The 461,968-nt window shown below is 28.9% G+C and overlaps 9 protein-coding genes, 5 long non-coding RNA genes and 1 pseudogene across 22 annotated transcripts; 8 read left to right on the forward strand and 7 right to left on the reverse strand.

Moving 5' to 3' along the window:
• Nucleotides 1-702: 702 nt before the first annotated feature.
• Nucleotides 703-315,629, forward strand: LOC141528959 (protein bric-a-brac 1). 3 transcript variants are annotated; one of them, XM_074245266.1, is made up of 11 exons: nt 703-823; nt 1,240-1,280; nt 28,612-28,665; nt 72,378-72,487; nt 84,666-84,770; nt 98,206-99,382; nt 295,459-295,516; nt 301,616-301,796; nt 304,351-304,436; nt 306,562-306,789; nt 308,640-315,629. In XM_074245266.1, the coding sequence occupies exons 6-11, from the start codon at nt 98,318-98,320 to the stop codon at nt 309,152-309,154; spliced, it is 2,133 nt and encodes a 710-aa protein (XP_074101367.1). In that variant the 5' UTR covers nt 703-823; nt 1,240-1,280; nt 28,612-28,665; nt 72,378-72,487; nt 84,666-84,770; nt 98,206-98,317; the 3' UTR covers nt 309,155-315,629. The 3 variants fall into 3 exon arrangements, with proteins under 3 accessions (XP_074101367.1, XP_074101366.1, XP_074101369.1); XM_074245265.1 differs by lacking the exon at nt 84,666-84,770; XM_074245268.1 differs by lacking the exon at nt 84,666-84,770 and having other exon boundaries at nt 301,619-301,796.
• Nucleotides 80,959-97,122, reverse strand: LOC141528880 (uncharacterized; annotated as a pseudogene).
• On the forward strand, nt 171,345-251,690 carry LOC141528966 (uncharacterized). The gene is made up of 3 exons (XR_012479487.1): nt 171,345-171,750; nt 194,822-194,877; nt 251,116-251,690. It is a non-coding gene; the product is annotated as an uncharacterized LOC141528966 (long non-coding RNA).
• LOC141528964 (uncharacterized) lies at nt 184,755-192,695 on the reverse strand. Its single transcript, XR_012479485.1, has 3 exons — nt 192,566-192,695; nt 190,632-191,046; nt 184,755-185,348 (listed from the first exon to the last, which is right to left on the reverse strand). It is a non-coding gene; the product is annotated as an uncharacterized LOC141528964 (long non-coding RNA).
• Nucleotides 199,200-200,678, reverse strand: LOC141528961 (uncharacterized). 2 transcript variants are annotated; one of them, XM_074245270.1, is made up of 3 exons: nt 200,022-200,678; nt 199,550-199,834; nt 199,200-199,478 (listed from the first exon to the last, which is right to left on the reverse strand). In XM_074245270.1, the coding sequence occupies exons 1-2, from the start codon at nt 200,398-200,400 to the stop codon at nt 199,581-199,583; spliced, it is 633 nt and encodes a 210-aa protein (XP_074101371.1). In that variant the 5' UTR covers nt 200,401-200,678; the 3' UTR covers nt 199,200-199,478; nt 199,550-199,580. The 2 variants fall into 2 exon arrangements, with proteins under 2 accessions (XP_074101371.1, XP_074101370.1); XM_074245269.1 differs by having other exon boundaries at nt 199,200-199,834; nt 200,022-200,677.
• LOC141528965 (uncharacterized) lies at nt 247,325-247,781 on the forward strand. The gene is made up of 3 exons (XR_012479486.1): nt 247,325-247,419; nt 247,476-247,524; nt 247,616-247,781. It is a non-coding gene; the product is annotated as an uncharacterized LOC141528965 (long non-coding RNA).
• LOC141528962 (uncharacterized) lies at nt 283,840-285,870 on the forward strand. Of its 2 annotated transcripts, XM_074245272.1 has the most exons (3): nt 283,840-284,716; nt 284,796-285,234; nt 285,308-285,870. In XM_074245272.1, the coding sequence occupies exons 2-3, from the start codon at nt 285,189-285,191 to the stop codon at nt 285,862-285,864; spliced, it is 603 nt and encodes a 200-aa protein (XP_074101373.1). In that variant the 5' UTR covers nt 283,840-284,716; nt 284,796-285,188; the 3' UTR covers nt 285,865-285,870. The 2 variants fall into 2 exon arrangements, with proteins under 2 accessions (XP_074101373.1, XP_074101372.1); XM_074245271.1 differs by having other exon boundaries at nt 283,840-285,234.
• A 1,510-nt stretch (nt 315,630-317,139) lies between the features above and the next one.
• On the reverse strand, nt 317,140-326,170 carry Nucb1 (Nucleobindin 1). Of its 2 annotated transcripts, XM_074244946.1 has the most exons (10): nt 325,960-326,169; nt 325,257-325,411; nt 322,258-322,362; nt 321,975-322,184; nt 321,817-321,913; nt 321,646-321,722; nt 320,481-320,764; nt 320,246-320,396; nt 317,825-317,860; nt 317,140-317,696 (listed from the first exon to the last, which is right to left on the reverse strand). In XM_074244946.1, the coding sequence occupies exons 2-10, from the start codon at nt 325,401-325,403 to the stop codon at nt 317,220-317,222; spliced, it is 1,584 nt and encodes a 527-aa protein (XP_074101047.1). In that variant the 5' UTR covers nt 325,404-325,411; nt 325,960-326,169; the 3' UTR covers nt 317,140-317,219. The 2 variants fall into 2 exon arrangements, with proteins under 2 accessions (XP_074101047.1, XP_074101048.1); XM_074244947.1 differs by lacking the exon at nt 317,825-317,860 and having other exon boundaries at nt 325,960-326,170.
• Nucleotides 326,171-329,131: 2,961 nt separating this feature from the next.
• Nucleotides 329,132-335,142, reverse strand: LOC141528881 (uncharacterized). The gene is made up of 6 exons (XM_074245161.1): nt 334,997-335,142; nt 334,144-334,240; nt 333,961-334,050; nt 331,172-331,302; nt 330,889-331,093; nt 329,132-329,674 (listed from the first exon to the last, which is right to left on the reverse strand). Exons 1-6 carry the CDS (start codon nt 335,140-335,142, stop codon nt 329,651-329,653), a joined length of 693 nt encoding a protein of 230 aa, XP_074101262.1. The 3' UTR covers nt 329,132-329,650.
• A 1,900-nt stretch (nt 335,143-337,042) lies between these two features.
• LOC141528711 (uncharacterized) lies at nt 337,043-339,505 on the forward strand. The gene is made up of 2 exons (XR_012479438.1): nt 337,043-338,026; nt 338,142-339,505. It is a non-coding gene; the product is annotated as an uncharacterized LOC141528711 (long non-coding RNA).
• Nucleotides 339,506-341,921: 2,416 nt separating this feature from the next.
• On the forward strand, nt 341,922-347,793 carry LOC141528707 (retinoid-inducible serine carboxypeptidase-like). Of its 2 annotated transcripts, none has more exons than XM_074244897.1 (7): nt 341,922-342,052; nt 344,854-344,912; nt 345,943-346,436; nt 346,635-346,745; nt 346,816-347,188; nt 347,285-347,517; nt 347,606-347,793. In XM_074244897.1, exons 2-7 carry the CDS (start codon nt 344,864-344,866, stop codon nt 347,666-347,668), a joined length of 1,323 nt encoding a protein of 440 aa, XP_074100998.1. In that variant the 5' UTR covers nt 341,922-342,052; nt 344,854-344,863; the 3' UTR covers nt 347,669-347,793. The 2 variants fall into 2 exon arrangements, with proteins under 2 accessions (XP_074100998.1, XP_074100999.1); XM_074244898.1 differs by having other exon boundaries at nt 341,929-342,052; nt 344,798-344,912.
• Nucleotides 347,794-355,446: 7,653 nt separating this feature from the next.
• On the forward strand, nt 355,447-356,569 carry LOC141528708 (retinoid-inducible serine carboxypeptidase-like). Of its 2 annotated transcripts, XM_074244900.1 has the most exons (3): nt 355,447-355,770; nt 355,854-356,078; nt 356,165-356,569. In XM_074244900.1, exons 1-2 carry the CDS (start codon nt 355,479-355,481, stop codon nt 356,036-356,038), a joined length of 477 nt encoding a protein of 158 aa, XP_074101001.1. In that variant the 5' UTR covers nt 355,447-355,478; the 3' UTR covers nt 356,039-356,078; nt 356,165-356,569. The 2 variants fall into 2 exon arrangements, with proteins under 2 accessions (XP_074101001.1, XP_074101000.1); XM_074244899.1 differs by having other exon boundaries at nt 355,854-356,569.
• Nucleotides 356,570-357,141: 572 nt separating this feature from the next.
• On the reverse strand, nt 357,142-359,480 carry LOC141528622 (uncharacterized). The gene has a single exon (XM_074244772.1). The coding sequence runs from the start codon at nt 359,074-359,076 to the stop codon at nt 357,325-357,327; it is 1,752 nt and encodes a 583-aa protein (XP_074100873.1). The 5' UTR covers nt 359,077-359,480; the 3' UTR covers nt 357,142-357,324.
• A 1,563-nt stretch (nt 359,481-361,043) lies between these two features.
• Nucleotides 361,044-362,212, forward strand: LOC141528663 (uncharacterized). The gene has a single exon (XM_074244825.1). The coding sequence runs from the start codon at nt 361,117-361,119 to the stop codon at nt 362,104-362,106; it is 990 nt and encodes a 329-aa protein (XP_074100926.1). The 5' UTR covers nt 361,044-361,116; the 3' UTR covers nt 362,107-362,212.
• A 48,560-nt stretch (nt 362,213-410,772) lies between these two features.
• Nucleotides 410,773-412,811, reverse strand: LOC141528774 (uncharacterized). Of its 2 annotated transcripts, XR_012479463.1 has the most exons (3): nt 412,655-412,811; nt 411,903-412,550; nt 410,773-411,072 (listed from the first exon to the last, which is right to left on the reverse strand). It is a non-coding gene; the product is annotated as an uncharacterized LOC141528774 (long non-coding RNA). The 2 variants fall into 2 exon arrangements; XR_012479462.1 differs by lacking the exon at nt 410,773-411,072 and having other exon boundaries at nt 411,572-412,550.
• Nucleotides 412,812-461,968: the final 49,157 nt, after the last annotated feature.

The following is a 461,968-nucleotide window of genomic DNA, read 5'->3' on the forward strand; positions in this document are numbered from 1 at the left end:
TTAGATGAAAAATATGAAAATATGTCACGTAAGCAAACTATTCGTAACGTGATTAGTCGAATATATCGTAAGCATGAAAATATATGCAAAACCCAAACTCATGCGCGCGCAAATTCGAATTCTAGTAATAATAAAAAAGCCTCACCCGGTATATTGACAAAAATTGCTATCTGTTTTGACTGTTTTGTCTATCACCCTGATAGCCAGCGCTTTCTCAGTAAGTGTTGACTTCCAGCAGTTACGGTTAATTTATACATCAAGTTGGCGGTAATTCTTCTCTCAATAACAGTTGTAAGCAAATTGACGGAAATCTACGGCCGCAACTTGAATACAAGTTAATAATCAAATTTGTAGTTAAATTTCCTTTCAACTTTACTACAATTTGAAGGAAATACTTGTAGAGCAAGTTTTGACGTCTATTTGCAGAGTAGGTTATAGGTAACTAATAGGTAATCGCTCGCTTTGCCAACTCTTTCCGTCAAGTTTGCTTCAAATTGCGGACGTAGATTGACAGTAAGTTATAGGTAAGGTGGCTATCAGGGCAAGTCTTCTTAATTCTATTTTCCATATTTCGATATATTATAATTCAACATTACCGACAGTAAATGAACTGTATCTCCTCTTTTTTCAGCTTAGAGTACTGTAGTAGTATCATAAGTTAGCGCTGTAGTCGTCACAATGTGTACATGCCGTTGTCTAAAAGAAACAATTCACTGAAGAAACATCGACTGTTTTTTTCTGATGAAAATCTCAACAATATCTGTGATAAATATTTACGAATCGTGATTAATGATCATTGGACTTGAGTAACCTCTACCAGCAGGTCAATAACTTACATTATTATTTATAACTTTTACAATGATACTTGGTTGACATGACATTCACAATAGTAAATTCAATAACCCAAATACCCTTTTTTTTTTTTTTTTTTTTTTTTAATTATTTTAACATTTGACAAACTCGATTAATAACCGCACGGATGTTTAGGATATTAAACATAATTAACCACCGATATTTTTAAATTCTGCAATAATTCATCATGCTTATTATATGATCGCTAAGTTGTTAAATAATATATGTTTTGAATTGAGAATCCACAAGTGGTTGCTCGTCCTACATGACTAGACATGCGACGCGTCGCGACGCCTACATAAATTAACCCATTAAATTAATTTTTTCAGTCATTTTTAATTCTAACTTTTTATAACTTTGTATTAAAATTTTTATTTTTCATTTTAGATTTCGTGAAGCTTCAAACATCTATCAAGGAGAATTTTGTGGTAAGTTTTTAGTAAAGTTAGGTAATTATATTGCATGAATAAATTTTTAATTAATTTAAAAAAATTAATTCAATGATTTAGTAAATTAAAGTAAAAAATTAACATATATCAATGGTTGAGGTTGAGATTTTAAAGATATAAACGATCAAAATAAATGTTCTGCTGAAAAGTAGTTTTGGCTCCAATTCATAAGTTTAATAATTTTCTGCTAGATAGCGGCAGATGTAACAATTCTGATCGTTGCTAGTCGATGCTCTGCATTACCGACTTGATTTCTTTTTAGAAAAAGGGACCTAAAAGTACGAAAACGTATTATTCCATAATTCAAAATTGTGTAATGTAATAAAGTACAGTTATGAATTGGTAGGAAAATAACTTTTAGCAAATGAAAGAAGTAATGGGTAAAGTTTAAAAGATTTTATTATAAATGTAAAAAATTGGAATAATAAATTTTAAAATAAGAACGAAAAGAAATTTAAAAAGTATGATTTACGATATGAAATACTTAATTTCATTGTAGTAATACTTTTTTGGCAAACTTTGTAAAATGTTGAAGAAGCTTTTCACCGATTTTTGTAATAATAATATTTCGTTGTGGTATTTTATAAAAGGCAAAGAAATGTAATACAAAATGCGGTCGTTATGTTTGAGGGTGTACTAAACCGTCAGTTGAGTATTTTAGTACTTTTAATTCTCTGTTCTTACTTCTTTCGCAGCCAATATGTCGCAGTTGTAAATTCTAAACTTTTCGTAGGATTTTTAAATGTTTAACATCGTAATATTTTATCATTATCAAAAACGATTATTTTTTCCTTATTTCTGTGTTTCAATGGTTTATAATAAATTTTATGATTAAAATAATCCAAAGAGAACTATAAATTAATTATATTTTACTTTTAAAACAAAATGAAAATCATTACGATTTATTTTACGATCAGTTTCATCAAAAGAAAACCTTTTTGTTCTAACATGCAAACTAATCTTATTCTACATTATGGACTACTAGCTGTTGCCCGCCCGCTCCGCTGGGCACTTTATAAAATTATAGTTTTAGATCTAGACTTGAAATTCAATTGGAGTATTATTTTGACTTGCACAGGTTCCACATTCCATCGAATCGTAAGTAGAATTTATTGAAATCCGTATTGAGATGATCTCTACATGACAAATAAAAGATCCTTACCAAATTTGCAGCTTTTTGAAGCTATATTTTAAAAATTAAGATTTTTTATTGTTAACACCCACCCCCGCGATCTTTATTGGAGGTATTCGGTGTAAAATCTGTTCTTAGATCATTTTTATATCACATGTAGACGACTTCTATTAAATTTGGAGTCTATAGGAGCGATAGCTTGGAAATTAAACATTTTTATTGTTAATACCTACCCCCGAAACCCTCTGCAGGGTTAGATATCGTAAAATTCATTGATAGATTATTTCTACATCTCTTAAAGAAGATTCCTACCAAATTTGAAGTCGATAGGAGCTATAGTTTGAAAACGGTAATTTTTCATTGTTAACGCCCCCGCAACCCCCCTTGTGAATGGAATTTCGTAAAATCCGTTCTTAGCTGACCTCTACTCGGCTAAAGGAATATTCTTGCCAAATTTCAAGTCTGTAGGTCTTATAATTCCAGAGATATCGTGATGAGTGACTATATCTATAGAAAGTCTCCTATATATATATATATAGATTAAACAAAAATAGTAAATGGTCATTTTTAAAAGTTTCGACAGGTGATATCAATCGAACCAATTTTGTTGGTTCTTACCATTCGTAATGACTATATTAGTAATAATGAAATTGTTGTAAAATCTGTTTTTCTAACATCAGACTCGACCGAACAACGTCGATTAGCATTAAGGTATTCTAGGACTACATGCTAGCACACCAGAAGTCACTATATAAAGATAGTTCGGATTGGCCTTCAGAACCTTAAAATACTTACACCCTATGTATCCGTGTGAAAAAGACATTATTCATTCGACCTGATTTTCGAGTTCTATGTTGAATTCATAATTCGATCCATTGAAAAAGATTTATAGATTCGTTTCTATGATTTCAGAATGGTTTAATTATGAGTTCAAAAAGTTGAATAAAAAATTTTTTTGTAGAATAAAAACTTTTATGCTTAGAAATATTTTAGTGAAAATTTACGATAGTATATACAGAGAGAAAAGAATAGAACTTATTCCTATGTAGAATGGTAACCATTACCATGTTACGTAGTAACGGAAATTTTTGTGAGAGCCCTGTGTAAATTTGCTAATAAAAATCTTAGAAATTGTGATAAAAATATAAACAATCACTCATTCGATGCAGAATTAAATTCTGAAAATAATAATGTTGTTTTTTTATTTTTTTGATGAAAATTTCAATTTGGTATCAACAAAAACTTAACCAAATTAAATGTTCTCAGTTTTTCGTAAGTAACTCAATAACTATTGGGGATATCGAAAATCGAAAAAAATATCCTTAAAGAGGAGAAAATTTCTGAAAAAAATTCTTGACTATCGGAACTCTAGCTTGAAATACAATAATTTTTATTTAATGTTGAAAATAGGGTTCCGCGCGACTTTTGTCACACGGCTGCGCCGATGCTAACATACGACAACAGTTGCGCGGAATCCTATTTTCAAGACTTTTTTTCAGAAATTTCCTCCTCTTTAAGGATCTCTTTTCCGATTTTTGTTATCACCAATATTGATTGAGTTATTTAAGAAAAACTGAGATTATTTAATTTGGTTATGTTTTTTGTTAATAACAAATTGAAATTTTCATCAAAAAAATAAAAAAGCAACATTATTTTCACAATTTAATTTTGCATCGAATGAGTGATTGTTCATATTTTTATCACAATTTCTAAGATTTTTATTAGCAAATTTACACAGAGTTTTCACAAGAATTTCCGTTACTACGTAGCATGGCAATGGTTACCATTCTACATAGAGATAAGTTCTATTCTTTTCTCTCCGTGCAGTTTTTTGTCGATTTAAAAAAATTTCTTGGATTCGGCAGAGTGTAAATTATTTATTAAATTATTACAGAGTGTATAACATAATTTTAGAAGGTCAATGAATTATTGTGAAAAATCCATAAAAGTGTCATTAATTTTTATCAAGAAATCGTGATGAAAAAGATCAAAAATCTTTCTATCAGTCTGCTGAACATTGGATTATTGCAATATGAAGAGTCATCAATTTACCAATATTGAATTATACCAACCGTCTTTGGTAATGATAAGTTGCTCTCATCGCTATTTGGATTATATAAACGACGCGGATAAGTTATCAATATTTTCATGCCTTTGAAGTACTACTCGATACTACAGAGGACTTATACATCAGTAGTTATAAATTTGCAATCAACAATTATTAATTTCAGTAGAATGTATAATAATTTATACCAAATATGTTTTAACTAGATTTAAAATTGTGATTTTTTAATTTTGCAAAAATTCTATAATTCACAGTTTAATGCATGACTTCAACTGTATGTCCTTATGTATTAAGCAAAACTTACAAATTGAGTTGACATATTTCAATACTTCAAACAAATTCTGTTTCAAACTTATTTTTCGTTAACTATTTTTTGTAATTGACAACACAAAAATGTTTAAAAATTTTCAAGTGATTGAAGACTTTTTCATACTTATTTTAAATCTCAATTTTTTTTCGTCCTGAAAAAAAAAAAAAAAAAAAAAAAAAAAAACACTTCGTAAGTGCGCCGAAGGTTTATTCCGTGTATAAAGATATTCGTATGCATCCAGAGTTACATATTGTGACAAAAATTTTATTTTAACAATTAAATATTAATACCGGTAGTATAAAGTAGAAGCATAAATTAAAATTATTTTATGATTAAAGGCAAAGTAGAGTGTAGGAAAAAAGATGGTAGGCGCGTCATATACCTTAGCGTATGTACATTATTCATCGACATCAGTGAAAAGGGCGCCGGTGGTTTTACGTATGCTGCGGGTTATTATGTCTTCTAAATGTTTAATGTGTTTGCCTTCCTTCGCCGTCCATCGCAGCTTTATGTTTTACTAAGTAAATTACTGTTTTTTTTTTTTTTTTAATTTTTTCTTTTACTTTTATTATTCCTCAACGTTAATGTTAGTACAATCGATTTGCGCTCTTTTGCCTCACCCTACCGCATTTACCTCGTCTCGATTCTCTCTTGTATTAATATATATATGTATAACTTCCCTTTCTCGATCCACTGCGAATTTTTGTACGTCGTCCATCAAATATTTAAACGGTATATCTTGACTACTCTAACAATATAGAACTGCCACTTCGAGTTTCGTGTGTAAAAATTTTTCGATGTAGGATATAAAAAAAAAAAAAAAATAATAATAATAATAAAGAAAAAACAATTATCCTACAACCGTCTTCTAATTTAGACATATGAGTGTAAATTTTATCTGTAAAAAATAAAATGAATTTATATTCGCCATCGATCAAACTTTTTTTATTCATCGTACTTGTTGTTTGGAATAAAATTGAAAAATAATTAAATTTCCAGCTGGAATGAAAATTAAAAAAAAATTTTTTTTTTTTTGATAGTCAACAACTAATATTAAAATTATGTCACCAAAAAAGAATTCGATTAAATGTAAACATTGAACTGTTATTCAGTATTTATTATTGTTAATACGTAAGTAGTTCTGGTGGATATGAATAATGTTAATTAAAAAATATTTATGAATTCTTCAAATAGTTTAATAATGTATTAACAAAATGTTAGTTTTACATTGAAAGCTAATCAAAGACAATGAACAGAATTCTTAAGTCGTGCAAACAAATAAATAATAATTCGATAAAAAAATGATTGTGTTACTCGATAAGTTTATTAAATAAAAGAACTTGAGCTTAGTATTAAATAATTTTTTATACATACGATAAGAAACCTCTTGCTAATACTTTTGTACATACCTATTGTAAATCCATAGAGCGGAGAGTTAATATATGTTTAAACAATCGATTGAATTCTCTCATATTGTAATTACAGGTTGGAAGCAAAAACATCCGCAGTAATCGATACTTAAACCTTAATATCATTCAAGATAATGGAAATATTCATGATTGATTTTATCAGAGTATTTGCGTCATTAAAAGCGGAACAAGTACTATTGTTTATGAAAAATAGGATATTTGTGATTGATTGTTTTAATTGCTATTTATAATTTATAACTAATTACTCCAATTTACAAATAAAAAATTTAACGTAATTCATGCCAAAAGGTTAGCAGAAATATAAAAGTTTTATGGTACTTATTTCAACCAAATTTATAGCGATTTATAAATTTTTTCATCATAAAGTTTTTTGAGATGAAATCACAAAAGCTTCGTATGTATTGTGTGAATTTTGGGAATGTTTCGATTCGCCCTGAGGACTTGAAATTGCTTTGAAAGTCTGACCAACTGCAAAACAAATTTACAATTTTTTACAAAAGCTGAGTTTTAGTGCACTCGAATTTCATAAAAAAGTTATTGACAGATCTTTTTTTTTTCTGTGAAATATTTACAATAACCTCCATAATTTTTTTCTCTATCGTTAAAAATTGACAGAGTATAGCATAGTGTAATAGCGCGAGAACCTAAAATAAAAATCCCAAGAAAAATATTTTATTCTTTATTTTCTTCTCGAACGATGATAGCATCTTTTTTTTTTATTCAAAAAATTTGTTTTGTTTTTAAATTTGTATTTCAATTATAAAAAACTTTCTTATGATGTCTGATGGAATCAAAACTGCATAATTTGAGTGGCTAAACCGAGTCGTTAACTATGCTTGTCTTCGAAAGAAGGAAGTATTTAAGTCAAACCAAATTATTCTACATTATACTTTAATTATTTATAATGATTATTGATAATAAAACAAAAACAATTTAAATTATTAATTAATTTGTTAAAAAAAATTTTTAAAGTTCAACTTCTATCAATAAGTTTCTAAAAAAAATGTCAATTTTTCTTTTGGTGTGATCATTGATTTTTTTAATTTAATATTTCGAACTTGTTCCCTAGAAAGAAAATGAAAAGAGGTAATTTTGCGACTTTTCTAACTTTTTAAATTCGTGATTTTTTCTATGTTATCTTCAAAAGCCTGTAGTATCTTTTATAAAATCAATTTAGGACTATTCTTGTAACTGCAATATTTTTTAAAAGATTTAGAAAACAAAAAATGTAAGAAGTAGTGAAATTTTGAATCTCGTATAACATTTGAAGAAATTTTTTTTCTTTGATAAAGCTTTATTTTATGTTGAAAAAAAACTTGAGAAATTAATTAAAATCGAAAGAGGTCAATACCATCTATCGGTCTATTGAATATGGAATGACTCTAATGCAAAAGTTGAAATCTTATAATTATGTCTAATTTAATAGCATTTGTCCTTTTTAATTTTTTTGGTAATTTTTATTTTAGTGTAATCATGATTGCTTAAATTTTTAAATAATTGATTAGAATATGTAACTAGTAATGAACGGTTTCAGTATGGAGTTTTCATAATTTATATTAAGTAAATTGAACAACTTAACAGCTTTTTTGGACATGCAGTTAAAAATGTAAATAAAAGAAAAAAAAATGTGATAAAAGTTGATATTACACATTGGTTTGTGAGAAAAACAGTGTAACTCGTTCGTAAAATTGATGCAACAAAACGAAAGTTATCAGAGGTGACAATCCACAGGCGACAAATCAGCGTGTATATTTAATGCCCACAGAGCGTAGTTGGTCCACCCCTTTTTGACCACTAGTACACGGTATATCGAGCTTTCATTCCCTCTCGACTCCTCTCACGTCTATACTCTCATCACGGCCCCGATCGTCGACGTGTCATCGCGTTGCTCCGGACATGTCCCGGGTGTTGGAGCATTATTCGCAGCAGTGTTATTGGCCGAGTACATACGTCGTGTCCATATATTTGTATACGATCCGGCGCAATCAACGCTATTATATTAATATTTATACCTTAGTCAGGAAAATAAAAGCTCGATACATACATACACATTTATAGACACTGAATCCTACCAAGCGCATTTATACTTTTTAGTTTGTTGTTTTTTTTTTCACATTTTTTGTTTTTAAAATTTTACTTCCCAAATTTGACCAGATTTTTTTTTGTCCACGATGAAATAAATTTTTTATACGAAATTACCTTTTAAAATTTTAAAACCCCGTTACTCTCTACTTTACGTATGAAAAAATCATTGGGATTAAACAATTTTTTAGCACCCGATTTTTTTTTTTTTTTTTTTTCCGAACATGAAAGAAAATAAATTAATCGTACTGTTTAAATTATTATACGAGCCGTAAATATACATATTAGATTTTAATATTTACGACAAAATTTTAAGGCAATAAATTCTTACTATTTAATAATAATAATAATAATAATAATAATAATAATAATAATAATAATAATAATAAAAGAACGAAATTATACGGCATTGCATCTAAGAATATAACAACTTCAACTTTTAACTTTCAACAAAATCGAACAATCTTCGATAGTATACCAAACGATGACTGAACAGCCTATAGGATAGTTCATTATATTAATTAATCGTTCCAGTTCACAGAAGCGGTTAACAGGGTCAGAAATCTGGAAAATAAATGCAGACTGTGTCAGGTTGGAAGTATAGCAGCTAATAGTATGTACATATAATAGCGGTGTATGACTTTTGAAGTTAATAATTTTCTGAAACGACACAAACAAATTTCAATACATGATTGAAGTTTTTTTTTTTCAACGATAATTCATTTTTTCAATAGGTCAAAAAATATCCAATTATATTGAAGAGTTTTTTGTTGTATTTTGTTGTTTCTCACATTAAAAAAATTTGTGAAATAGGATATTACACCCCTTGGAAAGGAAAATAAGAAAAGCCTCAGATCACATGTAATTGTTTGCCAAGGCGAAGCCGAGGTCGACAAAAATGTGATGTGAGGTTTTCCTTTTTACTTTCCAAGGACTGTATACTATTTTTTTGTCCGACGAAGGCGGAAAGTGGCAACTTTGTTTAGCGCAGCGAGACGTATAAAAAATAACACCTTATAAAAAGGTATCAAAAGAACGAATAGGTTTTTTAACACAAACTTTATTTTTAAAAAAAGCAAAACAAATGATGCATCCTGCCGGATAAATTAATAGGTCGACACTTTTGTTCCCTTGTGGTTGAATAGTAGTATCTTTGTTAAGCCCTAACTCTCTAAAGTCAATGATTTACAACCGATTAGATTTTTTGATAGGGACAGTAAATGTGCTAACTGAACTGATAAATCGAAAATACCATCATCGAATGACTGAATAATATATTTCAATCTACTGTATAATACTTGAACAAGTGACAATCATTCAGCTAATTGAGTTCCCAGGTATAGAAGTGACGTAAATGATGTAATTTCATGATATGAGAATATCAAGAAACAATACCAAGTATAATTTTAGCAGTTTTTTTTTTTTTTTTTTTTTTTTTTTTTTTTTATTAATAATCGCTGCATACACAAATTGAAAATTATTTATAGCTTAAAATTCATGAATTATTTAGAGTATCTAATTTTAAATACTGTTCTATCACACCCCAGATACGTCTTCATTCATTCTAAATAATTGACTGTGATATTCTAACCAGTAATAATATCAAAAGTTGTCAATTTCTTTGTCAGTTATTACGTTTCAATACATTTCACACTTATGATAAAAAAAGCGAAAAAAAATATCCACGTTTTATCACATCAAAGAGACTTGCCTTAATTAGTGGCTACACAATTCATTAGACATTCCATTATTCTGGTATCCTTTTTTTGACCTAGTTCTTTTTTAAACATAAATTTCAATGTTCCTTAAATGGTTAACAAAAAAAAAAAAAAAAAAAAAAAAAAAAAAAAAAAAAAACTAGGAAAATTAGTTAAAGTTATTAACTGAAGCTCAAGTAAAGGGTGTCTTATGGATGATTAGTTTTAGCAACAAGAGGGTTCTTTAATCATTAATTTGTTCCAGCTCATATCTTGTAACCTCGTTTTATTACGCTGGTGAACATGAAATGTTACACTCCCTCTCTCATGTCTTCCTTTTCTCAATCTAATTTATATTATACAAGTTTAATTAAATAAATATAATAAAATCTATGGTGAATCAAACGCGCTCCATTCTATCTTTTAACTCTCAAACTGACAGATGTGAGTGTTCAATTCAATTCGCCAGTTAATTCAAGTTGTTTCTTCCTCCCTTCGGTTGTATTTTACGTTTCATATTTTTATTATTTATTTATTATTATATTTTTCTCCTCAAACCACTTCTCCACGCCTGATTTATAAAATCGTGGATGGATATTGTAATCATGTTCTTAACTCAGTAACAGCCCCTCTATCCACGGGGGGGTTTCGCCACTCGGCGGGTGGCATCTAAGCTACCTCCTGGTGAGTGTCACGTGAGATAGTCTAGCATTGTCTAGTTACTTTTTAGTTTTTAATTTTTCGGTAAACGTTTTTATTTTATTCGATTGTTGGTTGTTGTTGAAAATTTGGGTAAGGAGAGAATCTCCGAGAAGAAACATTGTGCACAATTATCGTGACTTACTGTCTCTTTCATTCCTACTGTACGTAATTTCATTTTTTAACCGATGATGTCTCTCGATAAAAATTTATCTCGATTGTACTTGATTGTGTTTTTTGTACTTGACTTATAATTATTCAAGTACATTTAATAGTCATTGACGTGAGTGGATGACAACCTACTGAGAGACACTCGATAATATTTCAAAATAATCAACTTTTTTTTTAATTTTTTGGTACGTATGCGAAGAAAATATTTTTTGATATTGAAAGGAAAAGAATCGGATTTTTTTCATTTTTTCCTGAAAAAAAGGAGTGAAATTACAGTTAAAAAACATAAAAATCCATTTTAAGAGCAAGCCAAACTAAAAAGTGAAAATTAGTGATGGAAACTCTAACTCAATATAATTTAATCACTTTTGATTAGTTTAAAATTGGAATAAAGTGATTAATTAAAAATATATTTATTCTATAATTTATTTTATAATTTTTTAGTATCATTAAAAATCGTAAGCATTGGATTAAATATTTTTTTTAATTGAAATAAATCAGGACTTGAGTTTCAAAAGGGTATCTTTTCATTTTTGATTGATCGAGATAAAAAGCTGGTTATCTTTAATTACAAATATTTTTATTGGACTTTTTTAATTTAGCTACAAAGTGCTATCGGCTATGAAGCTACAATTCGATTTTTATTCCGAAAGCTTTATAATTCTTGAAGTAATTGATGTTAAAAAGTTCAAAAAACTGCTCTTTTAAAATATAAAAAGATACCTTTTTGATAATCAGCTCCTCAAATACAATAATTACTGTCATTTTATTGATGATGTGTGCTCAACTAGTAAGACCAGTTATTTTTTTATCTTGATAATCAGGCGCATTCTTGTAGTCAGTAAAATTACGTTAAAAGATTTATTAGCTCAAGTTAATAATAAAATTGTGTTCCAAAACTAAAAACATTGATATGTAATGAATTAAAATCACTAATAGATACAAATTATTGTTATTTTATAAACCACTTACTTTACACTAAAAGCTAATCATTTTTTTAAGAGCATACTCAATAAAAAAAAAGTGAATCTGCAAACATTAAGTCTTTTCCAATAAGCTTAGTTTTTTAAATTCAAATTCATTTGAAGAGGAATTTCCTAATTGATTCCAGATTTCATGATGATTTATTTATTAATTTATCATATAATTGTTGATACTATAAACAATGAAAAATTGGGATTGGGTATGTTTAATTTAATAGACTTTTCTATCTCTCATTTTCATTTACTATTTGACTCCCCTAGTGAGATTTTCCAGTAGTTAATTGGTGTCGACTGTGAATTGCAGGTTAGATTTGTCTGTACCGTGACGAGGCTCTCTTGTCAATCAAAATTTCATTTCCGATCGCACGAATTGGGCGCTCCAACTAAACTCCTCTAGATCCCCGCAAGCACCTCGATCCCTCTGTCACTGAAATTTCACCCTCTCCCTCTTTCACTACCCTATTTACCCTTTCCCTCTCTTTGATACTCTATATTCATACGGGACACGACTCTCTAATCCATTACGTGCCAATTATGTCACCACGTGGTAGCCAATGATTGTTCTTCTCTCTCTTACCAACACACACACACACACACAAACAGTGTACCAGTCAAATTTTAGTTGTACTCATTTCTGATTTCATCTCTCTCCTTCTCACCCCTCACGTTGCCCAGCCTGTTTACGAAATTTATTCGTTCATCCTACATACAGTGATGTATTGCATGTATGGCTGATGTTTATGTGCTCTCCTGCAGCTTGTCTACTATATGTGATATCATATCAGAAAGTTGGACGATTTATATTTGCACTCTGGGATAATTTAATATTGGAAAATTGTTTGTAGAAGCATTCAATTGTTTTAAATATTCTATGATTGTTATTTGTCTTTTGACAAATTTTTTGTTTTCTGTTAATTATTGTTCATCAGATTTGCACCGAAAGTTTTAATTTTTTGCTCTTTTTTGTGAAAAGAAAGTGCTACTTTTACTTAATAAAAAAACATATGCAAAAAAATGAACAGCTTGAATTTTTCACGAACTTTTCCATAAAAACAAGAGTACAGAATTTAAACTTTTGGTTACAAATATGATAAAAAATAGTATACGCTCCAGCAAGAAAAGTAGGATATCTTAATCCGCGTGTTTGTCACCATCGCCTTCGGCTCGGGAGACAATTTTGCACGTGGATTAGAAGGTTCTGCTTTCCTCCCTCGGTGCGTAATATACTATTACTAGCTGTTGCCCGCCCGCTCCGCTGGGAACTTTATAGAATTATAGTTTTAGATCTAGACTTGAAATTCAATTGGAGTATTATTTTGACTTGGACAGGTTCCACATTCCATCGAATCGGAAGTACAATTTATTGAAATCCGTATTGAGATGATCTCTACATGACAAATAAAAGATCCTTACCAAATTTGCAGCTTTTTAAAGCTATATTTAAAAAATTAAGATTTTTTATTGTTAACACCCACCCCCGCGATCTTCATTGGAGGTGATTCGGTGTAAAATCCGTTCTTAGATCATTTTTGTATCACATGTAGACGACTTCTATTAAATTTGGAGTCTATAGGAGCTATAGCTTGGAAATTAAAAATTTTTATTGTTAATACCTACCCCCGCAACCCTCTGCGGGGTTAGATATCGTAAAATTCATTGATAGATTATTTCTACATCTCTTACAGAAGATTCCTACCAAATTTGAAGTCGATAGGAGCTATAGTTTAAAAACGGGAATTTTTCATTGTTAAAGCCCCCGCAACCCCCCTTGTGGGTGGAATTTCGTAAAATCCGTTCTTATCTGACCTCTACTCGGTGAAAGGAATATTCCTGCCAAATTTCAAGTCTCTAGGTCTTATAGTTCCAGAGATATCGTGATGAATGACTATATCTATAGAAAGTCTCCTATATATATTTAGATGAAAGGTTTAAATATGAATTTATGATGAAATTCAAATGATTTATTTCCAAGACTTAAGGAAGTTTGTTTTCATATTACAAAAACATTTTTTTGAGCACACTGAAAAAACAGTTTGTTGCTGAGCACTATCTACTGTACTGTAACGAGTGTATCAATATTAATAAATTGAAAAAGAATTAGAATTAATAACTTTAAAACTTTTGCTTAGAAAATTTTTGATGAGTAGTTTTCAATTGCAATTCCTTTGTGTTATGATTCTTCAATCGCATATATTCATCGAGATTACATTAAGCTCAGTAATCAAGACATATAATGATCATAGACTAATGTATTGTATTCTCTATTCACAATTAAATTTTGCCATATTAATTACTGTATGATATGATTAGATTATTACATTCATGTTCTGATAATTTGGGTAGGTAGTATTCTCATCAGTGTAATACAAATACAATACGCTTTGAAATTACGCTGTTATGATAATAAATTTGTTATTTAGTCAATTATCTCGAGTAAAACTATGTTTTGATGCGATATTGTAATGAATTAAAATATATTTTGTAATTATCAGATAATTATTTCAATTATGAATGGAAGCTATTAAATTTTTTCGGTTCAGTGTTTCGATTGTAGTTGATTTCTTGTACAGTTTACTTTTTTTTAGAGAACTGCACTTGTACTACTGTTAAGGGAGGATTAGTGGTTAAGGTACCAATTGAATAGAGAGAGAAAATAATTTTGAAAACGTATATTAAAATCACTCTAATACAAAAGTGTTCCTGTATTTTATTTGTGCGTAGTGAATCAATTATTCAAGATCATTAGTTAATTTAATTAATTACTAATGTTTGTCAATTCTGTCATTAAATAGAATATATATATATATATCTACTGTTTTTCTGAAAAGCTAATATAATTTGAAATAATAATTTAAGTAATCATAGTATAGTTTGCAACTATAATTGTTAGAGATATATTACAGGGTTGCGGAAGCTAAACAAAAAAATCTAGCTATTATTCCATGACTGTTCCTATTTGTTATATCTTACAAATGTTTGAGAATGAATAATGTATTGCAAAGATAAACAGTATAATTGAAAGATACAGAAAAATATACTGTTGATTTAAAGAAAAAACGTTAGCGAATTTTGAATTTTTCAACGAAAATTATAAGACTGAAATTTAAATCTTCGTGAAGAATAAAATTTACAATAAATAACAAATGATTCTATGGATAGTTTTTTAAATAAATACACGTTTTGATGATTTTCACACGAGTTCCTTAGGGTCATTACACATCCACCCATAACTATAGAATAACCGTGTGCTAAGCAGCATGATCCCCATCAGTTTGATCCGGTATGGTATCTGTATAGCTTAGCCCGATGATTTTGCGATTACCGATGATTCCGTCAATTGCACGTAAATTTCCTTCTCTGTCAGTCTCTCAGCTTTTGCTCTGTCAGCGTCAGCCTTTATCACCCTCTTTACTCTCTCAATCATAACAAGCTGATCGTGACTAGCTGCTTTGTACGGTAGCTTATTCGCGACTTGTAAACCCGTGTGGTGTTTTATATACATTCGCTTGCTTCTATTCTCAATCTCCATTGGCATGGGTAGACTATAGTATCCTTCAACACTACCACTTCATTTGTCGGCACTTGATCATACCGTAGTATAGTATATCTATTACAGTATTTAATTTTATCTTCTCAAATAGTACGATAGAAACCAACAACTAAAATTGCCCAACCATATTTTACTATTTCAACAGAATAACAATCTCCTTTCACATTTCACATGCCGTAATTTTATCATTTTTTTGATCCTTTTGTTTTTAATCTACTTTATTTTATTTTTACAAACTGCTATAAAATAGTAAATTTATGTTTAAGTTACATCAAGAGAAATAGTGAAAATTTTTATTAATTTTGCATAGGAAAAACTTCTATATTTGTAATTGATCGTAAAACCTCATCAAAAGAATCAAAGAAATGATTATTACTTTAGAAATTAATACCTCAAAGTTAATTATCTGGTAAGGAGACAATTCGGCGACCATGCGCTCTCTGTTAGAGACTTTAAACACTACATTTGGTCGAAGAAAAATAGTCATGCTGACATGCTCAAACCTAATAGAAATATATCAAATGAGATGCACTTTTTCCTGTATCTACTTTTTCCTAAATCTTCAAATCGTATTTCCAATACAATTGCTACTATACAGTCAAAAATAATAGACTATTTTTTTAAAACGCGAGTAACTTATATTTAAAAAAATTTGATTGAAATATGATACATGTTAATCGATGAGTTAAAGTTTCATGTAACTCTATCTAAAATTGCTAATTTATAAAAAATTTTTGACAAGGAATATAAACAATAAAAGATTAAAAAACAGGGTTTTTTTTGGGGTCTCACAATAAACATCAACTTTAGATTTCTCTCAGAGAAGCAAAAACACTTGTCTAAAATTAAAAAAATTAAACAAATCAGAAAATTTGATTGTAGCAAATTTTATAATTCGCGCGTAATTCCAATATTTTATCCTTTATAAATGCTAATTCGAAACAAATTTCTATCTCCATTTGATCAAAAGATAGCAAGTGACGATTGCTTATGAATTATGAGAATAATTTATGAAAAAAAAACAAAAATTTTTTTTCATCATTGCGTTTAAGAAGGTTCAAATGATCACCAAAAAATTCAGCGTGAACAAAAAATTTGAATTTACGATTTTACAAAAATTCAAAGTTGATGCTTATTTTGAGACCCCAAAAAAACCCCGTTTTTTAATCTTTTATTGTTTATATTTCTTGTCAAAAATTTTTTATAAATTAGCAATTTTGGATAGAGTTACATGAAACTTTGACTCATCGATCGACATGTATCATATTTCAATGACATTTTTTTAAATGTAAGTTACTCGCGTTTTAAAAAAATAGTCTATTATTTTTGACTGTACAGTAGATTTTTGAGATCAAAAAGTTTAAAACTAAGTAAAAGACAAATTTTGGCATAGGAATTTTTTCTATGCTATAATAGGATTTTTTTTATGTAGAAAAAATTTCTATATTAACATAGTGAAAATACTTACAGGAGAAATCCTATCAACATTTAAGTGAAATTTTCATAAACTATCGATTTTTCCCATTTTTTTTTTTTTGCCATAAAAATAAATATGCTTATATTATAAATGCGTCAATGCCAACATAAAAATTTTATTCTGCAAAAATGTAAAAAATTCCTATTTTTATTATAATCCGTAAGTGACTTTCGAGTATGGTTATCAGTAGTAGTTTGTCGAACAGACTCGAACGTTACGTCTAGCGTCTCAAGCAGTTAGAAAGAATAGTATTATATTATAGTATTATAGTGTAGGAAAAGGGAAAAAATAAAAGAAGGATGATAATAATAATAGTAATAATAAAATTGATGGCAAACGGTAGCATTTCTCAGGCCTCGATCGACCTGACGATCGATTCTTGAGCTTTCTCGTGAATAATAAATTATTTCTCATAGTGGCGCTCCTGGGTGATGATACGTTATGATAAATCGGGATCGCATGTCTACCACGAATCCTTCCGCCATGTTGCCCCGCGGTTTTGCTCTATCTTGCTCTCGTCCACCTTCACTTAACGTTTCATTTTATTTTTACTTTCAGCTTTTTTCTTGATCCCTTTTACTTGTTGGCTTTTATCCTAAAAAATGGAAAGAGAGAACCGACCAAAAGTAGCAAGTCTGCGATTACATTCCCTTATAAATATGCAAATACTGTATACCTCTACTGTGTAAGAGAGGGAAAAGAAAAAAAATAACTAAGGGGAAGCGAAACCGCTAAAATAGAGAGTATCACGTTAATAATTATTGATTTGATATTCGTGACCAACTCCTTGATATTTAACAATGGCTATGGAGTAAGCTCTCGAATTGGAATAAATGAAATTATTAAAATTTAAGGTGATTTAGAAATAAAATCTCTCACGGTTAAATTTGTAAAATTTTCATTCACTTCATTAATTTTTAAATCTTCATTCTCAAAATTTTATCAATATTTAAGTATCAGCTCGGTATAAACATTCAATAGTTGAAATTGTTTCATGGCACCAAATTCTACCTTTATATTATTTGAACTATTGAATGCCTTACAAAACTGAATTGCTTCGTAATATTTCATTATTTATTTAATTTTTATTCAATCAACGAATTTATTGACCAAGTTCTTGCATTGATAAAAAGTTTTAACTTAAACTATAAAACTTAAGAAAAAAAAGTTCTATACGGCAAAAAAAAAAATTCCTATTTTTGCATAGGAAAAATTCCTATGTTGATATAGGGATTTTTCCAGTGTTAACATAGGAATTTGTCCAATGGTAACATAGGAATTTTTTTTTTATTAACATTATAGAAATATCCATGTGACATAGGAAAAGTTCATTTATGACATGAAAAAAATTTTTTTTTCAATTGAAAAAACACCATTCTGAAATTTTCAGGATATTTGTAGAAAATGTCAAAGTTTCATATGAAAGAAAGAAAAAAAAAATTAAAAATGTTTATCATTGAGAAATTCGGAGTTTTTTTGGAAAATCTAAAAAATAACGATGAAAATAGGTTTGAATAATTTTTTTCTATTTTTTCCCAAAAAGAAAATTTAATAAAAAAAATTTTGAAAAAAAAAACATCCCGTTTTTTAGAAGATTTAGTTGAGCACTTCTGGCCAAAATTTGAAATTTCAGCGGAAATACCCAAACTAAACTCCTGTTAAAAAATTCTATGAAAATTAAATAAATCATCTCACCCTAAAATATGTTAGGAAATACCCAAACACAGCTCCTGCCAAAAGCGGAACTCAAAATTCTAATTTTAAAAGGTTCTTCATGAAAATTGAATTTTGGCACACCCTAATGTATGCTCAAGAAAACGTTAAGTGCTAATGATGATATTAATATAGAAAATTTCTTAAATTTAAAAAGTTTGATTGCCTTTAGGGTCATCCATTTTCCTAATTTTTTCTTATGTAGTCATTATGCATTTATTTAAAAAAAAATATTTGCAATCATAATTTGGCATATGATGTAAGTTTGCCACGATACCCGTATAATTTTTTTTTTTAATTATAAGTACATGAGAAAAACATTAATATAATTCATAGAAATAATTTTGAAGTCAACTGAATTCCGATTGTCTACGTGAAGAAAGCTCAATTGTAGGGATAATGAATCTTAAACTCAAGAATATCAGTAGAATAATGTAGTGTTTGAGAGATTCATTGGTAATTCTGATAATTCCGGGTTTTATCTTAGCCCTCGAGTGAGGTAAAGGGTAGCAAGTCATCCTCTGTTATACTTATATGATCGACTACTAGTCTTTACTAATGTTTTTTCCTCCAAGCAAGAGATTCCAAGATCAGCTCGACCGATTTTATTACTCACCAACCAATCCATTATATTTAATTTTTTCTAATCTATGGGTAAAAATTCTCAAACAATAATCAGGTTTTAGTTGCAAAAAGAAAAATCCTTTTTTCACGCGCAAGTATATTTTATGAAAATTTATATGCACAATATTCAAATTAAAGTTATATATATATATATATATATATATATATATATATATATATATATATATATATATATATATATATATATATATATATATAGATCGATGTATAGGAAATCATATAGTAGTCAGACGATGTATATATTGATGCACGTGAAGCAGCTACGCATTATCATTCACCGAGCCCCTGCCCATTATCTTTCCCCCTTTCATCGTCCTGCAACCCGCTATACCTTCATTCCCAAACCTATTCCCAAGCATCCCCTGTGTACATACGGCGAGATGGAAATTCAGCGGAATCATTCGCGATTTACGACTTTGAGTAAACTCATGAGAAACTGTATCGTGCATAGTTTATTGTTTATGTATTGTTGTATTTATATGCTTATGTATATATGTCTGAGTATTGATTTTTTTTATATTTGCATACATTATGTTGCAAACCTTAAAAATAGAAGATGAAATTAAATTTTTGTGCATCAGTGTGTTTAACTTTAGATTTAAATTTAGATCCATGTTATTCTTTGTACCATTGGAAAAATATGCATCGGTCACGTATATTATTAAAATTTTAATAATTCAATAACTTAATTATAGTTAAAAAAATATCTGAAATGTAGATAACGTTGAATTTTTACGACTAATTAAGTTCGATTGTAAATAAATCCCTCAACGTTTTAATTTTTTAAATAATAAAATGGACTTAATTTTTTTTTTTTTCAATCTTATAGAATTACTTTTTCTATTATTACTTCAGTTTTTTGTATAGATATCTAATTATTTATAAAATAAAACTAAAAAAATTAGTTTTATCTTTCCGAGAAAAAATTTTTGTATCCGGCTATAAATAGCTCGATTTCAGTTGACATTATCCGATATAGCTTGATCTAGTCATTTATGACCATATCAGTATTGCCAAAGAAATTTAATGAAAACCGCCGATAAGCGGCATTAGAGTAGCCCAAAAATAGTCTAATTACGAAGCAAGTACATGCTATTAAAAAATTTCAAATCTTATTTTGCAAAAAATTGTGTAAGCCTCATTAAAATTGTTTATAAATTATTCAAGCAGAAAAAATATTCATTATAGTATGGATAATTATTAATAACATAAATAATAAATGATTGTGAAAACAATAATAGTAATAATTGTAATTATATTATAATAATGATGATTTACAAAATTGAAAATTGTTTATAATTTTGCGTAGTGAAAAGAAGATAAATTTTGCGTGCATGCAAAACATGTGACAGAATATACTTTGTAGTGACAGTTGGTCGTGAGAGAAAATTATGAGTATTCCGAAAAAAATATGTTTTTTTTTTTTGCTTAAAATTGAAAATAGCCCAAACGGTTACTTGTCACCAACAATAAAATATAACCGCCTATTGCAAATAAAAATTGCCCAATCGAACAACACTGAACCATTTTAGGTTACATATGGGTGATTTTCTGCAAAGACGTCTTAAATCTGTACAAAACTGTCTGACCAAATTATTTTTGATTTTATTAGAAAAAAAATTAACAAGGGCTACAAAACTATCAGCTTAATGATAATAAATATACATCCGATTGAATTTTTGTTTTTTTTTAGATTTGCGTATCTTTTGCCATATAACATACCAGGGGACTGTTTTTTTTTTTTTTTTTTATCAAATTGAGAAAAATCAAGCAAACTATTTCAATGCATTCAACTTTTCAAGTTCTCAATGAATATTTACATTAATTAGAATAATATTAAGACTTATGGATCCAATTTTATAAATAAAAATAGTTAAACCGGTGAGGTTAGCCGAGTGGTTTAAGGCGCATGGCCTATAGAGTACTCGGGCTGGCTCACCGGCCAGGCGTGGGTTCGAATCCCAAGCTGGTCTTAGAAAACATCTTGGTTGATATTCGACCCTTGCGGCGTAGATTAAGATTTTCACAACCCAAAAAGACCCTAAACGCTAAAATAATCTTGATTTTTTTGTAAACATTACACAGAAAAAAGAAAAAGTGAAAAATTACATTATATAATGTAACGCGGAGCTTCATATAAAAAACTGGAAAAATTACAGTTTCTGATTGTAATAATTAGAAATTTTGTAAAATCTGAAATTTAACATTCAAAGTTTGAGTTTATGAAAATGTCATTTCGAACTGCAATTTTTCTAGTTTTTTATATAAAGCAACGCTTATACTATTTATAATGTAATTTTTCTCTATTTCCGTGTATAGTGTATGTCATTTTGAGTAAAAAATGTTACTGATTCAAGTAAATTATTTTTAAAAAACCTGGTAAACTTGATTCAAAAATTTCACGTCTTGAAATTCGTTTTATTAGCTCAAAAAATTCTGCATCTTTTATCAAGATAATGCTATCTCGATAAGTTACAATCAAATTCTTTGTCGAAAAATATAACTAATTTTGTTTTCTTTTAAAGATTTTATGTTCTTGATTCAAAAATGAGTTCCTTTATTCAAAATAAGAAAAAAAAAACTACTTTAATAAATTTCATAGTGGGACATTTTTGAAACTTATTTTTGATAATATAGAAGTAACAGAAATCAGAGAATTGTTAGCAGTATGAGCGCATTCTTATCAAGGCCGAGTTAGTTATTCGGCCGAGCGAAGTGAGTAAAAATATAATATGTATATTGTTTTTGGTTTAGAATTTTTATTGTCAACTGAAATTTGGTATAGGCGCTATTTTTTCGACTCATCTATACAGTATTTTATTAGTTGTGTAGGAATGTAGAGTTTGAATAACAAAACAAAAAAAAAAATGTTTTTAATTTAAGTAATTTTATTATATCCAAGTCATACCTAAAGCTAAGGCAAACACGGCGGTCAATCATCTAATATCACCGTCGTCTTCGTGAATTTAATTTACGCCTGTATTTGTATGTGACTTTATATTTCCCATTAGCTGGATAAACTGACCTAATTCTCTGTACATCAAACAGGATGTTGATTTACCTCGTGTTCTGCAACGCTTTTTTTCCGTCTGTTTTTCTTTAAATTAATAACAAACACACTACTTAATAATTTACATCAATACATCTAAAAAATTATGTGCATATCATTTGCACAAAATAAAAAATAATAAATTATCTTATGGGCTAAGAAAGAAATGATTTAGTTGTAATTATAGGAAATTTTTCATTAATTAAAAAAAATGATGTATTAATTTCTAGTAGGCGGTGGCTTGGCTATAGATGCAAATACATGTATTTCAACTTTCAATCAAGCTTAGTACTCCTGGGCGTCTATATCTGTTTATCAATCAGGAAGGTTATAAATTTCTCAATGAATTATGCACAGCTCCACACATATATATATATATAGATGTATACATTCATCGTATATACTGCAATGCACTTTTGCTATTGAATTTTTTATTTTCATCATATTCCGAAAGCTTTCAATACCATTTATATATTTATAATAGTCTCTATATATTTCAAGCTATAAATTTTTTTCTATTTCGTTTGAGTATTTACGTCTGGATTCAGGTGATCCTTATTTCATTTTAAAATTAGTTAATCTTATCGCAAAAATTTAATCAAGGCTTATAGAATAATCAGTACAATCTATTTGAAATCATGACTTATCAAAAAAATTCATATGGATAACCAGTCTGGATTCCTACATTGCGTTTTTGGATAGATTCCCTTATGGTTTCCTCTATAGGAATCCAGGGTAGGATCGTACATAAATTTCCACATTAATCCGGGCAAAAAAATTTATTTAAAAAATTTAAAATAGCTATGAAGAAATTGCTATTAATTAATTGTTAGTTGAAATTAATTCTGAAAAACAGATTTTATAATTTTATCTAATGAAAAAAGTGCTTGCGTCTGATTGACTTGAACCCGGTACCTCGTGGTTGACAGTCTTCTACGCTACTCCCTCGCTCAAATAACGTTCTTACAAAGTCTATGTTTCTTGCAAATATTCAAATATGTAATCGATAAATATTAGAAGTCATTATTACTTAAAGTGTAATCGCATTTTTATCTGATTCAGATGTCTTAAAACCTCACACAGTTATCTACCATTTCCAAAAAAATTTATTCAAGTTTCCAGAATATTAAAATCAAATCGGCTCAATAAATTTTAAGAAAACTTGAAAATTATTTTTAACTTCCCGCTAAGAAAATCGAAGATTTTCAAAAATTGGGAAGTTATTGGTTTCAACACGTTTGGCAAAAATCGAGTTTTCATCGGATATCGACGTTTTGAGGACAAAGGAAGCTTTCCTGACTACCTCCGCAATGTTGTCACTATGCCTGTGTGTATATGTGTATGTGACCCTCTTATAATTTTTTTTTGATTTGATTCGCTAGATTTTGAGAAATCTCAAAAATAGAATTTTCAAAAAATGGTTTTTTTCGAATAACTTCTAAACAGCTGGACCGATCAATTCCAAAAAACTAATCCGCTTTTGAACTTGAAAAATCACGTCGATTACCACCAGTTCTGTCGAAATCGGTTGATTGGTTCGTAAGTTATCGTTGTCGGTTTATTTATTCAAAAAATTCAAAAAATTAGTATTTTATTAAACTTCTAGTAGACTTTTGAACTCAAAGGGCTCAAAATGACACATAGGTTATATTTTTGAGCTCGGAGAGCTCAAAAACGTAGTAAGTGCAATTCTGAGCGCTTGAGCATGGAATTAGCGGGAAGTTACAGGGATGGCCTTTAGGGTCAACCGTTTTCCAGATTTTTTTTAATTAATTTCAACTTACTATTTTATTAATTCCTAATTTTATCCATATTCGTTTACAGTAGAGGGTTCAACACGTAAAAATTATTTATAAAAATCTTTTACAAAACAACTAATTCTTGATTATTTTTAATTGGATTTGAACTACCATTTAGCTGAAATTGATTCAAAATCTACCACTTGAAATTTCATTGATTTGGTTTTTTGGATAAAAGTGCAATTATCATGCAAGTAATTATTCTTCTCCACTTACCTCAATAATATTCCAGTTCATTCAGAAATAGGTACAAAGAACAATTGGAAAAATGGTAAAATGAAAAAATGTGAAAGGCAACTTTATGAAGATATATGTGTTTAAGTGTAATAAAAAATAATTTGACAATATATATTTATATATTTTATTTGAAAATAATAAATTAAAGTACGGAATGATAAAAAACAAAAACGGAAAAATAGAGGTGGCCTCAAGGAGAGTATACTTCTCTTTCTCTTGACGACTTTCCCATGGCATAAACAAAACACAACCGCCAATTCCGAAGATGAAATATTATAAGTAATAACATATATCTATAGATGGGTAGAAAGAAGAAGGTTGCTCCGGTTCGAGCGTCGAGCGGGATAATAACATAGTACTAAACTACGTCCGATACACCACGTACCAATATATAATTGTATAATTATTATTAATGATATCGAAGCCCTTACGTTTAAGCGTATAAGCCGACATTTTTACTTTATTCTAACGTCATCTTTTGCGTACTGATATGTACCAATACCGTCTAATTGATGTACGTCTCTGCGCGTACCTCGTTAACTCCATCGAAAAAATTTTTTATACTAAAAACATCTTTTAAAAATTCATCTAAATACTTTTGTCATAATAAATTATTCAAATTATAATACAATGCAACAGGATAAATTATTATCATAATTCATAAGTATTATCGCAAATTTTAACAAAAATAATTGAAGGATATCAATTACACTTAGTTGAAAATCATCAGTAATCAGTAATTGGCAGTTAAAATTCAAAGAAAACTTTCTTTAAACACGAAGCCATCTAAACTTAAATTTTCTCTGAAGAAATATTTCGTACTTTAGCTAATATAGTAGCTAATTTTTAATGAATAGATTTTTCTATGACATCAAGGAATTGTTAGAAACCTTTAGTTGAAAATATTGAAATTAAAAAACTTTATCTCTTTAAACGTTTTCTTAAACCAGTTTCAGTTTCAGATAGATTTATTGATATAATTTTAAATGTTACATTTTACATATGACAATGTATTACAAACAAGCTTAAATACTAGTACCCGTTCATAGAATTCTTATCTAGCAAAATTAAAAAATACATATTACAGTTGGCTTTCTTAAAAATATTTACAATCGATTTATATCATGAGCGGGGAAAATTAAAAATTCAAAAACCCACTGACAATTAAGTTTTCCTAAACCTAATGGTTTTCGAGTTATCATTCTTTGCGTATCATGATTTAAGGAAATTTTTTCATTATTGTGGTTTTAATTTTTTAAATAATCAGGGTAACTTTCAAAATAATCTCAAGTAAGTAATTTAATTTAATACAATTTGTATGTCTTTAAAAAATTATCTAACGTCAACAGTTTTTAAGTTATCATCTTTTTTATGAGAATAATGATCAAAAAAGTTTTTCTTCATTATAAATGTTTAATTTTTACAATAACTTTAAGTTTATGATTATGATAAAGGTGAAACTTTTTATGGGATAAATAGTCTTGAGTCGAGACAATATGATACATTTTCGATGACTTTTCGCCAAGAAAAATTTACATTCGCAAAAATATTGAAAATCTGTCAATAAATTATTTGGGTAGTAAAATATGTCATATTTGTCAAATTGGACGACAATATTGTCTTTAGTGACACTTCTTTAATAGGACGGACATAGTTGATGAAAAATTATAAATCTCTCCTGTTCTTCATAAAATGTCCAAAAATGATCTGTTACGTAAAAAAAGTTATTACCTATCATTTAATACAATTGAAATTGGTGATATCTTGTTAGTGAATTTGTAAGAAATTCTCGAGTTGCTAACACAACAATTTGTAAATTTTGAGATACTATTGATACATAATGAATAAAATTGTTCTCCAATTATCGAGTTGTCTATGAAAAATGACATAAAAAGATTGACCGATGCGTAATGTTGCGGGTTGATGTGCCAGTACAGGCGGTTGTCACCAAACTGTTTAGGAATATTAATAGCTTATTAACATAAGAGCACAGTGGCAAAACGTGTCCGCGTAGATCGTGACGATGTTATTGATTGCGTGTCTCAACAATATGTACATGTACTATAAAAGTCTTTATGGTGTATATGAAAAATTAACAATGAGAATAGAAAATGACTGAAAAGAACAAGAACAAGATAAAAGAGACAAATGATAAAAAATAATAATAATAGCTACAAAAACAAAAATAATAACAACATTATCAACATTAACAACAAGTATATAAGAAAGTGTTGTACATTAAAACTGAAAAATATAATAATGCAAAAGAAAGGATGGTGGAATGAAGAGAAGGAAGGAATGTAGAAAGACACGACTCCATTGTGAAACTTCTTTTGTGTTTCAACTGTACCTACATTCCGATCTGATGAATAATAAAACGATTTATGCTTCGTGATTTGCATTGCACAAAAAAAAAAAAAAACTATCCGGAGTATAAATACCAAATAATGAAAAATAGCTATGATTACTATATGAGAGAGTGACAGATTGCACCAAGATTATTGATAGTCACCTTCGCTTGAGGATAAACGATTTAATTGTCATAAATTGTCAATGCTTTACACACAATGGGCGTGTTTTATACAAGCCGAGTAATATCGACAAACACCTTGATACAAAGGGTATAAAATTTTCCGGCAGTGATTGCCTCACGTCTCACATCTGGCTGGCATTACATAAAGATCGACCACGCGCAATAATCAAAGATGATTCCCTATAAAACAGAAGAAGAGACATACGTCTGCGCTTACGTCTTGGATTATTTTGATACTGTTACATCTACAGATATATACATGTACATATTTATAGCTGTACGTATGCATATGTATGTATATATTCTTGGTCGTCGAGCGCCATAATATGATCGCTTGCAATTATATGCTGAATCTTTAATAACGCTTGAAACCTAGAATTAGTTGAATGCCATTCAGAACTATCACTCTCTGAATGTAATGCGCCAAATCGCGTTTAAAATAATGTGTGTGTGTGTGTGTGTGTGTGTGTGTGTGTGTTATGCACATAGTCATTGCAGAAAAGCATTTGCCTTTCATTTCCTTTATTCTCGTATGTGGATGTTTTTTTACAGACCTTTTTGTTTGTCATCGTATGATGCATAAGACAATAACGAAACGACGAAATAAAAATTTAGAGAAAAATGTTTGACCTTTATTGAAGATTTAAATTTATATCATCTCGTCGTATATTTTCAGTACCAATCGACTGTCCATGCATGAGATTTCGTTTGAACGTTTTGTAAATAAATGATTTTATCGGTTGACAGAATTCTTAGATCGATTGAGGAATTGAGTTTCAAAAGGGTATCTTTTCATTTTTGATTAATCGAGACAAAAAACTGGTTATCTTCAATTATAAATATTTTTATTGAACTTTTTTAATTTAGCTACCAAGTGCTATCGGTTATGAAGCTACACAGAAAAAAAACTTAATTTGATTCAAGAGAAAAATTCTTGAACCAAGAATATAATTTTGAAGAGGGTAATTGTTTTTGAATCAATACAGAAAATTCTTGAATCAAGTAAAATTTCTTTAAATTAAGAAAAATTTTCTTAAATCAAGAATATTAAGCTCTTCAAAAATATATACTTGATTCAAGAACATTTTTTTTTCTGTGTACAATTCAATTTTTAGTCCGAAATCTTTATAATTCTTGAAGTAATTAATATTAAAAAGTTAAAAAAACTACTCTTTTAAAATATGAAAAGATACTTTTTTGAAAATTAGCTTCTCGATTATAGACAGGAACTAGTTTGGAGATAATTTTATTTTTTTTTATATGGTAAATGGGTAAGCGCAGAAATATTTATTATGATACTGTATTTTTAGCGTTTTGATATAATTCTTCGTCAATAAATCACAGCGTCTAAGTAGGCGCCCTGCGAAACGGTATAAACATACGTTTCGGAATTATTCTTAGCAAGCGTATATAAGCAATAAGCTTTGCTTTTTCACTGGGGTATTTAAGTTAGACTTGTTCAGATGCGATTATGATTAACGATATTGTATAAAGCTTAATATGGTAGTGCAATGAACCTCTTTACACTTTTGTTTACATGATTATTTAGCAGGTTTAACTAGTTAAAAAAATTAAGACAAGTGGTGGTTTTTTTTGTGCTTAGAAATCAAAAACAGTTGATCTGATGATTCTCACCGAAATAATATTCAATTAAATTCGAAAAAATGTTCAGTTGTTTCAAATGTGCTCAACTTTTCATATGATTACTTTAATCGATTTCATTTTGTGCATGTTTCAGATCATACAACGTAAGCAGGGTACAAAAAGCGTATTCAGAAATTTGAAAAATAAAGTAAGTATCTATCAATACTTTTCACTGATGATTGCACGTGTCATACCTTAAAAGTGTTTGAAGTAGAAATCTACTCGCAACACGAGGCGGTCAAGCAATTTTTTGATATTGAAATATCTCTATCATATACTATACTTACAGAATAAACACAGAAAAAAAAATTAACTTGAATCACAATAAAAATTCTTAAACCAAGGAAATAATTTTTAAGAGTTTTATGGTTTTGAATTAAGACGAAAAATTTTTGAATCAAGTTAAATTTACTTAAATCAAGAAAAATTTCTTAGTTTAAGAATTTTTTTACTGAAATCATGAAGATGAAGTTTTTAAAAATTATTTTCTTGATTAAAGATAATTTTTTTTCTGTTTATGAGCGCTTTTTGCATATGGTCATGATAATTCCCGAAAAGCTTATATGGTTTTCTTTCGTCAACAATAACTTCCCAACGAATCAACCGATTTTGACCGGGCTGGCGGTGATCGACGTGATTTTTTTATGTTAAGAGCTGATTAGTTTTTGGGATCGATCGGTAGAGCCGTTCAAAAGTTGTTCCAAAAAAAAACATAAAAAATATTTTTTTTTAGATTTCTTAAAATTTACCGGTCCGAATCAAAAGTTATGAAAGGTTTACATCCATACACGCACATACATCTGTATAGAAGTACGGCCATCATCGTAAAAATAGTCAGGAAAGCTTAGGGCTTCTTACGGCTTCAAAACGTCGAGATTTGTTGAAACCTCGATATTTGCAAAACGGGGTTAAACCAATAACTTCCCGATTTTTCGAAAATCATTGATTTTCTGAGCGGAAAGTTAAAAATAAAGAATTTCTCGAAAAATTTATTTTTCAACTGAAACAATATACTGCATATTGCTGAAATTCCTGTTTATAAGTTCAATAAGTATGAAATGTATTGCTGAAATACTTGGAAAACCATTTTTGTTAATAATTGTGTCGTCTTGCAGTTGAACGTGAAACTGCTCCAGAATTTCTATTCAGTTTTTTTTTCTAGGGAATTCACAGTACTTTCAAGAATTTTTTACAATGATAATTTTTTCAAAACCAATTTCTTAGTTAGGTTATAGAATAAAATTACCTTAAATATTAGATGCATTTATTTTTATTTTTTTTCTGTTTGCATAGACAACATAAATATTTATCCACCTGTTTTAGAACAACACATGTGAAACAGTTGCTGTAAGTGACTACCCTTATTCATACAAACTGTATACTCACATAGCTTACCAACCCGCTGCTTATTTCTGCCATATTATATTTTTTCTTTTTAAAGCTAATTTAATTGAAACAACTTGATCTCACTTCCTTCTATTTTTATTGCTCTAAACGAAAAAAAATTCATTCTACTTTTGAATCACGGTGATACAATTTTATGCTTACTGGTATAGCAAGTACTGTGTCTTATCAGTATAGTAACTGTATAAAATATAATACATTAGATCTACAAATTTTCTCACTAAAAAATTATCTACCCGCAAATATTTGTTGAAAATATATTAAATTATAGATTCAAATTCAAAAATACATGCTGGGATAGATGCATACAATAAATATGTTAAATTCTCCGTACAAAAATGAATCGTAGTTGATAATTCTTTATTTTGTTATTTTAATTTTACTCATAAACTTTGAGTTTAAAAATTCAACAGTTGAGTTAAAGTAGGGGAGACTGGGGCACGAAGGCCCGCTTCAAAAATTAGATAAAAAAAATTTTTTTTTTTTCATTTCTCGTCAAGTTATGACGACCACTGTAATGTTTTTATAATTTTTTCACAAAAAAAAAAAATAACTGGCTTAGGGAGCTGTCGTGCCCCACCTTCCCCTACTCATAAAAAGCCTTTTATAACATTGTAATGTCACATCCTATACTTATCGACAAATGTAATTATTGGTTTTTTACGTAAAAAGTTTCACAGTAAGTTTTTTCATAAAAAATTACATGATACAAGATTTTTGAGCGATCGGAAATATGACAAACTATAAAATGTTTTAAATATTAATACCTTACTTATATGTTATGCATACGGATATGTACATGTATATCAATGTATGTATGTTATTTTTGGCCGCAGGTGAGAGACCGATGATTATATCGATCGAGTAAGGGAGCTTGTGAAAAAGGGGATAATTTCGGATATTGGACGTTATTTCGGGTACACGGTAGCATGATCGCTTACGCTTAACCCTCACTTTAGTTTGAGTAGAATACATAAAAAGAGTAAAAATTAGTAAGAAAAGAAGATAAGTTAGTATATATTCATCATACATTGCCGGTGGGCACTAGTATTACCTTACCACCTTGATCACTGCCATCGAAAATCTACGGGCCACATTTTCATTCGACATTTTTTGTGTCTAGCCGGTAGTAAATGCCGGGTGTGTCCGCGTTCAAAAAAATCCGCCAGATAATAAAAAAAAAATCAGCAGTCTCTTCTAAACCTTTTACTTACATAGTCTCAAGATATATAACCAAAAATTAAGAAAAAAAATCCAAAGGTATTTTTTTTCACATTTTTGATTAAAAAGAAAATAAATGAATTGTGGAAATTGCAAGGCATCCATGCAAATGAGTAAATTCGATCGATCTTTCGTGCCGATTAGAATCATACAATTAAGTTTTTTTGGTTACTTTAACTTTATATCGTTTTATTATTATTATATTTCTTTATTTTATTTTTAATATCGCGTGAGAATTTTTAAGTTAATTCTGGTAAAGTAAAGGTAGCAAACTACTGAATTTTTTTTCAAGCATTTAATAAGCAAATCCACCATTTTGATTATCACTAATTTGTCCGTAGTAAAGTAATACCTTTGAAAGTTATACCCTTAGTATCAGAGAGTGCAAAATCCAGTTTAAAGTCACGTGCTAACTGACGTGAATATAATATCCCTTTGGTTCAGGAGTGTGCGGTGTATGTTCCACTAAATATCAATGTACAACAAAATATCTGTATACAAATACAAATACACTGACATCATCCAACATTCACATGTATAAATATAAATACAAATGTAGTATAGGTGTACTACATATTCAGCCAATCGAAAATAGAAGAGTATGAGAATGCTGTAGGGTAAACGCAACAAGTGGTGGTTTTCACAGGTTTTCCCAGAGATGAAACGTGTGCCGAGGTCGGTGATGGTTCATCCCATTCCACCCTTTCCGCTCTTTCTCCGTCACTCTTTCTCTCTGAATCGTTATGTACGTGTGTTGTATGTACCATTGCTAAGGCAATGGGACGCCGTTCCTTGTGGTTTTGCTTCTGTTTGTCTGCTCACAATCCTGTTTTGACACAACCCCTACAGTTTTGTCCATATTCTCTATATTCATGCTCATTTTGCCTTTTTATCAATCAAAGATTACTATCAAGGATCAGAGTGTTAAATTCATTCCCGAAATTTGAGAATGACAATCCGGAGGAGTACATCATTTTTTTTTACTTTCTTTTATTGCTTGGAGGAAGGACCATCTTTGGTAAAATTAACACTTAACCATACAAAGTTATTCTGAAGAAAAAGTTTTGGAACATTCAGATAATGGTTAATATATTTGGTTGTAAATGCACTGAGTAATAAAAGTTATTATCTAGAAAATAATTTTTTGGCTTGTAAGTTTGTTGATTCTTAACAAAAAAAAATCGATTGTTAACAGCTGGTCCCATCTTTTTCTCGCGTCGCACTCACTGCAAGATACAGTACTATCGTTGTTGCACTCATGATTATAAAACTATTGCAGTTTTATATTTTTCTTTTAAACAAATGAGAATTAAAAAAAAAAAAAGAGTGTGTGTACTCATGTACACGCGTTAGAAGTTATACTTCTTTGGTGTATAAAAAAAAAAATAGCTAAAATACAGTGGTGATTAACGATAAATATTATACTAAAATTAATTAAAAAGATTACATTTAAATGAAAAACGTTTTATTTACGTGAAAATATGACTACATTAAATATATTACTTAAACAGAAATTGAAATTTAACGATGTAGTACTATTAGTTTCAGAGAAACCTGCAAAAGATCATAGGTAGATAGATATGAATTCGTATAGAAAATTATTTATGTTTTCTATAAGTTGATTTAAATTTTAAATTTATTTATTAAAATTCATTTAAGTTTATTTATTAGAATTTATTTTCGATTATTTCAACTACTACTTGAATAAATTGAAAATATATGTTTATATAAATATCTCATGTTAAGCTGAGTCCTCGTAATTTTTAGAGTTACTTAATAAAATTTGTTTGTTATAATAAGAATATAAAAAAAATAATTAAAATATCAATAAATCAAATTTAACGAATAGTTAAGATCAAAAACAGTATGAACACTCAGTATTTAGGGTTTATATAAACATGTATAGAAAATAAATAAATTTTTTTTATTTATACTTAAAACTTATTAATGTATCAGAAATAAAACAAAACATAAAAAAATTATTTTTTAAATAATAATAACGTAATAATTTTTGATTAATGATATAAATAAATTATACATACCGACAATCAACCTTAAATCTATAAATGCACTCAAAATAGTTTATTTAAATCAGTTTTATCACTAATATTCAATTTATATATATATATATACATGTATACTAATAAATTATTGGTATATACTATCACTGTCGTGTATAAAATTGATTTAATAAAAACACCAAAATAACGTTTATTTATTCACACTGTTTGATTATACTGTAACGAAACACGTGTTCTAACTTAAGGATGCACGATTCAAAATCGATTCTTACTAGAATCGATCTTTTCCTGTTGTCGATTCGATTATTTAGATCGATTCTTCAGAGTCGGAATCGATCGTCTAAAAATAAAATGGCGACGATGACCGGGAATTTTGAAAGAAAGTATTTTTTAAGTAATTTAAAAACTTGATTCTAAAATTGAGATAAAATTTTTTTTAAATATTATAACAAATTAATTGTGGCAGTTAAAATGAGAAAAAATCCTACTTATAGAAATTATTCAAATCAACAAGTGTAATTTTTTAACTGATTTACTATATAAATAAAATACAAATATGATGAAATATCTAATAAATTCTGTGTCATTGAAAATTTTTATAATCGTATTAGAAAAAAAAATTTATCGATAGTCCTTCTCAAGAAGATGAAAACGCAATTGAGTTTTGAACCGAGAAAAAAAAATCTGCACCAGTTTTATCATCGATAGCCTTAGAACACCTCACGATTCCTGCAACTTCTGTCCCGTGTGAAAGACTTTTTTCTATTGCTAGTCATATTGGAAATGCTATCAGAAATCGATTAAGTGCTGACCATTTACAGCAAATATTGTTCCTTAAATCCCTACCAACAGCGGAATGGTATTTCTACTAAGAAAAACTTAATTTTACTTTCTTTTAATAATTTTATTATTCTTTTTGAAACTAGAAAAAATATTTATTTTTTTATTAAAATATACATTTAACTAATAATACTTTTTATTTGATTAATATTTAATAGCAGTATTAATATTTAATTAAATCAATTTAATTAATAATTAATTAATTCATTTAAATATTAGAAAGCATTTAGTAAAAAAATTATAATTCACTGTTATTAAGTGCAATAAAATATTATTTTCAATCTAGAAGAAATGTCTATTTTAATAATTGAAAATGCATTAGTATAAGCGATATTAATTTTTAAATTAGTTCATTATAATGATATGGAATTCTTTAAACTTGAAAATTACGCCTTCATTCAAACGATCGATTATCAGTGGATCGATTCTTTCACACTCGATTTTATCAAGGATCAATTCTTTCGATAAAATTTATCGCGATTCTCGAGATCGATTTTTCTTTTGGAATCGTGCATCCCTATTCTAACTTAGAACTTCTAAGTACAAAAATACTAGAATATACAACTTGAACATAGCTATCGACTTTCATGCCACCTAGAACTAATTTCATACTGTTAAATTTGGGAGTCGGTGTGCGCGCGTATCGTAAAAATTCACCCTCATCAATTTTCTCCAACGCGCCAAAAGAAGTATAACTTCAAAAAAAAGCTCTGGTATGAAATAGATAATTAAAAAATCTAATGCGTAGCAAAGCATTTTTTTCAAAATTTTTTTTTTTGAAGAAGAGAAATCAAAAGCTGGAATTGTAGGGACCAGCTGTTGAACGAAATGATCCTGATATATCATCACAGGAAAATTATTTTTCTATAAGAAAGACAATCTACAGTGTATAATTGTAATTACATACAATTTCTAGTATTTTTAAATAAAAAATTTTACAATCAGAATTTCAAATAAGTATTTTAGAAATTTTCTAGTTAATAAAAGAAAAATATTTTTGAACCAAGTAAAATCTTAACCTAATTGAAAAATGTGGTTAAAAAAAGTCGGTACTATCTTGAATCAATTGTACCACCCTTAAACTAAGAAAAACTTTCCGCTATGCATAAAACGTTCGAAAAATCATCTATCACAAAGTTTTGAACTCAAAAAAATAAATTTTATTCTTCAAGCTCAAAATTCTAGTGGTTAGTTGAGTTCACACGTTTTAAAAAATTTTTAAATGTTATATCTTTCGAACGAATGAATCGTTTGTTATGGGACTTGCAGCATTCAACAGAATTTTTCAAGCAAATAAATTTAAAACAAATTTTGAAGTAATATAATGAAATATAATAAAAACTATTTTTTCCAAATTTTTCGACAACGATTTCTCGTGAACAAATGAACCGACTTTAATGCGGTTTGTGGCTATCAATATTCTTTCTCAAAAGAAATCAGTGGAATTCCACTGATTCTAACCAGTGAATGCAATTTCACTGGTTGAATCAGTGAAATTTCACTGATTTCTTTTAAAAGAGTTGTTTCTTGAGCTTAAGAGCTGATTAGTTTTCGAAATTTATCGATATACTTTAGTTGAAAGTTATCTCAAAAAATCATTTTTTTAAAAATTATATTTTTGAGATTTCTTAAAATCTATACAGACACACACACACACACATACATACATACGAAAAGACATTCACGTAGGAATAGTCAGAATAGCTCGCTAGGACCTCAAAACGTGGAGATTTGATGAGAACTTGATTTTCGAAAACCGGGTGGAAACCAATATCTACCTTCCCGATTATTTGAAACTCATTGATTTTCATAGCAGAAAGTTGAAAATACTTGGATTAGATATATATTTATCTCGTTTGAAAATAATAAAATTATGCGTTTTTTGAAGAAAAATATTTACTTAAACCACGTTATTTTTTTTGCGGATTACCATGTTAGACCACATCAGAAAACTTTTTGACGAAATACTGATTTTATTCATTAGATTCAAAACCGAAAATTAAAAATTTTCATCTTTGGTTGCAAGAAGACTATCGCAGTTGTTTAATACCAAATTACTCGAAAATTTCGACTTTTTCGAGTAGTTTAAATTATCCAATTCTTTCAAATATATCAGGTTTTTCAAATATTTGGTTCACATTTTAAATTTAATTAATCCTACTTGAAAATCCTAAATGGTTATTAATCACGTATATCAAAGTGTTCTCTTACAACATTGTAACTTTTATATTTCAAGCATGTAATACATCAACAAAATATAAATTCTCAGTGAAGTAAATAATATGACCTCCGATAGTTAATAACAGCTTACTACTCAATGCTTTTTGAGTCGTGCAAACTTGAAATCTTGATTTTAAAATATTTTATGACATACCTTTAGCACTGAAAAGTATAATTTCGATGATGAAATACTTTATTTCTCAACAATGTAGTGTGCAATGAAATCATTAAAAAATTTATACATGTTAATTTAAACTTACATTTCCGCTCTAAAAATCGAAAAAAAAAACAATTAACATAAAATCAATGAATTTTTAACAAAATCAAACTTGATTAAATTTACCATCTAATTGATGGTTAATCTCGTTATAATCCCACTTATATATTTACAATTTCGAATAAAAATATTTAAAATTTTAAAGGAGGAAGATTGTTGTTGAAGCGGGCGGCGATTGGCGGAGGCGTGGGCAAGTCGAACGGTCTGCATGATTAAGATCATCCAATGATTCCTTCTCTATAATGATAGGCTGCGGCTTAACGTTACTGTGGAGATTGTAGTGTGGTTAAGAAAGTTACCGGAGTGGGAGTTTACGGTGATCTGATCCATTTAAACTGTATGTATACTGTATGCAGAATACCATCCTCTAAATATAATGCAACCTTAAAAAAAAAAAAAAAAAAAAAAAACAAATATTACTCTAATGAAAATATTTCTCCTCTACATAATCCACCGCGTTTTTAGTCATTTTTGTTTTTTTAATTCACCGTGATGAAGTTTAGTGCAGTGTGATTATGAGGAATAAACGAAATGAAATTTCAATTGAAGAAACATCAACTCTGTATTCATGTATATGTATATGTTATATATATATATATATATATATATATATATATATATATATATATATATATATATATATATATATATATATATATATGAGGATAAGGTAGACATTAGACGGTGCGCATGTGCGGTCGCTGAGACCGCACTCACTGCTCGGATAAATTCCTTCTTATTATTCTCATTACGGTGGTTGTAATGAAATATTAGCGGTGGGATGTGTATACTCCTTTACTCTACTCTAATCTACTCTTTCTTAATATATATACACATATATTTATACTGTGTGGACTCTTATGGGACCTCCGGCCAATCAGGCACTCTCGGGCGACCTGGACGGATTGAAAAAACCATTTAGCAACTGACCATTATAATAATACGTTATTCGTTTATCTTCGTACAGTCACTATGAAAATTACATAAATAAATGAAACACGAAACTATTATTTAATAATTAGTATTTTTACTATTTATAAAATTTTATTATTCTTAAAAATGTCCAAACGGACGATCAAGGATTAACATTCGAGAGGATGCTCGTTCATAGAATTCAAGGTAGAGTTATTTACAGAATAGTTTGAATGTTTATATTAGAGGCAGATATAATCGCGACTGTACTCAATGGAACATATATACACTGAGATATTACAATATGAACTTGCTCCGCGTCGGTCACGTTCGCTCGATGTGTGTGTGGTCCACCTCTGGTCTTTTCTTTTGCTTCTTATACTTAACTCCCTCCGAATGGAGACTCAACTTTATTTCATATACATATATATATATATATATATATATATATATATATATATATATATATATATATATATACACCATCTTCTCATTTATTTTATTATATTATTATTCTCTCTGTCATTTCAATGGTCCTATTTATCCGCCAGACGAAAACTCATTATTCCTCAGGTATTTATTGGTAATTATGATTATACTAGATTAGAAACTCCAAATTGAATAATTGTTTTTGAAATTTGGTATTCGTAATTGTTAATTCTCTGTACTTTTGAGAAGGGCCACCCTGGAATTTTTATTATTAAAATGTTTCGTAGCAAGTTGTAACTCGAAGAAAATTTTCCCATACCGCACATGGTCTAATTTGGCCATGTAAGTCTATATAAGGATACTAGCTGTTGCCCGCCCGCTCCGCTGGGCACTTTATAGAATTATAGTTTTAGATATAGACTTGAAATTCAATTGGAGTATTATTTTGACTTTCACAGATTCCACATTCTATCGAATCGGAAGTAGAATTTATTGAAATCCGTATTGAGATGATCTTCACATGACAAATAAAAGATCCTTACCAAATTTGCAGCTTTTTGAAGCTACATTTTAAAAATTAAGATTTTTTATTGTTAACACCCACCTCCGCGATTTTTATTGGAAGTGATTCGGTGTAAAATCCGTTTTTAGATCATTTTTGTATCACATGTAGACGACTTCTATTAAATTTGGAGTCTATAGGAGCTATAACTTGGAAATTAAAAATTTTCTTTGTTAATACCTACCCCCGCAACCCTCTGTGGGGTAAGATATCGTAAAACTCATGGATAGATTATTTCTACATCTCTTACAGAAGATTCCTACCAAATTTGAAGTCGATAGGAGCTATAGTTTAAAAACGGGAATTTTTCATTGTTTACGCCCCCGCAACCCCCCTTGTGGGTGGAATTTTGTCAAATCCGTTCTTAGCTGACCTCTACTCGGCGAAAGGAATATTCTTGCTAAATTTCAAGTCTCTAGGTCTTATAGTTCCAGAGATATTGTGATGAGTGACTATATCTATAGTAAGTCTCTTATATATATATAGATTAAAAAAAAATGTAATATGATTATTCAATTCATTATTTTTTCTAAAAATGTGTACACCACTTATCAGTTTTTCTTTAACGCGAAATTTTAAGCCGCTGATTAAATTGAACCCAATGTTGGATAAGTTGCTTAGGAAAGTCTAAAAAATTATTTTTACTTTGTAACTTGATACCTCAAAATTAATTCTCTTCTAAGGAAACTTAGAATGATTCTGCGATCATGCGCCCTCCGTTGGAAATTTTTAACACTAATAAAAATGTTAAAAATCAAAATTTATTATTTGATTAATTACTTAATTTTTTAATATCAATTTTAATAGCCTTTAAAATGTAATTGAAAGTTTTAAAATGTGAATAATGTCAACATAGCAGGTTATTCCAATGTTGGTGTGTTGATATACTAAATTTTGATATTGTAATAATCAGTATACGTATAGTTCTCAGCAATGTACTATGCATTGTTAATAGAGCAATATCAAGTTTGCTTTTGGTCAGAGTAAAGATATTGTCAGGGGCAAAATACAATTTTTTTTTCATCTTTCACAACTTTTTAATCATTTTATACAATTGCTCGTGAATATTTATTCAAAAGTGAACTAAAATGTAGCAATTAGCTTGAAAAAAAATGTATATATAAAAAAAATTACTTAAGGAAGAGTAGAAATTTATCATTTATATTATTATCCTCTAAATTTAAATCTATGAAAGTCTTGAAGTTAGTCATAACTCAAAGTTAGTCAAATTCGCAAAAAACGGATTCACTATTGGTTAAAATTAAGGCACGCGCGTAGCGCGCTATTCAGATTTCTGGTAAAGTTCAATTAAAATAACTTTCATTGATAATCAAATGAACAAAATTTACATTTTTAACGTATAAAATGGAAAATCGGGATTCATTAAAATTTTTACGCAGACACATTAATGTTATTAACTCGTCGGTTGCAATAGAAAACTTTTTTTCTCTGAATAACATCAATAAAAAAATCAACAGTTTCGAAATAAATATAGTAGTTAGTTAATTTTTGAGCTGTTTATTGAAAAAGTGTATGTTATTGTAAATAATTGTCCAGGAAAAGGAAACAAAGTTAGATAAAATAAAGTTGTGTTAGTTAGTACATTAGACAGGCATAAATTTTTCAACAATCCTGCCTTGAAATTTACATAAGCCAAAGCTTGAGTTTATGTACCATATTATTGCGACTGTGACGTTATTTAATGCATTACTATCACACTTAATAACCGTATAATTTAATAATATTTACGTTTGTATTACTGGATTTCTACAAAAAAACACATTTGTAAATAAATAATATAACAGAATATCTACTTCAATTCAAATATAAAATAATTTCCAATTATTTTTTTTCAATGCTTTGCTGATTTAAAATGAATTAAAAATACCGCTGGTAAATTATACTTTCACTCGTTACACTTTATTCCATTAATCGTGATAGTAAACGGTGTGTATAGTTTAGTTGGAAAGTGACACGCGAGACAAAGGCGGATCCTTAACGCGAAATCACTGGTTCGTTACGTCAATTCACAGACATAAATCAACCCTTAATTTTTGTGAAAGAAAGAAAATATTAAAATGAAAATAAAATATGATTTATAGCCATAAGTTACCCAATCTATTAATTATTATTATTATTAATATAAATTATAAACAAACTTCAATCGAGATGGATTAAATGTGTGTCAATATTTTTTTTTGCTTGTGAAATTGTTCATCGCAACGTTATAATTAGACGAAAAAATAAGTGTTGAGGTTCAACGATATATATATATATATAGAATAATTAATTTATGAATACAAATATTACAATCAATAGCATATTAAATATTAAATAGATTAGTTGATATTAAATGTCAAATAGATTATGTGCGTATAATAAGGCCATGAACTCGTGAGAAAGTTCAACTATTATTTTTAATAAATCACCATTATTTAAAGTTGCTGAGCAATATCCTATCATAAATAATATTATTTTTTTTTTTTGATTTGTTACTTTCAAATTATGAATCTGTTATCTAATTATTACTATAAATTGTAACACTTGAGGTAATATGGAGCACTAGAAAAAATAACAAACATTTGAATCGGTCGACATCTACAATAATATATGAGTCACTACTTAACTGCAGAAATTATTATTTACAATTGTGTTATTTCTATCATTATTGATATTCATGCATTTTCCATTTTTTTTTGCAATTAAAATAATTGTCAAGACTATGTTATCAACTGTATATCGAAATCATTTTTATTTTTTTTTTTAATTAAATAATTTTTAATTTGATAATTTAATTGAAATCATCTGAGCCTCTTATGCAAATACTTCAGTTTTTTATGTTGTAAAATAATACAAATAATGTGACATAAATAGAAATCAGAAAAGTTATTATTACTACTGTGTTTTGATTGACAAATATTTAATCGGAATTTATGAAACTTGAAAAAAATTTATTCCGAATGGAAATTTAGAACTGATATTATTCAAAGTCAGACCTCATAAATGTAAAAATTAAAATGTAAAGCCTCTATCTTGAACTTCGTTGTCCTAACATTTGATTATAATCACGATAATAGTAATAATTATCACTATTCTTATTTCAATAGCAATAGTACCGATAGAATGAATATTATATACTTTAATTTTTTTGATGATTTATATGATTTTACATAATCTGAAATTCTAAAAAGAAAAACTCAATTTAAAATTTTTAGAACAAACATAATTTTTACTGAGTAAATGATGAAATGATGAAATAACAAAATTGAAAGAATAAAATTCAATTTTTTACGATTTTTGAAATTTTTAGTAACTGCACAGAAAAAAAATTTTCTTGAATTAAGTAAATAATTTTGAAGAACTTCATCTTCTTGGTTTAAGTAGAAAAATTCTTAAAGTAAAAAAATTTTCTTGGTTTAATGAAATTTTTCTTGATTCAAGAATTTTTCGTTTTGATTCAAGGCAATGAAATTTTTCAAAAATATTTTCTTGGTTCAAGAATTTTTCACTTGATTCAAGTTAATTTTTTTTTCTATGTGTAAAAAATTTTACAAACATCGAGCTGATCTTTAGTGAGAGCTTTTGAAAAATAATAACCTACGAAGAATTGATTGATATAGCCACGTATGCACAGATAGAAAGAAAGTCTTGAGTCAAGCGTAAATTTTCTTAAATCAAGAACATCTTAAGGAAGATTGAAAATTTCTTGAACGAAGTTAAATTTTTTTAAGCCAAGAAATTTTTGTCTTGTTCCAAAATAACTTCGGTCTTCCTTATAATTTTCTTGGTTCAAGAAATTTTTTTTTTTTTGTGTGGTTCTATAAATATGCTAAAAATAAACACACTAGACCATAAAAGAACATTTTTACACGGATAACTAAAAAATTTTCATGGAAGACTCATAAAAAAATAGTTGGTTTTTTTTGCGCCACTCTTCTGAACAAAGTAGTTGAATTATAGAAAAATAATCCTTATCCAAAGATAACTTACTATACTCTCCATGAAAAAATAAAAAAAGTTTTTTTTTTTATATATCTCGCACTTTTAAAAAAAAAGTAATTCAAATTAAAAGTCTTAGCATAAATCAGGTGGCAAAGAGTGAATTAAATTTATTCGTATATTGTCTAGCCCTTTTTACCCGTCCCTCATCTTTCACATATTAACCATTTAATAATAGTATTATAACTCAATAATTTTGACAGCGATTTCCATGCATCATTTCTTATAGTACCAACGAACGGACATATTACAGACGTGACAAGTGCGATGAGGATTTGACGTGCGAAACGAGTTATCGATCACCCTGGTGACAGTCGAAAAGCGAGGGATGTCACGAAGATTCATGATGTAAACGTGATCGATATATGCGGCCACGAAAATCTAATCGACTAATGACTGCCAATCCTACTGCCGCGAAATTGGAATTGGTCATGCACTTTCCGCGCTCTCCAAAACCTTCACCCTTATACTGTGTCTACGTCGCGCGTTGTTAACTTTTTTCAGCTTTCTCTCTTCAAAACATTTCTCATATATCTAACGATATGTTTGTTAGTCATTTATCTACCTAGAAAAATTAAAAGTCAAGTTGAAAAATATTTTTACGACACTTTTGATTTATTGTAAACTTGCTTTTTTGTTTTATCCTTACCTCCATTATTTATACTTCTGTGTTGTTATTTTTGCTAAAGTAAACATTTATATTTCTATTCTTAGTTAAACATCTGTTGTCTGTATACTACGGCATTGTCAACGAGTTACATTATGTACCTTGATATTATAATATATAAATTGGAATAATTAATAAAAAATAGAAATAGGGGAACAACATACACCCAGTGTACCATTTTTATGTAATTTATAATATTACAGTAAGAAACACATATAATACTTTTAATGTCTCAATAGTATTCATGACATTAAACAATAGTGAACACTCATGTTGTGTATCCTATTTACTATTAACCCCGACTTGATAAATATTATATGATGCAGATGCGCTTTTGCTCATACATGAGCAATGTATACACAACTCAGACGTGAATATTTTATGCATATGTCCTTTAGGAATAATGATTTAATTCCGGATGTCTGAAGATATAATATATAAATATTGATTAACTTGCAATTATTTATCTTTTACGCAGTTCAACAGTAACGTGATCAATTTTATACTCTTGGTAAAGAAAGAGTTGTGTGAAAAGGGATTCAATTATTTCTTAAGGTAGTATTACCGTTACCACAAGAGTCAAATCCCAAAGCCTAACCTTATTTAAGTAACGTAGTAGATCTCCCTATACTAAATCACGTTGACAAAAGAGAGACAGAGATAAATTTTGAATGTTTTTTATTAATAAATATTCTCATATGCACGGAAACCATACTGATTGTTATAAAATATGTTCTAGATGTTATTTTCTCTCGTTGTCTTAATTTTTATTAGAATCTGAACGTCCAGTTTTGTGAAATAAAATAAAGTCTGTGATTTTCCATAAGGATCAATGGTAAAAGCAAAAATATGTAAATATTAATATCTTTTTTTCAGAACTCGCCAGGCTTCCAAAAATTTTACTGCTTAGTTATGATATTATAAAGTACCAATTTACCAAATTTCATTAAATTCTGAACGTCAATTCTAAAACCGGTAGTACTACCTTAAGCGACTCATAATACAAAGCATTAACAAATATTCTAATACAAAAATTTGTTTTACCTTTTTTCTGCAAATATTTTCATTGCTGATACGGGTTTGTAATTGCACGTCTCATAAGCGAGGCGTTGAGGTTGTGCTCTACTCTCGACATTTCAAAAAAAAAAGTTTTCTCGAAACTGAAATCGATTTTTTGTTATTTATATCGCACTTACAGGTTAATTTGAGTACACTTATATCAAGTCAAATAATTTGTCAGGCACATAAAATATACTTCAATAAAATTTTTTTTTTTAACATAGTTGATTATAACATTAAACATAATCTTTTCTGGACGTCCGTGTATAGATGGGTGTATGTGGCAGGGAAATTGGTCGAAAAAATTTCGACTGAATTTCTTAGTTAATATAAATGTTCAATTCACTGTCGTTAAATTATTATTTTTAAAAAACTAATACATGACTGTGGATTTTTTTGTATATCTATCTATACATTTTATTATAGTATTTTTTTTCCCTCACCTTAGAGTTTTGGCGTCTCTAAACCATGGCAGAGTTTTCTGTTTTTTATTATTTTGCTTTTAACATTTTATTTCAATTAATTGTTTTGTGCCTTTAACACATTATGCCTTTAATAGAAATTTTACGAAAGATTTATTAAAAAATTAAATGTTATAATTATCTAAAAAAATTTGATTTAATTGTAATCATATCATTTGAAGGTTTGTATCCTTCTCAAATTGAACTTTCTGATCGGTAATGACAAAAAACTATCGTATGTCATTCAGCCACTCAGCGGCAATTTTGACAGTACCGATTTCATGATAGTTGCTTTAATATTTGTGACGCAAATTTTTGAAAATGGGTGTAAATTACCGTCAAATTTACAACCGTTTTCGTAATTCGCACCACGAACCTTAGACTCATATCGCATCATCGACGTTGTTGGAAAAATCGATTCTTTGCGACCTTATGACGTAAATTACTATTTACGCGCATGCGCGAAATAATTCTAGCTGATGTTTAGTTTACTAAGTGAAATATAATACCGCGAAATATTTGAAATAAAAATAACATGAGGTGTCAGCAAACATGATTTTTTTTTTTATTTTACTGAATCAATTCGAAATGCAATATAATTTTTACTATAAGGTAAATGAGCATTATGAGTTGTGCACGTTTGAATTTATCTAAATATTGTCCTCCGATGTGGATAAAGGATTATGATTGACGAAAAAAGTCTCTTGATTCGAGAAATTAATATTTTAGTGTTAATTATTAATTAGTTAAGTACAATGTAGGATAGCGTAAGTAAAAAAGTGGTCAACATTATACTCAATAGAACTGAGTTCGATTCCCAGCTCGGGCTGGGATTCTTCTCTTTAAACTATTTCTGATGATGAATTATAGTAATTAATATTCATGATTTACAATGTTTATTATAAATAGACTATAAACGAAATTAATACTAATGATAATAATCCAATTTTCTATAAAACAATCAAAAGCCCTTGAAACGATGTTATTATTCTATAGTACAATTATAATAATTATTTACATTTGTCGTTGTGATAATTGATACCACGAAATAACGGCAAATACTATCAGGTATCCGACCACTCTCCTCTTTTATCCTCTCTGATCACTAATCACTCCGCATAGCAAATACATAGAGATATCTATCTATGGATAAACCGAGTAAAGAGCCGACTTCGACGTTCACTGTCAATGTTTGTTTAAACCGAAGTTCAATATTATCTACGACAGTAATTAATATCGACCCAATAGTTTCGTATACTTATAGTTACGGGTAATTATACGTGCCTCAATTTATTATCATATTATTATATAAATTAATACAAATGAAATATTAAAATTTTTAGCAATCCGAACTGCTACAAATACATTCTATTGCTGCTTTATAAAGTGATATTGTAAAAAATAGGACATTGTGCCTCCAGGGAGGGAAGTGCTACATTTCCTCCCACGTGCGAAATTGCCACCCGATCTGAAGGCAAACTCATCTTTAATCACAAACGTTCAAGGGTAATAATTTTTTTTATCGTCAACAGATATTATAAAATGCGATCCCCAGTATCGTCAACGTAGTCTTTATTTACCTGACAGAATTCTTTGGATCGCAATGCCCCACAAATTCTAAAAATGAGAATAATCTAAAATAAAGTTTAAACAAATATTAGAATCTTAATTTTTGTAAATATTGGGTGTGGTGCATGCTTATACAGAATTTGTCTCCATTTTGAAAACTCACAAAATTTATCTCTATACGAGTCAAGCCAATACGTTTCTTTTCACATAGAAAAATTTTTATAAAAGATTAATTCTACATCGCAGCATCACTACACACGTAAAAACAATAAAGAGAATATCTATGCACAAGAATATCTCTCAGATTTTAAATCTCTACACAGTTTATTTCTAAACAACTCTAACTTCAAGTCGTAAGCATTTGACGTAAGCGTGAGATATAAAAAAATACTTTTTTTCGGTATAAGGCGAATTGAATGGTGTGATAAATGCATATAGCAGTGTAAATTTACTGATTAACATAAAGACATAATCGACGGATTGAACTAATTTTTTTTTGACAATTATAATTACACAGCCATTTTTAAAATGACTTAAGAATAGTATATTACACACCGAGGGAAGTAAAGTAAGAAATGTCTCAGATCACATGTAATTGTTGGCCGAGGCGAAGCCGAGGTATTTTTTACTTTACTTCCCTAGGTGTGTAATATACTATTAAATAACAAGAATTATAAAAATTCTTCATCAATAAATTTATTAGATTAAATTTTTTTTTTCGTCATGTTTCTTACTCTGATAAAAAAACAATCTTGATTCAAGAAACTTTTTTTCTTCAAAATTTGAACTCTTAAAACTAGATATAGATATATTTCTTTCAAGAATTTTTGTCTCTTGGTTCAAGATAGGCGATAACATTGATTCAAAATGTTACTGACTTGTGTTAAGAATGGCTTGTTTTATTGAGTCATTAATTTACTTATTTCCAAGAAATAATTTTTTTTCGGTATAACAATGAAAGACTATTTAGTTTTTGAAATAAACTATGATGAATTATTTTAAGTTTTTCAAACGATAATGTTATTTTAGTTGAAAAACTAAATGTATCGATTGAAGATAAATATAGCTCTTAAGCCAAGAAAATCTAAATCAAGACAAGAAATTTTTAAAGCAAAATAATCATTTGTCTTCCAAAATAAATTCTTAGATCAAGAAAATATCTCTTGAGACAATATAAATTTTCTATCAGTGTAGAATTCCATGAAAACCTTAACCAAAAAAAATTTCTAACTAAACAATTTAATAGCTATAATCTCAAAACTATCTAAATACTTACAGAATCCTCTTATAACCTTTTTTCACTGAAATACAGCTCATCAAAAATTACCGAAAATGTAACTAGCTCCCGTAACTTTTGCAAAGAGTGTAGTTTTTTTTTCTAATTTTATTTTGCAAGCGGAAATGAAAGAAACCTCTTATACTTTATTAATTAAGCAAATATAATAAGTAATAAGAATCTATATCCATATATATTATATATGTGTGTAATATTTGCGTGGCAAGTGCGCTACGATCCATAAAAATGTCGAGAGTACTGAGTGACGGGCGGAAGCAGTAGAGATGGACAAGGCCAATTGTTTATATTACCATCAGTGAGACTGTAACAATGGAAATCCTGGGTCGAAGTACTATCATATATATATAAGCTGGACGAGGTAAACTAAAATAATGTATAACGCCACAAGTTGCTCTCTCTATCTGTATACTCTTTCCAGGAATTCGAGCATACCGTTTAATATGGTAATTTAAACATTATTTTTATTTTATTTTATTTATTACATTTTTTAGTTAAACTCATATGTATAGATGAATACACATCTATAACACACACGTACATGCATATGTGAACCATTATCCTACTCTACTGCACTTTAGGTTACACTCTTCGTTTAGTTTACGCTCCCATGACTTTAAGCCACGCGTGGGGGCTTACATATATAATTAGACATATTTAAATATATATGTTCATATATAAATATAAATTTTTTTTGTTGCCATATACATGTATGTATGTATACAGATATACATATAATTCTGAACCTCCCACGTGGTTGAGACATATATTTATATTTGCATGTTATATATTGCCCGACATATATGCTTTTAGCGCAGGTGAGTCAGATACACCCTGAATATTTTTATTTTCTATCTTGTACTATCACAACAGCAATAACAACAATAACACCGACTTCTGCAGCTAACTCATGTATATATGTATTTATATATTATTTATTTACTATGCAATTGAGTTTTGTTATGAATTATCGACGGTACCCGAAGCATTTTCTCAATTTTATTGTATTACATGAAATAACTTAAAATAATAATACACGGCAAAAGATTTTTGTTAAAATTTCCACTAAAATTGTTGAAAAAACTTTCTTTTTGCAGACAATGTAAACTAACAATCCATTTGAGTTAAAAATGACACAGTTATCTTGAAAGGGTTCATTAAGTTTTATCTTATAGATGTTATTGTCCTTTAAAAACCTAAAGTGTGTTGTTTTCAAACCCATAGAATGTGTTCAGTATTTCACGCAATCTAAACGATCACTTTTGTAGACACTCTTTACATAATTTTTTATGAAAATTTCAATCACAACAACCATGATGATCATCATGATTTTCAAAACCACAATTATGACCATCGAGTTTATAATGACCATGATGTCCATGATGGTCATAATTTCCACAATGATCATGATGATTATGACCGCAATGATCATCATAATTATAACTACAATGATCATGATGATTATGACTACAATGATCATGATGATTATGACTACAATGATTGTGATCACAATGATCATGATGATTATCACCACAATGATCATGTTCATCAAGATTATAATGATCATGATAATCATAATACTCGTGGTGATCATGACGATTAAAATCATGAGAAGAATCATGATCATGATCTTCGTATTTATGATAATCATGATAGTGATGATGATTATTTTTATGGTCACAATTGACCATCCTGATTATTATCTTTTGAATTTGAAATCTCAAAAATTAAGTAAGATGTTAAAAAAATTTAGCTTCTGTGATGCGGGTTGCATTGTAGAGCATCAATCCATGTCCTATGTGAAGATCATAATGAAAATGAATTAAGAGCACTTAACCATTGAGTTGTATAAGCTATTAACTGACAATAATGTTAAATATTTAATACATATTTTTTTACACGATGGCAAAAAATTTTTTACTGCCCACAAAAAAAAAGAAAGATAGAATGTTTAACATGAAAAATGATGAGTATGGGGGAATGGAAAAAAGTGAGGAAAAAATGTGTTTTAAAAATTATATAATAATTTATAGAATAAATTTATAAGACAATATAAAAGAAGTATGGAACGCGTGAAAACGAGCCGGTAGAATCTCGTTGAAAACCTACGCGGAGCATAGAAATTCTAGCTAGAAAGCAACGGCGGCCATTATGTATTTATTAAGTTTACAAATTTATAGGCACCTGCTTCTGGGTACCTCTCTACCCACTGCTACCACCCTCTCGCAATGCGCCCAAGCTTCGTCTACATTCTCGCTATCGCCAGCACCACCGCGGCCGCCGCTACCGACGCTAGTATTAAAATGAATTATTTAATATTAAACTTGGTAATTTTTAACCGTATTATATCACAAATTATTTAGTAGGAAATTCTCGGTATACTCTCGCATATTCTACACCTGAGTCACTACTGCATACACTTCTGATGGTATTTTTTTTTATCCTTGTCTCAGAGTAATTTTCATAGTTTTGATACTTTACTTATGAAAATGGGAATATTAATATTTGATAGTACATTTTTTAACTTTTATCTGCAGAGTTATGAGAGTCTGTATTCATTCTTTAATAATAATCCATTCATTACATACTAATAGCACGTTTCATAACGCAGATCTCTTTAAATTATCTTTATTGACACTAAAATCAATAAAAAATCATATGAAAACATATAAAATCGATAAACTTGAAAAAAAGTACGTAAACTATTAAATATTCATAACAAAGAAATCTTATCTGCAATTTAATGGCTTGAATCTAGTATTTGTTTAAAAAAAATCTTGTCATTATTCCATCTGATTTCGTAACTTACTGATTTCGAACCGTGAAAAAAATTTTCTGATATGATCTAATGAAACTCGAGCTCTTAACGTTAATACACTTCTCACAAAAATTAAGGAGCAAGAAAAAAATCCAAATTTTTAGGGGATTTTCAACAGGCTGTAACTTATACAAAAATGGTCGTACAGCAAAAAAAAAAATGAAATTGTAGCTCCAAGTGTCTAGTTTTTGGATCTGAGTTTGAAATTATTTTTTTCAAAATTGTTTTCGAATAATCTAAAGAAAACCACCGAAAAAAAAAGTTTAGAAAGTTTTTTGTTTTTTTTTTTAATTTAGGAACGTAGAATAAATTTTTTTTTACTTAACCTTCATATGGACTGGATAGTTTAGTTATTCAGCTTTAATTTGGTTTTTCAAAAATCTCAATACGAGCATTTCTCACTGAGATATCGGTGTTAGAATGGGAAAAGATCATTTTGGCTTTGATTACTAATGTCTCAGCAACCAATGATCGCACAGAAATTCTAAGGTTGGTTTTAAAAACTTGAATAAATTCTCTACAAGGATTGGCTATTGATTTTTGAAAAAAAAATTTTCTTTCAATCATTACATGAATTTGAAAAAGCAACCAAAAGTGGACTTTTTGTGGTTTTTTGGAAAATCAAGCGCCCAATCAAAAATATTGCGGAAACCATTAATGTTAAGTGTGCATTTTACTATTCAATATACCCATAAAAACCCTAAGAAGTTTCAATTTAATCCAGCCAACTGTTTTTTTTCCCGCTTGATTCAATTTTTGAAAAAATTAAAGGAGCAAAAATTTCACTCTGAAAAAGTCATGATTTTTATCAAAAATGAAAAAAAAATTTTTTTTTAATTAGCTTAAAATTGATGGGGTCAGTTCTTATCATAGTACTATAAAATTTTTTTATAGTCATGACGAGAAATATTTGGTTTTTGGTTGATAAAATATTTAAGAAGATATTGAGTCAAATTCATCGAGTATTGTCCAATCGAATATATATTATAATACGTAGATATGTTTTACATTTCTATATGTATGTGTGTGTATGTGTATGTATTAGAATGAAGTAATTTCCGCAATTGGTTGATTATATTTACTCTGCGAACCCGCGACTATTCTATATATACGTTATGCCTCATACTCTTAATATTCAAGTGAAATGATCAATATCATATTCTTGTTGTTTTCTACTATATTTCCAATGGATTCTTTTATTTTTTAATTATTTTAGGCAGAGATCGATAGTCGGTATTGTTATTTGTTATTTTTGAATCGTTGCGTAGAAATTTTAGCACACTGTTATATTATTATGAGATAAATTGTAGCAGTAGTAAATATTTGCATTATTTTACTTAATTTGAATTTTCAAATCAAGAAATGTGGTTATGTGTTTATTTAGTGGTTATTGATGGGTTTTAAAAAAATGTAATTGGAAAATATAGATACAAATTATTTGTATGAAACCAATAACTTCGCGATTTTTGAAAATTTTCAATTTTCTTAGCGGAAAGTTAAAAAATAGTCGTCTTTTTCACCCAGTCTACTGGACATGTACAATAATGTCAGGTTTATTAAAAACTTTTTATGTTATATCAAGACATATTACAATTTATATGTAGACATAGACTATATCAGACCACATCAGCAATTTATTTTACTAGCGATCTACCATTTTGCAGAAGAAAACTTTTGACTATCTCTCGCCATCTATCGACTGTCGTAAAATTATTTACTGTAAAATTTGTATCATTCAAGTTGAGAAGGTATAAAATAAAATCAACTATAGAGTATTGAAGTTATTAGAAGCTATGAGTCAAAGTATTCATAAAAAAATCTTAATAAAATTATAAAACAAATAAAGAAAATTTTTAAATGTTCTTGTTTTTTATAAACCGAAATTTCGACAGCAAAATTTAAAATAATAACTGACAGATTTCTTTCTAATTACGGCTATCGTTAATTAATAAATAAACATAGTTTGAAGTAGCTTCAATTATCCTAAAATATCGATATTCTATTATATTAATTATATCCATTTTTTCAAACAGTAAATTAATAATTATCAGTTTCATTACCATGAATTATTAATTTTAGTCATTGATGATCCTGATAATAATAATTATTTCACCAGCACTGTATGCAATTAAATCTAATTAATAATTAAATTAATAGTTTTTGAAAATTAAGCTCCACCTCTCAAACTTGGTAAATAATAATAAAATAATATTATGATATAGTAAAATTTTTGTATCACTCAATAAGAACAATAATAATATTTAGTAATAAAGCAAATTTTGGTTATTCTGAATAAAACGATCGGTAGTCAATCATGATGTATATTATACAAATAAGAGAACCTCAGCGAAGCACTATATATGCAGACTACTAGCATAAAGCACAAGCTAACAGCAGCATACATTAATCACCGATGCTAATGGTATCATAGCTAGCGTAGTTCTAGCTCCTCTTCCTCCTCTTTCTCCGACACCATCTCTCTATCTCTCCATGCACATTAAAGTGATGGAGGGAGGGATGAATAAAGATAAAGCAAGACAGAGAAATCGAGAGATAGATTTATACATACATGTGAGTATCAATATATGAGAAGGGGAATATGGAGAATATATAAGCAAAGCGTTATCGCAGCCCTTCTCTTCTCTTCCCTTCAGGGAGACAAGGAAAGAGTTACGGATGCAAATGAATGTTGATATGACTGGTCTAAAGAAGCAACTCTTATATTAACAGGAGCCATGTACTTTAGCACTAACGAAAACAATGAGAATCCTTGAACGGTTCAGTTATTTTTATTGACTATATGAGCTACCATTTAAAACGTGCTAATTATCCGGCCCTCCTTTATTGATACCGTTATATCTACAAAGATACTTTTCAGGTACATTAATATGTATCGTTTCAAAAGTCTCCTATTTAATAAAAAAAAAGTTCATGTCATTAAATAAGTTCTATCTTACCCCTGAAAAAATTTTCTAATATGCTCTAATGTCAACTGAAGTTGTCCTATTTTCATTTGTTCAAATTTAAGGTGAAACATACAAACAGTCATTCGAACGGTGGCGAAATTTCGGGCCCTAGATCTCAGATCATGTATGGCCCTATTGGAAAATTCGATTTCTTTATATGTCCATACATGGCCTGATGTTAAAATTGGCCATCTCATACTACATTTGGACATATCAGGCCATATATGTCCAGATATGCCCATATCATGTTTAATATAGTCCTTTATGCCTATATATGGTTTTTTGAACAAAACCGGTGTTTTTAATTTGAATCGTCTTTTAAGAGAATTAAGTTTAAATTAAAGTCCCAATTTTTAACAATTTTAAAGTACACATTTCTAGGATAAACAAAAAATTCCAAAATTATAGCAAAGTATTTTTTTTTTTTTTATTTTCAAATCAGAAAATTTTCTCCACGGAAAGTCTTTTGGCTAGTCACTTTTTAAGAAAAATTCAACATGAGGTGTGATACGAAAACATGTGAAATGAAATGAAGAAGGTGAAAGATGTAGACCATTTACATTTGTGGGTCAAACAGTGACATTTTCTGTATGCAGCTTCTGGAGAGACCTCGATAATTACCTATACCTATTATCTGGGTATAGGTAATACCCAGAATTTGCGGGTCGGTGTGCAGACTCTGAGCGCAGAAAATAGAACGAGATGGGGTAGTATGTGGCGGGATGTAAACGAGAACAGAGATGAGGGTGAAGGAGAAAGAGGATGGAATATGACGATAGAAGAGAGGGGACAAGTGGAGGTTCGTCCTATCAATCACGGTATTATTATCGAGTCCGTGATTAGCAAGGCATGCTAACGATATCTCTGGCCGGAGGCAGAGGCCAGCGTAGCTTTGTGTGAGTTTAAATCCATGTTGTATGACCGAGCGCACCTACGCAAGTTTATTGCGCACATGTTGGGTCTCCAATGTACGATCTACAGATCTAATACTATCTCTTGTTTCTGCAGATATATATCTGGGCTGGTGATGTCTTTATCCATTGATTTGGTCTCTCTTGTTCTTGTGGGTGAGCTGAATTCAGAATATTTGATGATCTGTGCGTTTATGGGAGTGTGCTGTTATCTAGTTCGTATGTATGTATATATATGTGTGTGTGTCTCCTATGCTAAAGAGTATGGATAGAATAGAAGCAGAATAGAATGGAATAGAATTCAGAATCATGGTTAAGAAAGGGTGGGTTGTCAGAGGTGTATATGGATATCAGAAAGGAGTGCGTACAGATGAATATCTGAATCTCTTGATTGATATTAGTAATTAGTGAGTTGTCCAATGTCTTGATACTTGGGACTTGAAACTTGATACTTGATACTTGACTCTGGGTTTGAATTACATACTGTTGTTTAAGTTGTATTAGTGATTGCGATTGTGATTGTGATTGGGAATTGAGTTGAGTTAAGTCAAGTTGAGTTGCCATGATCGTGATGATGACGATGATGCTTCTACACTACTGTGCTTCTGCTCTACTCTGGGTTTATTGAGTGTGAGTTCGTGTCAATGATGTGATGGTAATTTTGGTATGCACAAAGAGAGTGAGAGAGGCTGATTTTCGAGAGAAAATTACGATGATGATGGTGATGGAGATCCTATGGTGACGATAGTGGTTGTGTTGATGTGATGCTGTTTCGATGATACGCCAAGAGAAGGCGAACTTTAGGATTGTACGGAGTGTATATGGATATGTATATCGACATCGGGGTTACCGTTTACTATAGTTCGATGCGCATGCATTGATTTAAGCCAAGCTTTACCGCAGACTACGGTGCAGGACGCTGGTCAGTGGTATTAACGCCCGCGGGGATTTACAAGTTCGAATTTAACAAATTTACTTAAGGAGTACGCTTCTTCGTCTGCATCGAACCTGCTTAGATTCATTTTTAATGATATGACTGTAAAAAGCTAATCGATTTCTAACATTATTATGGTTGAAATTGTAATCATTTCTCACAGCTTGTATTTGGTACTCTAGATTATTCTGACTTAATGATTAAGATTTGATTTATGTTGTAGGCAAAAATGTTACATAATTCAATTCAGAAACAATATGGAGGTCAAAATCCAAGTAGTATTAAATTTGATACAACCATGTATGGTCTAATATAGTCATGTCAGGCTATATAAGAGACTAAAAAAAAAACATTGTAATTTCTCAATATTTACGTCAATCAACATGACGTTTCTATTTTAGGACTCAACATCTTTTCCTTATTTAACTCCTTATCAAAAACCAACTATCGAAAATTTCTAACACTTGATCGAAAATTATATTTAGGCACTAGCAGACCCAACAGACGTTGTCCTGTACACACGTCGTTAATTCGAAAATTTCAAACATTCTTCAATAAGCTGTAACAATCTGGACGGTTTTAATGAAAATTATTATCGTTTTTTAGGCACACTTCAAAACTCTTCAAACATCAATTTCTATTCGTAGTTAATATTTTAATTAGCACACGACTTGAACGAACACAATAATAACACAAAATTTCAAATATTTTTGTCAATTCGATCGCAGCGCCAACTGTCGGGACAAACTGAAATTAAAATAGAATAATATTTAATATTTGATGCTGCGATGGTAGCGCAGTCTACCGGATTCAATGTAAAATATTCCAAAATTAATAACTACTTATAAATGAAAAATTAGTTAAATAAACATTTTCCAGTGGACCAAATTGTGAATCTGAACCATCCTCGAATCCCCTTGAACTCACACAAAAAATTTCTTCAAAATCGGTCCAGCCGTCTAGGAAGAGTTCAGTGACATACACACGCACACAAGAAATATATACATATAAAGATATCAAACTATGTTAGAAAATTTTTTCATGAAAAGTTGTCAAATGTTTAAGCTTAAAAATTAACAAAAAAAATTCAATATGTTATCTCGATAAGCCCTATTAATTGCAAATAACGGGGATCTCTAAGAATTACCTGCAAAGTCAACCGCTTTTCAGATTTTTTTTTTGGTTCAACTTCTATTCAACTTGCACTAATGTAACTGAGATTATAACATTTTGAAAATAACATTTAAAAATAAATTAAATTATTAACGTGCGTAGTAGTACTAGTAAATTAATTTGAAATGGAAATTGATACTATGTTCTTCTCTTTATTTTGGGGAAACTGAACAATACCTTGATATTTTGCAAAATTGATGATATTAGTTGAACAATATAACAAATGACGCGTTGTTAATTATTTAATAAAATTGCGAAACAGAAATATGATTTTATAAAAACGATAGTCCCAATGAGTAATGGCACAAATAAAAATAAAATAACGTTGAGTGTTTGTTTTATGTTTTGAATGTGGGTTGAAGTGAATTCCCGATGTGCATAACCATAGTATTGATGAATCCTCAGCAATCGTACAAAATTATTGGTACATTTTATTGGAGTTATACGGATCGCTCGCAACGCGATTTCGAAGCTAAACTCGTTATCTCCAACGTAATTCAGCATCCAGTGAGTCTCTGTGTATCATCCAGTCCTATCCCGGTTTAGTCATATTCCAACGACCAAATAAATATATATACGCATAAACTTTCCCCACTACTTTCGCTTGTGCGTCGATGCGTCGTGACATGCATCCACTCATTCTACCTATATCCTTTCTATATTTCTATATTGGGTATATTCCCGACTACCCTTGGGGCTTTCATGCGCGTCTATCCACCAGGTATAATGATATTTTCCGCTCATTATGAAATAGTCGAAATAATTTGCTGGGATTGTGCATTTTGATTTGACGTATATTATCAATCCGATTTTCCATTGGCTCACTGTTCCCAACCGACCAATTCAAAATTTAACTTTTCTAATTACATAAATTCATACATATAAATAATACATTCATTTAAAATGATATTTGATCAATGTCACATGTTTAATGGTATTAGAACGTGGAAATTGTCTACTAGTTTCAATTAGACATCTACGTATTATTGTTTCGTCATCCTCTGTTGATTGAATTAAGTTTTTTCTTCGATTAACGTGTAGATTCTATAGAAAATTTGATGCTCTACAAAAGAAATTGGCAATAATTTTCTGATCAAACGTCATTTTCTCGATCATAAATTATTGAAAAACAAGTCATTTGAGTTTTAACTCAGACTTTTTAAGAACGTGAAGAATTGAAATTACTAAAAAATTTTTTTTCTAACTTAAACTCGACCAAAAATGTAAAAATATTATGTTAATAACAAAAGAATGCCTTAATTGACGGTATCACCATCAACGAACCAGCAACAACAGACGAATTCAAACAGCACGTAAATGAATATATATGGGCAAAATGGAACGGAGTTTGGGCAAATTCAAAGTCCTTACTCCACAAGGTCAGACAAAACGTTCGGGAAACACCACCATCCATAGCTTGTCAGAGAAACCAAACAAAAATCATACGTCTAAGGATAGGTCATTCAAGTTTAACACATAGCCATATCCTAATACGAAGTTCGAAAAACAAGTGCCCCAAATGTGATACCGACATTACAATCGAACACATCATATCCGAATGCTCACACACTAAAGTTCAAATGGACCCGTCAGAAAGCCTAAACAACATCGATAAAATAAACAAATTATTAGATCAACTAAAGTCATTAAAAATTTTTAATAAAATATAATGCAAAACTCTATAACCATCAATATGTAATACTAAAATATATATTGTAATATACTGAAGTTGCTCATGACCATGTAGTTAATGCGTCTGATAAATAAAAAAAAAAAAAAAAAAAAGAATTTTTTTATTGTTTTAAATTTTTACCTGCAAAGTTTTTTTTTTATCAAACTGGGTTTTACTTTTGTTACATCCGCTGTTATAAGTCCCATCGTCGATGAATTTCTATTTTTGTTTACAAAAGATTTCATTTTTCGGTCCTCGACACTTTTATCGAATATAATACTTTATTGAACTTAAGTATAACATGTACTCTACTGCGATTATTGTAAACTGGATTGATCAAGGTCACTGAGTTAATAGATATAACTTTTAGTAAAATTACTAGTTACAAGAAACAAAATATAATCTCGTCAATAACCCCGAAAGAAAGTAAAGTGAAGTAGGTTAAAAACAATCTAAATCATACATCTATTAGATATATTTATTTTCTCAAATTAATTTCTCCACGGCCTAGTGTAAATTGATGCTCGAATTCTCTGAAAGCTAAGTATTCCTCAATGATGCGGGCATACATTCTGCTAAAATTCATCCATTCAACCTGGAGAATGCATCATATATTACCACTATTAATAAATATATATGCATACATATACTTAGCGGATATTAATGCAGAATCGTGTATTAAATTGGAATTTCGATCATTGTCAGCATTCCAATGACGTAATGATAGGTAAAATAAAAAATTCAGCCTTAAACAAAGTGTAAATGATTTGAACGTTGAAATAATAAACTAATGTATATATTGATGATGTGCAGATATGTTTCTGTAGGAGTAGATATAAACGATAAAATGTATAGATATGTAGATGGAAAGGATGAGATAGGTGAGTTTAAATTCTCTTCTGTCACCACAAACATGCATAATGCAGCCACGCAGGTCGTGTAAACGTGTAAACATCGGCCGAGTGAGTGCATACAGTGAAATAGTAGGGGATGGATCGGTAGAGCTCTGACTGTGCCAACCGCTAAATTCAAAAATCCCCAACCACCTGTGCCACACCATCAACCCACGGTGGCCCACGGATATATACACCTCACAACTCTCTACCAAAGCTTTCTCTGTCCTGCTCATTTGTTTTAAAGTTAGTTGCAACATAATTGCGGTCGACATTTTGTTGTTTATTCTATCTGCTACTACCTTCTACCGTGAATTTTTGCATATACTTTTTCGTGTTGTACCTATAACACAATACGACGTTTTCGTTACTACATAATAATATTATTGTGTATTAGGATGTTTGATTTAACAGCTTTTTTTTTTTAAATTTCCAATTGACAAATCTTGTGGTATGTTCAGTTCAATTAAAAAAAATTTTTTTTTTCATAATTCAACCGATTTTGCAGAGGGTAGAGTCTGATTTAAAATGTTTGTGGATCATCAACATTAGGGTGTGCAAAAATTTAATTTCCGTGAAGAACATTTTAAAATTGGAATTTAGTTTAGGTAGGAGTTTAGTTTAGGTATTTCCACTGAAATTTCAAATTTTGGCCGGAAGTGCCCAAGTAAATCTCCTGTTAAAAAATTCTATGAAAATTAAATAAATCGTTTCACCCCAAAATATCTTAGGAAATGCCCAAACACAGCACCTGCCAAAAGCGGAACTCAAAATTCTAATTTTAAAAGGTTCTTCATGAAAATTGAATTTTAGCACACCCTAATCAACATTCATTTCGAATTTTCACAAATTGTTAGACTATAACAAAATTTTTTACAATTTTTTGCACAAACGATAAAATTTATCTGATTTTTCCAATAGGATGTTTATAAAAAAATTTTATTCTATACGCAAATATTCCTTTTGAATTTATCAAAACAGTAAACAGTTTACGAGACACAGCGATTCATATAAGCTTTGAGACAAAATAGTAATGATCGTTAACTTCGCACAGAAACAAAAATAGTGCTATTAGACTTCCTGCTAAGAAAATTAAAAATTTTCAAACATTGTTCCTTTGAAATATCTTCTGGACGGCTTGACCGATCGATTCCAAAAACTAATCGACTAATCTTAACCTTAAAAAACCACATCGATTGCCACCGGTCCCGTCAAAATCGGTTGATTAGTTCGTAAGATATCGTTCTCGAAAAAAAAGGTTTTTTTTCAGAATGTCTATGAAATTCTTAGTCTGACCAGTTTGCTCTCTAAGATTCTTCAAAGAGCTCGAAAAACTGCGTTGAATGCCATAAACCGCGAGAAAATCAGTTGATACATTCCGAAGTTATTGCGGTTTGAAAATTCAAAAAATAGTGATCTGTTAAATTTCTATTAGACTTTTAAGCTCAAAGAGCTTAAAAGCATAGAAGCGCTATCTCTTTGGACTCGAAGAGCCCAAAAAAAGAGTGTGTGTACTCATGTACACGCGTTAGAAGTTATACTTCTTTGGCGTATAGAAAAAAAATAACTAAAATTCAGTGGTGATTAACGATAAATATTATACTAAAATTAATTAAAAAGATTACATTTAAATGAAAAACGTTTTATTTACGTGAAAATATGACTACATTAAATATATTACTTAAACAGAAATTGAAATTTAACGATGTAGTACTATTAGTTTCAGAGAAACCTGCAAAAGATCATAGGTAGATAGATATGAATTCGTATAGAAAATTATTTATGTTTTCTATAAGTTGATTTAAATTTTAAATTTATTTATTAAAATTCATTTAAGTTTATTTATTAGAATTTATTTTCGATTATTTCAACTACTACTTGAATAAATTGAAAATATATGTTTATATAAATATCTCATGTTAAGCTGAGTCATCGTAATTTTTAGAGTTACTTAATAAAATTTGTTTGTTATAATAAGAATATAAAAAAAATAATTAAAATATCAATAAATCAAATTTAACGAATAGTTAAGATCAAAAACAGTATGAACACTCAGTATTTAGGGTTTATATAAACATGTATAGAAAATAAATAAATTTTTTTTATTTATACTTAAAACTTATTAATGTATCAGAAATAAAACAAAACATAAAAAAATTATTTTTTAAATAATAATAACGTAATAATTTTTGATTAATGATATAAATAAATTATACATACCGACAATCAACCTTAAATGTATAAATGCACTCAAAATAGTTTATTTAAATCAGTTTTATCACTAATATTCAATTTATATATATATATACATGTATACTAATAAATTATTGGTATATACTATCACTGTCGTGTATAAAATTGATTTAATAAAAACACCAAAATAACGTTTATTTATTTACACTGTTTGATTATACTGTAACGAAACACGTGTTCTAACTTAGGGATGCACGATTCAAAATCGATTCTTACTAGAATCGATCTTTTCCTGTTGTCGATTCGATTATTTAGATCGATTCTTCAGAGTCGGAATCGATCGTCTAAAAATAAAATGGCGACGATGACCGGGAATTTTGAAAGAAAGTATTTTTTAAGTAATTTAAAAACTTGATTCTAAAATTGAGATAAAATTTTTTTTAAATATTATAACAAATTAATTGTGGCAGTTAAAATGAGAAGAAATCCCACTTATAGAAATTATTCAAATCAACAAGTGTAATTTTTTAACTGATTTACTATATAAATAAAATACAAATATGGTGAAATATCTAATAAATTCTGTGTCATTGAAAATTTTTATAATCGTATTAGAAAAAAAAATTTATCGATAGTCCTTCTCAAGAAGATGAAAACGCAATTGAGTTTTGAACCGAGAAAAAAAAATCTGCACCAGTTTTATCATCGATAGCCTTAGAACACCTCACGATTCCTGCAACTTCTGTCCCGTGTGAAAGACTTTTTTCTATTGCTAGTCATATTGGAAATGCTATCAGAAATCGATTAAGTGCTGACCATTTACAGAAAATATTGTTCCTTAAATCCCTACCAACAGCGGAATGGTATTTCTACTAAGAAAAACTTAATTTTACTTTCTTTTAATAATTTTATTATTCTTTTTGAAACTAGAAAAAAATATTTATTTTTTTATTAAAATATACATTTAACTAATAATACTTTTTATTTGATTAATATTTAATAGCAGTATTAATATTTAATTAAATCAATTTAATTAATAATTAATTAATTCATTTAAATATTAGAAAGCATTTAGTAAAAAAATTATAATTCACTGTTATTAAGTGCAATAAAATATTATTTTCAATCTAGAAGAAATGTCTATTTTAATAATTGAAAATGCATTAGTATAAGCGATATTAATTTTTAAATTAGTTCATTATAATGATATGGAATTCTTTAAACTTGAAAATTACGCCTTCATTCAAACGATCGATTATCAGTGGATCGATTCTTCCACACTCGATTTTATCAAGGATCAATTCTTTCGATAAAATTTATCGCGATTCTCGAGATCGATTTTTCTTTTGGAATCGTGCATTCCTATTCTAACTTAGAACTTCTACGTACAAAAATACTAGAATATACAACTTGAACATAGCTATCGACTTTCATGCCACCTAGAACTAATTTCATACTGTTAAATTTGGGAGTCGGTGTGCGCGCGCATCGTAAAAATTCACCCTCATCAATTTTCTCCAACGCGCCAAAAGAAGTATAACTTCAAAACAAAGTAAGTGAAATGTTGACCGCTTAGGTATGGAATTATCGGGAAGTTATCGGGCAGGGAAGGCCTTTCGGGTCAATCATTTTCCTAATTTTTTTTCTTATTTATAGCCCGATATAACCACAGCTTGAAATATTTTCAAGGAATTTGATTCTCTTCTTATTATTGATAAGTTGAATGCGAATTCATCCAGAAGCATATTTATCTATACAGTGATATATTTGTGATTTATTTTAAAATAGAAATTGAATATAGTAGATGTATAATCAAATCTTTGGAATCATGATTATGAGTGAATATACAGCAGAGGAAGAGAGAAATGGAAATACAGAAGGGGATAGAGGTTTAAAACGAGGGTTGCCTTGAATATACTCATGCACTAACACTTGGTACCTCTCTACGCTTCATATAGAACACAATTAAGTAAATGAGCACGCGGGTTGCCGTTTGCTATAGATATGCTCTATTATATGTATTGATCCTTACTATGGACTTTACTACTGGTACGCAATATATAGGCCCATAAATATATAATATATAAATCATACATACACACACACACACACAACATAATTACAATAATGAATCTTTTATTATTATTATTATAATTATTATTGTTTTTCATAATATTTGAATACATAAATATACAATGCATAAACTATTGTTTTTTTTGTCATAGTTGCAATCTAGCTTATATTGTATTTATATTTTAAATTTATGAAAATAAGGTCGTGGACTTTCGCCACGGTATTATATCTTACGATGTTTATTCGGGTTATTCCACAGAATTAAAATATTAAAAGCATCCTCGGTATTTCAAAGAATACGTAACTGTTCTTAATATTAATTCACAGTCGATATGTAATTTAAATTATAGAAAACAATAGGGTGTTTTTAGTTAAGTAAGAAAAAAATGGACATGAATAATATACATTTGAATCTATTACGTTACGAGATAATGTTACTTGCGCAATATTTTTAAATAACACTTTTTAGATAACGAAACGTGAATCTAATATATTGTATACCTATATTGAATTGAGTAATGACTTATATTCAAATCAACATGACAGATAGAGATAAAAAATTAACCTAAGAAACAGTGTATAAAGAATAGATTAGTATCTTATTCTCATTTCCTGCTACATAATTATTTAGTTTCAGCCAGAATATTCACGTTGGAATTTTTTTTTTTCTCGTCAGTAAAACAATATTATAGTGTATTTCTTAAGCGAGTAATGAAATTTTTTCTACAAATTTGATTATCTCATATTAATTTTCGATCTAAACAGAAAAAAATATTTTGTATTCCTTACGCACTAAATGAAAAGCTTGTCAAGATTGGCAATCATCATTTTTATATTTTAAACATTTTTTTCAAATTTTTTGGTTTTGATTTTATTAATTTTTTTTTTTGTATAACTAATGTCGTTTTCTTCTTTGCTTTAGTTTGATCTTTTTTTTTTTTTTTTTTGAGTTTTTGTCGATACTCAAGATTCGTAAGAATCGTGTTTTTCTAGTGACAAAGTTTTCTAGGAGGAGAATCTCTAGATTTTGAGCTCAAAAGTTTGATAGAAATTTGATAAAACACTATTTTTTAAATCTTTGAACCGCAACGAACTTTGAATAAATGAACTGATTTTTACGCAGTTGGCGGCATTCGACGCAGTTTTCTAAGCCTCATGAAGAATCTTTAAGTTTAATTTGATCGGACGAGGAATTTCGGAGTAATTAATTTTCTTCCTTAAAAATTTAGAACATCGCATGTGAATTGCACTATTATTGTACCTAAGTGACTTGAAAGTTTTTAATACTCTTGTTTTGTATATAAAATGGTGAATAAAGAATACATCAAGACATCGGAAGAATTACAATTTTTTCTAATTCAGCGAAATAAAACACCTCTGTAGACATTAAATTTTGAGATTTTCTACTGATTGTTATTATTAATAACTTATTAATTTTTTAGAATTGCATCTCGAAATCAATTAGTGCTAAGTGATTTATTAACAAATCAATAATATATATTCTTCCGTTAATCATATTGTTTGCCTTAGTCACATAACTTGAATATTTCAGAAATATCGAGGATATACATAAAAGCATGCTGCAAGGATGTAAAAAATACTCAACGTTCTACGGTGTTAAATCCCATAGATTTTAAATTTGGTAAGAATGATGTTGTTGCATATATATTCGCCAAGAAGGATTCGAAAATTAGACCTAAACTATTTTCAATGAAAAATTTTATTCACAGTAGAATTCTCATGTGCTAAAATTCTAGCTGTATGGAAAACAATTTTGAACAGTTTTTGACGGAATTTCGAAACTCATAAATGATAAATTTTAAAACGATGTTAAACGTGATTCGCTAAGAATTAATGATTTTTTAAAAATAATACTCATTAATTGTAAATTGTTAAACACTTATTAGACTCATTGTGATTTTATTTTATTTTTTTTTAACCTACGCATTAATATTTAATCAGTTATTTTCAAATTTAAACCCGCAAATTTTGATAATTGAAATGCGTGATTACAAAAAAAGACACTCGATTCGAATTATCAGGTTTTTCACTTACCGAGAGTTGGGAAAAGTTATGAAAGTTTAAAAAATTCAAAATTTGATTTAATGAGGTTTTTTTTCGTGCTTTAAAATTTTTACTAAACAAATTTTTACATTGGAGTTTTGATAAAATCGAGAAGCCATTGTTAGGAGACAATGTAATTCGAACTTGATAAAATACATTGATTTGACATCGGAGCGAATTAATAAAAGGAGATAAATTGAAAAAAAAAAAATGAAATTTAATGACGTGTATCGATGTTTCGTGCTTAATTGAAGGAAGAAACATCAATAGTATAGCATACATTAAAGGAGTTTCCAGAGGTGAAAAAAATTTTTAAAATGTTGTGCCGGAAGCCGCACCGAGGCATTGGCGTAACGTTATATTTCGATCTCCCATTCACGGGGCCGCTCCGTTTAGTTTCGATTTGCCGCTTCGTTACGAGCTCGAGATGTACACGATGAGATAGGATTGTTACACTAACGTCCAGACGTTCTCTCTCTCCTTTTCCTCCCTACAAGCTTCATTCCGTTCCTTACTATCTTTATTTCTTTGTTTCTCACTTTCTCCCCTTATGTTTGTACAACTTTTATCTCTTTCTTCTTTTTTTCTTTCTTTTTATCGCTTATTTTATACATCTTTCACATTCTTACACATAATGCTACATTACACAGTACAGTACCATTAAATCTTTCTTCTATGCTTTTTCCCGTACTACCGCTTTATATAAAGTCTTTCGTCATACAAATAAATCTTAATTTCTCACTAAGAATTTTCTTATTAAATTTTTAACTTCTTGCTAAGAAAATCAATGATTTTCAATAAATCGGGAAATTATTAATTTTACCTCAATTTTCGAAAATCGAGTTTTTATCATATCTGGATGTTTCGGGGTCCTAGAAAGCTATTCTGACAATTTCTACGAGAGTATCCCTTCCTCCGTATGTGTGTGTGTGTTGGTGAAAAAACACACCACCATATCATATGTAATCATTTTATTTACATTTATTGATGTCAATAATTACATTAAATTTAATAATTCATGAACAATGTTCTTGTGAAATCATTCATACTTAATAAATTTATAAATTTAATAATAAAAAAAAAAAAAAAAAAATTTAGTATTTTTATAAAGAATTTTTATATGAAAAATCCTATAAATTTTACCTGATTTCGTCTGATAGTAGGCTATTATTAAATAGAAAAACACTTCAAAGGTAGCTTAACTGGTAGAGCCTTTGGAGCGTAACCAAACGATTCGGGTTCGAGTCCCGGTCTGGACTGTCAGAATTATTTTTTCGGTTATCGAAAAAATTCCTACTGAGTAAGGTCCCCCCTCTCCCTGTATCCTTTATTTTCTCTAGTTTCCAAAAATTTGTCTTTAATGACAAATTTAGCTATGATATATGGCTATAAATTATAACATTCAATGCTTGTAAAGATCGACTATCCTGCCCCACCGTCCATCTTACGGCTTAGATTTTTTGTTAATTTACACCGAATCAGCTCGGTAGAATTTCGAAATAATCTTAAAAAATTCGAGTTTTTTAATTTTCAAAAATTATTTTTTCTTTTTTTTTTAATTAGTTCAAAACTATTTTTTTAATTAATTCTATGATCTAATGAGCTCCTCTACTCGAAAAAAAACGTTGATTACCGCAAACCACATCGAAATAGGTTGATTTGTTTGAGAGATTTGTTCGAAAAGCTCAAAAGTGTATACAAGTTCTATTTTTGGAGTCTGGAAAGTCCAAAATAGTTGTAAAACTATTTTTTTGAGTCCAAAGAACTCGAAATCGTTATAATGTGTGGAGTTTGGAGAGCTTTGAATTTGAAATTAGCAAGAAGTTGCAGAGATGGCCTAACAGGTCAACCGTTTTACTAATTTTTTTCGGTGTTATCTTTTTGAAGTAATTCAATTCGATACTCAATAATTTTGTTTAAAAATAATAACAAAGCACTGATAATAGAAAGAAGTTATAAGTATTTATAAGAAAATCGAATCTTGAATTTTCGATAAGTGAAGACAATTTCATTTTTATTTTTGATATACTCTTGCTTTCATACTTTAGCTGTAGCTTTGGTAATAAGTTAGCAATAATATTTTCACAATATCTCTCTTCCATGAATTGGATGTTATTTCATTATATTTTATTGCTTCTTATACCCGTGGAGCTATGCTTTACTCATGAATCTACGGTTAAAGTGGTCTATAAGGAAAGGATGAGAGTTCCAACCCTCGTTTTATCATCTTGCGACTTCCGTCGAGGAAATTCACTTCAAGAACTCATTATTGAATGGTTTATTCTACTTTAACCACTTGTTAATTTAACTCACCTGTTACTAACTTAAATTGTGAGTTATTTTTTTTTTTCTGTTGCCGTAAATCCACTAAAAATTTTATAAATTTATTGCGATAATATTTTGTTATAATTACTCATTCCGCTATCAAAATTAGTAAATACGTCGATTTTGATGAGAACAACTCTTGAATCGTTTGTTAATAACAAAACTCAAGTTTTTTTTCCCAATTAACGAATATACATTTTTTTTTTTTAATTCGAAAAAACGAAAGTAAACAATTGATACTTTTTAAAATTTTGAAATCAAATAAACAGCATTGAATTTATAATGTTCAACATTTAAAACATTTCATGATATACGTATAGAGCATTCCATATCAAATTATCTACTTTGGAACGCGACTTTTATCAAATCAGCTGAATATTTGCTGTTTTTTTCCACCTTATTAGAAACATTTCTCAAAAGGTTTTTGAATGTTATCACCAAATCAAAAAAAAAACATTCTCACAAGAATTTTTCCTTTTTATCGACTGTTGGCTAGTAGATTGAACTAATTTTTTTCTGCATGATAATTAAAATCTTATAATTTCTGTCGTTTCCTGACCCTTTTCTCCTCAAATGACCTGTACAACGGATTTCTGCTACGCTTTTTTCCACTCTGTTGAATTTCTCTTTGTAGCATCCAGCAGTAATCTGCAAACATATTTACTCTCCATTGCCCCGAAATCGTCGTTCAAATTCTTTGAGATCTTGATGAAATCTCTCTCCCTGCTCTTCACTAAAGTCTCCGTTGTTCTCCAGAAAGTAGTTGAGATGCGAATCAAGAAAGTGAAGTATCAAATTCATTAGGCAACCTGAACGCTGAAAGTTTCCGATCATATTGGCCACAATATTTTCGTAATTAGCATCTTTGGTGTTACCTAAAAACTTGGTACACACTTCCTTGAAACTTTGCCATGGTGCCTTTTCTTGTTCATCCATCACTGAAACAAATGTTTCATCTTTGAATAATGTCCGGATTTCCGGTCCATCAAAGATGCCTTCTACCAATTTTGCATCTGTTTTGTGCTTAAACACTTGCCGCAGGTATGTAAAGCCCTCTCCTTCTTTATCAATAGCTTTCATAAACTGTTTCATTTACCCAAGCTGAATGTGAAGAGGAGAAATGAGAATTTTGGCTAGATCAACAAGCGGTTTTCTTATTATATTATGTAGAAGATCTCAAAGGTCAAACTTTTTTGACGTAGTGATTTTTGCGATCTCTACTGTCAAACATACACAAATAGCATGGATATTTCGTGAATCCAGATTGTTGTTCCAGGATCATGGACAAAATCTTCAAATCACCACATATTTGCCATTTATGTTCTTCACTCTAAATTTTTTCCAGGACAGTTTCAAGATCTGTGTACTCTTCTTTAAGTAGAGTTGAGTGAGCTAAAGGTAGAGGAGCAAACTTGTTGGTGTTGTGAAAAAGAACTGTTTTAAGACTGCGTTGAGACGAATCAATGAATAATCGCCAATCTTCAGGTTTATATATATTTGGCTTTAATTCATCTACAAGTTCTTTCACATTAGTGCAATAAGGCAAATCTTCCTCTTTTTCAAAATATTTACGGAAAGCCTCCTCTCGATTCCGATAAAATGAAACTTTAGTACCTTTTGTCTGAAGATTTTTCCTTTTCATATACGAAGCCAATATTTCAGCCGCTTTTTTTAAAGTTTAGCTTCTCTAAATAAATCATTTAGATGTTTTTGATCGTATTTTTCTGGCTTTTTCTCTTCACCGATCGGCCTGTACTCTTCTTTACTGCACCAAAATATCATTGTTTTGATTTATAATTGAAAAAACTTTAGAAATCAATCACTGTATCATTGAATATTATAACATGTGCATATTACTCATAATGAATATACGAATTTTATATTTCAACAATTCGAAAAATCTGTTCAAGTACTGCTCCCATTTTTTTAAGTGTTCGAATGCTGGGCACTTTACCATAGCAATAATTTTTTTCAACTTGAATGGTTGATCGGTATCATTAATCATGTTCGATGCAATAATAATTTTAAGCTTCAATCAATAACACGACTCTACAAAAAAAATTTTCGTTCTTTGTCCTAAAGTTTATACTATTATTTTCCAGTTAGTTATGCACAAAAACGAAAAGAAAATATCTTTTTTCGGTATAAAGTTTGCTTTTGTGATAGTTATAATAATAATACTCATTTTTCAATTTTTTCATAAATTTTAATTGATTTTAATATTTTTAAAAAGACCGCGCGGTGAGAGTGGGGTATTAACGTTTACATTGTGCCGCTAGATGGCACCCGAGTGATAAACAACCATCAGGTGTTATTTACAAGCCCAGAATAACTTAAAATGCCGTCACGAAAGTGCAAATACGATGCTGATGCATTTTGTTTTATATGTGGTCAATTTATTAAAGTTCGAGACGTGAAATATGAACTAAAGACATCTCACGTTTCCTGTGAAGCCTATGAAGCATATTTTGACTGTCCTGTACGGAATCAAGATAAGCCATGGGCTCCACATGTTGCTTATAGTTATTGTAAAAGGTGTTTGGAAGGTAAGCAATTTTTATTTAATTAAGCGATGAATCCAAAATAATAGACATATTAATTTTTATTTTTATATTTTTAGGTTGGTATCGAGGTGAGAAAAGGTCTATGAAATTTGCAATACCAAGGATTTGGCGAGAACCAAAAGACCATATTACTGACTGCTACTTTTGTATGGTGAATCCGAGTAAAAGACGTAGAGGTAAAAATGCAAAACCTATTGAATATCCTGACCTCGAATCTTCTTCTGCTCCAATTGCTCACGACCTGACACGACCAGTACCTGAGCCACCAAAAAAATTATCGCAGAAAAGTAGCTCATCTTTTAGTTCTTATAAAAGTAATTCCGATAAGGAGTTTTTGCCTACACCTGAACAACCAAAACACTATCTCATTACTTCAGAAGATTTTAACGATCTAATTAGAGATTTAAATTTACCAAAAAATAAAGCAGAGCTTCTAGGCTCTCGGTTAAAACAGTGGAATTTGCTTGATGATGTTAAGATCACGGATCAGCGGACTAGGCATGAAATGTTTGCAACGTTTTTCACGAAGGAAGATGGACTTTGTGTTTGTAATGACATCAAAGGTATGTTTGAAGCAATTGGCATACCCTGTGTCCCTAGCGAATGGCGTTTATTCATTGCCAGCTCTACAAAAAGTTTAAAAGCAGTTCTATTGCACAACGGAAATAAATTTCCGTCTCTTCCAATTGCTCACTCAGTACATCTTAAAGAAAATTATGAAAGTGTCAAAATTTTGCTTGAATCTGTAAAGTATCGTGAGTATAACTGGGAGCTGATTGGAGATTTTAAAATGGTGGGATTTTTAATGGGGCTACAGGGTGGATATACAAAGTATCCGTGTTATTTGTGCTTGTGGGATAGCAGAGCGGATTCTAAACACTATATTCAACGGTCATGACCTGTAAGAACAGAATTGTGTGTCGGAAAACAGAACGTCAAATTTGAGCCGATTGTTGAAGCGGAAAAGATGTTATACCTTTGCACATTTAGTTAGGGTTGATGAAACAATTTGTTAAAAAACTGGATGAAACTTCAGAAGCTTTTGGATACTTAAAAAAATTTTTTCCGAAGTTATCGGAAGCAAAGGTTAAAGCTGGGGTTTTTGTTGGTCCGCAAAGACAGATTTTCGCTGATGAAAAATTTCCAACGTTGCTGAATCGTACTCAAAAAGCAAGTTGGAACAGTTTTAAAGCAGTAGTTTCTGGATTTTTAGGAAATAATAAAGCTGAAAACTACGAAAAGTTGGTTGAGGATATGCTTACAAATTTTAAGGCCATGGGCTGCAGGATGTCATTAAAAGTACATATGCTGCATGCTCATTTGGATAAATTTAAAAACAATATGGGAGCCTATTCCGAAGAGCAAGGAGAACGTTTCCATCAGGACATCATGAATTTTGAACAACGCTATCAAGGCCAATACAATGAAAACATGATGGGCGACTATATTTGGGGTTTATTGAGAGAAAGTAGCTGTGAACATAAAAGAAAAAGTAAAAGTGTGCACTTTTAAGTTATTTTCCACTTTTCTGTAAGCTAATTTGATAGTAAAACTTAATAAAAATAATAAACATTTTTATTTCAATAGTTTTATTTTCAATCAAAAATTAAAATCCGAGATTTTTAAAAATTTCGTTCAATCAGTCTTCTAAGCACAAAAGCAAACTTTTTCATGCCATATATTTTTTTCCGTCTTATTACGACCTAAACTACCGAAATTTAATGCTTTGCAATCAAAGTCAAATTTCATGTAGACCCGTGTAATCATTTTAGTAAAAAATTTAATTTGCCCTTTTTCAAAAGTAAATTTTTGATGAAAAATTTATAGTGAGATTTTAGAAATGCATAAGAATTTAAAAAAAAAAAACAAGCTCAGAGTTTAATTTAACATAAATAAAAAACAGTGAACTTTTTACTCCTCAAAGTAATCAAAGTGCTGCTAGGACGTTTTCATAAAAAAGTAATATTACAATAAAAGCTTTTCCGTATACATTTCTCGCAATAATAGGCAGTTAATTCGAGTCAATAGTTTACGCTTCGGGGCCGCTGTTATACGAGCGAAAACAAAGATTCATTCGGTCGGAAATGTATATTCTCAGCCGAGGATTACGAGCCACTTATTTTTCCACTCATTTTCCGGCGGCCGTTCTGAATCAAGCAAACGACACCGCTGTGAAAGATATTATTTTAATCTCTTTTTAGCGCAGTTGTGATCTTTATTTATTTACTTAAAGCTCTCGGTTGTAATAAATATCTATATTTTCAGTTTTAACACATATTTTTAAGTAATATAACTCTAGAGTATTACAAAATTTTTTCTTTTTTTTTTTTTTTTTTCAGGTCATTTAAGTGTCAATACATTTTATTAGACGTTATGGGGTGTTTACGGCAGAACCAGAATTGGGTTAACATCACAGAACGAAAATTAAATACTGGATTATAATGAATGAGTAAGTATTGCGGGAATAATATATTTTCTTCTAAATATCCACACATTTTTATTTAATATTTATTATTTATTACTTAAATTATTGTTAATTAATTTTTCATTTTATTTTTAACGTATTTTAAGAAAGTTGATTGATTGAAATAAAAGTTTTTTGATTTTTAATTTTCGTATGAGGTAGTCACATAAATCGATCTATGTGCATCTCGTCAAAAGTCCCTATGGGCTATCTGTTAAATTTCATTTTTTTAATAATTTATTTAACGATAACTCTCCGTCAGATCCATCCTAAAAAATTAATTTAGACATATGAGATACCAATTCATAGCATATCAAAAAATTAGCTTTTGATCTTAAAAAGTGCATTAGTGTCTGAGCAACCTTAACTGATAAATAAGATATCTTTTTTTGACTCTTTTAAGGAAGTTATCTGACATTGTTTTTCAGTTTATTCAACAACTGAACCAATTTGTGTTTAATATGACATGTTAATTAACGAACACATTTTTAGAAAAAGTAAAAAATTTGAAAATTACAATAAACAAAATTTTTTTATTCTCATACATAGCAATATAAAAATGCCCGTTTCAAAAAATTTTTTCACGGAATCTTATGATAATTCTTATTGATAATTTCATACCCGAAGATTATTGATTTTCCGCCTACAAAAGTTTCAATAAAATAACAAAATTATGAACTGTAGTTGATCGGTAAGTTTGGTGAAATTTTTTTTCAACAAAAGGGAACAAACCATGAAGTTTCACATAATCATTAAGATAAAACTTATAAAAAAAAGAACAACAGTAATCATAAAATAAAACAGCAATTGCAATTGCGAAAATCGAATAAATTTTCTGGACTTATAAACTATATATGTACCGTAGTTAGTCAAACACACATGGTAATGTTCGTTATTTTTCAGTTATAGAGAATATATACTTTCCACTTATAGTAAAAGTTGATATGAATAAAATAATCCAACGTTATATTTTATACTTTTATATTACTTCGCCAAGAATATAATTCACAATTTTCGAATAAATTAATATATATTCCCGGGCATAAATAATAATGTACCGTTCAACGGGTTACGCTAACAAAACAAACAAAAAATAAATAAAGTAAGCATGGTATTTATTCTTTTTAATATTAATACATATAAAGGACGTTTACGACTATCTCGCGACAATTTAGTTATGACCTACTCCACCACGAAATAATTTCGTCACGCGTTAAGTCGCGGGAATTAAATTTGCCTCGGTCGCTTTCGCGAATTAACTTTAGTCGCCTACAAAATGCGCGTCCATGTAGGCTTCGTAGTTAACTCTCGAACATTTTCCGGTTCCGCGATACAAATGCAACTAAAGGGGAAACTAAGACATATAAATATAAATGCAAATACATTTGTGTACTCTGTGCATACCCATTGCAGTAAAGCTTCATTTAATTGTTATATTTACGAGCACGAGTAAGAGGGTGGAATAAACTACTCTATCCTCGTACAGATCGATAATGTGTACAACTCAAGTATTTTATTCCTGTCTTTCGTTCAAAGAGAGTCTAATTTACTTGGCTAAAATTATCTGAACAAGACAAAAAGTTAAGATACTTTTTAGTGTTTTAGAATTCTGAGAAAAATAGACAAGCGTTGGTAGCTGTATTTAGTCAAGATACGTAGGAGAGCGAAAAATTTTGTAGTATGGCTTTATATATGGCCTAATAAGAAATATTGTTTTGTTCACTTTTCCCGGGTCGAAAAATTTAATCTGATTTTGAGCAAGATGATCCGCATTTGAACTTATTGATCTGTATTTGAAATTTTAAAAATATTTTCTTCTGTATTTGATCTTCTATTTAAATTATTTTCGATCAGTTTTAAGTCTAAACAACCTTTCAGTAATATAATTGAGCAGCTATGAATATTTTATGCAGTTTGATTGGTTTTTAGTCTAGTTAATCGGTACTTAGACTTTATGTATTGTGTTCAAACTCTGTATAAAATCTTCTACTGTTTTTTATTATTATTATTATTATTATTATTATTATCGAATTCGTAAAAGGTCTCTTCTTGACCTTGATACAATCAAAACCAGCTAAATGATTGCAACAAAAAAAGTCTGATTTTGGTTTTAAAACAATAGAAAACAATTTTATTATAACATTAAAAACTGTCTGAAATTGGTCAGAATATTGGGAATAATACGTCTTAAAACAGATTAAATTCTTATATAAAATAGATACACATAATAAAATTAAATTGAACGAAAAACATTAAAAATTTTCATTTATCATAAAACAGATTAAATTTTTTGACCCGGGTTTTTATTATTATTAAAAGTTAATGTTTACACTGATTTTTTTACATAGAAAAAATTTTTTTTTTAAAATATGGGCATTCTTGTGACGAGAAATTAGTTTGTTGGAAATTTTCAATAATTTTATTTGTTAGCTAAAGAAATCAAAATTGTTCTCACAGTAACTTTTTTTTTGGAAAAAAGTTTTCTAGATTTTGGAAAAAACAATTTTGAATGAAAATTCTCAAGTTGTCTATCTAAATTTTTTTTTTCCAAATCAAGAAAACAGTAGCCATACTCTATGGCTCTGCATGGATAAAAAAATATCGTCAGAATGAAAATACGTATCGTTATTCTGACTATACGCCGTATACTCATTTTTCTTAGGGATATTCTGTATAGCCAATTCAGCTATACAGCGGATAAAAATGACGATCCGTATCATTATTTTAGGCATAATATTTAGTTGACTCAACTATACAGATCCTTACGTCAACGAAACAGTTGCCTGTTTTAACGAAACTACATGTATTTACAAGAGCTATTCTCTGTATGCTTACGGGAAACAAATGTATTCTTAAATCAGAAATCTGGATTGTTATTTTAAGGAAACGTCATTTAAGGATACGTTGGATAGTCATTTTAACAATATTTTTTTCTTCGTGTAGTAGAAATACTTTAGATGGCTAGGAGAATTATGCTACATTTCTAATTGCGCCTCTTTGTATAAGTTTTTTCGGAATAATGTTTAAAATATTTAACTAATCAACTCCAGTGTTTAAATACCCTTTTTTCAATTAAAAAACTGCGTCAAATGCTGTCAAGTAAGTCAATATCGAATGACGTGTTTGAAAGTTATAGCCATTTAAAAATTTCTAAATGATTGTTTTTTTTTTATATAACTTTTGGTTGGAGAAGTTTGGAGCTTGGAGCTTGGAGAAGTCAAAAATCAACCAATATGAAGATTTTCGAACGATTCAAGCTCGAAAAAAGCGATAAGTTCCAGAGATGGCCTGCCGGTCAACCGTTTTTCAGATTTTTTTTACATAATAGGAGTACTAAAAAATGTTTTTCAATTATAATCTTAATTTTGGAAAAATAGATATTTATGTCATAAGACGGTGAAGTGGCGAAATGGGCGTAATTTTAACGTTCCAGGCATAGCTAAGGACGGAAATTTACGCTCGTTTTCAAACATTTGAGTCACAATCATTAAAGTGAATATCGAAAAAAAGTCGTTGTCAAAACCGCCACTTAACGGCCGAATAACATACAATATTTTTTGTTATTATCTCTCCATAAGTTTAACTTCTGAGGGATAAGAGGCAAATAATGACATATTTAAATTTTATGAAGTTTCACAAGGGCAAAAAAACTTAATTTTATATTAATTATCTTTTTATTAATAATTATTTATCGCGTGGTTGTTATTTTATTAACATTAGGTTCGCTTCATAATAAACTGCCAGCAGAGAAATACTTAGCGCCACTCAATAGTAACTGTTTAAAATTTACTCACAATCGTTGGTCGGTATACTAGAATGTGACTTTTTTTTTACAATCTCTCTCAATTTCATCTGGGTGTACTCGAAAAGTTTGTAAAAAAAAGAAGGGGGTAAAACTTCACGGCCTAGGCCGTGAAAAAAAGACAGTATGGTAGAGTCTCTAGAAAAGAGTCTCTTTACGGACGCCACCGAGCGCTCAAAAGTTGAATTTTTGGAGTGAGTATAACAAAAAATTTTTGTTTAATAGCATGGATAAAAATCGTCAGTGGATCTTGTTAAATCTTTCGGTACAAGACTAATACATGATAGATATATCTAGGTAGAAGCGCACTATACGCATTATAGGGTTTCAGATCAGCAGACTGCACTAACTATAATCAGTGCTGGGCGTTGTAGCGTGTTTCTCGGATATAGGTTTGCTTCAGGTTCCCCTGGAGGCTTGGGGCTAGTCGTGGAAGGGTGCTTGAGTCTTCACTACACACATCCATACATATCACATACTTACAGATAGATCTGAAGTTGGGTATGCGTGTGGGAGTGTGTAAAAGCAGATTTATTCGAGAGAGTGAGAAAGATAGTTTGAGGGCGGCAGACCATGAGAGTTGGTCCGTTAGCCATATATGTGGTTCTCGAGAATTTCCTAGCGGTCTCTGGATCGTTCCGGGAACATACTACGTGTGTGGTCGTTGTTTCGCCCTCTCGGTGTCTCCTCGTGTGCTACCACAATCCTCGTCGAACTCGTCCAGTGTGGACGTTAATCCTCTTAAGCGTTAAGTGGCGCACCTAAATATCAATCACGGCACACGTATCGAATCTTCTGATGAGTATGATTCGAACGAGACCCAGGCAAGGAGTCTATTAAAAATTTAATTCTTAAAGTCAGGATAATGTAATGCATACGGGACGGCTTTTCAATAAAAAATCATAGTATATTCAATGATTAGTTTCACTTTTACGAACGCTCATTATTTATTATGCTTCGACTTTATTGATTATTTAATTAATAAAGATAACCCTATATTAATTGTAATTTTGATTTGCGTGAAATACATTTTTTAGTTCCGCATTAATAAACGGAACAGCAGCTGTAGTAAAAATATCATACGAATCATGTGAGGAATATTAGAATGATATGCTAAAAATAAAAATTTTTAATGAAAATTTCGGAATTGTGGACAAGTTGCAATTGAATATTTCTGGGCCATTTCAGAGGACGCTGCTTTAATAGAGTATACTTTTCGACTCAAAAGAAGAATATTGGTCCAAAAGTTGTGTTTATTACTATTAAAATTGATAATCATTTAATTATAAAGAGATTCAATTTGAGATTCAATTCACGTTTTGTTAAATAGAAATGAAATTTTATTATCATTGACTAAAAATGTTTCTCAGTGATACAATCTCACACTATAATTTTTCGTGAAGAAATTCTCAAATTTAGAAATTACAATCCCATACCGTGACTCTATTTACAAATTTTTTAAACTTTTAAGTATTACAATTTCAAAGTAATGGTCGATTTCTATAACAGCATATGTCAAAATAACATTTTAGTTCGTATCACGGGTTAATTCCTATCATAGATGAAAGTTGAAAATATTTTTTCATCAAGCAAAAAATGCATCAACAGAAAATCTTCATGTTCACTGATATATTTATGAACTAATCGTTCCAAATAACGAAAGATCCCAAACTAAAATTTAAGTAAAGCTTTTCAAATTTTATAAAAATAACAATACACCTTGAAACTGTAAAATGTACTATATCGTTCATTGAAAAATATTATTCCTAAAAATATTTTTATTCCCACACTGAAAAAATATATACGCCACATACTTTTTTCTTGCCCCCGTATATGCGGCATATACTCTTTTCTGTACGGGTTATTACAGTTCAAGATGTAACACTTTTACCTACACGTAAAAAAATGCGGCAAGGGCAACTATACTTGAAGTACTTTTTACAACAGAATAGACTAAAGTATATATACACTAGTTAGTAAATCCAACTCCAAGTATAGATTGCCTTACCACTCTTTTTTCCGTGTACGATTAGTCTGTTTTTACTGTAGATACTGTAATTCTTTAATTGCCATTTTTTTCTGTGCAATAAAACGAGCAAGAAAAATTCTTGAATTAAGACGACTGATTCTCTTAAAAATGTTTTTCTTAAAGCAAGAATATTAATCTTGAATTAATTGGTTTTTATTTATCAATTTTTTTTATCAGTGTGATTTCTGAAAACTTCATTTTTTTTTTTTTTTCAGCCGGAAATTAAGAATAATATAACCACGATAAAATGATATTATATAGATGGATAGACTACAGTATGGCTGACAATATACAGAAGCTGCGTTAATTGTTAATGATAGTTAGTTGTTTATGATATCGTATGTTTCGAGATGTAAAACAAAGGTTTCCCTCTCTGGATGGGCTTAGATACAGTTCGCGTATACAGTGCCCTGCATATAATAGTTAAGGATGATGATGGTATTGGTATTGTATTGAAACTAAACTGTCGTTTAGTATTACTGTATACAAGTATAAGGTTGTGAGTTTGTCGAAGTGACACAGAGAGTAAGGAATCAAGAGACTAGGTGAGGTTGTCTCCGTTTCTGCGTTGCATTAGCTGATATCGACAAGGGCACCCTTTCGCCATCAGCAGGGTGGTGGTACACATAACCAGCCGACTAGACCCTCTCTCTCTCTCTCTCTCTCTCTCTCTCTCTCTCTCTCTCTCTCTCTCTCTCTCTCTCTCTCTCTGTCTCTCCCCATTTCTCTTTCTCTATTGGCTGTACGGTGGGTCGTAGAGCATTCGTAGAACAAGAGTACAGTGCAAGAGCAGGAGAGAGTTGCTACGAAACGGGTCCGTATTGTCGTCGGTTACAAATCAAATACCCGATATCATTGTTCACTATGGCCTGCTAGTAGTTCACCCTGACTCCTACCGCACTCCTCCAACACCCCTTATTCACCGCGAATACTACCAACACGAGTTACGTTAACCCGACCTCCACCCGGGGGCTTTAAACCTGGCTAATAACTACTACCACATGCCACAAAACCTCCTCTATTCATATGTTTATATGTTTCTTGTTCTACAAATATAGTTATCTATTAATGTCTAATGTATCAATCCATTTGTTATTTGTATGTTTTAATGAATTAGGCCACGTTTTATAGTTCATTGTCATTTTTTTTCTATTGTTTTGAATTTTATCAACAAAAATGAATCATAGTTTACAATTCTTTAATTGGAAATTGCTCCGTAAGGTCAAATATAAAATTATCGCTAGATCACCGGATCTAATTCTTTAATTTATTATTTTTCTTGATGCTTAGATTTTTAAGTTTAAAAACTCAACATTTGATTGTGGTATTCTCAAAAAGGAAAAGAACGTCTTATCTTTGTTTGATAGCCTCGGAAACTTGAGTTATACTAAAAACTTTTTTCTTATTATTTCAAGTATTCTATCCTTATGGAGTTTTATGAATACTTGGGTGAAACATCTATAATATTTATTTATGATTTTTCTCAAATCAAGTAGTTTCTTTTCAGTGTGATCAGGCCTACTTTTTATATGAATGAAAAGTATCCAATAGGGTTTTTTTCAATGAAACTACCATTGTAATATAATTGAGATACTTTCAGAATTTCAAAAGGCTTTAGAATAAATTATTTAGAGCTTAACTTTACAATGCTTTTGATTGATTCTCAAAATTAGTAAAATAACTTCAAATTTCTCAAAAATTAAACTTTGATCTTTAAATAGTTACAAGATTTTTCAAAATTTGTAAACAAATTTTTCTTACTACTAAAAAGTGATGGAAAATTACGATGCAATTACTCTTAAAGTTAATCTTTTTATCTAATGGGTATATAATTTGTCGGATAATTTTATACAAAAATCTTAAATCTTCAACTGGAATAGATTATGACTTTTCATGAAAAGAATCATTTCACTGTAGCTGTGTGCTTGCAAATTTTTCATAGCACCTTTGAATCCATAAATTTTAATTAAAAAAACGTTTTTTTGAATCAAATCAGCAAACTATAAAATTAAACTTTTCATAATTGACAAGTAAAAAATTTCATCAAAATTTTGTTCACAAATACTTGAGAACTAAATAATAAATTAATACGCAATTCATAAGATGAGTAGAATACTGATGAACATTTAAAGCAGTTTTTTTTATTTTGACGATATAAAAGAATTGTTGATATGATGATAATAATAAAGAAGATGTATATGGGCACAGAATTACTGATACGACGATGATAGAAAAGAAAGAGCGTATTATATGTATGGAGTGGTATTTGTTTTTAGAAATATTAAACAGTCAAGGATATGAATGTTTAAAAGGAAAAAATCGATGAACTAAATTGACAAACTCATGTGTATGAATATGAGTATAGAATTAAACGAGAGGAGAGTGCCAGTCATTAGCTTTAGTGTGAGAAAGAAAGACAGAAAATGAGAAAATGTGGTAGGTATAAAAGTCGTAGAGAAGAAGAATAAGCAAAGAGAGGAGGTAGGTAACGGCGAAAGGGGGGAGGGAGTTGGTAGGGGTTGATGTGGAAAGAGAAAGAAGGGAGAGATGGGAGAATGAGTATAGAATGGATAGAAATGGTAAGAGAAAGCAGAGTGAGAGGGTTTTGGGTAGAACTGGGGTGGGTTATACGCTTAATATTTCAACATCGCGAAATTCTGCTTCTGAATCATTGACTGTCTCGTCCTCGTTCTCTCCTACGGCCTCTTCATTCTCTTCAACTACCCCCTCGTATTTGCCGTCGTTACTATATAGTCTAGACATGATATTTTTAAATAGATTTTTTGGTATTTTTATTCAAAAATTATTTATCTTAGTTTGTTGATTTTCGGGAATAAAAGGATTTTACTGTACAACAAATAATGTGTTTAGATCTAATTTATATCCAGATAGATTTGTTTTTATTTAATTAGGGATCCCGCATATTTAATTCAGATTACCCGAGATATCGAAATTTTTTTTGCAAGAAAAGATGTAATCTAAAATTATTTTTCAACTGTAACCGTAAAGAAAACTTTTTAAACAATCATTGTAGATCCTCGGTAATCGTGGATCGTTCTACAACCCTTAAACTTATTACCGTTTTGTAAATAAAAATTACGAAATAATTAATTTTCTTGATGGCCTACTTCGGTGAAATTTTACAGCAGACTTCAGTAAAATTTGTTGAAAGTACTTTAGAAACTATTTTAACTACCGACAAACGGTATAGCCAAGTTGTGATGATCTACGATTACAGCACATTTTAACAGAAATTTCTTCACGTCTATCTAGACTACATATACCTACACGGAAAGAACAATATGATACTGGATATTATTCCAGATTAAACTATGTGAAATTTTTTTTTAGATAGTAGCTAGTATAATCCAGATTATAATGAGTATAATCTAGATATCACCCAGTATAATCTGGATTATACTAGTTACTATCTGAAATTTTTTGTCACTACAGATATCACTGAGTATAACCTGGGATGATATCCAGTGTCATTTTGTTCTTTCCGTGTATGTGATTCAATTTTTTGTTAAATTTTTCAATTCAATTAAATTTTTTTCTAATTCATTTTACCACAAATTTATCACAATTAAAAAAAAAAAAAATTTTTTTTGGTGAACATTTTTTTTTTCAAGTAGTCCATTATGCTCCACATATCACATATAGGCCTAACATAACATAAAAACATTATAGAGATAATATCTTGACGGAAAATGAAAAAAAATTTTTTCAGCTAATTTTTGAGAGGGGCCGTTGTGCCCGGGGGGCGGGGTCTTCATGCCTTAGCCTCCGTTATATACCCAAGTCGAAAATATGAACTAAGATGAATTTAAATCAATTATTTTACTATAGCAGTTAAGTTTATTTAAGTTAATTTTTTTAACTCGGGTAGATGATGTAATTATCGTATAGTTACTTAACTTTAGATCTAGCTTGGTTCAGTTTGAAGTTAAAACCTTTCCAAGTGTAATTCTATGTTTAGATCTGTCAGTGAAGTTAATTTCAGGTCTTAAGTCAAAATAAATCAAATTAAATCCTCTGAAGTCCTAATGTGTTTAATGTCTATTTTAACAGGTTATGAAAGTTTAATCAGCACTTGAAATTTCGACTAGGCGTATATTATCTAATTTTTATACAAGAAAAAAAATCATAAAATGGATTGTAACACTAAGTCACTAAATCACGTATTTCTTAATATACTGTTTTTTTTTTTTTTTTTTTTTTTTTTTTTAATAATATATTTGTAAATAATACATAGTTAAATTAAATGCGACAGAAATATCAGGTATACAGGAGTTGGCTGAAAATAGCTAAACCGGTGCGCTGAGAGAGACATACGGGATTGCTGTGAAGGGTAAATGTCTTGTTGAAGTCTCAGATTCTGCGCGCAGTCTTGTTTGTTGACATATTTTATAACTTCCAAAATAAATATAATTATTTACTAGCAAGCTATAATTCATATGCGACTGTCTAGAGTTATGGATTATGATTAAAAAAAAATTGGCTTATTAATTTTTTGTTCTTTCCAATAGAGATATTAATAGTTTGGGTAATTTTTAAATAAAGTTGAAAATAATTAGTGCAATGACAGGATCAAATCCGAATAATTTAATGAAAAATGATGTGGAGTAAATCTATAGATCTAACAAATTATTTAAAACTCCTCCGAAAAATTTCTTAAAAAATTGACCATCACCAAAAAATATATAAAACTTTGAAAATTCTTAAATTCTTGTGATAATTTTTTTTTAAATGGTCCATGAAAAATAAATAAGTATTATCAAAAACTTGTTAATTTATTATGTAATCTATTTTATAATTTTTAATTACTTATTCTTTTTTATTCATCCGTATAATTTTTCAATAATAATTAATAAAAGATTGAATCGATAGAATAATAAAATTTTTTGTTATTAAATATAAAATATTAAATATTTAAATCGTTTTGTCTGGTGAGAGGGCGCTGTAAGAAAAATGTTGGTTAGCGATTCTAGCCAACTAACAGATCGCTCCAGTAGCCCTACAGTGGTGCTCTTGTAGGAATCCACATTGCTACAGTAAGAATCTAGGAGTAGGTATTTAATAGATAGCTTCAGTAACAATATTTTTTTTTCCGTGTAAATCAACTTTTTATTTGAAATTATAGTTTTACACGACTTATAAAAATATTTCATTATTTTGTTTTTTGTATTTTATTCTAATCAATTTTATTTTGGAAAATGAGATTATGAGGCGTGCACTTTTGGATTTTCTAAATTATTTTTTTCTTCGTGTATAGTATTAATAACTTAAATTGACATTTTTGTAGTTTGTATTTATTAGAAATTAAATATCCGATAATAAATATACTAATGATGAAAAGAATTTAAAATAAATCAAATTGAATGATATATTTCTATAAAGACTGAAGAGTAACCTCGAGACTAGTGGTTAATAATAATGAGTAATGAGAGTTAATTATTAAAATGTTAACTAGCAAAACGTCGCGCCAACTGAATAAATTCATAAATGAACTAGACAATTTGAAAATATTATAATTACCTCGATTATAGTATATTACTCGTTAGTAATTGATGCGTTCATACGAGAGCAATATTAAATTTATCCTGATAAATATTTTAGTCGTCTAGCATGTCAATTTTGAGGGAAAAAGAAATAAATTATAAAATATAGTCGGGAATTTATACAAGTAGTAGGTACAAAATGACGTGAAGCGCATTTAAATTTAATATACCATACGTACTTACTTCGGAATAGTGTCTTATATTTTGATATAAGATTTTCTTGGAGTTTCCACGACAATAATACTTCTATATAATTTCAATTAACTGAAAAATTTCCCATTCTCGGATGTCTGATGCGCTAATTAATTATTAAATTTCTTCATATTTCTTTCTTACATCTTTCAATTGAAAACAGATTTTATGAAGTTGAATCAGTGAAAAGTTCACTCAGGTGTTAGTTGAGTTTAAAATAGTTCATCAATATATTATTAGATATGACAAAAATAGTTCGCTTTTCATTGATATTATAGTGAACTTCACTGATGTTATGGGAACCTTCAATTCTATATCTATTAGAAAGATGTTCATTTCTTTTTTAGAAATCTTGATTAAATTAGTGGTGGATTTCCGTTCTATGTTTATATGGTCTGCAATTATTTGAAAGAAAGAAAAAAAATTCAATTGAATTATAACTAAAAACATAGTTTTACCGGTATTTTTATCTTTATATGAGACTAACTGTTGCCCGCCCGCTCCGCTAGGCACTTTATAGAATTATAGTTTTAGATCTATACTTGAAATTCAATTGGAGTATTATTTTGACTTGCACAGGTTCCACATTCCATCGAATCGGAAGTACAATTTATTGAAATCCGCATTGAGATGATATCTACATGACAAATAAAAGATCCTTACCAAATTTGCAGCTTTTTGAAGGTATATTTTAAAAATTAAGATTTTTTATTGTTAACACCCACCCCCGCGATTTTTATTGGAGGTGATTCGGTGTAAAATCCGTTCTTAGATCATTTTTGTATCATATGTAGACGACTTCTATTAAATTTGGAATCTATAGGAGCTCTAGCTTGGAAATTAAAAATTTTAATTGTTAATACCTACCCCCGCAACCCCCTGCGGGGTTAGAATCGTAAAATTCATTGATAGATTATTTCTACATCTCTTACAGAAGATTCCTACCAAATTTGAAGTCGATAGGAGCTATAGTTTAAAAACGGGAATTTTTCATTGTTAACGCCCCCGCAACCCCCCTTGTAGGTGGAATTTTGTCAAATCCGTTCTTAGCTGACCTCTACTCGGCGAAAGGAATATTCTTGCCAAATTTCAAGTCTCTAGGTCTTATAGTTCCAGAGATATCATGATGAGTGACTACACTGCAAAAAATTTCCAATGAATTTTACTATGTGCGCATAGTAACACCGGACTATAAGAAAACTAATACAAAATTTACAAGTTCCCATAGTAAACGGTATGCGTAGACGACACGATTGAGTAATCTGCGCATACGTTTACTATGGGAACTTGTAAATTTTGTATCAGTTTTCTTATAGTCCAGTGTTACTATGCACACATACACTGAGAAAACAGTTTATTTAAATGAAATGAGGCTTGTTAACTATAAATAAATCTCTTATTTAAATATCACCAGAAATATTTATTTGATACAAATAAATTGATTTATTTGAGACAAAGTTCTAGTATATTTGAATGAAATCCAGATTTGTTTATAGTTAACAAATATTTCTTTGGTGCAAACAATGATATATTTCAACCAAATGAGATTTGTTAACTATAAACAAATGGTATGTTTGAATATACTCAAAGCAATGATTTTTAGTTTTAGGTTAGGAAAGTAGTAAAAGTAGACATATCGAACGTTTGGGGTAAAATGGGCACTTCTTTTGGAATTATTAATTATTCTGAAATTAACAATAAAACTAAAGTTAGCCGACGTTATTAATGTTTTTTTCATTTATTAAATTAAAATTGAAAAATATTTAAAAAAATTGCACTTATAATTTTTCAATTTTTTTACAAATGAATTTTTTTTTTTAATTTCTTTTGTAACAATTTTTTTAATAAAACAAATTCTAAAAATTTTTAGATATCAGGTAACTTAATTTTCATAAATTAACAGACATCTGTCAATTTTTTGGACTTTTATAATAATAAAATTATTATGAATAAATTTTAATTAAAAAATTACACGTCTAAAAATTAAAAATAATTATAAGTGCATATTTTTTTTTTAAATATGTTTTTTTATCGTTGACCTGTAATAAAAATTTAAAAAATTGACAGATGTCTGCTAATTTCGGTAATGAAATTAAAATTAGCCGACAGCGAAAAAGTTTTATTTTTTTTTATCAATTGAATTAGAAATAAAAAAATATTTTTAAAAAATTACACGGATAGTTTTTCAAATTTTTTACATGTGGAATTTTTTTTTTTAATTTTTTTGTAATAATTTTTTCAATAAAAAAAATTCTAAAAATTTTCAGATGTCGGCTAACTTAATTTTCATATTTCGGTATCATAATTATTGTCTATTATAGTAAACTATTCCAATACATATTTATCTAAGCATATATATATATATATATATATATATATATATATATATATATATATATATATATGTATATGTATATATGTGTGTGTATTTATTCATTTATTTATTTAATTAATTTCCATAAATAATATTTATAAAATTAGTCGATTGTATCAGACACATTTGAAGGAACTAAAAATACAATAACAGAAATAAAAATCAAATAAATACATTGTTAAACTGAATTTATTTTTTATAAATCACGCCGAGAAACAACAGTTTTTCCATTGCCAGTAACATGGGATTTAATGCAACGCCTATATACATTTTTATTTAGTAACAAAATTTGTTCAGACTTTTCAAATGGTAGGGAAATTTCATAACATTTGATATTATTTAAAAAACCGTGGTTAAAGCATTCTTTATACAGTATATATATATCATCCGTCTTACAAATAATTATATTAGTGATAAAACCAAACACTGGGTCGTTATTATCATTATTTTTTACATAAATCAAATAACTAGGCTTATAAAGCGTTCCATTAACTTTAAGCCACGACACAGAGTATTTTTCAACACCTTTCCAAAAAGAAAAAGCATTATCTGTATAATTATCAACGTCACTAACATCACCACATTCAAAGCGATCTTCTAAACCACTTTTACTGATAATTTTGTAACAAAGATGCAGTTGAATTTTAAGTGCTACAGTATGAATTATATTAACACGCGAATTCACTATGTTAATCTGTGCTTTTGAAAGCTTATGGAAGGATTCATATTTTGCACATGAAAAATCATTTGATGGTCCCATATTTTTTATTATAGATGGGACATGTAATATTAGATGATGCTTAGGCTTCAAATTTTCTGAAAAAGATTCAATGTATAATTGATTGTGCATTTTTATAAGTTGCTCCAAATGAATTATTTCACTTTTGGAAATTGTTGAGCTCATGACAATATCATAAATATCATACAAACACAAGTATAATTCCCATACAGAATCATCAAAGGGAACTAAATCGCCAATAATGATTCCAAAATATGTTACTAAGCAGGACATTTCAGCAGCTGTAATTATTATACAACCATTTTGAATATGGCTTTTTGATATCGTTGATACTTTATTTCCGTGATCAAATTCAGAATGATCAAAGTATTTTAGTCGGTCATTTAATTGTTCTGAAATAAAGTATTTCTTATCAATAAAATTTTTAATTATTTTCGCCATATCGTACCTACATACGCCTAGTGAGAAATCATGCATAACATCACACGTAGCATTAACAACATTTTGAAAAAACGCAAGTTTGTCAAAAACACAAGATTCTTTGACTCCGTGAGATAAATTTTTAACATCTTCTGCATAATTTTCACAGTTACGCAATAATTTTACATCCTCTTTACATTGTTGATAGTATTCTGTTTTTGATGCTTGACAAAATCTGCAAAAATATGTCGCTAAAAAAGTTTCACTATAACCAAAAATACTATTAACGCCTAAATTATCACCTAATATTCCCACAGTCACAAAAAATAAATGCTTCGTGTCACCGTCAATAATAATAGAAACCCCTGTGTTTGCAAGATCAGTTAATTGTTCAATAATATTAGAGAAGCATTTCTGATTTCTAAATGTTTTTAAATCCGAGGTATATAATAATTGAGCTAAAAATATGCTATCAACAGAAGATGAAAATTCAGGTGATAAAGCGGCAATCGAGAAGTATAGTCCCCCAATTTTATAAATCCCTGCAACTGTAGACAGTGGATTACAAACCTCAAAGTCATCGTAGTATAAGTACAGAGGAATAACAATTTTGTTTTCGTATGACTTCATTATATTTTTCCATACTTTTCCTTGATATAAACTAGAATAAACTGATGAAGTTTTTGATGATTTAACTTTGATATATTTTGTTATTTTTTCGAAAACATAAGGCAATTGAAAATAATGAAAAAGTACGTTTTTTATCGATATTATTTGACCATAACATTTTTTTTTTGTTAAAATTATTTTACCATCAACATTTCTATCATCATCTATTTCTCCAATATAAAATGATTCAGGCTTTATTAACAAGTGATTTTCTTTAAAAAATTTAAATCTTTTATGTTCTGTTTCGAAACCTTCAAATACATTGAAATTTAAACATTTATCAATATTTGAATGAAACTGGATTGGAATAAAATTTTTTAATTTTTCTCCGGTATGACTTGTTATTCGTTGTAAAAGTTCAGAGGAATCTACAATTATATTTTGAACAGCTGAGCGAGTAATACATTTGCTGTTATAAAGTTTACCAATAAACTGTGTAGCTCTAGTTTTAAAAAAATTATCATCAGTTTTTTTGTCATTTTTAATTATTTTTCCACTATTATGTTTTTTTTTTTATTGATTGATGTTCTTGCATTGTGTGCAAACTAGCAACGCTGCTACAGTTTTTAACAGGAACATTAATCAATTCATCCGTAGAATTATGTAAAATACAATTAGTTATATGTTCATATAATTGAGATACATTAAAAAAAGTACGATGACATTTTTTATTAATACAGATATATAGAGGTTCATTTGAATGCGCTGCTTTTAAATGATAAATAAAATTATCAAGATTTTGTAAAACTAATGAACAAAGGTTACAACGCATTTTAAAATATTATTATTTAAATAATAATGTATTGTAATTTATTTTTAAATTAAATTTAGTTTACTTTTAAAAACGAAATTAAGTTATGTGAATAACCTACACATTCTGATAAGGCCTATTTAAGGGGCTTTAAACATTACCGCAAAGTAATGTTATTTTTCTTCCAATTTTTAAGTTATTTTTAATTTTAATTTGACTCAATAGATGCTTTTTTTAATTTATTGATTAAAGTAAGTATGTGTGGAATTTTAGAATCGAAGTTAGTCTTGATTTCATAAACTGCCCACTGAATTAAATAATAGATATGTTCGCCTGCTAGTGGGTACACCAAGTTGTATGAAATATAAATTTTCATAAGAATATCAACAGCTTTTAAAAACGTAGGAATCTTATACATTACATCATTCACCCACACAAAAACTTCTAAAATTTCGGAGTAATTTTTCCCGACAACTATAACAAATGGTTGAAGCGGAAGTCCAATTTTTTTGCAGTCACTCTTCAGCTCACTGATGACTTCTTTAATCTTTCCAGGAATCTAAATATAAAATAAAAAATTTGAAGTTTATATTAAACTATAAATACATACAGACATAAAAAATTTACCTCAATGTGAACTAATAGACTTTTTCCTGCACCTTCGATGTTTGCCTTATAAAAGTTTTTTGTTTTTTCACTTTTTAAGTGATTAATCTTACATTTGTTAGCCTTAGGGCAAATAAAATGAGGCAATAGTGAAAATTCAATTATATTTCTACTTTCATCAGATAAATCTGGATTATCTAATAGCTTTTTGTTCTCTAATGCCTGCTGAGGAAGTAATTTTTTATCACTAATTTTAGAAATCTTGTTATAAAACTGTTTCCAACCTACAAGTAGTTTGTCCTTGGTGACAGAATACTTTTTGTTAAAATCTTGTTCAATTAACTGGTAGCCATAAGACTCTTTTAGGAAGGGCCAGAGCTTCAAAATTTCTGCAATGTCTTGAAAGTTTTTGTTCACATAGTCAGCTTCACGTAAATCGTAGGATAATTCCCAGTGTTTGTAAACTTCTTCAATCCTTCGTTCATGTAGGAGAATTTTTTGACTGTCACTGGCACTACTTAAATTATTATTTTGAGCGACTTCAATTTTACTCGGCACTGTTAAATTTTTTTCTAAATTATCAGCTCTTCTTATAAATGTTGGCATGTTCTGAAATTTGTCAACGAATTTGCCTTTTGAAACTTCTGATTTCAACCTTTTAGAATCTTTTAACTTGACTGGAGAAACAAAAAATGTTTCTTTACATTCAGATGGAAAAACGCTTATTGTCTCTTGTGTAATTTGCCTCCAATCATCGTTGCTTAATAGGTTATTACGTTGAATCAGCTCTAAAATTATAATATCGATCAAAATAGTTAAGCAGCTAGAATCTAGTTCTTGAGTGTGATCGTAAATTTTTTAAATCACCGCACCGTAAGGATGACTTTCTAGAAAACTTTTTAATCCGTTAGGAAAATATTTACTTTTGGAACAAGTTTTTTTGTCACTTGATTTCTTCACTGTATCAATTAATGTAAGTTGCTCCAAATTATCTTCATGTGATGAGATATCAATTATTTGATTACCAGACGAACTAATCTCTCGAAAAAGACCAGTAGAATCAAATTGCAGATCTCCCTGAACGATGTCAATTAACTCGACTGCACCTGATGTAGAAGGCAAAGCATTAATGTCAGGAACTTTACTTTTTTCTATCTGTATAAACAAAAAAAAAAAAAAATAAAAGTATTATTAATTAATTATTTTATTTAAAAAAAAAAAAAAAAAAAAAAAAAAAAATAGTAAAAATTGGGTTTATAAATAGAATCAAAGCATTGTCAACCTACGAGTTCACGATATTTTTGTCGCAACTTCAGTCTTGTGCCCATAATTTTGACAATTTTTTCAAGCTCATGGCTATTTTCTAATAGCTCTTGTAAAATATTAATTTCAGTCACTCCATTTTCTGTACCGCGTTTGAAGTTTTATTTTGGAAAAAAAAAGTGTACAATTAATCAAAAGTATTATTTTAAAACTCAACTAGATTTACTTAAAAGCCATAATCCGATACGCTGTAGTTATATCTTTTATAATTAAGTAGCATTTTTATTAGTATTATAACTAATAGTAGTATATTTTTATAACAATAAATCAACATTATTATAAAATATACAAATTTTATATTCAATAGCACATTTGAAAATTTTTGTAAAAAAATTATTACTAAGCGACACGGATTTTAGGTTAAGAAATTTTTTTCGTTCCAATGACTACATGAAATATAAAAAAAAATTTTAATGAAAAAATAAAAATAATAAGTCAACCAGAAAAAATATAATTTCTTTAAGATCAATAGGCAAATAAATATTATAATAAAATAAATATAAAAGAAACAGAGGTTGGTCACAAAAATTCAAATGTAAACAATACTCTTACCTTCAAAAATAGGCCACAAATGCGACAAATCCCAGTCTTCCAATAATTGTTCCATTATAAACTTTTAATTATTACACTTCACAATAAGAATTATTCCATTTAAATAATAAGAAAAGACGCTTACTCGTTTTACCGGTCTGGAAATAAAGTATATAAATAATGTCTTGGAATGGCGAAATTTAGCGGGACAAAATAAGTGGCGACTATAGCGACACCAAGCGTAATTTACTTAAAGCGAGATTTGTTTATAGTTAACAAATCTTTATTTAAATGAAATAAATGAGTCGATTCATTTAAATACACTAAAACGAAGTAGTATTTGATTCAAAGTAATATATATTTAAATTAAATAAATTTGTTAACATTAAATAAATATTTTTGATTCATTTCAAATAAATCTGCGTATTTGAATCAAACAAACCGTTTTCTCAGTGTAGTAAAATTCATTGGAAATTTTTTGCAGTGTATATCTATAGAAAGTCTCCTATATATACATAGATTTTCACAGTGGCGTTTAGAAAATTGTCTCTCGAAATCAGTTTTTCGAAAAATCGTGGTTATATTAAATAAAATAACCATTTTTTCCATGGCTTTGAAGACATTAACCTGAAAAATTTACAATGAGGTAGAAAAAAAATTTTTTTCGCTAAAAGTAGATTCAAAAGTAGTCGATATGACGTGAAATATGCTTCTATATAAGATGATTTGAGTGAGCTCTTAAATACTTGAAGATAATAAAAAGAAAAAAAATTCAAGTCAGTTGACTTACTTTTCTGTGTGATGTGTTAAAAATTTAATCCAAATAGCTCATTTCTTTATATTATTTATTAAATGCTGCTCGTACAAATTTATAAAGAGACAAAAATTGGAACTCGGTTAGGAACGGATTGCAATCATGAATTAAAAGAAACAAACAATGAATCCTCAGGGTCTATAATCCCACGAAATTATTCAGTAATTTTATCTCTGAGAATTCCATTCTGGTTGTCATATATACATATGGCAACTAGGTATTTCTTATTAATACTCGTTGTGAGATGAAAAGTCATGAATTTTGGTACTAAAATATAAAGTCTCTATATTAATCAAGTATGCGTTCTATAAACTACTGAACAGAAGAATAAAACTCAAGCAAATATTCATTGACTACCGAAGCATTTATTAGCTGGTGAATGAACTAATTCTCTAAATTTTTGTTACATTCTGTGCAGAAGCATCATTTTGCGCGAAATCATTTATTTGGTGCGTCTAAATTTTATATCACGATACCCCACAGCAGAAGTGATGAAATATGTACTGTTGATATTGGCTCGCTTTTTGCAAGGTGAACTTTATTTTGATTAATTTATTCATTCTTTTATCCAAGAGTGGATTGTAGAGAGATCAATAACAGAGTCACGAAACTTTATTTTTTTGATTTGTGTATACAATACGTTAGTAGACCACTAAAAAAAAAAATTTCTGGCTACATTTGAGCTCAAATTGCGCACAAAATTTTTTACTACAAAGTTTTGAGCTTTTCGAGCTCAATAATACGACTTGTAAATATATTTTGAGCTCAAAAATCTACGAGTCATGTTCGAAAAACTTCTTTTTGTGAATTTTAAATTGCAATATCTCCCAACGAATCTACCCAACTTAATATATAGTGTGCGGCATTTAATTCAATTTATTAAGCCCAAAAGTATAACAGAGAGTGCTTTGCGATCGAAAAAATTTTTTTGCCTCTTTTCGGCAACTATTTTTGTTACTATAGCCTTGTTAGTTCACTGAATCAAGATATTTTGCATATTATTGTCAAGATAATTTAATAAAGATTAATTCCATACTTTTCAAAAATTTATTAAGAGCAATAGAAACGGAAAAAAACATCAAATTTCTCTAAAATTCTTTGAAAGAATTATGGGTCACCGAATGCGAATGGCTAGGTAACACATACACACATCTTTTTACCGTTCCATCTTTAAAAAAAAAATAATAAGTTGAGGAAGTAGTAATGGATAATAAAAAAAAGATATTATCTGCCCTCCGGCCGGAAAGTGGCAACTTTCTGGCCACTGCGCTAAACGAAGTTGCCACATTCCGGCTACGTCGAGCAGAAAAATAGTATATACACCTTGGCCAGTAAAAAGTAAAGCCTCAGACCACATGTTTGTCAACCTCGGCTTCGCCTCGGCCAACAATTACATGTGATCTGAGACTTTTCGTATTTTACTGGCCTAGGTATGTAATATACTATTGCAGACGTTATCTAGTACTCGAAAAATGAACTTGCTGAGCGAGTATCACAAAAAATAATATTCAAAAAAATGTATCCCCTTGGTTCGATATTTTTTATTTCTGTGTACGATATCAATTTTTTTTTGCGTGCATTAATTTGTTTCGGAAATTAATATAAAATATTTTATAAATATTAATTTTTTCTGAGCATAAAAGTCCACCCCGACGTCTGAATTTTTTCCCTTCACGTGCTTGGTGAGTGAGGGTGTTAGTATACTGTTTGCAGTTAAACAATATTACGTAATAAAATTTATGACCACCACCTTGCTCGACCCCTTAAATATATATGTATACCTATACACATATATTTATTCTGTACCTATATTTTCGTGTAGCCCCTATTGCACAGAGGGCTGCAGGAGTAAATACGAGAAAAAAATATTAACGAACGTTTCCGCGAGATATGAAAAATATGCCCGTTATAGCTGGATCTTGTGCGAAACTGCCTCTGTTGATTTTATTTTTTTATTATTTTTTTTTTTAATACATTTATAGTCACAGATGGATCCCACGACTCTGCTCTGGTGAAACTTTTTTCCGTTAGCATGAATTCAGTTTCAATATTGGTGTGAATGTATCACTTTAACTTGCTTTTATTTTTCTCCGTAAAAAGTTTTAACTTGTTGTAATATTTCAGACTATCAAAAGAATATGAGTGCAGCACAATCATAAGATTCTTATATTTTGATGGATAAACTGTTTCCATAAAATATTATTAAAAAATCTCCACCGTTTAAGTTTTTCTTCAATCAATCGGTTTATGTTTATTCAATAATAGTATCATTTTAATTATTACAAGGTCATTTGATAATTATAATTGACATTCAAGCAAAGTAAATGCTCTCGAAGATTCAGAATGAAAATTGCAATTAAAGCTTTAATAAATTTGCTTGTAATTAATAAATTAATTAATATTGTGCTGTTTTGTTAGAATTGATTTTTTTTTTCAAATTGATACTTTATTCAATTGATGTGAAAAACTATTTTTTGCGAAAAAATTTAAAGGGTCCTTAAAATCTAAATATAAATAAAATGAACAAAAGAAATTTATTATAATATGTATATCAGGAATGTGGACTAGATAGGATCATAATAACAAATTACATTATTATTTCTGCGACGTTTCGGTCATTTATTAGACCTTCATCAGGCATCTGAAAATTACACAAATTAATAACTAACAAAATAACATAACAATTGATACAATTCTAATATTTACCATAATACGAATTCTAACAATCACTATCTTACATTGCACAGTTGCCTTAGTCATATAAATCATCACAAAATTAACAAAATTGATAGATTTATTAATTATTACTATTCTTACTATTAACTCAGAAATAAAGTACACACGAAACTTATAAAATTGTTGTTGCGTGGCAACAGTTAACTCGAATCTAAACTTTATGTACTATACTGCAAGTCATTCGTCATACAAACTAGCGCTGCTTGCGTGAAATATTCGATTCAAATTCCATCTATAAAATATAATTCTAAATACCTCAAATAAATTACTCTCGAAGGTCAGCATACTATATAAACAAAACTTAAAGTTAAATTCCTCCGTTAAGTCTCTAATACAAAATAACTAATTTTCTCCTAGTCGATTTATAATCCTTTAATATATCATTATATAAAATACTTAGATTGTTGGTGTCAGTTCTTTTATTCACAGTATCGTTTATTTTAATAAAAATCATTTCGCTAAAGTTGCGTTTCCACCAATTTTTTTCTTTATCTAAAATCTTTACCTCTTCAAACACAAAATTATGATGTTGGTCGAAATGATGCGATGCTAATGAAATTTTGCTCTCTTTTACTATGTTAATGTTTTTGCAATCATAGATATGCTGTTTCACTCTATCCCCTAAATACTGTTTGGTCTGTCCGATATAGCATAAACCACATGAACAAGGTATTTTATATACTACCCCTGTTTGTTGTTGTTTATTTACTAGATTTGTTATTATGATCCTATCTAGTCCATATTCCTGATATACATATTATAATTAAGAATTATGGATGATAATGAAAATAATATTAAAAGAAATTTATTTGTAATTACCTCATTATCAAAATCGTTTTCTTATAGTGTGTATAGTAGATTATTTTTTCTTTATGGACCCTATCAAATCTCATTACTTTTATAAAACTATTAAAAAAGTTTAAAAAATCCAAAAGTGCAAAAGGCGTTATGCGCGCCTTGCCTTGCATCGCTCGTTTATTTTTTAAAAGAAAAATAAACTGTGCAATTGATTTTTAACAGAAAAACATTAGCTTAATTTATGACTTATGCACATACGTTTACTATGGAACATTTTACAACTTAATATGTATAATTGATAAAATTTGTTATCAGTCTCATTATAGTCCATGAATGCAATGCACCTTAGTAAAATTTGGCGCCATAAGTGAACTATAGATTATAATACACTATAAAACGTTCAAAAAGTCACTACAAAACAGCATAGTTTGTTTACGGTGTTAAATATGAAACACACTTCATGTGTGTTAAAACAACATCCTTAGGTTTTGTAGTGCGATGGATGGAAAATTTGATTTTATCGATTAGTATGCCTTTGAATGAAATTACAATACACATTAAAAAATTTTTCGTCATTGTGTAGAGTGTTAAAATTTGTCTGTAGAATATTACACTCTAATGTGTAAAATTTAACATTCTCATGTGTTGATTTAATGATTTAACACGCTAGACAATGACGAAAAATTTTTTACTGTGTAGTTATCGATTGCAGTAGCTGATTCAGAGCTTATAACCAGAGCTTATAACCTAGCGAATATAAATCAAAATAAAAATTCTGTTTCGACTCGCTCTATTCCAGAAAGATCAGTGTTCCTATAATGAGAACTAAGAACTAAACTCTACCTCAAAAAATTTTTCAAATAAATGTCCTTGCACCCCTAACCTTTCAATTTCGATAATAATATTATTAATAATTTTTCATGGAAGTAGCGATAACTTAAATTTGTTGTTGTCTCGAAACTTGACGTTTGATCTTGCGTACTACGTTTATAACTTATATTTACCTTGATCGAATCACTATGTAGAAATTTGCTATTACCAAGTCGTAGACTGATAGCCAGTTTAAAGTGAGGGGGTGGCCATCTACCAACAAGGGTCGCCAGAAAACGACCTAGTCGCTATGACTTGGACGAGAGGGAACTACGGTCTCTCTTTGTACCTTAAATTTAATTACTCCAACTATCTTCATTCTCCGACCGGAACTTAACATTGTTATCGTCAAGCATCCCTCACTAAATAACATCGCTCCAAATTTTTTTTTTTTTTTTTTTTACATTTTCCATATTCCATCTTACCAAAATTTACCAACATTTATTTTTCAAGCTTTGAACCCAAAAATTTCAAATTTTTCTGCTTTCGTCAAATTAAAAGAAAAAAATTCTTCTTTTTTTTTTTTTTTTTTTTTTTTTTTATAAACAAATAAAAAAAAAAAACAAAGTAGCGATATCACGAATTTGTTGAACGAGAGGCGTCTGGGGGCGGTCGTTTGTTGGGGCGGAGTCTCTCCCCGCGTCGGTGCACGTTGAGGAAAGAAGAAAGGGAATAGATTGAGGAGGGGGGTACCGAGCCAGAACCGCTTGTCCGCGCGGCGTTCGGCGGTTCCGAGCCGCGAGTAGTCAGCGTTACACTCTCTCATTCACTCACATTGTTTATCTCTCTCTTACACAGGTAGTAAAGCACGCTTGCGCGCTCTCTTTTAGTGTCCCGCGTTTATCAGAACCCCACCATCATATATATTGTATTAGACTGGCGGCGCAACGCTATCGCGGATAACCACGCGCGCGGGCCGCTCTCAGTTGCGACGCGCTCGTCACGCGGCTTACATCGTATACGTTGTCCTCGCGCGGATATATATTTTTTAGTCGTACAGATATTAATAATAATCATTAATTAAAATAGGTATAATTTATACAACAATAATTTTTTTCTACCGGAAAAAACACTCGAAATGGGTAAAAAAAAAATTCACTTTTGTTTAAATTTATTTATTGCGCGCGGGTGTAGATAAAAACGTTAAACGTGATTATTCTCAATAAACTAATTATTATTTAAAATTAATAACATTAACAAAATAAGTGTCTAAATAATTAATTATAATTGTTAATAGCCGGTGTCATCGAGGTGGTTTACCATTTTAATTTTTCATTAGGAGTTATTATTAACCACGTGTTATTTATCAAGTGACATGTGTGGTAACGTCAAAACAGTTTATAAAGCTGTCATGAAAAAAAATTATTGTAAATTGTTATTTATACTAAACATGATTATCCTAAATGGTGGATCATTTTTTGACTAGTGTAATCATAAAATTAGGACGAACTAAATATTGTAAACAAGTGTGTGGTGTATCTGTTGCAGATAATCCTTCCAAGTCTGTGATTGGTTTGACAGGACCCGCTTATAGCAACAAAGATAAACAAAAACAAATAAACTAGTGTCAATATTTAAATAAATATTTATATTAGCCAGAATGACGCAACAAAGTGGTGCCGGTTCGCCGCAACAATTTTGCCTGCGGTGGAACAACTATCAAACAAATTTGACTAATGTCTTTGACCAATTGCTGCAAAGCGAAAGCTTTGTTGACGTAACACTTGCCTGTGATGGACATTCGGTAAAAGCTCACAAAATGGTACTTTCTGCCTGTAGCCCATATTTTCAGACTTTGTTCTTCGAGAACCCCTGCCACCATCCGATAGTGATAATGAAAGATATTAAGTGGCCAGAGCTTAAAGCTGCGGTTGAGTTCATGTACAAAGGGGAAATAAACGTCTCACAAGAGCAGATTGGGCCTTTGTTAAAAGTTGCTGAGTGCTTGAAAATCCGCGGATTGGCGGACGTCAACAATGAACATGAATTGGTTTCCAAGCCGATGCAAGCCAGCCAACAGCAACAGCAACAAGCTCAGCAACAGCAGCAGCAGCAGCAGCAGCAACAACAACAACAACAGCAGCAGCAACAACAATTACAGCAACAATTGCAACAACAACTCCAACCAGAGCCAGTTTTGTCCCCGGCAAATTCGATTCACAATCACAACAGCAGGAAAAAACGCCGCAGAGTGTCCAGTGAACGGTCTCCAGCGAGTGTTAATGACAGTCCCGAGCACCACAGTTTGTGTATGACTGAAGATAATGACCACTCGTCAGTGATGTCGGAAGTGCAGAACCTGGTGGCTTCGTCGACACCGAGGTCACTGAGCTCACCAAGCATGCCAAGCATTTCAGTGACACCCCAGATAAACTTGCAGGATCTTCCAGTGTCGTTGGCGCTACCACCGCCGGTCTCAGTCAGCCAAAGCCCTCACCCTGCTATATCCCACCACGTGCCAGTCCACGTGACACCCACTGGCCACCCGTCCGTCAACCACCTTGGTGCTCACCACGTGGCTCAGCTATCGGTGCACCAGCAACAGGCACAACAGGCCCACCAACAGGCTCATCAGCATCAACAGTCACTTAGTAGTCAGTCTAATCTTATTGATGACCTCGAGATCAAGCCCGGTATTGCTGAGATGATTCGCGAGGAGGAAAGGGTGAGTTATTTGTTATTTAATTGTGATTTTTTTTTGCTGTCATTTTTCTGCTCCAGAAAAGAGCTGGAAATTAAAATCGAATTAAATCGCTGCTAAGTTTGTATTTATACCAGAAAAAAAAAAAATACAAAAAAACGGATATTGTTGCGGTTTCGGTTAGAAAATAAAATTCTTTGTAAATTTTGTTAACTTAAAATCTTAACTTGAAAGTTTGTATAATTTTATAAGGAAACTGAAAAACATTCAATTTAATTTTCTTCATGCAAGAAATTTTTAATAAAATTCAAATTGTTTTTTGAATAGAGAACCAATTTTTAGCCAAGAATATAAAATTAAAGACAAACATTTGATTCAGTTAAGTTACCCTTATTTTTTTTTTATTTAAGCTTGAAAATTCTTTTAGGGAATAAATTTTTAGGAGAAAAATTCATATATTTCTTAAACGTGTCGAGTGTGGATTTGTCAATAAAAATAATCTCGAGATTATTAGTGTTTTTAATGTCATTTTTTACAGTAAAAAGTTTTTTGCCAAAAATTTGTGTTGACTTTTTTTGCACAAACTTAGAGTTGATGAAATCATTATTTGCGTGTAACGATGAAGTAACACATCTCTATGTTGAAAATAACATATCTCTGTGTTAAGAGTAAGATAGCTCTGTGTTAAAGTAACATTTAAAAAGTGTTACTAAAGTATCGAATAACATTTTAGTGTGCTAAAAAACGTATCGATCAAACAACACAAATGATTGTATTGAATCAACACACTTAAATGCTGAAAATTCTACACAACATTTTTTACTGTGTGATATCTAAAATTTTCTGTTTTGTTAAGCAAGTAAGTTATTATAAAAAAAAAATCGATTTATCATTTCACATAATTCGTCATTATATGAATATTTAATTTTTCGACGAAAGTGACTGAAATTTTAACGAAATTATTAAAAAAGATTAAACTTTTTAAATCGTTATTATATAACTTTTTCACATGTATTACAAAAATTCGTTTGAAATAACATATTCGAAGAGAAATATGTATTTCAGGTATTGTTAGAGTTATTTAGAGTAATTTAGAAACAAATTGTCATTAATGCGCCTGCTAAAAAGCAGCTAGTCTGTGAAATGTGAAATTTAAATTGATTTTTCTACAGGCTCAGAACTATTATCGATTCTACCAAAAAATGAGTAATAATTTATTAGAAAAAAAAAAAAAATATTGTGTAGGCCCAAAATTGATCGTTTTTGATGAATAAGAGTTTAAACATTCTAGAAATGTTTCTTATTTTGATCTCAAATTATTTTTAGACATCGAGTGACTTTTTATCAAAAGAAATAATTGTCGGCCAAGTTAATTATAAAATTAATTGATAAAAAAATGAATGTGACAATTAAACAAAAAATTTTTATTGGTCTACCTGAATCGTTGACATTTAATCACAGCTAAGACTGTAACAACAAAAAAAATAAATAAAATGTAACAGTCACGATTGATACCACCTTATACTCTTAATTTATTATTATCGACTTATTCTGTCTGGTAATTAATGATTTCGAGTGCTATAAATTAATTTCGAACCAGAATTATAGTTTTTGTTCAATAATTGTATGTTTTATTAAAAAAACAAAAAGTTTATTAATTATCGAGTACATGCGTTTATTAATATAAAAAAATATATATTTAAAATTAAAAATATTTAATGACTTGGCAGTTGTTGAAATAATAAAAATTTTTTTAGTAGCTAATAATCTTATTTTGTCTGAAAATTAATACAGTCATCCTACTGACTGCTGACTGCGCAGTATGCGAAACTAATAATTCGGAGGATCAAAAAATATATAGTAATAATAATAAATTGCAAGTCATAATTTATTTATTTGTTGATTTGAATACCATGTAATTATTTTTATTTAAAATCTTTTTCATTCGCAATCATTTTTATTTTGCTTACACGATTATTAATAATGTATAAAAAGTGTACTTTATGATTTATTTATTTATTTTTTTTTTTTTTTCATCCGAATGAGTAGTTTAAAAAATGATGACTGAGTAAATTATTAAGTAAAAAATTATAGCAAAAAAAAGCAATAAAAGTAAAAATAACTAAACGTCTTGTCGTGTTGGTTTCGAAGGACGCCGAGGACAAAATTAATACCTTAGTCCTCTCCATGCTTTTTTATTCCTGATGATTAGGTCCATTTTAGTATTTTATATATAATAGACCTTTGTCTACTGTGTCGAGTATAATATATAATATATAAGGCTAAACATAAATGTGCGCCGTCTATTTTATTTTAACAAAAGTAATATTAGCTTGAGACGATATAATTGTATGTATTTTAAATATTTCGAAAATTGCTTTTACCTGGAATAATCTCAATATAATAATCTCAATACATTACGCGGAATATAATCCTATATTTATATCTATAAGTATTACACATTTCTATATTATACGAAATACTTTCAAATATAATTTTTGCATTTTTTTTTGTAACAGTAAAATTTTTTTTGATATTTTAAATTTTGTACAAAAATTCAGATTTATTAACTTTTTTTTTTTAAATAGAACAGTCGAAAATTAAATTAAGCCAGAGTATATTCAATCAGTCAAATGATTTTTATCTAAAGAAAAAAATAATATTTCTTTTTTTTTTGAGAAAAATGTTTTTGAATATTTAGATCAGAGCTCTAATTCTCGAGCTTTCTTAATGTTATTTACGTTGTAAATGTTTTAATGTTTTGTACAAAGAAACACTATTAAAAAAAAAAATTAAATTTTTTTCATCACCTAAATTTTTTTTAATCACTAATATGAGACATAACTACGATACTAATAAAAAACTAATCAGAACTTAATAAATCGTAAAAAATGAATTATATGATTGTGAACACGTGCGGGCTTTCGAATAATTTTTTTTAACGACGTAAGGTTCTAAAATCAATATTCACTAATCAACAATTTCAATATCTCAATCATTAACTAATAGAACATATAAGTACAGAGTACACTAATGTTCCTATATGTATATTCTTTATGTTGGCTTGTATAAATATTTTTTTATGAATTTTTTCTAATCATAATCCACACGTGTTTGATGTAATTAAGCCTTGATAATTTTATAACTTATTTTTCTATTATTGCTTCATTTTCGTAGAGTTCAGTTTATTCAATAAAATAATGTTTTTCACTTTTGGTCTAGGCTGAATGTTGATTTAACTGATGTTAAGTTAAATACACTAGATAACAGTTATTTTAATAAATCATTAATATATATCCAAGTGTTACACTTTTTAAAATGTCGGTAAATATGATATTAACAGAAATAAATATTAATTTTTTTTTTCTTGTATACTGTATATATGTAACCTTGTTGAAAATCATATATAATATTCGAGAGTATAATACTTTTAAAAATACAAAAGTCTCTGTCATAGTACTTTTGTATTTATGTACGAAAATAACTCATTTAAATTATGACACCTACATGGAAAAAAGTAAGCTGTAAAATTCACTCGGATTCCGGTTAATTTTTATAGTTTCAAACAGTAAAGCAGACATTAGGGTGGCAAATATATAAATATTACAGAACTTAATGTAGAAAGTGTAAAATCCACAATTTATAATTTAATATCAAAAATAAGTGATTAGTAAATAACGACTCTTTTATCTTAAAAAATTACAGTTTCAAACAGTAAAAATTGCTGTTTCCATATATAGTCTATAATATGAGGGGAAGGGGAACTCAGATGAGGAGAAGGGGATCTTACTCTAAATTCTACTCTTAAATTATATATTTTACCAGTCTAAACAAGTCAATAATTATAGTTTCATTTTTAGCGTTGCGTTAAAAATTTACCATTTTACTATGTAAATATTGACGTTGCTTGTATTAGAAATTTAGTAATTGTATTTTATACTTTTTACATATGATGCGATTATTTTTTAGGTACGAAAAGTCAAAATTCTTAATTATTATACTTTAACATTTTAAACATTCACATAGGGAATATTAATATTTGAAATAGTATTTTTTTCTATGTAAAAAATAAATTGTAGCATTTAAATGATAAATATTACATAGTGATTATTAAAATCACAATTTTACTGTTTGAAATTGTAATTTTCAGCAGTATTATTAAAAATCGACTATTATTAATTACAGTTTACTTTTTTCTCTGCAACATTTTTTCGACTAGAAAATTCCAACTTAATTTCGATAGGAACGATGAAGTACAAATATTTATGTAGCTATATCCAATATAGTCACACACCACATACCGGAATGAAAAAAAAAGTTTCGGAGGGGAATTACTTCAAAACTATAATTCGCAGAACGTGTGCCTCACGCAATAAGTCGCGTCGAGATATCCCAGGTCAGTATCCACTCGACCACGCAAGGTTCTACTACTACATAATTATTGGCTTCGGATCATATATTGTCTCCGCACAATAGAGGGGATAGAATTGTAAGGGACGTGTCTTTATACTAACATTCTAAAATTGTGCCACTAAATATTGAGTTTTTGATGAAAATTTATTGCATTCGTAATTCTAAAACTGATACTATTAGTGACATTTTTAGTTAAGGACAAAAAAAGGTAAAAAAATTTCCTTATTAGATACAAGAAAAAGAATTAAAGAAAAATAAATTTAAACATTTTCATCGAAAAGATTCTATTGATTGAAACTATCATCAACACCATCAATAAAAAATTTATACCACTCGTTTTTTAGTTGAAAGTTTCTATACTCAAGAACATAAAAAATTAGGCAGGTTTTAGAGTTAAATATAGTTACAAAATGATATGATATCACTAATAACATAATAGATGTACAAGTTTTCGACTAATTGGAAGATACATTCACGGAGAAAATTAAATGATAGGGGTTATCATACTAAATTTGTAGCTCCAATCATCTAGGATGATTAAAACATTTTTCAATGCAAAGATGGTTAGTGTTATTATTTTTTTATCATACAGTTGCCATTTTTTTTAGTAACTAGGATAGTAATATAATAGTAATTACTAAGGATAGTAATTAATATTATTGAATTGTATGAAAAAATTCATCGAAAATTCAATAGTTTGCAAGTACACGGAAAGAAAATTATAGGCACTTTTCTTATTCGTCACGGGAATAGTTCTCATAATTATATAGAAATTTTTCCTATACTGTTATAGAAATAGCTTCCATGATAGTATTGGAATGATTCCTATAATAGTATGGAAACTTTTCATGTTTACTGTCACTGCAAAGGTCTTGACTTGAATTTGCGTCTTTTCAAGGTTTTATATCATTTTCACCGATGATCAATTTATTATGATAAGTATTTAGTCTGCATTCGAAAATGATCTATCTCTAGATGGATAATTAAGAAATGACCGTGTATCCTGTGGACCATTGACATTTTTAAAGATATAAGCTCATCCCGAAGTTACACTTGTCAAGACCTTTCATTTAAGTACCCGCATCAATTTTTCATATATTTATGTATATATATTATATATATGTATATATGAAAAATATATCAAAATGCATGTGGGTACTTGAATGAAATACCTTCTTCTATAATTCTTACTTTGAAATACTTTTAATAATATAATTGTATTGCGTCGAAAAAGTACAGAATTTGAAAGGAATTCTTCAAGACTGAAATTATTATTATTTATTAGTTTTAAATTATATATATTCCTATTAGCAATCTATTAACTGCATAGCGCGAATTTCAAAACTTTTAAAAGCTTCTAAATGAATAAATTAAAAACAATTTATGCAAAATCTTAAAGCATAACACTAAATTAGCTACAAATAAGAGTAAATTTTATTCGAAGAATAATTTATTTCTGTTTAAAGATCTTTAAGTCTTATTTCTCAATTATAGTAAGAAATTTTTCTTTTTGATCCCTATTTTTCATGAAATCCCCGATGTTTTTAATGTTTAAACTTTTGTCATGTGACCTCAATACTTTCGTCTTCGCAACCGTGGAAAATTTTTTTTTTTTAAATTGTCTTTTTTTTTTTTTTTTTCTGTTTTTTTTTGTTTTTTATAGTATCAATTTTTCTGTCTTGATATTCAAGCTGTTGAAGTTAATATTAACGTTAAACAGATTTAATAATAACAGTAATTTTCATCTTTTTTCAGAGAAAAATTGCCTTGTTCATAAAAAAGTTAAAATTAATTGCTTTAAAAAATGATTCCATTTATTTGTCTTGATTATAGTAAATATTATTAAAAATCTCATCCCTTAAGAGTTCGTTATTAAAGTGACATTTGAGATTCTGCATGATAGTCCTGAATTTACGATAACAATATCCAAAACCAAAAAGTCTAAGCATTAAGATAAAAAGTCAATTACTAAACGAGAGAACACACCAAAGGGTCGATATCCCGTAGCAGTAAATCAAAAATTATCTCTGTCTCGTGTGTCTGAGTAAAAAAGCTCTACCCAGTCTACTACGATCGGTTAGACCATCTGTATCGAGCATAAATGCAAATAGTATAGAACAGACACATTGAGATCTTTTAGCTTTACCCTTAATATATACGATAGGAGAAAAAAATAATTTTATTCTGTAAATCGGTACTGTTGCATGTTGTTCGTCTGCAGTGGCACCAGAATGTCCTACGACTACAGTAACAGATATAACAACCGATTGGAGCGTTCGTCCCGTATACGTGACACTCGGACTTGATGGACGGATAATCGGAGCATTCCGCAGATTGCTTCGCTCCCGATTCAACCGGAAGAAGATTTATACCTCCCGTCGTTATCTGTCGCTTGCGTGGACATTCCCCGACTACGCCTCTCCTCTACTCACGCTAAAGTTGCATCTCTCTTGGTGGTGTTCAAAATGCACAGATGCTACTGATGCAAGTTTCCTACCTAACCAGCGAGCATGCTCGCAGTCGCAGATTCAGGCTCTTTCATCCCTCTGAAACTCGAGCGATCTCTCCATTCTTTCACGATAAACGATCAGCAAAAGCCGAACTGTAAGCTCTAATTCCAACCGGCATATTTTATTCAACAATATTTCCTGCAATTTTATTTTTTATTTTTTATTTTTATTTTTAGTTTTAGTTTTAGTTTTAGACAAAAAGAAAAATTGCAAGAGTTATTTTTTAAAGCACTTGCCATTTATATCTTATCGAATTCGCACAAGAGCAGGGTCACGGACCAGGGGGAAGAGTGTAAAGGGGTTTGTGCTAGAATGAAAGAGAGAGCGAAAAAAAGAGACCGAAGAAGGATAGGGGGCTCAATATCCCATCGAGCGTAGCGTCCGAACAAATTAGATTCGGTGACTGTCACAAAAACGCTCGGATGATATGAAAGTCGAACCTATACCCCGGGTGCATCGATAGAAATTAAATTCGAGAATATTCGATTATGATCCCCCCTGGGCCTTCTCTACTACCTGATGTCACTCTGTCCTCCTCTTACTCATTCACTCGGTCATTTGTCTGCTGCCTATCTCTGTCTCTCTCAAACTAAACCCGGCACTTGCTCACTCGCTCTCCTCACTATACTATTCATACGCCTTTCCGCCCCTCTTTCCCTCCGGCCGAGGCAATAAAATCTCCTACTCGTATCGTATCGGTGAACTGGACGATCGTGATGATTTTTTTTTACCATTCGAAATCACGTCGCTACGAAATTTTATTATAAATTCTCTGTAGATTATAATGAAGGTACAAATTGCCATGATAATTTTTTTAATCGGTTAAAAAACGCTATAAATGCCGCTGGTATTACGGAGGAAAAAAATTTTATCATTTGTACTGGACTGGAATAGAAGAACGGAATTTAAACTTTTTTTTCATTATTTTTTTTTTTTTTTTTTTTTATCAACTTTAAATTTTTTAATCGGCATTTAAAGTTATTAATATTCCGACACTCGATGAAGGATTCTTGCAGGTTTAATTATCTTGATATTTCCTGAATGAAAAGTTTGTTAAAACGCAAGCAAGGTACCAGGCACGATAGTTGCGATATATATGTATCTATGTACATGTATATTTAACTTTTTACTTACTCGTCTATTTAAAAACAAGAGTAAGGTAATTCTTCAAGGTATATAACACATTGCTAAGTGCATTTATGCTCAGAAATATGCAGAGGGTAGGTTTTATTGAATAAATGATTACGTTTTAATATATAATCCCAAAAGGTTGTAAAATGAAAATATTATTACCGTGCATAAAATCATTATGTATGTTTTACAAAGACAACTTGTATTTACACTGTTGCTATTTCACTACTGATAAATTTACAGTTTTTCCTTTTTTATTTTAGTATCACTAGCAACTTGCAGTAATACCATCTGAATACCAAAAATTACGAACTATTCATAAAAGAACTTTGGCAATGACTTCTCTAAATTTTTAAAGCAGCTTTACAAATACCACCAGCAGAGTTGCGCATTTGTTAATTTATAAAAACATTTATTTCATTATATTTCATAATTTAATAAATTTTTTATTTATGCATTTCAAACAGACTTTTTCACTGTGTGCATACATATATTTATTGGATCACTAATTAATCAAATTAAAAAAAATAATTATTTAAAATTACGTCTAACAGCTGAGATAGTACAGAAGGATTTTGAAGTGAATAATCATCAAAATGTTTAATTATGTAATAGTCACAACTCTGACGTAAAGTAATATAAAAATCTGGCCAACAGTTCTGCAATTTCAATTGCGACAAAAAGTTTTTCCCTAAAAATTTTGTTTCAAAGCGAAATCATTCCAAATTTTCTGTTTACGTTTTTGAAGTATAAATTAAAGATCAGTCAAGTAAGAGCTTATTTGAAATTTTTGTTCACAACGATTTCATTTCTATATTATAATATTTTAAATGTATTGAATACATCACTTTGCTGTATAAATGTAGACAATATTAATGAATCAAAGTGAATATGAATATAAAATTATAAATTCATAATTGTTTATACCCGTATCGAAATGATTGGGACTTTTAGTTGTTACCAAATTTAATTCTTGTAAAAGTTAGCCTGAATTATTAAAAATAAATAATTAGAGAATTTCATATCTTTTCATTCAATGCACGGAACCCAGTAATTACTCCAGAATAAATTTAAAATATCAATTTTGACGCAATAAGTCAATTTCAATTTTTGCCAGGTTATCTAATCTCAAAATAGTAAAATAATAGTTTTAGGACACTGAGAGTCTAAAAATGACTTAAATTAGTAAATTGTAATATTCTCTAGAGTTATAATTGAAAAAATTTGTTATTTTTGAAAAAGCGTCTTATTTAAAGTCAGCATTCCCTCCGTTTGTAATTAAAAATTAACAAGACATACAACGAAATTTAAGTTGACATAATAAGATCTAAAAAATGTCTCTTTAAAATAGAAATAAATTTTCTTAATAATTATAATTATCAATTCTTTTTGCACGTAATATTTTACTTAATTAAAAAAAGATATAACTGACATTGAAAAAAAAAAAAAAAAAAAACAGATTGTATGATCAAATAAATGTACACTGCTGAGAGGAATAATGAAATTTATAATGAAAAATACGTAATTGATTTAAAAAACAATTATAGAATATAAAAATAAAAGTATAAATTAATAAGATAAAATAGTGTAACATTACGTCCAGCGGCGTATCTACGGAGATAGTAGATGGCGGCCCATTGTCTGGACTACAAATTAATTTTGGGATCGATACGCCGCGACTACGGTACGTTCTCTTTTATTCTATTCTTTTTCAGGACAATAATTTAAATAAATATATAAATTTACGTTATTAATGTCTGCATTAAAAGCTACGTTACGAAAATAAGTAACTACTTTTTCGATAGGTTCCATAGAAATCTACCTGTTGTGATTACCCCCTATAACAGAACCTGCTTAGAATTTCGTCTCAAAGTCCCTTAAATAGGCAATAGAGTTTCAAAAAATTTAAATATAAGTTAAAAAATTACTACTTTCGTATTTTTTTTAACTTCTTCAGAAATAAATTTGAGTAAAAAAAAGGAGTAACTCAGTTCTAAAAAATGAACCTTTTTTTTTTTTTTTAATTGAGAATTTTTTTGGCTTGGCCAATATTATTTTTACTGAAGAAAGTTCTACTTAAAAAAGAAAAAAAAATATGATTACGTTTAGAGAATCATTGGAATACAAAAAAAAAATTTACTTGAATCAAGTGAATAATTTTGCAGTATTTTATCTCCTTGATTTGAGTAGAAAAATTCTTAAACTAAGAAATTTTTCTTGGTTTCAGTAAATTTTACTTAGTTCAAGAATTTTTTGTCTTAATTCAAGACAATGGAACTCTTCAAAATTATTTTCTTCGCTCAAGAATTTTTCTCTTGATTCAAGTTCATTTTTTTTTCAATGTAGTTGAACAATTTGATTGTATCAATTAAATATGATATAAGTCAGAATAATACGAAGATCTTAGTTCAATAATTTGGCAAGTAAAAGTAATTTTTTCTTCCACTATTTCTGTAAAGGTTCAAAAGTGTGATTGTTACAAGATATTTATTTTGATTAAAATAAGTATTATAATTTTTTCGTATATCATCAACTTCAATGGTACTTTTTTACTGTTTTAATGATAATTTTGTTTATCTAACAGTTTTGATAAAATAAAATTTCTACTTTTTTCATAAAATGTATGCAATAAACTCGAGTAATATTAAAAAAAATAATAATAATAATAAAAAACATATTAAAAGTAAAATGAGACACGTGATTGCATTATCCAAGATTGCTGACGATAAAATAGAAATAATGTGAAACGACAGGAGGGTAGAAGGAATTTTATAGGGGACGGAATTAGTGAAGAAAACGTAGAAGGTATAAAATATATATTAAAAAAATAAAAGAATAATGTTTTAATAATAATATTAAAAATAATATTAATAAGTAAGCGAGGACATAACATGTAAGACCTAAGACGGTGGAGCTGATGAAAAAGGAGGGGAAAAAAAATGTAATAAGAAAGATGAAATTAGCTGAAGATAAAGAAAGTTATTGTGGAAAAAAAGGATGGATACAAAGATAGAGTGCAAGGCAAAGCAGTTCTTGTAAAACAAGCGACGATGACGGCGGAAACAAGGGGTAAAAGTCGACCGAGGTTGAAGTGTAAACGCCAACGGGGCTTTGTAGATGAGCAAAAGAGAGAATGAAAAAGCTAGAGATGGTGGATAGGCGCCAGGAGTCGTTGGTAATTGTATTAAAACTTGTTCCGGGCAAAAACGAGTCCTCGAACATGTTTCCGCTTTCATGTAGTCAAATAGGATGTGTTTCAGTCTGTGTTGAATTCATTTTATACTTTACTTAATATATCTAACTATATAAGTTTATTTACATCATTAAATATAGCTAGATATGTTTATTTTAAAAATTGGAACTATAGATACTGGTAACTCGTAAAAATTATTGGTGGTTTTAATTATTTTAAATGTGAATCGATATTTATTTTACGTTTTATATTATTCATAAAAAAATTTTTACTGAACCTATAATAGTCGTTATCTAATTTGACGTTCAAAACCGTGAAATTAAGAGCAATTAGTTTTTGCTATCCTATTAATATGTATATCTTGTATATTATTTTTTACTTTTAATGAACTTGAAATTTTCGTAAATATATAGAAGACTTGCAAGATAAGTACTTGTGAATTTTATATTCTTTCCGTACACTGATAAAAAAAAAATTAACTTGACTCAAGAGAAAAAATCTTGAACCAAGAATACCATTTTCAAGAAAATGATTTTCTTGGGTCAAGAGAATAAAGTCTTGAAACAAGAAAATTTTCTTAACTCAAGAATTTATTCTCTTCACACAAGAAAATCATTTTCTTCAAAATAGTATTCTTGGTTCAAGTGTTTAGCTCTCAAGAGTCAAATTAATTTTTTTATCAGTGTAGAGAAATTTTTTGATATGACCTAACGTGATCATAAATAAATCTCTTGTAATTAAACAATTCAGCAATTATATTCCACTTGTTGAAAATTTTTAACACAACTTTTGGAAGCATATGATTGGTATGACTTTAAATGACAAATGGTCTGTATTTAAATGACAAATGAAGTCATGTAAAGCCAGATATGACCTGATATAGGTAGATCAAAAGAAATTAAAAATTATACATGGATATATCGGACAAGGAACCCTTTAATAAGGTATAAAATATAATAACTCCACTGCTATTTTTTCCATCTAATCAAAAAATATTTGGAACGTAAATGATTGTTATTGAAAATAAATATTTAAGGCTAAAAAACCGAAGAGTAAATAAAAAACAAACCCATTTTTTGTTAAGAAAAAGTAACCTTGAATCGCGGGGCTTAAACTATCTGATATTTTTCTTCAGTACTTTATTCTTACGGCCAGATAACTGTTTTGAGATTAACATAAATATAATAAATTAAATTTAAATAAATTGTATAAATTATTTATTATCTTCTCTACAACAAATATATCAGTTTGCGACTAAAAAAGTCTGTTTCTACCGTAAACCAATAAAAAATTTATTTATTTTACGAAATATATTAAATAAATGTTTTTACAAATTATTACGTATTAAAAAAATTAATAAGACTATGTGAATCCGGGTAAATAATTATGATAAAATATTTACATTTTTCTTTTTTTTAATTATCAAACCGAAAACAGATCTAAAAAGTCGGGGTTTTTGTAAATTATTTTGTGGCGTGCGCGGAGATCGAAAAATTTATATGAAAATTGCAAAAAAAAAAAAAACAAAACAAAAATGATATTGATGGGACAAACAAACATTAGAAAAATGATCTTAAATTATCTTTTAATAAATTTGTGGTTTTTTTGAAAAAGGAATGTTAATGTTTTGTGTTTTCTTCATGATCTTTATTGATATATATCTTAAGTAAAGGCGTATTGCTCGGAAAATCTTGTTTTTAAAAAACAAAAATTACTTATAGGGTTTATTGTAATTTTGTAATTTTACACGGTGAAACATTTTCCTTGCCCTTACGTAAACAAAATCAGTGTAAAAATTTTTTATGTTAAATATTTAATGTACATTTTTTTATGCAATATGTTATAATTTATTGGAAATTTACAATATTGAATACATTTTTGAAACTTCCTTCACAAATAAAAAAAAAAAAAAAACATCAACTAGTTGACATCCACTAATTTTACTGCCAGATGTCTATTAAAAATTTACAATAAAATTTAAAAAAATTGTATAAATTATTTGTTATCTTTTCTACAATAAATATATCAATTTATGATTAAAAAAGTCTGTTTTTACAGTGATTCAACAAAAAATTTATTAAATTACGAAATACAATCAAATCATTTTTACAAATTATCATGAGTTAAAAAAATTAGTAAGCGGTATTGATATAAGTGGTGTTTTAATTTTTTTATTGTATTACTCAAAGCATTATGACGTCGATCCATATCTTTGCTCTTCGAAGACAATTGTCTTTTAGTCTTCAATAACGTTGAAATGTTTTCCAACAGAAAAAAGAGTTAAATATTTACGGATTCAACAGAAAAAAAAAAGAATCTCCGTAAAATACTTGAATCAAATAAATAATTTTGAAGAACTTAATTTTCTAGATTTGAGCAAAGAAATTCTTAAACTAAGAAATTTTTATTGGCTTAAGAAAATTTTATTTGATTCTTAGCGGTAGACTGGACTAAAATTGCGAAAGAGTAAAGAAAGTGCAAATGAAGAAGAGATATGGATAGTCGTAACAAAGAATGAATAGAGAGAGAGAGAAAGTAATGTAAGAGACAAAAATGATGGACCGAGAGAAGTTAGGGAGCATTGCCGAAGCAGAGAAGAGAAGAGAAAAATAAAGAAGAGTATGGGGAGTAAGTTGACTTTGCATTATTTAAACGGCGTACTAGTACTGTAACACATGTTCTTTTGAAGTCTCGTACCCTTTAAATATTAAAGCTGACGTCACCGCCGTCATATTCCTTCTTTATTTTATATTTTTTCTTCTTGTACCGTACAAAACTCTTAACTCTGGACTACTATACTATATATTACACACTACATACTTATTTTATACTCTTAACTCTGACTCTTAACATTGGGCCTCTATCCACCGAGGGAACCCTCTCGTGAAAAGCGTCCAACGAAAAGATCTTAAACTCAACTCAACTACGTACTCCTATGTCGACGTCTATCTTTTACATTTGTCTCACTCGCCACCAGATACGGACACTGAACCATCCATCTGCGGTGATTGCAGAAATTCTCCAAAAGCCTGAGTCCCTTTTCTTCATACTCCCTCAATTTATCGTATCTTTTGTTCATTCGGCTTTTTGCAATTATTTAAAATCTTAATGTACTCCCCTCTAATTTTTTTATTTTTAAGGGATTCAGATTTGATCGGAATAGATCTTTTAATTGTAATCATTATAAAAAATCTGGCTCGATGTGATCGAAAAGTGTAAACATACGACTTATCCGTGGAGAAATTTTCTGATCTGGCCTGATATGTTTATAAATGTTAATATAAAAAAATTTGAAATGTTCATACACAGCCTGACTAGCTGTTGCCCGCCCGCTCCACTGGGCACTTTATAGAATTGTAGTTTTAGATCTAGACTTGAAATTCAATTCGAGTATTATTTTGACTTGCACAGGTTCCACATTCCATCGAATCGGAAGTAGAATTTATTGAAATCCGTATTGAGATGATCTCTACATGACAAATAAAAGATCCTTACCAAATTTGCAGCTTTTTGAAGCTATATTTTAAAAATTAAGATTTTTTATTGTTAACACTCACCCCCGCGATCTTTATTGGAGGTGATTCGGTGTAAAATCCGTTCTTAGATCATTTTTGTGTCACATGTAGGCGACTTCTATTAAATTTTAAGTCTATAGGAGCTATAGCTTGGAAATTAAAAATTTTCATTGTTAATACCTACCCCCGCAACCCTCTGCGGGGTTAGATATCGTAAAATTAATTGATAGATTATTTCTACATCTCTTACAGAAGGTTCCTACCAAATTTGAAGTCGATAAAAGCTATAGTTTGAAAACGGGAATTTTTCATTGTTAACGCCCCCGCAACCCCCCTTGTAGGTGAAATTTCGTAAAATCCGTTCTTAGCTGATCTCTACTCGGCGAAAGGAATGTTCCTGCCAAATTTCAAGTCTCTAGGTCTCATCGTTCCAGAGATATCGTGATGAGTGACTATATCTATAAAAAGTCTCATATCTATATCTATATATATATATATATATATATATATATATATATATATATATATATATATATATATATATATATATATATATATATATATATGAAAATTGGCCATGTCAGACCACATCACTTGGAAAAAAAAATTCTGTCAGAATAACATAAAAATTTGTGAGATATTGATGTAGACATATGTGACCACATGGGATTTCTAACTAAAGACACTTAGTGTTGAATATCTCTAACATAAAGCGTAAAAGATCGATGAATCTTCTCCTTATAAAAGAGTTAAGTATGGGGTGTTGAATTAAAAAAAAAAAAAAATCATTTGTTTGACCTTCTTAAAGATCTTATCTGACATTGGTTTGATCAAATATATTTGTATGTAGTCATACCCGAAGTTTACTTCCCGGGTTAATGTTTTGATATTATTTAAAACATATAAATAGTGCAAAAGTTTTCTTTTTTTTTTACACTCTATACTACATGTAAGTATATTAAAGTATATAGATACACAGTTGAACTTGCGTGATAGCAGTAAAGTACTAGTATAGTAAGAAACTCGGTCTTCATTATTTAACACTATGGAGAGTCTCAAACGAATGTTGCAATAGGTCATTCAAAGGATCTTTCTAAGGGAGTCTGTTTAGTTATTCTGAGTAGATAAATGACGTTGTGATACATTGTACATATAAAGACTACCTAAGAATAATGTAAGACCATGTATAGTTGGATATTATTAGGTATTACGACGTTTTTTTTTTCTCAATATTTTTTTCTATATCCGTGCATGTTAACTTCTGATAATCGATAAAACAAAGCAACATTACCCAGACGTTTCTTTTTACGGATGGTAGACAAAAGCTGGCTTCTCTCTTAGGTATATTTAACATTTATAAATAAATGATAAAAAAAAACTTGCTCTAGTAGCTGAAATGTACTGGCATAGGTTTTCTCTGTGGTTTCCCCAAGTCACTATTTCAACAGCCTATAGAAAGAGGTGAGGAATAGGGCGAATGGCGTACAGGAAGCACAAGATGGTCCACAACCGCAGTGATAATAAAGTTGAAAAAATATGGTGAAAAGTTGGAAAGAATGAGTAGATATGATAGAGTGGGGATATGCTGAGACAATCAGCCTTGTAAAAACCAAAAACCTATGCTACCAGAGCCATTCAATATTGCTACTGTAGGAAGATATTTTGCTATCGTAGCGATCTAGTAGATAGCTCCAGTAGCAATATTTTTTTCTCCGTGTATATTTATGAGTAAATAAGTTTTGAAAAGTAAAATGAATGAGTATTTAATTACTTTATCATTTATTATTTATTTTTAATTTTAACCAAAAACATTTAAAGTCTTTTGAACTTATCAATTCGAATTCTCTTAGAAGATCGTAAAAACTAAAGAATATTTTGATCCAGATCAACCTTTAAATAAAATTCGAGAACAAATAAATAATTGTATTGGTTCTTAAAAATGTGTATGTCAATTAATATGTCGTATTGAATAAAAATTAGTTTAGTAGTTGATTGAATTAAATCGCAATGCCAGATAAGCTTTTTAAGAGAGTTGAAATAATAATTTTTAAATTAGAATTTCATAAACTCAACTTTTTTTGTAAGGAGACGATTTAGCAATTATGCGCCGCCCGTCGGAGATTTTCAACACTACTTTTGCTGCATTTGGTTTTTTTCCAAAGCAATATAATATCTAGTAATAGTTCCGAAAAATTAGATTAATAATGTTAATTGATAATTAATAATTTCAAAAAAAAAAAAAATATAAATTAGTTAACTAATTATATTTGTTAAGATCATCATTGTATTTATGTACAAAGAAAACGCCAAAAAATAAAATCCTATTTTAAAATCAAAAAAACCAAACACTACTTTTGCTCAAAAAACTATTTGTGGTCATATACGATAATCGTTCTACGGAAAGCTAGAACTTTAATAACTGTTTAGATCTTAGGACAACAAAATTTCGAAATTGAGCAAAAATCGAGTTCGAATTTCTTAAAGATTTTCAATTTTAACGGAAAAAGGAACATCAATGGAAATTGTTTCACATCATCAACATCAAGATTTTTTCAATTATGATAAAAAAATATTTTCAACAATAATTTTCTGTGAAATTTTTTACCATATTAATTCAAAGTTGATGAAAATCAAAGACAAAACGTGTATACTTGAAGCAGTCGTATTTTCACGCATTTAAACCACTTTCTAGGCATATCGATAGAATTTTGTGTGGATCAGATGTTGATAGTCCGCATAATAATTGAAATGTATTGACTTTAAATAATAGCACCAGTATTATCTAAAAATTTCATCTTACTTTATATAACAGTAAAAATAATTGTTGGAAATTATTAAACACGAATAAATCAATCGAAATTGTGAATCAATATTGAAGCACTCATATTTTAGTGGTTGAGATGTGTTAACAGACTTCTCAAAATTCTCAGTGTATTTAATAATTATAAATAAAAAACTGTTCATCCAAGCAAAGTCGAAAACGTCTTACATAATTTATAAGTAAATAAATTAAAAATTAAAAAATAAAATCAAACTTGAATATTTTAAGTTATTTAAATTAATGTGCGAGGTATAATGCGGATTAAAAGTTCAAAAGTTAAGATTAGATCGATATAAAAAGTAGTTGAATGAAAAATGACAATAACAATTACTGAATATAACCTTATGGTTTTTCATCATACGACAGATATATAGTGATATTAATGTAAAAAGTCGTAGGATGGTACCCGCCTGGAGCATCTTCAGCTCGGTTGTTTTGTTTTTCTTAAAACTTTTCATTCTTCATATTTTTCTTTATTGCACCTCAGCACTCTTAAACATTTCTTCGCGCTCTTTTTATTTCTCTAAAGAACAAGTGGAGTGGTCCTCGAAAAGCGTCTGTCCCTTTACTTGAAAAATGCAAAGAGAAATACTTACTCATTTGCTTAGTATGTTACAAACGCTCTGATGTTGACGCCAACGCCCCCACTTGCTACACGTGTGTAAATGTCAAATGTTTGACATAACCATATTAAATAGGTATCTACATGTATATAAATACAAATACATTTTTAACATCTTGTGGGGTGTACATTTGGAAACAGTTGTTTGATCCACTTTGCGTGATCATTTTAATTTTCAAATGTCAGCTCTATTTAATTACTAACTATGTTGAACAAAAAAATTATTAAATGATATTATCTCATTTTTATTCCAAGCAATAAATATTGTTTTTACTTTTGTTAGTACAAATACTATTATAATTTCAAGCTTTTAATAAATTTCCTGCCGCATTTTAATTAAAATAATAATAATAATAATTTTTTTATGTAATTGCCTTTGAATATTAACATATGCATATGCAAATTATTTTTATTGTATTCATATTATAATGACGATAATACGTATGTACGATTTTAATGTATGACACGAGGTACTGAAATTCAAAAAAGGATTTTTTTTATAAATCACCAATTACTTTTTTTTTGTTATAATTTTGATACAACTCCTGAAAAGTTATCAATTTTAAGTATCTAATTTTATTTAATATGGACGAAAAATTTGAATTGATCAGAAATCTATAACTCGTGGAAAAATGTTCTTATTTAGCCATATACGGCTTTATGAAAGTCGAAAAATGGATTTTTATTTCATTACCTAACACCTCGAACTTTTTTATAAGAAGACGATTTAGCGATCATCCACCCTCTGTAAGACATGTTCAACACTAAATCTCTGGCTAAATAATTATGCATTGCACAGAAAAAAAGGTTCACTTAATCTAAGAAATTTTTTTTTCTTATTATTTTCTTGAGCGAAGAAAAAATTTTTTTTGACAGAAGAAAGTTTACTCATTCCAACAAAATTAATTCTCTTGCTTTAAGAATTACGTGTCTTGATCCAAGAAAATTTATTTCAGTCAAAAAAATCTTCTTGTTTTGAGAAAATTCAGCTTCTTGCTCCAAAAAATTTTGTTTTTGATAGAAGTAAATTTTCATTAATATTTTTATTGATTAACATGTCAAATGGGAAGATAAAATAATATTCAGCTATTTTTTTTTTCATTCAATATGTATAATTACACGCAAAAATAATATAAAATCGGTGTCAAATATTCAAGAAAAAAATTTTCTCAAGGGGAGAAAATTTTTTTCTCAGCTGAAGTTGGTAGCGCTGCTTCCTTAAAGTATCTAAAAATCTTGATTAAATTTTAAATATCAAAATTTATTGTATCAAGTATTTATGATAATTTGAATTAAGAAAAAAATTACTTCCACCAAGAATAGAATTTCAAGGAAAATTTTTACTTCGGCTAACATAACTTCGGTTTTCCTTCAGGTACCCGAAAATTTTCTTGAGCCAAGGATTTTGTTCTCTAGTCAAGAAATTTTTCTTTCTGTGTACATATTATGTCTGACCATATCAGGCAATATAAAAATTTTTTTTTCATCAGAGTTTATACAATTACAAGACTTATTTTGATCAATTTTTTATTTCTATTCCACTAATCAATTTTTATTCACAGAAAAAAATTAACTTGAATCAAGTGAATAATTTCGGAAAATTTGATCTTGAATTGAGTAAAAAAATTTCTAGACTAAGAAATTTTTCTTGGTTTAAGTAACTTTTACTTGATTTAAGAATTTTTGGTCTTGATTCAAGACAATGAATCTCTTCAAAATGATATTCATGGTTCAAGGGTTAATTTTTTTTTTTTTTTTTTTTTTTTTTTTTTTTTTTTTTCATTGTAAAAAGTCAGTACTAATTTCCATTAATTAAATTATCGGTGCAATGGTGTGAAAATCATTAAAGATTCGTGAGCTAACAAAAATAAACTAAAAATTTTTTTAATCAAAGCACTTGAATATTTCACATCATAAGTTGTACAAAAATTGAAATATATGATGGTATCAAAATTTAAAAACCCTTGTGAAGACGCAATAACAAAAATAATACTTTTAATGTCAAAATTTTTTCCGTTTCTTAAGTTTAAGGTTTTTATAAATAAATTATTTACGCTTAACTAACACTTAATTTATAGTTATGTTTGTTTTTCAATATAATTTACTTCTTTGTAATGTTTTGTATTTTTTCATAAAATTCAATTAAAATTTCATAACTGCATAATAGTACTGCAGATTAAAAGAACAATATAAACGAAATTATATACTAAGAAAACGATTTTTTTCATCCCTCATATTTTCTTTGAATTAATCCCAACTGTTCTTACTCTTCTAATTCTTATTAAATAAATTCTCTGTCACATTTTAATAATAATAATACTAATAATAATAATAATTTGTGCGACTGCCTGTGAATACTAATATATGTTTATGTAAATAATATTTATTGTATGTATAATGAATAATAACAATAATACAGTGTATACACGATACATTTGTAATCTATTATATAAACATCGATGCACTATCATAATTATCATTATTATTATTATTATTATTTATTCTTTTATTTATAAATATATTATATTTATATTTATGCTCAGTTTCTATCTTATATGCGCTACTACAAGCTCATAAATCACAACATGCTGATTCGTAATAAATAATACCGACGATAAACCTACCGATCATATACCAAGCGCCCGAGACTTAAGTCTGTTTATATACAATATACAATATAATATAATACAGAATCAAAAAAATATATAAATATATATCTGCAATATATTCTTCCCTTCTGTCTTCTGCATACCTATCTACACATTTCTTTACTCCCTCAGGGCAATATTTTTTCTTTCTAATTTCCATAAAAGACAAAACAAAAGTAACGAAACAATTTCCCTCGTCTGGTGAACGTGGAATTGGATTGTTTATTCATGCTTATGTCATCACCAAAAAAAGTATTTTTATTAACCCACCATGTCGAAGAAAAATTTTTATTCAAAGACAGTAAAATTATTATTATCATTATTTATAAATTTTTTATTTTCGTAAAACGTTCCTTTTCATCTAATGAGAAGTAATATATGCTGCAAGCTCTACTCACTGAGCTTGGTCTCTAGTATAGTTCAGTACCTAGCCGTACGGATGATGCTTAGTCCATCGTGGTGGTGTCCTTAAATATTAATGACTTAATTATCCGGCGTTCATTAATAATCCAGGATTGGCGGGGATGCGGCAACCGGCTCCAGGCATTACGAGTATCACTAAGAGCTAAGGGGGTAGCTTCGTAAATTATGTCCTAGAATACCCAGTACATAATGCATCATATAATATAATCATGAGCCATACGACTTTATAAAAATGATTCAATCCGCTGGTGCACTTGTTAAATTTTGAATCCATATTTTCTAGCATTACCGATATTAAACTCTGAATTGTAAAAAATAAATATCTAAAAAAAAATAAAAAAATCTTCAAATTTATTTTATAATAATGGAATGATTAATTATTTAATGTAATACATGGATTGTGGTTATGAATTGATAATGACATGTGAATAATATAATTTTAATTAGTAATCGTGAAATCTATTAGACAGACAGTGTGTCTGCAGCTGCAACAAGATTGTGACTTATTAAGTAGGTTAAAATTGCAAATGCGATAACGATAGTAATTAAAATCGCATGAAAGCAAGAGCATCTGCCAGTTGTTACTTGATGTGCGTTCATTGCGGCATAACACTGCGACGATTTACTCCCTTGTGATTTTACATATTGTCAATTTTTATTTTTTATTTTTTTTTTTTACTTAATTCATAAATAAGCTTAAACAAAGCAAAAAGCACTCTGCTATGAAATAATTAACATATTTATTTAGACTTTTAAATCGATGAATTGAGATGTTTATATAAAAATTACTGTTTTGTAATTTATCATGTTAATTCCTTCAACAGTTAAGAGTTGAACAACACGATAACTCTGAAAAAAAACCAACGAGTCAGCTTAATTTATTTTTTAAATTGTTCACAAAGTTAATTCGCAGAACTCTTTTAGAATTTCCAGTTTTTTGTTTTAAGGGTTATATCCACTTGTAATTTTGAAAAAATCGAATTTTTTTTTTTGGCATATTTTGAATGTATATCTATTCGAGAATATTGTCTGTAAATTTCAAAGTAATCCGATAAATATAGTTTCGGAGTAATGAGCGTATTTGTAAAGACGTCTCCGAGCGTTTGAGAGTAGGCGGAATCGTAACTTTAAATAATAGCCAAAACTTTAAATGCGTTTTTCTCGAAACGATGTTTTCAAAGTCGGTGAGGAATATTTCTCCGAAACGGCTTGACCGATTGACTTGATATTTTCACGGGATCTTCTTAGATACTTTTGTCAGGTAATGATCGAAGGAATAAAGTTTCTGATAAAAATTTCGATTTTTTAAGTCACTTTAAAGTGTAAATTTTCGTGTAAAAAAAGATTTTTTTTGTTAGGAAGCCGCCATTTTGTCTAAAATCAAAATTTTGACTATTTTTTCGATTATTACCTGTATTTATCTATCCTAAAAGTAATCCTTTTGGTTTTTTTATTTCAAATAATTTGGATCAGAGATATCTTCCTCACCGCTAGACACCTTTTTGTGGAGGACCTTCAGGAGATCTTCTACAGTAACGACGGAACCCAATATTTTTATTGATAAAATATAAATTCTTAGAATACGTTAAATTCGCTAAATGTTCATATATTTTATGTATATATTCAATAAAAAGCCTCTCCAGAAAAAATTAACAAAAAAACACATTTTTTCGAGCTTACAAGTGGCTATAACCCCTTAACTGTAATTCGTAGAGCTAGGCTGGCAGTTACGCCACTATTTTTATCCCTTGATTAGCCTTATTATTTATTTTTTCAAGTACAATACATACATTTCGTGAATGAACATAGCGAAGAATAAATTTATACTTTGAATCGTTAACGTTAAATCGATTGTCGCTCACAGTCAGCATATGGTGAAGCTATAGGATTTACTTCTAACTACTGATAATGTAGTATAGTATATATTCTATCAGAATATATTGTTTCTCATGAATAGGCGGGCTTTTCAAACATGAACTTTTGAAAATAAAAATAAAATACTATATTAATTATTGATCACGCTGACTTTTCAAAACTTGTATAACATTTATATAAACTTAATATTATCTCAGGATATTAGTTTTTTTTTCTCCAATTTTTATTCGAACTGTTTCCATTATTTTCATCTTAGATAAATTAACTTTGCCTCTCTAGAGTTTTTTTTTTAAATTAACAGCTGACAAGTAAAACATTAAAGTTTGTATTACACATTTTTCAAAAGAAAAATTTCTGATCTCTTAAATTTTATACTAACAATTTTTTAATAGTATTTTTAGACGTGCCTACATTAATTTAAAAATAAAAATTTATCTTAATTATAATCGAATAAAGTATCTGTCAAAAACATAGACCTATTATATATTATTATCACCAATAATAATGACATTGTATGATCTTGACACGTGCCTATTTATTTTATAATCGTCGCATTCATTGCTATCGTATATTCACACTCCGTAATAGCATTATATAGTTTTTATTAAATTTAGTTATGTATGTTTTTATATATATGTTATATAAAATATGTAGATTTTTTCCCTGCTTAGTGATAGTAAAAACCCGAATAATTAAAAAAAATAAATAAATAAATAAAATAAACAGATCTACAAATACCGCCAGCACAGTTGCGCATTTGTTAATTTATAAAAACATTTATTTCATAATTTAATAAATTTTTTATTTATGCACTTCAATAATAGACTTTTTCATTGTTTGCATACATATATTTATTGGATCACTAATTAATCAAATAAAAAAAAATAATTATTTAAAATTACGTCTAGCAGCTGAGATAGTACAGAAGGATTTTGAAGTGAATAATCATCAAAATGTTTAATTATGTAATAGTCACAACTCTGACGTAAAGTAAAATAAAAATCTGGCTAACAGTTCTGCAATTTAAATTGCCAAAAAAAGTTTTCCACTAAAAATTTTGTTTCAAAGCGAAATCATTTCAAATTTTCTGTTTACGATTGTGAAGTTTGACATTATTTCGGTATTTATATAATAAATTTAAAGGATAATATTGAAATCATAAAATCAATTGTTAACAATCAATGGAAAATTCGACGGAACAAGCTTATGAAATTAACAAATCGACTTTCAAAAAAAAATATATAAAATCGTAATGACACAAATTTACTTCAATATCTCTTTGATGATATCATTTAGAAAAAATTATAACGGTCACAAAATTTTTCTTATTTTCTTAATGATTAGATGATAAATATAGCATCGCCGAATAAATATAAAACCGTAAAAAGGCAACATAAGGTTACGATTTTTCTGATACAGATATGCCTATCACAATATTTTTTATTTTCTTTTAAATATGTTGATTGATATTTAACATACAGCATCATTCATAAGCTGATAGAAAAGTTAACTGGATTAAAAAAAAAAATCTTGAACCAAAAACACTATTATGAAGAAAAAGTGTTCCTTGAGTTAAGAGAAAAAATTTTTGGCTCAAGAACATTTTCTCTTGACTCTTAACAAATTAAAAAATTTTATCTTTAGTTTGAAATTTAAATTTCCTTACAACTACTTCGAATACTTATATTATCATAATATATAATTATTATCACTGAAAAACATATGAGACTTTGGAATGGCACAAAAATAAGAAATTTATTAATAAACTAAATTTATGAACAAAAAAAAAAAAAAAAACTCATTTTATCATTTGAATACGTCAAAGAAAAAAATTTTCCTTTTTCTTATAATTATTTGAAATAAGTTAACATAATATCTAAGAGGAACTTGTTACAAAGATAAAAAAATATTTAACATATTCGATCATATGTAGATCTACATACAAGTAACTTTACGTAAATTAAAATATACTAAATTTCAATCAATGGAGAGTAATACTAAATTATATTATTTGATATTTGGATGGAGATTACGAAAAACCTGCTAATGTTTTAATTCTTTGTCTTAACTAATTTGATTTTATCTTCGATGAATTTCTGGTGGAATCCAACTAGGGGTTACTGATTCACGGATCAATCCCATAAGCGAGTACATACCGCTTACACAGAGTTATCCCACGCATGCCAACAGAGCAAATAAATGTATTTGTATATGCCTGTGTGAGTGAACTTGTGCACATGTGAGGATATCCGAGATATAAATCCAAATAATGATACGCGCGACGCGTATAAGCAATCTATGTACACACACATCGGTATATTATATTCTACATTTGGTCTTTCATATCATTCGTGCCAGTCTCTATATCCAGTGAATGTTGCATTTTGTGGGAATGGATTACCGTACTTATAATTAATAAAACTCTACATACATTCAATCTATGTTATGTAAAATAATTATTAGTTTTAGACGACAAATGTCTGTCTATTATTCTTCCGTATTATCATATATTATTATCTCTATGAAAAATTATACATTTAAAACAAATGATAATTTACATTCATGTTTCATCTGTATTTAATTAGTGCAATAATTATAAATTTAATGATATAAAATAGACTAATGAAATTTTATTTTAATTTATATTTTATAACAAACGTTGAATAATAACTCATAATTATTTATTATGTCTACGTCATATATTTATATGTTCAAAGATAATCATAATTATTGAGTATTTTTTATATCGGATGAAAATTGTAAATCTACTGCTATGCATAGTGAAAATAAAAATTTTACCCTTATTTCAATTAGCAATTAGAAAAATTATTTCCACACAGAAAATAAAATTTGCTTGAATCAAGTAAATAATTTTGAAGAACTTTATCTTCTTGATTTGAATGGAAAAATTCTTAAACTAAGAAATTTTTCTAAGCTTAAGTAAATTTTACTAGATTCAAGAATTTTTTGCCTTGATTCAAGACAATGGAGTTCTTCAAAATTATTTTCTTGGTTCAACAATTTTCATCTTGATTCAAGCTAAATTTTTTTCAGTGCATGGAGAGTCTAAGGAACTCGCGGTTTTTTTTTTTAAACACAAAACTTATATGGTTGAAAGAATAAAAAATAAATCATCGTTTTAAAAAACTAAAAAACACGCTTTTTATAAAAAACCGAACTAAAAAATAAAAAATAAATTTTGATTAATATAAATTAATTATAGTATAAATAAGAATTAAATATATTTTATTTTTAAAAAAGCGTGGTTGATTTTAGTTTTTTATTAATTATAATTAAATTACTCTGGGTTATACAGTTAGCTGAAAAACAAAATAAGTTGCTCTAATTTTGAAGCTAATAATAAAAAATTCAGTTTTGATACGTCAATTTTTTCCGGAATTATCGTAAATACATAAAAAAAGTTACAGTCAGATATCCTAAATTCCAGTTGGAATTTTTCTTCTTTTCATATGAGCATACGTGTTAATTTTAAAGGGAATTTTAATATTTAAATTTGATATCATCAGAAAATTTTTAGCGTGAATTCGTATCTTCCGACGATTTTATACACACAAAAAAATTTACTTGAATCAAGTAAATAATTTTAAAGAATTTTATCTTCTTGATTTGAGTAGAAAAATTCTTTAACTAAGAAATTTTATTTAATTCAAGAATTTTTCGTCTTGATTCAAGACAATGAAACTCTTCAAAATTATTTTTTTGGTTCAAAAATTTTTTTCTTGATTTAAGTTAATTTTTTTTTCAGTTTATATTTTTTAGTAATAGTCAATTTTTTATTTTATGTGTCTGGAGTAATTTTAGATAGTTTGTAAATTCTAAAAGTTGATTTTATCGAATTTTCTATTAAGTTATTTAAAATTAATTTTGTAGGAGTACAATTTTTTTAAATTTAGTTACAAAATACCAAAATCATGTATATTGATTAAAAATATAAAAAAATTCTTGATTCAGAATTCGAAATTCTCAGCTTTTGCATCATGACTGCAGGTTGTTAGTTATAATTAACCGAAATAGAAAATGATAGATGGTACTTGTGAATATAATGCAAAATAAAAGTTATTCAGAAGCTCTTAGTAACGTTAAGTGGATCAAATTTACTCCGCGGCTTATTACTACTACTTTATATTCTGTTCATCTACATTGTGTTTGTCTTGGAGTAATGTTATGTGCAGATAGGACGACAAGTGCGGGTGTGTAACGTGACACGCCCGATGTTTTACATGCTCTTTACAAGCCGATAAAATAAACGCACACGCATCCTACAATTGTTCGGGGTAGGATGTAGCTTATTGGCACGAATCTGTTAAATATATTATTGAATTCTGTTTCTTGTTCCGCTGTAAGTTTAGTGTTATTCAATTACTGCAAGTGCCCCTCATTTCATTTTATTTATTTAGTACTGGAAAGAAAAAAATTTTTTTTAAATATAAGGATTACTTAACTGAATCTATATTTGAATGAATAATTTCAGCGAACTTAAATTATCAGTTTTATCATTTTTACCACACGGAGAGAATTTTATGGCAAATACTGTCATCGAAGTATTGTAAAAAGCTCTAAAATACTTCAATAGTAATCAATACTACCTTTTATTATTATAAATACGATTTAAATTATTACAGTTACCACCAATATTTTAATTTTTATCATCTATTATATTACTATAAAATTGTATCTTCAACTATCACAGATAATTTGATTAAATATCTCGATAATAACTTTTAAAATCAAATTAATCATTTCTACAATCGTTGATGATAATTATTACCATTATAGTTTATTTTTTATCAAGTTGATATTAATATTAAATAAAACTCATTTATAATATTAATTAGAACAAAAAAAAATTAATTTTAACTTTCAGTTTACGTCCACCACCACATTACTATTATTATTACTAGCAACCTTGCAGTCACTATGTGACTTGTGAACTATAAATAAATAAAATTTCGACGCATTAAATAATGAGCTTTGTTAAATTGCACTGTACTCGTTCAAATATTGATGTTTTTAAAGATATAAGCTCATCCCAATGTTACACCCAGCAAGAGCTTTCATTTGAGTACCCACATGCATTTTGATATATTTTTCATATATTCATATATATCTATATATATATAGGAAACTTTCTATAGATATAGTCACTCATCACGATATCTCTGGAACTATAAGACCTAGAGACTTGAAATTCGGCAGGAACATTCCTTTCGCCGAGTAGAGGTCAGCTAAGAACGGATTTTACGAAATTCCACCCACAAGGGGGTTGCGGGGGCGTTAACAATGAAAAGTTCCCGTTTTTAAACTATAGCTTCTATCGACTTCAAATTTGGTAGAAATCTTCTGTAAGAGATGTAGAAATAATCTATCAATGAATTTTACGATATCTCACCTCACAGAGGGTTGCGGGGGTGGGTATTAACAATCAACATTTTTAATTTTCAAGCTATAACTCCTACAGACTCCAAATTTTGTAGGAATTTTCTATAAATGATGGAAAAATAATTTATGAATGAATTTTACGATATTCTACCCCAAAGAGGATTGCGGGGGCGTTAATAATGAAAAATTCTCGTTTTTAAACTATAACTCCTATCGACTCCAAATTTGGTAGGAATCTTCTGTAAGAGATGTAGAAAAATTTTACGATAGCTCATCTCCCAGGGGTTTGCGAAGGTGGGTGTTAACATTAAAAATTTTTAATCTCCAAGCTATAGCTCCTATAGACTCTAAATTCTCATTTCAAATTTTTTTCTTCGTGTCAATTATAATCCATTTTTGAAAAAAGCTACGCAAACATTATAATGATTGCACATTGAAACTTACAATTAATATTAGCTGGAATAATTACATGGATAAAAGGTATATGCTAATTCGATGAAATTTGAAATTTGTGAAAGTCAAAACAATACTCTAATTAAATTTCAAATTTAGATCTAAAAATACATTTCTATAAAATGCCCAGCTAAGCGGGCGGGTAACAACTAGTATATACATATAATTTTCTTTTTTTACACAAAAATAAAAATAATAAATAATTATTGACACTTTTAAACAAATTGACATGTCCTGTTGATGAACTCATATATTTTTAGTATACACTTTTATTACTATTTCAAATTATTCTTTCATTTCATTTATATTTTTTCGCTCTTTGTTTCGATTATTAATTTTTTGAGCTTCTCGTGGTGGAATGATATCCAGTCAAATCCGTCAATTCGCGATCGACATGGTGACGAGTTATTTTTTAAAATGACATTTCTCTTTCCTCTTTTTACACATAAATAAATATTTTAAAAACGTATATCTATGTATACATTTACAAATATAAGTCTGATTGACAAGATGCAAAGCCATTTGACACTAAAAAAAATATTGTCAATATAAAAAATAGTTATTTCAAACTTGATAAATCTGTCTCGGCAATACTCTTTCTAATTATAATTGTTTCAAAAAAAAAAAAAAAAGGAAAAAAAAAAAATATAGTTGACTGATTTACAAATGCATTGTTCACAGAATAATAAAGATAAAAATATTATCCATTAATTGCAGTTAAATAGTGAGTTAAATTATCATTTATTCATACAGTATATCATGATAGTAGGACGTTACGTTACGAGTGATTCAAGCTGCAAGCGACTAGAAGAGTGAGTACAGAAAGATAGGAGAGAGAAAGATAAATAAAGTATAGTCGGCATGCCGCCACACGTTGCAGTTAATGAATAAGCCGGCAATTATTAAATTGACCAACGAACCGCGTCAAACGTATGTGCGTGGGGGAATGAATTAACAAATAAACACTCGACATCATTGGTTGACGATGGTTTGATGTAGAAATCGACGTACATACTTCAACAATTTCAACACTTCCGAAACTTTATACCTCTGTTATGTGTCCGGACAATTTATATTTATTTAAAACATATTTTATTGTTAAAGAATTTCAATTATTGCAATTTCATCGGAATTTTTATATTTATGCTCGAAAACATTCTTTCTACAAATAATTTATAAAATACGTGATACATGCCATTTTATTGATAATATTATAAGCGTTTGCATAAAATGAGTAACCATTATTGAATGTGATGTTTCAAATCAAAGCAATCATTGTAATCACGTCAATATCTAACTGATATTTTTTTTACTAGTAATAAAATAATTTTTGATGAGAATTAATTTAAATTGTTAATACTTATTTTTAAAGGAACTTTGATCGCATCAGAAAAATTTTTATAGATCCTTGGAAACATATTTTTGTCCAAAAAATTGACTTAAGTGCATTATTAATTTATGAAAAAAATCGTATTGGAGAAAACAAATAAAATTTTTGAAAATGGACAAAATTTGGGCAATAAATTGAAAAATGATTTTATGATAGGTACTTTCGAATGGAAATAGTACATTATAAAAATTTTCGGTATAAAAATGGACTCGAAACACTTTACAAGGCTGTGTAGTGTGAAATAACGGTGTAAAATTCTCTCGGGGTAAATTTTTCATCTGGGTACTTTTAACACGGTGTAATCTACTTTTTTTTTTTTTTTATCCAATTGCGTGTTATTCTATATATTTTTGCTTTAGAGCTACAATTGATTATTGAATATTTTTAATTACTTAATTTTTATCCAGAATTAATTACTATATTAATATTATTCCGTATAATAAATAAGTTGTTGAACATTTTAATATTTTTTAAATTATTTATCTCGATTATATTACTGCAAGTAATTTAACAATATATACGCTGAGAAGTTTTTGGTAACGATCATCATGATTCATTTTTAATGATTACAATTTCCGATGATAATTTAAATATTATTCAATTCATGTTATTGGTTAAAATCTTGCAATAATAACTATTACCATTAGTAATCATCACGGTAGTATTTATAGATAAATAGAATAAAAAAATTCTTTCTATTAATAATTTCGTGTGATTTAATTGTTTCTTCTTAACAATCTCAGAAGAGTAAAGTACATGATTGCAAAGTCAAATAACTGCATCCATACAATTTGACAATTTCTGGAAGCAAAATTATCGTGAATTATACGTTTACACGATTGACGATGTAAAAATATTAAATTCACACCCCTTAAATTTAACACGATATTTGATGTCATTTTTAGACAAAATTTTACACTGACTCATTTACACTACACTGGGTCTAAAAAAATTTGGACATGTCTATTCACATGTAAAAAAGTCGTGATAAATCCATATACCGCGTGTATGTAAGGGTCCAAAATCCACGCCGCTTGAATGTAAAGGCCCTTACATTCACGCGGCGTGGATTGATCAGGACTTTTTTACGTGTGAATAGAAATCTTAAAAAATTTTTAACAGTGTACGGAAATATTTCTTCTAGTTTTTCAAATCTAACGCAAATTTTCCTTCTTCATAAATGATTAAGAAGGGTTTAAAAATTCAAACATTGCTTTCTATAATTGTTTAGTGTAAGTATTTGCGCAATGAGTTCATGGAAAATCAAAATCCGCACAAATGTCATGACTTTCAAAATTGTTTTTAATTAATTGGATACTTGAAAAAGAGAAAATTTTCAAAAAAGTATTAATTCAAATTGATCATTAATTTTATTAAGTTTCTACAATCTACTCGTTTGTGCCTTCGAAAATTAATCTTGATTTTTTAGACAAAGACAATTCCAAAAATTTTCAAATATTATAAAAATTATTTATAAAATTTTCCAAATAAACTTTTAGAAAAACCTAATTCTTAGCCAATAAATCAAACTAATAAATTAACAAGTAATTATTAATGACCAACCATTGCTTCTCAGTCGCCTCGATAACATTGCCATTTAGTTACTAAGTTCAAAATTGTTAATGTCTAATTCTGGCTTACAATTTCATTATCCACAGTGCGGATCATATTTAAATAAATTTGTCCGTATACATCATCGGACGAATAGCGATATCTGAGGACCAACAAAAATTTTATATATCGAAAAAAAAAAAATAGAAATTTCATTCAAAAAAACATTATATAAATATTCAAGTTTAATCAACACTCAATAATAAATAAATAAATAAATAAAACAATGCAGGATATGGTTTAATGTATTAATACACATTAAACACACGTTTTTCCTTAGGCAAATATTATTGATTTATGCAATAACTAATTAATATCCTATGGTTTTGTAAGCATAACAATTTAAAAATTGATTTGCTTGCTGTTGTAAATCAGCTTTAAACGATTTAATACGACATAATTTAACGATTACTATTTATCATTATTATTATTATTGATAACATTTTTTTACTCCACACATACCTATACACTTCGAGCGTATAATATAGCCATTTAACTATTTTTCCGTCGAAGGATAATTTTAAATATTAAAAAAAAAAAAAAAAAAAAAAAAACAAATTTAAATTATGTAAAAATAAAATATAGTTTATAAAATACATGACTTGCATTTATATTACCAGATGTTTTATAAATTATATACCCGTATTATCTAAGTATATTAATAGTAGTAAGTTAGATAAGAGATTTTATTTCCGGTAAAAAAAAATATATATACATATATCTAAAATATCTGATAACATTTCGCACACTTGACTTTCAGATTTGTTTGCAATCACAGCTGTTTTTATCGCTTGAAGTAATTTTAAATACTTTTGTTACTTGCGTAATATAAAAATAAATGCATATGAACCGGTGTACCGCGTGGTGTCAAAGTAAGCTCGATATACTGCAGTTATTTTTTATTTCTTTTCTTCCCTTTCTTCTCCTTCCACATCTTGATGTACCTTTTGAAGATTAAAAACACAGAGATTACTCAATTCATATATATTGTATATTAAATTTTTTTTTTATTTATTTTAATATATACCAGTCTGGTAGGATATATTCTATATATATATATATAAGCCCGCGTTGAGCTGCGTTCATTATGATTCGTGTATTTATATAAGGTCTAAAAATATGCCGACAAGCTTCACTCGGTATTTCATCTGAGAATAATATTTTAATGTACATACGTGGGTCACCCTTCCTCCCCCTGCCCCTTTCTCATTCTCACCACATTCTCCTCGTTTTTTCTCTGCTTTCTCTTCACTATTGTCCCTTGTATTAACTTTTTTCCTTTTTTTAGTCACTTGCTTTTTACCTTCCACATTTTTCAATATTTTTCTGTTTAGCCTTTAACATAACTGGCAATTTTCTACCGTCAACAAATCAAAAATGAACATAAGTATCTTAAATTATTTAAAATTCTTTGAATTTTGGAAACTAATGGAAGAAATATTGAAATTAAAGTAAGATCTATAAGAATAAATTACAATAATATCCTTTTTGATATTTCATAAATTTCGAAAGAATTTGAAATACAGGAGAATAAGCGAAAGCCACAAAAAATTTTTGTTTGATTCGGAATCAAATTTTTAAAATGACTTCTTGATTCAAAGTTCCCCCTTTTGAATAAAAGGTAAATTTTTCTTTATTTGTTTTGATTATTGAAATCTTTCTAAAAATGATTAAATAATTAATAATCTTATGATTCTAAACAGATCATTATTTAAGGCTCAATATTCTTCGAATCGTGTGATTTACATACAGTTTTTTTTATTCAAACTTTTGTCAAAAAGTTGACTCATTATCGAGTTACAAAATTCTGAAGTTGGACAAAAACATTCTTATATTATCTAAATGACAAAGAAAAATTAATGAATCGTTAATTTTAAATACTACTGTCTAGGTCTTATATTTTGACAGGTTTTAGACTCAGGAATATTCTTACAATTTTTCAATGTTTTTCAAATTAAAAAAAATTTTTTGATCGCAATTTCTAAACTAATTAATTAATTTTATTTATTCTCAAACTTTCCCAAGATAATCACTTAAAGAATAAGTGTACTAAGTTTCATTGAGATTCAATAAGAATCACAAGTGCAATTGTGTTTACAAGTCAAATTGAATCACAAACAAAAAAAAAATTTTTTCTACTTATAATTGAGTAATACAAAAAAATTTTAGCCAAAAAAAAGGTAAGAAATAAAACTTGAAAAGTTTTAAAATACTTAAATTCAAATGAGAATTTTATTTTTCAAAATAAAAAATTCAAATTGATAGTTCTTCTCATAAATATATAGTAATTGTCATGATTATATTGATGACTACCAATGAAACCAAAGTGATAAATTTTTATGGTGCATATTTCATTTTAAAATGCGGGACATTCTGGATATAAAAGTCCCGCATTTTATAACTAAACGTGTACCATAGTAGTCGTACTCACTGCCATTATTATTACGACTTTTATTGTTATTATAATATTTAGCAAAAAAAAAAAAAAACAAACCAAGTATAAAAATAAATAGCATTATAGTTAATAAAAATAAAATCAACAATAAAAAAAAAATTATTTGAGACAAAACAAAAGAAGAAATAAACTCGAGTTAAGAACAATAAAATTATAATAGCGCGCTTTCACGCGGCGCATGCGTGTGTAAAATATCGTCTGGGTTGGGTATTAATGCTTAGGCTTTTAATAAATCTTATTCCCCTGGGTATGAAATACGATAATAATAATTTATAACATAAACTATAAACCCAACACACAGCAAGACTCTGTTGGCGGGCAACGCACACCGGCATTTGATCGACGCACGCGCAAATAAATTTACAATTTCTTCCACTTATTTATATATATATGTATACATATATATATATTTACATGTCTGTCACATATAATAACACTGGTGTTATACTATGTACATGGATTTTAATATATACACATCTTGTACATACAAGCTTTACTTTATTTAACTTATAACATACTACTTATGCCTACGCTTAACGTCGGGCCCCGACGTTCGTTCAAACGTCTTTAAATAAATTTTTATTTATATACATTGACTTGAGATGGATATGCTCAACTCGATCCGAGAGGCAGATGCTTGATGAATACGAATTGCTTGCTGAGGGTATAATCATATTAAATATATAATATATTAGACCTGCCTTAAAAAATTCACTCTGTTCTTTCCTTTCAATTGGTCCAAAAAGAGCAAGACATCTTGTCTTGTTTGTTTACATTTGAACTTTCAATGTCGACATTTAGTTATTCCTCAATCCATTTTGAATTTACCATTTTATGAAAAAAATTTTCCATTCGTTTCCTTCTTGTGTAGAATTATAATGAGATACACTGGAAAAACATTTTTGTTATACTCGCTCCAAAATTCAACTTTTGAGCGCTGGGTGGCGTCCGTAAAGAGACTCTTTTCTAGAGACTCTACCATACCGTCTTTTTTTCACGACCTAGGCCGTAAAGTTTTACCCCCTTCTTTTTTTTTACAGACTTTTTGAGTACACCCAGACGAAATTGAGAGAGATTGTAAAAAAAAAAGTCACATTCTAGTTTACTGACCAATGATTGTGAGTAAATTTTAAACAGTTACTATTGAGTGGCGCTAAGTATTTCTCTACTGGTAGTTTATTATGAAGCGGACCTAATGTTAATAAAATAACAACCACACCATAAATAAATATTAATAAAAAGATAATCAATATAAAATTAAGTTTTGTTGTCTTTGTGAAACTTTATAAAATTTAAATATGCCATTATTTGCCTCCAATCCCTCAAAAGTTAAACTTATGGAGAGATAATAACAAAAAATATTGTATGTCATTCGGCCGTGAAGTGGCGATTTTGACAACGACTTTTTTTCGATATTCACTTTAATGATTGTGACGCGAATGTTCGAAAACGAGCGTAAATTTCGCCCTTTAAAATTACGCCCGTTTCGAACCTTACCGTCACAAACCTTAAGCTCATGTCGAAATATCTTCGCTGTCAGAAAACCACTTCACAGCCTATGACATAAATATCTATTTCTGCTCTGCACGATACGATATTGCTACGATATTGTGATGGAAAAATTACAGTTTCAGATTGTTAGTATTACTGATTTTATAAGAATTGCATTGTAAAATGTAATACTTAAAATGTAATATTACATTGAAAGCTTTGAAAATTAACATTCAAAGTTTGAATTATAAAAATGTTATTTCGAACTGTAATTTTTCTAGTTTTGAATACGACGGGACACTTATTACTGTTTATAATGTAATTTTTCAAGTTTTCTTTTTTCCGTGTACTGTCACGATTTACACGTTGCTATCTAGAGGAGAGTGAGGTTTAGGAAAACTATATACTAACGGTAGCAATAGTGTCGTGAATGGCACTATCCAGATTGCTACTCGTAGCTGTATGGATTGTACCCATAAGGATACACTCGCCACGATACAGTAAATGATGCCAAGCTGAAAACTTTTGTTTCAGTGTAGTGGGGTAAGTTAACTCATTCAAAATTTATCTAAAGTTAAAGATTAAAAGATCGAAAAAAATTTTATCTGAAACTTATTTTCACTTAGAAGTTGTCCAGTAATATGTTGGGAAATATCTAAACAATAAAATGAAATAAAAGTTATGTTCAAATTTCTTCTAAAAAGACATCTCTTGACCGAAAGTTTTTTTTTTTTAGCTTCCTAGGACCTCGAAACGTCGAGATCCAATGAAAACTCGATTTTTGAAAAACGGGGTGAAAACAATAACTTCCCGATTTTTGAAAATCTTCGATTTTCTTAGCGGGAAGTTAAAAAAGGTCAGATCATTAATTAGTATAAGTATAGTTATCGTCGAAACTAGAATGAAAAAATAAAAAAAATATTTGACAAAATGGCGCGAAAAATTTTTTTCAAAAAATTATTTTAATATAAAATGAACTCACAAAATCTCGATTGATATCACTCTATCCAAAAAAAAAAAAAAACTACAGAGTCGATAGTTAAGTTCAAATCTAAGAATCAGATCAGCATGTTTGAAGGGGTAAGATTAATATTAATTAAGAAAGTAAAGAAAGTGTGAAAGAAAATAACTGGCGGTGTTGAGATCCCTCAGGTCTCAGTTCGGCGGCCTCACCATTCGACACACCCCGCAAATCGTTGATACATGAATTTCTATATCTGTATCTATATCCATACATCTTTCTCTCATTTCGTCCTCTGTTATGTTCTGTTGCATACGCGAGCAAGAACGACGCCATTGTGGCACGTCGCAAAATAAATAACGTGGAAGGTAAAGAATGCCGCGAGAGATATTATACCGCGACGGACTATGCGCTTAGTGTGGCCGTAGAAGTAGGCCACCATTACAATATTTTATTACAAGGCACTAACGTGCAATCTAACCTGCTCATATGCATTCATAATAAAGGTATATATGAATCGTATCGAACGAATAAGTACCCCTACTATTTCGTTCGATTCATGTCCTCTCCCCCTTTTATTATGTACACAGACCAACTTTTATTTTTACTGACTCTTAGTACTCAGAATCTCTGATTTACATTTAATTTCCTTTTATTATTAATAAATTACATTAAAATTTTTGTATAACTTTATTCAAATCGCTTAACGTTCAACCACTTAATCCGATTCCGGGGATGGGGATTTGAGGCAAGAACTGTGAGTGAGTAGCGGGAGGAAGGAGGGATGAACGAACGTTAATTTGAACTCATTAACTCATTGATTATTTAATTAATTATTCAGAGTAGTATAGCGAAAGTAAATATGAAAGCTAACTTTGTACCCCCTCTCTTCTGTCTGGTTACTTTATTCAATAGTTTTTATTTTTATTTTTATATTATTTATATATAATATAATTTCTAGTACTTTAATCGATGTCGCGTGTGCGTGGCGGAAGTCTTCGCTGACGTGAGAAGGATGAGTAGGTAAAGAGAATGAACGGAAAAGAAGATGCGGATACAAGTCACGCGACGTGGCGCACGCTCAAATCGTAGTATTCTTATTCTACTCTGTATTATGTTATATATATATATATATATATATATATATATATATATATATATATATATATATATATATATTCATGTGTACGTATACCTATATGTATAAATACACACCAATGTCTAAGGACCCAGTGTACTGCCCGTATGTTCTTGATATCACTGTCTATAGACTTTCATGCAATTTATACATATGTAAGTTGTAAGGCTATCTACAGATTAATACACAAAGAGAATTTTAAATTAAAACATTACCGTAAAAATAATACAGTTGCACAGAATCGGAGTTCATTATTCGTTGACCGGACTGATTGAAGAGCTTAAATTTAAATCGAAAATTTTGGATTATTATCAAAAAATTTTTTCTATTTTGTTATTGGTTGATTTGGCTTACTAAATTTTCCCAGTGATACTTGGTTTCAATATTTTTTATATTGACCGAATTTTTCATTTAGAGCTAAGGTAATTTTTTACTCTAATTTTTTTTTACTAACTGTGACATTAATTTCTAATTTTCTTTTTGTTTCAGGTGAGTATTCTTTTACTGGAGTCATTTGAACACAAACAAAAAATGAGAACTATCTCTGTATCTGTAAGTTAATTTTAATAATTTAAATATTTATAATCTACGGTGAAAATTGAAGTTCAAAATATTTAAGTGGCACATTTTTTTCCAAAACTACTGAAATAGCAATCAGTGCTGTTTTTTTTTCTCCGTGTAAAAAAAACTGTTATAAAAATGCCAATTGACTCGGTAATATAGATAATTCAACAAATTGGGCTTTAATCTTAGATTCAAATATTTGGCGGCACTTTTATCTGAGATGAGAAAAATACAGCGCAAGCGCATCACTGAACAGATGACAAAGCGCCCATGTGTGGTTTAAGGCTAACCTTTATTCACATATATGTAGATACAGGTATATACCAAAGACCCGTCGATTTTGGTTATTTATGAACCACAATTAAACGACAACAAATTATAAAGCTATCTGCAATACAAATCATCAGTTTTGATAATTCTGAAGTTCATAAAAAAATTCAGACTCGATAGGTCAATTTTTTCTGAAGTTCTTGACTATATAGCCACACAGAAAGAAAGAAAGTCTTGAATCAAGCATAAATTTTCTTAAATCAAGAAAATTTTAAGAAAGATTGCAAATTTCTTGAACGAAGTTAAATTTTTTTAAGCCCAGAAAATTTTTTCTTGCTCCAAAATAACTTCGATTTTCCTTATAATTTTCTTGGTTCAAGAAAATTTTTTTTTTGTGCACATAATCATATCTGATCATTTTTCTTGCGATTAATGTAATTAGAAAAAAAAAAAGATCTTTCTTATTGACTAATGTCACTACATAAGAAAAATCTTTTTGGGTCGAAAATTGGCGTAAATCAATGATCCTAATTATTCTTTTTAATTCGACGTTCGTAGAGTAAATACAAGATAATAAGCGAATAATAAAGTTGTCTTCTCGTGATGCTATACTCTATAACATGTTAGCTTACTAGAATAAAAGCGGGTGCATTAAAAGAATCTTTGGCTGGACATTAGGACCTGGATTTGTACATACGCATATCCATAGTTTGCTTGGGCATGTCGGGCGTACTTGTACTTGGAAGTAGTATTTGCGAGTGAGGCCAATGCACCCTGGAATGCAACGCGCCAGCCAGTCGCAATACGTTGTAATATTATATTTTATCGCTTTATTTATTCTAAACCTCCCGCACACCGCGCCCCTGTCCCCTTAACTTGTCCCTTCCAAACCTTTTCTCCTTTTCTTCCTCTTTCTTCTTTCCTCTTTCCTCTTCTCTTTTTCAGCGTCTTCTTTTCCTCCTTCTTTCACCTCTACACTCACTCGCGGGTACCGTCTCCTGCCTCCCCTATTTCTCCATTCACTCTGCTCCGGCCGCCCACGTCGGAAGTCTTGTGTATGCCATGTTTTTATTGCACGATAAAATTTCCAAGATTCGACAAATGTAAATAATCATGTCGCTTATATACTTATATATATATTTTTTTATTTTTTATTTTTTAAACTTGTCCATAATTTATGTGTTTGTTTATTTATTTCATTTTATATTTAATAAAATATACATTTTTTCATTTAAATATATTCCAATAATTTATAGTCAAATATATACGCATTTAGTATTCATAAATAATTATACATTGCCAGGAATTATTCAGCAATAAATTAAAATAAATAATTAATTTTCAAACAATAATAATAATAATATATATTATATTAAAATATATAGTTATTGTCTAGACTAGAATGAATAAGGTACAGTATAATAATTGACGTAATAACGATAAATATTTTTCTACACTTCCATATCGAGTTTCAATAATTCAATGTATGATCGTAGTAGATAATATTGTATACGTAACCAACATTTACATCACTGTTGCATGATTAAATAATAAATAGTAGTGGGAGATAAACATAATAGCCTGTACAATTGCTATTAAATTTTAAATAATATATACAACTGAGTGGAAGAGACAATGAAATAAAAATATATATGATCTATTGTAGATCGTATATTGTCTTATAATATCTGTTTTCTTTTTCATTATTAAGAAGTTAATTATTGTTTAACAAAATTAAAAAATAGCGAAATAAAAAATTGAAAAGAAAAAAGTAATTTTCAATTAGAGAAATTTCGTTTAACAGCTGTAAATTCAGTTTAAAAAATTAATTAATTTCATTGTAATAAAAAAATTTAGTGGCTTGATTAAATCAGTTCAAATATTTTATTATTATATCTCCTTGTAAAAGTAATATTATAATAGTATTGTAAAGAATACTCCACGCTTTTTTTACAATTTATTCTCATATTAAACTTATCAAAAATCATCTAACACGCTTTTATTAGCTTGCCCTGTATCTATCTATCTATCTATGAATATAACGGAATCTTTGAAGATGATTTTTACCCACTTCAAAACGTCGGGTTAAATAAAAATTTTGCACACTTATCAAGGACCAATGACGATACAATACTTCCATAAGTTGCTCCTATTATCTTGCCCAGGATCTTCAAGATTATAATTAGCGATTTTTTGTATCTGAAAACACGGCAGTGTCTTGCGCTGAATGCACAATTAAGGTGTGTAGAGAAGATACATGGTTTAATCTTTGAAACGAGCATATGACTCGCAGAATCAATTTAGGAATTTTGTACATGTTTTATGATGAAAAAAAATTATAGATTGAAAAACTAGTGAACATACTTTAACAAAAAACCAGACCAAAAAGTTGGAAATAAAAATAGAGTAATTAACAAAAAATTAATTTTAGTGTAAAAAAGCGTGGGGTGTTTTTTAAGATATTCTTGTAATGACTCCACTTCTACCAATATCTGCTAATTAAATATTTACAACAGTTGATATCAAGCACTCTACGCTTTTTTTACGGTAAAATGAATTTTTTCGTTAATCATTTTATTATTATCTGAAACTTATTGAAAATTATTTTGAACTTTTTGATTTGGTTTTCTACACAGAAAAAAAAATTTCTTTAACCAAGAAAATTGTAAGAAAGACCGAAGTGATTTTGGAGCAAGAAGAAATTTTCTTGGCTTAAAAAAATTTAACTTCATTCAAGAAATTTTCAATCTTCCTTAAGATTTTCTTGATTTAAGAAAATTTACGCTTGGCTCGAGGTTTTATTTCTTTCTGTGTATTAAAGCGTGTTTTTTAATGTAACTAAGAAATCAAAACAATATACTGTAATATTTTACTTAATTGATAGTTCAACGTAAAATTAGTTATTTTATTACTCTGCGAATATTGATTAAGATAATTGGAAAATGATAAAAAATAATTGTATTGTTATCAGTCCTTATACGTGTGCAAATTTGTAAATTAATTAGATGTGTTAAAAATATTAAAAATTGTACCGAACAATTCTGTTGTATTGACAGAACATGCATACAGGTCAAGCTAATAAAAAAAGGTGTTAAAAAATTTTCAATTGTAATTATTGCCTTTTTTTTATTTATTTATTTTTTTTGTTTTGTGAGTGGGTGTTAAGTACTCGGTGGAATACGAGACACTCAAAAATGTCAGCGTTTATAAAAAATTCGTTCATCTACTGGATTCGATCTCGTGCGTTTTATCCTCGCTTTTGTTATTGTATATTTTATTTTTTGGGAGTTTTATTTTTATTACTATTTTGTTATTTTTTATTTAACACAAACAATTTTTATGGAATGACTTTTTCCAGCCATTGAATGTGCCAGTCGCATGTCGAAAATAATCCAAGAGAATTCACATATCAATGTATTATTTTTGTATTTGTTTTTTTATTCGCTGGTTTTGTCTTTTATTTTTCATTAAAGACGCAATTTATTGGACAGTAAAACAAGAGAGAGAAGGGGAGGGAGTGAGAGTGAGGAATAAAATAAAAGACGGACGGGGATATAAATAAAAAATTTTTAATTGTAACCCTTCGTACCGGGCTTAAAAATAATAATTATATATAATTGGATTCTGAGAAATATATATATTTATGTGTTCTTTTTTTTCCTCAGCCAATTTAATGTTCGTATACTTTAATATTTATATAATTAAAATTCAATTTTATTTTATTTATTTTTTTTTAATAATTAATATTTATAAAAGTAATAAAAAAAAAATTGATTAAAGTTGTTAATCTTTTTAATTTTGTATTATGAATGTGATTATAATTATAATTATTATTATCGTTTATGTACCTGTGAAGGTACCGCGGATAAAATGAAAAATGTAAGAGCAACCACTCGGCGTCCACTGTTATAAGATACAACAAGAGATAAGTGTGCTTGAGATAAGATAGGTGAATGCGCGGTCATGTTTTGTGACCAAAGAAAACCAAGAAAATTAAAAAAAATTATAAATTATAAATTCATTCATTATATTATTTGCTGAGATAAATTTATTGCTTTAAATTACAATAAAATATTTCAATTCACTGTAATAAAAGTATATTTAAATAAATTACAATGACGTTTATGACGTTAAATCCAAATAAAAATATTTTTTTTTTGCATAAGTCAACAACAAACGTATTTAATTATTTTATCATATATTTATTATTTGCAGAAAAAATTTATCAACTCGTAAATGTCATTTTTTTTTTTTTTTTAATTTAAATCAAATATATCCGTAATGATGATGAGTCATCAATAAGTCAGAAATTTTTTTTATTACGCGTTGGTGATTAAAAGATTTTTTGGTTTATTGATCTGGTACAAAGTACATTTTTTTTACTGAACGTAAAATTAATTATCCTATTCATCAAACTTGTATTCATGGAAAATATTGTTCATTCATACAATCTGTTACAAATATCTCTCAAAATCTTAAAATATCTAATCAGAATATTTTAAAATGAAAATAATGAGCAAATATAAAAGAAAAGAGTTTGTGAATAAATAATATTAAACCCAACCCTATTGTTATAAAATAATATTATAATATATGTTATATAGTATTATGTAAAATACGGGTTGTTTTTTATCTCGTTCTACTTTTATTTCTCAGTATAATCACAACATTCCAAGAAGTTGTATTTCGTTTGCATGTTCCAGTTATATATTTCATATTATTTACCATATATATTAATTTATAATTTTATTTTATATATTATATCGTATATTTATTATCATTATGAATTTCTCGTTATTTATTTAAATTCACACCACCGCGCCGAATGTATAGAAAATTATAAAATTTACTTTTTTTTTTTTTACAACTTACAACCGGAAGTTAATGTGCCAAGTTGGCACACCTGCTCTGTCATTATTTTCATGATATAGATTTCGCAGTTGTGATATAACGGTATAGAGGGTTAATTAAAAAAAGTTCAAATAATAACATAATAATAATAGTGATTAATTATTCTTATTATTATTCGGCATGAAAATAAAAAAGTAGTAGTAATTTTTTTTATTTTTATCTTATTCGGTAATTTATTAGTTTTAAGAATGACATATAAATAATGCAATGCAAGGGTTGGAAAATTAGTATATTTGCCATCTGGCTGTGACATGAGATAACACAAAATTCATCAGAATGTTCAATGAGTAAACGAGTAAGTGCAAGTAGTGGGGATTCAAACGGATGTCATGCATGCAAACGAGAAGAAACATATATTTCTTTATTATTATATTCATTTTATCTCTTTCTCTCTTTAGCTTATTTTTCTTTCCCACAAACTTCAATTCCAAGTATTTTCATCCAGAAAAAAATTTATCTTTTAAATAATAACTATATTTACACTTACCGCACACATATATTTATTTTTTTTTTATATAATAAAAATATAATACCCCTGAGTAATAATAAATAATAATTTCATTTTTACCCTTTTTATTATCGCAATACAACAAAAAAGTCCGTGGCTGATATAACGCGAAAAATAAATAAGTCCACCGGGAAAATAATAAAAAATAATTGGGTAATTAAAATTATAAAATATAATTAAAAATTAATAAATTAAATAATGAATATGCATATGTATGTGTATGTAATAGTATTGAGTATTAAATGAAGTAATGTTAAAAACTGTTGGCATTGACTGTACAACTGGCGTCGGTCTGCCGTTCTGACTGTTATTATTTGTATATTATAATGTAGATACAATTATATTGCAGTCTTTGTCTGTTTAACAGTTAACAGTTTTCTTTCCCTCTCATCTGCGTTCAGTTGTCGAGCGCAGTACTTATATGCGAGTCTCCTCTGTTGGTATAGAACTATCAATGTTACATATATATATATATATATATATATATATATATATATATATATATATATATATGTTTGTCTATTGGATGTTTTGGGGACAGTAGATAGAAACCTGTTTAAATAGTGGAAAACATCAATATAGATTAAATTACATTAATATTTCTGTGAACTATAATTTTTTTTTAACTTTTCACACAATTTTTTATCGACTGTATGATATGAGACCAGTTATGTAATAGATGTTTCGAGGACCTATAACTTTGTTCAAGTATCGACTACTATGGGGACAGCTATACTGAACATATCAATATAGTCTATATTTTAAGGACATTTGTCTGGTGACTGTTTTGAAAATGCTGATGCTCTGATTTTTTCAATTTTCTGTACATATTTATAGTAATTATTGCTCATATAATTTATAAAATTGGTAGTTTTAAACACAAGTTACTATTTTTTTCTTTTTTATAAAAATGAGAGATAATCTAAGATATCTAAGAACAATGTATGTCTGGTTATCTAATACTTCAAAGCACTCATAAATGTTTCAAGGGAAATAAATTATGCTTTAAACGTCAATCGAATTATATTACATACAAAAGAATATTTAATTGATTCAAACGAAAAATAATTGAATTACATCAAATTATTGAATTAAGATAATAATCTTGAAGAATTTATTAATTTAAATGAAAACAGAAAATTTTGGATTCAACTAAAATTTACTTGAGTCACAAAACATTTCCAAATTCAAAAATTTGTCTACTTCAATCAAGACAATGAAATTCTTCAAAATAATTTTTTTAATTAAAGGAATGTATATTTTATATATTGTATATTTTTCCGAAAATGGGTAAAGAAAAAAACAAATGTCTGGCAGAGACCTCATACCAAACGTTGTAAGTACAAACCAATGTCTTCATAATGACTGTTCCATAGAATGAAAATGTCTCCATAGTTTTCTAATGTCCTCATAGTATACAAACAGTAAAATTTACAGATTACCGTATATTTCACCGCTTGTATACCAATGTTCTCATAACGACTGTTCCATAGAATGAAAATGTCTCCATAGTTGTCGGATGTCCTCATAGTATACAAACAGTAAAATTTACAAATTACCGTATATTTCACCGGTTATATACTATGAGGACATCAGACAACTATGGAGACATTTTCATTTTATGGAACAGTCATTATGAGGACATTAGTTTAATTTACTGAACGTATTAATATAGTCTATACTTTGAGGACATTTGTATGGTCACTACTTTGAAAATGCTTGTATTCTGATTTTTTCAATTTCTACGTACATATTTATAGCAATTACTTCTCATATAATTCATAAAATCGATGGTTTTAAACATAAGTTACTATTTTTTTTTTTGTCTTTTTTATAAAAATGAGAGATAATCTAAGAAAGTTAAGAAAAATGTATGCATACCTAATACTTCACATCAATCATGAATGTATCAGGGAAAATAAATTATTCCTTAAGCGACAAAAAATCATATTACATACAAAAGAATGTTTAATTGCCTCAAGCGAAAAATTATTGAATTCAGATAACAATTCTAAAGAGTTTATTGATTTGAATGAAGACAAAAAATTCTTAATTCAACTAAAATTGACTTGAGTTACAAAACATTTCCAAGTTAAAAAATTTATCTACTTCAATCAAGACAATGAAATTCTTCAAAATGATTTTTTTTAATTAACGAAATTTTTTTTTTTTTTCAACCAAGTTCATATTTTTTTTTTTAAAATTCAATTTAATTTTAAACAAGTGATAAAGTACTATTCGCGGGTTTTATGTTATTTTCCTCATTTTTGTATATTTTTCCGAAAATGGGTAAAGAAAAAACAAATGTCTGGCAGAAACCCCATACCAAACATTGCAAGTATAAACCAATGTCCTCATAATGACTGTTCCATAGAATGAAAATGTCTCCATAGTTTTCTAATGTCCTCATAGTATACAAACAGTAAAATTTACAGATTACCGTATATTTCACCGCTTGTATACCAATGTTCTCATAACGACTGTTCCATAGAATGAAAATGTCTCCATAGTTGTCGGATGTCCTCATAGTATACAAACAGTAAAATTTACAAATTACCGTATATTTCACCGGTTATATACTATGAGGACATCAGACAACTATGGAGACATTTTCATTTTATGGAACAGTCATTATGAGGACATTAGTTTAATTTACTGAACGTATTAATATAGTCTATACTTTGAGGACATTTGTATGGTCACTACTTTGAAAATGCTTGTATTCTGATTTTTTCAATTTCTACGTACATATTTATAGCAATTACTTCTCATATAATTCATAAAATCGATGGTTTTAAACATAAGTTACTATTTTTTTTTTTTTGTCTTTTTATAAAAATGAGAGATAATCTAAGAAAGTTAAGAAAAATGTATGCATACCTAATACTTCACATCAATCATGAATGTATCAGGGAAAATAAATTATTCCTTAAGCGACAAAAATCATATTACATACAAAAGAATGTTTAATTGCCTCAAGCGAAAAATTATTGAATTCAGATAACAATTCTAAAGAGTTTATTGATTTGAATGAAGACAAAAAATTCTTAATTCAACTAAAATTGACTTGAGTTACAAAACATTTCCAAGTTAAAAAATTTATCTACTTCAATCAAGACAATGAAATTCTTCAAAATGATTTTTTTTAATTAACGAAATTTTTTTTTTTTTTCAACCAAGTTCATATTTTTTTTTTTAAAATTCAATTTAATTTTAAACAAGTGATAAAGTACTATTCGCGGGTTTTATGTTATTTTCCTCATTTTTGTATATTTTTCCGAAAATGGGTAAAGAAAAAAAACAAATGTCTGGCAGAAACCCCATACCAAACATTGCAAGTATAAACCAATGTCCTCATAATGACTGTTCCATAGAATGAAAATGTCTCCATAGTTTTCTAATGTCCTCATAGTATACAAACAGTAAAATTTACAGATTACAGTATATTTCACCGCTTGTATACCAATGTCCTCATAATGACTGTTCCATAGAATGAAAATGTCTCCATAGTTGTCTGATGTTCTCATAGTATACAAACGATAAAATGTACAGATTACCGTATGTTTCATCGCTTGTGTACAATGAGGAGATCAGACAACTATGGAGATATTTTTTTCTATGGTACAGTCATTATGAGGATATTGGTTTGTACTTGTAACGGTTTGTATGAAAACTTTGAAAGAAATTTTTGTTTTTACTTCATGTCTAATAAAATACACTCTCCAAGTATAGATGAGGGAAATTTTGTGTAACTTATGTAGATAAGAAAATATCTCTCAAAGTTCTCATACGATCTGTTAGAAGAACAAACCGATATAAATATTTGTAATTTTTCCTTTCAGCTTAATAGTTTTTTAATAATTATTTGTCATCGATTTTGTGGAAATTACTACACACACATTTTAAAATGATTAATTTCTAATAATAATAGCATTTATTTTTATATCAATTTATGAAATTAATAAACACGATCGTTTTTTAAATTAATCAAATGAACAAAAATTTTTTTGAATCGTTGATATTTAATCTTCGTAATCGATTCAAAACGTGGCCAATAAATTTTATTTGTTTGTTGTCAATTCTAATATTGACCGTGTTTACAATTTGCTGTAATCAGTCGACAAAACTTAAAAAAATGTCATGAACAATCATTATAACCAAACATACTTTATAAATGACGAACAAAATAAATTAATCGTAACAACTTTTAAGAATCATTACGTGTTTTTACCTTGTATTTAATACCTTCGACTAATCAACGTCTGTCCTTAAATCATACTTTTGGTGATTAAATATTATGGGGACACTGTCCCGGTTTACACCTATCAGTAATGCTGTCCTTAATTAAACCTTTATATTGACGGTGTATACTTTGAAGACAGTCCTCGAAGTATACAAAATATGAAAAGAATTATGAGGACTGTCTTCAAAATAGCCATATGTCCTCAAATAATACTTTATATAAGATAAAATGGTCTTATAATAACCAATAGACAAATATATATATATATATATATATATATATATATATATATATATATATAAGCCGAGTTTGCATCTCTCACTTTACTCCTATCCGCGATGTGATGTTATGGTCCGAGTGAGAAAGTTTACGTCGAAATGCGGAGATAAACAAAGATAGAAATGTATAATAAAGTATCTCGTCGAGCGTGGCATCCTGGATAGGACGGAGGATAGAAGACTAAGGGTTGAGATCACTCTGCAATACTAAGGGAGGGAGTAGGGTTACTGAAATATATAAAAAGATTATGAAGCTTCAAAATTGGAAATTTTATTCTGCTACTACTAAAGTGGAATCGCAATAATGATAGTGATGTTAAGATTTGGTTATGCTTTTATTGCTCTTAGGTATTGGTTATTGTTATTGTTATTGTTATTATTATTGCTGTAATGACGGTTTCGGAAATTATTATCTTAAATCATTGTATAAAAAATTAGGGAGGGGAATAATTGTTGACATTGGGTGGCTTCGATCCCGGAAGCTTGCGCTTATGAGTAGCATTTATGTTATTGCGTCTCTACTGATGGTTTTTTAAGTTCCAGCATCGTTTATTTGAATTTTTTACCACACACAATGCGGGAAATTGAAACCATTTTTGGAGTTTAATTTAGTATAGCTATTAGGTCTTGATTTCAATTCGTATCGTATGAAAGTTTCATATGTATTTCAGCGATAGTTAATTTATTATGGTTTCAAATAGATTTGAATTTTGCGCTAAATAAAATTTTTTCAAATTCAGGGTCTATCTTTTTTCAGATTTTTTTGTATACATGTGACTGTGGGTGGTTATGTGTCAAATATTAATCATTAACATTAAGAGAAGAAGCAAAATTTTATGAGGGGCATAATTTTATCTTAAAAGAGTACATTCTTGATGAGAATTTTTGCTTTTTTACGATTTCATGTATTTTTTGGTTATAGTCAATTTTTTGGAGGAGCTCTTATAAATTTGTATCCGTGACATTTTTAATTAAATTATTGGTAATTAATTATTTTGAAAATGCTCAAATTATCACCTATGTTGTGATTGAAAATATCAAAAAATGATCAAGTTAAGGTAGTACGAGCGCTAGGCGGGGTGGGGATTAGCTATCGACTCTAGCGCGGTAAGGGGATAGCAGAAACCATATGATTTTTCTCAATATATATACACAAAAAAGAAAATAAATTTGAATCAAGAGAAAAATTCTTAAACCAAGAAAATAATTTTTGAAGAGTTTCATTATCTTGGATCAAGACGAAAAATTCTTGAATGAAGTAAAATGTACGGAAACCAAGAAAAATTTATTAGTTTAAGAATTCTTTTACTCCAATCAAGAAAATAAAATCCTTCAAAATTTTCTACTTCATGCAAGTAATTTTTTTTTCTGTATAGATGTACATTTAACATTGGCTAATGGCGGCATTTATTTTTTTTTTTTAAGTAATACACTTTAATTAGTCGGGAAAGTGTGAATTTTTTTAAATTAAATTTATCACTAATATATTTACTTTCATCCATAAGTTTTTTAAAAATATTCACCGACAATTTTACGAGAAAAATACAGAAATGTATCAATTTTTGAAGGTTACCCCATAAGACCAATATTAAAGTTAAAAATTTATTTAAATAATCGGGTGATCTCCTTCAAATTTTCGGAATTTATCTAGGCATATTTAAACTTCATATTAAAAAAAAAAAATCAAGCTTTTCTTCAAAAGTTGTCTTGGTGCTCGTACTACCTTAAAGTTTGTTACGATCATAATTCATGATTCTCAGGACCCACGTAGTGAGTACAGACAGTTAGTTTCTATTAATATATTCATGTTAGTTGACAGAATCATTATAATTTGCACATAATTATACAGGTAATTAAATTAACTTAACCAGTTTCCAGTGCAATCAGTAATTTTTTACATCTATGTGTATGCGTGTTATAAATCTTGTAGATCAGTTTTAGCGCGTGTTTAGTTGAGTAATTAAGGGAAGTGGCGCAAAACATTTGAATTAAAAATTACATCACAATTTTTCTGATCATTTAAATTTAAATATAATTGGTCAAGATTTCAATTTCTTCTTCTTTTTTATGAATTTTCCAAAATTTCTCGTAATATTTGAAGTCGTCATTTAAAAAGAGCTTGAATTACTTCTTATTTTTGTGACATAGAGACAATAAAGTGTAAGTTATTGAAATTAATGCATCATACCGTTGTTATAACTATTCAAGTTATTAATTATAGTTCAAGTACTAGTTACATTTTTCTTCATTAAGTTATTTATATATATTTCATTACACAGTGAACAATTTAGAGGGAATATTTAAAAATGAATTAAACCTCGGCGTGATATTACTTTTTAAGTTAAAGGAGTTGTGCAGAAGAAAAAAGGGCTTTTTTTAAATGAAATGTAAAAGAAAAAATATATAAATGAATAAAAAAAGTAAATATAAAAAAAGAAAGACGCATTTTCCTCGGCGTATTTTATAATTTCTATAATTTAAAGTCCGCGGCAGCTGGTGCGGTGCGTAATTACTTTAACCAGAAGACTTCTCGCGGCTATTCCCTCACCCTTATGTGCCCCCCTGTAACCCTCTTTTTTTCTCTTTCTCTTATTTAGATGACTCTAATTCATTCTCTCTTATATCCATCTCTTTCTTTCTTTCTCCTTCTCTTTATATCTGTACCGCACACAGTGTTTACTTTAAATTCTTCGTTCGTTGGGACTGCCTTTCTTCGATTCTCACGATATCAAATGTCTCAGACTGTTTTGCCAAATATTAAATATACATTTAGATATAACCAACCGTAACAGAAGCAGCGAGATATAATTTTAATTAAAAAAAAAAGAGCTTCACATTTTTTAAGTAAAAGATAATAAATTGCACTTATAAATTTTTTTAAATTCGGTTATAATTCAATTTACTATTAAACCAATTTTCCTTGAATTTTTTCATAAAATAATCATTGTTTTTTTTTTTTTTTTTTTTTTTTAAATAAATAAAATTAATAACTATAATATTACACCTAACGTACATTAAACTTTTCAAATTTTTCAGCGCATGCGCGTCTCATACTTTTTTCGCGGCTCACAAAATTTGCGTTGTTGCCATAGCTTAATTAACGTATCCCTTCCTCGGCTAAAGTCTGGTAAATTTTTCATTACTTGTTAATAAATATCTCTGAAACTGTCTGGTAATTATCAATGAAATTATTTTAAAAAAATTGTTTAGTTGTAAGTTAACGTTATTCTAATTTTTTAAAAAGATCCTAGCAAAAGTTTCTGAGATATAAAAATGTTTGTAGGTAAACTTTTGGATATCCCGTATACCGTAATGTATAAGAGCGTTCAAAACTCAAACTTTGAAATTAAATATCTCCGAAACTAGATGGTCAAAAATTTTCCAATTGCGCCAATCGATGCAGAATTATATATGAACATTAATCTGCCAAAATTAAAAAAAAATCCTAAGAAAACGACTCTGGCGAGGGTACTACCTTAATAAGTAGTGTGATGTAGAAATATATGATCAGATCAGAAATTTTCTCGACGGGTGCTTTATTCCCCCCCCCTCCTCCTTTTAATTGATAAAGTGAAATCCGAATGAATGAATAATGATTAAGATATATAAGGTTTATCAGATATTTATAATTATAATTATAATAAAATGAAATGGTTAAAATTTGATTTAAATAATTATCCCGCGCGTCATTGGGCCGGTATAAAATAGCTGGAAAAAAATGTAACAAAAAAGGCAAGACTCGACGGAGAAAATAGCGAAGCCCTCGTTAAAATATCAGCCATTCTACAACCGACGAATATATTTTAATATTTCAGAATACATTAAACTTTATCGTTGGCTCCCTTGCGTCCCTTGCTTCCCTCGTCTGTCTCGTCGCTCTTTTACTTTTCCCTGTGACCTCGATGCATCGTCCAAGTGTCGCTAAGTATAAAATAGAAAAAAATTAAACAGATGTCTATTGAAAAATTTACAATATCATCAACAAACTTTAAACTACCTACTTTAATTAAAAACCCTATTACTACCTTGTACCCACTACCTGCCGCCCCAACCTCGAGTTCCTGTTTTAACTCTATATACTACTTATTATTATTCTATATAATTATTTATTTAGTTTCATATTTACTCATTCACTGAAAAACATAAGTTTATTAATAATATTTATCTTTAGTCTGTAGATTGTTTTTTATATAAATAACATTTGCTGTTATTTTAAGCCGAGAAAAACATTTTATTAATTTTGAGACGAGAAAATTATATTTATTTACTTTTATATAGTCTAGCTGTCTATTTTTTATACACTGATCTTTATTTTTTGCTGGAAATGATAAGATAGTAAAAAATAATTTTTTTTATTGGAAATTTGCATTTTTGGAATTTTTGCAATTTGATCTTTTTGATTTGAGTAAAAAAATTCTTAAACTAAAAAATTTTTCTTGGTTTAAGTAAGTTTTACGTAGTTCAAGAATTTTTTGTCTTGATTCAGGAAAATTAAACTCTTCAAAATTATTTTCTTCGTTCAAGAATTTTTCTCTTGATTCAAGTTAATTTTTTTTTCAGCGTAGATAATCGAAAAAAAGTTTGCAGAAAAGAGAATTCTAATAATTTTAGTTTCTATGGTATAGTTCAATATCAGGCTTCTCGTAAAAAAAGTATGAAATTTACAGTATAAACTGTAGTTATTGAAATGTTTGTAGCACTGTGATTTCACAATCAAAAATTGTAATTTTTACGTTTTGAAAGTGAACACAGAAAAAAAAAATTAACTTGATTCAAGAGAAAAATTCTTGAACCAAAAATATAATTTTGAAGAGGGTAATTGTCTTGAATCAAGTAAAATTTTCTTAAATTAAGAAAAAATTGCTTAAATCAAGAATTTTTCTCCTCAAATCCAGAATATTAAGCTCTTCAAAAATATATTATATACTTGATTAAAGAACATTTTTTTTCTGTGTATTTATGGCTATGTCAAATTTGAAAGCATTAATTTATATTTTATTTGAAAATCGTTTTTGACGTATTTTTTGCTTGATAAAAAAATATTTTCAACTATAATAAGACACTGTGAACTAGTAAAAGCTCAGGTTCATAAACGAATTAAAAAATATTACAGCCCCCACTATCATTTTCACATTTTTTGTTCCAAGGATTTACTGCCCCTATACAAAAAAGTAAATTCAATTTTAAAGGAATTAGCTATAGAAAACTTGGAATATAAAATAGAAATCTCAAATTTGTTAATTTTTACGACATGAAACTGATACATTCGAAACATTTTAGTAAATCGTTTAAGTACAAAAATACCTTCTACATGACTTTACTCGCATGGAATGGCAGTGTATAGAAAGTACGTGTCTTCAAAATTAGTGATCGAGTCTTCAAGTCCATCGTCCAGTGGCAAAATTAAAGTTTTTTTACTTTACCACTTTTATTTTAAGTATTTTCTAATTGAAACTGTGAAATTCAGTTTGAATAAAAATTTTTGCTGTTAGAAAAGGAAAAAAATAACGACGTAGTTGATAATTTTCAAGAAGTTTGTGAAGAAAGTTACAGTATAGGATTGTTGTAGCACCCTCTCTGCTGCTGGGTTTCTGCCCTTCATCTAATCTGTAGCTACTTATGGCAAAAATAATAATCAGTTATCATAAATATGGATAAAAGTTATTAAAAAACTGTATATTGACAATGGTGTGGCATTTCTGTTTATTATTCAGTAAACGCTTAATGATAACAATGATAAAAAATCAATTGTTTCAATAAAATAACAATAAGTACCTTTATTAATTACAAGGTCGATGATTCAACAATTTAATCAATTATAACGTATTAAATACGTGGGTAGAATGTCAAAGAAATAGAATTAAATATCATCGTTATTACAGTCATTTTAATTATTGATTTATTATTATTGTTATAATCGTTAAAATGGACAAATAAATTTATATAAGTTAATTGCAAAAAATAATATAAACTCGTATCTTTATATATATATTATACATACATCAATAAAAATTCATAATTTAACCTTCACATTATATAAGAATATTAAATTAAATTAATGTATTACTCGTCATAAAATTTTAATTAATGTTACTCATTTTTTTTAAATTAAATTTTTTTATTTTTTGATAAATTAACTGTAATTAAAATAATTATACGTTTCATTAGATAATACCGGTTTAATCGAGATGATTAATCAAATAATATTCTTAGTGTATATACACTATATACACATCTGTAAGTGTGTGTATATGTGTGTGAGTATATATATTTGTATTTTACCTTCCATTTAAAGTAGCGTAATGGTTTGTCGATTTTCGTTTATACATATAATATATAGTTTGGTGAGGCGTAACCCCGATAAAACAATAATTCTATAATTTATTTGGTATAGAGTATCGGGCGCACAGTTGGCGTTAATATATCATCAGACGCATCTGCCTCTGCCGGACCAATTCTCTGTTTCAATATGTTTCATATGGTTAACAATTTTAGTATAAATGCTCTAGAAATAAATATACATCCACTGTTTAATTTATTCATTTTTTTTAATTAAAAAATAAAAACACATTTTCTTTTAACGGCCTGCTTCATTTTTTCGTCTCTTGAATCGAATTATGATTATGATTATTCAGAATATTACTTATTTCGATAGCAAATTTAAATTATAACTAAGTCATTTTTAATCGAAGCCAATTCAAGTATTGCACTGATTATTGTGAAACCTTAATTAGTAATTAAATAAATTTTTAACATATTATGACCATGTTGACTTAACATAAAATAAAAAGTTGACGTTAATCTTAGTTTATGATTTTTATAATTAACATTAATTTATTTTGTCGTAAGCATCTTAGTATTGAGATAAAAACTGTATAACAAAAAGAACAAGTTGGAGTATGTGAATTTACTAAACTTATATGAATTTATTAGACTTACATTGGAATTGATATGATCTAATAAATTTATATGAAGCTTGAATCATGAGTGTTGAAACTGGACCTCGAGCTTATATAGATCTAAGCTGAGCAATGTACACAGAGAGGAAAAATTATATAATTTAAAATAACTCCTATAAAGATTTTCCAATCTGACCTCATATAGTCATATAAGAACGTTTAAAAAGTCTACACAGAAAGAAAAATTTCTTGACTGGAGAACAAAACTCTTGGCTCAAGAAAATTTTCAGGTGCTTAAAGGAAGACCGGATTTGTGTTGGCCGAAGTAAAAATTTTTCTTGAAATTCTATTTTTGGTGGAAGTAATTTTTTCTTAATTCAAATTATCATAAATACTTGATACAATAAATTTTTATATTTGATCAAGATTTTTAGATACTTTAGGGAAGTAGCGCCACCTACTTTAGCTGAGAAAAAATTTTCTCACCATGAAAAAATTTTTCTCTTGAATATTTGATACCCATTTTATATTATTTTAGCGTGCAATTATACAGATTGAATGAAAAAAAAATGATTCAATATTATTTGATCTTCCCATTTGACATATTAATCAATAAAAATATAAATGAAAATTTATTTCTATTGAGATATTTAATTTTTTGGAGCAAGAGAGAAATTTTCTCAAAACAAGAAGATTTTCTTGACTTGAATAAATTTTCTTGGATCAAGATACATATTTCTTAAAGCTAGAGAATTAATTTTGTTGGAATTAATGTCAAAAAAAATTTTTTTCTTCGCTTAAGAAAACAATTAGGAAGAAAAATATTTTTTTTGGCTCAAGTGAACCTTTTTTTCTGAGTAAAAATGATCTGATATGTCCATATATCATTTTTTGAACCTAAGATAGTTTTAAAAATGTCCAACAGAGAGCGCATAGCCGCTGAATCATCTCCCTACAAGAGAGTTAAGTCTGAAACCTGAAGTCATAAATAAAAATTATATTTTCGGCTCTCCTAATAAATTTATTTGACATTGGTTCTGAGTTTTTATAAACATCTAATCGAATTTATGTTCAATACGATATATTAACCGACTTGTTCATTTCTGGTAAAAATAAAAAAGGAACACTGTGTAATAAATTATTTTTTTATGATCATACACAATCTAATGTGGCTGTATGTGATCACATCAGGTATTTTGCATCACATTTTAAAGATCGATCCAAATACCTGATCACTTGAAAAAAAAAATTTTTTTTAATGTATGATCTTCCTAATTACCTTTTTATTTCTTTCATAGAACATAATTAAAATTAAACTTTAATATAAATTAAAACATATTTTATTTCGTATTTTCAAAGCAGAGAGCGGAAAAACAGCATCCACATTATTCAAATTTTTATACTTATAAAAAAATTTATATTTTTCCATTTTAAAAAAAGTATATCGCACTTCCCTTTGCTCGATGCTATTGTTGAGCTCGCAGCCTTGTTAATTATAATTAGTAGACGGCAGGTTAAATATAATTTAAAAATAAATAAGTTAGCAGAAATAACTTGGATTATATCCACTCTCATTTGATGACTTTTTATATTTGAATATATTAAATCATCCTTAGAACTAATATTGTGTTAATGCAAGCAAATGTGTTGTTTTAACATACTTTTTATTTTATGTTTTATAACATAGAATGCAATTATTGTACCCGCGTCATAAGCGTAAATTAGAACAAGATGGAAGAGCAAGTCTAACAATAATAACATAATAACAACAGCTATAATAATATTTTTTTTTCTATTTTATATTTTTTTTTTATTCATTTCTTTTTTTTCCACACTCGCTATTTCATATTTATCATTAGTATGACTACGTCCGTGGCCTAATGTAAATTTATGACTCTCACTTGATTGGATTCAATGCTGTGTATTTCATCGCAGTCATTATTTTTTTTACATTATTATATTAAATGCATTGGAACTACTAATTATAAAATAAATAAACAAATTAAGCATTAATTTTTTTTTATTTATCCGGTATATTTTTATTCGACGTTTTTATACAACTAATTTTTATGTTCGATGTTTGTTATTGTTCATTGTTAATTTTTTATCGCTCATATTAATAAAAAAATCTGTTTTTACCATTGATTATTTATTTATTTATTTTTTTTTTTTTTCAACAATATATATTTATCCAGCACTTTTTTTTTTCCAATCATATGAAGCAATAAAATAGTAGTTTATTGTCGTTCGTAAAAAATCCAATTTTTAAATATTTATTTTTATAAAATAAAAACTCTCATTAAAAATTTATTGAAAAATAAATATGCTCACAATTTGAAAACAATATATCAATTTTCTTAGAATAATGACGTGGAGTTCCAATAAAATTATGTATTGCTTTGCACTGAAAAAAAAGTTCAAGTTCTATCGCTAAACGTTTAAGCGTATAGCTTATACAGATGGCGCATTTATCATGTTCATAAGCTATAAACTTAAACGCATTGCGATAGGACGAACTTTTTTTTCAGTGTACTCATTTATCATCATCAGCGTTTTAAGATATCGAAAAAAAAAGTTAATTATTTTCATTAGTTACACAAAAAGAAAGAAAATCTTGAGTCAAGTGTAAATTTTTTTAAATCAAGAAAATCTTAAGGAAGATTGAAAATTTTTTGAACGTCGTTAAATTTTTTTAAGCAAAAAAAATTTCTTCTTGCTCCAAAATAACTTCGGTCTTCCTTACAATTTTCTGGGTTCAAGAAATTTTTTTTTCTGTGTATTTTAATTAACTCTGGTACTAGAATAAATCTCTAGAAAATAAATAAATTTTTTTTTCAAAAGAATGCAAAATCTGTGATTATTTAATAATCGATACACCTAAATACATAATTTGTAAAAAAAAAAAAACAAAAAAAAAACAAATTTAAAATAATCTCAAACTTCAAAAACTTTTTTTTTTTTTTTTTTTTTTCCCATAAAATTCTTTCTCTTGAATAACTTTTTTTTTTGTTATTGCAATCTATAAATTATTTGATAATAAATATTTCTTAGTCTTGATAATCATAATTTTTGATGTTATGTCCTAGAAGTTTATTCTTTGTCAATATCCCGATTTTGTTGACTTTCTTCCAAATAAAATGGTTAACAATATTATGGCGATAAAATATTTTAATAATAGCATTAATTTTATTCATAAGTTATCAATTCGATTGATAAAGGACTATAGAAGATAGATATATGCAAGTAATCGATACAAATAATTTCTTGATTATTATGACATTGATCATTATTACCATAAGCTATTCTTGATAACAATCTCGATATTCATAGAATTTGATCTCATTTTATTAGATTGAGGAAGATTAAAATAATAGACATTATTCTTGACGATGTACTTAAATTATATCAGTGACTGTTTAAATCTATCATTTTTGAGAGTTGCCACCATCACATTTTGGTTCAATGTATCAAAAAAAAGAGTTATAGGTGATCGTGCATACACAAATTTTGGGAATCTTTAAACTTATCTGAAACGTTAATTTCATGTGATATGTCATCGCGGAAAAAAAGAAATCATAATAATTAATAATTCACACTTCAATATTTATCATTTTGAATGTTCAAATTTGTTACACGAAATTAAGCGTCAAATATTGTAAATAAGTGACGTCAAATTGTTGTAGGTGAAATAGTAAATATTAACCGTAATGTTAGAATCAACAGTGTAATTATTACTCATCTTGGACTGGTAGAAAGTATGTTTCAAACGCAGTAATTCTTAACATTCGACTCAGTAATATTTTACGACTGGTGGTTTACGCCTAAATCATATATCTCAACTAAATTGTTGGATTCTTAATCGTTCGCATAACATTTAGAGTAAAATTCGATTTTCCATGCGCGAGGAACTAGGATCGAATCCTAGCTAGGATGAGGAGCAATTATTAGTTGTAATCATTTATAAGGCAGAGGTATATTAAATTTAAGCTGTGTGTGTGCATGCGTGGCAAGAGAAATATATGTAGAAATATGTATAGAAAAAGTGTTTTTTTTAACATAAGTTTAAAACTCTACGTTTTAATCGTGTGGTAAGTGAGAAAGAATGCTATCGCAATTTGGAATTTTTAAAAAAGTATGTATCTACAACCACTAAATTTTCGAGCTTGAAGAGTTCAAAACTTTGGAATACATAATTTTTCGAGCATTCTGTGCAAACCGTTTTTCCGATTTTTTTTTCTATATTATTTATCTTATATAGGGTAGAATTTAAGTACCATTTGTGGCCACTGTACCGTTTATGGCCATGTATTGTCCACATAAACGATAGAAATGAATTTATGTTAATAAACCATTAAAAACTCAATTTGTTTTAATATACATTTTTTAAAATTCAAAAAAAATATGGTTATAATATTATAATTTTTTATAAATTAATTCAAATGTTAGCTGACCAAAAACGGTGCTAAGGTGGCCAAAATCGGTACTTCTACCCTATTAATATATTTTCACGAATCAAACTAATAAGTTTTAATCCCAGAGTTCTGGTCACTGTTTGAAACAGAATCTGAGTGCATTTTATTATTTATTTTTTCTGTGCACATCTGGTCACATTTGCATATTCGCTTTTCATTTTTCTTGACATATGTTTAATAAACATTAGTTAGGTACACCATGTGTAACAATGCAAAATTCACTCCAAATATATCATGAAATTCCAACCAATTTTTACTAACACTTAAAAAAAATCCATATATCTGTAAGTTGAACAAACAATACTCGAGTTAGAAATTGAAAAAAAAAATTTTTATCTTGAGCAGAATGATGAAAATCATGAGGGCGTAAAATTGGTACCATCTTGGATCAGAGACGGAAGAGTCATTACAGGAGAATAAAGAGATGCGAAAAAAAAATAGAATAGAGTATGAATAAAAAAGTATAAAGTTGCGTGAATAAAGGCCTGAGGCCGTGCCGCGAGTGAAAAACCGGAAAAATATGTCATCGTTTCATCGACAGTCATCAACAAAAGGGTTCGAAGTGAACGAGTAGAGCGTTAGAACACTGAAACGGAATACCAAACGAAGAAAGAATTTCGAACTAAGCCTATGCCTCTGTTTCTTTTTTCCGTTTACGAAGAGAACACAAGCTAAGCCCTCAGTAGAAATATCCTCGTGGTTGCAGACATCCCAATGTCTTTTCTCTCTGTTTTTTCCCCCGATTTCTTTATTTATTTCTCTCCATCTCTTTCTGATACTCGCCATCATCTACAACTACCGACTACTACTGATCCAGTCATTGTAAGCACCTCATCCCGATTCATTGTCATACGAAACAATGATTTCATAAAAATACACATGAGAAACGTTGAGGAAAATAAAGTACGAATAATGCACACCGGATGACAGATACATACGTACTGAGCAATGCATGTCATTCACACTGCAAATGAGATTTAAAATGTTTTAATTAATACATAAGATGTGTATATACATTATGTGTCTTAATTAATATATATACTAGAGTGTGCCAAAATTCAATTTCCGTGAATAACCTTTTAAAATTGGAATTTCGAGTTCCGCTTTTAGCAGGAGCTGTGTTTAGGCATTTCCCAAGATATTTTGGGGTGAGACGATTTATTTGATTTTCATAGATTTTTTAACAGGAGATTTAGTTGGGCACTCTCGGCCAAAATTTGAAATTTCAGTGAAAATACCCAAACTAAACTGCTGTTAAAAAATTCTATGAAAATCAAATAAATCGTCTCACCCCAAAATATCTTAGTAAATGCCCAAACACAGCTCCTGCCAAAAGCGGAACTCAAAATTCTAATTTTAAAAGGTTCTTCATGGAAATTGAATTTTGGCACATCGTAATATATACATAAATTAGGCATGCTGCCCTATTTTTAGATTTTTAAATTTTTAACTTTCCGATTTGAAAATGAATCATTTTCAAAAGTAAGTTATTGTTGGATTCTCTGAGCAAAAATAAATCCAAGTTACAAACTTTTAGTTTTATATTTTAAATATTTTGTTTTTAGAAATATTTATTTTAGAAAAATAACGTATTTTCTATTATTAGTTTTTAATTGTGAAAAACACATTTAAAGCACATTTGTGGAGCTAGAACAAGAAAACCTGTATAGGCTTGATTTTATGACCTTAGATACTTGAGTCGTACAAAGGACTCCTTATTTTACACTGTACAGTACCACCAAATATTACAGTTTTAGTTAAGGAGAAAAACATGTGTTTTACTAAGGACAATACAGAAGGTTAGACCTCACAAAAAAATAGTTTTAACATTATAGTTAGTCTGCGACTAAACTCTGTCAAGTAACGACACTTCTCTCGATACGATTCCCTTTTTAGAATAAAGATTCTATTTAAATCACTCTATGTGGATAATAATCTTGTCTTTTCTCTTTACTTATTATTAATCTTATCTATAACTTCCTACAGTTATTAATTTTGTTCTCTTAGATTTTGAAGATACTCAAAAAATAGGAAAAAAAATTTTTCTTCATTTTTATTGTTATTTTACAGAAAATTCTCTTGAATGGAATTATTTTTTCTACCGGTATATATCAATATGATAAGTATACAAATAAAACCCAGTCAATCGGGCAACTCAATATTCTCCGCATCAACTGATTCTCTCACTCTAATCCTGGTGAATATAACTAGAGCTTCTACAGCAGTAGTGGAAGTGCGAGTAAAAGTAGAAGTAGAAGCAGAAGGAGAGGTGGCAGTGGTAGTAGTATGAGTAAAAGTAAAAAAGACATTGAGTAAAGAATAAGAGACGGTCATTCACCTAATACGTCGGGCTAAACTCTGGCTCTATCACTTGAGCTACTCTATAGTCAATTAAAGATAAGTGGTTCAGTCTATCAATAGACGTATATTTACTAAACTATTTACAACCTTTACACCAGTTATTTTAGCGGGACTACTTTGTAAAAGGTGGAAGAATCGTTGCGATCTTAAATTTTGATGGTTTTAGTATTTTTTTTAATTTTATTTTTGACTATTTTCCTGGCGATATTCGGAGGATCGTGGCATGACATGCTCAATAGTAGGGTATCTAGTATTGGGGTAGCGTGAAAAGTGAGATAGACACCGAGTGTGAGGGAATGGGACGAAGCTAGGGGCGTTTTTCGGGATTCGTGCCGGCGTATATGCAACAGGTTATAGTTTTTGGCATACACCTCTGGCACGCCAGGCTACTCATGTTCTTTTTACGGTTGTCCTTTTCCCATACATTCCTTTTATCTTACTTTCTTTTATTCCTTTTTATCTCAATTGCTAACACCTTTTCAAGTATCAACATATTTTCCAGACCTTTTTGCTTCTTTTTTATCGATTTATACCTTTTTATCTCCATTCACAGGTTGTTTTATTTTTTGAAAGGAATTATTCCGTAAAATTATATTTTATTAGTAAGTGTTAGGTTAAATAGACCTCTTAGTTGAAAAAATTTTCTTGTCGCCCTGCATGCCCTGATCTAGTAATATAGAAAATTAAAAAATTGAATTATTATAATTTTTCAATGTTTTATTTTTTATGTCAATTAATATACTACATAAAATAAAAATTAATTTAATTGTTGATTATACAGGAAACCAATTTTAAATAAGCTCCTTAAAAGCGTTAAAAATTCGTTTTATTGAAGAGCAAAATTTATTCAAATTAACTTTCTTGTACAGAGACAATTTAGCAATCATGCGCCCTCTGTCGTAGATTGTAAACACTGTTTGTCATAAAAAAATTATATTTGGCATGGACATTCAAGCCAGATACATCCATATATGGTTTAATGTGGTTCATGTTACCATCGGGCCATTTATAAAAAAAAAAAAAAAAATTAGGATATATCAGAAAATTTTATAACGATCTGTGCAAAAATATTTTCTCCTATATATCCTATTAAAAATGTGTCATAGTAATTTTCCAAAAAATATATGAAAGTACATTTTGAGAATATTCTATCAAAAGTACGTTGAAGAATTTTTTTCAAGACAATGAACTTCTTAAAAATGATTTTCTTGGTTAAAATTTATCCTTTTGCATCTAATTAATTTTTCTTTTAACGAATAATTTACCCAAAGGCTATCAACAATTGATTATAGCTAATCGAATAAAAATTCATGGAGGTCAAACGATCCAAATTTCCCTAACATGATTGTCTTAATTTCCGAAACAAATATCACAAAAAAAGAAAAAACATTTTTGGCAAAATATCGGAGAATACAAATGAATTATCTGACCCTTTGAATGATGCATAAAAAAATTTTTCCTTTATTTTTCGTATCGTTTGCAATTTGATGAGCAAAGGGTAAGCAGGGTGGAGTGAATATCTGTTAAAAATTCTGAGAATAAAGCAAAAAATTTTATGCGAAAAACATATGTGCTTATATATACACACATTTAAAATATATATATCCATATATATATGGAGATTCAACCGCAGCGTCAACTTGTCAATAGGGAAAATGAAATATGAAAAAAAAAAGTAAAAATATAAAAAGAATAGTATAAAAAAAGTAGAAAATAAAATAATAATAGATTGGCGCTTAAAATAATGGTACCTACCTCCTGTGCCTGTGCATACACGAAATGACGACAACGACGACCGAGGATGGAGCCGAATATTTTTTTCACGTTACACTTGTGTGTTATTTGCTTTATGGAACGCCCGTTACAGATAAATAAAATAGGCATTTATCGTCGCGTATTGTTTCTGATGAAAGCGCCGCACGCTTCAGCCGAAGCTTTTACATTTTTTTCTACTCCCCCCCCCTCAACTCTTTCAAGCTCACATACGTGTCCCTCACTCCCCCACTCAGTACCCCCATTCCCACTTTCAGATATTTTTTTTACATTTTACATTCGCTACGACCAATGTCGCACACAGGAGTTTCCACTTTTTGTTATTCCCATTTTTTCGAAATTTTTCCAGTGGTTCCTGGTATTGTCTCTCGGGCTGTCATTGTTGTAAGTCCACGTGGTTGTTGAAAGAGGAAGAGTCAGAGCTACCTTCGTCCTGTTGCAGAAAATCATTCACATTCACTCTCTCATAGGGAATAAAAAAGTCAAAGTCGGAAAAAATGTATGAACACGGACCATACATTTTGTTTGTTTCGCATTTTGTATGATATGAGTATGATCTCCATCAAGTATTTTGCCATCTTCATATCAGTGAAACTAAAAATAAAAGATAAAAAAGCTCGGAATGTGTGTGCCGCCTCGATGACTCTCCAAATGACTGCAGGCGTTATTGATTCTACTGTCATTCTACTAAAAATGAGATCCTCAATATCTTCAATATCTTTTTCTCTCTTTTTGAATAATACTTTTTTTTTTCATTTGTTATTTTACTGTTTCTGTTTCAATCGTCATTAATCGAAAATTCTCTCTTTTAATTCTTTTTTTTTTTTTTTAAAGTCAATAGAAATATTTCGAACAAAAAAATGTAGAAACTAAACGCTCACTTTTTTTAAACTTATTGCAGAATAAAAAAAAAACTCTATAGTCATCGCTGTTGAAAATAGATTAATAATAGCTCGACAATGATTTTTATTTCAATAAAGTAGTTGATTTTATATACTGATAATGAATTTTCGGACCAAAGATAGTGTTTAAAATCTCCACTAGATGGCGCACGATTGTTAAATTTTCTTATAACAAGGGAATTAAAGTAGAATTTTTGAGTTGTAAAACAATGATAATTATTTTAATTTTTTCAAGGGGCTTATCCGACATTAAGTTTTAAATTTGAGCACATACTACACCAATTTTTAATCAAATATTCACATATTAATTTATGAATATCTATTCCTAAACAAAATTATCATGAACTTTTTTTTATTCTTATATATGATTAAATCTAGACATAACAAACCATGTTTTAGTCACATACGATAATTTTAATGTAATAAGTTATTATTAGATATTTTGATTTACTGTGATGTTATAACTTTGATTTATAAGTTTGATTCTACTCTGACGATAATATTAGTTGTTTAATACAAATGTAGCAGAGTAATACCAATGAAATTACCGAAATTACCTAATATAAAATTGATTAGATCGACATGCCATTAATAACATTGTAATAAATAACTTCTGATTGAAACAATTGTGCATTTATACTAATATCAACGAACATAATTTTGGATTATTTAATAATACTAATGATCATTTCTAATAATTACAATTTCCATTGTAGATAATCTTAACTCCTGGAAAACATTTTAATCTAGTTGACCATTTTATACTTTTTCGGAAAGAAATAATAAAATAAATTGTTTCATTTAAGTTATTAAAAATGGATAGTAAAAAGTTGTAAATTTATCAGTTTAGTTAAAGAAAATAAAAAAGAAATAACGGTAAATTTAATCTAGTTCATGTAATACAAAATTGTCCTATATTATTTTAAGCTCAAAGATCTATGTTTGGACATGAGCTAAATTAAGTAGAATATTGGAAATTCGATCATTTAAACGAAAATATCTCATTAAATTGACAAAAAAATATATTAGAATGAATGATCTCGAATATCTTAACTAAAAGGGATCTTTAGTAAAAATCAATGTCCGGGTTCGATTTCTGGTTTGGACTGATAAAAATTCTTTTCTAATTCTTATTGCGATCAAATTTTTTGCGAGACAGCTGCCACAAAAATAAATAACTGCGTTAATTTTTGCCAAATTTTTTTTGTCCCGAAAATCCTAAAAAAAATGATAAAAATTATAAAATATATTCTTCCAATTAACTCGTTAATTATTAATCCCCCTAGCCGCAAAATTTAACCGGATTTAGATTATAATAAGCCTTTCATTGATTGAAATATAAATACCTCAACTAGCATAATTCATGTGCGAAATATCAATTTTAATTGTTCCATGATAATATATATCTAAAATAACTTGTATGACTTTGAACTTGAAGACAGTGAATAGAATCAGGATTAATTAATTAATACATTCAATAAAAATTCATGTTATTTATTTCTTAAAAATCAAGCAATATTGTGATTCAAAAATAAAAAATTCTCGTTCTACTTTTTATAATTTTTCGAGGCATAAAAATAGATTTATTTGATCCGTAATTAATTTATCCTACAATGAATCCTATTGTATCAATAATTAGAGCAATCGTATAATATATATTAATCTGGTGCGAATATTGAAATGATGAGTGCCTGATGAAAACAAAATCCTCAATTTCAAAAGTAATTTAAACAGGAATGAATTGGAAACAATTGTCATCACAATCACACTCAGTTCATATATTTATAAATGAAAATCTGCCAAAAAAAAAAAAAAAAAAACATTCACACCAAAATATTGATGCAACGATTAAAAAAAGTACTTTGTAAACCCTTGCCAAAAGGAACAATTATGATATAAATAAAAGTAGATAGAGGACATTGAAACAGTAAAGCGGTCAGGATAAAAAAGAAATTAAATACATTAGATTTAGCAGTTATGTCTGCGTCCACGCAGTACCCATAAACATAAACATAAACTCGACATGATAAACGCAATAGGGATATTTAATGGTAGGATCATTTCGCGAGTGGTCAATATATTTGTGCATATGTATGGACCCATTTTCGATAGGGACGAGGGAAGGAATAATGGGGCAGAAAGAGAATCAGGATGCGCATGATATCACTCAAATACTACATCGATTGTTCTATCTCATTTATTATCGATATAACTTTCCCATATTTTAATGATATACATGCTAATAAAATAATAGAATACCCTTTTATTTTATATCATATAATATTTTAGTATGTAATTAATAGCATTATGCTTTAAATTTCATAATTATTGCTTTTAAAATAATGTCAAGTCAACATTGACAAAAAGTATGATTAATTTGATACTGATTTTATCGTGGTGTGTCATTTTTTAAATGAATTTTTAAGAAATATTGATAGTATGAATCGTATGGCTAATATAAAAATAAAAAAGGCTATTCGGCAGCCGAAATGGAAGTAGATTCCATAAACAAGATCATAATCAAAATTAAATTACACTTAATAATTATAATATTTATTTAATTTCTTAACACAGAAAGAATAATTTACGGTCCAACGGTATAATAATAAGTAATTTTAGGTATATGCATATGTTCAAATACAGAAATAAAAGCTGATTTAAAGAGCTTTTAGATGCAGTTTTTAGAAGTTCAAAAAATTATCGCAATCAAAAGTTATTTAACGAAGAAAGTAAGAAAATGTGAATTTTTACGATTTTGAAAATTTCAAAATCTTCTAATTTCGAAACTATTCAACCGATTGAGCTTATCTTCGAACTTAACCTTGGTATTATGCCATAAATGAAGTATGTTGAGTTTGGATCGGTTAGAAATTGTAAATGCTACGTCGTGACAAGCCGCGTTCTATCTAAAAGTTTGAGGCTATGGGCGCATTCTTATCAAGGCCGAGTTATAGTTATCCGGTCGAGCGAAGCGACTTGCTCAAAAATTCAACTTTCGCGATTGATATGACAAAAAAATTTTTTTCTTCGAATCATTTCAGGAATGATTAGAATGTAAACATTTACTAAAGTAATAAAAAACCATTTTTTTATGTACACTCTTAGGTAAATATATTCATAATTAATTTTTATTGTATATTTCTTGTATTGAGAAAATTCAGTGCTACAAATTTTAATATTTTATAAAATGAACGTAATGTTAAATAAGTAATCTTTGTCTTTTATTTTTATCAGTTATATTATTATATTTGACAGAACTTTATCAAGATGACAATGAAAAATTATTTTTATTATATGTGTAGAGGTTATTCAAACGATACACTTTTTTTCATTTAATTAACTCTAATAAATAATTATATTTAAAACAAAACTTATCAGCTACTATCTATGTCAGAAGCTATTAAAATTATAAAACAATGATAATTTGTAATTAAAATCTACTATAAGATAAATATTATTAAGATAAAGACTATTTAGATTGATAATGAATATTAACAGCTGGATTTTTAATTTCTTTATTATCATTATTATTAGCAATTGAAAAATTTGATTAACGATAATAATGACATGAAAATCACTTTAGTTTTCATTTACTTTTGATCAATGATGATTCCATCACATATCTGAAGAAGATCTTTTACAAAACTAGAGCAAAAAAATTTTTACTCTGGTATAAATTTATCTTTTTACGTTTTATTGATAATTGTTTTTTTTAATGATTCACTTGTGTCTAATTTTACTATAGATTTTTCGATTACACCTTGTACACCCCAGATATAATTAAAATAAATTGAGCACAGATATTTGATAATCTCATGAAAGATTATAAACTACTGAACATACAAAGACTGTGTGATCTATTAATAATTAATACTATGGAGACATTTAAAAATTTTATGAAATCATCAGCTAGATTACTTGTAAACAAACAATGTGATACTTAAACCGATGATTTCTTGTGGAAGAGATCCCGTAACTATTAAATTTTTTTAACATGCTCATGAGTTCTGAGTATAAAGTTACAGACAATCGATCGTTTGGATAAGGAGCCATTCATTAATTACGTAAGGAAAATTTTGGTGACTTTTGACCCCCCCCCTGCCCCAATATAAGATTTCTCGAATCCCCCTCCCCGCCCCTTCCCTTTCTTACGTAAGATTCTATCCTGTTCTTCTAAATAATAAACTGTTATGTTAGGAAAGGATCAGTTTCACTAAAATTTTTAGTTCAACATGGATCCATCATTTTTAGTTTTTAACAAGTAATAATTTAAATATTAATTTTAATTAATCAAATTTTAATTTAAAATATACTATAATTTTTCTATCGAACCAAACATGGATAACAATAAAAGCATATGAAATTTTAATGAGTTATTTTTTTTTTCTTAATAAAATAAAAATTCGACTGTACACTTTAAAATTAAAAATAACTATTTGGAATCCAAAATAGAATTAGATTTTTAATATTGAATTTTGATTCACGAAATAATTTTACCCCCCTTCCCCCAACATAATAACATGTAGAGATTTTCTTAACCTCCCCTCCCCCTCAATACCCTTACGTAATTAATGAATGTCCCCTAATTACAATCGAATTAATAAATGATTTGGATAAAAGATTTTATTACAGATAAACAATCCACGTATTGAAATTGCTTGGTTGTTTTGAAGGAATCTATCAATAGCAGGAGTTCGTCTTTCAAGAGAAACTCATGAACACATTTGAGACAGTGGTCAAAGGGCTGCAGTTGGTAAATACGGCATTCTGATGATCTATTTTTTAATTTTCTAACATCCAGGAGCCAAATGCTAAGTTGAGATTGTCAGTGGTCATGTCTTTCTTATATTATTAAAGCATGTCCGAAAATAAAACTTGCAACAATGTAAAATAGTATGCGTAGATTAAGAAAATGTAAATAATTTAGGAATGAATAGTTAGATATGCGTGGATCGATAATTCCTTGATTGAACATGAAGGGGAACGAAAAGCAAGTGAAGAGGACAAGAGTGATAGAGAATATGGATACATGGACAGCGAATGAGAAAGAGGGAGAGAGTAGAGAATTGATTACTCGCATTACCGAGTGATATTTGCATTCCACTCATACAACCAGGCGTTGTTGGTAGTTATACTACATGTGTCGTGTACATACACGTTTCCTATATTCACCCACTTTTCTTTCTCCACATCTCTCTATACATCCATATCTGCACTATATACATCCATAAATATAAGTAACTTGCTACCATTTTACCCGTTATGCGTTCTACCCTATCTCATTAGCTCTTACATCGGTATCCTCGACTCGCATCGAGTAATCCCGTTAAGCTTTCGAATAAGTACACCGCGAATGCTTGGTTGCTTCAAGTATTACAACCCCAATACGTATATTACCGCTATTTACCCCTCATGGAAACTAGCCCTTGACAGTTAGTGTAATGTCGATCTCTTTGTTGTCTTTTTTTAAACATTTTGTTTTTCAGCAGTTATGAATTTCGCAAATTCCAAAATTTTAACTGTCCTGCTTACAAGAAAAATCTGAGCAATAAATCACTAGAAATGAGATTATCAATTTTGGTTTTTACAGTAAAAATAACCTGTAAAAAACTTTTTATAGTAACGGTATATATGGCCTAATCGATTGATATATGAAAATATCAGGCTATACATGAGAATAAAATAGTAATTTATCATACTTTCTAATTTATTTTATTTTTTTTAAACGAGTACGTCAATTAACATCTTGTATTAATAAAAAAATTATTTCAGTAGATAATTAAAATAAATTTCAACGTCAGATAAGCTCATTTAGAGAGTCGTAGAAACATTTTTTATTTTAATCGGTCCTGTCGTAATCAAAACTAGAAAAATTACAGTTTGAAATAACATTTTTCTAAATTCAATTTTTTCATTTAATATTCAGAGCTTTCAATGTTAATATTATATTCTACAATATAATTCTTATAAAATCTGTAATAATTACATTTGAAAGTTTGGGTATTTCCGCTGAAATTTCAAATTTTGGCCGGAAGTGCCCAACTAAATCTTCTGTTAAAAATTCGATGAAAATCAAATAAATCGTCTCACCCCAAAATATCTTAGGAAATGCCTAAACACAGCTCCTGCTAAAAGCGGAACTCAAAACTCCAATTTTAAAAGGCTCTTCACGGAAATTGAATTTTGGCACATCCTAGTGTATATACTTGAATGTTCAATCGAGCTTGACTAATAAATTCGAATTTTTTTCAAACGAAAGGTTGCAGAAAATAATCAAAATTGAAAACAATATGAAATTTCAATGAAATACTTTTCTGGTAAATAATTTATTATTTTTATTTCATGGTTGTTTAAAAAGTCTAACTTTTAGACCGAATTCCATTACTTCTTGTTTTTGTAATTAATAACATATTTTTTTAGGAAGAACATCATCAAAGAGAATAACGCTTTGAGAAAGAGATTAGAGAAATATAAAGAGTGTAAATGAGCTAGCAAACGGACTTTTAAATAATATCTATACACAGAGCCGAAATATTTTAACATAAAAATAAAAAGAGTGAATATATAATGCATAAACAGTAGGTGAATGCGGGTACATATTCATGTATCTCATAAGTTATTCAAATGAACGGCTAAAATCATTTATAATATGAAAGGATATAAAATAAAGCAATAGAGAGCTTGGTTTGTTAGTTTTATTATAATAAAGTAACTAATCCTTGCGGCCTTATCAGTATCAGCATTTGTTATTCGCTTAGTATATATGAGCTTATAATTATAACTATACGTACATTTATTTACATTGTACATAAGGAAGACGAGAAAATAAGTATAACGTGTTTAAATAAACATGTGGAAAAATATTACCTTACTCGTTTTGTTGCCACGTGTTATAACTTAGTTTAAATTAAGCAAATATTTTAGCGTTGTGTTTATTTAAGTTAATATACATAATATTTTATTTTTTTGACGAGAATACGTGTAGGTCTTCTTGATATTTAAACTTTATATCTTATACATGGCATCCATAAAATTATAGATAATTTTTTCATTCAAAAATTTATGTAATTTTAATAATTTAAAATTTTTTCTGTTACAGGTGAGTGTTTCAATTCTTGGATACATTAGCACGCATTAAAAATATAATAAAGCCAATGATCTGTGAGTAAAAACAAACATTGTAATTCATTTTTCAAGTTAATTGTTTATAACCTCGGTTATGGAAATTTTTTAGTGCTTAAGATGTTTTACTTGGTTGAAATTTAAAAATAGTCCATTTTTACAATCATTGTTTTAATATACAAATAATTAAACAGATCAATATCAATTAAAATTTTCGATTAAATAAAAATTGGTTTTTTGGATAATTAAACTATAATACAATGTTAGATAAGCTCGTAAGGAAATCAAAAAAATTATTTTTATTTCGGAACTCAATTTCATACGTAACTCTCTCATAACGAAACGATTCAGCGATCATGCGCCATCTGTTGGAGCTTTTCAACACTACACTTGGTCAAAAAATCATATCCAGGAATTTCAAGTCATATCAGACCATGTCAAGCAGTACTAAGCCAGATCTGACGATAAATAGCCTAATATGGGTCACCAAGAGCATAATTAATACAATTTCATCGTTATTTAACAAACTTCTAAGCTTTATAAAAAAGCATCAACATTGTTTGAATATTTGACAATAAATATTTTTTATTTTATTGGCATATTATTAGAAGCTTTTAGCGCACCAAGAAGATACGGGTCCGATTCTCTGTCAAGGTAAATCAAGCTAGATTTTTAATCTTTCCGTAATTCGTGTCGAATTTATTCTATATTAATACTTTTCTCGCTTACTCTTTTATCTAGTAGTATTATCAATTTTTGGTCATTCATTTTCCGCGCACAGAATATCATAAACTATAAAGCCGATATAGACGTACCTCTAAATCGGAGGATATTAATAATATATACGTGAACATTTTTAAATACAGTATAATAAAACTCAACAGATGAGACTGAGAAACTAAAACACAGCCGGAATGAAAATAACGTATTAAATAAAAATATAAAATAGAAAGGTATCATTTGTGATTTTTATTACGTTAAATATATACATATATGTATATAAATATTCACATATATCCGATTCGTAGGTAGGTGATGTATTAGTCGGTATATGCCCCCTCTTCACTCAGTTATAGCATTTATGAATAAACATCGAATTCCACTTTATTACTTTTAATAACTTTTTAGAATTCATATTTTATTAATGCCCTCGGGGAACTCGAATCGTTCGTCTATTGCGCAACGTCATTTGCGTTTTATTATTGTACGTTTCTGTCTACTTTTATTTCTATACTACACTACACATTGATCTCTATTCTCAATTTTCTCCTGTAATTCTCTTTATGTATTTTTACTTTTTTTTTTGTTTTTAATTTTCTTTTTAGATTCCCCGTCTTTATAAATATATTTTTTTTTATACAATAGCAGTATATACAGCATGACATCCGGTTATTTTTCAACATTATCATTTTCTATACTGCGCTTGACTCATTTAATAAAAAAAAAAATATATATGTATATAAACATATAAATGTTCCCACCAAATCCTCGAATGGTATCGACGATCTCCGCTGCAATAAAATTTTTTATGTATTTATTATTAAAAGATAACAAATGAGATTATAGTCTTTATACGTAGCATTGCATCACACATTAAGTTGCAATGAGATGTTATATGCTCTGAACAGCGAATTACAACTTAAATTAATGTAACAAGGGATATAATATATATTACACACATATAACAATCCTCACATATACATTTACATGTAAGTAAGGAAATTATTTAAAACGGGGGAAGTGCGAGGTGGGTGTCTATTGCGCTTAAATTGCGAGCGTCTTCCGACTTAAGTCATACGTTTAATTCCTACCCGTTCCATTCTTTATCGTTATTTATTATTGTGAAATATTAAATTACGGCTATATTCAATAAAGTTTCATTCGCACCAATTTGGATTTTTTTTATTTGGTCATTCCGTCGCGTATTCTTACGTCAATAATAATAATAATAATCATAATAATAACAATCAATATAATAATGAGAATAACATAATAATATAAAACTAATTCAATTATTTTTTCACGATGTGGTTTTATTTGTAATTGAGTTTACTGTACTCTCGAAAAATTATTTTGATATGACCTGATAAGTTCATATATGATTACATGTCCTTCTAAATGGCCTCATATGACAATTGGCCACATCAGACCATTTATATCAAGAAATATATGGTTTGATTTAACCATATAGGGTCTGATACGATCATATATTTCTATGCATAATTTTTCGACTAAGAATAGTTTTAAAAATCTCCGACAGAGTTCGTATGATCGCTGAATCGTCTCCTAACAAGAGAGCTAATTTTGAAGAGTCTTAAGTTATAAAATAGCAACTATGTTTTTGCTTTTCCTTGATAACTTATCTGACAATGGTTTTTAGTTTAATCAATTATCAACTCAATTTTTGTTTAATGCGACATGTCACTTAAGCATTTATAAAGAAAATGAAGAATTATGTTAAAGGATTTTTATTATTATTATTACACGCTTTTCATTAGCTTTACCTATATGTTTATATCTTTGTATGTTTGTATGTTTGTAACCGCCTCTTTTGGGCGCGATTTTGACCCATTTTAAACGGCCAGATATCGTTCAACTTTGTAGATTTATCGAGAACCGATGACAATACACTAATTTGATAACATTATTCCATTTTTCAATTTTCAAAATAAGATTTTTGTTAATTTATATAATTTTTATCTATAGTCGATAAAGCAAGAATTTTAATTCCCAATCATTATTTTTAGTCCATTTATCTAATATTAACAAATTTTTGAACACCAAAGAGAATTTTTAATTCAACAAAACAAATAATAGTTTAAAAAAAAATAAAAAATTACGCTTTTATAAATAAATCAAACTAAAAAGTAAAAAATATACAATTGTTTTTAAAAAACTAAAAAACACGCTTTGTATAGAAAACCAAACTAAAAAATAGAAAATAAATTTAAATTAAGAATAGTGTTGAAAATTTCAATAAATATAAATTAATAATAGTGTGAATAAAAAAAAAAATTATTTTATTTTAAAAAAAGCGTGGGGTGCATGGTGTCAATAGTGATAAATATTTTATTGACAGATATGAGTAGAATAATTATCATTTTGATAATATCTTAAAAAGCACCCCACGCTTTTTTTAAAATGAAATAATTTTTTTTTTTACTCGCACTATTATTAATTTATATTTATTGAAATTTTTAACACTATTCTTAATTTAAATTTATTTGCTATTTTTTAGTTTGGTTTTCTATGAAAAGCGTGTTTTTTAGTTTTTTAAAACTATTGTTTATTTTATTCTTATCTATCGTATAGCATAGCCATGTATGATCATCATTATGTACAATCTTATCAGAAAATTTCTTCACAAGTAGAATTATAAGAATACTTTAATTTGTTTTATTTTAACAAATTAAAAATTTCTTGAATATTTATCAACCGAGTTTTTAAATGAAAATATCTTGATACAGTTGAATTTTAATCGAAGAGACGAATATAAAGTTGTTGAAAATTATATTATTTACCCTTCATTCATAACGTACCCTTTTAGTGAGATTCTCCAACTCTATTTCCCTCGAGCGTTTTAACAGCTGCATCTTCTATTTTGTTTACCTTTTTTATTGCGATTATTATTTTCATTCCTCTTCACAACCTATCGATTATTTACTTATTTGTTTAAATGTTTGATTAGCTTTTACCTCTAGATGTATGTATCATATGTATGGATTAGGGCTGGAAAAAATACTAATTGTTTTCTTTAATTATTAAAAAATTTTTGAAAATGTATCGGATTAAAAAATTTATTGTCCATTTAAAAATGACCAAATTAAGCTTTAGTTTTTTTTTAAAATAATTATTTGTTTATTTATTTAAAATTAATTCTAAAATTTATCACTTTTTAAGTTTTCATTTATCTTTTAGCAGTGTTAATGAAGCAGAAAATTTCTTTTAAAATTAAACATTAAAATTTAAATGAAAATCTTAAATATTTCAATTGATGACAAGCGAATATCAGAATGAATATTGCAAACTGAAATACAATATAAGGATCCAAAAGCGGAACCTTGAATCTTAAATATATCACCAGTGATTTTATGCAATTTTAAATATTTTACTTAAAGAAAATTATTCAATTAAATTGTTCCGAATCACCGAATACAATACAACTACCAGGTAAAAAATTACGCTTCAATGAAATTACAATAATTGAAATAAAATAACGCTAAGTAAATTCAAAGTCAGCGGAACGACGTATTTATGATATTTATATACATATTATGTCATGTTCTTATAATGTATTCAGTAAACATTTGTTTAAATTTCATTAATAAATGATAGTTATTATCATTATTAAAAATTTCTTATGTAATTCAAATTTATTAATACACGAAATTTTTATTTTTCAAGGGCTAAAATATTCGTGAAAAAAATCTGATCTTTAGATCACCTCAGCTTAATTATTTATCTGTTAACGTTTTTTTTTTTTTTTTTTTTTATGTTGATGTTCCAAAAAAATGTATTTACTTTCAAAATAAATAATAATTATGACCGTCTGGGTATCTACTAGAAAATTCGGATTATCCATGGATGAATGATGAGCTCAAATGAATCTTGAATGAAAACCCTAGGGGTTGAACTCTACAACGGGGTAAAACGAGACGACGGCTTATAAATAATTCTCGATTTAATAAATAACTTGATGCCTTGTGAAATCAAGTACATTGACCTGCGCCGTCTTTCCGGTTGGCCAGGACATTTAATCAAAAATTTTATGAATTATTGAATATAATAAATATATAAAAGAATAAAAAAAAAAAAAAAAAAAAAACATAAAAAAGAAATCAACGTTATTTTATATTTTTATTTTAAAGTTAGTATATATGTTTGTTGTTTATTATAGGATTGGGACGAAAAAATTATTAATAATTAATATTTTCCAGGAGAGTGAGGGGACATTTGTAAGAGTAAAACATCGCAATATTATTTTATTATTATTGTTATTATTATTTTTTAATAATGCCCCACGCGTTGCAGTAGCAGAGAGGCCTGTCTGCCGTTACATTACGCGGTAAATAATAAACGTTTGCAAGGCCTTGGAAGTTATTATACAATATATACGTTGGTATACGCCCGATGCCATTACGAGTATCGTATATTATTAATGCAGTGACGCTCAACCGGTAATTTATTATTTCTCATTTATTTGATTTTTTTAGTCATACATTAGTCTGCAAAAATGTATACATACATATGCTCAGCATTGAGTTTATCGAATTCGTAATTTATCTAACCTTCATTTACAGTTTTGTTATTTTATGTTTTATATTTATCTTATTGTTATTTCATATTTTTCGTTAATTTATTTCATATTATTTTAAGTAATAAAGAATGTGTTACAAGTTATAACTATTTTAAATATCGATTTTGTATTCTTAACGTTACTGTTTAGTTCCACGTGTGTCAACATTATAATTATGCACTTAAATTTATGAGATAACGCTGCTAAATAAATACATTGTAATACAAAAAATTATTTTAATTATTTGCACGTTAATAATTTATCTGCTATTATGAAAGATAAAACTAAATTGCAGTGTGTTTATAATATATTAATAACAAAAGTAAGAAATTTTTTAGTTTTATGAAAGAGTTGATGCTGAATTAATGACAAAAATTGTTGGATTGTATTTGATTAAATTATGATTGATCATAATTGAGTTTTTAATTTTATTAAGTACTGCCGGTATAATGTCTCCAACTATCGCAAATAAGTAACATCTCGATTCAAGGATATTAAAAATTTTAATATATTATAGTTGGAATTGACAATAATTAAGGAATAAAAATTTAATTCAAATAATAATATTTTGATAAAAAAGCTAAAATAAGAAAATCATCTTCAAGAATTCCAATCATTTAGATCAAACAGAAAAATTAAAATTGTTGATTTTCTGATTCAAATCTTCATTTGCAATTGTTTTAGTAGAAATTTTATAACTAAATCCAATTTACTTTTAAAAATAGATTAAAACTTGAATCAATTTGTAATTTCATTTTTGTAAGACATTAATTTTCATAAAAGTAGTTTAACAACAAAATTTATAAATCTACTACATCAAGTCGACCGGTACAATGGCTTAAAATGATTTGAGTTGTCTAAATATTGATTCGAACCGTTGAATGCTACTTAATTACATGATCTACCGCACTGCAAACGAAAACTTGGGGCTACTTTTCGCCACCTATCGACTCTCACAGAACTATTTACTATACATCGAAAATATGTGTCACTGAAATTAATAAAATATAAAAATAAATCGAAATTATTACAATCAATGCGTAAAACAACAAATTTTTTATTACTTTCTTTTAGTAAAAATTTTTGAAAATTTTTTTTTTTATATTTCATAAAAAACATCGTCTAGATTAAAGAGAAAATTTTGAACTTCGAAAAAATTCTTAAATTTTATCTTTAAAAGCAATCAAGCAGAAAAGATTTTTGATAAACAAATTTTTCTTTATTTAAGCACACTTTTTTTCATTCAGGATTGTTGAAATTTTTCATCATGCTGTAGTTTTTTTTTAAATTTTAATTCAAGTAAAAAACATGAAAAACAGAAAAATTTTTGTATCATAAATAAACAAAAATTAAAGTTTCAATTTATGCAAGCAACTATTTGGAAAAAAAAATATTTTTCTGACCGTGTTGCAACGAAGTTATTAATTAAAATAAATACAAATAAAAAAATGTATTAATAATTGTATTAAACGTTTTTATTACGTTAACTAATTAAAGTAGATTATGTAGATAAGCGGGGTGATAAAATAAACAGCACTTAGTTATAATTATAAATGATAAATTAATTACGGGTGAGATAACTCGTACGCATAACTTAAATAAAATATAAATATTTATAATAAAATGATAATGATAAGATTAAATGATAATTTAAGAATACTCGTTTAAGGTACAATAGGTGACTGGTGAATACAAATGGAAGGGGTAAAGGGAGTAACACGGAATAGTATTTATATTGTTACGTCATTTCTTTAACCAACACAAGAACATTGAGTGACTGAGACGATAAATTGTATGGAATAAAACAACGTGGTTCTCATCCGATAAAGTTAGATAATAAATATTTAAAAAATTATAAAAAAGTAAACACAATTATTTTCTCATTATTTGATTAAGTAAAGGGAAAAAATAATTTTTTTTTATTCCATTACATATTAACAGCGATGTTACTCAACAAACATCGTTAATAACAAATAAATAAACGACCAATAAATAATTTATATAAATGAGAACCTGCGACGACACAATTTTTTCGCCGTTTCTTTATTATGAACATTAAATTATTACGCAAGAAAATGACTTGGTACTCGTGATAGCAACGTGAGGCGTCGTGTCATATACCATTATTATTAATAAACTATACGTCAGTTTATTATTACAAGTACTATGTTTAGATAAATTTACTGTCTACTCACTCGTTATTATTAATATTATTTTTTTATTAACATGTATTTTGTATAATACACTCGCATAAAGAGAGAAAGAGAATGTGTATGTACGTATAAATATATAAACTCATTAATGTTTGATAAAAATTACTGTGATGACACTCGGAATCGGTTAATCCAATGTTAAACGTTGTCGTACTCACATCAGTTGTTAATAGTGATATCAAGTCAAGTATGTCTTCTATTGCCTCACATCGCCTCACAGCCCCACACTTAACTCGAGTCATTCTCCTGTACTGGCGCTCGCGGTAACCGTGACCGTGAATCAATATCACTTTCCGCAGAGAGTCGATTGACCCCGTACCGTAAAGTTGTCAGTTTTAGTGCTCGGATATTCTTGGATTTATTCTATTAATTCAATCAAAATTTATAGGATCCGAATTCATGCTCACGACTCAAGGATATCTGTATCCATTTTTGTCGATGATTTATTTATTTTTGATTGAATAATTCATTCTATTTACAATAAATACTTTATTTTACTTTTTTATCGAAAAAATTATTTTCCACACTAATGAGTTTTTTTATCGTTGGCGATTTTTTAAAAAATTGACATTTTAAACATTAGAAGAAAATTTTTAATTTATTTAAATTTAAATTTATTTTCCATTCAAATTTTGACAAATTGATTTTTTTTTTTTTAAATCGAATCATAACAATATTATGCAAGTCATATTAAAATTTCAAAGGTCAAATAGTTTAATTAATATTTTTAAATAAATATTTTCGTCAGTCAAATCTTATTTAATCAATGTTAAAAATTAATCATTTTTACCGTCTGCTGTAAAATTTTTTAAATGTAGGATACGACGTATTAGAATGGCAGTATCGATACACATAAAGAAAAATTTCTTGACTGAAGAACAAAATTCTTGGTTCAAGAAAATTTTTGGGTGATTGAAGAAAAACCGAAGTTGAATAGAGAATTTGAAATTATAATTAATTATTAATAGAGAAGTTGAATAGAGAATAAAATTTTCAAAAAAAGACTTATTAATCGTTTTTTTGGTATCTCCAAAATTTGAATCAAAATTAAAATTTCAAATTTTTTAGAAATACAAACAGATATTATAACTTTGATTTCTGATTTTAAGGTAGTACCCTCGCCAGAGGCGTTTTCTTAGGAATTTTTTAAAATTTTAGCAGATTAATATTATTAATATTATTAATAATATTAATATTATAATAATATTAATATTATTCATATAATTCTGCATCGATTGACGCAAATTGAAATTTTTTGACCATCTAGTTTCAGAGATATTTAATTTCAAAGTTCGAATTTTCAGAGGAGGTTATGCACTGTGATATACGGGATACCGAAAATTTTACTCGTATATTTTATTATAACTAAGAAACTTTTTTTAAGATTTTCATAAAAAACTAAACTACTATTAAAAAACAGCTATTATTTGTTTTTTTCAAACTTTCATTGATTTTTACCATCTAGATTTTTAAATATTATTAAAAAATAACTGTATTATTCAAAAATAACCATGAGTAGAAGTGAGTAAAGAATAGCAAGTGAGAAAGACAAAAATATCCTAAACTATACCCAAATTTACTCGCACTATATGTCGCGAGGGTACTACCTTAAATTCAAATTTTGGAAAAAATGAGCAAGATAGCGGAAAACAACTAAGAACTTTTTTGTAGAAAATTAAATTTTCAAAAAGAAAACTCCTCAGTAGTTGTTTTGTATCTCAAAAATTTGACCCAAAATTGAAATTTCAAATTATTTAGAAATATAAACAAATGTCGTAACATGTTTTTCAATATCATTACAGTCGATGATATATATATATATATATATATATATATATATATATATATATATATATATATATATATATATATATATATATATATATATATATATATATTATAACAAAATTATATTATTTTCTGTACGTAAATGAAATCTGCTTCCATTTCGGCTGCGGAATGGTCTTTCTTTTCTTTATTTGTGATATTGGATGTTAAATTACATGTTTTACATTTGATTACTTGCCAAAAATAACGTTAATAATTCAGTGTACACATTAACATTAATAATTTAATTGAGATATGATAATTTAAACTAATATGTTATATTTAATGAATGAAATTCTTATTTACTTTTCCGATATGAGGTTGAATATTGAATTCATATCAATAGGATCTCGCTAACAAATATGCCATTTCATTCTGTAAGGGAAGACGGAGAAAGATGAGTGAACAGATCAGATCGTAAGAAAGAAATGGAATAACACAGAATAGTAAGGATAAAAGAATATGAGTGTTGAGTATGCGAGTGAGTAAGTATTTGTATGTTGTACGAGATGAAGTGTTTGGTGGAACATAGAGAATAAGAGAAAAGAAATAAGTAAAAATAAAAGAGCACATACATTGACATGGTAGCCATACGTGTGCACTTATATATAGAATTAAATATACGATACATTATTCATTTTAAGTTCTTTCTCCTCTGCCTCTACTCGTAAAAATAAATAAATGTATTGTATCTAACTATATATATATATATATATATATATATATATATAAATTTTTTTTATGTATAATCACCCTTTCCAGTCTCTGTAGACACAACGTATTATATCTTTAGGAAGACAGAAGAAATAAAATACATCCCAACTATATTTTCTATTTATTTTTATTTTTAAATATATATTTATTAATATATAGCGAAAAAGTAAATTTATTTATGCATACTAAAATTTAAACTTTTACATTTTATCCTTATTTTAATCTACTTTCATCATTTTATTTTTAAGCTACATAACAAATGGCTCATTTACAATTTTATGTATCGGACATCAATACTCTTGATTTATTGTATATTCATATGTTAATTTATTTTCTATGCAAAGTGTAGTTATTTTTTACCGTAAAAAGGATACCGAATGATTTTGTCATAATTCAAAATTAAAGATTAATTTTCTTTCATTAAAAAATTTTCAGTGTTTTTTTTTTATCTTTTAATAACTTTCTTTAACTCAGTATAATTATTTTTTTAAATCAAAACGTAATGTTTATTTCCAATTTTTGAATATTTACTATTTTAATGAAGCTTTTAATTTTTATTTAAAGTGAGAAAATTTTTCTCTTGAATTTTTGATACTCATTTTAGATTATTTTAACGCCCAATTATACATATTAAATGAAAAAAAATGATTCCATATTATTTGATCTTTCCATTTGATATGTTAATCAATAAAAATATTAATGAAATTTTACTCTCAAGATATATAAATTTTTGGAGCAAGAGAAAAATTTTCTCAAAACAAGAAAATTTTCTTGACTTAAATAAATTTTCTTAGATCAAGATACGTATTTCTTAAAGCTAGGAAATTAGTTTGTTGGAATAAGGGAAATTTCTTGGGTCAAAAATCAAATTTGTTTTCACTCAAGAAAATAATTCAGAAGAAAAATATTTTCTTGACTCAAGTGAACCTTTTTTTCTCTGTATAATTTAATAAGCTTAAATAATAAATTGGGTTCAATTAAAAAAATTTTTACTGAAATGATTGCAAGAAAATACTTATATATTATTTATTTTAGTTTTAGAAAATTTGCGCTGGGGTATGTTTTAAAAAATACAATTCTCGATTCAAAAAATGTATCTTACAATAATGAGTTGTTTTATCTAAAAAATAAAATAACCCAATAATTACAGATTTAACGATCTACTAATTCTTAAATAAATATTAATGTATAAAATAAATAATGAATTTTCATTAGTCTGAAATACAATATGTACAGCAAGTGATATTAATGATATATAAATTAATTTAAACAGACAAATTTTGGTTAGTGAAAAGGGAATGGAATGGAAATAAAGTGTACAACCACACAAACCAATCAGCTCAGCTTCGGTTTCATTGTTTAACTTATCGGCCGTTGCCACGTGCTTTACATAATGGCAATGTTGAAAATGTAGTTTAACGATATCTAAACACGAGCGAGTAGAGGTCGTAGTAAAGAGGAGAGCTATGGTATAGTATAACGATGTACAGCACCAGTAGCAAGGGTGAAGGAGGGCCGGAGAGACAGAGGGGGAGGGAGTCATGTTGTATACAGTAGTATCAAATTGCTACACATTTTTAGCCCCTCTTGTGGTGTAGGTACATACACAAAACACATATGAATGTACTTACTGTCCTCGTCACTTTTCCCAGCTATGAATCCCGAATGATATGAATGCTACGTCGAACAACTGCTATGATATACAAATCCATTGCAGCGCATAACATACCAATTTATATTTTTTTTCTCTTTATCACTTCGCTCTCCCACCACCACCCACTTCCAAAACCAAACCGCTTACTAACAAAATATGCAAACTCTCTGCGAGCGACAGATACGCCGGGTTACACTACTATTAATTATATCCTCTTATATATATATAGATATATATATATATATATATATATATATATATATATATATATATATATATATATCTCTAATGTTACGAATCACCGATTTAATTCACTGAACATCAATTTTTAACTATTAATACTTTACAGTACCATTATATTTTTAGCAAGTCACTTGACTGTAATTTTCAAATATATTCCAGTAAAGATTTTTCGTTTTTATTTTAAGTAAATGAATTAATCTTTAAACGATTTATCGGAGTAAATTCAATTAAATGATAGGTTAGTGAATTAAAATAAAAATTTATTCGTAACAGCTATTAAATCGCGTTACAGGGTGTATAATAAAAATTCGATTATTTCTTCTAAGTCCAAACAAAATTTTTAGTTTAAAGAAAAAATTTTTTTTTGCATTTCTGCACATGTCATACAAAAATACATCGATTACCAAAAAAATTGTTTTTTCTAAAAATTTTCTTGGACTTAGAAAAAAAAACAGAATTTTTATTATACGCCCTTATGGCATCCGAGGTGGGTCCCGGGAGCCATAAGGGCGTATAAAATTTTTTTTTAGCATTTCTTCACGTTTCGGACGAAACTACGTAGATTCCGGAAAAAAAAAAATTTATAAGCCCTTACGGCTTTTCACCAAGACCTTTTGCCTGGAATCTGGAACACGAAATATTTATAACCTTTTATTTGGGATGGAGAATTTTTTTAAATGAATAAATAAATTTTTTCAAAAAACCTTTACCTAGAACGTTTAAACTTAATTCTCATACCAAGTAACTTGAATGAAGAAATGTTCATAAATGGTTGATTGTCAAATAAAGCCATTTATGCTTTGATATGGCTATATATGACTATATAAGGAACAGTATAAAAATAAAAAAATGTTTTACAATAAATTAAAAATTATTCATTTCTCCATTCGGCTTTTGAAGTAAATATATCAACATATCAATCCCTTTTTAAAAATTACAATTTTCGGTTGGAAAATTTACTAAACGCTTTTATAAAATTTTTCAACATTCAAGAGTTATAATATAAGTCTTATAAATACATGCAGTAATTAAATTAATATCATATAATAAAAGCTTACATTAAATATTTGTAAATAAAAATTTTATTGCGGATATACATTTGCATTATCGATAAATTTTCATTATACCATACACAATGCTATTAATAATTTATCACTAATAAAAAAACTAACTCTTTAAATGAAAAAATTATAAATTATTCTTGGTTTCTTTTTAATACAACAAATCAGTAAATAAATGAAGAAAAAAACAATAATGTTAATGTGTCATCAAATAATTAATATTAATTACATTATTCTTGAAAAACAAAACGTATATGTGTATATATACTTATATATGATATATAATATATATTATTCCACACATCCGACCTCTGCTGCTCGAGCAAGTCGAGTTATTACCACTAATCCCGTAATTACCCGGACGAATGAGGGTACCCTGAACAGAGTCTCTCTCGTCTATTTCATTCTCATCATGTCTGCCTTCCCAATAAATTCCCATTAGAAACACAACTAACGGTTATCCATTTTGCCATCTACCCTTTCCGTTGTTTTTGTCGTTTTTTAAAATTTACTTTCTTCTTTTTTGTTAATTTTTTATTGTTCTACGCGGCGTTTCTTTGTTTTACCCTCATATCATTTTATTTTATTCCGTTTTATTTCATTCTATCCAAGTGCTGCACAGGAATAGCCTGGAATATATTTATACATTTTTTTTTTCAAAATAAGCATTGGGCACATACAGTTTAACGATAAAAAAAAAGATGATAATAAAAATAAAAATAAATAAATAAAAAAAAAAATGTGTAAGAACTCTTTGGGTTATTACCAAACTCCATCCCCCGAATGAAAATACTTGCTGTATAACTATCATGAGATAAAATAATAACAATAATAATAATGATAATAATGATAATAGTTATAGAGGTGGAATGTTATTACGAGTAATAATTTTCAGGGGCGTAATCGTTGAGAAAGAACGCCCCTGGGGTAACTGCATCCATAATCGTTATCGTTACGGTTTACGTCAGTGTCTGTACCACCATCAGTTCTCTCTTCTTTCTTCTATTTCTTTCTTTTCCACGTCGTTGCCAAGACTTACTTTTTATTAACTTTTATTTTTTATTGTTATTTTTTCTTTACAAATATCTATTTTTACGAACTAAAAAGAGTTTAGTAAATCCAAATATGGATGCTTTAAACTCTCATTTCATTATAAATATAATTAATTAAACGAAATTAAAAATGAATACAACAATCATTTTTTATTATAAAATTCAAATTTTAACAACCTTTCAAAAAATATACATTGATTGAATAGTATTTTAACACAGAAAAAAAGGTTCACTTCAGCTAAGAAAATATTTTTCTTCCTAATTATTTTCTTAAGCGAAAACAAAAATTTTTTTTTTGACACAAGAAATTTCACTTATTCCAACAAAATTAATTCTTTTGCTTTAAGAAATACGTATCTTGATCCAAGAAAATTTATTTAACTCAAGAGAATCTTCTTTTTTTGAGAAAATTCAGCCTCATGCTCCAAAAAATTTAGTTCTTGATAGAAGTAAATTTTCTTGTCTTTAGAAAATTTCCCTCTTGCTCCAAAAAATTAAATATCTCGATAGTAAATTTTCATTAATATTTTTATTGACTAACATGTCAAATGGGAAGATAAAATATTATTGAATCATTTTTTTTTTCATTCAACATGTATAATGCACGCTAAACTATTATAAAACGGGTATCAAATATTCAAGAGAAAAATTTTCGCAAGGTGCTGTTTCCCTAAATTATCCAAAAATCTTGATCAAATATAAAAATTTATTGAGTAAAGTATTTATGATAGTTTGAATTAAGAAAAAATTACTTCCACCAAGAATAGAATTTCAAGAAAAATTTTTACTTCGGCCAATACAACTTCGGTCTTCCTTCAGGCACCCGAAAATTTTCTTGAGCCAAGAATTTTATTCTTCAGTCAAGAAATTTTTCTTTCTGTGTACTGTACGGATACTCGCTTAATAATTCTTTGTATTCTAAAAAAAAAATTTTTGTTTTCTTTGGTGAATGGTCATGTACGCCTGTTTACATTTTTTCGATCAAAGGTAGTGTTTAAAATTTCAAACGAAGGGCAAATAATCGCTAAATCGTCTCCTCATAAAACAGTTCAATTTTACGTGTTGAGTTACAAAATAAGAATAATTTTTTTTTCTCCTCAAAAGTTTATCTGACATTGGTTTTTAATTTTATCAACTCACTACACTTTTTTTTTTTATTTAATTCATGTTAATTGGCATATACAATTAAAAATTTGTTTATATTTGCAAAAGTATTCATATTGTACCATTTAAACGGATTTATAGATTTCGAAAATAATTCATCATAAAAAAATCGGTAACTTAATTTTTAAGATGCAGAGCTTAACATGTGCAAAAATATTCAAATAGTGTAATTAGAAAAGGCGATAGAATTCTGTTAGTTTTTTTTGTCTTATCCTCGGAAAACATCGAGTGGAAAAAGAAAAACTGAATGTTGATATAACATTTATATTCAGTGGTTTTAAAAATTCAGTATCACTTGAAATAATTAAATATTATTATTTAGCATAAAAATCTCGTTGTTTAAAATTTAATAATTATAAAATAAATTTTTTTACAGTAGAAATGAGAACGGTCGAAGACGTTGGTTACATCATTCAGGAAATGGTCAAGTGGAACATTAGTTTCAACGATTATTAGAGTTAGTTTTAGGCGAATGAGTTTCATAAATGCTGAGAAAAAAAAAATATTAAGTCTTGTATTTACACAGAGTCGCTTTCGCGATGTATAAAATAAAAAGAGAAAAATAGAAATTGCGAGTATTCGTCGTCAGAGTCGCCTTTAGCCTCTAGGGAGTTTCATGCTTGCCGCGCTTATTATTATTTTTTATCACAATATTTGCTTTTCCCACATTCTGTTTTATGTTAATAGCTACGCATACTCATTTCTCGGCCACAACAATTATTATTATATTTTAAAAAAATAATGTATATAAATAAATATAAAAATTTTTAAACCCTGTTACTTTTTTTGATCATAATTATTGATTACTTTTATTTTTATTTTTTATATTAACGTTATTTATATGTCTGCTAGTCATTTGCAATTGGCAATTGCAATCCAGTGATATTTTTTCCAAAGAAATTGAAAAATTTATAATTTAAGAATATTTTATACTTAAAGTAGAGAAGTTTTATATATTTTATGATATACTGTAGAAGCGTTGAGTCTGCTACCGAGTGCATAAAATAATATATACATATATACACAGACGTATATATAAATATATATTTGTTACGGAAAGAAAAAGTTTTATAATTCATTGCACTTTTTTTACTGTCCTTAGCCATATGCCACATGAAAAATAAATAATAAAAGTATTTCCAACGAATCGGAACTCTTATTTTATATTACGTTTAAATATATATGCTTTTTTAAATTTTATAGGGGACAAGAAACTATTTTTACTGAAAACTTACACCGAATCATGAATAAAATAAATATTTAATAAACAAAAGTGAATTTTGAATAAAAACATTTCACAAATACCGTATTTAAGTTGAAGCGATTTCGGGTGCACTCACTTTTTCATTAATTATTCATCAGTGCATGAAATTTTTTCGGAACGTAGGAGTGAAATATATAAATATACTATACATTTATGTTCATATGAATACTTGAGATAGTAAATTTAGAAAAGGGAAGAATACCGCGAGGGGAAGTCTACAGGTGAACCGAAAAAACTATTTGAGTCGTCGGGACTAGGAATCGAACGCCCTTCTAATAGTGTTGTGTTGCGTGTCTTGTATTTTCAATACCTAACACCATATCAAGTACATAATAGGAGGTTAACTTATCTTTGTGTTCACTAATCTTACACTGAGAAAAAAGTATTGTTCTAATCAAAACACCGGTATTTTGCTAAGAGCGATATCGAGCTTAGTTGTGAAAATAGTTTGCTGCTTGGCGATTTTATAGTTCAGTGCACAGAAAAAAAGGTTCACTTGAATCAAGAAAATTTTTTTTTCCTAATTATTTTTTTGAGTGAAAAAAAAATTTTTTTTTGACACAAGAAATGTCACTTATTCCAACAAAATTCATTCTCTTGCTTTAAGAAATACGTATCTTGATCCAAGAAAATTTATTTATGTCAAGAAAATATTTTTGTTTGGAGAAAATTTAGCCTCTTGCTCCAAAAAATTTAGTTCTTGATAGAAGTAAATTTTCTTGTCTTGAGAAAATTTCTGTCTCGCTCTAAAAAATTAAATATCTCGATGGTAAATTTTCATTAGTATTTTTATTGACTGACATGTCAAATTGGAAGATCAAATAATATTGAATCATTTTTTTTTATTCAATATGATTAATTACACGCCAAAATAATATAAAATGAGTATCAAATATTCAAGAGAAAAATTTTTTCAAGGTGAGAAAATTTTTTTCTTAGCTGAAATAGGTGGCACTACTTCCCTAAGGTATTTAAAAATTTCGATCAAATATAAAAATTTATTGTATCAGGTATTTACGATCATTTGAATTAAGAAAAAATTACTTCCACTAAGAATAGAATTTCAAGAAAAATTTTTACTTCGTCCAACACAACTTCGGTCTTTCTTCAGGCACCCGAAAATTTTCTTGAGCGAAGAATATTGTTCTCTAGTCAAGAAATTTTTCTTTTTGTGTGAAGTATTGAAATTAATTAATTAATTAGTTATATGTTAAAAATTGATTGATAAAATAAGAATATTGGTTATTTAACTCATTTTTTTGTTTTCTAATCAATTCTAACACACTTTTAAAATTGTAAATCATAAAAAAATGACGACTCAAAGAGAAAAAAATATTGACCAAAAAATTTCGAAGAAAATAAGTTTTTTGCATAAAAAAAATTCTTGAGTCAAGAAATTATTCTTGATTTAGATAAATTTTTCTTGTCTCAAGAATTTTTTCTCTTGACTCAATAAAATCATTTTCTTTAAAATACTATACATAATTTATGATTTTTTTTCTTAAATGAAGTTATCTTTTTCATGAGTATATCAAAAACTAAATTATCCTGACGTTAATTAGAATTGTGAAAACCAGTGTACGAGAATTTTTGAGCAGTATACGTATAGTTCTCGACAAAATACCATGAATTGTTAGTAGAGTGATACTAAGTTTTGTTGTCAGGACACAAATGATTTTCAGTAGAAAAATGCTGTTTTACAAATAATATTTCTCAGTAACTATTCACAAATATTCCTTAGCTATTTAAATTCGTCGGTCAGTATATATAAATTCCAATACGTTTTTTCAATATCTACGAATCAGTACCCGTAACATATAAACAGCAACGTATGAAACTGATTCGTTAGAAGGACAGCAAAACTAAATAATTTTTTCAATAACTAGAAAAATTTTGCGGTATTTGCGAATTTTGCGCTGCTCTTTTTGATGAAGCCTCTAGGTTACGATTGAAAATATTTCGCCTGCTAGATGGGGAATCGATGTGAAATTATTGTTATAAAGCAGTTAATGCTTATTGTTTTTTATCAAAAAAGGTTGAAAAGTCACAAAAAAAAATTTATCTCATGTTTACATTCTTGTCCAGAAAATAATGAATTGTTTTCATTATCTTCAACATACATAGTATGTTTTACTGAAAGAGAACATTCATTTTAAGCTAGAATGTGTGTCAATTTGGTACACTAGTAAAGTCAATTCATAGAATTTAATACTTAGAATTAGGTAAAGTTTTTATATCACAATTTTATGAGCAGTGTATTAAATTATTTTAAAAGCTATTGGATAAATAAGATCAAATATATAATTTGAAAAAAATCTAAGTTTTGATAAATGTTAATTTAATTTTTTTTTTGTTCAATTAAGAAGTCAATCGTTTATTAAAATTTAACACATTTGATTATTAAAAATGATAAAAATAGTGCAAATACTCACATTTCGTTACTCAAACGAAAAATATTGACGTGTACAGTAATATTCCCCCTATTCACTTTCCTCCCCCTCATAACTTTTGACGAGTTTCAACGGTTGGAAACCCATGGCGAGATGTGAATATAATTTTATCCAGTTTTTTATTGCGGACATGTTGAACTGGTAAGGGTTTCGATAGCGGCAGCTGAATCGGAAATATTGCCCATAAATATTGGAGATATACCATTCCAAGTATTCACATGTATTTCATAGTATACATCCGTATATATGTATACACGTTGTAGTGCGTTTTGCTGTTGAAATTGTCCGAATGTATATAATATACGTCTATATATTAAAATGCAGATTTCTATCGAAATTCGTGCGGGCACGTCATGGTCTTTGCTATCGAAGTTCCATTGCTGTTCTCTTTTTTATACTACAATCAGAAATAAAAGCTCAAGTGCGGGTACAAGAGCGACTTACTCTTCAATATCTCAAAAAATAAAAAGCGTTTTTTCACTTTACTAACAAAATCATACATTACTCTTTTAGTTTAAAATAATATTTGCCTTTAATTTTATCCATTGAAATTTCAATTTACGATGGAGAGAAAATGAAAGTTACTATTGTCAAATTTTTATGCAAAAAAATTCTATAGAGACTAAAATAATATTGTCTTGATATTGAAATTTTTTGTTTTGTCTTGTCTTTCTATCTCAAAAATAAATCAATTTATTCTATCGTTTTTTTTTTATTTTTCCGTTGAAATCTTCACAGTAAATAATCTTGTGTCATTGCGTCAAAAAATTTATGTGTTAAATATCTAACACTTTCATGTATAAATTTAACATGTTATGGTGTTAATTCTCTTAAATCAACACAAAAAATATTGGACATTTAACACATTTTTTTTTAATGCAATGACACAAATTTTTTTACCGTGTCGTCTTAATTTAAATTGCTCAGAATTTTTTTAAGCTCATGTCGAAATAATATACCGTCGCCTTTCAACGTAAACCTCATAACTTCATGTACTATTAGTACTTTTATCACATGAACAATTCGAGAAAAATAATTAATTACTAATGAACTACAACTGTGAATATGCTGTAATTTTACTGGTTGGTCATGTAACCAAAAAATTTCTAATTTTTCTGAAAGCAAAAAAATTTCAACAAATTAATTTCTTACTCCAATAAAGTTGCTCATTTTTTTCAAAATAAATTTTTTCATGCAGTGCACGGAAACAACAAGATGACACTGGATATCATCCCAGATTATACTGAGTAAAAAAAAATTTTAGATAGTAACTAGTATAATCCAGATTACAATGAGTATAATCCAGATATCACTCAGTATAATCTGGATTATACTAGCTACTATCTGAAATTTTTTTCACCACAGATATTACTGAGTACAATCTGGGATGGTATCCAGTGTCATCTTGTTTTTTCCGTATGCAAGATTATTTTCCATATTAATTTTAACTATTAACGTAGATTTAACAAAAATAATTATTTCTACTTTTATCTGAAAACTTGCGATCTTGCAAGTACGAGCTTTACTCAGTAAGGGGACAAACGTACAATAGAGTTTATAAAAAATAATTTTGGTATTAATTCACATTCATTAGCTAATGGTCTTAAAAAAGAAAAAAAAATATTAAAATGGCATTAGAATGAAAAAACTTAGGCTTCATCTAAATTATTCATTACTAAAAACTGACTCATCCGGAGTCTTGCACCTATTTTCGAGTCTCTTTCTTTATTTCCACTCATTCTCATTCTCTAGTATTCGTGTCTCCGTATAAACTTCAACTGTTATTCCTCTTTTTTTTTCACAGTGATGCTTGAGAGGTAAACGAGAATAGGTATATATTTAAAAAAGAGAAGAGTAAAGATATGTTAAAAAAAAAAAAGAAAAAAAAACAAACGTAAAACAAAAAAGACACATACATGTATATATACATTTATTGGTGAGAAGCGAGATAGAGAGCAAAAATACGGTTGAATGCTCGACAAAAGGCGAAGTGGCTCTTTCATTGGCCGTACCGTAAAGCGTGAAATAAAAATAAAGGGCTACCCCGTTTTCTCTTGACTTCTTTTTTCCATTCTCCCTGGTATTATTTCAAATGTGCAGAATCCTCGTGGCTTCGCTTACTTTCTCCTGTCTTTCGTATATCAACTCATAGCACTGTACTACCACTAGTATATACTATAGTACTGTCTCATTCAACTACTGTGCTCTTCGATCCTCTCAACGCGACCTCCAACCTACGGATTTTCGACCGGGAATGATATGGTCTACGCGAATTCGCGGCTAGCCAACCATCCTTTCTCGCTTTCTCTTTTTATTCTCTCTCTCTCTCTCTCTCTCCCTTCCTCTCTATACCACTACTCTGGGGACAAACTGTTGAATACTAGTCGAGTGAGCGCGGTACGTTCAGAGAGGAAAAAGTGTTAGTCACTTTTCAGCATCGCCTCTAGCAATCTCTATTTTTTTCCAACATTCCTTTTACTTTTTTTAGATTTTTCATTACAAACTAATTAACCCTCACACTTATGTATTCCTTTATTTCCTCAACTTTTTTTTTATTCACATCCACTTAACATACGCAGCACGTATTTTTAAAAATTAATTATATTAATTAAGTTTAGTCGGATTTTTGAGGTTTTTTTTTTTTAACTTCTGTAATACAACTTTTAAAAACATTAAAATGTATAAACAAAAGTATTGCCTTTCTCTTGCGGTTATTAATACGGTAAGCAAGCCGGCGCTTGTGATTAATTACCGGCAAATAGGAACGGACGTAGATTGATACATCGCACAAGTGTTCTTGCATAGTTCTCCTCTTTCCACCCTGTTCCTTGTTTCTTCCGTATCCTCTTCATCCTTTTCACGATTTACGAGCTTTGCTGTGATTCAGTGACAATCCCAAATACGGAACTAATTTCAATTCATCCTAGTGAGAATAGTTTTCAAAATCAATAAGTGCACTTCCCAAGCGCTTATATTCCAACTTTTTTTTTTATTTTTCATCAATAACTATGTTTTTTAGTCTTTTTTTTTTATAATTATATTTTTAGTATTATATGTTTGTTAATTAATGAATACATTGTAAATTACAAATCTACAAATTTCTCTTGCCAGGTAATACGAAAATGTGTGAAGCCAAAAACTCGATAAGTTCAGAAATAATCCATTATTTTTTAATACGCTTGTATGGTCAAGAAAATGAATGGAATTATAAATAGTACTCTTTATCAGTGTTGTTTTATTTTTGTAATTGAGAGATTTTTCTCCTACGTATTTATACGATGAAATGGATTTTTTTGTTGAATTTAGTATCATTGGAGAGGGCTTGAGTTGAATATGTGTCTTTTCAAGATTTTCCATCGATTTCACCAATGCATTTTTTATGATTACTTTTAGATGTAGCACTAGATAGATTCGAATTTTGCACTGAATAAAATTTGTTTATCAATATATTTTAACAATAACATTAATATATCAAACATAAATATTAATAAAAAGTTAAACTGAAGTAAGTTGACTTACTTCATTTTATAATAATTTACACAGTAAAAAATTTTTCGTCGTTGTGTGGAGTGTTAAAATTTGTCTGTAGAATTAGGGTGTGCCAAAATTCAATTTCCGTGAAGAACCTTTTAAAATTGGAATTTTGAGTTCCTCTTTTAGCAGGAGCTATGCTTACGCATTTCCCAAGATATTTTGGAGTGAGACGATTTATTTGATTTTCATAGAATTTTTAACAGATTTAGTTGGGCACTCCCGGCCAAAATTTGAAATTTCAGCGAAAATACCCAAACTAAACTGCTGTTAAAAAATTCTATGAAAATCAAATAAATCGTCTCACCCCAAAATATCTTAGAAAATGCCCAAACACAGCTCCTGCCAAAAGCGGAACTCAAAATTCTAATTTTAAAAGGTTCTTCATGGAAATTGAATTTTGGCACACCCTAGTGTAGAATATTACACTCTAGTGTGTAGAATTTAGCATTCTAGTGTGTTAAACCATTAAATCAACACATGAGAATGTTAAATTCTACACACTAGAGTGCAATATTCTACACACAAATTTTAACACTCTACACAATGACGAAAAATTTTTTACTGTGTAGTAACTGAAAAATAAAATTATAATATTCTAATGTACATAATTTTCAAATTTTCATATTTTTATGTTTCAGGTAAGTGTTCTAAGAACTGGATACATCCTAAGTCAATCAAAAACTCTTAATTACTTGTAAGTTAGCCAAAAAATTAATTTTTGCATAATTAATTGCAAAACACTTGAAAAATTTCGTATATTACTTCAAAAAATAAGCGTAATCATTTTTAAAAATAAAAACTTGAAAAAAGTCGAGCGTCCCGACTTGTTTATCAATTTATAAATTTTCTGACAAAAAAAAGAAATTACCGTTGACTTGGTCATTAAATTCAGAATAATGATTTTCTCGTTCGAAGCATCGAGCACCTACCCCTTGACATTTTATTCTCTTAATATTTTTTTCTTACTATACCATTAATCGTAGTAGTAATTAGTCAATTAATTAAAGTACACATAATTATTAGTGAAGACTTGGTAGAGAGAAAATACCTCTCGAGTTTCGCCTCCAATTGGGAATTATTGAGAAAATTAATTGTGCGTAAAGGTCTCGATCTTTTTTCAACGTCTATTTCATCAACAATTTTCATATTTTTTTTGTTTCCTCATTAACAAAATCCTTGAGGAAAAAATTTATTGACTTTAATTAAAATAATTCGATTCGTCTAATAAATTTTCTATAAATTAATAATACTAATCGATGCCAAGTTAATAAAATTAATAAAATAAATCTCGAAATGATTTTATCTTAAAAGGGATAATTATCATATGTAGTATCTATCACCAGACTTTATAAACGTTCTATCATCATTCTCAACGCCGTTTTATCGTGAATTATAATTAGCCGCATAAATATGCGTTCGTGCGTAGCATAATTCGACCAATAACAGTAAATTACTCATGAGCATGAGGCTGAGAGAGCTGGAGAGAGACCGAGGGATGGAAATTTAGAGAAGAATAAAGAGGCAAGTATCCTCTTCGTCTCTCACCCTTCCTCCATCAGATTACGCCACGATAATACGATGAATTGGTATTACTAATCGCCGATAATTAATATAAATAGATGACCACTGTTGGTAACGATTTGCCGCACAGCTTTCTTTCTCATCCGCTCTCTCGCGCACTCAATGTCTATCACAGTTGTCTGTGTTATATTCTGATTTTCATTAATACTCGTTAAAAAATTTCTTAATATAGTTAAATAGGACTAATCACGACTTTACATATGAAAATTAAAAAAATTTATAGATATTATAATTTTTTTTCTTCCTAAAAATATGTAAGTCAATTAACATTTTGTTTAAAAAAAAAAACAAATGGTTTAGTAGATAATTAAACTAAAAACAAATGTCAGATAATCTCTTTACATGAGAAAAAATGAATAGTTCCTGCAACAGGATATTGTTCGGTGCTATGGGACAAAATCCTGTTGCAACAACAGCGTGTTGCAGTACAATGACTGTTTTATGACAGAAACATAAGTTGTTATTATTAATATTATAATTCAGAACAATACACAGTAAAAAATTTTTCGTCAAATTTTGTGTTAAAAATTTTTATGTTAAATATTACTTTTTTTAGAATTTTAATTTTTATTTTCTTCGATACAATATTAAATTTAGCCAAATGTTAAATAAATTAAATGTTTAACTAAAAAAAATATTTCTATCCAATTTTTGTTATAGTAAATTGCTAGTACGCTTTTTACGATTAACGAAATCAATAATGATATGTCAGTAATAGAACTAACGTAATTAACATAAAAAATTGTGATAAAAATGCCACGGTGTCCTGTTGCGGCAACTATTTAGTTTTTTCTGTGCAGAAGAGTTGAAAAAACGATTTTTACTCTCTAAATTAAAATTCATGAAAGTCTTGTGGTCATAGATTGAAACTAGCAAAAAACGGGCCAGGATTCATTATTGGTTCAAATTAAGGCGCGCTATTCAAATTTCTAGTAACTTATCTTAAGTTTAAGTAACTTCAAACTTAAATCTCTTGGGAGGAGACGATTAAGAGATCATGTGCCCTCTGTTGGAGATTTTTGACACTACTTTTTGTCATATAAGACAATATCATTCAATTTTTTCACGGGTATACGGAAATTAGTAAAGGGTAAAATGTATAACAATATTTTGAAAAAATAAAATTATTTTTATAATATTTTTACGAGCACTCATTTTGTTTACTCACCTTTGAATGAAATTTTTCACCGTAGAGAGTATCATTTTGCCCGATTTTTCTTCTGCTACAATTTTTAATTAATGATAAAATAAAACAAAAGTATCAGTCGCTAAATATTTCATACTCACAATAGAATTCTCAGTAACTAAAAATGAATAATTCTTACCCTTATTCATAACGAGAAAAAAAAAAAAAAAATTTAATTCAATTCATACTCATAATTATCATCATTTCCAATTATATAGTGAATATATTAAACAAAGGTACAAAAGTTAGCGATAAAAATGTTAGCTTTATATTTTTTATTTTCGTATCAATTAACGCACTTGTCTTGTTTATTGAACAAGATTTTTTTGCATCGTTAAACCTTCACATGACTTTCGATATGTGGTTTTTCCATCTGAAAAAGTTACTAATCGTCCGTATAACCACATACACCTATGGGAAGAATAATAAATAATTAAAAAAAAAAATAAAAATGAGCATAATAAAGATATAGGGGGATGGACTTTCCAGATGAAAAATTGCTTTCAATAAAAAATGAGCCTCGGATTTATACATGTGTATAATTATCACAAAAGGATTTTATATGGTACGAATGAAAACGAGCAAAAGGGGAAGCGAGAGAGAGAAAGAGAGAGGGGAAAATTCATTGAAGAATGGATCATTCAACTTTTAGTCTCGTAATTTGCATTCGTATATACATTTGACTTATAATTTCTCATTGCAGCGGATATTAATAAATTGACGTTCACCATCACAGTCATAAATAGACAGTCGAATAAATTCTCTGGAATAAATGAACGCCCTTGCTTTCTTCTCTTCTATCTTTATAACTTCTATTTAATCTTTCTATCGTTTATTCGTTAATGTATGCAATTTCCCATTCTTATAATGGCAACACTGTGAAAATCATTTAATATTTATGCTATGAATATATTAGGGTGATTCAAAAAAAAAGAATATTTTTTTTTTCGTTTGGTACTCTGAAAAATAGGTTCCTAAACACCTCTAAGAAAGCCTCTCCAAGCATGAGTTCTTAATTGTAACGGGAAGGTCCTCCTTCTTACAGTTTTCTATTTTTTCTTATTATCAGATAGAAAAATTTATATCTCGCTTCCAACTACTTGAAAAAATATCTTGTTCCTTAGATTTTGTAGGAAATTGAATGCTCTACAAAAAAGGTCTCTTACGATTTTTTCGTAAACCCAACCGTTTAAAAGATATTAACGGTTAAAGTTTGATTATTTTTGGGAAAATTTTTATTTCTTATGAATTTTATAACTCAATGAAAAAAATCATTATGAATGATGAAACTCATAGTTTTGTAGGAAATTTACTGCTCTATAAAAATGGTCTCTTATGATTTTTCGATCAAGTTGAGCGTTTACGAGATATTCATCGTCAAACATCAATGCATATCAATTTTTCTAGTTTTTGATCAATAATTCGAAAAATTTCAATTTATTCTGTGAGTTTCAAGGAAATTTAGACAAATTTGAGTTTCTATGAATAGAAATATGTTATGAACTATTTTTTTAATTAGTTTTTTTAGTCTTGTACATGTTTGATTACATTAAAACAAAAAATTAGTGCATTTTTTTAAATATATAATTCAATTTAGTGTGTTTCACATGTGTTTCACTTTTTTATCGAAGAATTTATTTATTTAATTATCAACTGCCATATAATTTTCAATATTTTCAACATAACGGTACACTTTTACTGTAAATAATTTCCTCTATTGCAGTTTGGGTAGTTTTTTTTATGTTCTTTGATAATTTGCAATAAGTATTGGAATTGCTCTTCATTTTTTGTCAAGCATTGATTATACTCACTAACTAATGCAACAGCTCGTTCTGCTGAATCATTAACAACATTCAATTGGTTAAAGTATTCTTTATTTTCAATGTAACTGTCATTAGTAGGCCACGATTCAATATCTTTATCAAGGAAGTCATATGGTAAATCAAAGATTTTAAAGAGATTTAAAGACTTTTTAGAAACAAAGTCACTCAGACTTTTTTGCGTTAATGAATTCAAATCGTTTTTATCAATTATAATTTTTTAGCTTTAGAATCTGTACCGTTACGAGTATTAACAGCTCCAACAATATTTTTTTACTTCCAATGAAACGGTATCGTCAAATAATGATAAAATGGCAAGTTCATCACTTAAATACCATAAATGCAAAATCATTTTTCACAAGTTGCTGAAGAAATCAATGAATTGATATTTTTGTACTCGAATAAATTTTTCAAAAACTGCAAGTCATGATTAGCAGCAGTTGTTGCAGAAGTTGATGAAAACCAAGCTTTTAAATACAGTGTAACTATAAATATACAAATTTGCCGAAGACCGTCCAATTCTTTATTAGAAAGCTTAAATTCATTTCTGAATAGAAACATTTTTAAACTGTAAATTGCCTTCGCCATCCACCTAGCATGATGAATTACACCAGGACGTTTGAAAAAAATTTCTTCTTGAGGCATTTCTCCAAGGAAAATCAACGACAATTCCAACAATTCTTTATAGTCATCTCGGGGTTGTAGTAACTATCAAAAACAATTAAAAATTTGTCAGAAACAAAAAAATTTTTTTTCTTAAAATCGCAGTTAAATCATACCTGTAACGATTGTGCAATTAAACTAGATATTTCATTTTTTTTTATCCAAAATGATATCAGCAACAACAGTATCTTCAATTCCAGATTTATAATTAGTTTTATTTATTTCATCCCATGATTTTTTAAATCTTCCGAACATTGGTACGTTTGGCCCAGATGACACAGGCCAATATACTTCAAATGCACTTCTCAATATGATCTCAAAAATGTGGTGACGACATGGTAACCAGATTAACTCTCTTCCCAAAGTCTTTTCAATTGCCTTACATGTACCGTTATGAATTCCTGTATAAAGAAAATAGATAACTATCGTTAAATTTAATATTTTCAACAAATTGTAGATTATATTTAAAATCCAAATGAGTAAATAATTCTCAATAATTTCAAAAGTGAAATTCAGTAAGCAATAAAAATTAAACTAGAACGTTAATAATTAAATATTTTTTAGATTAAATTATCATTGATAAGTTACCTGTATTAACTGCCGTCGTGTCAAAACACATCGCCTTAACATAATTAGTAATACCCCATTCACTCAATGTCGATAAAATGGCTGATGTTTGATTGTCTGCCGTCCCAGAATTCATTTTTGGAACCCCAAGTAATTGTTCGGTACCAAATGCAGTTAAAATAACTGGTAGCCGTTCCACAGATTTTGATCCAACAAGGTCATTCAGCATTTTTCCGTCCCAATGCACAACGTATTTATCGTGTGTCTTAAAGTTGTCATTAAGTCCTTTAGCAATGTCTTCTCTTTGAAGCATACGAGCTCGTTGAATTGAACTATAACTGAGCGTTGTATCTTCAATTTTAATACCTACTGCTAGTAAAACCGGAGCAATAATAAACATCGCATTTCTACTGCTGACATTAGCTCGGTCGAGTCCAAAAATGACTTCAGGAGTTAAGACATCAAGTTTTGCTCGTTTTGTCGGAATTGGAGGTTCATACTCTGAATCAGATCCAAAATTTGTAACTCCACTTAATGTATACGTAGAGAACGACTCTGATTTTTCACTTGGAACAATCGCATGACTGGTAGACGGTTGATCTAAGTCTGGAATAAGATCTGTTTTATAAATTAAACGAAGAAAATGTATAGAATTTATTCATTTTGATGACAAATAATTAAGAAAGGACTCCAAAAATTGTCTAGTCAAATGTCATCTAGTCATCTATGAAAAGTTACACTACTACCTGACTTTATAATAATTAAATATCTCAGATACTTACTACTCTCATAAATCTATTCCCATCATAGTTGTGGTTAAGTTTGATACAGGTACATTATTAGAAAGAATCTCTTTATGGGTACCGAATTTTTGATCCAAATACAACTTTCTAATATTATCATCAAGCACTTTTAAGGATTTTTCGCTCACAATGTCGAATAATTGTTCAAGATCAGTCTGAAATTTCATTTCCTTTTGGTTTTGCGCTGAATTCTTTTTATCGAAATGTTTTTGTAATTTTAACCATTGACTGTGATAGCGAAGAAATTTTTGACTGCATTAGGAGCTCCACTAGTTGGAATCTAATTTTTCTCCACAGTTCAATAACTTGGTCAACTGAATTTTTAGCACTTTGTTTGATTGAATACTTTAAAATTTTAAGTTGGTAGAAAAACACACGCATAACCTCTTTCACTTTTGGTAACTTACGTTCCGAAATTCTTTGTAGAGGTATTCCGATAAAACGTATTTCTTTATTCATTGTAGGTTAATTGATGATAAATAAATTTATGTGATGATTATAAGACTTATTTAAAATGAATTATTTTATTACGTATTCAAGATGATCAGTTTTAGGAACACTGAAAATACGGTATTAAATGGGTAGATACTGAAGATAGTTGAGAGTAAAAACATAGATGGCGTTAGTTTCAGAAGACAAACAGAAGAAGAAATGGAATTCAAAACAAAAATCCCCTCGAACGAAAATTTTATGTATATTTTGTGAAAAACAATTTAAAAATACGCACTGAACAAATTTCATAATAATAAATGACAACGCGATTAAGATTTTAAATTATTAAAGATAAAATTAAAAAAATATTATTAGAATAAAAACTTTCAAATGAATTTTTGAACAGAAAACATCTATAGGAGTTGCTTTTATAATAAAAACTCAAATTTGTCTAAATTTCCTTGAAACTCACAGAATAAATTGAAATTTTTCGAATTATTGATCAAAAACTAGAAAAATTGATATGCATTGATGTTTGACGATGAATATCTCGTAAACGCTCAACTTGATCGAAAAATCATAAGAGACCATTTTTATAGAGCAGTAAATTTCCTACAAAACTATAAGTTTCATCATTCATAATGATTTTTTTCATTGAGTTATAAAATTCATAAGAAATAAAAAATTTTCCCAAAAATAATCAAACTTTAACCGTTAATATCTTTTAAACGGTTGGGTTTACGAAAAAATCGTAAGAGACCTTTTTGTAGAGCATTCAATTTCCTACAAAATCTAAGGAACAAGATATTTTTTCAAGTAGTTGGAAGCGAGATATAAATTTTTCTATCTGATAATAAGAAAAAATAGAAAACTGTAAGAAGGAGGACCTTCCCGTTACAATTAAGAACTCATGCTTGGAGAGGCTTTCTTAGAGGTGTCTAGGAACCTATTTTTCAGAGTACCAAACGAAAAAAAAAATATTCTTTTTTTTTGAATCACCCTAGAATATATTATTATTTAATAAAAATTTCAATTATATTCACTTTTTTTTGTGTTAACTTAAAATATTATTTTATTTTTAAACAGATATAATTAGAATAAAGTTATTAAATTATCGATTTTATTTTATCCAATATCGTCAATTTTATTTTATTATTTTAAATACGTCGCCGTCATCCTTCACATCGACACAGTCATAAAAAATATAATATCCGCAATATAATAGTCTCGACGCAATAAGTATCAGTTTTTAGTTCTCTTCGATTATTTCATTATTTTTATTATTAGAATACTTCAATTTATGCTAGTATTTTCGGGCTTCTATCTTTGGAATAATTAATTACTTTTCATTTTTCTTTGTGTTCATTCAAGGAATTATCAATTCACTAAAATCTAACTATTGAATCCTAAATAATTTACGTTCCAATAAAAAATGTTTTGCTTTAATTTTGTCCAAGATCTTTTTTCAAAATATGATAGAATCATCGTAGATCGAAAGCAGATAAAAAATTGAGTGATGTTACACGGAAAAAAAAAATATTGTTACTAAAGCCATTTATTAGATATCTACTCGTAGATTCTTACTGTAGCAATGTGTATTCCTACAAGAGCACTACTGTAGGACTACTGGAGCGATCTGTTAGTTCGCTAGAATCGCTAACCAACATCAACAGATTCGGTAGAATCTGACGCCAAGTTCCGTTCTCAAGCCAGACTACCGAGTGTGTATATACCGTAAGCAGAATCGTTTTTTGAGGTTACAAGTTTTTTTTCAAATTTAATTTGATTTTTTTTATATGATATTTTATAATAGTAGTTCATGCTTTTTATTACGCGTATTACTTGATTATTATCAATTATCTTTATAATTTCTATTTAAAATTATTAAAAATAATCAGCACATACTATAGCGACCCAGATTTTTAGATTTTAACTTTTTCTTATGTAAAAAGCGGACGGCCAGAGACTAAATAATATAACGACGCATGCTAATCTTATGATAGATGGAAAACTACAGTGAAAAAAGATATTTGACAGCTTGCAATTACACACGCCAGGCGGCGCAAGAATAACTTTTACATGAACTATAGCTTAAAGGGGATAGTTTGCCACCGGAAATGTATTAAATTAAAATTGTCAATTTTTATTATAATTACAAAAAAACTGAAATCCGAACAAAAACAGTTTCACTGTAAAAAAATCGTGCCAAGTCCACGTTCATAAGACTATTAAGAAAAAAATTTTATTTCTTTACAAAAGATATCAAATAAAAAATTAAAAAATCCAAGTAACCGATATGGTTGTATATGATTTTCGAAAATTAAAAAAATTTTTGTAAATTTAAAAATTAAAAGAAACAATTTTGGACCGTACTTGGTGTGCGTTATTGTGTACTTCAATTTTTTTTAAGTGTCCTAGTAGATACAATTTAGGAATTTCATAAAAAATGAAATATTTCGTAACTACGCACACTAAATACGTTCCAAAATTGTTTCTTTTAATTTTTAAATTTACAAAAATTTTTTTTTAATTTTCGAAAATCATATACAACCATATCGGTTACTTGGATTTTTTAATTTTTTATTTGATATCTTTTTGTAAAGAAATAAAATTTTTTTTTCTTAATAGTCTTATGAACGTGGACTTGGCACGATTTTTTTTACAGTGAAACTGTTTTTGTTCGGATTTTTCTTACAGCGCCCTCTTACCAGACAAAACGATTTAAATATTTAATATCTTATATTTAATAACAAAAAATTTAATTATTCTATCGATTCAATCTTTTATTAATTATTATTGAAAAATGATACGGATAAATAAAAACGAATAAGTAATTGAAAATTATAGAATAGATTATATATTAAATTAACAAGTTTTTGATAATACTTATTTATTTTTCATGGACCATTTAAAAAAAAAATTGTCACAAGAATTTAAGAATTTTCAAAGTTTTATATATTTTTTGGTGATGGTCAATTTTTTAAGAAATTTTTTGGAGAAGTTTTAAATAATTTGTTGGACCTATAAATTTGCTCCACCACAATTTTTATTAAATTATTCGGATTTGATCCTGTCATTGCACTAATTATTTTCAACTTTATTTAAAAACTACCCAAACTGTTAATATCTCTACTGGAAAGATCAAAAAATTAATAAGCCAAAGTTTTTTTTAATCATAATCCATAACTCTCGACAGTCGCATATGAATTACAGGTTGCTAGTAAATAATTATATTAATTTTGGAAGTTATAAAATATGTCAACAAACAAGACTGCGCGCGGAATCTGAAACTTCAACGAGGCATTTACCCCTCACAACAATCCCGTATGGCTCTCTCAGCGCACCGGTTTAGCTATTTTGGCTAACTACTGTATTCCTGCCAGAGCCATCTACTAGATGGCTCTAGTAACTCTCTAACAGTTGATTGAGTGAGGATAGCTACTATAGCATTACAATATTGCTTTGAGAGCGATATTTTTTTTTCCGTGTACCTCACGCACTTCGCGGTATGAGACGTATAGAAGTATAAAAATTTGCTTCAGAAAAATTCGTCACAGATCAAAAAAGCATAGTCAAGCATTTAAATTTGGTCAATTAGATAAAAACTCACGGCTTGATTTCTGGATTGAGATCTTAAATTATCGGCAGCTACCGCAGACAAATAAAGAACCCGACAAGAATTCTCAAAACATATAACTCACAAAAATCTCAATTAAGTCACAAATAAAAGATATAGTAGACAATCACGCGATATGAATATATAAAATCATCCTTATATGAATTCAACAAATACGGCGAGTGGATATGGTAACAAGACAGGGAATAGTTATTTCCGTTCAGGTTTGAGTAGTTAGGAGTTACCGAAAGGGTTGACGAGTCATACGACCATAGTTTCTTATGAACCGACCGTAGCTCTTATCATAAATATTCATAAATAAGATACTTGCTTTTACCTTTCTCTACCGCATAACATATATACATAATACATTACAAGACATACATCGGTATATTTATTTAAATATTCCATCCACAGTGGCTATTAATTAATCGACCGAAAAAATTTAAAGTACAATACGCCCATTTAATAACTATAAACTCACAACTGTCTTACTTTTCAATTAAACTGAAATCTAGGGGAAATTTAGCATAAAAACCTCCACTTTATTCACCTAATTAAGACACCAACAATGTTTGATGTATTATCCTTCTTTAAATCTCGTACATACCGAATATGCGTGTTACGTTTCTTACATTTTTTTCTCACTTTCAGTATATTAATTACTCTTTTGAATGTCTTTCGATAACAATAATTAATAGGGTGACACAAAAAACTCACCACTTGCTTTTTTAGAGCCTCATATGAAAATATGTTAGATTATGTATAATTAAACCCGCCATAAATAAACACAATGGAAAAGTTTTTAGAAGTGGGTTTAGATTTTTCATTGTTTAATTCCTTAAGCGAAAAAAAAAAAAAAATTAAATTTTATTTTTTTACCAAAAAATCAATTTAATATCTGTCATATGTATAATATTTTTGTTTAATTTATCTAAACAATATATACTTGGATGACTATTGCTATCAAAAAAATTTGTTATCTATAGATATAGTCACTCATCACGATATCTCTGGAACTATGAGACCTAGAGACTTGAAATTTGGCAGGAATATTCCTTTCACCGAGTAGATGTCAGCTAAGAACGGATTTTACGAAATTCCACTCACAAGGGGGATCGCAGGGGCGTCAATAATGAAAAATTCCCGTTTTTAAACTATAGCTCCTATCGACTTCAAATTTGGTAGGAATCTTCTGTAAGAGACGTAGAAATAATCTATCAATGAATTTTTCGATATCTCACCTCACAGAGGATTGCGGGGTAAATATTAACAATGAAAATTTTTAATTTTCAAGCTATAGCTCCTATAGACTCCAAATTTAATAGAAGTCGTCTACATGTGATACAAAAATGATCTAAGAACGGATTTTACACCGAATCACCTCCAATAAAGATCGCGGGGGTAGGTGTTAACAATAAAAAAATCTTAATTTTTAAAATATAGCTTCAAAAAGCTGCAAATTTGGTAAGGATATTTTATTTGTCATCTAAAGATCATCTCAGTACGGATTTAAATAAATTCTACTTCCGATTCGATGGAATGTGGAACCTGTGAAAGTCAAAATAATACTCCAATTGAATTTCAAGTCTAGATCTAAAACTATAATTCTATAAAGTGCCCAGCGGAGCGGGCGGGTAACAGCTAGTTTTTTTATATTCATATATAGCCCTATCATATATAGCTATCTACAATCAGATCAGGCCATATCAGAAAAATTTTTCACGGGTAGATAAATATTATAAAGCCTACTGTACAATTATTACCTTTTCGTGCGACACTTTTTCAAGGTATGGAATGAACAAATAAAAAAAAAAATCAAACAATAAAACGTTATATCATACAAAAGTAAATCCAGATAATTGTCAAAAAAAAAAAGTAGATAAAAAACAAATTGAAAAAGACGAAAACAATCAGTAATTGCAGCGGATCGTTAGACTATAGACATTGAACGGCGTTTGAATTTAAAATGTTATGGGTGGGTAGGAAGTAAAGTCAGATCACACTCGACGTGCGAGTATGACACTTGTTTTCGCTTGTTGACAATCATACGAATTCACGTGTATATTAATCTCCTGGTTACGAGTATACGAGCTCGCGAAATAACAAAACCATATACCAACTAAAAAAGGATACTGTTCTGTAATACAGAGCAACTGTATAAAACAACGCGGAATACGAAAATGCAATTAAAGAGAAAATATGCGATTCCAGTGTGACGTAGAACCCAAGTGTGGGTGGACGGAAACGTGCGGAGGAAAAGAGACATATATATGTTAAAGTAAAAGAGAAAAATTATACACATATGCATATTTACTGGCGACACGCGTCGTTAGCATAACAAAGACGCCAACGATATGGACGATTCACATCGTAATATTCCCTATATACCTCACAACACTATACTCCCAATGCACTTGCATACCATCACCGCTCAACCCTCTAACACAATCTATAATCAGAGATGTACCGACTGTTTAATATTTAATTTTTAAAATTCTCATTCAAAAAAATTCATTTCAATTTACAATCACTATTTTAATCAATCCATACCCTTCTACTAGAGTCTACCGTTTTATCGTCATTATCAATATGGAAATATTTGAGTTTATAGTCTGCAAGAATTTGGTTATCAGCTATCACATATTATTTATACCATTGTTAATTTTTATATCAAATCGCGATAAAAAGGCCACTGTTTTTTTTTTTTTTTTCATTTCAGCGAAAATTTCCAAACAAAGCTCTTGTTAAAAAATTCTCTGAAAATCAAACAAATCCCCTACGCTCAAAATATGTCAGAAAATGCCTAAACACAACTCCTGTTCCGAAACGGAACTCAAAATTCCAATTTTAAGAGGTCCATCATGGAAGTTACATTTTGGCACACCCTAATGGACATGAAATTTTCTGATAGAGCCTTTTATAGACATATTAAACCAGATCAGGAAATTTTTTGCTGGGTGCACAAAAAAAAAGCTCTCCTGACTCAAGTGCAATATTCCCGACTCAAAAACATTCATAGAAAAACGACTAGAATTTTGATTGAAGAATATATTGTGCTTCATTTTTATCATTTTGATTTAAACGTTTTTAATCATTAAATAAAGTACAATTATTATATTCTTCAATGAATATTTGTTACATCATTATTTCGACATAAAATACTTCGATCAACTAAATTCAATTCATTAATGCAAGAGATATTTTACTCACTTAAAAATCAAATAACTCAATTCAAGAACTTAATAAACACAAGCTGCAGCGCTGTCCTTAGAATACCGTCAAAATTAAACACGGCTACATCAATAAATGCATCATTCTTACGTTAAGCGGATTTTGTGGTTGTACTCCGTCCAATTTAAGCAGAGTTAAAAAATTATCCAGGTTATTTTTGCTGTTATTTTTAAATTATGAAAAAAATGAATATTCTAAAGCGAAGAACATTGATGCTCTTGAATGTTTGAGTTGAATGTTTACTCCTTGGGCTGTATAGGTAGAATTTCTCAATTAAAAAACATCTGGTCGTTTTGGACGCAAAATTTTTTATCCTAATTTTAAAAATAAATGACTTTAAAATAATTTTAGCAAAAATTATTTTTAAAAAATGATAGCTAGTTTAATAATAGTGAATGAAGAATCTGAAAAAATGAAAATAACTTTTCCAACTAAGTAATATCAATATATGTGTTAATTAATACAAAATATGTGATTATAAAAAATCTAAGAAAATAGAAGCGTCTTAAAAATCGCCATTTTACAACCACCATTTTGTCTTGAGCGACCGAGATGATAAGCGAAGAGACGGTTTCCGTGGTTCCGGAGGGTGGATAACAAGTGAAAAAGGGGTTCATGGCGATTGATAAAGGGTGGAAGATACCAAGGGTGGTAAATAGGAAATAAGTAACTGCCGGAGGGCTCCGACAACGGATTTTACAACCAATTTCTCCTCTCGTCTCCGTCTTGTCATTGGCGAGAAATTGTCAAATCATACAGGACTCCTGTTCTCCACTTTCATCCCCTCAGAACAGCCAAGTCTCTTGGCACTCATACTAACACTAGTTAAGTTTTAAAATTTCCTCCAACACTACACGAAATCGCTACATCAACTTTTCACCCTAAACTCTGATTCACGCAATCAAAAATATATTTTCATCATCTTATCTAAATAAATTTCCATTCCCAATACGATAAATTCAAATTATTAAACCGCATCTAGTTATTTATTTAATGGGATTATTATTTTTATTTCGATTGGTTGACGTTAAATGTAAAACGGATTATAAGATATTTTGTTCATTATAATTTCAAAGCTTTTTTTTACATACATGTAAATAGAAAAAAAGTGTACTCGCCATGCACTCGGAATGAAGTCGGGATAGAAGTACGCACGTACTCTCTCCATAAAAGTGACAGTGACTACTTTGAATAACGTGGATATGTCGCGTCGTTAGGGATGAATATGCTCCGTCGGGGTACATTGGGTACACTGGGATTGATACTGTGACACGTATATATATACACGTATATATATATATATATATATACAATATACACACCTAGTGGAATGAGAATATGATGAGGCGTCAGTTGAAGTATAAAGATGAGATGAATAAAAATGCAAGTGTGAGAAAATGAAAAAAAAAAAATAATAATAATGATAATAATAAATTAAAAATACGTCGTGTATATTGTATGAAAAAAAATACATGTAAAGAAAAAAAGTGTTTTATAAGAAAAAAAAAAAGGAGAAAGAGCAACAAATTCTACGGATGGCCACTTTTCAACGATTTTTATAATAGCTACTCGTGTCTACAACCCGGCAGTCAATAATGGATGTTAGACTTATACGCAACCCTTTGCACTAAACATTTTACTTTTTTTTTATTTTTCTTCGTATGTACATACATTTTTTTACTTCTTTCTTTTTTTATTTATTCTTTGCATCTCTTCTCTTCTCTTCTATTCAGCAAACTCTCGATATAGTTCTTCCCGACTGAAGTAACTAAATTATTGACAGAAAACATTATAAGAAATCGAATTAACTGAGGCTGGGCATGTTCAATAAATTTACTTTTACCGTTCATAAATTGGTTGTCGATCTTAATTTGCCGAGAAATATAATTATTGAGCTAAACATTATCTATAGACATACTGAGACTTTTCCCGCCAAAGAGCCCATAAGAAAATTTTCTGAAATGGCCTGATCTGGACACATATGGCTATATCAGCCAATAAATGATAATAAAAAAATTAATTATTACAATTCTTCAATTTTTTATTTTTCTAGAAGTTTTTACATCACCCAATATTTCGTGTTAAGTAAAAATTGATTTAGTCATAGATTTAAATAATGATTTTATAACTTAACACCTTAGACTCAGCTCTCTTGTAACGAGACGATTTGACGATCCTTTGCCCCCTGTTGGAGATTTTCAACACTACATTTGATCAAAATCTTATACATAGGCAGTAATAGAAATATTAGACGATATTAGAGAATTTTTTAACGGAAATATTTCATTTATTTGCTTATTGAGATTCATAACTAATGGGAGGAATACATTAGAGCAGAATGCTGAGCCAAAGGGGATGGACTATGATTGAAAGTTTAATAGGCCCGCCATCTTGATAAAACCCTCCTGCTTCTCTTTTTGAACTCAATTAACTGAGGGTTGGCAGAGCACACTGCTAAGATTTGCGATGTCAACGACAGAAAACTAACATTAAATATATTTACCGATTTTTAAAACCGAAAAGAATTTTTCTCTGTCACTCAGAACATAGAAAAAAAATTTTGGAAATTCAAAAGATTGATTTGTTGGAAAAGTATAAAATTTTATGAATATTGCGTTGAATTCACTACTGTTAAAACTGTACGTTTTAGTCACGCTGGCATATGGAAGTGTTCTATATTTTACATTTCGCCTTGCGACTATTTTCTAATACAAAATTATTCTTATACTCCTAATTAATTCAATTACTTTAAGATAACCGCCGCCCGTTGGACGCCGTGATTATGTCATTTTTTTAAATTATAAAAAATACCAACAGTAGATTAAGATAAATTCTGTCAAATAAGTTTTCATTGCCCTTAAGATTTCTATTGATTTTTATCACTAAGAAAAATAATTACTTAAATAATATTTAATATTCGGTGTCAGTAATGTATAAGAGAATTTTTTTTCAGCAATTTTAATTTATGAATTTTTTAACGTTTTATTGACACATTTTTTAATATTATTTTAAATTTTGAAAAATGAAAGTTTGAAGCATATATTATGGCAGTTTTTAAAATTTTTTCTTCAAATAACTAGAGGATTTCATGAAAATTAGTAAAATAATGCCATTTTTTAACAGTTAATTTCTGATTCAACGACAAATTTGAGAAAAGGAAAGAAGAAAAGATAATAGGAACCCGACCAGAAATTTAAAAGTAAAACCAATAGGGTCCCCATTGGGATCCCCTGTTGGGGCCCCACATTGGGATGTAACGCAAAGACCAATGGGGTCCTCATTGGGCAATCCCTCGGGCCCAATGGGAAAATCCCCATCAAAGCTCAATTTAAATTTTGGAAATAAAATAGTACAATTTTTGAAAAAATTAAGAATAATTTAGGATCCGATACTCATATCATATTTGAACTTTATTTACGATCTTTATTTGCATTGATACAGACTTATCGATTGAAAAAATCCTTGACGTGGATTGGGCTCGAACTGGGGTCCTTAGTTTCGTCAGTCCTTCACGTTACTTCTGGTCCAAGCAGGAATACTGAAGAATACAATACTCATTTGGTGCACATCAACTCGATCGGTTGACTGTAATATACTTTATGTTATGCTCAAGCTTCAAGAATGTATTTTTATTTATTTAATTAACTGACTTGAAAATACAATTTTGTAGAGGTTTTCTGTTGAAAATTATTTTGGTAAACAATTTTTTTTCAAAAATTTGAATTTTTCGAAAATTTTGATTTTTCCTCTAAGTGGCATTTTACGCGAATTTGAACAGTTTTCAGAATTTTTTATTATTATCTACTGGGTGCTTTACCTTTCTTAACGATTAATTTTTATTTTTATTTCTATTTTACTTATGACAAATATATACAACTAATATAAGCACACACATATTTGGATGATTGTTTTTTATCTAAATTAACGATTGGTTAAATTTACAGATTATTTATGAATTTCGCAATCCAGTTTTTCAATAGATCTCAGATAAAATAAACTTTATGCCATGGTAGTTATTTATTATTTCTACGTTAGGTTTTCCCAATGAGGTCCCACAGAGATCCCAATTGGGAAAAACTGGCAATAATTTATTATTTTTACGTTGGGTTTTCCCAATCGGGTTCTCATTGGGTCCTCGTTGGGTTTTCCCTCTTGGGCATGCCCCGTTGAAACCCAATGGGGCCCCAATGTATACCTTGAGCATTCCCAAAGTAATTTCTAGTCGGGAAAGAGAAGGCCACTGAGTAGGAATTTTTCGGTAACTGATAAAACAATACGGACACCTCTATAATTAATTTATTAGTTTTACAATTTTCTCTGCGAATTTATATAATTTTTTTTTTCTTTAAAAATATTTGAATAAAAATTATAATTTTTACAAAAGTATCCCGAGTCAGAATAATGTGTCTAGCTAGGCTTAAGCCTACCGCAATAAAATAATTTAATTAAACATTATTTTACAAAATATTAAAGTAACTGTACATTTCTTAAAATTACTAAAAATAGAAATATTCTAAAGAATATTCTCTTCACTTCGTCAAAAAATACTCCACTGTACTTTACTCACCGACATATATATATAAAAATATATATAATCCATATACTAATTTTAGTTAGTAGATCATTGTTATATATTACCGCACCAAAGTGAGTTAATTTTTGATAAGATTTAGAAATTTAATAGTATTATATTATAAATTCATTTCATTAGAGAAAATGGATTTTAATTATTCAAGAATACGAGATTTCATCACATCTTATAATTCATTATAAGACTTATATATTCATTCAATATTTTATTCATGAAAAATAGTATATTACTTATTTATATGTCATTTATCAAAAGTGTAATTATTAAAAATTGTACTTCTCAGTAAAGTAATAAATTTTTTTTTTATTTTATTACAAATTGAGTTGAGTCTATCACGCCCGGTATCGTTACTCAGTACTCAGTTACTCACATGAATAAATTAATTAAGATAAATCGATTGGTTTTTTCCATTGTCTCAAAAGATAATTATAATGTACGACTCAATATTTGAAATATGATGAAACATGTTTAATTTTTATTTTCATAACAATAGACCAGACATTGTAAAAAAATAAATTTAATTTAATTATTACTGAAACATATTCGCTGTTTATTTAATATTCAGTTACACTTGGGTTTACAAAAAATTATTTCTTCATAATTGAAAAAAAAAAAAAAAAATAAATAAATATATACATAATTAAATCACATTTTAGCAATTTTATTTGAGTGGTTCCGTTATTTGAAAAGTTGGTAAATTTTTTTCATTTTGTTTTTGCTTTTCCCGGTTCTTTTTCTCTTCACTCAATACTCATTGTGGTCTTAACTATTTTACCGGTTGTCCGCGTCACAGCTAATATTATATTACCTCGTTTGCATCGTCGTTTCTAAATTTTTTTTTATCTTTTATCTTTTCCACCTCTTGTTTGCCTGCTTTTTCCATTTCTATCTTCCTTTATTTCTTCCTCTCTCTATTACTCACTTACCCTGTAACTTTTTTTCTTGCCTTTATTTTATTTTATCTTTTTATATCCATTTATTCCTTTTTTTCTCTATTCTTCTCCACCAGTCGGTAATCTCGTCCATTGCAGTCGGGAGTTTTCTCAATCAGACTTTTAACCACGTGGTAACTCGCGCCGCTAAACTCGTTAAACGTCAGCAGGGGTAGTTCATCTTTTTTACTTTTTACTCTTTATTTTATTTCATCTTTTAAACTCTTTCTGACTTACTGTATTATTCTCAGTTCTATGAAATTATAAAATTTTATAGAGATCACTTTATAAAAATAAAATAAACATTATGTTAAAAATAAGTAAATAAATATATCGTTGATAACATAAGACAGGAAAAAAAATGTTTTTATCAAAATTGCACAAAATATGTTAGATTAATTTTTACTTTTCAAAGGAATCATGATAGAAAATTTACTATATGGTAAAATAAATTAAAACAACTCAAAAATTAACGAATGCTTTACTGAAGTCAATCAGCATAAATTAAAGTATCAACCTGCAGTTACCATATCACTGCAAGAATTGTGGATAGTAAAAATTTGGCTTAATAGAATTTTGCATGCCTTAAGCGCGAGCGTAAAAATGAAAAAACTGGGTTTCGTCAGAGTTTTATTTCAATAAATAATAATATAGTGGTTAAAGTCAGTAAGCCTTCATACCACAATAGAAGAAAACATCAATGGTCATTTTTTTAAAGAATAAACAGCTCGTCCAACCCACAATTTAGATAAAAAATGAATTTTACAGAAAAAATCCTGTAAAATTCATGTAACATTCTTTTTGTAATCATCATAACTTTCGAAAAACAAAATTAATTCTTTTACATTTTATTTCAATACGTCCGTAAATTCATTGTGACAAACTGATTTAAAAACCACAACTCTATTATTATTCGTTTGATTATAAAATGATAAAATGTGTATTGTCGAAATTTACATCTTAGGCTGCCATGTACAAAAAAAATATCTAAACAGAGTTAGTGATTTTTTAACAAATGATGATATTTTTTTTATCAGAAAACTTATCCGGTTTTATTATGGACAAAGAACTAAACTATAGACAATTTAAACGAAATAATAAAAAAAAAAAGTTTATTAACAAGATAATATAAATTGCTATAAAAGTTTATAAAAAATCTACATTTATTACATTTTAACAATGAGTGTATTAAAATTCTGATGATTGATTGATTTTTGTGAACATTTGAAAAAAGTTCCAAAAAATGTAGCTCTAAAAAAAAACTGTTGATTAATAAAAATTATTAAACAATTTAGAATCTTTCGTTCTGGAAAACATTTCCTTGTGGAAATAACAAACTTCCGTCAAGTTTAATTCGCTTGGTGCAAACTACTGTATCACGAGCCACTACTACTTGATGACATTTAGAGTGTATGTACATAGACGAACTCACCCCGTTAAATGCCCGGACATAGAGAATAAAACTAAAAGAGAGATTGGATAAATACGAGGAGCAGGAGATCTAAATATAAAGTACTCGGGACAACTGTTTTCCGGGACAACGGTGTCCAGCCGGCTTGGAATATTCTTCTGGGAATTCATTGAATCTCTGTTGATTGAATTGTCCATTAATTGAAATGATTAATTGTCTCACCTATGTTCTCGTCGCATCGTTCGCCGGATACCGAAAGCGCGCCACATCGTCCCAGTCTTGTTGATTGCTTATTTACAAATAGGAAATTTGAAAATGCTCGCGATTTGCGCTAACTGACCGACAACGTACACCCTCCTGCTCCTGCCCTGTTCCAGCTCCCGTATCCATCCAGTGCATCGGGTGTTCGTTAAGGGGGGTGGTATGTCGACGAAAACGAAACATTTGATATAAACTATAGGGAGACAGCAGGTAGGTAGGTTGTTTGCTGACAGAATTCAACAACCGGAGAGATTCCAATATTGTAGGATATTACAAATTTGCTATTTTCCGCGTCCTCGAAAATTGAAACTGAATTGTTAATTATCAGATCATTAATTTTCAGATCATTAATTTTCATCACCTTCCCAAGTAATTGCAAATAATAATAATTACAAGTTTTTATGACGACAACCAAACTATTTCCAAATCAAAAATTTTATCTGACATCATATGTCAACTTGACCATTTTTCAATAGATATCTTTTTTTTTCTTTGTAATGAATTAAATAAATTACATAATCAACCTATTATAACCAAGGATTTACTATTTCGAAAAAAATATAGCGAATGGTACTAAAACAGGATTCGAACCTGGATATTCAGATTTTATATCGAGTGTTTTACAATTTTGAGTAGGATTCGTAAAAAAGGTATTTATGCTCATTTTTTTTAGATTATTAATAAAGATATTGATATGGCGTTTTTTTGGCTTGGTAAATTTTGAAGTGCATCAAAAAAATAAGCATTTTCAATATAGTCAAGACTATAAGACAAATTTAGTCTCTTATATAAAAAAATGGGGTTTTCAGTTAAACTCAGTATCATCATAAAAGTCGTGATCTTTTTTTGCATATTTTTAAAATTTGCTATTTTTCTGTATTAAAATTTTATTTTTTTTTTTTTGCATATTTGAATACGATTATAGTCAAACATTAATCCATATAATTGTAATAATAAAAAAAATTACTCTCATATAGAGAGTATCAATAACAACTTGATAACGGTAATTGGAGTAAAAAGCATAGGTATCTTGGTCTCAAGATGATCACTAGCCATAGAATTATGGGAAAGACACACTTGACCAGTTGAATCTCGTAAATTCATCGAGTGACCCTTGAAGTGGTTCGATATAATCCGAGGTCGGATGTGGGAGCCATAGAGGACCGAAGACCAGAAACCGGAATCATTTTCATCCTCAATCTCTACTCGGTTTGGATTGATTTCGAACACAACCAAGAGAAGGAGAGTAGACGATATAAATAGAGAAAGATAGTTTGACTAGTAAACAAGAGAGATCGTGAGGGATGAAGGATGAAAAGGGGTTGCTTGACGGTCCGGCGATGCCTAGTCGGGGGCTCACCCGGCACCCATTAGGTCCCGACCAATTGGAATGCACAATCATACCGGAAATACCGAGTAATGCACCAATCAGAGTCTGGGAATGGTTAGGGGCCTCGGATGATTAGGAATGCACGCAATAACCTCTGATTAATGTGATCGGTATGGGCTATAGAGGCTGGCTAGGATGGTCTAGCTTTGCTTGGCCTATACTGCAACATACAGAGTTGTTATATCCTAGTCTTGTTAGTCTCACTCGATCATACGGGACGTAGTGCTTGGTTCCCTCCTTTACTAAATCTACGTTACACTGCTCGACGCCAGGACTGCTACGAGAATACCTCTCGTCCTTCCTCTCTAAGCCCCAACAACCAATATCACCATTATCCACCCTCGATTTATCTTCACTGGCAAGAGCCACACATGCTCTTTTCCTCTCTATCTCTCTATCGCTATTCTCTATATGCCTCCCAGATTTATTTGTGACTTTAGATGGAGGTCAGTATGGGACGCCACCGTGAGAGGACGTTACTACGGTTCTATTCCTTTTCTCTTCTTCCCTCTCTCTCTCTCTCCCTCTGGCTCTTAGTGTTGTCTGTAGCCCTCTACTCACAACTCTGGTCTCTGTTGTACTACGACAACTGTATGCTGAGTAACGAGCGTCGTTGGTGGCGTTCCGATCGAAACGGACATCCCTAGATCCGGAGTACAGTAGGATGCATTTACATAAATACATAACGCGAATGCATACAATGTTAGTGCTGTGCTGTCAATTCTGTCCTTGCTGCATAGGCAATTCTGAGTTATGTCAGAATACTGCTCTGCATACACTGTTTATATATCTATATTTCATATCTTTGCTTGTCTAATAATTCAAGTTATCATTTATGTATGTACTCCAATAATATTATTATTTTTTCCTATTCCTACCGCCCACTGTTTTTTTACAGTTATATGTTTTTTAATACGTTTCATTTATTACTGCGAATTTAATCTCATCAACAAGTAATGAAACAATAATCGTAAACTCATAAATAAAATGAATTAAAATAGTGATCTTAGAAAAATGTATAATTTTATTTATTAAAGTGAAATAAATAGTAAAAAATCGACTCACTTTACATTGCACAGTAAAAGAAAACAAAGTTTCTTTTAAATAATAAATAAAAATGAAAAATTTTCAACTTTGAAAATATTTTTGATTTCCTATTTAAAAGATATCGCAGATTCAAGATTTTAAAAGTTATGGCTTTGAAACAATTCACCGATCTTTTAATTCAGGGCATACAATATTTTAAATTGCTAGGTATAGAACTTGGAAATGACATTGACAAATAACTTTGAACTAACGCTTTTCTTTAACAACTTATATACTTTATTTTTTATTTCTATCTTTTTCTTATTTGTCTTTTATCCTATTCACGAATACAGTTTGTTTTTTTTTAATATTTAACCAATCAATAACATAAAAATGCTTGAAAATAAAATCATTTATCAGACGATTCGAGTTTCTGGGGAGCGCGTCATTGGCAGGCACATGTTTTGTATTATTAATGTACAATTGAGAGTATATCCTAGACGTTCAGGAGAGCACATAAGTATGCCTTTGGAAATTCATTAAAAATTTATTTGCCAACTAAAACTGTTCTCAATATCAACTGCTTTTTTTCTCGATCATTAAATATTTAATGAAATATGTTACTTATTCATTTCTCGAATCAATACTTGCTTTTTACTTTTACTCCTTATTTTATTTACGATAAATTCATACTTTAAAATAAAATCCAAGCCTCAAATATAAATAAAATATGATAATGTATATTTATTCTATAAATAATAATGAAAATTTATTTTTATACCTTTTTCTGTTAACATTTTTATCAACATGAAACGATTTTGTAATTGTAATATTAAACGACAAATCTCACGAGTATCCCACTCTCACCGCAGGAAAACTTCTGAACAATTTACCATTTTCTGTGCGAGTGTTACATCCTCTGGGAAATCTTAAAATATATCGAAATATTTTTTTTTTTCGGTCTTGTGTATTTTTTCTGCGGTGAACTAATATAAAAAAATAGCTTCTCTAACCAATTATATAAATGCATCGATCGAATCTAACAATTTCATTATTAAGTTACAGTGGAGTTATTTTTTTATGCATTGTATTTTCGAGATCTATTATTTCTCAACTACTTTGTGTAAAAATTACATTTTTCTTCAACAAAATATTCGAGAAAATACAGAGCATGAATCATTTATCAGTCTACGTCATGTCTAGATATTTTTCACCGTATTTTCTGGGCTCAGTATACTGTGCCAAAAGTAAAACAAAAAACACTTCACAAAAACTAAATATTCTATATTCATAAATAACATTTATTATTCACTTTAACGGTATACGAAAGAAAAACAATAAATTTCAATTTATAAAAATAATTCTCTTTTTATTTTTCAATAAACTTTTTAATCAAAAATTTTCCACCCGTGAAAAAATTTTCTTACATGGCCTAACATAACAATATCAGAAAATTTAATGTGACAAACATGGTCTGATGTGATGATATGTGCCCAAATACTATTTTTTGTTACACTCGCTCCAAAAGTTTAACTTTTGAGCGCTGGGTAGCGTCCGTAAGCGAATCAAATGTTAATAAAATAACAACCGTGCCATAAATAAATATTAATAAAAAGATAATTAATATAAAATTAAGTTTTTTTGCCCTTGTGAAATTTCATAAAATTTAAATATGTTATTATTTGCCTCCTATCCCTCAAAAGTTAAACTTATGGAGTGATAATAACAAAAAATATTGTATGTCATTTGGCCGTTAAGTGGCGATTTTGACGACGACTTTTTTTGGATATTCGCTTTAATGATTTTGACGCGAATGTTCGAAAACGAGAGTAAATTTTAGTCCTCGGCTACCCCTCGGACGTTAAAATTACACCCGTTTTGAACCTTCCCGCCGCAAACCTTAAGCTCATATCAAAATATCGTCGCTGTCAGAAAACCACCACTTCACGGCCTTATGTCATAAATATCTATTTTTTTTTTTTGACAAATAATCTGCTATGGCTAGGTATGATCAGATCAGGCTATGTATATAGTCATAACAAGGAATTTTTTACAAGATGAGAACATACAAAATGTTTTTAAGCTCACTTATAAATTTAACGGCGAAGCCAATGAGTTTTATTTTAATTTCTTCTGCTATGTATTATGTACATATTCTTCTATCTCTTTGTCTCACTTATTCAGCATGCTGTCTTTCTCTAGCATACACGCCTTGAGGGGTTCACAACAGGTAGACGCGAATCAAAACGTTTCAGCGGCGTAAGCGGAACGTTGCTTTATTGCGAATTTCATATTTTATTTCTGTGGAGGGCATAACAGAGGTCGCCGATCAAAAGCACTTTGAATGATATAAAAAGTACACATTTATTTCTTACTATTTATCTACATGTACTACAATATATAATACTAACAAAATATATCTTTGTATATAAGTATAGTCTCCGACAAGTTAAGTCTGTAAAAAAAAATATGATAGTAATAATAATAACAATGTTAATAATAATAATAATAATAATAATAATAATAATAATAATAATAATAATAATAATAATAATAATAATAATGATCTCCTGTTTGAAATTGGCAAACTGTACCCAGGTTACCGTGTCAAGCTCGTCGTTTTGGTTGTCGGCGTCCTTGGAGGGATGAAACAGTCTTTTGTGTCTTCACTTGCGAAGATACCGGCTTGCAGTTCAGCAGCCGTGTCTCTAGCAGTGCGGATGCAAAAGGCTGTCATTTTGGGATCCCTGCGTCTACTTAGGCAAATGAATTTGGCCTGCTGCACTCACTAACCGCCTTGTTGTGCGGAGTGGTGCAGCAGTAATGGATGGCGCTCAGGCTGGGCCCTCGGAGAGTCGGACTCCGGGGAAAACCCCCCTGAGCAATTAATAACAAATAATAATAATAATAATAATAATAATAATAATAATAATAATAATAATAATAATAATAATAATAATAATAATAATAATAATAATAATAATAATAATAATAATAATAATAATAATAATAATAATAATAATAATAATAATAATAATAATAATAATAATAATAATAATAATAGCAAGGTGCTCCAGGTGCAGCTTCCGGACACGTCCTGTAGGAGGTGTAGACAACATCCGGAGACGCTTATGCATCTTTTGTCGGCATGTCCAGTGCTGGCGAGAGGTGCATATATCCAGCGTCACAATGCTGCCCTGAGAGTACTGTACTACTATCTTCGTCATTGCTACGGTATTGACGTGACACCAGTGCTGCCTTATCTGCCAGGAGTTATTCCCCAGGTTGTTGAAAATGACAGTTGCAAAATTTATTGGAACATGCCATTTGCAACAACCCGGCGGATAGATCACAACAAACCTGATATTGTGCTCTTCGACAAGGCCACTCGTGACATTTATGTCATTGAGTTCTCGGCCCCGGCTGAATACAACATCTCAGCCAAAGAAGAGCACAAAAGACAAATATATCAGGATCTCCTGTTTGAAATTGGCAAACTTTACCCAGGTTACCGTGTCAAGCTTGTCGTCCTGATTGTTGGCGTCCTAGGAGGGATGAAACAGTCTTTTGTATCCTCACTTGCCAAAGTTCCAGCTTGCTCATCAAAAGCTGAGTTCTTGGCAGTTAGGATGCAGAAGGCTGTTTTACTTGGTTCTCTCCGTCTCTTAAGGGAAATGACTTTGGCCTGCTGTGATCACTAACCGCCTTGTTGTGCGGAGTGGTCCAGCAGTAACGGATGGAGCTCAGGCTGGGCCCTCGGAGAATCGGACTCCGGGGATAACCCCCCTGAGCATTTAATAACAAAATAATAATAATAATAATAATAATAATAATAATAGCAAGGTGCTCCAGGTGCAGCTTCCGGACACGTCCTGTAGGAGGTGTAGACAACATCCGGAGACGCTTATGCATCTTTTGTCGGCATGTCCAGTGCTGGCGAGAGGTGCATATATCCAGCGTCACAATGCTGCCCTGAGAGTACTGTACTACTATCTTCGTCATTGCTACGGTATTGACGTGACACCAGTGCTGCCTTATCTGCCAGGAGATATTCCCCAGGTTGTTGAAAATGACAGTTGCAAAATTTATTGGAACATGCCATTTGCAACAACCCGGCGGATAGATCACAACAAACCTGATATTGTGCTCTTCGACAAGGCCACTCGTAACATTTATGTCATTGAGTTCTCGGCCCCGGCTGAATATAACATCTCAGCCAAAGAAGAGCACAAAAGACAAATATATCAGGACCTCCTGTTTGAAATTGGCAAACTTTACCCAGGTTACCGTGTCAAGCTTGTCGTCCTGATTGTTGGCGTCCTAGGAGGGATGAAACAGTCTTTTGTATCCTCACTTGCCAAAGTTCCAGCTTGTTCATCAAAAGCTGAGTTCTTGGCAGTTAGGATGCAGAAGGCTGTTTCACTTGGTTCTCTCCGTCTCTTAAGGGAAATGACTTTGGCCTGCTGTGATCACTAACCGCCTTGTTGTGCGGAGTGGTCCAGCAGTAACGGATGGAGCTCAGGCTGGGCCCTCGGAGAATCGGACTCCGGGGATAACCCCCCTGAGCATTTAATAGCAAAATAATAATAATAATAATAATAATAATAATAATAATAATAATAATAATAATAATAATAAGGCGAGTTGAAACACTGAAAAGAATGAAAGACCGAGAAGAAAAAATTCCAATTTTTCACCCACAAATAAAATTATTATTGACGAATGAGTGAGTGAGATAGTTGCCGCGTGGTGGTATCCACCCTCTTTTGCCTTTCTCTCTTTTACTCGCTCCTCTTACTCTTCCTCCCTCAGCTACTAGTACAAGAGGGTAGCCGGTTTTTTTAATATTTAAAATTTAATTTACAAAATGCCATCGCCTGACTCCCGTCTGAATATATACATATAGTTAGAGAGAGCCAAGCTTTCACCCGGCGCGTCTGCCTCTATACTAATGCTATCCTCACCCTTTCCCACTTTTTTTCCCTTACTCACTTTCCTTTGACTATTGATCATCGATTTTTTTTTAGTTCTCAAATATCCAAAAATAAAGTATTTAATCTAATTATTCCTAGTCTTTTTTTAACAAAAATGTACATGTAAATTGTTGGTCGATGTGACCTAGACATAGACGAGGCGACAGGAGTAATAAACAGAGTATTAATGTAGAAAATATTTTATTACTCGACTGTAAAGTTTGTAATAAATAATTTTTTGTAATTTCAAAGTTTTCCCATAGATAAGAATAAGTTTGTTTTATTAGTTGAATTGAATAACAAATTATGTTTTTTTGCTAAATAAATAATAAATTATATTTATTTTCTTTTTAGAAATTTTAGTTTCTAGCAAAGTCATTGGTGGGAATTTTATTAAAGTTTACATAATGAATTATAAAGAATCATAATGATTACTCAAAAAATTACCGGTAAAAATGTTCTAATATGGCTATGTATGGTAAATTTTTTTATCTGACTATGTGTGGCTTGATATGGCTCGAAATGATCTCAATTGACTTAAATTCTGTGTAAAACTTAGAATAATAATAAAAACTATAATTGATATGATAAAAATCAGTCATTTAATAATTAATACAGCTTTTTTGGTGAATAAATAAAACAACGATAATGAGAAATCTACCGAGGCGTTTGAATGACACCCAGAGTATTTAGTACGTGATTGTGCTTGCTACTGCGGCTTATAGATATTATAGAACAGCGAAAGGAAGGGAAAAGGAGTTAGAAAACGATGCAACTGAAGTGAACGTTAGAGGGTATTGTCCAAAGTGCCAAAGTTATATGGCACGTCGTAACTTATGGCATATTATGAAGGTACACTCGCGAAGTGCCTATGAAAGTAGTGAGTATAAACGAAAGAGAACCTCCAACTTTTCCAATGAAAACTACCCTCTACCAATTTACTTCATAAGCGAGTCATAAAAATTACCGGTCTTAATTATGTCGTTAAAGTTAAATACCCGGAAATAACTTTTGTATAATTTATACATATATTTATTTATTATTTACTAACAATATTCCGCTTTTTTAACTTTCGATCGATTTTTATTTTCATTCCTTATTTGCATTTTAAAAGTTATTGTGGAAAATTGTAATTCGAATTAATATAGTATTACCTTTTTGCGTTTATGATAATTTAAAGATAATTGTAGCAAAAGTCGAAAAGATTAATTTGTACATTACTTCTTAAACAAATTAATTATTTAGTTTATTTTTTTCGTCAGCCAACTGCATAATTTTAATTATTTGTTCAGATTAATTATTAAAATTAATTGATATTTAATTCATCTTCAAAGAATTTATTTTTTAAAAATTAAGCCCGAAATTTTAAGAAAATTCGAACATGGACGAATTCTAAATATTTGGATAATAATATGGAGTATTTAATTATTTCGTACACAAATCAATTAAAAAATTTTTTTTACAATAAATGACTATTTTGAATTGTCACGTGGATTATGCTTAAGGTATTTTTAGTGCGATAAACTCGTAAACTCGTTTAACTTAGCACCTAAAAATTAAGGAAGTGAGGATATTTGAGGAAATTTGTCCGATGAGGCTCGAGTCTACAGTACAGTGTATGACCCGTGTCCCGTGCCCTATCGGACGAATTCTCCCACTTATGTATGGATATGTATGACGATATCAAGCCATATATGAACCTATAAAGACAAGTTAAACTATATCATGTAAGATATGTCCCTGTATGGCCTGATCTGGTAATTTTTCACATTATTTTATAAATGGATATATGATGACATAAAAATTGTAAATGGACCTATTAATCAGAAAATTCTTTTAAGGATAGCTTAGATAGGAAATTGTTTATCGTCACTTATCAAAAGTCTTGGAGTAAGAAAGATTAAAAATTCATGAGATTTATTTATGGTTAATAAAGATTATCGTTTTGAATTAAATAGGTAAAGTAAAAGTAACTAGATAAAAGGAAATCAAAGAGACAAATGTAAAGAGAAGTATAGTATGAGATAGTGAAATCGATTGATCCATCATGTCCTTGTCATGTGGGATGATAGCAGTATAAAGGTAGTGTTACGAATGATCAGGGTAGAAAGGTGGCTTTTCTGGACAGGTAATTCGAGTGAGTTGAGCTAACAGAGCATTTGTAGTAGAGGGTTAGCAAAAGCACGTATTGGGGTGAGTGGAAGAGGGAATGGGGAGGATGAGGAGAATGAGGAGGATGAGAGTATATAGTAGTCGATTGGAGACTCAAACGAGCGACGTATCTCTAATCCAACACCATAGGGTCGACCAGTGTGCTATTTAGCTAGCATTGTATTGAATGAAGGGACGTAGGCCCGTGTAACACCAGAACACCACCACCACCCTGACTCCGTACTCTCTTACCCAAAGCAACTGTTTGCCTCTCTTTCATCCCTTCTGCATTCGAACATGCTTTTCATACCACCAACTCACCTCTCCACTCTATATATTTCTCTCTACTCCGAGTCTCGCTCTTTAGTTTCCCTCTTTACCCTTCCTATTTTCCTTCATGTCCCTCATCCCTATGGAATCAATTGCGGTCACCATGACTACCGTAATGGAGATCCTGAAGCCGAGGGGTGCTTTTTCCACGGAAGGTTGACCAAAGCGCCGCCAATGTCACGTCGTTACGTTGTGCTTTGGACAACCGAATCAAAGACCACCAAAGTGCCAACAAAGCTGTCGACCGACCACGACAAGTACTACAATCATCATTATTAAAATATTTCACGCGTATCCTTTTTTACTTTTTCTGCATAAGTATTGAAAGTTATGTGTTAGTCATATGGAAACGTTTGTATAAGAAAACCCGTGAGTCTCAATTTTTAACATTATATTAAAATATCTACTTACCCGATCCGAAAATTTTAAACGTATATAAACTTTGTATATAATACTTAAACGTATATATAAACGTATATAATACTTGCTACTATGGACGAACTCCCATGTTAATAATTAATTAAATATTCACCAATTTATTTAAAATTTATCAATTGATATTGTGGAAAGAGAACTAAGAGAATGTCTTGTGTAAAAAATTTAAGAAAAAAAAAAAAAAATATATATATATATATATATTTATATGTACTTATTAAAGTTGACCTTTTAGTGTAGAATAAAAGTTCACGGTTATGAAATAATTTGTTATTTTTTTCTAGGATAAAAAATTCATAACTATGTCGGAAGAAAATAAAATATTGACACGAAAAATTTTTTAGTTTGATTAAAAATGTAGTAAGGGTACAAGTAAAGTCTTTAAATATTTAATTTAAATAAAATATTAAATAAAAGAGAGTAAAATAAAGAAAAAAATAACCACATATATATGTGGTATGTATACTAGACGTCAAGTGAATTATTCAGAACAAGAGAGTGAGAATCATCCGCTAGTTGGTCATGCTAAATATCTATATACTTTTTCAGCGTACACGAATACGTAGAATGTAGACATGGATCGTGGATAGTCGACTCTTTTTCTTTTATCTCTGCAATGTGTGTAGCAAAAGGATTAAAATATCCGAGAGAGTGTAAAAAAGAAGTAAATGGAGAAAGTCGGTACAAGGACAGAGATGTAGAAGGTGAAACAGAAGTTGCAACTGATAGCTACGGGCTGACATAGGCTATAGGCTAGAGGCTACCGGGTACTGGGTATAGGGGTATAAATAAAAAATTCACGGCAGGATTTCCAGCCGCTCAGAACATTGTTTGGTCCAGTAGTATGCTCTGCGTATTCTACTCATCTATTATTCTCGCGACATGCCCAGGATATAGACTCTCGTTTCCAACCCTACTACAAAATACATTGCTATGGATCAAACATCTTTTTAACTCCATTATATTTATATTTATCTTTGTTTCTTAATTATTCTCTGAGATTTATTTTTCATTATTCATAATTATTGCAAAAGACCTTCGACTTCTATAAGTTTTGTCTATTTATTTATTTATTTTTTATTTTTGTTAAAATAGACCCTGAAGAAATTTTTTGAAACGCTTGTATTTGGCTTTTGATAAGGTCATTTAAGGCTATACATAGCTACACGAAAAAAAAAAAATCCTTTCAGAAAAATCTAACAAACTGAAAATGTCCATTTTACATTAGGAAAAATGTCAAATTTACATTGCAAAAATACAAATTTAGTATGTGGAAAAAAATGTTAAATTTACATGAACAAAAAAATTTAATTTAATATGTGTTGAAAAATTTATTGTACCAGAAAATCGAACGCGCTTCTGTCAAAATATTTATTATCGACAATTTAATTAATTAATATTCTTACAAATTTTATTTATTAATAAAGTACCCGCGGGTAATAAGACCTAAGTTATAAAAATGCTATTTAAAATAACCGCTTCCACTAAATACTTCTTTAGTTGAAGCGTCTAGCATAGATATGTCGCTACAAGTTTATAGAGTCCCGATACAACGATCCTTACCTTCAACATTTCATCATCCGTCATATGCTAAAGTAGCGTAGAAGAATTCCTAAAAAACGATTTGAGTAAATGGTAAACATTTTTTTTAATTTTATATTTAATAATTGAAAATCATTGTTTTAATTTTTATCAACATCATAAAAAATATTGTTGGTCAATTTAAGTAATGATTGATCTCAAATACCAATTTTATCAAGTATAGTATAACTATTTCCAGTATGTATAGCCCGCAGGCCTCATTACCCTACCGTAGTAAAATAAGGCCTATTCGCAAGGTTTTTAAAAAAATTGAATTTTGTGTTTGTTAATGGTGAAAATTACCATTACTCCATTACATTTTATGGCTAATGTATTAATTTAAAAATTAATGATACATTGCAATAATTAAATGCAATATTTTCGATTTTTTTCAAAATCTCCCTTTACTAGGCCTTATTACCCGCCGGTACCTTATTTAACTGTTTCCATGTTAACCGTTGCCAAAGTAGTCATCATAACAACGAAAAGCGACAATGAAAACATCACATCAAATTTTTAATAAAGGATAAAATCATATAAAATTATCAATGGCCAAAAGTCTTATATAATTTTATATAAACATTTATTCATAATTTTACATAGTTTTGTTTATTTAACATAATTTTATTTTTGTAAATGTAACATTATTCAACTGGGTAAATTCTAAATATTCATATCTGTAAATGAAAGAGTTAATTTTTTAAATATAGCATTTAATAACTGGGTAAATTTTTCATAATAATTTCTATAATTGTTACATATAATTTTTTTTCGTGTCTTCATAGGCAAATTAAGTTATTTGGGTGACATGAAACTATACTACACGAGGTATGATTTGATATGGCCAATTTTCATATCAGATCAGATTAAAAATCATATTCAAACATATCAGGAGATATCTAAAAATTTTTAACAAGAATTAATAAAAATATTATGATATTTTACAAGAAAAAGTTAATATATCTAAAAAAAAACTTGTTTTGATTTATAGACAGCTTTTAAAAAGTCACTTTCAATTTTTCTTTTATAACTTTTTTGTAAAATTATTAAGAAAATCTTCCATTACGAGGTATTAAATATTTACTGCGTTCAAACTTTTAAATCAACTTGTACTTGAAACTCGACAAAAAGTTATAATACAAGTATTCTTCAGCAGAAGGGTTAAGAAAAAGTTTTCTTTGAAGTTAAATATCGTCAGTCCCGACAAAAGTATTTTAAAAATAGTCGAAATAGTTTGTAATACTTTCAAACAATACACTTTACATCTTTTCATTTTTCTTCAATAAAAAAAATTAAATATCAGCAACACAGTAGCGACAATTTCAAAGTGACCTGTTTCCGCGAAACAATTCATCAAATTATTCAATTTAATTTCTATGCGATTGTTTGTTGATGCATTAATCTTGCTGCTATACTACGAGATATTGGCAGCTTCTTCGAATACATGTAAATATATCACAGGAAGAACATTCTAGAAAGTTTATCCAATGAAATAATAATCAAAATTATAAAATCAATTTAATCACTGTAATAAAATCGAGTATACAGATTTGACTTGAGCTTCCTTGTTCTTTGCGTGTTCGTTACTTGACCTTTTTATTTTCATTTATATAAAAGTTTTAATATTTGTTAAAGACTAAAAATGATAAAATATTAACGTTAGACAGAAGCTTTGCGTGTCAAGTCTATTATTAATTTTCTTCTTGGCGTTAATGATAATCGCCAAATTACTTCTGAGCTTTTGTTAGTCTGAAATACATTACTTCCATAGTTAAAGAAGCGTGATTAATATTAAAAATAATAAAAAAATTTTTCTTTTCTACATTAATAATTCATACTTTATAATTCACAATAATAACATATTCAATTGATTTATTATAAATTATCGAATCTTATCACGAGAGTTTGCGAGACCTGAATAATTGAATCATTGTATTCGCTATCCTTATTACGTTCCATTGCGTGTGACTAATAATTCTCACTTTCATTAATTACGATTAGTCTTTTAGTTTTTTGTCTGATTTACATATAAATGTTTTTGATAACAACATCTTAATCACCTAATATCAGTATTATATTGCCGAAAAAAATAACTAAAATACAAAAACAAAGTGCCATCCGGCCACACCCGATTTCAAAAATTTTTTCTTGATAGAATAAGTAAAATTGTTTTAAATATTTTTAAAATTTTTCTTTTTTAAAAAAATCATAATTTCACTTTTTGCATCGAAAATGATAATACAAAAAAATACTTATTTGAATTATTTTTTCATTGTGATTAAACTAATGCTCTATTCGACTGACTAAAAGCTTTTAAATGCCGAGGGATAATTTAGCAATAATTACAATTTAATGAGACTTTTATCTAGCATAAATTGTTATATTAATGAAAGTAATACATTAATAGAATGAATTGAAAGAATTTATTCTATAATAGTAGATTTGACCTTAAAAAATTTTTAAAGCCACTTTAAAGTGCTGTATAAAAAAAAAAAAATATTGTAAGAGACAGCTAATTGCATGAACTTTCAGATACATTTTACAGAATTTGGTTTTCACTAATAATTTTAAAGTTTATAGAGAAAAATTAAGAAATATTTGATTTTTATGATGGAAAATAATTTTCGAACTAATGGACCAATTTGGCTGATTTGTAAACTTGACCAAGGTATTTACGTAAAGAATTAATGTACTGAAATTCATTAAGATCTATTGAGAATTGTAGGCACAATCTTGTTTACAAAGCTGGTGATACATGCATTTATAAACTTTTGGACGTACATCGATGAAATAAAATGTATAACAGCAAATTGTTTTATAAATTGTAGTAATATGGTGTTCTATAGATAAATATGTCCAAGTGCTTCACCCGATTAATAACTAAAATATTAAAAAAAAAAAACCAGCTATTAAAATAATTAAAAAATAATTAACAATAATAACGGTGTAATATATTATATTATTACACTGTGTATTACGTATAAATTATTTCACAGAAATGAGTAGGTCTTTTTTCGTTATATTATAATTAGTTACTAGTAATTGTATGCGTGTTACCACACCTTTATTTCAACTTGTTTTATTTCAACAAATCAAATGAAAAGGATGAAAAAAATATAAAACCATTGTCTGAGGGCTGAGGAAATAGATATTACTTAGCGATCGTAACTAACCCTAGAGCAATTATTAAATAGATAGGCAGGTTTTATTAAACAACTTTCCCTTTGGCTACCCCTCGGACGATTTTGCTACGACTAGAAGCTTCGCTGAGATAGGTGTGGCAATATCGATGTATTTTAAAACTGTTAAATTTACAGACCGAGTAGAATGGTAGAGTGGTGGCTGAAACAAACTTTTTCATATATCAGTATAGTGTAATATTGTGTAGCATCTTTATAGGTATAGATTTGGGCTTACGTGTGTATAATCCCGGGAGTAGTAAAGCAGTATGTATTGGATCAGTAGATCTGAATATATGTATGTATAAACAGTACTTGTGCCTTGGCCCCTTTTTTCCCGGTGGGCTCAACAACCCTTCATCGTGCCGCACCCTCGATTCTTCCCAATTGGACTACACCCTCTTCAAAACTATTATTCACAATCGGGCATATTTCATTATTAATCAAAGAAAAAAAAACCAACTGAAAATAAAGACGAAGGATGCTAAGGATGGAGATATACTGATATTATGCATAAAATAGAATTATGACGTATCTACGTTCTTAATTGAGGGTGAAACAATCCCGGTGTTGTATTCAGTGTTTAGCATTTGGATATTTGTTTATTTGTGGTTCGCGGAACAAACGTGTAGTGGGTGCATGGACGGCCAGAAGTATGAGGATGACAACGATGAGTAGGAAACCCTGTCGAAAGATTATAACATAAACCCAACCAACTATGTGTCCAAGTAACGCCAGTAGAGTAATATCTCACCATTAAGTATAATCATCCCTTACACACTTTGCAGTTAACATCCGGCGTTAGTGAACGCCTGACCACCTTAATGCCTTATAATTTACAAGCTATGCCCCTCTCGACTTATACACCATCTCTTCCTCTCGTTATCTATATATATTTATAATGAAAATATTCATCAACATTAAAGTCCGACCAAGAAAACAACTACACCGACAAAAGCCCGGTCTTAATTTATACATATGGGATCTAATGTGTTAGAAGCACAAGTAACTACTGTTATTTCATTTTAACGGACACTCCAAAGTATGATTTTTCGGTTGAGACAGTTTTTTCCTTATGAATTTTTATAATTTTTCAACAATTTTTCCTTCTCATAAACCATTTTGAGTGTGTAAAGATAGGATTCAAATTTATTTAAAGAAAGTATGTATGCATTAACGGAATAACCATAAGCAACAGAATAATTCAAATTTAAAGAAAAAAACATGCACAGAAAAAAAGGTCCACTTGAGCCAAGAAAATATTTTTCTTCCTAACTATTTTCTTGAGCGAAAAAAAATTATTTTTTGACACAAGCAATTTTACTTATGCCAACAAAATTAATTCTCTTGCTTCCATGGCATGTTCATACATAATTTTTGACAGATTCTAAAATGGTTCTAAAAAACAATTTTGGATGAATATTCTCAAGATGTCTATCTAAAATTGTTTTTTTCGAAATCTAAAAAACTTTCTCTAACAAGAATGTTACTGTGAGAATAATTTGGATTTTTTCAGCTAAGAAATAAAATTCTTAAAAATTCCCATCAAATTAATTTTTTGTCAGAAGAATGCCCATATTAAAAAAAAAAAAATTGTCCTCTCAGTGTATAATGACGTGTAATCAGTTAATTAAAAAACATCTTGCATAATTTTTTAATCATCTTTTGACCAAACCCTGTTTGATTTTTTGTTACCGGACTAATGACGTCAATCAATTTTTAAATATTTTTTCCGAAAGATCTTGAAAAAGAGATCACTGTGATATTTTTGGATTTCAGATTCAAAAGCTTTGAGTTAAAACATACAATTAATAAAATAGATAAAATTTTTTAAAGAATTGTGAAAAAAAACTGACTTGAATTGATAGTGCTTATTTTTTTGTGGTTTTATCGGTTTAAATCATACTAGTATCGTTACAGGGTAGTAAAAAGACTCGAAAAATCCGTAGTTTAAATAAAGGTCGTATGGCAAGAGCGAGGCGATGTTTGTTGAATGCATTAGGCGGTAAGAACGGAGGTGGCGGTGGGTTTTCGGGCATTGAGAAGCAGAACATACCATTGTAGAACGTGGTGTGGAGAGGCAAAAGGGGTTGGGAGACAGCAGTGTACCAGAGGGCGTCGATGCAGCTTAAGGCCTATGTACAGCTTGGAGAGCTTGCGGTATACGACATATCTGTACTTTACTGGTAATTCTCACTGCCTCTTTCTCCTCCTCTTCCTTTATTTTTCTCTTTCACTCGTTAGCTTTTCTTGTCGGAGTTTCCCTTACTCGTGTATACATGAGCAAAACCCCTTTGTCTATGTCTTGTAGCTTACATATAATTCCTCGTGTTTGCAAAAAAGATCTTGCGCCGGAGAGTGATGTCCCCCTTCTATCCTACTCTGGAAGTCTCGGTTCGCTCCTCTACTCCCTCACTTGCCCTTTTCCCTCTTTCTCTACGCTTGATCTGCTGATTTTTAATATGTCGTTCAACACAACGTACGTTGTTAGTTGTTATGTATACTACTGATGGACTCAGTCTGATGAAACGATTAAAAACAGCCGCAACTCGGGATAATTAAAAATTCTGCTCTAGCTTCGGCTCTATATTTATATGAAAAAAAATGCTGATATTTTTTCGTGTATATTAATGTTGTGTTTGTTATTGAGATTACCTAACACAATATGAATAAATACGTTTCAAGAAAACTACTTTGATGAATATGTCGTGTCATTATGGATAAGATAAAGCCATCGTTATAAACAACTACCTACTAACTATTCAAATATTCCAAATTGTCAGATTATGGAACAACAAAAATAGGTTATTATATTTTTTAATAAGTTTCTAGTGCAGATTTAAAAATCATTAGGGTACACAGAAAGAAAAAAAGTTTTGAGTCAAGCGTAAATTTTCTTAAATAAAGAAAATTTTAAAGAAGACTGAAAATTTCTTGAACGAGGTTAAATTTTTTTAAGCCGAGAAAATTTCTTCTTGCTCCAAAATAACTTCGGTCTTCCTTATAATTTTTTTGGTTCAAGAAATTTTTTTTTTTTTGAGTAGTTAAAAGTAACCCTTTTTCAAGCATCGTACTCGGTGAAAAAATTTCCTGAAATGGCCTGACTTATTCATATCAGTTACAAGAAAATCATTTTGAAGAGCTTTATCGCCTTAATTTAAGACAAAAAAAAAACTCTTTAGAATAATTTTTTCGGTTAAAAAATTTTTCTCTCAAATCAAGTTAATTTTTTTTTTGTGCAAATTTAAATGAAAAATGATTATACAGCTACGACCAAAATTCTTCTTTTACTGAAAATTTATTTATAGAGAAAAACTGAATATTTAAATAAAGAGTGAAATTTTTCAGCAGAAATAATCAAACTAAAAAATTTGTTTCCTTTCCAATTAACTCTGAAATAAATTTTTTAATATTGATTCATATAATTTTATTTAAAATAAATATTTAATTACAATCAGTACTGTAAACATTTAAATATTTAATATCAACTCGGTATTTAATTATTTACAATAATTAAAAAAAATAATAAAACCTCGGGCAAAAAAAAAGAAAAAAAGAAAGAGTAGATTAACTAATAAATAATGCAGATACAAAGTATGTTTATACTTTGATTAATATTGTATTTGTTCAATGAATGCGATTCCCGTGAGATTTGGATAAGGGAAGGGAGATAGAGGACGCGTGCCATGAAAAATGAATTTATGAAGTTGCATGGAGTAGAGCAAGCGAGTGTTTGTATCATATATGAGTGTGTGCATTGTGCAGCGAGGAATAGGGAGGGGAGAGAGTAACAAGGGGAGAAAGAGAAGGAGAGTTTATAGAGTATAGAGGATGACGGTTAAGCAGTATAGAGGGAAGTGTATACTTCCATACACATCTAGTACTGACCGTGATGCACTCGTGGTTGTTACCGCTATGTGCACATTCAGGAAGGAAGAGGGTATAACGGGGCTGTTGGGGCAAAGAGAGTTAACCGATCGGAGGTTCCAGTGATGCAATGCAAATCAAGCAAACCCCTTACCCTTACTCTTACCCTTACCATTGCTGGCTGGAGTATTTCCGTATATACACTCACTCTCGACCAATGGAAACCATTATCTTGATATGCTGGTCTGAGAGTATCCAACCTATTTTGCTGGATTGCTTTCCATCTCTTTCTTTTTCTAATTGAGAACAGGAGCTTAACGTGTAATTAAAATTCTCCGAACAACAAAAAATCATAACTAACTAAAGGGTCATCGAACCTACGTATCTATATTTTTTTTTTTTTTTTTTTTTTATTGTAAAATTTACTCGCGAATTTGTGTGAAAACAGTTACGTGATTAAGAAACGGTAATAGACATTAACGCTAAATTTGTAGTGAGAAAATTTGCTCGTTGATATGAAGATAGTGTTAGGAAAACAGAGAGAAACCAGAAACAAAAAGCCACGTGATAGAAAGTGTGGAGAAGAAAAAGAATAGAAGTAAAAGATGGAAGATAGAAAGTGTAATGCTTAATAGCTATAAATTATTCTCTTTTACATTTTAATATCTTTTTTTTTTCTGTTCTTTTGTTTTCTCGCGAATCTGATGCAATATTTAAGTTTATTTTTCAACTATTTTCTTTTAGTTAACTTTTTAGCTTGATACTTTCTCATTCTTTAATTTTTCAGTTCCATCACTCTCTTTACTCATGTTTTAAGTATTTCTCCATAAGAAAAACAGCCATTAGTGAGAACCGAGAGTTTTACCGTTTTTTTGTATATAAGTCAAGCGCGAAACTTTTATTCGCGATGAATTTTACTTCCACTCACTTTCACCGTAAGTTTGTAACTGAGATAACTTGTAGGCAGAAATGTTGAAAATTAAAGTTAAAATTGTAATGAAGGTAAAGTTATTGGGGGGGAGGAGGAGTTTTTATGAAATTTATTTAGTGGAAAATCAATGAAATCAAAACAACAGAAAAATCTATAAAAAATTTTCAAATTTTGAATATAATTAAAAATTTTAAAAATCTTATATAATTTAAGCGCAATTTTTTTTAACGTTAACAAAGAACATAAAAAATGAAAAATTAGCAAAATTGAAAGATTAATTTTAGTTTTCATATAAAGAAAATTAAGAGACTCGCAAACTTCTGATGCGAAAAAAACTTTTGGTCGGGACATTTTTCATCGACTGTAATATAAATTCTTATTTATATGCAGCCCGGTGTTTATTTTCGATTATAAACGGAACGTCTCTGATGTGTGCCAAGTTGAGTAAATGGTTGTGGTAGTAGAGTAGTGACAAGAAGTAGTAGGTACTTTGCTCGATCTTCAAGATGTACCATAAACTAAAATAATATTTTAAAAAGTAGCAAAACTTTTTCATAGCTATCGTGGGAAGAAGCGGCAAAAGAAAAAGAGATTGTGGTACATGCATTAAATTTATATGAATATATAAAAATATATGTATGAAAGAAAGAATATATAAAAGGGTGAGAAGAAAAAGAAAGTAACGAAAGAGAATAAGTTCTTCTTGGCAGTCAAGCTACGCTAATGATCCAAGATATGAAATATTGCGATGCATCACGAAACATCGTACCGTTTCATTGAGGCTATGAATCATGCGAATTTAAGCGCTGAAACGATGCCCATTCGTTAGATGTAATAACAAATAATGCTAACCTCGTTACAGCTACATAGAAAATTCACCCTCTTTTCTTTATTTTTTTATCCTCTTTCGCTTATTCCGTATATTTTTTTGTCGTACTTTTTTCTTTTATATATTTATATATTTATTCCCCTAGTAATCTCGTGTTTCTTCATGCAACAATCATATTATTTAAATTCGATCATAGTCCACGATCACGAAAGATTTTTAAATTAAATTTCTATTTTTTATTTATTCTCTTTTGTTGTTCCATAATTCAAATTTATAATGTAATCCTATCCTATTAAATAAGTTCGAAATTCATCCACTATCATAACTCAAAATTTTTTGTTACTTTTTTTTGGCACATTATTTTTGAAAGTTTACTACAAATTGTTTCGGCTAAAAAAAGAACAATTTTATGATAAAATTAAATGAAGTTCTATTAATGTTTTCTAAAATAGATTTGTCAATTTTCCGCATTAAAATATTTTTTATAACACACCTGAAGTGTTAATTTAAATATTTCGTGTTTAATAAACCGAGAATAAAATTTATTTTAACCTAACGAGAGTCATTTAGAATAAAAAAAATGGTGTACTCAGATATTCCAAAATAATTATTGATTATTCATCATTGCTGTTCATTTATTTATGGTAAACTATTTTTTTAATACATTTTTATTTTAAAATATAAAAAAATAATTTGAGGTTTATTAATTTGATGAAACTTTATTATAATTCTGAAAAAAAAAAAAAAAAATAAATTAATTAAAAAAAAAAATTAATTTATTATTAAAGATAAATACCACGTATTTATTGTGTTTTAAAAATACCATTAAACAACACTCAATTAAGATATTTAATTAACATCCAAAAATATTTTTCAACTGCGTGGAAGTAAAGTAATTCTTGAGTATAAAGTTAACAGACAACAAATTTTCACAAATTTTTAGATCAATTTCAACTTTTAATCATCATTAATAATTTTCATCGTGTTATTATAGTACTTATTTTTAACGACATTGACGAAAAAGTTTCTACTGTATAATTATAATTAGTTGACTGCAGTGCATAAAATTATAAAAATCTACATAAATAAAACTTTTTAATTTTTTTTTTTTTTTTTTTTTTATCGCATGCGTACAGTAAATATTTCTTTATCCGATGCAAATTAGTATTTACTTTTTTCAAAAACACTCGAGTTATGTAAATTTGGCATAAAAATTTTTTCATCTTTTTTTTTTGAGTATACAGGAAAGTGGTTTTCAAGGGATCGCATTCTCACTCTGTCTCTGTTGGTATATTCGAGTGTTGTATAAAGGGTTTGAGGCATCAGACATCACACACACGATGTGATGTGGCGAGTAAGAAGGGTTCGAAATGCCATCCACTATACATCGTTGCATACAGTGACTGTTGAATTTCGCGCGCATCAATCTTCATACTTAACTACATTTTTTTTATTTCTCCATCATCTATTCGATTAATCGGAAATTTAATTTTCAGATAAAATCAAAACAATCCATTAATATATAGGAACTACGGATTTTAACACATAATTTGAATGTAAAAAAAGAGATAAATTAGTGAGATTTAAAATGTAAAAGTTGGTGAAAATATACAAGAGGTGTGAAAGGGTTGAAAATTCCTGAGCGAGAAAGTTGTAAGTCAGGAGAATTAGTGGCTTTGAAAGTTGGCTATACACCCACGCTCGATGGTACTTCACAGTTGCCAAGTGACGTATTATAATATTTCACCCCTTCCGCGTTCGCCTCTGTTCCTCTACTCCGCGCTCTCTTGGTTGTAACCTCCAGAGACTACCCCTTTGCGAGCCACATTTATAATATATATTTGCTCTATTCGCACATCCAAGTATGCACACATATAAATCCTGTGTAGTCATGGACGCGCACTCTGGTAGGGAACGCGACGTAGTTCCCGAGTAGAGAGTAATATTGTTAATTTGCGTGTGTTTGAATTTAAAGGGAGAGTCGAACCACCCTAATATATTCGCCAGTGTAGATATATTGTGTACAGTCTTTGCAAAAATATTCTGCTCCTGTTGAAAATATTTTTAATAATATCTCAAGAGTTCACTATTGCATACCTTCAATAATTCTTCGATTTTTATCAATCTTTGTGTGCATTATCGCGTAATAAAACTTATTCGTAATCATGAGGTATAGCTTGATTTATCTTAAAATTACTGAAAATATAATTAATAAGTTAAACAAATTATTGAGCATTAAATTTTCCACAAATAATGTACTGAATAATTTTTCATCGTAAGAAAACACTCTCTTTGAAATTTCCCGACTGCAGTACCCCGTAAAAAAATTTTCTGATTTGTAATATATACACTGATAAAAAAATTGACTTGACTCAAGAGTCAAACTCTTGAACCAAGAATCCGATTTTGAAGAAAATGATTTTCTTGAGTCAAGAGAATAAATTCTTGAGCTAAGAAATTATTCTTGGTCTAAGAGAATTTTCTTGTTTCAAGAATTTATTCTCTTGACTTAAGAAAATAATTTTCTTCAAAATGGAATTCTTAGTTCAAGAGTTTGGCTCTTGAGTCAAGTCAATTTTTTTATCAGTGTATCCATGTGTAATTTTTAATCGGTCCTGACTCTTGAGATGCTCATATTTGGATTGATAAGTTACATAACTTGATATAGCTATCTATAATTTTTGGGTCAAAAATAGAGTTGAAATCTTGTCATTGAGGGTGCATGATCAATAGGGCCAGAACTTTCGCAGTTGTTTAAATGAGCAATTTGAATAAAGAAAAAACGTCAGCTTCCTGGCCCTAATGATCACTATATTGTCTCTTTACAAGAAAATTACTGGCGTGAAAAGTGAGTGCATCTAAAAAGTATCCCTGAAGCATAATCATAGTACTTAAAATAAAATTTAAAGATATAATAACGTTCAATACATTTTTTCACTATGATTTTTAGCCATTTTCATAGACTTTATTATACTTTTTTGCAATAAGTAAGAATTATAATCTAATAAACTTGGAATTTTGTCTTTTGAATGCTGCTTGAATTTTGTAATAAAACGTATACATGACGAATATACTCTGAGTATATATAAATCATATAATTGAGAACATAAACAGTTCAGATCAAAACACATCTATTCTCTAAATATTATCTATCATGACAGTTGTGAAATACTAAAAATTTAATTTGCAGGCTTAAATCTTGGCCAATGTGCATTCAATGACCATTTATTTCAGAAATTCTATCATTTCGATACAACTCCAACATCAATTTTATACTATAAAATGTTAAAGTTATTCAATCCAAATTTAGAATATTTATTTTTCTTTACTTTCTTTTTTATAAATAATCGAATACATTTAATAATATAAAATCGAATGTAGTTTCCGATATGTTTAAAGTTACACAATTATTTGTAAATTAAATTAACAATTTTTAGTATGTAAACCTCTCATAACTTTTGAACGGCTCAACCGATTCCATCGCAGTTGGCACCATTCAAAGGGGCTTGACCAAAATTTTGAATAAGATTTGAACCTTAACATCAAAAAACCACGTCGATCGCCGCCAGCCCGATCAAAATCGGTTGATTCGTTCGTGAGTCATCTTTGTCAAAAAAGAAAAAAAATCGAAAAAAGTGTTTTTTCAAAATTACATCGAAATTACTAGTTCGATCAATTTAAACTTGATTTTTTGTTATGAGGCTTTAATAACTGCGTCAAATGCCGTAAACCGCGTGAAAATTGGTTCATTTATTCAAAAGTTATTGCAGTTTGAAAATTCAAAAAATAGTGTTCTATTGAACTTCTATCAAACTTTTGAACTCGGAGAGCTAAAAATGACCCGAAAATTATATTTTTGAGCGATTAAGTATGGGATTGGCAAGAAGTTGCACGGATGGCCTTTAGGATTAATCATTTTTCTAATTTTTTACTGACGAATTAATGAACTCTAATACACAGTACAAACACTAAAAGTTTCGTTTTCAAAATTTGGATAATCATAAACTAAAAACAAAACCAATTTGCTTTCTCAAGAAAGTAATCCAACAATTAGTAGTGTCAGCCGTAAACTCTAAGTTAGTAGTTTGACTCAAGCACCTGTCAGAGTACAAAGAGATTCTCGTTACTTGTACACAACTAAAAGATATAGCATAGATTATTGTGAACAGATAAATAAACCTAAAACCTTTATTTTACATTACTTCTCACCCGTTCCTAATCCTTCCGTTTCTCCCATTAATCGTACACGTGTATTGTCTTGAGGAAAACTTGGTGCCGTACCACGTGTACACATCCACATATCGAGCAATGTTTGTGTGTAAACGACGAGTACCTTATATTCATGCTGATGATCATGGTTAGGATGGTAGCGTATTGGTAAAGAGAGTAGAGGATTTAAACCGAGTATGCGTTGGATGTGGGGTGTAAGGGAGGGCAGGGGGTATGCACACGTTTACTGTACGCAATGGAAGATGGAAGATCGTTTCTGGATATCGGTGCAGCGACGTCGGGGACAGAATGAGAAGTTACTTGGTTAGTATGTATATGGAGAATATATTGTATACAGAGTGGGTGGTGAGATGAAAAGGAGAAAAGGGAAAGGGCTAGTAGTGGTACCAAACAGTGTTCATTACCTCACATACTATTGTGTATACTATTGTTCTGGTTGGCTAATATCCAAGATGGCTGACTAGTTATACTCGCCCCCTCTCATCTTGTTCTATTACTCACTCTCTTTCTCTTTCTCACATTCACTTGCTCTATTGCTTTCTATTCTAGTGGTACAGCTACTCCTGCTTCGTTATATTAGTATTAGTGTATATGCGTCCGTATCGCGAGGAGAGAACAACCCCGTTCGCGTCATACCGCCCTCAGGCACAACTCTCTATCTCTGTCGTCACCCATCCAAGCTTGTACTTGTGTGTATACTGCTCCTATACAAGTTGAGAGCTCAGTTCAGAGAGTACTCAAACTCTACTAATATATGATGAATTTTATATATATGTTAAAGGAATAATAGCCGGTATTGCTCAAATCTTTACTGTTTAGCTAAAGCTAACTTATCAAAGATTTACACTATGATTTATATTTAATGTCTGGTACATTATATTATTCGTCATCAACGGTTTCAAATATTCGTTTTCATTAAACTATTACAAGCTCAGAGGACTTTATCCTACTCTGCTCTTAATAAATAAACTACCGTTTATTAAGCAGTAATAAATTTATTAATTGGTAAACATTAAACCTAAATATTGTGATTGAATTTAGTAACTTTGATGATTATTATTATAAAGCCAAATTTTTTCGCTTCTTAAGTAATACATAATAGAAATCACTTTTCGTACTTGCATTTATGACGTTTGCTAAAATTCAAAATTTTTTTAATTTTCTTTTCAACGTATATAACTCTTTTAATTTACATTTAAATTATAACAAATTCCTGAAACTGTAGTATAGAGTTGACTGACCCTAATTTCGTAAAATATTTTCCCATAGTTCATTAGAGTCACCGGTCATCAAAAAACTCTTTCCCTAAAAAGGTGTAAAATTAAAAAGTACTCAAAAGTAACAGCTGGTCTAATTCCGTTTAAGTTTTGGTCATCTATCTTTCAAAATATATTAACGTCATGCTGTTCTTTACCTAATTTACCATTATTTTCCCGTTCCTTAGGCTACCTGTCGATAGTCTTCAAAAATCTAAGTAATATCCTTTTAAATTCGACTGATTTCGAGTTTTTGCTGCTATTAGTATTAAACTTACCCCTAAATCTTATGCAATCATACAAATTATCATCCGTTTAAAAATATTATGAAACTGACCACACAGAGAATTTTTTTAAATTATGCATTTACACAGAAAGAGAAATTTCTTGATTGGAGAACAAAATTCTTTGCTCAAGAAAATTTTCGGGTGCCTGAAGAAAGACCAAAGTTATGTTGATCGAAGTAAAAATTTTTCTTGAAATTCTATTCTTGGTGGAAGTAATTTTTTCTTAATTCAAATTGTCATAAATACTCGATACAATAAATTTTCATATTTGATCAAGATTTTTAAATAATTTAGGGAAGTAGCGTCACCTGCTTCAGCTGAGAAAAAAATTTTCTCACCTTGAGAAAATTATTCTCTTGAATATTTGATACTTATTTTATATTATTTTAACGTGAAATTATATATATTGGATGAACAAAAGTAGTTCAATATTATTTGATCTTTCTATTTGACATTTTAATTAATAAAAATATTAATGAAAATTTACTATCAAGATATTTAATTTTTTAAAGCAAGAGAGAAATTTTCTCAAGACAAGAAAATTTACGTCTATCAAGAACTAAATTTTTTGGAGCAAGAGGTTGAATTTTCTCGAAACAAGAATATTTTCTTGACTTAAATAAGTTTTCTTGGATCAAGATACGTATTTCTTAAAGCAAGAGAATTAATTTGTTGAAATAAGTGAAATTTCTTTTTTTTAAATCTTTTTTTCTGTGTAAAAATCTACTTTTATTTCAGCTACCAAGTGGTCTTTCGTACAATGTTAAATATACACAGAAAAAAAATTTGAGTAGAAAAATTCTTGAACCTAAAAATTTTCCTCTTTAAAAAAGAGATTAAACAATATCTTAAAAATTTTACCAAAAATTTCAATATCAAAATTTTATTGTAGGTTCAAGATACATTTGCAGAGTTTGGAATTTTGACGAAATGACCAAGTACGTTGTTATACCAGCAAACACAATGTTCGGAGCTTTGTAATAATCTCTTAAATATTATGTACATATAAATTTATATTTTATATTAATAAATTATTAAATTAAAATTTCATATTTATTTTTTTTTAGATTCTAACCAAATTATATCTCAAGTATATCTTGAGTTATAAATTCTTAAAAATATTCTTATCATTCATATAAATTATATATTTCGAAAAAACTTATTAAGTTGACAGGCTTCTCTTTTTTTTTTTTTTATGTATTACTGAAAAATATCTAAGCAAAAAAAATTTCACAAGAATTAAAAAAAAATTTCTATGTACGCTTCTTTGTAATAGAAATCTTACTCTCCACCAATTACAGAAATAATATCACGGAAAAGTTTACGATGATAATTAAAAAGCAAGTGTAGCTCACAATAACTTTTTTTTTTCATTGAAAATGTCTCGTGGACATAAAATATTGCTACAACGAATAAACCACCTACGGGTTACTGTCATCATCGTCGTTGATCCTCAAGATACGATGTAAAATGTAGATTAATATAAATATTCATAAACACAATAAAGTTTACGAGCGACACAAGTTGAGACATGAAAGAGTGAGAACAGAAACACTGACAACCGGTATAGTTATACCTAACAGCAAGGGATAGAAAGAGAACAAGGACAGAAAAGTGTCAAGATACATTTTCTCCCTCGTAAAACCAATCCTCTTTATCTCCTTACGGTTTTTTTTAGTCATCTATACGAAGCTATGTATAATGATTTTATTTATATTTTTATATTATATATTATATCCCTCAGTAGAACTCACGCTCGGCCATATCATGCCATAGAATATTATAATATAAAATATAATACTAATATAAACTCACCTATTTCATTTTATTGCCATGTACAACTACCACCACAAGTATATGATATTTGTCTTTAGATCGTTTATCTTTATCAAACTGAATAATGTACAAACATTAACTGAGCTTTACATTAATATAACGACTGTGTCAAGTGTAAAGTTTACTACAGCAACTTTTCCATTTTTCATTTTCTTGAATTTTTTTTTTTTTGTTTTACATTATTATTGAAATTAACGTAGTAAATATCGATCAATGATCGTGGGAGCATGTTTAAAGGGTCTCGCATTATTTTTAATTTTACGAGCGACGCGTCGGTAGCTGGCGTGCCAGGTGATTTTTATCGGGCGATTAACAGGACGGTTACACGTGTCGCGCCGACGTTTACGCCTCGTTGCACGTATGGCCCGTGGCCGTTTAAAACATCGGAAGAAAGGGATAAAAAATATGAGAGAAAAAATATAAAAACAAGCTTCGTGACACTTTGACGACCAGCCACGCGACTCTTTGTCGTCACTGTATTTATTAATCATTATTGTTTTATCAATCTTTGCATGATAAATTTAGATTAGATAAGTATTTTAAGAAGCGATTATGTAGTTTTCAAATACCGTAACAGGGTAAAAATTTAACGTTGCGTTCAAATCTATGTAAATAACTGAATACCACAATAAAGAAAAAATTTTTTTAGTAAGGAATTTTCTGTGAACTTCATTTTTTTCTGAATCAACCAACAAAAATCGTAAAATGAAATCTTTGACTTTGAAATTTTTAACAAAATATAAGTAAAATTTTTCCAACTACTTGAGAATGTCAGCCCAGTAATTTTTGAAGTATGAAACTATTCATTCATAATTTTTGCAATTAATTTTTTTTAACAAACCAAGACGATTTTAAGACTTTTTTAAGACGTCAAAAAAAAATTCTGAGAGCAGATTTTTTAAATTTGGTTTTCGAATTTGTGATGAAAATTAATTTTTAGACGATTTTACGACTTTCTAACCGCTTCATTTTTGAGTACGCTCTTTTTAAATTGAATTTGAAATTATTGAAAACTTATTACCGGACAATTTTAAGACGCTCCGTTTTAATGTTCTGGGGCTCTGTCGCTGTTAGCTCCATTTTAAAATAGTCTCGAAAAACTTTTTTAAGATTTTTTTAAGATTTTTTTGAGATTATTTTAAGATTTTTTAAGTTTATTTTAAGATTTTTCAATGCTGGTCTTTAAAAATTATTTTTTTCTAATTACTCGTGATCTTTTGCTTTGATTATTTTTATTATGTCAAATGTGTTACATATATATTACTACATATTATGCTTGAGAACCTAGAAAAAATTTCTTTAATTTTTTAGATAATCGGCAAGTTCAAATTTATACCAACTAGACATAACACGCTCGCTTCGCTCGTTTTCATTCTTTAAAAAATCCCGTCACTATCTCAGTCGACCAATCAACAACCGAACAAAATAGTCACAAAAGTGACGTAAAACGACTTGACAATCGTGAAAATCGTTCTTTATTACAATTAGACTTCTGCGTCTTTTGTAATATTTTTTACATTTCAGATCCGGTTGATTAGTTTAGATCTGACCTCGTTAGTTTTGATATTGGTTATATTGGAACTGATAATTTTATCTCGGTGATTTTGTCCGCTGATACGATCTAATGATTACCGTTACAGATCATCATATCCAGATTAATATTTATCCACAGATTCGGTAGAATCTGGCGCCAAGTTCCGTTCAAAAATTCCGTTGTAAACGGAGCGCCAGACTACCGACTGTGTTTACTGTAAGCAGTATTCCCATTAGATAGTGTACCATTCTATGATTTTGTGGTCATTGCCGATAGGTTGCATTGTTATCCAATCAAGTGGATTTCAAATAATTGTAATCTTTAGGTGAAAAGTCTTACAATTATGCGCATGGTGTATTGTGTCATTTACTTACAACAATGTCATAATAACAATAACACTAATAATAAAAATTATGAGACTGAAATTAATTATATCGGTAATACCAAATAGAGGTTAAAAATATCATTATCATTATTATTACTGAATGAATTATTGTTATTATTAAATTAATGTGTATTAGAGTATTAAATCCAAATCAACAACTTTTTTAATTCAAAAAATATTAAAATTTTTAGTGTATATAAATAAAAATGTAAAATCCCTATTAATAAGATAGTTAATCGCTTTTAACCGCGGAGTTTACGCGGATCAGTCACGTTAAGTTTTTTAATGCTACTAGCTACTATGAGAGAAACAGAATTTCAATTTTTTTATTAGGATTTGATTATCAAAATTAATGAATAAACAACCTATCATATTAGAATAGCTTTGCCTGCATTAATTTATTCATTTATGAATTTTCAATTTTGCGCGGGAAAAATTTAATTTTGAAATTAAGAATGTTAAAATACATTATAAATACAAAATTTCTAGAACAAACTATCAAACAACTTCATATGTGGATGGTTTTCAAACCTATTCTTTCTATTGAATTTCATTTATTAACTAGACTAAATACACAACAGGCTAAAGATTGTTTGCGTTTTACTTACTTCCTTCAGGCCAGCAGTTCAAGATTTAGGCAATTCTCATTGGATAGTGTACACATTCTACGACTTTGTAGTCGTTGCCTGTAGGTGGCATTGTTATTCAATCGATCGGATTTCAAATAGTTGTAATTTTTAGGCCATAGGTATTACAATTATGCGTATGATGCATTGTCCCCTTTATTAACAATAATGTCATTGTAACAATAACAATAATAATCATTATAAAAATGAAATTTATTATATCGGTAATGATGAATTGATGTTAAAAGTATCATTATCATTGTTTATCAATACCAAAATAATGATTGTTATTGTTAAATTAATATGTAGTAGAGCATTAAATCTAGATTAACAACTATTTTAATTCAAAAAAATGTTAAACTTTAACTATATATACATAAAAAATTTTAAATCCCCATTGATAAGCTAGTTAATTGATTGAAACCGAAGAGTTTACACGGGTCAGTCACGTTAAGTTTTTTAATGCTACTAGCTACTATGAGAGAAACAGAATTTTAATTTTTTTGTTAGGATTTGATTTTCAAAATTAACGAACAAATAACCTTTTATATGATAATAGCTTTACCTGCATTAATTAATTTATTTATATATTTCTAATTTTGCGCGGGAAAAGTTCAATTTTAAAATTAAGAGACGAGCAAAAAATTACACTTAACAAAAAGATATGAAATCCGAACAAAAACAGTTTCACTGTAAAAAATTGCGCCAAGTCCACGTTCATAAAACTCATCTCAATAACATCTGCACTTTGCAAAAAAAATAAGACTCGTTACAATAATTTTCATTCTATACAAAATAAAGTTAAATACAAAAAAATACCAAGAAACCGTCTAAATGTTGAAAAAAATGAAAAAAATTTGTTGAAAATTTAAAAATTAAGAAAAAATTTTTTTATCGTACTTGGCGCGCGTCATTGAGTACCCCAAATTTTTTCGAACGAATTTCAACCCGAGAAAAAACGATTTCGCTTGAATTTATGTAATGTAAATATGTATAATAATATAATATATATATATATATATATATATATATATATATATATATATATATATATATATATATATATATATATATATATATATATATATATATATATATATATATATATATTATATCTTATCAGCTCTAATTATATAATATATGATTTCATACATTGTTATGTTTATAGATTCACATCAGTGAAGTATACTCAACCATTTAAAAACACTGCTTACTGGATTAATATCAGTTTCAGTGAAAAAATCCGTTTCGAAAATTTTTTTCAGATTTTTAGTGAAAATATCTGTCAATATGGTAGTCTGGTGAAGATATCTGAAATAACACAAAATTTTTTAATTCAATTTTTTCAGTTCCGTCATTAAGCTTTCATGAAGAAACTTGATCATGCTTCGTTTAATTGTAATTAACACATTTTGATTGGCAATCACACCGCATTTTCTCAATTTAGTCGGCCATACGTTTTATTTTTTAATCAACTCAATTTTCGCAGTGATTCCACGACAGAGTCAATGTATGCAGGCGTATTCACTTGTAAGCAAATTGCATAACCGAACAGGAGAGGGCGTTTTATTGAAATCATAAACGATGGGCGGAGAATTTAAAAATTTCAAATAAAATACGTATGCCATGTTGATTTTACCTAACTTTTGTTAAACGTATCATAAAATAATATTTCATTAATTACATTTATGCATTTTATAGGTTGACTTACTTATAAATGTTGAAACATTAAGAGGATGTTCATGTATCGGAAGTTTTGTGACCCGGTATGTTTTCATTGCCGGTTATTTTTGCCTGCTTGTTTTCTTTACGAGTTATATTTGTACTGGCTATTTTACCCCGATAATATAATTCAATTGTTTTCATTATCAATCCCGGTATTTTTACTACCTTATGTCAATACTAATTATTTTATCTCAATAATTTCGTTTCGAAGTTTTTACCACTGATGCCTGTGAAAAATTTTCTGTTACAAACAGTAAAAAATTTTTCATCTTTGTGTAAAGTGTAAAAATTTGTGTGTAAAATATTTCACTCTAGTGTGTAAAATACACATAAATCTTTGCACTTTACACAATGACGAAAAATTTTTCACAGTGTAATCAATACAAAAAAAAAATAATTTTTTAACTAAGAAATTGTTTTTTAACCAAGAATTTTATCTTAGGTCAAGAATTTATTTTTTTGAATCAAGAAATTCCTTGTCTCCTTTGTCATAAAGTTTTTTCTCTTGATTCAAGCTAACCTTGGTGCCGCGACTAGATAACCGCGGACAAAATAACCGAACGCCAAAATTACCGAAAATAAATAAACCGTGGACAAAATAACCGCGGAAAAAATAACCGAACGACATTATAACCATGTAACAAAATAATCAAATAATAAAATAACCGAACGACAAAATATTATAATCAAAATATTTTCGCATCAACGCACACACACACAATCTATGAAAAAAGGGCACATCTAAATAACAAGCTTCGTTTAATGGCCTATTTTCGAATAAACACAAACAAAAAAAAATGTTAAAAGGGCACAACATTGATTATGAAATCTGAAATTGTATTATTATTTTATATTGTTTTTGTACTTATAAATTTAAAAATAAGGCACGCAGTAGCCTATCGGATCCGGTCCTTGCTTTCCAAAATGCATTGGACCGGGTTCGAGGCCGGCGTACACCAATGAATATCTTCAATATTTAAGTATATTATTCTGCTGAGCCCAAAAAAGTTAAAAACAAGTTCCAATCTCAAAAGTTCCCCCCTAGTAAGTTGCTCATGACCTGAGTAGTTTATGCGACTTTAAATAAACAAAAAAAAAATTTTTTTTTAATAATTCAGAGATTAATTATAAAACATTATGTTCTGGATATTTTGTCGTTCGGTTATTTTATCCACGGTTATTTTGTCTAAGGTTTTTTTGTTACGGCGCCGTTAACCTTCCTATCAGAATAATTACACGGAAAAAACAAGATTTAACTGAGTCCCATCTCGGATTGAACCGAGTTCAACGAAGATTATCTCCACTACAATCTACATAGAAGTAGTTATCATTTGTACATTTTTTCACAATAGATGGAACTAGGTTCCATCCAACATGGAAACCAATTAAATCTTGTTTTTTCCGTGTAGTTATTTTTAATTTACATAATATCTTATCTCTGATTACTGCAAAGAAAAATAAGCATTTGAAGAAAACTCTATCTGTAAAATAAACTGAATAAATTTATAACTAGCTGAATCATTGATGATAGCTGAAGAAAGATGTCAAAAAGTGAGGACAAATAGTCAATATAATCAAACCACAAAATCCGAAAGCATTTAACATAATTAGGTATCGGGTGTCGAAGCGGCAGTGGCTTGTGGAAAATGTCCAGGGCAAGCGTGTGAACTGCCTGAGGGTCGCTATATACTATACTACTGTATATACCATTGAAACTGGTACTGGTACTAGTACTCTCTGTGATGTACACACGAGGGATTGCATAAACTCGTGCGTCCTTCCGTGGCCATACGTTAAGCCAACGTGTGTTCGGGGTGTTTATGATGCGCGGAATGAGATCGAGAGAGAAAGTTTTATACAAATGAGCGAGAAGTATTTTAGTGGATCAGTCGCTTCCCGCCTGTGGTAAAACATTTCAGTTTGCCCTCAGTTTATCTCCCGAAAATTTGTGACACTTTTTATCTGAAATTTATCAACTGTTTAACATATGTTATCACAATTAATAATATTTTTTCAATTGCTTTGTTTATTTATTATGATTAACAACTATCAGTTTTTTTTTTTTATTTTTTAATTCAACATTACCGCATTTGGAGTAGCTTAAAAAAAGATTAGGAAATAGTAAAAAAAATACATAACGATACTCTTTCTAATTTTGTACGTGCGTCACTTGGTATTTTTTCCCGATTTTTTTATTATTTTTGTTGCCCCCTCACCCCCCCCCTCTCTCTCTCTCTCTACATGAAACAGAAATAAAATAAAAAGTTTATTGTCCGGGGACTTTAATCCAGCCGTTTTAGTCTGAACGCATATCGTTCGAAACGATGAAATACGACAAAGTATATAATATATATGTATATACTATATATACATGTATGTGCATACAAATAACATACCGAAAAATGCTACCGAACGTTTTTTGTTGTTTCATTTTTTATAAGTAAAATAAAAAGTTATTACTTTTATATTTTAATTTTTATTGAGCAATATTTTCATTTAAAATTTTTAATTAAAATAAAAATGCATGCACAATATATATTTATTGACAAACCGAAAAATATTTACCAGAAACAAGCAGACATCAGGTTTTTTTTTAGTTTTATTTAACAAAATTAAATATTCGCTAATTAAAAATGCTTATAAATTCATTTGATAAATAAAAATTTTCAAATAAAAGACAGAAATTATTTCAGTCAAGAATTTTACACTCTGACGGAAGGTTTCATTATTTTCAAACGAGATACGTTTCTCTCGAAAAATTTAGATAAATTTATTTATATCAAGCCCTGATATTAGAATTGGACTTAAATTTTCATTAAATGTAATCATAGAATAATATTTTTCACAGTTATAAAAAAATTAGCAGTAACTATTACAGTTAATAATTAATTTATTGAAAATATTAATGAATTACTCACTATTTATTCATTTCTTTTATTAAAACCTAACAGCCCAGATAAAATATATTTAATGACTATATAAACCAATGCTTTAAATCTTAAATGCAAATTATTTCCTTATATTTATGAATATTTAACAATTATCAATAAAATTTGCGAACTGTCCTAAGATACACATTTTTTTTAAAAAAACACTTGTTGAATTTAAAGTTAGAATTAATTAAGTACATTTAACAAATAAATAAATCGTTTCGAAATAAATGACTTGTCATAATCGTTAATAAATTATTCTATCAATATATAATTGCTATTTGAACTATAAAAACTAAACACAATCTCTAACAATATTTTTTTTATGTTTCAGGTAAGTTAAAAATTCACTTTCGCTAACAAAGGAAAGAAAAATGGTAGAGCCCCCTTTCGAAAAATTTCATGCCTGGGAGCTAATTTGAGACGTCTGTCTACACTATACACTAGTGCGGTAAGAGCCATGAGACTGAGTATGAACAAGTGTAAAAATTACGTGTAGGGTAAGCCAACCCAAGTCTATCCTACATAATATACATCCATATATATATATCTACACATAATATACATCTACTACAGACGGAAGTACATCGACGTTTGGCGTTCCAACGGATTCTAAAGCACTTCCTGAGTCCCGGCTATTACCCACCGATATTATTATCCCCGGGGACAATGACGGGTACTACCGAGTGAGCTCTTGTTCACAATACACCCACTGTCCTACTGTTACTACCTTGAACACACCAGTCCTGGAATATACTGGTAAACGATTCAGTGCACTCGATAACATATTAGCAATGTTAAAGTCACGAAATATGACATTCATACAACAGATCTGACTCATTAACAAGTTGTAATGGGAAAACGATGTCTTTATTGTCTTTGTTGAAATTTAAAATATCTGCTCCTGTTTCTCCCTCGAAAAATCTCTTGCACCCTCCTTACTCATATCTTTTTTGTTTATATTAACCATCAGAACGAGACCTTTCTCCTTTCTCCTTCATCAATACTTTTCCTCTGCATTTAGTCTCAACCACTGACATATGTCAGCATTTTTTCATCAGATCTCACCCAAGTTCTGCTTCAGTCAGTATCATAGAGTCAGACATATACCAGCTATAGACTAACTCTTTCCGATGGTATCGCGGGCTTAATACACCCTGCTGGGGCCAACAGGCATAATGTACTGTAGTATTATTGTATACATATGCACGTCCGATGTAACTTTTCTATCAGAGATGTCTCTGGAGTGCATTGTGTCCGAGCTATTGAAATCATATAGACAATATACCAATGCCGTGTTTTGTCTTGTACATGACTTCTCACCCCTGGGCGCCAGCTTTCCAATCAGCTTCACAGTAACTGTATTATAGGGCAAATACGTTTTCTTTGTTTTCTTTCTTTCTCATACTTGTCTATTATTTTTATTCTTACTTTTTATTTCTTTTCTTTTTATCTAAACATATGTATTATGTATAAAGTATTACTTTTTCTTTGAAGACGTCCAAAGCAAAGAAAACGTTTGAGCTGCGTTTTAAGAGAATACTTAGTATATGTAAAACTTGCATACTGCATACATCTATACATATATATGGGATGAGCGACAAACGTCTTTTAACTTTATGCTATATGCTATCCACGGTGGGTTTAATTTATATAGACCTCTAGGGACAAGAAGCGTGTAAGCCGGACGCGATTCACCGGTTAGTCTTAGTCCATGCTATGTATATGCTATATATCTTTCTCTTTCTTCAGCTTTATTTATCATTCTTCAGTGGTATATGTAGTAGCGCACTCTCGTAAACTAAGGTAGCACGGAATCGCTTTGCATAACATTTCGTCCAATCTCAATCTCGAGATCTTAATATTGACTGTAATTTAGTCGGTGGTCAGTTTATTTCTCCTTTATAAAACTCAAAGTACTTAATATTCATTGTCAGGTATGTGTGTCAACAATTATTTTTCAACAAGTTCATAAATCTTTTTATACCGTTTCAGTTTTTTTATCCACTTATTAGACTGTTTTCGTGAATATTTTTTTTATTATTTTCGAATGAATAACTTAATCGGTAAGTTCAATTTTTTTATCATACTATCAGTATCATGAGCGATGTAAACTAAATTTGATTTTTAAAAAAATTTAATCTTTTTGATATTCTTTAGTAATTGTTTTTAAATATAAATTAACAATCACTTAATATAAATAAATTTTTCAAGAAAATTAACTGTCAATCCATTTGATTTTGTGTGCAGATTTATTCAATTTTACCCTCTCTAATTAAAACTTTACAAAGTTGAAGATTAATTATAATTATTAATAAAAAATGAGGTTTTATTTTCAAAAATATGTTGAACGATTTTTGTTGAAAGAATAACGAGAAAGCAAGTGTTTGATGACGGTAATTAGTACATGAGAGCTTCAGGGGATCAAATTTTGTATGCTGAGTTTTAAAATTATATAGATGCCGCAATTATGCAGACAGTAACTTATACTCTCATATAAAAATGTCGATTATATTAAAAATAATACAAGCCTCGCTTTTTGCACAGTACTCTTTTAATTACTTGAATCTATTTAAAAATACTTATTGCTGAATTTTTCATAATTATGCTCTTAATAAAAAATTTTTTCTCGCTTTATCATGCTATTATTAAATTTTAATATTTTTTTCGTCATCTTATTTTTCTAGAAAGCCTAACACGAAAATAATACCAGGTTGATTGGCAATTTAGCTTTAAGATTACAGCAATAAGGTTGTCTTATGATAGTGAGAGAAAGAGAACGACCGTAAGAAGATGACGGAAACCCAAGTGAAAAATCTAATATAAATAAGAGGGTAAATTTAAAGTATAAAAGAAGAAAAACTTTTTGTTCGTTTAATGAATAATGAAGTTAAAGAAAAATAGATCAGAAAATTATTTCACGGATCTGTCAATGTATTAACAACTTTATTTTTTATATTTAAAATTTTAAATTTTAAATAGAAGAAATTAATTTTTATCCAAGTAAAAAAAAACATTTTTTTGGATGCAAACAACTGTTACTTGAAAAAAAAAAAAAAAATTTCAACAAAAATATTAATCTCAGTTACGGTAAAACATTTTTTTTCGTGTACATGTGGACCAACTCTACACGGAAAAAAGTAAACTGTAATAAATAACAGTCGATTTATAATAAGTAATGATCAACTGCTAAAAATTACCACTTCAAACAGTAAAATCATGATTTTACTATTCACATTGTAATATTTACAATTTAAACCTTACAATTTACTCTTTACATGGAAGAAAATACTATTTCAAACAGTAATATTCGCCATGTAAATGTCTAAAATGTTAAAGTATAATAATTAAGAATTCAGACTTTAATATTTATCATTTCGTACCTAAAAAATGATGTTATGATATGTAAAAAGTATAGAATAAAGTTAGTAAATTTCTAATACAAGCAACGTCGATATTTACAAAGTAAAATGGTAAATTTTAAACGCAACGCTAAAAATCAAACTGTAATTATTGACTTGCTTAGACTGGTAAAATGTATATTTTAAAAGTATAATTTTTACTGTTTGAAATATTAAATACTCCCAGAGTGAGACCCCCTTCTCTTTCATCTGAGTTCCCCTTCTCTTCATAATATGGACTATATATTGAAATGGCAATTTTTACTGTTTGAAACTGTAATTTTTAAAGATAAAAGAGTCGTTATTTACTATAGTGACAACTACTAATTACTTATTTTGGATATTAAATTATAAATTGTGGCTTTTATACTTTCTACATTAAGTTCTGTAATATTTACATTTTTGCCACCCCGATGTCCGCTTTACTGTTTGAAACTATAAAAACTAACCGGAATCCGAGTGAATATTACAGTTTACTTTTTTCCGTGTATCAGTAACGATTTTATTATTATTAATATTATAATTTAGTTAACAATAACAATAAATATGCATAAAGCTACAAGCATAATTAAAAATAATAACAATAGTACTAATATGGGATAAAATAAATCATGAAATATTTTTTTTAATTACGCAAAGCGTCCAAAGTGTTGGAGCTAATTCACGCGCTTTAATCGCCGGCTCATTTGATGGAGGGGGACACCGATGAAAAACGGTCGCCGATAAATTTTGACAGTATTCTGTCCATTGCATTGCAATAATACTGGACCATATATTAGAGGCATACGAGCAGAGAGAGAGAGAGAAAGAGGGAGAAAGATACGGAGAACGAGAAAAAACCGAATCGAAGAGAGAGAGCGCGCAAATAGAAAGAGAGTGGGGGAAGTACGTTTTAGTATACGTCCGGCTATATTCGGTGCTTTGGTATAGTTTGCATGGTAACATATTACGAATTAATACCAACTGCTACGGTGAAATATTACTGCAAAATACTGACCGTTATTTCGTTTTCACTCTCCTCTCACTCTTTCACCCTCTGTTATACGTCCTATATACTCATCCCTTTTATTCTCTTGTCATTCTGGCCCTCGAACCCCTATCCTCTCCCCGACTCCCACCCGCGGCCCGTTAACTTCCTGCAAATTGTTATATTCGCGATTCTTTCGAATTTATTCGACACGAGCGATACTCTATCGTAGAATCGAGGGAAAAATCGCTCTTCTAGTTGTTGATCGAACATTTTTTTTTTTTTTTTTTTTTTCAATTTGAACCTTGAAAATAGAAAAAAATAAATAATGAAGAAAAAAAAGAATGGTGGTAAATTCAAGGCACTTGACGCGCAGCGCCCAGCTTTTTGGTTCGTTGGATCCAATGACGCCCGAGGGCCGCATGAGATTAATTGGCGAGGTAAAAAAAAATTATAATAAAAATAATAAAACTGCTAAGAAAATTATAAAAGTTGGTGAGCATAAAAGATTCGAATTACGCTCGATCAATCTCCTCATTACCAACCTTTTTTTAAATCATGTATAATTAAAGCGTATTCATTCAAATAATTTTTAAAAATGATTTCTTAATTTATTATTTCTTGATTTATTTAATTTTTGTTTTACTCAGTTCATCATTATTTAATTTGTTTTATGAGCAACAATCATCCTGGATGGTATATAATATTTTTGATTAACATTGCGAAAAATTAATTTTACAGTTTATTTATTATTAAATATGTTGGGAATGAATGGAAGTAGACATGAATGCACAAAAACTGCGTTGTAAACATTCTGTAACTCATAATGGGTCGAAAGATAATTAAACAAATATTGAGGAGGAATGTCAAGGGTGGATTTTGACACCCGTATCAACCGTGTGGTTCGATTATTATCGGTGGATAATAATCCGCGTAATTGGAATAATTACATCCATGGAATGGAAAGTTTTTAAAATTTATAAAGTTATTTCTGTTATTTTATTCTGTTTATTCATTTTTTTTTCTTTTAATTATAATTATTAACGCCGTAGCTAAAGACTTCATTATCATTAAGTTTTAAAATAATGGACTTTTAATATTAAATGTTTAACTTATTTTTAAATCATTAATTTACAAGTATAGTATAAATTCAATCTGTTATTCATCTAAAATAAATTACAATACTATATTGGAAGAAAATAATTTTAACGATGACACTATTATGTCGAAAATATAAAATATTGATATTAATTTGATATATTTTTGGCATGCATGACATTTATATGTTACTAAGATTTTTTTATTTCAATACAGTCTATAATTAAATTCTACATTTCAAATTTTCAACACTTAATACTGAATTTGATAATTTTGAAATAAATAAAATTAAAGAATAGCCTAGAGACTTTGATTTGGTTGTACTTTACCGTTAAAAATTTTTATAATTTCCAAAGGATACTTTTATTGTTTTTTAGAGTTACTGAAGCTGTTTTCTTTATTTGGATATCAATAAAATGATTACTTATCAAACTTTTAGTTTCTTTTTTCAAGCTACCGTTGTTATAAATAAAATAACAATGTTAACTATTTCTTATTACTTACATTATTCTTTTGACTCATCAAACTTTCAATGTTGACTCGAAGTTAAAATGTAATTATTCGCACAACTCGGGGCTAGTTGTAACAGTGCTGGAGAAGTGTTAAAATGTCTATTGACAGAACTATTAAGTATGTGGACAATTATCTTATCATAAAGTAATCTATTTAAGAATTCAGCTAATATTAACATCTCTCTCAGTAAGTTAAGGCATAGAAATAATTGTCAGTATAATAATAATAATAATAATAATACATTTAAAGGAGACATTTTGTCTACTACAATAGGATATATTTCTTTATGCTTGATTCTATACAAGTCAAGAGTATTTGGCATATTCATTGTTACTATTAATTTAGATTCAGCAAGAATAATGTTTCTATTAATTTCGTAAAATTTGCGCTCTTGCAAGTCCAAGTTCTACCAAAAAAAGAGACGATATTATATAGTTTTTAGATATCATCTCCATTTTTTTGAGGAGTAAATAGAAACGTAAATTACGAGATACTTTGTTTATATTTTCCTCAAAATTTTTCTTGTCTTTAAAATTTTCAAATTATGGAATGTAATTTATGGAAATAATAATACATAATAATCTTATTTGGATAGCTGAGTAGAATAAATTGTTAAAAATAGCTAAAACTTAACAGTTGATATTTGTCGGATCTTTGATGGAACAAAAGCGGGGGAGTAAAATTTACAAAACCAGTAAATTTAAAAAACACTTGTAGATATCATATCAACAAATTTATTGCAAAATAGTTTAATTTACTACTACAAGCACTTGACGAGTCACATTTATCCAGGCTCGGGACATTTTTGTGCATAACGAAAAATGTTACTACTGCACGGAAAAAACAAGATGACACTGGATATCATCCTAAATTATACTGAGTGAAAAAATTTTTTAGATAGTAGCTAGTATAATCCAGATTACAGCGAGTATAATCCAGATTACAATGAGTATAATCCAGATTACAATGAGTATAATCCAGATTACAGCGAGTATAATTCAGATTACAATGAGTATAATCCAGATTATAATGAGTATAATCCAGATTACAATTAGTATAATCCGGATATCACGCAGTATAAACTAGATTTTTCTAGCTACTATCTGAAATTTTTTTACCACAGATATCACTGAGTATAATCTGGGATGATATCCAGTGTCATCTTGATTTTTCCGTTTGGTGTACATAATTTTCTTCAACAATCTAAAAATAATTTGTATCTTAAACAAAAACGGTGTAAACATCAAAATCTAGAAAATGGATCAACTAAAATTTAAACAATTGAAGAAATAAAATATACAAACAAATAATAGGAAGCTTTTGTCTGGTAGAATACTCACAAGTACTTAGTTAATAAAAATAGATGGTTGCATGAAGTTCACATGCATTCGTAATCGGTACGCACTTTTGGGAGTTCCTGAGGCTAAACAAGACCCAAGCCACTTTTGTGGTGGAGGATTCGCTCTGTACTACTTTTTTTGAAGCTCTGTGCTCGATCGTATCACTGCATATACGATGGATGTTAAGCTGTGTGTTGACAATAAAAATTGTTGCCGAGTAAAAAATCATTCGTTTAATGCACATACATTATTTATTTTTTTTATCCCGATAAAATCAAACTTTCCCTCTGCTCTGACATTTTATTTTTTCATTAACTCCCTCATTAGTACCACCCTGTGAATTTGCATTGTTAATTTTTTACATGACCAAAAAAAGAGGTAAACCACACTAAAAATGCATTAACCAATTTTTTCAATATTTTCCAGTTATCCCCCATTATTGTGGTTACGAATGTAGATATTTGTTATTATCGTAATTAAAATTTTCAGTATGGTAGCGTTCTTTTAATTTTTGTCAACATAAGTTGGGTTAATAAATTTTTTTTAATTTTGTGCTAATAAAAAAATCCACTGATTTATTCACTTTAATTACATTGCAAAATTATCGAGTGCGTTGCGATAAAAAAGTTAATTAAAATGAAAAAAACGAGACTTAATAGAATTTCATTAAAACAGAAATTATGACCAGAAATACCCATTAATAATGATGATCACGAATGAGTGTGTTTAAATAAAATTATAATTATTATGAGTGTAATTGTAGCTGGTATCTGACAATTTTTAAAAAACTTATAAACATTTCAATCACCAAAACGAAAAAATAGAAAAAAAAATTCGGAAATTTTTAATAATTTTTCCTATAAGATTTTTTAGATTTTTTTCTGTAATCATGAGGTTAAAATTTATCAAAAAAATTTTTGAAAATTTGTTGTCAGCAAAATTTTTTAAATATTAATTAAATAGTACAATTAAGTACTATTCATTTGATATAAAAGTAATACTTAATAAGTGTTGCTCTCAAATCAACACGAATTTTATCTTAAAAAACACACCCAACTTAACGAAGAAACTCAATGCATTGTAAAACAATACAAACATAGGATAAATTTACAGAAGAAATGAGTCATCTAATGTAGAGGATTAGATAATCTTTCAGAAAATTTTTAACATAGCTTGAAATAATTTTATCATTAGTTAAGTTTGTTTCCTGTCTAACACAAACAAATTGTAGTGAACTAACATCTGTCAAAATTATCTGTGAAAAAATAGGCCATCAATAATTTTTATATGAAAATTTTACGTAAAATTTGAATACATAAATAATGATATAACATATTTTTATCGAGCGTTTATATCTGATGCAGACGAGAAAACTCGATGAATACGATGCGATTTGTCGGGTGAATAAAAAGTAAATTAAGCGCAAGATAAACGTTTGTCTGCGGTCTATACACACTATATCCTATGCAGTATACGTGTGTATAGATCGCGAATAGTCCCATGCATATTAATTTAAAGCCGTAAAAAAGCAAGGGCCCATGTCCTGCGTACGCAATGATTATTTTTCGATCAACGCCAATCAAATATAAAAACAACAAAACAATTACAAATTAATGAACAATTGTTGAGTTTTTATATCTCGCAAAATATCGTTAAAATATCGTTACACAATGCTTTTATTTTATTTTGTTTTACTCTATACATATAAATTAAACAATGGAACAAATTTGTTGTTCTAGTTTTAAATTTAGTAATTAAAATTAGAGATATGTAAATTACAATAGCCTACTTGATAATAACTGAGTTTCATCACTTCCCGTAAGAAGAATAGATATTTAAAATTGTTCGGTAATTTTTTAATATGATTATTTTAAATATTTCGTGATTAATTAATTCATTTATTCAATCTATTTTATTCGATTGTAGATTAATTAATCATGAAAAATTAATCAAGTGCAATAATTTTATAATATTTTTAAATTCAAGAGTTTAAAAAATGGAAAAACATTTTAAAAACCCAGGTCATGGCTTATTTATAGCTTGATTAATTATATTTTGTTGATTTAAACTTTTTGCCAAGGAGAAAAAATTATTCATTTAAAATTGTGGATAAAAATAAAAGTTATTCAATTTTTTAGTCGGTAGGTTAAATATATTATGTACTTTCATTGGTGAATTTTATTACGTATGTTCATTAAAAATCGTCATTTTATAAACTCAATTAACGATTGATGTGAAAAGAAAATTATTTTCAAAACCATTTTTTTTTATTGTTCACCATCTGTATCCATTGATTGTTTTCTGTAATTCGAAAATGGATAAGATACTCTTCTTCATTGATTATTGGAAGTGCCAGTGCTAAGCGGTCACCCATCAAATACTAATCAGAGTAAATGCTGCTTAACATGTGTAATCGTTAGAGTCAAAAGCGTGCTGCTTGGCTATCTCTGCCGCTTTTACATCCAAAGCTTTTTCTCTTTGTAAAGATACTATTTTCTTCAAGCTGAACGGCTTAACCGATTTGAACGAAATTGACGAGAATCAAAAGAGTTTCTTTGTCCCTATATGTGTTATACTATTTGAGGTAATTCGGACCAGTAGATTTTGAGAAATCTCAAAAATGAAAAATTTGAAAAACAGTTTTTTTAGAATAACTTTTCAACGGCTTAACCGATAGATTTTAAAAACTGATCAGCTCTTCAGCTTAAAAAACTGCATCGATCGCCGTCAACACGATCAAAATCAGTTAATTCATTCGTGAGATATCGTGAACGAAAAATTTTGGAAAGTATTTTTCTTATACAACTCCCACATTTCTTCCTGGATTGTTTACGATTTCAGGAGACAATTTTTGAAGCTCAAAAAACCACGTCGATTATCTCTAAGAACGTGGAAATCAGTTGATTGGTTCGAGAAATATCGTTGACAAAAAATTTGGGAACAAGTGTTTTTTTAACATAACTTCGACATTTATTCTCGTATCGTTTTTAATGTAATAATATAACTATAGAAGCTCAAAAAAGCACGTTGATCTTCTTCAAGAACGTCGAAATCAGTTGATTGGTTCGTGAGTTATCATTGTTGAAAAAATTCAGAAAAAGTGAATTTTTCAAATTTCTCTAAAGTTTTCGATCTGATTAATTCATGTTCAGTAGTAAATCATAGAATTAAAAAAACTGCGTTGAATATTGCGAACCGCGTGAAAATCGGTTTATCCATTCAAAAGTAATTTCAGTTTGAAAACGTTATTAATAATGTTTTATTAAACTTCTATCAGACTTTTGAGTTCAAAATAACACATAGATTGTTATTTTGAGCTCGAAAAGCTCAAAAAGGTCATAAGTACAATTTTAAGCGCCTAGGTATGGAATTAGCGGGAAGTTACAGGGATGGCCTTCAGGGTTAACCGTTTTCTTTATTTGTTTTTATTCAATAATAATCAAAAAATAGTTGTTGATATATTCCCGAAAAAAAAATCAACTTTGTGGCTTAAAATTAGTTTAAAAAATTCTTGAATGAATTACTTAGAATCATGAAGAGCTGACATGCGGTCGAAAAGAATGAAAAAGCATAAGAGAATGTTAGGGATAGTAGAAAATAGAAATAAAAAACAAAAAAATGAGGCTCATTTTAGTGGAGTACAGACAATACAGCGGAGGTCATCGGTAGACGTGAAAGAGTAAGTGAGAAGAGATGCGAAGGAAAGGCAAAGGGGTGAAGTGACGTAGAGAAAGAGCCAGAATCTCAGAGTTTCAAGTATTACACCCTTTGATGTGCGACCTATCCTAAACTCGGCGCTCACCCCAGCGTTTTCTAAGTGGTGCTGTCGGCATCAAAGAAAGTGGTTCTCCGTGAGGACGATGCGCGAGTCTTATACTTCGAGCGCGCTAACTTTCTTTTAAGGAAGCAAAGAGCGAAAATAAGAGAGAGAAGCTAAATATAAAAAGTAAATCACTCAAAAAAAAAAAAAAAAATTAATAGACACAAAAATAAAAGTGAAAAATGGTTATATCATATTTGCACCCATAGAGCGGATTTATCTATTATTTTTTTTTTTTTAATATACTGTTGAAGCCAGAATTGTTGTCAATTTTTAAAGGGATGAAGAGAATAGAGGTAAAAAGGATTGAATAAATAATACACAGATGGAAATGATGCGTGAAAAATCCCGAGGGAAAATGAAAAAAAAAAAAAAAAAAAGTATTAAAGAAAAAAAAATCTCTCACTGTAATTGGCTACGTTACGATTCGCAGTGGAACTAGAAATCAAAGTCAGACATTGACGATAAAAGGCAAAAGGAAGGGTGTAGAGAGAGCACAGCAGCCCTCTGAACACAGTATAACATTCAATGCGCAATTTCGTGTTTAATATTCGAAATAACTCGACTTCCTCTCAACAGCCACCTGCGTGCATCAGAATTAAAAAATATATATATATTCAGTAGATATATTGGCTGATGTTGTTTCCATTGCAATTCATTGAATGAGATTCGTGACCCCTGGCGAATTCTCTGGATGAACAGACTTTTCTCTCAAACTATTTTAAAACATATTCATCAATTTTTTACGACATAATACAAATATCAATACAATTAAATTCACAACACATATGCTGTGTCCTGTACTCAGAGATAGATATTGTAATCTTTGTTTTATTTTTATTTTATGCCAGCAACTAGTTCATTCAACCGTCTCTTACTTTTATTTTACGTTAGCATTTAGACATTGGCATTACAGAATAGATTGATGGTTTTTATTTGGTAAAGTTTAAGAACGCACAGAAAAAAAAAATTTCTTGAACTAAGAAAATTATAAGGAAGACTGAAGTTATTTTGGAGAAATTAAGAAATTTTTTTGGCTTAAAAAAATTTAACTTCATTCAAGATTTTTTTCTTTCTGTGCACGCTTTAATAGAGAACACCAAACTTTATTTTTTTTATTATCTTTATGCAGTCTCGTCCTTCTTAATATTGTCCCGAAAAAAGTTTCTGATACGCCCATTTACCGACAATTTTCATATGTAGGCATGTATATCCACATTAGATCATATGGAAATGAATAAAAAATAATTTATTATATTTTAAAAAAAGCTAAAAATAATATTTTCAATAGATATAAAAATGACAGCTTTGTTGCCGTATTGTATTTAAAATACAATGTTACATCTGAAATAGAGGAAAGGTTAAACGACAGCATCGCGATTGTCGACAGACGACATTGTAGGAGTACCAACTAGCAGTTGCTTAAGCATGTGTGCAAGTGGAGAGGAAAGTGAGAAGAGTATCTGGTGCGATCAATGTGTTGGGGCGTCTGAGAATGCCACTTAGTTATTGTCTGAGTTCATGCGCCACTCTCTAGCTACCCTTTCCTACTACACCAAGTATACATCTATATTTCTGTCCCCTTTTCTTCTTTGCTACTCATCTTTCTTCCCTCTATCTTCTTGCAAGTCTTCTGCTGAGCTTTAAGCTACCAGTTGTACTTCAACCCTCCATAAGCTTACAATCTCGCTAAAATACTATAAAATATTTCAATTCATTTTAAATATTCTCAATTTATCTTAATATTTAACATATCTATCTTCTGATTTCTTGTAATCGACTGTCGACTCGTTCTATATACTGGAAAGAAAAAAAAAAAAACAAATTTTGAATTTTTAAAAATTTCAATCTGTTGGCATTTTTTAACTAATTAACTACTTAACTAATTTTCATTTAATATAGTAGGTATATTAATATTATACAAATTTTTAGAAGAAATAAAAATTGAAAAATTATTATTAATTAATTTTTTCATTCTCAGAGTCTGATATAGCCAAATACAGTTACATTTTGTAATGTCATATGTCGAAATTAAACTCAACAAATTAACTTACTTAGATTTAAGTAAGTTAACCAACTGTTATCGGAGTTTTAGTATCCATAATAATTCAGTACAGTAGCAATAATTAAAATTATGTAAGTTACCTTGTAATAAAAAATAATTACATTTGTTAAAATTATTGTAAAATATGTTTACTCAATACTTAATTATTCAAATTGTATTTCTGTCGCGCTATTAAACATTGTAAAATTTTATGATGTATACGAAATTATAATTATATAATTTTGTAAGTGACCTTATTATTGGCCAGCAGGATGTTGGGTTCGTGTATCAATAAGAATGTAACCAGGTCAACTTATAAATAGCCAAGTATGGACATTGTCCATAGTGGCCATATCAGAAAATTTTCTAACGGGCATCTTTCATCATTAATTGTGGGCGGTAAAAAATCTCAACATTGAACAAAAATTATTTATAATTTTCTTGATAATAACGATCCTTGTTGGCAACTCTCTTTGTCTGAGAGTCTCTCCATATAGCCGGCTACTGCACGCTAATGCGCCGAAATAGATTAATTTTGACCAGTAGAAACAGCGATCGAACGGCTCGAAGCACATTACTCAATTATTTAGGGTTCATTAAGTATATATCCAATGCCACCGAGTGTACCACTGCGTTCGAGGAAGAAGGGTACTGTTACTGTTACCGTCAGCCAGAGCGAGCTCCAAGAGGAGCAAAAGGGTTGGGATGAACGAGAGACAGAGAGAGAGAGAGAAAGAGATCGGGAGAGAGGAAGAGTACCGTCACTGTTTGCTAAGGGTGAGGATAGAGACGAAAGTGCGTAGGTTCTGCAACGGGTTTGAGTTTGGTTGGTTAATGTGTGCACTGTCCGCCTGCTCAAGTATTCCACTACACACACACATGTGTATGTACTGGAGACTTCGGTACATAATGCATGCCCGCGTGTTGATAGGTAAGCGAATACCCTTTCTAAAACCTAGCTACCTGACTACCAGCTTTTCCCTTCCACTCCCCTAATCCCTTCTCTCACCCCCACATCTTCCCCGCACTTCCGAGGTCTAACTTAATTATTCGAGAAATTCAACCTTCCATTCCAACCACTCACACACATTCAATGCTGTTTCCTCTCTAACATCATTCACCCTCTTGGTCATCCGAGCATTCTTCATGGACCTCTACTATCTGGAAGGTGTAGGTATGTGGATATATGATCGATCATGTTAATTAACTCATCTATTTTAAGCTCCGAACTGTTTAATCGTTTTATTAAACTACTTTCAGCTGTACTAATTATTATATCAATTTATAATGTCACTGGGTAGTAATAATATTATTTATGACAATCTACAAGGCAACAATTTTTACATTAAGTTTTTACTTTTCATACCAACCACTTCTTACACCATTGATTAGAAAGATCAATTGATAAGGGGTTATATCCACTTGTAAGTTCGAAAAAATGGGTTTTTTTGTTAATTTTTCCTGGAGAGGCTTTTTATTGAATATATACATAAAATATATGAACATTCAGCGAATTTAACGTATTCTAAGAATTCATATTTTATTAATAATAATATTGGGTTCCGTCGTTCCTGTAGAAGATCTCCTGAAGGTCCTCCACAAAGAGGTATCTGGCGGTGAGGAAGATATCTCTGATCCAAATTATTTGAAATAAAAACAACCAAAAGGATTACTTTTAGAATAGATAAATACAGGTAATGATCGAAGAAATAGTCAAAATTTTGATTTTATACAAAATGGCGGCTTCCCAACAAAAAAAAATCTTTTTTTGCACGAAAATTTACACTTTAAAATGACTTAAAAAATCGAAATTTTTATGAGAAACTTTATTCCTTCGATCATTACCTGACAAAAGTATCTAAGAAAATCCTGTGAAAATTTCAAGTTAATCGGTCAAGCCGTTTCGGAGAAATATTTCTCATCGATTTTGAAAACATCGTTTCGAGAAAAACGCATTTGAAATTTTGGCTATTATTTAAAGTTACGATTCCGCCTACTTTCAAACGCTCGGAGACGTCTTTACAAATGCGCTCATTACTCCAAAACTATATTTACCGGATTACTTTGAAATTTACAGACAATATTCTCGAATATATATACATTCAAAATATGCAAAAAAAAATTTCGATTTTTTCAAAATTATAAATGGATATAACCCCTTAAGAGCCAGTCCTAGCTACTACAGTTACATGAATATTAAGAAATATACACGAATCTGTAATAGCTTTGCTGTTGCGAATAATATAGCAAAATTGACTCGCTTTACTAATACTTTTTACTCTCTCAGATTTTTATCGTCTAAATATCTAATTTTTTCTATAAATATCGGTAACTATGGAATCTCTTGAAGTGTTGAAGTGTTGAGACGATAATTTAAATAAAACAGTACAAAGACGATAAATAAAAATATGAGGACAGGAAGCAGATGCCAGTGATATAGATATACAAGTTTAATTATTATCGTGTACACCTTTAGGTATTTATATGCCAGGAAATACTTAAATAATATTTCTCTCTGTTAAAAATACTCCGACTACGAAAAGAGATGATAAATATATTTCGGTGTGGAATATGATAACAAGCAGTAGAAGTTGAAAAATATGAAGAAGAAGTAGACGAAGAAGAAAAAGAAAAGAGATGGGAAATAGGATATTATAAGAGATAGCCCTTCGTCCCTGTCTCTTTTATACCCTCATGTAAAATGATTGCCAGGACAGATAAACGGACCCCACGGTGGGCGGAATTCATTTATATTAACCGGAAGACAAAAACAATATGCGCGAAAACAAGAGAAAATTGTAGTGTGTTATATTACACGATTTATGACTCATAGATATTATATTATTCAAGAATTAATTTTGATAAAGATAATAAATTGTTTTTATTTTTTGAAAAAATTTCAATTTTTTTAATTAGAAGATTGATGTTAATTATATTTATTGCACAATCCGATTGAATTAGAAATTAATCCTCGTAAGATTTCACGTCAACTCGCTAACACTGGAGTAATTATCAATTTACTTTTGGGACGTAAAGTCACAGGTTGGTCGTCGGCTCACATGACAGAGAAACAACTCGACACCCATTAAAACCTAGAGACGAGGAGGATAATAGCCTTAATGCCATTAGCTGTTACTGAAGTATGTGCATTCGCAGAGCTTAATGAAAGGAATCTCAGTATCCTCTCCGGTATGGAGTCCCCTGTGATAAATCTGTTGTCAAACTCGATTTGCGATTCCCTGGTGAAAAGAAAGAGACGAAACTGAACGATCGTATGTGTGAATTAACGAATTATAAATTTGAATTTACACAAGAAAAAACATTATTTGATTCAAGAAAAATATTTTAGCCTAAATTTTACTGTAGTTTTAAAATTTTCAGATCTATTCATTCAAGAAATCTTAAAGAATTCATTTTCTTTTCATTTAACTCTTTTGGCTATCAATTAAATTTTCCAGTAAGTGAAAAATTTAATTGATTTAATGACAAATAGTTTTAAGAATTTTTAATTTCGCCATTATAATTTTTTTAAATTAATTCGATATAAAAAATTGTTTATTGATAAATTTTAAAAAATTTGAAATTTTTTCATTCATGTTCAATTTTCAGTTTTATATGCATTCTTTTACTAATTGACCTACTTAACTGATTACAAAACCAATTAAAACTAGAAACCCACGAGAATTTATTTTTAGGGAATATTTTTAGTTTTGAAGAAATTTTTGTTCTTGGATGAAAAAGACAAAAAATTCTTGATGAAATGTAACCGATTATCTTTGAAATAATTTCTTGAATAAAAAATACTTATTTTAATTAAAAATAGTTTTTTTCATCAGTCTGTAAAAAAAATGATGAATATTAAAATATCGTTGCAGAAATAATAAATCTCTATAAACTGACAATGACGCCGATAAATTATTTGTTTATTAAGATAATAATTGTGAATAAGTTTGTTTTTGCTATACGGAATTCCGGTTGTTAGATATGTAGAAACATCTCAGGAAGACGAACGATAGACAAGCAGGAAGTTAACGATTATAGAACGATCAAGGAGTTTCTGTCGGCAGACGCAATAATTAATCCTATCTTTTGACGATCGCAATCCCGCATCAAGTCGTATATGCTAATCATTTTGGTGCATTGTTTTACGGGTAATAGCGATGAAAATTATTTATCAAGCTATCTTATTGTTATTTATTATTATTATTTTAAAATAACTGCCTTTTAAGCGATTTACAAAAATATTCACATGAATTTTTATTTTTATTCATTTTTTCATTAATTTTAATTTATTTCATAATTTATTAAAAATTAAAATACATTTTCATTTGCATAAAATATTATCAATAGATAGTGTATTTTGCATTGATAATTAGGTTTACTTTCTTTTATACTTATTTTGATGTAGTAGCATTTTGCATCTTCATGTGGCCAATTTTTATATCTGCCCAAATATGGCTTGATCTAACTTTATATGATTACATCAGGCGATATTTGGGAATAAAAAAGTTTTTATTATCATTGTCGAGTTTTTTCATTTTTTTCACAAACGTGTGTACATCATTCAAAATTTCTTATTATACAAAAATTGTTTTAATCACTGATAAAGATAAATACATTTTATTTGATTAAATAAGCTAGTTAACAGAATCAAAAAATTAATTTTTATTCCATTATTTAACACTTGAAATTTGACTGTCTTGTTAGGAGACGATTTAGAAAACATGCGCCTTCTGTCGGAGATTTTTAACACTAGTTTTAGTCAAAAAATTATCTATGGACATATATAAGCTAGGGTGTTCCAAAATTCAACTTCCGTGATGGACCTCCTAAAGTTGTACTTTTAAGATCCGCTTTTAACAGGAGTTGTGTTTGGGCATTCCCTGAGATATTTTAAGCGTAAGGGATTCATTTGATTTTCAGAGAATTTTTTACCAGGAGCTTTGTTTGGATATTTCCGCTGAAATTTCAAAATTTAGCTGGAAGGGCCCAACAAAGCTCGCGTAAAAAATTCTCTGAAAATCAAATAAATCCCTTTCGCCCAAAATATCTCAGGAAATGGACAAACACAGCTCCTTGTTAAAAGCGGATCTCAAAATTCAAATTTTAAGAGGTCCATCACAAAAGTTGAATTTTAGAACACCCTAATATGAGCATATCAAGTCATACATGGAATTATCATAAAAATCCGAAAATTTTATATGGACATTCAAACCATATCGAAAAATCTTCCACGAGTCAATTCATAAACAAAGATGAACGGTTTTTTTATAAAAGTTTTCGTGTTTCAACATAACTTCTTCTGAATCTGGCTTTTCTGTCAGTACAAAATACAATTTCAAAATATTTTAATATATTATTATATATTAGTGCTATGAGTCAATGATAATTATTAAAAAAGAAGAAAAAAATTAAGCGGTAATGAACGGAACAATTTTATTTTAACAGTAAATTACGAGTATTATTATTAGTATTTGCCTCACGTATGTAAGTAGTTTATGATTCAGTAAACGACTATAGATAGAAAGTAATACTCAAAGCATTATTTTTTCTCAATAGATACCCGTTGTATTCAATAATAAAGTACATTGCCTTACGTTTTTTTGTACTTTTCAACTATTGTCTACACGCTTCCATACAACTACCAACATCGTTTTATACCACCATCACAGTATTTTTTCCCCATTTATATCCATTTTTAAAAATTGTTACTTTTCTTTTATTCATCGTCATTATTATCACTATGACTTTTTTTCCACCCTGAGTATGCGAGAAGTTTCGAGTATAACGATTCGCGATATTAATACGTATCAAGAGGGTTTATTGACTTGTCGAAGGCTGCATGCTCGATTTATTGAAATGTTCATGAGTTCAATAAACCCTTTAACGTACTTTGGTTAATGTCAGGTCAATAATATAAAAGGCTAACGATGTGCGTGAAGAAGTAAAACACGATAATTAAAAAAAAAAAAAAAAAAAAAATACCACAATAAATTAAATATTATAAATAAGTTTCTATTTAAAAACAAAAAATGATTTTATAATTTTGTTAAGTCACCCTCAATTGTCAATTTTTCATTTTCTTTTTATTTTTGACAACTTTTAAATCTTCCAATAATTTAATCTCACTCAATAATTGTAATTGAAATTGAAAAATGATTTTTTCTTTATGAAATTAAAAAATTTGAATTTTTATTGTACTCATACATGGATTTATAATTTATTTAAATATTTCTAAATGAATGTAATGAAAAAATATGTAAATTTCGATCAGTCAATAACATATATATATATATATATATATATATATATATATATATATATATATATATATATATATATATATTTCACAATATAATTCCGGAAACGGTTCACTAAATATTTCCAATAATTCATTCAAATGAACATCTGCAATATTACTTTTTTTTCATCACCTGTAGACCAAGTTCATCAATTATTTTTAATATTCAATCACTGTTGGAATTTATAATTATCTTTTTTTTTTTTTTTTTTTTTTCGTGAAATTACATTTTTTTTTAACAAAAAATGATCAATTTGCCTGATTTATTCCGCATAATAGCGTTTCTTGATCATAATTATTAATCATTCTTTTATATATTTTTGAAGTGAGACAGGCAAACTGTAAAATAAGAAAGAAGCAGCAAATATTGATATGGTGTACCTTGTATTCAATAAAAGAAATTTTTTTATTTAAATTACATTATTAATACTTACATTTTTCACAATATTATTCAAAAGAAATTTTATATTTGTCTCTCAAAATTAAATTTTTATAATTTTAAACTTAATTAATTACAATACTTATATACATAAAATCAAAATAAACAAATGACAGTTAACGTAAAAGTCGAATCTAATTTACAGCGCCTAGAATTATCCAAAACAATGGCTCTGAAGCACCATACTTAGTTTTAATTTTTGTCTTTTTTTTTTTTTTTATAAATATTATTTCTTAATTTTTATTATTTTATTAATTAATAATAATAATTATTTGAACGTTTTAAATATGCAAATTCCAATCAATACAAGATTGCACACTTATTTATTATTCCAACTATTCTATTAATTATCTTTTTAACGAAGTAATAAATTAATTGAATTGAAGGAGTACAAAATCATATTCGTTGTCATTTTCTCGGCTTGCTCTAAAGAACATTTTTTTTTGCGAACGGATATAGCCGAAGAGATGAAGGGAAAATCTTCGATAATCGATTCAGCGGAGATTGTCGGAGCCAATCACCCGGTGGCACCACCGCACATATAATTTTGTATTAATATTCAAGAACAAAAGTTCAAGTTTCATTTTTTTCCAATTTTTCGAGCTCAAAATACCGATTTTTCAAGGCCATACATGATGTGATAAAACCGATAAGTCAATGTCTAATTTTTAATATACTCTTATAATATATCTTATATATTATACTCATATACACTTATATTAAGCTTAATATGTTAAAAAATGTCCATACATAATTTTTTGACCAGAGATAGTCCTTAAAACCTCCGATGGAGGGCGCATGATCGCTGAATCCTTTCCTGATAGAAAAAATAATTGCGATCGTGTAAAGGAGAGAAAAAATTTTTTTTTCCAAAAACAATGGCAGATTCTTGTACATAATTTGTTGTGGTTGTTAAAACCACCTTTTATTTTTTTATGCGATAATTAATTGATGAGATGTTGATGTTTGGGCATTTTATTAATTGATATGATAATTAACGTACACATTTCTAAAAAAAAAATAAAAAATCATAATAAATTCTTTTTAATTTTATACACAGAAAAAAAAACTTCTTGAATCAAAAAAATTGTTACGAAGACCGAAGTTATTTTGGAGCAAGAATAAATTTTCTTAGCTTAAAAAAATTTAATTTCGTTCAAAAAATTTTTGCACAGGGAATTAATAAATTTACAAAAATAGAAAATAGTTGTTTTTTTTTTAACAGCTGGACCCCTCTTTTTTTCACGTCTTTCTCACTGCGAGAAACGTTATTATTCTTATTGCATTCATGATTATAAAGCTATTGCAATTTTATGTTTTTCTTTTGAACAAATGAGATTTTCGAAAAAAACATTCTGCACGAAATAGATAATTAGAAAATCTATTACATAGCAGAGTGTTTTTTTCGAAATTATTTTTTGACTAGGAGAGAAATACAAAGCTGCAATCGTATTAGGGACCGACTGTTAAATAAAATAAAGTTTTGCCAAAAAAAAAAAAAATTAATTAAAAAGTAAATTTAGATAATTAATTATCTACGTTAAATATAATAATTAAAAGGTTAGTAATGTTTTCTTTATTGTCATTATTGTGTTTAGTTATTGTACGGGTATTGTATATCGCAATTGTATGGCCCCTGGGGCGCGTCCCGATCATGTGTCGGCCAGAAATAATCCGTGAGTAATTTCTCCCGAGCCGCAAATAATAGTCCAGAGGAAAATCATCTTTTACAATAAAAAATCAGTACATTTTAAACAATATTCACTTTCTTAATATTTAATTGTCTGGAATAATTAAGAGTAAACAAGTATCTGAATGGGAATTGGAAAAAAAAATAAATAAATAAACCGCAAGAGTAATTGTGTAAATTTTATCGTGAAAATGAAATTATTTATAAAACAATATAATATTTTGTATATACAACAGAAGAGAAAAAGAAAATAATAACGGAAAGATGGACAATATTTCATTGGATATTGCACACAGATATTATTTTTCTATTTCTACAATCTGTGCACCACTATACCATTATTCTCTTGTCCCATCGTTTTCTCGCTCGCTTGTTCGACCCGAGGAAAATAAATTGTTTAATTTATATTAAAAATAAATAGAGAACCCACCAGCTCGACGCCTGTGCGCCGACGGCTCGAGAAATATTACTTTTAATATTAGCATTCGCCGCTTTAACTTTTTTTACTTTTTTTTTGCTACTCCCTATGTTTTTTATTAATTTTTTTATCTGTAAACTACCAACCCTTTCTTCTTTATTTATATTGCATTTTTCAACTACAGATACATCATTTCAATGCGTATGATTATAAAATATTTAATTTAATAAAGCGCTGAATTTTATAACTCAATAAATTTTTCCTGTACTCCAGGGCTCGTAAGCGTTAATAAAAAATCATCAGGAATTAAGAACGTTTTGTAAATTTTTCATATTGATCGAGTCGATTCTAAAAAACGTATCCAATTGAAATACATTGAAAAATGAACTAAATTAAATTAAAACAATACCTACCTTATAAAATAACAAAGTCGATGAAGAAAAGAAAAAAAAATTTACTGAGAGAATGAAAAATCTCAACTCTGAATAAAATATTAAAAAATTATAAGTTATTGCATGTATTAAAAATTTGGTTGTCCATTATTAAAAAAAAAAAAACTGTAAGAAATCACTCAATTATTTTTTTTTCTTTTAAAAATTAATTATACAATTTATTTTTTTTCTATAAAAAAAATTAACGTTATGAGGGGTGCACTTTTGAATATTCTAAACTTTTTTTTTTGATTTCTAAAAAAATTAATTGAAAATATTTATTATTGACCAAATATTTAGACTGTGTTCGTACGAATAATTTTTTTTGTTTTTTAATAATAATAATATTAATAATAATAATAAATATCAAATGAAAAGATAATAGCCGTTGAGTATGTAGCATAAAATGTAGGTTAACACCCTGTTGGATGAAGCACTCAGAATCAGTAGCACAGGCAAGCGCTGGGCATAGAAGGCTGGTCCAACCACCCTTCTCGTGTATAATGTAGAATCCGCGAAAGCTTGTTGGCCAGGGGAGGGCTGGGATGCAATGCGAGCTAGATGAATGGCAAGACGACAACGAATATTTCATGAGACGTATTAATATTATAGTATCTCATCTCATGGATGTATCGAGGTAACATAATGCAGAGGACTATAGATAGCTTCTTATTAAACCAACGTACTGCTATTGCTCCCACTGTTGTACATTGAGCAACGCATTCCACTTACTTTCTTCTATATTACACATTAATGCTCTATTTAATATTAAATACCGTAATAATTCATGTTTTTTAAAAGCCCTTCAGTGTGAGCTAATAATTACAACTTACAATTCAACATTCTGTTCTGCTTCTTAGATTTTCACAACCTAAATTTTCATTTGTACACTGAAAAAAAAATTAACTTTAATCAAGACAAAAAAATTCTTGAACTACGTAAAATTTACTTAAACCAAGAAAAATTTCTTAGTTTTAGAATTTTTCTACTCAAATCAAGAAGATGAAATTCTTGAAAATTATTGACATGATTCAAGTAAATTTTTTTTTCTGTGTAATGATTAATAATGATCATGCATTAAAATTCAATGTTTAATTAATTAAACGTCTGCATCATAAAAAGTGTAAAGAAATAATATACGTAAAATAAAATATCTATTTAAGAATTTAACCTTGATAAAAATATTTTATATCGATAAAGTTAATTTTCCTCACGGTCACACTGTGAAATCAAATATAACAATTCATGTATTGTAAATGACCCACATTCTGGTACCAAATATTGGTGACATTTCTCCGAATATCATATCATACTCAGTATGTAGTTGACTAAAATAAGTTGTTAAATTTAATATTATCCATAAGTGTAAAGGTAGTTCAGCAAAGTGTCAAATTAAATATTTCATTCTTTTCAATATAATTAGATGACATATAAAATTATTTATACATTTATTATACGCCCGTGGGTTAATTCATAATATTATATAGACTTCTTGTATTATAATTAAATTTCGAGTCGAGACATTTAATTATATTGATAAATAGAATTTTTTAAAAAAAAAAAAAAAAAAAAAAAAAATGAGTGTATCAAGTTACTTATGAAAATAAAAAGATCGTTTATTACAATTTCTCAATTTTCTATTTTTTATATGACGTGTACGTCAATTAACGTGTTTTCTCAATCAAAAATTGGTTTAGTAGTTGATGGAACTCAAAAATAATCTCAAATAAGCATATCAGATGAGTATAAAAACAATTTTATTTTATAACATTACCGTTTAATAACTAAAAATTGTTCACAGGAATTCAGGACAATAATTTCAAACTAAGTGTTGCTTCTAGTTGAACCTTTCATCCTTTTACTAGGACTTTCTCAGCAACTACAAATAAATATAAAAATTATATCCTTTGTATACAAAAATGTAAAAAATTATTCTAGTTAGACGAAACGTTCAACTAGAATCAACACTTAGTTTGAAATTATTGTCCTGAATTCTTGTGACCAATTTTTAGTTGTTTATATTTTCTGGACGTGAGCAAGATTTTAAGATAACCGTTTAATCTTAACTCTTCCGTTAGGAGATGATTTCGCGATCATTTGCCCTTTGGCGGAGATTTTTAACACTAAACATATCATGCTCGCCCTCATTCATTCAAAAATTCCGCCCTTATTCAGTCGACTAATCAACAACCGCATCAAATATTTAGAAAGGACTATTTTTAGTCGGAAAATTATGTATGGACATATCGGATTATATTTAACCTGATATGGGTATATTGAGTCATATCAAGACATAATAAACCATAGAAAGCCCAATACGTTCCAATATGGCCAATTTTTAGATCATAGCATCAACGGGCTTCTATATAACTATTTATATTTCAATGTAATAAAATGTAATTATCAAAGACAAATAATATAAAAGCGTTTATTCATAGACATCGCTAACCCTCCGATAAACTAATCGATCGCATTCGCACCGAGAAACTAAGTAGAGAATATACAAAAAAAAACATTGAAAGGGTAAAATACAAGACATGTGAGACGTACATATACACACTTACATAAAAGTATAACATTGTCTATATGTATATGTATATGCATATATATTTATAAGCACCGTTTTATAAATAATTCATCGGAGCCGGGTGCAAGTATCTTTTAGCTTTACTTTTTAAGAATTTTTTATACTACCTGTTTTACGCAAACACCAGCGTCTTTACTTTGCTTCGCTTAACATTTATTATTCTTATGCATTATATAAATACGCAAATCAATTTACACACTTAAAAATAGTGAAGAATACTCAACATGCATAGATATTGTCGAATGGAAACAAATAACTAAAAAGTAAAATGCCACGAAACAAAAATCGATAGGTACTTGAGGGTATAACTATTTTATATTGGTATTGGAGCAATTTAAAATCTCTCGATATATAACGGTACAAGATCCAATTAAAATCCATTGAATATCGTGTAATTTCATCGTTTATTCTGGCAATTGTAGATTGTTTTATTGGTTGTCCTCGTCTTGGATTAAGTTTTATTATACGTCTTACTCTGACGATAAACAATAATAATTATTATTGGATATTGGTACAAGTATATAAATGTCAGTTAGATTAATAAAATAGGTGATGTCAATCAAACTTATTTCTGTAAATTAATTTAAAAAGTCATTGGTTTAATTAAATGTCAAAATATAACTATAACTATAATTATATTTTTATATTTTATTATTCATTGTTACAACAGTATACATCGAACATATGTATATAATATTATTGTTAAATATATACGCGTGTAAAGACGTACAATATGAAGAAAGTCATATAGAGCATATTAATTATTTAACATCTTATAATTTATCATCGATCTGAGTATCATTAAATATATATATATATATATACTTATGTATAGAATATGAGAATATAAAAAAAAATTTAGTAGGTTAACATGTCCTGGAATTATATAAATAAAATTCAAATCAATTTTTATTAATATATAAACATACTACTATTTTAATGATTCAAATTTATGTAATATATTTCAACAATAGTCATATTAATAATATATTTTATTTAGCAGATTCTAATCAGAAATATTGATTTTTAATAGACGAAATTGTTTAATCAATAACCTACCAATAAGTGGTAAAATATAACTCTTTACATACATCATAGATACATTATATTTCAACGCTCAATAATACATGAATATTAATGTTGATGTTAGCTTCTATATTTAATTTATCAGAGATGCTTATTACTCATAAGTATAAATCATTTTTTATATCTATTATTTAGAAATATATATAATCGTGTCAGATGTAAGGCTAAATTCTTGTACTTACATCGATTGCAAAAATTTACTCATTTAATATATTCATGTATTCAATAAAAAAATTTCACTATTCGAATAGCGAAACGATAAATGAATGATTTATTTAAGTTTCAACTTCTGAAAATCGCCGTAAATAGGCTGATGCGGGCGAATATCAATTCCACATGGAAATTGGCCAAATATTACTAAGTATAAGCATTAAACATGCATCCTAGATGATATCATATGTGTATACTTAAACTTTTTTAGAATGAAACACTGGTATTCGTGGTTATATCTCTTGGCTGGAGAATCAATTTTTTTGGCTCAGGAAAATGTTTACTCCGTTCCGACTAACCTGATCTTCCTTAAACATTTTTGTGCGCAACTCTTAATGCACATGTCATTTTCAATAATAAATATATTTTACTGCAGATTTATAAAGTACAATGAAAAAAAACTTTATATGATCGATGGTTTACATTATTTTTACTTCAAATATTTCACAATAATTTCTTCACTCTCTAAACTGATTTTAAATTGGAATAAAAACTTTTCTAGTATGGCAAATTTTTATATCTAGACTTATATGGCCTGAACTGGTCATATATTGTCAGATCAAGCTATATATGAGAATGAAAAAGTTATTTATTGTAAATTAGAAGTTTTCAAAACTTTATTTTTTCTAAAATTGGAGAGTAAAATAATTTCTGTTTTATGTTAAATATTTTAAGCTTAAATCTTTTGTAAGGAAGCAATTTCGCAACCCGGCATTCTCTGTTGGAGATTTTCAACACTTCTTTAGGTCGAAAAATTGTATACAAGCATATCAATTTATATCAGGAAATTTTCAACCTCATGTGTCTTGATATACTCATAAATCATTTTATATAGCTAATTTTCATATATGGACTCGTCAGAAAATTTTTCCACGTAAATAAGACGAACCCGTTAAAAGACTCTTAAATTTTATATCTTTTTTCAGCAATCATAGAACGTCCAGTTATTATCACTTCTTTCTTACATCAATTATTAAGCTTCCTTACTGCATAATTGATTGTCAGATTAAAAAAAAATCAATGCTTGCTGTTCATTAGTAGAATATAAATTTATATTTAAATATCCTTCTCAAACCTCTGTCAGTTGTCCGTAGATATCAATTTTTTTTTTTATTTAAAAAACAATTTTTCTCCGAGAGGTTACTCGGCCTCTCCATTTTTTAACGTATAAAAATAAATTTAAAACAAAAGGTGAAAAAGAGTGAATGCATGAAGAGAAATATCAAAAGCTTACTTGCTAAAAATAATTGACATTTTTAATAATAAATACGTTATTGAATTAATTTGACCTGTTTTTGTCAAATTTGTTATTTTTTATTCAAAATATCCATATCAATCTTAAATACTAATTTATTAGAGAGTTTTGAGGCTTTTTTAAAAAATTTCTTTAATCGATCTATATACTATTGAAAATATATTTTTATTTACTGTATATACCAACACAAATTAGCCTGTTGACTCATAGAATATTCCTCTAATTTTTAATAATGTCAATTTTAAAATTGAAATAAAATGTTAAGTTTATATTTAGAATCTATTCTTCAATCCGACAGTTACGGAGTTGAACAAATCAGCAAAAACATATTCGTATTTTTTTATATGATATCCAAGTATAAATTTATAATGCATTTAGCAGTAACACACACATAGACACTAGGGTGGGTCAAAAAAATCGAATAATTTATTTTTGACTTTATACTCTGAAAAATAGGTTCGTAGACACCTAAAAAGAATTCTCTCCAAGTATAAGCTCTTAATTATAACGGGAAGGTCCTCCGCTTTGCGGGTTTCTATTTTTTTCGAATAATCAGATAAAAAAATTTATATCTCGCTTCCAACTGCTTGGAAAAATATTCCGTGGCATAGATTTTGTGAGAAATTGAATGCTTTACAAAAAAGGTCTCTTATGACTTTTTCAAAAACTCAACCGATTAAAAGATATTCATAGTTGAAGTTTGGCTATTTTAAGGAAAATATTCGTTTTTATTATGAATTTTATAAGTCGATGAAAAAAATTATTTCGGATTGCGGAACTCATGATTTTGTAGGAAATTTACTGCTCTACAAAAATGGTCTCTTATGATTTTTGATTAAGTGAAGCCGTTACGAGATATTCATTGTCAAACATTAACGAATATCAATATTTCCAGTTTTTGATCAATAATTCGATAAATTTTAATTTAAACTATGAGTTTCAGGAAAATTTACATAAATTTGAGTTTCGATCGATAAAGAAATGTTATAAACAATTTTTTTAATATTGTTTTCAGTCTTGAGCTTGTTTGATTGCATTAAAACAAGAAATTAGAGCATTTTTTCGACATATAGCCAATGATTAGTTTAATTTGAAGTGAATGACATATTTCTTTGTCAAATTTAATATGAAAAGTATTGAATCAAGTGAGAAACAACCAGTATTTAACTTTTTTATAGATAAATTTTTTATTGAATTATCAATTGCAATATAATTGTCTATATTTTTAACATAACAGTACGCTATTACTATAAATAATTTCTTTTATTACAATTTGGGAATGTTTTTGATGTTCTTTGACAACTTGCAATAAGTACTGGAATTGTTCTTCATTTTTGTCAAGCATTGATTATATTCACTGACTAATGCAACAGCTCGCTCTGCTGAATCATTGACAACTTTTAGTTGTTGAAAGTATTCTTTATTTTCGAGATAACTCTCATTAGTAGGCCATAATTCAACATCGACATCAAGAAAGTCGGTAGATCGAAGATTTTGAAAAGATTTAATGACTTTTTAGACACAAAGTCACTCAGAGTTCTCTGCGCCAATGAATTCAAATCTTTTTAGCAATTACAAATCTTTTAGCTTTAGAATCTGTACCTTCACGAGTATTAACAGCTTCAACAATACTTTTTTTACTTCTAATGGAACGCCATCGTCAAACAGTGATAAAATGGCAAGTTCATCGCTCAAATACCATAAGTGCGAAATCATTTTTTCACACGTAGCTGAAGAAATCAAAGGATTGATATGTTTGTACTCCAATAAATTTTTCATAAACTGCAAGTCATGATAAGCAGCAGTTGTTGCAGAAGTTGATGAAAACCAAGCTTTTAAATACAATGTGACTATAAAAATACAGAAATGACGAAGACCATGCAATTCTTTCTGAGAGAGTTTGAATTCATCTCTGAATAGATACATTTTCAAACTATAAATGGCCTTAGCCATCCATCTAGCATGATGAACAGCACCAGGACGTTTGAAAGAAATCTTTTCTTGAGGCATTTCTCCAAGGAAAATCAATGATAATTCCAATAATTCTTTATCTAACTTATTATAACATTTCTTTATCGATCGAAACTCAAATTTATGTAAATTTTCCTGAAACTCATAGTTTAAATTAAAATTTATCGAATTATTGATCAAAAACTGGAAATATTGATATTCGTTAATGTTTGACGATGAATATCTCGTAACGGCTTCACTTAATCAAAAATCATAAGAGACCATTTTTGTAGAGCAGTAAATTTCCTACAAAATCATGAGTTCCGCAATCCGAAATAATTTTTTTCATCGACTTATAAAATTCATAATAAAAACGAATATTTTCCTTAAAATAGCCAAACTTCAACTATGAATATCTTTTAATCGGTTGAGTTTTTGAAAAAGTCATAAGAGACCTTTTTGTAAAGCATTCAATTTCTCACAAAATCTATGCCACGGAATATTTTTCCAAGCAGTTGGAAGCGAGATATAAATTTTTTTATCTGATTATTCGAAAAAATAGAAACCCGCAAAGCGGAGGACCTTCCCGTTATAATTAAGAGCTTATACTTGGAGAGAATTCTTTTTAGGTGTCTACGAACCTATTTTTCAGAGTATAAAATCAAAAATATATTATTCGATTTTTTTGACCCACCCTAATAGACACATATGGTGAAAAAATATTCAATAATTAAAAATTGAATATATTACAAAAAAAAATATTGAATATTTATAACTTCCCAAATAAACTTAAATGCGATCAATTTTCAACCCCACAAGTAATTTTGCGGATACTCTTTCCATTCAAACTGCGGTGTGATTTGTATGTTTTTTATATAATATTCAGATCAATTATCTATTTTAAGAATATCAAGTTAACTTTTCACTAACTTTACTTTTCATTCTTTGTATAACATAAATTTATTTCTGTATACGTGAAATACATTACTCTTTAATACCAATGTCGTAAAATTTTATATTTACCTAAATACTTTTAAATTCGACATTTCATAGGCAGACTATAGTTTACTGCCGATGCATTATTGAGCCATATGTTCTTGTGGCTATAGATAAAATTATATCCAGTGAATTTGTCTAGATAGAGTGAATTTCTCCTTATAGAGGAGAAAAAAATCAATAAACTTTAATTTAAATAAAAAAGCTTTTGACATATCGCTCCATACTTTTTTTTTCGCTATTTTGTATATTAAAAGACAAAGGAAGTTTTATAACTGATATGAAATGAATCTGTGATGAATTGCTTAGTTATTTACAAAGTTTTACATGAACCAAAATCTCTTATTGGCTCAAATGGCTCTTAAAAATTAATAGAGAAACTCACTTCATTTACTCGATAGTTTGATATAAGTTTAAATTTCGACTTATTTATAGATAATTGTAGATTTTGTTTTTTTGTGTTGCTGAGGAATAACTTTGCTACCATAAATTTTGATACTTAAGTGAATTATTTATTGTATTAAGCATTAAAATTTCTAATATAGAATTTCATATGTGTCATATATGGCTTAATGTGGTCATATGTGCCCTCACATAATTTTTTGACAGAAAGTAGTCTTGAAAATCTCCGATAAAGGGCGCATAATCGCGAAATTATCTCGTCACAAGAAGAGTTAAATTTAAGGACGTTCCGTGAAAAAATTTTTTTGAAATTTTGAGTACTTATACTCATAAGTATCCTTAATACGCAGGGATTTTTTTAAATAGTCCTTGCGGCACTAAATTTTGAAATATTAGCATTTAAAGTTTGTATATTGTCTAATAAATAAGTTCTAGAAAAGATAAAAAATTGAAAACTTATCATAAACTACTTTTTTGTTATACTCGCTCCAAAAGTTCAACTTTTGAGCGCTCGGTGGCGTCCGTAAAGAGACTCTTTTCTAAAGACTCTACCATACTGTCTTTTTTTCACGGCTTAGGCCGTGAAGTTTTACCCCCTCCTTTTTTTTGCTAACTTTTCGAGTACACCCAAACAAAATTCAGTGAGATTGTAAAAAAAAAGTCACATTCTAGTGTACCGACCAATGATTGTGAGTAAATTTTAAACAGTTACTATTGAGTGGCGCTAAGTATTTCTCTGCTGGCAGTTTATTAAGAAACGGACCTAATGTTAATAAAATAAGAACCACGCCATAAATAAATATTAATAAAAAGATAATTAATATAAAATTAAGTTTTTTTGCCCTTGTGAAACTTCATAAAATTTAAATATATCATTGTTTGCCTCCTATCCCTCAGAAGTTAAACTTATAGAGCGATAATAACACAAGATATTGTATGTCATTCGGCCGTTAAGTGGCGATTTTGACAACGACTTTTTTTTTATATTCGCTTTAATGATTGTGATGCGAATGTTCGAAAACGAGCGTAAATTTCAGTCCTCGGCTACGCCTCGGATGTTAAAATTACGCCCGTTCCGAACCTTCCCGCCGCAAACCTTAAGCTCATGTCAAAATATCGTCTCTGTCAGAAAACCGCCACTTCACGATCTTATGACATAAATATCTATTCATAAACATCTTGATATGGCCATATCAGAAAAATTTTTCACGGGTATTACTCGACTAACTTTCTAAAAATAAATTTATATTATCTCATCTATAAAGTGATATTAACCACCTCATAGTTTTAATTCCGACAAAACAAGAATACAAAAGAGAATAAAACAAAATTAAGCACTTCTTTTTTCTTTCAACAATCCAAGCCGAAAGCATTTATTTATATTCACAGCTGAGAAGTGCATCCCTTGAGTTTTCTTCAAACAGAAAGAACAAAAGTCGTCAGAGATCTCTTTTGTTTATTATTTAAAGCTTCATTGCTAATGAAAAATATATATCTTTAATACACATTTTTCTCTTTATAAAAAACCAAAAAAAAATAAATTTTCTTCTTCTCCTTGTTCCTCACTTAATTAATGAACATTAGTCTACATAAATACAATTTTAAAGAAAAAGTGATAACTTTCCATGACATTCAGTTTGCTTATGTTCATTTTATCACAGAATAGAACATGCGGGATGTTGATCCGAGGATTGAGGCTATGGTGCATACCAAGAGAGACTAGTCATGAGGGTTGTTGTGTTAAGTTAGTCAGTGTGGCTTCAGTGCGATGTTAGCTCACATTTAGTATACGTTTGGTACTCAACTATGTACTTTCTAGTGTAGTAGCCACCACACATACTACAGATGTACATACATCATGATCAAATGATGAGTGTATGCCTCTATTCACTCTATCACATGTAAATTAAATGCACTACGCGTTTAAACATTTGAGATTTCCTGATTAGTATACTCAATACCACAGGCATTGATCCATATTCAAGATACTTATTTATTTATTCTTCATTCTATTTGTAATTCTCGTAAGTTTATGCACACAACAGTCGATAAATAATATTATCACCACTAATACACTCAAACAAAAGTTTTCTGCTCGGTACCATCTACTGTTCAGTAACGAGAGTATCGTTACGGATACAATTCATATAGCTACGAGTAGCAATCTGGATAGTGCCATTCACGATACTATTGCTACCGTTGGTATACAGTTTTTCTAAACCTCACTCTTCTTTATACTAGATAGCAACGTGTGGATCGTGACGGTAGCAATATTATATCGCGCAGAGCAGAAAACTTTTTTTTCACTGTATAAATAATTTTTCTTTATCCACGGCCGAAAGTACGTACTTGATGCCTCGGCCGAGAGGGCGAAAGTCTAGAATTTATGCTTTGGTAGGGGCGCGCATGCGCACTGCTCTAGTAAGCAGAACGAAACTAGTATGCACTGAACTGATGTACGACGCAGCGTTGAGTATATTTATACAGAGACAAATAGTGAAATAAAAAAATTCAACCGTATATTTGAATGGTTTCTAAAAAGAAAAATGAATGTGTTGTCATCATCGGATGATTCGGACGATGAAGAAATTCTGAGGAATTTTGATGCGGAAGCCAAACTGATAATTTTAACTGATACGTTACCGAAGAAGTCTGCGGATAAGTACTTGTCAAATCATGAGACCTATAAAAAATGGCTGATAGAACACAGGGCGTCTTTATCTAATTCTGATGAAAGTAACCTAATTGTGTACTTTAAAGGATTAAGTGAGAAGTTAAAACCGTCGACTATATGGTCTACATGGTCCATGTTAAAAAAAACATTGAACAATTATGATAATATTGATATTGGAAGGTTTCAAAAATGAAAAAGTTTAGTTAAAAATAATTGTAAGGGTTATAGGCCTAAAAAATCTTTAGTGTTAAAATCGGATGATGTTACAAAGTTTCTCAATGATGCATCAGACATAACACATTTGGATCAAAAAGTTAGTATAAATATTTACTTCCATAAATTTATATTAATATTTTTTTATAGTATGATTATTAATGTTTGTATATTTTTAGGTTATCTTGATATTTGGTATTTGTGGAGCTCTCAGATGTTTAGAAATCTACAATCTCAAAAGACAAGAAGTTGAAGATCTTGGGAATCGGTATCTCGTTTCAGTTAATGATACAAAAAATGATGTGCCTCGGCAATTTATAATTGGGGGATTATTTTACGAAATAGTCAAAAAGTACGTATTATTGAGACCAAAGGATCTAATTTCTGAAAATTTCTTTATACAATATCGCAAAGGAAAATGCATTCACCAGAATATTGGAAGAAACACCATTGGGGCAACACCTCAAAGTATTGCATTATTTCTTGATTTACCCAATACAAAACGTTATACTGGCCATTGTTTCCGAAGGACTGCTGCTACATTATTGTCTGACTCAGGTGCCAGTACAACTATGCTCAAACAACTAGGTGGTTGGAAATCAACAGCTATAGCACAAGGTTATTAGTTATTTTTATACTTTATTTATTCTATTTTTCTATTTTAATAATTTATTCAATTATTAATTTACAGGCTACGTTGAAAATTCCTTAAAAACTAGAGAAAGAATTTTTAATAGTATTACTGGTACGGTTGATCCAAAAGCTAATAATAATTCAGAACCATCAACTAGCTCGAGCAACTTGACAACGACAAATGATGAAAATTTACAGCATGCTGACATTGCTGACCCAGATTTTGAAGATGATTTTGTATTGGATACTGAAGACTTAACTACTATTGATAGTCTCAATATGCCCAGAAAATCTACATCACCACTGCCATCGACATTAAAGACAACAGCACGAACAACTACAGCAACAACAGCAACTAAGTCTACACACTTTACTAGAAAATTACCCATCAATATTTTTTCCAAGAAAGATGAACCACCCGAGAAGAAACTTAAATCTAACCCCTTGAGAAATGTTACAAACGAAAAAAAATTTAATTCAGCTTTGGACGCAGATACTTCTTGCAACACATTTGATAACTGTACCTTCAATGGCAATATTATCAATAATTCTACTGTTCATGTATGCCTAAAAATTCTGATAAATGTGATAAAAAATAAAATATATTATAATTAATGAGAACTATTTAATTATATTTATTTAATTTTATAACATTATTTTTCTGAATTAGGTGCACATGATGCCTGCCCCCGACCAGCCGCACTCGCTTCGCTCGTGCTGCAAATGTCGGGCAGGCATTTATAAGCAAGAAAAGTGATAATTAATTGACGTACTTTCGACCGCAGATAAAGAAAAATAGTATACACTACACGGGCAGAAAGTTTGAGAGCCCTGAACTGCGCGCGATGATGCCCTCGGCTTCGCCTCGGGCATCATGGCGCACAGTGCAGGAATCTCAAACTTTCTGCCCTTGTAGAGTAATATACTATATTTTAATTTTTGCCCAAACTATATTTGAGTTTGCCAATAAATTTATTAATTTATCGATTAAATAGAAATTATCTAAATAGAGCTGAAACTGTAAATTAATAAAATTTGATATATATATATATATATATATATATATATATATATATATATATATATATATAAATTTACACATCCGGTAGGTATTTAAATATAAAATATAACCTAATAATGTTTGCAACAAATATTTAAACATTGGTTGGCTATTTTGAGATTTAAATCCAAACGGTAAATAAATTAAAGTGCATTACCACATTAAACACGTAAATAAACTAAGAGAATAAAGGAAGTACTAATTATGATAAATGCTGAATATTAAAAGTTTATGGATTAAAAGTAATGCAAAGTTTAAAACAGTATCGGTAATTATCGATGCTATTTATAGAGTTCCAATGGTTGTTAGTTCTTGGTTCGAGACATCGAAATTTAGTTTTATTAAGGTAAAATGTAAGCAAATGAATGGGGCAGTATATATATATATATATATATATATATATATATATATATATATATATATATATATATATTGTAAATATATATGTATATATATAAAATAGAATAAGAGAGAGGAGAGTAGCAAGCCGGTAATTTAGTTGGGGGAACGATTTAATTTAAATCGCGGGAATGCTGAGTCGATTTAATCGGAATCGATTGAGCTACCGCACTCCCAGTAGCAAGTAGCAGCAAGCACGATTGGATTAATTCCTCCGTGCGAATTAATTCGATGAAAATTAATTCGATCCGTCGACTTTGCTTCTAAATTATTATAATCCAATCCATGTGGAAACTGGCACGGTTGTGTGTTAATATATTATTCAAGAAAAAAGATTTTATTATTTAAAATGGTCCCTCCTTAATTGAATAAGGATTTTGATAATGATGTATAGTATCATTGGAGATGATTAAAGTTCTTGAAGAAAGGAAAAAAATGTATCAACCAAATTACTTTCAATTGTGAAACTGAATATTTTTTTGTGACAATAGACTGATAGCAAATCTACAATTTAGATCAAACAATTTTTTATACAGCAAGAGAATGATGTTCAAAAAAATTTCCAACCATACATGACGATTTCGATGCAGAAAAATTAAAAAAAAAATGGTACATATTTTTCAACTATGATTTATCATTTTTTTAAATCTTTAAAATTTTTTAACGTCGGGAAGGACCGTATGCTTGGCGTTCCTCGTTATTAGATTCGCATTTTGAACCAACTAATAATTAGCTAAGCCCTCTACCTCTTCCGTCACTTCAGATTGCCAATACCACCGTATTACAGTATCCGAGCCCGAGGTTCCCGAAATCATGTTTTTAGGAAATAACTGTGGGTACATTACAGTCCACCCTACAAAGCCCACTATTTAGGATGGCATTTTACACTGAAAAATTCATGTGCTCTTAGAACAATATTAGTTGTGGAGAACTCCCTTCTCTTTGACACGTTAGCTTCTATGAAAGCAAGAGGTCTGCAGTTGATATTCGGCCGATATTGCCACATCGCTAACTGTTGCAAGAGGTCCCTTTCATTTTGTAATGAAGTAAACGCCACCTTTAACTTGCTCGAAAACAGTCCATAGATCACTACCATCTGGCTGGCAATGTTATGTACATGAATGTTATTGTCAAAATAATATTTACTGAAGCACACTGGGATCAAACCCGGTCTTACGTATTGCTAAGCAAATATCGAGCCGACTCGATAAAGGCTGTTGCCAGCCACGGAAAAAAATATATTAGAATGCATATAATGATAATATACAAAGATTTTATGTATCAAATGATTTTGGCATAAACAAATTAATTTCCATGTTTTATTCTAATGTGCTGATACTTTATTGAGATGGTCGTCATTTTTAATCATTTTTCCACTTCTTACATGACCAGAGACTTCAGAAATGGATACAGGAGATTATGTACAAGACCATTAGCAATATTTTCTATGTTAAATGACTTATAAAAAGTGTAAATCACTCGGTCTAGTAGTAATTTTTATTATTTCTGATAGTTAAATTATTAAGGCATTTGATTTATAGTCGATATCGGACGGTCTACAAAAATAAAAAAATTATTTTTTATTTTTTTCTATATATGCTTGCGTCGATTAACTTGTCATATTAAGTAAAAATTGGTTGAATAATTAATTAAACTAAAAAGAAATTCCAGATAAGCTCGTCAGGAGAGTTAAAGTAATTAATTTTATTTCATAACTTATGACCCCAAATATTAACTGAATGTATTTTATATAAAATAAAAAAATTTCTCACAAAAATATAAAAATATTAAAACAAACTTGTAAAATACAAATTAAGTTCTAACAAATTTAAAAAATTAATAAATTTATAAATGCACAAAGAAAATTATTTATGAAAAGATCGGTGAAATTAGATGCATACTCATTCAAGTTTGTCTCTCATCCTCTCTAAAGTATCTCAATTCACCTTTTGTCATTTTTCACTCGCTCCGTGAATTCATTAAATAATAATTTTTAATTACGTAATTTCGTATTAAAAGCCCTGTGTATATATATAAAGCAGAATCCTGTCGAATCGATCTACTCGTTTCTAAGTACCGGAGAAAAGCGGTTAAAGAGAATCAGGAATAATCTATTAACGAAATAAACAAAGTTAAAGTTAAAAAATGTTGAATGAAGTTCTATTTTTTCATTGTAGCTTTTTTATCTTTTCCTTTTCTTCTTGCTCTACCTTTTTTCATCAGCTCTTTGACGATTATTTTTTACTTTTTCTTGTATTGAGATAAAAGATTTACCTCAACAACCTTTCATATTGAATCACATCGGTGTGATAAACTAAAATAAAATTATAATTTTATTTTCATCTCGTTAAATTCAACGAAACTGTTTTTAAAAATAATAACTTTTATTTTGTTGCCTTTTTTTCGCTGTTTTAAATCATAAAAATACATGATTCAGTATCTTTGTTCTCGTATCTCTACTTCCTTTACCGTCAATTGGAACGGCAATTAACGACACGATTGTGGATACATTCAGCACACATTTATTTGGCTAATCAAACGGAACCTGTCGCCACTGTGTGCTATCGCCGTCCCGTTATCGAATGATTTATAACTATGACTTTTTTTCAATAAATTTTTTTGTTCAAAAATTTTAACCACACATTTTATAAGTCTACAAATAGATATTTTTAACAAATATTTATAATGGAAATAATTAATGAAATAAAATAAAAAATTATTCAAAGAAAATTTTTAACTGAAGTAGTTCTTTATTTTAACTTTCGAAATTTAATTTTTGAATAGCCGGCCTATAAGGTACCTGCGGGTAATAAGGCCTAAGTGATAGAAATGCTATTTAAAATAACCGCTTCCGCTAAAGACTTCTCTAGTAGAAGCGTCTAGCATAGAAATGTCGCTATAAGTTTATAGAGTCCCGATAAAACGTTCCTTGTCTTCTATATTTCATCATCCGTCATATGCTAAAGTAGCGCAAAAGAATTCCTAAAAAACGATTTGAGTAAATGGTAAACATTTTTTATAATTTTATATTTAATAATTTGAAATCATTGTTCTAATTTTTATTAACGAACATTTAAAAAAAAAACACTCAATTTGGCTGATCAAAGGGTAAAAAATAGTGGTATTACTGCCAGTCGAGTTATACTAATTACAATTAAATAAAAAAATATCTAGAGCTGGGATTTTCAAAAGTGCTCAGCACATATGTAGATGAAAGGAGTATAAAATAAATTAACTTGATTTGTCGTATTTGTCAAAAGTTATAGTGTTAATAAGCCCATAACCTGTTGAAGAAATTAATATTATAAATCACATAACTGTCATTATTATATAAACATGTCCATTAATCCTATCACTTAATTATCTTTGTAACAGAGAGCTTTCTATATCATAAAGCGTATGTTATGAATTTTAAACGCGATTCAATACACCGAAGTCAACTTATGAAATTCAAAAAGTAAAAAATTTATTAATTTAAAATATAAATATAAGTATTTTCTTATTGCATAAAAAAAATTTATAAAACGAGATTTTCCCCTTTTGCTGACTCTCACACAACCGAACGTTAATTTCGACGAATTTCATTAGAACAAACGAACTTTGCTAATCTGTGGTAATCCGATTAGAAATTTGTCCCGGAGGCACATAGCTGCGAAGACGAGCTTGATGTAGTAATCTCTCTCTCTTTCTCTGACTCTTACCGGAGCTTCTGCACATTTAATGTCTTCTCTCTTGTGCTATTTCTCTTCTTCATTTCCCCCTCAGTACTGTCCACCTTCGACGTTTGCCTCGAATATTCCCTGTTGACTGAAATTCCGGATCCAACGGCCTATGTCTCTTTGCTGACAAATATTTGTTGGAATTAACTCAATAGACAACTTTGCAAATTCGTTTCTTTATCCTCTTTTAATTTAAACACCAGAAATACTTTTTTAGTTTATTTATTTTTTTTTTATCTAATCTAATAATACTAAAATTTTAAATTATGAATATCTGTTAAAATACTTTTCGAATACTTATCTCAATTTTTTTTAAATCAAACAAAATGTTAGCTCTTATTAATCTAAAGATTGAAGTTATTTCAATGAAAAAATTTTCGAAAAATTTTTTTTGCCTCATTTCGGTAACTACTTTTTTTTTTGTTCATTTATGAATTTACGTGATATTCTTTCGATTCTTTGGGAACACGAGGATAAACACGATGAATTTCGAAATATACAAAAATTATTTTAATTTGATGAATAGTTATTTTCGATACGTATGCGCAAAGGTAGATCTTGGTAAACTTGAAGTAAAGTCAAGAGGCTGAGTGTCATCATTTCAAATTTATTACCAAAATGCCAACCCTTTCGGATTTGTATCGAACAAAATTTTTTGTAATATCAACGGCGAAACTCAAATTTAAGAGGATGCCAATAAAATTTTATTTATTTATGAATAAATTTAATAACTTTATTAATATCTGAAATTCAATTACTTTTCATTGAAATTGAATCTTATGTTAGTACAGTTATTAAAGTTTAAAAATGTTTTTAAGTAGATATGAAAATCTTGTCAGTAATAATAAAACTGCCACACGTAAATAAATGACGAACTAAAATGTAAGTGAAAATTGTTTACAAGAATCGACTTGTCGCCAAAATTTTTTTTTTTTTTTTATTTATACTCTCTCTGACTGACGATTTCAGAAATAAACGGAGCTAAATAATAATACTGAAGTTAGCAGTCAGCTTTTTTTTTAATAAATTTGATAAAAAAATTTTTTTAATAAATCAATTACAATAAAAAAATGCTTCTAAAAATTTTCACTTGTAATTTTTATTAATTTTCACACGTGAAACTTTTTAATTTAATTTTTTTTTATAATCATTTAATTGCTATAAATATCTAAAAAAAATTTCATATCTGTCAACTTCAGTCTCATAGTTAAATATCCTAAAGTACTTTTTAGCATTTATGCGGGAATGCAGAGAGAGAGATAGTGAGAGATGTCACTTATCGATACGTGTGCGAGGAAAGTAGACTCAATTCTGGTTGGCCAGATATCATACATTGAAACACTAGAATTTTTGCTTCCTTGAAAAATCTTAGTTTCCAGGCCACTAAACCTCGCGGATAAGAAATAGTCGCCTGGATATCGTTTATAATTTTGGTCCACTGCCCTGGGATATTCCGCTCCCGTATTTATGATTGTCTTTTGTTTTAAGAGAGCTCGATTAGATAGACTGTTGGACAGAAGTTATCACGTGTGCCAGTTAAATTTATTTTACTTACTTACAAAAGTTACTGTGCAGATGGTCCTTCTTCCGTGGTTGGTGTTGTGGTTGATTAGATTGAATTACGCAAAGTGAATATTGTAGTGGATAAATTAAATTGATTGATGACAAAATTACAACAACTTAATTTTATTTCACTAACTCAACACTTGAAATATATTTATTATATTCGGTGACGAAATACAATAGATTTGTAATAGGAATATTTTACTAATATTCTAGGTTGTCGATAGATAATTATTTATAATAACGCAATGATAGTTTAACACAAGATAGTAGTAATAACGATAATATAAACTTAATAATTAAATAATAGATTTGATAGTTGTTAATAATTTTTGTAGTTTTGGTGAGTAATCACCTAATAGTGGTAATAGTGGTATAGTGGTAAGAATGATTAAGATAAATCTAACGTGGTGGTTGACACCGGGGGATAGATCGAAGTGTCGATCACCGCTCAAGTATCGGGGTTTGTGACCGTTTTTCCCCTCCTCGTGCCGTCTTATGATGTCACGGGACTACCTATTATTTTAGCTAGTGTCGGTAACGAAAATTTCGGGTGGTAGTTCGCCAGGCTGATAAAGTCGGGACATTTTGTAGTGTCTCAACATTTTACCCCTCCTAACTCCTCCTAGCTCGAAAATCCAAGTATCGCAGTTAGTATTACAAAAAAATTTTTGTCGTTACATTTTTACGAAGATCTAATTTAAAAATAATTATCCAATTTCTTTTCTTTAAACAAGTATTTACACGAAAATTTATATTCTGAAAATAAACTTAATTAATTAAATACTTTTGTTGTAAATAATTTTTAATTATTTCATTTATTGACCTGGTTACTTCTCACATAAATTGAGTGCTCAAGACATACATATTCAGATTTATTAAACTTTTTAATTGGTACACATCAGTTTAAATTATTTCAATTATTATAAATTTTAAATTCGACCTTAAAAGACAAAAAAGCGTACTTAGAGCGACGGTACAAGAAAATTCGATCATACATTTATGAATATTACATATTTAATTTCAGGTCACTGCGTTATTGAATTCATTAAACATAACGTTTTTATTAATCAATTAAGACGGTTATTGATTATCGATAAATTTAATTTCCTTTTTTACTTAGTGACGAGATTTTTATAATTTAATTGGTTAAATTTAATTATTTATATTCTCTCATAAATTTTCCAATAAAAAATTAGATTATTTCAAAATTTGTTATGTAATTGAATATTTAAACATCAAACATAATTAGTTTTGTTTTAATAATTGCTACATAAAAATTAATATAATATTTTATCAAGTTATTCCTGTTGAAAGTAAATTTTTATTTAATTTAATAATTACTCTTATTATCAAATCAGTGATGAAATGATTAATATTCAGATTTATCGATCTAAAAAAAAATCTATAATATGACCCCTTATGGACAATTTTCATTGCTGACGATATGTTATCGTATTAGGCTACATACGAAAATAAATAAATATTTTAAATATACAAATAAACTAATAACTGATGTCAGGTAATTATCATAGAAGAATCAAAAAAATGATTTTTATTTTAGAGTCTAAGACTTAAATTTCTTATGGGGAGACAATTCATCGATCATGCGCCCTCTGTCGGATGATTTCAACACCAAATTTTCACAAAAAATTACGTATGGGCATTTATGACCATATCACGCCTGAAATGGGTATATCAAGTTAATATCAGGACATATTAAGTCATATATGACCAATTTTCAGGTCAGACCTGATATGGACATGTCAAAACATAAAAAAGATATATAAGGGAAGGTAGCCTAAAGCGGGTACGTCGCCCAAAGCGGGTAGGTGCTGTTTTATTGTGACATTGAGTGCGAATGTCAAATTATGCATTTGTAGTGATTATGGGAACACTCCTGAGTATTTGAAAGTTCTGATTGGATGTTCGAGTTTTGATAGAAAGTAACAAAATATAAAATAAAGAAATTGCTAAATTTGTTAAAATTACCAATGGAATTTGTCATCAGATTATTAAAACACTATTACACTTATGATAATATTGATGAAATCATATTATTTTAGTACCATTTAACTCTAAAGGACGATACAAGTTCGGACGGTTCCCTTTGTATTTTTGATTTTACAATTGTTTAGCAAAGAAACGTGTACTGGGGCAAAGTGGGTACCTACTTGCGCTGCTCTGATCTAATTCTATATTTATTTTGTCATACAATATTATCAACTAATACATAAGTTGATAATAAGAAAAAAGCGGAAATACATTTTTTATTGAAAACTTATTATAAATTTCAATAGAAAAATGCATATTTTGCTTAAAATTAATGAAATAAAAATAATATCATTATTTGAATGATTGCAATGCCTAAAAATATTTTTTTATGTTAGCTAAATACACAATTTGATTATTAAAATTAGTTTTTCCATTAGATTCACCTATTTGTAGTGCTTATCCGCTTTGGGCTTAGGGGTAGAGCGAAGCAAGTTTTTAAACAGTTTTTATTTTTTATTAATAAAAAATTCTTAGGCCTAAACTAAGACAATATTTCTATCTAATATTGAAGTTCGATCACTACTATATCGGGTAGAATAATATTCGTTAGTAAGTCGAAGAAAAACTGAAACTTCTAGGCCATCTTCGTTAGCTTTTACCCGCTTTAGGCCACCCTCCCCTAAGTGTTCATCAGATTATCTATAGACTTGTCAGGTCACATCAGAAAATTTTTTGATGGGCTGAGGAAAAAATCAGATGATACCATAAACTTTCTGAAGAGTTATCGTTTTAAATAGTGCAATAAAAAATAGCTTTTTTTCCATATTTTTCTTTGCTGTTGATAATTGCGCGAAAGGAAAATATGAACTTTAATTGCTCTTTTGAGAATATGGTTTGTTTTTACTCCAAGGGAAAGAGTTTCGGTAAGGCTAAAATGAGAAAATAAATAAGTGGAGATGATTAGTGAATGTAGATCCATAAAACCCTTGAAAATTCATTTCGAAAAGTCTGCGTTGAGGATGTGGTTGGCAAGTGGAGAGAATATATATCAGACGGTTGTAATACGTTCAGAAAGTGCAGGGAAATAAACTTCTAAAATGAGGCAACTTTGCGTGTGTCTTTATAAGGATTTTAGTTCCGTCGAGTCGAAAGCGATGCACTTTTTATAAATTTTTCAGCCCACGAAAAAAACATTTTCCACAAAATATAGCCTCACATATTACTAAAGTTGTTTCGGTAAGCACTTTCACGCGAAACTCATTATTTCTAGAGTTATAATTATTACGGAGAGTTAGTTTGTCTTCGAGGTGAAAAAATATTACTTGACTCTACAAGCAATTATTACTATTTGATATACAGTGTATATTATTATAATTATAGTGTATATTATACACTAGCTATTATAATAATTAAACAATATTATAACTATAAACAAACTTTAAAATAAATATTTTTTTGTTTTGTTTGTTTCAGGCCAAATTGTTGGAATCATCCCACGCTTGGCTCGGCGCCTCCACCTCTAATATATCAGGTGAGTTTTCATTATTTTTTCACCCCTTTAAAGATCATCTAATTTTAATTACAATTATTTTAGTCATCATTATAGCCAATTATTTCTGACTTTTGATATTTTTCCGTAAAGTACTTGTAGTTGCATTTATTTATCAATTTAATCTCAAGTAGAGAGGCAGCAAATTTACTCGATTGACGATCACAATTTTTCTGACTTCAAAATAATCACTAGAATTTTTTGTCTTTGTTTTTGTTTTTTATTTTTATAAATATTATCATTTACTATAAAATAGTGCTTAGAATTAATTAATTATATGATAAAAATTTATAAATTTAAATAAAATAATAAAAATTCAATAAATTAATGATAAAAAGAAGAGTGAGATCAAAAAACATTGATTATGCATTTTATTTAACTAAATAATAAATGAGGACTCATCGAATTTTTTAATAATCTAATTAGGGATTATAAAAAAACTATTTTTTTTTAAATAATAATAAGAATAATAATCAAGTAATTTATTGTTAATATCAGATAAATTTTAATTAGACACCAAGTATAGTCGATAAAATAATAAATTTTTTCGACACTCAAGATATACTAAAGTGTATTATGTCAATCTTTGTCCGTCAGTACACGCAGATAGACTGTCTATTTTATTACAGCAGAAAATCAATATCACGGATGTAAATGACTGCATAAATGTCAGTGAATGTGTTTATGCATACGTTAAACGTCTCAGCAAACTATCCCGACTTAAAAAATTTAATTATATGTACTTCCACCGTAAATTTATTATTCATTTTTATTTTTTATGTTAAAACAAAATTTTTTATTTTAAAATATATCGAGTCAACTGTTTCGAATAAATGTGTATGAATAAAAGATAAAAAATGAAATGAAAGCGATCTGTGTATTTACCTACTGTATATTGTATTCTATTTATTTCGGAACATATGAAAGTTTGACAGTGTGATGGTGAGCGTGTGAAAATGCAGTTCGCAAACCCACGGATTTCCCGGTATGCCAACAGGTGGCAACTCATGGATTTTCCATCCTTCATTTATAAAACTTCACAAGCTCTTGAATTTTACACCACTTTCAATTCGTCTCATTTTACACTACTTATACTTGCTCAGACTTTTTTACATATTTATTCAACTAAATAATTCGGCCAAATTTTATTTGTTTCAAGTGTAATGATACTAAAAAAAATTAGGAAAACGGTTGACCCTAAACTTTCCGTTAGATTCATACTTAAATTAAGCACTCAAAATTGCACTTATTACGTTATTGAGCTCTTCGAGCTCAAAAATATAATTTTCGTGTAATTTTTAAATTATTCGAATTATCAATCAATAATTGTTAAAATTAGTGCGCATTGAAGTTTGACGATGAATATCTTTGAAGCGGTTAATTTAATCGACTAATCATTAGAGACCATTTTTGCAGAGCAGTAAATTTCCTATTAAATTGTAAGATGCGCATATCATAATAATTTTTCGTGAACGAGTTATAAAATTCATAAGAAAAAAAAAATCTGTCTGAAAATAATCAAACTTCAACCTTCAATAACTTTTGAACGGTGAGGTTTACCAAAAAATTGCAAAAGACTTTTTTTGTAGGAAATTTAATTTCCTACAAATTTATGAGACGAGATATTTTTTTCAAATAGTAAACACCGAGATATGAATTTTTCTTTTTAATAATAAAAAAATAAAAAACTGAGAGGCGGAAAACTTTCCTATTAAAAGTAATCTATTTTTCGGAGTGTATAGTAAAAAAAAATAGTCGATTTTTTTGGCCCACCCTACTATATATGACCATATAAGAAAATATAAGTAAGAAATTCATAAACCAAGGAAATCATTTTGAAGAACTTTATTGTCTTGAATCAATATGAAAAATTCTTGAATCAAAGAAAAGTTTCTCAGTTCAAGAATTTTTCCACTTGGCTTAAGGCGATGAAAGCTCAAAGGTAATGTTGAAAGTCTTCGATAGAAGCTGCATGATCACTGAATTGTCTTCTTACGAGAAAGTTAAGTTTGATAAGGTCTGAAAGGAAAAAAATTGTTTTAACTTTTCTACGGAACGTATCTAACATTGATTTCTAATTCAATAATGTATTAACCATATTTTTGTGAATTTGTTATTTTAAAAAATCATTTTGAAAAGCTTCTTGGTCTCAATTTAAGTAGAAAAGTCCTCAAACTAATAAATTTTTCTTGGTTTAAGCAAACTTTACTTGATTAAAAAAAAATGAAATTCTTCAAAATTATTTTCTTGGTTCAAGAATTTTTCTATACATAATAGTCTGATACTGCTACATAAAACCAGGTCAGGCAATATCAGAAAATTTTTTCACGGATGTCTCTTAGCTAGGCCTTACAACCCGCAAATATTTCATAAACAATGAATAATAAATAAAAAATAGTACCATTAATATGAGTATAATACATAAAAAAACGTATGATCTCACTCTTCCTTAACTTATTCAGTCAAACTAAAAGATTAATTGAATAATTTCATGAAATATTTTATTTAAATTTTATATGGACGAACCGTTTTCTTTTTTTTTCACCCACGTTAGACAAAGTCCCCACTGCTCCCTGTATTCTAGCCGACTATTCGAGCCTGCTGAAGCTGAAGGCGCCGACGTGGACGCGACAAGACCTTCAAGACGCAATAGAAGCCGTGGTCACCCAGAAGATGAGATTCACCCAAGCTTCCACAAAATACGGAATCCCCAAAGGCACTCTCTACGACAACATACTCGGCAAGTCGAAGAGAATGATGGTGCTCGAAGAAGCTGGACTTGATGCCAATGAAGAGAATGCGGTCCTTGAATTCTGTTGTGACATCACCGTTAGTCCTTATAATAGACGAACCAAAAAATCGCTGAACGCTATTTTAAATTTCGTTGAAAAATTACGCAGGCGTCGTGATCCAGGTTTTATTTTTACCGGATTGTCGGGGTTTAGGTGGTGGTGGGCGTTCTGTAAAAAACATTCCATTGTTTCGCTTTATTTTAATGATGAAAATGATAATGAGTGACGAATATATTCATATTATTTTTTAATATTTTTAGTTTTCAATTTTAAGACTCATTTCTATTAATTAATTGAAATAACGCGCTTTCAATTGTCTTCCAATTAATTCAAATGATTTAAAGAATAATATTTATTGTCAATAAAGTTAATTCGAGAAAGTCTGTCAGATTAGTTGATCTAATAAATATTTTATTAACTTCCAATAAATTTAATTTCATCATACAGTTAATTAATGCAATTAACTTTAGAAATGGTGCTTTTATTCAATTTATTTTTTTTTTTTTTTTTTTTGGAAGCCCCTTGTGAAATAACAACACGAGAGATAATCAAACAGCGGGCGTTCAATGAAAAAATTATTTTTTGTGTTAAAAAAAATAAAAAATGTTTCGTTGATATTTGAAAAAGTAATTGTTATAAATACGAAGTAATTAATATTAAATCTAAAGTGTATAGTAAATTTTATTATTAACATTTTTTACTTAAATAAATAAAAATTTACTTTGGTCCGAAAGTATTTAGATAATTTAGATAAGTTCTGTTATGAATTTTTGAATTCATAAAAATCGTATTATATGAAAGATTGTTTACTGATTTGCAAAATTAGAAGTTTTGCAAATTTTTTATTTATGAAGTGTCACAATTTTTGTAAAAAAGCTCAAGAACCCAATTTTATTCCTTAGATGTTGTGAAAAATTATATAAATTGTTTCGTTTGTCAAAAATTTATGTATTATATAAGATTTAAGGATGTAAAAATAAAATTATATTTTAAATATTTGGTCACTGTTACAGATCGCAACTCGACATATTTTTGGACCAATAAATCAAATAGTTATAAATTTTTTAATTAAAAAAAAAATTCTACCTCTCATTTAAACTTAATTAAGGGTGTATTCTAGTTTAAAAATTTTAAAAAATTGTTAGAAAAACAAAGCAAAAATTTTTTTGACTTGTCCGGGGGTGACCTCATCGGGACGTCTATACTACTTGAGATCTGTTTTGTTTCGGATGACTAACAGAGTTTAAACTTCACATGTTGGGACATCCCTTTTTTTGATCCTTCACTTTGTCAGCTTATAACTTTCTAAGTCTTGAATTTTTGCAGAGCTACACTGATAGAAAAACAATCTTGATTCAAGAAACTTTTTTTCTTCAAAATTTGAACTCTTGAAACTAGATATAGATATATTTCTTTCAAGAATTTTTGTCTCTTGGTTCAAGATAGGCAATAACATTGATTCAAGATGTTACCGACTTGTGTTAAGAATGGCTTTTTTTTGAGTCATTAATTTACTTATTTCCAAGAAATAATTTTTTTTCGGTATAACAATTAAAGACTATGTAGTTTTTGAAATATACTTTGATGAATTATTTTAAGTTTTTTAAACGATAATGTTATTTTGGTTGAAAAACTAAATGTATCGATTGAAGATAATATAGCTCTTAAGCCAAGAAAATCTAAATCAAGACAAGAAATTCTTAAAGCAAAAAAAAATCATTTGTCTTCCAAAATAAATTTTTAGATCAAGAAAATATCTCTCGAGTCAACATAAATTTTCTATCAGTGTACGACTAGAATACCCCTTTAAACTTTAAATATAATACTATCAAAAAATCCTCAAGTGATTCTTCTAATTTTTCTAAAAAAAATATAACACTAAGTGCCTTCTAACAAACAACGAAATTTTATATTAAAACTTAATATCTGAGAAAAGTATATTTTTTATTAATTATACTCATACATTTAAGAAGCTAAATATAATTTTGCTAAATTTTAATTGCTATTCAGAATAAGTTAAACTTTCGCATTTAAAAAGTGAAAGATCAATATCAATATTCCATTATTGAAACTTGATATTTAGGACGAAATTCTGATATTATTATAAAATATTTTTATATTTATGACCTTTGCTCAAAATACAACGTGTAAACGTTTCCAGAGAAATTAGTATTTTAAAGATGAGATACGATATGTTATAACTAGCACACCAAGCAATATAATCAATGAGTATTTATTATAACAAAATAAATATGCCACCATACATCTAAAATACATGACTTTAAAATAACTTCTAAATAAATACGTAATGGTGCTGTTATTTTAGTCTAAGTCAGACTTGTATTACATAAAACCTAAAAATAGCACTAAGCATCAGACATAAATGAATCAAATTAACAAAAAATAAATATTTATTGTTCATGAAGGATCAATTAACTAATAATATAAAATAGTAAACTTCATTTTTATTAGTTATTCCAACAATCATTTGGTCCAAAAATAGACTCTATGGCGTATATTTGTGATTTCCAATTAAATGCATTAATCATTAAATTGATGGAGGCTTAATTAGACTCAATAACTAAACTATTAAATAATCGTTGCGAATTGAGGCCATCCTCGAGAGACTAAGAACGGGTGCTTAAGTATTTTCAGAATACTTTTATTTGCTTATATCATTACCATTATAATTTAAATATTAATATTATTATTATTATTTTATTTAATAATTATTATTAATAGTAGAAATCATTCCAATAGAGTTACTTTTTGATAACTTTTACAGTTATTAATTATTGTGGTTGATAAAAAGACATTCCAATGATTAAGTGTTTGATTGTTTATCGAATATAGCAATAAATGAATGTATTAATTGATAAGAATTTGAAAACATCAACTATTGTTATACATATTACAAAGAAAAAAAATTTTTAAATAATTTTTTTTTTATTTTAACTGTACACGATTGTATCAAGTTAAAAATATACAATATGCCGTTCTCAATTAATTTATTTAATTACCACAATTCCTGCTATGCTGCCTACTGCCTACTACCTACTGCCTATTTACATTTTTTTTTGTTACAGATAATCGTGATAAATTTATTAAGGTATTATAATTTTTGATTGTTATTTAATGATGAAGGAAATGAAAGAGAATAATTGTTCAATTTAATTTCATTCGATTTTAATATTTAAATTAATATTTTTTGTAATAATATTTTAGTACCTTTGAATTATAAACTAATTGAAAAATATCTCTGCGTTTTTTTGCGGGGAAATTGTTACAGCAGATAGCTATCAGTATCAACTGCAGTCGCTCTGGCAGAAGTGTTGGAACACTAATTCTGGGCTGGTGCATAATCTGCGCTTTCGTGAACGTGGACCACTTAAGTCATGGAGACCGGAAACTATGGCTGAAGCGATCTTCAGTGTTTTGAAGGAAGGGCTATCGTTAAGTCAAGCTGCGAGGTTAGTTTTCTTAATTGATATTATTTATACTGTTTACTTTAAATCGATTTCATTAGAAACTTTACTGCTATATTTTATCTAATGAGCTTTTCTTTAAATTGAAACGTTTACAAAAAAATATTAGTATCATTTTGTTAGGATCAATTTGGTCTAGCGAAGTTATACGTAACAGTTTCGATATAATTACATCTAATAATATCTGATTATGCAAAATTAGGGAAGAATATATTTAGACTTGATCCTTCCAATCTACGAATATATATTACACGACTCATAATTCAAAGCAGTATCATGCTTGGTTAACGAGTCTTTCGTGAAATATTGAAATTCAAAATTTTAAATAAAGTTACCTTTAAATACAATTTTTAGACTTTCGAAGAGCTCAAAACCGTTTATAAAATACGTCACGCTAAAATCAGCTTTTCTTTACCCCCTCCCTCCTATTGTCACGCTGTGTCACACTTTCTGTGATCCCCCTAGAAATATTTCATCACAAAAACTAAGACTCCTCCCCTCCTGAGTATGTATGAATAAATTTCAAATGATAGTACACAAATTTTGAGAATCAAAAATATTTATTTAGTTATGATAATAAAATTTACATAAATCAATAAATATCTTTTATAACGAACTTTAAATTATAAATAATAAATAATATTTCTATTAATCAGAAGTTCAAAGATTTTTGTGAATGGGCTGAAATATCTATAATCGTTATTGCAGCATCTAGCGCTCATGTCGAAAAATAATGAACAGCGAACGTCACGCAGCCGTACACAGTAAAAAATTATGCGTCAAAAAATTTTGTGTTAAAAATTTTTCTGTTAAATATTTAACACTTTTATCTCTAAATTTAACATTTATTGCGTTAAATTAACACAAAAAAGTGTTAAATATTTAACATACAAATTTTTAACATAAAATTTTAAGACGCATTGATGCAAAATTTTTGACAGCGTAGATCCCCCGTCCTCTCTTGTCACATCTTATCATACTCAGCAAAGACCCCTCCCCCCTCCTGTATGCGAACGTATTTTATGAACGGCCCCTAATGTGAAATTTTTGGAACGTTTTTAATTTGAAAAAAATGGCGGGAAGTTTTAGGGATGGTCTGCAGAGTCAGCCGTTTTTCAGATTTTTTCTCAATGTGGTACATACAATAATAATTTTTAATAATAAAATACTGTCTGGATTATGGGGTGAATTTCTCAATTACATCTTCCAAATTATTTTATAAATGAGAAACATTTTTGATTTAATTTTTCAAATCTTAGTTTTGACTTGTCATTAAAAATGAAATAAAAAATGGCGTCATAAATATAAATTTTAACCAAGATTTTCTTAGACTTGTCTAACTTAATCTTAACGCCAAATTTATATAAAATTACAATCGATCGGATATTTATAAATCTGTAAGATTTCTATTAAAGTAGAGAAACAGACATTTGATTCAATTTGGATTTGTTTGATTGAAGTTTCTCTGGAACTAAAATCCAAACTTGTTAATTTGAATGAAACCATTTTCAATAATTCAATATGCATTTCATAAAAAACTATTTATAACTATTCTAGATAACTCCAATTCATCTCTTGTTAAAAATTCTGAGAGCTTTCATTAAGAAAATCAATAAAAATCATTCAATATAAATAACACCGAAAAATATAAATAACACTTCCAGATGAAAAAACAAAATGAAAAATTAATTAATTCCATTAAAAACATTTAACATTAAATATTCAATTACGAAATAATGTAATATCAAGTTTCATTTCAACGTACTTTAACTTTTAATAATATCAGAAATAGCGAAAGATATTTAAGTCAATACTGGTCAAATATACAATATTTAAAACTTGAAGTCACGAAATACTGATAATTCCTACCGGATATAAAACTATAATATTAGAATTGACAATTTAGTAAGCAAATACTGTTAAGGAAAGGTTTCAATACAGCTATGTTTATAATTTTTAAATCCTATACATTACAATGGAAATCTAAGCATACTTTGGATATTCGTAATTCTAGTCTAGGAAAGTTTAGATATCATAAAAGATAGATAAATTGAAATAGTAATTGTCGATTTTTTAAAAAATTTATTAATGAAAACTATTCGATAAATCCACTTGATCTGCTTTTTTATTTTCCGTCAGAAATATGAAAATTAATTTAGCCGATATTTAATAATTTTTCTAATAAATAAACTGCTGCATACAAAAAATGGACATTTAGAAATTTTAATAAATTAAAAATGCAATTTTTTAAAAATAATTTTTCGGAACAAATTTTTTTGTTAAATAAAATTAACAAATAGTCAAGTGACAGCTAATTTAAATATCATGTCAGAAATTCAATTTTTAACATTTTTCCTGAACATTTTAAGGCACATTTATTTCACTAAAATTTTTATAATAGTTTAAAGGAAGTATTCTGGATTTGTGAACATTTTCAAATAAAAAAAGTTGCAAGAAAGTATTTTTTTTCATATTATTACTTAAAAAAAAAAAAAAAAAATACAAATATTAACAAAAAAAATATTTCTTATATTTTCAGAAAATATGATATTCCATATCCAACATTCGTTCTTTACGCGAATCGAGTGCATAATATGCTTGGACCAAGTTCCGATGGTAGTGCTGGTAAGTATTTTTAGTTAATTAAATCTCAACTATTCAAATATCCTTAAAAACATTTCAAAATAATAAAAAAAAAAAAAAAAACAATATTCATAAATGCGAATGCTTAAAAAAAAAAAAACAAAGATAATAATTGCATTTCGCAAAATCTGGGTGGTAGGATCTGAGACTAACTTGGTACGCGTTTAGATTTAGTTGCGCTCGTAAAAGATGCAATTACACCATACTGAAGCTCATTTGCCGGATGCATTAGGGGCCTCTATTTCTCGTAGTTACACTATTTGACGGCCATTGTGTTTACGTATGCCTCTATAATTTGATATTTCATTGTTTTAGCGTACGGAGAGACGTTTAATAATAATTACATCAATATTGCTACTAATGTTCTACAGAACTTCATTTAAATCTGCAGTACTTCGTCAATGTATTTGTTTATCATTTTCGTAAAGTTCAATTCGACTCAATATTTATCATCTTTTTATATTGTAAGAAGAAAAGTTGCAGCTTATTTTTAATCAAATAATTATCATTTGTTTATTTTCTTTTCTGGAGTAAAAAAAATTAGAAAATCGGTAAATTGTTTTTATAATTTTTATTAAGCATTTAATTCTTTTTAACGATAAAAATAAGTTTTAAAACTTGTTGAAAAATTTGTCTTGACTTTCTGTTAATTCTAATTTGTAACTATAATGGCATTAAATTATTTTGAATTACCAACAAATAAACTCTTTGTAAAAGAATTTTTTTCATTGTAGATATTGATTTATTGATCTTATATTATTAGATATTTTTATTGCGGCATCTTTCACGCTTACATAAGGTCAAAGAAGTAGTTACTATTCTTTCCCATTAACATACATTTTTTTTTACTTGAGTATTGGTAGTAATAAACTACATCATATTTTGATGACTGAGATCATAAACTCAACCGATATTGCAAAAAAATTATTACATTTTAAATTTTAATTCACTTGATTTATTTATGATCCATTTTTCTTGCAACTATTATGTTATTGATATTTAAAAAATTAAAATTTGAGGTGTCGTAATATTTAATGTAGCAAATACCCGATAATTAGTAAGACTTTGTGATTGGTACTAAAGTATAAAAAAAAAATAACATCGATTTTTTTTTTTATTTAGATAGTTTAAGTGCTCCAATTGTTGCCCATGTTTAATAGAAAAGTATTAGACTCATAAGTTTATTTTATTAATAATAGGAAAAAACACAAAATAAAATATGACGAAAAGTGTTCCTAGCAAAAAAGTGTAAAGCTTAAAACTCGAACTATAGTTATTAGAATATTTATGCCTTCAGATGTTTTAATCAAAAATAATAAATTTTACAATTGAAAGCGTATTTTTTAATATATTAAATTTAAAAACTTTTTAAATTCTTTTTTTATTTGGGAACTAGTAATTCACTATTGAAACTGATGTTAAGTCAACATTACAATTTTCTGGAGATGTATTTTATTATTAATGAATAAATTTTTTTAACGATCATCGATGATAAAAATTATACTGTAAATTGGTAAATGTCAAAATTCATAAACGAGCTGGAAAATATTTCAGTCCGGAGAAATATCTGGGAAATGTACAATTACAAAAAAGTTAACTTGATTTAAGAAAAAAAATCTTAAACCAAAAAATTACTCTTGAGCTAAATTATTCTTGATACCGAACAGTAAATTTAACTATGGAGTTTTTACAATTTACAATTTAACTATAGAATTTTTAGAATCTTGCTGCTACCAGAAATTGTACTGTTATTCCACAGTACTTTTTTTCGTGATAAAATTAAACATTGATGCACTGAAAAAAAAGTTAACTTGAATCAAGAGAAAAATTCTTGAACCAAGAAAATAATTTTGAAGAGTTTCAGTGTCTTGAATCAAGATAAATATTTCTTGAATTAAGTAAAATTTACTTAAACCAAAAAAAATTTCTTAGTTTAAGAATTTTCTACTCAAATCAAGAAGATGAAATTCTTCAAAATTATTTACTTGATTCAAGTAAATTTTTTTTTTCTGTGTGTATAAATATTTTTTCTACTACGGGGCTACTTAATAGTCTTAAAAAATAGTATTTTATTTTTCTAATAATTTTTTTTTCTTTTAATTACTAGATCTCCGGCCGAAAGGAAGAGGCCGACCTCAAAGGATTCTTTTGGGTGTTTGGCCGGACGAGCATATTCGGGGTGTGATTAGAGCGGTGGTATTTCGCGACGGAAATATTGTGAAAGAGGAACCGACCCCGTTATATCCAAGTCTAGCGAATTATGCGTGCAATGGACCAGAGGGCGCGGTAAGCCCTAGTGCTGCTGCGGCTGCTGCGGTTGCCGCGGTCGCCCAAGGTAATTGCTAACGATATTTTATATCTCATCCTCATCACTTTTGGCACCGTAGGTGTTCGATAAACACCCGACTAACTATATAAACATTTTAAATCTAAAATAACAAGGTTTTATTGTCTGTTATCGACTATTTATCATTATTATTTTATTATGTACATGCTTTTTTAAAACTGGGCCAGGATAAAATGTCAAGTTAAATTACTCGGTGTTGAGATTATAAATTTATAAAAACAAAAAGGAGATAAAAATAAATTCTAGCAAAATTATTTGTAGTCTGTCATTAAAAAATCACAATATCATCGATTGCCCTTATTTTTCCTTCTTTATAAATAAAAATCTCTTTAATTATTTGCATATATCGTTTCCTTAATTTATAAAACACACTTTTAGTTGATCTTAATTGTTTTAGTTGAACTTTCCCGTTAATTTCTTTCTCTATAATTGCTTTATTAATTTTACAAACATTAATTAACCAAACATGAATCCATTTTTTATTATTATAAATTACCTCGAGTTTTTTTTATTTCATGAAATTATGAATGACTTTTTTTTAACTTTTCGCGTGACAAATTATCATCATTTTTAGAGAAAAACGCGTGTATCAAATAAAATTGGCTTAATTCAAAAACTTTTTTTACCGAGTTCTTATATTTTAGATCTTCGAGTTTAAAATTCAAATTTCTTAAAATTTGATTTTAAAATAATCATAAATTTATGAAAAAAATGTTTTTTTATTAAATGTTCACTACAGACAGAGATTGCATTTATTGAATTTTTCTAAAGCCGTAAGATGGACAGTGGAGTATGAGGTACATCTAAGCCTTCCTATATTTATAATCCATTTAAGGAGATTATTCTTATTTGATTTTTTATCACCTTTCAAGCTCTTTAAATTATTGGCTAGTTTATTAAAGTATTTAATCGCAGTGTATCTAGCACTCTTGCTAGCAATTTTTAGTAAATTTCATAGAAATCTAACTATTGCATTGGTCCTCATGTCAGAATTAAAAAAATTTTTTTGTATATTCTTACTCAGCTCGTCAATGTGAGTCAGAAAATGTATATGGTTCAAAAGTTTATTTATATACGATATAACCGGGCTTGTCTCTACTCTAACTCTCTCAATTTTTAACGGATCTTCATTAAACTTAGCGTTCATATTCTACGAATAATTACCGAGGTTAAGTTCGAGGATGAGCTGAATCGGTCGGTTATTTTAGAAATACGAGCTGATTCAAAATCTCAAAAAATTTTGATAAATTCAACTTTTTTTGGTTTTCCTTGCAATAACTTTTGAATGCAATAACTTTTCATATTTTTTTAAATTGCATCTTGAAGCTTATTTAATAACCTTTGATTTCCATGCTAATTTATTTCCCTCAATCAAGTAGATCACGAATAAGAGCAGATTAAAAATTTCAAAAATCGCGAAAAAATTCAACTTTTTTTGGTTTTTCTTGCAATAACTTTTGAATGAGATAACTTCGTTTTTTTCGTAAATTATATCTGAAAGCTTATTAAAAAAGCTTCAATTCACATGCTTCATTATCTCCCTTAATCAATTGAGTCAGAAATGACAGCAAATTAAAAGTTAATTCTAATTAATGAAATCTACTTCCATTTCAACTGCCGAATGGCCTTTTTTATTTATCTTTGGTAAGGGAATAGATCTATTTCTAGTGTTTACACATACATTTTCATACTCAACTTGAAGCAAAAAAAAGTTTTTTTCATACGCCGTTTTTGTTTTAGAAACGCGTCAACAACGACAATAAAACCTTGAGAGCAAATAAAATAAACGAATAAAGTGACTCCTTGTTAATGAAACTAATAAATGAAAAAAATTTTAGGTCTCCGACACCAGATGTGCAGTATGGTAGCGGCTGCCCAGTCTCATCCTCACGATATGGTAGCAACGAATCTCTCGGCAAACTTCCAGGCGGCCGTGCAAGTCAGTCAACATCACTTAAACAATAATAGCGGAGCAAGTAATAACAATAACAGCAATAACAACAGAAATTCACCTTTGATGCTGGGACTTCCAAGCCCGGGGTCAGGGGAACCACCAGAAAGTCCAATGGAAGGGAGTCCATTGGCGAGTCCACTGGCACCCTTGATGGATCCAGCTCACATACCCAGTAGTGTTGAGGTAGGGATCGGTATCGGGGGATTGGGCGGACTTGGAGGACTTGGTGCAATAAGTGGGATGCATTATAAGCCACAACGTAGTTACATAAGCCCACGACCTGATAATATCTTCCAAGAAGACATTGCTGATTTGGTTAAAAGTCAACACGGGCACAAAGACAAAGACAAAGTCCCGGTTAAACTTGAACCACTCACTGACTCTCGTAGTGAACAGTAATTTTACTTAAACTATATTATTATTATAACTTATCATTAATTAATTAATTAATTAACTAAGCAATAAAAGTAAACTTTTGTTGTTTTTTGCTAAATATTCCATCAATCTCGACGACTCAATGATTTATACTAGAGTGATTGATATTAAATGTCAGACTAGCTTGTTTTTAAAATAATAAAACATTTAATGTTTATTTTTTAAGACGTAAACGCTATGAGTCAAGCTACACATTTTAAAACAAATGGTGATAAAATATTGTCATTGTTGTAAAAACGGGCCTTGATTAACAAAATTAAAATAAACCTCGAAAATATTAATAACAATTAAGAAAGTGTATAATCAAAAAATGGGAGCGAGTCTTGTAAAAAGTTATTGTCTCGTCCGAGTGTTGAAAACGTTTTTACGTATCTCTCTTATATTTAAAAGTAAAAAATTAATTTTCTGTAAAATATTAACAATTATTATTATTATTATTATTATAAATATATACATATTAAAAAATAATTTATTATTATTATTATTATTATTATCTTTTAATTATTTTAGTCAATATATTGTGGACTTAAATGTGCGCCAAAATTAAAGTGATCGTGGTTTTAGAAAATAATTAATAATAAACAATCGGAAGTAATAAATAAATAAATGAAATTTTTATTAATAAATTAGATTGGTCAAGTAAGTGATAGAAAAACATTTCGAGTTAAACTTATAAACTAGCTAACACGTAATTGATATGTATGCATATTATATATGTTAATGCCAAATGTATAATAGTTAAATAAGAATCGGTTGCATGTTATAGTGGAGAATTTTCAAATAAAATAAATAAAAAATCATTAATAAAAAACAATAGTAATAAAATAACTTAATAAAATTAATAATTATAATAATAATGTAATGATAATACAATTATTTATATAATAATGAAATTATCACAGCCTTTTGCAAGATAAAAAAAAAAAAAGTTAAGAAAGGATTTAAATAATATGATGTGAGATAATTGAGGTACAAGTTTATCCTTTGAGTTACGTGTGTCGGAATTACTCATATATATTAATATTAATATTAAATTTAATTAATGAACGGAGTTGGTTTATAAATTAATTTTGCATACAATGATGGTGAATATATTTAACGCAATGACATTGCCTGCAATTTTCTAGTCATAAAATCTTAATGAATTATTGTACACATTGTAATTCGACACGCGCAGCTCTAGATTTTAAAACAATTAATTTTTTTTTTTTTTTTTTTTTTATTATTTACTGTTAGTAATTACTTTTATTTTTTTAATGTTAAATTTATTTAATAAAATTCAACTTTATTTTTTTTTATTTGCTTAATTTTGTAAAATTGTTTTATTGTAAATTATAATAATGCCAGTATCTCACTTGCTACTTGTATTACTGCAGAAAAAAAATGTACAAAATTTGTCACTGTCTTGGAAAGAGAGAAAAAAAAATTCAAGGCTGTTCTCTGACAGTCACTCTTTACTTTTTAATTAGCCTAAAAAAAATTTTATAAATTATAATAAAACTATTATGTGGATTTAAATAAAAATTATTTATGTTAATTATCGACAAACAATTAAATAGAATTTAGTTAGTAAACTTGAAAGTCAAATTTTAATGTTGAGATCGATTTTTTTATGTCATTGTAGGCCTTAATGACAAGAATTATAAATAATTTTTTATAAATTCTATTAATATTAAAAAGTATAGAGCGCTATCAGAGAATTCCAGGGCAAAAGACTATATTTTTATCATATGTAATCAGATCTAATCATAAATGAGTCAATTCTATGAAGTCAAATGTAACATTTGGCTATATTTTAACATATATGGTCATATATGCATTATATTTAATCAAATACGAACTAGGAAAATATCTGATTATATATGATCAAATCTGAGTATATATGAATAAATATATATTGATTTTTCTACCCTGGAATGCCTTTAATAATTATAATTGATTGAAAATTGCGGTGCGAAAAAAAAAAACATTTTAGATGAAAATATAATTATTTAAGTATAATAAATTGCCTTCCTGCCATATTTGGGGTATGCCAAGTATAAAATTTATAAGGTTTAGAAAATAAATAAATAAAAGAAACTAAAATTAAAAATAAATAAAAATTTAGACTGGATCTTTGATGACTAAAGATAATACTTCGAATAAAGATTGTAGGTATGAATGGTTATTTATGATTAAAAATGATTGTGATTAGATGTGAATGTCTTATCTTAATATGTATTAATGAATATTTATTTATTAACTGATAATTAATATTTGGCATTTTTTTGTTACTTAATAAAGTTATTTTTAAAATAAAATAGATTGTGCTATTTTTCAAAATTGATACTGTACGTTATTTCGGTCAAGGGACCTTTTTTAGGATTCTCGATCACTCGGATATTTGATGCTATCGAACGGTCTGATAATTCTGAAAAAAAAAAAATAAATAAATAAACAAATAAATTTCTAGTATGTTAGAAAAAATTCGAAGTGGCCTTTCAAAAAAAAAAAAAAAAAAATTGTAAATTACAAAATAAGAAAACAAATCTCAAAGAGAAACTTGTTTTTGGCTTTCCCATTTGTGTCTAGGAATTGAAAAGAAAGTTCTCGCGCGCTTCGGTCGTTTAAATATTTTCTTAAATCATTAATTATTTAATATTACTCCAGTATTTTTGTTCTTATACTGGATTAATATTAATAAATTAAAATTAAATAAGTTAAAAACAAATTTTTGGATATAAAAACAAATTAAAAATTCGTTCCAATTAGCACAGTTGGTAATTAATATTTAACAAAAAAAATATTCTTGATACAAAAGTTTTTGTGCGAAAAAAATTCAAAAAAAAAAAAATAATGTAAAACGTAATTATTAAAATTAACATTACTTACCAAAAGTGCGAAGGAGACGTTCTTTGTTACGTATAAATTAAAGAAGAAAAAAAAAAGTTATCCACTGGCTACCGATCTCCTTCATTGATAAAAATTGTATACGTACCATTTCTTACTTCCGGTAATATTTGCTAAAAATTAACGGAAAGACGTGATTCATACTTAAAATTTTTACTATTGAAGCTTAAATGTGTTCATATAAAAGCTAACTGCGACATAAATATGAAGTAATTGCATGTTTTGAGAGGTTGATTACTGGAATGAAAAGAAAAAAATTTCGAGAGAGAGAAAGAGAGGATAAATGAACTATATGACTCAGATGTGACCGTATATGGATCATATATGACCACATATGAAGAATATTTGTGAGACCGAGCGAGCGAGCGAGTGTACGGCAGATGTATGTGAGCGTATGATTGGAAAAAAAAAAAAAAAAAAAAAAAAAAAAAAAAAATACTAAATCAATAAAATAATATATTAAAAAAATTAAAAAAAAGTAGTAAGTGCCTTCCAAAAAAAATTAAAGAGTCCCGTAGATCGTGACCAGTAAGCGAAATAATTCGATAATTTCGTGTTAATCGTGTATTATTAAAATTGAGATGAAAAAGTCTTTAAAATAATAAATAATGAAAATCCAAATCACAATATGCCGTTTGAATAATTATTAATTATAAATAGTGTGTGTGGGTTGTATTGAGAGTGTATGTACAGTTGACTAAGTGAAATAGAGCTCGTAAAAATGTTATTTTATTATTTTGAACGTCTTGATGCTTTACTATTTAAATAATATGATAATTGATAATGATAATAAATAAATGAAGAAAATGAAACAATAACAAGTAAATGAAATTCCGTTTGGATAAATCCACAATCGGTAATACCCTGAATGGCATGTCTGTAGGAAGATCAATTTTTATTTATTGAAACAGTTTTTAGGGGGACGATATTTAAATATAATGATTGAATATTATAAGCGAGAATCGTGAACAAAAATTATTTAAAAAAAATGATAATTATTATTATAATGATTACTGATGATTAACTCATAAAAGTAACAAAAGTAATCGCTCGTTTTCACATTTTGATATAATTGTGAACAGAATAAACTTAAAAAGACAAAAGATATCTATATTACATACCTAAATTTTAAGTGACAAAAATAAGTATATAGTAATGCTGATAATGATATAGTACATGAAATAAATAAAATATATAAAGGATATATATTATATATAAATTGCTGATATGATATTGATATGTGTTTATTGATATTTATTGCTGAGAAAATATCAGAGCATTTATATCATTTATTGTTTAGTTTTTTTTTTCTACTACATCAAAAAAACTGTAATTAAAATTTTTTTTAATTATTAAAACTTTCAATAGAGTAGCGCATAAAAACCGACTTTTTTCTAGTCTCTAAATATCAGCTCAAAGAAAAATTTGTTTAAGGTTCGTTCAAGATTTTAAAAAATTTTGAAAATCGTAAAAAACTAAATTGTTTTTTTTTTTTTTTTTTTTTGTTAAAAATTATGCACATTTTAAAAATTTCTGTTTTTAAAAGTCGCGTAAGATTTTATTCAAATCATGATAAACTAACATGCTTTCATATGAGGCTCGAAAAATTGTAATATTCGGTTTTTAGCGTCACTCTACTTTTCAATAAAGAAAAGTAAAGAATTTTATTTATATTAATGCTGAAAACTTAAATGATTACTTTTGGCTGAAAAATAATGTATTAAAATAAATGATAGTAACAAGTGAGAAATGCACAATAATAATAATAATGAACAGAGGAAACAATTAAACACAATAGTGTGTGAGAATATTGAATGAAAATATGAAAAATAAAAATTACTCGCTTACTTTTTCCCCGCTACAATAAATTAAAACTGATAGAAAACTCGTGTAGAAAAACGAAAAACAAAAAGATAATTACTGCAAATAAACATCCTAGTTTTACTTAATTAATTAAAAAACACTATAGTAATATTTCAGTAGTATAATTCGCATATGTTCTGATATATAAATGTATTTAATAATTTTTAAAACTCTGAATTTAAATTAAACTTTTAAAAGACCAAAAATTCATTTTTCAATGCACAATAATTTTTTTTTTTTTTTTTTTAAAGTTAAATTATTGTTTCTACAAAGACTAAAATCGACAGAAAAGTAAATGTGTCAGTTGTAAATAAATTTTAAAAAGACGCAGTAATGCCGATTTTGAAATTGTATTATTGATTGTATTTGTTATTATTATTATTATTATTATTATTATTATTATTATTTTTTTTTTATAATAAAAAAAAAGATATTCCAATGCTTAACTGTTGATAATAGTGAAGCTGTTATTTAAGCATTGAATCTCGAGTTTACTTTTGTAATTATTAACATTTATTTCTATACAAATATATATATTTATTTACAAAAAAAAATCTCGTCGAGAGAGCTCCGTTGCGTGATCATATTTTTTTCAATAAAAAAACGAATCTGAAAAAAAAAAGGTAAAATAAAATAATGATAATTGTGTTTAGAAATTCAAGTGAATTTCGATCTCACAAAGAAGCTCTCAGTATTATTATAAATAATATAGTTTTTAACAACTTCATTTTATTATTTGTTTATTATTAGAACAATCATTTTATCAAATAATTAATTTTATAATAATAATAATAATAATAATAATAGTGAATAAAAAAATAATAATTATTATTATTATGAAATCTCGTTTATTTTTTTTATGAATATAATTAATTAATAAATCAAAACGAGAATAATTACGTTTGAGTAGATAGATAAATTTGTTATTCAAATTGTTAGCGTGTAATTTCTGACTGGATAAGATGATGTGACTCCGGAACTTGTCGATGTTTTTACATTTTAAAAAATGATAACTTTAAAAAAAATTAAAAAAATAACAATAAAATATAAACAAAAATGATAAATGGTTAATATTTTTTTTTATTTATTTTCTTAAAAATGTACGGTTGGTAATTAGAATAATTATTATAATTGTAATTAATAATATTAAAATGAAGTAATTAAGTTATAAAAAAAACGCACATACGGACAACTAGGTCCGCTTGTTCCCCCTGCTGTTGATTGCATTATATTTTTTTTTTGTTTTATTTATTATATCATCCGATACGAGATAGCTGTTAAGAATTACATTCTACCGAAATATGCTAATTACTTATAAATACAGCTATATATATTATTGATAATTGACATAAGCATTAAATTACCAATTTTTATCCGTTATTTGTACGGATAAATAATAAATATTAATTATTTAAAACAAATAAAAAAGTAAAAAAAAAACAAATAATTATGGAATAAAAATACAAAACAGAATCACGCAATCATACATTTAAGTTGCTACTTGGCACGTATACCTAAGTAATATACTAACATAAACAATATGCAATAATAATAAATATGAGAAAGAAATGACATTTTTTTTTATTATTTCATTTATTTCCTATTTATAAATATATATATGTAAAAAAAAACCCTTTTACCGTATCCTAAATAAAATATAATAAAAATTTAAACAAATCAAAAAATATTTCTACTTTAAATTATTAATCATCCATTATTTTTTTTTGTTACTTAATCGTATAATCTACTAGCTGTTACCCGCCCGCTCCGCTGGGCACTTTATAGAATTTTAGTTTTAGATTTAGACTTGAAATTCAATTAGAGTATTATTTTAAAATGCACAGGTTCCACATTCCATCGAATCGGAAGTAGAATTTATTGAAATCCGTATTGAGATGATCTCTATATGACAAATAAAAGACCCTTCCCAAATTTGCAGCTTTTTGAAGCTATATTTTGAAAATTAAGATTTTTTATTGTTAACACCCACCCCCACGATCTTTATTGGATATGATTCGGTGTAAAATCCGTTCTTAGATCATTTTTATATTACATGTAGACGACTTCTATTAAATTTGGAGTCTATAGGAGCTATAGCTAGGAAATTAAAAATTTTCATTGTTAATACCTACCCCTGCAACCCTCTGTGGGGTGAGTTATCGTAAAATTTATTGATAGATTATTTCTACATATCTTACAGAAGATTCCTACCAAATTTAAAGTCGATAGGAGCTATAGTTTAAAAACGGGAATTTTTCATTGTTAACGTCCCCGCGACCCCCCTTGTGGGTGGAATTTTGTAAAATCCGTTCTTAGCTGACCTCTACTCGGCGAAAAGAATATTTCTGTCAAATTTCAAGTATTTAGGTCTTATAGTTCCAGAGATATCGTGATGAGTGACTATATCTATAAAAAGTCTCCTATATATATACATATAAATTTTCTTAGACCAAGAATAATTTCTTAGTTCAAGAATTTATTCTCTTGACTCAAGAAAATCATTTTCTTCAAAATGATATTCTTGGTTCAAGAGTTTGGCTCTTGAGTCAAGTCAATTTTATTATCAGTGTAGATTCATAATTAAGAAATGACCTTGTATTTCGTTAATTATTGACATTTTTAAAGGTATAAGTTCATTCCGACATTCCACTTGTATTACACTTATCATTAGCTTTATCATCACGAGTGCAACAAGGATAGTACCGTTTCTTCCCGTGAGAGCGACGTGAGATAAAGATGGGATCGGCTGTTAAGTAAATAAAATAAAAAAACTCGTATAATATTTTTTTATTCAATATATTTATTACAATTTTACAATAATAACGCAGAGAAATATTTAAATTTACAATAAATAAGACTTTTTTTTTTTTTATTAAAAACTAACAATTGTGTAATTTTTCTATTAAAAAAAAGTCAAAATTTTACGAAGAGTTTTCTTTTTATCAGTAAATAATACGTGAACAACCAAGAGTTATTTTTAGAATTTTTAAATATGTCAATTAATCATAAAGTTAAGAATAATTTTTCAAAAGTTAAATTTGCCTATTACATTAAATTTATTATTCTAGTTAATTTGTTTTAAAATTTTTCTATTGGATAAAATAATTTATATTTTTTCAACAATGGGAAGATACTCTGAACGTATAAAACATTTACGTAAAAAAGATTGGCAGACTGTATTAAAAATGCAAGAATAAATCAGTCTGAGATTGCTAAATCCAAAAAGTTTGAAAAATTCTTAGTTAAAGAAATTAATTTCATAAAATCAATCAACAATCTAAACAATATTAGCTTGTGGCACAGCATTTTGTTGCGGTTGGTTCACGGTATTTTGATTTGTTTGTACGTTTGGTTGCTGATTGATATTAGCTTGAACATTTGGCTGAGCGTATTGTTGTTGCTGAGGAACTTGACCTTGATATTGCTGTTGTTGTTGTTGTTGTTGATGAACGGGTATTTGATTATTTTGGACGTATTGAGGTTGTTGATACTGTTGCGGTGGCTGTTGTTGAGGAGGTTGTTGATACTGTTGTTGCTGAGGAGGTTGTTGGTACTGTTGTTGCTGTGGTGGTTGTTGGTATTGTTGTTGCTGTTGTGGTGGAGATGGTTGATATTGTTGCTGTTGCGGTGGAGGTTGTTGATATTGTTGTTGTTGTTGTTGTTGTTGTTGTTGTTGTTGTTGCTGTGGTGGTGGTTGTTGGTGATGTTGCTGAGGAATTTGATTATGATCTTGTTGAGCCGGTTGCGCTGGGAACTATTTAAAAAATAAACAAAAAAAAAAACAGAATTAATATTCAAAAGCAATTAATATGACAAAAATAAACAGAAAGAATATTTTATTAAAAATATTTGAACATTCAAACTGGCAAAATCAGTACTTACTTGATCGTTATGAGTGGCACCGGGCTGTGGTGGTGACTACAAATGATAAAAAAAGTGCACAAGCGTCATTAAGTATTCTAATAACTAATAACTATCCACTACATTACATGTTAAAACAAAATGTTTAAATAAAAATTCAAGTGATTGAAGATAGCTGAGATATTAATTTACATTTGAGGAGTTGAGTTTCAAAAGGGTATCTTTTCTTTTTTGATTAATCGAAACAAAAAACTGGCTATCTTAAATTACAAATATTTTTATTGAACTTTTTTAATTTAGCTACAAAGTGCTATCGGTTATAAAGCTACAATTCGATTTTCATTTAGAAATCTTTATAATTCTCGAAGTACTTAATATTTAAAAGATCAAAAAATTGTTCTTTTAAAATATGAAAAGGTACCCTTTTGAAAATCAGCTCCTCATTTATGTAATAAATAATATTAAATGAAATTCATTAAACATTTTTATTGATTTGTAAATCACTACCTTGTGCTACATTTATAAATAAATATCGAGCAACTACATTCTACACGAATAAATAGTTTCGATATATCAACTATCTTTTTCTGTACTTTCATGCTAACTAAACACAGTTGTGTATTTTATGGTCGTGATTTCTGAACACTACAGTGAAATTTGAGTCTTTTGCACTTTCAACACTTTTATTTTTATAAATGATTATTAGATAGAAGAAATTTGAATTTTATCGTGTATCACTATTAGGGTGTGCCAAAATGTAACTTCCGTGAAGAACTTTTTAAAATTGTGAAAATTAAATAAATCCTCTTTTCCCAAAATATTTCAGAAAATGCTCAAACACAGCCCCTGTTAAAAGTGGAACTCAAAATTCCAATTTTAAAAGGTTCTTCACAGAAATTACATTTTTGGCACACTCTAATCACTATAAATTAATTACAAAGAATTTTATAGTTAATTAAAAAAAAAAAAAAAAAAAAAAAAACAAGCAAATTTTAAACACTGTGAATAAGATAAAGTACCCAGTAGTTGAACAGTTTTCAAAGTAAAACGTATTTGACCTTACTTTTAATATATAAAGATGTAATTATTAGTTAAAATAAGTGATTTCCATAAAAATATAAACAATTTTGAATTTATTGAAGCGCAAAATAACAAAAATAATTGAATATTTATATTTTGAACACGTTTTTAAGATAGACTATGAAAGGAGTAGTAGTTAAACACTCCAGGAGCAGTAGTTGAACTAATAAAATATATGGCAATAAGCACAGCACAAATTTTCAATGTTTTATTAAAACATCAAAAGAATTATAACATATTATATTGATTAATATTAAAAATAATACTATGAATATTTAATATGTTTATTTAAAAATGAGAAATATTTGTATTTAATTTTTTATGAATGACAAAGCAAATTTTAAATTATAAATAAAAAAAACTCGATTCAAAACGTTCAACAATTTTTAACTATACTAAATTTTCGCTATAAAACTTATTTAATTTGCAGTAATTAATACGAATCATAATGCTGATTACTAGTCTATAAACCTATTAGAGATTTGTGCTGTTAAATAAGTTGTCAAAATTATACGGCCCCAGCTTATTCAAGTTCTGGGTACAGCTTTTAAAATTTGGAGGTTTAGTTAGACGCTAAAATTTAATATAAAAATTATAGTTTATGTATTTGCAAAAAAAAAATGTATTATTTAGAAAAGACTATTTTATTGGGTGATATAATTTTTTTACTTAAAACCATGATATACCGTTTTCTTTTTACTGATTGTTCGGTTTACGGTTTAGTACTTTTTTCATGAAAAAAGTAGCATCTATCGGCTATTCTGGACATGTCAACTTTCAACTTAACAAAAATGTAATTGTTTTGATTTTTAATTGAAAAAACGTACAGAAATCAATTACTGTATCATTGAATAATTATAAAATGCGCATATTATTACTCATAATAAATATAAGGATTTTGTATTACAACAATTCGAAAAGTTTGTTCACGTACTGGTCACATTTTTATGAGTGTTAAAGTACTGGGTACTTTACCTTAATAAATAACTATCAAAAGTATTATAATTAAAAATTAATTTACTGTTTTTTTTTTTTTTTAATTATATAACAAAATTATTCCATTGATTGTTTCATAAAGAATTTATTAATATTCTTCTTATTTAGATCAAACTTTATTTAAATAATCATTTATAAAATTTAAAAGAAAAAAAATGTCACTGAAAAGCACTAAGCCGTGACACACAGTTAAAAATTTCAACTAAAAATTACACAATTAAGTGCTTGTAATAATTGCAATAAAAATAAAAACAAAAGATAAATCATGATGTAAAAAAATATAAGTCTCAGACAGACGCTATTTTGGACTTAGTATTGTTAATTAAAAAAAAAAATTATTAATTATTAAAAATAACTATAACTCACCAATCCTTCGACAACTTGTTCTTTAATATCATGCTCTTTTTTATACGCTTCAAATTCTTCTGGAGTGTAAATTTCTTGTTCATCGATTGGTTTCCAACCGGGATCGTTTTCATACTCGTTACGTCTGGTTTGTATCAAGAATTCTTGGTAGCTAATAAACAAAAAATATTTTGAATAGAAATTGAAACGACATTAGGATCAAAATAAAAAAAAAAAAAATTAAAAAAATAATTACTCAATAAGTCCATTTTTGTCTTGATCAGCTTCTTTGAATACATGTTCTCTCATTCTTTCCATTTCTTCGGCTCTTTCCATCAAATCATCTTCGGCTGCTCCCTGCTCATACATTTTATCCAATTCTTTTCTAAACAATGCTTTTACTTCGTCTTCATCCCAAACGCCGTTACCATCAAGATCGTGCATAAAGAAGAATGTTTTTGGATCGAAATCTTGACGCTCCATATGATCTTCTTTTTCCCACACTTCTTCTAACTGTTTTTTACTTCCTGGGTGATTCAGCTAAAATTAAAGATTTATTCATTAATAATTTCCATGCAAAATTTTTTCAACCTAAAATATACCAAAAATAATGGTATCAGGCGTCTTGATCCCCCGACAAAATATTCCAAAGACAAAAAATCCCCGACAAGTTATCCTTTAAATTCGTTATAGTTATTAAAAATTATTAAAAAGCACAATGATAAAAGGGCACAACACGGTAACAAGCGTATGTGTTAGTCTAATGTCGAATAAACACACACAAAAACCATATTAAGAAGGCGCAACAATATTACCAGTGTTTGTGTATGAATAAATATACACAAAAGCCATAATTATAACTTAATTAAAAAGTTAAATGAAATTTATCGAAAAATTTTTTTTGCCTTAATTTGTAATAAAAAATTAAAAAGTCATTGCAAAACATAGTATATTAATTTAAAAACCTTTAAAATTTGATCTTTCCGTTTTATTTAAAAATTCCGGCTATTTAGGATTAATGGTCGGGGATATTTTGTCGGGGGATCAAAAATCTTGGAACCATAATAATAAGAAAAAAAATAGTCGGTTTCTTGGCATGGTCATTACTAGATAATTTTGAACTTAGTAACTCAATTTTAAACGTATGGTATATTTTTTTCTTCATTGCCTCTATTTTTTTCCTACAATTAAGCTAAAAATTTTTTTTTTATTCCAACTATGGAATGAAAAAAATTCATGAAATTCGGTTTGCTATTTTTTACTACACATTTTTGCATGAAAATAAAATATGTTGATAAATTTAATTATTAAATCATAATTGCTCAAAAATATGAATTTAAACATGAAATATATGATGAAATAAATTTTTTTTGCACGTATGAATATTTCTTATACAGAAAGATAAAATTTATCAATTTTACCGGTTCATGTTGCTTGTGTTTTTCCTTCTGTTTTTCGAGTTCTTCAGCATATTTTTTTCTTTCTTCTTCTGGTAATTCTAAAATAAATAAAATAAAAGTTGAATGATTTTGAAAAAAATTTTTAATTATGCAATAATATATAATGCAATATTTATAAAGTACATTTATTACCTTTCAATTTCTTTTCTATTTCCAGCTTTTTGTTCATTTCATATTCCTTGAATCGTTCTCGGCGTTCTTCATCTTGTTTTCTTATATCCGCAGTCGTCTATAAATAAATTAATAATAATTGCAGATGATGTAAAAAATAAATTATAATTAATACTTACTTTGAGAATGAGTTTTCTTAAATCTTCTATTTCAAAAGTATCAAGATTGTACTCATCTAAATGTCCAGTATCAATAGTAATATTATTTGTTAATTCATATTCTTTCGTTGCAAGATGCCTAAGTCTTTCAACTTCACGTCTTTTAATTTCGTGTAATTTGTCTCTTACATTGTGATCAAGGAATCTCAATTCTTTAGCTATTTCCGCTGTCTGTAAAATATTTAATTAATTTAATTATTTAAATTTAAATTATTGTTACAAGTTTTGTTTATAAAAATTTTACCTGAAGTTCTTCTTGAGAAACGCTTCTCATTTTCTTTCTGAAATCTGGATCTGACTCCAATGTCTCAACAACTTGCTCCAAGTAATGTTGATAAAATAGATCACGCTGCAAATTTACAATTATTCATTGAAATTTTGTAAAAGAACAAATCTAGGTTGCAATTAACTTTTTTTTTAGTTAATTAAAAATTAATTTGTTCTATCGATTGTAAAAGACTGAATGTAACTCAAAAATTTGAATAAATATTTTTTTAACTATCGTTTTTTATTACACAAAAACTAGTAACATACAATTCTCAATGAAACAATTAATTTTTAAGCCTAAAAATTTTTCTGATAAAAATTTTGTTAGAGTTTACGTACAAATAAAAAATTTTGATAATTACAAATATTATAGTCTATATATATATATACAAGATATTTTGCATACTATTGTCAAGATTTTTTCATGGAAATTAATTCCATACTTTTTAAAAATTGATTTAGTGCAATAGAAATGGAAAAAAACATTAAAATGAGTCAAAAAATTTTCCTGTCCGTCATGTATGAAATTCCGGAAACACTGTAACTTGCGAAAAAAATGCATTAGTTGAGTTAAATTACAAAAAAAAAATTCTTTGAGAGAATTGTAGGTCACCGAATGCGAATGGCTACGTAATTCAGTGTCGTTTATTTACAATTAATAAAATAAAACAAAAAAAAAAAACAGAAGATTGCATATATAATAACCTGGAAATAGAATAAGGAAAATGTGGTCTCCGGCGTATTTATCTGATAAAATGAATTTTTTAAATTAAATTTAGTATCATTGGAAAGACCTTGACCTGAATTTATGCCTTTTCAATATTTTATATGCTTTTCAGCAACGGTTAATTTATTATGATAAGTTTTCGAAGAAGTTCTAAATAAATCCGCATTTCGCAATAAACGTCAATTGTTTATTTATTTATTTTGTTTTGCACATGTAAATGTAGTTGTAGGTCAAAAGTTAATTAATATAATTAAGGGACGAAAAAAAATTTTGTAACGGGTATATCATTATCGTAAATTGTTTTTGATATTTTTTGTGACGAGCATATCATTATTTTGAAAGGAATTTTCATTATTAAATTTGGTATCATCAGAAAGATCTTGATAAGAATTTATGTCTTTTCACAGTTTTAAATATTTTTCAGTGATAGTCAATTTTTTATATTGAGTTTTTGAAGCAGTTTTGAATAGTTTGTTGGTTTATCCAAATTCTATAATTTCTCAATGAAGTTACACACAATTAAATAAGACTATCAATAGTTATAAGTCATTTATACTAATATTATAAACAGGAAAGATTTAATTGTTTGATTTTTTCCATTGAATAGGCTCTGAAACTACTGAACCGATTTGAAAAATTATAACGTCGTTGGGAAGGTACACTATCCTCGGGTGAAATAGACGATATTTTATTATAATTAGTTTTGAAATTTTTTTTAAATACCCGTGCAAAGCTGGAGCAGACTGTTAATAACCAATAAAGCAGATTTTCACGACTCACAAAATTGTTTATAATTAAGATTGACTAAATTTTTTAAAAAAGTATTCTAAAAGTAATGTCTTTCTGTTTTTTAATATGTTAATACACTTTTAGTCTAATTTATTTTCAAGAATTTTTAACGCTCAATTCGACAGATGCTTGAAAATATTATTATTTATTTGGTTTGATGCCAAGGCAGTGGCCAAATAGCAAACTTATACATGATATTTATAATAAAGTAGACGTAATTTTGTGAAGTGTTTATATAATAAATTTATCTAGAATATTTTTCTATAAATGAAAGAATAATAAATACGTAATATAACAGAAAATTTATGAAAAGTAAGTTCAAATAGACAAATAAATGCACCAGAGATTATTCAATAGTATTTAAATATTATAAAATAGATCAACATGAAAATCAGGTCATGTTACATTTTTTTATGTAGCCAAACATCGATAGTACTTTTTTATCTAGTAAATTTACGTAGTAAACCATGATCGGATTATTAATTTGACGTTATTGGACGTTTATTATTGGCCTTCTCACTACTGATTTGAGGAGAATTCATACGCACAAGTTTTGAAGGTATCAAAATTGATCATTTTTGATTTTTTTAATAAATAAATCATTACCAATAAAAAAAAACTATATTTATGAATTAGTAATATTTTCTTATTATGAATGCAGTTTTTGAATTAGACCGAAAAGTTTTTAGGTGTTTGCTGATTTCAGTGTTCGGAGAATTTTTATTTTATTTTTCGTTCTTACTGATAAAAAATGAAGTTGATTAAACACAATTTTTGTCAATTTCAAAACGTTGAAGTAAATTAAAACTTTGCACGCTTATCATAGACTAATGACAATACAATGGATTAATTAATTTGATTAGGATCGTCACATTTTAAATAAATTTAAAATAAAAACAGTGATTAACGTAAAAAAATTGGTTTTATTCGAAAAAGCGTGGGATGCCAAATAAGATATTTTTATAATGACTCTACTTTTATTAATATTTGGCAGTTTAATAATTATAATATTTGGCAGTTTAATAATTGATGTCAATCACCCTACGCTTTTTTTGCGATAAAATGAATTTTTTTTTTTATCACTCTATTTTTATTTTAAAGTTTTGTAAATTATTTCATACTTATTAGTTTGATTTTTTATTTAACCGCATTTTTTACTTTTTAGCAGATTTCATAAAAATCTAACTATTGCATTGTTCCTCATGACGCAACTTTTAAAAAATTTTGTTCATTTAAATCTGCTATCTTTTTAAAAAATTTGCTGTTGCATTAGTTTTTTTTCTCTCAAAATTACTGAAATTTTGAAACTTTAAATTGATTAAACGCCTTTAAACTTATTATTTTTATTGAAGCATGAAATCTACATTCATTTCAGCTGCCGAATGGTCTTTTTTGCTATCGTTTACTTTATCACTGCGGTTATTTAAGTTAACTTAATAAATTCCAATAAAAATACATACCGTTACAGGTGGTGGTCCTTCAGGGTATTTCTTATAATCCCATTCTCCTTCTAAATTTGGGTCGTCCACTTTTTGTTTATTTACAGGTGGAGCGACGGAATTTTGCACCAATGCAAGAAAAATCGTTATAATAATCACAGACTTCATTTTGAATTCTGGAAATAGATGGTGCATTAATTAAAAATATGCATTTACTTATTAATTATTATAAAATTGACACCAACATTTAAATTACGTTTAGTATCACTTATAACTATTGTGTTAGCGTCAAATAAAATTTTGTAATGTAATTACGAGTAGAAGGATGAAATTTATTGACGTGGCAATTGTAAAATAAAATTAAATACGTGTCATTACTGAATGAATTGCTTAGAAATTAATTAGAAATATAATTATTATTTATAGGCAGAAAACTGTAACAAAGAAAGACAAATTTTAGATATAAATTAAGCTCACGTGCTGAAGATAAATAAAGAGACAAAATTTTTTCGGATTTTATTTGATAAATTTCAAGTAAAATCAAGGAATTTAAGTTTAAATTAGAGCAACGAAACAAAAGTATTGACACCAAATAACAAAATGAGATATAAAAAAAAAAATATGTTAATTAATGTGATAATTCATGAAAAAGTTTTTGTCAGAAAACAAACAATATTGTTAAATAAAAAATGTGAGGAAATAAAAAATTGATTATTGAGCTTACCTTATTTTTGGTGGGGTTATATATAGATGGATCTATAATATAAAGTCAAAAGCAAACAGATTTTAATTGTTTAAACTGTGAGCGTCTCATTTATTGTAGACTCCGGTCATAGTTTTATTAAAAAACTTTGTGTTTCGCAGATCTCCACAAGTTCTGACGTGTGTTTTTCCCATACGACAATTTAGATTATGTATGTACATTTACACATTACTGAAGACGTCATATTGATTTCTGTTAAATGGAAGATAAAATTGTGAGAGAGTCATGTATGCAACAACAGAGGTCGCAATTAAAATTTTTAAGCTTAACGTCTGTCGGTATAATATTTTTACGGTTGTAGATTGTATAATTATCTGGCTTACCGAAGCTCAATACACTCGGTTAGCACACGTTGGAGGCTTTACCCTAGAGACAGTTAAGTGATTTTTATCTTATTTATCAAACTAGAATTCAAATTTTCGCGCGCAAGCGCGCGCCTGAGTTTAGGATTTACATATATTTTCATGCTTATAATATATTTGACTAATCGCGTCACGAAGGCTAGATAGAAGGAGGACGCTCGCTATACTGAAGCCACAGCCTAAAAATTGAATCCAAACAACAGAGCGCGCTGCTGTTGCGAAGGTCCCCATAGATTTAAATGATGTAAAATTCAAATAAAATCTCAAGTGATGTTTTTAAATATCAAACTTTAAGTTTTCATATTTTCTTTATCAAGAGAATAACAATTATGAATAAAATTTAATTTGTTAAAATAATAATAATACTAATGAAAATAACATTAAATAATAATATTTCATTATAAATAATTATCAATTTATTATTTTCATTGTAATTTAGAGTCATTGATAGTCTTTGGAGTTTCTTTATCGAGGTTTTTGTGATGGAAAAAAGTTGCGAATAACTTAAATGAATATAAAATTTATTATAATAAATAATAATTAACATCCTTTAATAAACATAACAAGAGTTATTGAAGATAAAAACAGAGTAAAATATGAATTTTCATTTTTTCGCGAACTTGCGCATACGTTTCGTCATGATTTGCCGATTGTTTACATTTCTATTAAAAAAATCCGTCAAAAAATGGCCTCTCATAACAATAAAGTTATTTATAATTTTTATCATGAATTCTTTGCGATGTTCTTCACATCCAAGGATAGATAAATCTTCAAGCTGTGAAATTTTTTCCAAAATTTGGAACATTGTATTTGATGTAAAGTTTTTTGTTCCCACTACTGTTAATACCTGAGCCTCTAACTGTCTAATTAACAAAAATAAAGCATCACTTGGATAAATTAAATTTCCGTCGCTCATTTTCTCAATTAGTTTGTCACGTTCGGTCGAATGTGAGGCAGTTAACATTTCTTTGCAGTCTAAACACTTAGTAAAACGACTAACTTTCCTTGCCATAAATCCTGCAATGTATGAAACGACATGATCACTAGTGTGCGTAATGTCATAATCATGATCTAAATTAATTATATCGTCGTTTAAAATGTTCGATCTATCACAATTTTCAGAGGTATTATTTGGTAAGGGTATCTCAGGCTACTTATCATTATAACTATCACTATCAGCAGTAGCACTATTATTATTATTATTATTATTATTATTATTATTATCATCACAATTATCCAAAGTTTCGTTATTGCCGTCACTTTCATCGCTTGTATCATCGACCCAATGGTCGAAAGGTAAACGTTCAGTATTGACATTGTTATCAAAGAATCTTCTATTTTCATTAGCCATTCCTTCTTCGACGATGGAATCAAATTTTTTCGAGCCAAACTTTTTATTATGAGTAGATGCAGTTAGTGAATCTTCTGTGTGCATAAGTGACTTTAATAATTCACCCCCAGTGACGTTGGAGCCCCTCGGTGGTGTTGCTAACGAATAGCTGCATAGAAGACGAAAAACTTGACCAAAAGTATTGGGTCCGGATGGTCGTTACATCCACAAGCTGACCGCATAATTCCAAAGAATTTCTATAATGTATAAAAAGTGAAAATAAAACAATCAGTTCTTAATATCAATAATTCATAATAATAATAATAATTTTTACTGCAAGAATATCAGTTAAAGATAAAAAATTCATACATGAACTTATATCTTACCTCTAAAGCATCTTGATTCAAGCGTGATGTCATGAGGTAATCATAATTACACTTATTGTGCAAGAATTCTGACAACTCTAAAGTACTTCCTAAAGTTACTTTAAAGCCAGTTAAAGTACTGGTCGTTATAGGAAACTCGAAATTATCTTCAAAATTGTCGATGTTCTCATCATTATCAGCCTTTTTTTGCCTTCTTTCAGCTTTTTGTTTTGATAGCTCTTCCTTTGCTTTTTTTTCCCAATCGCGGAGATATTGATCGAAGTCAACAATAGCCTGACGATTAAATTTATTATCAAATATTATAAAAAAAAAAGAAATCACAAGTTTTTTTGTATTAATGATGTATGAAATATTATTAAAATATCAGGCGATGCAAATAAAATGAGAAGACCCTGGCTTATATAACATTTCAATGCGTGCATATATTTAGATTATAAATAAAGCATAGGATTTAATGACAAGTATTGGGATCCAGGTGATCGATTTTAACAAATTAATCTTTTCAATTACTCACTCTTAATTAACTGCGGTATTGTTTTTTTTTTTTTTTTTTTTATGAAACCTTAGAATATCGATCTCAAAAAGACTGAAATTATGTAAATATTATAAATTATTTTTATTTTCATTTAAATACCTTCCTCATCGAGCAATCACTAGCTGCATGCAAAGCGGTTTCAGGCGTTCGAGAGTTCATAGCTTTAATTATATTATCTACTCTTTCCATAAAAGCTATAGTGGGTTCACAGTCGTGCAGTTCATAATAATTGTTCTTGTACATTGACATAGCTACTCTTAACTGACGTGCGAATAACTGCAAACATTTACATTAAATGCAATAATATATCGAAAAAACATTAAAACGTTTTTTATGTTATAAATAAATAATTGTTAGAAGAAAATAAAGTAACCAATACCTGTGTTGCCAGCAAAACATTCATTTTTGAAAACCTTCCGGTTTTAAATGATGAGGCGATAATTTAAAACCTATTTTCAAGTTCATCTTGCCATATGCTTCAATCTTCATAAGAAAGTATTTGCCAATGAAGCATTTTAACAATACCATCGGGGGTCTACAAAATAAACATTCATCAGTACACTCACACACATATTAATATCAATAACAAATGATCATATTACCCAGAAAGAAGGAAGTTTAATAATTCCATTCCTGAAGTTTTTCAATAAATGGCAAAAATCTGATGCAAACCATAGTCGTCTCTCTGTATCGTACGGATGCTCACAGCTAAATTTCTTATCTTCTATCCCAAATAGCTTCCAAGCACCCCGATTCCATTGCGCAGCATCAGTAGTTACACAATCTACACTAAACCCAGCTTTTTCAAGTAGTAGTATGCATTCGATTATCAGTTTATGCAATATTTCACTGGTAACAGAACTTTTGCTCAAGAAACTCCCGATTACTTGGACCCAATCGCCTTGAAATGGCTGATACATAAACACGAGAGCATGATCAGCTCTTGTATTTATAAACTTTCCTGGTGTATAAGCTCCCAAGTCAACAAATCCGTCGAATGTCATAGTTCTTGTATTTAATTTTACTCCTTCACTCAACGCTACTTCATCAATAAGAAGAGTACCTAAAGAAAAATAAATCGATAATTAATATTACTTATAGCAATTGATAAATATTATTAAAAAGCATAAAAGAAGCAAGCTAATCAAGAATTTCTAACTATTGAAGCTGGACAAATTAAAAAGCTGTAATAAAACTACAGAATTGTTGATATATTAAGGAGATTCAAGTGGCGACTAGTATGTAGCATAGGAAACAGCATGTAAATTTATAATGAATGTAAAATTAAAAAATTTTATGAAATTATGAATCTTCAATAATTATTATCCTGTCAAAGTTTCAGATACAATTTTCGGAGTTTATTTTTAGAAATATTGATTTATTTTCCATTTAGTTCCAGATAGAAATAGTTGCTTCTTTTTTCAAACGACTCGAAATTGTTTAAACTATTGTATTTTAGTGATTTTTAAAATTATTAAATCAATGAGAAAGGCACTAGGATTTTTTTAATCTATCTAGATCCTTCAAAGCTTGGCAAAATCAACTGTTTTTAGTTAGTAACTACAAATACTCATAAATTGTTAATGTTGCGGCTGAAGCTTAATAACAATTCTAATCAAAATACCCCTTTTAGAATGTGCTTCCATACGTGAAGCTTTATAACCTAGAGTATCAAATATAGCAGTGGGAAAACCAAATGCGCTATCTAGTTTTTTAATATAAGAATTTAACGTGTCCTTGCACGGGAGGGATAAAATTTGCCTCTCTCTAAGACGGTCATACACCGCGGAACTTTTAATGCGCATTAACAGGCATTCGTATACCCACTCGATATCATATCTCCTCTGCTTGGAGTTTTTTACTTTTGCAGCATCGAAACAAGCTCGAACAGCTTTTTGTTGTACTTCGGGAAGGTCGGCTATGGCTTTTTCTAGAACTTCAGTCTCAACAGCAGCACATTTTAATTTTTGGTCATTAATTAATTGAGACAGTTCATTATTCTTGAAATACGAAAAATTAATTATGAACATAACAAAACAATTTAGTTGCTCTATTACGTATGGGACTTCGATGTCAACTCGATTCATTTTGAACCCGATCCTCTTTGATTCGGCTATTTAAAAAATTTTAATAATAAACGACACTTTTTTTTTTTGTAATTCGTAACTTTTTTTAAATTGGGTAGAAAAAATTTAAAAAACATCATTAGTTTAAGCTAAATCAAAAAGTGTCAGGTTAAAAAATGGTAGATTTGAAATGCAATGACCCTTATACTACCTTTCGCTGCAAGCGTGTAGTTTTCCTTTTTTGTGAAATTAATTGACGTTTCAGCTTATCGCACTGTACTTTTAAATTTTTGGTACTTTTATTATCACGGTTTTGCAGCTGGTGTCTGAGAATTCGGCAAGGTTTACATCGGATGATACCCTGATAAGATCGATAATTTTGATTTATCAATATATTCACACAAGTTAGCGAAGATCTGGTGGAAAAAAATAGTTTTTAAATTATATCATAATTATTATTATTTGATAGTAGCAATCATATATTTTTGTAATACCTGTCACTATTAAATCCTGTACCATCACAGAAACTACTAGTTTCTAGTTCTCTTAGCAAACTCCAAAAATCTTTTTCATTTAAAAGAGTGAACGTAACCGCTGTAGACTTATTCGTTTTTATATTTGTCACCTATGTATGAATAAATAAAATTTGTTTCATAGAATTTTGATTCAATACTAAAATAAAAAATTCAACTATCACAGGACTATACCGTTATATTTAATTCTTTATCTATTTTAACGTGAAATTTCAACGATAAAGATTTAGGATCCGCGTAAAACAAATAAATTTTCTGACTATCCGTCACATCATCAGCCCAGCTCCATTTTTGCGGTAACATTAGGGTGGGTCAAAAAAATCGAATAATTTATTTTTGATTTTATACTCTGAAAAATAGGTTCGTAGACACCTAAAAAGAATTCTCTCCAAGTATAAGCTCTTAATTATAACGGGAAGGTCCTCCGCTTTGCGGGTTTCTATTTTTTTCGAATAATCAGATAAAAAAATTTATATCTCGCTTCCAACTGCTTGGAAAAATATTCCGTGGCATAGATTTTGTGAGAAATTGAATGCTTTACAAAAAGGTCTCTTATGACTTTTTCAAAAACTCAACCGATTAAAAGATATTCATAGTTGAAGTTTGGCTATTTTAAGGAAAATATTCGTTTTTATTATGAATTTTATAAGTCGATGAAAAAAATTATTTCGGATTGCGGAACTCATAATTTTGTAGGAAATTTACTGCTCTACAAAAATGGTCTCTTATGATTTTTTGATTAAGTGAAGCCGTTACGAGATATTCATCGTCAAACATTAACGAATATCAATATTTCCAGTTTTTGATCAATAATTCGATAAATTTTAATTTAAACTATGAGTTTCAGGAAAATTTACATAAATTTGAGTTTCGATCGATAAAGAAATGTTATAATAAGTTAGATAAAGAATTATTGGAATTATCATTGATTTTCCTTGGAGAAATGCCTCAAGAAAAGATTTCTTTCAAACGTCCTGGTGCTGTTCATCATGCTAGATGGATGGCTAAGGCCATTTATAGTTTGAAAATGTATCTATTCAGAGATGAATTCAAACTCTCTCAGAAAGAATTGCATGGTCTTCGTCATTTCTGTATTTTTATAGTCACATTGTATTTAAAAGCTTGGTTTTCATCAACTTCTGCAACAACTGCTGCTTATCATGACTTGCAGTTTATGAAAAATTTATTGGAGTACAAACATATCAATCCTTTGATTTCTTCAGCTACGTGTGAAAAAATGATTTCGCACTTATGGTATTTGAGCGATGAACTTGCCATTTTATCACTGTTTGACGATGGCGTTCCATTAGAAGTAAAAAAACGTATTGTTGAAGCTGTTAATACTCGTGAAGGTACAGATTCTAAAGCTAAAAGATTTGTAATTGCTAAAAAGATTTGAATTCATTGGCGCAGAGAACTCTGAGTGACTTTGTGTCTAAAAAGTCATTAAATCTTTTCAAAATCTTCGATCTACCGTATGACTTTCTTGATGTCGATGTTGAATTATGGCCTACTAATGAGAGTTATCTCGAAAATAAAGAATACTTTCAACAACTAAAAGTTGTCAATGATTCAGCAGAGCGAGCTGTTGCATTAGTCAGTGAATATAATCAATGCTTGACAAAAAATGAAGAACAATTCCAGTACTTATTGCAAGTTGTCAAAGAACATCAAAAACATTCCCAAATTGTAATAAAAGAAATTATTTATAGTAATAGCGTACTGTTATGTTAAAAATATAGACAATTATATTGCAATTGATAATTCAATAAAAAATTTATCTATAAAAAAGTTAAATACTGGTTGTTTCTCACTTGATTCAATACTTTTCATATTAAATTTAACAAAGAAATATGTCATTCACTTCAAATTAAACTAATCATTGGCTATATGTCGAAAAAAATGCTCTAATTTCTTGTTTTAATGCAATCAAACAAGCTCAAGACTGAAAACAATATTAAAAAAATTGTTTATAACATTTCTTTATCGATCGAAACTCAAATTTATGTAAATTTTCCTGAAACTCATAGTTTAAATTAAAATTTATCGAATTATTGATCAAAAACTGGAAATATTGATATTCGTTAATGTTTGACGATGAATATCTCGTAACGGCTTCACTTAATCAAAAAATCATAAGAGACCATTTTTGTAGAGCAGTAAATTTCCTACAAAATCATGAGTTCCGCAATCCGAAATAATTTTTTTTCATCGACTTATAAAATTCATAATAAAAACGAATATTTTCCTTAAAATAGCCAAACTTCAACTATGAATATCTTTTAATCGGTTGAGTTTTTGAAAAAGTCATAAGAGACCTTTTTTGTAAAGCATTCAATTTCTCACAAAATCTATGCCACGGAATATTTTTCCAAGCAGTTGGAAGCGAGATATAAATTTTTTTATCTGATTATTCGAAAAAAATAGAAACCCGCAAAGCGGAGGACCTTCCCGTTATAATTAAGAGCTTATACTTGGAGAGAATTCTTTTTAGGTGTCTACGAACCTATTTTTCAGAGTATAAAGTCAAAAATAAATTATTCGATTTTTTTGACCCACCCTAGGTAACATATTTGTTTTTAAAGTTTCTATTAATTCCTTACTACTGAAATAAATTGTCGTTTCTCCTGCACTCCAATTTTCATGTTGAGTATCTGTGGGCTGCTATTTAATAAAACATTGAAGTAATGAATACGTATAACTTTAATCAAAGCAAAAAATTGATTTTGATATCTCAAGAAAAAACTTACTTCTTCATTGAGATCCGGAGTACCATTTGAAGTTTCTTCAGAAGTTCTTACAGTCGGGGGGGAAGGAACGTTCTGAAGCGTTTGCAAATCCTAAAGTAAAATTATTCAACACAACCGTTTGTAATAAACATTAATAATTTATGGATATGATTTATATCTATTTCAAAGTCATATCGCACTCACGTTATCAGAATTTATCGGTAAATTTGTATTTTCCCCAGAAGTTTGAATTGAATTTACTTTCGGGATCGCATTCGGTTTCAGAGTATATTTTTTCGATCTGATGTGAAAGTATCATTATTGAAGATTGGTATCATATCTTTTTGATAATATCATGATCAGAAAAATGTAACTCGCACACAAATTTGTCAGGTGTTAAATTTTGACATAATCCTAGGCTCCATTTGCGCAATTTTTCTGAATCCTATATGAAATTTTATATTAAATGTTACACAGCGTCATAGTATATTATTATGAATATATCAAATTATTAATTAATGTTACTGAAGTACTAATAAATGAATTTAATTGACCAACGTAAAACAAATTTGTAGGTTACCTTCGGAATTTTAAATAGAGAAGTCTGACGAAGATTAGAGTCATTACTTTTTTTCGTTCTTTTTTTTCCCACTCAAACAATTCAAAACTGCACAACACTTCACCATTTTTTTAAATTTAATCGTAAAATTATTAAAAATCACTTGAAAAAATAAATATCTCTTTCACTAAGAATACTGTCGCGGGTGTAGTCGTTTGTGGTCATGCGCAATAGAAGCCTAAAGGGAACCTCCGCAATCGAGCTGCAATCTACTGGCCAGTAATGAACTAAAATCTTTACGGAGTTTCAGTACACCTGAACAGCTGAAAATCCTATAGCGAGCGTCCTCCTTCTATCTAGCCTTCGTGAATCGCGTTACGAATAGTTTGCTTAACCAATCACATCACGAATAAATTGGTTTCACATACATTTCATCTTAATTTTATATTAAGGATAACCCTGATAGCCAAGTTGGTTGCAACTTTCTATCCATCTAACTGCCGCAACTTGTCACCAAGTTGGTGGCAAGTCTTGGAAATGAACTCAGTTGGTGTCAACTTGTTCACCAAGTTTTCGGCAAAAGTTGCTTCTGAAACTTTTTCACACCAAGTTGACGAAAAGTTTCTCAAGAAATTTTGCGACATATTGCGGCAGTAGATTGGTCTTCTTTTTCTCAGAAACTTGTCGCCAACTTGGTGCCAACAGTTACACATTCGAAAGTTGATCGCAAGTTGTCGCTTGTGTGGCAACCTAATATACTAATTACACCTCTAGGGAAGGAAAATAAGAAAAGCCACAGATCACATGTAATTGTTCAACAAACATGTAATCTGAAGTTTTCTTTTTTATTTTCCAAGAGCTGTATACTATTTTTAATCCGACGAAGGCGGAAAGCGGAGACTTTGTTTAGCGCAGCGGAACGAAAGTTGCCACTTTTCGCTCGGAGAGCAAATCTCGGCTTCGCCTCGGCCAACAATTACATGTAATCTGAGGCTTTTCTTATTTTCCTTCCCAAGGAGTGTAATATACTATTCTTGCAGTCCTTGCAGTTTAAGGTAGTGAAAAGCATATGTTAAGAAAATTATGAAATTTTTTTTATCGAAAGATAAATAAGGTAAAAGTTCATATTATGGAACACTGTCCTGGTTCATGAAACATTCGATAAAAATCTCAATAACAAATAATTTTTAACTTATTTGGTACTTATAAAATAATATTTATGATTGTTAATTACTAATATATTGATTAAATTAATTCATTTTCATGAATACTTTAAAATGTAGAGAAAAAAAAATATATTGAATGCCCGCGTCAAGTTGCATGAAAAAAAACCTTTTTGGAGTAAAATAGTCACGTGTGTAAAAATGCAATTACTTCAAGTTTTTGAGAAATATATCAATGATTAAAAAATACTTGAAACATCTCAACTAAAAGTTGAGCTTATTATCTTCCTATTGATAATGAATTTTAGGTAGTTTAATAAAGTATTTACTTTTATTTCAAGTGTTTCATAATAGGTACAAAAATTCTTTAATAGTCCGGATTTATGGAACAGTATATTCCGTGTTCCATGTCCCACGTACGTTCATTTTTCAATGTGGTCCGTAATTATGAAACAGTGACTCGTGAGAGCATTATTTATTTAATTTAGTGTTAATAATTGTTAATTATTTATAAAAAAAGCAGTTTATGTCAGATAAATGTTACTTCAGTGTATATTTCTATAAATTTGTATTAGGTAAGTACTTAAATTTGAAAATTCTATCAAAATTAAAAACTAACCTCTAAAATTTGTAAGTTGGATAATAAATATTGTTTAAGTTAATCAAATCAATAATTTTTTATTTCAGATAAGAATTTAAATTGCGTAAATATGGGAAAGACTGCAAAAAAATGCCAAAAAAATAAATCAAGCAAAAAAAATAAAATTAAATCTGTGAATCTAAGTATTAACAACAGTTCCAAGGCTCCAAAAATGGCTGTTGTCTTAGTTAATACGTGTAAGAAGGTTTCAAAAAAAAATAAATCTACGCGTATAAATTATTCTCCTGATGATTTAGCTAATGCTTTGAAAGCTGTCGACACAGGTGTTTCACTGAGAAAAGCTGCTGCAGTGTACGGAGTTCCCCCAACTGCACTCTCTAGAAAAAAAGGGAACCCTGAAATATCCAAACATAAAATTGGACCAGCAACTGTTTTTTCTAATACCGAAGAACAAAAAATAGTTGACTGGATTCTTTTTAGAGCTCAGCGTGGTTTACCAGTAACTAAAACAGAGCTCTTAGATTCTATTCAACAATATGTGAAAATGTCAAAAAAAGAAACTCCATTTATTGATAGTCGGCCGAGCCGACATTGGTATGAGGGCTTTCGAAAACGACACCCTCAAATGTCAATCAGGAAACCACAACATCTGACTCATAGTAGAGCAGCAGTGACCGGTGATGACCTGAAAGATTGGTTTGATGAACAAGCTAAGTATTTAACTGAAAAAAAATTATTGGAGATTCTTTCTACGAGAATTTTCAACTGTGACGAGACTTATGTAAGTTTATGCCTCCATCTGAAAAAGTATTGTTAGCTAAAGGATCCCGTTCTGCATATAAGGTGGTTGATTCTGATAAAGAAGGATTTACCGTATTGTTTATGTATAGTGCTAATGGTGATCGTGCACCTCCCATGATCATGTTTCCTTATAAAGAAGAAGTACCAGAGAAAATTGTCAAAAATTGTCCTGAAGGTTGGGGTGTTGGGCTCTCAGGTAATGGGTGGATGACCTCTGAGTCATTCTATGAGTATATAATAAATATATTTTATCCATGGCTAGTGAAACAAGGAACTCAGTTTTCAATCGTGTTATATTTGGATAATCATTCATCACATATGACTATGCCTCTGGTTACATTTTGTCGTGAAAATGGTATTGAGTTGATTGGACTTGTTCCCAACTCAACCCATATAATGCAACCACTTGACATTAGTTTTTTTCACCCATTTAAACAGACATGGAAAAAATCTGTACCAAGATGGAAAAATTCTAAAAATGTTTCCCGAGTAAAAAAAGAAGATTTTCCATTAGTTCTAAAGTTTGCATTGGATGCTATGGTACAAGAAAAAATGCTGTTATCAGTGGATTCAAAGCTGCAGGCTTGTATCCTTTCGATCCTTCTGCCGTTGACTATGATGTATTTGATAAAAGAAAGAAATCTAAAACAACAGTAACTAAAGAAAATGTACAAGATGAAGCAGTGTGGCCAGATCGTGCGATTTTTTTACCCCCATTTTGTACCGCTTTCAATGTAGTCAGATGAGAGTGTCCTACAAAGTGGGGGTAAAAAAAGAGCACGTTCTGGCCACACTGAGATGAAGTAACAGAAGATAAGGAAAAACATCTATTAACCTTCGAAAACAATTTATCAAAGGATATTCTGGAAGAATTTAATACTGCTTGGTTAAATCAGACATTGCCCAGAGATCTAGAAATTAGAGGCTTGTATAAATACTGGCTTGATATCAGTGGAAAATCTGGTAAAGAAATTAATAACATCCTATTTCAATCATTATTTTTGCGGTATACATAAAAATTTTTATAAATAGCTATTTTTTTAATGAATTAATTTTTCTATGTTGATTTTTTTTATAGATATTCATATTGATATTTTTATTTTAAAAATTTTTTGTTATATTTTTATAACTTGGTATATAGGTTCTCATGAAAAAAGTAAACCAATTGTCAAAGAAGTGACGTTGGTAAATTTAAATTTAAACATAGTAAGACAAGAACAACCCGTAAATAATTTAATTAATGATCAAGCGTCTACTTCGAATGATAATAATAACACTGATATGAATCTTAACGATCATAGTCATTCTTTAAATGAAGAGTTTCTTCCTTTCATAACTAATCCTGAAATAGACACATTAGCATCTTCTTGTGACAGGGAAAACTGAACTTCTCATGGTCGTTATCGACCACTTTATTGACGCCACGATAAATGAGGGTTTTCCCTTACCGTTCGATTTTGACAAGTAGTTCAGACTTGTCACCGGGCGTGCAAATCGAAAGTCCCCACTGCTGTCCCCAAAAAAACGAAGTGGGGTTGACAATAGGAAAGTTCGAGAACTCGGAGTCAAGGGTTATAAAAGATCCGACAAAAGAAACATCAAGGCTTTTTGAGCCAGGCCCTGGAACAAGTAACGCTTTTTTTGAGCCAGCCCTTGGAACAAGTAACACCTTTTGAGCCAGGCTTTTGAGCCAGTGACGCTTTGAGACAGTGAGGCTTTTGGCACAACAGTGAGTCAGTGTAGTGCTGTGTAATAAATTCTGTCATCGAGATTCAGGACAATCAAGAAGGAAGTCAATCTACGATCCGGAATTGGGAACCCATTACTTGGAGCCGGAAAGTTTATTGGAGACGAGAGAGAGAGAGACCAACCAGCCGCTGATTTCGCCCGTTTCCACCGGGACTTCACTTAACGTTTGGAGAGTTGTAAAAGTTAAGTCAGGCATTATAATTACAATTATTTCAAGCCAAGCTTGAATTTGAAAATTGAGAGGCCGAATTTACTGTAATAAAATTTGTCAATTAATGATCGCTATTGTCTCAGATGTCACTTTTAATTTAGTAGATTCTTTTATAAGTAAATTATTGATAAACGTCAATTAATTAGTTTGTTACAAGCCTTTTAGTTATGGGGAGTTATTTAGTTAAAATTATTTGATTAAGTTGAAATAGTAGAAGCATTTGTGTAATTTAGATAGTCAAGGTCACTTTGGAATATATGTAAGTTGAATATTTAATGAGGCTTGTTAAATTTGTAGAATTTGAAATTTGAAATGTTGAAAAAATTAATTCTAGGCCGTTGGGCTGAATTTAATTAATTTAGTAAATCTAGTAAATTAGTTTATTGAAAATAGTTAATAAATTTAATTGAATAATTTTGATTGATAAAATTTGTAATGAATTAAATTAGTGAATTTGGTAATTGGTATTAAAGAAATGTTAAGCGTAAAATTCAAGGAATTTAGATAATTAGTAATTCGAAGAAATTTGAATAATTAGAGAAAGTGTGTATTAAGTTAGCGTCCGGTGGACGATTTTTGTATGGAATTTAGTGAGTATTTAGAAACGTTGTATAGACGCCCGAGTCGGGGGTACAACGGATTAAGTTAGGAAACCGCTGCGTAGACGCCCGAGTCGGGGGCGCAGTCGGGAATAGGTTTTAACTGGTATTCCGTCAGGTTGACGAGGTAAATTATGTTAATTGGTATTCCGTCAGGTTGACGAGGTAATTAGTTGGTATTTTATGGTATTCCGTCAGGTTGACGAGGTAAATTATGTTAATTGGTATTCCGTCAGGTTGACGAGGTAATTAGTTGGTATTTTATGGTATTCCGTCAGGTTGACGAGGTAAATTATGTTAATTGGTATTCCGTCAGGTTGACGAGGTAATTAGTTGGTATTTTATGGTATTCCGTCAGGTTGACGAGGAAATTAAGATATTTAGATATTCCGTCGGAGTGACGAGGTTAAATAAATTGGTTAATTAGTTATAGGAAAAATTGGCAAGGGCCATTTAACGTAGGTGAGAGGTTCTCACAATTAAGTTAGTTTTAAGGAAATTGTTAAGTTTGTAGATTGATTGAATAAATCATTTATATTTTCTAATAATTTTCTCAGTCTTATTTACAGCCTTTCTCGGACTTTTCACGACCCTGTCCTTTCCTTCTCATGCTCCTCCGGTTTCTGGGACACCGTGTCTAAAATCCCAGTGGCGCCCTTTCTAAAGAGGAAAGGGGTAGCTAACTGGACCTGGGCAAAACCCCACGGTTACATTCTGAAGTATTATACGAATTTATAGTAGATAATAAACCTATAGAAATTGCCTCTCAAGCTCAGTCAGGTACTGATCAAAGTGAGAATTTAAACTTATTAAATTTATCGGATGTTTTGGAACGTAACATTGGTGATGAATTAATATTTGAATCAAATGTTTTGGATGTTGATAATCAAACAGGTTTGTAAGCAAATTAAAAAACAATCCTTCATACTTGATATGGATTTAAGAATAAAAATATATTTTTTTTTTTAGATTTTCTTGACAGTACATCTGCTATTATAACTGTTTCTACTGTTGCTTGTACTACGACAACTTTTGACAAATATTCTGAGGTTCAAGATTGTCAAACATTTAGTCAATCAGTTATTAGTAAAGAAAATGACTCTATATCTACTAATAAAAGTTAGTAAAATAATATTTAAAAATTACTGACAAGAAACTCTAACTTTAATAATAATATTTGTGATATTTTTCAGTTGAAACCGATGCTGGGAATCCTTTTGATGACGCATTTAAGATGCCAACTAATTATTTACCGAAGAAAAAAAGGATTAAACTGGAGTCATCCGGCAAATCCAAACTACCTTCTGCTGGTACATCTGATCAGTGGGTGCAATATCACTCAAAAAAAGAAAATGATAGGAAAATAAAAGAAGAAAAGTTACAAAAAAAGAAAAAATTACAAGAAGAGAAGAAACTTCTAGCTGAAGAAAAGAAAAAATTACAAGATAAAATGAAAGCAATACAGCAAAAAATCAAAGAAGAAACGAAATAGTTAAATTTTAAATAAATCTTGTCATTATATTTTTTAATTATTCATCCAAAGATTCGAAACTGTTCTTGTCATGCTTATTTTTTAAATCAATGTTTATTTATTGTTTGATAATTCGTTTTATTTTCAAATATAACTATATTAACAGTTGATAAAAATAATAAACAACATTTAATATTATGGATAAACAAATTAAAGACTAAAAAAAAAATTTTTAATCTTAATGTTTCAATTTATTTTGTGTTTCATAATTTGGGACATACCTTATGAAACACCCGTACATGCTGCTTCATACTGTTCCATAAATACGGTCATAAGTACTCACCTTTTTTTTCAATTAATTTATTAATATTTTCAGCTAAAACTCAGTTCATAACCATTTTTATCGCTTTAATAGATATCACAGAAACATTTAATTTGAAAAAATTCAATGTTTCAACTCTATTTTCTTTTAAAAATAATAAAATATACAATTCCTATTCATAGAGTGTTCCATAATATGGTCCTTTACCTTATGTTAAGAATTGATCACCAAAATTTCAGATCAATTCACGGCACCGTTTTTCAGCAATTAATTTTCGAAATTGCATCTTTTACAAGCATAGAGGTAAAGAGAGATGATAAAATTAATATGAAATCTTCCGTACCACTCGAGTGATGCAAATAGATTTCAATTCTTTCTTACGTTATCCAATTAATAATTTTATTTTTTTTTTTCTTCTTGTAATCTTATCAATATGTTGTTGATAAATATATGATAAATTGACTTTGAAACCATATGTATACAATGATTAATAAACTATAAATAGACTTTAAACATACAAGGAAATATCGTAATATTGATATGTATGAATTATAAATGTGTTCGTAGACTCGATATTAAATTTTGACGTGTGTTTGTATAAAAAAATGTTAATAAATTTGTAAAATTCTTTGACAGTGTAAGTAAATTCAAAATTAGTAGCAGTTAAATATCCATTAATCACACTTATATTCATTGTTACGTGCGAAAAATATCTTGTTAATCAAATTATTTTATCAAAAGTATATCAAACTTATTTTATATTTATTTTCAACATTGCAATTTTAACACTTATAAACTAAGAGCATAAAAACCGAAAATTTATTTTTGTTTAAAATTTAAATTTAAAATTTATTTTACAATTATTAATTTATGTTGATCACTAAAATATTATACTACAATCATTAATATTTACTTATTAGTAGATTTCATAGAAATCTAACTATTGCATTGGTCCTCATGACGGAACTTTTGATAAATTTTGCTATATTTCGACTATACTCGTCGAGCTGAGTCGGAAAATGCATATGGTTCAAAAGATTATATATATATATATATATATATATATATATATATATAATAGATTATATAATAGATTAGATTATATATATATAACGCGGCTTGTCACGACGATAGCGTCGCCAATTTACGTCGGATCTTTACCAAACTCAACATAATTATTCTACAGATAGATACCGAAATCAAGTTCGTAGATGAGCTTAATCGGTCAAGTAATTCAGAAATGCCAGGATTTTAAAATTTTCAAAATCATAAAAATTTATATTTCTTCACTTTCTTGCTCGAATAACTCTTGAATGGAATAACTTATTGAAATTCTGTAAAATGCATCTGAAAGCTCTTAAAATAAGCTTCAATTTGAGTACCATACTATATGTTTTGTCTCAAAAGTAGGTCCTATTCCGCTATACCAAATATGAAATTTGCTGTTGCACTCGTTTTACCAAACGTCATCCAAAACTTATCGTTGTGGTTTGAAAATTTAAAAAATCGTTCTCTGTGAAACCTTCATCAGACTTATGAGCTCGAAGAGCTCAAAAAGATAGAAAAGTTATTATCTCTTTCAGCTCCAAGAAATATTTTCAGTTTCTCAATTAAATTGATCGTACACAGATTTCCACATCACCCATGAGGTACTGTGCAAGTGAATGCGTTCCCATTCTTTTACATGGCGGGTCCCCTTTAGGCCTAAACCATGGCAAATCATCAACATAAATTTGTAATTCTACTTTGATGTAATAGTTCACAATTCCTGATTAAGAATACCGATTGATAAGAATTTACAAGTGATCACTATATGCAAAGTGTATATCTGTATATACAAACAAATGATTTGACAATATTTTTAGAGAGGGATATTTCAAATGTTTCTATGTTTCCTAAAAAAAATATTGTCAAATCATTTGTTTGTATATTGAGACAAAGAAAAAAGTATTGAAAAGTATTGGTTTTCTAGTCAATCTAATACACAGCTCTGAAATATATGTATGTCGTTTTTTTTTTTATTATTTATTTTCTTGTAGATATCTTCTCTAGTACCAAGACAATATAGTTAAAATTTAATTAATTAATTAATTAACTAACGCTTAATTAATATTATTTTTCATTGAATATTTTAAATTTCTAAGTATGCTAGTACACAAAAAAAGACTTATGATCCTAAGGTGGAAATTGAACAATAAAGCTCATCTTAAAACATGACCTTCGTATTTGTAATTTATCTGTAGAATAAGTACGTTAAGTTTAAAAATGATCCATAATGAGTTAGAAACGATAATTTCGTATTCAATCCAAGTAATTTTTAGATTTTTACATTCATTTTCATGAAATCTACTTCCATTTCGGCTGCCGAATGGCCTTTTTTTTTTTTTTAAATTAAGTCATAAAAATAATAAATTTCAAATTTCGTTTGCGAGAGAACCGATTTTTATAAAGTTGTTTATTTACATTTATTTATTTTTTATAACTACATTAATTGATCCCATAAATTTAAGCATCAATGATTTATTGATTTATAATAAATAATATGAGTCGTTAGTTTTTATCTATATTTATTCAATTGTATTGATCCAAATGTATATAAGTTTTGTGATTTAATATTTTTCAGTAAAGACGCAGTTTCGACAAACTCTCTATTAGTTTTAGTTTATCACTTAAGCTAATGTAACTCGCTTTTAACGACTATTAATTTATTAGTGATAGATTTATTTGCAAGTCCAAATTTTTTTGGAAAAATACTAAGTCTATAAGTACAGATATTTTTGCGTATCATTTTCAAAGGTAGATATTCTTTTTTATATTCAAAAAAATTTTAATTAAATATTATGACGAAGTTTTTTAAATAATTATAACTTTTATTACGGTTATTGAGTTCCTTTATTAAACAAAACGATTTCACATGTTAAAGGCCGATGAGAGATAATATTTAAAACGAAAAAATATTCGAAAGTATTCAATATAATTAAACTGAAATCTTATTGTTTAATACTCTTTAATCATTTCGTTTAATAAGAACTTTAAGTTCATAACAATGAGAACTATAAAATATTCGATCATTATTATACCACAAAATGTTTAATACGTAGATAAGATTTTTATCATTATTATAAATCAGACAATAAAAAAAAAAACCTAATTTATATCGTCTATTAAATATTTGAAGAGTGCTATGTTAAGCTTAGAGCGTAAAATTGTAATTAGTCATATTTTTAGAACAATTACTCAGATTGTCGGAATGAAGTGACAAAATACATTTGATATCGGCTAAAATAAGGTTGATTACAAAATTAATAAGATATTTTAATGATGACATCTAGTAGATAAATTTTTATAAAATTTAGTATAATCAAAACTATTTTAATTTTAGTTTACATGAAATTTGTGATTAACTTATTTGAGGATATTTGTTCTACATTTTAATAGAAATACCATCATGTCTTGGACTTGGATAACAATTATCCTCTCGACACTTCTTATTCACGGTAAGTAAAATCATAATTATAGTATACCAAGTATTTTCTAATTTAAGACGATTCAATGAATTTTTTAAAGAATTTCAATACGTGGTATTTTATGTTGTTTTTATTCTTATAAAATAAAATAAATAATTATTTTATTTTATTCAAGAACGTCAATCAGCAGTTCACATTATTAATTTTAAAATATATTTTGCAGTTATTATTATTTGCAAGAATGATAATAATTGAAAAGAAAAACAAAAAATAATAGAGATATAATACCGAGATTTGAAACAAGTTCTCGTAGATGTCATAAAAATCTAACTATTGCATTGGTCCTCATGACGGAACTTTTGAAAAATTTTGCTATATTCCGACTTAACTCGACGAGCTGCGTCAAAAAATACATGTGGTTCAAAAGTTTATGTCACGACGATAGCATCGTCAATTTACAAAGGATCTTCACCAAACTCAACATACTTATTCTACAGATATAGATATCGAAGTCAAATTCGAAGATGAGCTTAATCAGTCTAGTAATTTAGAAATGCCAGGATTTCAAAATTTTCAAAATCTCAAAAATTCACATTTCTCGACTTTTTAAATCGAATAACTTTTTAATGGGACAACGTATTGAATCTTTGTAAATTGCATCTGAAAGATCTTTTAATAAGCTTCAATTTGAGTACCACATTATGTGTGTAGTCTTAAAATTAAGTCCTATTCTGCTATGTCAATTATGATATTTGCTGTTGCAGTGGTTTTATATTTTAAAAAAAAAAGTTTAAAAAAGAAAAAAAAAAGAAAGACTATTCGTGATATTACTTAAAGTCATAATCCTTGCATATTGAAGTTCATTAATGTCGTTGAAAATATTAGCTACAATAATTACATAAATGAGAGATAGGTATAAATTGTATTGAATTTTGAATTTGTGCTAGATATTTGGAAAAATATTTCAGTTAAATTTAAAGTTGAGATAACTTTAAGAATATACAAACAAAAATTTAATGATTTGGTCGATAATTGGACAGATTTTTAACACTGATTATAGCAAAACTCGATGGAATAGAAGGAAAAACAGGTTTCAAATCTGGTAATCAAGACTGGGGCCATGTGGAAGTGCGACCCGGTGCGCACATGTTTTGGTGGCTTTATTACGCAAATCCTCCAAATAAGTTACCTTTCTTCAATCCTTTTCGCAAGCCACTTTTGATTTGGCTTCAAGGGGGTCCTGGATCTCCTTCAAGCGCTTACGGCAATTTTGAAGAAATTGGACCGCTGGATGTCAATTTGGAAAAACGGAACTATACTTGGGTCAATGATTACAATGTTTTATTTATTGATAGCCCAGTTGGCACCGGATTTAGTTACGTGGATGATGATTCGAAATTACCAACTGACAACCACAACATAGCCTATGATCTTATACGTTTGATAAAAATATTCATGGAAAAAATTCCTGCATTTCAAAAGGTTCCGACTTATGTTTTGTCTGAATCGTACGGTGGAAAAATGGCAACACATTTTGTGCTATATTGGAGTATGGTAATAATGATATTCTATTTAAATTACATTATTTATAAAAATTACTTAATTACATTAATAGTATGCATTTACAGAGTATGAAAATCAAAAAATTTATAACTTTCGATAAAATATAAATTTTAATTAGTAAATTTCAAAGAATATTTCAATGATAATATATTGAATGGTAATAATATTTTAGGTTTTTTTTTTTGACAGCTTCAAGAAAGAGGAATAGTTAAAAGTAACCTTAAAGGTGTTGGTCTAGGCGATTCCTTCATTTCTCCAGTTGAGACTGTTCTCTCTTATGCTCCACATTTATATTTCATGGTATTTTGTCCATCTGTATTTACTATTATTTTTTAAAACAAAATTTTTGACACGATCCTTCATTTTTCAGGGGATGCTTAGTTACGATTGCGTTGAAAGTGTCAAAAATTCCGCTTACACTGTGAAAAATAACGTTGATTCTAAAAAATGGACACAAGCTTACGCAAACTTTTTAAACACCATTCAAGTTATTAGAAAATGTACAAATGGGATTGATTTCTACAATATTCTAGAGAAAACAACACCGTTGCATCGTTCAAGAAGTCAATATAGATCTGGCAACCGAGAGCTGTTGAAACAGTCTGATTTTGACCAAAAATTGACTACTCTTATGAATGGTCAAGTCAAAAAAGCCCTCGGACTCAACCAACGATTTTATATAAGTAATCATAAAATTAAAACACAGTTAGCTAAAGACTACATGAAACCTGTTACTGATATTGGTAAGTTCATCGAATTTTTGTTTTTATGCTTCAACATTGCCAAAACTACTTAGAGACCATTAATGGTTATTTAAATTGTTACTTGAATTATTTCAGTTGAACGAATACTGAATGAAACGAATCTTAAAGTGTTTGTCTACAATGGGCAGTTGGATGTTGTAGTACCGACTGTTAGTACACTCGGCTGGGTGCAAAAACTCAATTGGAGTGGTGCAAAAGAGTGGAAAAATTCTGAGAGATCAGCATTGGTCATCGACAATACCATTGAAGGCTATGTACAAGGCTACAAAAATTTCAAGATGTTTTGGGTTAATAGGGCTGGGCATATGGTATATTATTCAATAATTTCTTTATTATCTTCTTGATGATTTGATTAAATTTGTTATAATTTTTTTTTTTTTTTTTTTTTTTTTTTAGGTATTAAAAGATAATTACTACGCAATGAATGCTATATTGTATTTGTTGACTTCAATACCTTAACATTATTTTTGTAATTCCAACCACTGAAGTCTGATTCGAATTTAAAAAGCTATGGCTTATCATAAGTAATTCGAGCAGAAAAAAATAAATACATAATTCAAGCAATAAATGCTCAAAAAAAGAAATTTTATAGTTTTTGGCGAAAATCATTTGTCTTAAAGTAATTAGTGGAACAATAACAATTATTTAAAAACATTCTCATAATCACATCTCTATTCTTCACACGTTCAAATTTTTTGCACATAACTTTATTCTCGATCCATGCAGCTGTGGACCGACTTGTGCTTTCTGTGCTGCATTTACCCTATTCCTCACCCCTCTCTATCAGTTGTTGGAATAGTAGCGATAGGGACACCACAGAGAAAACCCATGCCAGTACAGTTCGGCTACCGGAGCGATCCCCGACGGTTGGTGTTGGAACCATTCGAACAACCGTCGGGGCTCGAACCCTCGCCTCACGACATGATGTGCGAACGAACTAACGGGATAATGACTAAGTCGGCTCGGCCATCATGCTGCTGCTCAAAATATTAAATATTAATTATTAAAAAAAAATTAAGTTAGCGACAGTTAATCAAACAAGCTTACAAGCGTCTATTTTATTATCAACTTTGGTTAGAAAAGCATTTTTTTTAAATGCCGAGTTTAAATTAATTTCTGAAAACTATGAACGGATGGACTTTGATTTTGTGATGTTTTATTTCGTTGTGTTTGGGGCTACTTTACTGTGGAATTTGGTCATTTTTGGAATTAAACTCATTGTATACTACAGTTACTTTTAATGTAAAAGACAGGAGACGGAACAACGACAGTTCATTCAGAGATTGAGAGCACAACCACGGATTATTTTTTCCCGGGTCGGATTGTTCTATCAAATAGCCGCGAGTGATCCAAATAAAGGAAAAATAAACCATCTAATTAGCAGATGAGTTTTGTTCAATTTTAGTACTGATCGTTGTTGTTTTTAGTACCGATTAAGATGTCACATAGAAAATGTGATACATGGATTCTAAAATCATATCTGATTAAATTTTCTTTTGTTGCGAGTATTTAAAGCTCAATAACTTTTTACCCGTTAGGTTTACAAATAAACTACCTCAATACTTTTTTTGAAGAGGATTGAATTTTCTAGAAGGATAATTGATGTAAATTCAGAAAATACATTTTTTCGTAGTTTTACCGGATGAAAACGTAAAAAAAATTTTTTTACGTGTTATTCTAATGGGAAAATAGAAATTCAATGAGCTTCTGAAGAATTGAGATATCAAGCTACGCTTTAGAGAGTTTTTTTTATACTTAAGAGAAGCTTTTGAGACAATAGCACTTGGAAAAAAAAAAAAAAAAAAAAAAAAAAACGTTTTTTTAGACCACTCTAATAAGTATACAAGCTAATAAAAGAGCATGTTAGTCATGAAATGAGTATAACTATTTAATAATGATACCTTTTTATCAACATATACTTGTTTTATTAACTCAAATGTGTGAGTATCAATTATTTTGTGTTATTATCAATTAACTAAAAATTTTTAACGCTTTTTGGTAAGACCGCTTATTGTGAAAAAATTTCTGTCCATATAACTGATACTAAATGTTATTAGTTAAAAAAAATACCAAGTTAGTAGGTCGATTAGCGTTATCTATTGTATAAGAAAACAATTTTATTTGTAACTAGTTAACTTATAACCTACTGAAAATATCAAAAAGTTGCATTGTATTTTTTATAACTTTTTATGTCAAAATAACACGACAAAAACAAGTATATGATTCAATAATTATTTTTGACAAATCATAAGTGTCACGATACTCTACTCAAGAGTAAATTAAAAAAAAACAAGCCGTATTTTAGTACCATCATTCAACGAAAAAACTTAAATTTATTCTTAATCATGATTTGGATTATGCTAGTTATTTTTTTAATTTTTTTTTTAATTTTTAAATTTTCAACAAATTTTTTTCAATTTTTTCAACATTATGACGGTTTCTTGGTATTTTTTTGTATTTAACTTATTTTTGTATAGAATGAAAATTATTGTAACGAGTCTTATTTTTTTTGCAAAGTGCAGATGTTATTGAGATGAGTTTTATGAACGTGGACTTGGCGCAATTTTTTACAGTGAAACTGTTTTTGTTCGGATTTCATATCTTTTTGTTAAGTGTAATTTTTGCTCGTCTCTTAATTTTAAAATTGAACTTTTCCCGCGCAAAATTAGAAATATGTAAATAAATTAATTAATGCAGGTAAAGCTATTATCATATAAAAGGTTATTTGTTCGTTAATTTTGAAAATCAAATCCTAACAAAAAAATTAAAATTCTGTTTCTCTCATAGTAGCTAGTAGCATTAAAAACTTAACGTGACTGACCCGTGTAAACTCTTCGGTTTCAATCAATTAACTAGCTTATCAATGGGGATTTTAAATTTTTATGTATATATAGTTAAAGTTTAACATTTTTTGAATTAAAAAGTTGTTAATCTAGATTTAATGCTCTACTACACATTGATTTAACAATAACAACCATTATTTTGGTATTGATAAACAATGATAATGATACTTTTAACATCAATTTATCATTACCGATATAATAAATTTCATTTTTATAATGATTATTATTGTTATTGTTAATAAAGGGGACAATGCATCATACGCATAATTGTAATACCTATGGCCTAAAAATTACAATTATTTGAAATCCGATCGATTGAATAACAATGCCACCTACAGGCAACGACTACAAAGTCGTAGAATGTGTACACTATCCAATGAGAATTGCCTAAATCTTGAACTGCTGGCCTGAAGGAAGAAAGTAAAATGTATTTAGTCTAGTTAATAAACGAAATTCAATAGAAAGAATAGGTTTGAAAACCATCCACATATGAAGTTGTTTGATAGTTTGTTCTAGAAATTTTGTATTTATAAAGTATTTTAACATTCTTAATTTCAAAATTAAATTTTTCCCGCGCAAAATTGAAAATTCATAAATGAATAAATTAATGCAGGCAAAGCTATTCTAATATGATAGGTTGTTTATTCATTAATTTTGATAATCAAATCCTAATAAAAAAATTGAAATTCTGTTTCTCTCATAGTAGCTAGTAGCATTAAAAAACTTAACGTGACTGATCCGCGTAAACTCCGCGGTTAAAAGCGATTAACTATCTTATTAATATGGATTTTACATTTTTATTTATATACACTAAAAATTTTAACATTTTTTTGAATTAAAAAAGTTGTTGATTTGGATTTAATATTCTAATACACATTAATTTAATAATAACAATAATTCATTCAGTAATAATAATGATAATGATATTTTTAACCTCAATTTGGTATTACCGATATAATTAATTTCAGTCTCATAATTTTTATTATTAGTGTTATTGTTATTATGACATTGTTGTAAGTAAATGACACAATACACTATGCGCATAATTGTAAGACTTTTCACCTAAAGATTACAATTATTTGAAATCCACTTGATTGGATAACAATGCAACCTATCGGCAATGACCACAAAATCATAGAATGGTACACTATCTAATGGGAATAACCGTTGATTATGATTGTTCATGTACAAAAAACCTTTGTTCCAACTTCAAATTGTTTATTTCTTGTTTAATTAACATTTTTAATAAGCTGAATATTAGTATTCTAAATATTTGCACTGCGCATGCGTCAACTTTACGTTTAGACTTTCAGCGCGGACTTTTGAAAATTATATTGACCAGCACAGTGATTAGAGTAAGTGTATTTTTCTTGTAATTTCAATTATAGAGGTCACAGGACAAAAGGGCAACGTGTAGTTTTTAATAATTTTATAATAAGTTTTATTTTAATAAAGTATTGAAATTTTTTGTTAATTGTTATGGATTTTTTTTTTTTTTTTTTTTTTTTTAATAGTTCGTAGTATTCATGAAAATAGAATTGATGAAAATAAAAAAAAATGTACATGCATTGATTAACAATTCTCTCGATATTTTTAAAAATTTAGAATGAAATGAATATTTATTAGTTATTTATTTATTTACTTAATGACATTGATATTGGCTGACGTCTAACAATTTTTTTTTTTTAATTATTTGAATTAATTAAATAGTAATTCCTAAAAAATTGCACCCATAAATTTTTTAATTTTTTACACATGAGATGTGCTTGTCACTATAATTTTCAAAAGACCGCGCTAAAAGTCTATATACGTAAAGTTGACGCATGCGCAGTGCAAATATTTAGAATGCATACATACAGCTAATTAAAAATGTTAATTAAACAACAAATAAAAAATGTGAAGTACAAATGTTAAATATACATGAACAATCAAAAATAGAGGCTTGATGACCCAAATTGCTACCAAAATATTAAAAAATGCGACAGGGGGGCTAACTTAAAGGTACATTATTAATAAATTCTTTTTAAAATAAATAAATGGAGAACGATCAAATGTTGAGAATGAATAATAAAGAACAAACGAAAAGTTGAAAACGTGATAGAAAAAAAAAATCAAAAATTAAAAGAAAAAAATTTGGGGTTCTAACTTCAGTGAGCTATCCCGTTGAATCTACAGTTTATGTAGAAATAATTCCAGTGCACTCTGGTGGTTGTAGATGCAAGCTGTGAATTAACTTTTTTCAGTGTAGTTGCGTATCTATAGTAAGATTACTACACATTTTTATTTTATCTAGTCTGTGGCGGTGACTTTTCTCCTTTTCTCCATGAAAAAAAAGTCAGGATCGAAATTTCTGGGCTTACTATAGTTTGTGCTGATAAAATTTAATAATTTTAAGTGAATTAAATGTTATAATTGATTATAATTAATTAATATCAGTAAAATAGAGTATGACTTACTTTTATGATATATTATTTTGGAAAAAGGAGTACCATATAATTAAATAAAATTTTGCAACCTCGAAATACCATTCTGCTTACAGTAAACACAGTCGGTAGTCTGGCGCTCCGTTTACAACGGAATTTTTGAACGGAACTTGGCGCCAGATTCTACCGAATCTGTGGATGACAACGTAGGTAGTGATATCTGAAAGCGACTAAAAATATCACACTGATTTTTAAGTGTAGTCTAAAAATATGAAACATTGGAAATTAGATTTTTAGTTAAGAAGTGTTTCTATGCAGAGATTTTTGAATAAAAAAATTTAATTTAAACAGTTATATTCAACGTTGTCTGAATCGAAATAATTCTGATTTATAAAAATAAATCATTTTTTCATAAAAAAATTTCTCTCTAGCACTTTTGCTATTGAAAAATGAAAAGATGAATTTAATTTTTAATTTTTATATTTTTGTAATAAAAAGATAATTTTTTATTTTTCATTTTTTATTTCTGTGATAAGAAGAATACTTATCATTCAAAATAAAATATAAATTTATTTCACGAAAAAATATAAGTATGAAATGAAGAATAGTTTATATTGATGAACTAAATTATCAATTAGAAGCTTTCCATTTCAGATAAATTTTAAAAGAAAATTAAGTAACTTTGAATTTAATAATTCAATGATTAATGATTTAATAACAATCATGATAAGAATAGAGATAAATATTTTTATTCCTATTATTTTTGTCATTAATTTAGTATTACCATTATTATTATTTTCAGTATTATCGTTACTATTATTATTATTATTATTATTATACGGCTCCGTATACATGCGAAGTTTTTCGAGTAAAATTTGAATTTCCCGAGAATTTATATTGCTCCGTACACATCCGGAGCCGTATCGTTCATTTGCCGTACCTTTAGGCACATTCAATTTGAATTTATTAATACTTTCTCGCTAAAAGTTTAAAGTAAATCAAAGCAATTAAATAAGAAGGTAATTGTAAGCAAATCACCGTAGTTCATTAGAACATATGTGTGTGAGTCCCTTCAAGATTGGAGTTTACTTGAAGCTACAGTATATGTAGAAAGAATTCCAGTGCACCCTGGCGAGTGTAGATCCAAGCTGCGAAATATCTTTTTTTAACTGTAGTTTCCCATCTATCGAAGGATTACTATGCATTCTCGAATTATTTAGTCTGTGGCAGATCACTTTGCCCATTGAAAAAAAGTCAGGATCGAAATTTTTGCGTTGCTATAGTTTGTGCTGATTAAATTTAATAATATTAAGCAGATTAATTGTTATAATTGCATATAATCAATTAATATCAGGAAAATAAGGTATGAACTACCGTTATAATACTAATTTAAGGAAAAAAAGGACCGTAGAATTAAAAATAAATTTGCAACCTCTAAAAAACGTGATGCTTACAGTAAACACAGTCGGTAGTCTGGCGCTCCGTTTACAACGGAATTTTTGAACGGAACTTGGCGCCAGATTCTACCGAATCTGTGGATAAACGTAAAGTTGACGCATGCGCACTGCCAATATTTAGAATAAAAATATTCAGCTAATTAAAAATGTTGATTAAACAACAAATAAACAATGTGAAGTAGAAACGATTGTTATATATACATAAACAATCGAGAAGAGAGGTTTAATGAGCCGTATTGCTAAAAAAATATTAAAAAATCCAATAGGGAGGCTAACTTAAAGATATATTAATAAGAAATTTTTTTTTAAATAAATAAATAGAGAACTAACAAATCAAACAAATGTTGATAGTAAGCGATGAAGAACAAACGATGAACTAACGATGTGATAAAAAAAAAGTTCAAAATTAAAAAAAAACTTCTGGGGTGCTAACTTAAATCTCGCATTGGCTGTATTGTTTACCGCAAACTGTCTACAGTTTATGTGGATATAATTCCAGCGCACCCTGGCGGTCGTAAATGTAAGCTAAGAATTACTTTTTTTAACTGTAATTTCGTATCTTTAAAAAGATTACTACACATTTTTATTTTATCTAGTCTAGGGCGGATATATTTCTCTAGCAAAAAAAAGTCAGAATTGAAAAATCTGAGCGAGCTATAGTATGTGCTGATAAAATTTAATAATTTTAAGTGAATAAATTGTTGCAAGTATAAATAATTGATTAAAACGGTAAAATAAGTGATTAATTAATCTTGATGATAACAAATTAAGTTAAAAAAGTACCTCAGAATTAAAATAAAATTTTGTAACCCCGAAAAGCCGTTCTGCTTACAGTAATAACATTCGGTAGTCTGGCGCTCCGTTTTGAACGGAACTTGGCGCCAAATTCTACCGAATTTGTTGATTTAAAATGCTCAAAAAATTTCAGATTACGAAGTTCAGTTGCGTTTTTTGAGTAAAATCGTCAAAAAAATTCGGAAAAATGTTTTTTTTTTCACACACTGAAAAAAATTAACTTGAATCAAGAGAAGAGTTTTTGAACCAAGAAAATCATTTTTAAAAGTTTCTAAATCAAAACGAAACATTCTTGAACCAAGTAAAATTTACCTAAATCTTAGTTTAAATAACCTTCAAAATTATTTATTAGATTCAAGTACATTTTTAACTTCCCGCTCAGAAAAATTGAAAATTTTTATTTCTGGACATATGAAAATACATACTATTTTTTTTTTATACCTAAGTGATCAATTTAATTTAAAAAATATATTGCTGTTGTTACTATATTTTTATCAAAATTAATTTTACACGTACAATCGAAAACTATAACAATGACTTAACAATAAGTGACAAACAGAGTAACACTACGCACTTGAGGTGTACACTTCCATGTATCCTCCATTTATTTATAATTAATTAACAACGAATTATATTTCAATAGGGTTTGGTAGACAAAACTGATTTCCGTAAAATTAAGAAGTTTGGTAACAGAATACTAAATGATGTAATCAGAAAGGAATGGACTGACGCATATACAGATTATGAAAATATGTGGGACATAATTTATAATGTTACAGACAACATTGACGTTTACAATATCTTAACGCCTCAAAATACTAGCAAGGAAAACTTTCGTAGTTATAATTTCTCCCATAGTCAACAGCAACAACAACAACAACAACAACAACAACAAAGATTAATTAATGTTTCGAACAGTATTCAAAAATTGATGGAAAACAACGTAAAAAAAGCGCTTAATCTTTCAAATACCTACAATTTGATCTCAAGACTTGTAGCTGTTAAATTGACAAATGATTTTATGAAACCCGTTAATAATATTGGTAAAAAACAATAGTATATTTGTGGATTCTTATAAGCTGTTGAAAAATTTAATGAATTCTTAATTATCTTCGATTATTTTTAGTTGAAAGGCTACTAATAGAAACAGATCTTAAAATTTTTGTTTACACCGGCCAATTAGATATGGTAATTCCGCCATCTAGTACGCTTGCTTGGATGAGAAAACTAAAATGGAAAAATGCTTTAGCATGGAGAACTGCACCGAGATATACACTTATTATCAATAATGTGATTGAAGGGTTTGTATGAAAAATTGAAGTTGTTTTGGATTATTCGAGCAGGACATCTGGTAAAATATATTTACAACTACTAGACTGAATTGTGAATTTATATATTTTTATATGAATACTTTAAAGCAATCATATTCTCATTTAGGTATCACGCGACAACCCTTATGCTTTGAAGGCAATTATTAAAGATTTAACCACTGATTTACCACAGGAATAACTTTACATCAATATGTCATCAGCTTTCTAAATGTTTGTCTGCTGCTTACTTTAATGTTTGCGAAGTAAACACTATTTCAAGGATGTGGAGATAGCATAACTGACGTCAATCTTAATCATTCAATGTTTTTTTTTGTAAATTAAATCAATTTTTTCAAGAATAATATTCTCTTCAAAATATCACTTGTATTTTAAGCTCTCTTTGTCAAAAAATTTACTCGTAAATCTTTTTAAATAAAGAAAAGAAATTTCTTCATTAAAGAAATTTATGAATTCAATCAATCACTTTCCTATTTTCAAACGATGCAACCTACCCCGCATGGAGAAATATATATGTCGCAGATATAATATATATGCCGCATATATTTACGAAAAAAAAAAAAATATGTCAACATATGTAAAAATATATTTTTCAAATCGATGCCGACATATATGTAGAGATTAGGGTGTGCCAAAATGTAACTTCCTTGATGGACCTTTTAAAATTGGAATTTTCAGTTCCGCTTTTGAAATCAGCTGTGTTTAGGCCTTTCCTAAGATATTTTGGGGTAAGACGATAGATTTTATTTTCATAGAATTTTTTAGCAGGAGGTTTAATTGGGCACTTCCGGCGAAAATTTGAATTTTCAGCGGAAGTGCCCTAACTAAGCTCCAGTTAAAAAATTCTATGAAAACAAATTTATCGTCTTACCCCAAAATATATGTTAACATATATGTAAGCATACACTGAAAAAAAAATTTTTTTATTGAGTTCATTTTCATTCATTCAAGATATTATTGACTTGTTTCAAGAATATTAAAAATCTATTGATTTTTAATGTTATCTGCATCATCAAAAATAAGTATCGAATATATTTCAGAAAAGTAAAAAATTTGAAATTTTTATTCCAGTGTACACTTAAAATTTTGTAAAATTAAATAAACAATTTAAAACAAAATTACAGAACTCATCTCACAATAGAAGATATCTTAAAATGTAATGAATACTTGAAGATTAAAAAAAATCGTATTAGGTTTATTTATTTTTAATCTTTATAATGATAAAAAAATATTTTGACACAAACAATATGAATAAAATACAAAAAAATATCACAAACTATAAAAACTACAAAATTTTTCTAGATTATCATCACTAAAATAATTTAAAATCTTTTGACAACATGGGAATGGCAAAGTTTTGAAGAGAGTAAAAGCTTCCTGTGCAGCCTTTTCCAACAGTTTACTTCTCTTGACAGCGTCATTAATTCGCTTTTTAAGAATATAAAAATAAGGAGGATAATTATCTTTATAGTTATCGATGTACAATTCTCTGACATCTCTATTACAGGTATGGTGTATCATTCGATTCCATGGAGAAGTTAATAAATGCCAAAACGTTATATTACTATCTCCAACTTTATCTTTCTTCATTGATTCAAGACACTGACATATTTCGTGTTCTACAATTCTAACATTATCTAAATAGTTACTATGATTCCAAAATTCATTGACTGGTTTTGAACGAACAGTCGCCAGCAATTCTTTTTTTACCGGCCGATTGCTGTAGTATCCTCTGATAATATATTTTACAAAACAGAATTCTATTTCAGCGTATATAAAAATAATTTTTTTCATAAATTCTTCATCATTAATTTGTTCTTTTGACAACAAATTAATATTCAATTTAGCTGCTTCAACTATGCTGTAATCAATGAGACTATAATCCAAATAATTACCCATGGCCAAATATTGAACAATACCTCTTTGTCCATAAGTAGCAGCAGTTTTAACAAACGTTAATTTGGTACCTATAGACTTTAAAACTTCATTAGGATTAGCCCTAGCTTCCTTAAGAAGTTCAAGTATTTCTATCTTTTCAGCCTCACGTTCTTCTAGCATATCGAGACTCAGACGTTCATGGAGATTTTTTGGATTGCAGATTAGATATTGTAGTGGTGACATACCTTCTTCATCGAAGATATCAATTCTCGCGCCTTTCTCCAATAACAGCTTCACTATTTTTGGATTATACTCTTCAATGGCTATCATCAATGGAGTTCTCTGGAATGATTTTGTTCTGCAGTGGATATTAGCTCCATAATCTATCAACAATTCAACGATCTCCACTTTTTGGTTGATTATGGCAATGTGTAACAATGTTGGATTACCGAGAGACTTTATCCTTTTCGTGACTGAATGACTTACGTCCATTGAAGTTTCAATAAATTTTTCACTTACCGTACAATTCGCTTGAGCGCCGTTGTATAAAAGTAGACTTGTAAGCACTACTGAATTACGTGCTACTGAGTCGACAATTGGATAAGAATCACAGAGATTCTTTGAATTGACGTTGGCATTATGCTTCAGTAGTAACTTTGCAAGCTCGAAATTTTTGTAAATACAAGCAATATTAAATACAGTACTTCCAGGACAATTAGATTTAGCGAGTTTTACCTCGATATCAGCTCCATATTTCAAAAGACATTTCGCTATTCCCAGTGTTGAATAAAATGCTGTCAAAATTAATGAAGTTATATTGTTGTGTGCAAAATCATTTACTTCAGCACCCTCTTTGGCCAGTAATTCAACGATGTCGGTGTATTTTTGGCAGACCGCGTGGTGTAATGGAGAATATGATCCATTAGAATATTTTTTATTTATTCGCGCACCTTTCTTTATTAATAATTTTGCGATAGATTTTTTTCTAAGTCCAATTGCTAGTTTCAATAAAATATAGCCCCCAAAAAGAAATGGGTTTTTACTCAGTGGTATTTTCGCTGATAATTTTAACAACCTTTTCACTTCTTCCAGGTCACCAAAATGAATCGCTTTTTTCAAATCCCTTGAAATAGTCGGTATCATTATTTCTTCTTCTGTTCAATAATTTAGCAAACTACATATAAATTAACATTTTTTACACTCGTACTGAAGACACTCGAAAATATTTTTATGATTTTGTGAGGAATAACATTTACCTAACCTGGTGATTATGAGTGCACTGTCTAGCAGATTATTTTGAACTATTCAAAATGGTTGGTAAAGGCCAATTTATGTTTTCATGAACAACTTGCAAATAGTCACCATATCCGAGACTTTAATTTCATGTCTTGTATAGTTTGAGTGATTCTACTTCGAAGATTTATGAATGAAGATATTATTTGAACTTTTCTTTTCAGAATAACTCGAAGTAAATAATCCATAATAACTCATTTAAGTAATAGATTAACTTATAGACCTAAAACTTTATTTGACAGAAAAAAAAACTTGCTTTAAAAACGGTATTAGAAGTGATATCACTCTTTCTATTAGATTTTACTATACTAAAATCGCATTTGAGTCGGTCCTAATACACTAAGGAGAGAAAATTCGAGGAGCTCGTCGAGCTCAAAAGTCAGATAGAAGTTTAATACAGAACTATTCTTCGAATTTTTAAACGATAATTACTTTTGGATTAATAAAACAATTTTCACGCGGTTGATAGCATTCGACACAGTTTTTTAAATCCTATGATTTACTTTTAAATATAAATTGATCAGATCGAAAATTTTGGAGAAATTTAAAAAATTCACTTTTTCCAAATTTTTCGACAACGATATCTCACAAACGAATCCACTGATTTCGACCGGGCTGGGGGTGATTGACGTGGTTTTTTCGGATTAAGAGCTGATTAGTTCTTAAAATCGATCAGTTGAACCGTTTTGAAGATATTTCAAAGAAAAAAATTTTTAGACATTTTATTTTTGAGATTTCTCAAAATTTATTGATTTGCATTCTAGTATCAGAAATCTAAGGACAGTGGAAGAATTAAGAACGCGCTTATTTTGATCGAATCGGAGAAGCCTTTGTGCGTAGTTACGAAATATTTCATTTTTTATGAAATTCCTAAATTGTATCTACTAGGACACTTTAAAAAAATTGAAGTACACAATAACGCACACCAAGTACGTCCCAAAATTGTTTCTTTTCATTTTTAAATTTACAAAAATTTTTTTTTAATTTTCGAAAATCATATACAACCATATCGGTTACTTGGATTTTTTAATTTTTTATTTTATATCTTTTTGTAAAGAAATAAAATTTTGTTTTCTTAATAGTCTTATGAACGTGGACTTGGCACGATTTTTTTACAGTGAAACTGTTTTTGTTCGGATTTCAGTTTTTTTTGTAACTATAATAAAAATTGACAATTTTAATTTAATACATTTCCGGTGGCAAACTATCCCCTTTAAGCTATAGTTCATGTAAAAGTTATTCTTGCGCCGCCTGGCGTGTGTAATTGCAAGCTGTCAAATATCTTTTTTTCACTGTAGTTTTCCATCTATCATAAGATTAGCATGCATCGTTATATTATTTAGTCTCTGGCCGTCCGCTTTTTACATAAGAAAAAAGTTAAAATCTAAAAATCTGGGTCGCTATAGTTTGTGCTGATTATTTTTAATAATTTTAAATAGAAATTATAAAGATAATTGATAATAATCAAGTAATACGCGTAATAAAAAGCATGAACAACTATTATAAAATATCATATAAAAAAAAATCAAATTAAATTTGAAGAAAAACTTGTAACCTCAAAAAACGATTCTGCTTACGGTATATACACACTCGGTAGTCTGGCTTGAGAACGGAACTTGGCGCCAGATTCTACCGAATCTGTTGATGACTGTCGTACGGAGAACGTATGTTCTGAAGGATTAAGGAAATATGAAAATTTCACAATTAATAATTTTAAGTACATTTTTGTCTCAGGGTCACTTTTGCTTCATGGATCGATAAGTAATTCATTTCAATGATTCATCAATTTCAATTTTATTTTTTTGTAATATATATTAGTAGTAACTTGATTTAAAATAATTTTACAATTATTAAACATATTTGAGTTTTATTAAGATAAGTGAAACAAAGATGTCTAATCGTGAAATTTTATTTCATGAAAATTTAATGAAATGTCGTTCTTCAACAGTCAATACTCGTCATGCCCATTTGAAGAAGTTGCAAAGTATGAATATCGATATTAATAACTTAAATAACGACAATATTGTTGAAATTTTAAAGAAATTACAAACAAATTCGAATAAAAATGGCCGAAAATTAACTCCTAGTTATATGAATATCATATATTCTACATTACGTAGATTGAATCCTTCATTAACTGTTAAAATCAGCAAACTTGGTTTTTCACGACGGGGTCGTTTGGTTATAGATAATCCATTGAACAATATTGAAATAATTGGTTTAAAAGAGTTGATAATCACGATCTTTAGATATGCAGTGACATTTAAAGCGGTTAATTACCTTAGAGTGCCATCTCGAGCTACCATTGATACTGCTATAGCTATGGTATTGATCCTCATAACAAATTTGAGTTTTAATCAACTGGTTAAACTACGTGTTCGTGACTTGAAAACAATTGCCCATGATAATTCTATTTCTATAACTATAAAATCAGGAAATTCTGCAGTTAAAGTGAAAAAAATGGCAAACATATACAACCCACTGTTCATTTGTGTCGTTAACATGGTATTAAGCCGCGAGGAGTTCATGAAACGAAATTTTATTAATAATGTTGATGTTAAATATAATCGTGTCAATATTTATGATTACAATGATGAAGATTATTGCAATGGGATTAACGTTAATAAAATCGATGATGACGATGTACAAGTGATTTCTTGTAAAAAAGATTCCATTAATAAAACAATTCACGAGCTGTATATGCGATTTCATAAAAAGAAATCTACGATTTCATTAGGAATAACATTGATAGAAAAAATGAAAAAAATTAAGAAGATTAAAGATGATCTGATTGATACGGAAAAGATTTTGAGTCTATTATCTGAGACTAATGATGATAAAGAAGATAGTGAATTATTAAATGCAATGGATTCTGAATAGTGATTTTATTATGAGATTGTAATTTTTAGAAAAGTTAAAGAACGTAATTTCTGGTTCGTAGATCTTCTCATAAATTATCAAAACACTTTTTTTTTACTAATTGAAATTTTTATTTTAATCAATCCTATTCGTTTTTATGTAAAGATTCTTTCATTTTAAATGTTTTATTAATATTTTTGTTATCTTTAAAATGCTTTTAATGAATTTGTAGACGCTGTGCAAGATTTACTTTGTATATTTTCTTGTTGATAATAAGTGATTGTTTTCGTCCCGTTTTGCAAAAATCGAATTTTCATCAGAATTCGACGTTTTAAGGCCACAGGAAGCTTCCCTGATGACCCCCGCGATGTTGTCACTATATGTCGGTCTGTGTGTCCCTGATTCAGAAAGATGATTTGAAATGATTACCTTTATATTAATTGTATATCTATATCGTATTCAAATCAGATGTTTTTAAATCATCTCAAATCATTTTAAATCGTCTTAAATTATTTCAAATTAGATTTCTTCATCAGGTGTGTGTGTGTGTGTGTGTGTGTGTGTGTGTGTGTGTGTGTGTGTGTGTGTGTGTGTGTGTGTGTGTGTGTGTGTGTGTGTGTGTGTGTGTGTGTGTGTGTGTGTGTGTGTGTGTGTGTGTGTGTGTGTGTGTGTGTGTGTGTGTGTGTGTGTGTGTGTGTGTGTGTGTGTGTGTGTGTGTGTGGCAGCTGTCAACCTGCGTGAAAATCAACCTTATACTCTGATAGCCACGACGAAAATCTACGGCTACAATTTGAATACAAGTCAACACCAAACTTTTGGTTCAATTTCCTTTTAACTTTACTACAACTTGACTAAAATACTTGCACTGCAAGTCTTAACGTCAAAATGCAGAGTAACTTATAGACAACTTAACTCAAACCGTTTGGTTTGCAAACTCTTTCCATCGTTGGCTACAAATTTCAGCAGTAGATTGAATGAATAAAAGTTTGAGTTAAGGCTGCTATTATATAGGGTATCGTCATTCTTACAGCCTAACTTATCCATATTCCATTGATAAACCAGGAAATTTTATATTTAGAGTCAATCTGCATGCATGTCTACAGGTAACTGTTGCGTTCCGAATTGTGTGCAGTCACTAAGATAGATGTCAATTTGCTGCTATTGTAATTAGTTATTGCCAATAACTTAACCAATTTCCTTACTGCAACACCAATTGATAGCCAGCCCTTTTTCAAAAAGTAGTTGACTTTTAGTAGTTACCATTACTCCAACGTCAAGTTTAAGATAATTCTTCACTGAGTAACAATTGTATACAAGTTGATGAAAATCTACGGCCGCAATTTGAATGTAAGTTAACATCAATCTCGTAGCTCTTTTCGGTCAGATTTAATGAAAGTTCTTGCTTATCAAGTCTTAGGATCAGTTTTTCAATCCGGGATAAAATTTTATCCAAGATATGATTATTATTGCCAGTATATCTATGTATCTAAAATATATAGATATATTTTAGCTTTGAATAAAATTTTATCCCGAATTGAAAAATTGGCCCTTAGTGTCAAATTGCATAACAACAAAGCCAACATAACTGAAACTCTTGGTTTATCAACTCTTGACTTGACATTAAGTTAGCTTCAGATTGCAGATGCGAATTGATGGCAACTTTTAGTTAAGATAACTTGAGCCAAAGTGTGTCAACAAATTCACTAATAACCCAACGTAATGCCCACGACCTTATCGATGTTTTTAGTAAGTTTGCTGTAATTCATCAAGAGATGTCGTCATGTAGTTGAACAGTAAACTTTTATTGTAATGCCATTCAAACTGATAGCGTGCATGTTTCCTTCTTCGATGCAATTATTAGTAATAATTAAAAATTTTCAAAAATTATCAACGAGTAGCCTTCACGAAGTCTGTTAAAAGTTCTGCAATATCTTTTATGTTTTCCATCACTAAAATCTGTTAATACACTCAAATTGCAATAAAAAATTTCAAACAAACTCTATAGAGATACCTTCAATGTACCATTATGAATTTACATAAATGTAAATTTAAAAATTTCTAATTACACTGAATAAACAGATTAATTCAAGACCGCTATATTTGACGATTTAACTGTATGTATTTAAGAAAACATCGACACAATGAAAAATAAATGCGGGTATATACTTATCAATGCTGACTCTCACACGATTTGACTTTAATCTCAAAGTACACGTGCATACTCATTTTTCGTAACATATGTACGTACTATTTATCATATTAGCAACATAAGTAAGTTGCAGTTGCACCGGGAAGTACTTAACCATTCACATCGCGACATATCAGTAAGTACGAAGTAACCATCAGGAAGGTGGTGTGTTAAGTTGGTGTGTCGTTGAGCCAGATCGGTATTTACGATTCAAGAGAAATCCTTCTTCAGCCAACAACTCTCATCGTCGTGTCTTGGTCCGTCAATCCGTTATAATTTCTCCGCTAATAGAATCCAAGATTTCGTCGCAGCTCCGTGAGATGCATCACTAAATCAAATGGTTAATACCGCTTGATACTTGTTAATGGTTGTTAACATAAAATCTACATCTAATCATATCTAGAATTTCATGAAATAAAATTGGATTTTTTCTATTCAGTAGGCACAGTACCAATAAAATCACTGTAGTATCTAAATTTACAGATGGAATTGCTAATTTTTTACTTTTTCTAGTCTTGGTATTTTCGCATTTACGTTATTGGCATGTAATCAAATTCACAAAATAAGGTTACTTGCTTGTATGTAGACAGTATTGGAATGGGATATTTCTAATTGTTACAAGTAAAAGTATTTTGTTTAACGTAGAACATAATTTTATTTAAAAGGCTACTCGCGTGTATCTTCATCGTGGTCAGTGGTGCAATAGACAATTCCACGAAGAGACACAATAATGGCCACGTAAACACAATCCATACTCTATTCTACTCTGTATATATAGTGTATCAATGTAGTTATCCCACTAGATTATTTTTGTTAGTATTTCCCTTACTATTTATTATATGTTAAAAGCCACCGTGTAGTGGTTAGTGTTCTCTATTATATAGTAGATTTACCTTATAGTAGATATAAGGTAATAACGCTTCGTCCACGCGTGAGACCGAGCATATCACACGTTCGCATATGTATATAACAAACGCGATAATAGTGTGTCACACATAGCGCACGCCAAATAAGTTCCCTGTGAAATAATGTTTGGGAGAGGAAACTAACGGAATACAAAATTTTATCGGATTGATGGACAGTTGGCTGTTTAGCTGTCGACGTCTTATTTTCTGACATATACGCGACAGTATTAATGTATACATCTATATGTACACAAATAATAGGAGAAAACGTCGATTACTTTGGTTACGGCGCCAGAGAGACATTTATTACGAAATTTGTTTCTCTCTTGTTAAAAAAAAAATAACTTAGTATGTACGTAGGTGGTATGACGAATTTTAATCACTGAAAGTAAACTTTTATTTATAAATATATAATATAAATATATATTATACATATATCTATCTATCTAAAGAGAAGATGAAATCATTGAAATATACAATTGATGTCCTCTATACCATAATAAGTAATGTTATTTATAAAATAATGGTAGCACGTTATGGCTTGGTAATCCTCCTTGATATGGCGTCTCGCAATTCTGATTATGTATTATTGTCTTATTGAAACGCATATTGACTATTATCAGCAAATCCGCCTGCCCATATTCGTACGGACAAACAATATTGTCTCTGTCACGTTTTTTTATTAACTGTCGGGATGTTCGTGGTTGGTCATCGCATCATCTTGGACGAGTCTTGAGACCAAGTTTGGCAGAACAGCTCGATAGTGACGACGATGCCAGTGGCATTTATAAAATCGTATAATCCATAGGGCCAATTCATGTACATCCTACTATCGACAGTAAAGTATCTTTTTTTTTTTTTTTTTTTTTTTTTTTTGCATTCAAAGGATACTATTGTGAATGATGATAATTAGCATGATGACAAAAATGATGGTTAGTACAAAAATATTGATGATCATCATCATGATGATGATGATGATCACAGCATGAATATATTGATAATGGTGATGAATGATGACCATAAAGATGATGAAAATTAAGATATTGGTGATGATGACATGTAAATTGTTTAAACAAATATACCAATGAAGAAATCGTTTGGATAATGAGTGTACGAGAAAACACTCAGGTATTTGATGTAAAGTCGACCGGGTTCCCAATAATTGTGCCGATAACCTGCAATACTGCTTTATAAAAGAGAGTGCGTTTGAAGTATCTACGAATATCCAGCCAAACTGTACATACACACGACGAAACATGGTTTGAAGTTCTCCAACCAAGTCCCAAGAAGAGAAGATGTTACGTGCCCGCACCTACTCCGTGTCATGAATGTAAAACAATTACATCGATCGGTTCGGCTTTTCTCTTATTGTGCAGCTGAAGAGGATTGAAGGAAAAGGTAATGTCCCCCGTTTTTATTGTTCATCACCATCACCCACACTTGTGTACTACTTAACAATTATACTACACGGAAGCCTTTATCCGTAAAATTAAATATCCATCCCCCTTGTTCATAAACGTAAGCACGTACAAATCGTGTCCTCATACACGTACCAACTACCAAGCCTGCGCGCAATCATGGACACCCACAGCTTCACCTCACAATCTAACCAGGTATCGTGGTTAGCCCCAAAAATACTTCAACTGTATTATATTTATTCATTATCAATCTAAAATTCCACAATGTGGACATATATTTCGGATGATTGTGAGTTGAAACAATAAACGAACTCAATATCGAAAAATAAATTGAAAAGAATCGTCTTTCAAAGCTCTCTGGTATCCGGACGTGAAATCTCAACTTGGCCGATTTCTCCAGACGATTGGTTGGATATATCCGCTTAGATGGATCTACTGTGTACTCACGCACATTACATCCTACATATATAATATATATACATATAAACATGTACATGTACATTTCTAACGTACGTCCTGTAGCCGATGACATAAAAAATGCACGGCATGTACTCTATGTAACTGTATAGTGTACCAATCAATGGAGAACAGTACCAACAAGCACTGCCATCAATAATGATGATCAATCAGCCATCTATTTTATTTTATTTATTTAATCTCTATCATTTTTTACGTAATGAGTAACATCTCGAAGCCAAAAAGCATGCAGACACACATCTTGATATATGTATTCGGTTAGCAGCTGGACCATGACTTGTTACTCTTATTGTGGTAAGAACAAGGCGCTTACATACACGAAAGAGGCGCGTGCCAGCTTCAAGGATGATCAGATACAGCCAGCTGTTGCTATAAAACCAGATCCGGTGGCTGGAATTGAGGCCACTGCCCATTCCAATACATAATCTTCGTGGTGTACCTAATGCAGGTACCAAATCGCTAATTTTTCCTGCAACTGTCAGTGTTATCATAGGGTCTTAATCCACAGTGTATCAATGTATTAAAAGGAGGAAAAATCTCTATAGCATTCGGAAGTCATTGTGCTTGCTCATGTGGATGATGCATTGCAAGACATAGGATGTGGTTTGTGGTTTCATAAACTCTTCTAATATCAGCGTCTATAGACGGTATTGAGTATCATTCTGACCCGCGATGACAATTGAACGTTCAAGCGTATGTTGTACATAGGTATACACATATCACATATCACTCACATGTATGAATATAATAGTGTAAGCGCCCTGAAGTCTTGATTCACGAGGATCGATCGGCAGTCGACTCAGGTGCACGCTGAATTCTTATGCTAATGCGAGAAAGGAACTGAGAAAACAATACATCTACGACTACTCACATCCAACGATGTCTTCTTCTCTACGTTTCTTTTGACTTGTTATTCTTACTTCTGTTATTTCTCGATTTTTTTATTTTTTTATTTTTACGTATTTTTATACTGTTATTTCCATTCCTCTTGTTAGTTTTATAGTCTTCCATCTTACCCTCTCATTTAATTCTTGTTCTGTATTCAGTACTCTGCCTAGAGTATTAAATATTTGAACATGGATCCAACGAGAAATTTTAGATGAGAATGTAATTCGTGATCTGAGCTCACAATTGCTTTCATTTAGTCCTTTTTTTTTTTTTTTTTTTTTTTTTTTTTTAAGATCTCTAAAATTGAACTTTACCTCAAGCTTTTCTGGATTGATGATCTCTCAATACTCTAAATGATAAATCAGAAATATATTCATTATTTGAATCTGCATATATTAATATAATTGTTGTGTAGTGGGAACAAAGTTGAAGCAACGTTCCCTTGATTCCCAAATGTAATGAGTACCAGGGATATACGTGGTACGTTACTTCCGGCGAAAAGCTACATCCAAATATTACGGTATCCAAACTGCACTTCCTGTCGCTTGTTTTGTTTGAATTTAAATCCAGCATATCAAATTGCTGACCAGTCTCTCTCTCTCTCTTTTTGTTTGAATTCTTTTTAAAAAACCATTCAATTGTCTCTAGAGAAATCAGTCGATTGATGGTAGCTTATCATCAACGGTTAATTTGTGCATTAAGGTGATATTTGTTATATAAGAAATTATTGATAATGTGATGATGATGATTTATGTTTGGCAAAAGAACAGTGTTAAAAGATCAAAATTTATTTTTAGCTCATGTTGGACTTTTTTAATTTTATTACTACTTTCTGAATGAAGTAGCACTTTATCTAATAAATTCTTTTCTCATAAAATAATTTTATGATATAGCTTGATAAGTTCACGTATAATTTTAGACACGAGCATATCAGAAAATTTTTCACGGGTTATTGTCTCCTTATTAATACAACTGATGAGTAAGTTCGTAGCTATGGGTTAATTGTTATTTTTAAAAATTCATTGTTAACTTATAATCTTTTTTAGTAAATATTATTAATAATTTTGACAACATGCTCCTTTCTGTCAATTTTCATCATATTTTGGAAACCGACCAATTCATCAATCTTTCGCTCTTGTCAGTAGGAAATAAAACTTGCAATATGATTCAATTAAAAAACTATTTCATCAGACACATGAAAAATAATTAGTGAAAAATTTTATTAAAAGTAAGAAGAAACTTAATTATTCCAAGTTTTTATCATAAAAAAATTATTTTTTTCATCAACCTCATAAAGAAAATCTTAAAATAGAATTTTTACTTTCATATTTTTTTAATTTTAATGAGACATCTTTTAGATACTGTAAATAGACAGAGAGAAAAATACTGGCAAAATAATAAGAATACGAGAGAAAATTCCGTAACAGTCGATAGGTGGCGATAAATCGTCCAAAATATTCGTTTGCAAAGCGGTATATTGGGTAATTAAGCACACTGATAGAAAAACAATCTTGATTCAAGAAACTTTTTTTCTTCAAAATTTGAACTCTTGAAACTAGATATAGATATATTTCTTTCAAGAATTTTTATCTCTTGGTTCAAGATAGGCGATAACATTCACTCTTGATTCAAGATGTTACCGACTTGTGTTAAGAATGGCTTTTTTTTGAGTCATTAATTTACTTATTTCCAAGAAATAATTTTTTTTTGGTATAACAATTAAAGACTATTTAGTTTTTGAAATATACTTTGATGAATTATTTTAAGTTTTTTAAACGATAATGTTATTTTGGTTGAAAAACTAAATGTATCGATTGAAGATAATCTAGCTCTTAAGCCAAGAAAATCTAAATCAAGACAAGAAATTCTTAAAGCAAAATAATCATTTGTCTTCCAAAATAAATTCTTAGATCAAGAAAATATCTCTTGAGTCAACATAAATTTTCTATCAGTGCACTATTCAACAGCCCAATTTGGTACTTGCATGGAGTTTTATTTATTGTATGGAGTTTTTTATTGCATAAGGTTTTTTTATAGATATTTTTCCCTAAACCAAATTTTTTCTAGTCAAACACTTACTATTTTATATCATAAATATATTATATATCCGGTTTTTTTTATTTGTGATAAACAGGGACTAAAAATAACGTATAACGTTGCATAAGCTAAAAAAAAATTTGTAACACGTATTTTTGAGTTTCAATGAAGAAATTTAAAAACTCAAACTAAACAATTTAATACTATGCATACAGGTCATTCCATAATTTTTTTTCTTGGTTATTACTTTAATTAATATCAATAAAATAATTTTAAATAAATTTATAATCAATTACTTGGTAACGATTAACTGATAATTGATAATGACCAATTGTTAGACTCTTATTTCTATTATTACCTCGAGATCGTTTGGTTTCGACCCAAAATATTTTCTTGTACTATAGAACACTTGACAATTTTTTCGTTTTTTTAAATCTTGCGTGGTTCGGAGAACTAAAAATTAAGGTGAGAATTAACAAAACCACTTCGAGAATCGAACAATAAGAAGCAAAAATTATATTAATATTTTGAGACATCAATTATACTCTATTTGGTAGAAGCTCTAATTACCGATCTCTTGATAGTTATTATAATCATAAAACTACTACTTGCAAATGTTTGATAATAAACGGCCGTATTATGTATGAATTATTTCTAAGTTGTTGAATATATTATATTTTTACATAACTCTGTAAATACAAAAAATATATCGAGTTTCTTCTTCTGTTATACTCGCTTTCACTCATTCACATAAATGAAATCAAGTTGAGAAGTTATTAACTTATAATTTTTATTCAAATAGAATGATAAGAGCGAGTATTTATTGTGTAAAAGATAAAAGTTAGTTTACAATGTCATTGACGTCAATTGATCTACGAATGTATAAAACACGTTCCAATATGTTGATACTAAATTACGGGGAAGTTAATGCATCAACCTAAATTTTATTTTCGTCAACATTATTCGTCAAAAGTGACTTAAAGGTATCAATTATAACTTAATACTTCTTTTTTAAGGTAGTACCCTCCCCAGAGTCGTTTTCTTAGGATTTTTTAAAAATTTCGGCAGATTAATGTTCATATAATTCCGCATCGATTGGCGCAATTTGAAAATTTTTGACCATCTAGTTTCAGAGATATTTAATTTCAAAGTTTGAGTTTTTAACGCTCTTATACATTTACCTAAAGTTTACCGACAAACATTTTTATATCTCAGAAACTTTTCTTTGGATCTTTTTAAAAAACTAGAGTAATGTTAACTAACAATAAACAATTTTTTAAAAATAATTTCATTGATAATTACCCCACAGTTTCAGAAATATTTATTAATAAGTAATGAAAAATTTACCAGACTTTAACCGAGGAAGGGGGTACGTTAATAAAGCTATGGCAACAACGCAAGTTTTATGAGCCGCGAAAAAAGTATGAGACGCGCATGTGCTGAAAAATTTGAAAAGTTTAATGTACATTAGGTGGAATATTGTAGTTATTAATTTTATTTATTTAAAAAAAAAATAGCAATGATGATTTTATGAAAATAAGTATTTTTACACTTATTAAAAATTCAAAAAAGTTAACAATTTTAATATAGTAATATATATTAATCTTAGATAAGTTATAAAAATAATAGTCAGATGAAATAATAAAAAATAGTAAAATTTTAAATCAGTTAATACATTAACACAAAATTAATTACTGATTATTCTGAAGAAACAAAACAATATTGTCAATTATTTTTTTTCAGACATTGTAATTATATTTCCGAATAAATGTATATAAATAAATCAATAAACGCATGTATCAAAACAGAGGTTAGTCTACAGCTGGTCCAAAACACTTCAGTGTAATCACTATAAAATACCTTAACGCTCATGCAGTGTTGCCAGACTTTTCAAACGGTCAGTTTTTCGTTCGTGATTGGCTAAAATATAAGTACATAAACAGCAAAAAGTTTTAGGCTTGTCAATAATGACTTTCAAGAATATGTACCGTACACTCTAACATAAACTTTTGACTACGAAAGTCGCAAGGTTTATACCTTAATGTACTCATGTCAGAATTCCGGTCAAAATTAGTGTTGAAAATATCCAACAGAGGTCGCACGATCGCTGAATCTTTTTCTTACAAGAGAGTAAAGTATGAAATGTTAAGTTATAAAATAAAATCATTTTTTGACTATTCCAAGGAGCTTATCTGACAAAGGACCTTAGATTAATCGAGTTCTATATCAATTTCCGATCAATATGACATGTAAACTGACGTACTTATTTCTATAAAAAATAAAAAATTTTTTAATTTCGATAAATTATTTTTTTATTTTTATATATAGCTTGACTCCTCAACCATATTCGACCGGATTGAGGTATATATTGCAATATCAGATCATTGGTTTTATGGGAATCAAGGCACAACTGACTCACATTTTTTTTTTTTTTGAAACCTTGCACTTAAAAAGTAAAAAATGATTTCTTTAAATCATCTGATATTCTTTCAATAACATTTCATTAAAGAAAACTATCTCAAAGTATATATATTTAAAACTTAATTGGATCATCTAGGAGAAATGATTGAAGTCTGAAGAACCAACGTAACGGGCGTTCTGCCTGGCCAAGACAGATGAATGTAGCATTTCCCATATTGTCATCGTAACTTATTCATAACTATTCACTAAAGAGCCAATCGAACCAGTGGTTGTCATTAATAAACAATATCAGAAATTATTTTAATCAATCGTAGCTGAAAAAAAAATCATTTTTAATGATTAGTCAGTTTTGATGAAACAAAGAAAAGATGGGAACAATTGTCCTGATACAATAACTAAATTCTGGTTTCATTGAATGAAATTCATAATTTTTATGAAATAATAAATATGATTACCAGTCATATATAATCGATGTGAAATGAGAACCCTTGAATGATATACCGGCTACCGCACATCCAGGCAACGGAGAAACGACACGACACCGAATAGAGTGGAAGTAAAGAGACAAGCGAAACGTATGAGCGAACAAACTACGTGGGCGTGTAAGTCCTCTCCCGCTTGAGCATACAAAATTACATATTTCGAACGATATATATAGCACTGTAAGTTGTCCGGAGCAAAAAGTACCGAGAGAAATGAAAATAATGGAATTACGAATATATATGCGGATATATTTTTCTTTATTATTTTCCCTTCCCTTCAAGTTATGATCTATAATCTACACGATAACGATGAATAAATGTACTCGAGCGTGGATCTGAAAATGTTACGATTTACTGTACCTAATAACTTATCTATTAGCGGATTTGTAATCTGAATCGCATATCAATGAGACTGAAACGTAGTTTCTTTTTTTTAAATAGTAAGTCAAGTAGAAAGCTCTTGTCTTATATTATCTTTATCAATATTATAATTTATTATAATCATTGTCATTATTATTAATTTAATAATTATTTTAACTTATATATATATATATATATATATATATATATATATATATATATATATATATATATATATATATATATATATATATATATATAGTGCATTTTTCGCCAAGTCAGACCGTTTGAAAATACTTTCTTATTTTCTCGATTTTTTAGTACCTACCAAAAAACTCTTTCGATCTTTATATCAAATTTTACGAAAGATTGCATTTTTTTCATAATTTTTTAAATAACCCAATCAGATTTTTTTTTAGTGAACAAACGATAAAATGTTTGCTCGCTTTTGATTTTTTTTTTTTTTTCAAGGCTAAACATTTTATTTTAAAAGGAATAAAACATTATGGATATTTCAAAAATTTTAAGTCGAATTTATTATTTCCAGAAGTCGTTCAAGATTTTTTCAGCTTTTAAAGATGCTGAATGAGTATTTGTTAATAAAGACATTGTAGACTGATTTATTAATATCTAATGAGCTTTATCAGCTGTAAATAAATGATTTTTTTAAGTCAGTAGATTCATGTCTGATGATAATCACCTATCAAAAATCTGTCTAAAAAACCTTGCTGCACTATTTTCTACCCCATTTCTGTTGACCCATCTTAACCGAGTTCAACAACTGGCACACCTACTGTTGAATAATGTAGAAGATAGCCTTTTAAACAACCTAACAACCGTTCACTGGAAGCTCAAAATTTTGGGTCATAAAAAAAATACAGGCTTCACTGCAGATCTCGCATCGAAGAAAGATGCCGTGTCCCTTCAGCCTGTTGAATCATGTTCACTTGCCAAGCCTATGCTACTCTTCTGCTAAACTGACCCTTGTGAAAATTTCTAACCATCTAGGCTTAATACTTCCAACTACGACTATCCTCGAAGTACACTAGCACAATCTTCATCAGAAAATTCTTATTGAAGCTCTTTTTCGCCAATATAGCTGCCGTTGCTGCTTCCTGAACAAACCTGGTAGTACCTCTTGGACAGAGAGATCCTTCTTGGATTTTCTTTTTTGATTTCTTGATTCAATGGAATTCGAATCGTGCAAAAAAATTTTTCGCATTTTATAAATATTGCCTCAAAATTAAAAAAATAATATGTATGTCGACGCATTCTCTATTGACAATTTTTTATCAAGGGTTGTACCTTGTTGAAATCAAATTAAGTAATTATCATACTAAATGATTTATTAACAATTTTTGATACTTAAATAATCTTGTATTTCTAGTTAATGAATCGTTTATTAATAAATACAATTTGTTCGCTGTTAATAAATATTGATTCTATTAATCAACGTCTGTTGAGACACTTTAAAAAAATAAAGTATAAACATTCTATTTTGACGCTTTTTAAAACCCTGTAACTTCAATGAATAATAAAGTTCTATTAGATCAGGTAAATTAACAGTTTTTTTTATTAAAATAATAGAAGAAATATAAGAAATAAATTAATTTATTAAGAGTTAATCGATTCTTTTATCAGCAGTAATAATATTTTTCTGAGCGACGACTACAAAATATTTTATTGAGCTGATTTTTGGAGAAAGTTCTTAAAACTAACATAGTAAACTAACACCTACCTAATCAGAGCCTCGAAAAAAAGTATACGATTTTTTTTGTGCCTCTCCGATATATACAGTAATAAACGAATTAACTTGGTTCAGAAAAAAGAAAACTTGAACCAAGGATATCATTTTGAAGAGCTAAATCATCTTGAATGCCAAATAATAATTGATAAATCAAGTGAAATTTCCACTTAATTAAAGATAGCCTAACTCTTGTCAATGATAGTATTAATTGAAATTTTTTTTCTCTTATGTTAATTTTTTTCTAAATTGTATGAAAAGTATATCTATTATACATCGGAGATGCGTTGTTTTTAAAAAACAATAAGAGTGTAAGAAAAGTGAAGAGACAAGAGGATACAAAGATGCCTGAGAGGTGAATGTAAATTCTATGCTGGAAGTTGGTATAGTACGTAGTCGTCACCGAGAGGTTTCCCATCTTTTACGGTTTCCCTCCGTGTAGCCGGTCAACCAAGCCGAACGTCCGCTCTTTACTTCTTCGTCTGTCAGAGTAACAGCAGTCGAGGCTCGAGGGGGATGACGAGCTCACTTTAGTACACGCTCGATGCTGTCATCTAGACACACTCACACGTACCTCCAACCTTGAGACTTTAACTCGAGAATGAGAATAATTCAACGTTAGTCTTACTACTAAATAATAAATATTTTAATCATTATTATTATTATTTCATAATTTTTTTTACTTCTTTAAATAATCATCGAATACTGTACATCAAGAGAAATTAAAATTCAATTAGGTTTGAAAATAACATGCGCGTCATAACCAATGCTATCGGTGTTTTATCGATAAAAGTTATCTACTTCTACATCATAAATTCTACAAATTAAAATATCTAAAAATTTCTTCTCGAAAAATTTAAAGAATATAATCTTAATCCATATTTAAAACAAAAAGTCATTAGCCGGTAGTAAGTATGTAAATAAAATCATAATTGAAAATAATAACGATTGAGATAAAAGCTTGTGAAGAAAATTTTAGATAAAAATAATAAATAATCAACTTACTCATGTATATTATGAAAATAATGATTTAACGAAGAGAGAAAATGCTTCGAAAGAGAGACAAACTCTCGAGAATAAAAGTGAGGGCATGAGAGGATGCACAGTCTGACGATCTCTTCATCCGATTAACTCCCACCTCTGTTCTCCTTCTTTAGTCTTCATCTCTACAACAATATATATATTTAATAACGTCCATCATAAATACTTAACTCTGTTTGTCCTTCAAGCTTATCCCCTCCGTTCTATAATTATCAGTTGAGCTACTCTTATTCTGGATGATGTTAGCTTATTATTTATGTATTAATCATTCTTATATTGACCTCAAATTCATTTTTCTAACTCTAGTAGAGTATATCTACCTGCAATCTTTTATTTTTTGTCAGAAAATTCTATAATATTTATTGTAAAATATTTTTCAAAAATATGAACTTGTATCTTTTGTATAGCTATAATTGTGCGTGTGTTGATTTGAGATTGTTTAAATTGAAGGTTATTATCAAAAAAACTTGATGATTCTAAGAAGTGGCTAAAATTACATTGAAGTTTCATGTATTCAATTTTGTATAATTTTCGATACAAGAAAAATCAAGAAATCTTATTTCCTGAGCACTTAATTTTATAAAAATCTATATTTTTAATCAATACAATTAATTATTTAATAAATTACATTCTAGAGTATTGTTGTAATTGTATGCATAATTTTAATATTGATTTTTATTATAAAAGGTTCCATCAAATGATGACATCTCTTTGAAATGAAAATTGAGTAAAATTTTATCCATTAATTTAAAAGAATTAAGAAAATTTTTTCAAATTTTATAAAGAGTAATAGATATTCTTTTAAGTTTGTTTTCATATTTACGATTAAACAAATTAGTACAAATTTACCTAAATTTAAATTCGATTTGAATATACAAAATTTCCAAAAAAATATTGATGTAAAAAAGTTTCCAAATTTTTAAGTAAAAATCAACGAATTGGAAAATTATCAACCATTTAAAACTAGAAAATGGTCAACCTATGGTCAATCGTTTTTGAATTTTTTTTAATGAACAACGAATAGCAATACAAATTCAGATTTGTTGATTTTAATAAGATAAATGTTTGACAAATTGGTGGGATATAAATGTGATGACTGATGACATAATATTGATCGGTTGGTGATTTGCCGTTGGTTTTTCTCATAAAGCATATCGTAAGCTCATACATGTAGATGGCAGGTGGTACACATGGAAGAATATGTCTCTGGGTGCTATGTATGCACGCACCGTGCACGCAGGTGATATAAAAGGGAGGCGGAGTGGAGAAAAAATCGAGGAAGGAGAAGGAGGAGGTGGATTATAATAAAAAAAGGGAAAAAATGATATCTCGTAAGCCAGCAAGTAGTAAGTATGTGGCGGTACTTAACAGAGGGAAAAGGGAAAAGAGGGGTGAAAATGTGCCGCGAAGGGTTGAGGTGTGCGTAGCGTGCACGAAGGGACAGACCGACAGAGATAAAGAGCACTTCCGGACAAAAGCCCGGGGAGAGTCCAAGGTTCTGCTGGTGCTGGTCTATTTATCGCTTCTGACTCTGGCTCTAACTCCGTTTTGTTGAGGATAATACCATAATACGTGCATGCAGAGTCGAGTAAGAGGGCACATGATGAGGATTGTGGTATAAAACGAGAGACAGAGTCAGTTATTAGAAGTGAGTATTAAGTACAAAAGAGAAGAGAGAAGATAAAAACCCGCGGGAGAGTCACACCCGAGTGCCCACGCTTCCTCCTATCCGTTCCCTACCTTATGTCTCTGGCCATCCCGACGTTGGTCCCTCGGATATTTCCTCCTCCGTGTACGCTACATACTCAACGGAGAAACAAAGAAGGAACTCTCTGTTCTCTTTTGTGAGTGTAAATAAAGCTTTTTGTCTTTCTTCGCTACCATCTTGTTCCTGTTCTTGTCCTTCTGTTGATTCTCTCCCTTCTCGTCACTGTCTCTTTACTTGTTTGTGCTGTTCACTGGCTCTGCTCTTTATATTTTTTTCTTTTCGGTATAATTTTAACTATAGGATGGATCTCTATAATTATAGAAACAAGAAGGTTCAATAAATAAGCTAACCGTTAATTCATTTGACCTCCTTAGGAGCTTTTTATAATCTAAAATTAAATTGAGCTTATTTTATGGATAAAAATTCTTTATGATCGTTATCTTAATCATGATAAATATTTTTTTTTACCACTGTGATTTTACCTCTGCATAATGAACTTAATAATAGAGAATTCGATAAATTGTTTTAAAAATAATTTTTAATTTTAATACAGATAAAATATTATTAATAAATAAATTTGAGAAAATTTTCGTAATAAAACAGAGCAAAATCGTTGACTGTCGATTTTTTTTTCTTCTCACATTTTACCTTCAGAATCTACCATTATTTTAATTAAAAATGACTTATTCAAGAAAATCGGTTTCTTCAAAATAGTTTATTAGTGCAAAAATTTTTTTTTGAGGCAAGCTAACCTTTTTATCAGTGTGATGTTAATAAAAGTCGTTAATTCAATTATAAAAAAAAAATTTAGACTCTGCTGTGGGTACAATTATTAAAAATTTTTTTCCTAATTAAAAAAAAATCAATTCCTAAAAAGTGAACAAGGTCTAACGAAACTCAAATAAAAGTCTCTGGATTAAATAATAACTAATTCTGATTATTAATATTATATATTAATCTTGGCATTTTTGCGATGTTAATCACTTAAGTCGATTTTATTCAACATTCGAAATCCCTAATTACAATATTATGTCCAAAAATTCTATACTCATTTTTGTTCTCTCAAGTGTGTAGATTGAATCGAAAAAAAAAAAAAAAAAAGTAAGCGACAAATTAAATTTTTCATTAAAAATATAAAATATGTTTCAAGACTTGATCAACAAGTATTGATAAATGAAAACTATTATGGACTCATAGCCAATAATTCCATGATTTTTTATTCGATTTTCCCATATAAATTTGAGCTTCGAATCATTAAAGAACGGCACCTTTACTATCGTTTTCTGATAATTAACTCATAATTATCATCATATTCACTGAATTTAATTTTTGTGGAGTAAGGCACTATTTCATTTTATGAGCTTTACAGGTATAGAGACGTGCAATATAGCGTTGCAAAAGAATAATGAGATAATATGTTTGTCAAAACTGAAATTGCCAAAGTTCTTGTACACAGACGATTGATAATTAATCAAATGATAAATGAGGTATATACAGGTATAAATTTGAATTGATAGTAAAGTATATCCATAAACTACTGTGTAGTTAAGTATTAATGGACAAATTAATGAAGAGTGTTAAGCCAGAAAGAAAATGCTCGCACATGTGCAGATGCACGTGGAATTATTTCTCATGATGATGGGCATAGAAGAACTGGAGGCCGACCGGTGTATGTAGACAAAGTATGGACGCGGGTCCTGAGCGTGTGGGTCCACCTGAGCGAGCAGGCGAGCGAGTCAAAGTACAGAGTCGAGTGTAGAAGGTGTCTCACATGGGTGCCTCTACTGTTCCCTGCAACACGAGTCCCACAGATGGGGGAGACATCCGGGCAGCTGACGTCCGAATGAAACTGGACTGTCTGACTTCGGTTTAACCGACTCCACATCCTCCTTCGATTAAGGCGAATTACGTCCGGAATGAGCAACAGAGAAAACAAAGATCTATCTCCATCGTTTTTACATTCCGAGCATATCTTATTTATTATATGTATTTTTCTCTTTTCTCTTGGCTTTTATTTCACTTTGTTTTTCCCCGAGATAAAACTTCACTGTATCAGCGGTTTTATTCACTAAGATAAATTCACTCTTGCTTACATTACTCACTCACTCAAGATTACATTTTGTTGTGGATAAAAAAATATATTTTTAGTCAGATTTTAAATTTTCAACAAAATTTTATTTTTTGACATCACATGATATGTCCATTTTTGCCCATACTTCAAAATTTAATTTTTCATAAATGACCTGACATGGATTAATATATCCAAAAGTAGTGTTAAAAATCTCCAACAGAGGGCGCATGACCGCTGATTTATTTCCTTACAAGAGATTGATAGATTTTTTTATTTCTTATCCCATGACAAATTTCTGAAGCACATCTTACAAACGTATACAATTAAGGTCTAAATAATTTAAATACACCTGGCAGTACACTTAATTTTAAATAATACAATTTGAATATCAACCGTAATTAGATATTTCGATTATAAAAGCTAAGAAGATAAGTTGTAATCAAATTAAAACTAAATAAAATATAATGGAGATTATATATATTGAGTCATCATATTCTACTTAGAGTTATAGTCTAAAATATAGATAATAATAGTTATCTTAAATAATACTACAATTTTGTAGGATTAATGATCATAATAAATTTCTAGTAAATAATCAAACATTTTTATTTTAATGATTTCTAAGCTGTTTGTATCAATAACATTCGTAGATAATCTCTGCTGAAATTGTATGCATCGACTACTAGTGACTTTCATGGTGGAAATGAGTAAATGCAAATATTTAATAATAAAAGAAAATTTTTTTTTCAAACGTAGCAATCAATATCAGTCTGATTTCATTATATGATCATGATATTGTGCAAAATATTCGCTCGGGTTGACTGTTCCAATTATAATTTGCTCCAAAAATAATTTTTTATGTTGAATTTTGATGATAGAATTCAAAATAATTTTTTTTTTATTAAAAATATATTTGTTGCAAATTTTTTCGACCGTTGGTGAAGACATAAAAGCTTTTCATATTTCTTCTATTGTATTAATTGTGATTTCTTCCTGAAAGATGAGCAATGACCTTGTTAAATATCTTGCAACTCGTAGGATATTTTATTCTGGGTACTGATATACGAGAGATCGAGTGTCAGTTTTACATACATGTCTATAATTATAAATGCATATAAAGTATATAATATATATATTTCTGTTTGATGAGTAATAATAATATAATGTTTCTTATCTAAAAGTGGATTATCCTTAAAAGCCTTATTTTGCTGCACAGCAATTTATAAAAATAAGTTTCTATACATCTCTGAGAAGTATTACGAAACAATGGATTTTTCTGTGGAGTAAAAAAAAAAATAATTATTATTAATTGTAAACGTAGCAACTCATCAAGTCTGTTCTTGACACACACGTCCTACATTTCAATTACTAATTGTCCTTATCATTTTTCTTTAATATAAATGGTCATTCGCTTCAAACCACTGATTGCAAATTTTAGGTAAAAGAATTTCGTTGAAATATAAATTTTTAATAGATGCGAATAATATAGGCAAAGAATAATTGTTTATATAAGTGAGTTAAAGAATGAGATGAGCAAGAATTGTATTGCAGGAGTACATTTATGATTATAGATAAATTATAGTTATGGAAACGAAATTTAAGACATGCATATGCATATGTATATGTTTTTATACATATATGCGGTTATCAAGTAAAAGCCCGACAAGGTGACGTTGGCAGAAGCGTCGACGAGGTCGAATAAGCAAAAGGTAGGAGTCTTGAATATGAAGGAGTCAGAGTTATAGGAGCTTGAGCTGTACTTATACTAGTGTATGTATCGTATTGTATTCTGGTGGGGGTTATTCCCTATAATCAGAAAGAATAAGAGAGAAAGAGAGACTCGAGGAGGGGCATGTCCTGTCAGCACCATTTCGAGTTCAACGATCTTGGATGATGCTTACTGTGATGCTTAAGAGTCTCTTTCAAATTATCAATTTTTTGACGACAAACGATGATGTATTAATTATTTAAATCATAAGTTGGGTCGGAAAAAAATTTTATGAATTGAAACATTAAAAAATTTAACATTTTTCTTCTGAACTCTAAGAACCTAAATAGTAACTCTTTGTTTTAAAGAAAGCGAATTTTAAATAAATTTTTATTACCATTATCATTGTGAATCCAATAAAAGGTAAGATCCTGTAATGATAATTATGACCCCACTATAATTTATCCATTAAACCTTAATTCATGATAACAAGAAAATTTTCAAAAAAAAAAAATTACTTGATTAAATTGAATTCTTTCTTGATATAATTTTCACGGCAAAACGAATTACAATTACATTTTTTAGCAGTTTGTTAATTTAAGAGTAATTTTTTATTTTTATCAATAATTTTTTTTAATTATTTACTTTATTTGCGAGTTCTAGTCTTTCTATTGAAATTTTCAAATGGTTAAAATTTTTTTCTTAACGAAATTTTATCGCTTCAGTCAATAAATTTTATTCTTCTTATTGTAAAAAAAAAAAGAAAACATTAAATTTAAAAAACTTAAAACTGTCTATTAGAAAGAAAAATAGACAACATATCTTGTCTTTTATTGATTGATTCGTAGTAATAAAATTAAAAATAAGTAGTAAAAATCTTATAACTCAGAATAACGATTGTTGTATTTTCAGAATACGAAAAAGTTTTCGAGAACGTGAAATTGATGAACAGAGATTTTTTAAGTTTAAAGTCTAATTTGATCCGACAAAAACATAAGTATTTAACAGTTTTCTACTTTTGCTGTATAGTTATTACAAATCAATAGAAAGATTAGAAGAAAGAAAAAATCTTGATCCTCTATATTGAAGTGCTTCAGTCTTCAAAGTATTTAAAAAAGTTTAGGCTTAAAAAATATTTGAAGTTTTATTAAATATAATTGTAGAAGAGAAAAATTCCTGATAAATCAATAGTATTAACTTAATTTATAGCTCAACTACGTAATTCGTTTCTTCGTTTTCATTTTATAACGCTTTCTTATAGAGAATGGAACTATGAAACAGAAAAACATAATCGAGTAGAATTCATGGAGCTTAATTTTTTCTGTAAGGTTCTTATAGGCAAGTACGATATCCTTTGAATCAAAACACATGATCGCTTTTCCATAGAAATATAAATTCTGTAAGGCTCTCATTGTCGTTAGAAATTTTTTTCTAATTAACATGTATTATGAACAAATTTATCGTCAAAGACGTTTCTTCACATAAAAAAAATGTTATTATTTTATTAAAAAACTCTGATTAAAATTTTATTTGAAAAAACAAAAACTTTTCAAATACGATATCGATTTGAAATATTTTCTTGCAAAATGACAAGTGAATTAGCTCTTTTTTAAACTTGCCTTTTACTTTGCGAAAATTTAGCATCTATTCCAGACCAAGTTTTTTTTCATCAACATTTAATAATGTTTTCAGTTTTCAATAAATCTACGACATAGATATATTGATTAAGTACTGCTTTAATCACCATCTATGCAAACTAATTCAAGTGAAAAAAAAAAAAAAAAACATTCAAAGCAAAAGATTTCTAATTATGACCACTTGAGTTTCACAATTTTATGTAATAAGATATTGTGTATCATCAATAAGAAAACAGTAGCTAATAATTAAAATTTTTAGGGTAACACTGTATAGCTTATCGCAGTCTAACGGTTAGCATATAATACAATTTATGAATTATTGAGAAAGTCTTAAAAGTCATATGACTTTGACATGACAAGGACAATTGAGCAGAGAAAGTTTTAACTAATGCAGTTGAAAATAAAATCCTGTCATTGAAAATAACATGTACAACATGTTATATCAGATTTCACTACATATATGTATAAACTATAGAAAACATAATGATTACTGATTACTAATTACCACAAAGATAAGTTTTCTACTGACAAGAAACTTTGATGTATCTTAACGATATACGACACTCTGAAACATCCCACAAATATGTGTCGTATCCACAGATAATTTTTAACTAATTAGCTCTAATCAACAGAGTAAGATACTGAATAATAGTTAAATGCTCATACACATATTGATGTTTATATTACAATTATAATTGTCCTTAAAAATATTTTTTTTTTTTTTTTCAAGATTTTTAGATAACGAATGAACAGCTCACAGACAGAGATCGTATAATTTACCTTTACGAGCACGACACCGTCTTATAACGATTACGGTGAGACACGTCATTACACTCGTTGCTCGTTGTCACCATCTCGACGAATAGAAACAATATATATAGGAGTGCACGTGTAACATTCACGAGCATTAAGATTCATCATCGATCGCACGAGTTAACAGATATTTCCGACAACCTCACGATATTATGTATTGTTAAAAGAGTTTCCAATGACTCAGGTGTATGATGACTAACTCTTCATCTGGGAGATATGTGTGATAATATACATAACAGTCAAATATATTTCATTGTGAGAATTAATACATAATAGAAAAAAGAATTATTGTCGATGTATATTATATTAAAATAATAATAAAAATCCGTAGTATAGAATTTTTCAGATAGAACTTTTTTTATTTATTTTATGGTAATTATTGTCAAAGAAGAGAGTGATACCAAATTTTAATACTTATATATAAAATTAATTTTTTTATGTATATTCATTATAAATCATTCAAAGCTTACATCAACTTAACAATAAATAACCTAACAATGATCGGTTGGTATTTATAATGGATCTAAAGAACTTAACCATTTTGTTAAAAATTAAGAGTTATAAACAATTCACTAATTATTTGAACTCTGCATACAAAAGATGGACCGGTAGTACCGTGGACAAAACATCTGACATGTTATCGGAGTCCAAAATTAATTTCCTCATCTCAATAGCTCAGCACTTTTTCTCAATTTTATTAAAAATCTATTGTCTAAGTAAAATCTTCAATAAGATCGTATTTTGATGATAATAATAATAATAATTAAAAAAAAATAATAATAATTATTATAATAATGATTATTCATTTATTAATTTGCCTTTATGGATACTTTCCATATAATTCACACAGAAAATGAATCTAAAAAATTTCCGAAGATCACTTCGTCATTAAATTGGATGTCGTTTGAAAGAAACTAATGTTTTAAGTTCTTTCATATCCTTGAATAATTAATTATTCACAATTAATTAGATTTTCTCCTTTTTTGTCTTTTTTAACTTCATGATGTAAAAATTGAAAATTTTCAAAAGTAGGAAGTTATTGATTTAGATCTGATTCTGAGAATGCGAGTTTTCATAAGATCTCCACATTTTGAGGTCCTAGGAAGCGTTCCAATTATTTCTGGATGGATGACAGCTGCGCATGTGTGTGTATATATATGTATGTAAATAAAATTTTGTCGTACATCATTTTTAGAAAGAATAATCCGATTGTGATGATACACAAAAATGAACTTTCTTATTAAATTTTTTTTAAATAACTTTGAAATTATTTAGATAATTAACTCCGGACTCTTTTTGTGTCTAAAAAAACTGCGTTAATTTTTTTTTAGCTTGATGAAACTAATAATTTCTGTAAATACGACATATCTGGCCTTGTCTCTTCTCTAACTCCCGCAATTCTATACAGATGTAAAATGAAGCTTAACATACTTATTCTTTGATCAATTTCTGAGGTTAAGTTCTAAGATAAGCCAAATCGGTCGATTAGTTTAGAAATGACAGCAATTTAAAAGTTTTTTTAAATCGTAAAAATTTTTACTTCTACCGTTTTTTCGCGTAATAACAATTAAACGCGATATCTTCTCAAATTTCAGTAATTGCATCTAAAAACTTATCAAATAAGCTTCAATTTGCGTACATTTTTTTTTCTAAATTAAATCGTTTAAAATAACTATTTGAATTCTTCAAAATTTTCAAAAATTGATACTTCAACTGTTTCTTTGTGAAACAACTATTATATAAAATAACTTGTAAGGTTTTTGTGAATTACAACTGAAAGATCTATAAATGAGCTTTAATTTGCATATCTAAGCATCGGTCTAGGCCAAAAATTACCTACTACCTCTGTTTATTTAATGGAATTCTACTCTTGTATTTGTTTTGGAAATGACTATTTTAGTTTCACTAGACTTAACACGCTCGCTTCGCTCGTCTTCATTCTTTTAAAAATCCCGCCACTATCTCAGTCAACAAATCAACAACCGAATAAAATAGTCACAGAAGTGACGTAAAACGATACGACATCCGGCCATCAACTTTTTAGAAGAGGATCATAAAATCTACTTCCATTTCGGTTGCCGAATGGTCATTTTTATTTTTCATTTTTTACATTAAAATTTCTGTACACGACTAAAAGACTATAAGCTATAACCTTTATTGAAATTTAGTTCAATATTTCATGAAAGTCAAATTTTTTAGAAATAAAATTGATATTCACAAACATATTTAAACTTCAAATAAATTGTTTGAAATAATTATTAGTAATTTGAACATAATACATTTTCTTCATAACAAAATGGACATAATATATTTTCTAATATGGTCACATATGGACATATTAAGCCGCCAGAAAATTTTTTTATAAATATTTGATGAGGAAGTTTTTAATATTTACGATGATTTAAGAAAATAAAGATTATAAATTCCAATTAATATCTAAAATTGTTCACTTTACTATCCAGCTGATGGTGAATATTTTAATTCCGATTGTTCAATTAATATTCCATCTCTATCGAATGAGGTTAAAACATTTCTAGCCTAGTTAGAGAGTATATATAATTTTTAAAACTAAATTTTCTCCATGTATGGAAATAAAAAAAAAAAAACTTTTAATTAAATGATAAAAAATAACGCGTGTAGTATAAAAATAAGTATAAAGAGACCAAATATGTTTAATATAGAATAAATGAAAGGAAAAAAAGTGAAAAAACGTATAAAGTAAAAAGTAAAACGAGGGAGTCTGAAGATAATGATGATAAAAGCCAATGTTTGTAGGCAAGAGGTATAAGAGTACTCTCTACCCTAGCGCCGGATAAGGAATGGGGGTGGCGGCAGGAGAGTTCAGGTGGCTTCCACGAGCCAGGGCCCCTCTAGCTGTTTAGTTCCAGGAAGCAAATCTATAGCCCTGGTGGCTGGTGGCTGGACGAACCCGGCGGCTCTCCGGACGACTAGGTGAGCTAATGTAATGTGCGCCCAGCCAAAGGAGGGTGGATGCCAATCGTTTGAGGGGTAGAATAACACGTAGAGCACACTCATACGTACGTACGTCAGTTGGGATCTTAGTAGTGGATAAAAGTTGGTTGTGAACAGGAGGGAGGGCTGGCGAACAGGACAGTAGCATAAGAAAGAGAGAGACAATATTATACTCTGGTGACGTTTCAGCTCATGCAGAAACTACTATACGAATAAGCTAGCCTCGAGAGCCCAGGTATTGACCCGTTGGCTCCCTCATGGTAACCTGGCAACCGTTTGCACCCAACACACCTATGAAACCTTGGAGATCTCCCGACTTTGCCGCTCGATGTGCTCGGACAACTCAATCTTGTCATCTTATCCCAATTTATTTTCATTCTTCTGTTTAACTGATACAATGATAATGATTTGGATGATTACCATAGTGATGGATTCTAGATTCTCGTGCTGGCATTGTTCGTAAAATTTAAATCTCTATAGTTGCTGCGCGGCTATTTAAAGCTGATCTAGAAGCTGCTGTTTACATCACTGCAACGACGGGTCATTTTATGTTCTAAAAGCTTCTTGTCTCCAAGAGCAGGGCTTCTACTATTATACTTATTTTATAATTCTAAAGTCAGAAAATTCGATAGACTGATTGTGATGGCTTAAAGTTGAGTTATATCTCGATAATCAACAATGTAGGCCTATATAAGCCATTTATTAAAAAGACTCTACACTTTATAATCATAAATATCTGATTGAGAGAATAAAGCAAGCCAAGGTTATCGATATATACATATATTAGATAAATAAATTAGTCGTTGGGCTTACTAGGATATATACCCTTATTAATACATAAGAACTTTTCTTTAATATGGGTGAAGTGCTTTTTCGATTTTTAAACTTTAATAATTATATACAGATAGTTAAGTTTAAAAAAAAAAATAAAAAAGTTTTGAGTTTTACTGACTCTATGACATAAAGAGTTCTATCAAAAGCGTATTGTTTATTTTGTATGTTTTTAATGCGACTATTTCTTGATATCTAATACCAGGTTCATATCTGTGTTATTTAATATTGATATGTTCGTGCGCGAGCTTTTATTAGTGTATCAAAATTTCTTAATGAATAATCTATGACTAGCTGAAAAATTTTTTATGGAAATTAAAAGATTGTATTTATCAGAATTTATGAATTTTTTGAGAAAGGAAAATGAACTTTTTGAAAAAATTTAGATTGCTTAAAATCAGTTGATTTATTTGAAAATATCAATAAATTTTCACAGATGCTTTTCTTTTAACAAATTACTGAATTTTTGAGCTTAAAGAGTTGGTCTGAAGGATCAACCGTTTTTCTGATTTTTAATTTCTCTGTGTGGATAATTTTGTTTCTCAAAAATAAAATATTAAATCAGCAGACGTCAGATAACTTTTTCCGATAAATAAATTATATTCCGAAATAACTTTTATGGATTTTTTCCAATAATTAGTTTTAAAAGCTATAAATAATTTAAAATTCGAACTATTTTTTAGTTTTTTTAATCTTATGATTTAAACGGGTCAAATCATCTATATTAATCTTTCAGTAAATTTCTTCGCCATATAATCCAGTAATTTTAAGGTCGAAAAGTTCGAAAATGTCTAAATGTATGCAAACGATCTCATAAAAAAAGTTTTACGACTGGCCTACAGAGTCAGCCATTTTTTCAAATTCTCCCAAGCTGATTTTAATTTTGTTCCTTTTTCAATATTATTTTGTGCATTACTTATTATCGTTATATTTTTTACGACACCAACTAATATCCTCGAAATGTGCTAGGAGAGCTGTATGCTAGAATTAGAATAGGAGCTAAAACCCTAAGCATTCGAAAACGTGAGGGAATTATTATATGAATGGTAAATTGGCTAATCGAGGGGTGTGGTTGTGCGGCTGAAGTTGGCTGGGTTGCTTGGCTACAGAAAGCCTCCCACACAGAACAGAGCAGAACCAAGCGAAGTGTACTGAGTAGCTTTACATCGGGAAAGGAGGACAGCGAATCTGTTTTAGTGTTTTTCACCTTCGAGAACTGCGGCAAACAATGGACGAGTAACAGAGATAACACGTGTAATGGCATATATAGCATGCGCGGGTGTTCTCCAATAGTTGTGTCAGTGTCAGTGTAAGCGCGAGAGTATCATCCACCCACCACACGTGTAATGTCTGTCGACACAGACAGCAGACACACTACTTGTTCTGTTACTGTTACTGGTCCTATCTTCTCCTCTTTACTTCTCCTCTTGCTTTCCTCTTAGCGGGAGTAAAATCAGTCTGGCCAGCTAAAACCGATCAATACTCAGAGACCTCGCTCTCTACTCTAATATTCTCTAGAATACTCTGCAGCACTCGCGCCCTCTGTCTCTCTACTCTCACCTCTCGAACGTTCAACCATCACGAAAACGAAGATCCACCCCAATACCTCGTCTCTTTTTCTACTCTCGCTCAATTTTTATACATTATGCGAGTCGCCAAGAGTCTTTTCAAGACTTCATTCTAGATAATACTCTAAGGCTTCTTTATATCCACTTATTTATTCCTTTTATTTTTTTCATCTTAATTCTCACTCTCAATATTAGGGTGGTGCACCCAAAAACGACTGTGTTTTTTCGAATCTTCTATAAAATATGTTTTAAAAATCCTGTAGTAAAATAAAGATTGAAATATTATTCTTATTAATACTCAGGTGCTTTTAAGCATACAGAGTATTTTGCCTATGAAAAAATGCGATGTGTGCATTTATAATTTTTCATATGTCCTAATATGCCTATATAATATATAGGGTGGGTCAAAAAAATCGAATAATTTATTTTTGACTTTATACTCTGAAAAATAGGTTCGTAGACACCTAAAAAGAATTCTCTCCAAGTATAAGCTCTTAATTATAACGGGAAGGTCCTCCGCTTTGCGGGTTTCTAATTTTTTCGAATAATCAGATAAAAAAATTTATATCTCGCTTCCAACTGCTTGGAAAAATATTCCGTGGCATAGATTTTGTGAGAAATTGAATGCTTTACAAAAAAGGTCTCTTATGACTTTTTCAAAAACTCAACCGATTAAAAAATATTCATAGTTGAAGTTTGGCTATTTTAAGGAAAATATTCGTTTTTATTATGAATTTTATAAGTCGATGAAAAAAATTATTTCGGATTGCGGAACTCATGATTTTGTAGGAAATTTACTGCTCTACAAAAATGGTCTCTTATGATTTTTTGATTAAGTGAAGCCGTTACGAGATATTCATCGTCAAACATTAACGAATATCAATATTTCCAGTTTTTGATCAATAATTCGATAAATTTTAATTTAAACTATGAGTTTCAGGAAAATTTACATAAATTTGAGTTTCGATCGATAAAGAAATGTTATAAACAATTTTTTTAATATTGTTTTCAGTCTTGAGCTTGTTTGATTGCATTAAAACAAGAAATTAGAGCATTTTTTCGACATATAGCCAATGATTAGTTTAATTTGAAGTGAATGACATATTTCTTTGTCAAATTTAATATGAAAAGTATTGAATCAAGTAAGAAACAACCAGTATTTAACTTTTTTATAGATAAATTTTTTATTGAATTATCAATTGCAATATAATTGTCTATATTTTTAACATAACAGTACGCTATTACTATAAATAATTTCTTTTATTACAATTTGGGAATGTTTTTGATGTTCTTTGACAACTTGCAATAAGTACTGGAATTGTTCTTCATTTTTGTCAAGCATTGATTATATTCACTGACTAATGCAACAGCTCGCTCTGCTGAATCATTGACAACTTTTAGTTGTTGAAAGTATTCTATATTTTCGAGATAACTCTCATTAGTAGGCCATAATTCAACATCGACATCAAGAAAGTCATACGGTAGATCGAAGATTTTGAAAAGATTTAATGACTTTTTAGACACAAAGTCACTCAGAGTTCTCTGCGCCAATGAATTCAAATCTTTTTAGCAATTACAAATCTTTTAGCTTTAGAATCTGTACCTTCACGAGTATTAACAGCTTCAACAATACTTTTTTTACTTCTAATGGAACGCCATCGTCAAACAGTGATAAAATGGCAAGTTCATCGCTCAAATACCATAAGTGCGAAATCATTTTTTCACACGTAGCTGAAGAAATCAAAGGATTGATATGTTTGTACTCCAATAAATTTTTCATAAACTGCAAGTCATGATAAGCAGCAGTTGTTGCAGAAGTTGATGAAAACCAAGCTTTTAAATACAATGTGACTATAAAAATACAGAAATGACGAAGACCATGCAATTCTTTCTGAGAGAGTTTGAATTCATCTCTGAATAGATACATTTTCAAACTATAAATGGCCTTAACCATCCATCTAGCATGATGAACAGCACCAGGACGTTTGAAAGAAATCTTTTCTTGAGGCATTTCTCCAAGGAAAATCAATGATAATTCCAATAATTCTTTATCTAACTTATTATAACATTTCTTTATCGATCGAAACTCAAATTTATGTAAATTTTCCTGAAACTCATAGTTTAAATTAAAATTTATCGAATTATTGATCAAAAACTGGAAATATTGATATTCGTTAATGTTTGACGATGAATATCTCGTAACGGCTACACTTAATCAAAAATCATAAGAGACCATTTTTGTAGAGCAGTAAATTTCCTACAAAATCATGAGTTCCGCAATCCGAAATAATTTTTTTCATCGACTTATAAAATTCATAATAAAAACGAATATTTTTCTTAAAATAGCCAAACTTCAACTATGAATATCTTTTAATCGGTTGTGTTTTTGAAAAAGTCATAAGAGACCTTTTTTGTAAAGCATTCAATTTCTCACAAAATCTATGCCACGGAATATTTTTCCAAGCAGTTGGAAGCGAGATATAAATTTTTTTATCTGATTATTCGAAAAAAATAGAAACCCGCAAAGCGGAGGACCTTCCCGTTATAATTAAGAGCTTATACTTGGAGAGAATTCTTTTTAGGTGTCTACGAACCTATTTTTCAGAGTATAAAATCAAAAATATATTATTCGATTTTTTTGACCCACCCTACTATATATCGCCTGATATAAAAGTTTGACACATCAGGCCATATTTGGTTTGATATGACTTGATACACAGTAAAAAATTTTGCGTCAATGCGTCAAAAAATTTTGTTTTAAAAAATTTTCATGTTAAATATTTAACCCTTTTTGTGTTAATTTAACACAATAAATGTTAAATTTACACATAAAAGTGTTAAATATTTAACACAAAATCTTTTGACGCACTGATGCAAAATTTTTTACTGTGTATGCACCTTGAAATGATCACACATGTTTATGTATAACTTTTCGACCGAAACGAGCGTTAAAAATCACCAACAGATGGCGCATGATCGCTTAATCGTCTGCTTCAAGAAAATTTAAGTGAGATGTTAATTTGTAAAATAGAAATCATCCTTTATCATCTCTTAAAGGGCTTATCGGATACTTATGTCTGATTATATCAGCTGCTGAAGCTATTTTTAAAATGTTTTTGAACGAATTTTTAATATAAATATGAGTATCACCGAACTTTTAATTTGCTATTAAAGTTGATACAATGAAAAATATAAATAAAATCCAATACATGGTTAAACGACAGAAAAACAATTATTATGACTTTATTTTAATTAGTAAATATTGATTCAGCACTTTAGCGATTTATAGAAATAAAAATTTCGACTTGAAATTTTCAGAAGGAGTATTATTTCTACACTGAAAAAAAAGTTTTCTACTCGGCATCATCCATTGTATAGTAACGAGTGTATCGTTACAAGTAGCAGTCTGGATAGTGACCATCACTATCTCTACATAGCAAAGTGTGGATCGTGACAGTAGCAATATCGTGTCGTGCAGAGCAGAAAACTTTTTTTTCAGTGTAACTTGAATAATAACAAAATGACGATAATTGAGATTAAAGGCAAAAAAATTCAAATTTTTAAATTTAAACAAATTTTTAAGCGACCTCTAAAATTATTTCTATTGAGCTGATCTTTGAAAAGGGCTCTCAAAATATAATCACCCTTCACATTTTCATAGAAGACAATGTAATAAATTGTTGGATTAAATATTGAAAATTATGTGCTGGCAATTTATATGCCTTACTGAAAATATAAACGAGAATAACAACAAAATTATGATTATGAGCCTCCGGAGATGATCTCGAGGTAAGCCAGGTGGAACGCTGCTGAAGGCAACAGTCCTTTTCATTGTTCCGGCCAGGGAATAAATACTAATTTTGTTAACCCACGCACTCGAGCCGCAGATACACTAGACCAGTTCCCACGATCTTGCACGCGAATTTTTCCTAACGGTCCTAATAACTTTTTACTCGGACTATATCTTCAGCCTCATCATGTGGATATGTGTATATCGCTCATCATATGCACGCGAATATTTAACCAATTATTGATAAAAACATTTACATTTTTGTTTGAATCTAAAAGCATAAAATTTCTTGAACCAATTCATTTCTTGAATTTTTATTTCTCCTGAATTCAAGATACTAAAAATCTTCGAGATGATTTCTGGGTTCAGAATTTTTTCTGTTGATTAAAGTTAATTTTTTTATTAGTGTACTTACACAAGATCGATTAACATTTATAAAATTTTTTTCTTGAGTTTTGTTTTATCTAAATTCAAAGATTCAATAAATGTTAAACTGTCGATTGATATTTTTTGGACGCCAAAAAATATGAAGCCAAAACTTGCACGCCTTAAACGCGAAGTATGCACGGAGAGAAAAATATCGTCAGAATGAGGATACGTATCGTTATTCTGACAATGCGCTGTATACTCTTTGTTCTTATATTAGAGATATTCTGTGTAGCCAATTCAGCTATACAGCCGGTAGTCAAAATGACGATGCGGATCATTATTTTAGGCGTTACATTTAGTTGACAGCTATACAGAACCTTACGTTGACAAAACAGTGGCCTATTTTGACGAAATTACACAGAAAGAAAGAAAGTCTTGAGTCAAGCGTAAATTTTCTTAAATCAAGAAAATCTTAACGAAGATTAAAAATTTCTTGAATGAAGTTAAAATTTCTTGAACGAAGTTAAATTTTTTTAAACCAAGAAAATTTCTTCTTGCTCCAAAATAATTTCGGTCTTCCTTACAATTTTCTTGGCTCAAGAAATTTTTTTTTCTGTGTCCATATATTTACAGGAGCTATTCTCTGTATGCTTGAGTGAAACAAATGAATCCTTAAATTAGAAAACCAGATTGTTACTTTGAAGAAACGCCATTTGAGGATACGTTGGATAGTCATTTTAACAATATTTTTTTTCCATGTACGTATGAGGTCACATTGGTGAAAATACTATTGACACATTATCGTAAAAATACATAGTTTTCCCCAGAAAAATTTTCAAAAATTTAGTAAAACACTATTTTAGTTTTAATTTTAAATTACTTATTAAAACGTGATATGTAAAACAAAGAATTTTTAATTATTTTTAAGAATAAAAATACAAGAAGAGAGCATATTAGTGTAAACGTATATAGCCGTTCATTAACGACATTCCATAGCTACCGGCTGACTCATCGGTAATAAACTTTAGCAAGGTAGTCTCTGCATGCCACTGTTTGAGCTGGAATATACATGCTTACGCGGTGATTTCAATCTTTAAATCAATTCAAGTATTATACATAAACGCATTTATAAATAGCCTATTTATTTTATAAATATCACTTTTTTATCATTTGCTTTTCTTTTTCAGATTAATTGATACTTATATATTTAAAAAAGTTTTTTTTTTTTAATATTTTCAATGTACGTACGTTTGAATAAATACTGCTGTAAATATATCGGAACCATTCATCTAACTTGACTTACAATAAAAAAAAAAGTAATGACAATATAACGTGTTCGTGAAACGTAACACGATCTGTCAGCTTCAGCGACAAGAGAGCACATATATTGTTGCTTGTTATAAATGTGAGGTTGTTATGATTTTTAGCAATCCAGAGTGTATATAATAAACCAACTACTGCATCAGTAGGACGAATAACAGGATATACGGTGTCCAATGCACATCCTCTCATGTCTAGTCCGCTCAGTTTGTCTCTACATACATTCACATTATAGTAAAACAAATTTCTCTTTATTTCTCTTCATCAGTCTTTCACCGTGGACTAATGAAATTTCATACTGCACTGATAGCCCGTGAAAGATTTTCTGATGAGGTCTGATATGTTCCCATCAGAAAATATTGTATGTCTGTAATATAGTCGTATCGACAGTCATATCAAAAACATTTTTTCAGGTATATGTATGTACCTTATTTAAAATTAGTAAAGTAACTCTTTGAATTATTTTATCTTTGGTAGCACTAAAAAAAAAAAAAAAAAAAAAAAAATTCAATCAAATGACCTAAACAAACAGAAAATGATAACTTGTATTTGAAATGTCATGTACTCTCGTGGGATCAAATAGGATGCGGGATAAAATGCAGGGGAGTTTACCGTACAACAATTTATTAAATTACTTGGGATGATACTCGACACTTATATTTATAGACAATCAAATAGTACCAGTAGTCTGTTACATTAGCAAGGGATGCTGTCTTGACATTTAGGCGTGTGGCATTTAACTTACCTAAGCTTCCCCTCATGATAGTTGTTAAACAAACTGGTCAATAAAAAAAAATGACAATATGTTTTTATCCCCGTCATCCAATATGTAATTTCCTTCGTGATCATTTCATCAAGTCCGGAGAAATATCTTCTATTCTTTCCGAACAATACATTTGTTTGTTCCCACTCATAAATTTCCCACAATGATTCTGTCATTGATCTCTTAAATACCCCAATTAACTTACCTTTTATGGTTTGAATTTGTATTTCGACATCGAGACTTTGAAAACATTTCAAGATATTTAGAAGTTTTCAAATACTCCATAAAATTTAAACTATTGTGATCAATTTTTAATTTCTCGCTAAGGAAATCAATGATTTTCAAAAAATCGGGAAGTTATGGTCTTCATCCCAATTTTTTAAAAATCGGGAATGAGTTTGGATCAAATTTCGACGCTTTGAGGTCCAAGGAAGCTGTTCTGGATAGTTTAGCGATGATGTCTGTATGTATATTTCTGTGAATGTATGTATGTAAACATGTTTGTATGTAAACATGTTATAATATATTACATACCTAGAGCAGTATAGTAAGAAATGTCTCAGATCACAAGTCATTAACTTAGATTTAACTTAGATTTTCTGTGAATTTAGATCGAATTGGCACGGTAGATTCTGAGAAAACCTCGAAAATTCAAGTTTTCAATTTTCAAAAAAAAAGTTTTTTTGAAATTACTTCAAAACTTCTGTTTCGATCAATTGTATAGATATCTTTGTCAAAAGAAATTTCGAATAAGTGTTTTTTCATAATAACATAAAAAATTTACATCAAATCAATTTGTTCGTGACAAATTTTCTGTCGAGACTTTCACGCCAGTGAACCAGGTTCGATTCCTATTCATAAGCATAGATTTTTTCGAGGTAATCTGGAGTAAACGCGAGCTACGATAACGTAAGGCTGATAATAAACCGTTAAATCACGAATGGAATTAAAATCAAATGAAATTTTTTAATTACATTCGAATTTTTTTTAATCCTGGCAAATTAGTTCCCCAAGGCTTGGTCCAAGCCCTGGGCCATTTGTTTCCCAAGACTCGGCCCAAGCCTTGTATTATGATTCCCCTAGGCTTGGCTCGAGCCTTGTTTTTTGATTTCCAAAGGCTTGGGACATAATTATCATCCAAGGCTTGGACCACGGCTTGACCCAATGGTTACCCAAGTGGGCAGTATTAAATTTATCATTTTTTAGTCGCATGGAAAATATTTTTGAATATTTTTTCAACAGTTTTGAGGGTTTTATATATTTTTCTATCTCAAATAAATGATATTTAAAATAATTTGTTAACGGTTAATCAATATATTTATTAAAAATGTTTTATTAACAAGTCATTTATTGAATTCTATTAAATTCTTCTATCAGTGTTCAAAGCATTGGTCCAAGTATCGAACCGGGTTTAAGTCCGGAGTCATTTTTCAAGACTTGGTTCCAAAGTATCAAACCACTGGGCCAAGCCTCGGGCCAGGCCTGGGCTACTGGTACCTTACCAAGGTTTGGCAAAGTAACAAATGGTCCAAGGCTGGGCCATTTGTCAGCATTGGCAAACCCTGCCTGGGTTTCATTGCAATATCCTTCTCTATTTCCATTTTTACTACAGTCTAGAATAAAAATATGCATGAAAAAAAAAAAAAAAAAAAAGAAAAAAGTTTGTCGAAAGAATTAAAAAACTTTTGATCGAAAAAATAACCAGTTAAAAACGAAATTACCCATACATATGTTGGAAATCGCTTAATAAAGTCAGATTGTAAAATATTTTTTACCCCACACGCAATAAAATCGGATAGTTTTGGCACAGCTGGAATATCAAAACCATATGAAGCTTTGAAAATTAGCTGTGAAAAAAAAACCACCTTACGTATGGTGTGTACAGTGAATAATAGTATATACATAATACAGTTTTTCTTATAATTATTGAAAACATGTAATGTATGAAAAAGACGTTATGCAACAATATCATACGTCATGAGATTTCGTAATAAAATACAAAATGAAATTTTAAACGTCTTATGTATTTTATTCGATAATATATGTATAACAAATAATAACATTTAAAGAGTTTACCTGGTAGTACCGGCAAAGTCTTATTGTTGTGTGTAAAAAAAGGGAGCGGTTTTCTTCTACTGTCAGCTGTACCTACTTGTCTGATAATAAATATCCATTAGTCGAGACGACTATAGGGGATGCTAAAGAGGGGATGGTTATCACGTCACGCCAGCAGAGCAGATGACTTGTATGTAAGACTATCAGCTGCTTTGAGACGGGGAACCGAGTCATAGTCTACTTTATCTGGCATACAGAGTACAGAATAAAAAAGACAATTTACAAATAACGAGGTTATAATAAAAAATATAAAAAAAAAAAAGGTTAAGCTTTGAAATTTTGAAAAAAAATCAGGCGCAGAATAATTACGCAGCATCCTAAATTCTCTGTATAGAATTCGACAGAGACTGATTAGTATTTTAATTTAAAATCAAGGTTCATATTTGTGGTGTAGATGTATAATATGTATATTATATACATGTGTGGATACTTGAGAGAGAAAATAATAAACAGGTATATTGACGGATATATCTCGTGCGGGTTTCAGCCCGTATCCGATGAGCAGCAAGTATCGGTAGCAGGTGCCAGGCAGCTCTTGACGACGGCGCGTGCTGTAGGCACACACGCACCCGACGAAACAGGTATTCCACACTCGCAAGATGTTACACCCAAGATCAAAAGAAGAAGAGCGAGTCGTGTATACAGAGAGAATAAAAGGGACTTTGGCGCACGCTCTGAATACCGGTCTACTCCCTCCGACTCCGACGCAGACTAACGAACTTAAACATATCAGCCCTTACTTCTGTGCTTATGCCAAAACGTTACATCTTTAAGATTATGCACCTGCTTCTTCATCAGTCTGATATAAATACACGAGTCGATCGCTATCTTATTGATCATCTTAACCAAAGATCCTTTCTCTCGGCTCCATCAAGGACACCTTCTCTATTATTACTTATGCAGCATGCGTCACTCTAAATTTAACCTCTTCATCATCAAAAAAATGACACATGTTTTCATATAACGAAAAAAGAAAGAGCGAGAGAGATCAGATAAGAAAAGCAGAAAAGTTAATAGAGGGAAACTTTCGATAAGTTGGTTAAATTATAGCTTCTATCCAAAATTAATTCGTTCACAAAATAAAAATAAATGAATAAAAATTAAAAGGACGTTGGCCTATACATTACAAGAAAAAATTAGTTTTGAAAAAAATGAGCATTGTTGTGACAAGAAAATATTTTGTTGAAAATTTTCAAAAATTTCATTTCTTAGTTGAAGAAATCAAAATTTTTTTCACTGTAGCTTTCTTGTTGAAAAAAAGTTTTCTAGATTTGGAAAAAAACAATTTTGGATGAAAATTCAAAAATTGTTTTTTTCAAAATTAAAAAAAAAATTATTACAACAAATTAATTTCTTATTAGTTTTTATTATCTTTATTATTTCTATTATTTCAAACGGCAAAATAATCAATTATACTAATTAAAAATTAATTATAATGTCTTGTTCTTAAACTTGACCAGCCTCAATATTTATACAGTTAAAATATCTCGCCAGAAATATAGTTTTTATTATTTATGTTTGCACATGAATTTAGGAGTTATTCAACAGTGTAAATATTTATAAAAAATTTTTTATCTGTCATGGGAGCAGCGGGTGTTAAAACATTCTTTGTCCTCACGAGACCCAAGATCTCGATATTCGCATCTTTTGAATAAACATCTCAAGACTAAAAAGAAAGATATAATGCGGGCACGTGTGCTTGTGGCAAGGTGTACATTTATCCACCTTGGTAATTTTTTCCGTCTCTCTTATACATTACATCAGTAATGTACACTCTTTACACTCACTCTCTACTCGTTTACTCTTTCTTTCTTCGGTTGGACATTGAGCACCCGAAACGGCCAAAGATGCGCTTCACACATACACTGCCAACTGTAAGATTAACTTTACATTAATACAGCATTCTTTTAACGTATTTTTGGATGTATTAGTATTTGTTTTGTATATGTAGGCCTTAAAGTTAGTCAGCGCGAGAGCCCATGAGATAGAAGCAGCTGTTATATGCCGATGGAAGTGTACATGGCGCGTGCCACAAGGTAACTACATAATAAAAAGAGGATAATGCCAGGGTGTTCCACGATACATAATATTTCTAAGGAGTCATTAAAATACACACAAAAAAAATAATATAAGTTGATCATTTTTTGTTTTTTTAATTCTATTTTTTATTTTTTGTTCTTTTTCATACTTTAATAATCAATTCAATACAGTAAAAATCAATATTACCGAAAAATTGCGATAAAATAATAAACAAAATAATATTTTGAAAGAAACTGTAGAAAAACAGTTTTTATTTCATTTTGATTTCAAAAAATAAATGTGTTCTTTGAAATTTTTTTGAGATCAAGAATCTTTAACTCGGATATTATAGTGACTAAGAATTTAATTTTTGAAGAAAAATTGTTTTTACGATTTCCTGATCTATTAAAAAATTTCATTATTGCTGAGGATCTCTAATTTTTGATTCATCAGCTTATAGGTAAAGAGATCTAAATAAATGAATGCCAATCAACAAAAATTTAATTTTCAAAACTTTATTCACAGTCTCAAGTTTTTAATTTTTAAAACATTATTTTTCTATTCTAAAAAAAAATTTTATGCATTGATTATTTTAATATAACATTGAAATTTTTTACACAAATTTTTTTCTACTGCAATGGTGAACATTTTTGTACCATACATTTGAATGATAATAAATAATGAAAAATATGTTAAATAATTATAAAAAATTAGGCTGAAAGTTACGAACGATAAATTTTGTACTTCGTGAAAATTTAGAATTATTTTTCAATTAAGCATCTATGCATTCAATAATTCCACCATTTACTTTTTACAAATGACTACGAGCAAACTAAAACTCTTATTTTAAGTATCAGTAAATCAATGTACATACTCAAAAGCTAGTGCTATTAAGCACTGAAAACATTAGTTTTTAATTATGTTGCTCTAACTTTCTGATTTATAAGTCCAATTATTTTCGTTCAATAGTATAATTTCATTAAAAAACTAATATTTTATTCTGAAATTTCAAATATACTTCGAAAGTTCTAAGATAGGTTTAATTAAATTCTAAAAACAATTTGAAAATTAATTTTACTATCTTTTTCAATCAATTTACTAAAAAAGAATTTTTTTGAAAATAATAAATTGTTTATTTCCTTCTTTTTGTTCTGCTTATCAGATTTTAATTTAATATCCACAGATTATATCTCTCATCTGCCTTTTAGATGAGAGTACAGCCTGAAATTCAATAAAATCATTTATTTATTTTCATGTTTGGATATATTTAACCGTAAAATTTTTTAATTTATAATTATTTGATAGAAAAAATTCAAAATATTTCTAATAGTGATTCTGCAAAATTTTTCAAGACAACAGTTATGAGTCAATCGTAAAATCTAAATATATATATTTATAACTTTAGAATCTATTCTCTCGACAGAAAAATATAAAAAATTATTAATATATAATTAAAAAATGTTATATCTTTATTAAAGTTAAGAAAATGTTCAGACAAAATCATCTGAGTTTGGATTGTTTGGAAATTTTCAATAAAATAACTTCTAAAATAAAAAAATTTGTAATTTACGTAATTATTTCTTTTTTTGTGGCATACTCAGCATGCTCCCTCTTTTACGGAAAAAAAAAAAAAATAAAATAATAATAATAATAATAATAATGCCATGCCAAGTATCATTGACTTTAAACATCAGAGAGGGATCTGGGATTAATTATCTAATGCCATATAAACATCTGTCATCAATTGTGTACATTGTATCCGTAGACCATAAAAAAGGCGTGGGTGTGATCATTAATGTTCATCTCATCATCTCATTTTTCCCCTGGTGTATTAAACGATTCACTCTCATTTATCCTCTACCTATCCCAGTTAGAAAGCCGATCCTAAAAATAAAAAAAAAAAGGTAACCTTATAAAAGCTATTTATCTCATCTCATTTTAATCAACTAATAGTTTTTATTACAACTATTTTTATCTCAAATAACACGTATGGATTTATATGATCAATCTCAATGATAATTTATGAATTTCAATAATAAAAAAAAAAAAAAAAAAAAAAATAACGCATTTGAAATCAGACGGCTCTTTAAATCCCGTTAGAATTTTTTACAGTTGATTAATCGTGTTTGTGGTTTATTAAGCAGCATTTAAATGGCCCGAGGGAATTTTTTCACAGCCAGTAGCGCCCAAGTTGCCCGAGCTGGCGGTTGGGTGACAATTACTGTAATGAAGTTCAGTCTTCGATAATGCGAAGTACCGCCACCTCGTACTTCATCAGATCGCGATACCATAAGATGTGATCTTGCTCCTGCTCTCGAAGAATAACGATCTGCTGGTAATAAAAAATGAAAAATCGTTTAAAAAACTTAAACGGACAAGTATGTGAGAGCAAGAGCGGGAAACTGAGGCAGGTGCAGTAGATGTATGTTGCCTCTTGCCTGAAGACTAAAACAGCTGTCGCCCTGTCTTTTACCCTGGATGCAGGCGCACGCGCCAACCGCACCCACATTTACGTTACGTTACGTTACCTTTCTCCTCCGGACAAGGCTTTAATCGCTATCTCCCTCGTAACGGTCAACGATCTCGCGGATGAGAACATACTTGTTCTTTTTTTTCCTTTCTTCTTATTTCCAACTAGAGCCTCGACTCAACTTTGGTTTTTAGAGACTTACTTGGTTTGTGTTATGTGTATATGTATATGCGCGCTAAAATTACAGCTAAACTTCAGACCGCTTTCCATGGAATTGACTACTTAGCAATCGATTACTTTCCGGGTTTACTTTATTTTTGGTTTGTGAGAAAATATTGTTATTTTAGTACATTTTATTCATTTACACACTTGGTATTTCCTTATGCTATTAAAAATTTACCTAATATTCTCATTTTAATTACGCTCGGAAAATTTATTCCCGGTGGTTAGAAAGGATTATTCTATCGTTGGGAACATTAAGATTTATAAGTGTAGGAAAATATTTTTCTTATTCACTCAAACAATTTGTTATGAAATCAGCAGGGTTACTACCTTCTTCGCTAAAGATTGGTTTCATTTGGTGAAATATATTACATTCCAACGATTGAAAATCTCCAGACAATTATTCAGCTAGATGATACAAATATAAAGAAGAATAAATAATTTAACCATTCGGTGATTATATTCTATTTGAAAATAAAATTATTTTAGATAGAAATAAAAAATTTTCAAAAAATAACTATTGAAATTCCCGAAAAAATTGTTTTAAACATTTGAACCGCAATACTAAATGCATTTTACATGTAAAAAGATTTATTGCTAAGCAGTGAAAAACTTTTTGATATGGCCTGATATGTTCATAAATAATATTCGATGTCCTGACATGCAAATATGTGGACATATTTGGCTTGATATATCCTGATATGTCTTGACATGACTTTACCATGCACATACTATAGGTCCCTATATAATTTTGCGACCAGAGGTAGTATCGAAAATCTCCGATAGAAAGCCTATGATTTTGGAATCATCTTCTTACAAGAGAAGTCGAGTTTAAAGTATTGAGTTGTGAAATAAAAATTACTATTTTTTTTTGTCCTGATGAGCTTTTAATTCAATTTACTACTCAATTTTTGTTTAATAACATGTTAATTGATGTAATCATTTCGAAAAAAATTATCATAATTTTTTTTTTTATTCTGAAAAAGTTCCAAAATCAACCAATTGGAAAATTTTCGAGCGATTTGACCGCGAAAAAATCAAGAAATTTCAAGAATAGCTTATTAGGTTAGCCGCTTTTCATATTATTTTTTTTTTTTTTTAAATGAAAATGGTATCATTTGTCAAAAATCTAACGGTCGAACAGAGTACTTCATTGATATGACAATAAACTCTTTTATGGGTCGCAAACCCAGATATCAATTATTTTTGAATTGTTCTAAAAATAATATTTTGACAAAAAAAATTGCATCTACCGCACCTCTCCTCACAAGTTGATATGAAAAGAATAACTTCCAAAATTTTTGAAAACTATCAATTCTGTTAGAACAAAGAAAAAATGTATTTTGTTAATTTTTGTAAAAAGATTAAGATGTCTACAAAAATTAATACGTTCCCACTGAAAGTACTCTAAATTCCTACCTGACCAACATATTCTAGGCATATTGGTTAATCATGATTAATGAAAAACTATTATTGACTTATTATTATTATATTCTTAAGTAATGAATTTTTGTTGTTAAAATTTTATGAAATTTTTATTATCAAGTAAAGTGATCTAAAAATTTTGTATATACTGACAGTATGATCCTCTTACCAATTAAAATCGAGTAAATAACAATAATTTAAAGACTGGAAGTATATTATTTTTTTTTCTCTTATATGTTCGTTTGATGTAAAAACGTTATGTTTACACAATTTCAAATCCAAAAATCTCAACCAAGCTAGTTTCTAAGACCATCTTGGATTAATTGAATAAAAAAAAAAATCCAAAAATCAAATAATAAATTATGTATAAATTTTTTTTCCATTTTATGCCACAGTATACTCTTCATACAAATAAAATTAAGGAATTAGAAATATAAAATAAGACTGGATGAATAAATTATACAATCTATACAACTATCACGATGGAAAATGGCGATGCAGAATTTAATTATCGAGGGAAAGAAAAAGAGACGACAATGAGTCCAGTGAAAAAAAACACGTCGGAATAAATAAAATAAAAATGAGAGAGAATATTAGAGTAGAGGAAACCGATAACGTCGTTATCGTTATCAGGAGAGTCACTTTTTTTTGTCTCATGTCACCCGCGCTGACTGTTATACACGTATGTGTATATGTATATGTTAGCTATATTGTAGCACATGTGTCCCCCTGTGCCAGCAGAGACACTAAGTCGTCAAACGAGAAATACATTTAGACGCGACTCATATCAGCGTCTGCTCCCGTTCAACGTTTTTCACAGCGATTGTCACGGCAGAATTGCGCTAATGCTCTTATGAGTAAAAAATTTAACGCCGACAAAGAATCGCTAAGAACTTATTTTTTTTTTTTTTTGTCAAATAAGCCTTTTGTTTAGAATAAACTATTAGAGAATGTACGGATTATTTTCAATAAAAATGGAATTGTTTTAAAAACTAATGTAGAAATAACGAAGGAAAAATATGATAGACTTTATACATACAATATGTAAATGTTCATATATGTTCTGTTATTTTTTATATTTAATCTTATTAAGAGACATTTTCATTTTATTTGTGTAAAGAAAAAATTAAAAGAGGTGCAGACATAATCAATCTTTAAGGCGCATCCGGTAGTAATTAGTTCCGCGGACGGTTAAGGAAAAAGGCGCACCAAGTCGCTCAAGTGAAAGTGTATTACACTTTGAAGAAAATAAGTTTAGTCTGTAATTCTTTATGATAATTCTTAGACGGTAAATTACTAATGTATACAAAATAAAATCTTTTTGTATGAAAAATAAAAAAAAATCTGTTTTATTATTATGAATTATAATTTAATGAAAATGAATTATTAGAATAGAAAAAGGAAAAGGTTAATAAAAGAGCGTTCAAATTTCAAAAGAAACAAATTTTTCTTTGTAACTTTCAAAATTCTGTTTTCGACAGTTTTAGTTCGACCTACTTGACAATTCAGTAAAATTAGTTTGAAAATTATGACTTGTCTTTGACAATTTAAGGAAAGTTGTATTGTTATTCAAAAGTCTATGATAAAAGAAAATTGTTGGTCTTTTTTTAATGAAGTATAGAATTTACGTTGATTAGTAATGGAGATTTTTTTTATTTTACCTGTTTGTTTTTAAACTTCATCAATGGGTCTTCTCGATCTAGAAAAAAATGTTTTGAGAATAACCGATTGCCTTTCTTTGAAAAATTTTTTGATATGAGGTCAGACTCGATTAAGGATTGTGCCCTTCGAGGAATCAAGAAAAGATTTAGGCTATAATTTGTTTTATTTCTTTATTCATCTTTCAACCTTGAAATTTATTGATAAACACATACTCATAATTCTTGAAAATACATGAGTTGAAAAAATAGACGTAGTCTTGGTTAGCTATTTTCAAAGTTGCGGTAAAAAATTGAGGGAAAAAAAAATGAATGTTATGGTAGAAACTCATACCTCATACTTAACTCTCCTGTGAGGGACCGATTCAGCGATCATGCGCTCTCTATCGGAAATTTTCAAAACTAACTTTGAACACCGAAAAAATCAAAGATATGATCATATCAGGATATATTCTGCGATATCCAGAGTCTGCGATATATGTCTAGATATGGGCTTATCAGGACATTACCAAAGATTATATATGGATTAGGGTGTGCCAAAATTCAATTTTTATGAAGAACCTTTTAAAATTAGAATTTTGAGTTCCGCTTTTGGCAGGAGGTGTGTTTGGGCATTTCCTAAAATATTTTGGGGTGAGACGATTTATTTGATTTTCATAGAATTTTTTAACAGGAGTTTAGTTTGGGTATTTCCGCTGAAATTTCAAATTTTGGCCGGAAGTGCCCAACTAAATCTCCTGTTAAAAACTGTATTGTTTCAAAAATTTCTTACATTGACTCTTGTCATCTTGACTTTTGAAATTTATATTTCTAACCGAAGATACCTTATCTTCGATTGATTTAATCAAATATTTCATTTAAGAAAAACTCTCAAAACTAACAACAATTTAATTTTCTTCAAAAACTTTATATTTTTGATAGAAAGTAACAGAAATTAGAAAATTTACGTGCTTAACGGCATTTTAGAACAATTCCGTAATGTCATGGACAATTGTTACCACGTATATTAATCCAAAAAAAAATTAGGAAAACGGTTGACCCTAAAGGCCATCCCTGCAACTTCCCGCTAATTCAATTATCTAAGCGCTTAAAATTGCACTTATGACGTTTTTGAGCTCTTCGAGCTCGAAAATATAATTTCTGCGTTATTTTGAGCTCTCTGAGCTAAAATTTTCTTAACGAAAAGTTAAAAGGAATTTATCAAATGAAGTATATGTTCGTCTTGTTTGAAAATAGTAGCGTACTTCGTTAGAATAAAAACCTTATAAAGAACTTTTTGTTCTCCATCAAAACTCTATAATGTTTCGATTCAAGAGTAAATTTATTGAATTAAGAAAACTGAATATCTTGAAATGAGACTAAATTTTTAAAGAAAATATTTTTTTTTCATCAGGTAGTTTTTTTTCAGTACAATAGTATTGAAAATAATACATTTTAATGAAATGAAACAAAGATTTAAAAATAAAAAATAATGATATACTCTCGAGTATTATAAAATGGTGGGATAACTGAGTAAGATGAAAATGAAATTGACAGTCATTACCGTACGAGGACACTTTTAAAACGTCCCTGCGCGCAAGCAACCAGCGATATTTACATAACAATCACTTATTACGTAATCATCTTCGCGACGCGTATTCTGCTTGTTTATACTCTCTCGCTTTTATGCACTTGTTTTTCCTTTGTTTTTATCATTATCACCTTTCCTTCTACTCATTCTCGTACTTGGGCTGAATTTATGTAATCAAAGGCATAGGAAATGAAAGAATTGTCTTATATACGTTCATTTCACCGAAACAAAATATTTTTATGTATAATATAACAATAATAACAATGATAAAAATTTTAGGTAAACAAAAAGTCCAGGTGACTCATTTTGACCAAAAAAAAAAATAGAAAAAACCGGAAATGACGAGTGTGTTGTAAGGAATGAAAAAAAATATATAAATATAAATACAGTGGTAATTGTCGGATGAAATATTTCGTGATTACATCTCACTCTGTTTGTAATCGATGGCTGGTGTTATAGTATAGGCGGTGAGCTGAAAGATAAATAATTCTATAACTAATAAGCATAAGTATATATATGCATATGATGTAGTTTATGATAATGATAGTGTAACAAACGAAAAAAATATTTATTCTCACGGAACACGGGACCATCGATATATGGCGCCAAACAAATGGTCAAAGTGATTTGATGTTGTGACGCTGAATCGCGATGGCAACCGAACTACACGGTATCCAAGGCAACGGCAGTGGGTTGCCGTCCTCGGTTGGAGCCTCTCTCTAATTCACCTTGCCAAGGGTGAGGACGCAGACGCCACCCTTGAGATAGAAAAAGAGGTCGAGAAAATATATAACAGACAAATACAAAAAAATTACAAATGACCGAATACAGAATTAAACTCTGTTTGAATAAATTATTCTATGTCGTTAGTAGTCTATTTTTAGAAGAAACATTTTTGGGAGGTCAATTAAGCTACTAATTATTTTTGACAAGAGATTAGAATGAAAATTTTATTGTTTTTTTTTTATTCACGAGTAATTATCACTTAAATCAAAAATTTTTTAAGATGAACAATGAAATTGACAATTTTCTTAAAACTCAACGAGAATCATTGGAAAATAAATTAATTTTTCCTTTGAAACTGTTCGAAATTGTTTGAGTTTCTACACAGAAAAAAAAATTTACTTGAATCAAGTAACTAATTTTGAAGAAATTCATCTTCTTGGTTTGAGTTGAAAAATTTTTAAGCTAAGAAATTTCATCTGGTTCAAGTTAATTTTACTTGATTTAAGAATTTTTCGTCTTGATTCAGGACAATGAGCTTCTTTAAAATTATTTTCTTGGTTGAAGAATTTTACTCTTGATTCAAGTTAATTTTTTTTTCAGTGTATAATTTTATGACTTCTTCAGCCATAAATTACAATCTAAACTTCGCTAAGATTCCTTTAATTAAATATGAAATATAAATTGTAAAAGATTCAACTTTTCTACGAAAGAATCATTTTATCCAAATCAAAAGATACTTATGTTACTTGATTGCAAAGTGACGACATACCGACAAATTCAATGTTGTGATACAAACTTAAGCCAGTTACATGCTATTTTTGTCATTATTTTTCAGGAAATTTAATTTAAAAGCAGTAAGAGCTTAATTTTAACTTAGTGACAAGAAAAATTAAATTCATAGTAAATATTACACACTGATGTAATATTACTTGTTTTAAGAAAAAAATATTGAGCCAAGAAAATCATTTTAAAGAATGATTATCTTGAATTAAGAAATTTTTTAAAACTTTTCTACCATTTTTAGTGGTTTAAGAGTTTGTCTCTTGAAATAAGCTCATTTTTCCTTTCAGTGTGTAAAAGATATTATACTGTAATCTCTATCATGAAATCACCATCAGAACTGGGTCCAAATTCCATAGGGATTTTCTTCTTTTATTATTTTATAAATTTCCACGAATATTTTTAGGTATGAACCTAGAATGTTTTAATTTACTTTCTTAGCTTACGCTAAAAAGATTGAATCGATTCAATAAAATTTTAAAGATCGTGAACTTTTTCTTTCTATAATTTTTAAGAAGTAAATTTTTTATCTAAATTCCGTTGAATTAATAAAAATTATTGTTTCCTATAAAATACCTTTATATCTTTCATTAAGAATAGAGGATAGAACCAATGAAAAATTAAAACTGAAATAATCATTTAAATTATGATAAATAAACCATAAATATTTATGTCTAAGATAACATATATGTTAATATACTTATTTAAATATTCGTGAGATAATTTTTGTAGGTATCAATTTTATAAAAATAAAAAATTTTTTGCAATTAAAAAAGAATTTAATTTAGATGAAAGTGATAAAAGTAATCATCTATTAATTTTGATAAAGTGTGACATAATTTTTTAGTGAATAAATTTTCTATTTCATTATCACTAAGAACATAATCTAATGAAAAAAAATAAACAAGCGAGTAATAAAAGATGAAAGCGATGAAAAAGACAAAAAAAATATAAAGGGGAAAAAGTGAGAAGACAAAGAGAGGAGTAAAAAATGAGGTAGCATTGTAGCCTCGAATGTTTCTCTATTGCGTCGTCATAGCAACATCGTCGCCTCAAAGCTTAGAGTAGCGTCGTTCGGCGCATTATCGTTGAACATGCTGTCGCGATTCGTATGTCCACATGTATTTACATATGCCTATATGTGTGCGTGCGTAATATATGTATAAATATAGATGCAGGCAGTTACTGTTTTGAGGATAAGAGTAATTGTCTGCCGTAAATGTAATTGAGTGGGGAACAAATATGTAATGCTGATCGTTCAGCATCGGTACGCCGTTGACATGAGTCTCCCACGCTGCCTCGGACACCTGCTGATGGCTGCTGCAAATGATTTTTATCATGTTGTTAAATTTCAGAAAATAATATTTTTATGTGTATGGTAATAGTATTAAACTTCACTATGAGAATCAAAATTCTCATCGTGGTGATTAAATTTATTACATCACGAATGAAACAAAAAAAATAAATATTTATTTTTACTATCTTAAATAGTAAAACGGGAGCCAAGATGTCTGATGTATACAAATACACAACAATACATGTTGTGTTAAAACGACGCAATTTAGCTATTTTAAATAATAATACTTATTAATTGTACTATTACTTGTTAACAATAATTTTGTTTTTAATGTTAAATTATTTTTTTTTAATTTAGTGGATTGAAATTATTTGGATGAAAGTCTATTATAATAAACTGTATAAACACAGCCAAAATTAGCCGGGAAATTTTTTTTATTACATTTACAATGTTAATATTGAAATTAATTTTAGCTGATTAAAAAATTGTATACAGAGTGATTCAGAATTAGTGTCCGACATTCCACAAGTATCTCACTTATGAGATCTCACTTATGAGATGCTTGTGGAATTTCAGAAATGAAAACTTAATTTTTGGAGTGAATAGCAATTTTCGACCGAGACGCAGCTCCAACTTTTTTTGGGCTAAAGATACAGTGAAATGATTTTAATACTTTTTTGTAGAGAATAATTTTTCCCATAAATCCCACCGATTTACTAGATGAAATTAAGATACTTGTTGAACGTCAGAACACTTAGTAAGATTTTCTACATAACACTCCGTAGGACAATCATCAAGACAACTTGCATGACAATAGGCAGGAGAACCAGCAATACTAATTTTAAGACCATAATTGTATTACTCGAGTAAGCCCGAGGAAATGCGCGAAATAATTTTATTTTCTCTAATAAAAATATTAAAGTTTTTATTTATTCGAAACAAAAGAAATAACATCTTATATTATTTTTAAAATAAATAAGTCAATAATATCATTCGTTATGAAGTTCGCTTGGTAAATTTTATTGTACTTTTTTTCTTTCTTTAAATCTGTAACGAGCTCTCTGATTGGTCTATTTCAATCCTCAATAACTCCCAAAATATTGAGAATTTCGAAAAATTTTATTCTTGCAATTGTGCTTAAAATCGCCTCTTCTATCCAAATTTTTTTGGTCGGACACTAATTCTGAATCACCCTGTATATAAGCATAAACAGAAAAAAGGCCCTTTTAAGTAAAAAAATAAAAAATGATCTAAAAATTTTTACATGCACGGAAAGAACAAGATGACATTGAATATCATCCCAGATTATACTCAGTGATATCTGTGATGAAAAAAATTTCAGATATTAACTAAAAAAATCCAGATTATACTGCGTGATATCTGGATTATACTCATTGTAATCTATATTATACTGTGTGATATCTGAATTATACTCATTATAATCTGGATTATACTAACTACTATCTGAAATTTTTTCTTGCTCAGTATAATCTAGAATGATATTCAGTGTAATCTTGTTCTTACCGTGTGCTTAAGGTAAAAGATTTTTTGGATAATAAACTAATTACACGCCTCATAAGCGAAGCATTGAGGTTGTGCTCTACTCTCGACATTTCAAAAAAAGCAGTTTCCTCGAAACTGAAATCGATTTTTTGTTATTTATATCGCTGTTAAAGGTTAATATGAGTACACTTATATCAAGTCAAATAATGTGTCAGGCACATAAAATATATTTCAATAACAATTTTTTTGTTTAACATAGTTAATTATAACATTAAACATAATCTTTTCTGGACTTCCGTGTATGGATGGGTGTATGTGGTAGGGAAATTGGTCGATAAAATGATCGTACGGGAATAATTTTTTTTTTTATTATCTAAAGTGACACACGACGGAATATCTTATTTAATATGAGTGTTTAATTCACTGTCGTTAAATTATTATTTATAAAAAACTAATATATGACTGTGGATTTTTTTGTATATCTATCTATACATTTTATTAAAGTATTTTTTTTCCTCACCTTAGAGTTATGGCGTCTCTAAACCATGGCAGAGTTTTCTGTTTTTTATTATTTTGCTTTTAACATTTTATTTTAATTAATTTTTTTGTGAAAAAATGAGATTATGAGGCGTGCACTTTTGGATTTTCCAAACTTTTTTTTTACTCAAAAAACTGATTATTTAAACAAAAAACAAACAATTTTTTCTTCAATTTAAGAAACCTTTGTTACTTTATTGGGTCCAAAGAAAATTTTTCAACTTGAAGCAAAAAAATTTTTGATCTAAGAAAATGAATTACATAAATTGAACATCAATTTTTGGGACAATGGAGGTTTTCCTTAAGTCGGGAAATATTTTTCTTCATTTGAGACTGCTAACAACAAAATTGATGTTTTCAATTTTAAATAATTCCATAATAATCGCTGCCATCAACTTCTCGCAGTGTACACAGCTTTCGTTTGTTTTTTTTTTTTTTCTTAAATAGTTGCTAAATTTGAGCTATTATCTAACAGAGAATTAAATTTCATTCTCAATATTCATTACAGATCTCGTTCAAATATTCATTAAACACTCGTGCACGTTTACTATACTCGCTTGGTTCGTGCGCTTAACTTCCCACTCAATATGTGTTATGACTTTTCATATTTGCTTAATTAAATTGTGATACCCTACAAAAATAAAGTAAATATGTGAATGTTTCCAAACAATTAACTGAATTTTAACAAAATTAATAAATTACAAGTAATTATATTGTTATAAGTAATTTATTTACCAAAAAATGAACCTCCTCTCTGCTCCAGTTTCTCTCAAACATATGTATCAAACATCCGATCGTTAGATATTGATCATTAATTACTTATCAAATGTAAGTTACTTGCATGAGATGGATTTTTTATTTCTAGAATAATTAACAGTCATACTGATGACGACTGCACGCGACCTGAAAGGTCATACTTAACAGAATAAGACACTTCTTATATACAAGACTTAAGACACTTTGTGTTTATATATATATATATATATATATATATATATATATATATATATGCAACAATGTTTATATAAATGTATATGAAATACTCACGAAAGTCTCCAGACAAACGATTACTGACAATGGTTATTCGCTATTTTGGTTTTACCCACAGGCGAGCTACACTGATACATTTAAATTAGCATACATTTACAGACAAAACGTCCGGTCTCATACTGATGGCACGGTCATCCGCCTCATAAAACTTCTCTCGAATTACCATAAGCCTAATCTTTAAGTTTTTTTAAATAAATCTAAATTAATTATTGCTAAATACATTTATAATATAAATATAATTAAACAATTTATATATTAAATACACATTATATATCTCTGTCTGTATAATTACGTCAGTTTTGGTAGTTAAAAGTAAAAGCTAAACATAAATATACGTTACAGGATTTAATTATCAAGATCTAAACGATATATGATAATTATTTTATGAATCTTTCGTTGTTTACGATTACATGATTAGCATCCTTTATTTTTCGGATTTAGTCCGTTGTTTTCGAGAAAAATAAATATGGTAATTAGCATTAAGGATGTGTATTAATGATATTGGATCAGAAGGCCAGCCTCATGACCCGCAAGATCAATGAATGATCAAATAACATGGATAAGAGTTGAATATTCATTAAGCTTATTAGCGTGTAAGACCCCTGGATAGGAGTTGTATAGAGGAAGAGGCGTTTGCTCGTATTATAGAGAGAGAGTGCGGGCAGTTATGTCTCAAGTCTTCGTTACATATAGATATAGATATAAATGTATGTTTATTAATACATTTGTATATAAGGTCTTATTTTTTGCGTGAATGCAGAGTGATGATGTTGCGATGTGCGCACATTGGAGAGGGTCAGAGATCATTACAAACAATTCTCATGTGTGGGAAAGGCCGAGTCGAACTACTTTGTCACAAATGACAGAGGTAGATAATATACCTGTAAGTGTTTATACCTGCAAGAACCACACACACAGAGGCCCAATGAGGATAAACAACAATGGCTGTCGGCTGATATGAAGAGCTGCTACTGATGGAGTTACAATGCGCAATCTGTAGTATGCAATTTGACTTGAGATATCTCTTATTGCTACTGCTACTTGTATCATGTTATATAAATTTAAATAACTCTTTTATTTGTGGATATATATATAGAGTTGTTGTTTTGCTAAGACAATTTTTTCTTAAACTCTCAAAAGATTTTCTTAATTAAGTCGATAATAATTGCACACTTCATAGCGCAAAGCCTCTGAGGTTGTACTTTACTTCCGACACGTCAAGGTCAAGCAATTTTAAAGTCTTTAAATGCCTAAATCACAACTATATTGCACTCATACGATAATATGATAAAACGTTCATCGAGAACATACTTAAATTAAACCATATTATATTTTTGAAGAAATCATTTTATGTTGCTACTTTGAAAAAAAAAAAAAAAACGTTTCGATTTTGTATGTACTCACGATAACTTCTGAAAAAATTAATGTATCGAGGCCAGGCTTTTTTCATGTGTTGCGGAATTCTAACCACTGGTGCATCATTTCATATCAATAGCCTAGTTTGTTTAGCTTTTTTTTTTTTTTTAATACATTTTTATTAAAATTCACTATGATACTCACGTACAAAAACTAAAGAACTTTTCTTATTTCTCTTACGTGATAACTATGGCTCCACTTAACTTAATTGATCAAGTGAAAATAAGATCAAGCAATGATATTACTGGATTTTTTAGACTGTACGTGCACATGACACAAAAAAATGGGCGCCAATATTTAAAATAAATAAGAAAATATTTGGTAAGAAATTTTACTTAATTATTTTTTTCTCTTTTAAAATCAATAATGCAATTTGTTTGCTATTAAAAAATAAATTAGCGTTATGAGGCGTGCACTTTTAGATTTTCGAAACTTTATTTATAATACTTCTGGTGTTTGAAGATATTTGATTTTTTTTTTTTTTTTTTTTTTTTTTTTTTCAAAAAATCGCTTACTATTGAACATTTTGGAGCACCTCAAATTAAATGATTTGATTTACTACAAAAAATTAAATAAAACAATTTTTTGAATTATTACCTCCAACCAAATATACATTAGTAAAAAAAAATGCATTCGATTGAAAAGAAAACATTATATTGAACTATAGGAAAATGATTTCAATGAATTTCTTGATCTTTAATTTTTTCAAGAGTGTATAAAGATAATAACACCGACACACAAAAAAAAGTGGTTTATACTTTGCACTATACCTACCTACCGACATGTATTTTAACCCGCTGGATCCGAATTTCAAGTCCGTTTGGCCTGGTTACCCTCCAGTTTTAAGCAAAATGCAAAAAATCCCAAAAAACTGCAGTCACAGCAATAAAAAAATTTTTGGGGACCCGGATCAAGTATGATTTTAATGTATTTCAATTTACTGAATCTAAATCTGAACGTTAATCTAATTATTGGAGCTAACTCCGTAAGCCGTTCAAATTTGAAAAAAAAAAAAAAAAACTCAAAAAAATTTCAATAAGTCATGAAAAGTTTTAATTATCGAGATAAAAATTTTTTTGGACTCAGATTGAGCATGATTTTTATGTATTTTGTTCCACTGAATTTGAATCTGAAATCTTGTTCCATTACGTTTTAAATGGGACTATTTAAATGGGGTTAAAGCTTTCCGCTATAGTTGATCTCAAAACGCTCGGCTTCGCCTCGGCCAACAATTACATGTGATCTGAGACATTTCTTACTTTACTTCCCTCGGTGTGTAATACACTATTTTTTTAATTTCGAATTGATATTGTTCTTTTAATTTAAGAGCTGATTAGATAATGATAATGATTGGTACTGCGATTTAGAAGTTGTTCCAAAATAATGTTTCCACAGAAAACCTCAATTTCATCTTTTTCTTTTACTCTAATGTCAGAACTATAACCTGCACTGATGATCTGTATGATTTGATCTGTAAAAGTCATAAAAAGGAATTTTTAAAAATTTTTACTTAACAAATTTTATTAAAATGAGATTTAATAGCAGATGTCCAAGTGCTCTAGTTTCCCATGAATCTTAGCTCATGGGTCCAATAAATGTTTTCACACACCCCACCGAGCGATTAATAATGCACCTAGATTCATCTAGACAATCCTAGACCCAAAACGCAAGTGTCCAAAGGGACGTCCGCAGATCCCAAATATTATAATTCTGGTGATGACCGTCGGATGGTCAGTACCTTCCGTGGACTCCGGACTCTTTCCCATGGTTTTTAGCTACCTGATAAATTTTGTTCTTTATTTCCCATATCCCATTAAGGATATACACATCTAACTCTCAGAGACCATCGTCTATCCTATACAATTTTATATATACCTATTCTCATTTGTCGTGAGCAAGGGTCTCGAAAAAATTACCTGGACGATGGTCGCGGACCCATCACATCATCACGGCCAGAGTCTACTCATGTAATATCATATAGTTTCGCGTTTGCTCTATTTAAATCAGCCCAAAAATCCGTTGAGGTTTGCGGTACAGGTGACCTTTATGTTACCGAATTCATTCTTGAGGAGTTGCTTTTTGCTATATTATATGAATGATAAATATTTCATTCTAATTATGGCCATGGGAAAATTTCAAAGAATTATTTTTGTATTTTGTAACAAAAATTTAACACTCATTTTACGTACTTTATTTTGAGTATTAACGTTAAATTGTGATAAAATCTGGTAAACAAAGCTATTTTTATCGTGTGACAGACTAAAACTGTCGAATGGTCAAACGTGTGAGAGTGGGTAATTTCACCAACCCACTCTTATAATATTGAAAAAATTATTCAAAAAAATTATTTTGTAGAAAGTGATGGCCGAAAATAAAGTAAACAGATTTCTGAACCAAGTAAAATTCATTTAAATCAAGAAAAATTTCATCGTTTAAGAATTTTTCAATTTGGCTCAAGATAATCAAATTCTTCAAAATTATTTTCTTAGTTCAAAATTTTTTTGTCATGAGTCAAGATAACTTTTTTATCTGTGTGATATTGATTTTAGTTTGGTTAACTACTAAGCCAATGTCTGTTTGAAACAACATGTTACTTGACGAATTTTTTTCTAGAAAAAATAAAAAATTGAATAACTCCATCAAATTATTTGTTTACCCTCGTATAAAGCCCAATCCGATCATGTCAGTTATATGCGGCCATACACTAAAAAAAAAAATTAATTTTAATCAAGAGGGCAATTCTTGAACCAAGAAAATAATTTTGAAGAAGCTCATTGTCTTGAATTAAGATAAAACATTCTTAAATCAAATCGAATGTACTTAAACAAAGTGAAATTTCTTAGTTTAAGAATTTTTTAACTCAAATCAAGAAGATGAAATTCTTTAAAATTATTTACTTGATTCAAGTAAATTTTTTTTTCTGTGTATACAGTCGAGTCTCGTTATGATTTCTATTAATGTCTCTCTCATATTAACACGAGTCTGATTAAAAAAAAAAAAAAAAAGAAAACAATAGGACTCATAATGAGACTCGACTGTATGAAAATTGACTACTTTATCCTGAATCCACTAGTCAGCATAGATTGATTTCATAAATTTTTCATTTCTAAAACCTGCTCGATATTTTTAAAAGATATTAATTGAGTTTATTTTAATTTACCGTAAAGAAGTCGCGATTAATAGATATTACATTCTGGAGCTTCCAAATATTCTGATTTTTTTTGTATTACCTAAAACTGATATTTTTTTCAAATTTTCTGAAATTTTCGATGTAGTAATTTTTTTTTTTCAATTTATAAATGAAAACGGTGATTTTCTTGATTTAAGTGAGTTTTCTTTTCAATGTATTTCAACGGTCACCGTTCGTATTTCGCCAGTTAGACCAAGGCTCTATAAGCCCGAACGACGTGTATATATATCGTTGTTTATTATTAAAAAATTATACAATGAATAATTTAAATAGAGCAACGGATAACGGTCAATCCCCTACTCCTCTAGCACCTCTGCAAACTGACCATTTGGACATTAGCTAAGCACGTCTGCGGTCAAGTCTTGACAGTCCCTTAACTAATATCATACCTTCTCCGTTAAAAACCTCCTAAGACCTACCCATGGCCCTTGAATCATTTTTCGGCCAATGAGCTCGCTTTGCTCTGATTTTCGTTTACTCATAGATATACGTTAACCCATCAAAGATTAACTGGTCAGATTTTTTTTTGAATTGTTATTATTTTGTTATTATTCAAAAAACGTTTTCCGTTGGAACAACTTTAACTTTTTACTAAAGGACGGTTGGATTTGCTGGTCGTGCTATACCACTCGACAATCAACATTTTCATTTGCATCGATCCTTTTGTTCGACACTAACGTATTTGTGTAAAATGAGTTTAAATATACTCAGAAACAGATTTTTTTCACATAAATAAAAATAAAGTTATTAATTATTAAACATGTATAAATAATTTTACATTTGACTAGTTATAGATTCTCTAGAGCACTTTTATAAAAAATCAAAATATAAGACTACGTAAAAAGCGTACATGTTCATCCATAATAATTTATTAACCTTGTTACAAAGGTAAGTTGAAAGGAAGAGCTATCAATAAATAAAAATATTGCTACAATTCAAATTATAAGAATATTTTTTTAATTAAAGAAGTGTACTAGCTATTATTAATTTAATTTAATTAACTGCAATTCAAGAAATAAATAATAATAAAAGAAAAAAAAATATTATTACTTTGACAAGTTCAATTTTCAATAATTTATAATTGAAAATTAACAGATTATTCAAAACACCTCCGAAAACGTAACATAATAAAAAAATAACTATTACCAAAAAATACACGAAACCTTCGAAAGGCGGAAATTCAGGTCAAGACCTTTCCAATTATACTAAAGTTAACTATAAAACCTATTTTATTTTTTAAATATACGAGAGACAAAATTTTTCTTATTTTCTTAATTGGATAGATTTTAGCATTTCGTCTCTGTCTGTATGTTATGATTCAAAATTGATCTAAAAGTTAGCCTATCGTTCAAGTTAGAAGATTCTTTTTATCGCATGAAAAAATTCATTTAAATTGTGAGTGTAGTCAATTGGTTACGATAAAACAAAGATAAAAAATTACAAATTTATATGTTAGTAGATAATGTTTTAATAAAAAAAATTTTTTTAGGTACGCTATTTTACCTTTCCCTCTCCCTACACCTATATGTAACAAATGAAGGACAGAAATATATTACGGTCGTTTTTATCGAGCATATGCAACGAGACCGTTACTGAAATTTAGCAACTAAGCGAATTTCTTACTTAGACATCCAAGCGTAGTCTTAGTGACCGACCATCTAACATATCCTAGACTTTTTTCCGATCCGGGACCTTCTGTGTATCTTTGTCCACTCTTATCCTATTCAAAATTAAAGCATTTAAATAAGCCTCCAAAAAGGTGATGTACCTGCGTGACCCTTGGTCGTCGACGATTCACCCATCGGGCCATGACCCACTCACCTTATACTTCTCTTTTTATTAATTTTAGTTCCTTCTCTGGGGCCAAAAACCTTTTTTTCTCTCTCAACTTACATCAATAACACCATCCCTCATTCCCCTACGGGACATAATACGTCTTTTGTAGTTAAATATCCGTAAGTAAAAACCGGACGATCAGGTTCTATAGACGGGCACCGGAACACACCATCCGGATGATGACGCTAGCAGTGGACCTGATGGACGCGTGCGCAGGTGATCCTTGGGAACGTGCAGATATGACCTCATGATACTCGAGATTGTGAATCTTGTTATTCGCGAGACCTGTACTAATTTTTCATCATCAAACAAATTTATTGCGATATTTTAGTTTCTCGTGCATGTGTAAACAATCTTGATACAAAGGCTTAGAGATTTAAATTACGTGATTTGCAAATATGGCTAAAAATTTACCGATAAATTTTCGGTAAATAATTTACCAATTATTCGCGAGATGAATAAAAGATGCGTGGGTCGACGGGAGGCTGCGCAAGCGTTGGATAAATGTTCCTCATTGGTGTCTTGGGTCCAGCCAATCGTCAAGGATCATTCCCTTCTCCGTAGAATGAAGAGAAGGTTCAGCCTATAATCTCTTTTATTCACTTTATTCATCTTTCAATCTTGAAATTTATTGATAAACACATACTTACAGTTGTTGCGAATGCACGGGTTAAGAAAGTAGACGTAGCCTGATCGGCTATTTTCAAATTTGCAGTAAAAAATTAGAAACATGAACGGTATATATATTTTCTTAAGAAAAAAATATTTTTTTTCAAGTAATGACCCATGAAAACTTTTCTGATGATTGGGAAATTTTCATATATAGCCACATATAGCAGTAATCTGGTGATATGTGGCCATATTAGGATATAAATGAGAATAAAAAAATAATTTATTGTAATTTTTCAATTATTTACTTTTTTTAGAAATTTTTACGTCATATTAAACATAAAATGGTTTAGTATTTGATTAAAGAGAAAACTAAGGATAGATAAACTTCTTAAGAGACAAAATAATGATTTTTATTTTACAACTTAACACCTGACCAAACCCAGCCTTATCGAGTGTAAGAAGTCCATATCAAAAAATTTTTTTATGCAAAAAAATCTTTCCAAATGATTTTCTTGATTCAAGATTTTTTCTTTGAAATCAAACTGATTTTTCTAGAAGAGTAAATATTCATGCAAAAACGTAAACATATATTTTTAGTAATATTTATTAGTTAATTATGTTACAACATATAACTCCGTAATTGGGGTTCTTAAAAATTAGTGTTTTGTTCATTTCTTTACCTTAATTTTCTCAGTTATTTCACTTACACTGATGTACCACAGCTTATTTTGAGTGGCGATTTCTCCATTCAGAAATAAATAATTTCAACATATTCTTGGAAAAACAATTGAGATAGCGGGTTGAAGCTTTCAGGAAAGTATTAATAGCATACTTTGTACTTTAAAATATAATATATCTTTGGAATAAATTATACTCCGAAACCACTTAGCTTATTTTTCTTTTTCACTAACAATATTGATTTTTACTCCACTAAATACTTATCAACAGTAGTATAATTAATTAATATTTATTAAATGAAAAAATTTTCCATAAATTTCGAGGTTGATGGCTAATTATTTTTCAACCGTACATCTGTAAAAAAATTGATAAAAAAATATAATATTTTTAAATTTATTCTTTGTCTATTAATATAATGGTGATTATTGTTATCTAAGAAAAATTCTTACTTATAATGATTGTAGAGTTGTCTGAAGTCGACATTATTGAAAACACTTAGATACATAGTACACAAAAGAAAAAAACTCGTGTCAATTAGTCGATATGGTATATATATTAAAACACGAGGCAAGTAATTGAAGGTTCCTCGATAATAAGAGTTCTTATCGTAAACGACACATGCCAACTACCCAAGAAAAAACAACAATAATAATTTCAATTTATTAATAGATAATTTGGTAATTATTTACCTCAACTCTACAATAACAAATACCATATACAATATGTATTTATTTATTTACTTATGAGTTATTAAATTTTGGTATAAAACACATGTTTTCTGAAGTGTAAAATTAATTATTGATAAATAAAGCATGTAAATATTTAGCTTTGTTGAACCAATAAAGTAAATTTGTGTATCTTAAATGTGAGATAGTATCGATAAATACACTACATATAATGGTAAATAGTAGGCATGATGTGAGGACAACTAAAAAGTAAAATACTTTTAGAAAAGAGCGTGTAGTGGAGCTCTTAAGCCAAAGTCAGAGTAGAGTGTTTAGTCAATTATTGATAACCTAGGGGCTCACGTCGTTCTACAGTAGCCAGCACTTAATTGTAATATCTATCGTACCATAAAACACTTGTCTGGGTCACCTTGGTATCAACTTTATAAATATATATGGAGTTTCGTACTCATCAATAAATTTTTCAGACATGAAAAAGTATGTCTTGAAACAATAAGGAATTTGTTTATCTGATCTTTATTTCAAATATTTTGCAGGATTTTTTTTTAGGTTACAGAGGGCATATAGAAGTGAAATTCTTTTCTCGATAGAAAGTTAAATCAGATGTTTTACTCTCTCAATAAAATGAACATGAAAATTACTATCAGAATATTATCTCTACTCACTAGTATTAATACTGTAATTTATTTTTTTTTTTCGAGTTCGACCATTAACTAATTTCAAATTCTCATTCATTTTTATTGTTGATAAATCGTTACACTGACAAAAAATTAATTAAATACAAAGCAAAAAATTGTAAGCCAAGATTATAATTCAGATGGGTTTCATTATCTTCAATCAAACCGTAAAATTTTTAAACTGACAGATTGTTCTTGTTTTCAAGAAAATTTCACTTTATTTGAAAATTTTTCTGCTTATTTTTAAACAATTAAGCTCTTCAAAATAATTTTCTTGGCTTCTAATTTTTTGCCGTAAGTCAAGTTAATTTTTTTATCAGCGTATCTGTGTGACCACATATGTACATTTTTTAGTGGAAACTGCAAATACTATACAGAAAAAAAATTTACTTGAATCAAGTAAATCATTTTGAAGAACTTAATCTTCTTGATTTGAGTAGAAACATTCTTAAACTTAAGTTGATTTTTTTTTCTGTGTATATAAATTTATTTATCACTAGTCAGTTATAATTAAACAGCACCGAAGCAGATAATTATTTTCAATACAGCTCATCAGTACGATAAAATAAACCTATTTAAAAAAAAAACTTACTCTACTAATGGATTTTTCTTCCCGTCATCGTGCTTACAAAGTTTCAGGCTTCACAACTGGCAGAAAATATTTTTTCAACTCTTTTGTAGCTTTTTTTGTTTTAATTACATAAAATCAATTTTTGAACGTACTAAAATTACATTATAATTAATAATACACCATGGTTCAATGAACTAAAAAGAGTATGACGATAAAAATAGTTTTGAAGAAAAAATCAAAAGTACTTTGTAATACTAAAGCATTCTTTAACATTTCACAATTAATATTCAATAAAAATTTTTTAGATAAACAGAACGATATTTTCCGTGACAAAACAGATTAGTTTAATAAAGATTACGGCTATCAAATATGATAAAGTGTCGCCTGTTATGAAACAGGACTTTTATGCAAATTATAAAAAACCCAACGGACTTTTCGGGATGCTATAAAATATTACTCTCTATAGAGATATACATGCCTTGGCAGTAAAGAAATGCTGTAGCATCAAATGTATTTTTTTATTCACATAAAAAGAGATAGATTGAAAGGGGCTGGCCGTTAGCTACCCTCTCAAGTTTGGCCCAGATTCAAAGACGCCAGCCGAGCAACCCAAACTTCTCTCTCCCTATTGGTCGATAAACTGGAACAGCGCGAAAGGGTGGATCCAATTCCGAGAAGTTTTTTATATTTTCACTTCGTACCTTTTCGAATCTCTAAGGGATATAGATCACGAGTACATCTGGATATTTTAGCACCTCTCAGTCTCATGCGATCAGATGCTTAGTGACCTTCTTTGGAGCATCGTAGCTAGATAAAATATTCTTTAAGTTTTATCATCGACCAGTTTAGAAGATAGCTGAAACAAGATTTATACTCTCGGAGATTTCTTAGATTTTCTTCAAATCAGTAAGTAATTTTTTCTATATTTTTTCAATTATCAACTAAATGAAGGTGTATTATAAATATTTGCTTGTGTTATTTTTTAACATTCGAATAAATATAAGTGATATTTTGACGTTATGTATATAATAAGAATCTTAAGGATACAAAATAAAAAAATATCTCATCGCAATCAGATGAGTGTTTTTATTTTGTTTTAGAGTTAACAAATAATATGTGATTAAGTTTATTGTGACATTGAGAGATTCCGATAATAATTGTTAATTAATTCTTTATTCTTTACTACCTTTTACGATAGAAATTGAATCCAATGAATTGAAGTGCAGACTGTAGACAGTCAAGTGATTTACCTGTTTTTAAGAACTACGAGCAGAACCTGCTTACTTCGTGAAGAATGAACAAGTAATTCTACTTTTCTAATTATAAGGAGACATCCATTAATTATGTGAGCTCAGAATGGGGGGGGGGGGGGTCCAATGAAATCTCACCAAATCTCATCTAAACCGAGGGGGAGATAATCGAAAATCTCACCTTAACTTCAAAAAATATAAAATATTACAGATATTGAAAAAAATTATTTTGAGTGTTTATTTTGCCAAATCCCAATCATTTAGTTTATGTTTTTTTTTGCTTTGAATTTTATTTAATTTAAATAAATTAACTTTAATATACTTGAATGGTTTATTATTCTCCCTAATAATAAAAATAATTTTAATTTAAAATATTTTTAACGTCAATCTCACGTAAGGGGAGAGGGGGATCCAGACAAATCTCACCTAAGGGGGGGAGGAGTCTAAACTGATCGAAAAATAGCTCACGTAATTAATGGATGCCCCCTAAGAATATTTTTTTTTAATTTTAGACGTATGAAAATTATACTAATTGGATTTAAATGACAGGAATTAAAAAAAAAAATCTTTTCTATTTCTATTGTTTATCAATTTTTTAGTGATGGTTTAGAAGTCGAATATTTTTTTTTAAGAATATTATTGGAATAATAAGATAAATCTGCAACAAAAATTTTTAGTCATACATGTCGATTACATAAATAAATAATTAATTAGTGAATACAAGATTTTCACGACAATAATTGAACACATTTAAGTAGACCCGTAAAAAAATGTTCTGATATGAATTCGTTAGTTTAAAATTTAGTGAGTCATATGTATAAAATATGAGTATTGTATCATTGGTTTTAACTTACAATTTTCATACTCGCCTCAAAGTGTATATTATGTGAACACACGAATCTTTCTTCTGCAATATATGTGTATGCAGACACGCTGTCTAGGAGACATATGATTCATTCAACAGTCAATACAACGAATATAAAAGTCTGTGTATATAAAATTAAAAAGTTGTCTTCTCAGAACTCTAATAATTTTAAAACTACTCGATATGTGGACATGGGTCTTTGACCCTTCGTTGCAAAATTTAAAAGGTGTTTTTGTCTATCTGTGAGGGGCTCAAAATCGAGTATCGTTACTGTAAATTATATATTTAGCCTGAATGATTGGAGCCAATAATTGAATTGAAAAATAGTTTGAATTAGCTAAAAAATAATAAAATAATTTATTCTTTGAATTATTAATAATTCAAATTAATAATATTTTTAAATTACCTTTGAAAACAAAAATTAAAAAAAAAAAAAGATCCTCAACTGTCAATTTTTGAAAAAGTTCTAACATTAAAAAAAAAAAAAGCGGTTTTTTAAAAAATTCGTAACTTTTTTTGTCGGGAAAAATTCTGAAAAATGTCTTTGGGGAGATAGAAAAAAATCAAAAATTTTTAGCGAAATCGAAGGGGGTCAGGTAAAAAATTTATCGATTTGGCATAGAATGATATCGACCCCTTTATTTTACTTATTCCAAAACTTAGAGAATAGTTTTCTAAATTAAGAAGTCCTGTAATTTTGACTAAAACTGTTTTTAGCTTAAGTTGAGATACATTGCATAACAAAAAAGCTTACTTTAAGTTATATAATTCTTCTAACTACGAATATACCAAAAAAAATTTACTGAGTTAAAAAAGAGCTTATTTAGTCCAAGAAAAAATTTTTGAAGAACAAATTCTTTCTTATTTAATTTAACTTTTTTTCTGTTTGTACCACCTATGGGTCTATTTAGTAGGAAAAATAAAAAAAAACTCTCAGTGCAAATACGAAGAAAAATTAACCCTCAGTCATCAGTGAGACGGGTCGACAAAACACTATTGATTCACCTACAAATTCTGTTGATGATGTTTTATACTAGTCAAGCTCTAGATATGCTTAAATACATTAATTATTGATACTATAATTTGAGTTGTCCGTACGGTAGTCTCCTCCTTCAGAGATCCCTCCCCAAGATATATTAGAGTTATGGTTAAATTTTCAAGAATTAATTCTTACGGATCGTATAAACGAATAATTTTATGAGCCCGGACACCGCCACCTTCTTTAAAATTTAATCTATAACGTATCATAAACTCTTTTATTCATTTTCTAAAGTGATAAATTTTATAAGATAAAAGTTGTGATAAAAAATAGTCACAACTATTTCGAACTAACTTATGATCATTTTTCCATTAACGCTATCGAATTGAAAGCTCGATTTCATGGTGAAAACATAGAAACAGATGTATGTTAGACCTGTAAAGTAAACGTGTATGCCACACAAAACAATTCTGAAAGATAGATACTGTTAAATATTTACATGAACATTTTTATCTATGCACATACATTACATAATCTTAGTTATATAACCTCTTTTTAAGCTCAAAAAATACAATCAACACGTGGCAGATATTTATAGCCCTTTCATCACATATACGTATAGTGTGATATGAATGAAATTAAAAAACCAGCTGAAGAAGGAGAAAATTTTTATTCGACTTTTGACAGATAAAAAAATAAATAGCTAAAAAAAGAAATAACAATATCAGCCTTTTTTTATCAGCATCACATGGATGTAGATTAATGTTTGTTTTATTTCTTCGGAGGACAGCGAAGAGAAATAAACAACACGATACGACTACAAGAAGTTATCTTGCCGATCGAATAACCACCAAAGAACATCAGGTAGTGTGTTTAGTTGTTATATGTAGAAGCTTGTAAAAAAAATACATATACAAAATACAATAAAAAAATGCAATAAATAAACAAACAAGAGCAAAGAAAGGTCATAGCACGCATGTTCTTTTAATATGTCTCGTTGAAGTAGGCTCACATATCTCTCGTAATCTTTGTCATATTACACCATTTTATCTTTCGATACAATGATTAGACGTTCTCTTTGGACTTTTATTCATATAACACACAGGACATTTTTATTTTACAGTAGTTTTATTGTGTCACTGAATTATTTCTAATTTTTCCTTCGTCAAGTTATTGTTTTAATTGCACCGTAAAAAAGTTAAACAAGCGCAAAATGCACGCCTGAAATGTTCATATTAGTTCTTGAGTGTGAAATTTTGTTTAATAATTAGAAATAGTAACAGTGATGGCAATCATGTACGATATTATATTAGGGTGTGCCAAAATGTAACTTCCGTGATGAACCTTTTAAAATTTGAATTTTGAGTTTCGCTTTTGGCAGGAGCTGTGTTTGGGCATTTCCTGAGATATTTTGAGGTGAGACGATAAATTTGATTTTCATAGTATTTTTTAACAGCAGCTTAGTTTGGGCATTTCCGTTGAAAATTCAAAATTTGGCCGCAAGTGCCAAATTGAATCTTCGGTTCAAAATTCTGTGAAAATCAAATAAATCCTCCTACCCCGAAATATTTCAGGAAATACCTAAACACAGCTGCTGTTAGAAGCGGAATTCAAAATTCCAATTTTAAAAAGTTCTTCACGGAAATTACATTTTGGCACACCCTAATATTATATAAAGTAACATTTTTGATCATCCGTAAATAATTTCCAATTTATCCATCTATGACCACATCAAAAAGTTTGATATGTCCATGTCAGACTCGATTTGGTCGTATACCCCTATATATAATTTTTCGACCTAAATTAATATTAAAAATTTCCGATGAAGAGCGCATGATCGTCTAATCATCTCATCACAAGAAAGTTAAACTTGAGGAGTTAAGTTCTGAAATAAAAATTATTTTTTGATTTTTTTCTGGAGCTTATCTGACGTGGATCTTAATTTATTAAACAGCTCAATCAATTTTTGTGTAATGAAACATATTTATTGACCAAAAAATTTGTAAGAAGAGTTTAAATATGATGTGGATTTGTAAATGCCTCGCGTTTTGAGTCGTGCACAATTTATGCATTGTGGAAGATGAAAATACGTGAATGAAGATGTATTTTATCATTATCATTCGCTCAGTGAGTAGTTTAATATGATAAAACCGGATGTTTTATCAACTGAGAATTAAATATAGATCTGAAAACACACATCTGATTTATTATTATTCAAATCGACATTATACATATCTCTAAATACGTAATATCGAAAGATCTGTGTACATACATCTGAATTTTATTGATACAGCTTCAACTTTTTGATGAGTGTAAACTTTACATCAAGCTTATGTGTTACAATAAAAGTTATCAATTCTTATTCAATGGTTATTAACATTTTATCACCGTGAATTTTTTTTCATCAATTTAATTTTACTTGCTACAATTTTATATCATTGTGGAAGAGAGAAAATAGCCAATTGCTAAATAAACTATTTTTCTTTTTCATTAAACATTACATATTTTCTAGGTGTTTATTCATACCGTTTTCAAAAAATGTAAAACTTGTACAACACAAGTACATAAGGATAGAATCAGTTAATTCCGTGAAAAAATTTACTGATATGGTCTGATATATTCTGATACGTCAATATATAACTTCTGTCCATATATGGCCAGATTTGGTCATATCTAAGCACCCATCGATAATTTCTTGACCAAAGATAGTGTTCAAAATCTCCAACAGAGAGCACATTATCGCTAAATCGTCTCCTTACAAAACAGTTAATTTTGAGTTTTTATGAAATGAAAATTATTTTTTGACTCTCAAGGTACTTATTTAACATTTATTTTTAGTTTAATCAATTAACAAGCTAATTTACGTTTTACAAAACATGTCGATTGACTTACAGATTTCTCAAAGATGTAAAAATTAAAACACATAACAAAACATACGGCAAAATATCTGATTATATATAGTCATCTATAAAAATCGACCATATCAGAAATTTTTGTTGTGTTTTTGTGTAATTCTCAGTAGCGGACTTTGAAAATATTTTTTACTCAGTCAAATTTTCGGCATGAACTGTTTATGTTAAATTTTTTTGCTAATTCCGTATTTAAAAAATTTTAATCTTAATTTTAAAATAATAAAGTAACTCAAATATAATATTTTAGTCAAATAAAAAATTCCAAGAGATCAGAACAAAAAAGAAATATTAAATACGATAACTTGTAATTATAATGAGTATAGTAGATGCCTGCATTAATATAAATAATAACAAAACGGAACGGTATCTTTCAGCAATAATCGAAAGTTTGTTGAGAGAATTTATAATATATATAATACGGAAAAGATTCTCTCGTACTCGGTAAATACACGATGCAGGAAGAGAGAGGCTGAGAGATATAGAAGAGCACTGAAGCCAGTCGGTTGGCGATTTATATGTGCAATATATTCATGTAGATATTCTCTACTCGGACACTCAACTTTCATGATACACGCATTATGTGCAACGCGTAGCGTCTTACATTCGTGCTTGTAAGTTGTAAAGGAGAGTAAGTAATAAGCATTTCTCTCCAGTTAGCTGTTGTTTTTCATACATACTATATACTATGTCCAGTTTGCCAGTACATACTGTGTTACGTAAAAATTAGACGCCTCTACCTTTATTGCGCACGGCAAACTTTTGCTAATTATAGTAAGAGAGAAAACGACGACCAGCGGCCCGAGATACAATAACTCTGATTCTCTTATATGATATTTAATTAATTCTTACATATTATACACAAACAATAACTCTTCATTTATAAATTTTTCATACCTTCGAATAGAACCTCCCAGTTTTATTTATTTATTCCCCCATTAAATCCAATTTTCATTAATTAATTTCTTCAAATCGAACGTAAAAGGTATATTATTATTATTATTATTTTGTTATTAAATGCTCAGGGGGGTTATCCCCGGAGTCCGATTCTCCGAGGGCCCAGCCTGAGCTCCGTCCGTTACTGCTGGACCACTCCGCACAACAAGGCGGTTAGTGATCACAGCAGGCCAAAGTCATTTCCCTTAAGAGACGGAGAGAACCAAGTAAAACAGCCTTCTGCATCCTAACTGCCAAGAACTCAGCTTTTGATGAGCAAGCTGGAACTTTGGCAAGTGAGGATACAAAAGACTGCTTCATCCCTCCTAGGACGCCAACAATCAGGACGACAAGCTTGACACGGTAACCTGGGTAAAGTTTACCAATTTCAAACAGGAGATCCTGATATATTTGTCTTTTGTGCTCTTCTTTGGCTGAGATGTTGTATTCAGCCGGGGCCGAGAACTCAATGACATAAATGTCATGAGTGGCCTTGTCGAAGAGCACAATATCAGGTTTGTTGTGATCTATCCGCCGGGTTGTTGCAAATGGCATGTTCCAATAAATTTTGCAACTGTCATTCTCAACAACCTGGGGAATATCTCCTGGCAAATAAGGCAGCACTGGTGTCACGTCAATACCGTAGCAATGACGAAGATAGTAGTACAGTACTCTCAGGGCAGCATTGTGACGCTGGATATATGCACCTCTCGCCAGCACTGGACATGCCGACAAAAGGTGCATAAGCGTCTCCGGATGTTGTCTACACCTCCTACAGGACGTGTCCGGAAGCTGCACCTGGAGCACCTTGCTACGGTACTCAAAAGTGTTAATGACACCATCTTGGCAGGCAAATATGAACCCTTCAGTCTCGGACATCAGGCCCGCTGACTTTAAGAAGGAAAACGTCAGCTGGATGGACAAGCCATGATCACGCACGTGTTTAAAGAACACGCTGTGCATGGACTTGTCCATCAGTTCGCCAAGGAGTAGTTTTTCCTCGGCGTTCCTGATGACGCTCTTAAATTCCTCCTTTCGGAGTTCCATAAGAGCGTTTATTTCTCCAAGACCAAGGGTTCTTGCCGCATATATTGCTGCCTTATACAAGAATGACCCCTTATGCGCATTTTCATGTTTATGTACAATTTGCATAAGAAAGTCATCCTCGTCTGCAGTGAAATTGACAACTTCGTGAGTTAAACCCAGGACCAAACGGTCGTGAAGCCGCTCCAAACTCTCTGCAAACCTCTCCCACTGATGGACCGGGAGAGGTATAATCTGGCGACTGATGAATTGGGGTGCATGCTCCGATTCATATTAATGATCTTACGGGTTTTGATGTCGAGATCTCGTAAATCCTTTCGGGTCCATTTCAGGACACCGAAAGAGTATAGTAAGACTGGGACAGCGAGCATGTTAGTAGCTGAGACTTTGTTTTTGCCGGAAAGTTCGGAGGACCAAATTTTCCGAAGTCTCCTAACATACTCGCTCTGGAGAGTTGTTCGGACTTCAGAGACCGCATGCATGCGGTGCTCTTCCATTCCTAGATATCTATACAACTCCCCGGCGTCTAATTGGCTTAAGACGCTCCCATCCACTAATTCGACATCATCACCAGTATCAGAGCACTTACCCCTCGCCAGATGTACGACCGCACACTTGTCCAACCCAAAAGACATTCCGACATCTCGTGTGTACTCTGCTACGATGTTGAGGGCTGCTTGTAGATGATCTTCATCAGCACTATATAGCTTCAGATCATCCATGTAAAGCAGATGGGTGATCGAATATTTTCGATCACCCGGAGGCCCCACAGAGTACCCACGAGTTTTACGGAGAGCAACAGATATAGGCAGCAGTGAAATGCAAAACAGCAGAGGGCTCAAGGAATCGCCTTGGAAGACCCCTCGTTTGTACTCTACAACTCCGGTTACGTGCAATGCGTTTCCACTTCCAATGTGAAATCGCGTTCGCCAGAGCTGCATTGTACGCCGAATACATTCCACTATTTCGGGATTGACTCCCAGGCATTTGAGTAGATATAAAATTAACTCATGTGGAGTTGAGTCAAATGCCTTGCGATAGTCAATCCAAGCCATTGACAGGTTGCGTTGATAGTAGATCGCATCTTGTAAGACGCATCGATCCACTATCAGGTTCTCCTTGCAACCTGACAGGCCTCTTTACTGCCACGTTGTTCATATATCTGTTGCCATACAGGCTCTATCTGCTGCAAGATACGGTTATTTAAAATTTTTGTAAAAATTTTATAAACCGCATTCAAGCAGGTGATAGGCCTGAAATTCTTAGGGTCAGACAAGTCACCTTTTTTAGGTATCAGTACGGTTCGCCCTTCTACAAGCCAGTCCGGAATCGGATCGTCAGCTCTAATGTATGATGTAAATATGCGGGCCAGATGGAGGTGGGTAGAAGTAAACTTCTTCCACCAAAAGACATTAATGCCGTCTGGTCCCGTGGCAGCCCAATTTTTGCTGCCATTTAGAGCTGAACGAACTTCATCCACACTGACTGCAGGGCTCTCTTCATCAGCATTCTGTCGACGGTGTTCCCGACAGAATACTTTGAAGTCGTGCAGAGCTGGAGTGTTGGCGTTCACGTTTGGTTGATCTCCATACAACTCAGTCCAAAAAGCTTCCACCCGCTCAGGTGTTGGATAATTCCCGGTAACATCGGTCTTTGGTGTCAGAAACCGTGAAGGGCTGGATCGAAAAACAACGAGTTGTCGACCAACCGCTTCAGCCTTTTCTCTAATGACTTTTTAGCAGCCACTAGAGCCCGCAATTTATTAAGAGACTCTTCCTTGATGACATGAAGAGTACTCTTGTTCAGTGTGTGATGACGCCACCGAAGTTCAGCAGCAATGCGCCGAATTCGGGGCGTGTATGGTGTTTGAGTTGTGTCGTACTCAATCACACACTGAATGCGGGAGACCTGTTTCCGGGACATGTCAATTTTCAAGCCAAGTTGTGAGATGCGCTGTTTCAACCTTGCCTCGATCGAGAGACATTGTCTCTCTCTCGGAAAAGCCGAAACTGCTGCACCATACACAACCTGGCTCACAGTGAGCAGGGTGGAATCCTCCAGGATGTTTGCACGGAGATCTTCGTTTACCGCGTCAAGCTGTTGTTGGGAGTAAGTTATATTTTTAGATATACTTACTTGCCGTCCTACAAAGGGATTGTTGTTGTCCAAGGAGGAACGGCGTCGCTCTTGGTGTAGTTGCGCCGGAAAGGAAAGTCTATTAGACTGCCTTCTGTCCGGCACAAGCGATCTTCTATTTCGCCGAAGATGAGCGGCATAATTACGCAGGTGTTTGGGCGTAAAATGCGCTAGCTCCGGATGCATATCACTCCAAAGAGTGTGCATCCGGGCCATATAGCCGCTCACCCCCGGCTCGCTACGTTGGTAGCACACCAAGAGATCGACTCTCAGTTCCTCCGTCCACTTAAAGTAAGTCCTTAAGGCGCCAGGGTCGTCATCATTCATCGGGTCCGGCGTGCTCCTCCCACCTGATGAATGGTCCTCATCCGAAAAGGACCGGTTGTGGGGAGCACTTCTGAGTTGGTATCTTGTGGTAACTCAGTTATTTCCATGCAGTGGGTAGTTGGCCCACTGCACGGGCTACGTCGTTCGCCTACAGACCTGATGTTATGGTCTGCGTTTCCCGCGATGCGCCGCTTGGAGGCCACGTAGCAAGCATCGCTTTATTATTATTATTATTATTATTATTATTATTATTATTATTATTATTATTACTGTTACATTTATTTAGTTTTTTTGGAGTAGATATCATACGATCTTATTACACGTTTACGTAAGATAATTTACTTGAATTCCAGTTATTTTGCTGCAGAACCGCACGCAGGGTAGTTCATTAGAGGGGAACTGTAGGAAAGTCTTATGTGTTCTAAAACACTTCATATAATTATTTATGTTATTGTTTTGCTTTGCTTTACTTTTATTTATTAAATTCAATGATATCTTCGTATTTTTTAGTAGATATCAACTATATTTTCTACACTGTTAAAAAAAATTTCATCATTAATTTAAGACAAAAAAAATGATTTTGAAGAATTTGATCAATGTGAATCAAGTAAAAAAATTCGTGAACTAAAACATTTTTCGTAGTTTAAGTAAATTTTACATAATTTATAAAGTTTTCCTGTTTATAAATTACACGAAAGAGAATTTTTTTATTTGATATTTGGTTTTGTCGACAATAAAATTAACAGGGATATTTATCATACTACATAAAATTCATTAAAATTTTTTTTCTAAATTAGATATTCTATAAAATGATAACGGAAATGTTAATTTTCGTAAAACTATAATTTTGTTATTATCATCATTTCTAAAATTTGATTTTGGTTTTAGACACATGTCAATGATTTCAGTATTTTGTTAAAATAAATCATCGCGCTCATGTCTGAGAAAAATTACGATAATAATTCGAGTCAATATAAATTTTGATTTCAGTATTATTTTTACTTTTCATCGGGGTTGTGATGCAGAGAAATTTTACTAATTTCAAATATTTGTTTTATTATACAAAAAATCAAAATTTACTTTTTCGTACTGAGTAAAAGTAATATTGCTTCTTTTCATTAATCAATTATGGAATTCTTCAATGATAACAGAAGAAGTAGGTTACTGGAAGAATATGACAAAGATAATGAAGTTTATTGTTATAGTCTATCCAATATTTTTTCTAAACCATTTCTGTATTATATAATTGAAATAAAATTTCAAGACAGGTGATAATTATTATTTTCTCAGTCCCAGTTTGTTTAGTTATCAAAAAAAATTTTAATAATCTCATAAGAGAGAAAATCTTGCACCAAAAAATTTTTGAATAATAAAATCTACTCGCTAAAACTAAAAATATTATAAGCTTATTCATAATTTAATAGCAACCGCTAGGGCTTCAGTGTAAGAAGATAGCAGTTGCAAATAGTTGCGAAATAAACAAAAAAAAAAAACCCTGAGATAAGAAATTTTACTCTCGTGGTAAAGATTTCTTCCTCCAAAACTCTAATTAAACGAATAAAAGAAGACCATCAGTGTGAGCTACTTGATACGACAGTCTCACGCTCCAGAATTTGACACTGGTCCGAGCAGAGATCAAAGCAGTATAGTGTTATACACTCATAAATTCACACATATGAATAATTATATACAGCTATATAATATTTTTATGTGAAAGACAAGTTTAGTTTCTTAATTCCTAAAATACTTTTAGTTGCTTCGCACTTACATTCTCTTGGTTTATTCAGATGGAATGAAGGAAAAACTCTTTGTCGTGTCAGCAGCGTGAAGAATCGATTGCGAAGCTTATATTTTTGTGCCACTTGACATGATCGGTTCATTTTTCACGCTTTACCACGTATCGAATCCTCGTACCACACACATATCATGTACTATAAATTTACGTCTGTATACACCAATATACATAAGTATGTCCTCAATGCATGTTTAAACACACCAATGCAAAATTTACTCGGCAACGGAATTCATCGTGTCAATGATCTTAAATTGTTGTTGCAAAAATTTTTGTCTTTCACGATAGCTTTGTCACACGAATTTTATTCTTGTGTGCGTCCCTCTCTGCGCCTAGTGTTGGCAACAGATCCACACTTCGTGTGTCTCTAGAATTTGACTATCTTGTATTATTTTGACTAATCTATTTATTGTATTTGACTCTTTATCATTTATTATATTTTATTTACTATTGTTTATATTTGAGAATTTATGTATTATTGTTATTAATTCTTAAGCATCAATTTGACTTTTGTTTCAGAAAATTGTCCTGAACTATTTATAGTTTTATTATTTTATTATTTGTATATTTATTGCCGTAAATCTTTGCCATAATGTATTTAATCATATTATAAGCTTGTTTCAGCATTTAAGACCAAGGTCCAATGATGGGTATCGGGACAGGTAATAAGGGAAATGCAAAAGCATAATATTGATTATTGGTAATGAACAGGGCCAAAGAGTTGGTGTTTTAAGGTTAGCGGTAAATTTTAAGATTGATAATATTACCACAGAAATATGTTCAGATCGTACACAATTTCAGATATGACTTGGTATACTAGACTGAAGTTGCTGACTGAAAGCGGAACACGGAATCGGACTGTAAATATTTGAAATTGAGTTCTCAAAAGTATGAGATTAAGTGCCCCAGCGATAAAATAAAATATTTGTGTAATATTAAATTACCGTTGCTGTCAACAAGCGTGTTTTGCTCAACTAATTATCCAATCGGCAAAAAATGTTCAATAAAAATTTAAAGACAAAATTCAATAAAAATTTAAAGACAAAATTCAAGACAAAATTCAATACAAAATAAAAGACAAAACTCAATATAATTTTAAGACAAAGTGTAAGACAAATTTCAAGACAAAATTCAATAAAAATTTAAAGACAAAATTTTAATACAATATTGAAGACAAAATTCAAAACAAAGTTTAAGACAAATTCCATATAAATTTCAAGATAAAATTCAAGACAAATCTTAAAACAAAGTTTACGACAAATTTAAAACAAAATTAAAGACAACTTTCAAGACAAAATTTAATAAAAATTTTAAGACAAAATTCAATATAAATTTTAAGACAAAGTTTAAGACAAATTTAAAGACAAAATTCAATAAAAATTTGGACAAAATTCAAGACAAATTTAAAACAAAATTCAAGACAAAATTCGAGACAAATTTTGAAAAATTTCAAGACAAATTTCAATACAACATTGGAGACAAAATTCAATAAAAATTTAAAGACAAAATTCAATACAATATTGAAGACAAAATTCAAGACAAATTTTAAGACAAAGTTCCGCATTCAGTCAGCAACTTCTGTCTAGTATACCAAGTCATCTGAAATTGTATACAATCTGAACATATTTCTGTGGTAATATTATCAATCTTAAAATTTACCGCTAACCTAAAACACCAACTCTTTGACCCTGGTAATGAATCATAGCCCTTACTCGCATGGGCGGTACCCTCACGGAAAAAAGTAAACTGTAATAAATAACATTCGATTTATAATAAGTAATGATCAACTACTAAAAATTACCACTTCAAACAGTAAAATCATGATTTTACTATTCACATTGTAATATTTACAATTTAAACCTTACAATTTACTCTTTACATGGAAGAAAATACTATTTCAAACAGTAATATTCGCCATGTAAATTTCTAAAATGTTAAAGTATAATAATTAAGAATTCAGACGTTAATATTTATCATTTCGTATCTAAAAAATGATGTTATGATATGTAAAAAGTATAGAATAAAGTTAGTAAATTCCTAATACAAGCAACGTCAATATTTACAAAGTAAAATGGTAAATTTTAAACGCAACGCTAAAAATCAAACTGTAATTATTGACTTGCTTAGACTGATAAAATGTATATTTTAAATGTATAATTTCTACTGTTTCAAATATTAAATTCTCCCAGAGTGAGACCCCCTTCTCTTTCATCTGAGTTCCCCTTCTCTTCATAATATGGACTATATATTGAAATGGCAATTTTTACGGTTTGAAACTGTAATTTTTAAAGATAAAAATAAAAGAATCGTTATTTACTATAGTGACAACTACTAATTACTTATTTTGGATATTAAATTATAAATTGTGGCTTTTATACTTTCTACATTAAGTTCTATAATATTTACATTTTTGCCACCCCGATGTCCGCTTTACTGTTTGAAACTATAAAAACTAACCGGAATCCGAGTGAATATTACAGTTTACTTTTTTCCGTGCTGTAATATCGGTCGCAAGTAGGACTAGCAAATTTTGGTAAACGTCTGGAGAGGCCCTCGTGATCGGACACGAGGCCTCATAGTTTTCGGTAAGAATAAAATTGGGAGACACGCGGGAGCCCGCATAGTGTAAGGAGTGTGGATCTAGTGCCTTGGTTTGAGTCCCTTTTCTTTTGGTGAGTACTCACAAGTTGAGCTAAATTATTATCCGCACGTCGCGTTATCTCCTGGCTCAAATAATTTGTATTAAAAGGTATTATTAATTGTCGAGTTGATCCCATCGTTAGTAAGGGGGTTTGTAGTGAAATACCTGTCCCGAAAGCCACGCGTTGGGTCCTCGAATCAGCCAGTATTGACTTAAGATTTATAATTATATTTTTGAGATAACCCGACTGAGGAGTTCAGGTGTATCTTAGTTCAAAATTATTGCGTAGATAAAATTTCTATTGATCAATTAACGTCGTAGTAAAATAACCAAACAGTCTATCGAGAATCTAGACAAATTATCAATAATTATACGCGACATTATCATTATTATTTTGATTATACAGTCCATCCGGCTAAGGAATTCGGCTTTGGACTTAATTTTAAGTAATTTGTTTGAATAAATATTTGTTTATATTATTGTTAATTCATCGTAATATACAAAATTAGTGTTTCCCCTTTTTCCTAACACCTTTATATTATTTATTTCCCTGGAATACCTGCAGATCGGCCCTGGAAATTCAGGGTTTGTTATTTTCCCCTGTTTGGAAAAAAAATAACTGGCGTCCAAACGTGCACTAACCCAGCCTGGGTGGCTGCTGCGGTGTTGCTTAGGAGATTAAGAGCATCTCCTAAGCTTCCTATTTGTTTTGCTTATTCTATTTTGGGCGACCTGGACAAAATTTCTACTTTACTCGACGTATCCACCGTCGAGTCGTGTATAGAAATAGTAAAAATTTTGTTACAGCTTTAAAATCAATTGTGTTGAAAAATTTTCGTGAAAAAATTATCATATATGCCTCAATACAGCCCATTTATGATCTGATTTGGTCATTTATCGGATTTTCAACATATCTACACTCAAAAAAAAAAATCTTCTATCAAAATCCGAAAAATTTTCTTGTCTAAAGCGTTGTTCGAATTGATTAAAATAATTTTTATTTAATTCAAGTGAAGCTATTCGTTTGTTTTCTCACAATAATGAAAACAAATACTGATATTCTTCTGTCAGAAAATTAATATATTGAATTATTCGACTTAACAAATTCTTGAATCAAGAAATCCTTCTCTGGATAAATTTTTTTTATTTTTTTACAGCTTCCGAGAGTAAAAAAATTTGTAGTAATTTATTGATAAATTTCAACGTCAATTAACATGCCATATTAAACGAAAATCGGAATAGTAGTTGATTAAACCAAAGCTAAATGTCAGATAAGCTTCTTATAGAATCAATAAAATGATTTTTACACCATAAATTAACACGTAAAACTTAATTCTCTGGGAAAGAGACGATTCAGCGATCATACGCCCTTCATCAGAGATTTTCAACACTACCTTTGATCGAATATTTATTAAAGAGAGTGTGAAACAGTGAATTTTTCTTTTTTAACTTTATTTAAAAAATAAATAATACAACATATTCATTAATTAAAAATTAAATCAACGTTATGAGCTTATACCTAGGTGTGAACATTTTGATTTTCCAACCTTTTTTTAACTTTTAACAACAAATCATCCTGGAAGAATAATTTAATATATAGAATTTATCAATTCACAGTATATTATTGTTAAAACCAATAAGAAAGGCTGAAATTATCTTAAACGAAGTAAAGTCTTCTTGTCTGACATAAACAGTACAGTTTCAGTCTTGATAAAAGTCTTATTTTCCAAACTCAAGCTGGTAATAGAGTACTCCTGAAAATTAATGAACCATCGTAATAATAGCATGAAATCTATCTATAACTACACAGAAAGAAAAATTTCTTGACTGGTGAACAAAATTCTTGGCTCAAGAAAATTTTCGGGTGCCTGAAGCAAGACCGAAGTAAAAATTTTTCTTGAAATTATATTTTTGGTGAAAGTAATACTTGGTTAATTCAAATTATCATAAATACTTGACACAATAAATTTTTATATTTGAACAAGATTTTTTTTTTTTTTTTTTTTTTTTTTTTTGTATTAAAAATCTAAAGATGGCTTGAGCTAAAAGCTCACTCTGCCGTGTGTACAAAAAAATACAATATGATCCAGTTTTTAGATACTTTATGAAAGCAGCGCCACCTACTTCAGCTGAGAAAAAAATTTTCTCGCCTTGAGAAAATTTTTCTCTTGAATATTTGATGAAATAAATTTTCTTGAATCAAGATACGCATTTGTTAAAGCAAGAGAATTAATTTTGTTGGAACAAGTAAAATTTCTTGTGTCAAAAAAAATTTTTTTTTCGCTCAAAAAAATAATTGGGAAGAAAAATATTTTTTTGGCTCAAATGAACCTTTTTTTCTGTGTATGCATACAAATTTAGGGATACTATACACAGTTAATAAATATAATATTGTCTGTAACTTTATTGGTTATTATTTTCTCTGAAAGGATCAGAGGTCAGGTCGGGCAATGGCTTGTCGACGGTGTGATGTCGTAAAACACGTGGCGTTTGACCACTGGTACCATCAAGCGTAAGCCACATCCTGTTCTCGACATCTAACTTAGCTCTTGTCCATGCTCTCCGTGTGTCATGTATTGGTGTCTCTTATATTCGTTAAGAGTACAGAAGCTCTCCTCGTACTCGAGCTCGTGTCTCTTGCCATGTCTTCCTGCGTTTTCTTTCTTCCTCCTTCGAGTTTTCTCATTGCCGGGAGAAGAGTCACTTCGTACAGAAAAGAAGGAAATGACGTTCTGTGCATAACAAGGTGTTTGTATACTACTTGGCTAACTTAAGAGGATAAGTTGCTCCTCAGGTCACGCTTCATGCTATCACGTAAACAAAAAAAAAAATTCGAGAAAGTGTTAAAACTTGTTGACCTTAAAATCATTTCAAAATTCTTGTATTGAGCTTCTAATGTACCTGCTTAGTTTTACTTATTCTTCTATTCTTGAAGTATATATTAAAACGCAACCTTTTTTTTTGTTTGATAGCTCAATTCATAATACTTATATAGTAAGAGTTTTATGATAAATGTTAAACGTAATTGAAAATAAAAAACTACTAACTACAGTGTTATAATTATTGAAGCTGTAATTACGAGATAAATATATATTCTAAATGCATTTATATTAATTTTACTCTAATTATAATTTTGGATTGAGAAATTATTATCAGTTTGATTTTTTTTTTTTATTACAATTGCTAAAACTTATTTTAATAAACAAAAATTTTCTAAAGCGATTGAATGAACCATTTTTTAAGAATAAAACTATATGTATTCTGATCTGGATATGTATGGCTATATGAGACTGTATATAATAATAATAAAAAAAGTTATAAAAATATTTCAATTTTTTTTTTTAAATTAATACATCAATTAACCAACCATTACAATGGTTGGTTATAGTGGTACGTCAGTTGACGTACCATATTAGACAGAAATTTTAAAAAGTATAGTGAAAATATGCTCGATAAACCTTCCGGAGTAAACTAAGAGACAATTATTCATACAGCTTGATTTTTTTTTCGTTTTGGGATTTGAAAAAGGATTTATTTGGATTAGTTTATAATAACTTGAACTATAATACAGATTGAGATTTAGTGTGTCATCTATAATGATCTTATATTAAAAAACTTTATCTCAAATTACGCCAACTTGTCAGTATCGTTGTAATATTATTCATGAATATATTTTTTATGATAAAATTACACTTTTTTAATTTTGACAGCTACTTTTTCATGGAAATACATACTTTTTAACGTTGTCTTCAACTAGCGAAAAAAAAATGATTTGATTAGCAAAACCCATCAGAAAAAGTAAAAAATTCTCATTCCGTAGAATGACACAATAATTGCTTTATTTCATTTTAAATTCAATCTTCATCAATAAATTAAAAACAAAATTTCTGTTGTCATTATTTTTCACAATAATTATATTAATTCAGATGAGTGAATGGAAGTCTAAATTTTTGAAACTATCATTAAAATTTGGCAATGAATTATTAAATGATTATCTAACAACTCGACCTAACACTACACAGAAGAAAATATTGAATTTACAAATGGTTTGAAAAAAAATTACATTATTTTTTCTCTTATGAAACTAAAAAATAATCAAATACATTTAATAATTTTTTTTTAATATTAAATGCGAAACGATTTTATGTTATTAAATCAGAACTTTTTAAGACAATGAAAAGCAATAAAAATAAATTATTGAGTTCAAATAAAGGAATCAATAAATTGGATAAAATGAAAATGACTTTAAGATTATTTCAATACAGGAAATGTCAAGTAGTTGCACGTAGAGTTGAACGCACGCGCGAATGTACGACTCAAATGACATTTTAAAACATCTCTCCGGAAGTAGGTATAAAGATATTTTTGTCCTTATCTTTTGCAATGCTATACCTATATGATACTTGGATACATAATCGTAAGCGAGGAATCATATGTTGAACAAGAAGCACTGTAATCACATCCTTTTAAATTAATAAATAATAAATAAAACAATATACATACCATATATGTTTATAAATTATGCATAGTAACAGGGGATCCGAAGTAAAATGTGACACCGTTTTTCTGGCGAAAAAATGTTTAGTCTGTACAATTAAAAATTTCTAGTGAAATAATTTCATCAATGTAGTATTAATATGATTCATTAATTATCTCAGTTGTATTATTTTATTGTCAAGATTTTGTAGTACCAAAAAAAAATGCTTTTAATGAATAATAATTTTAAAATTTAATCACCGATCAGAAACTTATGACAAATCGGTCGAATTAAGGAAATTAATTCTATTTTTTTCACAAAGTAAAAAAAAACGCCATTCGGCTACACTTGACATGGAAAGTAGATTTCACAGAATAAATTATCAAAAATTAGCCATCCTTTTTCAATCAAAAGGTATACATTAATAAAGTCACTGAAAACGTGGCTTTCACTATACGGAAAAAAGAAAAATAAAAAAATTACAGTATATAATATAACGTGGCGCTTCGTGATGAAAACTGGAAAAATTACAGTTTCAGATTGTAAGTATTACAGATTTTATAAGAATTACATTGTAAAATGTAATATTTACATTGAAAGTTTCGAAAATTAACATTCAAAGTTTGGATTTAGAAAAATATTATTTCGAACTGTAATTTTTCTAGTTTTAAATACGACGGGACACTTATTACTATTTATAATGTAATTTTTCAAGTTTTCTTTTTTCTGTGATATTTTGATAATTTTAAAGAGTTACCATTTGTAAACTTATTGACGGATTTCGCTAACCTTCAAACTCATTCAAGGTTATAATCCAAAGAATATGTGTACCGAGTTTCATCTAAATCCATTCAGAATTGTAGGTGCTATCGTGTACACAAGCCGCGTGATATTACATATGTAAACTTATATTATTTGAGCTATACTCGACTACTAGTAGTTAGATGATATTATAGCAAAATTCCGACTTAATTTTGATATGAGGGCCAATCGCAATAGATAGATTTCAATGAAATCTTCCTAAAAATCTTTGATCATTGCGTTAAAAAAATTTGTAAATGAGATTTATACGTTTGTTATTTAACATTTTTGTGTGTTGATTCAACACAATTGTACACTGGTAAAAAAATTGACTTGACTCAAGAGCCAAACTCTTGAACCAAGAATCCCATTTTGAAGAAAATGATTTTCTTGAGTCAAAATAATAAATTGTTTAACTAAGAAATTATTCTTGGTTTAAGAACATTTTGTTGTTTCAAGAATTTATTCTCTTAACTCAAGAAAATCATTTTCTTCAAAATGGAATTCTTGGTTCAAGAGTTTGGCTCGAGTCAAGTCAATTTTTTTATCAGTGTATCAAATTGATGCACAATAGGGCGGTTAGCACAAGTGAAAAAAGATAAGATGTATAACAGTCTTAAGCAATTTACTATCGAAAAGTCTATTACAGATATATTGGGCCATATCAGAAAATTTTTTCACGGGACTTGGTTTTCGATCCCATTTTCGCCCAACATTACTTTTTTTCATAAATCAAACTCATCAAAACTTCATATCTGTTTTATCAATAACAATATAATTATTATCGAAAATAAAATCTATTTTCTATATCAGTTAATCTATCAAAAATTTAACCGGAATAATAAATATAATTAACGCTGAACATTGTCACTGTAGTAATTGATTTGCTTGTAAAAATTTTTCAATAATTAAATTATATCGATCAATTTGTTTGTAAAAAATTATTTGCTACCCAAATAAAATTATTAAAAAATTAGTAAAATGGTTTATTATAACAATAAGCCATTGAAATATTTTTTTATTAGTGGATAATTTTATTTTTATTAGTGAAATAACTGAAAGATTTTATGCATTTATATTTTTACAAGATCTCACATTTGAGTGTCGGATTTAACGTAGCGTCTGATGGTTTTGCGGAGTCATTTGATGCAAGCAACGCAAATATTAAAAAAGAATAATGTTTGACATCAGACGAAAAATACTTTAATTGCATTCTTTATTAACAAAACGATTGCCTCTAATATTTCACTTTTATTTATAGCGATTCATTAGTATACATTATTTAGAAGAGTTTAATATTAAAATATTCACTTGCTTTATGCTACTTTAGAGTTATTTTTTCCATTATTAATTTTTATTACTTTATGTCTTAACTTTGAATATTTTTTACGAGATATATTAGAAATAAAAGTTTTTGGTTAAAAAAATATATTTTAAATCTTGCAGAACGCTGTCGAAAATTTTACTTTAGTGGTCTATGACGAAGCGGAAATAAATATGTGATTTATCCTTGTAAATTTTATCACAATTTTTATATTTAACCTTATTTTCAGAATTTATAATCTATTAATATAAATTCATATACTAATTAAATTCGTGACTTAAGATTAAATGGGAGATCAATTTTCTTAATGAAGTATGTTATGATTTATAGATTATATTATAAATTTAGATTCTAATTATAAATACAGCTAATTCAAAATTTAGAAATAATGCAAAGAAAAATATATGCAAATGAATTGTTTCATCTTGATGATCTGTTGAGCAGCAGTCAAGGCTGAGCTTTCAATTTGTTATTCCATTCACTATCTCTTTTTGTCATGCAGTTATTTGTATAGATTCGTATGTTTATGTTACAAAAAAAACTCGGGCAATAAGATGAAATATTTTGTTAGACGCCAATCAAAATACCAAAAAATGTTTAAATATTCAACGAAAAATAACACATTATTATGTATACAAACAATATCGTATTAAGTAGATATTTAAAAGTAATCAAATAAATCAGATGATTTTAAATTAACTTGATTCGAGAGAAAAATTCTTGAACCAAGAAAATAATTTTGGAGAGGGTAATTGTCTTGAATCAAGACGAAAAGTTCTTGAATCAAGTAAAATTTCCTTAAACCAAGAAAAATTTATTAGTTCAAGAATTTTTCTACTCAAATCAGGAATATTAAATTCTTCAAAATTATATACTTGATTCAAGAACATTTTTTTTTCTGTGTGTACTCTATCATACTTATTTATATACATCCATAGAGGAAAGTACCACGAGACCAAGCTTGGCCCAACTATGTAGAATTCTGGACCAAGCTTGTAAACCAGGCTTGGCTCAGTCTTGGTGGAAGTCTAGGATGATAACGATGCATCAAGCTCGGTTACCAGAACTGAGTCATAGTTAGGTTTTAAGTCTGGCTCATGCCATTTGATAAAAAATGAATTTCGTGAATGTCATTTTTTTATTTTAATTTTGATGTAGAGCTAACACAAATTCAGATCATTTGACTCAAGAGCTGTTGATAGTTAATTTTCAAACATGTTTTATTCATGTATAAGATATAATTAAAAAAAAAAACGCATCGCTCTTCGATAGATAATTTAATTATCTATCGAAGAGCGAAACGCTTTTTTTGAAAGTTTTCATTTATTTATGTATAAAATGGTTTTTAAGATTCCATTTGTTCTACAAGTATGACAGAGATACTTTCGTTTGACCAATAGTGGGCGAGAAAGAAAAAAGTGTAAACCCTCCTTAATTATAGAAATAAAATGAAAATCGCATCCGCTCTAACCGAGATTCGAACCCGAGCCGCGCACTTGCCAGACCGATAACTAACCTGTTTATTTGTTTATAAATGTTTGGTTTATTGAACCCATAAAAAATTACAATTATTTCTTAGACTATAATGCTTAAACAAACTAAAACAAGCCTAAATTACATTTTTCAATACACATAATGGCCAGACTGGGTAACGCAATGCAGTACAACTTTCTTATAAATTCTTGCTCTTTCGAGGTGATTTTCAGTTTTTTTTTTTTTTTTATTTCTACTGGCATAAATAACTTATTTTTTTTTTTTTTTCTATACTGAAGAAGGGTTGTAAACTCCGTTATTGCATTATTATTTTTTTATTTATTTATTTTTTGTTCTTACTAACTAAGGCTTAAATTAAATAGAAAATATATACATATGTACAAAGGGTGATGTGGTAATGAAAAAATTATTTCAACCACCAATATTTTTCTGTATTTTTTCTTTCAATATTTTTTTCTGTCTTTTGTTGAAATTGACATGTCAAAACGCCATTTCGCGTTGTCTGTTGCTGTGTTTAGGTTTGGTTCGTATAAAATTTCTGTCTGTAATTTACTTCGAAGATAATGATATAATATGGGTGGTAACACGACAAAATCTCCCCGACAAAATCTCCTCGACAAATTATATATAAATTTTTGTATTTCAATATTCGACATTTATAATAAAAATAATTATAATATTATTATCCGCGTTTGAGTTAGTCTAATGTCGAATAAACACATACAAAAACCATGTTGAAAGGACGCAACACGGTCACAAGCAAAGGTAATAAAACAATCATAAAGTATTTAAATTATAATAAATTTTTAAAATTAGTTAAGAGAGATTTTGTCTTGTGGAAATTTTGTAAGGGAAAATTTTGTAAGGGGAGATTTTGTGGTGGTACCATACGGGTATATTGTGTCAGTCTTACAGGTAATTATTTTTATGCAGGTAGAAAAAAGCCTTTGGAGGCACGTAGCTTTTTTTTTAAAGATTTTTCAATGTAAGACAGTTTTGGTTTTAGGGACTTGTTAATATTTGAATTTATTAAGATTTTTGATCAGAGTCCAATGATTTATGATTAGATGTAAAATGTGTGAGTCAATTCTGGGGATGTTTGCTTTGTCATATAAGGTTTGATTTTTAATGTATTTTTGGTAATCAGATGTTTCAGTTCTGTACATTTTTAAATAAGTTCCAAAGCATTTGCGTTCGAATGATCTCATTTTTTCTATCATAAGAGCATTTTGATTGAACCAAATTGGAGCTCCGTATGTTACCGATAACTTGACCCACACTCGGGACATCAATGAATAGCCAAAGCTGGGAAAGCCAGTCTTGGCCTAAGGTCGGGTGATCATTGGCATGTTTATTTTATTAATAAGATACTGTTTATTTTATTAATAAGAACAACTCTACGAAGTAAATCGTTCATTTTTTTATTGAATAAAATAGCTACTATTAGTTTAAAAATTAGAAAATGTGTATTTAGTGATTTTTAAATTTAGCAACTATTTTTTTAGCTTTTGATGTAACAAATAAATTTTAATATTTAAAAAAGAAATTGCATCAATATTTTTTTATCTCTACAAGTAATATTTTTTTGAAAACTTTTCTCTATAGAACTAATTTGTAAATTGTTACTTTTTAATAGTGAAAATTTATCCACAAGACTTAGACATAAAATAATCTGTTTATTGGAATTTAGTTCAATGTGTTAAAAAAAGTCGATTTTTTTGGAAAAATATAATTAATATTTACAAACTTAAATTTTAGATAGATTGTTTAAACTATTTGTCAGTAATTTGACGTATTATATGAAACTTGTTTTAGCTAAATAAAAATTTGTTTTTGTCTAATAACTCCCTACTCGGATGTTTATATTTTATTTAAGCTGTCAAAATAGAAATATAAATATTAGATTTTTCAAATAAGAATTCAAGTTTTATATTAATAAAAATTCAGCGATAACACGTGCAATAAATATCAAATCATCATTTATCATCGCATGATTCTTATATAATAAACATATAACAAAAGATTCGCATTCAATATTCTTCCTCAATGTGTTTGATAGTATACGTGTAATGATCCAAAAATATATATTTTCACTTTTATTCACATTTTGTGCATATTACACCTTATTCAAAAGGCATCTACCACTAAGAATAACGAAATAGGTGTTATTTAGTCATACAGTATTTATTATACATTAGATTTTGCAATTTCCAACTATCAACCTTGGTGTTACCTTACCACAAAAAATTCTTTGATGTCCATTTATAAATATAAAAAAAACAATACACACGTGAATAGCCGGGTGTTAGTGTTACTGCTGCTGTGGCACTTTCTTTCTTGATATGTTCGCGGTTGGTCTTTTACCTTGGTGTGTTATGTTCAATATTATATATACTGCTGCAACAGCACCTGTCATCAAGACAACCTGTTCACAAACACACTTCACTTTCAACCTTTTTTATTCCGCACGTGCCATGCACGATCGCATATGACAATTCTACCAGACATGTCATTTTATCATTTTTTTACTAACTTAATATCACTTTTTCGCAGTTTTTTTTTTTAATTAAAAGAAAAAAAAAGATGATAAAAGAAAATGTAATAAAAGTTATTTATAGTCACTGCAACGAAAATATTTTAATCGTATATTCATTTGTATATAATGAGTGTAGAATAATCAACTTATTTCTAGTTTGACATGCTCTTAAAAAAAAACTTTCTTTTGTTGAATCAAATGATAAATATTGAAATAAAAATTTTTTGTGATGTAAGTAAAACTTAGATTTGATTATTTAACTCGTTGTTAAAAGATGAATTAAAATAAAATAAAAATTTTTTATATCAGTGATATAAATTTCAATATCTGATAAAACAATGTATACCGATGCGATGAATATTAAATTATTTAATACATAATATAATATATAATTTCTGTAAATCATGTAAGTATCAGACACATATTTTACTCTCTTTTTACTTTTCTCTCTTTTAAACGCAGCATCTGCGCCAAAGCACCTGTGTACACTCAGCTCCGACACGTACGTGTATTTATCGTCTTGCGCCGCATTTCTCGGCTGGATCATCTTAGTCATCCGATCAACTTTATTGATGTTTTATATTTATCAGATAAAACGACTTTATAGGAGATTCAAGTGTTTATAATTTTTAAATAAACGTTAAAAAATATATTATTCGACTACTATACAAAGCTTGAAATAATCTTTATAAAAAGCATGTCAAAAATGAAATTTTTTTTCAATCAACACAAGAAATAAGAATTAGACACCGAAGATTCTTTTAAATCAGCAAAAAAAAGTACAAAAATTAATACTGTACAGTATTGACTTCTTGATAATTATCGAAAATTCCGCAGAACAGATTAATAAAAAAATTATCAACCTCGCATAGGCTGTTCCTCATTTACTCCAAAAATTTGCTCACAAATATTTTTCAACATAATGAAAATAAATACATCTTATGATTAAATTAATAACAAAAATAATAAATACATTGAGTCAAATTTTTTGTCAAATATTAAACGCAGAATTACATTTTTTTGTGTAATTATTTTAGTAAAACAAACTTTTGATTTTTATTGAACAATTAAATAATCGAATCAAATTGATTTTTTTGCAGTGTTCAAAATGACATTCAATTTTTTAATTTCTCGTTAAAAAAACTTGATAATTTTCAAACGTTGGAAAATTGTTCTCAGTCTGATTTTTATTAAACTGATTAATTAGTGATCCTGTGTAAGATTTTTTGTGCATAAAAAATTGCTTCAAATTAATTTTCATTATTATTATTTTTACTTTAATAAACAATACATATTACTGATCTCATGAAAATTTAACGACAATAGATTTCAATTTAATTTATAATTCTCAAATATTAATTACTAAACACTAATTGAATTTAAAAATCAAAACGTCAAAACAATTGTAATGATCGATAGCAATAAATTTTGTATGATTCCCTAAAAATTTTTATTGTCTTTTAAAACATAAAATCATCTGATGCTTTTAAGTTCATTATAACATTATTACTTGTTACTAATTAGAAATTATATTTATTATTTCAGACGTCAATTTACTAATTTAGATTAAAAAAAAGTTAAAATGACTCTTAAAAAAAATGAAACTAATTTTAGCTGTTACTTTGCCTTCGGTGAATAGCTTATCTCTTCGTATCCGTAATGGAACACTTGTAAGATAGCTCAGATGTCTCTCGTTTTCAATAAAAGTTTCAAGCTACTTCAAGAAATCAATTATAATTTACTCTTAACAGCATATTTGCCCATATAATTGTAAAAGCTATTTCATCACAAATAATTACAAATAAAAATATTTGTAAATATTTTAGTAAATTACTACAGAATTGTTTACTCAATTATTCTTTAAACCATTTGATCAGTCGTTTATAAAAGTCCTTACGAAAGTAAAAGGTTTTCTGATTTGGTTTGTGATTTAATTCACATATGATCTGATATGAAAATTAGCCATATTGGGCTTGAGATCGTCAGATATGCTTATATACAATTTTTCTACCAAAAGTAATATTGGAAATCTCAAATAGAGGTCACATGATCGCTGAATTATCTTTTTACAACAGAGTTAAGATTAAGGTATTGATTTCTAAAATAAAAATCCTTTTTTTTACTCTTCTAAGAAGCTTATCTAATATTAGTTTCTATTTCATCAACTATTTCATAGACATATTAATTGACGTACACATTTCTAAAAAAAATTAAAACAAATTTTTTTAATTTTATCAGAAAAATTTTTCACAAGTTTGCATCTAAAAAACTGAAAAATTTTGGACAATTACCATTTTAATCATAACTAAAAGCCATTTATGATGAAGTTTTTTATTTCTTGCAATTTAGTTTCTTAAATGCGAAGATTAAAATAACGAGTTAACTTTTAAGTGACTGATTAAGTCACTCATACCTATTTAAAAAATAATATCAAGAGACTTCTAATTAAAACTAATTACAATCAGCAAGTATAAATCAGTTACCGCTAAAAATAGTGCACATTAAATTATCTATTAATTATCATAACTTGTATTGTACTCAACTTATAATACTAATTCACTATTTTGTCTTCATATTTAACATGAAGTTGAATCATCATCAAGTCGTTTGACTTCCTTCACATGATACCTACATATAAAAATACTACAACACACACACACACACACACACACACACACACACACACACACACACACACACACTCATCTTCTGAATAATAAATGCAATAAGTCTATTCATCTCTTGGCGACTAACACATCGATAAAATCATTTTCTCAGTACTGTCATGCGGAGAAACTCGATAAGATAGCTCTTTACACATACACATCTCTTTTAAACTCATCCTATATCCAGCTCAACACATTGCATCTTACCGAATAAAAATATCACACAAATAAAAAATAAAACGATGAAAGAAGTAAAATATTACACATTATATCCATATCCTACGAAAGTTATTCTTCAGGGAGAAAATTATAAAAGTACGTCATGGAATTCTCTCTTAACTTCCCCTTCTTCTCAGATTATCTCGAATAAATTTGCACGATAAGTCAATGCCTCAAGGTTGTTAATGATCATACACATGTGTCATTAATCAGTTCAAGTAAATGTAACATATATACATCAACGAAAAAAAAAAAAAAAATACATATATTTATATATTTAGCTAAAATATATATGTAGCTCATATCGTACCCACCTGTTTAACTTTTTTCCGTCTCCAAAGAGTTTTATCTCTTTTGTCCATTTCTAATGAAAAGGAATACTTTTATATACATTTACATACTAACATACATACCTTACTTTCAGACAATAACAATAATAGTCGTGAGTTTGACGAAAATATGAATTATTCTGATTGTTTCCATATGCCTTGCGCAGATGACGTTATGTGCCATGCTTTATAACTTGTCACTAAATAATGAGATCTTGTTAAATAGATGAATGTAAAGGTTCAGTACATACGTTTACATATACATGTATCACTCATTACTTATACACCAACAATAGCTCGACTCGGATAGCATCGTCAACCGGAAGTTAAGCTACCTGTCTCCCACGTCTAACGCAGCCTCCGAAAGCAACTCAAAACTCTACAATGAATCCCACACGCGCCTTACCTGTCTTAAAAAAAAGAAAAAAAAGACCAGACGGCTCGTTTACACGTCGATCTTTTACATATATGTGTTTACATTTTTATATACTCTCGAGATAGTCAATGTACCTGTATATGTTTGCATTGTTACTGACTATACATTGACATTCGTATATATTTTAGTTAAAATATACAAAAAAGACAATCAAACCCCAGAAACACAATAAAATGTTATTTTTTTATGGTCTTCATGTTTTTTCAAAAGATGTGTCTCCCTCATCCTAATCTGGAAAGAAATGAACGCGACTGAATTATTAATGAGGAGCAAACGTTAACATTTTTGAAATATATATGTATATATTTTCTCAGACAAAATACTTTTTCAATTCTTAGTTGTTTTAGAATAAATAAACAATTAAAATGAAAATATATTCAAGCATGTTTAATTGATGGAAGATGAAATAGTTTTTAAAGTAAGATAATGGCTTACGTTTTTTAGTTGATGTTATATGTTATAAAATCTAGTATTTTATTTTATTTTATTATATTTAAATAAAACGAGTTATACATATACATCCACACGTGTAACGACATATAGATATAAATATAACATAATGCACCCCACGTTCCGTAGTTCATTGATGAACATATAATAGGTCAGAGGACAGACTAAGGTGCTATTCTAACCATATAGGGATCTGGAGACAGGTATATTTACACGACTGTCAAACATCTGCTTTCATATACACGCCAGATAATGTCCATTGTCAGTTTTTAAAATATTTAATAGAAGTAGAAATAGTTGTACATCGCTCAGATAATTTTATTATGTAGGTTACATACTTTTACATAATAACTATCTTTTAACCGGATCGATTGGTTATGGTCTTTTTTTTTATATACCTTTTTTCTTTATCTTCTATAATGTACTCGATAAATTAGTGCTAAATTTTTTAGTGTTTATTAATTATTAATAATATATTAAACTAACACTAAGCGCTAACTATGATGAAAAGGATTTTTTATACTTCGATCGTATTTTTGAAGGTTTTTCGTTACTTCATCATGAAACAAAGAAAGCTTCATTGAAAAGTATAAATTTATTTACTTAAAAAACTGTGTTCGCAATTTTATTAAAATTCTTTTTTTTTGTATAAAATTACTATAAAAAAATAAAAATTTTCAGAGATTTTTTTTAATATAGAACATTTTCACAAAATTTGCAAACAATTGGTAAGGACTACCCCGTGAAAATAATATTATTTATGGTGAAATAAATCACCCATATATTTTAGAGAAGTCGAAATTTGTAATTATAATTCTCACACTCATGCCACTTAATTTTGTTCTCAGTACTCAAACATACATTAGTGAATCAGAAAATTTACCACAATTACAGAAGCTTAGCTAATGCCTTATGAAGTTTTGAACTGATAAAACAATTAACTTGATTTAAGAGAGAAATTCTTAAACCAAGAACATGATTTGAAAGAATTTCAATATCTTCAATCAAGTAAAAAAATTCTTAAATTGAATAAAATATACTTCAATCCAGCATAATTTCTTAGATTAAGAATTTTTCCACTTGATTCAAATTTATTAAGATTTTGGAATGATGCTCTTGGCTCTAGAATTTTTCTCTTGAATCAAATTAATTTTTTATCATTGTACAAATTAAAATTATGATAAACTAAATTTAATACGACTCAAGCTTTACTTGAAGATTTTTAACCTAATTTTTATAAATTCGTAAATTAATTTATAAATTTTTATAAATAATCTAAAACTTTTGTGAGTTTTGATAAAATTTAACAATAAAAAATATATGAAGGAAAATTTAAAAACAAATGTTTAATTTTTATGAAACAAATATAAAAATTAAAAATAATTACGACGAGACATTCGACGAGTTTTTTTTTTTTTTTTTTTTTTTAGTAATAATAAATATAACAAATAATGTAAGCCCATGGTAATAGAGGAGAGAGGGCATATCCTGCGGAACTTATTAAAAGCAGGTAGCAGATGCAAACATATATACGTTGACATGGGAGTCGCGACGACGACGAATAAGTGAAGTTACACGTCCAATCGTCGTCAGTGATACTATAACGGATAACCTACATTGGAACGTGTAGAGTGATACACCCACAAGTGGCCCCGTGAGAGAGTATAGATATAATACCTATTGGTCTGTTTCGTATGCAACCTTCGTAAAGTCGTTCTTCCGCGTGTCGTGCTCTCATATACACACATAAATATATATACATAGATATTCAGATGTAACGTGTAACCGCAGAGCATTCATACAGAGACAAACACATATAAGTGAGTAGATGTATGCAAATAATAGTGAGTCGATTGAAGCATGCGTGTGCATGTACTTACTCTTTATGTTTATACGTGTATTATGTATATATATCAATGCGAGACCAAAATCCATAAGTGGGTCAATCCATTTGACCGCAAAGTCACGATCACGTTGATGTTGACAAACCTACTTTTATTTATTTATTTTTTTGTTCAACAATAAGCCAAAAATTATTTTAAGATAAATCATTTCAAGTAAAACATCTTTAGAAAAATTAAATATATAATATGAGATTTAACGAGAGGATAAAAGCTTATCTTTAGAAAAAATCTCTTGAGCTCGAGGTTTATTTTTATTATCAGAGTGAATTTCGTTGAGCTGAAAAAATAAGATGAAAAAGAATAAATATGGAACATTATTGTAGTTTTTGGACCTAATGTTAATGGTTGATATATATATATATATATATATGTGTGTGTGTGTATATATATATATATATATATATATATATATATATATATATATATATATATATATATATATATATATATATATATATATATATGTATGAGAATAACCGGATGGACCAATGTTATATGACATCATTGATCAAACATGGGTGAGGACAAGTACGAGTTGAAGCAAATAAAAACGATCTAATCGCTAAGTTACTTTATCAGTAACGTTCTCACTTCTCGAGTAGAGCTTATTATTGACACTACAGCATCACGGCTCAACTGACGACGTGTTGTGCTGTTCTGACTCATATCGACGTCAGGTTGATCGATTTTTTTAATTTTAATGAAAATGTTAATGAAAAAAAAAAAAAAAAAAAAGAAACAGAATAAAATAAAATACAAATATTATTTTAATATGTCCAAGATATGTTATTATTTTTTGCAAGTCAGGTTGAAAGATAATTGTCGGATAATTTATAAGTGTTGTTTGAGCGTGTGTATGTTACACATGTATCATTATATGTATGTATTATAAGTAGAGAAATATCGAGAGTGTACATCAGTAGTAAGGACAAAGCTGTAGACTTATCGCTTAAGCATAATGTCTTTAACAAACATTAACGATCAGGCATGTGTCGTGGACAATTTTCCGTCTTAATTTTCAGAGCACGAGGACAAAATGATAACGCTAGTAGCTATCGATAGCACAACTTGTATCTAAATGTTAATTGTTAGTTTTTTTTTTTTTTTTATATTTATCCTCAATCGGAAATTTAACGCTAAAAAATTCTTTCTTCAAAATTCGTTCACTATTGTCTTCGAACATTTGAAGTTTTTAATTAGAACAATTAACTCATGAATCATTAAATTTTAACATTTGGATGGAGAGAGGGAAATTTCTTTGTATTTTTCGACGAAACATTTTTTTTCGAATTAGATGTACATTCATATTTCTTCAGAGATTCTTAACCAATCATGAGATAATTGAAATCAAGGATAGCATTTAAATATTATTACGATTCAAGTAAATTTTTATAATATTACTCCAAAGATGATTTTTGTAGTTTTTAAATAATGTATTTATGTGCTTAAGGTAGTACTACCGTTACCACAAGAGTCAAATCCCAAAGCCTAACCTTATTTGATTAACGTAGTAGATTTCCCTATACTAAATCACGTTGAAGAAAGAGAGACAGAGATAAATTTTGAATGTTTTTTATTAATAAATATTCTCATATGCTCGGAAACCATACTGATTGTTATAAAATATGTTCTAGATGTTATTTTCTCTCGTTGTCTTAATTTTTATTAGAATCTTAACGTCCAGTTTTGTGAAATAAAATAAAGTCTGTGATTTTCCATAAGGATCAATGGTAAAAGCAAAAATATGTAAATATTAATATCTTTTTTTCAAGACTCGCCAGGCTTCCAAAAATTTTACTGCTTAGTTATGATATTATAAAGTACCAATTTGCCAAATTTCATTAAATTCTGAACGTCAATTCTAAAACCGGTAGTACTACCTTAATGTACAGATCTTGCCAAAATTCAATTTTGGAGCATTAATTTTTCTAGTTTTTGCTTGGAACGCTGAGCTTCTATAATTTGTACTGTAATCTGTAATATTTAAACTATTTAAACTTTTTATCCATTTTTTTTCTTTTTAACTCTCTAAAATTCATTGAAATAAAAATTTTTTAAACAGTGGTTTCATTTTTTTCTTGAACCTGGTTAGATTTTGAACGGAAAACTACTATTAAAAATGAAAATATAAAATTAAAAAAAAATTAAACTATTTGTAATTAAAAAGTATTAAAAAGTTGGATTTTATCGATTTTAGATATTATATTTTTTAATTAAATGACAATGGTTATCGATCAAAGATGCAAAAATTTTAATTTAAAAATATGAACCAAGAAAATATTATTTGGAAGTGAGCTATTTTCTTAAAACTGATTTTTTTTGTTTAAAATTATTCTTCTTTTATCAAATTTTAGTTTTTTGTTTTTTCTATTCTAATAATGCGTACACCCATTGAACGGATGTTTCGTCACCAAAAGATACTTACGTTAACTTATTTGAAGATAGGTTCGTTTGAGTTTGTACATCATTAGTTCAATGCATTTAGTTGTAATTTATTTTTCATTATAAAACAAAATATAATTCTTCAAAAAGATAAGACATAAGTGTGTAAAGATGAGACTTTTACAATAGATAATATCATAATGACACTCATTTTTATGACCATAAAAAAAAACTCTACGCACTTAGAGTTACAATTTCTAATGCATGAGCACATTATCGTCTAACACATCATTGGTCAGTGGAAAAGATATTACACATGACACACAACTTCCAAAAAAAAACTCTCAGAAATAGCTCGTTTACGTTAACAATCTTCAATTATAATTATCAATCATTAAAAAATTTTTTGTATCAATGTTTTATGTTGAGTTCGATTTGAGTTTACAAATATTTCTTTTTCTACCGTGGATATATATTTATAAATGGCTATTAAAATTGATAAATTCTTTTCTGTGGATCTTTTTGAAACAAATATTTTGTCTGTTGATTATTAACTCCACTATGTATAATGTATTTCTTAATGAATTCTCTTAAAGTGAATAATTACGTAAAAAAAGACTTAGTGACTCAATACGAACAATGATTGGAACTAATTCTTGGTAAAAGTTCACTGATTGCCGGAATATTTTTCACACTAATTTTAAAAGAACTAGAAGACAAAATCTCGTTTTAACTTTTGTCCTAAATTTGATCTTACTAATTATACAAAATTTAGTTACAATACAAAATATCCTAATTTTTGAAAAAATGTCTTTTTCAGGAATTTTTTTAATAAAAAAATTACTCACAAAATATTTTTATATTAATTTTTTTTTTTTTTTTTTTATTTAAAGTCGCATAAACTACTAAGGTCATGAGCGACTTGCTAGGGGGGAACTTTTGAAATTGGAACTCGTTTTAAACTTTTTTGGGCTCAGCAGAATAATACACTTAAATATTGAAAATATTCATTGGTGTACGCCGGACTCGAACCCGGTCCAATGCATTTTGGAAAGCACGGGCCGGAACCAATACACGGAAAAAAGTAAACTGTAACATTCACTCGGATTCCGGTTAGTTTTTATAGTTTCAAACAGTACAACGGACATCGAGGTGGCAAAAATGTAAATATTACAGAACTTAATGTAGAAAGTATAAAAGCCACAATTTATAATTTAATATCCAAAATAAGTAATTAGTAGTTATCACTATAGTAAATAACGACTCTTTTATCTTTAAAAATTACAGTTTCAAACAGTAAAAATTGCCATTTCAATATATAGTCCATATTATGAAGAGAAGGGGAACTCAGATGAAAGAGAAGGGGGTCTCACTCTGGGAGTATTTAATATTTCAAACAGTAAAAATTATACTTTTCAAATATACATTTTACCAGTCTAAGCAAGTCAATAATTACAGTTTGATTTTTAGCGTTACGTTTAAAATTTACCATTTTACTTTGTAAATATTGACGTTGCTTGTATTAGAAATTTACTAACTTTATTCTATACTTTTTACATATCATAACATAATTTTTTAGGTACGAAATGATAAATATTGAAATCTGAATTCTTAATTATTATACTTAAACATTTTAGACATTTACATGGCGAATATTACTGTTTGAAATAGTATTTTCTTCCATGTAAAGAGTAAATTGTAAGGTTTAAATTGTAAATATTACAATGTGAATAGTAGAATCATGATTTTACTGTTTGAAGTGGTAATTTTTAGCAGTTGATCACTACTTATTATAAATCGACTGTTATTTATTACAGTTTACTTTTTTCCGTGTAGGCTACTGCGCGCCTTATATTAAATTAAAATCAAAATGTCTTTCAAAAATTTTGTTTTGCACAAAAAATAAAATTATTTCCGATTTTATTTTTCTACCATTCTTGATCATACATAGAAAAAAAACTATTTTTTAAACAAAACTTCCGTTTGTGAAGGAAGATACAAAGTGATTTAAGCAAGCATAAACAAAAAAATTTATTTCTAAAATCCATAAAAATGTTGTAGATCAAAAGACAAAATTTTGATAAGAAAGGTTTTTTTAATCAAGAGAAAAACATTTTTCTGTGTGTAATGACCTCAATAAGTTTCTTATCCTCAGCATCTAAAAGACGCATACAATAACAGGGTTTTATGCAAATTCAAAAATTAAAAAATGAATAAATTTGCCAAAAGTAACAAAGATACTTATTAAGAAAATATATGTAGACATTTCTCAATTGAACTAACCTAAATCTTTCATGACACAAAACCCTGAAGACCCTTTGTGTGGTCCGGCATCTGCTGGATGCTCCAAGTTGTACCTGATTCAAACAATAGACTTATCTTTCTTTAAAATAAAAGTATATGTCAAAATGTAAAAGAGTAATAAAGGGATTATCGGTTATTCTACTGTAAGTTTTTAGAGTTCTCTAAATCATATAAAATAAGGTAAATTATGTTTTCGGGTATTCATAAATTTAAAGTTCATAAGTGGAAAAACAATGACTGGAGTTATAGAAATGGACTTTGTTCGCAAATGGACCTTCTAATCAGCACTTAAAAATAAATTTCCCTAGCTATAAATACTCTTACAGATATAATGAAAAACTTTAGCCTCTAATTTGAATAATAACAAAAGTAACTTCAAGGTCTCATTGGTAGTGAAAGCTTTTCGCTAACTCATTAACGAAAAATAAACTAAACCTCATCGATAAGACATCAAAAGAAGAAAAAATAATTTTTTTTATGTTTAAGTACCTTTAAGTTAATTGTTTAGTGTATGCTGTATATCTCGAGTGGACAATTATTGACGGAACAGAGAATAATATAGGGGCTTCCGAATTAAACAACCGAACCGTTGAAAGTCGAAACTGCCCTGTAATTCCAGGCTAAAATTTTTTCCTCGCTTGGGTCTCTGTAGGATCCTTCTAATGACGGGAAACAGTCATAAAGGATTTATGTATGATGATATATATTTATACTCCCTACACTAGACTATGCCGGCAAATGGACCCACCGGTCCATCTGCAGACTTCAGGTCAGTATTATCAAATTAATATGCAGGCTATTTTATCGCTATTCTTTCTTTCAGAGTAACTTCTTAAATTTTACCTTCAGGTAAACAGAATTAACATAAGTATCAAAGCAACCGTTTTATACGTGATGGTACACGCAATTCACTATAATAATGAATATATATTTTATATAACAGTAATCTCAATGCATCATGTCCTTTTTGGTTTTTACAGTCCGGTTGAAGCTGACTTTTGCTCGTAAATTTATGTCAGTCATTTTTCATCTTAAGTTCAACATTTAGAGATTTTTAAGTTTGTAATTTTGTTGTAATTACAGTTAAGTGATTTACAAAGAATTAAAAAAATATTATTAGTGTGATTAATGCGTTGAAGCGCCCCATTTAGCACTTAATACCTATGAGTAACGAACGAAGTAATTACATAAATGTAAAATAACTACATTTCTGTTATGTACGTAATTACTTAAAGTATTTAAAACGCATATCTTCTTCAGTCGTGTCAAAATTAGGGGGTAAGAATGAAGTGTCGTTTAAATTTGCACTTAAGATAATTTTTTTCAATAAATCCGAAAAGGTGACAAACCTTCTTATGTTTAATTCTGATAAAGTTTAAGACGTTGCATTGAAGATAATTTAAAATACAATCGAATTAGTTTTCATGTACAAAAAAAATTTGTTCGTATATTATATCCAATGCAAATTTCAATATTAAATTTATTTTTTAAGAATTTATGCCTTTGAAATTTTTCATTTTTTGTGTTTTATTTGAAATTTTTTAATTTTACGTACTTTGATAAATTTTTTGGCTCTACGTAATTTTAGTTTTTTCTTTGAAAAAATAATTTTTTTTTGCTTACATAAATTTTCTTAGTTCCAAAACATTTCTGTTTGATTAGAAATTATTAAATTTTTCGAAATAATTATCTTGGTTCGAAATTGATTCCGTTGAATTGAATTAATTTTATTTTCATCTACTGTGTAGAAATTTACTTGAAGCGAAAAAATTATTATTTCGACTAATTAAATTCCTTATTTTTCGAATAACGAAAATTTGAATTTTGAGCAAGAATTTTTGTTTGCAGAATGTATCTTTGAAAATACATAATAAAATCCCATGTCCCATAATAAAATTGAGATGAAATGTATGTGGCATCAAACTTTTCGTAACGTGATTGGTCGAATATATCATGAGCATGAAAATATATGCAAACGCTATACCCTGTTGAAAAACTCCAATAAGATACCATCAAAAGCGACAAAAGCCACTTAGAAACCAATAAAATTTATGGGTTTCTAAGTGGCTTTTGTCGCTTTTGATGGGATCCTATTGGAAATTTTAAACAGGGATAGTAAGGTGCGCGCAAATTTGAATTCTAGTAAATCTTTAAAAAAGGGTTCTTTCTCTCTGTTGCATTTTTCTTCGCTACTGTACTGGTGTATAACTTTTAATTATTTTTATGAAGTAACATTATTTATTTACTTGAATACTGTAAAAGTTGTTGTAAAGCAAATGAAAAATAGTTGAATATTTTTATAATCTATGTTATAGTACTCAAGTGAATATAAATGCTTTTAAACTTCTATCAATGTATACAGCAAAAAAATTATTTTTTGAAATAACTAAATTCGAAAAATTTAAATACGTCTTTCTCAATATTATGATCAACCAAGATCAAACAAAATTAACTTAATAAATCTCACAGTTATTGTTTATCTCAAAAAATAATTTATACATATCAAAAATGCGGAAATGCATTTTACGCGTATATATTGAAAGTAATAAGATATATACACATATATAATAAAAAATCACGCTTCTTCCGTCTGCTTATCATAAAAATCAATAATTATCTCTTGGTGTATTACATGAACAAAGCGAGTGAGCCATATATAATAATAATGAGAAAGAGAGAGTATACGCCTATATATAAATATACATAAAAACAGTGAAACTATAAAACCGTTAAAAAATATATCTCTAGCCATATCAAATATAAAATAACTATAATAACTAAATCTTCAAAAAGATTTTCTCCTTACTCCCATATTTTTACATCACTCGTTATTTGCAAATTAATCTTTATCAAATTCAAAATAATTATACATTCATATTACTATCTTATTTATGAGGAAAATCTCACTTTTAAAAAGTGATAAATTATTATATTAACAGATGAGTAAAATGAATTGACAAAAAAAGTAGATTTTTTTAGTTCTGTTCAATCAGATTAATTGTCAATCAGACATATTGTCGTAGTCGTAATTCAAGAATCAACATTTTTAGAAATTCAAAATAACTTTTAAATTTCAGTACATTAAGGAAAAACTTCGAAGTGAACAAGTGAACCGAAATTTAATTTTCATTT

Source organism: Cotesia typhae, unplaced genomic scaffold (assembly GCF_013202065.1).
Source record: "Cotesia typhae breed Kobodo isofemale line unplaced genomic scaffold, CoteBio_Ctyphae contig_44, whole genome shotgun sequence".
In the NCBI taxonomy this organism is placed as follows: Eukaryota; Metazoa; Arthropoda; class Insecta; order Hymenoptera; family Braconidae; genus Cotesia; species Cotesia typhae.

Coding starts and splice junctions, on each gene's coding strand:
- LOC141528881 (XM_074245161.1), bottom strand. CDS start 335,142: ATGTCGCAAAATTTCTTGAGAAACTTTTCGTCAACTTGGTGTGAAAAA. Junction 334,241..334,996: donor CTTGGTGACAAGTTGCGGCA/GTTAGATGGATA, acceptor CTTTCACATCAG/ATCGAAAAAATATACTCTGA. Junction 331,303..333,960: donor CTCCGGATCTCAATGAAGAA/GTAAGTTTTTTC, acceptor ATTCATACATAG/GTGACAAATATAAAAACGAA.
- LOC141528663 (XM_074244825.1), top strand. CDS start 361,117: ATGTCTAATCGTGAAATTTTATTTCATGAAAATTTAATGAAATGTCGT.
- LOC141528622 (XM_074244772.1), bottom strand. CDS start 359,076: ATGATACCGACTATTTCAAGGGATTTGAAAAAAGCGATTCATTTTGGT.
- LOC141528961 (XM_074245270.1), bottom strand. CDS start 200,400: ATGTTTATTATTGCTCCGGTTTTACTAGCAGTAGGTATTAAAATTGAA. Junction 199,835..200,021: donor CACGACGGCAGTTAATACAG/GTAACTTATCAA, acceptor TTCTTTATACAG/GAATTCATAACGGTACATGT.
- Nucb1 (XM_074244946.1), bottom strand. CDS start 325,403: ATGAAGTCTGTGATTATTATAACGATTTTTCTTGCATTGGTGCAAAAT. Junction 322,363..325,256: donor AAGGACCACCACCTGTAACG/GTATGTATTTTT, acceptor GTAAATTTGCAG/CGTGATCTATTTTATCAACA. Junction 321,723..321,816: donor AATAGAAAAGAAATTGAAAG/GTAATAAATGTA, acceptor TATTTATTTTAG/AATTACCAGAAGAAGAAAGA.
- LOC141528959 (XM_074245266.1), top strand. CDS start 98,318: ATGACGCAACAAAGTGGTGCCGGTTCGCCGCAACAATTTTGCCTGCGG. Junction 295,517..301,615: donor CTCCACCTCTAATATATCAG/GTGAGTTTTCAT, acceptor AAATTGTTACAG/CAGATAGCTATCAGTATCAA. Junction 306,790..308,639: donor GGTTGCCGCGGTCGCCCAAG/GTAATTGCTAAC, acceptor AAAAAATTTTAG/GTCTCCGACACCAGATGTGC.
- LOC141528962 (XM_074245271.1), top strand. CDS start 285,189: ATGCTCAAACAACTAGGTGGTTGGAAATCAACAGCTATAGCACAAG. Junction 285,235..285,307: donor ATCAACAGCTATAGCACAAG/GTTATTAGTTAT, acceptor ATTAATTTACAG/GCTACGTTGAAAATTCCTTA.
- LOC141528707 (XM_074244897.1), top strand. CDS start 344,864: ATGTCTTGGACTTGGATAACAATTATCCTCTCGACACTTCTTATTCAC. Junction 346,746..346,815: donor CTCCACATTTATATTTCATG/GTATTTTGTCCA, acceptor TTCATTTTTCAG/GGGATGCTTAGTTACGATTG. Junction 347,518..347,605: donor TTAATAGGGCTGGGCATATG/GTATATTATTCA, acceptor TTTTTTTTTTAG/GTATTAAAAGATAATTACTA.
- LOC141528708 (XM_074244899.1), top strand. CDS start 355,479: ATGTGGGACATAATTTATAATGTTACAGACAACATTGACGTTTACAAT. Junction 355,771..355,853: donor GAAACCCGTTAATAATATTG/GTAAAAAACAAT, acceptor GATTATTTTTAG/TTGAAAGGCTACTAATAGAA.